This window comes from Manis pentadactyla, chromosome 15 (genome assembly GCF_030020395.1).
Source record: "Manis pentadactyla isolate mManPen7 chromosome 15, mManPen7.hap1, whole genome shotgun sequence".
Lineage (NCBI taxonomy): Eukaryota > Metazoa > Chordata > Mammalia > Pholidota > Manidae > Manis > Manis pentadactyla.
In genome coordinates, this window is record NC_080033.1 from 62152816 (window position 1) to 62729531 (window position 576716).

Consider the following 576716-nt stretch of genomic DNA (forward strand, 5'->3'; position numbering starts at 1 on the left):
AGATAAAATTTAAGCTTGAATATAGAAGAAAACATACACCACTTGTGAAGCTATTTAGAAAAGATAAAAGATAACAATAATCCCTGGGATTTCCTGAGCGCATACCATATGCCAGGTTTGGCTCAAGTGATCTACATTTATTATGGTATTTATTTCTCCCAGGAGCCATATAAGGTAGATACCCTCTTATTATCATGTTAGACACAGAGAGGTTAAGTAGTTTAAGTAAAGTCACACAGCTGGTGAAGATAGAGTCCAGAATCCATACTCATATCTGACTTCAGAGCTATAGATGATTCTCAAAACATCCTTTGAGTAACTCAACATTTCATTGCTCAACAATTGTTAGCAACCAGAACTGGCCTTTAAATGTGTAAATTTTGGAAATCAATGAAAATGGAGAAACAGCTGATTGCCTACTAGCTATATAATATTTTGCATAAACCTATCTAAAAAATTTTAGTAGATTGAGTTCATAACGTTGATGTTAAGATACTTTTTTCTTGTGTTTCCTTGAATACTGTTAAGTATTCTTTCTGTATCCTAATTCAAATCATCAATAAAAATGCTGAACAGGACAGCTCTGGCCAGAGTCCTCTGTCATAAAGTGTAAATGTCACTCAGGGTAGAAATGACCCAGCAACTTCCGCAAATGATAGATAAATTAAAATGCAAAGTCACTAAAGAGTATTGAGTTCATTTTTCACCATTTTGTCAGTTGAAGTGAAAAGTTTTTTCAAATGTCATGGTGAAATTCAAATATTCACACGTTTCAGGAGTGAACTTTTAAAATGGCCAAGGCAGTGCCTCTGCTGGGCTACTGTAATCCTGGATAACACACTTCAGCCATGAGAAGATGGTGTGGAAAGAGGAATGCGCCGTAGAAGCAAGGCCTTTTTCAGATTATTTTTTTTCCTTTGAGAGTCGAAGAGGAGGGATGACACACCTCCTGAATTTCTGCTTTAAAACATAAGATTGTGGAGGAAGTAGTCTCTTCTCTCCATGTAGAAAGGCTGTTCGTCAGGGACAAAGTGCAGAGGACTGGACTTTCAAAAAGTACATGGGGTTTAATTTGAATGCTATCGGGAAAAAATGGTGAATTCTGGGTTAGAGAAACCTCAGCAAGGAAAGCCAGTTGTACATGCAGTAGCCCTTTAAAAAATTATCCACAGTAGATTTCAGGAGCTGAGCAAAGAAGCACATAAGTCCAGAGGCAGGTTGCGGGGACGGTGCTGAGAAGGTAGGAAAGGTGGGATGCAGAAAAGAGTTTCAGATAAATGGAAGCTAAAGTACAGGAAGGAGCTCTTGTGTAAATGGCATATGGATTCAGCCCAGATGCCAGCAGAGTGTAAAAACGCTGATCCAGATAGCCTGAGTAAGGGATTTTTTCCAGCTCCTAAATGAAATTCCCATCAGCATCATATATCTGTGAACTGTTGTACTTTTCATTTAATTACTCAGCACATTTGTTTACAAATTTAACTAGAGGGTCATCAATTAATTCTTTAAAAATATGATCTCTGCTTGGAGTTCTGGATGAATTATTTGCTGGGTGCAAAAATACCTGCATGGTGGAAAACTCTATGTACCGTGTTTCTAGACCCTTAACTTATGTCCAACTCCAGATGATTGTCAGAACTGGATCTGTCCAGTTTAATACTTATGGTGGGATGAAATAACCACAGAGCATATAATCTGTGCTCAGAAAAGGAATCATTAGTGTGATATATGACATTATTTAAATTTAAATTAGAAAATATTCTTATACACGTATTTTTCCTATTCTTTAATTATCTTGGTATGCCAAGTTAAAAAGACCAGTAGTAACAAGATTTTCCACACACACACACACACACACACATTCAAGTTTATTTTTGGATTTTTAAAATTAATATAATTTAAAATACAATATTGAAAATATTTCACTTACTGCTGGAAAATGTTATTAATATTTTGAAAAAAATTTCCAAGTGCCATTTAAAATATTATTCCTCAAACGATATGCTCTATCTCCTTTCAGTATCAGTAGAAGGCTCTCACGTCCATTAGGGGGATGGCTGACAGTCATGGAGCTTAGTATTCTTTCATTACTTCAGAAGTAAGCATCCGAATTTGAGTTGTCCATTTGGAGCTATTTTATGAATACAAATTTCAAAACAGGTTGAAGTCTGATAAATCTCAAAATCTATCATGGCAATAATCATCATGCACTATCTACCAATCTTTTTTTAAAGAATAGTAATAATTGAATATGAAAACTCTATGCTGATACATTTCAGTAGCTAAGCCCCTGAATACTTAATGTGGACTCTCTGCATTTCTAATCCTGACTACAGCTGCATTTTGCCTCATTACTCTCTCTGTCGGTCTGATTTCTGTTTGAATCCTTCTGATCAGGTGGGTGGGTCAACAAAATGCTGTGAGTAAATCATGAGTAGATAGGTTTGTGGAATGATGTTGGGTTTTATCTTTGGGAAATTAAGATTCAAGACCATCTTGAAATTTATGGTTTAAATTCTTAGATTTATAAGTATGAAGAAAAAAATTGCCATTTACATTTTCCTTCCACAATTTTTGTATATTTTGTGAAAAGACTTAACTATTAGATCACATAAAGGATTACATTAATTTTATTCATTAATTAATATAGTACCTCCGTATTTTAACCTATTCTTATGGCATTCAGTATTAACTAGTGTATGGTTCTCACACCACACCTTTGGAGGAAGTGTTTGTATACTACTCTTCATATAGAAGATATGACTCTTCCCAGAAAGATGTTTTGCTGAAGAGAAGTGGGTCTCAACCAAGGCCATACAGTTCTATAGGTGATCAACTAAACTACTGGAGTGGCATGGCATGAAAGAATATCTAAGTTGAGAAATATGAACAGAGTAATATGAAATAAAGTCAATAAAATCAATCATGAAATCATAAAGCATATATTCTGAGTTTCTATGAAGCAGAACATTTTCCCTCAGTTGTAGAGAAATTGTCAGCAAATGGCCCTGATTAAGAATAAAGTGAGCAAGAGCCAGCAGTTCACACATATCTTGTAAAAGGATTCCTTCTCAGTGTTCAACCACTTTACAATGCATCCTAGAGATAAAATACTGAAGAAGGAGGAAGGAAAGGCACAATTTTTTGAGCACTTGTGAACAGTAAGTTTTGTGCAAGATACTTTCCATGATCCTCTGGCCACTCTTGGAGTTGTGATTACTCACATTTACAGTTAAAGTAAATGAGGCTCAGAGACTCGGAGTCGTTGTGACACATCAGAGTCAGAGACAGAATTCACAGCCAGGGCTCTTTAATTTACAGTCCTGTGCTCATCTCAAAACACCATATGATTTGTGAATCTAACTGCATTAGAATATGAAGATGCCCATCGGTTTAACAAGTAATTCCCTGTGGGTCTCCAGTATTTCGGACATTGTCTCCTTAGTCTGTTTTCTGAGCTCCTGCTCTTGACCCATGTCCTATGTTGGTATTCTTTGTGCTTCTTGTTCTAGATCCTTTTGATCATACCTTACACGCTCTTCCCTGCACTCTTTACCCTTTCCACAGATGCACTTACAGTGATTCTCTTAACCAGACTCTGCTCAGCCGATGCGCTGGCTTTGCTAATGCTCACCGTTCATCAGTGAAATATGAATATGTTCACCGATTCCCACAGGATGTCAAACCACTGTTGCTCGTAGATTGCGTTTGTTCCTTTTTTCCGCCGTGGAGTTGTATGCGTATACTGGTCAGTGGTTTTTGTTCATAAACATGTTTAGGCAAGTTGGACATGTTATTATTTTGTCTATTTATCTATAGATTGTGCCAATTGAAAATAGATTGCTTCTATAAAAATCACATTGATTGCATTGGAAGGACTTGACATAGGAAGTCATTTAAAATTTTTTCCCTTTGATTTAAAGATAGAAAAGAATAATAAAGACTAATAGAAATCCAGAATTCTGTATTCAGATATTTTTCACAAATGTTTTGATGTTCTAATTCCACTTTATTTATTTATTTTTACTGAGATACTATTTTTTTACTTTTTAAATTGAGGTGCATACAATAAAATGCACAAATCTTGGCATACAGTTTGATGAATTTTGACATGTATATACAGTCATGTAACCATCACCCAGATCAAGGTAACATTCTCACTTTTTTCCCTTCACCTATGGCAACCACCAGTCTGTTCTCTGTGTTTATGACTCTATTTCTGTTTCGTTTGTTCATTTGTTTGTTTGTTTTTTTAGATTTCACATATAAGTGAATTCATATGGTATTTGTCTTTGTCTTTCTGACTTATTTCACTTAGCATAGTACTCTCTAGGTCCATTCATGTCACAAATGGCAAGATTTCATTCTTTTTTCTTTTTTTACATCTCAGTAATACTCCATTTCATATATGTACCACATCTTATTTATCCATTTATTCATTTACAGATGTTTAGGTTGCTTCCATATTTTGGCTACTATAAATACTACTGTGATAAACATAGGAGTACATAAAGCTTTTTTCAAATTAGTGATTTTGTTTTCTTTGGGTAAATTCCCAAAAGTGGAATTGCTGGTCCTATGGTATTTCTGTTTTTAATTTTTGAGACACCTCCATGCTGCTTTCCATAGTGACTACACTGATTTGCAATCCCACCAGCAGTGTGGGAGGGTTCCCTTTTCTCCACATCCTCACCAGCACTTGTTATTTCTTGTCATGTTGTTATTAGTCATTCTGACTGATGTGAGGTGATATCCCGCTGTGGTTTTGATCTGCTTTTCCCTGGTGATTAGCGATGTTAAGCATCTTTTCATCTGTTGGCCATCTGTATATCATCTTTGGAAATATGTCTATTCAGTACGTCTGCCCATTTTTTAATTGGATTATTTGGTTTTTGGTGTTGAATTGTATGAGTTCTTTATATGGTTTGGATATTGGCCTCTTATCAGATATATCATTTGCAAATATATTCTCCTATATAGTAGGTTGTCTTTTCATTTTGTGGATGGTTTCCTTCGCTGTGTGAAATAAATCTAATGTTTTTAATAATACCAAAGAAGGTCCACTCCTATTTCGTAGGTGCCTTGTGAGTATCACAACCATCTGCATAAAGTTATATTTCTGCATAAAGTTTGCATAAAGTCTGCATAAAGTTACATTTCACATTCTTTCACTTGGCTTAGAAGATCTTCATGGCCTCCCCGTCCAGTGTCAGTCTGACCTCGCCCCTGGCATATTCCCCGTGACAGCTGTCATGGCCTTATTTCAGTTCCTTAAAATGCCTTGCTCTCTTTGGCTTCTGGTGTTCTCCCTTGCTCATCCCTCTGCCCTTCTTGATCTCCATTTCTGCCCCTGCATCGTCACCTTTCCACAGAACCAAGTTCAAATTATCTTTCAGGCACCAGCCTAAATGTCACCTTATTCATTTAATGATGCCCAACAAATATTTATTAAATTCATTATTTAGTCCACTTTACTACGTTAGGCGATCTTGCTACATGTTCTTGTGACCTTTTCATGTTCTATCACAGTACTTGTAACTACTACTGTGATTTCTTATTTAATGTACCTGTCCCCCTTGCAGGAAGCTTAGCTCAGAGAAGGCCCGGCAATGGCCATGTTGTTTCTCCTTTAAATTCTGCCACCTTTCACCAAGAAATCTCTGTAAGAGATGCTCTAAAACATTTGGGTAAATCAGTCATTGAACAGATCAGACTCATCACAGATCACAAAATACTTCAGCAGTAGAGGAGAAGCAAGGAATGCAAGTGGGACAGAGCCCTCATCTTGTTACAAGCAGTGAGGCATGTGCTGGCTTTAAACCTGGAGGGCTAGCACAGGCCAAAGGGACTATCGGTGCTTGTGAAGAAGCTGGGTCCTCATGTAATGTGAGCCTGGTGTGGCCACTGGACTCTTTGGAGGGAAAGGCCTTAGCGTTTCACTCTTCTAGATTGTGTATGTGTCACCTCACTTCAAAGCTGATGCATCAGATGGCTGTCATGTTGAACACACCCGAACAAAGCAGTAGCAGTCTGCACAGCTGGGGCAGAGCACAGCAGCTCAGAGGCTGCCACAGATACTCTGGTTGGTTCACGCAGTTGCTCTTCCTGCTAGGAGATCACTCCAGTCAGTTCTAAGGGGCATATTTCTTACACTAATGAAGTCAATAATTGTAAAGAGCTCTCAGGTCAGAAGTGACCCATGCAACGATGGAAATGTAGCAATGAAAGATACATGTGTGAAAGAAGGACTTGTCATTTGGTGATTATAATTACCCAGTTGGTTTCAGTGAGATTCTCCTTGTTCAGTCAATCAGCATGTGAACTGGTGCCCCTGCAGCGGGCACTGCCAGGCTGATCTGTGCTGTCTGAATGCACATGGTTCTCTGCATCCTTAAGCACTCTTTTTCATTTCTTCCTTCCTCCTACTCCTCATGCCAAACACTTTCATCTTCAAATCCAATTGTTTTTGCCTATATTATAAGAGTAACAAATCATATCCTGTAGATGGTCAATTTTATTTATTTACAACAGAGTGTGTACAAAGTCTCTGAAGTCTGGGGGTGAAGTAGGAGACTACAAATGACTTGTCAGAAGGGTAGTTAATAGAATGGACTCGAGTTTGGATAAGCTTGTGCAGGAGCCCCAACAAGTGATGCTGAGCAACAAGTGATCACTTCCCGGCAGAGGCGGTGGGCAGTGAGCACATCCTGACGTATCTACCTATGAGTTGCTCAGTCAGGGAACCCCACCTAACATTTTCATTTCCTTATGAAAATCAAGTATTGATGCTTTGAGGAACAGAATGCCAATTAGAACATTTGGGGCATGAAAGTAATTTAGTGGGTGAAGAAACAAAAATATGGTCATCAATTCTGTTGCTTACAGCAAATTAGCAGGTGGCCCAAAGAATGAGAGCTGATGAGCACTGTGCATTCATGAGCCCAGTTCCCCAAGGTGCAACAAGAAAACATGCTCATCATTGAAAGCAGGCATAGCTTCTGGACATTTTGGCACTTATTTTTAAAAGTATGGAAATAACTCTTGCCTTAATATGAATCAGAGCTGCAGATGGGTAATAATTTTCTTCCCTGATTTGGGTTGCCCTCCCCTCTCAATTCGAAACTGAATTACATTGACTAGAAACATAAAGAAATCAAACAATGATTTTCTACATGTATTATCTGACAGGTATAAAGCTACTTTATTCTTTACCTTTATCAATGGCAGTTCAAAGAGGTTTACAGGTGATTTGACCACCTTAGCCAACTTACATAAATGCAATATGAGGAGGGATTTATATTGCCAAGTTGGACAAGATACACTTTTCAGTTTGCGAAAAGTGCTCTGCAAATCGCTCTGTTTTCTTACTTTACACCCCCAGATTTCTCAACATAGGATCTCTCTTGGATTTACTTTCTCTGAGTGGGAAATGATTGATGGAACTGAATGAAGGTTTCAGTGTAAAAGATGAGCATCAGTCAGCAGAAACAGACTTCAAAGTGACTTGCTTTACCAGAAGCCAAAAATGATAAATCTATGATAATTAAAATGATGTGATGCTGGCATAAATGGATCAGTGAAGCAATTTACATAGTCCTTAAAGAGACTCTGATGTGATCCATATAATAAAATGAAAAGGAATACATTATTCAAAAAATCACTGGGATGATTAGCTACATAAACAAGCACACAGAAACACATATGCACACACAAAGCCTTTAGAATTTTTTAAATCAAACCTCACATAAGAAAATACTCTTGAGTTGCTTTAAAATCTATACTTAAACTTATACTTAAATCATAGATATCACAAAAAAGTCTACAAATATATTAAGCTAATAAAATAGATAAGATATTTCTAATTAACAAAAATCTCCAGAAGATACAATATAATAAGCCCAAGTATACTTAGCCCCACAAAATATATCTTCTGTACATCAAAGGTACTGTAAAATATTTAAGAGCAAAGGCCAACTAGGAAAAAATTGACATTTATGACAGAAAAATAGTTAATGGAGAGAGGTTTAAACTGTATACATGTCTTATAAATCTTAAGAAAACAGTAAAAAGAAAATAACGTAAGAAAATGACATAGATGGATATTTTAAGGGAAGAAGATACTTATCATTAGCAAGCTCTAGAAAAGATAAATTAACCAGTAAGAAAAAATTTATCAATTAAATACCACGCTATGATGAACACGCAGAATCTTTGTGCAGAATGAGTGCATCATGAGACAGAGGGGGAGGAGCATATTTGGTACCCTGGCCCCTCCCCTGCCGGCTCACCTGGTTTGATTGTGCCTTTCTATGGATGGTCACAGCTCCTGCTGAATGTCACTCTGTAAATAGCAATTTCCTCATACTGCAGGCAACTACTGGGCCTTTGCCCCTACAGGAAAGGTAAAAGAGCTTTGGTATGTGCCTAGCCTCAGAGTACTGTGCTCCATTGGTTATTCTTAACATTTTTCCACATCTTTGTGAAAAGTGTCTCAGTTATTCACTGAATTTGGCATCAGTCTCCTGGTAGCACATATCAGGCTAAATATGAATACCCCTTTTTCTTTGGTCACAGGATCTTGACATTATCCTGTAAAAATGGTATGTTAGCCCTTATTCCAATTTGAGTTCCTTCACAGGCTCTGTGCGCTTTTTTTTGTGTGTGGAGATATACTTTCTTTGCATTTAACTACTAAGTGAAGTTGACTTTTAGTCATTGAGCGTGAGGCACAGCACTTATCTATGAAATTTTAAATGAATATTAATTTAATCATTAAATGAACAAAGAGGTTTATTTTCCATTACATCAATTTCTTTTTCATACAAGTAATAGAAAAGGAGTTTTTACTATTCATTAGTTTGTATCAATTTACTTATTAAAATTTTAATGGCATTGCTAATTCAGAAAAAATATTTTTAGAGTAAACTGAAATGAAGTAAAACTAAGCATTATTAATAGGTATTTGGGAAATAAGCTTTTTTATATAAAATTGTTAATTTGTTTTCACTAACACCACTTAAAGATAAACATCCACTAAATAGCTGGATGCTACAACAATGACAGAGATGCCTACCATTAAACTAGGAATTTTGTAAAAGCCCTTCAATAAAGCAAAAATGAGGAAGAAAAATATGAAATCAACTGAAGGAAATTTCCTCTGAACAAGTAATCATAAACCAGAAGTACACTGTATAATAGCAGTTAAAATGGAATTAAATATACTCATAGGAGTATTTAACAATATGAAAACACACCTTGACTCATAAATTCAGAATAGAAATGAAGAACCACAAATAAAACCCAGGAAGAAAGACAGTTGGTTGAACAAAAGAAAGAAATGAAAGAAAAAGACAAATGGTGTCAGAAAAAGATAATAAATTACAAGATGTCCAGGGAAGAACCGACTGAAATTCAATTTTAATTATGGGCATTGCAGAAAGGCAGGACAGCAGCCAAAAGAATAAATTTGAGATTTCTCAAAAAGGAGTGTAAAACAGTAAAATGGGAAGTAGTGGAAATGGAAGATAGGAAAGAAGGAATAACATTCATTTTTATTCTTGAAGAATAAAACAAAACAATGGAACAAAGATAAGATTTAAAACTCTACGAAAACTTTCCACACTTTACCCACATACACACAGGCGTGCTGTTTTATATGTATGTTTATGCAATTAGGTGTTATACATACACACATATCTGTTATATGTGTGTGTGTATACACATACATAGGCACTGTGTGTATGTATACGCCTACATCCACATGCACATACAGACATATCTAATAAGGTGTGTATCAACTTATTTAATGAGAAACTAATGATATTTCCATTAAGAACTAATCAAGTATGCTCACTATCTCTGCTACTAAGCACCTTAATGCAAACATTAATCAATGTAATTGACCAAGAGAAATGACTTAGAGGCATAAGAATAAGTAAAATAGGTAAAGAAGTAAAACTATCTTTTATTTGCAGCTGACATGAATGTATAAGTAGAAAACTCTTAAGAATCTAAAGAATCAGTGATAAACCAGTTGAGGAAAAGTTTGAAATACTTAAGAAGGACACCAAAGTAGACTTGAATAAATGGAAAAATATCCCCTGTTCAGTGTTACAAAGATGTTAGTACTGTCCAAGGTATTTTCTGAGTTTTAACTTAGTACCTGCCAAAAAGAAAAATAACAGCAATAATTTTTCATGGAGTTAGACTAATTGGCACTAAACTTCATGTAGTAAAAAGAAACTGTAAGAACAGCAATGAAAATCTATGAGGGGGACAAGACTTACCAGATATTATTATACATTCGCTGTAACTCACAGAGTTTGGGACTGGTGCATGGACAGACAGATAGAACAGAAAGTCAAGAAATAGACGTAAATACATATGGAAATTTGATATATGATGAGAGTGACAGATGAACTTTATAGCAAACAGTCCTATAAAACTGAGGATATGAAATTAATTCCATAATAAAATGGAATGCATTATTCCCAAAAATTGCAAACCAAAATAGCATAAGGCATAAATATAAATGGAAATTTATATATCACATAAAATATAGAGGAAAATGTCACAAAGGAAGGAGAATGATGTTGCTTATTGATAAATGTTACAGGAGGTCAAGAAGTAAATGTTGGTGTATGACATTATAGACACTATATTATTGCATTGTAATATATGAACACAAATGCATTCATAAATTCAAGTATATATAAAGGAGAGAGGAGAAAAGATTCTTACTGTAGAATGCTATGTAACAAATGTAGAAGGAATAATGGTGTTGAAAACAATTACCAGGTTGCAACCATCACTACAAAAATTTATCCAGGCAATAGTGATCAACTGAGGCTAAAACTAGTGGGTGACAGATGAGAAATAAGAGTATTGCCATAGTTTTGAAATGTCTCTACAAAAAAGTGCTCATGGAATTACAAAGAGAAAAATGCTGACTTTGCAACAGGTGAGAAATCTGATAGACATCTCCCTGATTAAAAGAGGTCAAAGCATCACCAGTGTAGAGAAAAAACAACACCATTTGGTTCATGATATGTTGCCTTTAGTAGAGTAGCTTAATTTCTGTGGCATTCCTGTTACAAATGTATAACCTTAATCTAATCATAAGGAAACGTCAAACAAACCCACATTGAGGGGCATTATACAAAAAACTGGCCAAAATTCCTCCAAAAATCACAGCATCATGAAAGACAGGAAAAGGCTAAGGAATGTTTAAGGTTACAGGTGAATAAAGCATTAACACTAGTAAATGCAGTGTGTGACCCTGAATTGGATCCTGGACTGGAAAGAAATTATCTTAAGAGAGGTACTGTGACAAGCCGTGAAATCAGAACATGGGCTGCACACTAATCAATAGTATCTATTCAATGTTATTTTTTATAATTTTGTATGATTATGTTAAGAAAGCATCTCTGTTCTTAGAAAGTAAACATGGAAGTGTTCACCGATAAAGGAGCAGGATGTGTGCAAACTTTCAAATGGTTCAGAAAAAATGTGTGTGTGTGTTGTGCACATATGCACATATAATACAGACGGAGAGAATGATAAAGAAATGTGGCAAGTGTTACCAATCAGTGAATCTGTCTGAAGAGTATGTAGGGTGGCTAGATAAAACTCAGCACATCCAGTTAAATTGGAATTACAAATTAAAAAAAAATGTCTAGGATAAATATGTCCCCAATATTGCAGTGATATACTTACTCTAAATACTTTCTTGTTTATCTAAAATTCACATTTAATTGTGTGCCATAGAGACATATATTTTTAAAGCTTATTTTGACAGCTGTACCTACTACCACTAATTTGGAAGGTGGCTTTGCCTTTGTAAATATGAAATACCAGCTGATGTGATAAACAATCTGTGTAATGTCCTATAGATTCTCTGCTGTTTAAAATTATTTAAAAATGAAAAGTCATAATAATCTGCTTTCTTAAGTTTCTATCCTGTGAACTAATTTGTATGTTTTAGAGGTTGAGGGGTAGAAATGAAGTAGGCAAAGTTTTTGAGGCTTCCCAACAATAAAATAAATTTGCAGATTTCTTTGCAAACCAGATGATCATATTAGGTAATAATTACTATATCTATTATATTCAGGGCCATAGGAGGCTAATTAATTTCTCCAAGGTATTGCAATTTATCAAGATCCCTATAGTATATCACCATAGGCAATGTTATCAGTATAATAAATCAAATATCAAAGATATTTCCATGAGTTGGTTCTTTTTTACTTTTCCATCTGTCAATATAATCCACAGACAATTATTAAAATATTTTTGTATTAGGAACTGTGTCAATTAATAAATTATATATTAAAACTATTTTTCAGGTTAAACAAATTGAGTTTCTGAATCTGTAATCATAATAAGAAAGAGACCTTTCCACCTAAATTCATTGGAGTACTATTTATAAACTATCAACAGAAAAGGAATCAAGCAAAATAAAAACTTTTCAGAAGTTAATATTAAATAAACTTTTAATAAAACAGAATATGAAGAATTTATGGTATCTATATTTAAGTAGAAATTAATATGGATAGCTCATTCTTTATAAAATTATATTAAATAATCAGTTTGTTCTCAGAGAACTACCTACTGCTTCAACCCTTAAATACTCATTTGTAACTCTAAACGTCAGACATTTGCCTGTGGTGAGAGACCCAATCTGCTAATTACTACTATTAATTTGGATGGTGACTTTACCTTTGTAAATATGAAATAATAAACAAAGTTAATGCCATTTTGAATCTAAAGAAAAACCCCACATATATTCTTTTTACATTTTTATTTAAATATGCCTATATATCAAAATGCCTATTTATATAAATTTGTGAGCATGTAAAATTTCCTCAATTTCTCTTTTTTATAGATATTTATATATGCACCTTCTCTCTCCTACAGGGTAATGTAGTAACTTTCTTTCAAATATCTTCAAGCATTTAAAAAAATGGATATATTTAACTTCCCTTTAAAAATGTAGTCATACTTCAGTTTAAATTTAAGCATTAATTGACTCTTAGGAAAATCAGACTCCACTAAAAAGAACATGTTTTTGAGAGAGCGTGACAGACATCCTCTAGGGTGGCTCCTCATTATCCCCTCCGCCAAGGGTTCATGCCTTAGTGTGATCCCCTCCACCTGAGAGTAAGACCTGTGATTTGCTTCTAAGCAGTAGGATATGACAAAGGTGGTGGGTATGATGCCACAGATGGATTCCCCTCCTGGGATTACATGACATCCTAGTAGTCTTACAGCTATAACTTGTCTTGACAGCAAACTCACTCCAGAGACTCTTTGCTGGTTGATGAGGTAAGCCATGTGTTGATGCAGTCCACATGGCTAACAGCTGTGGACAGCCTCTCAGAACTGGGAGTGTCCTCCAGGAACTGTAGGCAGCTTCTAGGAGATGAGGTCAGCCTCCAGCTGGCCGCCAGGCAGAAATCCATGTGTTCTTTTGTACAGACACAAGGAAATTATTCTGCCTATAACCTGAGTGAGAATTAAGTAGATACTTCCCCACTCCAGCTTCCAGATGAGAATGTAGCCTGGGCTGTATCTTGCTTTCAGCCCTGGGAAACCCCCAGTGGCAGTGTACACAGGCTGACCCACTGAAACAGAAAATTAATGTGTGTGTGTGTATTTTACTACTAATTTTGTGGTAATTTGTTACCTAGCAATAAACAACTTATACAGATAACTTATTTTCATTTTTCTATAATGTTTCTCAAAACTTGGAATCAGAGAATGTCAGTATGGCTAAAAATGAAAATAAATCAGATTTTAACAGTAAACCATCAATCTGAACACTTCTTTAAAATTTTAAATACAAAAAAAGAGGTTTTTGTTAGTTTGATTTCTACTAAAAGATTAGGTAAAGCAAACTAAAAAGAGAAAGCTCACTCTAAAATAATTCCAAAGAAGGCTTAACCTCTTAATTATAATTCTGGGAAAATTGCTGTATTTATTTTCAAACAGTTAATACAGTACGAGACAATTTCTGATAGGACTTTATGCAGAAAGAACTCAGGTGAATAAAGTTTGGTATCCATGAACTGCAGATAGATAAGTTGATAGATATTATTAAAAATATAATGGTTATGTGTCAATAAGACATATATTTCTATCACACAATTTCCCATTAAAATAATGAAAAACTCCTCAGGACTATGACTTTACTGAAAAAATTTTGTTTTCAGCCTTATTCTATACAAAAATAAATAATAGTTTAATTAAACTATTCTTGACAAACTTAGGAAGGGAAAGAGAAGTTAAAATTTACAGAGGACTTGCTGGATACATTTGCAACGATGCCTCTGTACAAATAATCTCAAGTTCTACTTTGGAAAACAGTAATTTTAGCTGGGTCTGTTTATAAGAAGCAGGCTCACCTGAAACAGTAACTGTTCTTAAATATTCTCTCATACCGTCCCCATAAGACAGCAAATATTCTAAAAAAGTTCAAATTCATAGGAAAGTAGAAACTTACAAAGTAATGTCTGCAAGTATCATAATAAATTGTCCAGATGACTTGAAATGTAAATTGCATGTTCATTCATTCATCAATTCATTTGTTAAAAAACACACACACAAGTTCCTCTGTATACATCAATCTAATGCACAACATTTAGATGTACCGTACTTCCCTTATTCAGTTCTGAGGTTAGGCCACCAAAACTACCAATTTTACCACGTAAAACACCCTCCAGCTAGACCAATGAAAATCTGGTTTGCAAGTGAACTTCATTAGTGAGCCCACCTGCATGAGGTCCCTCTTACTAGGTTGCCTTCTCCTTCTTCCCACTAGATTCTTAACCAATTTCCTTCATTTCTCTTTTGCCCTCCCTGCTACTACTACACAATCTTCTAGAAATTTTCTAATTTCTAAAAATATTCTCTTTTAACTTTTAAAGATAAAATATATATTTGATATTTTTAAATGAATGATGTAATTAACAACAACGAAAAAACACATAGAAAGCAGATGCTTCCTGGCTGTGGCTGGTTCTATGAAACCATTTTATCAGTGGCCACTTAGCTCAGATCAACAGGCAATTTTCACGGCTCAGAATTTCCTTCTAGTTTTTCTCCCAGGCATTCTTTGTGTGTACAAAGCCCTTGAGTGCTGTCCATTACATTTACATCCCAAGGTAAATTGTGAACTTGTCAAACACAAAACTAATGCATCGTGCCCCTGTGCCCAGCAGGTGGGCTGAAAGGGGACCTTATTGTTTGTTCACACAGACACTGTGGTTGTTCTGCTGCTCAGCTCTGCAGGAGGGCCAAGGAGCCAGCCAGCCACCAACTTCCCAACATGTTTTATTTTTATAAAATCTTCGTTTTCTTTAGCCTTGAGGAAGTCAGATGCAGCACTTAACCCCATTTCTAGACATTAAGTGCCCAAGTGTGCATGTATATGCCCTCTCCCTGCTGAGTTAGGTAAGAAACAGCCATTTAAAAAATGCTCATTGCTCTTTATGTGACAAAATGCAGCACAGTGTCTGTGATGTTGGTGCTAAATCTGCTCCTGGTTCCTGCTGCTGGGTGGCTTATCCTTTCATTCCCAAGAATCAAATGTACTTTGGGTTTACCTTGCCAAAGTCAGTGAAGGGTGAGGAACCAATCGACATTATCATCATCATCATCATCCGTTCACTTCCAGTTTTGTATCTTGCATGATCTTAAAGATGCATTTGCTGTCAGATGGGTTTTCCATTTTCACTGCTTTGTAAACCAGACAAGGGTTCTCAGTTAGAACCAGGATGGTGGAGGTCACATTCTTCAGAGAAAAACATATGCATCCAATATTTCAGGAAACTATTCCTGGAATGAAGTTGGGTTTGAAGTCCCAAGAATCCTTATGTTTGGTCTATTTAGATAACCCACTAACATTTAGCCCTGTGCCCACCGACTTCCTGTGCACAGAAGAGCCATCGTAATGAGACGTCATAGATGTCGTGGAAGTCAGTTCAATGTACAGTCAAAGGTCAAAACTTCTGTCATCTAGAACAGTTTCTTCAAATCAATGGCTCTATTCTGTTCTCATCGTGTCCTAAATACACACGTTTATTAGTAATTTTGCTTCATGAGGCTTTTATGAAAACGTATTCATTGCCACAGGGAAAGCATTTTGAAACCAAAAACATTTTGAGAAACATAAGTTTCTCCTCCTGCCCTGTTTTGTAAAGACTTTTCCCCTGTTATGTTTTCCATTAATATTCTATATTATGTTACACAGACATTAGTCTGGATCAGAATTTCTAAGTTAACATACATTTTAAAGCCATTAGAAAAAGCACAGACTGTGGTTGCTCTTTTTATGAGAATGGAGATTGAAGGCAGCTGTTTTTGGAAGTCTAATGTACTTCAAACAATGATGTAATATCTAATGTACATAACCTTTTTAAGCCTTGTAATATAGGAAACAGCTAGATTTACTGTGGAAATAAGTCTGAATTTTATTTCCTGCAAAAAGAAAAAATACAGAGAGGCATGTGGAGTTTTGTTTTTCCATTTGGTATCTAAATGTCGTGGCCCATAAATAAACCTATATACCACCCAGAATTGGGATAAATTTGGTAATTATCATCTCAGTCTAACAAAAAGTATAAGAAACTATTCAGGATCATTTAAGATCATAAACAGTGTCCCTTCAGACTAACAATATCGAGGATAAATATCCTGCTTAAGTGGAGACTAATTAAATTGTTTGCTTTGCTCTCAAAGAGTCATCTCTTCTATAAATATTAATTGAGCATCTAATTTTTTCTAAAGATGTCTGTGAGAAACAAAGTAGACCAAGCTATATAGTCTGTCATCTTGGAGCTTCCCATATGGAGGGGAAGACTTCAATCATGTTTGTTGCAAGATCTATTCATTTCCTATTTCTGCTGTAACAAAATACCACAAACTTAGTGGTTTAAAGCAGCACAAATTGATTTTCTTAAAGTTCTGGTGTTCAGATGCATAAAGGGGGTTGGCAGGGCTGTGGTCCTCCCAGGAGAATCTGTTCCCTTGCCATTTCTAGCTTCTGGAGTTCTCCAGCATTCCCCGGCTCTTGGGCCCTTTCTCCGTCTTTAAAGTTGCAGCATCTTCAAACCTCTCTGTCTCTGCTTTTTGTCCTCAAAGCTCATTCTCCATTTCAGGCCTTCCAGCCTCCCCCTTGTAATGACCTTGTGTTAACTCTGGGCCAACCCAGATAACGTAGGACAATCTCAAGGTCCTTAATCACATCTGGAAAGTCCCTCTTGCCATGTAAGGTGATATATTCACAGTGGGTGTCTTTTTTTTTTTTTGGTGGTGGAACATATTCTGCCCAAGACACAAGGTAAGCTGTCTAAAGTGCTAGAGCACCTGATAGAAAAATGTTACAGAAATATCTAAAGGGGGTAGTTGGATTGGAATGGGATGAGAGAAGCTACTGCTGAAAGAGGTGATTCTCTGGACCATTTAGCGTTTCTTGAATGTTCAGGACTTGTTAGAGGCATGGGAGGAGAAGTGGATATACAGGAGACATTATGAACAGAATGAGCTATATCACCCAAAGCAAGCAGGCAGAAGATTCAGTTTATGTCTCTGACATGATGTGTTTGTGAAGAGGCTGAACAGGAGAGTGAGTCCGTCAGATCCGTCTTTGGGGAATATAATGTTGGCAGTAATGTAAAGTCATGAGATGTGTGCTCAGCGTGGTGGGATGTGATGGATGCCAGACAATCAAGTAGAGTGAAGAGAGGACATTTTTGAATATGTATTATTATTCATTGTTATATTCATTTTAATTTCAAATTATGTTTGATTTATAAAGTGCAAGAAGTTAATTAAGTATAGCAGCACATGAGTAACATAAATGTTTAATATACATACATTCACAGTGCATGTATTTTTAAAAAAATTTTTACTTCAACTTACTTCTAAATGGCTTAAATGCAACAATGATAATGATAGTGACACCCAGCCCTAATGAAGCTGGAGATGACTGGTTCAGGGTACCCCTGGGACTGGGGAGAAATGGGAGTCAGGTTCAGTTGGAAATGTCAAAGGCAGAAGAGTCAGCAGTTAGATATCCTATTATTTTATATATTCTACCACTTCAGAGAGTTAAAAATTATAGAATTTTGTGAATCATTGTATGTGTTTTTTTAAATTATAAATCTAGGGAATGTGGATCCTGCGACAGTTTCAAAGTCTTAGACCCAGTAACTGATGGTATAACCTGAATTAAGGCACAGGCTACAGAATAAAAAGAAATTAGAAGAGAAAATAATGGATCATAAAGTAAGGATCTCAGAGAATAAATGTGCTATACATATTGTTCTTAATCTGCTAACCCTGGAGTTGTGGTGAATAAAAGGGTAATTTAGCTCTGTGGTATTATGCCCTAGGTTCCTTTAATCAAGAGATTGAGGTAATTGAAAAGTGATAGTTCATAGGGCTAGACGTATTCATTGTTTTGACATTTACTTGATCAATGACTGGTGATCACAAAGCAGAGTTTCCTTATCTGTAAGATATGGATTATACTATTTCCCACCTCCTATTGTTGTTTTTATTTCTTATCTTTTTATTAAGGCATCATTGACATACAATCTTATGAAGGTTTCACATGAGCAACATTGTGGTTACTACTTTATTGTTGCTTTTAGATACCAATGAACTCATAATAGTATATAACATTTAATTAGTCCTCTAAAAATATTAGTCATTATTAAAAAGTACTCTCTAAAAATGTTTAAAAATAACTCTTGTACAAACATATGGTAAGCCCACATAAATGTTTGTGCCATTAATGAGGGAAAAAGCAAAATGCTAAAGTTGGTCAAAAATAATTCAACATATAGTGTATATATACACACAGAAACAATGTTGGCCTAAGATCATTAAATAAAAGTAGAAAATTGGTTAGTGTCCTACAAGGCAATAAACCTTAAGTTTTGGGCCTGTCTCTTCTGCTAGGCAGAAATCATTGGCAGCATTAATAGATCAAAATCTCCAAGTTAACATGAAACTTCCCAGTGACTGGGCTCTGATAAATAATAAATACAAAGTAAAGCAAAGACACATTCCTCTTTAGAATTAATAGTCATTGTTTTGTGGGGGACCCTTCAACAGTGCTCCATTATGACAACAAAATGACCAGAAGACATCCTTTTGCCTTATTTCCAAATTTTACATAATAATAATACTTTTGTGTGAATTATGCCATGAGAAAACTGAGTTTTAGAAAAGATGCAACTTATCCTAGGTGAAAAAATTTGTAAATGGTGAAACCAAGATTTCAAAATAGGGCTTGGACATAAATAATTGTTAATAACAGTTGCTGTCATATATTGAGTCTTAATGTACTGGGGACTCAACTGAATGTTTCATGTGTATTAACTCATTTAATTCTCAGAGTAAAGTTGAGGTAGATCTTCAACCCCATTTCCAAATAAAAAAACTCGGGCTTGCCGGCTATGTATGTTAATTGGAATGAGGAAGGGGTAAAGCCCTTAGGAGTACATATCGCTCTGAGAGTTATCAGTTTTCATCTAGTTGTTTTACTTGAGCCTTGGATGGAAACATGACACAGTTCACAGACCTAATTAAATTTGCTGTGTCCACAAATCACCATGATGCAGAGACTAAAGAGATATATGGATTATTTGTTTGCTGGTTCTTAATTTAGTGATTCCTATTTTCTCCCTTGAGTTCATTCCTTTTTTGAATTTTATTGATTCATAGCATATCAGTTTGATTCATGTCCAAGCCTTGAAATAATCTCAGGGTCTCCACATTCTCCAACTATTGAATTGTATATATTTATTGACCATTTCTTATAGTTCTAATTCTTCAAAGCAATAAAAACTTGAGATTAATACCATTTCTTTAACTAAGTCTGCTCCCATCTATATTTCTTTCTAATCCATATTCTACATCTGTTATCTTTAATCACAGCTAAGACAAAGATAGAGCTATTGTTGGTAATAGTAATGTTAATATTATTTTTAGTATCAGGTTTGAGGTATACAAACAAACTTACAATTTATGTACATGTTCTGTACTGAAATACTATGTACATTGTAAAATAAAACATTTGAAATGATAGATATGAAGTAAAAATAAATCAACTCCAGTTGATATTCTTTCTGGTATTTTTTTAAATTGAAGAATAATTGATGTACAATATTGTATTTGTTTCAGATATATAGAATAGTGATTCAATATTTATATACATTACTAAATGATCACTGCAATAGATCTAGTTACCACCTGTCACCACACAAAGTTGTTACAATATTATTGACTATATTCCCTACACTGTATATTAGGACACTGTGTCTTATTTACTTTACCATTGTAAGATTGTACCTCTTAATCTCCTTCAACTATTTTGTCCATCCTCCCACCTGCTTCCCCTCAGGCAACTATCAGTTTGTTCTGTGTATCTGTGAGTCTATTTCTGTTTTTGTCTGTTTGTTTTTTCTATTATACATATAAATCAAATCAATCTTTCTCTGTCTGACTTATTTCACTTAGCACAATATCCTCCAGGCCCATCTGTAGTGTCACAGATAAAGAGATCTCATTCTTTTTTACACCTGAATAGTATTGCATTGTGTATGTATACCACATCCTCTTTATTTATCTATTGATGAATATCTTTGCTATTGTAAATAATGCTGCAATGAGCGTAGGGGTGAATATGTCTTCTTGAATTAGTGTTTTTATTTTCTTCAGATAAATACCTAGAAGTGGAATTGCTGGGTTGTATGGTAGTTTTATTTTTAGTCCTTTGAGGACCCTCCATACTGCTTTGCACAGTGGCTGGACCAGTCTACACTGCCACCAACAGTGTAGGAGGGCTCCCTTTTCTCCACTTCCTTGTAAACACTTGTTATTTCTTGTCTTGTTGGTGTTAGCCATTCTGATGGATGTGAGGTGGTATATCATTGTAGTTCTGATTTTTATTTCCCTGGTGATTAGTGATGCTGAGCAGCTTTTCATGTGTCCATATGTCTTCTTTGGAAAATGTCCATTTAGGTCATCTGCGCATGTTTTTAGTTGGGTTGACTGTTTTTTTGACATTGAGTTGTATGAGTTCTTTATATATTTTGAATGTTAACCCGTTATTGGATTTAGCATTTGTGAGTTTATTCTCCCATTCAGTAGGCTGTCTTTTCATTTTTCAGACGGTTTCCTTCACTGTGCAAAAGCTCTTCACTTTGATGTCATCCCACTTAACAATTTTAGCTTTTGTTGTCCTTACCTGGGGAGACAGATCCAAAACAGTATCACTAAGGCCGATGTCACAGAGCTGCCTGACTTGTTTTCATCCATTGGTTTCATGGTTTCAGGTCTTAAGTTTAAGTGTTTAATCCATCTTGAGTTTATTTTTGTCTATGGTATAAGAAAGTGGTCCAGTTTCATTCTTTTGTATGTAGCTGTCCAGTTTCCCCACTTACTAAAGAGACTGTCTTTTCCCCATTGTATACTCTTGCTTCCTTTGCCATTTATTAACTGATCATATAAGCAATGGCTTATTTCTAGGCTCTCTATTCCATTCCATCGATCTGTGTATCTGTGTTTATGCTAGTACCAAATTGCTTTGATTCCTGTAGCTTTGTGTTATAGCTTGAAATCCGGGAGCTTGATACCGTCAGCTTTGTTCTTCTTTCTCAAGATTGCTTTGACTGTTCAGGGTCTTTTGTGGTTCCATGCAAATTTTAAGATTGTCTGTTGTTGTTCTGTGAAAAATTCCATTTATATTTTGATAGTGATTGCACTGAATGAGTAGATAGCTTTAGGTAGTATGGATATTTTAACAATATTAATTCTTCTGATCCAGGAGCAAAGTATATCTTTCTATTTATTTGTGTCCTCCTCAGTTTTCTTCATCAGTGTCTCACAGTTTTCAGGGTACAAGTCTTTCAGTTACGTGGTTAAATTTACTCCTAGGTATTTTATTCTTTTTGATGCAATTGCAGATGGAATTGTTTGCTTAATTTCTTTTTTTGCTAGTTTGTTCTTAATGTATACAAAGGCAACAGATTCCTGTATATTGATTTTGAATCCTCAACTCCACTGAATTCATTTATTAGTTCTAATAGTTTTGGGGTGGAGGCTTTAGGATTTTCTATGTATAGTGTCTTATCATCTGCCAAGAGTGACAGTTTTACTTCTTCGTTTCCCATTTGGATGACTTTTATTAATTTTTCTTGCCTAATTGCTCTGGGTAGGATGTCCCCCACTTGATTTTCTTGCGCCCTACCCTTCTCCATCTAGAGAGTGCACATTTCATTTAGGAGACCATAACTCTAAACTGCTGCCAACATTATCTTTTCAAATGTGTTATCTTATGGTTCTACTCTCCTGCTCTGTATCTTTAAACATATACCAAGAATCAAAGTGTCCTGCTTGTAATTCTGACTTGCTTTTTATAATATGGCCCTTTCTGTTTGGAAAAGGCTTTTGCTAGCCCATCTTTCTCCATGGGCATCTATCAGTTTTAATTATACACTCCTAAGGTAGCACATTGGTTTCTCCAAGAGAAACTCCAAAACACAGACTGTGGCTATCTTTGGTTTTTCAGTAGTGCTTTGCAAATAGTGGATGCTCAATAGTGGGTGTCAAAGAAATACCTTTTCTGAGACCAAAAGAGTTAGATTTGATTTAGTTCCCACTTGAATAAGTATTTTTACACTTATGATTAAATCCCAGAATTTACCTTTTATGTTTTTTCTGATGATTCTGATTGGTTTGTCATATTTTTGCTTAATTGAGATGGTGACTTGCAGAGAGATTCATACTATTGCTAGCAGGTGGGTTTCTATAAATGGGCCTAGATTTATTGAAGGAAAAGTTCTCACAACTCTCAATATTCTCTTCAGGACATAGAATTGAAATATGGCTTCATACTGAATCTAAACTCTCCCTCTCTATTGCTATATTTGAAAATATTGCTTGATGATGTTTAGTAATTTTTAAAGAGCTTTCTTCTATCTCCGCTTACATAAAAAGAGCAACCACAACCTTTTTTGCTTTTTCTAATGGTTCTAAAATTTAACTTAGACATTCTAATATACTGTCATGTTTTCATATCATGATAAATATTTAATGTTAATGGAAAAGAGGCATATATTTTAAACATAAATGTGGGAGGAATCTTTAAAAAATAGAGAAAGAAATTTGAGTTTCTAAAGGTATTTTATTTCTCAAAATGCTTTCCTATTGCCAATGAATTTGCTTTTAAAAACCTTTATGATACACAATTACTAATGAATGTTTAGCACAGGAAGAAAGAATAGCAAAAGCATGTGCTTTTGAGAAATACCTTTTCAGGTCTAGAGGAAGACAGTTTGAGTTCCATTTGTGTCTGGAGCTGATCTGGTACCTCAATGATTCACATGTGGGGATCACCTTGGTGTACATAAGGGTATTGGTGAGCATAGGTGACAGGGGCCATCCGTTAAAGGGTCACCTAAACATACTGAAATGTATGGACTTTTATGTTGTCAAGACAAACTTTCTCCTGTCATCAGTTTCACAAAAGAATGGGCACACATCTTTTCTTTGAAGAATATAATCCTGTGGTTCTTACGTAACTGAAAAATGATGAGGAAGCCCCGCCTTTACCTGGCTTCCACATCAGAGGGTGTCATTAGACATCACTCAAGATACAGGGGTTGAAGTAAACCGGAAAATTTCTTGTTTATGTTTATAACTTTATTCATTTGGGGAGAAAATACAAAAGAAATGTAGCCCACTTGAAATGAATGTTTGAACTGGCCAAGAGAAAGGCACGGTGTCGTAATCCAAGAGGAAATGAGCCCTTAAACCCTCCATTTTGTTTCACATTTGCCTGCATCAAAAAGGTAGTGAGCATCTTTTCAGTGCCAGTTGTCTTACGTAAATCACCAAGGGGAGCATATGTAGTGAATTTATGAACTCCGTGATAGAAATGGGGCCGCATGCTGCTTGTAGGTACTGATACTGAAATAAATTGGAGTAATTAAATGGCTGATACTAGGGAGTTCTGAGGGCCTGTCTCGACCCTTCATCCTCCGGCATACCTGAGCTTCATTACGGCAGTGTCACCATGAGCACCCGGACTGACCTGCCACCTCTTCTGTACCTTCTCCTCCCGGGTACCAGGAGCTGATTTCATGAACTTCACAGTGTACTCGTTTTGGTCCTGATAAATTTATAGTGTGCCTTGGGATATAAATTTAATTGACTATCATTTCAGGCTTTGTCATCAGAAAGGTCACTGGAGAAAAATACACAGGGAAATTCTGAAGCATGAAAATTGTCAGTTAATCTGAGCTTTTCATTTACCTGAAGTTTTATTTTTAGGTCCAGTTTCACTGAGCTATGCCAAAGGTCACTGTAAAACTTGATGCAGAAAAAATTTTCTCTTTAAAATGATATAGCATTGAATTGTAATTCTAATTATATTCAATTTAATGGTAATATTAAGGTATATTTTGTTTGGAGGATCAGAGTCCTTGGCAACAGTGGAATTGTGAAGCTACTGAAGCTGAATGGTGTTTGGAATTATATACTGACTGACACGACGCATTGGATGCTAAATTCACAGCCCTGGTTGGTGTGAAAAAAAAAAGTTTCAATATATGCACTTTAAAAATTACTTCATTTCAGATCATTGGAAAGACAGGTATAGTTGTGGTATTCTTGGACCCCTACTTATTTTTATTTACATATTAAGGTATTTCTGTTTAGTCTATGGATGGCATTTTTTCTTTCCTAATCATTTCCTATACCTTATTTAAAATTGTTGCCTATATTTAGTCTTCCTCTTTTCTGCTATAATTGCTTTACTTGTATACTTCAATAATTCTTCTTTTCATAGGGAACTAAATAGAAATAGAGATAAATATTAATTTGCTATCTCCAAAGAAAAGTCAGTGTATCAGCTTCAACTTACATCCCACCATTCACGTGTTCACTGTTATTATTTTCCACTAAACATTGAGTGCTTTCTTGTGTACCCATAATTTGCTGGGTACAAGGAAGAATTCAAATATGGTATATGGCACATAGACACATTTAAAGAATGCCTGCGGAATGTAGACACCTTAGGAACTGATGACACATCAAATAACAAGAACAGAAAATAAGAGGTAAATAGTGTTTTTTAAAAGGACAAGATAGACTATTGGAAAAAACTTTTCCAAAGACTAATAAAAAAGATTCATAAGAGACAAGAAACTGGTATAAGAGGTGAAGAATGAGGAGGATTTGGATGAGTCAAAAGCCAAGCGGAAGGGATTACAGGAAATGCTACCAGCAAGAGCCAAGGCGGAACTCAGAATGGAGAGGGCAGACAGGTGAGCAGGGGCAAGAAGACATTTGTGTGCAGAAAAGACGGCTCTTCAAATGTTAAGGAATGGTGGAGCTGCTTTCCAGTTCTTTCACTCCTATCGGAAAACAGCAGTCCTGAAGGATGGAGGTGCAAGACCCTTCAGTTTCCTATTGTAACAAAACCAACAAACCCTTGGTACTTTTATAGCAGATTAACCACCACTTGATAAATTTTGAGAAAGCACGTTATGTTTTCTTAAATAGATTGCTCAATACTGAAACTAAGGGGGACAGGAAGCCTAATATTATGCTCAGACATACTTTCCGATCAATGCTTTAATCATTTTTCAGAGACTCCTAATTGTTGCCTCAATCACATATTTGTTAATGTAGGAATGGGTTATGCTACACCTAATTGTTCTTCCTTTTCTTTTATATTCTCATTTTATAAAAATGATTTAAGAAACTTAATTTTTCATTGTAAAAATGAGTCCTTTTACATTTCTCATATTCAGAAATGAAACTCAAACATGTTATTCTAGCATACTCTCTTTTCCCTTTTCTTATCTTAAAAAAGTTAAATGTAATGCTTGCTTAAAAAATGCAGCAAAATTGGGAATGTAAAGTGGTGCAGCCATTGTGGAAAGCAGTGTGATGGTTCCTCAAAAACTAAAAATATAAATATCATATGACCTATTAATTCCACTTCTAAGAATTTACCTGATAAAAACAAAATCCAGAATTCAAAAAGATATATGCACCTCTATGTTTACTGCTGTATTATTTACAATAACCAAGATATGGAAGCAACCTAAGTGTCCATCAATAGACGAATGGAGAAAGAAGATGTGGTACATGTACATAATGGCATATTATTCAGCCATAAAAGAAATCCTGCATTTGCAACAACATGGATGGACCTAGAGGATATTATGCTCAGTGAAATAAGCCAGGTGGAGAAAGACAAATACCATATGATTTCACTTATTTGTGGAATATAAAAATAAAACAAAACATAACGAATGAAATAGCAGTGGACTCATAGACACTGAGAAGTGACTGGTGGTTCCCATGGGGGAGGGGGAAGATGGGTGGGTGGGGAGGGGGAGTGGAATAAAGGGGCACAAAAAAACTTAATCGTAATGTAAGTTGGTCACGGGGATGGTAGCACAGCCTGGAGAATATGGCCAATGATTCTGCAACATCTTCCTATGTTGACAGATAGTAACTGCACTAGTGGGGGTGAGGATTTAATAATATGGGTAACTGTTAAGTCACTGTATTATATACTTGAAACTAATACAAGATTGTATGACAACTATACTTCAATAAAAAAAAATGCAGCAAAGTTGATATTGATGGGCCCTGAATTTCTTCTGGCTTATTTTACCGCCTGCTGACTGTCCTAGGTGATTATATCATCAGGCAGATAAAATAAATATATAAACAGATGCATTTTGCTTACAGTCTTCCAAGTCAGATTTCATCTGCTAATGGGCAGCCCAATTCTCTGATGTATTTAAATCCATCTGGGGCTTTTCATGTCTCTCTGATACATTTACTCATTGCTATAATTTAGATGTCAGCAACAAGTTCTCTATCTTTAATTACTTTCTTTTGTCATCCAAATTATTAGTTTGTTCCTTAAAAGAGTTTTCATTTACATGCAACAGTGGTTTTGTTACTACTTTTAAATCCCATTGAGAATTTTGAGATATATTTCTAGAATCTAACTTCAGATTATGATACAAATTACTATTCATCTATTCCTACTAAGGAAGCATATTGTTTCACATTTCTGAGACCAAGTAGTTGCATATGAAGAAGATCATCTATAAATCAACCAGTAATAAATACAAACCAATGGTGAAAGATCAATTAAGATATTACTAATGCCCTTTAAGACAATAATTTATGTATAAATATAGAGATACAGACCAAAATTAGAGGGATTCAAGAAGAATCACATGTTAAGGGAGTGAAAATGACAAATGAAGTCCATCCATTCTTGATCGGCAGTTATTTAAAGCAAGAAGTAGGGGAGTAAATGGAATAAGAAGTAGGATCAAATGAATATGTAGTTGTCTTTTCAAGAAAGAGGGGCCTGTGTACCTATGAAGATGAGGGACAGGACCAATAAAGGGATCCGCCGAGCATGCAGGAAGAATGTCATAATCACAGGGAAAGTCCATGAAATGATGCAAGGTGTGATACAGGTCAACATGTAAATAGAAAGGAGTTAAAGGTCATGGAGGAGGTGGGACTTGATAGAGGGAGAGGTAAGATCATAACGTGTGGGTCTGCTTTTGAAAGTAAAAAATATGCAGCTCTCTTGCATTTTCATCTTGTGTGGCTGAGGCTCTGTACTCCCTGATTAGCAGCTCCCCTTTGTCCCTCTCTCCAGCCCTTGGCAGCCACCATCTTATTCTCTGTTTCTATGAGTTTGACTGGTTTAGCTATCTCATCTAAGTGGAATCATGAAGTATTTATCCTTCTATGACTGGCTTATTTCACTTAGGACAATGTCCTCTAGGTTCATCCATGTCTTAACAAATGGTAGGATTTCCTTCTTTTTATGGCTGGATAATATTCCATCGTATGTAGGTACCACATTTCCTTACTCATTCCTCTGTTGGCATGTAGGTAGTTTATGCCCTTGGGCTGTGGTGAGTAATGCTGTAATGGACATGGAGTGCAAACATTAGAGATCCTGATTTCCATTCTTTTAGGTAACACCAAGCGGCATCTGCTGCCTACTAGGAGTAGAAGCCTGAGCACTTCTGACCACTGCCTCTTGGCACTGGAGTTGCCAGCAAAGACACAGTGGCAGTCAAGACCTGGACAAAGTAACACTTTACTCATATAGGAAAAAAACGAAACAATATCCGCTTCACCGGTGGACCTCAGTCCTCAGGGGCCTGCAGGTCCCTCTTGGCGGCCGAAGCAGGTTAATCAGCCTGCGCTGCAGCCGGACCGTTTTCCTGTGACAGAGAACAGGCAGAGAACATAGGGCCGACCAGGCACCAGTTGATGTACAGGCTTAAACAGAACAAGGAGAGCACACTGAGTCCGTGACAGGGAAAGATTTCCCCACATGAGGTGACAAGTCCAGCAAAGGTTGTGAGGACTCTCTGTCTTGGTAAGAAAGTATTCCAGGAATCAACTCATTCTTTTTATTTATTTATCTGTCTATTTATGTATTTATCTATCTATCTATCTATCATCTTTTTATTTATTTATTTTTTACCATATCATTGATATACACTCTTATGAAGATTTCACAAGAAAAACAATGTGGTTACTACATTCACCCTTATTATCGAAACAAGTCCCCCACCCATACACCATGCAGTCACTGTTCATCAGTGTAGTAAGATGCCACAGAGTCCCTACTTGTCTTCTTTGTGCTACACTGTCTTCCCTGTGACCCATCACACACCATGTGCACTAATCACAGTACCCCTCAATTCCCTTCTCCCTCCCTCCCTCCCTGCCCTCCCTCACCCCTCCCCTTTGGTAACTGCTAGTCCCTTCTTGGGTTCTGTGAGTCTGCTGCTATTTTGTTCCTTCAGTTTTGCTTCGTTGTTTTACTCCACAAATGAGGGAAATCATTTGTTATTTGTCTTTCTCTGCCTGTCTTATTTCACTGAGCATAATACCCTCTAAATGCATCCGTGTTGTTGCAGATTCAGTCCATTTTTATGTGGCTAAGTGGGGGTCAAAAGACAACATGCATGAGACTGATTTTCCCAACAGATAGATACCCGTAATTGGGATTGTTGAATCATATGGTAGTTCTGTTCTTAATTGTTGAAGGAAGCTCTGTGCTCTTTTCCATAGTGGCCCACAAGTTTATATTCCCAGTAACAGAGCACAAGTGTTCCATTTTCTCCACATCCTCACCAACACTTGTTATTCCCTGTTTTTCTGGTAATGGTCATTCTAACAGGTGTGAGGTGATACCTAATTGTGGTTTTGATTTGCATTCTCCTCATGGTTAGTGATGTTAAGCATCTCTTTATATACCTGTTGGCCATTTGTAAATCTTCTTTGGAGAAATGTTTTCAAGCCCTTTGCTTCCTTTAAAATTGGGTTGTTTATTTGATTTTTGGTTTGTTTTGCTTTGCTTTTCACTATTGAATGGTAGGAATTCCTTATATATTTTGGAAATGAACCCTTGTCAGATATTTAGTTTTCAAATATTTTTTCCCATTCTGTAGGTTACCTTTTCACTCCATTGATTGTTTCCTTTGCTCTGAAGAAGCTTTTAGTTTGATGTAGTCTGGCTTATCTTAATTTTAGGTCTTAGGGTTAACTGTTTAATCTGTTTTGCATTGATTTTTGTGTATGGCATAATGTAAGGGTCCAATTTCATTCTTTTGCATATGAAGACCCAATTTTCCCTATATAATTGTTTGAAGAGACTATCCTACTCTCATTGTGTGTCACTGGCACACTTGTAAAAGATCAGTTGACTATATGTGTGTGGGTTTGTTCCTGGACTCTGTATTTTGTTCTATAGGTCTGTATGTCTGCCTTTGTACCCAGGACCAGTACCATACTATTTTGATTACTGTGCCTTTGTAATATGTTTCAAAATTTGGAAGTGTGAGGCCTTTAATTTTGTTCATTTTCCTCAAGACTTGGATACTTGAGGTCCTTTTGTGGGCCATAGGAAATTTAGGTTTGTTTTTTTCTATTTCTGTAAAAAATACCATTGGGATTTTAATAAGAGTTGCATTGAATCTGTAAATTGTGTTGGCAGTGTGGACATTTTAACAATATGATGTCTTTTAATCCATGAACACGGGATGTCTCTCCATTTATGTGAGTCTTCTCTAATTTCTTTCAGCAATGTTTTGTAGTTTTCAGTGCATAAGTCTTTCTCTTCTTTGGTTAATTTATTCCAAAGTATTTTATTATTTTTGAAGCTATTGTGAAATGGGATTATTTCCTTAACTTCTTTTTCAGATTAGTCATTATTAGTGTATAGAAAAACAATTGATTTTTGTATGTGTATATAATTTTTGACCTCAAAAATTTTTTGAGGCATAGAATCAAGAGAAGAAAATCAGAAAATTGCAAATACCAGGTAGGAGAGGGGGAGGGAAATGAGTTATGGCAGAAAATGAGTGGAGATATGGGAATTTAACAGGGTAATATAAGCTGCAGTATCATGGATAATCAGATTCAGGCCTTCAACAATGAGTTCATCCATCTTCCCTGGGTACCTGACATCTACTATGTGACAGGGACTGTGATGTGCATTGGAAACATAATGGTGAAAGTCCAAGGACAGGAGGTAAGACCGAGTATATGAGTCTTTCAGGGACTGGAGAGAATTTTAATACAGTTGAAATACAGAGTGTTAGGTCAAGACAGTAGATTTCAAGAAGAGAGGGGTCAGCACTGCCACACTCTGAAGAAACATCAGTTAAATAAGGGAGCACAGCCACTGTGTTAGTGGTAAGGGAGGCATCTATGATATTGAGGGAAGCTGTTTCAGTGGATTTATTTTGGGTCAGAAGCCCTAGTACAGGGATGTGGCAGGTAAATGAAAGGAGAGGAAATAAGTGATGAACTGAGCAGATTAAGACCTGTAATGCCTGTAAGCATAAAGACAACAGAGCCCACTGTCTTAAAGGTTATTCTCAATACAACTGCATTTTTCAAAATGACACAAAATCTGCATGAATGCTGGAGTTGGAACAGCTTTCTTGTACACGGTCTAGTTGCTCAGTTCTGCATGAATACAATACACTGCATGAACACACTCCTTGGTATTTTTGTGCCATTGCTTTGTTGATGCCCCTCTGCTTGCTGCTCAGCATGTGTGTGGTGGTCCAGTCCTGTTGGGGATTCATTTCAGGGAATTGGACTTTAAAGGAGAGGAATTAGATGGATTGAAAGTGAGTTGGGAAAACAGGACTGTGGGATTTGGGGAAAGCAGGATGTTATTTTGTTCTTCATCTGGGGAATGCTTAACAATATCTAAATGTTGAAGGAATGCAATCTTCAAATGAAAACATTTGGATATGCATAAGGGAAGGCATGATTAATTGAAACAAAGTTTGCTGAAAAGCTGGAAAGGATAAGATTGGGAGAAGAAATGAAAGGAAGCATCATCACCAAAACAACATATGGTCCATAGGAAGTACAGTGGGTGGGAACCCTGAGGTGTCCACCTAACGTATAGTGTGTTCAAGGTAAATCATTGTAATGCAACAATATAAGCTCCAGGGATTTAACACGTGTATGTTCCTACATAGTTTACATAGGTGTTGTTTGTGTCTGCTGTGAAACATATGCATATGTAATGATTTATTTTTAATGAAATGCATTGTTTTGAGCGATTTGATCAGAGATGTCAGTTGAAGTAGATTATGTAGTGTTAACTTAGAAAATGAAAATGATAGCAATTTTTTAATGATACCATGTGCAAAGCACTCTGCCAAGTACTTTGTAAGCATCATCTCAGTTAATTTTCATCACAAACCTATGGTTTTGCAACTATTAATATTGACAACAGTCATGTAGTCAGAATGTAAGCCAGGATTAGATTATAAAGACCCCTGCTTTTACCTGTAGTGACATAATGTTTTCAATCATTTACCATGTTTAAAGTAAGACTGAATATGCAAAAATAGTGCCTGTAACCAGTTCTGTCATCACTGGGTATCACAGACTGAAGTGCAGCTAGACTGGACTGCAAAGATAGAAGACCAGTTGGAATTCAAGAAAGGTTTAATCACACATTATCAAAATTAATTAATTAAGCTGCAGCATTAGTTGAAGGGATGCTTTATAGGAAAGTGACATAGACCAGTTTAAAAAGTGAATTTTTCATGCTAGGTGATACCTGCCACACAAAAATATCTATTGAATAGTAAGTAATACTAAATAGTAGGTAATATTTAAGTGATACCTGCCACGCAAAAATACCTACGGAAACCTGCGAAGAAGACTGTTTAAAATTAACGGGCTATGCAAAAACTCGTGATCATATAGACGGTGCCATGTACCCACAATCCTATGAGCCCTGAGGCTGTCTCCGCAGGAGCGGCTCTGTAGCCCTCCGCTTGCCTCCCCCTGGTCCGCCTCTCGGATGCTCCCTGCTGGCTTCTCTGTCCACTCAGAGCCTAGGTATGCTCGAGTTGCCTTCGGTGGACCCCTCCAGTCTGTCCACCACAGGCTCTGAAATCTGTACTCCCCTTGCAAGGACATGCCTGCATCTCAGGAGTGACTTCAGCTCGGCCTCCAGCAGGGAGGTCTACTACATACGATTTTAATTAGCCATGTAGTATTTCTGGGAAGGATGGCCTACTGTTTTCATTTTCACTTTCTCGTTGAGAAAACTGAACCCGGGAGTGATTTTTTTTTTTCAATGTCCAACCCAGAATAACCAGTGTTGATGGGGCTTAGGTTCTTGCATCTTAATGCCAAACATCATAGCCTTCTAAAGGAGAGTAATACCTGAATACAAAATTCGCCCAAGACAGTTTGGTAGCACAGTGTAAATTACTTTGTAAATCTCACTCATTCAGATCATAATTCTTGGGCTTGACAGGTAAAGATAGTGAACTGTGAAGAGTGATGGAAACAATGTGTGAGTTTTGGTAATGGTACAGATGGTTGCTAGAAATTATAAAATCAAGGTGCCGGGGGTTATAAAGAATCATATGCAGGGTGTACGTGTTCTGGCTGTTCTCAGAATGACAAAAATTTATGATAAATATATGAATGTGTGACATCCTTGATATTATTCTTTTTGCTGTCATATTATTGTCAAATGCTCTTAATGTCTGAGTTATCACCTTAAAACCTCAGTGGATTGCAGTGTTGTAGGATACTTACAGAAAAAGATTACAAATGCAAAATCACTATGACACACTGAAAAATCACTTATATAATAGCAAATTTCTTTAAGGATGCAAAGGAGCCCATTAGAAGCATTTGACTGTGCTTTTCTGTTGCTGTGTTTTCTATTTTTACTTAACTTTCTCTATAATTACAAAGAGAAGAAACTGCTATTACCACCTACTTCAGAGGCTAGAAAAGAAAATGAGTGACAGAGATTTCCTTTTTTTTCCATATGCAACAACCACTTTTATGTGACTTCTGTTGCTTATTTAATTGTTAAACGTTTTTCTAATGAAGTACTTCAAAATTATCACATAATGCAAAAAATGTTAATTCAAAAGAAACTAATGCACTAATACTATACAACCTATAAACTTCCTAGTTGACCTCCTATTTAAACAAAATTTTAAAGGTTTTCCTTTACTCTTAATTAGTCAGTCACATAGCTCTGCAAAGGTTCATAGAAAAATATCCCTTCCTCTTGAAGGTGATGCACTAATTATACGCACTACTTGCCTTCCATCTGACACTGCCATTTAGATAATAAGTTTAGATTCTAAGGCTTCATTTTAAATATTCAATAAGTATTTATTAAAGCAAATTTAAGTCAAGAGAGTCCCTATTAATACCTTTCTAGAAATGGAAGGGCAAAAATTACCAACTCAGTTAATTAATTTGTAAACCCTCAGGAAGTTAGTTAACTCTACGAGATTCAATTTCCTTCACAAGACTAGCATAACAGTTTGTTTCACAAGGCCAAGCATTTTAATAATCTTTGTGACCCTGTGTTAGGCAAACAGTTATCAAATATGATGCCAACAGCACAGTTGATAGAGGAATAAATGGCTAAATCTGATTTTAGAATTTAAAAAGTGTTGTGGTCCAAAAGACATTTTTAAGGAATAAAGACAAGCAACAGACTGAGACAAAATATTTGCAAATGATATGTCTGACAAATCATTTGAATCAAGAATGTCTAAAGAACTCTCACAACTCAACAAGCAAAAAACCAAATAGCCCAATTTAAAAATTGGGGGAGAAGGAGAATGGGGAGAGTTTATTAGTCAGTGTGTTTTCTTTTGGGGATGATGAAATGATCTGAAATTAGATTGCACTGATGTTGTACAACTCTAACATATTCAGAAAACCATTAAGTTGTGTACTTTTAATGGATGAACTATATCTTATGTAAATAACATTTCAATGAACTGTTAAAAATGGGAAAAGTATATGAATAGACATTTCATGAAAGAAGATATGTGAATGGCTAATGAACACAAGAAAAGATGTTCAACATCATCAGTCATTAGGAAATTACTAATTAAAACCACAATGGAACATCACTTCACACTCACTAGAAGGACTATAATAAAAAAAAGATATAAAAAGTGTTGGTAAGCATGTGGAGAAAATGGAACCTTCAAACATTACTGGTGGAAATGTAAAATGATACTTCGGTAAAAAGTATGGCAGTTTTTCTAAAAGTTACATATGAGCATATCATACAACCCAGCAATTCCATTCTAGGCATCTACCCAAGAGAAATGAAAACAGGTGTTCACTAAAAATTTATGTGTGAATTTTCATAGCAGCATTATTCATAATAGACAGAAAGTGGGAACACTCAAAATTTCCATGGACTGTTGAATACATAAGCAGAGTGTGGTATACTCATTGAATGGAATACTACTCAGTCATAAAAATGAACTAACCACTGATACATGCTAAAACCTTGAGTGAGCCTGAAAATGTTATGAGAACTGATTAAGAAAAATACCCAAAGGACTATTTGTTGTGTGATTCCATTTATAAGAAATGTCTAGAAAAGGCAAATCTATATAGACAGAAAGATTAGTGGCTGCCTGGGGCTAGGGTAGAAACAGGGATCGAATGCAAATGAACATGAGGAATCTTTTGGGGATGATAGAAATATTCTAAAACTGGATTTTGGTGATGGCTGCACAACCGTGTAAACTTAAAAAAATAATTGTACCCTTAAAATGGGTGACATTTAATGGCATGTAAATGATACACCAATAAAGATATTTTTGAAAACTACACAAAGTAAAAATAAACTGGAAAGGTTATTTAGAGCATTAAGAAGTACTAGGAAAATTATTGATTCTCTCTTTCTCTCCATATATCCACATCAGACTACTAATCATATGTGCGTGTGTGTATACAGATATATAATTGACTTTATATGTGATTAATAGTCTGATGTTAATATGCTGTTACTTTTATATTTCTAAGGAGTAATGCTGGTTAAATAATGGAAAATCTTCCTAAGAATAATTATAAACTAGAATAGTTTCTTTTTAAGGTATTGAAATTGGGAGATCTTGTAAATAGTATAGACCACATACCATCTTTGCCATATGACTTCGTGAAGGCTATGGCAATAATATGTAATATGTAATATGTAATATGGCCATATGACATTCTATTATTGATAGAATTATCAGTTAAACAACTTCCTGAGACTCCCTTCAGGGTTATGAGTTAAATAATTCCTATGATTAAGAAACTATGTCTGTTTACTAAAATGGTGAGGATTGATCATTTTAATTTTATTGTTCATTACTAAATGGTAACAGGGATAGAAAATCTGAAAGATACTACATTCAAAATGAATTCTTTTTCCTTGAAGTATGTTTTACTTATGGAGTTAATTCCTATGAGATGTTAAGAGTAATAGCTAAGAATTGAGCTATTTTAACAAAAAATATCATCTTTGTGATTTTCTGAGATCTAAGAGACAGTTGAAGCTGCTTGGCAAGCTTTAGAGGTTATTTACAAGGTGGGGGGGGGAAATCCGATGATGGGCAATCCCATCATGAGTCACTGGGAACATTCAGATGTACAGAGTGCGTACTTTGTGAGCTGGAAGACTGTGGAGGAGGCATATAGCTTAGCATGGCTCACAGACCATGTCTTCCCTTTGTAACCCTTCCTTTACCTCTACCTCCCTAGATTTCAAAAAGTGGAAATGATACATCCTAACAGGAACATCTCATTACTCCCCTTGGGAGAAGATTCCCATTGTGACAATCCGGGATAAACCCTTGGAATCCAGGGGCTATTGGCATGCTTCTGGGACGAGTATTCCAGTTGGTACAATCCATGCCTCTGCATATTCGTACTTGCCCTGGCATCACTTTCTTGGGCTGATAAACTGGCATATCAAGTGCATATGCATTGGTGACTTCCTAACATCAAAAATACATAAAAAATTTCCTAATATCAAAAAATTCCCCAGCCCCTCCCAAACGGATATATAATTGTGTCTTAACTCTATAGTGAAAAGGTTCTTTATTATAATGCGGTAGAATTTTATGATGTTTGCTAGAATTCTGTGAGAATAGAAGGATGTTTCCTGAGTGGAAGCTGTTTGATATGCAATTTTCTGGCAATGTATATTCATGCTGTATACTATGAGTAGGAATTACAGATCCAGCTAAATCGCTAGGATAACATAAAAGGGCCCATCAGTCACTATGCTTTAATCGCTGAAGGTAAGAGCCACCTAAGGCAGGAATAAATTATGCCCAATTGTTACGGACAATTATGTGCCTTATCAGCTGGTCAGCAACAAGTGACTGGGATATATGGACCATTAATCTGTATGTGAGCAGCTGTTCTAATGTCCCTTCCAGAGAGAAAGTGAGAGACCTCTCGGCCTCCCTTGTCAATCATCAGCAAATTAAAAACAATTTAACTGGCATCCTCTGTATCACAGGTCATTTTTTAAAGGGGAAGATTAGCCTAGATAATAGGTCTATATTACTTTTAAAACCAGTCAAGGTTTCATAGCCTTTCCCCCGATTCTTCCCCATATTCTATAACAAGCATTTCAGGGAGAAGGGGGCTCAAAACCAGGAAATCCTATAAAGTCATCGTGACCTCAATTAGTTTATTTTCCTATATTAGCTTGCTTATTTTTGTATCCTAACCTTGATCCCAAGAGGATAAGAAATTAATCAACTATATAACAAAACAAATACATATTTTAAAAACAAGGAACAATAGAAAAATATTGGTAGAAAAAAGGGATGAAACCAGAAGGTTAATTGCTAAATTCATTCTCTGAAGCTCTGTATATTTTCGAAGTCCAAGTTTTAAAATTACATTCTAGAAAGTTTACCACAAACTTACATGATTTTATAGTAGCAAAGGCAAGGAGAGAAATGACTCATACTGTCGTTAGGACAAAGCAACCAGATAATGAGAAAAACAGTTGTTAATCCCACCCCCGCGAAGGAATTCATCCTGGCGAGACCGCTGCGCTAGGCTGTGACTCATGCCATCGTCAGTGGCACCCTATCCACGAACAGGGAGAGCATCATGATTTTCTTTTCTTTTTATTTCTTTTAACATTACTCAGTCAGGCGTTGGCATAGTACCAGAAGGCTGTTAGGTAACATAATTGGTGCTGGGGAACACTTGGAAGGCAGACCATGTGTCTAATGAGCTCTAGGGAAGGGATTGGCTAAAAGAACCTGAGTAACACACGTTGGCGGAGTAGTATGAGGAAAATACGAGCTCAGGGAAGGACTGGCTGTTTAACAGGCAGGAAAAGACCATGCATTACTCGGATAGGGGCTGAATCCAGGGGTTGGATGGCCTTTATGTTGACCCCACTTGGAAAGAACGTGGGTGTTTTCAGTGTCTGTGAAGAGGTCAAGTGGGTATCTGGATATGATAAATGCATAATGTGGCAGAAGTTGGCAAGATATTCCCCAATTATATTGGAGTGTCTGCATGTGGGAAGCATAACATGTCTTAGTCTTCCTTGCAGGTAAACTGGGGCCATGGGTATAGTTCTGGACAGTGTAATGCAGCAGGGGATAATAGATGCTTTTCCTAGGTCTTGGCCCTGAGATAATTTGTATGATCCTATGCAAACTTGTGTGATCTCTTCCCTTCCTCTCTTTTGCCCATGTCGTTTAAGGTGGGCACAACATGAAAGAAGGCTGGATTTCTGAGAAACCATATGGGAAGGGAGGAGAGAGTCAGCCACTGCACATCAGAGTGTGATGTGAGCTACAGGGGGTACCCTGATAATCCAGTTAATGAAGAAATGGTTGTATTACTAATGAAGAAATAAGTGAGAGGCCGAATTTACCTATCATCTCTTATTTTTATTATCATTATTTACTCAAATATTGTTAAGCACATTTATTTAATTATAGTATAATTCCAGACTTATTTATAATTTTTCTTACTTCAATTATCATCAGACTTTGCTTTCAATAGTTGGAAGGTGTCGATATGTTAAGTGACCTATACAAGTCACAGAGTACATGAAATTATCTGATGTATTTTTGGCCTTTTAATTTATTAATTTATTATTATTATTTTCTTTTAGTAGGGAGTGATTTGGTAGCTTTTTCCACTTATTACCTGGTAATTTGTTTAGATTATGTTTTTGATGGGGCCAATTGTGGTTTTAATATGTTATTAAATATATATTTATAATTATATTTTCCTAGATAACCATCCATTTCACTAGAGTTTTCAAGTTTATTTGGGTAGAAGTTAAGCAAGGTATTGCCACATAGTATATGAATAAATACCTTGACTTGAATGGGCCTGTCTCCACCATTTAATATCTGTATGAAACTGACAGGCCACATGAAATGGTTGAAAAATATTCTGTTCTTCATTTCCTTTATTCCTTGCAAAAAAGGGTATTATTGGAACTTATATGTTTGTTATGAGAACTAAATGTATTTTTTAAGTCCTTAGAACTCAGTAGGAGGTAAATGTATATTAAGTAATATTACTATTCTTCTGTATTTCTAGTGGTTTCCTACTTACATGGTTACTCGTGTTCATTTGCTCTTTCTCCATTTAAAATTTTTAGTTAACTAATTAACTAAAATTGGAGTCATTTCCCTAGTTCCATATCTGCACATCAACTCTGTAGCCAGATGGGAAAGCACTTTTCTTTATATAAGTATAAATATATAAATAATATATATTTACTAGAGAATAATTCATATTTAATAATTTAATAAATAATTTATATTTAATAATATAATAAAACCACAGTTGGCCCCATCAAAAATTTATAATCTAAACAAATTAGCAGGTAATAAATGGGAAAAACTACCAAACTGTTTTAATGGGGAAAGGGCATTCATTTGGCACAGCAGACCAAAAAAGGAAATGGAAGATGCTGACAAAGGGAACTAAATATGAGTATTGGAATCTCAATAACATCAGTTCTTAAGGTACATTGTAGAGAATGGGCAATCAGAGGGAAGGGAGTATAAAGATTAAAGTCTACAACAAAGGGTTTGAATTATTTACATTTAAAAAATAACATATTTACTGCACCAACAGTCGTTGTAGGGCCTAACTATGTTTCAGTAAGTAAGGATACACAAAACAGAGAGAGCATTTAGGAGCTAGGGTTTTTATAAAGATTGGGAAAACCAACTCTCTGTATGGGTAAAATAGTATTAAGCATTGATCGAACATTTCCATCCCTGCCGTTTATTAAGCATATAACCTTAAGCAAGTCCTTTTATAATCGTGAGTCTTAGTTTGCCATTAGCAAAACAGTAAAAATAATAATTTTTAATGGGATTTTGAGTCACTATATAAAAAGGACTATATACAGCACCTGGAGGAGAATAGGAGCTTAATACCTGCCAGTACTCTTTCCCTTTCTTTATTATTCCTATATTTTATAGATAGATTCAAGGTGAGGGTAATGAAGAAAACTTATCTGTACTATATAGTGTAGCAGTGTGTAAGAGAATAATACAAATAGTAAGCTATTAATGGAATTTGGATTCCAACTGAAATAGAGGTCATAGTGTAAACACTGAAAGGGAAAAACTGAAAAACAATTACTATATAGTACAGGCAGGATTTTATTTTAAACTTTTCAGATTAAGAATGTATGATTATGGGTAAGACCATCATCAATGTCTGAAAGTAAACAAATCGAAAATATCAACTGAAGTATCTTTTTCCATAAAGAAAGCAATTGTACTAATAGAACATACAGAATCTTTCTTCAGGGAGATTGCTGAACAGAAAAAATTCTGTTATTTGGAAATATTGTATGTACATGGAATTTTCCAAAATGACAGCTCTTTTCTAAATTGAGGTATAATTGACATATAACATTATGTCAGTTTCAGGTGTATGATGTAATGACTTGATATTTGTGTACACTGAGAAATGATCTTTTTTTGTTATGAAAACTTTACTCTCTTGGTTACTTTCATATATGTGCTACAGTATTATTGACTGTAGTCATCATTTGTACATTACGTCCCCAATAAATGATTTATTTATTTTATAACTGGAGGTTTGTAGCTCTTGATCTGCTTCACTCATTTTGCCCACCCTGCCAATTCCCCTGCCCTTTGGCAACCACCACTCTGTTCTCTCCATCTGTGAGTTTTGTTTTGTTTTGTTTGTTTCATTTTTTAAATTCTACGTATAGGTGAAATCATATGGTGTATTTCTTTCTCTGTCAGACTTATTTCACTTAGCACAATACCCTCAAGGTCCATCCATGTTGTTGCAAATGGCAAGATTTCATTATTTTTTATGGCTGAATGGCATTTCATTGTGAATATATATACCACAATTTTATCCATTCATCTATCTGTAGGCATTTAGGTTGCTTGCATATCTTGGCTATTATAAATAATGCTTCAGTGAACATAGGCGTGCATACATCTTTTTGAATTAGTGTTTTGTTTCCTTTACATATATACCCAGAAGTGGAATTACTGGTAGTTCTTATGGTAGTTCTATTTTTATTTTTTTTCCCTTATATACCAAGTCTTTGAAATCTAACATGCATTTTATACTTGTAGTACATATTAATTTGAACTAGCCACATTTCAAGTCCTAGGTAGCCACCTATGATTATCATATTGGATGCACACACATATTTATAGCAATCTCAGTTAAACTTGTCACAACAACCAAGGATGAAATACATAGTTTTGCCAAAACTAAAGACCACGTGAAAGCAATTAACTTATGCTTTTGAACTGTTTATCTTGTACCTACCTCAAAGATCCATCAGATCTTGTAAACTGATGCTTTTGAAATGAGATTTGCAGATTAATTTGTCAAAAGAGGAAGAGAGATGATCTTGTAAGCTGGTGTTCCATCTGCATTGACCAGTAGGTAAAACAGTCAGCAACTGTTGGAAATTGACAAAGATAGTAAGATACTCACCCCAAGAACAAAACTGGAGGCAATTACTGCTGTAGACTGGAGCAATAACACTTCCAGGAGGAGATAAATATTAAACACAGAAGGAATTTAGCAAGTGAAACAGAAAAGAACCAGACCACCCACAATCTTGAAAATATTTCCTAGAATGATTGAGTATTGGTGAGCAAATAATACACGTCTTCCCTTTTCGCATCCCCAACTGACAAGTATTTGGCACTCTTTTCCTCACTTGCCGTTCTTGTTTGTTCATATTTGATTTCAAGGGAAAAAAGTAATTTTAATTGTAGTTAAATAGAAAACAGAATTAAGTAGAGTCTCTTTAAAAATCTTGATCACTTACACTGCCTATTGGGATTAGAATTTGAGTTTTATTCCTATAATTTTAATAAGTCTGTTTTCCTGTTTAGAATATTGTCTGTATTATCTCATTTGTCTCTTATTATTTGAAATCAGATCAATTTTTTTATTTGAAAATTTATTTTATTCAAAAAATTTATTTGAAATCACTATTTCAACAGTGAGTGCTGTTTGCCTGCATTAATCAAGGTACATAAATCATGATAGCTGTCCCAGGCTTAGTTCTGTTCCTTCTTCTAGTTAATTAGAGATATAGTCATTACAACTAGATAAATGAAATAGAAAGCACTAATTGAATGATTATTTTGAACATTAAAAGCTCAGCACATAATCATGACTTGGCTCTTAAGGATAAAACTCCTCTTACTTGAGTTTCAGGAACAGGATTTTGAACATTCAAAATTAGTATAAATTTCTTTAAACTCAACTCACATTCTTGTAATTAAATAACCTGGCTCACTAGTCTCACAATGTTCCAGGTAGATAGATACATGAGACATATTGCAGACTAAGAATCTGACTTATTTCTTCCATTTTAACATTTTCTGAAAATAGAAGTGTATGTTTTTAGGTATGTCATGAGGGAGTAGAGGTAATTCTGCCTTAAGAATTGGACTAAAGTTCAGTTTAACAGGGCAAAGAAAGAATGTCACCTTTCTATATACCACTATGATGTGACACAAGGACAACAGATGAAAATAAAAGCTATCATGACTCTCATGGTATAATCATGAAAAATGATTTTATTTAACCGATTTCAAATAAAAGAAAAACATAAAAGAAAGTTTGAAGATCTGAGTTATAAATTATTGCAGTGAAAGGTTTTTTAAAACGCTAAGCCATTCTCTCTTTGAAGATTCATGAACAAACATAGTTGTATCTATGTAAAATACAGTGTGCACCACAGAGCTTTACCTGCAGAGCTGGATGTATTCTTCTTTTCTTTACTTTTACAAATCTCTCTTTCTGCAGTTGTAAAATTGGTATCAAATCATGGTATGGATCAGACTGACGAGAAAATACATATTTAAAAAATTTTTTCCTCCTTTCAGATCAAGCTTTTTACTTTGAGGTAATTGTAGGTTCCCATGCAGTTGTAAAAGGTAACATAAAGTGATCCTCTGTACTCTTCCTTCAGTTTTGCCAATGGGGTTGTTACGGGATGAGTTTGCTCTCTGTGGTCCTTGTCCCGCCACAACAAAGAATTGAAAGGCAGAGGCACGTCAGTGAAGCAGAGGGAAAGTTTTATTTGAATGTACTCCAAGGGAGGAGCGGGCCAGAGTCAGGGGAGACAAAGGCCCGGATCCATTCCTTGGGAGGCCTGTATATTGCATTCTGGATAGAAGGTGCCCCTTTGACTGACAGAGTGACGTCATTTGATTTACAGTACCTCTGTACTGTCATCCTTTCAGTGCGCATGTCTTTACTCCATGCCGAGGTGTGACATGGGCAGTTCTTAGCTCTCTTTGTGCCCTCATTGGGGTCTGGTTGGGACGGAAGTTATCTGCCTACGCAGTCTTTGTTGTCTCCCCCTAGGACTCCCTTCCTGGGCAGAGTTTGGGCGGCTTTTCCTTTGAACCTTATCAGGGAGGCTTTCTTTTCCAACCTTATCTTCCTTTTTCCTGCTGCTCATGTCAATCCTTCTACTTAACATTCCTAATGGTATCACAACCAGGAAAATTACATTGATACAGTCCACTGATTAAATTTACATTTCCCCATTTTTACGTGTGTGTGTGTGGCATCATGCAGTTTTATCACCTGTGCGTTGGTGTACCTACCACTGCAGTCAAGGGATAGAGCAAGTCCATCACCTCAGGGATAACAACATCCACCTCCCTCCCCCACCCACTCCCATCACTCACCCCTGGAATCCCTAATCTCTTCTCCATCTCTACGATTTTGTTATTTCAAGAGGATTATGTAAGGGAAATCCTGCAATATGTAATCTCTGGGATTGGCTTTTTCCAGTCAGCACATTTCCTTTGGCATTCATCCATGCTGCTCTGTGTATCAGTAACTCATTTCTTTTTATTGCGGAGTAGCATTTCATGGTATTTAGTTACTTACTTATTTATCCATCAAAGAACACATGGTTTGTTTTCAGTCTTTGGTTATTACAAATAAAGCTGCTATGGACATTTGTCTGCAGGTTTTTGTATGTTCTTTCTCTTTTATCTTAGAAATACAAACGTAAATTCTATGGAATTTTGCAATGGGGACTTTAAATACTTTGTTTTCTTTACAGTTGCAAATTAAAAAGATAGGCAAACAATAACTTCTTTGAAGATGTTTAACAAAAGCATGTTTGGGAATCATCATTTAAAAGTGGTTTTTAGATTTGTCTATAAAATAAATTTGAGGATATTTGAGATCAAAATGTCTCACAAAAGGAGAGTTGATTCTAGGGAGAGCTCTCTGCAGATGAAGAAAATTAGAGAGGCTGTGGGGTTCTCCTTGAATCCTTGAAATGAAGTTCTGGTGAGCTCTCATAGAGCAGGACTGGCGTTCTTCCTGAGTGGTCTGCGCCCAGGAGGATGCGGGAAGCAAGGGTCCAGGCTCTGGCACCCCCGCTGAATTTAATGACTCCTTTTTCCTGGGGGAAAATAAATGAAGGGTTGGGATGGGGCTGAGTGTTAATCTTACAGATGACTCTACTTTCTGTGTGGAAGGAAACAGCTTGAGTTAGAAATGATGGTTCCTACTTCTCAGTGATCTCCTAAAACCAATTATAACGCAAAATGAAGGCCATTTTGGATTCTTTTAGAATTACTTAACAGCAGTTTTGAATACTAGAGATCTCATGAAAAGCATGTTTCTGTGTTCAGCTAAGGGTCAAAACCTTGCTGAGGCAAAAGCTTTAAGAGACTCACAGTAACAATGACATCTTCAGAACTTGGAGTAAAGAGTGATAGATGTTTTGCAGAGCTTTCTTTGTGTTGTTAATAAGGTAAGGGACTCTGTGAACTGCTTGACTAAGATAAAAGCATATTGCTTTCCTTAGAAAACATAACAAAACAAAACAAAATAGAGATGCGGCATATTTTAAAAAGAAAGCAAAGTTAAAAACCACAAATTCCATACAAACCCACTTGCTTTCTGATACAGCTCTGTTCCTACTGACAAGTCAAAGGTCTGAGTACTTGGCGGAACTATAAAGCTGACTTCCTGATGGTAAATCAGGTGGATGACAGTAAGATTACATGTCATCCTTTTCCTATTCAGTTTTGAAGAGGAAGCAATTCCTGGTCCCACGTCTGTCTGTGTGCTCAGGATAGAGGCTTTATGTTGCCCTTCAGAAGTGGGGACTGTTGTTTTTTTGTGTTAAGGTCATTTAAGTCACAAAAAAACAGCTATTTCTCTCATTGTGCAATTAAACACACTCCCTGTTGTGTTGTAATAGATTTCAGCCCTTTGTAATTAAAGATCCAACTGTTCACCTCCTGAAACCAAAGGCTTTTTACCACATTGTTGCTTCATTTATCTCTGGGGAAAGACACCGATCCACCCATTTGCCGTTGGAGTGACGCGGTGCTCTCAGTATTGCTGGCAGTAACACGGTAATAAAAGCGAACAGTGTACTTTCTGGAGGAGAGCCATTACCTCAACTCTCTAATGAGTTTTGTTTTTCGAGAGCTTTTCAGTAAAAAAGATTTATAACAGAGGAAACGTCAAAGTGAGATGACTGGCTCTTTCGAGTATTATCAGTGCTCAGAGTGATTAAAATATTTTCTCTCAAGTTCTTTAGCCGGACTTCTTTTTCTAGTATCTCCTTTAGTCTCCATAACAGAATTTCATTCCATGCCTATTTTCTTCTCTTTCCCTTCTTACTTACTCTGTGCTTCCAACATGAACCATAACAAATTCCTCTTTCACTGTGTCCTATTTTGGGTTCCCCAGAAAGCCCAGGCTGGGGCAGAGGGCATATTAGCTCTTACCAAAGGGAGTGTGAGTGATCAAGGAAGAAGGGAGGCTGTGTTCCCTGAGGAACTCCCTTCTGCTTCTCCAACAGGCTTCCAATGTACGTGGCGGGGGAGGGGAGCCTGCCCACAGACAACGCCAAGCAGTTCTTCAACACCAGCAGGGTGTCCTGTAGCTCAGTCCTGATGCCATCTGCCCGGAGACACACTAGGTTCCCCAGGCAAAGGACCCCATCCTGTAAGCCTGCCCTCCACCCACGACTCCACGTATGTTGCAAGCCCTGGGCTGTTCCCTGTGCTTCTGACCAACCAGCTACTGACTGAAGGTCCCAACAACTTCCCCTTAGGTTCAGTTAATTTGCTAGAGCAACTCACAGAACTCAGGAAAACACTCAAGTTTACCAGCTTAATAGAGGATACAAGTCAACAGCCAGGTGAAGAGATACACAGGGCAAGGTCCCAAATAAAGAACCTCTATCCTCGTGGAGCTTGGAGCCCGGCTTGGTGGCACATGGAAGAGCTCTGGTTCCTCAGGTGTGGAATTTCTCGCCAGCAAAGAACAGGGGGCAAACGGAGAGACAGGCTCTTTTCAAGGGTTTCTGTGAGGGCGTCACTGCAAAGTCACGATAGACTAAGTCATTGGCCATTGGCTGGTTCAACCTCCAGCCCCCACCTTTGGGTGGGGTGCAGACGTTCTCCATTAAACACCCTTTTCACTTTTATGGCTCTGAAGTGTTTTCCGGAAGCATGGAAGAAGACCAAACATACCTGGTCTTATATTATAACTCACTGTATCGTAGACACAAATAAGGGAGAAGCACTCACGGACCAGATCCCACCTCTGAAGACCCTTGCGTTGTTGGCGATGCACGTAGGGACTTGTGCATCCCACTGGTTCTCTTGGAGGAGTGAGCAAGGAAGACCCGTGTGGAAGTGCAGGTGCAGCCAGCGGGATGTCAGCAAGAAGGCAGCCAGAGCTCATGGTGCAGAGCTGGTTGTCACAGCAGGAGGTGGACCAGAAGGTAGTTGATGCCTAGAGCATCTGCAGTGTTGACTGTAGGTGTCCGTGGCTCACAGCAATAACGTCCTATGAACTGCTGGTTGTGCAGAAGCACGGGTGAAACTAGTCCCTCTATTTAAGGAGGTCTTAAAATAGTCTTGGACAAATGGTCTTGGAATTATGTTCTTAGGTTTCAGAAGATCATTCGTTCCGTCAAGCCTCTCTGGGCAACTAGAAAGCAGGGATGGTACCTGATTCACTCTGCCTGCTGAAAATAGAACACAGTTTGCCACAAAGCAGATGCTCATTACACTTTTTAGTAATAATGAGGATTTATGCTTAACTTGCATTTTAGGAATACTATGGTTTATGAATTTAGTCATTGATAGAATAATTTCAGTGTACTTTTATGGCTCTATTTGATATGACATGATCAATACAAATTGGAAGTTTGGTCTCTGACATGCTAGGATCATTTAAGAGGTCTGCTCTTCATAATCATTTCAAGTCAGGAATTTCCAGAGACCATAATGTGTCCATTTTCATTTGAATAGTCTGATCTGTTCTAGTCCTTAAGCCCTAGATATGGAGGGTGTCACCTAATATATGAGCTTGAAGGCATATCCAAAAACTCAGAATATAGCCACTCATGTTTATTTATATTGATGTTGCCATAGGAAATTTTACTAAAATTTTTCCCTAAGAATGGTAAGCTATTATAGGCAAACAGAGGTTACAAAATAATCAATGAAATGATATGTAATGTAAAGGCAGTATTATATTACATTGGGCCATGTTTATTTGGCTGTCTTTTATTTTGTTTTTTGCTGCTGAATGGTTTTGATTTTTTGAAGTATAATTGAATTATGGGTAGACTGACATATTTAGCTATTAGATTAAAAAAAAAAACCAAATATCTATTGCTATGGAAATATTAATTTAAATTTCTATAATTCTAGATTAAGGTACAACCAAATGACTTGCATCTCCCTCCAATAAAATTCAAACAACTGATTTTTTTTCAAATATAGTAATAATAGACTCTTCAGTTAGATCTGTAATTAGTTCTTTTAAAATTTTCTTTTGCAAAGTACATCTCACATTTATTTAAAGAGATAAAAGGATTTTGGAATTATATTCTCTGAATATTGTTTAAGATGGGTGGCTTTTTTATTTGGTCAGTAGCAGAAAAGAAACAAAGAAATGTGTACTCTCAAATCTTCATCTTCAAGACTTAATGTCCATAAAATCTGCTGAATCCACCTATCCAGTTGATAGGATTACTTTTGTTTTTTTGTTAATTTGCTGTTTTAGAAATAGAGTACTGGAAATGAGCATGCATTTTGATGGAGCATTAGTACCCAGAATGAGAAATGTAACTATTAAAGGGTCCACTTCACCACCCATCCCAGTTCCCACACATCCTTAGTTATGAGACTTCACAGTTCCTCCTGCATACTATATCTATCAATTGATGTCGGTACAGATATAGAAATAGATATATAGATATAATTTTTTCATTTTTTCACACTCCTTGGCTCAATGTTGCCATGAACCAAGAGCTGGATGTGACTGAACCTGGGGGGACACACATACAATAGCCCCTGAATATTTCTGTGTACTCTCTTGTACCTGTTTTCTTGGTACAATATTTCCTGTACCTCTGATACTGCCTTTAGAAGAATATGCCCAGGCTAAGCCACTGGGCCCAGGAAGAAGCTCAGAGACACAAAGAGCAGAGCTATCCAGACTTCATGGCGCATTCTTCCTTCTGCTCCACAAACACATGAGCAAGCCAGCCAAGATCCACAGGGCCCCCAGCCAAGGCCATGACCGCCAGGCAGCCCCACAGACATATGAACTATAATAGCAAATAGTTCTTATTTAAAATGACTTATGTTTTAGGATAAATAGATAAGGAACTAATACACTAAGTATGTGTCTGCTACCTATAGTCATCATGAATTACCTCTAAAACTAAAATATGAGTTATATCATTGTGTTGAATAGTGCAAAAAGTATAGCTAATGTTTTATCTGTAAGTATGACGTGACTAGAATTGAAGAAACACATGTCTCTTTCCTTTATTGGAGGAATCTCATATACACATATAGAAGAGAATCTTCAGTAGTACTAAAATAAATTTAATTCCATTTCATTCCATGGGGATTTGGAAGTGCTACCCTCCACAATAGCCTCTATAGCCTTAGCAGAATTTTGCGAGTTTATGTAGAGTGTTTGTGGTATTGCATCACTGACAGAGATTATTTCTGTTAATATAATGACTTATTAAACCTTTATTGAATCCCTGCTTTTTCTGGATCTAGAAATACAAATAGGAAGGGAACTGCCTTTAAGGAGAATATAATATCACTGGAGAGATCAAATGTAAATTAACATTTTTTTTGGTATCGAAAATATACAATTACACGAGCAACATTGTGGTTACTAGATTCCCCCCATTATCAAGTCCCCACCACATACCCTATTACAGTCACTGTCCATCAGCATAGTAAGATGCTATGATGCTATAGAGTCACTACTTGTGTTCTCTGTGCTATACTGCCTTCCCCATACCCCTCCTACATTATGTGTGCTAATCGTAATGCCCCTTATTCCCCTTCTCCATCCCTTCCTATACCCCACTCCCCCACCCCAGTCCCTTTCCCTTTGGCAACTGTTGGTCCATTCTTGGGTTCTATGAGTCTGCTGTTGTTTTGTTCCTTCAGTTTTTGCTTTGTTCTTAAGCTTCACAGATTAGTGAAATCATTTGGTACTTGCCTTTCTCCACTTGGCTTATTCACTGAGCATAATACCCTCTAGCTCCATCCATGTTGTTGCAAATGGTAGGATCTGTTTTCATCTTATGGCTGAATAAGATTCCATATATGTACCACATCTTCTGTATCCATTCCTCTACTGATGGACACTTAGGTTGCTTCCATATCTTGGCTATTATAAATAGTGCTGCGATAAACATAGGGCTGCATAAGTCTTTTTGAATCAGGGATCTTATTTTCTTTGGGAAATTCCTAGGAGTGGAATTCCTGGGTCAAATGGTATTTTCATTTTCAGTTTTTTGAGGAACCTCCATATTGCTTTCTACAATGGTTGAACTAATTTACATCCCCACCAGCAGTGTAGGAGGGTTTCCCTTTCTCTGCATCCTTGCCAGCATTTGTTGTTCTTAGTCTTTTCTATATTGGCCATCCTAACTGGTGTGAGGTGACATCTCATTGTGGTTTTAATTTGCATTTCACTGATAATTAGTGATGTGGAGCATCTTTTCATGTGCCTGTTGGCTATCTAAATTTCTTCTTTGGAGAAGTGTCTGTTCATATCCTCTGCCCATTTTTTAATAGGGTTATTTGCTTTTTGGGTGTTGAGGCATGTGAGTTCTTTATATATTTTGGATGTTTAACCCCTTGTAGGATAGGTCATTTACAAATATATTCTCCTATACTTTAGGATGCCTTTTTGTTCTGCATGATGGTGTCCTTTGCTGTACAGAAGCTTTTTAACATGGTGTAGTCCCATTTGTTCATTTTTTATTTTGTTTCCCTTGCCTGAGGAGATGCTTTCAGGAAAAAGTTGCTCATGTTTATATTCAAGAGATTTTTGCCTATGTTTTCTTCTAAGTGTTTTATGGTTTCATGACTCACATTCAGGTCTTGGATCCATTTTAAGTTTACTTTAGTGTATGGGGTTAGACAATAAACCAGTTTCATTCTTTTGCATGTAGCTGTCCAGTTTTGACAACACCAACTGTTGAAGAGGTTGTCATTTCCCCATTGTATGTTTGTATGTCCATGGCTCCTTTATTGTATATTAATTGACCATATATGCTTGGGTTTATATCTGGGCTCTCCAGTCTGTTCCATTAGTCTAGGGGTCTGTTCTTTTGCCAGTATCAAATTGTCTTGTTTACTGTGGCTTTGTAGTAGAGCTTGAAGTCAGGAAGTATAATCCCCCAGCTTTATTCTTCCTTCTCAGGATTGCTTTGGCTATTTGGGGTCTTTTGTGGTTCCATATGAATTTTAGAACTATTTGCTCTAGTTTGTTGAAGAATGCTGTTGGTATTTTGATAGGGATTGCATTGAATCTGTAGATTTCTTTAGGCAGATGACCATTTAGACAATATTAATTCTTCCTATTCATGAGCATGGTATGTATTTCCATTTGTTGGTGCCTTTTAAAATTTCTCTCATGACTGTCTTGTAGTTTTCAGAGTATAGGTCTTTCACCTCCTTGGTTAGGTTTATTCCTAGGTATTTTATTCTTTTTGATGGAATTGTGAATGGAATTGTTTTCCTGATTTCTCTTTCTGCTAGTTCATTGTTAGTGTATAGGAATGCAACAGATTTCTGTGTATTAATTTTGTATTCTGCAACTTTACTGAATTCAGATAATAGGTCTATTCATTTTGGAGTGGATTCTTTAGGGTTTTTTATGTACAATATCATGTCATCTGCAAACAGGGACAGTTTAACTTCTTCCTTTACCAATCTGGATGCCTTTTATTTCTTTGTGTTGTCTGATTGCCATGGCTAGGACCTCTAGAAATATATTGAATAAAAGTGGGGAGAGTGGGCATTCTTGTCTTATTCCCAATCTTAAAGGAAAAGCCTTCAGCTTCTCGCTGTTAAGTATAATGTTGGCTGTGGGTTTGTAGTATATGGCCTTTATTATGTTGAGGTGAATGTAAGTTAACTTTTATGAAAAATTTTGAGAAATGTGAAGATTAAATGTCATTTTGGAGTCTGCTTAAATAGAAATGTTTAGATTCTGGGAAGGGTGATATTTTCCAGAAGATATTTGAGATTGGTAAAAGTTTTATGTAGATTGAAATGATTTCCCTTTTTAAAAAATATAAGGGAAAATATATGTCCTAAATTTCAATTTTAGTACTCTTGGAAGTTTCTCAACAGGTATTTTTGAAGCCACTGTCCACAATGTTATAAATGAAAAAAATCAAAATAATTTGTCTTTTTATTACTTTTCATGTATTCACCCCATGAACATCTATCTTCCCTAGAAGTCAGCCTATTTCAATACCTAAACAAATGTCCTATTCATTGTAGAGTCTCAAAAATCATTTCCCAAATAAATAAATCATTCAATATCAGATTATTTATGGGATAGCTACATTTGATCATAGTGAAGTCAATGTTTTGAAGGAAATATTGGAGGCCTCCAAATGTGAAGAAGATATGCTACAGTAAATTGCTCCCAGGCCCCAGGAAGTGAAGTCACCACTCCCTATTAATATTTACCAGTTTTTCCTGCCAATCAGAAATGGCATCAAATGATTTCTCAAGGGTACTTCTGGTCCTTGTTTGATCTGCTGCTCAGTCAGAGCACATTTAACTGAGACATGGGTTTGGAAAACCATTCCTCCTACTCTCCACCTAAATTGTTTATGGATGTGAAAAGCTCCCTGTTTCCCAAGCCATGAGAGCAGAGCCTGATGCCATTTCTTGTATTGCAGAAGTAGAGAGAGGGAAGTGCAGAGGTTAAATTTGGGGCCCCAGGGAAGGGTTGCTTCCGGGCAAATCTAGCCTCCACATTCACTTGCTGTGTGACCTTAGGCAACTTACTTAACACTCTGTTCCTTGGTGATTAAAAAAAAATTCTAAACCCGTAGGCTGCAGCAAGGCCTGAATGATTTAACACATACATGGTGCTTAGGACAGTGTGGTGTATAGAGTTAATATTCCAGAAGGGTGAGCTGTGATTTTTCCCTCTTCTCTGCCCTGGTTGGGTCCCCCACTTCTATTTCCACTGTTGGATTTCATCTTTCATAACCATGTACTGCTTGGAAAGTCAGCCCTGTCTGCAGCTTTGGATGTGGGTTTTGTCTGTTTTTTTTTCTTTTGTCTGTCTCTATCAACTCTTTCTTTGATATGTTCACTGCACACACACAAAGCACATTTTCTTTTGTAATGAGAATGTAAGTAGTTTAGGTTTCTGAGTGGGGAAGGACGCCACATTTGGGAAGAGGAACTAGGCTGCCTTCTGTGCTCTTTCCTAGCAGATAAGCTCAGAGAGCTCAGTACGAGCCTGTGTGGCCTGGGGAAGTGGCCAGAGCATTTGTACTATAATTCAGTAGAAGAAGCTCAGAAATAATGCACTATTCCTAGTAAACGCTGCCTTCATTTGTAGGGGGCAGGCTCTGGAGACCTGTGAAAACAAAACATTATTTGCCTGAATTCAAAATGCTTCAGTCTGTTCTTTTCTCTAAACACATTGCATTTTCAATTTTCTTTCTGTTTTATTACATTAGGGAGGAACACTCAACTCTGTGCTGTTGTAACTCTTGGGATTGCAATCTCCTTTTGCTCTCTCCATTTCTGGGGTAGGGACATCTGTGTCACATGACGGAAACAGTGCAGACTCATGGGAGTCCTTCATGGGGCAAATGGTAAAATTCCCAAGGCCCAAATCCTAAAAACAAAGCCACGAGTGGGTTTTTAGAAGGTTTGTTATAGTAGGTAGACAGCCAGATATGAGCAGGCAAAGAGAAGGGGGACTTTGGCTGGTATTTACATTTGCCAAATGCTTGCTTATATTCTACAAATTTGTGTAAGCTATTCACACCAGTTGCGGAGTGAGACTATAGATAACAACCTGGCCAAAACTGGCTAGTTCTAACGAAGAGGAAATTGACCCAAACTTCACCCCCAAATCCGTTAACATAGTAAGAAACATGCCCCTTCTTCATTAACACAGTAAAAAATCACAGCCCCCCCAAACTGAGACAGTTCAGCTGGGGAGCAAATACACAGTCAAAAACCCCTCCTCCGAGGGTGGAGCAAGCCTCCGCTCCGGGAAGACGCCACCTGTTCCCTGTGAAACCTAATCTCACTTAGTGGATATTCATCTCCCTTCCGATAAAACAGGCTCCCTTTTGTTCCGGCGCCACCAGCTCTGGGTCTGCCAGCGCCCCAGCCCTCAGTCCTTACTCCTGTCTCTTTCTACCTTTATTCTCTAAATAAACTCTTAATGCTCAATGGCTTTTCTGTGTCCGTGAATTCTTTCCACAAGGAGGCCAAGGACCCGTGTCCAGTAATAGGTTGACACACATAATATATTCACAGCCAGATTTTGTTTTTTCTCATATAATGATAGTTTTGAACTGAGTAATCCACCTTCTCTGAATCATATGTCAATGATGGTGACAGGGCGAGGTCCTGAGGATGAGGGATGTATCCTCTAGTGTTGTCCCAGGCAGCTCTCTGGTCTAAAATACATTTTCTGGGTATGTGTTGAGGCCATGAAGGCCTCAGGAGCATCACAAATATCCCAAACAGTGTTGTTGCTTTTTTTAAACACAGGGCACATGAATCATATTTTCATGTTTCTGGGTTTAATGAAATTATATTAGCCCCCAAAATGAAGGACCAATTAATAGATTATTATCTTCGATTGGAAGTCAAATTATTAGCAGTTTGAAATTCAAAAATCTGTCCTTGCTGATGCTAGTTGGAAGCATTTTACCTGGTCGATGGTCAGAACTTCTATTACATTTTGTCACAGATCATAAAACAGGCCTGAGTGCCCTATATCCATAACATACAGTGGATGGAATGTATTGATGAAATAGAAATAGCATCTGACAGTTCCATACTTTGGTTATTCTTGTTGCAATATATATTCTGTTCTAAAATACTTTGGTCAAGTGTATGAGTAGTTAAAGAACATATGCACCTAAAAAAAAAAAGAACATATGCTGCAGACCTAAAATGTGCATTCTAAGTGTGCAGTGCATGTACACACATGTGTGCGAACACATGCATGCATGTATATGCCCACTCTCTAATTCTTTATCATTTTATTGCAGTTGCTTCTTTATTTTAATTCTACCACTTTTCATTCGACACTATGAAGAATAAATGTGTTCAGAGATTAAAGAAGCATTATGATAAATAAGAAAAGGAAGTGTTGATGTCGTTGGCACAGATTCTTAATGGCTGCAAAACAATATCATCTTTATTCCTTCAAAGGATCTGAAATTGGTCCTCATACACGATGCAAGACAAAGAGAGATGAAAACCTCAAATAGGATAACCAAATATGTGGTAACTCTGAGAAAACCCACCAATGTTAACCGTTTTGAGTTTATAAAAGTAAGACTAATATATTTGATATAAAAAGTATGTCTTTCTAATACTGAACAATTTGCCAGTCACCATAAAAATGTATCAGTCACTTGCAAATAATTTCAACATATATACAAACACACAAATTAAGACAGATATTGAACTATGTATGTTGACATGTGGAAGAACAATTCCAAAGTGTTTTAGGTATGTTATAGTTTTATCTTCTTATGAAATGGCTGGTGTTTGCCACAACATGTTTCTCATTATTTTTAAACATTTGTTAATGGGTTGGCTCACTAATATCACTTGAAAGAGCTAGAAGGCGCCCCCTACTTGAATTTAACCTAAATTTCCTTTAAATGAGTTTCCTTTTGTTATACTCTATTGTGTCATTCTTGCAAATTCACCTAACAGACTCATCTTTCAAGTCAGTTGCTAAAAACAGGCACAAGGCAGGTTGCTGTGATGTTGGCTGCTAAGGAGATGTTAGTGTATGTGGTTGTAAGCATGCCCATCCATCCTTAATGGCATTGCTTGATCACAAATCCAAGAAAGGAAAACACTATAATACAGCCTTGGAAATGGTTCAATCTTTAATTGAAAGAGCACTTTCAATTTTATTTTTCTTCAAGTTAAATGTTCATTAGAACAAAGTAAGGGAAGAGAAAGCTAAGCAAAGAAGTAAGATTATTTCTGAAACTCTGAAGGCAACTTTTTACCAAAGCCTGGTATCCTGGGCTCCTCTGACATACCCCCTGATGTGGACTTAAACTGTCTGACAACAATAGCAGTTCCCCATTTCACAAAGGCCAACCGCTTGGTGCAGCTTGGAGAGAAGAGCCGTGGTCATCCAATCAGCTCACTGTTCCGAGATACTAGGGAACAGCAGAGCTGAGAGAGAGAAAAATCTGGATCCAGATTCTAGGTTTTAGCATGTAGACCACAGATATGAAGCACTGAATATCTACTAATCCAAGTTTTATTGTCTGAAAAACCCATTTTAGAAAAATGGCAGTCTGGGATTAATCCCATCCTAATCCACTCCCCTGGCTATGGCGCCATTCTAACATGATGTAAAAGGCAAAAAATGATGCAATTTAGTTCCTTGCATGTGTGATTAGATAGAACAGGAGCCAAGAGCCATCGTCCCTGAAAGCAGGGCCAAAGTGGATTGACTCTTGTGTGTCCTCACTGTCCCCAGAAGGCATCATAAGCAATGAAATGGCTAGGACATTTGCACAGTCTTTCCCTTCTTTCTGTTATAAATGAGAGTATTCATTGTGGATACTACATAGTTGTCCCATCATAAGTATATATTAGATGTGTTGGGGGTCACTAAGATGATCATCTGCCTATATGTAACCCAACAAGGAGAAGCCAATTCTCGGTGTGATTGAAAGGAATGCACATCCCCCAAAGGTTCTGGACTGAGAGCTGGAGCAGGCGGTGGGCCAGACCCGGACGGGATTAGTGTGCTTTTATGCAGGTGGGAGAGTTGTGTAATTGTATCAGGGATTACTTTCTACATTATGTATAGGAGAGGGTATGTGTGTGGATGCTAAGGAGGCAAGGGATAAAGTGCAGTTACATTTTTTGTCTGCTGAACTCTTATTTTTTCCTTTTGCGAGCTCTTATGTGGGCTGTGTGGGGCTGGCCGTCAGTGGGACTGGCCCTATCTCAAGTGGACAAATCAAAGCATACCACCCTGGGCACATTGAACAATAGGTGGGTGGGTCAGTATGTGGGTGGACACAGGAGGAGTCATCAGCAGTCTTAAGGAGACCGACGTGGGACTATGGGCCCCCGACGGAGCAGGGGTGTCTCCCAGCTACATGGAGGTGGCCATCAGCGTGAAGCGAAACTGTGTCATGGGGATCCAAGAAATGCTGCCTGCTCCACGCCTTATCCGGGCCTTGGGCTTTATATGGGTGTGATGCCAGCAAATTAACTATGGTATTAGTTCCCTATTTCTGCTGTGGCAAGTTATAACAGATTTAGGGGCTTAAAACAACAAAAATGCACTCTTAACAGTTTTGGATGTTAAAAAGTCTGATATTGGTCTTCGTGGCTAAAACCAAGGGGTCAGCAGAGCTGCGTTCATCCTGGCGAGCCTAAGGGAGAAGCTGGTTCCTCACCCTCGCTGGCTTCCGGAGGCCGCCTGCATTCCCGCTCCTGGCCCCTACTTCCACGTTCAGAGTCAGCGTGTATGTCTATAGCATCTTCATTTCTTTCTCCCTGCTTCCAGTGTCACATCAGCTTCCCTGACTCTAACCTCCCTGCATCCTTCTTGCAAGACCCTTGTGATTTATCGGGCCCAGTCATTTCATCCAGGATAATTCCCCCATGTCAAAACCCATAACCTAACACACTCTCCAAGTTACTTTCACCGTGTAAGGTAACATTGACAGATTCTTTGGACGTGGACATCCTTGGGAAGGCATTATTTAGTCTACCACCTCTATTGTCAGCTGGTCTGAATTGGGATTTTGTCACTTTCATCCAGGAGAATGCTGATTAAGACACAATGCTCCTGCTTTTTTATTTCTCTTAGAAGTCAGCTGCCTACTTGTTAATAATATCCTCCTGCACTGAGTGTGTACTGTAAATTCTAAGAAACAGATATTTAGAAGGAATGATGCTAGAATGTGAATTATTAGTATTTTAATCCTCCCTAAAGCAAATTATGTATTTATTCATTTATACTATGGAGATAATAACTCCTGATTTGCTTGATTCACAAGGTTATCGTGAAAATAAAATGAGATTTAAAAACCTACTAAATTCATGCTGCATGTATATAGATGTTACTTTTGTTATTTTACCTCCTGTACATGTCAACTTTTAGAATAAGTCATTCACGCAACAATATTAACTGTCATTTTTGAACATGGATCTTGCTGTAATTGCTTTTATGTATTCTGCTGCCTGGTAAAAAGAAAGATTATGCAGGTGCCCTCTGGTTAAAGAAGGCAGAGAATAGGCAATTTCCTCCCTTCCCCTGCCTCAAAATCCACTGGGAAGAAAGAACAAAACAAGTAGAAAGGGAGAAAAAACCCAGCTTACATGGAAGCAAAACATAATGTGGCCACTTATGTAGCCACATCTCAACTTTATAAATTGGGAAGAAGATGGACTGAATATTGTGAAATATGGTTAGAGAGAGTGTAGGTAGGAGGACCCGAATATTCCTTTTCAGATATCAGGGAGGTTAAATATTTTCCTGATATCCTATGACTGAGTTCAGGAGAAATTTGCTTTGCTTAGTTCAGAGAGAGGGGACACAGGAATGTGAGCTGGCTGCCCCTCACAATGGCAGAGGAGATGCTGAGGGAAAATCTGCACCACAGCACGTTTTTATAACCTACAACTCAGCCTGCAAGATAAGGGGGATGCCTGACCTAAAGAAGGCAAGAAGGTAAATAACAGTCACCAGGTCAAATAGGGAAAAAAGAACATACACTATGAAGAAAAATTGCCCAGAGTAGGAGAGGTTGCCGAGATAATTTACATAATTAAAATCTCCCTAAATAAATTTCTTAGAGAGAAAAGAATTTAAAAATTATGTGACAAAAAAAGAAAATTAAATGTGGAAAAAAATTGATATTGTGGAGTTGAAATCCGTACACGTGTGCATGGGGCTGGGGAAATACTCCCGCCCCTCCATCCGCCCTCCCCCCCGAGTTACATTGAGTTACTGGAAATTGAGTTTGTTGGGGACTAGCAGAGGAATTACAGTCTGGGAAATGCAAATTGTTGCAAGCTACAGGAGAGTCCTTTGAGGGTTTGGGCCAGGCTGTACTTAGACGGCAGGAAGTGCAAAGATAGTGTGTCCAGCCAGAGTCCAGGCATTGAGTTTGGCGGCTCTAGGATGGGGAAAGACGATTGGTAGATGTTCATTGGTCGGGAGATAAAGTTCCAGTCTTCTGTAGAATCAGTCATTTACGGGGAATCAGTCTTTCAGTTCTTAAGTTTTGTTTTCCTAAGGATGCATGCATGAGATTTTTTATTAGAAATCTTTTCACAATAGTGTGTGTATTGCGCGCACATGCACACACACACACACACACACACACACACACACGTGCGTGCGCTATTTTCCCAATTCTCACATATAAACGTGAGCAACTTTTCCCCTTGAACTAAGAGCTTGAATTTGTCTTGTGAAAAGTCCTGTCTTGTCTTATCCCAAGAAAAAGCTAATGTCAAATTTAATTGTGACTTTTTAAAAATGTAAATCTATTATTGTTATGTGAGTGAGATGAAGCCAACAGATAGGAGACAAATGCCATTGAATAGGTAGGTTGTTACTCCCAGTTCCCAAGAGGAGGGACCACAGCGTGCCATGCAAGGCCACCCTGCAGAGCACCAGGGTCCATCAGGAGGCAGAGGGAGTCAAGAGACAGTGTGGGCAGGAGCCTTGCTGTGGGCTCCATGGGAAGGAAGGAGGAAGGCAGGGTAAGCAAGCTGAGGGTTGGTTCATTTGAATAATGTCAGCGTGCTCTGGGGTGTAAGGGCTGCATGGAGTTGTCTGTAAACTGCTTGTTGGGTCGTTAGGGCAGGTTACAGAATACTGGCCTGACTGAGGCACATTACGAAAGTGGCTGGGGCATTGGTTGATTTGCATATGAAAGGCATGTTTGGTGGAGCTGTTTGATGTCTCTAGAAATTAGTTAATCCTGGGAGGAATAGTGTCTACCAGTGTCAGCAAGGCCCCAGATGTCAAAGCATCAAGAAATACAGAAAATAAAAAACATGATTAATACAGTTTGTAGTAGGGTAGGGCTCTTAATAGGCAATGAATTGCAATCCAAAAGAGTGGTTCGCCTTGTTATGCCAAAATTGTCATTTATTGTTCATGGGATGTCATATTTATTTAAATTAAAACCTAATAAAGTTATGTTATATTTTAGATTGTTGAGTTATGAGGGAATATGCATTTGACAATTATATGTTGTAGTGTTCAAAATGTAGTTTGTTTTTCCTTAAAATTAGACATTCTATGAATGGTCTATGGAAAATGTTTCTATTTTCAAGGCAGAACACTGGTAATGTCCACTTTGAAAATTTGTATTTCATTCTATGTAAATTAACACCTGAACAAAGAAGGAAGACTAATAAATTTTAATAATAAAAAATGCTAAGAGAAATATGTAGGTAGATATATTTCATGCATATGCCCACAGAGACCCCAGGCTCATAAGAGTTTATATGTAATTGGAACCTGGGATGTGAGAAATTCTGACTCCCAGCCACAGGATAAAAAGGGATTTAAGATTCAAGGAAAAAAGGTAAAAGACAAAGAGAAGGAATATTTATTAAGTCAGTGGGAGAACTTTTCATCCAGACTCAGTAACATAAACAATTAAACTTACTCTGAAACACAGACTTTTTCCTTTGTTAAAATAAGTGCTTTTGGTATTGAGAACCTTGGAACTTATCAGATGCAGTGGTAGAGAAGGAATTTATTCTGCAGAAATGATTGGTCAGTTTATAGCACTAAGGCAACCATGTAAGTATGAGATGACTATTCAGTAACCTACCATTCAAATGCTTGTCAACAGAGTAAAAAAAAATTCCCTGGCGTTGTTCTGCAGGGGGCAAAAGTATTATTTAAAAATAGATATCAGTGACTTAAAGAAGGCATTAAGGATGTTTCTCACTAAAATCACAAATGGCACTCTGTTACATGTGAGGACATACAGTCTGTAATGTAGAAATAAGATTTTTAAATTTCCTTTATAAATTGGAGAGATGAAATGAACCATCAAAATAGAATGAAATTGAAGAGGGACCCCATTGGCTCATTGACCGTGCACTTCCATCATTAAAGTTTCTCATCTGAAAAGCAGACATAAAATCTGTAAACAGACAAAGGACAAAATCCCTGTTCATGTATAGTTACTAGTAGCATGAAAATTTTTAATATAAACTCTATATATGCTTGATTCACTTCTAAATGCCATGTATGCTGAATTTTTCTAAAACCCCATAGCGTAAATTTCAACTATTTAATTTTTGCTGAGGATAGAGATGTCTGTATTTCAATGATGCTACAAACCTGTAAAGATAATCAGCACTTCTTACTTTCAGATCTGTGCTTTTGTTTTGGAGAGGGAAAGAAAAAGGTAACTCAAATGTCTAAACATTTGATAGCCAACAATTCCTCTTTCACGTATTCAAGTGTACTCTGTCTCAATTCCATCTATTTACACTGAAACCCAATCAATAAACTAATTTATGCAGGAGCATTGGGAATGATCTTAAGGAATTGATAGGTTATAAAGATATGCTATGTTGGGGCAGAATATATACTTCCATGTACATTTTAAGCATGGATCTTAATGACCATTTATGTGGCTTAAGCCACTTGCAGAAGTTATCACACTTGTGCATTGTAGTCCTTAAGTAAAGAAGACAAGATAGGTATTGGTGTTCACTTAAAATTGAGGAATTTGGAGATAAACAGAGGGAAACTGTGGTACAGGAGAGGCAGGGTAGTATTAACAAGAGCCCTCAATACTAAACTGAGATCTCCTGTGAGTTTTGACACCAGCTGGATAGATGGAGATTACTTGGTCTGCGTTGGCCTTGGCATTTGCTAGTGTTGGTCTTACCTACTAATTATTTCTAAAATATGTAAAAATTCAATACATCTTAACCATTTCCTTACCTCCAGGATTCTTCCCATCACAGGTATGCTCCCCAGCTTTGTTATTCATGTAAACGTTTAGAGGCGTACTCCACACATAATGAGAACAGTAAATACCAGCACTCAGTGTTGTTATTGTTGGTATTACTCACTCAACCAATATTTGTTGAATATATATGAGTATTCTGCTGTGTGTCATATTTAAAAAGGGGGAAACATGTAACACACACACACACAGGCATGATTTCTGTCTTTGTAGATCTTATGCTCTAACAAAAGGCATCTTTTCAAAATCTAGTTCTCCCATCATGCTTCAAGAGCTACTCATTTTTTTGTAAGTCCATTGCTCTGACATGTCACTTAAGGTCTTCCATGACTTGACATTTCCCTACAACTTCAGCCTTGCTTATTGCCATTTGCTGTTTTTAAATTCTAGTTTTGAAAGCACCCATGTTTTGTACCTCCCTTGTCCTATTTGCACATTAATTATGCAGAATCTCACCTCTGTGCCTTTGTGTATGATATTTCCCTTATGTGGGATTTCTGGAAATAATATAAAGCTGGCCTACTGATGCACAGCCTTTAAGATTTGGCTCAAATTCTACCTTTTCTAAGGAGACTTCTCTGATCTTTTCTCATCCTTCCACCTTAGGCTCTGTGTTATTTCTGAGTCTGGCACATTGGTGTGGAACAGTAGTTCTCAGCCAGTGCCAGTCTTACCCCATAGGGGACATTTGTTCAAATCTAGAAACATTTTGCTTGTTACCATTGGAATCATGTTACTGGCATCTAGTGGGTGTAGGCTGGGGATACTGCCAAATGTCCTTCAATGCACAGGACAGTCTTCCACAGCAAAGAATTATCTGGTCCCACATACCAGTTTAAAGTTGGAAGACTTCATGTTGATGACTCAACCACTAGGTTATGAGCTTCCCATGACCAGTAGTTCTGTCTTATTTTTCTTTATGTCCTCAGCATCCAGGCCAAATCCTGCAACATATTTACTTGATATGTGCTGAATAAATGCAAAAAGGAAGAGGGTAAAGTATGCATGACTATAGGGGTAATTAGAAAGTGTTTGTTCAATAATAAAGACATTGACTATACTTAGACCAACAGCAGTGCTTCCAGACTTGGGAATAAAATTTTTGAATGGAGCAGGAAGGAGCTGGTGGAGTGAGTAGGGATAGGGGACAGAGAAATCACAGTACATAATTGAGGAAGGATTAAAGTTCTAATAATAGGAAGGAAAATTAAGAGAAAATATCAAAGACCTGTATGTATAGAGACACTTTGAACAGTTTAAACCCTTCCATATATGGATGAAGGTGTTTGAGTAATGTTTATTATTGCAGCCAATCAAGATTAATGATATGTGTAGCTCCAATAGACTAGGTTATTTATCCTTTTATTAAAATTAGAATTAATGTAATTTATCTAAATACTAAAACAGCATTGATTATTTAAGATTTGCTGCCTGCCTCAGTCTTTCTCTTTCTTTATTCCAGGTATGAAATTCTGTGTAAGCAAATCCTTCCTTTTTATGATATTAGTTGATGGTAGGTGAAAGAATTCGTATAAAATAAGAGTTACTTTAAACTGTCAAACTAAAATCAAATGGAAACAGTTTTAGAGATTAAAATAGTTCTTTAAATTTTCATGCTTTTCTGAAATGTGTTATTTCCAACAATATAAGCCAGGAAGGCATTGAATTACTACCAAAAGCAGTTCTTGAAATGCTTTCAGGTTTCGTAGGAACCCCTACCCCCAAACTGGAGATTTCATGGGAGACAGGTAGGAAGAGAGAGTTAGGAAGCCATCAGAACTCAGACAATCTGAAACCCTGAGCTTTCTTAAAAATCACTGCCACAACTTTAAATGATAACACACTGTTCAAAAAAGTTAACTGAAAATGTAATGAGAATTTCCCATTCCCTCTTATAGGTAATTAGGAAAGCTTGTTTATTAATAATATATCTCCGTGACACCCCATTCCAAAAGTGAAGTTTTTTTCCTCTCCCTGCTTTCAGGTTCTTAAGATGTACTTCTTTCTCCCACTTTCTTTTGTATCCTTTTTTTAACCTCAAAAAATAATTTGTGAAGTTCTTAACCTAAGAATGGACTCTGCATAGATCCACTTTTTATGTTCTCTCCTTTAAAAGGACTCTCAAGTTATTTTGTACCAAAGAAGAAGCATTTTAGAAAATATTTTGCTTATGAAACTTTAATGTTGATGAAAACGATTTCAAATATAATACAAAAGTTCTTAGGTAAAAAAGCTACAGGCATCCTCTGTGGATAACATTGCAATGATGGGTAGTTTTAGATAAAGTGCTTTTAGAGTCTGACTCTTAAAACCACCTATTGGTTATCACTTAATTGTAGTTACATAGAAATTTCAGAACTAAAATTTGTACATAGTTGGAGTACAAACAGTTAAGGCAGAATGGCTTACAATAATCTCCTATGTCCCTGTAAATGGTTGTATGGCCACCCACAGATACCAAGTTTTAATCCCAAGAACCTATAAATGTTACCTTACAGAAAAAAGGGTCTTTTCCAATGTGATTAAGGGAAGGGTCTTGAGGGGAGGAGATTGTTCTGTGTCAGTATGGGCCCTAAATGTAATCACAAGTATTCTTATAAGAGAGAGACGGAGGGAGATTGGATACAGATGGGAGAGGAGGAAGGCGTGTGCACAGAGGAGAAGGCGGTGTGCCCACAGAGGCAGAGACTGGAGTGATGTGGCTGCCAGCCATGGAGTGCTGGCTGTCACCAGAGGCTGGGGGAACGACTCTACCTGGAGCCTCTGAAGGGAATGTGGCGCTGCTGACAACTTAATTTTGATCCAGTGACACTGATTTCAGACTTCTGGCTTCCAGAACTGGGAGAGGGTAGATTTCTGTTGTTTTAAATCCCTAAATTGTGGCAATTGGTGACTGTAGCTTTAGGAAGTGAACACAGGACACATGGCATCAAAACGTGTCTTAAGAAATAGATTGAAAAAAAATGACTACTCCACTCATGGGTCCATGTATGAATGCAAAGGAGGCCAGTTCCCCCAGTACATAAAGAATTACAGAATCAGGGTTGGACGTGAGGTAAGAAATCATTTGGCTCATGCTGATTCTCAGTATAGGAGCTCTTTATGATAACCTCTCTTAGTTGATCTCAACCATCTATGTGAGTCCTTTTAGAGACGTCATATTTAAGGCAGTACATTCAGTGGTTGGCCTGCCATAATTCCTTGAAAAAATGCATACATCGTCATAAAAATGAAAACAAGATGAACTTTTTCATTTGGCAAATATTAATTGAGCATCTGCAGTGCATCAGGCAACCCTTGAAGGCACTGGGGTAGAGCAAAATAAAGAAGAAAAAGAGAAGATCATTTCATAAAAGCCACAGGAAACAAATACATGCTGGATGTGAATTAAGTGGAAATAAAGGAGCATATGGTGCCTGCAGTAAGAAATCAATGAGAATAAGGGAATACTAAACAAGACATGAGGTTGTTGATAAGAAAATGATGAACTCCATAATATATAACAAGATGTTGATAGAAGGTATGTTTTTAAAAAATGGAAAATCAGTCCTAATATTAAAGCAGTTGCTTTGTCATTCATATTAAAAAGTCCTTAATAACTACAGGACGATGGAAAGTAAGTGGTTTTTCACACAAGTATCATTGTTTTAAAAGAGGGAATGTAAATAACTTCTATTCGTTAGTGATATCACTTTGGTTCTTCTAAGAAAGGAAAAAAAATATTGAACACTATTTAACGAATGTTGATATAATTGACTCACCTGTTTAATGTTTGCATGCCTATTACCTTCTTAGTTCAGTATAGTGCTGAATAAAGTTGCATAGAATATCATGTCATGGCCTCTCTTAAAATAACAACAGTAGCATCATACCAAGGGAAAGAGTGTATAGGTTATTTGTGGGGAGAGGTCTGGCCAGCAGGGGTAGGAATTAGAATCCCGATACCTTCAAGGCTAGATGAGCCACAGGATACAGGGCCAGGTGAGGCTTTAATCACTGAGCAGCAGCAAGGAACTTACTTTAGAAGTTAAGTAGGCAGAAGAAGGGCACGGCAACAAGATCATTAATGGAAATAGCTTTAAGGCAAATGAGAACTAGGAGACTGGGAGATGGGAGGTGAATGAAGGGATTAGTGGGCACTCGGACTGTTTTGCCCAGTGAGAAACACAGGGAGAGAGAAGCGGGACAATTCAAAGGAAGAATCCACAGGATTTACTGACTTTTTGGATAAAGGAGAATGAAGAAAGATAAGTCAGACATTTCTCCAGGATTTTCATAGTAGATGATTAGGGAAAACATCAAAGAGGAAGGATAATTATGAAGGCAAGATGCAGTTGGACAAAAAAAATAATAAATGTGGACTTCCAAGTAGAAATATTCAGTGGGTAATTAGTCATGCAGAAACGGAATAAAATAAGTCAGAATTCAGATTTTCCCCATAGAAACACACTCAGAGGCATCCACCAATTTATATTCGGACTCATTTTAGCCAATGGGCTTAAATTCCTCCTTAGCACACTTTCTCTGATGCTAATAGTAAGAAAGACGGGTACACGAGATTGAGGACAAAAAAAGACGGTGTGTGGCTGTGGTGAACCGCTCAGTTGGCCTGTAGATGAGAAAAAATTCAGTCAGGCTGAACCTGAGAAACAAACAAAAAAAGTCTATGATCTGAAAAATAGGTTTGTAGTGGCAAAACTCATTAGCAGCGTCTTGGAAAAGGAGCTATTGGAATTGAACTACTGGATTAAGGGAACACAGTTTCAATGTGTGTGGGAGCATGGGATCGTAGAAAGACCACGGCGTCACTTTGGAATTGGAATTCCAGGGATATACTTAAGGTGTGGGTGCTGGGCAAGGTGCTCAACCTGTCTGTATCTGCTTCCCTATCTGTAAAAAGACATCTTTTCTTCCTGGGAAGGTTGTCAGGATACACCATCTGCATTGCGGAAAAACAATGTGACAATGTCGATATGCTTACAGAGTATATGTCTCTATAAGTGTTCAATAAAAGTTAATTCCATTCTTTATTAGTTCCATTCCTATTTACCTCTCATGAACACATAAGGAGAAATATTAAGGAAAATGATCGTATTTAAAGTGTTTTGTGAACAAGGGTTCAGTTCAGTATATGGGTAATAGAACTCTACCCTCAAGCTTACATTGTTGTACCTTTGAATCCTGTGGTATTGACTAAACATTTCTCAGGTTTTAGATTACATGGAGATTAAAAAGAATTAGGAAAAAATGTAATCTAAGACAGAAGACTTTTATTTAGAAATGGTGAGCTTGGGTGCTCAAGTTTCAGCTTTAAGAATTTATTGGACTGCAAATTTATTACATGAGCACTTTTCTGTATATATATAGTTCAAACAACAACTGAAAAATTTAAATTTTCTTAATTTAAAATTTAAGCAAAAGCAATAATAGCTGACATGAATTAAATGTTTCACACGTGTCAATGATTATGACTACATTATTGCATTTAATTCTGTGAAAATAAACATTTCACATTCTAGTTGAAATAATCTAGTGTTTAAGCCTGCAGGAGCAACTTCCGTATGTTTTAACATTTTAATAAAATAGTTGCACTGTGCCCACACTTCATCTAGTCTAGGAGGTGTACATGTATTTAAAATCGTGTTATGTAATAGACACTCAAGAGGGCAGGCATATTAGTCCATCGGAACCTGGACAAGAGGTGGGATGAATAAGAATTGCTTACACTTGACTTTGGCTAGTTGGGTTGGAACCAATCCAGTTTGTCATTATAATTTATTTAATCCAGAGTATTGTGCAGCATTTTATTCCAGGTAGAATTGTTAGGAGTTTAGCTTAAAAGGCACACTCCATTGGAAATCTTTAAAAAGGCACAGGCATGACTAATATTGAGTGATTAAAGTTTTTCGGAAGGAGTGCCGGATTTGGGGTCCAGTTAGAGTTTATCTCTGTGAGAAGTATTCTGATCACTGAGAGACTAAGGTGAAGTCTGAATCTCGAGTACAGCTATAACAAATGCAGCATGAGTCACATTTTAAATTCTTAGTTGAGAATGAAAAATGTCGCTGACATTTCTGTGAAACAAATTCTGTGATTGAGTTTGACCCGAGGATGAGTAAAGCACACCTCACCTTGCGTGGTCACCTCTATTTTGTTATGTAAACATTATAAAGTAAAAATGTTTTAGACCCAGCGGCAAGCAGGCCTTGGAACACAGCTCTAGGAGATGGCAATCAATAGGCATTCAAATTACTCTATGACTTAAGTGTTTGAAACATTTATAGGAGAAAACAGTGTGAAATTAGACAAACTAGCAACAATCTTAACAGAGAGTAGTTACACACAGTTCATTAAGACAGGCCATTAAGTCAATACTGCAATGGCTCAGAGCATTTGTTTGGGCCACTCTGTAGCTTTTCATTAGCTGATCTCTGCTTTGCAATAATTTAACCTTTTTTTTTTTCTACAAACCAATACAGTAAATCAGCAAATGTGCAGATAATGAAAAATCGATGCCCTTTGCCATATGCTCCCACCACTATTCAGATAAATCTCACTTTGGAAAGAAACTAAAGTACCAGGATATTAAATTTTGAAAGAAATAAAAGGACAAATCTAAGCAAAAAAATCACATAGGATTTGAGGTCAATTCAGAAAGTGTATTTGTCTCTGAGTACCAGTAATGTCTCCTCTCCTATGAAGTTATTTTTTTTTATCGTTCTGATTTGTATTTCTCTTCATAATTTTTTTTTCACACAGGATCATTCCCTATCTTTAAATGACATGATTTAAAACTAAAAAAAACCTTCATTAAATTATCTTCCAGTTGTAAATGTTGGGGAGTATTTGACTTTCTACCCATTCTTTTTATTAGTTTGCATGATATGATGCGTTAGAAATGATAAGTTAGTAAGAACATAACAGTTCACTTAGTGTATGTTCTTATCTGTGTTATAACTTTGCATTTATATCTGATAGTTTAACTGAAAAAGGACTTATTTGAAATAGGAAAAATACCACAAGCACATGGAAAATATTTCATTAGGAGTAAATATAGACATCCAATTTACTTCAGTAATATGTAGTGTCTATTTAAAATATATGTGCAACCTCAGAGTTGATATATACTAAAGGAAAAAAAACCCCATGTTCTCTTATCTGTTTCTTCTTTTCTAAACAAAAATCTAATGATAAGTTCCAGAGAAGAAGCCTTTGTTTTTCTCACAAAGCTAGAAAATGTATCTCTTCTTTCATAAAGTGCTAGACTGTGACCATTATACCCATGACTCACAGAATTCTAAGGTGAATTTGCCAAAACCAAAAAGTTCTGACCTACCTTGATGAAAGGTGCTTGAGAGCATTGTGAAAGGATTTTTAAAATTCCATCCCACCCATAATTCCTAGAATCCATTAACTACTGATATGGAGATTCCTGACTATACAAACTCTAATGTCTATTTTAACATTAGAGCTTATAAGAGGTATTAAGCCAACTTTTCAGGAAAGAAAACAGATAACCAATTACACAGCTTTCCTTAGATATGCTGATTTTTGAAATACACATCTTGTGATTGTTGGTTCATTTAAATAATCTTATGTTTTTTTGCTGGAGACTTGGAAAAGAAGATTAGTTTCTAATGATGTCGGTTTATACTGTAGCTAGTTCCAATGACTTTATTGTTTGATGAGGCTAAAGATCATAATTTACATATCTTATATTTCACCTAACAGTGTTTTAAGATCCGTTGTTATATAAAACTCTGCTTGCTTTGCTGAATTCATAACTGTGAGGAGCAACGTATTTATGATTAATGATGGAAAATGTGCTTCCAAGATGTTTTTATTTACATTTATAGATATAATTTGCTAAAGGATTTATGTGAGCACTACTCATAAATGTTCTGATCAGATGTTTGACTATAAAACATTTCTAAATGCCACACTCCACAGGCTAATGATCTATTCATCTGAGATAGTACTCTGAGTCCTCTCAGAATATCCTTGTATCTTCCTGTTATGGCACACACCTAGAACAGAGTCCCTGGACAGTTAGGGCGAATCAGAGGGTAAAGCCGATGATGGACCCTGACATATGAAGCAAGACCTAACGAGAGTTCCTGAGGTAACTAGAAGTTAACCTCCAAACTCCAGGTCAGGGTTCACACATAGCCAGAAAAGCCATGAGCACATTTGGAGTAATAAGGGACATAACAAGGAAGTCACTTCAAGATGACAGAGTACCATGTATGATTAAGAACATTCATGAGAAGTTGAAAGACATTCTGTCTAGACAGATAAAAATGAGTGGTATGTCTAGACCATCTCAATTTATAGATAGAGTTGTACACTTCAAGGGAATATTTGTAAATTCAGTTTTCTCCTCATAAATACTATTGCCCCAGCATAGCTTTAAAATCCTACCTTGTCTTTTCCCAGGGGATGTTTGGCTGGCTCCATTAAAAGTCCACATCTCTAGTTTTCTCTTTTCCTTTTTATCTTACATGTCATGTTTATTATTTAGCTCTAGGTTGTTTCCTGCCTTGTTTTTGGAACTAAGAAAACTATACATTAACAAATTGTGTCAAAATATTGCACCAATGTTAAACATGAAAGGGAGACTTATGCAGGTTATTGTAATAGGGGAGAGAGAGTGAACTCAACTTTCTTGAAACCAAAGGTGGGAGGGACTTAAATGCTGGGTGAACTGGTGGAAAAGCCCTGGAGGACACTGGAAGAGGTTGATCAGTGGGATTGATGAGCGCTCAAATTATTTCTGAGTTTACAATTTTCTTTTTCACTGTGGTTAGGCTATTGTGCTTGTTAATTTTTTCCCATCAAAATTAGACTCTTGCTCTCCCACAGAGACTGGGAGATAGGGGTGTATGATATCATGAGTTGTAAGAAATACGTATTTGATGATTCAGATGACCAAATACATATTTCCCAGGTATATTTGGCCTTCATCCACAGTTCCTGAAATCACCTAAGAGTCTTAAAGGTGAAATGGGCATGTTGATGAGAGACTTTTGACCCCCACCCAAGGGTGGGGCCTGGAGGTTGAATCAGCCAATGGCCTACGACTTGGTTGATCGTGACTTTGCAGTGACGCCCTCACAGAAACCCCTGAGAAGAGCCTGTCTCTCCGTTTGCCCCCTGTTCTCTGCTGGAGAGAAATTCCACACCTGAGGAACCAGAGCTCATCCACGTGCCACCAAGCCAGGCCCCAAGCCCCACGAGGATAGAAGCTCCTTTATTTGGGACCTTGTCCTGTGTATCTCTTCACCTGGCTGTTGACTTGTATCCTCTATTAAGCTGGTAAACGTTAAGTGTTTTCCTGAGTTCTGTAGGTGGCTCTAGCAAATTAACTGAACCTAAGGGGAGGTCGTTGGAACCTCCAATCAGTAGCTGGTTGGTCAGAAGCACAGGGAACAGCCCAGGGCTTGTGATGGCATTTAGAGTGAGGGGTGGAGGATAGTTTTATAGGACAGAGCCCTTAATGTGGGGAATCTGGTGCTGTTTGCAGGCAGATGGTGTCAGAATTGAGTTGAGGTCTCAGACACCCTGCTCGCCTGAAAATTGCTCAGTGTTGTACATGGGAAGACCCCTCTCACGCAAACACAAAGCATGAGAATTGGGTCTGGGAACCTGGAAGGAGTTGTGTTACTGCTTAGTATAATACTATTGAAGTGTGAGAAAAAAACACAGGGTGCTATCTCCTTAGATGTTTACTTTCAAAGATGTGGTTCCCAAGTCATTGAGAAAACATCTGGGTTGTAAAACCAAGAGGCTGGGGGAAGACTCACATACATTTCAGAGGAGCAGAGAAAGTCTTCATAATTGCGGGTGTCTGAGTAAACCCTCAAAGAATAAGGAAGTCAGGGCCTGTACTCAGGAAGAAACCTGTCTAAAGTTTAATGAAACTGGAGCGAAGGTTAAGGCTGTCTTTGTCAAATGTTTATTAATTTTCAAATATTAATGGGTATAACCAGAGGCTGTCTCGAGTGTTCATTAACTTTCAAAATTAACATCTATATCTGTAGTGTATCAGTTGCATATTTTGTATTAGAATATAAATTCTGTGACACACAAATGAGTAAGTGTAAATCATGCCAGTCTTCAGTCTTCTGTGTCCTTAATTCCATTTCTTACTTTTAGATTTCCTTCATCATTTATTGAGACAAAATTCCCTAGTATGCCCCTCATGCCACACACTGAAACAACTAAGACACAATCCTTCCCTCCCAGGGCCTCTCTCCACTGGCTACAAGAATGCTTAGGCTTTTAGCATTTAACAGTAACTCTAGTCACAGAAGAGGCAGGTGGTACAGCCCAGCAGTATCACTGCAAACTGAACCAGCATACGCATAGTCCAGATGAATATACAAAGCAGTCACGCATCTTTTTGTCCATTTTGTCCATTCCAGAGCAGAAAGTGTCTGCAGGGGAGAAATGCATGCTGTCCTGCTGCACTGTCCGGTGTGTTCCTGGCTCCCCGTAGGCTGGGCAATCTTCAGAACTCTCGTGCTGCCCTGTCTAGTGTGGCAGCCGCTAGACACATGTGACTAGCAAGCCCTTGAAAGTGTGACCAGTCCTAATTAAGAAGTGCTGTAATTGTGAAATATACCCTGAATTTCAGATACCATATAAAAATAATATATCTGATAATTTTTATATTTATTGCTTGTTAAAAGTGATGCTATTTTGAATCTACTAGGTTAACTATTAAAGTTATTTTACTTATTTTGTTTTTTATAATATGGCTACTAGGGAATTAAAAATTTCGTACATGGCATGTATTATATTTGTATTGGTCAGGGAGGCTCCAGAAAGTCAGACTTCGCCTCTTCCCAGTACCTGGGGATTTGGGAAATTGCTTAATACTAATTTAATCATTGATAATGGTTATATATGTATCATCTTATTCCTCACACTAAAACATGCTCCTATATGTAGCTCCCCCTATGGAGTTTATAATTAAACACATAGTAAACCTCAATGGGTATTGACTTAATGTCCTAAATCCTGATCAAACAGTTATCTGAAGACCCTCTACCTTCAATTTCTCATCACATTCCTATTATTTCACTTGGGGGAGGAGAAGGATGTAAATAAGACCTCCAAGTAAGCAGCTGCTCTGAGTTCAGACAGTTTGGAAAAACCCAGACTTCCCTGCCTCCCTGCGCCCAACCTTGTCATTAAGCCTCAGTCACGGGGCTGAAGCAAGTTACCAGATGGGGTCTGAATTCTTACTTCTCTAAAGGTGCATATGCTGAAGTCAAGGATAAGTTAGGTAGAAAATTTTCTATTGCATAAAAGCAAGGAAATGATAATGGGAAAAATATTTTTTATTGATGTGCAAGTTTTTTTTCTTCACAAAGAATCTTTCTCAATGTGGTGATTATTCCTATCTTGTAAAAATGATGTCCAAAGGCAGAATCCTACTGATGTAAACTGTCAATAAGCATCTTTGATAAATGATTGAAAGAAATCAGAGTATTCATTAGAAAGAATGTCAACCCATGCTGAGTTCAAGCAAGTACAATTTAATGGAAACATCAATGACGAAATACTTCCGTGGTCAGTGTGTTAGCCTATAAATTATTAAATTCCCCACAGCTGGGAAGGCATGGGAACACTCCGTTTTCAAAGTGTCTTAGGTAAATGCGTTTTCAAAGAGTTGCTCCTTGAGTCACACAGAACAGCTTACTTCGTTCCCCCGTAAGAGGCTAATCTGTAGCTCAAAGGATGAGCGCCCCCCACCCCAGAGAATGGAAAACACCACTTTATCTTTCATATTGTCCATTCTGGGGACGCAGAGGGATATAGTTGCTGCTAACACAGAAGATGAGTGAGCTCTTACGGAAACATGCTGAGAATGAGCATTTATTGAAGCAGATTTTACAGTGGACTTTAGATTAGGTAATAGCTCACATTCACTGTCTTCCAAGCTGCCCCTGCAGCCCTAGGCATGGCGCCCTCCACGTCCTGCGCTCCATGTAGACCCCCTCGGAGCTCAGCAAGATCCCAGTATGAGGAGACACGCTATAAATACAAACTCACTTCACTGTCCTGCAGTTGCAAGGATGACATTGAGACTGTATAGCTGGCAACAGCCTGATGAAGCTAAATATTTCAGTTCCAACAAAAGGAACCATACATTACTTGTTCTGAATAATGGCATATATCAAATATGTTAACTCAGAAAAAATGTATTTCACTTTTTCTGTACTTAAAAATTAAAGTTCATAGTTTAAGTTGTGATTTCTTAGTCTTGGTGCTATTAACATTTTGGGCTAAATAATTCTGTTTTTGAGATGTGCCGTCCTGTGCATTGTCAGATATTTACTAACATTCCTGGACTCTACCCACTGGAAGCCAGTGGCCTCCATTCCTGGGTCATGGCACCAAGAGTGTCTCCAGATATTGCCAAGCATCCTCTGGGGAGGAGGGCAGAACTGCCCCACGAGAACCACTTATTTAATATTTTACAAAGTTCACTTACATATGTGTATTGCGTGATGCACACTATACTGGAGCTTTATCAGGTATACAGGTGCATATGATCACATAAAAATCATAACATATTTAAATACTTTACAAGATACATGAAATAATACCTGAAGAAAACAAAATCCATGATTTGAAAAGATTTATGCACCCCTATGTTTACTGTTGCATTATTTACAGCAGCCAAGTTATGGAAGCAACCTAAGTGTCCATTCATACATGAATCGATAAAGAAGATGTGTTACATATACACAATGTAATATTATTCAGCCATAAAAAAAAAGAAATCCTGCCATTTGTAATAACATGGATGGACCTAGAGGGTATTATGCTCAGTGAAATAAGCCAAGTGGAGAAAGACATATGCCATATGATTTCACTTATTTGTGGAGCATAAAAACAAAACAAAACAAAATAGCAGACTCACAGACACTGAGAAGTGATTGGTGGTTGCCATGGGGGAGGAGTTGGGGTTGGTGAGTGGGAGGGTGAAGGGGATAAAAGGGCACAAAATTCTCAATCATAATAGAAGTTTATTACAAGGATGGAAGTGCAGCATGGAGAATATAACCAATGATTCTGTAACATCTTCCTGTGTTGACAGATAGTAACTGCCCTAGTTGGGGTGAGGATTTAATAATATGGGTAACTGTTGAACCACTGTGTTGTATACTTGAAATCAGTGTAAGATTATACATCAATGATAGCTGAATTTTTTAAAAAAGGGAAAAAAGGAGACCTTGTATCTTGTTGCATTAAGCCCAGATGTGATGTGACAGAAAGAAGTTTATTAAAAAATAAAAAGATACATGAAATAAAACTTTAGTGCAATCAGTATCAAGGAAAATCAAGAGGAACAATAATGATCTCAAATTATGCATTCATGTGCCAAGTTTTTGTTGAAAATTCGCTTCAAATATCATTATGTTGATTATAAAAGCACCCATCATTATAATTAAATAAAATACAATGTTCTAGAAATGTTTGTTAAGCAAATTGAATGAGCCAGAGGCTTTTCCAAGGGGTTGGACTGAGGTGGGGAAGTGAAGCAAATAGATCCCAGCCCTCCTGAAGCTTATAATCTAGGGGAGAGTCACGTGATAATCAAATTATCATGCAAGTAAATATGGAATGAACAACTGTGACATGAGCTCTGAAGACAAGGTCCATGGTAGGGACACTTCTCTAAGGAAGTGAACTATAATACATATGCTGTGCACAACCATACATTCATTCTGTGTCAACAATGGTCATATTATCAATTAAATCGATGGTGTTGCTCATGGAATTCCAACAGAGTTTTGGAATAGGTCATCGAAAGCAAGAGACAGATGATCTCAGATATCCAGGGAGGCAGATAATCTCTTGGCTTCAGGTAGGATGAAGAAAGACTGGGGTCAGGTTAAAATATCGATCCATAGGCTGGAAGAAAGATGGGAAACTGGAACAAGCAAGACAAACGATGCTATACAGCAAAATAGAAAAGAAAATGTAATGCATTTTAAAAACAACAGTTTAAATACACAAATATGTAATACATATGTATATATAATACGTATGTGTATACACATGCAAGATTTTTAAAATTAAGGTATCATTGATATACACACTTATGAAGGTTTCACATGAAAAACATTGTGGTTACTACATTCACCTACATTATCGAGTCCTCCCCCCATACCCCATTGCAGTCATTGTCCATCAGTGTAGTAAGATGCCACAGTCATTACTTGTCTTCTCTATGCTACACTGTCTTCCCCATGATCCCCCACACCATGTGTACTAATCATAATGCCCCTCAATCCCCTTCTCCCTCCCTCCACCCCCGCCCTCCCCCACTCCTCCCCTTTGGTAACTGCTAGTCCCTTCTTTGAGTCTGTGAGTCTGCTGCTGTTTTGTTCCTTCAGTTTTGCTTCGTTGTTATACTCCACAAATGAGGGAAATCATTTGGTACTTGTCTTTCTCCGCCTGGCTTATTTCACTGAGCGTAATACCCTCTAGCTCCATCCATGTTGTTGCAAATGGTAGGATTTGTTTTCTTCTTATGGCTGAATAATATTCCATTGTGTATATGTACCACCTCTTCTTTATCCATTCATCTACTGATGGACACTTAGGTTGCTTCCGTATCTTGGCTATTGTAAATAGTGCTGCAGTAAACATAAGGGTGCATATGTCTTCTTGAATCTGAGAACTTGTTTTCTTTGGGTAAATTCCTAGGAGTGGAATTCCAGGGTCAAATGGTATTTCTATTTTTAGTTTTCTTAGGAACCTCCATATTGCTTTCCACAATGGTTGAACTAACTTACATTCCCACCAGCAGTGTAGGAGGGTTCCCCTTTCTCCACAACCTCGCCAACATTTGTTGTTGTTGTTTGTCTTTTGGATGGTGGTGATCCTTACTGGTACACACACAAGATTTTAAATAGCAATTCTAGTTGGTAAAAATCTTATAAAGGAAAAGGCTTGGGAATTTAAAATTTCTGAACATAAATTTTCCTGGTTAGTTCGTTAGGGGGAAGATTATTCATATGGTGGCTCAAACACAAAGTATAGGGGTACAATCATATTTATTTACAGGCTGTTTACCAAGTGAGTCCTTAAACCCCAGGGAACAATTGTCATGACAAAGATGAAAACTCTTCTATGTTGATAGCTGGTGATCTGTCTCTCACTTCTGCTGGAAGTCCAGTGCAGATTAGGATTGGGTGGTGCAGGAAGAATCTGGGTCACGTAGCCAGTTAGACGCAAACTCCACTCTTAGAGCGGACATTCCTGGGGCACTCGGACTCCCGGTCATCACGGCGAGGCAGGGAAAACCAGGAGCGTCAGATTGCGGCCCTTCACTGGGTGCCGTAGCCACATGGGATGGCCGAACCACACAGGGGAGAACATTTAAATATTTGGAGAACATTAGTATGTCTCCAAGATACACGTTTACAGAAGTGTTTGTACGCTTTTCGACAGTGTTTGTATCTAATGCTATGGTGTCTGTGATGCAGACAAAAGAGAAGGAGCCGAATGATCATCAGTGTAAGCAAGTTGAGTGCATGGGGTGCCCTTAACCTGGTGCACAGTATATGGGAAGGAATACTATGGGAAGTCCTCCTGTGCTTATTTGGAAAGAGCTGCAAGATATGTTGTTAAGGACAAAAAAATAAAACAGGAAATTTTATAGTAAATCTCTACTGGGATGATTGGGTTTGGAAGTTAAAAGACTTTTTTTTAAAAACCTGATAGCCTTTTGTGCTATTTGGATTAATTACTTTTTGAATTTTTCATTTTTACATATGCATTTAATCAAGCATCACTGAATTAATAGGTTAACAAAATACAACTGTTGTATGTTGACTACTCAGAAGAGAGACATATTATGCATGTAACAATATCACTAGAGCCCATTCAGAAATCATAGTGCATAAAGGAAAGAATCTTTAGAAGCAATACAGGCTTAGAGCTACTTTAACTTCTCTTTCTTGAGCCTTAAATTGTTCAAAGAGCTCAAAACCCAACTGGCACTTTGGCCATCAATTATCACTGTATATTTATAGATATGCTCTTTCCCAGCAATTTCCGAGGGTTAAAGCAAATGTATATAATCAGTCTATTATTTGCCAGAAGATCAAGTGCCATGAGGCTTGTGTAATCAAAGGAAAATGGTTCGAAAGATAACTTTGGCATTAGCTGGTGTTAAAATGTTGAAAGGAAGAGCTTTTCAAATATAAGATAAATGTACATATTTACTTTCAAATCTAGTCATATTGGGACTTAAAGCAAGTACAGCCTTTCATGTATGAATATGATTTTATTGATGCACCATCACAGAAGCATATTATTGGAATTGTGTTTTGTAGAGCCAGTCTTATGTAGCCTGGTGCATTTCGGAGCATTTCTAAGCCTTAAACGATGCTTCCTGTGGTCACGAGGTTTCCTCTTTCACTCAGTCAATTACTTACGGTTCAGGTAGAAATTCAGAGCCATTTCCTCAGGTACACCTTTTCTGACCCTAAGGCTGGGTCAGGTCTCAAGAGTGGGCAATCTGAGTATGCTTTATAATTTTCCTTTGCTCTGCTTGTTACACCATCCAGTTAAAGATTTGTGTTTGACACAAATGACTTGTCATCCCCACATGACTGTAAGCTCCAAATTGGCTTTGCTCACCATTGTAAATACATCTCTGATTACAGTGGCTGCAACACAGGAAGTTTCAAAAGGTACCTATTGAATGAATGCAGGCAGAAGTACACATTCGTGCTCACATGCATGTGTGTGTGTCCTGTTCAGAGTGACCTACGAGAAGAGGCTGCAGAAAGAATAGAGTTGGGTCTTGCCCTCTCCTGTGAAAAGAACTCCAAGAGAATGATGTAGTGTGTTGGAGTCCCATCTGAACTACCCTGTAGGACATGGAGAGCCAAGACAAACCCTGCCCAAGTCCAGCTGTGGTGTGGGTTTTGAAATCATATCTCAGACTTTGGAAAACATGCTGCTGTTACTGGACTATTATGTTCACCAGGCTATTCTGGTTGGAAGTGGGGGTGGGGAAAGATAATGGGAATACATCAACCACCATCAGTAGCAGTTGGATTTTCCTAAAGAAGTATGAAGGTATATACAGATTGGGCACTTTGCAAATGTGGTTTTAGTCTAAAGGGTAGCAGGCCATTAAATTTTGGGGGGACACCATGAGAAGGGCTTGGTCTTTTTTCTTCCTCCTATAAAGAGTCACGTTTCGTTTGCTAATATTATAATATTATCATTTCTTTTAGAGTTCCCTAAACCATCAGTAAAGTGTGTTCCTCATACTCAGCCTTTGACCCAGTGGCTGATTGAGGAATTAAGACAAGGCTGTGAATGGTGGTGCCGTGCTCATCTAGAAAGGTCTCCGATCCAGAGCTCCAGGCTGGCATGTGTTAATGTCAGCAGAGAAGGAAGGCAGACTTGTGAACAGATGATCTCAGAGCTGCTGCTGATGGGCCTTGATCTTTGGGGAGGGCAGAGGAGATGCACGCCTTTGGATAGGTGGCCTTCCAGAGGTGAGGAAAGGCTATGTGGAATTCTATAGCAAGAGTAGAGGCTACGCTGACAAATGACACCAGGCTGTGCCCTTGGCGAGGAGTTCGAGTATCATTCTGCAACCAAAGGGGGATCATCTGTAGTTTCTGAGCTGCTGAAATTTCTCATCTGTCTAGGTTTCAGAAGGACAACTCAAGAGTCAGTGTTCAGGGAGGGCACTACCACTGATGATGTCATTAAAATGTCACAGCAAGAAAGATTGGTTTCTAAAAAAGGAAGATTCTGATTGCTTATATTTTATTTTTGTAATTATTAAGTTTGTTTATTTTTGCTATTGAAATAAAAAAAATATTTTTATTAAAATTATGGGAAAATTATCAACTTAGAAGACATACCAGGGTTGCAGAAGGGTATCTCACTGGTATCAAGATTTTACTAAAGGATACTTGCTCTGGGACTTTAGAGAACAGAAAAATACAAAAACAATCTGCAACATGCTTAAGACTCATGAAAGAGAATATCCGTGCATTTTATCTGTTGGTCAACACTGAACTGCATAGTTGAGTCAATGGAATCATGAAAAGAGATATATTTGTGTGGTTAAAGAATGAGGATTTCTTGTATCACTGGAGAATATACATGTGTGTGTGGTGTGTGTATGCCTGTGTCTGTGGTGCATGATTACACACTGCATACATAAACACACATTTCCTCTACCTCCCCCAAATCCTCCTTTTCACCAGAGATTTAAAAAATCTAAATACGATAGTAATGTTAACTTTAACTAACAGAACTTATTTTTCCAATAATTGTTCTGCAAGAATTAAGTGCTAAATCAGCAACCTTCTTGAGTATTCAGTCGATTTGCTATTATGCAAGATTATACAATTTCTGATAAATGGTTCCCAGAGGTTTATAAAACTTTGTCCTAAATGTAGATTAACTTCTTTACTATTTCCCAGCTGTGTTTAACCTTTTTAGCATGAGACATGATTAGTTCACCTAATATTTTTATTCCATTTAAATATCAAGAAAATTAACTCTCAGAAAATGTTAATTCCTTGGTATATTTTAGGAAGTATAGCAATGGAGGTTTTGATGTTGATTTTTGTTGTAGTGTTTTTTTTATATCTCTTACTTCCAAATATATTTTGGTATATATATATGCATATTTGTATAATCTCTGATGACATTTAGGAAAGATTATTTCATGTTGCTATAGAAGGGTTTCTTTTGGGAATAAAGGATATTTGTTCAAGGAAATAAGGGGAATGACTGGAAATCTGGCAGGGCCTTTTGTTCGGTGTGCCCTGTTAAGTAATATATGTATTTTATTTGGCCTGCCCTTCCTTGGTATATAACTCCTTAAAAATATGAGGAAACGCAGCGTCAGCGAGCCCAGAAGGAATGCTATTAACCTGTATGGTCAGGGCAGTTGGAGATGTGGGAGCCGTTAATCAGCTAATGGGTATTTCTTCAGGGAGAAGGTGTCTGGTGGTGACGTATGAGTCACGCAGCCCAAGCAGACAGCGTCATGATTCCTCGGCTCCAGAACTACATTCTCTTCCCCAGGGTTGTTTTGCTTCCTTTCTCTGTGGACCTTTCCCCCTCCTGTGTCACTTCGCCATTGTCCTCCTAATTTATTAAATATATTGTTTACAAAGTTACCAAATTTAACTGTAGGATAAAGGATGTTTTGGATTCACAAAAGGAGCAAGTTTAATTTTAAAGCTATGTTATTTTTGTTCGTACCTTGTACTGAGGTAAGACTAGTTTTTTAAACATTACATTGTATTTTTCACTACTTGTATAACATTTTATAGTTTAATTTTCATACGGGAAACTATAACAAACTGTAAATGATGGTTCCAAATCTTACCACCTAGGTCAACCCCAGAATCACCCTGTCTAGGTAGCCTTGCCTTCATCTTCCACCAACAGGGTGTAAGACGTTACAAAGCATTTTAGTTTTTGCCTTTCTGGAATGGGAAAAATGGTGTTTTATTGTTGTTTTAATTTGTATCAATATAAGTGATGTTCTTCTCGCTTTTTGGCCATGGCCAAAAATGCTTATTGCAGCTAATTTATGTTTAAATGTTTTAAGATATGTTTAAATAAACATTATATTACATAAATATGTACATATATTGCATAATATAAAAAAATATTAAATAAACATAAAAGTGGGGGAACTTGTTAAAGATGCAAAATCTGGGGCCCCAGGAAAACCTGCCAATCAGAATCTTAGGATGGGACCCTTGATCTGTGTTTTAACAAGTCCTCTAGGGGATTATAATGAACCACTTTGGATTTTGAGAAAAACTGGATTAGATCGACCACAAGGAAACTTAAATTACATTTTCTTACCCCCGGCAGCTTGACACTGTGCACGTTTTCTGGTAAGATCTCTCTCTCCCCTTCCCCCACCACACACAAACTTTCCATCTATTTGTGTCTTTACCCTTAAATCTTTCCCAGATAATAGCCTCACTAATGTATTGCTACATGCGGAGAATCTATTAACTTTTAAGATAAAAAGTTCATTTGCTAAAATTTCCCCATATGTTCAAACTCATAAAATGCCTGCTCTGATTGCTATGTATAAACAAGAAGCATATCAGTCAATTTGGCATAACTTTAAGAATACTTATGTGGTCTTGCATTAATACAGTTTTGAACATGCTCTATTAAAATCTAAAATCTTATATACCAGAGGTCATTAAAGAAGTCACAGTGTATGTCAAAACTTTTAGATTAAAAACCTCAAGGTAAATCATATTTGTTCCCAAAGGCAGTAAGTGGAATATACATATTATTATTACTACCACTAGTATTATCAAAACTGTGTATGTCAATATCTTCATGCAGTATTCCCTTTAAACCTTCTAATAACCCTGTTAGTCTCCTTTTATACATAAATCTGCAGAAATAAAGATTATAAAAAGAATTGGATAGACACTCAAATTTTAACATTGGTATGATTGAGATAGCAAATTAAATTCTACTCACCCCAGAAGAGATTCTAAATAGATTTTAGATTAATGTAAAAGTTTTTAGTGTAATAAAACCTCATTAAGCAATTTTCATCTTAAATATTTGTAAAATTCTCATATAAGCTAATACTTTACCATTTAAACTGAGGTTTCTTTAACAGGATTTTTAATTGTTAGAAAGTTTTAAAATCCTGATTTTTTTTTTTCTATTTAATTCTTTGGGAAGATTATCTATGTCCTAAGGAACTCTAAGTGTGCCGTTGTGAATTTGGGCATTTTCTGGGCTGAGGAGTTTCTGGGAAATTCATAAAAGTTCTCTATTTAATAATACATTCCAGTGCAGCTCATCATTTTCTCAATATTGAGTTCATGAGTCTATAAATCCATGGCTTCAAAGAATGGTACAGTATTGAAGGTGCAATAAAGAACAAGAAAATGGAGCCTATTTTTCCATAAATAAATTCACTCTGGTCCCATTAAGCCTAATCAGAATTTAAGAATAAAGCAAGAGCATAGTGCCCATTATATTAAGTGTTACTTTATGAGCTGCTCTTTGGGAACCACACTTACTTTTGGCTGTGGAGTCTGTTCAAAAGACAATGCGAAGAAAATGGGAAGCACTAATTTTTCTCATTTGCAAAAGAGTAACAAATGAGATTTTTACTAGAAGAGGTATTTAGCAAAAATCATAGAGGATGGTACTTCTTATTTCAAATACTAGAAGTTTTGGAATTAAAAATTGAGATATTTTAAACTAAGAAATCCAGGTTTCAATAAACAGTTATTAAACAGAGAAGAAACCTAAGATATATGAATCACCCTTTTTGGAAAGTTTAATCAACTGGTGCACTCAGATGGTAGAAAAATGGAGGTTGGCACAACGCTCTCACAGAAGGAATGGACACCATCCAGTGATCCGAGACTGAGGAGACCTTGCTTTCCTTGCAGGAAAGAAATGCACAACTTTGTTTGTAAAATATACATTCCACTACATTCAGAGGAACATTCTTGATTGGAAATGTGATGTGGGATAAGGTGTGTGTGAAGTTTGGGGCTGTCATATTTATAATTTTTTGCCTACTCAAAATTTACTCCCATCTTATTTTTGAGGATTCCCTGGTGGGTTGAGTGGTGAGAAGCAGAGGGCTTCCTGCCAATCCAGAAGCCGGAGGGGCCACACCTCTCTTTTTGACTCCCTGTCAACCAGAATGTGTGTGTGCATCTGAGATTTGGCTGGTAACTTGCTCCCCGTTGAGGCCAGGTGCTGGTGAGTCAAGGACAGGGGTACAGCTGGGTCCTGCTTCTGGGCTCTGCAGGGTAGCCTCGGTTTCTGTGCAATTTCTAACCCAAGTCTTCAAGAATCCCATGAATTAGTGTCAGCTTTCCACTATTTTTCCTTCTTGCTTATGGTGGCCACTGTCTGTTTGTTTTGCTTGCAACCAAGAACTCTTATTTTAAAAGATATTTTTGCATATATTTCTTAAGAGCTTACTTATAGTTTTAGTAATGTGCAGATGTTGCAGTTTTATTTACTAAGGAGATCATGGTTTATGCCTCCCAAGATTTACAACCTGAAGCAGGAGGTGAATCAGTATGGAAAGTGCTACAAACAGAGTAATAAAGTAATCAGAGTGTTAATATGCTTATTAAGAAACCAAAATGTTATACAGGATTTTGAGGCAACTCAGCAAAGTACCAAGGACTTTTTCACACATGACAGCCCACTTTCATTGGGGAAATTTGCAAAACAATTGTGTGTGTGTGAATATTTTGGGTTGTTTAAAAACCTATGCATGATTTTCTCAAAGCTATGCAATCCAAACTTTTTTAAAAAACATGAACTGCCTCTCCAGAGCAAATTTGGAAGAAGATTTAAGATTAAGATCCAATGACTGACTTATCCAATAAAAATAAAGTCCATTTTTTTTTCCTCTGCCTCCTCTTATCTGAAAACAACTTCTCATTTTAAATAATTCAATTTAATTGAATGAACAATTCAAGCCTTTTGAAGCTGCTAAAATACTGGAAAGTTTATTTTCCAAATATGCTGATGACCAAGTGCATAGATAAGTCTACATAACCTACTTGCTACCATGACCTATTAGTGGATATAAGAAAGGAGATATATGTAATGCATTTTCTTCCTTTTTAAACTCTGAACTTCACACAGGTCCTGTGTAAGGATAAAAGGGAAATAAGTTTGTTTCTGGACACTTTCATCTAAAATAGATGAAATCATAACTACCAACTTTGAATTTCCAGGCTCAACAGTGAGACCCAATTCATGTTTAGAAATGTGAAGATTCCTAACGTCGATACTTTCAAAGAAACAACTATTTCATAGTCTTTCAGGGATCTGAGTAGTGTGAATGAGGTAGGAATTTTTTAATCTAATAACATTCAGTCTATAACTAAATCTGGGCATATACCAACTTCTTCCCTAGCATAAAATATCGTTACTCCTTAGTAGGAATAAGAAAATATCTTTGTCTTCAAAAATGCTGTCTAGGAATAGGTAATAGAGAGGATACAAGAGTATAAAGGTATTTTTGAAGATTATTTTTCTTTTATTGAAGTATAGTTGATACACAATATTATATTGGTTTCAGGTATATAACAGTGATTCCACAGTTATCTACATTATTAAATGCTCACCCAATAAGTGTTGTTACTATCTGTCAACATACAATCATACTGTAATAATATTAACTGTACTACCTACGTTATACCTTCATCCCCATGGCTAATTTATACCATAATGGGGATTTTGTGCCTTTTCTCTTCTTCATCTCATTCACCTACAACCCCATCATCTTCCCTGGGGTAACTGCCAGTCTCTTCTCTGTGTCTATGAATCTTTTTCTGTTTTGTTTTGTTTCTTAAGATTCTACATGTAAGTGAAATTATGTGGTATTAGCCTTTCTCTCCCTGGCTTATTTTACTCAGCATAATACCGTCTAGGTCCATCCATGTTACAAATGGCAAGATTTCTTTCTTTTTTTATGGCTAAGTAATATTCCATTGTTTAGCCATTTCACATCTTTTTTATCCATTCACCTATTGATGGACACTTGGGTTGCTTCCATATCTTGGTTATTGTAGATAATGTGGCAATAAACATAGGGTGCATATACCTTTTTAAATCAGTGATTTTGTTTTCTTCAGGTAAACTCCCAGAAGTGGAATTACTGGGTCATATGGTATTTCTATTTTTAGTCCTTCAAGGACCCTCCATACTGTTTTCCACAGTGGCCGCACCAATCTACATCCCACCAACAGCTTAGGAGGATTCTCTTTTCTCCACATTCTGCCAGCACTTGTTATTTCTTATCTTTTGGATAGTGGCCATTCTTTCTGGTGTGTTGTGATACCTCCTTGTGGTTTTGATTTGCATTTCCCTGATGATTAGCAATGTGGAGCATCTTTTCACGTGCCTATTAGCCATCTGTATGTCTTCTTTGGAAAGTCTTCTCAGGTCCAATGCCCATTTTTTAATCAGACTATTTGTCATTTTTGATACTGAGTTGTATGAGTTCTTTATATATTTTTGATATTAGCCCCTTATCATATAAATCCTTTTCAAATACATTCTCCCATACAGTAGGTTGCCTTTTCATTTTATTGATGTTTCCTTTGCCATGCAGATGAAAGACTATTTTTAATAATTCAAAAACTTTGCTGAATTGGAGGTTGATAAAACTCAAATTCAAATTAATTGATTGCCACCAACTACCTGGAGTTAGTGCCTAGTTTAAAACACATGTTCATTCTAAGTTACTGTGAAAGAATGGATGGGTATCTGGAATAGGAGGTGGCTTGTTTTATACAATACTGGTGCATTGGTCAGAGTGGCACTGGCGTGGGGAGCGGAGGGCTCATCAACTGAACATCAGAACATCTTGAAATATTAGGTCCCTGGAAGCAAAGGGAGTTTTGTCATGTCCAAAATACACACTCTCTCACAGTCTTTGGTACAGATGACAGGTGACCATGTGTTATCTAATAATGGCACATCCTTCATATGGGGTAATACCTAGAGTTTGCTACTGTATCACCTATCTTGCCAGAGTTGAATTATTTTTGGAATCCACCCAGGACTTCTAGATGAAATGTTGCAATGACCACCCTGGTGTTTTTTTTACCTTTTTCAAACTCCTCTGCAATGTAGTAATGTAATTTTAAAAATAATCAACACATATGGAAAACAGAAAGTTCTGAGGGTCCACCATTTTCTTAAAGATATCAATAACTTTATTGTGTATCAGAAGGTGACTGAGAATGGTAACTAATTTAGAAAGCAGGGTAATTCTGAACCCAGAACCTTATGTGAATGAGCAATCAAACCATTAGCCCCAGAGGAATCCTGAGAAGCTCAATGCTCAGGATTTCTAGTACCTCTTGGTAGGAACCAAGCAATGTGCTAAAAAGAAAGAGCTGGCTGAAATTCTGTCGACAGTGCATTCGTACCAAAGGAAATCATCCTCCACCCTAAACAGGTGCTCACCTCTCTTCCAGGTGACAGGTTAGTTCTGTGAGCTAGTTCAAAGCAGTTCCTGATTTCACCCTTAGTTCTACCTTCTTTTCCAGGATGTCAGATTTTTGGGAAGCAGGCTTTTCAGTGATTTTTGTGATAAATAGTACTGAATGAAAATCATTGTGGAAGAAGACATGAGCCTGTTGTTATCTAATCTGATTTTAAAGTTTGAGAAGTTGTGTAGTGCCCAATAGGCACACACTTCCTTTTATTAAAAATAATTATTGTTATTTTACAATTGATGTATAGTATTTGCTCAAATGTCTACTAAGTTGTTAAGGATATAAATATTACACTGTTGGTCCCAACTTTAAAAATGGAGATTATTTGGTATTTCTTCTGCCTCGGGGCACTGTGTGAACATAATCACAGAACTACCAGTGGAGCTGTGAACTGAGAAATTTCCAGACCCTTTGATCTAAGCCTATTAAAACAATGCCATTCTTTTGTGTAAGATCCTCACTGCCCAGCCTGCCTTGGAGTTAGGAGCTGCCATGAGGTTCAGTGTTGGTCAATGAGATGTAGAAGAAATTATAGTAACTTCTTAGAGAGCTATTTCTCTTCCAAATAAGAGCAGTCCACAGGAGATGAAAGGACTTTGCTACCCAGGCCAACCCCTGCTTCCTGCTTCTGAAAGCCGTCCTGTTGCCTGGAGCTGTCATGCAATGTGATTTGAGGATTGTAAGAATACAAAGCAAAGTACTGACACAGCAGGGAAGAACAGCACCATCCAACTCCAGAATCCTTGTTAGATAGAAACAGGACCTCTGCTTGTTTAACTTGCTGGCATTGGCTTTATTATTACTTGTGTCTGAAATTCCTAACTCATGGCATGGAAATGTAAACAAGGGTGAGTCTTGAGTTAACGCAAACTGTGGGATAGCAACTTAAGTGGGTACTTTAAGAGGCTTTGGGGGATAGTGAGGGAGCACAAGGTTATCATCTACCTGAGTCAAATGCACATAAATCATGTACAAAGGTACATAAGTATTTAAAATATGGAGGTAAATACCAGGGTAAAGATGGAGGGTGGCTGCTGTGGGAATTAGGACCGGGAAGGTGGGGTAATACTAATAAGGATGAACATTTGTTTTGTGCGTGCAGTGCTCCAGGCATTGTGCACATTGCTTTATACATCTGTTCACAACAATTCTATGAGGTAGGGACTTTTTAGTATCTCCATTTATCAGGTAAGTAAGTGGAGCAGAAATATATCAAATGACTTGATCTAGGGCACACAGTTAGCAATAGAGGAGACGGGTGAAGTAGCAGACTGCTGCTGTTTACTGTAAACTTTTTAGTGAAATTTTCACTTTTTAAACTAAATCCCTTTATTAATGTAGTGAACGTAAAAGATCATTTAAAAGATTCCAACGACTAGAGATTTATTCACTTCTATTTTTTAAAGAAGTTATGTATCCCTGAATTAATATCACTGCATTGTTGTATTGTCATATTATGTTCTTGAAATTTAACAGTGAGAGTCTGAAGAGACTAAATAATGCTTTAAATCGATGATTATGATGTCAGGCAACATCGGAAGTGGGCTTTGTGTTGGCCAGAAATCCTCCTGATGAACACGATTCAGAAATGCCAGGCGTCTTGAAAGAAAACCATGCGTTGGGGGCTGGCAAATCTTGCATTTACATGTGACTTAGGTAATTGTTTCTGTTCCATTGAGCACCACCACATAGCCAAATAGATTGAATTAATTTTAAATTAAAGTAAGATCAGATAAAACTAGGAAGAATGTAAAATAAATTAACTTCATTTTAACTTTTACCTCAGAGAAACCAATGTCATTTCCTTTAAAGATAATTTCTCATGATTTTCTTCAGAATTGTTCAAGAACTTGTAAAGCTAAATTTTTGTTCCTATCATAAGAACCTAGAACCTTGGATCTGAATGAGGCTTTAAGGATTGTTTAGTCCAACTTCGATGAGGTCTCCAAACATCTCTACAAATGCCCAGAAAATGAATTACTAGTACCTGTTAAATGAATCCTATGAAAAGGAAATCGAACCATCATAGGCAAATCAATTGTGTGTTAGAGACTCTTGCTTATATTGGAATGCCTTTAGGAATTAATAATCTTGATTAATAAAGCTTGAAATACCACATATTGATTGAATTAATATATAAAGCTAACTATGTGATAGGCAATACCGACTTTTCTCAGGCTCTTTGCTTTCCCTTTAGAGTTCAGCTAAAGCAAAGTGGCTGCTAGGTACAGTTAGTCACAAAAAACTTCTCTTGAGATGGGAAAGGGGTGTCAAATGCTCTATTTTTGTGGTTGCTGTTCATGTAGGAAATACAGTAAGTAATTTAATTCTGCTTTTATAAGAATCTAAATCTTGATAATTTGATTTTCTATGGCAACGAACTTTGCTTACATCCATTTGAAAATTGTAATCATTAGACCATTGTCTGCGTCCAGCAGTATCCTGTCCATCAGCAATACTTCTTTTTAATTGAAGGAGAGTTGATAAACAATATTATCTTGGTTTCAAGTATACAACACAGCGGCCTAACAGTTAACCCATGTTATTAAACCCTCACCCCAACTAGGGCGGGTACTCTGCCAGCATAGGAAGGTGTTATGGAAGCGTTGGCTGTGTTCTCCATGCGGCGCTTCCATCCCTGAGATCAGCGATACTTTTTACTCATACTTCCTGTGTGGAATACTACATAATTTATGGCATTTAAAAAAATTATAAAGTATGTTTTAAAATGATGAAACCGTCATTTCATGATTTTCATTCTTGAATATGTTCTTTGATTTCACTATCTCCAATCTAATTATTTCCTTTACATTTTACTAATCCAAGAGAAGGCAAAGGAAGGGAGAAAAGATGAATCTTTAAAAGTTACATATAGTACAGAATCTACATATTAGATTTCTTAAAATAGATGTTTATACATAGGAAAGAGTTGTCCTTTATTGACTTTACATGCACGTGTACACGTAAAATCATTAACTCTGATGGTTGAATGAAAATTTAGGAGTGGAAGGACAGATAACACTTGGATATAAAGGTAGTTTCCTGTTTTCACACAGTAGAACTCTTATTAAAGGCAGTCTGGTGGCATTTCACCACTGTAAACAATATATTTTTTATTTTTTGTGTGGGGTTTTATTTACCAAGAATTATTATTTGCCTCCAAGCAATAGCTCTTATTTGAGGACAGGATTGAAAATGGATGGTGATGGAAAAGAGTCAATCTGTGAAAAATAAATTTAGTGAGTTGAATTTCTCACTGGTTCACCTTTAAGTTACCTCATGTGACTATTTATAACTCTATAAAAGATGAACTCTGCTTGTCTGATGGGAAAATTTGCCTTGTCTGCATATATATAGGAGCAATTCCAGATATAGGAGTCATTATAAGCCTATTGAGGCAAAACTAACCTAATGAGAGGTCATTTATGTACTTTACTGTATGTGTTCTTCTGCAGCTTAGAGAGTATTAAGCACAGTCTTCATGTGTATATGCTGAGAAAGCTTCCTAAATATGTAACTTACAAAAACAGTGAGTCATAAGCAGTATTTCAAGGCAGTGGATTTTAATAATATAATCAATAATTTGAAATCTCAGAGTATTTTAATATTTTTCTTTAATATTAGAATATGAAATAACTATCATAAACTAATATTAAAAATTGGAATATATACCATTTATACATTCAGTAATGAAAGGTGAACACATTTACCCAAGGTGACATCACCATAAATTGCTATTTTAACACGCAAAGTCAAGATGAATGACTAGTGTTCCAATCAGTGTCTAAGACCATGTATACATTATCTCTCAAGTCTTAAATTCATCATGGGTAAGAGAAGAGGAGGGGAAAGAGGGAGGGGAGGAAAGGAGGAGAAAATAAGAAAGGAAGGAAAAATAGAGGGAAGGGAGGAAGGATGGAAATCTTACAGGCTTAAGATATATCAAGAAATTACTTTCCATTATATATAATGTAGGTGTAGTCAAAAGTATAAAATAACACGTTTTTTTCCTGTAGTGTTATTATGTGCTATTTATATTTAACTCAATGTTAAATAATAACCCAATGTTATTACGTGCTATTTAAATATATAACATATTTAACAATGACAAAGTCATTATATTGTGACTGTAGTTCTTGAATATCTCCTTTGATTTCCTCAGCTTTAAAATAAATGTTATGTAATTATTTACTTTGTATATCACTAACCCAATAGAGCCTAATCATATGCAACTAAATATGCAAAAAACCTAAAAAATCAAAGCACTGGTAAACCAAAATAATAGAGCTCACTCCATGATCTTCTTGCTTTCTGTGTCCCTCTTCTATTTACTGTCTTCCTAACAAAGAGAGTGATGAGAAGCAATATTTAGATATACCTGTTAAAATGTTGTGTGTTTTTTTAGTAATTTCCCCTCATTTCACTCCCATAATAATAATAATGTGCAGTGGGTATTTTATAGATGGAGAAATAATGGTTCATACAAGGAGCTTAGCAATGAGGTTGGATAGAGGATGAATATACAAAAATGAAATAGTTTTTTAATACACCACCAGTAAACAATTAGGACACACACATATGTATATGAACCTAATTCACAGCTAAATTATAGTGGATTTAAAAATAAATCTAACAGAAGTTTTGCAAGCCCTGTGCATGGATGTTTTTAAGATGTTGTTGAAATACATTAAATGAAACATTAACTCAAGGATATGTATCCCATGTTCATGATGGAAACACCCTCTTAGGATGTGCATTTTCTCTAAATTGATTTATAGACTGGAGACTTTACCCATAAAAATTTACAAGTATCTGTCATGAAACTTGACAAGCTGATTCAAAGTTTATGTGGCATTTCAATGATCCTAAAAGATAAGAAATGTCTGAACAAGAAGATGGATAATGAAGGGAAACTTTTCCTATTTAGAGGTCAAGATTTTAAAAACCATGGTAATTAGCATAGTGTACCATTAGTGGAGGGGTGTATAAACTAACCAACATAATAACATAAAGTTCATAGATGGTGATAGCAAAATTATGGATAAAAGTAGGAACTTGAGTTTCCTCAAAAAGAAAGCCTGTATATTCAATAAGTAAATCTTATGGGCTTGCAAAGTTTAAATTCACTATAATTAGAAATATGCAGAATGACCTATGTTGTGCTCATTCAACTGGCAGAAAATAGGAAGAGGGAAAATGTTTGAGAGGATGTGGATCAATTAAATGTATTATTCATTACTGGTAGCAATTTAAATGGACACAACAGTGTTGAAAACTAGTTTTATATAGCGTATGAATTTGAACAATTACATACCCAAATATTCCATCCCTAGTTATAGACCTAATATAAATTTTTTACCTTGCATTGGAGGTAATTAGGAAACATAAAGAAGATAAGTCATAGCAACAGTGTTTGTAATTTTAAAAATCCAAAGATGACCTAATTAATTTTTAAGAAATTGCAGTATATTCACACAATAGATAGCAATGAAAATGAATGAACTACACTACCCAAGGACAAAAGGACAATGTAGATTATTGTTAATAACCTATTAATTGAAAAATAAAAAACCAGACAACATTGTAAGATAAATTCTAGCCAAAATAAACAGGCGACGAGAGGCAACAAAGGGCCAGGCAGTTTATTTGAGTGCAATTCCCGGGTGATGTTCCCTGGTTTGGGTATTACAGGCTGGGGAAGTCACACCTGGTCAGGGAGGTGGGGGCTTATAAGGGGTTAGCAGGGGGAGGAGTGGGCAAGCTATCCTAGGGGGCGTGGAGAGGCATGATTGGCTAAAGGTGACATAATAGACAACTAGAAACTTCTTTCCTTCCAAGAGGGAGGAGGCTGACATCCAGGTCTTAGTTGGCACATTGGAATGGAATTCAGGGAGAGCTGACCCCTTTCCATATACGGCACGGACCTTGGGGTCTGGTCTGTTCTCCCCCTATGGCGTCTCTCTGTTCTGTTTGCATGTCCTTGTTTTTCCTTCTTCCAGCCTAACAAACATGAGTATGACTCTTTTTATACCTTCAAAAAACAAGTAAAATTTGGTCTAGTTCATGTTATTCCTTATATCATATTCATTTTTTTTTTCAAAAGTTAAGAAATAGACTTAAAATAAAAATGAAATTAAAGAGAATCATGCATGAACTTGGGGTGATAGGGAATTGTGAACCAAAGATTATGATTAATCCCATTCCATGCAGCTAATAAAAAAGAAATTAGGGATCAGAGAAATTTATTTATGTAATGTCATGCAAATACAGTGGCACAAAGACTGAATTCAGTCAGTAGTACTTAAATCCAGTATCTTTCTACCATAACAACTTGTCACAAAGAATAGAGGAATGGAAGAGCAGTTCTTTAGGACAGCTTTGCACAAAAGTTTAAAAATTATAGAAGGTGTACATTTCTGGCAACTATTTAGCAATACAGTTCTCTAAGTTCCATAAGTCTAATTTATACAAAAATTGTCTCCCCTAATATTTTTCTAGGCTTATATGAAAATAACAAAATAAGAAAATAGATATACAAAAAAATGTAGAGAACAGTGCTGACATTTTAAATATTTACAGTAAACTGAAAGCAAATTTTGTAATGCATTTTCCTATGAACTTGGACGCAAGCATCTTTTAAAGCATTTTCATAACATTTTACCTTATCAGAGCTGAAAGGAGAGATAATCTATTCCGATTTTCTTATTCTATAGATAAAATTCCCAAGGTTACAGTGTTCAAAGCTGAGTCAGGACTCAAGGTCACTTCCGGTGTGTAAATCCCATGGCATTTTTTAGCCCTGATCCAGTGACCTGAGGGATTTCCTTCATTCTGGACAGAATAATGCTTTTAGATGCAATTTGAGAAAGAGAAAGTGAATGCCAAAAATTCTCGTGCATTCCTCACACGGGAGCTAGCTCTACCACAGATTTATTAGGCTCTACAAAGTACAATCTCGTTGGAATGCAGCAGCTGCTCCCCACTGAGCCAGTCCCTCTACTGCTTCAGGTAAGCTTTCTTAAAAGTTAGGACAGAGAAGTAAATCAGTGATCTCTTATTAGTGTATAAAGGAATAAAATTGGTGTTTCATTACGACATGGAAAATGTCCATAATTATTCTTAGAGACATTTAAAAATGCTTGACATATGTGAAAAGAGATGCCACTTTTGAGAAAACCCAAATTAAATCTAACACCAGTCTCTTGTCAAAATATTCTTATTCCTATTAATAAAAAGTAAGCACTTGGAATGCTCTCCAATCTAAGAGACAACTCTCTTCCCCATGTCTGTTTTAGGCTTACCTACAAACAAAAAAAATCCTCAACAGTGTCATTTCCTTTACCTGGGAAATCTGTTCTCCTGCCCAGATAGTGACTTTGATTCCTATCTGTCATTTAAATTCCAGTTTATATTTTACCTCTTTTGATGTCTCAATTTATTATCTTCATTCCTGGATTTAGTCTGGGTCCACCTCGCTTTTACCATATGATAGCATCATTACAACAGAACTTGCTTTTGGGTTACTTACGTGCATGCCCACCATTGCATTGGGATGCCCTGGAGTAGGTACTGTGTCTCACTTAACTGTGCTGATCACTTGCCATTTTTGTCTGAGCTTCATATTTGCACCTCCCTGTGCTGCCCTGTGGTGTGGGGTGCTGGGAAGCTGCAGGCTACATTTTCCAGACTCCTATCATTTCTACTTCCTGTTAGGTTCGTTAATGAGAGGCAGAAAGAGGGGGCAGCTACTCCTCTTGGACTTACTGTAAGAGCAGCAAGGGGGCACTGGTGGTGGTGGAGGCTGCAGCCACAGAAGAGGTTTCTGGGAGGCAGGCAGTGTTCTGGAATGTGCTCAGGCCGCTCAGCTCCATCTGTGGCTCCCAGGGACTCCGTGCTCTGGGCAGCATTACTGACTCCTGTGCTTCTCCATCTCAGGAGGGGTAGTGTAGTGATCCCTGTGGTCACTAATCTTGGGGTAACCTTTCCTTCTGTTCTCACAGCCCTCTCAACATCATGTAAGAAAATTCTGTATTCAACTCCCTGTGTTTGAAATTCATAGAATGGTGCTGTTTATTCATATTTGGAAACAGTACAATGTTCAATACAAAATAGGGAGTAAAAAAGGTCCTTTGGATGAGAGAGGGTCCTTACCAGCTAAATATGATTCCAGGCCTGCAACTACAAGACTTTGTAGGAACACAAAACTGTTAACAGCAAAACAGTCATTTAAAAAAAGGATTATTTGTAAAATCAGGCACCTCTCAATAATCAGGTATCAAACATTTTAACTAACATAGACCCCCGTCACGCACTGCCTTCGGTTAGTTTGTGGGTTAGTTCACTGTTGAGTATATAATGTCGTCAACATTATATATACCCAGCAAATTAAATGCAAATTTATTTCAAACTACAAAAGATAATAATTTGAATATGAAGAGATTAAGAAAGGCCCTTGGAAAAATTGATGAAGACCACAAATATTTTTGCTAAGTTTACCTCTCGTGTTTATGTTGCTAGTCAGACAGATGCAAATAATAGAGGAAGACTCAGAATGAGTCAGATTATTTAATGGCTGCAAATTCTTCCTCTCCCAGTTTGTACCTCTCTCTGCGGTGTGACATTGCCACTCCCTCCATTTCTGAAGTGGAATCTCTTTTTCTAGCCCCTTAAATCTGAGCTGGGCCTGGGCCTTGCTTTGAGAAATACAATGTGTTGGAAGTGACCTAGTGTGACCTCCAGAGATCAGGCTTTCAGAGACCTTGCAGTTTATATCCCCGTCCTCGATGATCACTGCCCCGGTAACATCCATGTAAGGAAGCCAGCTTAACCGTGTGCAGGAGAATTAAGACACCCTCTGCGGCACCCAGTCACCAAGTACGTGAAAGAAGCCAACTTGGGTTTTCTAGTCCAGCTAACCACCAGAAATACGAAAAATAATAAATCATCATTGGCTTCAGCCACTACGTTTTGGGGTGTTTAAATTTTACACAGCAAAGTTTGATGGAAACACGATACTTCTTCAGTTTTAGATTATTTTAGCAACTAGCAATGAGTTGCAATATTTTCATAATTGTCATCTTTTTAACAAAAGATAATGCCCTTTCCATATAAAACAACAATTTCACTGATATTTTTACCACTCCAAAATATTTTTATAGCCATTAAAATGTTTTCTTTGGACAATATTCCATGAGTGAATACATATTTATCATTTTCATAAACCTCAATTTCTGAAAGAAAGTGAATGGCCAAGAGAAATGTACAGGTTTTTATGAGCAATCAAAACATTCATCCTAATACAAGTTCATATCTTACAGGAAAAAATGACATTTAATAGGCAGGCTAATGATATTGACAATATGTGATGCAATGGGATATTTTCAATAGAATCCATGAGTTTTAAAAAATTTCATTTTATATGTTTGACAAAATTAGCAGGGTCATTGGTTAAAAGTATAGTTTATTCAAGAATGTGCAGTTTTATAACTTTTGTTATAAATCTCCTTCCTTTTGAGGGAGATCCTGTGACACTGAAATTTTCTTGAAAATCAATTAAGTGAAGAGACGGTAGTTATAAAACTACACACCCCCAACTGATGTCATTGAAATATTGTTAGATATGTAACTGCATATAACTGTACATATCTACATCTGTTCTATACATAGATATAAAAGGCATACATAACACATATGCTATATATAACATGCATCATTACACCGTGTTTTATGACTTATAAGAACCATGAAGTTAAGAAAAACCACAAACACTTAAAAAAATTAATAATCCTAACCCAAGAGTAGATTTGTATTCAATGGCATATAAATTGAAGGTTCTTCTGCAAGAAAAATTTGACTTTCTTAACTCAACCAAGGCAGTCAATGAAATGCAGATCTTCAATTTACTATGGGGTTACACCCCAGTAAACCCATTTTAAGTTGAAAGTATCTTTAAGTCGGAAGTGCATCGAATACACCTAAGCCACTGAACACCAGAGCTTACTTAGCCAAGCCTACCTCCAGCGCGCTCAGTACACCTGCATTCGCCTGCCTGTAAACAGTTGGGCACAGTCACCTGTCAACAAAGGCGATTTTATAATGAGCTGTCGACTACCTCATGAAGTTGATTGGAAACTCTACTGAAAGTGAAAAACAGAACGGCTGTCAGTGTAATGGTTGTTTACTCTCAGGATTGTGTGGCTGCCCCGGAACTGTGGCTCGCTGCCGCTGCCCAGCATCGCAAGAGAGGGTCAGACCACGTATCGCCCCCTAGCTCAGGAACAGATCCACACTGAAAAGCCGAGGTAGGGCTTCTGCTGCATATGCATCACCCTGCACTACCGTGAAGTCGTAAAGGCATTGAGTCAAAGCGTTGTTAAGTCAGGGACCATCTGTAAAAGAATTCCACAAGGACTTTGTAACTTAGGCTCACGTCATTTTGTGGATATTTTTTGCGGTAAAGAGGACATGAATATAATGGGTTTCAATAGTGTGATTGTTTTAGTGCAATAATGGATCTGGGCTAGCGTCTGAATATACAACAGATAATTACAGCAACGTACAGGGGTCAAAACTAGCATTCTGTCACTGTTCTCTGGGAAATATATCTGATATATGATTTAAAATTTAAGGGTGAGTTTATTAAACCTTTGGTTTGGGCTTAAACACTTCATGCCATCAAATACATTTATAATTGTTAGGTTTTTTTGGAAAAAATTTAAAAGCATTTCCTGGTTTTATTTTTTAAACCACTTTTTTGAGGTAACATTGATGGAAAGCTGTGTATATTTAATGTATACAAATTAATACGTTTTCTTGGATTTATTTTTGTATTGAAAATGGTGGGACCCATTTGTTAAACACTCATTGTGTTATAGAAACTAGAAACTTTGCATTAATTATTCTCATATACTATTCATAACACACCTGGGAGGCAGCGACAACTATTAAGGGTTAGAGAGATTTGGTGACTTGCTCAAGTAGGTGAAAAAAGTGGAAACTCAAAACTCTTGCCCTTGGTCCCCACTTCCCTTCACCATTTCATTGAACTGGGCCATCGCGCTCTCTAAATTTTAACTACAATAAATTTTACACTATTTTGAAGGTCTTGGGTTTGTTTGTTTTTTTTTTAGTGTTTTTTTTTCTTTTATTTCCTCACATCCAAGCTACTTTCTTTTAAAATGTGAACCAAAGTATGCACACTAATTTGTACTAGAGGACTATTTCCTGTGTACTTTAGTAACGCTACATGAAATCCTTCATTTTTATTTATTGCCTTAGTAGGAGTATTCAACATATACCATCTGAATATCACCTGTGAGCAGTCTAGTTGGTTGCTTCAGGCAGCTGAGTTCGCTTTTTACCCATAAAGAGCATAGCGATTTTTTCCCTCTTTTGAGATTTTACAATCTGAAATTGTAATGCACATAATTTCAGTAAGACTGGAAGGAAAAACTGTTTTTAAATACTTTAAATAGAGAAAACTAGGTACTAAAATATTGGATATTATAAAAACTTTCCCCAGCCTTTGCAAACATCTCGAGTAGCACTCTCCAGTATGTGCCACTTTCTGCTTTGACAGACTAGTTTTATACACTGAGCACTTAAAATGTGGCCAGTGAGACTGAGCAACTGGTTCCAGTGTTAATGTGGCTAGTGGCTACCATGTCGAACAGCATGTCAAAATGAAATGATTTCATGCATCCCTCCTCCTTCTATGGCTGACCTACTGTTCAGACAGCCCACAGAAAGTGGCCTCATCTCTTTAAGAAAGCAAGGCAACCCTGCCGTGGCACTGCCTTTTCCCTGCCACTGTAAAGGTGGCACCATTACCATGTTTGCAGAAGTAACAATCAGTTTTACTTGTAGGATTAACCCCAGCGATCCTCACTCTTCTGTCACAGTTTTCTACCTGAGACTCAGAGAATTGCTCCCTTAAGGCACTTTTAGGCTTATCAGCTGCCAGACGTGAAACTTGCCCTGTGCTGTGGATCTGAAGATCTAGGTAGTGGGTGGATTTGATTTTCCTGGACCTGCCTGAGGCCAGAATTGTTTCTGCTTCATTATTCTGAGAAATGGAATCCTTTCCATCAAGCAGTCTAGAGTTCTAAAACATAAATGCTGGTAGGTGTAAAACACTTTCAAAATCCTTATCTATAGAATTCTTTGTTTTCTACAGTGACTGTGTTCCCGTATGCTTAAATCAGTTCACTATAAAGATATCACAAATTGAAGCATGACATTTCCTAATGCTATGCATTCCTACTGGGATAAGCTTTTTCTATCAGAGAAGTAAAACTGATCGCTATAGTCACCAGGTTTCACTGAGACATAAGTGTACAAGAGGCAAATCCATCTTTGACACCTAATTATCTCATCTTCATCTTCCCCTTCTTCCACCACACTGTATGCTTTATTCTGTTTTGTTTTTCTTTATTTTTTTTCCTTTTCTATCCAACTCTCTGGAATCTGGTGATCTTTGCTTCCTCTTAAATCATGGTCGACTCTTAGGGAAAAGGGCTAAGATCAGACAGGGGTGATCAAAGACAAGCTCATCTTTTTAGTGTACTTGAATGGTAAGAAAAATGTTATATCTGTTTAAGAAATCGAGTGTTTTACCTTAGACTAAATATATTTGGAATAATTAGACGGGATCAAGGATTTGTTTTGTTAACAAATCTCTCTGTAAAACAGGAAATGGAATTAGGAGAACTTTAGTGCTAAAAAAAGTTTGTAAAGGGGAGGTATAGCCCTTGGCCCTGAACCAAAAGTAAGCTCACAGGAAACAAAAAGAGGGGTTTGTTTTTATAATAGAAGTTTCTGCCCCTGTTACCATACTTGTCCACTATGTAAGCGCAAACTTGTTAAGTCTCAAACGGTTGATACAAGTTGCAGCCGATTGGCTGACCTACCAGCCACTGCAGGTGTCAGCGGGAATGTATCAGGAACTGATTCTGTTTGGAGAATAGACTTCATTTTGTGTTCTTCCAGGGGCTCTTGTCAGTATATGGCTGTCTGACTCCATTTTGTTTTAAGCCTCATTTGTTTCCTGGCATCGCTGGATTTTGGGGGAGGCAGAACTCACTTGGTTTTATCTTATTTTTACAATATTCCAGCTCCTGAAGTTTCACCCTAATTTTGTACCTATTGTTCTTATGTGTAAAGTTAGCCCTAACTTAGGCCCAGCCTAATCTCCCTATTTCAAAGAAGACATCTAAATCAAGAATGATCATATAAGGAAACCTGTTTATATCAGTGAATACAGGGTCATGACACCTTATGATGTCATTAGACATGATTATCCACATAGTACTCATCTTAAAGAAACACTGAAGCAACTCTTAGAAAAGTTTTTTGTTTTTTTAAAGAAAACACTATTTTCTCCTCCTCTAACCTCTCAATTCCTCATGGATAGTTAGTTAACTGGCTTTTGGTCAGGGTCATAATTTAGAAAGAAGATTCCTTGTATAATCATATGTTTATTGTAGGTATAACACAAGTATGTAACACCATTTTTTATATTTCTACCCAATGTGGAGGAATAGGGATCAGATTTACCCTCTTAATTGAAACAACCCAAATAAAGAGACAAAATATATAAAATAATTGGTTTTAAGATAATAGATATCAGGTGACAAAAGACAATGATCTCTGAATGACGAGCTCTGTGATTGCCTCAGCTAACTGCCTATAGAACACTTCCAGGCCATGGTGCAAGTAGGAAAAAACCAGAGTCTGGTAGATTCCCTGAGTTGAGGAGATGGATCCGTGAGTTTGAAAAGACCAAAGCAGTTAGAATGCATAGGGGAGAGTATCACAAAGGGAAAAGTTGCACAGAGAAAGAGAGCCTCAGAAATCCTTAGAGTTCCCCTTGAGTATTTAACAGAATGATAATCAGCATGTGTGTGAAGATATTATTTGAGATTAGGAACAAACATCCAAGAACATTAGAGGGAAGAAGTTTGGGCACTTTTATAGGGCATGGAAAAAAAGGTCTATGCCTTCCAGCCAGACAGGGAAAACTCATAATTTGCAAGGCATTGGCTAGAATACTCAGGAAAATCTTGCCTCAATAGTGGGGAATAATTAGACTTAGCCTAAAGACTACTGCAGACCCACCTAACAATCATGAATATCAAGACATCACCGGATCAGATTCTTTCCTTTTTTTTCTTTTTTTTATTAAGACATCATTGATATATAATCTTAGGAAGGTTTTTACATCACCCATATTATCAAATTACCCTCCCTGCCACACACACACACCCCATTGCAGTCACTGTCCATCAGCAGAGTAAGATGTTATGGAGTCACTACTTGGATCTAATTATTTCTAAGTAAACCTTACTGCATTTCGGAATAAAGCTAAGAAGACTTACAGGCATACAAAATGACGCAATAACCAACAAGGTAAAATTCCCACAATGCCGAGCTCCAGTCAAAGATTACTAGGCATGCAAAGAATCAGGGAACATGCCTATAATGAGGAAAATAATCAATAATAATCTAATATCCCTATTGTAATCTAACAGGTGTTAGAAGATAAGGACATTAAAACACTTAATATAATTGTATTCCATATGCTCAAGAGGTTAAATGGTGTCATGGAAGAAACAGAGAGGTTGAAAATTGAAGTTCTGGAGGTGAAAGGTACAGTGCCTAACATGAAAAATACTCTACATGTAACAGCATATTAAATGTGGCAGAAAAAGAGCTTAATGAACTTGAAGACATAGATATGTTATTAAAAATGAAACACATACACACAAATTAAAAATGAAAAGAAAATCTGTGAGTTGCAGGGCAACTTATAGTGGCCTAATATACATTTAATTGGGGTGCCTGAAGAAAACTGGGTAAAAATTTTGAAGAAATAATGGCCAAAGTTGTCCAAACTTGATGAAAACCATAAAATGTAGATCTAAGGTGCTCATATTCATGAGTTGGAAAACTCAATATAGTTAAGATGTTCTGTCTTGATCTATAGATGGAATACAGTCCCAAATAAATTCCAGACAGGCTTTTTTTTTGCAGATATTGGCAAACTAATTCTAAAGTTTATACAGAAAGACAAAAGACATAAAAAGCCAACAAAATACTAAGAACAAAGTCAGAAACTGACATTATCTAGCTTCAATACTTGCTATAAAGCTGCACTAGTCAAGAAAGCATGCTCATGGGAGAAGAACAGGTACAAATTAATGGAACAGAAGAAAGAATCCAGATATAGACACACACACGTACAGTCAACTAATCTTTGAAAAGGAGCAAAGTCAATTCAGTGCGAAAAGGGTAGTCTTCAGACATTCCAACTTTCACAAAAATGGACTCAGTATGGATCATAAACCTATGTCAGAAGCAAAAACATAAAATTAGAAGAATATTTTGGAGAAAACCTAGAAGATCTTGAGTTTGGTGATGTTTACAGATACAACATCAAAGACAAGACCTATGAATGATAAAAGTGAAAACACATACTGCATTAAAAATTTTAAAAATCCAGTTTATGAAAGACACTGTTAAGTCAATGAGTAAGACAAGCTGCAGATGATGAAAGATATCTGTAAAACATATATCTGATTAATGAATTGCATCCAAAATATACAAAACCTTAAACTCAACCATAAGAAAAAAGAGGATTCAATTAGAAAATGGGCAAAAATTTGAAGACACTTCACCAAAGAAGATATACAAATGGCAAACAAGCATGTGAAAAATATTATATGAAAAAATACTCAAGATCATCTATCATTAGAGAACTGCAAATTAGGACAACAATGAAATACAGCTACACACTTAGAAGAATTGCTAAAATCCAGAAAACTGACAAGATTGCCGAGAAGGATGCAGAGCAGCAGGAACTCTCATTCATTGCTGGTGGGAATGCAAAACGGTATTGTCATTTGGAAAGACGGTGTGACAATTTCCTGCAAAGTTAAGCATAATTTCACCATGTGATCCAGCAAACACACTCCTAGGTATTTATCCAAATGAACTGAAAACTTGTGTCCACACAAAATACTGCATGTGAATATTTAGAGTAGCTTTATGAATAATTCCAAACTGGAAACAACCAAGAAGTCTTACAATAGTGAGTGGAGTATTACTGAGCTGAAAGGAGCTATTAAGAAAGGAGCTATTAAGCCACGAAAAGCCATGAAAATGAATCTTGAATGCATATTGTTAAGTGAAAGAAGACAGTGTAAAAGACCATAATGTATGATTCTAATTATATGACAGTCTTGAAAAGGAAAAACTGTAGGGATAGTAAAGAGATCGTTGGTTACCAAGGGCTTTGGGGGAGAGTAGGAGAGAAATAGATGAAACATAGGAAATTTTTTTAGGGCAAGAAACTATTTTATATTATAATTATGAATACATGAACCTACACATTTGTCAGAAACCATAGAATCCATAGAACCTTACAGCACAAAGAGTTAACCTAAATATATGCAAATTAAAAAAAATCATGTGGGAGGGTAGGATTACTTGGTTGGACTACAGAATGTGACAAAAGAATTACCTGTATTAGCAGTGTATGAAACAGCCTCATTTAAGGGGATGGATGAAAAATTCTGAATGAAGTAAATCTGGAAATGAGTGGAGTGTATAAGACAAAATGAACAGTACCTAAGTACTGTACTTCAGTTGGTAAAGGTGTTTCCCATGGAGTACAGGGTAAAAATTGTGATACTTTTTAAAGGCATATTGAACAATTAAGTAAATGATGGTGCATCATAGGAGTTAAATTTCTTACTGTTGCAATGGCAGTTCGCAGTTAGAGAAGGATGCTAGAATAATTCATGTGGTAATAGATTAGAGTTGGGTGTGTGCAAGGTTGCAAAACTCAGTATGTGTGTTATTGTCGAAGTCATCACTCTATTTGCAACATACTGATTAAGAGAGAAAACAAAACAGTACCACTTAGGGCAACATAGAAGTCACTAAATGAAAAGTTTATTTATGTTACAGAATGTGAAGTCCCTTAACTGAAAATGTGGTACAAAATAAAATAAAAGCCATTAATAAAATACTAACTTGATAAAGATTCAATCGCAACAATGACAATAATAAATATTTTATATATTTGATGGTTGTAACATGGAAAACATTGCTTCTATTCAATGTAAATATATTTGGGAAGGGACTTTTGGCCAAAATTTTATTGCCTCATAAATGGGTGTTCTGAGACCAATTTCAGTGTGTGTGTGGGGGGGTTCCCTGCACCAACAATCAATTCTTGGGCACCAGTAGGGTGTCTGAAAATTCAACTCAATTCTGACCCAGGCTATGAGGAGATAGCATCAGTTTCCAGAGGTTAAAGCCTCAGTCCTACAAGACTGCCCCTCCGTCACCAACTTCAGCCTCCGGTTTCAAGTCCTGGTTGTTGACTGTACTTCTGACCAACTGGTTATAAATCAGAGGTTCCCATAACTCCTTCCATGGGTTTGATTAATTTGCTAGAGTGGCTCACAGAACTCAAGAGAAACATTTTACTTACTAGATCACTGGTTTGTTGTAAAAGGAAATAACTCAGGAACAGCCAGATGAAAGAGGTTACGTAGAGCCAGGTAAGGGAAAAGGGCACAGAGCTTCCAGGCTCTCTCCAGGGGTGCCCCTCACTGAACTCCATATGTTCACCAACCTGGAAGCTTCCCAAACCTGTCCTTTGGGGTTTTTATGGAGGCTTCATTACATAGGCATGCAATTAAGGCATTGGCCGCTGGCTCTGGATTCAGCCTCTGGCCCCTCTACCCTCCCCAGAGGCTGTGGTGGGTCTCAGCCTCTAATCATGGAGTTGCTCAGATCATGTGGTGCAGCCGAGCAACTAGGCCCCCATCCTTAGGTTACATAAGGGTTTCCCCAAAGCCACCATTAACATAAGACGCATTTCCCGCCCCTCCCCCCATCCCTAACGCCTCCCACCCCATTATCACAGGAAATTTCAAGGGTTTAGTTGCTGTGAGCCAGGAAATGTGGAGGAAGACCAAATATACATGAGAAATACATTTTGCTCATCTGAATGACCAAATATGTATCTCTTATATATCACCTCAAATGTATTTTAGTTTTAAAAAGAATCAATTTTGAGTAGTGACAGCAGCAAAATTGCCGGGTAGGAAGCCTCCACCCTCCTTCCCCACGGGGGATATTGACTTAACAAAAATACGCAGATTGATTACTTTTGTGAGAAAGCCAGAAACCAGTTAAGAGGCTCAGGCACCTGATAAAACTTTTACATCTTAATCTCTTTTCAGTCTTTTGATGTGCCGATTCTATGGCCTGACGGTTCTTTTCCAATCTAAAGTCCGGGAACCTCCATGTATACGCTGTGGTGGGACATGTCATTCTCTGGCAAGTTGTACCAAGAGGAAATTAAAAGCCTTATTTTTCAAATTCTAACATTTTGGTTTGATTTATAATGCTTTCTCAGCCAGGGTCTGGTTCATAATATGCATGTGCAAAACCCTGACCTCCTTCAATTGTTTTTATCTTAATCGAAGAAAAATGTAACTTCTAATGCAAATACAAGGAGAAGTGATTCTTGGCATCTGAGTCAGCAGTACAGTAATGAGCTAAATGAAATCTATGCTTTCCTCGTTTTTCCCATTCAGACTCATTTATTCTGACAATAAGTTCCATTCTGGCAGGGAGAGAGAAAAGAAGCACAAGTCCCTAAGTCTTGGTGACCAACCCTTTTCTGCCACTAGCGTGTCCTGTCCTTATGGCAAGTCGAAATTCCTCTGCTCATCAGATATCTCATCTGGACAGCGAGCTGAAGTTATACAATGATTACAAAAACAACACTGATTGTGTAATTCCTAAGGGACTCTCACTCTATAGGCATTGTCTCAGCCAAGAGGTGCTTGTTTGACTTTTCCTTGGTGCCCAAATTAGGACCCTAAGAATCAGGGATGAGAAGCAGCTTGCCCACGGGTTTGCATCTGGTGGGCAGCGGAGCCAGTGCAGACGTTGAACCTGGGGTGCCAGACTCCATCACTGCCTGCCCACACCACTACCCTGTGTGTCAGAAAGGAGAGGTCTAAGGCCAGTAAGTCACAGAGGACCCACTAAATCCTGGGCACTCAGTAGGGGGCTGTCACACATTAAATCACAATGGCTCTTTAGTTATTATTATCTTTTTTTTTTAAAAGGAAATCAAAGACCAGAGTGATTGAGTCACTTTAGCAGAACCACAGCGGAAGCTGAATTCCTATCTAGGCTTGTCTGTGTGCAATGTCCAAGCTCTCTCCACTGCTTTATGCTGTTCTCTCCCCTCTGTGGCCATCAGACAAGGGACAGAAATTGCAGTGAATACAGGAAGATGCTTCTGTCATATTCCCCTTTATTTCATACATTTCATAAAGCTACTGCTGCTAAAGGCTTATGTTTCTTTTAATATGTAATCACCAAGAGGTGCTTGATTGCACTCCAGTATTCTTACACCATCTAGCACATCATCAGTTTAATATCTTGCTATTTATATTAAAAGAGATTACCCTCTATGACACCATGTGATACCCTTACCATTATGTGATATTAACTCCATTATGTAAATATTTTAATATTCCATTTATGAAATAGCAGTATCCATGAATCAGCCATGAGAAGAGTAATGTTTCTGTAGTTGGTTATTTGAATTCAACTTTACTGCTCTCCTTTAGACCATTTGGATTACATCTTTACGTTGTTCGGTTTTGGTGTATGTGCGTGTGTGTGAGTGTGAGTGTGTGTGTGTGTGTGTGTGTGTCGGCGGGAGGTTCCTGTTCTTCAGCATCCCACCATTTTTCATTTGGGGCCTTTTGGGAATTGTTATTAAAGAATTTGATTGTAGCATGCAACCACATCTTCACAGCGTGATGCATTCCTCCCAGTAAATCTCTCCAGAGCATTCAATTTGTGGATTTCTACTCCTGCTGCACTAAAATAAAAAATGTTAATTTCTCGTAGACTGTTACCAGATGATTTTAAATATCTTGCCAAACAGGAATGTCTGTTTCCATGTGAGGGATTTCCATAATAAAATCCTGGCACCATAGTTGCAGAGGATAGTTTTATGTAAACAAAGAAAAACAACAGCAAGTATTTTCCCGGAGGACAGTTTTAGCTACGATTTACCAGGGCTGGTTAGTTATTTCTGTCGTATTTTATGCTTTTGTTTTGAAACATAACGCAATTTTACCTGGATGCACTCCCGTGTATTCAAGAATTAGCTCAGTACGTTGACTGGCTCAGCGAAAGGCAAGACCTCCAGAAAGTCAGGAGGCTGCAGCGCCTGGCCCCTTCCCCCACGCACATCTCCGGAGGGGAGAGAAGGGTTAAGGAGTGTCGGAGAGGAGCGGAGAGGGGAGGGAGCCCCGAGGAGGCCCGGGAGCAGCGGGCGGCGCCACCAGGTCCTGCTTCCTGCAGCGGCCGGGCGCGCGGTGGAGCTGCGGGCGCGGCTGGGGATTCGGAGCGGGCTGCGGCGGCCGATTTCTGGCACCTCCGCTGCGAGGAGTGGGCGTGGCCTCGGCCGCGCGGATGCTCGATAGAGATGCTGGGGGCTTTCCCGTGAGGAGTCAGGGCTGTGTGGGGTGTGTGTGTAAAAGAGCAAGAGAGGCAGAGGAGGGCAGGAGAAAGGAGGGAGCGAGACTGAGAGACCCAGGGGTGCTCAAGACCCACGCTGAGGCGGGAGAGCGCCTGAGAAAGCACGACCGGACTGGAGCCCTCCGAGAGAGTCACCCAGAATCTTTTGGGGGAGCCCAGTGAACGTGGACATGGGGCCTGTCACCGGAGCTGTCCTCAAGATGCTACTCCTGTTATCCACTCAAAACTGGAACAGGGTCATAGCTGGGAATTCCTGTAAGTATACGGCAAAAGATAAAACTTGCGGGGGGGCTGGGGGAATCTCTGCAAAACTTTGCTTCTGTTGTTTTATGATTATTATTTGCAACCTGAATTCCTGCAATATTGCTGTCAATGAAGTAGCCCTTAAACAATCGTGCACGTATGGCTGGGTTTCCACATGTCTTTTCTCCTGGTCTGGTTAGGATATGCCAAGTGTCATTTCTCTTTTTGTCTACAAGGAGAATCTTATCCTCGTCTTTGAATATTCATTGAGAAAGCTCAAGTTCTAGTAAAACATTAAATTAGCATCTTAACAAGGGAGTAGCCTGTGAATGTCTTCATTTCTGCCTTTTTTAAGATTACTAAATGTTATTGGAATTACGTCTAACAGGAAAACAACTGGCAGACTTTACGTTGTGTTGCATCAGCTTAGATTTTGGAAGTTTGTAATTTGGCAGACTGATAGCTGGCTGTGTCTTCAAAATGTATTGCAGAATTCAGGGGCAAAATCGGTGGAAGTGAACCTCAATAGTGAGAATTGTGCCCTCGCTGCTCAAAGAATGAGCTTTGAGCACTTCTGAAAGAGGGAGCTTGGTTCCTACATTTTAAAGGAAAAACAGTCAGATGGTTTTTCAAATGTATTATTTTTCAGTGGTTGAATTTTCAACTTTATAATTTGTGATTGAATCTTCGAAGTTAACTGATTCAGGGAAGATTTTTTTAAGACCTTATTTCTAATTTTAAGTACCAACCAAAATAATTTGGCAGAACTCTCTTCATCCACTTTTTATTAGAGATAGAAAAAGTTTTAGCAGTTATATTTGCCTTAAAAATCACCAAATGGGAGAGTTTTCTTTTTGATGAATGATAAACAGGGTCTGCATATTCAACTCTTTATCTCTTTCTTGAATTTAAAAGGAAGAGCTCTCTCTCTGAGGCCTGTTGAGGAATTTATGTCACCACTGTGTTTACGAGGTTTGGTTTTGGAGGAACAAATAAGCCAGTAATCAAGCCTTTGCTGTGGCAGAACCCTTGAGGGCACTAAGGCGCTCTGACATGGGGAAAACATTATAAAACGACCTTACGACCACAAATCAAATGTCCATTGACACTGCATGGTTACTGTGATTTTGTGTTTCCAGGCAGTATTATCTCACGTAATGGCATGGTGTATCTGTCACTTGGAAAGAAGAGAACTTCACTTAGATGCTGCACTGCGTTTCAGATTCAGTTTTAATTTGGTTGTGTAAGAATTCCAAGAGACAGTAAAATTTGCATATTTTCACCTAGTCAGAATCTCAGGATGCTGTAATGGTAGCATTTGACAAGCATTGCAACAAACAATAGCAACACAGACCTTCCCCCCGCCCCGCCCCACACCCAACACGCATACACACAAAGTTTTGTAGAAAAGGCATCATTCATTGCCCAGCTCCTGAGGTTCAACAAAAAAAGAAGGCACTAGAGGTCACTCTTACAATGTGGAGCACATCACTTGAAGCATCCTTTAAGAAACGCAGAGCTTAAGTCTGGCCAAGGTGCATCCTGTCTTTCCTATACACCGCCTGTATTTGTGTATATAATATATTTAGATGATTAATTGGGTTACTAGTTGTTTATCTTTGTATTCTTGAAGTTCAACACTGCAGCTCAACATTCAATAGCTTTCTTTTGTAATATATCTTCTTAGTAAAGGAAAGATAAGCTGCTGAGAATGACTGAGGAGAGCAGAATATTCCTGGGTGCCTATCTTTGGCGGGCTTCTGGCTGACCCTTAGAATTTCCATCCTGGTTCTGTATTCTTTCAGTGGTTTGTTCAGAAAGTAGTTTAATGCCCTTCTAAACATTTGACAAACTTAAAGAACATATACAATTAAAATTATTAGGAACATTTAAATATTAGAGTAGGAGTTCTTGGTTACCATGTATGTTGAGTTGACAGTTCTTCAAGTGTCAAAATGCCATTAAATGACCGCATATAAAGTTGCATTTAGTAATTTCTTCTTAATATTACTTTGAAGGTGTGATTTACAGCTATATATACAAAGGAAAAAATTCACTTCCCAATTTTTATTTTATTCTTCAGTATGTAGTATTTTTTTTTTTTGGCAGGGGGAGGAAGCAAGACCGCCTTATTACCAAGGCACTTCATACATTTTATCCTATTTGAAGAACAAGTATGTATCTTCACTAGCAAGGTTGGAATTCAGTGTATGGGCATGTGACCATCAACCAGCATAAGCATTTTTAAAGTGTTACAATAACTCCAATAAATCTTCTGTAGAAGACTTTATACTAAAACATGAATGAATCTTGAACACCAATATTAAAATCAGGGACAGCTAAATAAAAAGAAAGAAAACTAAAGGTCAGTATGGGTGGGGACTTGATAATATGGGTGAATGTAGTAACCACATTGTTTTTTCATGTGAAACCTTCATAAGAGTGTATATCAATAATACCTTAATAAAAAATTAAAAAAAAAAAGAAAACTAAAGGTCATTCTCTCAGGTGAAGACCAGTACCTTTTCCCTGTATTTACAGTTGATTTGCAGGAGCAAATCTGTCACCCACTGAGACACCCCAAGGCTGCCAATGCCTCGTCTTCTTAGAACAGCATGCTGTGAACCAGGGACAGCTCAGGGATCTGTGCTTTGATTTAAATGTTAGTTGATCTAATTAATCAATAGGTAGCTTTATATTAGGATTCAGTGCAAACACATATACACTTACACACATACACACATTCATGTATATGTATATGTGTATGTGTGTATGTATACAAAGAAGCCGTCAGTTCACCCGTTTTTGATGGTTCTGCTTACTCCTCATCTAACCATATAATATGTTGGACAACCACATTCTTTGCCTACTAGCCTTCTATGTAGCATTTCAAAAGCAGTGAACTAGCCCCAGGCCTTTCCTCTCTGTTACAGTCATGATGAGTTTGTTTTTCTATGAGGCATCCCTTCCATGAAAGTTTAGAGCCATCTCCCCAGAGGGATTGCCCTTTGATGAAGCTGCACAGGATCCTTTGGTTTTCTTCACTTGCTGCTAAGAGACATGCACTGAGAAGGGGGATGTCTATTTTGTGATTGTTCTTATGAACCCACAGTGTCCTTCTGAACTTTAAGAGGTTATTGGGGAAGGAGTTGGCTCACCACAGAAAAGGAACAGGTGTAAGTAAGGCAAGAACGTGTTCTACTTTTATTTTTACTTGTGCAGATCATGTGATGGTGGCTTTCTGGCCTCAGGCATACTGAGCCTTACTCCGGGACTATTTAATGCTTACCAGGTAGTTTATGAGTGACCTAATTAGAAGTTAAGTTCTTTGTTTTCTCTAAATGAAATAAAAGCTATCCAATATCTACCCTGAATGAAGCACTAGAATAAGTTAAAATCAGCAGTAGATGAAGGTAATTGCTTAAGTAGATCACCCTTGTGGGCTCTGGATGCAACCTGAATGCAACTGGGCCCCTTGTAATTCTTTCTAGAAGCTTCCTTCTTTTCCTCACCCACCCCCAAATTCCTTTCCATAGCAAGAAATAACTAGGATGCAACAGTAAAGTACTGATAAAATACAACTACATGATGCAGTGCATAAAGATCTGGCCTTTGGACTTAATGGTGAGAATGTACTTTGATTCCCTTTCCAAAAGCAATACTGATTTGTGTCCATCAATTTAGTGTATTCTCTTCACTCCTGATTATATGCATCCCAAATAATTTCTGATAATGACAGCCTCCAGCTCTGGGGGTAACATGGCTCATAGCTGACATGAGGATCAAAAATATGACTTTCACATGATACCTAATGCTTATTCCTGTAATGAACATTTTTGTTATCTTCTAAAATTAATTTTGGATTTTGTATCATATATAAACAAGTCCTTTATGAGAGTCAATCTCTATATCAAGATTGAATTAATTTATCTCTTCAGTGAAAACAAATTAATAGAATTGCATAACATCAACTGTAAGCTAATGCAGTATTTAGCTCAGAGGTTGGCAAAATGTGGACCATGGGCCAAATCTGGCCCACTGCCTGTTTTGTACAGCCTGTGAGCTAAGAATAGTTTTTACATTTTTATATTTTGGAAAACAATTGAAAAATGAATTCTTTCTTGGCACAAAAGAATTACATGAAATTCAAATTTCAGTTATCCATTATTCTCATTAGTAGACCTGTATGGCAAAAATTCATACTCAGTTATTGTTATATTTTGAGTTTTATCAATAAAATTTCCTTAAAACTGATTTCCCTCTTGCGAATGTAAGGACCTATATAATATTATCTACTATCTGGGTCTGTATAGAAAAAGCTCCTTGACCCTTGATTTAAATAATATCTAAGGGTGGGACAAGGATGGTATATTACAAATTGTATTGCTGTGATAAAATTTAGTCTTAGTTATTTAGCACACAAATACATACTTGGAGAGTTGTGGTGTTGAAGATAATGGTACCATTGCCAAGAACTGTAACAGCAGATACGTTCACATTAATACCTTCTTGTATGTTTTGTCTTAAAGGCTTTCTTGTTCAGAAGTCTTGTTATTTCAGTGGATGTGAAATCTTTGTCATATTTGTAAAGTTTCAGGAGTTTTGGCTGCTAAACGGGCACTTTCAATTTCAAGTAATTCCATTAGTATAAAGGTCAGTAAAGTGTCTATGTGTAATTGCATTTTAGACATTTTGATTGAAAATTTTACTGTTATTTCATACTTTCATGAGTGCAAAATTGTCCCTACAAATCAGAAACTTGCATTTGGGGTCACTGATTGTATGAGGGAGATGATCTTGTCAGGAGAGTGTTCTTGTCCCTGGGACTTTTATAGTAACAGCTCCCTAAAATTCTGAAATTGGAAAACTTTCTAGAATGAATTGAAAAATAGATTTTCATTTAAGCACTGCACGCTGAGAATTCATAATAATTAAGCAGGTGCCTTTCACCTACTCATGCCAACATAATTAATTTTTATGTAAATGCCTTGTCCGTTTGGAATTGTATTTACTTTTCATTTCTAAGAAGAGATCATTGGTCTCATTTTATTTACATTATATTATGTTATTACACTGTTTAGGCACTTTCAAAAAAGTTTGAGTTAAAAATATGGTGGGGTATAGTATTTTAAAAATTATTTTCATTGAAATTCCATTTTAGCACTCTTTTTCCAAAACAAATGGCTATATGTTAAAATATTTTTCATAATACCGTTTTTAATGGTTTAGCTTTAATGAAGATTTCTGACTTATCAAAAGACCAATTTCCAAATCAAAGATGAACTAGGACCATCTCATAAAGCTTACTGAAATGTAACTAAATGTGGGTGTTGACAAGACTGATTGGGTTCAAGACAATCCACTGTGAATAGATGACAGGGGTAGTGACACTGGCATTACATGGCTCTGACTTTTTTTTTTTTTGTTGTTAATAGAAGATCAGTCTTGCTTTACAAATACCTGTTTTTCTCAATTTGATACTATATATAGAATTTGAATGTCTTTTACCTAAGATAAATCAATATTAGGGCCTTTCCTATGACCTTTAGGTTATCAGTTAGGTAAGTGATCCTTCACTACCCTTTAAAAAATCTTTTCCTTTCCTCTTTAGTGATTGAAAGTTCACATTCTGGCACAGCCCCTGAAAACATTGGAAAGAATAACAAAAATTTTCTGACATTGGTACCTAAATCCCAGATAAACCTATTCAGATCGGTAGATGAATGTATCTGGCAAAATATTAAATAATGCCAACTCTCTGATTTTTTCAGTGACTTGGTGTTTCAATTATTGCTTAGCTTAATTTTTGTTTTCACTTTTATTGATTCAGAAATTTGGGCCTCAGTAACTTGTTTAGTATTTATCTAGAATCATTGCTGTTTTTCTGGTTAACTAGTATGATAGGGAAGGCTGGACTAACCACAGAGTATGTACTTAAAATAGGAGATGTTTCACAAATCAATCACAGTAATGAGGTGAAATGGGCTGTACTGGTGGTGTGGTGGTGGGAGGGTGAATTCTTATGGAATATATGGATATTATCTTCATGCGTATTTCAGTTAGGAACTTGTACAAATACTCTTTAACAAACAGATCTTTAGAAACAGGTCTTGAATTGTAACATCAAATGCTAAGGTCAGTTTGATTTTGGTCACCTAAAAAAAGAAAAATCTCATAAAGAGAAATAAATGCCCAAACTAAATGCAGATAAAAATTATGGAGCTTTAGGAAGCCCTGTGATTATCACTCAGAGTCCTTCTTGAAGGAAGAATGAACTCATCAAGAAGCCTCAATAAACTGAATGTACTTAAATGAAGTAATTTACCCTGAAGATTAATATTGTAATTTAAAGGCTTTGAGGTTAAAAAAGAAAAGGTTTAAAATTTCTTGAGACATGATAGATACTTTACCTATAACTCTAAATTACACTAAATTGCATTTCTAAATGACAAAGATGTCATTGACCTTTGGATTATCTTCTTAACACTTTTGGGGGAAACTGATGTCTGAGGTTTCAACATGCAAATTTCTTCAATGAGGTCAAAGTCTGCCATTGTCTGGCTGTGTGCTTCAATTAGGTATGCATGTATGTATACATGTGTATGTATTTTTCATTTGACTTCTAGAACTAGGCTCCCTTGTGTTTAATCTGTGAATAGACCCTTCACAATGGTGATTGCACCAATGCTTGGGACTCTGTGTTGGTAGAGACCATATCTGAGGACATTTCTGTTTTCCAGTTGACTTTTGGAGGGTACAGCTTTTGTCAAAATGTCTTTTGCCAAGGTATTCACATCCATGGTACCTGGAATTATGTGGTGAATATTAAAGTTAGTACAGGCAAAATCCATTACAATTTACCATTATTGCTTCAGTTCTCTTGAGGAAAATTGGTATTTGAAAGAGAGAAAGTATGTACTTTTTCTCCCCCCCCATTGAATTTTCTTCATGGTTCATGGAAAAGTGGTACTCTGGTAATAAAGTAGGAGAAATAGCATAACAGGAGGTAAAAGTGAGCCTGTTTATGTTACAGTTAATGAGTCATTCCAATGTAATAATTGGAAAAGTGAGTGAAGCCTGAAAACATTTGACATTTTAAGTAGTTTAAAATTAGTAACTATAAAATTTCTTAATGTCGTAAGTATTTAATAGAGCAGTGATGAAATTTACCTCTAAGGTTTTTAAATCACAAAAGAAAAAAATGGTACGATATGTATCAGTTGGCCTATAGCTCTAATTACTTTTTTTATTAGGTACCTCTCATTACTTGGCAGTGCTGTAGAATAAGATATTATGTGCTTCTAAATCATAAAAGGCATATTTGTTTCTGTAACCATTTTTTTTCCACTGGCAATTATGGTACTTACAAGTGAGGTCATAGGTTGATATTAGTTTAGAAGCAACATTGTAGACATATAAATTCACCTAGCTTCCTAAATTACATTTATCGTATAACTTTCAGATGAACTATAAACTGTAATTTCATTACTTGACTTACTGTGCAGTTATACCCTATATAGAGAGATTTTTTCAAATGTTCTTTGAATGCAGGCACTGGTAAACTGTCCTAGGAATTCGTTCCAAGCCTTGGGGTTGGCAGATACCTGGATGAGGTTGAACAAACTTTGAACCCTGTGGCCCACAACTGAGAGCCCCACATTTTTCTGTTGATATAAACCAATTATCTTTGCTATATCAGACCCAAGAGTGAGATTTTTTGGAAAATTTTGAGGAAGTTAGATTTTTCTCTGGGCAAATAGCTTTGCTGTGAAAGATCGAATATATATATATTTAGATCTTCAAGACTCATCTTTAGTTTTCAAAAACATTGATATGTGTTTGTCTTTTAAAATATGTTGCTCAGCAGGTAACAGAAGGAAAGAAGTAAATTGAAAATGGTCTGTAAGGGAAATGAGCTGCTGAGACGAAACTGTCATTGTGTGTGCGTGTGTGTGCACATATGTCAGCGGATACTGGTGGGAATTGGGGAACTGCATGTTGGTAGAGAAATGGAAACATTGCCTCTAGGCGGCGCACTTTTGATTAAGTGGGGCAAATATAGAATAAGATTGTTTCTTACTTGCTACCATACCACAATAGTCTGCAGTATGGTTTTAAAACATTGTGTGGGACTAGAAATTAACTAGAGGACTTTTTGGATCCAGTTTAAACTCATCCCAAACATAGGAGCAGTCTTGCTCTTTTGCCATCTTAAAGTGCTTTATTTTCTAGGACAGGAGATGAAGACCTCAGGGTCCTCAACACTTATCCCAACTTCTACGAAGTCACAGGGTGCTAGTTTTTCTGAACATGGCAACGAAGGAAGAAAATTCCAGGAGAGATTTTGGCTTAAAAACCACTAGATGAATTGAAGCAGAATTCAACTCTCAGAAGCAATGCAGAGAAGTGATCCTGGTACCAAGAGAAGGGCATTATAAACAAAGTTTAACATTTTCCACATCATTCACTTTTATCTCAAGTTTTGGCTGATTTCAAACAAAAAAAATCCATTACCAAAGCAGAAAGCTGCATGAATGCTTAGTGATCTCATAACTAAGGATTTATAATATATGCTTACATTTGCCATATTTTAGATGTTTAGGACTTAATTAAAAGAACATTGCTAAAATAAAAGCAATTCTATCGAAAGTGGTGGTGAGGGAATTCTGTGCAAGGTTATAAAGCTGCTCAATCAGGCTCTCTTGTTCCATTGTGTCTATGATTTCTGTGCTTATTTGAACTGTACTTTAACATGGAGCCTGTATTATAATCCTGTCCAGAAATTGTCAGACGCCTGTAAAAGGTCACAACTCAACCTCCTAAGTATCAGAAGTGTGTAACGTTTCCTTAAACAAACAAGAGAGGATCATTTGAGAAAAGAAGGATACATTTAAGAAATCAAAGAGCAAACACCAAAGGGAACATTTGGTTTCTTAAACTCGTAGCATTCTCTAAGACGTGATCACAGAACAGAACATGATAAAATAAAATACTTTATAGTCAAACATCTATTACAGAAATGGAAAAAGTAGGTTAATAAAAATATGATGTAGAATTTTGGGTACTAAGAAGGAGATTATGATCACAATAATTTGCTACGCTTGACATATAAAACAGCCCTTTACTGGTGTGACCATGTAAATGCCCATATCTCAAAAGACTTGCTGTGTGCTTGCCTCTGGGATAGTTTCTCTCTCTCTCTCTCTCTCTCTCTCTCTCCATATGTGTATATGTGTAACTGCAACATGAAATAGATTAGCATGAGGAGAATGTATGTAGTATCATTAATCACTGAAACATTCTCTAGAGAAGATGCCAGCAGTTCTCCATTTTTCTCAGTGAGCAAAATTGAGTCTGCCGTGATCATTGTCCTGTTCCACTCTCCCGGATGTGAGGCTGATCTGGCTGTGGCATCTGCCCTCTCAGCGATCGCCAGGGTTGATTTGGCTCATACGGCTGCTGAGGCAGCTCTCCCCTACCTCCCTCACTACTTCTGAGACCTCCATTCTTCCCATCCTACTACATGTTCTGTATTTTTAGGCAAGTCTGCCATAAGACATTGATATATTTAATCCATTTATGGTTTTTGTCAGAAAAGAAAGCAAGTTTTGCCTTGTATCTATATTTCATTGTTAGCTGTGTTCAACATTAAGTTCAGACTCACTAGCACAGCAAACAAGTATCTTCCTCCTCTGTATTTGCTGAAATTTGTGTTTCTACTTCTGTCTGTCAGAACTTTGCACTTCTGCTTATCTTTGTCACAATTCTGCCCCTGACCCATGTCCTCTATCCTCTATCGCATTTGTGTTCCCTTTGCCTGGTGGCCTTCAATCTCTCCCCTCTAAATCCTCCTGGAAAACATCTCCTCAAAGCAAGCTTACCTCCTTCCTCTCTTGGGTATTACTTGATCAAATCACCTCAAATGTCACCATTCTCTTATGGAAAGTCCATAGCACCATGGGTGTTTGCTATTCCTACTCTCACTGTAGAATTTTTTAGAAAATATGCCTCCTCTACAAAACTGTGAAACTGTTGAAAGACAGAGGTATTATTTCAATCACTTCTGGGTCTGCAACACTGAGCACAGTGCCTGGAGTACATAGGATAGTCAGAAAATGTGGAAAGAATACACCAGAAGGTGGCTTACATATATTTTTGTCAGTTGAAACACCCAACAAAGAGATGAACAGAATCAGGCTAAATTGGAGCATTGTGTGTTATTTTAATGATAAAAACAATCATTTTTATTTTAGAGACAACATATTTTTGCTACTTAAAAAAAACTTGATTTGACTGTGTATTCATCTCTATTATATTTCATTTAGTTAGGTTGAGTACTTCCTTCCAATCATCATCCATTGGGATTCAGATTCTGGCCAACCTACTCTTACAGTTTTTTGTCCTCTCTCTCCCCACCCTTTTATTTTTCCTCAGAGCAAATGTCATTTAATAGGCCACTATATCAAATCAGTTTTGGATTGAGGACTCTCAACAGAGGCAAATCAAAAATACACCACGAGTATAAAGTTGCAGCAGCATTCTGCCCTGGCCAGGCCATCCAGTGTCTCCATCTCTGTAATGTCCCCCAGATCATCTCCAATTTGGAAGTTGGACTGCAAAGTTCTCTCCAGAGAAGGAAATTTTCTGGAAGGAAGTGTTCAACTCCTTCATCTATCTTGGACTACAATTCCTTTATGTTGGCTTTTATTTTATATTTGCCCATTTGAAGATTTTTTTCTCTTTATGGAGGATAGGAGAAAAATAAAGTTGGTTTTCTTTTTTCCCTTTCATTAACTTGAGACCATTTAGTTTTGCTACTTTTTAAAAAACTTTGACTTGTATTTATCTCTTGTTACTCACGTAGTGAGGTTGAGTACTTGTGTAGAGTGTACCCACAGCTTCCTTGCTCTTCTGCCTACAAACCTACCCAGAACTTTTTTCATTGCTTTTAGCAATTTTTACGGACATTAATGAGTTCTGAACTTTTATTTTCCTCTTTTAATTGCACATACTCTTTTTATCAATTTCCTGTAAATCTTCATCATTTTCCCAGATTCCTCTCATGTTCCTTGCTTCTCATCATATATATTTGTGATTTTTTATTGCCAGGATTTTATAGTTCATAGCTTTCCACATATGTTGACATATGTTATCATTAATATGGACAGATATTCCTTTTGTACTGGGTTCAGTGGCCTCTAAGGTGGTGAAGTATGCCTCGCAGACCTGTGAGGCAGATGCTATTGTCTCTGTTTTCACAAACTAGGAAACTGGAATTTAGGAGGTACTTTCAAAGCCACTGAGGAAGGAAGAGTAGAGTTGAGACTTGGATCCAACCAGTGGCACCGAATCCATCACTGTCTGAAATGGCGTACCCTCAACTTTTTCATAAGCCTTCACATCCCCTGAATATTAGAACCCTCACATGCCTATTCTCAGCGTTCCCTCTCCGGCATGAGAAATTATCAGGTCATTTTCTCACTTTTCTTCCAAGGATTCTGTCACTTGCGTTACCAGCAAGTCTTCCTTACTAGTCAGAGAGAAGTGTCAAGCATCACTCGGTGTATATAGCTGAGAAGTACTCTGCTCTGGGTGTACACTGACCCCCTTGCTCCTTGGTACCCAAAGACCTATCCACTGGTTTAATTCCTTCTTTGAGTCAACCTTTTCAAGAACCAGGGTTAGAAGAGGCTGAAATAGCTCAAACTACAAAGAAAAAACCGACTCCTTTCTGCAAGATTGCATCACTGCCTTACCAAGGCGCCCTGCCTGTCTTGTTTCTTTCTCCAGGAAACCTCCTTCCACGCGCTCAGGGATACATTCCTTTAGGGTGCTGTATTAGTCTGCTAGGGCTGCCATAACAACATACCACAGACTGGGTGGCTGAAACAGCAGAAGCTTATTTTCTCAGCATTCTGGAGGCTGGAAGTCCAAGATCAAGGTGCTGGGGGGTGCTGGTTTCGTGCTGTGGCCTCACGCGGCCTTTCCTCCGTGCAGATCAGCCAGAGAGAGCTCTCTGCGGCCCCTTCCTCTTCTCCTGAGGACATCAGTCCCCTCCCACCACGAAGGCCTGCCCCATGAGGGGCCCACCCCGATGACCTCATTGAACGTTAATTACCTCCTCAAAGGCCCATCTCCAAACACAGTCACATTGGGGGTTAAGGCTTCCGTGTGTGGATCTGGGGGAGGGGGCACAGTCCCTCCACCACGGCTGGCCTCCCTGTCCCAGCTGCCTGGATGAAGTGAGTCTTCTCTTGGTGTCTGAGAGAGATTTAGAGAGTTCAGCAGCAGATACATTACTTTCACTCACTGAAACTTACCAAGTGACTGAAGCTGTCTTCCAGGTGAATCCTTCTTGGAGGCGCTGGGGGATCCCACGAAGCATGCCCACCCCCAGCTCCTCACCTGGTTGCCGCAGGGCACCACCACCACTGCGTCTCCTCGGTTTCTTCCCTTTTAGCTACACCTGGTGCTCTCTCCCTGCCTCTGCTCTGGCATCTCTGATGTCCCCTAGAGGACTGCATCCTAATGGTGCCGAAAATGGGGCCTTCCCACCCTTTCACCACAGTTTTATGTCTTTGAAGCAAGTGATCTTCTTTGAGTGCATTATTCCATTCCAAATTCTGCTTCCAACAAGTCTTAGAGACATAGAGGATGGTAATTTACTGCCATTTATTAAGATCTCTTTATTTATCACCTACACTCCTGAAGCTGTTACCACAAATATTATTTTATCCCCTCCAAATTACTTCCTCCTCCACGTCGCCGAGCTCCTGTTGCCGTGGGATTTGCTCTGGGTGTTTCTCAGGTCCCCTTCCCGAGAGCTGACTTTGCAGCTTGTTTCCTCTGGCACTTTCCACTTCTAATCTGTGGATCTCAGAACACACAGGTTCTCGCTTTTCTTCCTGTGATACCTCCTCTCTCTAGCCACAAACAAAACACAGATAAAACAAACAAACAGCCATCATTCTAATACCTTCTTCAAGTTCAATTTAAAATGTGTCCACCTCTAAATTTGTAGAATGCCCTCTAGTATCAGGAATGGGAGCAGATGTTCACCATACATTATTTCCCTCAATCTTAACACAACATCTGTTCGCACCCAGTCTTCCCTCTGACGGGTGTGTCTCCGTCCTCTCTGGTGCATTTCTCTTGTGGCTGAGTGGATGCACTCTTCTTTCAACTGTCTTTTATTTTGAACCAATTGGTTTATCTTGAAATTCCCTTAGTCTTCCAGCCTCTTCTAGTAGTAGAGGTTATCTTAAGACTCTTACAGTTGTCGAAGATCACAGTACCGTAGGCCATTTACAGATGTCCATGTCAGGAAGTGTTCAATGTCTTTGTCCCATTTTATTGGGCAAAACTCTAAATTTCTTTTGGAAGGAGAGATTTAAGGCAATAGCTGTCTTACACCCTTCCCTTTCTCACTCAAGAATTTATAACACTTAAAGATGGTTCTGTGTCTCTTGTAACAGGATCATTTGTTCCAACATGGATCAGAGGAGGTGGGTAGAGATTGTTACATTTGACAGATCTTAGAGCACATCTGTCAGCCTGCAGGAATGCGTCTCTCTCATCAATCGGTCTTGTCAGTTATACACACAGCCCTCAGCAGTGTCACCGGTCATGCCTGCATGTGTCCCTCTCGGGAGCAGATGCAGGTTTTCAGTTATGACTGTGAGCCCAGTGTCTTCTCCAGGAGGCACACGTCCCTGTTTGTGGGAAGAACCTCTTAGCTGCCATATCACCCTTCCTTTGGTACTGATGTTCATATCCTTCTGGGGTCTTACAGTTTTGTCTTTCTTTTTTAAAAATTAAAATTTATTCTGTCTTTTTTGAGAAAAATTTCGGCATCTCAAGAAAACACCCCAGTATTCCTCAATACTTTTCTTCCCTTCAAAATCTGGGAAAGCTTCTCAAACTATTCAAATTCAGTTGGACAATATCCATCATATCATTGATAAGTTTTCACAAATGCCTAGGGTGCCTAACTGGTTTTCTTGGTTTCACTGGATATGGCTCGTAATTATAGGTATGCCTTGGTTATGTAGCTGTATTCCTATTATGTTAGTGTGTGTGTGCAATTTAATTAGTAGTTTAAAACCTATACATGCTGAAGTTACTCTACAAGAAGATATGTCAAAGAAATAACCAGTCTTCCCATGTTTTCTTCAGTGTGCTACTTCTATAGCTTTTCTTCTTCCTTCCTAATTATAACCCTTAAGTAGAATTCGTGCCTCATATCAAAATTACTGAGTATCATAATTCTTCCAAGTGGTAAAGATACCTCAAGACAAATGCTGGGTATAGAAGCCACAGGGCATAAATCTGCAAAGAAGGAAAAAGCTAACCTTTTCAAACAATATTGCTCCTCTCTCACTTACCAACTTCACATTTCCCTGTATGGCCCCAGAAGATGACTGGTTAGCCAGAGACGGGTAAGATTCCTCAAGGGAGGAACAACCTAAGACAGGCACAGTCGCAGGGGGGCCATCAGGTGAGAAATTGGGGATCAACAGAGGTGAGGCTTAGAACCTCACCCCCCTGTTCTGAGAGAAATCTTCTGCATCTGTGGATGTTTTATTGCCCTTGTCTAGCTTGGATTAATACGTAGTCTATAGGCACACACCTGATCATCTACATTTGCCCTCTTACAGCACTAAAGTATGTTTTCTACCTTTATCTTGCATCTACCTATCACTTCAGCATTTTATTAAATAATAATAATAATAATAATAATAAGGGAGAAATGTGGGATTCACATATAAATCAAGTATAAAAATCAAACGAATAATCATATTTGACCTGATTGTTTATAGTTCATGATGCATGATCAAAACCGAAAGTTTCTGTGATGACTGCCCTTGCACTGTTCACCATGTAAGAACTTATTCACTATGTAAGAACTTGTTCGTTATGCTTCAGAAGATTGGAGACTGTTGAGAGTTAGGCTTTGGGTTGATTAATGATTGTGCATTGAGTCCCCTATACAGAATTTTATTGTTGTTAACAACCATTTGATCAATAAATATGAGAGATGCCCTCTCAAAAAAAAAAAAAATCTAGGAAAGCAACGTGTATTCAATGGAGATCAAAATGAAAAAGAAAACACTTCAGATTTAAAATTTGGAATGACAACCTTGTTTCCCTTGCTAGATCAACACCAATACTACTTGAGCTGGCCCCCCAGAGAGTAGACATAATTCTGTGAAATATCTGATAAACGTTTGAATGGTGTTCCTCATTAATCCCAACCCATTTCTAAAAAAGAAAAACATCAGAGACATTCAGGGCACTTTATGCCTCACTCTTTCTTTGCCTGTTGACCCCTGTTCATCTAGCCCAGTTCTCTTTATAGTTACGCCTGAGGCTCTTAACATTTCCTTTTTTCTTCACACAAGCAATACACTACACCTTTAAATATTTGCTCTACTGAGCAAAGAAATGAGACTCCCATTTTAATAATATTTTCTTTGATGTAGCAATATTGTGAGATGCTTTCTAGCTCCCTTCCTATCTTTCTGATTATACAAGTAAAATGTATTAAGGGAAAATGACTTCATAGGGCATTAATTAATTGGTCTAAAATGAATTTCTTCTTAATCTGTATAATAAATTTTTGGTGGACTCCTGTGACTGCACTTAAGGCAATCTTTCACCAAGTGTACCTTCATCGCTTTATAGCTACCTACTTGGAACTAATTGGATATTGTTGAAAATAAATGTATTTAATCACACGTTTCATAGGCTAGTTGAAATACCAGGTGAAATACTACAAGCAAATGGCTAGTCCTGGAGTTGAAATTTATTGCATATTCTCGAGTGAACGCTTTTTTAATTAAAAGGTACAATTCATGTTCAGACCTGAATGTAGTATTTCTAGTGGGGTGGTTTGAGGGTTGTAATCAGTTTCGTACTTTGATGTTCAGAGACATTTCTTAGGCCACACATTATTCTATAAGCAAGAGATGCAAACAGAGTAAGTACCTGTCTATGAGTTGCAGTTTTGGGGGTACTTATTTTCTAAGTGAGTTTCCTATGTGATATACAGAAAAGCAAGTATCACAGTTACCCTAGAGTTTCCAGATTTCGGAGGTTGGGTGGGGTAGGTAAGGAAATTATCTATTCAACCTCTAAAAGAACTATGTTGAGCTTCTTGTTCTAGGCCTGGTGGTGTAAAATCATAAGTCCTTGCCATTCAGGAACCCAAAACCAAATGGGAAATTCAAAAAGACATGCCTTAGAGTAATTGTGATAAAAGGCAGACTAGGATACATACTCCACTTCAGTCTAGATTCCTGATATAATTTCTGATTTATTTGGTAACCCATGTGTTCTCATTTCCTTTAAAAATCAATAAATGACCAGTAATATCACTAGAGTTGATAGAAAATGAGTTTTTATATTTTTCACTGACTATAAGTTGATAGTGTGGAAATTTATCCCCACGAATTACATTGGGTGAATATGTTCCCTGTTAAATGAACCCTGTAATTGCATGCTTTGGGACTCTGGTTATTTTTCAGTTGACACTGATGATTCAGTGAATTATACTGAAGAAAGAAAGAGATACTTGCTAAGTATATTATAAGAATTCTTAGTGAAAAAATATTTACAATCCCTGGATGTATTTAGTTTCATATAAACAATTACTCTTCACTGGTTTGGGTGGTTATTTGTTCAGTCTATAAAGTGTTCTTTACCCTTGTAATTTCTGAGACATTTTGAGGTTTCACCTTACTTTGCTCATTTTATTCATTTAGTCACTCAACAAATATTTAGTAATCCTCTACAGCGTGCTTCCTGTCTTCACACATGTCTTCAGTACCAGTGGTTTTAAAATGGTATTAATGGTTAGAATCAGTAGCTTCTTGCTAACAATTGAGAAGGGACATTTGACTCTTCAATTCGTAATGCTCTTGAGATGGTGTTTTATGCCTGAGGTTTTACTTTCCGTTACAACAGAATGTACAGTATTGTTTAGGGTGATAACAACAGGATGGCCAAGGTTATTATAGGCAGTGTGTTTAGTTGCTCTTTTGTCTAACTCTTAACCAGCCCACCTGGGCTTGAAGCTCAGCTTTGCCACTTTCTGGTTCTGTAGAAAAGCACAGGATAATGTGATAAGCATGATAGGGATACAAGGCATTTGGGTGGTTGTAGGCAGAGCATCAGGGAAAGGTATTTCTTGAAGGGCGAATGGGAGAGCCAGGGGGTAAAGAAAGGAGAGGCACGCTGCAGTCAGCATGAGCCCCGCCAAAGCATGGAGCATCCGAGTGGGCCACAGGTACTCCGGGGGGACCGGCCAGGGTGAGGAGGGACAGCAGATAAAGCTAAAGAAATAGTCACAAAGCAACCAGGTGGTGGAGTCCTAAGTTTATTTTAGCCAGAATCTCTAAGGGGTCATCTTATTATTGTGTTATGTGCACACGTGTGTGACACTGATTAGGTTTGCATTTTGAAAGTTAAAACTTGACAATATGAAGGATGGGAATGACAAGGGAAAGGGCATGAAGTCTAAACTGGAAACACGGAGATCAGATATTTATCTGGTGCATTAATTCATCTCAGAAGCAATAAGAGCTACAGAATAACCCAGATAGTGACAATGGCGATAAAGAGCAGGCAAAAGACATGTTCCAGTAAGACTGACAGAATGTCATGACTGATTGAAACCAGAGATACATGGGACCAAGGAGAGGTCAGTTCCAGGCGGCAGTTTTACTTTTGCTCTTTTATGCATGTGCTTATTTAAAAAAGTGTACTAAGCTATTTGTATGTAGCTCTTTTCTTTCTGAATAAGGACGTTTAAGTGCATTCATATCGTTCTTTTTTTCATTCCCTTTTCCAACCTCTCTACAAAGGATCATATTTAAATTTTCTTGAGGCTGCCTATGATATGTATAGTGTGATATTTTACGAAGATTCATGCCATGGTGATAAATTGAGTAAAATCTTTCTGAGATAAGTTTCATACAAAATACTTTCTGGTGTCACATGTGGTTGCATTTTAATGAAGTCTTTTACTTTTGGCAGGAACAAGGACATAATCTGAATTGCAGGTTTCATGGTGTATTCTTCCCTATCTCTCATGACTGAGATGTTTTCCTTTTTCCCACTCATTTGGCTTAGATAGTAGAGACTGAAATACCTGCCTCATATGACAGAAGGATGAATTCCTATAGTTGGTTTTTTAAATGCTTTGGGACAAATACATTCTGGGTTGAAGTATCTATCACTTGATACATAAAAAGAGGACCTCGATAAAATGGAAAAGCAAAAGTTGATTACAATTTTACAATGCTCTCTTCAAGTTATGTTCAATGTAATTAAACAAACATTTGCCAAGTGCTTGCCCTGTGGAAGCAGGTGCTGGAAAACAGGCATATAAAGACGAATACAGATTCTGCTCCCAAAGGGGAAAAGAGGAGGGTAGAGAGAAGAGCAGAAAGAGAAATGGTGCAGTTTATTACGATGGTACTATTATTAGTTTTGGAAATGCCACACCATTTCGAATCCATTTCTTTCGCCATATCTGAGGATTCAGAAACCATGGTGAGAGCTCTTGAATTCTTGACCGGATTTGATATCCTAAGCATCGAGAAGAGCTGAGGTAATTGCCCCTCCAGAGAGCTTCATTTCTCTAGTGTGCAGGGTTATGCAATCTTGCCAGATTTAAAAATCTGCGACAGGATGCATTTGCGTCTCCAGTTGTTCTCCAGTGGCAACTGTTACATTTTTTAAATATGCCCCTGGACATATCCAGCTCTGAAGGAAAACCCAGAAGGTTTTTACTGAACCAAGTTCTGAAGAAATAGTCTTTACTAATGTATAAGTCAACTCAAGAGGATTTATGAAAAGTAAGAAGGAAACCTTTCTTTTAAGAAGTATCTTAGTATTTTGAACATCAGAACAGCAAGGACAACCAAATGAGCAACTGGTCTTTAGAAAGCTATTTTAATCGATGATACTATTTAGCTAACTCTTCTTGGCCATTTAGATTTTGGCATTTGTAATGCACTATTATTTAACTTAAATGTTGCTTAAAACCAAAACATATATTCAAAATGCTGTTAGGTAGGTATGTGCCCTACCAATATACATTCTCTATACTGCAAAGAACTTAAGGCATTGCGTGAACTATAATAAGAGATGATTATTTATCTTTATTTTTATTCAACCACGATAATATATTTAATTTATTATGTTGTAGCTCTAAAATGTAGAAGAGGAAAAGTTCTTCCAGATGTGTATATTATGAGTTGATTTACAATGGAAATTAAATCCTTAGTACTGAGAAATGAGATAGTCATTTTAAAAGAAGGCCTTGATTCCAATCTATCACTTAAACTTCCCTCAAGTCAATGGAGTAATTGGCTGTTACCACTTAAATTTGTCAACATTTACTAAATAGAAAGAAGCCCAGAAATTTATGATAGATAGATAGATAATCTTTCACTCTGCTAATGATCATATGTAGATCCTCTAGCATGCTGTTTGAGGTTGCTTTATTCAAGCACTCCAAGTATCTTGCCCTTTCTGATTTTGTTTGGCATTTTCAAGATATAAAAATTTCCATTTCAGATATTTCTTTAAAAAATATTACTCATACTGTAAGTCCTGCTTAAATCAGATACTAACCTAGAACCCCAAAATCATGTCTGCTTTTCTGTGTTCCTTCCTCTTCATACTAGATGTGTTATCTTTTTCTGATAGCCACAGTCAGAAACCCTAGGAGACCTTTTTCTCGGCTACCTTCATCCATCTTTTTGAATAGTCACAGATTACTGGCTCTTCCTCCATCAGTGTCTCTACATCCACACCTTTACTTTCATTTTACTGCCACAGCCAGAAGGGTGAGGCCTTCTCAACCATACTGTGGGGCTGAACATTTAGAGAGGGACAAGAAACATGTGAACACAGAATTTCAATGTATTATTTCAATTACTGTGCAAGAGGCTTACACAGGGTGCCCTGAGGATTAAGAGGACACTTGAGCCTCCGGTGGCTCCTGTGTGGAGGCCACTCCAAGCTGATGGTCTCAGCAGTGGTACAGAGCAGTGAACCCACATACAGCTGCAAGTTTTATTAAAATGCAATAATCAAGTGTAACCAAATGTAATAGTCCCAAAGTATACATAGAAGGTGGATGGGATTGGTAAGGGGAATAGAATTGAAGATGAGTGGAGAATGAATGCTCCAGATTTTATAGGTGGCTATTAGGTTATTTAGATTACCCCAGTCATATGTGTTGGGGTAGGGTTGGAGGGCAATACTGAGAAGCAGCCAGAACCTGTTCTGGCAAGAAATGCATTAGAATTTGAAATTAAGGCAAATAGTCAGTGAGTGGAGTGACCACATCCTGCAGAAAGTAATGGGGGCTGCAGCCACGTAAAGCGGCTTTGTTTTGTCTTTTACTATAAGAATGATCAGTTTTAAAGCATAGTAGTCTTGAAAAACAAAATGACATACTGTAATACCGTCAGCATATTCAAAGCTCCAAAGATTATTTTTAAGCTAATAATTTTAAGTTCTAAAGTCAAATGAAAAATATTCAAGGATTTTTTGAAAATTGTGTTTTGAGGCCAGTAGTCGATCAGGGTGGGGTATACAAAGGAACTGACACAGGTTTTCTATTTGTAAATAATTGATGATCTAATTCAAGGCATAGTGCATATCCATCTAACATAACATTAACAACTAGTAGAGTAGAATTTGCAAATAAATGTGAACTCATACACTGAAGGACCTGGAAGTAAATGAGTCAACAGTCTTTGGTTTCGTTACAAAGTTAGGAGGGTTACAATAGTTCTAGAAAGAGACGAAGGACCTAGAAACATTAAGGGCGCATCCTGCAGTGTCAGCTAATGCTTGGAGTCCTCTCCAAGCTCACATTTGTTAGCAAAGTTGAGCTCCTGGCAGCTGAGGCCATCGATTTCTTGCTTGCTGTCAGGCTGGGTCTGTTCTTAGCTCCTAGAGGCCACCCACCATTTCTTCCCATACAGCACTCTCCATAACATGGCAGTTTGCTCCTTCAAGGCTGATGGGAGCAATTTCATGCTTCATGTCTTTCCAACCTCTTTGTGTCTCTGCCCTTTAAGACTTTTTGAAGGGCTCCCCTGATGAGGTCATACCCACCCAAGATATTCTCCCTTTTGAGTAACTAAAAGCCAACTAAATTAGGGTCTTAATTAGTGATACCTGCAAAATCCCTTTTGCCATAAAATGTGACATGATCGCAGGAGTTATATTCCATCATATGCATAGGTTTTGCCTGCTTTCAAGGGGAGGTGGTTATACAGGTGTCTACAACAAAGGGCTGAAATCTTGGGACCATGTTATAATTCTGCCACCTGAGAGGCTCACACCCTTGGCTATTTTTCCAGGAGAGAGGGGCCTGTGCCAAGATGAGGAGATCAGGGGTTGGAAACATCCAGGGGTCCTTGTATCAGTAGTTCTCTGGCGGGGGTGTGGCCTTGTTGGAAACAAGAGATTCCAGACTCAGAACAGGTGTTGGTCTGTTCTCTCAAGCTAACTCACACCTGCTGAGCCTGGGTTTAACTCAGCTGCCAAAACCAGAGCAGAAATGAACCCAAGGCTCCCCGAGCTTGTCCTTTGCCAGATGATGAAATCAAACAATAATCTTAGCCGATGAAATGGAAATATCCTCCATCTAATTTCATGTTATTACTCAGAGAAGCTTATTTCTAGTTGGCTTGGTCCCACCCCCCTTTAGAAATAGCTGTTTATTAAAATAGCTTTGTGGACCCGCCTATTAAAATGCATTTATCTGTGGAAAAAATCTTTTATCACAATGGAGCCTTTCAGCCTTCATCCTCAAGTGTGATATTTTGAGATACAAATAACAACCCTCAAAATAATTTAGTAATAAAATGGAGCATTTGCTCAGAGATGTTGAAATATCATCTAATATGACTAGAATAGGAATTGAGTCGAGGCTTATTCAATTTTCCCTTCAGGAATCAAAGTCTAAAGCCTGGCAATTTCAGGTTGAAAATACTAGTTAATGGGAGTAGTACATACTTAGGAGGTCATTGTTGCTCTGACTTCATGCATGTGTGATTTAGCTGGGCACAGCATGAATGCTCTGAACCTTCTAACTGCATCTGCAAAGGTGTCCAAATGAAGAGATGCCTATTTCTCTGAATTCCTTTCTTCTGTCCCTGTGAATTTTGGCCACTTGATTTCTGCATCACAGGCAGTCTTAAATTCTGTTTTCCTGGAGTAAATGAAACAAATCTAGAGTCCAAGAGATAGAAAGAAAATATAGCCTTCTGGAAGATTAAAAATGGTTTCCTAGTACAATTTTACTTTCTTTTTAGGTTAATAATTTGGTGCCAAATATTTTAGGGGGAATGATAACAATGTGACTAGGCCTGGTAAACGCTGCCCCCTCTCTTTCTCCTTCTCAAGGGATAATTCTTATAATAAGATTTTGTAAGAGATATCCTTTCTCCTAAATTTTATTCAGTTCCAACTCTTGAGTTTTTTGAATTTATAATAATGAACACTTAAGGTAGCCATCACAAACACTTAGCTAGTGTTACGGTACACCAGATGCCAGTATTCTTTCCATGCTGACTCATTAAATTCTCAGAAAGCTGATTACCTTAGTATTATTATTATCCCCCTTTAGAGATGGGGGAGGGCAATTTAAATAAAGTGCCTAAGATCAGTTAGTAATTGACAGAGGCAGGGCTTGAGCCCAGGGAGGAGGGAGGGCTCTGAAGCTAGCTGGTTATCGCTTCTTACACAGCATTCCAGCTTCTGGGCAGGTGACCGGTAACACATGGTGCTAATTCTTTAATCCCAGCAAGTGGAGACCCAGCCCATCTGAAAGATGCCATCGCAGAGGCCTGTTCAGGTTAAGGAGGGACTTTGCAGAGGGTGGAGAGGAGGCAGTTCTCAGCGGGGGTGGTATCACAGAGAAGGGGAACTACTTCAGACCTGGAGAAACAGTGCTCAGAAAATGGAGGGAAGAACAGGTCTCAGCTCTGCATTGAGGGGAGAATTGGGATAGTCTTCGAGGTGACTTTGGGAATGATCCAATCTTGTCTATCTCAAATTATAATTATATACACATAGATTCCACTGCCAACTCTGATGGCTTTCCCAAAATAGGAGGCCTTGGCATTAATGCAGTACATGTGTGTCCCTACATCGGACTCAGAACTGCTTTTTAACAATTGGGGACAATATTTTGAGCCACAGAATCTGAAAAAATTTCCATTTCTTGTTTCTACCATTCTAGTTTGGTAACTGTGGTAAGGAGAATGGTGGCCTTCCAGGCATGTCCACATCCTAATTCCTGGAAACGCTGAGTGTGTTACTTTCTATGGCAAAAGGGACTGAGCAGGTGTGATTAGATTCGGGCTGTTGAGATGGAGAGAGGATCCTGGAGCATCCAGGTGGGCCGCGTGTACTGGCAAAGGGCCACTAAGTGAGAGCAGGTGGCAGTGGAGTCAGGGAAGGAGACGGGATAATGGCCGCAGAGATCAGAGGGCCGCGTGCAATGCAGGCACCTCAAGAAGCTGGAAAAGGGAAGCAAACGTTCTCCCTAGAGCCTCGAGAAGGGACGTCACCGTTCTGATACCTTGATTTTAGCTCCATGAAGCTAATTTTAGACTCTGACATCAAGAGCTTTAAGATAATGAATTCGTGTTGTTTGAAGACAGTAGTTTTGTGGTATTTAAAGCAGTAACAAATAGCAAACTAATATAGCAGCCATTTTTTTTCCTCTGCCTCTATTCCTGGGCTGTGAAAAAAACAAGCAATTGTCTATATTAATTCACTCAGGAGGTTTTACGTGAACCTATTAAAAAAGAAGAAAGAAGAGAAAAAATTCTTTATACTATACATTTAAACCTATTTTCTTTTGAAGACATGTCTTCATTACCCTTTGACGTTAGTTGTCCTATCATAGATTTAAAGTCAAGTTCATCTGAGTTCCCAATAAGTGGAGGAAGAATCACATAAACTGTGTATGAGCTCAAACCATAGACATTCCAGACTCAGCTTATGAGGAAATGCAGATGGAACCTCATTGGATTCATTTATACGTGGCATTTTCTCTGTCTTTCATCCTATTCTTTGCTCCCCTGTGCATTGTTGTAGATTGTCAACGGCAGAGACCCCGTGTTTCGTGAACATCATTTTTAGTTGCATTTATTATCATTTTTTGTAACTGTCAGTTTTTAGCCTCTCATGAGAGTTTTCTTTAGACCGGGCTCCATGTTTATTAATTGGAGGCATACTTTATCTTTCCCAGGTTACACACCCACCAATGTTGTAAGCCTCTCCTCACCCCCACTCCACAAAAATCCCAGTTTTGTGAGAGGACACTTGATATCACTATTTCCAACATATTACATTCTGCAAACTATTTGACTTATTTTTGGTTTTGCACTCGTTTAAAGTTTCTCTCCTTGAGTCATTTTTTAATCAATAGTTCTGAAATTTAGATTTGGTCATGAAAGGAACTGATTAGGATTTATATACAAATTATATTTACTCATGGTGTTCCATGTGGTCATTTCCTCTGTCAGCAAGTCTGTGATGTGTGCAGATTCCTAAAGCTTCGATACTCTTTGCTATTTAATTATTTCTTCTACCACTTCACCTTGGGTTGGTTTTGTTTGGTGGATTTATAGGTTTCCTTATCCTAATATCTGGACTTTAAATAGTCGCTATTAAGCCTCTAAAATCAACCAGCCTCTGGCTGCGCTATCATTAAAAGTTAACTGCCTTCCCATTAATCCATTAATTGTGAAGATTAATTGGGAAAGCTATTCAAACCAAGGCTGTAACTTGGGACATGCAAGCTAGTGTTTGCCTCCAAGTGAAAGCTCATCCTATTGACATCAGACTATTAACAATTACACATATATGTATAATCACCCATGGCTTATATAGGGGAAAATACATAGAAACTTACAGGCTGTTGCAAAAATGAATTCTTGACAACTTGGAAATCACCCTTGTGTTTGATTCACCTATAGAGAATAATACTGATAAATATTTAGTTTTAAATTGCAGCATTATGTTATTTTTCAGATTTAAGCCAGCGATTGACAAAGTTAGAAGCTCATGTTTATCTTATTTACTATCCCTAAAACTGGTATCCTTAAGTGAATGTTCATTTTCATATCAAAGTCATATTAGTACTCAAAGAATCTAAAGAATTTAGCAGTAGTCTATAGTTAGTGGTGTTTGATTTGAAATGTTATTTTAGGTAATAATGAGAGATAAAATCAGAATAGGCCCATATTTTGTCACCTGTTATTATGAAAAATAATATTTTATTCAAGTCCAGTTGTACCATTTTCTTTAAAACTTTCCCCCGTTTTTTCCCCACCAGAATGTCACTGTGCAGTCGTTTCCACACACTGTCAGTTGACACAGCTGCATAGGGGAAAAGGGGTAGGGTGCAATACCATCACCATTTTTCATTCTTTAAAGAGCCTCATGAAACAGTATGAAAAGCATAAAGATGTTTGTGAAAGGAGCAAAACTCTCCATTGGATAGAAATTAATTTGCAAGTATATTTTAGTGTTTTCTAAACTAGCATGATCCCAGCTAAACTACACCCCAGATGAAGAAAGTCAGAATGATCTGGAATAGGCACAGTCATGAGCAAGTTTTAAATCTCTCTCATATGATCCTACTGGGCAGCGAGAATGAATTACTGAAGGTGCATGTTCCACAGGAGATGACCTGGAGCTGATCCATATATTTTTTTATAGGGGGGTTGATGCTGCTTTTCAATCAGATCTGAGTCTACTCTAAGTTCTTAGGATGGACTCCTGTGGCTTTTCTTTGATTTGTGTTGAGTGCCTGGGATGGGTACAACTGGGAGGAGGAGCCTGCAGAGTTGGGAAGAGTTGTTAGCCTGGAAATCAGTGAAGACAGCCCAGATGAGGGCAAGCGGGGCTGTTGACTCAGTTCACTATAGCAAAGGAGTCCGCCAGCATCACTGGTGTTTGGCAGAGACTCAGGCAGGCAGCGGGGAGGGAAAGCTACAAAGTGGAAAAACAGGGAAGGCTTCAGGTGAGCCTTGACTGGGGGCTGTTGGCAGGGGAAGCTGTGAGTGGGCTAACAAGAAGCAGGCCATCTTATGTGATTGATTAGTTGTGTATATTTGGCTTCCTCTGTATTTAGTAGAGAATCAGAAATCTCTACTAAGTATATTTATCCTACCCTAAGTTGGAAGCAGGGGCAAAAATTAGGAAAGTTTTAAGTTATTAATCAAGTCCTGGAAGTTATTAATCAAGTCCTGACTGTTGGGCTTGTTGCTCTGGGAGTTTTGTTGGCTTCCTGGGCTTGTTGCTGTGGGATGGTTGCCATAGGTTATGGTGAGAGTTCTATTTTTGTATGTAGTCTGGCCATTGTCCCTTTGTATGCAGTCTATCACTGGGCAGGAGTCAGAGGCCATCAGAGACTCGATCCTGTGTCGTGCCAGGGCAGGGAAAGGGACTTCACTCCTGGAGCTCTGCAATTAGACCTGAATAATTTGTAGAACTAACCCAGACTCGGCTTATGGTTAGAGACCTATATCATATGACTTGAGATGGAGTCTTGCCTTATATACTATATTTTTGATAGATGTTAGCATAATTGCACACTTTCTTAAATCAATTGATGATTTCTAATCTTACCTGGATGACAATTTGAATAATACATATTGGAATAAAACATTTTATTTAAGGAAGTAGATTCTTAAAGGAAGGTCATTCCTTAATCCCGAATCTCTTGTGGAACATTTGGACGAGGTCTAAATAAACTGTTTTCTAAAAAGACTGAGATTCCAACATTTGCAAAGCTCCCTGTCAAAGGTCCCACCTCTGCCTCCAGTGTACTGGAATTGTGAAAGATTTTGAGGATAGTTGCTTTCTATTCTTATGCTGATTCTTATTCTTATTTTATTTCCTTCCATCCCATTCTATCCCATTCCATTCCATCCCATTCTTCTCCAATGAATGTTCCTGCGCGAAATTGATTCATTTGTAGGCATGCAACTGATTTATTTCCAAGTAAAAGAGAAGGTTGTTTTATTTAGTGACGACTAAGCTGAATGCTGCTGAAAATCAGTCTGATTTTTTGATCGAGTATTGTTTCAGCAATGTATTGGCCCAGAAAGGAGTTCTGTGTCCTTTGGTAAATTATTTAACCATTCAATTGTCCCATGGAGTTGTCCTGTGTAGTATATAGAGTATTTGTCAGTATCAAATGAGTTAATACATGAGAAGCACTGAGAACATAAGCAGCCAATAATAAACACCTATTATCTTAGTACAGGTAGTGCTACACAGAGATTAAGAAAATTGAATTACTTTTATTAAAAACTGAACAGCTTTTACTTATGAGAATTATGCATTAAAGCCGTTTGTAAAATAAAATTAAATTACTTTCGATTGAGGTATATTAAATACTTTCAATATAGCTTGGATCTTTGTTTGTAAGAAGCTATTGAGTTTTTTCATATACTCAGTTTGCCAGAGATCTAATTTATCATTGTCTTTTTAATGATCATAGTAAGTTTTCCTCTAATGTGCAGAGTAAATGGTGACTTTTTTGAGAAATTGACCTCTTCTGAGAAGTATAAAGCTGTATATTTGTGTGTCTTTGTGAGTGTGAGTGAAAATGTCTCAACCCAAAGTAGGTAAATACGGATATTCTAACAGCATTCATTAAAACTCTTCTGTATGTAATTAGTATATGGATTTTTTGTTAACAAAGGAAGACTAAAAACTATAGCTTCACATTTCCAACTGTCTATCAAGGTTAATATGGAAATTCTAATACGACTATAAAAAAAACTGCATAAAATAATATAATTTTGGAAAAGCACAGAGTAGTAAGAGAGATGTTAATTTGTTCCTTGACTAGAAACACCATCAACTAACCAAACATGCCCTACCATTTTGAACTGTACAAGCCCTCCCCCTTGATATACTCAAGCAGCTCACCTGCAGGGCCCCAGAGCCAGGTGGGGTGGGGGGAGGGGGGAGCTGATTCCCAGCATGCAACACGGCAGCCCTAAGCCCGGAGCGACGCTGCCCTGGTACCTCTCCCTGTCGGTCTCGGGGATAGCGGGATGCAAGCCGTAGCTCTTCTGCTGGAAGGTAGACAGCCCTGTCCATCCCGTGTGCAGGTGGTGGGGGTACCAAAAGCAGGCCTGGGGCCAGGAAGGCCTCAGCCTCCCAGGGCCCATCCTAAATGCTGGAGAGGGCCGCAAAAAATTTCCAGTCTGCTCCTGCAATTCAGAAACCTTCCTTCTTGGTGTCAAAAGAGAGCGTCAGGGGAGCTGGGAGCTGGGAGCTAGGGCCTCTCTGGCAACGCAAAGCGAAAGCCCATCAGAAAGGGAGCAAGCGGCACACACATGCCAGGGACGTGCAGGAAGCAGGAGAGAGGTGAGCAGGCGCCGCCCCGGGAGAGCCCTGGGGCTGAGGTAAGGGCTGCGGTCTGAGCCTCTCGCTTGTTCTGGGTGGAGGGACTGCAGAGGTGCAGGGTCCAGGCCCAACCGCTACACTCCAGTTAGCACAGGCTCCCAGCTTGGCAGCTTCCGCGGGGGGCCGTCATCTGCAGACTTGCAGGAGTGGCTGCAAAGGTGGCAGTAGTTGTGCACTATACGTTTGCGTGTGTAGATACGTAAATTACACATAGGTGATGTAATGTGCATATAATATGTAACCATAGTACCTGTAGTATACTGTATATGTTTATATTCTGTAATAGCATATATTTATACTATAATATTTATATTTTATGTAAATGATATAAGGTCATTGTATAGTATACACATAATATACAGTATATTTACACATGTAAATGCATGCGTGTTAATGTATATAAATGTAAACATGTACACATATGTATTATTAACATGTTTATATGTATATACTATGTATCCATATATAGATATGTACATACATATACCATACAATAAGTGTGTGCCCTCACACTTATGTTTTGATGGCCAACTTAGCATTTATACAGGGTCGGCTTATATATACATTATATATGTACATGTATTTATTATAATATATAATACATATGTATATTGTGACATATATTTGTATGTACACATATGTGTTATAATTACACATATTTATAATACATATATATTTCTAAGTATAGATATTGTACATCTAGAAATATAAAATGTGTATGATAGTGTATACTATTATATGTATAATAGTAATATATGTACATATATATGTTCCTGATTAAGGGACCAGGATGGTATAATGATCTGATACAGGACTTAATTAACAATATGATTATGTTTTGAACTGAAATAATACTGTTGTGTCAGATCGGAAAAGCTCCTTACTTAAATGCCTGTATATTTATGCCTCTGAAAGCTGTAAATGAGAGCTAATGCTGTGGAAATTGGGAAGGCAGCTGAGAGTTCTAGCTGCAGATGAGTCCAGGGGAAGACTAGTTCATTGCATTGCTTTGAGCAGAGTGTAGCATAGGGTTTCTCAACTGCTGCACTGTCAACATTGTGGACGAGATAATTCTTCGCTGTGGAGGGCTGCCCTGTGGATGTTTAGCAGCGTCTGTGGCCTCCACCCGCTAGATTCCAGCAGTTACCCCCAGGTTGTGAAGATCGAAGGGTTTCCAGATATTGATAAACCTCCTCTGTGGGCAAAATCACCCCTAGTTGTTCTCAGCTTTGCAAGACCAGAACTTGCATGTTACTGCATTTACTGGTGCCATCAGAGGAAACTGGAATTAAATTCACAGGAGACTGATACTTAATCCAGAATTCCATTTCATTAATGTCTAGAGGGGAGTACTCCTTTTACTCACCCCAGTCTCATTATTACTGTCTGAGACCTTCCTTCCCTGGTGTCAAGACTATTGAAGATCAAATTGGTAATAAACAAATAGCATGGCAAACCTGGAATTGGAGTATGCAACTTCTTGAGAGAGATTTTTTTCATGTCATTATTGTGTCTGGTGAAATTCCTAAACTACAAGCCTAAAGAAATAATAATTGTAGTCACAGTGTTCTTATGTACTGAATTTTAAACCCCAAATTACCTTTTAAATTTCATGTTTCCACCAAAACGAGAGGAGCAAATTAACCAAAATCGGTCCCAGTTACTTCATCTGTAAAATAACATTGATATTAGTACTTCAGAAGGGAGTGGTAAAAGACCCGTAACTAGGTGTGAAATGGTTGTAATTTCTTAGCACAGAACGCTCACTGAACATGTGCTGTTACTAGTTTTACATAAGAATAACTTTAGAATATCTCATTGCCAAATAAACATACAACAGATTGTAGGGAAATATATATGCTCTTGGTAAAATAAAGTAACACCATGTAAACACCACTCAAGTCAACAACTAGAACTTAAAACCCCAGAAGCCTCCCTGATCCATTTCCCATATCACACATGATTTTCCCCACAAATCGAATAAGCATTCTTCTCTTATTTTAATCCCATTCTTTTAAAACTAAAAATATAACAACATTGATTCTCAGTTTATAATGGCAAAAACAAATGAGCAATAAACATATACCCTTTAGAGCGATTTCACTAGAAAGGCATTTTACATCCAAAACATCGATTTGAATCTGCATAATTGATTGTGAATTGCAGTTAAACACCATTTTATTTTATTTTTATTTTATTTTTTATTGAAGGGTAGTTGACAACAGTATTGCATTACATTAGTTTCAGGTGTACAACACAGTGATTCAACATTTATATACATGATAATTCTAGGTACCAGGTATCACCATACCAAATTGTTACAATATTTTGACTATATTCCTTATGCTATACATTACATCCCGGTTACTTATTTATTTTACAATTGGAAGTGTGTTTTTATATATATATATATATTTTGTGAGGGCATCTCTCATATTTATTGATCAAATAGTTGTTAACCACAATAAATTTCTGTATAGGGGGGTCAATACTCAATGCACAATCATTAATCCACCCCAAGCCTAATTTTCGTCAGTCTCCAATCTTCTGATGCATAACGAACAAATTCTTACATGGAGTACAAATTCTTACATAGTGAATAAGTTACATGGTGAACAGTACAAGGGCAGTCATCACAGAAGCTTTCGGTTTTGTTCATGCATTATGAACTATACACAGTCAGTTCAAATATGAATATTCATTTGATTTTTAAACTTGATTTATATGTGGATACCACATTTCTCTATTATTATTATTTTTAATAAAATGCTGAAGTGGTAGGTAGATACGAGATAAAGGTAGAAAACAGAGTTTAGTGTTGTAAGAGAGCAAATGTAGATGATCAGGTGTGTGCCTGTAGACTATGTGTTAATCCGAGCTAGACGCGGGCAATAAACATCCATGTATGCAGAAGATTTCTCTCAGAACATGAGGGGGGAGGTTCTAAGCCTCACCTCTGCTGCTCCCCATTTTCTCACCAGATGGCCCCCTGCGACTGTGCCTGTCTTAGGTTGTTCCTCCCTTGAGGAATCTTACCCGTCTCTGGCTAACCAGTCATCTTCCGGGGCCATACAGGGAAATGTAAAGTTGGTAAGTGAGAGAGAAGCCTTATTGTTTGAAAAGGTTAGCTTTTTACTTCTTTGCATATTTATGCCCTGTGGCTTCTATGCCCAGCATTTGTCTTGAGGTATCTTTACCACTTGGAGGAATTATGATACTCGGTAAATTCGACATGTGGCATGAGTTCTGTTTAAAGGTTGTGATTAGGTAGGAAGAAGAAAAGCTATAGAAGTAGCAGGCAGAAGAAAACCTGGGAAGATTGATTATTTCTTTGACATATCTTCTTGTAGAGTAACTTCAGCATGGATAGGTTTTAAACTACTAATTAAATTGTGCACACACATTAACATAGTAGGAATATAGTTACCTAACCAAAGCATACCTGTAATTACCAGCCATCTCCAGTGAAACCAAGAAAACCAGTTAGGCACCTTAGGCATTTGTGAAAACTTATCTATGATATGTAAACACCATTTTTTATCACACTTAAACCTGAAAACTCATAATGATTCAAAACTGACTCTACTTATGGTAAGTACACACCCATACATGGACCCCCTACAGTGGATAACGTACTTATTTGTATGTGCAAACACACACATCATCATTTTTACAGTGTAACAAAGCATTTTGTTGGGAGCTGTGATTAGCATAATTAGAATTTCCCTCATCGCTTCCGGGATTGTATGTCTTTGTATGTCTACACTACCTACTACTTGAATCACAACTAGATTGACAGCGTTGGTATTTAAGCCAATCGGCAAACACGCAGGGACTGTCAGCCGGTTATCAGGTCTCTCCTAAGAGTTTGCTGAAGAATTTAAAGTGTGAAAGAAGAAAAAGTAGACTTTAAATGAAAATGAGACATTCTTAAAAATTAAAATGCTATCCTAGATTCTTGTGAAAGGCTTTGGTCAATTTTTACTTATCACTTCTGCTTTAGACGGCAGGACTTCAGAAAAATATTGTAGTTTGAATATTTAGTAAAACTTCTAGTGACTGTTTAAAAAATCTGTGTTCAGGCAGAATAAGCTTCATAAAAGTTTAGATGAATCTAGGTAATTCCTAGATTTATTTAATTGAAATTTAAATTGTTTATAGCTCATTTAAAAAATTGGAACAATTACCCTGCATGATTTACCAATATTATATCCAAAATATGAGAGAAATATGTTTCTGATAAGAGCAAAAATGGCAACAACTTAATAATTGTGTAAAATAAAAGACAAATACTTTAAAGACTGTATGGAATGAAGGATTAGCTGAAGAATTAGCATATGTGGATATCATGGTCAACATGAGACTATTTTTATACTTTCTCTTTGTGCCTGATTTTTTGTTTTATATGTGATACATGTAAAAGGATAGATGATAATCAGGTATATACTTTCATATCTACCTTTATGTACATACTGACATATAAATATATGTATGTATACACACACATACTTCTTTCCTCCAGAAGTAACCACTATCCTGAATATTATGTTTTCCATTTCTTTGTTTCTTTAATAATTAAAAAAAAAGTCACATATGTCCCTAAACACCATATTACTTAGCTTTGGTGTTTTCAAGATTCTCAAAACTATGGAATGTATATGGTCTTCTATAACTTGAGCTGCTTTCTCTAGAGTTTTTGTTTCCCAGAGCCAACCATTTTTTTGGTGTGTGTTGCTGTAGTTCCTTTTTACTGCTGTATGTTTTTCCTCTGTGGGAAGTATGACAATTTATGGATTGTTCTGTGGTCATTGGATGTTTGGGTTGTTAATGGTTTCTTGCTGTCATGCACAGTGTTGCTAGAAATGGCAAATGTCTGCTGGTGCACAAAAGCAGAAGTTTCTCTGGGTCAGTGCTTCCTGACTTTTTTCTAGTAATTTGAATGGCAAATATTTGCATCAAAAATACTAATATTTGTATCGTGTCCTTGGTTGGGTAAGAAGGCAAACTCCTTGAGACCAGTGGTTCATCATAGGGATGCTCCGTCCAGGGGGGTACACATATAAATGGAACTGGTGGAACGTGGGACATAGAAATTCAAATATACAGGCTAATGACAAATTGTTTTTTAATGTAGGTGTTCAGATTTACACTCCCTCTGTAGCATGTTGGAGCTTCTCTGAGCCCATGTTGTCTGGATGATCTGGTGCTGTCGGACTTCTGAAGCCTTGCTAATCTGTTGTTTGTAGAATCGTATCTAATTGTAGTTTTGGTTTATATCTCTTTTTACTGATAAGTTTGAGTGTTAACTTATGTAAAGTGTGTTTTGTGAACTCTCTGCTCTTCCCTTGTGCCATTTTTCCCAAGTGTGTTTTCTAATTGATTTAAAGGTAGTTTTGGTTTTCTTTATTGTATTTGGTTTTCCTGAATTTGGAATACTAATTGCATACTGTTTTGTAAGTACTTTCTACATGTTGTGATGTTTCTAAGTGTCTTTTGGTAACCTAAGATCTTAATTTTAATATAATTGAATTTATAAATCATTTCTTATATACATTCATTTCTATATTAGGTATACTGATTAGGTACTTTTGTTTCTTGCTTTGGTAAATCTTTTCTACCTCAAGCTATGATATTATTTTATAATTTCTATGAAATTTTCCTTTTCTCTTCTGTTTAAGGTCTTTTCTTTTCTCATTGAACTTATTAGATCCAGTAGAACATTGCATATAAGCATTGGGTGTATTATAAGAGATCCTAGTATTTTTTGTTTTGTTTTGTTTGGTCTATCTATTGAATCCCAGAAGGTGTCAGCCCTGTACTAACCTGAATGTGGGTTTTTTTCCTCTTGGCAGACGATTGTGGTGAACCTCTCGTGTCTTCCTTATCTCAGGCATCATTCAGCAGTTCATCTGAGCTTTCCAGCAGCCATGGTCCTGGATTTGCAAGGCTAAATCGAAGAGATGGTAAGTCTGTTTTCTGTCTTTGGATTGGTTCATGATGAATCTCAGTAATTTTCTATTCTTTTAGTAAAATAATTGTAAGAGCTGTATGGTAAAAGTAGATTTCTAAATAAGCAGATGGCAGAAACTCAAAGGCTACATATAACCTGTAGGACTTGTTCTGGAATGGCAAAGGGATGCATCTTATTTTAAAATCCTGTATCATAATTTCAGCAAAGAATTGAATTCTTTCAATTGGGTGAGCTTTCTGTATATCTTACACAGTAAACTTTTCTATAACAATATGCAATCATTATGTATACAGTAGCCATGAGAATTTAATTGGCCCTCTATTTCATGTTAAACAAGGAAGCTTGCAAGAAGTAATTTTAGAAGATGCTAATTATTTAAAAATAAAACCCCTCAGTTTGTTTAATTCTCAATGTGGATGATATGATTTTTTCTCTTGTTGGGGAATGGGCACTTAATAAGCTTTCATGCTCCTTTAGGAATACTCAGTTCATACTGTTGACTAGCTCTTAGGTAGGTTGTGTTTGATTGCTCGACTATGTTTAAAGGCAAGTGCAGGTAATTAAATGGCAACTTGCTGTACAATAAAGAATTTCAAGGCTTGTGCACTTAAAGACAGAACATTATTGTGGTCCCTTTTTATAACATGCTAAGGTAAAAACCATCTGCACATACATTCTATGGAAAGAGGCTTGGTAATAATAACATGGAAAACAACCATAAAATTTTTTTTTTAACAACCATAAAAAATAGGTACCAACATCATATATTATTAAAATGGCGATTCGCTCTTTTGTTATCCCCTTCTCGCATACCATATGTCAGCCACTTATAATTTTTCTCCTTGATGTTACCCACGGTGCTGTCATAATGTTAGAGCACACTGCACATCGGACATAACAAATAGATCATATGTGTCTGTGTGTCTGTGTTTTGCCATCTGGTATACATTATAAATATCCAGCACTTCAGCAGAATTTAAGATTTAAGTTTATTTAAAAAAATTCTCTCGTATTATTTGAGACAATCACTTATATGTGTTTTGAAAGGAAGGGCATCGATGGAGAGTAAGAACTGAGGTCTTTGTATCAGGTGGGGCATTTGGGTGGCCTTGAATATATTTGTATAGATTATGCTTGCCTGTTATTTTTATTGCCTCATAATGAGAATTATTGGCCACACCAGACTATCTCCCTATTTGCAGTTCTGAACCCCTTCCTGACCATAGGCAAGTGCGCTCTCCCGTCCTCTGAGGGCCAGTCTGATCCTGTACCCATGGCCCTCCCAGAAGGGACGTTGTCATCCCAACCCCGATCTCCCAGCGAGGTCTCCATCTCATATTCCTTTTTAAAATAAGTCAGAGTTTAACATTTACCACCACTCTATGTGAGTAATAAAAGCTTTTCATAGGATTTGGCCCATGGAAATAGATACAAAATTTAACTATTTATCCTAATTTCATTTGTTGAAGTTCAATACATCACACAAAATATATGTTATTAGTTGGACCAAATCATGGTTTTCATGAATATATAGACTCATCAGGAGTCTCCATCAGTGGGACTCATTTTCATTCTTAATTCATTTCTGTAGCTCTCGGTGAACCACAACATCAAACTTCATGAATTTCATTTGCATGTTAATGAAATGGAGAAACGAAACAGAGTCATTTTAATTGTCTTTTGCTGGTTGTCAGCCTACTTGATTACATTTTTTCTTTTTTCTTCAGTTTTTCTTTTTTTCCTTTCCTATTAATGACATGAAGTGTTCACAAAGGAATGTCAGCTTTTGAGTGGTTTATTGAAGGCTATATATTATTTCTAGTATTGCAATATTCCTTGTAGTAGCTAGATCAGGCTGTTGAGGGGTATTCAGCCAAGTCAGTTGAATACCCCTAAACTAAACCAGCAAATGAATGTCTCAGTAGCCTAGTGACCCAGAGTGACCTCTTTCCTGTGGAATCCGGAAAACTTAAGAGCCAAAGAGCAGACAAGCAAGACACGAGGAGTCAAGTTCAGCAGCCCACCGCTTTCCCTCTGTGCCATTCTACGGGGAATGAGTAACACTGAGAAGATGACTTGGCCGTGCAGTGGGGGACGGAGGCCAGGAAAACACTACTGTTAAACACAGTGATTCCATTCCTACCAGTGGGGAGGCAGGAAGAACATTGAACTTTTTTTGAGGTATATTAATTTAATTTTGCTGCTTGAGTGCCTTCTGAGTTGCCTTGTATCCTTCAAACTCTAACCCTGATACCTATGAATGTGACTTCACTGGGATATAGGGTCTTTGCATTTGTGATCAAGTTAAAATAAGGTCATTTTGGATTCAGGTGGGCTCCAAATGAGGCCCGATAAGGAGAATGAGATTTGGAGACACACAGACAGAAAAGACAGAGAGAAAGTCCCCTGGTAATGGAAGCAGAAATTGAACTGATGTAGCTGCATACCAAGAAATGTCAAATATTGCCAGCAACCGCTAGTAGCTGGGAAGAGGGAAGGAACCCATCTTCCCTAAAGCCTACAGACAGAGTGTGGACCTGCTGACACCTTGATTTTCCACTTCTAACCTCCAAAACTGTGAGAGAATCCATTTCTGTCCAGAGGCCCAGTTACTAAGACTTCGTTACAGCAGCCCTGGGAAACCAGCACAAATGCCAGCGAGTCAGTGACTTCTTTTTGTACTTCCTTTGCACTGGGAAGATGCATTTCCATTTGAACCTGAAGGATTTCATAGCTAGAGAAGTATAATCCAAACTTAACTGTAAACAACACAAATAAGAACCAGTTACTGCTAATAGTGGTTATATAATGGAATTACAGCTCTCTCTGCCTTTATATAACATCATATTGTTGCAGTTTGAGTATAGTTTGAATTATAGTGGGCAACTTCAATTTGTACTCTGTCAATGTAGAGTTTAAACAGGTTCTAGTGTACCGTTTGGTAGTCCAAGTGTGTTCTTAGGATAGAACACAAAGAAGCCATATATGCAGAACTGTTCCTGAGGCTACAGTATGATCCAAATAAAAGTTTCTATTTTCATGTAATTGGGAAACCTTGGAAATGGGTTATTGCAAGGTGATATACTTGTGTATACAGATAAAATAATAAGGCATTAAATTAAATTGCTGTACACAGCAAAAATAAAATATATGTAGGAGTGTAAACAATATTTATATATATGTACATTTTAAAAATTATATAGCAGATTGCTTCCATAACTGACAAATACCATGAGCTTTCTTTCAGATCGCAATATTTCCTATGTTGCTATAAAGTTGAATATTTGTATTTTCCCATTGTCTGTTCTATTTAACAACAGCTAAGCCCCTTCTGCTCTAGATGCTTGTAAAGCAGTGCTTTCCCTGTGCCTATGAGGTTTGCTGTTAAACATCAATCATCTATCTGTAGGGAAATTAGCATATTTCATTAATTGTTAGAAATAACTCCCATTCTTGCATGTACTTCTGATGAGAATAATTGTAACGTTCTATACAGAATTATTTGGCAGTTCTTACTGCCCTAAATCATTGTGTTTCTTCTCATACAACTGTTATGCCTAAATTAAAACCCAAAAGATAAATCCCCAAGATATGCATAGTGCATGTCAGTGCTTAAGAAGACAGATGAGGTGAATGTTTCCTGATGCTAAAGGAGTTGCCTTAAATTTTTATAATTATCACATTAAAAATGATAACATTAATATACTAAATAAGAGAGGAATTTTGTACTGAACTGAAAATGTTCAAGCCTAAGGAAAGGGAGGGGTCTTGATGGCACCGTGGGGGTGGGTCTCAAATGTGCCTGGGGGGTCCCCAGGACCAGGATGGGACGGCAGGCCTCGCTGACTGGAGTGTACAGAATCGCTGCCCTGGGATGCCTGTACTTGCAGAGTTTGTTAGAGAACAAAAGATGCGAGTGGTTCATTTGCTCATACCTCCCCTGCTTCCCCATCTCACCCAGGGTCAGATGTGCCTCAATAAGCCCTGGGCACCTGAAGAGTTACTTGAATTGCAAGGGTCCCACACCTCAGGCTGGTTCAGGCTGCATGACTTAACTAGCTCTGCCCGTTTTTTCTGTCTTGCACCCTGATTTATCTCTGGGGTCAGGAGATGTACAGTTTGTTTTAACATTGAGATGAGAGCATTTAAAACTGGCACAATCCCTGAATGGTCAGATTCCTGAGAGTCACCCCTACAGGGACAGAACAAGCTCCCCCAATACCCTTGCGCCTCAGCTGACCTCCTCTGCTTCGCTCTCTTAAACCGTCTCCAGTGGATCTTAAATTTTAGGTGTAGAGCAAACTCTTTGCTATTAGACAATCTCTGGGATTAAGTCACCATTCCTGAGTTTAAATCACTACTATCTCTTACTTATTTAAAGATGGGAAAAATATTTTACCTCTGTGCTTCAATTTCCTAATTTTCTGCTGGAAAAATAGGGATAATACTGAAGTGGTATTGACCTTTCAAATATGATCTTGATGCTGTGATGTGGCTAAGGATTACAAAAGCACAGTCCCAAGAAAATGTTATCCTTCCAGCTAACCATGTTATATATATATATATATATATATATATATGTTTATTTATATTAAGGTGTCACTGATATACACTCTTATGAAGGTTTCACATGAAAAACACTGTGGTTACTGCATTCACCCATATTATCAAGTCCCCCCCATACCCTGTTGAAGACATCAGTGTAGTAAGATGCTGCAGAGTCACTACTTGTCTTCTCTGTGCTACACTGTCTTCCCCGTGACCCCTCACACACCATATGTACTAATCATAATGCCCCTCAATCCCCTTCACGAGCCCTCCACAACTCCCTCCCCAACCCTTCCCCTTTAGTAACTACTACTCCTTTCTTGGAGTCTGTGACTCTGTTGCTGTTTTGTTCCTTCAGTTTTGCTTTGTTGTTATACTCCACAAACGAGGGAAATCATTTGGTAGTTGTCTTTCTCTGCCTGGCTTATTTCACTGAGCATAATACCCTCTGGCTCCATCCATGTTGTTGCAAATGGTAGGATTTGTTTTCTTCTTATGGTTAAATAGTATTCCATTGTGTGTACATACCACACCTTCTTCATCCATTCATCTACCGATGGACACTTAGGTTGCTTCCATATCTTGGCTATTGTAAATAGTGCTGCAATAAACATAGGGGTGCATATGTCTTTTTTAATCTGGGATCTTTTTTTTTTTTGGGTAAATTCCTAGGAGTGGAATTCCTGGGTCAAATGGTATTTCTATTTTTAGTTTTTTGAGGTACCTCCATATTGCTTTCCACAGTGGTTGAACTAATTTACTTTTCCACTAGCAGTGTAGGAGGGTTCCCCTTTCTCCACATTCTCACCAACATTTGTTGTTCTTAGTCTTTTGGATGTTGGCCATCCTAACTGGTGTGAGGTGATATCTCATTGTGTTTTTAATTTGCATTTCTCTGGCATGTGAGTTCTTTACATCTTTTGGATGTTAACCCCTTGTCGGATATGTCCTTTAAGAATATATTCACCCATACCGTAGGATGCCTTTTTGTTCTACTGATGGTGTCCTTTGCTGTACAGAAGCTTTTTAGTTTGATGTAGTCCCATTTGTTCATTTTTGCTTTTATTTCCCTAGCCCAAGCAGATATGTTCAGAAAAATGTTGCTCATGTTTATGTTCAAGAGATTTTTGCCTGTTTTCTTCTTAGAGTTTTATGGTTTCATGACTTACATTCAGGTCTTTGATCCATTTCAAGTTTACTTTTGTGTATGGAGTTAGACAATAATCCTCATTCTCTTACATGTAACTGTCCAGTTTTGCCAGCACCGGTTGTCATTTCCACATTGTATATCCATGGCTCCTTTATCCTGTATTAATTTACCATTTACCATATATGCTTAGGTTTATGTCTGGGCTCTCTAGTCTGTTCCATTGGTCTATGGGTCTGTTCTTGTGCCGGTACCAAATTGTCTTGATTACTGTGGCTTTGTAGTAGAGCTTGAAGTAAGGGAGCATAATCCCCCCAGCTTTATTCTTCCTTCTCAGACCTGAATGTAAGTCATGAAACCATAAAAGTGGCTTTGGCTATTTGGGGTCTTTTGTGGTTCCATATGTATTTAGAACTATTTGCTCTAGTTCGTTGAAGATTGCTGTTGGTATTTTGATAGGGACTGCATTGAATCTGTAGATTGCTTTAGGCAGGATGGCCATTTTGACAATATTAATTCTTCCTATTCATGAGCATGGGATGTATTTCTATTTGTTGGTGCCTTTTAAAATTTCTCTCATGAGTGTCTTGTAGCTTTCAGGGTAAAGGTCTTTCACCTCCTTGGTTAGGTTTATTCCTAACCAATTGTGAATGGAATTGTTTTCCTGATTTCTCTTTCTACTAGTTCATCATTAGTATGTAGGAATGCAACAGATTTCTGCATACTAATTTTGTATCCTGTAACTTTACTGAATTCAGCTATTAGTTCTAGTCATTTTGGGGTGGATTCTTTAGGGTTTTTTATGTACAATATCATGTCATCTGCAAACAGTGACAGTTTAACTTCTTTCTTACCAGTCTGGATGCCTTTTATTTCTTTGTGTTGTCTGACTGCTGTGGCTAGGACCTCCAGTACTATGCTGAATAAAAGTGGGGAGAGTGGGCATCCCTGTCTTATTTCCAGTCTTAAAGGAAAAACTTTCAGCTTCTCGCTGTGAAGTATTATGTTGGCTGTGGGTTTGTCATATATGGCCTTTATTATGTTGCTGTACTTGCCCTCTATACCCATTTTGTTGAGCATTTTTATCATGAGTGGGTGTTGAATTTTGTTGAATGCTTTTTCGGTATCTATGGAGATGGTCATGTGATTTTTGTTCTTCTTTTTGTTGATGTGGTGGATGATGTTGACTGACTTTCGAATATTGTACCATCCTTGCATCCCTGGAGTAAACCCTACTTGATCATGATGGTTGATCTTTTTGATGTATTTTTGAATTTGGTTTGCTAATATTTTGTTGAGTATTTTTGCATCTATGTTCATCAGGGATATTGGTCTGTAATTTTCTGCTTTTGTGGTGTCTGCCTGGTTTTGTTGTTAGAGTGATGCATGCCTCATATAATGAGTTTGGAAGTATTCCCTCCTCTTCTTCTTTTTGGAAACTTTAAGGAGGTTGGGTATTAGGTCTTCACTAAATGTTTGATAAAAATTTCAGTGGTGAAGCCATCTGGTCCGGCTTTTTGTTCTGAGGTAATTTTTTGATTGCCAATTCAATTTTGTTGCTGGTAATTGATCTTTTCAGATTTTCTGTTTCTTCCTGGGTGAGCCTTGGAAGGTTGTATTTTTCTAGAAAGTTGTCCATTTCTTCTAGGTTATCCAGTTTGTTACCATATAATTTTTCATAGTATTCTCTAATAATTCTTTGTATTTCTGTGGTGTCTGTAGTGATTTTTCCTTTCTCATTTCTGGTTCTATTTAAGTGTGTAGACTCTCTTTTTTTCTTGATACTCTGGCTAGGGGTTCATCTATTTTACTAATTTTCTTGAAGAACCAGCTGCCACTTTCATTGATTCTTTCTATTGGTTTATTCTTCTTCATTTTATTTATTTATGCTCCTCCTTCTACTCACTTTGGGCCTCATTTGTTCTTCTTTTTCTTGTTTCATTAATTGTGCATTTAGGCTATTCATATGGAATTGTTCTTCTTTCCTGAGGTAGGCCTGTATTGCAATATACTTCCCTCTTAGCATGGCCTTTGGATTTTGTGGTGTTGAGTTATTGTCATTTGTCTCCATATATTGCTTGATCCCTGTTTTTATTTGGTCATTGGTCCACTGATCATTTAGGACCATGTTGTTAAGCCTCCATGTGTTTGTGGGCTTTTTTGTTTTCTTTGCATAATTTATTTGTGTTTTCATACCTTTGAAGCTGATTGGTATAATTTCAATCCTTTGAATTTACTGAGGCTCTTTTTTTGGCCTAGTATATGATCTATTCTTGAAAATGTTCCATGTGCACTTGAGAAGAATGTGTATTCTGCTGCTTTTGGGTGGAGTGTTCTGTAGATGTTTGTTAGGTCCAACTGTTCTATTGTGTTGTTCAGAGCCTGTCTCCTTACTTATTTTCTTTCTGGTTGATCTGTCCTTTGGAGTGAGTGGTTGGTTGAAATCTCCTAAAATGAATGCATTGCATTCTATTTCCCCCTTTAATTCTGTTAGCATTTGTTGCACGTATTTGGGGGCTCCTATGTTGGGTGCATAGATATTTATAATGGTTATAACCTCCTGTTGGACTGACCCCTTTATTATTACATAATGTCCTTCTTTGTCTCTTGTTACTTTCTTTGTTTTGAAGTCTATTTTGTATGATACAAGTATTGTAATTCCTGCTTTTTTCTCTCTATTGTTTGCATGAAATATCTTTTTCTATCCCTTTACTTTTAGTCTGTGTATGTCTTTGGGTTTGACGTGAGTCTCTTGTAGGCAGCATATAGTCGGGTCTTGTTTTTTTATCCATTCAGTGACTCTACATCTTTTAATTGTTTCAGACCATTTACATTTAGGGTATTTAACAATGGATATGTACTTATTGCAATTGCAGGCTTTAGATTCATGGTTACCAAAGGTTCAAGGGTAACTTCTTCAGTATCTAACAGTGTAACTTAACTCACTTAGTATGCTATTACAAACACAATCTAAAGGTTGTTTTTTTGCCCTCCCTTTTCCTCCTTCTCCATTCTTTATATATTACGTATCATATTCTGTACTCTTTGTCTATCCCTTGACTGACTTTGGGGGTAGTTGATTTAATTTTGAATTTGCTTAGTAATTAATTGGTCTACTTTCTTTACTGTGGTTTATTTTCTCTGGTGACATCTATTTAGTCTTAGGAACACTTCCATCTATAGCAGTCCCTCCTAAATACATTGTAGAGATGGTTTGTGGGAGGTGAATTCTTTCAATTTTTGCTTTTCTGGAAATTGTTTAATCCCTGCTTCAAATTTAAATGATAATCCTTTCTGGGTAGAGTATTCTTGTTTCAAGGCCCTTCTGTTTCATTACATTGAATATGTGCCACTTCCTTCTGGCCTGTAAGGTTTCTGTTGAGAAGTCTGATGGTAGCCTGATGGGTTTTACTTTGTAAGTGATCTTTTTTCTCTCTGTGGCTGCTTTTAATAGTCTGTCCTTATCCTTGATCTTTGACATTTTTATTATTATATGTCTTGGTGTTGTCCTCCTTGGGTCCCTTGTGTTGGGAGATCTGTGCACCTCCATAGCCTGAGAAGCTATCTCTTTCCCCAGATTGGGGAAGTTTTCAGCAATTATCTCCTCCTCAAAGACCCTTTCTATTCCTTTTTCTCTTTCTTCTTCTTCTGGTACCCTTATAATGTGAATATCGTTCCATTTAGATTGGTCACACATTTCTCTCAATATTCTTTCATTCCTAGAGATCCTTTTTTCTCTCAGTGCCTCAGTTTCTTTGTATTTCTGTTCTCTAATTTATGTTTCATTTACTGTCTCCTCTACTTCATCTAACCCTGCTTTTAAATCCTTCCATTGTATGTTTCAATTCGGATACTGTATTTTTCAAAGTTTGTATCTCATTCTTGAATTCCTCCCTGAGGTCTTGAATATTTTTCTGTAGCTCCATGAGCATGTTTATGATTTTTATTTTGAAATGTCTTTCAGGAAGATTGGTGAGTTCAGTTTCACTTGGCCCTCTTTCTGGTGTTTGTGGGATTTTGGTTTGAATTAGGTTCCTTTGATATTTCACATTTGTAGATGGTATTCTCTAGGGCTGAGAAGCTCTACTTTCTGGAGCTGCTCATCCCCTGGAGTGAAGGCAGGGTTCACAGGCATGCAGTGCTCATACCTGCTGGGAGGAAAGAGCTCTTTTCTTCTTCCCAGCTGCAGTGCCTGCCTCCACTGCCAAGGCCCATGGGCTGAGCATGCAGGGAGGAGCTTCTATGGTATGCACTTGTTGGTGTTGTAGAAGGGGCTGGCCTGGTACTATGGCATGGGCAGCTAGTGTGAGCGCTGGTGCCAGCTGGGAGGAAGGAGCAGCAGGCTGTGTATTGCAGTGGGGGTCCTCATAGCTGCATTGCCAGTCAAGGGGATGGAGTGCCTGAAGCTCCTGAATGTTCCCAACCTGCTGGGCTGAGTGCACTGGGACAATTTTGTCCACCTGTCCTTTCTCATGAGCAGCAAGCTCTGTGCAATCCTTGTCCCTTTAGCAGCCCTCTCACTGTTAGGAAGCCTCTCAGAGTGCCCACCTTTCTTTTGTCCCAGAGCAGCTGGTTGTGAGTATCTGTTCTTCACAAATGGCTGGAATCTTAGTCTCTCCAAGTGTTCTGCCTGTCTTAACTTTCTAACCTCACTAATGTCCAGAGCACCATATAATGTAGGTTAATGCTCCCAGAGAAGATCCCCAGGGCTGGGTGTTTAGCAGTTCTAGGCCTCCAGCCCCTCCCTGCTCCATTTCTGTTCCTCCCACTGGTGAACTGGGATGGGGGAAGGGCTTGGGTCCTGTCATATTATGGTTTTGGTACTTTACCCTTTTCTGTGAGGTGTGCTCTGTTCCCCAGGTGTAGGCAGCTTGCCACAGCCTTCTTTTCTGTTGCTCCTTCAGGATTAATTGTATTTGCTATATTTTCATATTATATGTGGTTTTGGGAGGAGGTTTCTGTCTCACCTCTCACACCACTATCTTTAAGCCAATCCCACTTAACCATGTTTAGGAAACCTCATAGGACCAAATATATACATCAACTTATACAGAAGTAATTCCATGGAATTCAGGCTTCCTACAACTCTGGTAGAAATAGTTGATTTATTTCTTATTAATTATGACACAAAGCAGGGTCAAAGAATTATAGTTGTATGTTACATGTGCATTATTAGCTATTTGCTTGAAGTAAAGATAAAACATTCTCACATATACTTAGTCAGTGTCTGTGAAGTCGGGTGATCTGATGGTCTCATTTAAAATATTTTTACTTTTTTTAACATTTGGAAATTGGTTTGTAAATTTAAAAAAAAAATTGCCAAGAGATTAACATTTTTATAAAGGTTTGGAAAATGAAGTTCCAGATCAATTTTATGGTCAGTGGTGTGTCCGTGTGCTTATAGATTCTATTTTGTGGACTGGCCTTGAGAAGGTGAAATAAAAATGAATGAAGATTTAAATCTTATTTCTCAATATGCCTATATCCTCTCTTCATTAAAGCAAAGGAGAGTTTGCTGTCCTTTCTGGGATTAATATAGACCTCGCCTATTCTTCTATTGATTCATTTGATTTAATGCCCAAGGTGACCGCTCACCTGCCTGTCCGGTCCTCTCTTCACTTCGGACGCTGCCCTCCCTCCTGGGCCCTTGCCTAAGGAAACATTCCTCCTCCTTCTAATGCCTCTCGCCAGTGTCTTGGTACTCGCCCTATGCTGCCCTTGGCTGTCCTTGTCTGGCCCCAGCACACTCTCCTCAGCTGTAAATCAATCTGATAACGTGATCTGAGTGAATTTGCCCTGTGGCCGATCCCAAGCAATTTATAGTGATAAAAAATCCTATTTTGGAATCACAAAAAGTAGGTTATAATACCAAATTGTGGGTGGCATTGGGAAAATGCAATCTCCTCTCTTTTTTTCTCTTTCTTATAGAAGTAAAGGGATGAATTTGAGGATCTCCAAATTCTGTGACAGTGCACTCTATTTATTTGTATTACTCTATAGGCAATGTCTTTTCTTTCTAACTCACTCTAGTAATGGAACTTTTCAAAGCTTGTGAGTAAAATTGATGGCCTTCCATAAGAAGGTAAGTAGAGTACCTTAATGGAGATTGTCTTCTATGTCCCCTCAAACAAGAAGACACAGAATGCTCCTGGTTTAGGAAGTCTCTTCATCTGCTATAAAATCTAGGGATTCAAGTTATAAATATGATCCTAGAAGTTAATACAAGGGCTGAAATTTGGTCAGTTAAAATACACCCATAAACTTAAAAATTATGAATATGTAACTTCCATTTCTTTGTGTATGTCTGATAGTTTTCACAGCCCGAATGGGATTATTTCACAGGTAGGGATAGTGAGAACCAATGGTGACTTAGGTTGGATGCTGCCAGAAGCACACCTGGGCTGATGACTGAGGTGCCGGTGCTTCCTTAGGGGAGAGCTCCCTGGAGAAGAGTGAGGGGGTGGAGGGAGCAGGGTAAAGAAGGGGAAGAAACCAAACAGTTTCAGGTGAAGCCCCACACAGCTTGATCCCCCAGGACACTTTAGATGATGGAATTTTACCAAGATTTTATCCTACCTCGTGGTAGAGGAGCAGGGTCTAGCAAGGTGGCTGTTGCGTGATCTGTTTAGAAAAAGTGTCTTAGTCAGATTGGGCTGCTGTAACAAAACACCATAGACTGGATGGCCTTCTTAAACATTGGAATACAGTTGATGTACAATATTATATTGGTTTCAGCTATATAATATAGTGATTTGACAATGATATGCATTACTAATTGCTTACCATGGCAAGTGTAGTTACCCTCTGTCACTATATCAAGATATTACAATATTATTGGCTATATTCCCTGTGCTGTATACTTCCATTTCTGTGACTAATTTATTTTATAATTTGAAGTTTGTACCTCTTTATCCCCTTCATCTGTTTCACCCTAACCCCCCTCCTTCTCCCTAGATGGCTTAATCAGTAGGCATTTATTTCTTATAGTTTTGGACACTGGAATGTTGGCAGATACGGTTCCTGGTGAGAACCTGTCCCCACTGTAGACAGCCGCCATCTTGCTGAATGCCCGCATGGCCTTTGCTTGGTCCCTGTGAGTGGAAAGAGAGAGATCTTTCTGTTTTCTTCTTCTTTTAAGGGCACTGCTTCCATCAAGAGGCTCCCACTCACAAGACCTAATCTAAACCTTATTACCTCCAAACAGTACCAAATACCATAAATTGGGGGTTTGGGCATCAACATATGGATTTTGGGGAGACATATTCAGCCCATAACAGTTAGCTGCATTTCTGTATAGTAGTAGGCCAACTATAAAGTGTTAATTTGCTTGAAGATATCTGAGAGAAACTAAGACAGTCAGGCCTTCAGGGGCAAAGATCCTGGAGAGAAAGGAAATACCATATAGTGAGCCTGGAGTTTTCTATACCAATTAACAGCTTCAAAATATATACAGAAAAATGCATAGAAATAATAGGAGAAATAAACTCTACAAATCGAAACACAAAACTCTCTCTCTCTCTCTGTAGCTTATTGAAGAAATAGGCCAAAAACAAAAAGGATCCATGGAAATATAGATTTTAACTGCGAAGTTAACAAATTTGACAAAAATGTCAATATAGAATTTATATTTATATAAGGGGTAGCATATATAAAAATTGTGTCTCTCAATAACTGCAGAATACACATTCTTACTTAGTGTACCTAGAATATTTACTTAAATTTATCTTGGGCATAAAGATTGTGTCAATAAATCTCAAAGGATTTCAGTCATACAGAGTAAGTGCCCTGGGTACAGTTGAATTAAGCTAGAAATCAATAATTAAAAAATACTTAAAAACCCAGAAAGGTGTGGAATTTAATTAATACACTTCTCAAAAAGAAGTCTCAGTGGAAATTAGGGAACATTTTAACTCAGTGATAACAAAATACTACAGGTCAAAATTGTGAGTTGTGGCTTAGGCCGAACTGACAGCCTTTATTGCACATATACTGAAGAAGGAAGGTTAAATGTTAATGACCCATCCAGTGCCTACCTCCAGTTTCTCAATAAATTAGAAAAAGAACAACAAATTAACCCAAAAGTCAGGAAAAGGAAAGGAAAAGAAGAAAAGTTCTTTAATGAAATAGAGAACATGAAATATAATTAATAAGACAGAAGTATAATAAGAGGATATTTTAATAAACTTCCTATGAATAATTGTGAAAATTTAAATGAATTGAAAAAATATTTGAAAAACACAGCCTAAAAAATTGTACCTAAGAAATAAAACAGAAAGTTAATATATTCCTCTGTCTGTTAAAGATAATAAATCTGTAATTCACCCTCTTCAACAGAGAAAACTCCAGGCTAAAATGCCTTCATATGTGAATCTCACAAACACTTTTAGGGAAGATTCACAAATCTTACATATTCCCTTCCAGAGGTCAGAAAAAAAGAAAAAATACTCCCCAACTCATTCTGTGAGGCCAGCACAACCTTGATACCAAATCCTGTCAAGGACAAACAAGAAAGGAAAATTAAAAACCACTCTCTCTCATGAATATAAATGCAAAATACTCTAAACACAATATTAGCATACATGTGTGAAGAAGTCCAACCAGGCCTCAGAATGAAAATGTACCACCACCTCGACCAGAATGTAATGTGCTCTGAAAGCATGGTGGGTTGTATGACCAAAGAAACAGTGAAAGCAGGGGCCTAGAGCATTCTTGTCTGGTCCATGCTTAAGTATGCCGAGCATCCTCCCCAAGCGAGGACGGAGCAGGGCAGCGAGCAGCAGAAGCCATGTTTTCTGTTTTCCCTCCCATTAGAGACTATTGTACTTGACGATGTGCTCTTCTATGTTGGACACCTATTGGGTGACACCTACATCCTCTCAGGCCTGCTCTTCCTCCACCCACGGTTGTGAGGGTCAGGTCTGGCTTCCCACAGGTATAGCAGGGCCTCTTCTTGGACTGTACCTCTTACCCGTAGCTTCCTGCCCCTAGGCGCCCCAGATGCTGAGAGATGATCTGCCCCCAGGGAATCCAGTGGGCAGCATGAATTCTGATGGTGGGACATAGAGAGGATGGGCACTGATAAAAGATAAAAGCTTCCCCCTTTTGTCCTCAGGGTGGAAAGGTCTGAGATATCTTGTAAGGCTGCTCAGAAGTGTTAAACTTCTCATTTTATTGATACAGTTTTCCTGATCTTGCTTTGTTGTCTCTCTGTGCTCTCTTGTATCTCACCGAGTTCTATAAAATGATTATTTTGAATTCTTTGTTAGGCAGTTTATAGGTCTTCATTTCTCTGGGGTGGGTTCCTGGAAATTTATTAGTGCCTTTTGTTAGTGTTCATATTTGCCTGATTTTTCGTGATCTATGTAGCCTTGCATCGTCTGTGCATTTGAAGGAGCATCATGAGGCAGGACTGGCCCCAGAGCATGTCAGACAGTGCTGGAACCCACCCACAGGGCTACATGAGGGTCCGCAGGCAGGACTGGCCCCAGAGCGTGTCTGACAGTGGTGGAACCCACCCACAGGGCTGTGTGAGGGGCCACAGCTGGGGCCAAGGTCTGCAGGCCTGCTCGCACGGATGGGGAGCATGTCTCCTACCAGGTCCTGAGCAGGCAGGGCTGCTCCCGGCCTGTGGCTGGATCCCAAAGCTCCCACAGAGGCAGTTTTGTCCATGGATGGCTGTGAGACTATTGTTGCTGAGCTGGGAATGAGGGGAGACTTCCGATTCTGCCATCTTGCTGACATCACTTCATATATTCTATCTAACTGTCTATCTAATAGTTCTGTAGTTTAAAATCTGTTCCCATAAATTATCTCATTTGATTTTTAACTGTAATCCTTTTGAGGGCTGTCCTGCAGATGTAATTCCATGAAAAAAGATGTAGAAAAATTACACGATTTCTTACAAAGGACTACTCCATGTTTCTTCTCAAATTGGACTTTATATCAAAGATATTCTCCCTCTGTGGGAGTTTTCAGGTCCTTAAAGGTCTAATAATTTAAGTAGAAAGCCTCACATTTAAATGATTTGGGGATTGTTATTTTCTTTTTTGATCCCTTAAAAAAATTGACATATAACGAATGTTAACAATAGAAAATAAAAGGGGCACATATAAGATTGATTATATAATTGGCCATGTAAAATATAACTGACGTAATAGACCATATAAGAGTATAAGAGTATTTGACTATAAAAATGAAAAACAAGATTGGAGACTGTGCCAAAACAAAATGAGAGTGTTTAGGTGGGTTTTTCCAAAGCCTCATCCTTGACCTTGACATGTCCTCCCAGAACGAGCAGGTCCACTGCCAGGCCTTGGGAGATCTGTGCAGACACTGCCCACATTTGTGTTGGAGGCGAAGCATGTCTAACAGTCCCCTTTCTTGTATTTTCAACTGCCTGCTGGAATTTTCCAGCTGCCTGCTAGATGTCTTCAGAAAAAAGCTCAACATATCTTGTTAAATGTATCACCTCCAAACCAGCTTCTTCTTGTAATTATTTTTTCTTTTCTGGTTCCTGGTGGTTATTTGTATCACCATAGCTTAAATTTCTCAGAATCGCCTTTTATTTCTCCCTGATCACGCCTCCCAAAGGTGATAAATTCTCTGTATTCCTGGTTTGCAATCTCTGTCTCTCTTACACTCTTCATTTCAGTTTCCACTGCTACTATCCTAATGCAGTTTTCGGATTTCTCACCAAGGTTATTTTAATAGGCCCATAACTGGTCATGCAATTTTGAGGCTTTCCTCAGTAAAAATAAAGCACAGTCGTGACCTTGATTTTTGCATGCTTAAAGCTTTCAGCCCCACCACGATTGCAGGTGTGGGCTTTTCTGAATGTGCTTTCCAAAGTCCAGCTAATATTCTGCAGTGGTTGAGCAGATAATTTGGTAGTTTCAAGGAAAAAGGAATAAAAAATATTCATGAACTTTTCATAAGTTAAGCTGTAAGATAATTTATGAATTGTGTACCATTTGTTAACAGAGCACAATTTCTCTGAACTAATTTGTCTTTGCTTTATTTGTGTACCACTACCTATGTTTGTTCTACAAATCTAATAAATAAATCTAACTAATGCTATATGGCAATTCTGTGATTAGGACAAATACATAAAGAGCTCATTGATGCATAAAAGTATATATGAAATAAAGTGAGAAATAGAAATTCAAACAATGTCATATATAGAAAGAGTAACCTTCATTTTACTATAAAGAATAAACCATGCAAGCTGGATGTGTGACTATTTGAATGTGGTGATTTCATATGAGCATCTAATTAAGAAAAGCATTGGCTAGACAAAGCAAAGACATCGGGCCTCCCAGATGAAGACTTTACATCAACTCTCTTAAATCTGCTCAAAGAGCCAAAGGAAACCAGAGTGATGTCTCCAAAAATAATATCAATAAAGAGTTACAGATTATAAAAAGGGACTAAACTAGCGTTTTTAATGTGAATGTTAGGAATTTTTCTGTAACGGAAAAGAACACAACTACATATGCATCAGTGTTGTACTCCTAATGGCAAAAGCCCATCTCATTACTAATATTGTGGTTAGGGAGTAAAGTAGAACAAGCTGTGTGCAAAATTCCTCTATCAAAAGATCCTATCAAAGCCTGTGTTTTGTAGTGGCTCTGGATATGGAAGAGTAAATATTATGAAATAGTGCTGGTGGGCTCCTGCTTTCTTCAATATAAAAACTACTTTGATTTCTGAGTTTTAATCCAGTTTCTGCCTGTATAAGAGCCAAACACTCATCAATCTTTTAATCCGGTTAGCCTTGGTGACCTACGCTGTAGGAAAAGTCCCGTTTGCCTTGTGCTCTGGATCATTTGGTGTGCCACACGGAGCTGGACTGAGGCAGCATGGGTAGGCACGAGAAGCCTTATTCACAGAGTGTCAGCCGACAGCAGCAGGTCTTGGTGTTAGTCTTCCCAAACGCTGTGCGCTGGGAAGTGTGGGGTAGGGGGCCCTTCTCATTGTACTGTGCAAAGAAGTGCACAGTAGTTTCTGCTTTTCTGCGTTAAAGTGTGCTGGTTGACGTTGGGAAAGGTGAGCACATAAATTACTGTAATGAACGGTGAAATAAAAGCATTGCTAGTGATGTAGCAATTCCCTCAGAGGCAATTTCTATGTGTGGGATGATGTGGGGAATGGAAATGGACACGATCGCCCCACTGTCTCTCCCCTCCCATGTCAGATAGGCACCTGTTACATAACCCTTAAGGGAAGTGGGGGTCACTGCTTAACTTGGGAACAAGTTAAGTGGGTATGTTTTAGGTCTAAAATATAAACACTATGAAAGGGACAGTGACCAGCCTGAAGGAATTCCCTTTCCACATAGACCCTGAGGGGAAGAGAGAAGGAAGTTTGGCAAGAAGAGAGCAGATTAGACACGAGCAGGCAAGTATGAAGACGCATTTTTCCTGAAGTCCTCACTGACCTGCCACAGCTCGCCACAGAGCAGAGTGGTCGCTGCTCGGCTGCTGGGATCATTCCCTGCCTGTGTAAGGCCAGGAAGCAGTCCCCTCACTGCCCCTAGGGTCGGCAGGAAGGGACACACATCCCTGCGAGCGGTTTGAAGCTTAAGGTGACAGAAATATAAGCCCGAATTGACTGAGCAATCCATGAGCCCTACTGAATTCTTCTGAAATGATTAGATTGATTGTCTACATTAGAAGAGATGCTCAAGAGAGAAAATTAGATTGAACTAGGAAAAAAATGCACTTTTTCATAGCTGAGGCTGTAACTGAGGAATTCATAACTGCAAAAGGATTCCAACTACTTTGCTCAAGTAGCTTATCTGAGCTGTGGTCAGTAACATGCTGGCTTGTGAGAGGCCAGTGTAAGCAGCTCTTCCTGCCTCAGCATTACCAGATTGGGAGCTTGAAATCTGCTGTGGATGGGGCGTTTACACCACAGGAATTGACAGATGCTGTAGAGCAGGACTTTACCCCCAAAGAACAACTTACTGAACACTTACCAATATACCACTTAGGTGAACTTCTCTCTTGTGAACCAAAATATAATGATGGAGAAAAGATATTTGAATTTGTTTAAAAAAATTGGACTGTTGTTTAGAAGAACTGAACCAAAAGACTGCCACATTCCCAGTGCTTGATTATTTGTTGCTTAAAAAAAAATCTGAATTTTTTTGGTATATTCACAATGCACATCTAAGTTCTTCAGCATAGCTTTAAAAACTTGTTTCCAGAACCACACACAGCAAGTAAGTATATTAAGAATGTATGTCTCAAGTTGAAACCTTCAAACATCCAGCTTTTGAGTTGGCGTAATGTTTGATTTTATGCTAAAAGGAGGACATCTCTCTATTCAACGTCTATCTTTGATCAAAACATCTGAATAGCTCCAAAAGGGCCAAAAATCTTCTGCTTATTTTTTCAGTGACCTAAAAATGTGAGTTAAGGTTTTTTATTTAGTAAATGTCAAGAGTGAGAAGTTAAGCTGGTCGGCTCCAGAAACTGCCCATGCAGATCAAACTATCCATCACTGAGCTGTATAGCTTGGTAGAAGATTGCACATACTATCTTCTCGTAAAACAGTGTGAATAATCATGCATACTACCAGTGATCTTAAAATATTGTTTATTCTGTACATTTAAAATTGTCTTCTTAAAAAGTAAATTTATCTAATTAAATTAAAATTGGTGATGCACATGTGTGCCAAACACAAAACACACTACAAGAGGTCCTCAGATGGTGAAAATTTGACAGTTGTTTTTTTAGCTTTGACAGAAAGACTTCCTACAGTCTGGCTGCACTCTCCTTTCTTGCCTAATGACCACTGCCCTCTCCAAGCCCCATCACTCCCTTCAGTCCTGTTACTGCCAGTCTGAAAAATGTCCCTTGCATGTGTCTGTCCTCTTGTCAGTTCTCTGCTTGGAAGGCTCCAGCCCTTCGTTCTGACCTTTCAGAATCCTGCCACAGAACCTAAATGAAATGTGTCTGTTTCTCCGATTAGCGATCGCTCAGCCAGCAGTACTCTGCAGGTCCTAAACCTCTGCAGTGTCCGCCCTGGGTCAGCTCCCCAGGCAAGACGCAGCACCTGACGATGGGTCACCCAATTCTTCCATAAAGGACAGACTCCCCGAAGGCGGACGCCGTCTCTTCTGTGAGGAAGAACCTAGGCTCTGAGGTCAAACTGTGTTCAGGGTTTGGCCCCATTTTACTATATCTGTGTGACCTTTCTCAAGGGACTTCACAACCCTTTGCCTCAGTCTCTTCATGTCTAAATTAGGAAAAATAATTGTTTCCATCACGTTAACTTATCATGAGACTCAAATGAGTTTGGACAGTGAGGGGCTTAGTACCTTGTAGAACACATCAGCGATTTCTATTGCTAACTAGCAGATTCAGTGTTCCTAGCATTTCTTTTGATTGTGTAGGCTGATGGGTATATTGATTACATTTTGGTTCAGGTTCTTAGGATGCTAATATGAGTATTAGTGATGGTGATTAGAATGGTATTGATCATTCCTTGTATACAATAGGTTTTTCTGTTTGAAAAGTTTATGTGTGATCTAGTACTGAAAATCGTAACTAGTCTATGTGATTAGGGAGATCAATTCTGTATTCTTTGTTATGAGGGGTGACATTTGGGGATTTTTAAAGAAGGTAGTATTTCATAACCTTCTATTTTCTTGTGCTCCTATTATTTTTATGAAGAATTAAAAATGTCCTAACTTTCAGTAGCCCCTTCTTTTTTCAGTTTTTAATATCTAATTTCTGCCTTCTATCTATTGAAGAAGTCTGAGGAGAGTTTATTAATAGTGTTGAGATTGTTAAAAAACATAAGATCTAACTACTTTGTAATCTATATACAAGCCGTAACATTTTAAAATTTAAGATACTAAGATACTTTATTTAAATAAATATTCAATATATATTAATTAGAATTCAAGACACATTTCAGAGACTCCAAAAAAAAAAGATTGATGGGAATTAACTAAACCTATTTCTAATAAAAGAAATGGCAAAAAGAGAGTTTAAGATTTTTTTGAAAGGTCAATTTTGCTCATTAAAAGGTCTATCGTTTTGCTTCGTTACTAGAAAGCAAAACCCTTACAGCCCTTTGACCTTCTGAAGTCCTCTCAGAATCTAATTTATTTCTATTGCTCTGAGTTTAGTCATATTAGAACAGTAACAGTTCAGCTAGTGGCAAGCCTCGCTTGTAGTCTGGCCAGCTCACAAAAAAGTTCTATAAGGTTGGATGCAACTATGGCAGTGCATTCGAACATGGAATTTGATTCTTAGTTATTAATTTAACAAATGCAAATAAACTCTATTCTTTCATGTTACAAAGTTTTTATCTGTGGGAGCAGAGCTGCTGCTGGGAGGCGGAGGAAAGAAAGTCCTGGCTGAGTGAGAGCCACAGGAATACACATAATTCACACGAAGCCCGCAGACTAGAGTCTGAAACTAGACTTCATGGAAAAACACACTGTTTTCAGAGGCTCCAATGCCAGATTGAAGTTGCATTAAATGCCATGCCTATAAGGATGCCTTTTGTTGCTGGGAGAAAAAGTACTCAACTTGCTTTTACTAAAACAACTCCGAGTACAGTGGAAAAAAATAGGTTGGTTCCTTAAGAGGCACATATTGAAGATTTTTGGGAAGGGTAGGACATCAGGTAGGAACACAAGTTATCTTCCTCTCCAAAGCCTGTGAATGTGTCCACATGGCACCAGCCTCCTCCCGTCTCCTCACTCTGGAAGAGCTGTTCTAAAATGTTTTAAAGTGAATCATGCCAGTATTCTGAATCTTTTGTACTTCCTCAGCATTCCTATTCCTTCACATTTTACATCTTTCACATTTCCCTTCTCCTGTGACTCTACTCTCAGCACCACCATCCAGAAAGTTTTCCAAGGTGTCATCCTTGACTTTCCAAGCTTCTTGCCTCCCCTCCAACATCTCCTATCTGCTGGGAATCCAGAGGCCACCATGCCCTGCCACGTCCCCCTCACTGCCATCTCTCAGATGCTGTCATGTCTTTTCATTCTTTTATATACTCAGTGAAAAATCATACCCCCAGCTCCTAACAAATATATACAGACAGTAAGGTTTTAACTGAGAGGTTAAAATAAGGATTATGAAAAGGCCAAAGTTGTATGAAAATCACTTTGGAGGTAACACTGACCCAATTTGGCAATGTCTATACATATAGAAGTTTCCATTTCTATTATTGAAAGGGAATAATTGGAAATGATTTTGAGATTTCAGTCTGACCGACTTGAAGAGTGCAGTGATGTGGCCATCTGTTTCTGGCAGGAGGTAAGGCATCTGTTTTTAGAATGTTGACTTGAGATATCTATAGGATGTCCATGAATAGATATATAGGAAGTACTCAGGATTTGGGATACAGATTTCAAAGCAAAGTCAGAGTTAAAAATAAAAATTCAGGCTTCATGTTCTGAAAAAAAAAATTAATCATTGCAGTCATTGGCATGAGAAACAGTCCACCGAGAATGTAAAGTAGAAGAGTTGTGGTAGCTTTAAAAACAATATAGAAGAAGGTTGCTCTGTGAAGGATGCTGGAAAAGGCTGGCCAGAAAGGTTGAGAAAAACCCAGCAAGTTGCAGAGTTAAACAAACTAAAGAAGGAAGGGGCTTGCTGTCAGTGGCACAATTTTGGGCAGGACTTGTGATCTGGAAACATTTCCTGCTGGTTTTTCTCAGCTCACTGACTGACCTAGATGAATGTTCTATAGATACAGGGTGTCACATAGCAAAAGCAAGAAGCTGTTGTTCTTTTTTTTTTTTTTAAAACATCATCTCAGGAATCATGTAGATTGTGAATTCATTGTTAAAACTCTACGTGTAGATCATCAGGAGTTCCATATACTGTCCACACCGTCATTCTGTCCCTCCTTTTTTCACCATAAAAGAGCATAAGTTGCCGGGAAGTTTGCATTCAGGCTTCCACATAACTTTACAAAAATGATAGACTAAAAATTTTACAAAGGGTCCATAACACAATGCAATATTCTTCTAGTCAGTTCCGCATCTGTTGAAGGAAAAAGTCATGGCTTTATTTAAAAGTACAAAGTTCTTGACCTCATGTTTGACTGTTGAGCTTAGGTGACTCTGGAAATACTATGTTCATATTTCCAAAAATTACAAATCATTAAAATTTTAAAACCATTTAATTGAGGTATGGTTGGTACACAAAAACCCTGTACATATTTAATGTATACAGTTTAGAGATAAGTATACACTCATGAAATCACCATAATCAAGACCATAAACTTATTCATCTCCTGCAGAGTTTTTTTCTGCCCCTTCTATTAAAAATTTCAAAAAATGTTTTTTCTTTTGTGGTAGCTTTTTAGATTAAAATGTAAAACTCTGAACTCTGAAGATACATTCCAACCAGCAACAGAAAGTTAGCTTTTTTTTTTTCAGTAAAGAATATAATAAAAGCAATAACAATGGCAATGTAATAATCCATGCTTGTAATTGATTTTCCATTTTGTTTATCAAAAGCATTTGCTTTTTACAATTATTGTAGCTGTCATCATAAACATGCATTGAGCTGCTTCTGCTAGGACGCTGTTTTTCAGATCCTACATCCTCTATGTTAACAGAGTATGTGGGAAATTGCAGGAGTGTGGATGAGATTCACAGTATTGCCTGAAGCAACCTGAAATTGGCTAGGCAAAAGCATGACCTATTTTTTTCTTTCTTGTCCGTCTTTTCTGATCCAGAAAATGTTTGCATTAACTCTCATCCCCAGCTGGAAGCACCACTTTATTATGACTCAGTGGATCAATATACATTGGGAACCATGAACTATGATAGGTGGCCTGACAATTGTATGAACGACCTCATTGCTTTGAGTGGAAATGAGGTTGCTTTGTGAGACTTTCTTTTTATCAAAAAGGACAATTTAGAATTTTCCATTGTGCATTACAAATAGGAATAAGATGGAGATAACAGTAAAATGATGTTTTTTACTCTTCTGCCTGTACTTCTCAACCTTTCACATCCTAATCCACTCACTCACGCACCCTCAAAATAAGATGATTTTTATCTGGGTGAAGCCAGGGAAATACTTGCTTCCTCTTCCTAATACAGTATAATTGGCATATAATTTTAGAGGGTATTTATTTCTCACTTTTCAAGATAAAATGACAAAAATCTGAGTTTAGAACTGTAGGTTAAAATCAAATTAATAAATAAAGGAAAAGCACTTTATTGGAAAAATCACCCAGCAATGGCTTGTTACATCTGCATCTCTTTGTACCCTTCCCTATTTTAGCACAACACAATATCTCCAAATCAAATATGTTGAAACTTGATTTGTTTATATAATGAGGTAAATAAATCATTTCAAACACATGTAGTAATTGAGAATAATTCATAAAAGTCCAAATGTATGTAAATCACTGGTCAAATTAATGGTAATATGTCACAGTTTTGGCATAAGCCTCATAATAGCATTTTTTCTTTATATTTTTTTATAAGATCACAACCCTCGTGTGCTCTTCTGTTTGTACACAGGCCAGGAGGCAGATGGAGCTGGCTAGGGTGCTTGGATATGAGAGGAAGCAATTCATTTATGTATAGCAAAGGGGTCTGCAATCAAGAGCATTTCTAGAACTGAATGTGTGCACAGGGGAATATTGTACCTGTTGGCTTCAGACACTAAATTCTATTTGCATTCCTCTCTACCATACAATTGCAGAACATTATAGCTATTAAAGCTGGCATATTGTATATGTGTGCATGTGTATGTGTATGCTTGTGTGTGTATTTTTTTCTTTTTTTCTTATCGCTGTCTAGTTTGTATCAAGAATCATTGTGATGCCCACTAAATGGTGAGCGATTCTGCTCTTAGAGTGCGGATGTGACTGCTATACATATGGCAAAATATTTTTCAAATCAGTTGCATCAATTCTGGTTGACTATATGTATATGTGTGTGTGTGTGTACACACACACACACACACACACAAATAGTATTGTTCTTGACAATTCGTGTATAGGTTTGTAAGTCATAGTTTATATAAAATGCACAAGCAAGCAGCTTTTGGAATGTTAGGCATGCAAACAAAATGCTCATAATGATACTCTAGCACATTAATCATGCATATCTGAAATACTGGTTGATCTGATTTTCTCAGCTAGTTTCAAACCTCTGAGTCTGCAGGTTATGTTAGTAGTTGAGGAGTAACATGGAAACACCCCCTATTTTTCAGTATTGTCAAAGCTTTGGTAGTGAGTATTGTTGTGAAGTGGGGGAGATTCTATCTGCTATTCAGTCCAGAGGCTATTTTCTATATATGCCCACGTATCAGATCACCTCAAGCCCCCTGTCCATGCTGGGGAAGGCAGTCTCCTTTTTTTGTGCCAATCTCTTCCAGGTAAGTGCTCGGACTTTATGATTTCCTAACCTTTCCTGTCCTCTCTTTCAGAACGGCCATTGGCATATGAGAAACTCAGGTGACGCATGGCATGGTTGGGTGGGGGGCTCCCCTGGCACATGTTCCTTGCTGTGTTGGTGTCCACCACCAGATCATTGGTTGAATCCTTGTGTCCCAGGTCAGTGGTATCTGCTGAGTGTGGTTGGGCTGGTCCTACCCTGGATGTTTGTTGACATGCACTGCCAATTTTCATGGCCACTCTGTGCCTTTGTTCTCCGGGAAAAAGCTATCACCCTTTGCTGGCTGCTAGTTCTTATTGCTGTTCAGATTCCCTGTAGCTGGCTGTGACGTCCTTTTTGTTGGCAGATGGAGCAGATGCACAGTAGTCCTTGGGTACTCTCACTACCACGAGAATCTTTCTGGTTAGCTTCCTGTCAGACCGTCGTTCACTTCTAAGCACTGTTCTTTATCTTCACCTAGATACCATTGTGAAACGGTTTCTGGGGAATATGATTCATTAGGCAGAAAAATGAAGAACACATTGTTCTGATTAAAAAAATAATCTCCTGCCACAGAAAAATTGTACCAGATTGAGTTAGACAAGAAACACTTTATTCAGTACTCTAACAATGGGGATGAAGACTATTGCAGTAGGGGAGAGAGATTGGATTCAAACGCTCCTGAAACAAAGGTAGGAGAGTTTTTAAGCCCTGGGCTGAGCCAGTGGAAAAGTCTGGAGAACAGTAGGGGGAAAGTTGGCCAATGTGATTAGGCCATTTGTGTTTGCTAATTGGTGATCGTGCAAGTTAGGTTCCTGCCCCCCACAGAGATAGGGGCACTCACTGTCTTTCTTGATGATTACATTTCAAAGGGATGACTCAGGTCCTTGAGAAAGACATCTCAAGGGGCAGAGAAATAATCTACAGTTGCAAACTTCCGAAATTAAACACTCTGAGAAAAGGGAAGTCAGAGCCTATGTTTGGGCAGAAACCCATGTGAAAGTTTAGTCAAGATAAGGGGAATGCTAAGGCCATTTCCACTGCCACCATCGCTTATAATTTTTCCTATTGCCTGTGAAATAAAAGGTTCCCCAGTGAAATGATACTTAAAAAGGAATAAATCATTGGCATTAAAGTATGTGTATTCAAGACAGGATTCAACAAATACCTAAGCCTGAAGGTAAACATATCTCATTAATTGGGAACATGATGTTATATTAATATATTTTAACATTTTTTACTCACTGGGAAAATATTAAAAGATTTAATCAATTAAATGCTTGGGATTGGCGTTGCACTTTTTACCTTTTTGATATACTATGCTCTAGGAATACTGCCTTTCCCAATCATTATGTGGAAATAATGACTGTTGGATACAATAGAGGGACGTGAATCTGTTGACCCAGAAGGAGTGATGTTGGGACATTTGGCTCATGACAGCTTATCATCTCTGTCTGGCTGGGGAAGATAAAAAAACAAGAAGGAACAGAAGCAAAAAATGGTTTTTAAACCTCTGGTATATTGTCATTGTGCTGTCTCTGAGGCATGATGTCATTTTCTGCAATGACCTGCCTCACTGTAACAGATCTAAATCGGAACTTTCAGAAAACTATTCTAATGGGCTTAAAAAGCAAAACACAGGCAAGTCCTGATTATCATTTGAATTTCTAGACATCACGTCTAAAAGTCATTTCCCCAAAACCACTCAAGTGAATGACGTAAGACTTGCTGGCATGGAATTTGGTGTTTTCATAACTTTAGTCTAGCCTTCTAGAGGAAATTTGGCTGTCCCAAAATTTGTAAATCAAATATACAAATCAAAATGCCTGAACAGAGAAAGGGTGTAAATATTTACTTTTCAATCCACTGAATTATTTAAGATTTCAGAGATGTTCGATCTGGCAAAACAAGAAGGAGCCCTCTGTAGGTCAGCCTGCCAGTTTGCTGTGAGGGAAAACCGATCAACAGCAAAGAAGCTAAAACCTATGAGAATTGAGTGGAATATTATTAATTTAGAAACTTTCTGGGGAAATGAAGTAAAAAGCATCTCTTTTTTATTGTATCAAAAATCCAGAAACAAAGCAATAAATACATCTAGGAAATGTAGTTTATAAATGATTAAACTGTATAACTTTGAGGCATTTAGTAGTCTGTGTGTATGTGTGTGAATCAAGTGCTTAAGCTTTCTCTTTGAGAACCTCTTTGAAAATACCTTGCTGCAAAGAAAAGTATCTCATGCTTTTATTTATTTTGGCTCCAGTTCCATCTTTGCCACTAGTTTGGTCTATGAATTTACACAGTTATACCCATACGACTACAGATTTATTTTATTCCTTCATGCAGTACATATTTACTAAGCACTTACTATGTGTCAGGCTGTGTGCTAGACACTGAGGATCTATCAGTGAATAAAGCAGGCAAAGATGCTTGGCCTCACTGAGTTTATGTTCTAATAAGGCTAGGTAAAGGGCAAACAATAAATGTAATAAATAAGAAAGTCATATGCTGTGTATAAAGATGTCAATTTCTGTCAAGAAATGAAAAAAGTAGTTTAGAGCAAGATGAATGGGAGCAGGATTGCTGGCCGGAAGGAATTTTAATAGGGGAGGTCCGGAGATGCACGCCTGATGAGCGGGATCGGACTTGAGCAGACTTGAAGGTGGCAGGGACGTGACGGTGGCCAGTGTATTTTTTGAGAAAAGCTTTCCATGCAGAAAGGATCATTTAATAAAACATGCCATGGGAGGTGGGAAAGTGACTGGTGTATGCTTTAAGAGCCTCAAGGAGGTCATTGCTGATGTGGGGTGAGTGACGGCAAGTAAGCTGGGAAGAGGGCAGGCGGGAAGTGGGTGGCAGCGGTGTAAGGGGGCAGAGCACGTGGGACTCTGTGGGCCATGTGATACGGTGAAGGCTTGGCCTTTCACTGCATGTGAAATCGAGAGCTGTGGCAGTGTTCTGAGCACAGATAACATTTTACACCTGTCCTGTGGAGAACAGCGTCTCAGTGGGCGGTGATAGAAGCAGCGAGGCTTGTTGGGTGGCTACTGCAGGAATGCAGGCTAAACTAATGAGCTTGAACCAAAGGAGTCCCAGGGAAGATGGAGAAATCGTCTGATTCTGGAGAGGCCAGGAGTACCAACCGCATTTTCTGTTGGTTTGGAAGTATGGAGAGAGAAGAGAGGGGGCAAGCTTGCCTCCATTTTATTTTCCCCCAAGACACTTGGAAGGATGGTATTGTCGTGAACTGGATTGGGGAAGGGTGTGAACAGAGTAGGATTTGGGAGAAGAACAGGATTTTGGTTTGGGAAATGTTTCAGAAGTCAGGTAGGGAGTTAATATACAAGGTTGACGTTCAGGGAAGAGGTGTGGGGTGGAGATATAAATTGGGGAATTATTCGCACTTAGGTAATATTTAAAGTCTATGAGGCTGTCAGGTCATGACACAGGGGTGAATGTATGTGGCAAAGAACTGAGCCTTCAAGCACCTCAACCTTAAGAGATGATACGAGGTGAAGAGCAGCCGTGGGGACCGAGAAGAAGCTGCCCCACAAGGCAGGAAGAAAATGAAGAGAATGAGCTTCTGTGGAAGCCGAGTCAACAGCCTATACCCAGGTACTGGGAATCTCAGAAGACTCATGTGTCACCTATAAGCCAAGGGATCGGAAGACTGAAATCTGACCATTTTCTAACGTACATGGAGTTCTTTGGTGATTTTGACAAAGCAGTTTCCATGAGTGTTATGGAGACAAAGGCTGATCGGAGTTGGCCTCAAAGAGAATGAGATGCGGAAAATTGCGAAGACTGAGTAGGGACCTCGTCTTTGAAGTATGCTAACATAAAAAGCAGAAAAAAAGTGAATTCAAGAGAAGCTTTTTTTCTTTTAAAATGGGAAAAATAGCAGCATGCTTGCATGTTAATGGGAATGATCCACGAAAGAGGAAAAAAATAATGAGGCAGGAGAGTGAAGAGAATTGCTGACGCGGTGGCCTGAGCAGGTCCGCTGACCCCCCGCGGGCCTGGGACTGGGCAGCGCAGGTGCAGGGGGCGCGGCGTGCTGACCGCGCCGTCCGAGCCTGGCCCTGCCTCGCCTCGCCTTCGCTTCGCTCCGTGTTGGCTTCGCTTAGACAGGCTTTCTGCAAAGACCCCTCCCATGGCGTGACGCCTAAACCCCATCTTTCCAGCGCTCAGAGCGGAAAAGAGTGTCTCTTCTCTGAAAGTCCCAGCCCATTCCCAGAGCTGCGCCGCTGGCCTGGCCCAGGGGGTCTGCCCATCCCTGTACGGTCGCTGTGGCCAGAGGGGATGCCATGCCAGCATTCAGGAGGGTGCCTGAGAAGAGACAGCAATTCACACAGTTTCAGTCAAGTCATGTTTCTTTGTTTTTTGTTTTTCTGGCAAACAGAGCTAGCTACACTGGTAAAAATGCAGAGTTGTTAAGCGGTTCTCAGTAGTGGCCTCGGGACACCAAACCATTTAAGGGAGCCAAGCAAATCTTCGCACAATGTTCTTCCTGTTTCCCTGAAGTTATTGTAATTTAATGTCAAGATCAACATGATCTGGGCAAACGCAAACTCTTGGGGAAATCTGGATGAAATCACATGAGAAAAACACAGTAATTATCTTCGAGGAAAACTTTCGTATGACGATTTCAATTAAGCCGACAGTTTTCTAGAACAGTAGGTGCCCTGATGGTAGCCAGCACGGTCAGTCAACTAGGTTCACTGTGTTTTGTGTCCTTGACTCTGTGTCCTTCTACACTTTAATGTTGAAAAAGAAATGTGACTCCCCTTTTCTGCGCAGTTCCTTCCTTTACAAAGTTGACGGGCTTGATGACGCATTGCCTTCACTGACAACCCCCAGGAGTGGCAGTTATGCCATTCTTAATATTAATAGGGGATGGAAGTGATTCTTTTCTATATTGTAAGGCTTCAACCAAGAATGCTTTTCCTTCCATTTTTCTTTTCTGTTCCCTGAACTTGTAAGATGTACCTTCAAGGCCAGAGCTAAAAATTGTTGCTGTCTTTCAGACAGGATGTATCGGTCTTAAACATAATTCAACCAGCCAGTTATTTGTATTTAAATAACACTGAATGAATTATTAGGATATATTCTTGGGCTAAAATATACCACGATAGGCAGTAATAGTTGTATAATTACTTCAGGGGTAAAGAATTGAAAAGGAGGTGATTTTAAAAACGAGATCCTTACACAGAATTAAATTATTGTAAAGATAAGTAATTTCTCATCTACACTAAAATGATTTATATAATATTGGGAAAATGTGCATAGCCTCTATAAGTCTTCTTTAAAAAGTTTTATTTGAAAAGAAGAGATGTTAAAACATATTTCATCTCACTAGATAATTTTAATAATTAAGTTTAATATGGCACATAAAATTTTGAGTAGAGTATTTAGTATACAAAAGGCTATGGAGAATTTATAGTTTGCTTTTCTATCCTACAATTCACAGCAACATATAAACAAGCTTCTCAGGAATCTGATGTTTAAAAGTGATAGGCAACAGGTGGAAGAGATACTGTATTTCGTGGTCATTCAGTAACTAATTTACCAAAGCTCCACTTAGTCCTGTGATGACAACTGTTTGGAGTCAATAGTAATAATAATTGTTGTGCAATTCAAAGAGTAACAGTGACCATATACTCACATGCTTGCTTTGTGTGAGAGAAATCAATAGGCAGTTAATAAGCTGTTTAAATTTAATTCTCAGAGTAATACTACATTTAATTTAAAAGTCTCATCAATGGGGAGTGTTTTTATTTTAACTTTTAAAATCTATTTATTTATTCATTTTCTCAGCCAGTGATTCCTACTTTTCATAGGAAGTGACCATGTGGCAGTGCTTTTATCAGTAACAAAAGTAAAAAAATCACCCCCAAATTTAGTGGCTTCCAAAACTATAAACAGTTTGTAGAGTACAGTTCTGTGGCTCCTTAATTTAGGAGTGGCTTGGCTGGGTGGTGCTCGCTCAGAGTCTCGTGGTGGCAGTTGAGCTGGTCCCCTGACGGCTCGTCCAGGCACAGGGATCCACTTCTAACATGTCTGAGCCACAGAGCTGTTGGCATGAAGTCTCGGTTTCCTGTCACATGGAACCTCCTTAGGGCTGCTCTGGTATCCTAATGCTATGGCAACTAGTTCCCAGGATGAGCCATCTTAGAGACAGCAAGGTGGAAGCCGTGTTGCACCATGGCTCTGCCTCAGAGTCATGCCTCTAGTGGTCACGCAGGTCAGCCCTATTCAGTATGGGGGGACAGTCCATGAGGACTAGCTGTCATCTTGGGGCTGGCTGCCACAGTGGACCAGTAGGCATGGGAGAGAGCAATAAGGATGTGTCTACCAGGGTGGTCCTGGGGACTGTCAGGGCAGGAGTCTCCTTTGCTCTCATGCCTCCTCTGGAGGTCCCATCTATGCTCCTCAGTCCCCCCACCCTAGTACCTCTGTCCTGGTATCAGAGACATTCCACATGTCTTGACTTCAATTCAGAGACATGCTTGCTATGTTTATTCCCATTATGGTGGCCTCTGACCATGCAAGAGGATGCCCTGGGGGTTACAGTGCAAAAGCACAGCTTTGTAATTGGCTCACCCAGTCTCTGGATGAGGGGCCTGGCTTGAGTTGTGGACTACGGAGTTTACAGGATCTGCTGCCCAGGAGAGCCAACACACACTATTCTGATTCTGTAGCTTTATAGTGAGTCTTGAGGTCAGATAGTGTCAGTCCTTGACTTTGTTTTTCTTCAGTATAGTTTTGGCTATTCTGGATCTTTTGCCTCTGCATATAAACTTATTAGTTTATATCACTTAAGTGCTTAGTTTATATCACAATAAGTGCTAAATCACTTATTAGTTCCAGTTTGCAAACAAAGTTTAGTTTGGTTTGCAAAGAAAGACAGTTTTATTTCTCCCTTCCCAATCAGTATACCTTTTATTTCCTTTTCTTGCCTTATTGCATTAGCAAGGACTTCTAGTATGACATTGATAAGGAGTGGTAACAAGGAGTGGTACAAGGGAACTCTTCCCTTGTACTGATATTAGTTGGAAAGCTTCTAGTTTCTCTCCAGTAAGTATGATGTTAGCTGTAGGTTTTTTGTAGATAGTCTTTATCAGGTTGAGGAAGTCTCCCTTTATTCCTAGTGTACTAAGTTTTTATCATAAATGTGTATCAGATTTTGTCAGATGCTTTTTCTGCAAGGATTTTTACTTTTAAAAGTGAGTTTTTAGGCTGTGATATGGAGTCAAGAGACGTTTCTGTTTTATTAGATTTACAACCCTTTATTATACAAAGTCTCAGTAAGAAGGCCAAGGCAGGAAAAGAGGAGGATACAATAAGGAAAAGTAGATTTCTATAGAGGAAGAAAATGAGTTTGGAAGATGAGACTCCTGTTTTTGTTTTGTGGGTTAAGCGTCACTAACCAGGGCTTAGTCAGGGTTATGAAGAAGTGGTCTTCGGTCTATGCATATTGGTCCAATGTGATGATAAATATATGGGTGTAGTAAGGACATCATTAAAGGACAACTAATACTTGCCCAGCAGCTGAAAGGTTTAACTAATAAAGGAAATAAATAATTCTTATATTTTATAGTAATTCCAAGTTTACAATTTGCTGGAGATAGCTATCATTTTCTCCATTAAAATACTAATGACAGTAGTGTCTCCAGAACACTGAGTGGCTTGGTGGTGGCTGTACCACTGCAATTGCATTTTCATTTCATGTCACTTTGTCTGTACGTGTCTTCACAAGCTGGCACTACTGAAGTGGGGCAAGTTCTATATCTATCAGCTATATCTGTGTATATCATTTGCACTTTTCATATTACTATTTCAACATTTGCTTTAAAATTGGAGCAAGCATAACACTCCATCACACCTTCATACCATGTGCATCTGCAGAGCTGCACAGCTTTAAACCCAGTGGGGAATCTCTGGATCCCCTGTGGCCCACTTAACTTGGTAAAGCCTAGGAGCATCTGAATTTCCATTACTTTATTGGTGCACCTCTTTAATGATATGGCTTAATTTGCATATCAGTAGTGCCTTTTCACCACAGGTGAGGAATTGAGACGTTCAAGGTCAATTAACTGCAAATGTTCCAAGTAAGGTTAGTGCAGCCTTAACGGTGAGTGATGTGGGGCAGAGGGAGCGGGCAGCGAGAGGCTCCTTTGCTCCCCATGAGAATTGATGATCCAATTTCAGCCCACCGGAATCACGCTGATTCTTTTTTCCTCACTGTGCTTCTTTCTTGTGTTTTCTTTTTTAAGTACTGGTCTATAGAAGAGTGTCAGGATGTCAGATAATTATTATGAAGTTCTATATTAAAAAAATTATCCTCATTACTAACTTTAGACCATTAAAATTAACTAGAAAGGGCAAGAAGCAAAATAACCAACATTTTCTCAGAGCTATAAGCAGATACAGATAAAATTCCAAACGTTGAAATGTCAGGTTACGATGATGGCTGGCTGGAGTCACTTCATGCACTCTTCCAACTTTTGTATTAAAAAAAAAAGACAAAAATACAGAGAGATAAGCAGTTGTAGCAGTAAGAGGGCTGAGGATGCTTGGTTAGCATCAGACCCCAGAAGGCTTTCAACTTCTGAACTCTTGGTAGGCCCTGTGGCACAATCGTAATGTTAGATAAGACGGAACAGGGAAATAGTTGCCCATTCACCACTCCTACCAAGTGCCCATACTTCAAAGACATGATCTTTCATTAACTCAGGTGGGGGAAGTTGCCGTCCTGCCTGGTGGCTGAATCCCAAGGTTCTCCTACCCCTGTTAGCACCATCTTTTCCATATCCTTTGGAAACTATCAATTCCCTTTATGCATCTTAAAATATGGGAGGCACCGTTTTGTCCTAGTTAAGATGCTCTGCAGATGTGGGCAAGATGTGCAGATTCTCTGCATATGATTTATCGTCTACTCAATCGGTTGCTTTGAAAACTAAATGACACTGCCCTCACACAGTGTCTGATGTAAAATACTCACTTGCTCAATAAATATTAAGTAATACTAGAGTAAAATAAGCGGAAAAGGCAGGGTGGAATTTCATTACATCTTGAGAAATGAAAGATGGAAAAAGAATTAGCTAAGATTTAAAAATAATGCCGTGAGAATAGTTTCCATTGAGGGTTCAAGAATTCCCTGAGTTACTTGTGGCAGATCATTCGAGAACAAATTCATATAGAAAACAGGCTGCGAGAGTAGGAGGTGCCCCTTGTGGACCGCAGAGCCATGCTAGATCAGTGTCACCAGACACCCCAAATGCAGCCAAGGCCCATTGCTTAAAATATGAGAATATCCAACTCTAACCTAAACATGGGAGATGGTATTGGTGACCAACAGAACTCCACCTTTCCAAGTAATTGGCCAAAACCACAGGTTCTTCAAGGGCAAATACAGAGAAAATTGAAAGTAAAAACACACTGACAAAAATTGTAGTATGTATACATATTTTGGATCAGAAAAAGGAGAACATTGTACTTTTGATGTAGGGAGGGGAAGACACTTTTGAATGATGATTCACTCCAAGAAAGGAGGAAATTTGAAAAAAAGTATTCAATTCTGAAGACAATGTAGTAAGTAATCTTAGGAACCATCCCCTGATATAACCAGGAGTTCATGTTATACTGTGAAGAGAGGATATTGTTATAATATAACTCTTTTTAAAAATGCTATCTTGACTCAGTTTTGAGAAGCTGATTATATCTATAGTCCAAACTTTACTGGGCTTATACCCTCTACAGTCACTATATAGCAGCCCAATTGCCCTGGGGCCTGGTACCAGACTAGGGACAGCCTATGCCCTAGTGCCCCTTCAAATTAGCCAGAATGCAAGGAGCCCACAAAACCTAGCCAAACCCACCCCACTTGCCATCCATAAGCTGCCCCTACAGCTCCAGGCTGACACCTTTTCTGTGGGTCCATCTCCCTGTCTGGCCCTGTCTGGCAGTCTTTTCTTTGGAGCTGTAAAATAGTTCTTTTCATCTGTCAGAGTGTCATTGTGTTGTGTCTGCCATCAAAAGAGTTTTAAATCTTATAAAACAGTTGTTAACACAGATGTGTCCCTGTAGGTTTTACAATGATATGTGCTGTACCATAATAGCAACAATTTATTGGGTGTCTCTTTGCATGAAGCTTGTGCTCAAGGTTTTATGAAACAGGGCACAGATGTCAAGAATAGTGCTTGAATAAAAACTGTATATAAATTAATGATACTCTGTATCTAAAATGTCAGACCTTTTTATCAAAGCCTCAAGGTGGGTGGCAAAAGAATGGGGGAAGGAGATGTGCTAATATTCTTATTTGGGGTGTTATGTAATAGATGTTGCATTTTTGTATTTATTTATTTATTTATTTTTATTTTATTTTTTTTTATTATTATTATTTTTTAGATAATTATTTTTTATTGAAGGGTAGTTGACACACAGTATTACATTACATTAGTTTCAGGTGTACAACACAGTGATTCAACATTTATATACATGATAATTCTAAGTACCAGCTATCACCATACCAAGTTGTTACAATATTTTGACTATATTCCTTATGCTATACATTACATCCCGGTTGCTTATTTATTTCACAATTGGAAGTGTGTACTTTTTCTTGGTTGTTGTTGTTAGGGCATCTCTCATATTTATTGATCAAATGGTTGTTAACAACAATAAAATTCTGTATAGGGGAGTCAATGCTCAATGCACAATCATTAATCCACCCCAAGCCTAATTTTCGTCAGTCTCCAATCTTCTGAAGCATAACGAACAAGTTCTTACATGGAGAACAAATTCTTACATAGTGAATAAGTTACATGGTGAACAGTACAAGGGCAGTCATCACAGAAACTTTTGGTTTTGCTCATGCATTATGAACTATAAACAGTCAGTTCAAATATGAATACCCATTTGATTTTTATACTTGATTTATATGTGGATACCACATTTCTTTCTTTATTATTTTTAATAAGATGCTGAAGTGGTAGGTAGATACAACATAAAGGTAGAAAACATAGTTTAGTGTTGTAAGAGAGCAAATGTAGATGATCAGGTGTGTGCCTGTAGACTATGTGTTAATCCAAGCTAGACAAGGGCAATAAAACATCCACATATGCAGAAGATTTCTCTCAGAACAGGGGGGGTGAGGTTCTAAGCCTCACCTCTGTTGATCCCCAATTTCTCACCTGATGACCCCCCGCGACTGTGCCTGTCTTAGGTTGTTCCTCCCTTGAGGAATCTTACCCGTCTCTGGCTAACCAGTCATCTTCCAGGGCCATACAGGGAAATGTGAAGTTGGTAAGTGAGAGAGAAGCCTTATTGTTTGAAATGGTTAGCTTTTTATTTCTTTGCATATTTATGCCCTGTGGCTTCTATGCCCAGCATTTGTCTTGAGGTATCTTTACCACTTGGAGGAGTTATGATACTCGGTAAATTTGATATGAGGCACGAATTCTATTTAAGAATTCGTTGTAATTAGGAAGAAAGAAGAAAAGCTATAGAAGTAGCAGGCGGGAGAAAACATGGGAAGATTGATTATTTCTTTGACATATCTTCTTGTAGAGTAACTTCAGCATGTATAGATTTTAAGCTACTACTTAAATTGTGCACACACATTAACATAATAGGAGTACAGTTACATAACCAAAGCATACCTGTAATTACCAGCCATCTCCAGTGAAACCAAGAAAACCAGTTAGGCACCCTAGGCATTTGTGAAAACTTATCAATGATATGATGGTTATTATCTAACTGAATTTGAGTAGTTTGAGAAAAATCAGACAAATTAAAACAACCCATTCCTGGGCACTGTTCACATCCCATATGTTCTTTTAACAGTAAATAGTCTGTAGTTGTAAGATTTTGGAGCGCTACAATTTGCACTTCTCCTAATTCTTGGTTGAGTTCCAACAGTATAGATCCAGTCAAATTTGTTGTTTTACTGTATGCACAGGCCAGCTTAGATATCTCCTTCATTCCCATGGCAAGTCCAGGAGCTGGTGGGATGAGTGCATCTACAGCTGTAGCAGTGCGTGGATCTTTGTTGGGGTTTTTTGATGATCATCTTCTGGCATGAGTCTTCCCGAGAGTGCTGATGTTGGAAGTTCTCTTTCATATCGTTTCTTAGTTCATTTTCGGGGTAGCCAAATTAGGCTTTGATCCTCTGTATAAACACAAACAGACCCTTTGCCTACACTTTTATATGTCATTTATATCATTGTGTAGAACTCATTAGAGGTCACCACATAGGAACTGCATTTTTTTTTTTTAATCATTAATCTACACTTACATGACGAATACTTTGTTTACTAGGCTCTCCCCTATACCAGGTCCCCCCTATATACTCCTTTACAGTCACTGTCCATCAGCGTAGCAACCTGTTGTAGAGTCACTACTTGTCTTCTCTGTGTTGTACAGCCCTCCCCTTTCTCCCACCCCCCCATGCATGCTAATCTTAATACCCCCCTACTTCTCCCCCCCTTATCCCTCCCTACCCACCCATCCTCCCCAGTCCCTTTCCCTTTGGTACCTGTTAGTCCATTCTTGAGTTCTGTGATTCTGGTGCTGTTTTGTTCCTTCAGTTTTTCCTTTGTTCTTATATTCCACAGATGAGTGAAATCATTTGGTATTTCTCTTTCTCTGCTTGGCTTGTTTCACTGAGCAAAATACCCTCCAGCTCCATCCATGTTGCTGCAAATGGTTGGATTTGCCCTTTTCTTATGGCTGAGTAGTATTCCATTGTGTATATGTACCACATCTTCTTTATCCATTCATCTATCGATGGACATTTAGGTTGCTTCCAATTCTTGGCTATTGTAAATAGTGCTGCGATAAACATAGGGGTGCACTGATCTTTCTCATACTTGATTGCTGCATTCTTAGGGTAAATTCCTAGGAGTGCAATTCCTGGGTCAAATGGTAAGTCTGTTTTGAGCATTTTGATGTACCTCCATACTGCTTTCCACAATGGTTGAACAAGTTTACATTCCCACCAGCAGTGTAGGAGGGTTCCCCTTTCTCCACAGCCTCGCCAACATTTGTTGTTGTTTGTCTTTTGGATGGCAGCCATCCTTACTGGTGTGAGGTGATACCTCATTGTAGTTTTAATTTGCATTTCTCTGATAATTAGCGATGTGGAGCATCTTTTCATGTGTCTGTTGGCCATCTGTATTTCTTTTTTGGAGAACCGTCTGTTCAGTTCCTCTGCCCATTTTTTAATTGGGTTATTTGTTTTTTGTTTGTTGAGGCGTGTGAGCTCTTTATATATTCTGGACGTCAAGCCTTTATCGGATGTGTCATTTTCAAAGATATTCTCCCATACTGTAGGGTTTCTTTTTGTTCTATTGATGGTGTCTTTTGCTGTACAGAAGCTTTTCAGCTTAATATAGTCCCACTTGTTCATTTTTGCTGTTGTTTTCCTTGCCCGGGGAGATATGTTCAAGAAGAGGTCACTCATGTTTATGTCTAAGAGGTTTTTGCCTATGTTTTCTTCCAAGAGTTTAATGGTTTCATGACTTACATTCAGGTCTTTGATCCATTTTGAGTTTACTTTTGTATATGGGGTTAGACGATGGTCCAGTTTCATTCTCCTACATGTAGCTGTCCAGTTTTGCCAGCACCATCTGTTGAAGAGACTGTCATTTCGCCATTGTATGTCCATGGCTCCTTTATCAAATATTAATTGACCATATATGTCTGAGTTAATGTCTGGATTCTCTAGTCTGTTCCATTGGTCTGTGGCTCTGTTCTTGTGCCAGTACCAAATTGTCTTGATTACTATGGCTTTATAATAGAGCTTGAAGTTGGGGAGTGAGATCCCCCCTACTTTATTCTTCTTTCTCAGGATTGCTTTGGCTATTCGGGGTCTTTGGTGGTTCCATATGAATTTTTGAATTATTTGATCCAGTTCATTGAAGAATGTTGCTGGTAGTTTCATAGGGATTGCATCAAATCTGTATATTGCTTTGGGCAGGATGGCCATTTTGACGATATTAATTCTTCCTAGCCATGAGCATGGGATGCGTTTCCATCTGTTAGTGTCCCCTTTAATTTCTTTTAAGAGTGACTTGTAGTTTTCAGAATATAAGTCTTTCACTTCTTTGGTTAGGTTTATTCCTAGGTATTTTATTTTTTTTGATGCAATTGTGAATGGAGTTGTTTTCCTGATTTCTCTTTCTGTTGGTTCATTGTTGGTATATAGGAAAGCCACAGATTTCTGTGTGTTGATTTTGTATCCTGCAACTTTGCTGTATTCCGATATCAGTTCTAGTAGTTCTGGGGTGGAGTCTTTAGGGTTTTTTATGTACAGTATCATGTCATCTGCAAATAGTGACAGTTTGACTTCTTCTTTGCCAATCTGGATTCCTTGTATTTTTTTGTTTTGTCTGATTGCCATGGCTAGGACCTCTAGTACAATGTTAAATAACAGTGGGGAGAGTGGGCATCCCTGTCTAGTTCCCGATCTCAGCGGAAATGCTTTCAGCTTCTCGCTATTCAATATAATGTTGGCTGTGGGTTTTTCATAGATGGCCTTTATTATGTTGAGGTACTTGCCCTCTATTCCCATTTTGCTGAGAGTTTTTATCATGAATGGATGTTGAACTTTGTCAAATGCTTTTTCAGCATCTATGGAGATGATCATGTGGTTTTTGTCTTTCTTTTTGTTGATGTGGTGGATGATATTGATGGACTTTCGAATGTTGTGCCATCCTTGCATCCCTGGGATGAATCCCACTTGGTCATGGTGTACGATGGTTTTGATGTATTTTTGAATTCGGTTTGCTAAAATTTTGTTGAGTATTTTTGCGTCTACGTTCATCAGGGATATTGGTCTGTAGTTTTCTTTTTTGGTGGTGTCTTTGCCTGGTTTTGGTATTAGGGTGATGTTAGCTTCATAGAATGAGTTTGGGAGTATCCCCTCCTCTTCTATTTCTTGGAAAACTTTAAGGAGAATGGGTATTATGTCTTCCCTGTATGTCTGATAAAATTCCGAGGTAAATCCATCTGGCCCGGGGGTTTTGTTCTTTGGTAGTTTTTTGATTACCACTTCAATTTCGTTGCTGGTAATTGGTCTGTTTAGATTTTCTGTTTCTTTCTGGGTCAGTCTTGGAAGGTTGTATTTTTCTAGGAAGTTGTCCATTTCTCCTAGGTTTCCCAGCTTGTTAGCATATAGGTTTTCATAGTAGTCTCTAATAATTCTTTGTATTTCTGCGGGATCTGTTGTGATTTTTCCTTTCTCATTTCTGATACTGTTGATTTGTGTTGACTCTCTTTTCCTCTTAATAAGTCTGGCTAGAGGCTTATCTATTTTGTTTATTTTCTCGAAGAACCAGCTCTTGGTTTCATTGATTTTTGCTATTGTTTTATTCTTCTCAATTTTATTTATTTCTTCTCTGATCTTTATTATGTCCCTCCTTCTGCTGACCTTAGGCCTCATTTGTTCTTCTTTTTCCAATTTTGATAGTTGTGACATTAGACCGTTCATTTGGGATTGCTCTTCCTTTTTTAAATATGCTTGGAGTGCTATATACTTTCCTCTTAAGACTGCTTTTGCTGCGTCCCACAGAAGTTGGGGCTTAGTGTTGTTGTTGTCATTTGTTTCCATATATTGCTGGATCTCCATTTTGATTTGGTCATTGATCCATTGATTATTTAGGAGCGTGTTGTTTAGCCTCCATGTGTTTGTGAGCCTTTTTGCTTTCTTTGAACAGTTTATTTCTAGTTTAATGCCTTTGTGGTCTGAAAAGTTGGTTGGTAGGATTTCAATCTTTTGGAATTTACTGAGGCTCTTTTTGTGTCCTAGTATGTGGTCTATTCTGGAGAATGTTCCATGTGCACTTGAGAAGAACGTGTATCCTGTTGCTTTTGGATGTAGAGTTCTGTAGATGTCTATTAGGTCCATCTGTTCTAGTGTGTTGTTCAGTGCCTCTGTGTCCTTACTTATTTTCTGTCTGGTGGATCTGTCCTTTGGAGTGAGTGGTGTGTTGAAGTCTCCTAGAATGAATGCATTGCATTCTATTTCCTCCTTTAGTTCTGTTAATATTTGTTTCAGGTATGTTGGTGCTCCTGTATTGGGTGCATATATATTTATAATGGTTATATCCTCTTGATGGACTGAGCCCTTTATCATTATGTAATGTCCTTCTTTGTCTTTTGTTACTCTCTTTATTTTGAAGTCTGTTTTGTCTGATACCAGAATCGCAACACCTGCTTTCTTCTCTCTGTTGTTTGCTTGAAATATCTTTTTCCATCCCTTCACTTTAAGTCTGTGCACGTCTTTGGGTTTGAGGTGAGTCTCTTGTAAGCAGCATATGGATGGATCTTGCTTTTTTATCCATTCTATTACTCTGTGTCTTTTGATTGGTGCATTCAGTCCATTTACATTTAGGGTGATTATTGAAAGGTATGAATTTATTGCCATTGCAGGCTTTAAGTTTGTGGTTACCAAAGGTTTAGGGTTAGCTTCTTTACTGTCTTACTGTCTAACTTAACTCGCTTGTTGAGCTATTATAAACACAATCTGATGATTCTTTATTTCTCTCCCTTCTTATTCCTCCTCCTCCCTTCTTCATATGTTGGGTGTTTTGTTGTGTGCTCTTTTTAGGAGTGCTCCCATCTAGAGCAGTCCCTGTAGGATGCCCTGTAGAGGTGGTTTGTGGGAGGCAAATTCCCTCAACTTTTGCTTGTCTGGGAATTGTTTAATCCCTCCTTCATATTTAAATGATATTCGTGCTGGATACAGTAGTCTTGGTTCGAGGCCCTTCTGTTTCATTGCATTAAGTATATCATGCCATTCTCTTCTGGCCTGTAGGGTTTCTGTTGAGAAGTCTGATGATAGCCTGATGGGTTTTCCTTTGTAGGTAACCTTTTCTTTCTCTCTGGCTGCTTGTAATACTTTGTCCTTGTCTTTGATCTTTGCCATTTTAATTATTATGTGTCTTGGTGTTGCCCTCCTTGGATCCCTTGTCATGGGAGTTCTGTGTACCTCTGTGGTCTGAGAGGCCATTTCTTCCCCTAGTTTGGGGAAATTTTCAGCAATTATTTCTTCAAAGACATTTTCTATCCCCTTTTCTCTCTCTACTTCTTCTGGAATGCCTATGATTCTTATATTATTCCTGTTATATTGATCACTCAGCTCTCTTAAAATTCTTTCATTCCTGGAGATCCTTTTATCTGTCTCTGCATCAGCTTCTCTGCGTTCCTGTTCTCTGTTTTCTAGTCCATTAATGGTCTCTTGCATCTCGTCCATTCTGTTTTGAAGTCCTTCCAGAGCTTGTTTTATTTCTGAATTCTCCTTCCTTAGTTCTTGCATATTTCTCTGCAAGTCCATCAGCATGGTTATGACTTTTGTTTTGAATTCTTTTTCAGGTAGACTGGCTAAATCTATCTCCCCAGATTCCTTCTCAGGGGAAGATGTAGCAGATGCCGAAGCTGTCTGGGTTAGTCTTGTCTGGATCATATTTTTTAGCCTTTTCATGTTGACAGGTGCTATTGACTGTCAGCTGGAGGGCCAAAATTTTCACTTACTACTGGCCTTTCTTTACTGGGGCAACTGCGACCCCTAGTGGCTTGTGTTGGGTAATTGCGTGTAGAGTGGGTCTTTGTGTCTTGCCTGGCCGGGAGGGAGAAATTTCCCTTTCTGTGGGCGGAATTTGTCTCAGGCTGCTTCTCTGCTTTCGCAGCGCCCGGTGGGGTGATGGATGGGGGGGCTGCTTGACTGTTTGCCTCCGTGAGGGGTCTCAGAGCTGTTGCCCAGGGGGTTAGTGCACCCGGTTTTCCCTGTAATTTCCAGCTGCTGTACTGTGACCTGGGTTGTTTCCGTCAAGCTTTTAAGTCCCTGTCCCTTTAAGACTTTCAAAAAGCCCCCGCTTTTCTTTGTCACAGGGGCATCAGCTTCAGCACCCGCTCAGAGGTCTTACTCCCTGTTCTCCCAGTATCCAGGGCCCCCTGGGCATATACTGTGTCTGCGCTCTGGCCCGGATGGTTGGGGCTGCTTGTTCGGCAGTCCTGGGCTCCGTCTCCCTCCCGCTCTGCCTATTGTTCTCCCGCCGGGAGCTGGGGGGAGGGGCGCTCGGGTCCCGCAGGCCGGGGCTTGTATCTTACCCCTTTCACCAGTCGCTGGGTTCTCGCTGGTGTAGCTGCAGTCTGGCCACTGTCCTGCGTCTTCTGGTCTCTCTTTTAGGGCTAGTTGTGTTTGTTGTATTTTCAAAAGTATATATGTTTTTGGGAGGAGATTCCCACTGTCCTACTCACGCCGCCATGTTGGCTCCGCCTCTCTTGTATTTATTTTTTATTAAGGTACTATTGATATACACTCTTCTGAAGGTTTCACATGAAGAAGCAATGTGGTTACTACATTCACCCATATTATCAAGTCCCCCCCCCACACCCCAGTGCAGCCACTGTCCATCAGTGTAGTAAGATGCCACAGATTCACTATGTCCCTTCTCTGTGCTACACTGTTCTCCCCGTGATCCCCCACACCATGTGCACTAAACATAATACCCCTCAATCCCCTTCTCCCTCCCTAGATGTTGCATTTTAATAGATATTGAATATTAGATATTATGGATTCAAGAATTTGTTAAACCCTATTTCATGACTTTTATAATGTAAGATTATATATTATGCAATCAGCAAAGTCAGTATTAATTTAAGTAAATTCCCCAAATAAGGCATTATTATATTAAACTGAAAGAATGAAACATCTTTATAAGACACATAGTAGTCACATTTATAATATTCTGGTGTGCTTTGGATAAAGGAAAAAGTAAATTCTGCTGTGGCCATACTTCCTTGAGGGTACAACAGGCTCCTATTTTTCACTTCTGAGTGCTCAAGGGCAACTTACTCTGTGATCTTTTTCTGGACTCTCCCCTTCCCCATACACTTACCTGCCCTCCCCACCACCAGATCAGATAGAATCGCTGATGTGGGATTGGGTAGGGTGGGAGTGGGTGCTGATTTGTAGAGTTTGCCAATTTCCTTGATTTAAATACTCCTACTATAGCCAATTGCAAAGATGGCTGTATTTACCAATACATTTGTAAAATTCTTGAACATTTAATCATCTCTCACGCATGGTTGCAAGCCTGCTCCAACCTGCTGCTGGACAGAACTCTCGATCGTTTATTGTATTATCGTTCCCTGCATCTGCCTCTCCATTAACATTTTGTGTTTCAAACATGCTTTCAATGTCTATTCCTCCTGTAAGTCTGTAAACAGAATGAGAGGAGGGACTATTCCTTGACTGTCTTTGTACTCTCAGGTCTGATGCTGCACTTCCTCCTCTGAGGAGGCTAAACATGATTAGACATCAAAGGTGGTTATCTAGTCGGCCGAGCGTGAACAATGACGGAAGACCGAGTCATTGCCCGATCATGGGTGTGGGCCAGCAGCAGACTAGTTCCAAGTTGACATGAATGTTCCCTGTGTCGAATGAAGCACTTTAAACATTCAGCGAGACCCTTAGTTCTCACCAGTGTCAGGAAGTTGTAACACCTAGAAACGAATGTAATTAACAGAGGCGCCATCTATTTACACTGAATTCTTGTTTTTCTATATTTTTCTACAATTATGTGCTGTTTCATACTTCGGAAATTTGACTTTCTTAAGTACCAGAGAGGAATACAGTCTTATTGGCATTTCTAGTCTACTAACCGACTTTTTTTTTTTTTTACTAATTCTTTGCCAATTTTCTCCTGTTTTTATTTTCACAAAAGGAGCTGGTGGCTGGTCTCCACTTGTTTCGAACAAATACCAGTGGTTGCAGATAGACCTTGGGGAGAGAATGGAGGTCGCCGCTGTGGCCACCCAAGGCGGATATGGGAGTTCCGACTGGGTGACCAGCTACCTGCTGATGTTCAGTGACAGTGGCAGGAACTGGAAGCAATATCGACAAGAGGACAGCATCTGGGTATGTTTCTTAACAGAATAACACGTAGCCTCTCAGGGAAAGAAGTGCAGTCATCCTGCATGTTGTTCATGAACTTACTTAGCTTAAGAGTAAGCTAAACTGAGAAACAGAATCTTCAGTTACAAAACATTTTTCGAGAAAAAATGTTAATGTTCATTTTCTAATACAAATCATGGTATAATTTGTGAAAATGCTAAAGGTAAGTTTATTTTACAGAGTCCTCAGAAATTGAAAAAAATCTTAGTTCACTAAATAGTGGGGAAGTCCAAGAAATAAACAACACCTGTATGAAAGATTTTAAGTTTTGTTCAATAACAGAGGTTTTTTTGTGGTCTTTATTTAAGATGGGTCAAGATAATTTCTTCCTTTTATTTCTTCTGATGATTCTGAGACTTCTGATAGCTCCCTTTATAGTATATGGAGATTTTTATGTATAATACTTAGAGTATTTATATATAATATTTAGAGTATGTGTACATATACATAAATGTGATTTATGTATAAACCATTCTATAGTCTTTTAAAGTTTTTGTGTAAAATGCTGTGTTGTGGACAGGTGCACAATGAGAGACTGACGAGGAGGCAGTTTATAATTAAGTGGGTGGTATTTGTAGTTGACTGACTGTATATAAACACCTGTGGAGGAAGGACGCTAAGGGAAGTTTGCTTGATGGTGAGGAAATGACTGCTTTGTTAGCACAGAAAGTATTGGTTTGGATCTTATGTGGGCCAGGGACGACACACTGCAATCAAAGAAGTACTTTTTTTTTTTTTTTTTTTTAATTTTCCTCTGGCTGAGCTGCTGGAAACAGAGAAAATGAGTAACTTAATGAAGCATCATTCTTAGCACACAGATAATTTGGAGCCCTGTTTGGGCACATAATGATAATTTTCTTTGATCAGTCAATTGCCTCTCCTTTGAAACTTCTAAGAACTCCATTGTACATTATAAATTCATTGAAGAAATGGACTGTGATTTACTCACCTTTGTATCTCTAACCACTTAGTGGCCATTCAGTGCATGTTTATGATGTAAATTGAATTGAGAAGAAGATCTGCTTATTCTCTAGAGTGAACAACGGTTGGGCTAGAAGAAGTTGCCTATATGCACTTTTAAGAAAAGCTGCCTTAAAATCCAGAGCAAGTGGAAGTTGTGTGCAAGAGTGAGAAAAACTGGACATTATGGTTGAATTAAATCCATGAAAACCATTCAAACTAGGGATAATGTAAACAGTAATTATGAACCAATAACAATCGAAGCTTAATGAGGTATTATTTTAACTAGGTATTTAGATTATCTTTTACTTTTTTTCAAAAATAAGCATTAGATTTTAAACTAGGTCAAGTAGTGGCTAATTCACGCTAAAATTTAGCTGTGTTAAGTAAAATGTGTGTTTTTGACACTTTTAAAATGGTAGGTCAACTGTGAAAATGAATTGTGTGTCTGTTAATCAAACTTGGGGAAAGCCAGACCTAGATAGTGCCCTTTGCCTTTCTTGTTTACTCTTATAAAAAGTGAGATAGTTGGGGAAATAGTGGCATGAAAGATATTCTTAATTAATCCTAACAAATCAGTGTAAAGACAAATGGTGTCTGTTGTGATTTCCTAACAAGGTAATATTATTTTTTTGACTCTGCTGGAATTTGTTGGTTTATTCTCTGTCTTTTCTTCTTGAGTGTGAATACCTTCAAAATAGAGGCTGTACCTTACAACCTTTCATCTTAACATCCTCAGATTTTAACAGTACCTGACATGGTGCAGGCAAATACTAAATGTTTGTTGAATAAATGAAAGAGGGAATGAATGAATAACAGAAATGCACTTTCATGTAGGTTAGTTTTATGATTGCTTACAGTGATTCACTTCTTCCCCCATCAGCTCTGTCTTTTGGTGCATTTATGTTGTACCTGTTTAATATACTTAGAGTTAGAATGTTACCTTTCTCTCTCCCCTCTAAATCTAGAGCTTTTTTATGAAAAAGGTTTATGTTTTTCATGTTTGCATTTCCAGCATTGGGTAACACGCAATGTGGCACATGACACTGAGTGAATTAGTGAAAAAATTCAATGAATGAATGAATGAATGAATGGATTCGAATACATTAATCTCCTAATTTGTTCCTAACTTTGTACAAAATTCTGGGAGGTATTAAAAGAGTTCATGTTGATGTCATCAAAAAGATAAAGCACATTAGAAAAACCAGAGTGATTCAGAGGAGTGTGGAAATATGGGGTACAGACTACTAGAGATTTGGAAATTGACGGAATATGGATATCACTGTAGACTGAATTTGTCAAAAAAGTAAGGCTTATGTGGATACTGCAAAAAACATTATAACTTAGATATGTAAGAATTAAGAAGCTGTTCCATGAAGTTGGAGAAGTGTGAACAAAAGCATACATATTAAAGTTATCCAGAAATAGTTTTTTATGTAATAACAAGGGGACTTCTGATCAGAATAGACTGTCAAGTTCAGAACAGTCTAGACAATACTCTTCGATATGGTAAAGTGTAATTCCAGGGGGAAAATAAGTTCCCAGCCTGGGGCAAATTACCTTTGAAGCTGAAATCAGTCAAAGGGCGAAATCAAGTGGGAGAAACCCATTTGTTGCCAACAAGCAGTCATCCATTTCTGCTCTCCCATGTCTCTTGCAACCTGGCTGCAAAAGGGGGCCCCACCAAACCTCTCCAGTCCAGATACACCCTTGCTCCCTCCATCCTTGTAGTCACCTGTTGATATGGAGATGGACTACTTCTCTCCACCTCTTGGAAATGCCTATTGATACGGAGATGCACTAAGGCCAGGTGAGAGATTTTGGAAATATTGCAATTTTACCCACATAAAGTTGATGGATAACTTTAAATGTTAAGATCAACATTAAGACTTGGTGCCATGACCACATAAAATAGCTGATGTTATGGTGTATATCTAAGAGAACCCCAAAATCCAAACCTCCCTGCAGTCACTGGTACACATACACACACACACAGACCTACATACACACTCATGCTGCCTGTTCATCCCAGGTAGGCTGCGAAGTTCTCTTCTACTCCTTAGTTGCTCAGGTCCCGCTCTGAGAGATGTGCCCTTTCTGTGAATCTACAGTTGCCAAAGCAGGAACAATGAAACGTGGTGAACTTTACCCTGGTTTCTGACATTTTTACCTGGAAATAACACAGGTCTCTTCAATTTGATTTTTTCTAGCCAAAGAACAATTTTTAATTGATGTATGTAGTAAGGAATTTAAACCTCTGTCACATTTTACAAATATGTATTTCTTAACTTCTTCTTTTTTTGGTAGTTTTTTTTGCCTAGTTTTTCTTCATATTATGGGATGTATACAAATTATACAAAACATGCCAATTTACTTTAAGAGCTTCACATTCCATTCTAGACGATACAAATAAATCTATGAAAGAGAGTTAAGAAACATAACGCATTATGCAAGTGTGTGATGGAAAAAGGAAGAAAAGTCAATTGTTACAAGTTTAGAAACAAATAAAATGAAACCCATCAAAATGGATTGAAATACTGCCGTAAAGAATCTCATCCTCCCCTCATTTGATCCCCATTGTTCAAGCTCTGGAGAGAACAATGACTTCTATCTACCTGAAAGAATTAATAAAATGTCCTGCTGCTTCTTACAAATAATCTTGAGAAAGACTAAATGTTTTATTTATTATCTGAACAGGTCATGCATATATTTAATAGAACTGTAAACTTGACAGATAGATGATATTTTAAGAAATTACACATTAAAACATTTCTTTCAAATAAAATTTATAGTCCAGTACCCATAAATGTAATTTATACAAAGTACTGTACTAGAAGACATGTAAATATTTTACGAAAAAATTAGAAAACGTAAGCCACTAAAATTGTTCCTCTTGAATTGAAGATAAAAGCCCTCAACAACATCTACAATCAAAAGAGTTTTCAGCCAGTTTGTTGTAAGTGATTGAAAAAGTAAATGTAAGGTATAATTTTCACTCATTTAAGAACAATTGCTGAAACATCTTGAAACTAAAATGTTAGGAATTACTTTTAAGTAAATCATCCTGTGCAGGAACTTTACAGCTAAATTGTCTAACTTGTCTCTGATACATGCATCTGAATGCCCAACATTCTTTCATACCGCAGACTGTAAGGGCAAGGAGAGGTATGGTGCCCATGAAAGGATTATTTAAGTAAATATAATTGTTATATACAAGGATAGTTTATGTTTTTTTTTTATGAATTTCATTTGTCCTTGATTTTTCAAACAGGAAAAATCCTTTACCATGTTTCTAAAGTTAGTATAACTGCTTCTACTTTTTAATTAGATGTGTTTAATGTCACAGTTCTGGGTTTGGCTGGTGAGAAACCCAGCGCCCCTGTGGCATTATAGTCAATTAAGGGCTGTATCACCTGTCACAAGCCATTCATGTCATTTTTATCACTGTGAATGATTGAGTTGTCAATTCTCTAAGCCAGACAGGGCAGAAACACTACTTGCAAAGATTTTAACATGTATTGTTTCAAGTCAAATGAATAAGTGGCTGGGGAGTGTGAAAGAAAACCTGAGGCAGAAATCCGAGTGGGAGGTGTGCTGTAAGCTTGGTGGACTCCCCACCTCGCGAGGCTCGTCTTTCCTAGCCCGTCCCTTATGTTCAGTCCTTATCCCAGGGACCTAAGCCTGCAGAAATCATCTGTGGTGATAATAATGTACAGCAGTACCAATGTCATGTATGTCAACATGTCAAATTATTGAGCTTTAATGCATGGCAATACTTGCCTCAGTACTTGGGCAGAAATCTAGAGAATGCTTTTAGCTGCTTCTGTCTTTCAAGACTGCCTCTCCTTGAGAGCCAAAAAGACATTTTTAATGGAAGTCTACATTTTTAGTCTGTATCCTTGCGAAATCTCCTGTTTATATTTCTATTAACTGTGAGTTCTTCACTTTTGAAAATGATTAACCTAGCCGTGCATAGTTAAATGTGGCTGCATTTGGGTTTTTAATGTGCCATCGGTGATGAATCAGAACAGTTCCTTTGCTAAGCTCCTCCTCTATCAAGTAGTGTGGTTTCTTTGACCTCACTGCCTCTGTGCCCATTCTATAGCATGTTGTGTCTGTCCCTTCTCATGAATTCCTTTGGACACACATATATTGGAACTTTACATCAATATGTAATATACAAAAAATATGTACTCCTGTGAACTGTAGGTACATTTATACAGCGATATAAAATAAATGGTGATGTTGCTTCACATTCTTCAAATTGATGTTTCTAAGCAAGTAAAATAAAACTTATATGAAGAGTGATTCAAGTTAGCAGATTTGATTTGGTGCCCTCTGCACAGTGCTCACTCACATTCAAGATCATCCTCAACTCATGAACCAGAGAATAACAAGTTTTAAACCCACTTCCCAACTTGCATCTCGCATTCTGCCATGTAGCAGCAGTTCAGTGACAACATCAGCCCCTTTTCTCCATTCCCTCTCGTCACTGCTGTGATATGATGTCGTAAATGTCTACTGGCTTTTCTCATTCCCCAGCCCAGGAGGGTACATTTGGAGTTCTCTGGTGGAAGCAGTTCTGTCCTTTAAAAATGTTTCTTTTACTGTTCTGCAAGACCTAGGCAATTAGGTTTTCTAGAAGACTATTGCATTAAGCTTTCTTTCCTAATTCTACATTTTGTGATTTCCAAATTTCTCAAGCATGCATTAATCAGAGAAGAGGATAGGAAAATATATAAAGCTAGAAAGGAGGAGATAGGATTTAGCATTGATAGAGTATATTCTCTAAAAATCTAAGAAGTCATTTTACCATTTTTTAAAAAGATAATCCATTAATATTCCTAACAATAAAATTAATTTTTAACGTTAGTAATTTTTCTTCCTACATATAAATAACTAGATAGACAATATAAAAAGAAAATATACTCCATTTACAATAGAACCACAAATGAATAAATATCAAGGAAAAATCTTAACAGAAAATGTGCAAGATATCTGAAAATAAGATTTAGAATATTACTAAGAGACTTTAAGAAAGACTTGATTAAATGCAAGGACATATCTGTTTTGAAATAGAAAAAACTATAAAGCTACTCATTCTACCTAAAGTAACACATAAAAATGAACTAATTCTAAATTTCATATATAAAAAATGTATACGAGAAAATAGAAAATTAGTACAAGTAACAGTAGTAAGGAGAATCTGTATATTAGCAAGATTTTATATATCTGGGTTAATTAAAACATGATGATATTGGCACATTAAAACACAGTGGAATAATGAAATAGGACATCCATTAGTAAGTCCAGATACATTTAAGGATTTGCTTAAAATAGATGTAGCATTGAAAATATGTGAGGAAATCTAAAGTAGTCAGTATGGAACTTGGTAAACTATAGCTTATAGCAAAGTAAATAACACTTCTATATCAAAATAAATTCCAGGTGAATTGAATACTTAAAAACAATACAGACAGAAAAATGTATTAAAAGAAAACACTGGACAATAATTTTGGAAGGGCCATGTCTTTCTAAGCAAGAGCACCAAACCCAGATGCCATAGAGAAAAAGATGAAAAATTAGGTAACATTTAGAAAGTTGCATGAAAAAAAATAAATTGCATTAACAACATGAAAAGAAAGCATATACACTGGAAAATATTTTCAGCCTATATATTAGCAACATCCAGTATGATAGGCTCCTCCAGCAGCAGTGGGCCTGGTGAAGCTAATACTCAGACTGACTGTGATTGAATAGACTTCATTACCTGCACATTTACTTAGATTTAAAAAAGGATAGAAGACAGGAGCCCTGCAGGCAGAGCAATGATGTAATGGATGCTCAGGTATGCTGAACGCCTTCTAAATGCCCCAACAACACACTTTGGGGTAAACATGGTCACCATGGACAGGCTGAGTGGGTGCAATCACGATAGGTGGGGAAGGCACTGGCTCCAGGGACCTCCCGCTTCTGTACCTTGCTGATGTTCTGACTCCCTGGAGACACTTGGCACCCCTGTTCCCCAGTGTGCCTCTTGCTGTCAGTCCCAGGTGACTGAACATAGGCTCTGTCTCTGGTTCCCAAATTTTACTGTACATTCAAATTCTGATGCCCAAGCAGCATCCGTACCAATGAAATAATATTTGCGGGTGAGAACCCAGGTATTGGGATTTAAAAAACAGTACCAGGTGTTTCCAAGTTGCTGCAAGGTATGGGACCCATTGATATTTGACAATCAAATACAGATTCTTTGTTCAGTACGAGACATCAGCAGGATGTGCATCCGTCGTAGATCCAGTATCTCCTGTACGTTCCCTGGGTATACACCGCAGGAAGGATTTGGCTGAAGATCAAGCCTGCATAGAAAAAGTGATAAACCAGATGTTAACTTGTCCTTCCAATGAGAAAAACCCAATTTCCTTTATATTTAAAGCGATCCTGTTCCATAGTAGCCGTTAGCTAATGTAAGGCTATTTAAATTTGAAATTCAATTAAGATGAAAAACAAAGTTTCTCACTCATACCAGCCACATTTTTAAGTGCTCAGTAGCTATAGTAAGCCAGTGATTACTGTATGAGACAACGCAGTCACAAAACATATCATCATAGAAAATTCTATTTGCACAGGCACAAAACATTCTTTAAAATTAATTATAAAAAATAAAGTTTGATGTTCTTTTAAAAGGAGGCCATGTATAAACAGGTGGTTCCTAGGAAGGGAAATATTATATTTAAATATGTAAAAGTGTCTCAGTCAATATTGGAGAAATGCAAATTAAAAGAGGTGTCAGGTAACACTTCCCAAAAGATTGAAACAAATGAGAATATTGGAACTACAATATTATTTAGGACATAATTTTCCAAGTTGTTGTATATAACAAAATAATGTCATCTTTATCTTTAATAGTTGTGCATTTAATGTAATGACTTTCCTTTAAAATTTTTAACCACTGCATCAAAACTGTGCTATTATGGAAACTACTGTTTAACACAAGAAGAAACTAAAGATTAATTTTAAAGAAAAGCATTTAAAAAATAGGAAGAATGAGTGCTTATTAAATACTTAATGTAGGCCAGACACTATTCTACATGCATTATATGTACTTATTCAAATTATCTTCACAACTCAGGGAGTTAGGTGCTATGATAATGCCATTTGTATATAAGAAAACTGAGGGATGATGCTGTTTTCCCAAGGCCACACATCTAGATAGGGCAGGACTTTGATGCCCAGGAATCTGGCCCAAATACCTCCTGTGCTATATGTTTAAGTATCATGTGTATGAAATGAACATTTTGAAGAACTGAAATAAGACACAGAAAACATTGCCATGGGGAATGGGGAAAAAGGCACTCTCAAACTCCGTGGGTGGGAGAATAAAATAGGCACAGACTCTAGAAACTAGTGGATGCTTCTGGTGTATTGAAGGAAGGGAGTCCAAAACAATGCTGCTAATGCTTTAAATCCATCCAAATACAGAATCTACACCGAAAAGCATCTCACACTCTAGGGGTTCATTCTGTTGCACTGTGCAACAAACAAACAAACAAACAAGACAAGCAAACAAAACACTTATGCTAAGATATTCATTGCAATATTGTCTGTAATAGCAAAGGCAAAATATTGATCCAGGCCACCAGCCTTAGTCATTTGCTTAAGTAAATTATGCTGCCTCCACACAGTGGAGTAATTTATGGCCCTCAAAAACCTATCATGTAGAATGTATTGACCATTTCTGGAGTGAACTCCAAAACTGACGCAAAATTTTGAAGTGAAGTGTGTCATTTAATACTAATGAGTGAATCTTAAGGAGTGAGGAGGAAGTATGAGGGCAGTGGGTGGAATATATCTTTATTAAAAGCACAGGTAAAATTAGATCTATATGAGGTTTCAAATGGGATAAGGCAATCTGGAAGTGAAAGAAATGAAGGACAACAGATGAGAATGGATAGGAAGTAATCCAATTATCAAGTTTTTAAGAAAAATAGATTATGGATATTTCCTACTTGTTATATGACATTATCTTATAAGATTTGTTGATAGCATAAAGTCTATGGTATTTGCAATGTGCAGCATCATATATTATTTTTTAAAGTTATTTATATAAATATTTGTATTTATATAATAGTTGCATGGCACTTACATGTGCAGCATGTTATCTAATCTTTGATCATATTACGACAGAAGAGAAAAACACCTTGGCTCTGATGCTAAATTTATCTCTGAGTCCATGCCCAGTCAGAAAAACAGACATGATTCTGGACATCTGGATCTGTGAAGTCATCATAGGAGATTGGTTACGGGTGATGGAAAAGCTGACCAGCCGAATGTGAGTTAGTGAGGCCCCTCTGAACTTAGTAAGAGCAAGATACTCTAGCTCCGAGAGCTGGAGGATACTGTGCTTCCAGCACTTAGAGGCTGGCATTGGCCCGTTAGTGCTAGAACCACGGCAAGGGTGCCTAATAGAGGATTATGGAAGCAGGGGTGTCCACTGGGAGCGGGAGCCTTGCAAAAACCTCAGCTGATACTGAGAAGCTGGCTGAGGCAGAGCAGAGCCGGGAGACGTGTCCTGGCCCCTCCTTCACCTGCCAGTCTCTCTCTAGTGCCCAGCTGGAAGCTTGCTAACATTGAAGCCCAGAATTCTCGGTCCGCATCACTCAACCCTCCTGTGTCTCAGCAGGGCAGGGAAGTGGGGATACACGTTTCTAAGTGAAACAAGCAAATGAGCAGTACAGCCCCAAGAAGGTGATAAGTTACTAAGGGCAGCTCACTTCTGTGAGCCTCTTGTTCTTTATTTACACGATGAGGGTGCAGGTAAAATCCAGGTGCTTACCGAGGGAGCTCTCACTCCCTTTCAGTTGTAAAACTGCATGCTTCCCACATGAAGAAAGTAGATCCATAATACTTTGATCCTGAGGAAGTTGAGATTTAAGATAATAAGTTCCCACCGAAGTTCATGTTAACTAGTACCACATTTATGAAGTTTTACATTTAGCTGTCTTCCCTCCTGCTAATATTAAGTGTGCAAAGCTAGCAAAGAACAGTATTTTGGTCTACGGAAAGAAGGGAATCCATGATGAAGGTAAAATCATTGGTTTAGGATCATTTTTTACACATAAGCTAAGGTAGTAGAATGATGCTATCTTTAATAAGTTATGGATTCAAAATCTTTTGTTGTTAATCAAAATATATATTGTAGTTCAAAGTATAGGCTTGTTTTCTGTGTGGGAAAGATTAGTATTGCTCTTTTCCTCATCAAACATTTTGCAAGTAAGTGCCAAGGCGCATTGCACAAGGCCAGGTGGGAGCGTATGTATGTCAATCAATACACATTTGCTGTTTGCCCCTGGATGGGGCTATTACATGTATTCGGTGTGCAAAAACCAGCATGCTACCGGGTTTCACTGAAGTGTTTTATTTGACTGACAGACCAGACGGCCCCGTCCAACTCCAAACCTGGCCCTTGTCACCGACGGCTTCCTTGTGCACCCCAGCTCCAGTCTTGGAGGCTTAGTCTTTGCTCTTCAGGCGTTCACCAGGCTTCTTGTACTTCACCCTTCTCTTCTGAGGCAGGCTCTTCATTTATCTGCGGCCGGCTTGCCATGTGTGCTTCAACTCATCCGTTCCGACTCAGGGCCTTCCAGCCACTTATTTCCTAGTCCCCTGCTTTATCGCTTTCACTAAACTCATCTCCAGGGTCTTATTTCTAATGACATCTGCAAGAGTGTTATTTCCAAGGAGTCTTTCTGGATTACTTTGTGTGGTTTGTAAAGCCTTAATCGATCAGATTCCAAACTCATTCATGTATTTTTAATTCTCTTTCACTCTACTTGCATATTTTCCGTTATTCCAAGTTACACACTTGACATAAATAAATACCCAAATACTGCTGGCTAAAATGTGTACTATACTATATGCAATAAGCTGTGTATATGTTATTAAAAAGTATAACCATTTCTTAATTAAGGCTATGAGTTCCTAGGAGATAGGAGCACCATACTTTTTTGCTAATGTGGCTTATAATAGACCCTGTTCTTTTACTCAAACAGTAAAAGGAATCACTTTTGTGATGACTTACTTCAAACCCAAAATACAATAATCTGGTGATATGTCTGCTGGTTTACAATGCAGCGGTCTGTGTATGTATTGAGAAGAGGGCATCCACCTGATACTTATATAAATATGTAAAGGAAAAACTCTTAGTCATAAGAACCCGGACTAGAATCCATAAGGCTTTATCCAGTTGCCTTTAGGAGTTACACCTCTAAGTTGGTACTGTCTGAGATTTCCTTTTCATGTTTTTATCTGAATCTTACTCCTTTCAGGACAGTTCACAAAGAAAACCTTTGGTTGATTTAGAAGAGCCATGCTTTAGAAAAGTGTCAGGACGTTTGTGCAGAACAGCCATGCGTATGGAAAGACGAAACAGGCAGCAAAGAAACAGACTATATAGGAAGTATTCTGCAGGGCGGTGCCTGTAAATCAGAGAGATGCAGTTTCAAAGAAATCATATTTGATTTGTATTCTGCAAATGAAATTTTTATTTGGCTTTGAACTCCTATCTCCCATTCTGTATTTCTTATTGTTATTATTAATCTCTCACATTGAAAGGTTGTCTTCCTTTTGGAGCCTTGAACATTTTAAGTACTTAATAATAGGGTTCTTTTTCAATAAGAGAGAGAGAAAAGAAAAATTGCAAAGGAGCTCCTCAGGGAGCAATGGCTTTGTTACAATATGTCACAGTCATCATGAGCTGGGCGTGGGCTGGGGAATATCGGTTTCAGGAAAAAACTTGTATTTATTTCAGCAAGTTCGTGGGGAGTTGCAGACAATTTTCCCAAGAGCTACAAAGCTATTATGGTAGTAGTGGTTCCATCTCTACACTTTGAATTAAAAAAAGGTAAAGGAAGAATTCAATATGTCACTTTGGAAATAGAGTTACGATCCTTAAGCAGGAATAAATACATGAATTAATCAAGCTCATGTGCTATTTATGCTCTTTTTAAAAATCTGTATGTCCAAGATGACAGTAAATACTGAAACTTCTCAGAATTAGAAAGAAATTGGTCTGTCCAGTTTCCCTTTTCCCATAAAATCAAACTCTTAGGATACATTGCATACAAACATTGAATATTCATTTGGGCTAGCCTCAGTTTGTATTTTTAAATTCTTAGCCTTTGAGTATTTAGTTCATCTGAGCCTAATAACATAAACATTTGATTATAGCATAAATTTTTAAAAAGAAATTTTCATCAGTAAGGAACTATATTTTGCGTGATTAGAACAGGGATATAATCATGAAATATATTCCTTTGATCTCGTTCTACTTTGAACATTGCACAGGGCTTCTCAATGTAGCCTTTTGTCACCGGGGAAATCTGTACAACTTTTCACATTGAGCTGCACCATGAACCACGACTGTCTCTTGCTTCTTCTTTGGGGAAAGTTGCTGTGAATCATCCTCTGTTCTCTTCCATTGAAACTAACCATCCCCTGAATCCTGGGTTGGAAACAGAGTAAACATAACTTTATCTTATAATCTGGGGCAAGTGTAGCAAACACAATCAGCACCCTGTCTCAATTTCTATATGCATGCCTACGGTGGCTTTGTGAAAACAATCAGTGGCCCTATTTCTCTTGTCTGAGCCAGGAGTGACTTGAATAGTTGGGATGTCAAATCAAGTCCAGCTCAAAATATCAGAGCTTTAGTATGCAAAAGGGGGAAGAGACGGGAGGATGGCAGTTAAAGGTGTCATCTCCGTCTCAGATTGCATGCCTTCAGATGCAGACTCCATCTCTTACAAGCTGTGTGATCATGGGCAAATTGCTTCTATTTCCTTTGCAAAAAGGGGCATAGCAATAATCAATGCCTGAAGAATCTGTGTGGAAGTTAAATACAAAAGAAGGTGAGCAGGAGGAGGAGGAGGGAGAGAGAAGTGGAGGAAGGGAAGAAGGAAGGGAAGGAGAGAGGAAGGAATCTTTGTAGAATTAAACAACAAAACAAAACATAAAAGTCATGCAAAATTAATAATAGATCTGAGGTTATCAGTGGTTCAGCCAAAAGGTGAGAGTAAATCCTAACTGAATGCAGTAGTTTTTGAAGAGGAAACACGACAAGGAGGGGAGAGGAAGTGGCAACTACTATTCCCAGTAGTTTGGCTGTGGAGAGGAGGGGAATGGAATGATAGCAGAGATGCAGGATGAGTGATGCAGAGGCCAATAGAGGATTTACTGGTAGAGAGACTTGAGCTTAATCATAACTTAATGGTGAAGCCCATGAGGGTCCAGAGCTGAGAATGAAGCCATTGCAGAGGGTGGTCGATGGGGCAAGGGGATCCAGACCGCAGTTGGCTTTGAAGAGAGACATCTTATGAAAGAAGAAGAAAAAAAGTGAAGATGGGTTTGAATTTCAGGCTGTAGAGAGGGCCCTTGATGTGCAAAAAGGTCCTGTATTTACTGAGAACAAAGAGGGAGAGGTGAGAATGGTGCTGAGTGGGGACAGAATCTCCGTCTGGCACCGGGAGCCCAGCTCAGGCAGGAGACCACACTTGGAACACCGAAGTACACTGTTGCTTGGTTTTCTGCAGCCATGGCAGCTGCCCATGGACAGGGAAGAGGGTGTAAATTCTTATTTTGGAGTCTACAGGGTTAGTGCTGTGGGGCACTGGGACAAGGACGCATATGGCCTGGCAAGGGCATAGAGGAAGGAAAGCACCACAGAGCTGGCACCGTGAGGCGAATGAAGTTGGTGGGGGTTGGGGGCGAAGCTGATGGAATACCATGTCAGTCAGGCAAATGGGACCAACAGGACGTACGCAGGTTCACTTTAAGGGATTGGCTCATGTGATTGTGGAGGTTTGGCATGTCCAAAATCTGCAAGGTAGGCTGGCAGGCTGGAGACCCCCAGAAGACTTGTGGTTCAAGTCCAAACAGTCTGCTGGCAGGTTTCCCTCTTCTTCCAGGGATGTCAGTCATTTTTCAACTAAGGTCTTCACCCAAGTGGGTGAGGTCCACACGCATTATGGACAGTAAGTAATCTGCTTTATTCAAAAGTCTACTGATCTAAGTGTTGATCTCATTTTTTAAAAAAACCTTCACAGAACATCTAGAATAATGTTTGGTTAAATGGCTGGGTACCATGACCTCGCCAGCTTGGCATATAAATCACAATCCCAGAGATGGAAAGAATCAAAGGAACAGTCGAGTTACTGAGGCTGAAAAGCAAATAAGACTGGGAGGAGGGGATGGAGGGGTCTGGGAAGATCTAGTGGTCTAGGATCAAAGAGTAGAGTAAGCGTTTACAATGCCAAAGACGGTTCAATCATAGGAAATGATGAAGGACAAGGTGTGGGCAGGGACGTGTCAAGGAGGAGCACAGGAAGGCATCTACGTCCGGGACGCGTTATGGGTCATCCCAAGGTATTGAGGCCGAGTTGCTGAGAAGACTGCAGCGGATATGAGGGCATGACCTGTAGTTTGGGAGGGCACCCAAGCTGAGAGGGGGCAGAACAGTGACCATTTGACATTCAAAAAAAAGAAAAAATGTGTTACTCTCTCTTTTCTTTTGTTGGTTTGTTTTTATGAGGAAGAAAGAAACATTATGGAATTGACAGAAGACTTGTCAGTAAGTAAAAATACTTACTGCTCCATGGAAATACAGCATTTGAGAAAAGTGAGCAGACTTCACTTTAAGTCCTAGAGTACTGATTTGGATTTCATGGGACAGGCTAATCTCTTCTGGAATCACTCTCACTGACACACCCGGAAATAATGTTTTACCACCTCTCTGGTCATCCCTTAGCCCAATCAAGGCGACACCTGAAATTAACCATCATAGATGCCTTTCACGCCGCACTGTTCCTTAGCTATTGAGGATCTAATTAAATCTGAACCCTACTTTCCGGTCCTTAAGAAATCACTCCAGTTCACAGAAAGATGTGAGAAACAGGAGAAGAGGATGCAGGAGGATCGTGATTTTTGGAAGTGACTGGAAGGCATCCCAGGGAAGTTTGCGTATCCTGGAAAAGAGTGAAATGAACAGGGACTTTACACCTTATTTCATCCCACCACAGTCTAAAGGGTAGCTCGTTTTCCTCTGCTGGTTCTCATTCTGTTTATCCTTCTCATTAAAAACTTAAGTGGTAAAACTTATTTTATCATTTAAACTTTCTTTGGAGTTTGGAGTTGGCATTAGTTTTACTCTTTTTTCATTTCTGATTCTAGCTGACTCATTTCCAAAATAGGCCACTTTTCCTCTTACCAATTTTGTCTTATTATTACCATTCTACCTTGTACATTGCAGCCAGAGGTCACACCCTAATTACTCAGATGCTGTTTTATCATTCATGTGAGATGAATCTATTAATCATGCTTTTCCTCCCAGTGGAACTGAGAGATTAACCAAGCTGTGACATTACCTTTTGAGTGGCTAACGACATTCTGCTTCTGATTTAGTAGTTATGTGCACACACATCAGTTTCAATCACTACTGACCGATCTTAGCTGGTTCTGACCAGCACGATGGTCCTCATTTTCTCTAAATTGATTCATGGATGTGTAATATTCGACTTCCTGTACTGTGCTTGGGTTAATGATATGTGAAGGATTTCTCTATGCTTAAATTCAGATTTAAAAAGAAATGCTTAACATCTGTATAATAGTATACACCCTGATGACCTCGGGGTGTGGAGTCCTTGACTAGAGTATATTCATCTGTTTATCTAATGACATTCACTCAAATGCTTTCTATAGAAAGTCAGAATTATGTAGTGATTTTTTGATATTCTCTACAATATTTTCACGACTCTCAACTGAATATTGTTTTAGGTTGGTCATAGTTTCTTGGTAGAACTAGGAATAGTTCTATTGTCCTTCAGAGAAAATGTATCTGGAGTTCATACTAATATATGCAGTTTAAATTCAGTATTGCACAATATTAACCTCTTTAAATTTTAATGTGTTTCTCATTTCTCTTACACTGAAATTATGATCTCTAATGATATTAATACAGTCACTTAACTGTTTTATCAGAATAAGTTCTAGAGTCACAATATAATACTTTAAGTACATAGAATTAGTTTCATTAACAAAATGAAATTATTGAAAGTAGTGTAAGGTTATTTTTTGTTGATGGGCTCTAAAACAGTAAGGAAATACAAATTGCTGTGTTTTGAAGTCAGTTAAAATAATTCCTTTGAAGTCAGTTAAAATAAATCCACTCAAAAGGAATGTGTTTATGCCTAGTATGTTTATTTCATTTGTTTCATTTTACTTTTGATTTTGAGAAATAACTTTCTAAATTTTATTTGATTTTGCTATAGAGTTAGTTTATGGTACTTTATGGTCAAATCTAAAAAATGAGGTATACTCACAAAAGGCTGTCTTCTATCCCAATTTCATCACACCCCTTATAGATTATTATAGGTAACATTTAAAAACATTGTCTTATTTACCCTCCCATTTATTTAAAAAGTATAAGTGAACATATGTATGTATTTCCATTCCCTTTATTTAAGTAAATGGTAGTAGACCCTGTCCATTTTCTTTACCTTGTTTGGTCTAGTCAGATGTATGTAAGGGATAGAGGTAAATCATATGTTCATCTTTTTAACTGGTTTTCACCCAAGAAGGGTTATCCAGGTGAAAGTGCTGAGCCTATGAAGGAAGGGAAACAGGGTCCAGGACATCCCACAGTAAATTTTGGAGCACTTTCCAGCTTATTCCTCAGGTGTTACTGGTCACCTGCATTCTCCTCCCACCAGGATGATGTCAGAATTATTGTAACTTCTCATGGATAGAGCTGTACATCTCTCCGTCTCTTCTGGGGAGAGATTTGGTGTGTGTCTGGTGGAGGAGGACAGGGAGGCTCTTGACTCTAGGGGCCACTGTCAGCTTTGGGGAATCCCTCTGAAAGCATTTTGGTAGCCTCAATGTTAATGTCTCTGGGGGCTGCCTGCTTTTGGAGCATATCAAGTTATAAAAAAAAAGCTCCCTTCCCTTCATTAAAATTTTTAAATTTTAAAATTTGCCCATCCAATGAAATAGATTTTGGGGAAGATGGTATGAAAGTATTGATAACTTCCTGAGAGTTTTAGGAGAAAGAAATTGTAGGTAAATGACAACAGAGAACAGAGAAAAGAAGTGTAAGGTATGAAGAAAACCCTGAGAAAGTTGTAGAGTGCATTTACAGAGAGTATCAGAAGACAAGGTCCAGGGTGGTCAATAGCTAACAATAATACAAGAATAATAGTTATAGTAGCTGACATCCAACTTAGAAGAACGTAACTGAATTTTGATGGTTCACCGTTTTTTCTTGGCATTCTAAGATGCAGGCATGGATGCTTGCGGTGTGGAGGAAGCACCCTGTCTATGCGACTTCCTGAGCACACGCTGGCTCTGACCTTGGGAAGAGCTACATCTTCCGAATCTTTAAATATTTATGGATGGTTCAAGTTCATATTGTTATTTTCCAAGCATAGTCTACTGGTAAGAATACAACTTTTCAGCTTTACAAAATTGCTATCTCTTATTACAAATAAGCAATTGATGAATGTTTTCAAGAAAAAGAAATTCCCCCTAAGATCACATTCAATTTCAAAGTCATCTCTTACGTCATCTTATTGTTACACCTTGCCTGACTCTAATCAGCTGAGTTTAGAAGAGGAATATTATCTGAGATACACAGGTTATCCCAAGGCAATCACAAAAGGCCTTAAAAGTCAAAGAACAAGGCAAAATAGGACACTCAAAGGGAGATGTGGTCATGGGAGGAGGGCAGAGCTATGCGATGTGAACAGGAATCAGCGTGCTGTTGGTGGCTTTGAAGGAGGAGGAAGTGGGCACAGATCAGCGGATTTGGGCAGCCTCTAGAAGTGGGGACGGCAGAGAAACAGGTGATGTCCCCTAGAGCTTCTAAAAAGAAAAGCATCCCTGCTTATTACACCTTGACGTTAGCCCAGGAACGCCTGTGTCAGACTGCTGCCCCATGGAGGTGTTAGAGAATACATTTGTGTTGCTTTAAGCCACTACATTTTTGGCAATTGGGTAGACAGCTGTGCCACAGAAAAACTAATACACTCACCAAATGGTATTTATAGTCTAGTAAGTAACATCACAAATTTGAAAAGTCAGTAAGACGCACTTAGAAATGAATATTTAGGTATCAATGCCAAACATCATGGTGAAGACTGGCACTGGTATTTGGAGAGAAGCTCATTCCCAGTCTTTCAATCTCACCATATCATTTTATATTCATAAAATTGATTGATGTTGTAAATCCTTTGGAGCCAATAGCTTGTCTCACTTGAAGGCTTAAGTAATTGATTTCGTTATCTTGCTGTTTTGTCATTTCGAGGGTAAAATAAATTAATGTTTTATATATTTATAAATTATGTGCTAAGTAATACTTCTTTATTTCTAAAATTTTTATAATCAGGCTTTGGATAAAATATGGTAAGATCAATTTCACAGTATTCAAAAAAGAATTGCCCTCTGAAACTTGAGAAATTAATAAAATAATCTCGCAAAGAAGTAATGAAAATTAATGTTGTTTTACAAACCACTGAACATAGACAAAATGTTGATTGCATATGTCAGCCAACGTGATTTCAGGGAGGTTTAGGTAAGAATGATCATGTCATGAGAGTGAAACAGGACAGTGCTTATTTTGCACAGCCTACTGTATAGGCTATGCTATTATTGTTGAGGATTCCATTGTCATTGTTATGTAAACATGCTAGGGATATATCTTCCTCTTCCCTTGTTTTCTAGGCTAGTGAAAATGTTTCATTTAAAAAAACATTGATTTTTCTGAAGCCTAAAAGTGTGTAAATATTAGTTATTAAGATGTGCTTGCCAGTCTATTTTGCCCCAAAGTAAAAGGTATTTCACATTCTGCTATGAGTGAGTTGAAAGAATGCATTAAAATGTAGGTGGTTATTGTAGGTGGTTAGCAATTACTTTTCAAGTTCTCACCCTATGGGTTTGGCTCAGTCAGCATCTTGTGCTGTCAGGAACATTACGGACACGTCTACCCAGAGAGTTCATTACATCAGTGCTGTTTACCTCATCCGTCCTCAGAAAGGCAGCAGCATTGTGTACTGCCAGGAACTCACTCCCAGAAAGTCAGCATTTTTCAAGCATTGGTATAATAATTAAAACAGGAAAAAAATATTTTCCTCTACACAGCAAAACTCTGTTCTTTCTTATTTGGGGCAATGGTGAAGTGGTTCTGAAACATTTAGAAATGTACATTAGTGGACTATTAAATGGAATTGAAACAAATGGTGGAGATATATAGTCCTAGTGTTTTCATGTATATGATAGTCAATTCACACCAGGTAGAATAAACACAAAATTAAAAATTAAGATACTGTAAGTTATCTTATAGTATAATAAAATCTCCTCGGTAATATCACTTCCTGTGATATATATGCACTTTAATATATAAATGTAGCTATATATTTAAATATTTTTGTAGCTTATATTTATAAAATTATACTTACAAATAATTTTATAATTTATAGACACTAATTTTTATTTACATATATAAACATATTTATTTATATGTTGCATGTCTGTGCCAAGAAATGTTTCAGGTCTTACATATATCTATATATTTTTCATTTGAACCTATATTAAACAGAAATATTATTGACATTTTTACATACAAGGAAACTGAAATCAGAGAAATTAACTAATTGTTTACAAGTCATACAGTGTGGGTAGTTCCTGACGCCAAAGTACACATCTGATGAACATGCTCTGCTGCTAGCATAGAATCATTCATTTTGTGTTTCAAGTTATAATATTTTATAAGTACTTCTGTGTCCTTACAGCAGTTCTAGAAAGAAAAAGGAAAGTAATTCTAAACAAAAAGAAAAAATTTACGTATACCTAAGGCATATTATGTATGTGTATAAAAGCCAAAATATTATCTATTGATAGCATGTACAGAACACTATGTAACAGAATGTAAGTATGTACAAAAAAGAGGAAAATGGATATTGCTAGGTACAAGAGAAACACAAATGTTCGGGAGCTCATGAGTGGAGTAAAGCTTTCTGTGCCTGTGTGCTCAGGCAGTGCCCACGGCATCACGTAGGCACATGTGGTGAACACATTACACGTGTCAACTCAGGCAGCACAGTCTGTTTACGTTTGCCTTTACCTCCGAAACTAACCCCAGATCAGTTGCGCGGGAGCTCCCTGGGCAGCATGACTTGGAGCCCTCCTTCCCATCCAGGGCCCCAGCGGATTTATGGGCACCTCTTTACCTCAGAAGGGTGACCTGTACTGGGCGCAGGTATTTAAAATCTCCTTTCTAATATGCCTACCCAGACTAAGGTGTTTTAGTCTGGGTCCCTCCTGAAGCAGAGGCTGAGACAAGAATTTAACAAATGATTTAGGTGGAAGATGATCCCAAAGAAACAGCAGTGGGAAAGTGGGGAGATGAGACAGAGAAGGGAAAGCAGCTAATAAGAGTGTAATTTGGACAACTGCAGCTTAATCAGGGCAGGGAATTAATTCTAGGAGTCAGTGTGCTTCACACCTCAGTGGCATCCACCTCAGGGCCAAGTTATCCACTATTGCCACTGGTCATTCATTGAGGGTCTCTCCTTCCTTGCAGAGGCCCTTAGGTAAACTACCACAGTCTGCAAGCTGGGATTTAGTAAGACATTTCTAGAAATGGTAAGGCCTCCAGTGTACTGAGAGTTATTGACATTAGTTCTTTATCATCATTGCACCTGCTGGACCACACTCTGAAGACCAGGGTGTGGACTTTATGCCCTTATTAGGACTCTTGCCTCCTCTTAAAACCTCACTGTGTGATTACTTCCCAGGCCAGCGTTCCTTAGTTCATTAAGCCGTCACAGCAGGGGCTCTGTTCACAAACAGGGGCTCACCACTTGATCTTCTGGCCCATAAATAATAGGTACCAAAAAACTCTACTTGTTTTAAGCAGGTGTTGTTCCCTTTCATCACTGCAATACCAAGGCAGTCCAAATTGAAAGTCTAGGATATGGCCTGGGACTAAGATTGTCCCTGTAACCCCACTACTGGTACCCCAATCGGTATTAGGATTCTCCAGAAAAATAGATACCAATTTTATAGACACACATGTATAAAGAGATGTATTATAAGATATTGACTCGTGATTATGGAGGTCGAGAAGTCCCACAATCTGTTGTCTACAAGCTGGAGTGCCAGGAAGGCCAGTGGGAGGGCTGGAGGGGTGGACACTGGCCCAGGTTGGAGGGCCTGACAGCCGCGAGTACGGAGGCCTGAGGAGGCCGTGCCCCAGGTTGTCAGTCGGGCAGAGGGGGCATGAATCCAACCTTCCTCCATTTTTTCGCTCTGTTCAGGCTCTCAGTGAACTGGATCATGCTCACTGACATTGCATTTTATGTACCTTTTTGTTTTTGTAAGAAGGAAAAGCTCAGAAAGACCGAAAGAATACATTTTACATCTGGATTTTTACAAATAAAGATGGCTATCATATATTGGGGGAAAAAAATTGGGAAAGGCCATTTTTTTACTCATTCCGATTCAAATGCTAATTTCTTCCAGAAACACCCTCACAGACACATCTGGAGGCTCGGTCAAGTTGGCACATGTTAACCCTCACAAGTCTGCCCCTTATCAACTTTTGTTCTATCCATCCTTCTGTTGGCGAGAAATTCGGTTCGGAAACTCAGGGAAATATGGGTTAAGGGTAAGGAAGGAATTCGTTACAGTGAGAGTAGCAGGGAATGGCAGCTGCCTTGCAGGCAGCAGAGCGCAAGGAGGAACAGAGGCAGGAAAGGGAAGCTCACTCAACTCCTGCTTGGCGTTGGGCAAGTCCCTTACCAACTCCCATAGCCAGGGTCACCTGGCATCCAGTGTCTGCTTGAATCTGCCCGGCATGGGAACTAAGCCCCTACCACCCCCAGGATTTGGGGAGCCACAGAGCACTGGATGAAGTGAGATTATGTTCTGAGAACTTCCCAAAGGCAAAGAAAGGAGGTTTTCAGGCAGGCTGCCAAAGAGCACGATTGTACAGCCACAGTCCTGTCTGGGTCACCCAGGCGACAGGAACTTGCAAGCCCAGTCAGAGCTCTCTCAGTAGCCCTTCCCTACTTATCTGGAGTAGAATAGAGAGAGTGACACCCTTAGGAAAGGGGAGTGTGGGCACCCTCAGGGAGGAGGCGCACTTAAGGGTACAGGGTTTGGGGTCTTGTAGGGCCTTTTTCTCAGACTAAGCAGAGTTCTCAGTGGCATGACCCTTGTCCCATTTCCCTGCCCTACCTAGCGCAGAGAAGTCCCTGGAAATTATTTGTCATCTGAGGAATATCTGGACATTCCAAGTCACTTCTGGCCTTTGAAACTTCAACTAATTAACTCACTAGCTCTGTGAGTCCTTTCTGGCCCTCCGGTTCTATCTGGTTAACTCTTTGATTCCCTTTCAGTGGGCTTTACTGGCTTTATTCCATCTCCACCCAGCTCATGTCTGTCTTTCTGCCTCACGCTTCTTGGCTGTCTTAGCAGAATTGAATTCTTTTGTTCACTTCTGGGTTGAACCTTTGGAGTTTACCTTCCTGAAGTTTGGAAGGTATAGAGTCTGGATTTTCTTTTAGTTCCCACTGACTGATTTTGTCTATTGATGTGGACTGTTGAATTGCACTTACTTTTGGCCAAAACATAAAGAACACTACTGCCCTCCTTGCATGTGAGGAAAAATATAACGTAAATGACCTCAAATGTTACTTTATTTCACATCTCATATTATTTTTGGCCGAAAAAGTCAATGTACCCTCAATTTTTTTTGCCCATCATTGGCAGTCTTTCAATTTGTATTTGACTTGCAGAAAGTGCTTTATTATGAGGGAATGTTCTGAAGCATGCTCATGTGTATTTATCTGAAGTGTCCTCTTAGGCCAAAACTTTGTGCTTGGCCTAGTAAGGGTCAGGCTGGCATTCTGTGGTTCATCTAGATCACCTCATGTTACTCAAAGTCTGAGTTGCTGATTGGCAGTCTCAGGATCAAATGGGCGCTTGTTAGAAACACAGAATGTGAGACCCCGTCTCAGATTTACTCAATCAGAACCTCTGGGACTGTGGTCCCAGAATCTTGTTTTAGTAATCCCTCCATGTGATACTGTGCACACCGAGCCTGACTAGACAGCTCTACGGCTTTGCTACCACAGGTGTGTGGGACCAGCAGCTTCAGAAACATGGGAAAAGGGGGTTCATTTGAAATACAAATCTCAGGCACCCCTCCAGGCTTAGTGAGTGGTAGTCTGCATTTTATCCAGAGCTGCAAGCAATTCATGTGCATATTCAAGTTTAAATAGCACTGTTCCACAGGACTTAGCTGTTGTTTTCAATGTCAGTAAATAAGATGTGTCAAACTCTTCAATAAGATCACCGCTAGAAAAGGATCCCAATATATTTTAAATGGAGAGTTACGTTAAAGAAATCTTCCTAAACATAAATCACCCAAAAGGAGAACCTATGTTAACTCTGAAATCAAACTTCTTGTTGGAAAGCCTTGAACCAGGGTATTTGTCCATAACCTGAGTCCTACAGAAAGACAGCGGCTCGAGAAAGAAGGCTAGAGAAAGTCGCACTGCAGACCCACTCTCTCCTTCATTACTTTTTTTTTCAAATAAGACACTATGTAAGCCTACTCACAATGACTGGAACACATCCTTGAGGAAATGGGGAGAAAACACCGCTCAGTGCGTAGTGCAGAGATTTATTTTCTGGCACATATTGTCATTTGGGAAATGACAATTTTCCTCAGTCAAACACAAAGACAAAACGATTTTTTCTGAGTGTCGAGTCCTTCGGGAAGAACTCTTATTTGAAATAACAAATGGACATGGCATTAGAATTTTTAAGGCTTGCGTGTGTACACACGGATCCCTGGGCCCAGGGTCGTTCCTCCTGCCCGGTGTCCCCGAGTCTGCCTGCCTGGCGACGGTGCGGCAGGCAGGCGCAGGCGCAGAGCGCGGAGAAGACGCCGGAGCCCTTACACCAGCCGCTCCGCTTCATAGCTCGCCACGCCGGGAGCACTTCTGCTTTTGCTAAGCCTGAGAAATGGGGTCCTAGTAATATAATAGGCGTATCAGTTTTATCACAAAGACTTTAATCTTTATGGGCCTGTGAAATGGCTTTAACAACTGTGATTGCCTAAATCTTATTCCGGTATTGGGCTCTTCATTTTTTTTGTTCCCAACACATCACCCTCAGAGATTCTTGCCCGAATTCGCTCTTTTCACCAACTCCCTTATAACCTCTTTTCCATTAGGAAAAAAGAAAACCTATAAATTGATTCTTTTCTATTGCTATGGCCATTCTCAACAATTGAGAACAATTTTAATATCCATGGAGAAGTTCCAGAATATATCCTAGATAGGCTATATGATGAATGGACCAATAAAGATCAGAGGTAGTATTAATCATATTGTGACACGAAGGGGGCGTGTCCCCGGATCACCTCCCGTTTATGCTGTCTCCCTCCTTGCACACTGCCGTTTATCCCGGGGATGATGGGTGTGAGCCCCGTTGTGTAGGGCAATCACATACCCTTCCAGTCAGCGTGTACTAAGCCCTGGACATCTGTTGTGTGTTACTGGATGTGTAAAGATGAACAAGGCCCCAAAGGGACCACAGCGTGGTGGCGCTGGGAGGCCTGTCAGCAGCTGAGAGCGTGTCATTGCAGCACAGAGTGTCCTGTCTGTGGGGTCCTGCAGGCTTTAGTGAGGGTCTCATGGGGGTTGGGTGAGAGGAGAGAAAATGAGGACATTCAAGGTAGAGGAGAAGCATATGCAAAGGTTTGGTAGTGAGGGGGTGCACTCATGCAGTGAGGGGCTCCCCAGGGCAGTGGAGCGTGCACCCAAGGAGCCTTGAGGGGTGCTGCAAACAGGTTGCTTTCACATTGCACCGAGTCCCCAGCCAGCCTCCCTTGAAGGACGCCTCAGCCCTCTGTGCTGTGAGATCCACGTAAAATCTAGCAGTCTTTGATAACTCTTCAGAGAAGTGTTGGATTATAAAATAACCATTAGGGGCTTACATGAGGTCAGAGGAGAATACAGTAAGAACAAATGCCTTATATCATTTTTGCCTAGCAGAAACAAACTCCATTAGACGGTGAGCACTTTAGTGTGCCTAATATTTCTCTGGATTGTTTTTCCTCTGGATATACTCCTTCATGGGGATGAACAGGCATGCCAAGGAAAAAGCCGAATGGAGCAGGGAGAGAAGTTATGCCTATTTATCATGACAAGCTCGGGCTTCCAGAACATCTGAAAATTCATGAGAAAATACGTGCCTTTTAAAATTCATCTTACCATTTGAAATTCATCATGAGAAGCTCTGATCTTAGTCATAGGATAGAGTTGGCCAGGAATGCTTACTTGTTTTGCAAGATGACCTTGAGGAAGTTATTTATATAGTGTCTATTTAAATGGAGGTTATTCTGTAAATCACAGGTGTACATCCTTTACTGTCATCGAAAGTGGGAAGGTTGGATTTGCAAGTGCACACACATGTGTACACACTCCACAGCATTTAGAAAGTGTGGAAAGAACCATGTCTTCCAAATGCCAATTAACCATAATAAAAATGAAAAGTACTGTATTTATTGATGCTAAGATATGATTATAAAATAGGACTGTAACAAAACAAGCAGCAAGAGGAAATGACCTAATTTTCCACTAATTTTTAGAGTGATGAGATTGTGAGTAGGGTTTTTTCTTCCTTCTCTTTCCCCCCCAAATTCTGTAAGAATATATAATTTAATTTTATAAAAGAAGTTTTCACTATTTCAAGCATAAATTATACTCTGAAATAAAATAGTTTTGTTGAAATAAATTTAAGCATTCTTGGCATCTACTTAAATATTTATTTAGTTCAGTTAAAATGTTACCACTATCGAAGAAGCCCTAGGCAATGTTAATGAATGAATGTGTAAAAACCCAGGGGCTGCACACAGAGTCCATCGCCTGTGATGAGCAGCATACGTCATTCACACCTTCCTACCGCGGCAGCTGCCCAATGTTGAGATCACCCTTTCATGTCTTCTCCCCCAATCCCCTCTACAGATTGCAGGCCCTGTGTGCTTAGGGCCACAGTTACTCTCCTTTTCCCAAAGTGGTGGCTAGATAACATAATAAATACATTTCTGCTAATTAAGAATAGGCAAGTCAATGTGACCAAAACCCCCAAACATTCCTTTTTCTAAAAGGCGGTTAGTTGTGTGCATGAAATGGTTTACTTCTGAAAACACAACACATGATTCTCCCAGAGGAATGGCCATAAGGACAATAAACGGGAGCCGACCGGAGGCACCAAGACCTGGCTTAAGGGAGGTGATGACCTTTCGAAATTGCTCGGGTCAGATTCTTAGAGGGCATCAGGGGACTTGACATTATTAATACTTTTTTCACTTTCACTATTCCGTTTTTAGGCTAAAGATTATTAAGATAGAGTGTGATAAATTATTTCGCTTGAAGGGAAATTGCATTTTGAACATATCTTCAGTAAGAATAAATGTACAAGGAGAGCCCTTTGGCAGTTATAACTTGGTCACACACACTGGTAACAGGTAACAGCCACACTGTGGTTCCTGAAAAGATCTGGTTTTTTTTGTTAACCTAAACAATGGGTAAAATAAAAAAAAATTTGATCATAAATAAGGAAAGAGCTCAACATAAACTAAAAATAAGATATATTTATGAATGACTTTGTGATGTGGAATTCACTTAGTGAATTTTGCTACCTTAAACGTTGGTTACTAACTTCTTGGGTATTTACATATCTAAAAGAGCAAAAGGGATGATGTCACATCCCTTGAAACCCATGTGGTAGCTTGCAGTTAAATTGAAACAAATAATAGCAAACATACTATGAGTTCAATAATAGCTGCCAATGCCGCCCATCTGCCAGACATCACCAGAAACAAGGCCCATGGGCAAACAAAGTTGGGCTTACCCCCATTACAAGAAGAGAGAAGCACACCACATTTGAGTATCCTAATTTTTATCTAAAGGTGGAGGAATGAGATGGAGTGAAAGCGGTAATTGATGAAGAAGGAGCAATCACTCACTCCCGTTAGCCAAAGAGGCAGGCACGTGGCCCCTTTTGTTCCAGTTTGGTATGCATGCACACAGGATTACAGAGCGGCCTTACTCCTCCCTCCATCACAGTCGCAGAGCGGCCTCGTGTGAAGTTGGTGTCCCGTGAAGCTGTTTATGTTGAATAGGACAACAGCAGCCCGGCTGCTCCCGGCTGCTCCCGGCTGGCAGCAGTTAGGGCCGCTCTTGCCTCTCTCGCTGTTCTTCACGTCGTGCACACCATGTACCGGCAGCATTGTCTGACCTGCACACAGGCGTGTGCTCTCTGATACTACCCTGCCAGGATAGGAGGTATCGTTTTCCCCAGTTTACACAGAAAACAGCCTCATCTCTCAGAAGTCCAGTAGCTTGCCCATTTATGCACAGTGAAGAACTGAAGCTGTGGGTCCCTAAAACGTAATTAGGTCAATAAGTAAACACAGAAGTAACAGAAGTTTCAAAGGAAGCAGAGACCCAGGTGGTTTCAGGGGCATGTGGAAGTGGGGCATCTGGGATGTAGTGTACGTAGTGGTAGAACTTCAAAGAGTTTTCCTGGGTTGGTGTGTCTGAGAATTACTGCCTGTCTACTGTGAGTAAAGGTAGAGGGGAGAAAAAGCCAGCATAGGAAGAGCTGTAAGTGGTATGGCTGGAGTGACAGCACATGGGAAGGAGTTTGTAAGTCAGACTGGGGAGGCAAGACTGGTGTGGGGTGTGGACAGGAAGCTGAGAGGGTCATGCTTACTTCATCACTGAATGTTTTTGATTGGGACTGAAGATGATCCCAAGATGGGAGTGGTGTACATAATAAGAAAAACATTCACTGAGCCTTTGCATCAAATATTAATTCATTTATTCAGCAAATACTCATTGAGAGTTGTGGCTTAGACACAGGGGAATCAGCCAGGGGTAACACACTGCCTTTCCTAGAAGCTGTCACAATGGACATGCAAATAGGGCTTGATGATCCAGCTTCTGTTCTTGTAAATGTGAATGACGGACGCCCAAGGACCTGCAGGAGAAAGAACAACCCCTCAATGGGCGCAAGGAAAGGATTCATGCAATAGGGCATGTTTGGGTCAGGAGTCCCAAGTGGGGGGAGCAAGTAACTTTCCTAGAAGCTGTCACAACGGACATGCAAACAGGACTTGATGATCCAGCTTCTGTTCTCGTAAATGTGAATGACGGACGCCCAAGGACCTGCAGGAGAAAGAACAACCCCTCAATGGGCGCAAGGAAAGGATTCATGCAATAGGGCATGTTTGGGCCAGGAGTCCCAAGTGAGGGGAGCAAGTTCCAGGTAGAGAATCCATAGATGATGCTGCTGGCTGAGGGATGGTAGAAGATGAAGGACTTCTCAACCAGTGAGAGCTGAGAAAAGTTGTGAGATGTGATAGCCAGAAACGTGTTGGGCAAATTAATGCCAGGAGATTTGTGGGGAAGGAGGTGATTTCATAAGGTTAACTGTTAGTGGAAATGGAACAAGCAAATTCAGTGGCTCTTGGCCTCCTTTCCAAGGGGAGCAGGGCTGGGCACACGATAGGGGATGGAAGCTTTGGAAGGTGCACACAGCACACATCAGATATTGTTTCCATTATGCCTTTCCAGGAAGAGAATATGTAGAGACCGTTACATACTGAAGAGTAGCCATAAACAGCTGAAAACAACAAGGCCTGGTAAAATACAAGTGTTACAGTCAGTTGATAAATTCTGTCATTTCATGAATAAAATTTCATGATTGTAATCACAGCATTATAAATAAATAAATGAATAAATACAGGATATATACATATATATAGGGAGAGAGAGATTTTATGCCAGACGAAACCTTAGATTCGTTTGTAAAGAGGTTCTCAGACTTGTTCACTACACACCAGAATCATCCAGAGGGCTTGCTCACTGCCTCACAACTGCCGGCTGGACACTGACTGCCCAACCTCCCAGCCGTGGACACTCAGACTGTTTCCTGCTCTCAGTCACTGTGTTTTATAGCATCATGCACAGATTGCTTGCCCACCTATGTGACAATTACTTCTGGATGTGTAACTAGGAACAGAGGCACTGGTAATAGAGTATACGCATGTGAACGATCAGTCGGTGTCTGTGATGCGTAATGCAAGGTCCCCTCAAGAACAGTCACACCAGCCTGCATTCCCACCAGTGCGCGAGGGTGACTACAGCCCCACATTCCTGTTCACACATGGTACCATCCAGCTTTCTGACTTTTGTTAGCCTTTTAAGCAACAAGGCGGTATCTTTTTTTTCTTATTGCCTTTTAAGATAATAATATTGTGCATCTCCGCATATTTGTTTTTTAGTCTCGCCAACTGTGTGATCTCGGACGTGCCTTCACCTTCCTAAGTTAGGTTCTATCATCTCTAAAATGAGGAAAAAGTAAATCTCTCTCTCATAGGAAGGTCATGAGATGAGATCATGCATGGAAAGGGATTTGTGCTAGATCTGCAAAGTAGTAAGCTCTCCATAGGAGTTATTTGTATTTGCTTTGACTCTTGGATTTGATTAAAAAAATATGACTTAGCAGAAGGCAAATTTAGAAAATAGTAAGGGTTATAAGAGAATTGCCAATAATCAGAGTCCAATTAGGGGATATTTGCATGATGTCACTGGAACCCATGGTAAGAAGATTACAAGAGAAATTTTGCAGTTGACAATATCCAGGAAACTGGTAATGTCTAGGACAAAGAAATTTGGTAAAGGGATGAGACTAGCAGTAGATGAAAAAAGAGTAAGACAATTTGCTCATCCTTTTTTAGTCTACATTTCTATGTGTAGGTATTATAATCACATCACTAAACATGGCCAAATAGGAGAAATTATAAAAGAAATCCATAAGTTTATCACTTAACAAAAACCTCAGTTAAAACTTTGATGTATCATCTTTATTCTTTTCTATTATGCTTCACTTTAACTTATAAGTATGCTGATCACACAATAACATGTCATAGTTAAATAAGGAAGAGAGCATGCTAATTTTGCAGCAGTCTGCAAAAATCACCATTTTAATTGGTTCATAATATTCCATCAAGTGCATGTGCCAGGGTAATTATATTTTAGTGCTGTGGATCTGAAAGTAATTCAGTATCTTCAAAATGTGTGGCATAAATTACAGATTAATTTAATAAATGGACTCAGACACGCTAACGTATCTTCACATAAGCCAGTGTGCTTACCAATACATTGTATTTGCCTAGCGCCGTAAAGAGTGAGCATGTTTATTTAGCGACATTGTCTTCAAGCAGCGCTGTGATCCGGGAGGTCTGGGCATTAGTACCTGGTAAGAGGTGAAGGGACCGAGCAAGGCTGTGTGCTTAAGATTACGCCTTCAATCCGACCTTTGCAAGAGCCTGTACAGGTGTTCCATTTTCCAATTCCAATGGTGCTTAATACATCATCCCAATTCTTAGTGAAACAGCTCGGAGTAAGGTTAACTGAGGGGCTGCATGATAATCTCTCCCTACAGGTGGGTGTTTGGAAAGCTTGATTAATCATTCTTAAGTTACTTGATAATGTGTCTTTATATCAGACTGTCAGGATTTTTGTGAGCATTACAAGAATGTGCGAAATTGCTCAGCACGGTGAATACATTTAAGGCTTGGTACAAGAACTGCAGAGTACTTTACATAAACAGTCATTATGAGGAGTTTGGAACTTATGGCAATGACATTATAGTAAAGAACAGTTGTTCTTCCAGTGTCACTTAGCCCTCACTATCAAAGGTAACGTTAGGTTACATTATTCTAGACACTACCATAAAACCACGTGTTTTTTTCGCTCTTTCCCTGTGGTTTGTTTAGGTCTGACCAGTTTAATTGCTGAGCAAAATAAAATGGTGAACTGCAACTTTGAATATCAACTTCTAAATAAAGTATTTTGGAAACATAATGTATAGCATGTAAATGGCCCCCAGATTATACTTTTTGACATAGCTAAAGAATATCATATATGGAAACAAATATGTGTGGGATATAATTTTCCCAAACACAGTCAGTCTTGATTACTAAGTAGAACAGTTTTCTGTTGGTGCATTGAGAGTTTTGTAAGTTGACTAGGTATATTAAGATAAATGTTTCTTGCCTGTCAATAGGAAACTTTCAAAATATACCGATGATACGTAGAAGAGTGTTATAAAGGGAAACTATTAGCTTGTAAACATACTAGGCTTCTTATGTACACTAATTCATTTAATCTTCATAACAATCCCTGCCTGTACTTATTCCATACACACAAGAAAACAGAAAAGTAAAATAAACACTCTTGTACACATTCAGTGTCCATCAACTATGGCCAATCCTGTCCCAGCCATCTCCCCCCAGTATAGCCCCCACATTGCACTATTTTGAAACAAAACACAGAAGATTCCCAGCTTTTCATCCTGAACTATATCAGTGTGAATCTCTGAAAGGTAAAAGCCTTTCTCAAAACAGAACCTAAAAAAATTAACAATAATTCATTTATGTCATTGATGTAATTGGTTTTCGAATTTTTAACAAGTAACTGGAAACAGGCATTTTATTATTCCCAGTATACAAATAAAGTCTATAACTTTTCAAATACCTCAGTCTAATAAGAAATAAAGATTCATATCAAGGGCTGTTGATGCCAGAGCCTGTCCTTTGCACATGTACCTGTGCATGTGTTCTGTACAATATCACCTTATTCAGTAGTTGTTGTTCAGCCGAGGTTTGAATTCCTGAAGATTGCTGAAGGTGTATGTGTTCACAGCAGACACTTATTTTTACAGAGCCATGATTTTCATACCTGAGAGATCAAAGACTTGGTCACTGTGTCTGTCATTCCTTTGTTCATAATTGTTACTTTTGTGGCCATAGAATTTGCCACTGTTCTGGAAGAATTTAAAGGAAAATTTGAATGTATAGAACAATAGACCCTACACTATATATTACATTAAGATAAATGTATTTAGGTGTAAAATAATAAGTCCCAATACGGTGTCATTGGAATTCTAGTAGAGGTTGCTCTCAGAGTCGTTCATTTTAGTTTCTTTATGTTTTATTTGGTTCCTAAGGAAATATGGTTGTTCTGTATATTACAAATAATGTAGTTTCTTAAAATTCAATAAGCAGGATTTGAGTACTTATACAATAGTATTAAAACCACATACAATATATTTAAAAAACTGAATTCAAGGATGCCTGCAATATCTATAAAAGTTATCTATGTTGTAATTTATTACACACTTTTGAAATACTTTTCAAATGTTCATCAACTAATTTCATTTGCATTGAAATAGAAATGATATGGGCATTTAGGAACCTGTTATTGCTGCATGGTGCTATAATTACACTGACTGAATATAATTTCCAAAATTTATATTCAAATGCAAACTAGTTAAAAAAGAAATAAAACTATGTTAAAGAAATTATAGCTATTGTTGTTAGGTAACTTTCCTGGGAGGTAATTTCTTAATATCTTTGTTTGGAGGTTAAAATATTGTCAACTACATTCAAATAAGTATTTGGCTTTATTTCCTAAATAGGACTGCCACTTTGATCAAGTACATTGAGAGGAGTTGCTGTTTCTCTTTTGACTGTTTAGCTGGGAGACTCAGGTATTAAACCCACATAATGAGTCAGACTAAGAACTATCAGGAACAGGGTGCCATCTGTGAGGACTTGATCACTGCACTGCATAGCAACCACAGCTGCACTTTATTGAGGCACATTATTAGCCAGGCAGATATCAATCCATTTATTAATTCATACCCCAAACTTTGGAAGTAACTATGTCTATGCCCAATTTACAGATAAGGAAACTGAGGTTTAGAAATACATCGCATTCACGTTTCTTCAGCTAAGTGATAGATCCCCACTGTTAAGAGCCACTATTGTTTTTCCAGGACAAAGGTTTGGATGGGCATTCTTTCTCTTCATGGAGAGGGGAGGTTAAGGCATTATTAATGTTTCAGTTGTCAGAATAATGATTTGGGGGGTTGAAAAAAATTGTCTACAGAGACAAAAGAGATGCTTATTTGAACATGAAGTAAATGAGCTTGTGTTGTCTATGTTGAGTAGAGGAAATACTTTCCAAATCTCAGACATCCTAGCATTAAAAATGGAGGACGTGCATTCAGGCATTTGAGTTTTCTGTATTCCTTGTTCCATTTATCTATGTCAAGGTACCCATGGGCATGTCAGCCATTTGCTGGTTTGTGTTGCTGTTTTGTTACATCTGGCAGTGTTTCAAAAGGCAATGGAAGTCGGCAGGTGTTATTATTGATTGAAATAAAAACACTTTTGCACCAGTCTCTGTACCCCAGTGTCTGCTGTGTGCATTATTCATCCTTGGCTCCCAGGGGACAGAGGAGTTTGTCTCTTTGGTGAAGAATAGGTTAAGAAAATCTGTAATCTGTACATTTTTGTTCCCTGATTATGTTATTACTAAACATTCTTTTTTGACTTTCTTTGTAGTGAAACTTTAATTGTGTGACCAAATTATACAGAATCTGAAGGTCAGACAACCAAAAATAATACTGCATCATATTTTTGTCTATATGTTCTAAAAATACTTGGTAAAATTTAAAGTTGGCACCAACTTTAAAAAGAATACTTAAGAGGCCATTAATCTTTGTATCTGCTGAGACTCAATGTTACAATTAGGCATACCTCTGAGGTTGCATAGCTTCTCTGACAATCTTCTGTGAAAGTTTAGGTTATGATCTAAATGGAGATACAGTGTTCATCAGTTAAATTATATATATATATATAAAATATATATATAAATTATATATATTATATAGAATGTATATATAGTATTTAAGGTACATTACAGTGTATATTACAATATGCATTAATGTACATACTATAGTCATTAATAGTATCATGTATTTAGTGTATGTTAAGTAATGAATGGCTTCAGATGCTGAAATGAGAGCCACAGAGAACAACTATAAGGAACAGTAAGGGCTGATTGAACTCTGTCCAAGCTTTTTAAACACTTCAGTTTTTCAAATGAAGTATAATAACGTGAATATTTTACTTTATTTTGTTGGAAAGATTGGTTGACTTTTTAGTGTCTTTCTAAAATACATATTTAAGTTTCTCCTTGGGCAAACTATTAGCAATTCATTTAGTAAATGGCATTTGAAGCATTCTGAATAATCAATATATTAGAAAGACTGTATAAAGACATTAACAGAATATAGAGGTGAGGACTAATTTACTTTAAATTTTATAATATCTTTAATAGAGAATTCAGTAGTTTTCTTTCATCACTGAACAATAGTTATTTTAATGGTAATGGTCATAAGAATGCCATTATTCTTTGTAATATTAATGGTAAAAGGAAAGATGCTAATGGAGCTCTTTATGGTATAATGCATGATAAATTATATGATATCTAATCTGAAATTGAAAGGTACTGCTCATGGTGTTCTTAATGATCTATAGAAAAGCACAAAAGTAAAAAATACAATTTTAATGAGGTATTCTTCAAAAATCTTCTCTTTTAGCTTTTGGATAAATACATGCAAATTTCAATTTTGATTGTCCTCACTAAACTGTCTTTTTAAAGCATTAAAGACCTATTTCTTTTCCATAGTTAGCATTATTATTTTCATTTGACTTTTTACATTGAAGTACAGGACACATCCAGCAAAAGATGAAAGGCACATATGTATACAGCTCATTGAATTAACAAAAAGTGAACGCCTATGTAAGTATTACCTAGAATATTACAGTATCTGAGACGATCTTTTCATGCTTTTCCTGATCAATACTCCCTGCCTCTTCCCCCAAAGTAATCATTATCATTTACTGATATGTAATGCCTGTTTTGAATTATATACAAAAGGAATCGTGTACTTTTTTATACCTGGCTTCTTTGGTTAACATTATGTTTGTAAAACATCCACATTGTTGTCCATAGGTAGGATTGATTTATCTTCATTCTCTGCAACCTTTCATTATATGAATATATTTGAACTTGTTTATCCATGCTATGAATGGACATTGTGAGTTGTGTTTTGGGGCCATTGAAATAATACATCAAGAACATTGATGTGGAGGCTTTCTGGCACACAGTGCCTGCTTTTCTGTTGGGTACATTCTTTAGAGTGGAATTGCTAGCTCATCAAATGAAAATATGTTCAATTTTAGTAGAATATGTGAAATACTTCTTAGGGAGATTGTGCTAGTTTATACTCTTCACAACACTGTGTGAAAATTCCATTTCCTTCACATTCTTGAAAACATTTGGTATTGTCAGTTTTCTTTTAATTTTAGCTTTTTACTGTGTCTCTCAATTTTAGCCATTCTGGTTGGAATGCACAACTCTCACACTAGGTTTTAACTTGCAATGCCCTACGGCTAATGAGGTTGGACACATTTCATAGATTGGTTTGTCATTTAGATATTTCTTTGTCCCTCTTTTTCTTACCGTTTTGTAGTTCTCTATATAGTCTGGGTACTAATATTCTGAAAATAGGTTCTCTCATTCTGTGACTTTTCTCTTCACTATTTTTACAACATCTTTAAATGACCAGTAGTTCTTAAACTTTCTATGTTCTGATTTTCCTACTTTTCCTCTTATGGTTAGTGCCTTTGTGTCATATTTAAGAAGTCCTTGCACACTTCATACGTGAAGGTATTTGGCTGTGTTGTCTTCTGGTTGCTTCATTGTTATGCCTTCACATTTAGGTCTACAGTCTTACTGGAATTTATTTGTGCCTGTGATTTAAGGTAGTGATCAACCTTCCATTTTACATTTTTTTCTTTTTTCCACTCTAGATATTTGATGGACTCAGCACCATGCATTGAAAAGAGGTAGTTTTTATTGTTGCTGTTGTTTTTTGTTTTTTCACTGCTCTGCATTGCAATCATTGTCAAAAATCCACTCTTCATATATGTTGAGTCTGTTTCTTGATTCTCTATTCTGTTCCACAGGTCTGTTTGAGTAAACTTCTGCCAATATGACATTTTCTTATTTTTTTTTATCACATTGTAAGGCTTGATAGCCAGTAAAGAAAATCCTCCAAGTTCGTTTTTCTTCTTAAAGAGTATCTTGGTGATTCCTGTCCCTTTATATTTCCACTAACAACATCTGAGAGTTCTTGTTGCTCCCCATCTGCACCAGTGTTTGGTGTTAATGTTCTGGATTTTGGCCATTCAAACAGGTGGGTAAGTTCAGTTCATACTTATGTATAGACTTCCATCCAACAAACTTGCTCAACTCATTCTGTGGACTAAAAAAAAATTTCCTCTTACACAGTCATGCAAGCTATGAATAATAGTTTTATTTCTTACTTTCCAATCCTTACTACCTGCTAAAAATATTTACCTTACTTTATTGCAATAATTAGAGTACTCAGTACATGTTGAATGAAAGAGTCTTTAGAGGACTTTCTTCTGGTTCTCAGACTCAAAGCCGTGCTCAGGATTTCCACTTAAATGTGAGGCTTGCTGTAAGAATTTTTATCGTAGATCCCCTTGACAAAATTAGAAATTTCCTTCTTGGCTCAAAGTTTTCATCACATTTAGATGTTGAATTTAATCAAATGCTCTTTTTGTATTTGTTTAGAAGACCATATTTTCTTCATTTTAATTAATTGCATTGAAGGTTTTTAAATATCAAACAATCCTTATATTGTGGAAGAAACTTGATTGAATTATGATCTATTACACTTTTTCTTTATGTCTGCATTTCTAGAATAGTTCTGCAACTATTTTGAAAGGATTGTTGGATCTATGTTTGTAGATAAGATTGGCTTTTATTTTCCTTCTTGAAAGTTCCTTGTCAGATTTTATGCCAAGGTTATGCTGGCCACACAGAACAAGTTGGGAAGCATTCTGTTTCTCTACTTTTTGAAGGTGCTTGTATAAGATCGGTGTTATTTTGTTCTTAATGTTTAAAAGAATTCACAAGGGAAGATATCAGAGCCTGAAGTGTTCTCCATGGGAACATTTTAAAATTATGGATTTCATTTCACCAATAGATATAGGCAACTCAGATTTTCTAATTTCTCTTCTGTTTTGGGAATTTGTGGCTTGTTTGGAATTTTTCCACTTCATTTAATTTTCAAAACTGTTAAAAATAGCCACTTAATATTATTCTAATGAGTGTGGAATCATAGTAAGATGCCTTTTTGCATTCCTGATGTTGGAATTTGTGTCTCTTCTTTGTTCTTTTCTTTAGTGAGTAATAGAGGGTTTCATTAATTTCAACGTCCTTTCAAAGTCTTACTTTTATCCCTTACTTCCTGTTTCATTCTTGGTTTTAATTTACTGTGTTTTTTCCCTAATGTCTTATCATCCATCCTTAGCTCATCTGTCTTCTGCCTTTCTTCTCTTGATGTCCATGTGATGAGAAGCAATGACTTTTCTTCCACTTGGGATTTTGATAATTTGGGCCTTCTCTGTCTTATTTTTCCATGCACAGTTTGACTACAGATCTATCAATTTTAGCAAGCTTTTCAAAGAACCAGCTTTTAGTTTTGTTAATGTTCTCGAATGTTTTCCTGTTCTCAGTCTCACTAAGTTGTGTTCTAACTTTCAGCGTTTTTTGTTTGTTTTTCTACATTCTCTAGTTTCATAAGATGGAAATTTAGACTATTTATAGCTTTGTTTTTTTTCTAATATATGTACTTAGTGCTATAAATGTGAAATGCTGTATCCCATACATTTTGATAAATTGTGCTTTCATTTTCATTTAGATCAACTTTTAAAAATTCTGCTTGAGACTTACCCTTTAACTCTTGGTCTGTTTCCAAATATTTGGGACTTTCTAGATATCTTTTGTTACTGATTTCTAGTTTAATTCTATTGTGATTTGAGAGCATACCTTGTATGAATTGTATGCTTTTAAATTTGGAAGGGTGTATTTTAGGGCCCATAATGCAGTCTGTCTTGGCAAATGTTTCCTGTGAGCTCGAGAAGACTGTTTCTGCTGTTTTTGGAAGGAATATTTCAAAATGTCAACTAGATCCAGTTGATTAATAATGATACACAGGTCTTCTGTATTCTTACTGCTTTTCTGCCTCCTCAATCTATCAATTACTCCACTGTGATAATGGATTTGTCTGTTTCTCCTTGTGGTTGTATCCATATTTGCTACATGTTTTTGACTCTGTGGTGCATACACATAGTAGATTGTCATACCATCTTGGAAAATTGATTGCTTTGTTGTTATGCAATGTGCCTATTTATCTCTGGTAATCTACCTTGTTCTGCAGGCTGCTTCATCTGAAATTAATATAGCCACTCCAGCTTTCTTTAGATTAATGATCATATGAAAGTGAAATGCAAAATGAACACCAGACTTGAAAATTCCCTGAGCAGACAAAACCATTTAAGCCAGTAAGCTTCATTCTGTATTTTTCATTTTGTACAATTTTTCCAGCAGGAGGGGGGTTCAGAATGCCCTAGTCTACCATTACTATAATGGTAGTATTTTTTCATTCAAAGTTGTTTTCCATCTCAATAAAATTTTAGTCTTCCACAAAGCTGTACATATATTACCCTAATATAGATTTAGGCTTAATGACCTGTCCATGTATCTTCCATAAAACAATTTATTGCTGTGTTTTAACAGTAGTTACAGACTATAGTGAAGGTTGCAACTTTCACATGTCTTTTCTTTTTTGCCATTTGATCTTTGTGTCTGGAGAATTCAGACCCTTCCTTGGTAAATGGGCCTAAACAGTATACAACAGAAAATTCTACAACTTGGTGTGGAGACACAAAGATTCTAACATAATGGCTAGCACATGGAACCTCATTGAAATATTGTTAATAATTTGGTATCCCTTCCAATAAATATTTTAAAGATGCTGAATATTTTCAGAAGGGTGGTAGAAACTGATTTCATATTAATAAAATTATATTTAAAAATTCTGATTATTATGTACATAGGACAAAACTTCCTGATTTGATTTGCTGTTTCTATTGCTAATTGCTGTTCTCTGTATGATAAATGAATTACATTCACACTCAAGATGAAATCAACTTTTGGAGCTATAATGTCCTATTCAACATATGTTTAAAAGTTATTCGATTTCATGTTTATCTGAGTTTATGTTAATAAAATTTCCACTTTTTAGTAGTTCTTATTTTTCTTTTGCACTTCTTTAGACCAGACAATCTTTTGGGAAACACACTTGGTAAATATTTACAACTAACATCATAAAACAAAGAACTCATACCCATTAGACAGCATGTTTTTATGATATATTTAGTGTCTGCACGTCAACTGCCTGTGTCAAAATGAGTTGTATTTGGAAGCAGGTCATATGTAAGTCTCATGAATTTTCATAATAGGAGAGATCTGGAATTTTTCGTGTTTGCGTGTATGTTTCATTTCTACTAGTGTTGTCATTTATTTTGGTGGGAGCTGGACCAATTTATATGTAATTACAGAGTCTGCTATGTAACCGCGAATAACTGGTCCCACGTTCCTGATTTATTACAGCAGGGTTTTGGTTCTCCTCATGAACTGCCATACAGACATTTCCTTTTATGATCTTGGCTTTAGATGAGCTGTTCCATGAATACTTGAAAAAGAAATTAATGCTCTGACGCCTCTGCATAAACTTTAGAATAGTTGTGGAAATACTTGAAATCCTGCAAAAAACTTTAACTCATTAACACCATAAATTATCTTGGTTAGAATACATTTTAAACCATCTATGAACACCTCATTGAGTTTTAAAATCATCAAATCTCGGAGAAAATAAAAACAAAATTCATATTTTTTAATTTTTATCAGACCCATCACCTTAATTTTACTTATAGATATTTCATTTATTTGATGATACAGTGGCATATTCTTTTACATTCTGTGTCTATTAGGAGGTTATTGAATGCAAGAGTCCTATTGATTATTGAACATGTATCTTTTATTTTTATTCTACTCCAATAATTTTGAGAAATGTAAAGTTTAATAGAATAAGCCTTCTGTGTATAAAAGTCAACTGGTAGACCTGTGACCCAGTTGAGCAAAGTTAGAGCAATCTAAGTTACTCTCAAATGTGTCAGAGATTTTGAATATATATTATGAGAAAATAGGGAAATAAGCTCCAGATAAAATACCAAGTTTCCTCTAGGGCTAACTGTTTGCTTTCCTATTCTGCTAGAATGAGGTCTATTGATGGCTTGGCTTAAATTATGGGCTTTGGAGTCAGAAAATCCTGGAATTAAATCCTTTCCCTGCCATTTTCTAGCTGTGTGGCTTTAGGCACATAACCTTTATAATTTTCATTATCCTCAGTTTTAAAGTGAATACAAAATGACTACTTCACAGGGTTGATGCAAATATTAGAGCCACATGTAATGTATTTCTGCTGTACAGTCTGACTCAGAGACACAGACTTTCGTGTTGGAGACACGTAGGTTAATAACTGGAACACGCTTGCTCCTTATTTCTTTCTTTGGAAGTCGGCCATGTGAACTCTTCTCCTAAAATCTTTCCTGTCTCTGAAAAGTTTTGAGATAATGCAGGGAGGGAAAAAAGAGTGTGGTTAATCCACAAGCCAGAAGAATTTTCAAACAGTAAGCCAAAGACCAAAAGCACAAATTAGCTGGATGCACATTAGAACTTCAGATTCTAGGTACCCACCCACAGATTTAGTACATGAGGTACAGGATCTAGAAATCTGTGTTTCTCAGCAGCACCTCAAGTAATTCTGACCTACACTAACGTTCAGGATCTATAAAGGGAGGCATAAGCATTCAACTAACAGAATTATTTTTTTCAAAAGAGGTATTTCAATCCATGCATTCCTTTTTGAATTGTGATGGTATGAAGAAAATCTCCACAGCAAATTAAGGAATGGCTCCTAGGCAAAGAGAACACATTTGAAACGTGATAGTAAGCATAGGACTTTTCATTTATAAGCTAATATAACATCAATGCCATGCCTCATTCACAAACATTCTGAAAAAATTCCCATTAAATATTAATTTCCACAGCAGAATCTTTGTTATGTATTGCAAAAACTACAAATGGAGCAAAACAATACAAATATTATTGTTCAATGTAATATATTTAACTAATAGTAAAGGTACATATTTTCCCAATGACATTGATACTGAAGTTAGCTAAGGTGCCGGAGCCCTAGCACATGTTTCTGCCGGCTCTGTCTCTGTACATACTTTCTGTGTCTACAAACTGCTTTATTTACTGATCATAAAGTTAACTCATGCTCATTAAAAAACCCATGTATGACTGAAATGTGCTAAAAATCCCATATCCCCTGCTTCACAATTCCTCACTTTTTGTAAGAAAAAAACATATGCCAGGATATTTTTATTATGTATACAAACTAAAATCGTATTTCTTCTTTATGTTCTCAAAATTCAAATAACTCATAAATGGATCAGATTAAATGTGGAAGGTTGTTATTTGTAGACCTCCCCATTCCACTTAGCTGCCTGTTGCCACGATCACTATGCATCTTTTCTCCCAATCCCTGAAGATGCTGAGGTCGTTGCAGTGGTATCTATCTGAATCTATGAACTTCCATTAATTTTGAAAATATGTGAAATCTTCTGGAGGGTTATCTAATTCATCATCCAGCTGTTCACTGCAAGAAATCCTAATTAGGGGTTGTATTGGCCAGTAGCACCGAGGAAAACAGAACCATGAGAGGGTTTGATTAGGATTGAGTATCTATAGATCAGGTTCTCAACCGTGGATGCACATTACCCTGATTTGGAGAGTCTGTAAACACACACACACACACACACACACACACACACACACACACAAATGACCAGTGTATGAAATTTTGGCCAGTGAAATAGAATGGAACTTTCTGGAATGGTCTGGTTATGAGTCCAAATATCAGTATAAGTATGTGTCCACATGTTCTCCTATTTGTGTCCTGGGAACAATACCTAGGAATGTGGGCCTGATAGGTTGGACGCTAGATGGCTATCCTTGTCATGGGAGATTCAGTGCATACTTGCGCATTTGCATTTGACATGTTTTGAGAGGTCCTGCAATTGAGAAATGTGTTGAACTTTGCCATGTTTTATTTTTGAGTCCAGTCTTTCCCAAACATACACATCCTACAAACATTTTACTGAGAACCACTTTGAACCAAGCCACATTCTAGGTACTATGCATGGAGGCAGTAAAGGTCCTTGCTTTAATGGAGCTTGTCTTCTGGTAGGATAAAATACATGAACAAACAATAATCAAATAAAAGAAGACTCTTCAGTCATGAGGAGTGAAGAAAATAAAACAGGAAGGTAAGGTACGGGGGTGCCAGGAACACTACTACAGGAGCTGTGATCTGAAAGGGCCTGTGTTTGATGGTAATATTTTGACAAGAGGACAAGAAGAGTTGTTGTGTAAAGCTCCCAAGGAAAAAACTTTTGGAGTTGAATGGACATCTGGTGCAAAGGCCCTGAGTTCAGGGAGATCTGGTATGGTTACAGCATAATGGAGAATGTTGCCGAATACTGTGGAAGTTTGATAAAGAGTTTGGATTGGTTCTAAGTGGGAAAGGAAGCAGTGGGATGATGTGGTTTAATTTACCTTTAAAAATCTGCTTGCTCAGAGGGCTAGAGATTAGGGATGTGGATGGGGATGGTGACAGGGAATGGAAGAATAAAAAAGATGAGGAAGAGGCCTTTGAGATAGTTCTGGTGAGATAATGCTTCGTTGAACTGGGTGGTCATAGCTGAGATGAGGAGATGCCCTGATTCAGGGTCTAATTTGCAAGTGTCCCCACAGAACTGCCTGTGGTGTGTGAGCCTGGGAATTGGATGTATGGGGTGTTGATGGGGTGGCGGCAGGAGGTAGGGAATTGGCTGATGAGGAAAATTAAGTCAAATTAATTTGACTAATGAAACACCCAGCCCCTGCTTTCAAAAAATGTATTAAAAAATATTTTGGTAATTGCTGGTTAAAGGATATTTGTGAAGTAGAAATAAAAGTAGGCAAATGAGGAGATTCTCTGGGTATTTTATTCCTAATGCCTCTGCCTTTGTCTTATGTAATCTACATGAACTTGACCTTCTTTGTTGATCCAGTCATGGTTAACAGGGCCTCATAAGCCTGAATAGATAGTAGCAGTAGCCCTTATTTACTCCTACATATGCTGATTGTTACAGTTAAAAAGAAAGAAAGCAGGAGGTGGAGGAGCAAGGGGAGAAAGAGAAGAAGAAATAAAATTAAATATAAATTATTGAGAACAGCTTCTGTTTCACCCTAACCTTTCCATATATGAAGCCTTCCTGTATGTCATGTGGGAGGAAATAAAAGCTACTAGACGTCAGGCACTATAATATGTGGGTTTTGTAGGGGGGCTATGTGTTGGATGGATGCATCCTGACGTTGTGGAAAGAACATAGCTCCTGATCTTGCCAGACGATAGTTTTACAAACACCAGAGGGTCTTTTTTTTTTTTTTATCAACCTTCCTGACCTTAAATTTCCTCATCTGCAATTTGTGCCAGGTTAGCATCATTTCTGAGGTCTTTCTAGCTTTTAAATTCTAGAGTCTGTAAGTCTAATTATAGGTCCTTTCAAGTTGTTAGTGCTTCCAATTTCCCTTAACAACTTTTTTAATAACGGGTGCTTTTATTTTATTATTTTTTTATTGACTAAATCTGGTGTGTGACAGTGTTAATATGGGGATCTGGCTATGAGGTTTAACAGCCCTGTTACCAGAGTGTAGTTGTGACTTGAACATTTTGTTTGTATTAATGAGTAAGATGAGAAAGTGAAACAACAGGAACACGTCATAACTTCTTACTCATCAATGATGTGAGCAAATCCTTTGCTGAGTCAGATCCTGGTTTTGGAATACTGAAAGTTTGTCTCAATTTTTGGGGCTCATAATGTAAATAACTTTTGTTTAATTTGTACCTTATAGAAACAAACTTTATTGAGGGTATCATAGTGGAAAGCTGGCTTAATGCGGATGATGGGATTTAAACTACTCAACGTTAAGAAAAACTGAGGCAATAGTAACTTCTGTACATGTAAAGATATTACAGCATAAATGTTAATGTAACTTTCTTAAAGGGGGCCATTTTATAGTAAATAAGCTCATCAAACATTATTCATTGACATCATAGGTGACAAGATGACGCAGATATTCTCTAGATACACTGATTTCCTTCTTTCCCTTTTCTTGTAGGGTTTTCCAGGAAATGCAAATGCAGACAGTGTTGTGTACTACAGACTCCAGCCTTCTATCAAAGCCAGATTTCTGCGCTTCATCCCTTTAGAATGGAACCCTAAGGGCAGAATTGGAATGCGGATAGAGGTGTTCGGATGTGCATATAGTAAGTGTTTGTTTACCCAAAGCACTGAAACAAATAGAAATCAAAGGAGGTGTTTTAAAAGCCAACCTACACACTGAAATTGACTTTATAGTTAGAGAAAGAGATATAAAACAGGAATGATTTTTGCAGAAAGCTTTTTTTTTTGGTGCCCATACATGTCAATATTAACTTAGCATTTAGATTTTATATTTTAAGTCAGAAATGGAACATTTAATAGATAGATCCATATATAGATAGATACAGATGTGTGTATAGACATATGTGAGTCCATTTATCCAAACCCAATATTACTGACTAGACTCTAACTTTCAAATATTTGAACTTTCCCTCATGGACTATATTTGATGATGTTTCATTTAGGCACCCTGAATTTAATAAAAGAGACAGTGTTCCATTTAGTATAACCAATCACCTCTTAGAAAACCAAAGAATGTTCTAAAAATAATATTCTATGTATCTCACTTATAAACATGCTATGCCTTCGGCATAAATTCATAAAAAGGGTAAAGACCTCTGCCAAAATATAAAATGTGTTTGAAATACTGTCACATAAAGAAAGATAGAAACCACAGATTTCACTTAGTCTCCTTTTAATGAGGCATTTTATTATATCTTTTTGTGGGGCAGGGGCCCAGGAGTTATTGATAGCCCACCTCAAGCCACACCATCCTGCCTAGATGGTTCTTTTATTATAGAACGAGTTAGTTAACATGATCCACATTTGTCTGATGAGCAGCCTGAGGTTTAGAGAGATACAGTAATTTGCACAGCATCTCACAACTAGTACCTGGAAGATTCTGGAAAAGAACCCAGGAGTTTCATTTTCACTACAGCAGTATTCCTCTGGTAAACCTTCATTTTTTAGCCACTAAAGCTTTTTTCAGACATGCTTTACCGCTTTGTGATGTAAGTCAAGTTAGGTTCCAGTTTACTTACATGAAAGGAATGCATGCCTTACAGTGGGCGGGCAACCTGTTGAAGTTGTCGGAGAGACCACGGCACACAGATCGCACGGGTCTCCTGCGTACTTGGTGACATTCCTAACGTGCTGCTTTCCCGGTCAGATATAATGGGTGCACCTTCTGTTAGGGCCTACGGGATAGTAATAATAGTCTTAATATCAGTGGTAATAATAATTATATAATTTAATATAAAAATATGTTAAGTAATATAATCAGTAGTAATATATAATTACATATAATAATAAGAAATAATAGTATGAATTTTCATAATTTTCGGAATTTTTCTTGAGGGCTTAGTATATATCTGGCACTATATTACACAGCTAGTTTATAATTCCAAAAACAGCCCAGATAAATATTATTAGAGAATATTCCATTCTCCCGCTTTGCAAATGATGAAGCTGAGGCTTTAAGAGGGTGACTTGCTGCATCCCCACGGGGAGGAAGTGGCAGAGGTGGGTTTGCAGCCGCGTCTGCCAGGCCCCAGAGGCCAAGCTCACGCTCACACTCGCTCCAGCTGGTGAACCGCGGCCAAGAGCCACGGGCCCCTTACCTCTCACCATCTGCCCAACTTACTGCTGGCCCTCTTGGCTTCGACAACTCAGCTTAGCTGTTCCTGTTATGTGTTAGCTCCTCCCTCCCAAACTTATCACACTTAAGTAAAATCATCCTCGGAAAAAAAAAAATCCCACCCAAATTGCAGTTCCAGAACACAGAGTCCAGACAGTCATTCTTAACTCTAAGTCTTTGCATGGGAGAGTTTAGCAAAGTCCATGGCACATGATGGACAATCAGCAAGACAAACTTCAAAAATGCTTCATATTTGTAGTTACATTCTCTGCTTATTCAGAGCACCCACCTTGTAAAATATTTATTTATCACGGTATTAGACCAGCTAATAGCTAATGAGCACTTACTCTGTGTCAGACACGGTTTTTATAGACATTCTCATTTAAGCCTAAAAGTTACCCATCTAATAGAGTCTTAGAAATATTAAGTAATTTTCTCAGTAGTACACACTTAATACACATTCAACCTAGGATGTAAATTCAACATTAGTTTAATAAGACCATTTTTGCTATTTTTCTAAAACGAGAGCACCATGCATACTGTCCCCATGGGGCTGCCAAGGGACAGGCCCCTTTGAGTTCTCTGCTGCCATGTGCTTGATGGCAACTCGAGGCTCCTCCCACTGGCACTGGTCTGCAGTCCTGGGGAACGTTCTTTCTGTGTGACTTTCTGCTTCCTTGGAGGGAGCATATTGGCCATGTATTTAGTCAGTCTTTCCTCATTGACCCATGGTTGAATTAGCAGTACTAGAAATGCACATGATTTTAAACTCAAACATAAACACAAATGGTGAACTGATATGACAGGATTCAATGTAAAATGGCTATTGTATAATTTTGGATAAAAAAAGTAATAAACGTCATGGAAAAATACTCTCATCGATTACCTAAAATAACTTCAGAATCAGTTGAGTTTAAGTGCCTAGCAGGAATATACTTGACCAAATTGACTTTAATTCCTCAATTACACCCAAGTCACATTCATATTCTCTACCTGTTCATAGCGGCAGCCTTGCAGAATATTAATTTATGAAAGCATGATACTATATAGCCATCATTTATTGAATAGTAAATATGTGGCAGATACTATCCTTTCTAGGTATTTTCTGATTTAGTCCTAACAACACAGTGGAGTAGGTGCATGAATCTTCCCGTTGTAAGCAGGAGTAAGAGGGGACAAGCAGAACTTGTGCTGAATGAGCCCTATGGTTTGCTCTGGGTTGCCTGGTGCAGAAATAGCAGGGACCACCCACCGCCCCATCCTCAGAAGGAGGAGCTGCAGGCACCACTCTCAGCACAAGGACCCAGCTGCAAGATTTTGCCTGCAACTCCCCTGAGTAGCTCAGATCCATGATCAGACTGGATTTTCTCTAGACATACAAGGCCATTGTCCTACAACCCCTGTGAAGAGGAACAGTGGTTTGGGAGGCAGGGGGATGGCAGAGTCTCTCCCTGGAACACAGTCACGTGATGCCCATCCATTCTGGCAACTACGTGAGCTTCACGTGAGCTTGGAAGGTCCGGTGGGCTGTGTGCCACCTGCCAGCCTGTGTGTCCACACCACCTACACCACGTTACTAAGACGCTTGGGGGAGTTTGCCAGAGCTACTCTCTCAAGAGTGGTGTATATACCAAGGGGCTTCCAGTCTCCTGACCTGGGAGAAGGTGAACCTTAGAGAAATTAGGAACTTTGTCCAGGACTACACAACCTGGTAGATCAAGGATTGAAAATCAGATCTATTCCTTTCCAAAGTCTTGACAACTATATGAATCATATATACATTCACCATTTAAGTATTTACTGACACTTGCTGAAAGAGAACCCTACTAGGTATTGGGTGTAGGGAGAAACTCTAAAATAATATGTGTATATTTTTTATAAATATGGGGATTATCATATATACTTTTTTTTGGCATCCTAATCCTAGGTTCATTCAACACAATCCTTTCACTCTCTACAACAAAGCACAAACACATCATATAAAATGCTGCATAGTTACAAAACTGCGAGCAGAAAATTTATAGTACTGACTGTTCAAAAAAAGCCAAAAAGCAATATACGCATTGCCAAGGTAACCTGCAAGACCACCATAAATAAAAGCCACAGCAGGGGGGTGCCCTGATAGCCTTGCACAGCTGACTCTCAACTGGCTCAGCAATTTCAGAGAGAGAGAAAGGGAGATCGGGGTGTAGGAGCATGTACATGAATATGTGTAAAGACAGAACCATTTATGCCACTTGCGTGGGGTGTGGGCATTGGAGGTCACAAGAGGCAGTGTCATTAAAATTGTACAAACTCAATGCAAAATATTGTAGCGTGAGTGTAGGGTATGAGAATAAAGTGACCGATAAATTGAGATTCATGCATGAGTTTATAGCAATAGGTTCTGAAACTAAGATGGTATTTTCACATGGGAAGCTGGGAGGATAGTTCAAATAGGAGAAGAGGTAGACCGTAGTCATGCCCAGGGACAAGGATTGCTTGGAGGATTTGTTTGTTTCTGAGAATGGGCACTCAGACCGAAGTGAGGGGTTGCAGATTGGAAGGTTAAGTCTCGAAGCAGCAATTCAGTTAGGGCTCTTCTGAGCTAATTTGTGCAAGTGACTGTGGGGCCTCAAACCAGAGGACCAGCAGCAGGAGGGACGGATCTCCTGTCTTGAATCAGACTCCATGTATTGAGGATATTGAATCAGGAGAGCTTAGTGATTGTGTGCGAGGGACGCTGAGTCAATAGATTTGAACAACTGTCTGGAAGGTGGTGCTACTTACTGGGTGGTGGCGTTGAGGATAAGTGAGTTCTGAAAGAGTACAGGAGAGATAATCAACTCCATTGCTAACTCACAGAATTCACGTGTCTGTGAAATATGGAGGGTTGGGACTCTAAACTGTCTGGGTTGAAGATATATAATTGAAACCTATGCAAGTATTATTGTTATTAAATCATAACATTTCCACTTACTGCATTACTGTTAATAATAAAGTATAAAGTGCTATGTGTGGACAGTTACTTGTGTCTTTGAAAAGCAGAAACACATTTCTATCATAATTAAAGCAGGTCCTTTGTACTATTTCTCAGGTAAGGTGCATTTTTATGCCAGGCCCCCTTGTGCCTAATACATATGTTTGCTGAGGTTATAGATGCAAGCTGGTCCTGTGAATATGGCAGGACAAGTGGTTTTTTCAAGAACCACACATGCTTTTATTGCCTTCTATCCCAATGAGTTAGAGCAGTAATTTGTAATGAAGGAGCATCAACTGAATGGAGAATCCATATCAAAGAGCATGTTCTACTTTTATGTCAGTAAACTTGAAGTTCTTTCCTAAGGAATGAGAAGTAGAAGCTAAATTTTATGGGTTCAAAGGGAAAGTAGAAATTTCAGATGTCTTGGCCATAGCCTCTGTGAACATGTTTACAGAGCTAGACAGGAGATGTAGGTGAGGAAGTAACCTGTAGAAGAAAGAAAAAGAAAAGAACTTCTTTGATGGTACAGTAATGCTACTCTACTGAATGTGCCAAAGGAGGGTAAACAGCGGTAAACAAAGGCAGAGAATGGAAAATAACTGGGTGAAAGTGATTGTGTCTGAGATGTCCTCAGCAAGTGGCAATTAAGCCACAGAAGATAATGTTCTTTAATTGTGGATGAATTGCTGTGATAATTGCTCTCAGTATAAATACTAAGCTCCTTTTCTCTAGTTTTTGTGTAAAGATCCTCCTTCTCAACGGAGTGAGAGCACCCAACTGCCCAGCCGTCCTGAACTTTGACCTGCCATGACTTCATGGTTTTTCCAGACAGGATCTCTGCATGATATCTGGGGCAATTGCCAACACATCCAGCCTTCATTCCTCTACCTAGATAATGCTTTACTCATCACCTTTTCTCAGCATAGAAACCACTGCTTCTGACAAGTTCTCTGACACCCCACATTTAGGTCAGAGGGCATTTCCACCTGCTCCTGGAACAGCCGTTCTGCTTCTGATCCTATCACGCACACGTTGTACTATAGTGTTATGGGCTGGCCTTTTTCCTTCCTAGTCTTCTGGAGGGATGAATGAATGAATGGAGGCGGGTTGGTGCCTAGGAAGGCTTTTTTCATCATCTCAGGGTCATATTCAGCATGTGAAAGATCAGGTGTAAACTACGGGAGGATGAGTGAGAAGCTGGGAAGATAAGAAATAAATAGATGTGCTAAACTATAGGGTTTATTTGCTTAAATGCAGACTGTTTAAGAGAGAATTGTGGGTACTATTTAATAAATGGGAGTAAATCAATAATTGTAAAACATGTTAATGTTTAAAAATAGGAATTGCATTTTGTAATGTAAAACACTGAAAGTTAGAACTACTTAGATCAGTAGATTTCATTTTTACAAAATTGATAGGAAATTTAAGAAAATTGATAGGAAATTTAAGAAAATTGAGAAGTGCAAATATTCACCTGGATGGGAAAGAAAAAATGACAGAGGGCTAGACAATACTCTTCTGTCTCTTCAGCATGCTGATCTTCCCTAACACATGACTGGTTAGGGAAAAAAGTGAAAAGCAGAAAATTTGTTACTAGATTTACTATCAAGAATTGTCATAATTGAATTCAATACCTGTTTTTTAAGCAACTCCCACGTTAACTGCTAAAAAACTTGACCAAGTTGAATTAAATCCAGTCCCTGCTCTCAGGCTGTTTATCAACTAAATAGTGTAGCTGAGGAATCCTATTTTGTGTTGTTGGCCTAAGACCAAAGATGATAAATTCTAATTCTTTGCAAAGTGTATAGTCTTAAGATTTTAATGTGATGACAAGTGAAGTTATATGAAAATTAAGGTTAGCTATTATAATACCAGAAAATAAGGAAACTCTGAAAACCCTCCAGGATTGTGTTAAAAGAACTCAGAGCTAAAGCGGGGGCTTAGATTCTGGTGGAAACCGACCCAAAATGGAAATACTGTAGCATCAGTAGGATAGCAACTGCAGTGCTGAAACATATTGAAATGTTTAAGTGAAGGGCTCATGACAATACCAAAATCAAATCTGATTGGTTACCTATGAGAGATATTAAGAGACAAACTCATTATTTTGAGAACTAATAAATGAAGGAAAACACTGAGCATTTATCTTACTTTTCCTATGTAATCTGTACTTCAAGGTAACCAAATAGGAGATGAGAGGGAATTTCTCTTTAAAGATATATTCCAGGTAATACATAAAGAAGGAATAATAGAATTGGTATATACCCATTTTGAAATCCTAAATAATTTAAAGCAAATCAGTTGTTATAAACGTTCACAAATAGAGAGATGATTCATTTTTTGGTACTGGTTCTAGCAGAGTCACATTTATTGAACTATCTTATTGCCCATAGCAATTATAATTGCTGGATGAAATGATGAAATATAGCCATTAAAAAAATCTGCTTCAGGGCCCTGAAGTTCAACTCAAAACAGGCAGAACTTTGAGAAGATTTGATTCTTGAGAGAAGGAGAGCAAATCTGGGGAGATTCACATTTAACTGACTTTTTCCTGAAAACATATCCAAGTTTGCAGGGCATCATGCCCAAGCAGAAAGGAGTCAGATTTTCCAGGACTGGGGAGGCAGAGGTCAGAGTTCAGGGTTGCCAGAGAGGCTGGAAATTTAGGGTGGCATACTGAAAAGGAGGGATTTTGACAAGGAGAGCTGCAACCCCTGTATGAAAATTCCCTTTAAATCCTTGGCTGATTCAAGTTCTTAAGAATCCAGCGTCCGCCTCATGCTGGGAAGAACATCTTTGGAGGTCAAGTCCTGCCAGCTCAGAGGGGCTTGTTAAATACCTTGAGCTTCTAACTGAAAAGCCAGAAGGGCATTCATTGCCTTAGGAGTAGAGACCAGTCTCGGGTTCACTTGTATCCTAGCATGGAGGACAAAACGAAATGACCTGCTCCTCCGAAACCTGGAACGAAGCTTTCACGGGGTCAGGTGCTCTGCCGGCCCTGAACTCCCTGTGCACCGCCTCATCTACCTCCTGCCCGCGCCACCCATTCCTCCCCAGTCTCTCCCCACCTCCCAGCTCCCCTTTTCCGCCCCCCCTACTCATCCCCTTCTCTTCCCCATGTCCTCCTTCTTTCCTGACCCTAGATGCTTATATAGGTGGTCAGCCACTCAGTTTGAATAGCACTTCCTCAGAGATCTCATCCCTAATTGACAACCCAGTTTAGATCTGTCTGTTCAAAGCTCCATAAAACCCTGTCCTTCCCTCTCATATTCTCCTTATAATGTGTGGAATGTCTGCATGTGGGATGAGTTGCCTGATGTCTTCCTTTCCCTTCCGACTGGGGGATCCACGCGGACAGCATGTGTTCACGGTCGCAGCACCAGCTCCCACGGCAGGACTGGGCACAGTCAATGTTCAGTAACTAACTTTTTGTTAAATGGAATAATTAAGAAAAACATCTGATTAGCCACAATGTAAACCAAAAAATGAATAAATACGTAAAAATCACGAACTTATTATACTCATACAATAGCAGTTGATGAAAGGAGAAATATCTCTGAGACGGACATATAAGATTTCACATGTTTGTTATTATTAAAATGATAAAAAGAGCCTGAAATATTTCATAAATGCTGAGGCATTTCGAGACTTAATTTGATACCCACAGCTTCTTTTGTATAGTATGAGAGGTTGGAATTATTCTCCACATGTTCCAAATAAGGAAATTGAGAATCAACATTTTGGTGACTGCAGTGACATTACAAAAGTTATGAATAAATATTAGAAACAGAAATACAACTTACATTCCCTAATGACACACTCAAGTGTCCTCAATGTAGTAGATATTTACGAACTTAAAAATCTATTTAAAAGGTTAATTTCGATTGATATATAGCTGGCAGCGAGCATGTTTATTTCCATTATCTCCTGGAGTGTTGTCAGTGACCTTAACTCCGTCTATTTAAAGCCATGATAGTAAAGCCCCCTTTGCCCTGTGGTTGTAGGCAGCACTTGATCCTGTGCCTTCTTCCGTTTCACTGTATTAATTTTAGTTGTTTCAAACTTAAGAGTCCCTTAAATCATTGTTCTTTTATGCTACTATGCAAAAATAGTACAACCTATTTCCTGTTGATTTCTCGAATGCTTGGTTTCTCCTCTCCATCTCTTTAAAATCTACTTCAGTAATGCAGATCTCAAGTGCCTATCCATCATGCTATTGCTTTAATATTTCACTGTATAATAGTTTGATAATGACTCAGTCTGATTTATGTTTCTTAGAAGTCAGAATTGGGCTACTATTTCTTTAGAAATTCATAGGTGGTGGTTTTCAAATAAGTAAACAGTATGACCAGTGTTGAAGACTTGACTTCATTTCACTGGGAGGAGTTCGGTCCATTGCTTTTTCCCTAGCACTGTTTTTCTATTTATATTTTTGGGGTGATTGCCAAAGAATTAATAGGAGTAAATGCTCTTGTCTTTTTCAAGAACTCTTTCATGACCTTCAATAAAGTCCATTTCTATTATTCAAGTATTTGTTTTCCAGTTCACACACTTTCTATTCCAGTTTTTTAAAGTTTCTTTGTCAACTGACCTCATCAATAATGTGATGATTCATAATTTAACTCACAGAATCAACTTTTCCCCGAAACATCTTTCAGGGACAAGTTGTTACCACCTCCACAATTTTTCTGCAAATATCACCTGCAGTATAAATAAATAAAACATACTCATTTTCCATGGCACAATTCTTTATGCAAGGTTGTTCATTTTCAGAGAATAGGTTTCTGTAACTGTCTTGTTTTTCTGGTCAGACAACCCTCATGTTGTCATTGTCCTAGGTGTGGCTCTCAGAGATTCTAATTTGGTGGACAAAAAGCAGAGCCCAGGATATTTCTAGAGATCCCTCGTCATTTGATTCCACCATGGCAGGGCCATAGGGCTCAATTTAAGAAAGCATGTTTTTGGATATGTTTCTCTTAGTCATCCAATGTGGGGCAGGGGGGACATGGCTTTTTCAAATGGCAATCTCTCATATTTTGGGGAGCCTCAAACTTCTGGAGCAGGGATAGGATGCAGGGGTGAGGGAAGGATACCAGGTCAAGTAGAAGTTATTATATGGAGGCATGTGCTTGCTTGTGAATATGCAGAGGTGGAATAACACATCTGCTGCCCACAGAGGGAAAGCCCTTCTGCAGTTTAGTTGTAATCCTTTTCTGAGGCTGCGTGGATCAACTCCTCCTGCACATGTTAGAAATCATTTGGGACCCAGCCCCGATGCAGAAGCGAAGCTCTGAGAACTGGTGTGATTAATCTCATCTCAGGGGTGTGTGTCCTCCCATTAGAATGTAAGCTCCCTGAAAAAAAAAAAAAACATGCCTTGTTTTTATGCACTGCTGTATTTCCACTGTATTCACAGGGAGCTCTCCGTAAATACGTGCTGTAGGAAGGAGAGCGGAATGCACGTTTCAGCAAACCACTTCTGACACCATAGCCTGAAAAAAATTTGAATATTTTCTATCGGAAAAATCTTAATTTCAAGGGAGATTGTATTTCTGAATCATGCAGATACAGCAGACTGTACCTCTTTCCCGGGGTCACAGGGAGAATTGACATGGGCATCAGGCCCACAGTCTTTGTGAGTCTCTCCTTTCCTTGATTCCTGCTGTGAATGAGAAGATCTGGGAATGGACGTATTCACTGAGGTGGACTCAGGTCGCTGACAATTGCCGTGGCAATAACTGACAGAGAAGAAGCTATAGAACCCACAGATGGCTTAAAATCATGCCTGCTGCCTAACCTGGCATTCATACTGATAATTGAACATTTCTTGTGCACTTCAGAAATTCATTATTTTTTAAAGAGTCTATCTTTAAAAATAAATACACCAAATGTATTTATCAAACTATTTTTGCTCTACATCTTTCTCTGCCCAATATTCTAACAGTAAATAATAGCATGAGCGTTTGAAATAGTTGACATAATGTTTAACATGTGTTCTAATTATGTGCCAGTAACTCTTCCAAAAATTTTGCACACATATATTCATACAATTGTTCTATAAAGGATATACTATTATTATTTCCATGTTACAGATAAGGGAACATGTTACAGATAATGTAACAGCATGTTACATTTTGACTTACTATGTTAGAGAGAATAATGCCCTCTACCTGTATATATGTTACATTATGATATAAGCTTTGTACAGATGTGATTAAATTAAGGGTTGTGAGGTGGAGAGATTATCCTGGATTATCCAGTGGACCAGTGCAATCACAAGCATCCTTATAAGAGAGAGGTGGCAGGGTCACGTCAGAGGAGGAGATAGGACTATGAAAGCAGAAATGAGAGAGAGAGAGAGAGAAGGACGGGGGAAGAGAGGTTCAAAGATGCTGTGATGCTGGCCTGGGATGTGAAGGAAGGAGCCAGGAACCAAGGAATGCAGATGGTCCCTAGAAGCTGGACAGGAAGAGAAACGGATTATCTTCCAGAAACTTCAGAAGGAAGGCAGTGCTTGCCAACATCTTGATTTTAGGACTTCTGAATTCTAAGACTGTAAGATAATCAGTTGTGTTGTTTGCATGACCAAGTTGGGGGTCATTTGTTTCAGCAGTGATAGGAAACTCATGCACTTGGGGGAAGATTCAAGCCCACATGGACCAGCTGCCTTAACTACTCAGCTAAACCAGAATATACACTATTAAGAGTGGTGCAAAAGGGCAATAGACTAAGAGGAGATGAATGAGTCAGAACAATTTGCAACTTTTAACTAGAAAATTAGAGTTCATGCCCTCCCTGTGGTGAGCCAGGGTATGACAGGGCCTTGTTATTAATATCGATAATAATCCAATCATTAAAATATAACTTCAGTTAATAAGCATACTAATGAACACATTTAAAATTAGAAAAATAATTCTTCCTTTCAATCAAGTAATATGTCTCCTCCTAGACATCATTAGTCTATAGGTTCTTCAGTGCCATGAATTTGGTTAACTTCTGACTTTCAGTTTTTACTGTGGTGAATTTTCTAATACCTCTACTTTTCCCCTTTAACTGTGTACAAAAGATCCTTTTCCCTAAAATGTATGACAAAAGAGGAATAAATTGTGACATTGACTGTTAATATAAATATTAATGTTACTTTGGATGCTTAATTTAATGTTTCTAAAATTGGATTCATTTCATTCATGGTGCATGCTTACCTTAGCCCGTTTAAAGATTAGTTTCAGTATCAAGGAATATTGTTATGCATCATCTGAACTTTCTTTTGGGAGAATGTATTTGCATTGGCAGTGTTTTCTTAAGGGTTCAAAAATCTGAATGTCTTTGTGGAATAATGAAAATAAATTCATCCCGAACATTACTGGCAATGGCTAAGACTTGAAATGTTGCTTCCCCAATCAGTGATGTGAAGCCCGAGTGTACTTTTTAAGTTGGCAGTGTTGAAAGTAAAATTTCCAAAAACATAAAAACATGACCTTTATTCAAGTATAGAATTAACACATAGTAAAGATGTAATTGATTCATTGGAGAAGAAATCAGAAGGCTGATAAAGCTGGCTCAAAGAAAATTCAAGAGACTGAGTATCAGAATGCAAAGAGCATGTTGGATCACTGTTACTAGGCTAAGTACTCAAATAGTTATGTCCAATAGGGCAAAAAAGCCGTAACCTTTGGGGATGTATTTTCTACCTGAGAGAAATCATTTGCATCTCTACTGGGAAAAAAAATCTATAAATTGACTTGTAATTTCACAGTCTGATCCAAATGTGTAATAAATAGTAAATCTGACATTTATTAATTTATACAGAATTAAATAATCTTTAGATGGTCCTGTTAGAAAATGGTCCGGTATGACACTGAAAGGATATGAAGTTATTCCTTTGATTTATCTCCAGGTTCTGCAATTTTTAACAGTTGTAAGATCATTTCCAGGCGCGACCATATACCTCTGTCTCCCGCCGGTATCCTTGGAGAGCTAGATGCTTATATTGAATTCAAAACATCTTCCTCTCTCTTTCCATCCTCCCTCTCAAAAGATCAGTTTTTTTTAGGTAGTTCCAGGTGGTTATATGATAGCTATATGTGTCAGAACACAGTGTTTTGTAATTATTGTTTAAAATTATATGCTATTTTTTATATCAGATATGTTGTGTAAATAGCTTTTTTTAATAAGAGTGACTTAATTGAGAACAATTTTAAGTGAGTTTTCTATCTTAAGTGTTATGGTTAGGAGTAATCCTGAATTTTTTTCTTTTGTGAGAATCCTTGTGTATGTGTATTGTGCATATGTAACTTGAAGTTTTCCTGTACTGACCTTGTACTCACATTCTGAGTTACATACATACGTGTTTTTTCCCTGGAGGCCACGCACAGGAAATCGCTCACATACGCATGAAATCTGTGATATGGTTGTAGCGAGTTTGTTGATTCTTTGATTTACTCCTTTCTTGTTTTCGGGCCTGTTTTCAAGGCAACCCCACTGTCCCTGCCCCTTCCTTCCTCTGAGAGGCAGATTGCTGACTGTCACCATATATTTTCAGCAGTCCCTAGAGATTCCTGTCAGGACCGTGACTATGAAGGAGAGGACGTTCGGAGAATGTCTAGGCCTCCTGGAATTAGGGGTTCTAAGACTAGATAAATTCTAGTTTATGGGGACAGTATAGGATCTGCAAATGGTGGAGAATAGAAAGATAACCGATTACCATCTGCTTGGGCCTCAGGTTACTAGATCTGGAACTCTAGCTGCTTTAACTGAAGTTTTCTGGAATCTTGATCAGAATACCTGGTACAGTCTCTAATAGTTTTACGAAATTGTTTTTTCACTTGCTGATTATTGTCCATCTTCCTTGAATGTAAGCCCCATGAGGGCAGGGGCTGTGTTGATGCTACTCACTCGCTAACCTCAGCATCTGTCACACTGCCTCAGGTACAGTGGGCTAAGTAAATCTTTGTTGAATGGATGCATCAAATTACTTAGTGTTATACCCTTGAAGTAAGCAGACAAGCATAGGTAAGAGTGAAAGAAAATGGCAAGTGGCTTCAGTGTAAGAGATGCAGTGCTACACCATTGCTTTAGGCATCCATTGTCTGGTAAGTTAGTCACTACCCCATTTTGCTGATGTAAACAGTCCAGGCACAAAAGCTTTAGGTGCCATGAAAGGTTAATATGACCATAATAATGTCATAATAGCAATGGTGACGAAGAGAAGAAAAGAAACAGTAGGCTAAAGTAACAGGCCAACCCTTTACTGGAAAACATTCTCTTTGTAGTTAATTCCAAAAACAAACTTTATCTGAAATAAAGTCATTCTTATGATGGTTGCCTTTGAGCAATACATTAACTCAGAGATAACTGCATTGCTCCAAATGTGTCAGCATTTAAAGTCTGTCTTATTGGAATTTTTCTTAATTTATTGTAACCTAATAATCAGAGAACACATTATTTGTATTTGACGCAGAGTTATGTTTTTACCATGCACATTCATTCAGCTATATAACAAGGAGTAATTGTTCAGTTAGCATTATTCTTTCTACAGAATGCAATGTTTATTCATATGCACTTGGTGAATGAATTCTTTATAAGCACATTAACAAGATGTGGAAAAAGCAAACCTCGGAATTTTCAAAAGATAGTTGCATGACGTAGTTGAAAACATTTTCAGGGGGTGGTGAATATAAATGACTCACATCAAATACAGTGGCTAATCTGAGTGAAATGTATATTTGGGCGCCCAAGTAGCTGTAGTAGTTTCGTCAAATGAAACAGGATGAGTAAACTGTCGCCATCTCACTGACTGGGAAAAGTCAACTAACCAGTTGAAAAATGACTTCCTATTTTATTGGGTTTCTCTAACCTCTTCATTTATTGCATAAATGTGCTCTCAAGTGTGATTGCCTTTAAAAACATCCGTGATTTATGAAATTTACAAAACACTGCTAGACTCTCTGAGTATTATCAGGTTTTGTGTGTGTGTGTGTGTGTGTGTGTGTGTGTGTCTTGTTCAAGGGTGCAACTGATTTTGACAGATGTACTGTTACGTTACTGGTAGAACATGACATCTGTTTTCAAATGAACCGAATAAAAGTGATCTTGACCATGAGTAGATAAGACACTACCAGAAAGCTGAAAAAACATGTCAGTGTCACAGTTTTGACATGAATGTAACAAAGCAGCCCTTATAATATTAAATGGATGTCTTGCCAGCAGTGCCCTTGAGACAGAAAATAGTATTGCTCTTAAACACTATTACTTAGACACAAAAATAATAAACCAAAAAACCCGGCAAGGTCAGTTTAATGTTTTTACACAAAGGTGGTATTTGATGAGTTTGATATATGTGTGTGTATGTGTTTGTGGATTTCTTATGTATAACACGTATGAAAGAATTTTGAGATATCAAAACACTTTTTCAGGAGCTAAAAACTATTGAACATCAACACTTAAAGAACACCATTAAAAAATATTGATCATGATGTGTGATCAAAACCGAAAGTTTCTGTGATGACTGCCCTTGCACTGTTCACCATGTAAGAACTTATTCACTATGTAAGACCTTGTTCACCATGTAAGAACTTATTTATTATGCTTCAGAAGATTGGAGACTGTTGAGATATAGGCTTGGGGTTGATTAATGACTGTGCATTGAGTCCCCTATACAGAATTTTATTGTTGTTAACAACCATTTGATCAATAAATATGAGAGATGCCCTCTCAAAAAAAATTATATTGATCATGAAATATGCAGAGTGGTTTCTGGATATGGATTATGACCTTTTTCCTAATTTTATTCTCCTTTTTTATGGATTGAGAAGAAACAGCCTCCAGTAATATAAGAGAAAATTAAGAATACATTTTAAAATGTACTTCTAGATAATGAATTTATTTTTTTTTACTGAGGATGTAATGCATATTTTTAAAATTTATTTATTTTTAATTAAAATTTTTTTTTGTTTTGGTATCATTAATATACAGCTATATGAACAACACTGTCATTACTAGATTCCCTCCATTATCAAGTCCCACCACATACCCCATTACAGTTACTGCCCATCAGCGTTGTAAGATGCTATAGAATCACTACGTGTCTTCTCTGTGCTATACTGCCTTCCCTGTGCCCACCCCCCTACATTATGTCTGCTAATCATAATGCGCCTTAATTCCCTTATCCCTCCCTTCCCACGCATCCTCCCCAGTCCCTTTCCCTTTGGTAACTGTTAGTCCATTCTTGGGTTCTGTGAGTCTGCTGCTGTTTTGGTCCTTCAGTTTTTGCTTTGTTGTTATACTCCACAGATGAGTGAAATCATTTGGTACTTGTGTTTCTCTGCCTGGCTTATTTCACTGAGCATAATATCCTCTAGCTCCATCCATGTTGTTGCAAATGGTAGGATTTGTTTCTTATGGCTGAGTAATCTTCCATTGTGTATATGTACCACATCTTCTTTATCCATTCATCTACTGATGGACACTTAGGCTGCTTCCATTTCTTGGCTATTGTAAATAGTGCTGCAATAAACATAGGGGTGCATATGTCTTTTTCAAACTGGGTTTCTGCATTCTTAGTGTAAATTCCTAGGAGTAGAATTCCTGGGTTAAATAGTATTTCTATTTTTAGTTTTTTGAGGAACCTCCATACTGCTTTCCACAATGGTGGAACTAATTTATATTCCTACCAGCAGTGTAGGAGGGTTCCCCTTTCTCTACATCCTCACCAACATTTGTTGTTTGTCTTTTGGATGTTGGCCATTCTAACTGGTGTGAGGTAATATCTCACTGTGGTTTTAATTTGCATTTCTCTGTAGATCATGAATTTTTGTAAATAAGTTAGTAAAGACTAGAATGGAGTCAATCCCAGGTAATGGGAGGGTGTTAGATATTTGGTGGTTTTATTTTCCCTTATGACTGGCTTAGAGCTGAACTACTCATGTCTATGTGTATATATAATGCTATCTCTCTATATATATACTAAAATGCTCTAATGAAAAGCATATTCATCCTTAGAATGACTTTTAACATCTTTGTCTCTAGGATCAGAGGTGGTAGATTTTGATGGAAGAAGTTCCCTTCTCTACAGATTTGATAAAAAGTCCCTGAGCCCAATAAAAGATACTATTTCTTTGAAATTCAAAACTATGCAGAGTGATGGGATTATACTCCATGGGGAAGGGCAAAATGGAGATCACATTACACTGGAATTAAGAAGAGGAAAACTTTTTTTACTTATTAATTCAGGTAAACTAGCTGATGAAGTACTTGAAAACCTGATCATTTAGATATTACTTCAGTGACTGCATTCTTTTATAGCTTATCTTATAATAATTAAAGGGACTTATTTCCAGATTCAAGGGCTTATATGTATATACCAATATTGCACTTTTATGTAAAAATGGTTCCTATTTTGCAAATTGTACAGGACCCTCATTTGATGTGTTTTACACAGTGCCAATTGAACTACACTGCTATTTTCAAGCATTGTGAAGAAAGGGATAGGCCATTGAAAAATATTGAGGTCATAAAAACAATGAGGTTGTAGCAAAGATAAGATTTACATAAAAAATGAGTGTGTGGTAGGTACAACACAATTAACAGTGGAGAAACTGCAACAAGGATGAGAGAATATTATATTCAGACTTCAAGTAATTCCACACTATTGTTGTTTTGTTTTTGGTATTCTTTTATTGAAGTGTCATCGATATATATTACTGAATTGGTTTCACATATACAACATAGAGATTCAACAGTTATATCCACTGTTAATTCCTCACCCAGCTAGAGTAGTTGCTGTCTGTCAACACAGAAAGATGTTACAGAGCTATAGACTATATACTCTATGCTGCATTTTCATCCCTGTGATTAATTTATATGATGACTGAGATTTTGTGCCTCTTTATACCCTTCACCTGTTTTACTCCCACACTAGTGTTTGTATGGAATGCACAAAAAGAGATTGTGATTATTTTAAGAGTTGAGATGCTGGTCCACAAAAGGGAATTTTTAAAAATTTTTAACTGAGAGTAATGGTGGTGGTGTTTTGTTTTATTCTAAGGTGAAGCTAAACTGCCCTCTACTCACGCCCTGATCAATCTCACCCTGGGCAGCCTCCTGGACGATCAACACTGGCATTCCGTGCTCATCCAGCGCTTGGGCCGGCAGGTCAACTTCACGGTGGATGAGCATAGGCACCATTTCCACGCCCAGGGCGAGTTCCGTTACCTGGATCTTGACTATGAGGTGTGATGGTTACATTTCATTTAATACAGGCATATCGTGTTTTCTCATGCTTTGCTTTATTGTGCTTTGCAGATACTGGTTTATTTTTACAAATTGAAGGTTTGTGGCACCTCTGCATGCAACAGGTCTATTGCCTCAATTTTTTTCCTATAGCATTTGCTCACTTTGTATCTCCGTGTTACACTTTGGTAATTCTCACAGTATTTCAAGCTTTTTTATTGTTACCATGTCTGTTATGGTGATCTGTGATCAGTGATAACAATTAGCTGAAAGCTAGGGTGCTGGTTAGCATTTTTTATCAATGAAGTATTTTTTAATTAAGGTATGTACATAGTTGTTAAAGATATAATGCCATTGCACATTTAAAGGACTAGAGTATAGTATAAACATAACTTTTCAATACAGTGGAAGACCAAAAAATTCATCTGATTCACTTTATTGAGATACTCACTTTATTGCAGTGGTCTGGAACTGAGCCCACAATATCTCCCAGGTATGCTTGTACAGATTCTGTGATGTATATGTGGTGTAGCCATGCAAAAGAAAATATGCTGCAGAAAACCTACCCTGTGGTTCTAGAGTAAATCAAATTCCTGGTGAAGTGTTTCCCAAAGTGATCTTACAATACGCGATTTAGTCATATACTACTGAAGCTTCTTCGTTTTTTTGGCAATATTTTAATTTGTTATTATAGAGAGAGGTCATCTTTTTTTTTACCTGCAATGTGTAGTCATAGATCATCTCATGTAGGAAATCTCCAAGAAGAGGTCTCATTACCAGAAGTAAATATGGAATGTGTTGCATGGTTTTTCTGAGCCATGGGGTACCCTTGAACAGTGTAGATATATGGAGAGGATATAGGTATGAGTAGATTAATGAGTTCATTAGCAGTTGATTCAAATGTACAAATACAGTGTGTGCCAGAAATGTATATAATATAGAATGCTATTATAATTGGTTATATTATTAAACAGATTTACTATGGATATGAGGATGGATTTTTATTCATCAACCAATAAGTATCAAATCCAGGTGTGATTAAGAACTTGTAAGGATAAAGCTTTCGTGTAAATGAAAACTGAATGCATATAAATTTGTTTTAAAATCTGCATCTTAATTTTTTAAAAATTTCCATACAAAATTAATAATACAGCAGTGTGGGGTGATAAACAATCGATCTCTCTGTGATGATTACAGCTATACTTGCTATCATTTTAATGATTAGAAGTTACTTAAGCAGATTATCAGAAAATCACTAAACAATATTATTGATGCCATTTTTCTTTCTAAGATCAGCTTTGGAGGGATTCCAGCACATGGAAAACCAATGTCATTCCCCCATAAAAATTTTCATGGGTGTTTAGAAAATCTTTATTATAATGGAGTGGATATCATTGATTTGGCCAAGCAACAGAATCCACAGATCACTGCTATGGTAAGACAGACTTTATGTGAATGAATGAGTAAAGCTATGTGGCCTTCCACAGAACAAAGTTGCTCCATTTTAGAATCCCATATGCTAAGGTGTTCTAGAGATTACTCTTATTCTTTAAAAATTTTTCTCTGTTTGGCAATATACACATAAGGGATTAGTTCTATCTCAAGGAATTAAAAATCACAGGGCATGATTATTTTCATACAAAGTAAAGCAGTCTTTTTTTTTTATAGTTGATAATGTAATTTTGTTGTGATATTATTACTCCCAAGGGAATAATTTCTTTTGCTCTGTGATTTCCTTAATAAGCTATTCCCTAACAAACTCTCTAAATAAGCATACCGAGTTCCTGGAGTCAGATAACATTCATGTGTATTAGAGAGGCATTTGAAAAACTTGTGTTTTGCCATGGTCATTCATAACAAATAAAAGAAACTAATAGGCTGTCACAACAGTGCAGCTGCCAGTCTGTCCCAGTAAGCAGTGTTGGTCAGGCTGCATTCTAATCTAATTCTGTGAGAATGTGGCAGAATTTAAATGTAACTGTGTTGGTCAGGGATCAGTTGGGGAAGCAGCACCACTGGGAGTTTTGTGAACAAGGGATCTGTTTTAGGGCTTGGATCTTAACAACTGTCAGACTCCACTGGGAAGTGGAAGCCAGCTGGCAGGGAGAAGAGATGGAGCAGAGAGGAAAGGCAAGACAGGCTAGAACACACCAGCACCTTTCTGGTCCTCCTTCCCTGTGTTTTATCACTCACACACAAACCTTCGGAGGAACTGGCTGACATTTCACTTCTGACTCAGATATCACACAAGCTCTCTTTTTGGCTAGAATCAGACAAGAAAAGGGATTCTGGGAAACATGATTTCCAGCTTAATCAGCTTCTTGACAGAAAAGCAGACATATATATTCACTAGACAACAATTTTTAAATAGTTCAAAATTCAAAATATGTTCACTTAAGCTCATAGTGTGTCAGCAAATCCCAGATCAGATCACAAGACTATTTATTGTTTACAAAATACGTTATTCCTAATTCTCTGTGTGAACTTGTAGTACTTACAAGAGGAGACCATTCAGCAAGATTCTGAGTTCTTTTTAATAGAAAGAAAATTAAAATATTATAGTCAGATGTGTGTGTTTCACAGATGTGTGACTTTCCAGGAATTACTTGCACAGCTAACACGCACTTTTCATTGGCAAGAGGATTTGCTGCTTGCAGGGCGGCAGGCAGCTGTCCAAAGGCAGCCAAGCCCTGAACCGCAGCTGGTAAAATGTTTCCATTTTTACTAGGTTTGTTAGTCTTATAATTGCCTTTACATTATGGGTCAGTGTCGTTTACTCTTCAGCTTTTCTTGTTTCATTCATTGGAATAAGGTGTTTGTCCACAGATGAAAGCTAATTCACTTTGAGCAGAACTACAGTATAGCCAAATGTTTTTGCTTAACCAAAATCAAATGGTCTAATGCCAATGTGTATCCTTCTAAATAATGCTGATTTCATGGACTTATTAAATCCATTTTTGGAAAATTTGTTTAGAGGTTGTTTTCAGGAACAATGAGAACATCCATCTTCATTTCTGAAGTGTGTTAAGGAACATGCTTAATTATTTCTAAATAATTCAGACCTTAAAGATTTTAAAAATCTTTAACTATATATTTTACTCTAATAGCAAGGTAATTTTTCATGTACATTCTTTTGATGAAAATTTATGCAATTCTAAATTCTAATGTTTCTTGAAGATCTATTTTAAACAATTAGAAGGGATATAATACATGTAAATGTGATGGTGAAGGCAAAATGATAAGAAGACAAGATTTTTTTAAAAATGGAATGTAAGTGGTACATTGTACGTTGTAGTGTCCAGTGTAAAACCTAAAAAAAGAAAAAAAGGAAAAAAGGAAAAATGCACAGAAGATATGAACAGAACATTCAGGAATGCAAGTCCAAAAAAGCAACAAACTCAGGGAACAGGCTCAGTATCACCATAGGTAAATGCAAGATAAATAAGAATGATATGTCACTATGGTGATTTGTCATTGAACTTGTGTAAATTTAGGAGCTCTGCAATACTCTTGCTGAGGAGGTGGGATGAGAATATTCTTATATATTACTGGTGGAAATATGCAGTATTTTAACCTTTTCTTTTTGGAAAAGAAGCTAGGAATATTTATTTAAACATATAGGTACATACAGTTTTGTATTTAGAACCCTCTTCTGTGGAATTCAAAATACCAGTGCACATAGAAGGATGCAAAGTTACTTATCACAGCATTGCTGGGAGAGGCAATATCTGTAAATAAAATGAATGCACATTATCAAGAAAACAATCGAAAAAAAATTGGAACATTCATGTAATAGAATGTTATGCCATCAATAAAAAGAAGGAATTCGACTTACGCCAGATACCTCCAAAAGATCTCCATAAGGCATTTTTTAGTGATAAAATCATGATACAGTCAACAGCATAAAATATAACTCCCACTTTTGTAAAACAATGCCTAGTGTGTACATATATATATCCATAAACACTTAAGTATTGTGTGTATGTGCATGTAACTGAAACTGTATGTATATAATTCAGTGGGAACAGAAAAATATGAAAAAGTATGGAAGAAAAACAGTAGCTCATTAATTTTGGTTATGTTATGGGATGGATTTCCAACGATAGAAGAATGAAAAGGATTTCACTCTGAACTCAGGGAAAGATTTGCCTGACCGTAATATCACCAGATCTGAAGAACCATCCCGAGAGATGTCAAGGATTCCAATTTTCATGTTGATAGCAATTTGTCGTCATTGTTTTGACTGAGGATAATTTGAAATTGATCAAAAGCCTCTGTAAATATTTCACTTACTACTGCTAACGTGATGTGAGTCATTCTTAAAGATCTTTCTTTCACTTTACCCTCAGGGAAATGTGTCATTTTCCTGTTCACAGTCACAATCTGTGCCTGTGACTTTTCTCAGCCCCAGGAGTTACTTAGCGCTGCCAGCCTCTTCTGGCGAGGACGAGGTTTCTTCTACTTTTCAATTTCGAACCTGGAATAAGGCAGGCCTTCTGCTGTTCAGTGAACTTCAGCTGGCTTCGGGTCTCCTCCTCTTTCTTAAAGACGGAAAACTTAAGCTGACTCTCTACCAGCCGGGAAAGTTGCCCAGTGACATCACAGCAGGTAATACGTGTATTCCCACAGGCAAAGCTTGTGGATTCGAAAGATTTCATTATCTCTCTGTCCCTTCTCCATAAAATTTTATGCATAACCCCCAAATTAATATATGCTTAATAAATGAATATTTTAGTTAATAAGATTATCAGTACTCTTCCTTAGAGGAAGTTGATTCCAATTTCCTTTTAAATAGCGCTCCAACATTAGCAGTTCTTATTAACCAACATGATAGTTATAGGGGAATAGAAATTTCCTTCCATGTCTCTCTTGCTTACTCCAGATAAACGAACATACCCCAAGGAAATGTGTTTTTGGGAAAAATCTGAAAGACTTTTAAATGGGCCCAGAAGTTCACTGAGTGACTTCAGCAGAAAACTAGGCTTTAACACAGCTATTAGTCTTGTCTGGGGGGGAAGGGAGACATCTCTCTTGCACCTGTAGCTCTGTATTAGCGTGCACTTTCAAACCTGAATACTGAGTCAAAGTAACTTCACTGGCTGCGGTATTCTGCCCAGAGTCGGATATATTTGGGGATGATGCAAAGATACAAAGTTCCTCATTTGGGCACCAAATAGAATTTTCTCCACTTCTAGGCAACACAATATCATTTTAATGATTACAAGTAATATAATTAAGGAGACATACGTGAATGTCTGGAAAATTGGTGTCTAATTTAGGTCAGTGCTTTGGGTGACAGATATTTTTGTCTCTTCAGTAAAATTATATAGTCCTTGACAAGGAATCTCCATCACATTTTCATATATATGGAATAACACCCAAGCCAAGCAACTGGAGGTCACATTGGGGTAAATTGGTACATCAATTTAATAGATGATCTTTAAAAACAATTTAAAGATGCCATTGTACTACTCCTCTATATTAACTATGACCAAAATTAATGAAATTTGGGAGAGGTAATTCAGCAAAGTTCAATTGGAAACTAAATACAAGAAAAACAGGTATATAAATGGATACACAAATACCTAGTCTTTATATATATTTTTTGTTGTTCCTTTATCACTGCAGTTTAAATGAGGGAGCTGGTAATTCAATATTAATTATAATTTTTAAGAGGTTTTAGGCCGTGACATTTTAATGTAAGGCTCAAAATGTGGTAGATTTGGAGGCTTGACAAAAGGAAATAAATTAATCAGTGTCATATTAATAATTAATAGACTCCCTGAAATGAAGGCCTAAAAATGTAAGCTTGTCATTAATATGTAGTTTATTGTGATTTATTTGACATCCTCAGAAGTGGTTATATTCCTAGCCTAATTTTCAGCATAAAGAAACTGCTTCAATACAGTGTTACTGCAGTGAGCCCTATGAAGCTAGTTCATTTCTGAACACTTCCCAGGCACATATATTTAATAAATTACTAGGTGTACCTCTATATAGAATACCTTGAATGATTTCAAAATCTCTAAATTAATGTTTAAATCCATGTACAGTATAATCCATTATGATGTCATATGGTTTAGCATGACTTTCTTTAGTGAACAATGAGTCTAAGCTAAATATGAATATCAATATAGGAAAATTGTTATACTTCAGATAACACAAGTAGACCTTTACTTACCAACTCTCCCATCCCCATTTTTCCAGTTTCTTTAAAAGTATTAATTTTTGCTAGTTTCAGTGAAGTATGTGCATTTTTGCATTTGAAAACAAACTAAGTAGTAGTTGGATGGGTAGTCTGTTTATTCTGTCATGGGGATATGTTCATGTGTACAGTGCTTGATAATTACATCAGTTGTCAAGATGGATTTTAATGATTCTTTAAAGAGAATCAAGTACTTACGGATGGATTAGTACCAAATTAATGTTGAAGATTTCCATTTTATGAGGATGACTCAACTTTTATTAGCTCCTGCAAATATACATTACTAATCTTAACACCTTTTAAAAACACAAAGTTTTATATCTTTTGTGATGGAATAAAAACTAAATTGTGGTGAGAAAGAACTGAACTGTGAAAATGTTTGAATTATCAGGCTAAATTTTTAATATGATGGACAGTTTTTCAAATTGTCACTTGGAATTCTTTGAAAATATTATGTCTGCCTATGTCACTTTTGAAATATTAAAGATATTATTCTAAATCTTAAAAAATGTTAGCAGTACTACAAATCACTCATGACACAAGATATTTTCAGTCTTTGACACTTTTATAGACGTCAAAGTAAAAATCACTCAGATGGCATCAGGAACCCAACAAACAATAGTTATATTTTCCTATTGTCTTTATTGTCAAATTTAAGATTTCTACTCTGATTTTAGCATTTCTGCTGCTACTTTTGTTGAAAGGTGAAAATCAGGCCTGTACCTGAACTTCTTGCTCTCACAGGCAGGGTATGGCAGATGCAGGATTACAGAATATGAGATGTTCCTGCCTTTTTCATTCATTAGGCATGCATGATTCTGTGGCCCTGGCAATGGAGCAACCCTCTCGATCTGCCTCACCCAGGAGAAGCCTCTTTTTATTCCCCCTTCCTCCCTTCACTGTTGGAATTTTCCTAACGTTCAGGTTGTAAGCCTGTCTCTCCTTGAAACTCCCACTTTCCCCTAAAATGACTGACACCAGTGACCTCCATATATTCATCTTGGCAATAGCTATCCAGTGGCCTGGTTCTTTAATTCTGGTCCATGTATGTAGTTGACGGATATAGTAATTTATGGCATTCTTTCTGAGCATTGAAAAAATATCTGGAAACAAACACAGTCCTTCAGCTGCTCCTTGAGCAGTAGCCGATGTATAATTGCTTTCTCCGTCTTTGCAAAGAATCTTATTTTTTCTTTACGCATCTAACTCGTGGGTGCCTGCTATAGTCTTATGAGAGCGTGGTGGTAGCTAAGTTATCACAGTCTTTCTGTAGCAATTTAGGACTGGTACCAGAAGATTATATACAAGGTGGCAGAGAGAAACCGGGTACCTCCTTCGGTATTTTGTGTGTTTATGTGATTGGCCTGAGAGGGTGAGAAAAAGAGAGAGGGAGACAGAGACAGATTGAGTGGGAGGGAGAGAAATTAGAGGGAAGGGAAGAGAAGAGAAAAAGAGTGAGGGAGAGGGAGAGTCCTGATAAACAGTCCTATTCTGCTACCCGCACTTGCAAACACTTCCATTTATAATTCCTTCTGCCACGTGGAGTTGCCAGGGTTTCCACCCCAGGTCCATGGTGACGTGCCTGTAATCAAGAAGTTGGGTTTGGCGTGGCTTATTGCAACAGGAACACACACGCTGGGGAGCCACGGTGGGGTCTTAATACAAAGGTGTTAGGGATTACTTATTACAGGATTTGGGGCTGTGCTAGCTGATTTGGGAGGAGGTTTCAAGGAAGAGGAAAATTGCCCCTGGATTCAGTGCTGCTAGGAAGTGAGGGTAATTATGTGACTAGATATCTTTGTAAATCACATCTAGAAGGATAGAGCAATGAAATTAGGTTTAAGTTGTAATTGGCAAATGATTTTTAGAAAAACCAGGTGTGATTCATGTTCTCTCCAGAGAGGAAGTTTGGTGTTTTGTGACTTGCACAGTGGCCTTGCTTTTGTCTGTGCTCAGACAAGATGATGAAGCCGCCTTGATGCTGTTGATCCCGATTCCCTGTAGCCACAGGGTGACCTTGTCTGTTGCTGGTGTGCCGGGAGACTGTCTGTGGTCAGCAGGAGACCACCAGGGCCTGGCCTCGCGTGCCGACTTCTCACCCCACCCAGGCCTCATGGAGAGCACCCGGCCTCTTTCCAGCTCTTTCTCAAAATTAGTTTTAACATGGACAAAAATATAACAGGGACCACCTGATGCACAGACAGAGAAGCGTGTCGGTTTTAGAATCAGCTCCCCAGATGGATATGACCTTGGGTGATAGGATTGGCCTGCCTGAACCTCATTTTCTTTATATCTAAAATGAGAATAATAATAGCAGTGTGGGGGATTAAGTAACACCACTCATGTAACATACACAGGACCTGTTATAAATGATAGTTCAGTAAAACTGTCATCATTATTATGCCAACAATGTGCCTCTTCTTCCCCCCAGACTCAAAAGTTCTGAGTGGTGAGCAGTACACGAGAATTAGCAGTTAGCTACCTAATGTCACAAACACAAAAAAAATACAAATCTGTGGTTCCTCCTTCTCCCTCCCTTCTTTCACAGTGGTGTGACCTTTGAAAGGGGCTCACTTCTCATCAGACCTAAAAGTGGGGAGGAGTTGTATACTGCAAAAAAAAAGATCTGATTTAAAAATTCTCTTTTATGTTGTGTAGACTTAGGTGAAGTGAATTATGTGGGTCTTTCATTATTTGTGTAATGAATCCCATCGATGGGTCACAAGTCTCTCATCATTGGCAATCAGTGTCTAGCTAGTATAAGTGAGGCTCACAATACTTCCTGAAGGTTCCCCTGTAAATGCAGACAACTTCATAACCTTCTGGTTGCTGAAGTGAGTGCATTTCACTATGTCAAGTTACAGAGTGGGCTATCCAGGCAGACTTTCATGCTTAATCTAAATTGGCCTCTGTAGTGATGGAAGAAACTGCAGCAATAAGATCTTCCTGCAACATCTAAGGCCAGTGGGCTGTATGTTATATATCTTCTTCATGTAACTTTTTAGTAATTAATTTTTATTGGATTTTCTAGAAGCATCCGTCTGCAATAGATGGGACAAGAAAATGTCCGTCACCACAGTTAGTTTGAGAAGCTCTGTCCTTGACACTGGAAAGCCTAAAATAAAATAACACATGTAATGTTATGTTTATAGGCACATCCTGACTTTGAGGAAGTGTGGTTGGGGGAGAGTGGGAAGGGTCTGTGGGTGACTCAAAGCTCAGTACCAGGATTTTCACCCTAAATGTTTCACCTAAAACACTCTTAAAGGAAGCACTGGATGACAAATGTGGGACATTTGATTTATTTTAGTCCAATTTCATACCTACAGGGACTATGTAAGTCTATTCAGTTGTCTGTTTCAGAATTCACTCCTAGAAAATGTGTCTCAAGTATCTAACCTACAATTCTTCATTTTTCACTCTTCAGGCCTTTCTCATTCGCTTTCACAAACCAAACCAGGGTTGGGTCTTTGAAGATCTTTTCTGCTTCATGGATGTAGTGTAAAAATGAGCTTCGGTGTCCAGGATAGAATTCGTATTATACAAATAAGTCCAGGGCAGAAAGCTTAATCGCCTAAGGGAACTTCTACGCTTTTTCTGTCTGAAAGTTTATGGCCAACAATAGCTGGGTGAATAAAGGAATCATATATAATGTCAGGAAAAAGGCACATGACCTTTGGGTTTAATAGAGTACTTATATTTTTGTTTACTAATTTGGTCTACGAAGTCATACAGAGTTGAGTATTCAATGGACCTAAACCTTACTGGTGAGTCCACAATACTCACCAGTTATATATCTTCTTCATGTAACTTTTTAGTAATTAATTTTTATTGGATTTTCTAGAAGCATCCGTCTGCAATAGATGGGACAAGAAAATGTCCGTCACCACAGTTAGTTTGGTTGCTTTGGTTCCACTTGTCTGCTGAATATGCAGCCACAGAGCCCTTTAGACTTAATTCCCTTTAAAAAGGAAAGGCTATCATCTCACAGATTCATGATACCAGACTACCTTAGGAGGGACTAGAGGTTGTTTTTTAGAGGTGATAACAAAACTTTGATTTTTGATGATATATAAACTTGGAAAATACAAACATGAATAAAAAAACCCCACAAGTTTCCCATATGCGAAAAAGACGGTTTATATGTAGGGACATTTCCTGGCAGTTCTTTTGCACATTTATACAAAAATTAGGAACACAATTAGAATTATATATACTAGAATTGTTAGTATATATGGAACCAATTCCCATTATTCACAGTAGTTATGTTCTATAAAGTTACTGTGAACACTGAATTAGTAAATACTGAACCATTGCCCCTACGGGAAGCACCGGGTTAGGTTCCTGAGAACCTCTGGTCACAATATTTTTGTCCACTAATCAATACATAACTTTGTTTTATGTGTGATTCTGTTTAAAGACACCTTATTTAGTATTTACTGTTAACTGATTATCATTGAACGCTCTGCCAACAGTACTGTAACTCATGCCGAATGAAGCTTATCTATCACGTGTATTTTCTCCATGAGACACACGAAAACCTTCTTGCACTTCGGAACATGGGACAGTACTTCATCACTCTGCTTGCAGGCCTTTTCAGTGCCAAAATCACCAACAAAAAGCACAAAAATATGAAAAACACATTTACGTATGACAGCTGAAACAGGAAACATCTGCTTGTTTGACCTTAGCTGGAAACATGTGACTTGGTTAACTCAAATTTTTCTCCATGCATTTCAGTAAATTGCTTCAAAAGTGCCCTGAGTATTGATTTGGGGGTTACAAATAAATTATGGCCAATAGGTGAATTTGAAAATATGCAGTCTGCAAATTACAGAGATCAACTGTGTAAACGTGGTCTTACACACTGCTTTATTTTTTAACTTTGCATTATTTGGGTAAACTTTCAATATTCATTATTGATAGTTTTTTCAAATAGTTTTGTAATGATTGACTTGATATACTTTGCTAAATATTCTTCTTAATGGTATAAGAGATGACTACACAAAAATGTAAAAAAGCAGATAAATCAGAACATAGAACTTTGGTAAAACAAAGAATTTTGAAAACATCTGGGCTCCTCCTAAACCCCTCCCCATAAAAGGTAAATTATATCATGGACACAGGAAATTGGTCTGTGCCAAATAATTGAAAAACTTCAGCCATTAACATTGAAGTTGGGAATTTTGTTCTCTTTACTGAGTTCCTAAGGAAGGAAAATAATCACCGTTTCCCACTGGAGGGCACTGATTTCCCACTCGCCTCCCTTTCTTTGTTTCTTTTTGTTAATAGATGTGAGTGCTGTACTTATTTGGGTGATGTGTATATTGCTGTTTCTAACCAACTGCTTATCCTGTCCACTGTTGAGAAATATCTCTGTTAACTGATTTTATCTCCTCCAGGTGTTGGATTAAGTGACGGGCAGTGGCATTCGGTCTCCTTATCTGCCAAAAGGAATCACCTGAGCATCGTGGTGGACGGTCACATGGTCTCTGCCGCTCCTTCCCTGGGGCCTGAGCAGATTTTTTCAGGTGGCACCTATTATTTTGGAGGTAAGAGAAGAGGTCAGGCTGTATGACCAATTGGACCACATTTGCAGTTACTACCCGTGTGTCATGCGGCTGATGCCATCATGTTTTAACCAATCAATACTACGGAATAATTTCTCACTTTGGTTTGAACATGGAAATGTTGAGTGGATTGAGGTGACAAACTATGACCTCAAATGTGTTTCGTTGAGGTAGATTTACTTATGTTTACAATTTCCATAATGAGAACGATTCCATAGGCCGCCCTTTTCAGTTCTTACTTTCAAACTTTGTTGTATTTTCCTAGTGTTAAATGGCCCTTACATGTCTTTTTCTGATTTTATGAGCTGATTTTATGACAGTATTTTCCTGATTGTGCCTCTTAGCTCCTCTGGAGCATCCTTATTGCTTTCCTACTGCCCAGTATAGAAGGGCAAAATTATGCCAATGGGCAAATAATCTAACTTAATTAGCCATAGAAACCTCTTCTCATTGCTAAGTAGTAATGTTCTGATACATTTGATGAAATTAGGGCAGCTGCCTTCAACACCAGGCCATCTCTCTTAGAGAACAAAAACAAATGAAGCGTTTACCTGCCCAGTGGATGTTTGATCAGACTGAAAGCTTGGAAAAGGAGCTGTTGGAAGTGGAAATGAATCTTTAGCACTGGAAAAGTAAAATAAAATGGCATTTGCCATTACAAAGGCAACGTTGTAAAGCTCTTAATAGTACGATATTTCTAATGATGACTTCAGGTGTTTCTTACTGTTATTTTGAATTTTAATGCTTAACTTCTGTCTAGAAATGACTTTTGGATTTGGTGGAAATAGTCCAGTCTTTTATATTCATCCAAAAAGAACACAGGCCATTCATTGCTCACCCTTTTTAAGAACAAACAAAAGACCCCCTACATAATCTACTACTGTGAAAGGCAGCATGGTGCCAATAATCTTAAAAGATAAAATTACTTTTTTTTGTGAGATTTGTTCTTTTTTGAACCAAGTTGTTTATAAAACCTCACGGAATGTATGATTGATTTTATGGCAATCCATAGGAATATATTCCTTTAATACATGATACAGATATATAGAACAATTTAAACCAATAACCTTCACTTCAAAGGAAAAGATTTGGAAGCACTAAACGAAATAAGAAAAAAAAGGCATATTGTTAAATGTGAAAAAAAAGACTGGATAAAACTAATTGGACAAAAGTGTAAACTTTTCAAAAAGTTGCAAAGATATGCAGAGTTCCCATATACCCTCACTCGATTTCCTCTGCTGCTCACATCTTACATCATGTATGCATTTTAAAGAATAATCTTTTTTTTTTTTAAATACACATCTACACATGCATTTCCAAGCTTAGACAGACAGTCTTACTGATCCCCAGTTGTCCTCCCAGGATCACATCCCTTCATCTCCCTAGGTGAGCACTGTCTTGCATTTGGGGGTTATTCTTTCCCTCATGCTCTTAATAATTTGATGTCTATTGCTGTGGTCCTAAGTTCCTAAACAATATAATGTGGAAGCATCCATAATAAAATTCTGAGTTCAGGACTTAAAAAAAATAACCAATCTCAGGTTTATTTAGATATCTCTGTTTACTTAATCATCTTCTCAATTGGTGACTTTCAGAACCCAAATATGTTTGGCATGAGATTCTGTGATCAATAAATACATGCCCTGCAAACTTAGGGTGCCCTAACATTTCCCTGGTTGGGAGCAAGGGTCCAAAAGAAACCAGAAGGCCTTCTGCTCCCCCTTTCTTTCCTCTTCCTAGTCTTAGGCCTTCAGGGACTGGTGGGGTGGGGCATTCTCCTGGAAGCCCACATATGGCTTTTGGGCTGGGGATTCTGGATTCTGCAAGTGGACTGGAGGGGAGGGGCTTCCAAGTGGCACATCACTTCCCCCAGGAGGTGTCCTGGGGCTGCAGGCAAAAGCATGGCTGGAGGAGGCTAGAGTAGGGTCCCCCACCATGCAGCGTGGGCATGGCACCCTGATTGCCTGAGTGGTACTGACATTGGGGTGACCAACTCTTCCCAAGTTTAGCATGAGAAATCCTGAGTCCCAGGGCAAACTGTGACAGTCGGTCAACCTAGAAAACCTTCTGTTCTGTGTTGCTGAGGGTCTCCTGTATCAGTAGGATTCACTTTATCTAGGTGGAAGATTTTCTTTGGTATCTAATTCTTCAGCCAGTTTATCTTCAAGCAAATAAATACCCCAGGTTCTGAGATACTTCCCATCAATTCTCCTTTATTTCTCTCTAAATTCAGCTGCCGTTTCCAGTTATCTCATCAGCGTACTCAGTCTAATGTGGCTGCAGCCCCCTGCAAAGGAGCAGGCTATTCCAACAGCCTGGGCTATATCTCCTTCCCGGCCAGCCTAGAGCATGGCTGTCGTGCTGGGAGATCTGGCTGCTCGGGAACCACAGTATTCCCTGTACGCCACACCAAAACAAACTTCACTGTCCATCACTTTTCACTTTTTCACCCTGTCAAACGAGTGCTTTTCCAAAAGTCAGACTGCATAGTGGTGCATTGTGCTCAGCTTTTATCATTTATAAATTATAAATTTGCAATCTGGGTTCTTCAGGTTGAGGATGGATGCATGTCTAATTTCTATCTATTCCCGTATGCAATGTTCGTGCTATTGAACAGCGCGCTGTGCGGCTCAAGCTGGAGGTACCGAACTGTGTGCAGAATCCTCACACCCCTGCTTGTGTAAATCAAACCTTATGCATCCAGTGAACTGGCTATACCACTGTGAAGTCAAAGCCGACATCTCACTTCTGGTACAGTGACATAGAGTGATAATTTATCTGTCATCCTCAGAGGTTCTTAACATGCTGACTGCCTCTAGTAATGGATCCATCCATTAATTCAGCATTAAGTATTCCCCAGAAATCTTCTTATTTTAGAACTTTCATCTCAAACAGGTTCAGTGCCAAACTTCACTCTGCTATTGCATTATATTAACTTTTGGATGCCTGTTATCATAGACTAATGAGACTAACCTAGCTTGAACCTTCCTTTGTTCTTAGAATCTCTTGCTTATTAAACACTGTAGCTGGGAATATGAAGTGCCTCATGGTACAATGATGTGCTTTCATTAAAGTTCCATGACCTTTCCTTGTGGCTATGAGTTTGCTTAATTTTGTTCCCTACAGGCATATTGCACAATTTGTTTTATTCTGAAATAGTTTGAAATGTGACAGGAAACAACACCTGGAGAAAAGGAGATTAGCAGAGCTGTTTACGTTCCTGGCATATTGTAGTTGCCCCTTATTATTGAACTATTATCCTCTCAGTTTTTATTTTAACATTCTTAATTGGTTAAGAAGTCATCTAGAAAACATATTGAGATTATGGTAACCATATCTTACACCCAGAAGAATTTTAAGCACTGAAAGTGTATGTAGTACCATGTACAATAAATTGACACTCAAAAAGTTTTCATCACCTTTTCTTGATACATTAAATTTGAAACTGCAGAGTCTCTGTCAGCTGAAGGGTAATACTTTAGTGTGCCTGATAACAGTTTTAAACATGCATCCTGGCCTTTACTTGCCACGTAAATGTATTTTGTTAGAAAAACAAGCATTAAAGGGAAATTTCCTCAGTTAAAATATTAAATTATAATGGAAATTCCCAGGTAGAAAACTAGGATTGTACAGGAATTAGGAAGTTACTGAATCATTTCTTATTCTTTGAAATTGTAGTAGTGGTTGACAGCCATAATGATAAAGAAAGATTAATGAAAAATACATAAGCATAATATATGTGTTCCTTCTCCATAAAATTATTTATTTCACTTGTAAAAACACTTAGAACATAATTAAATTCCAGGCAATAAAAGTTAATGTTATAATTCTTTATTATTTAAATAATTAGAAATAGGTTTCAGATAAATGTTTAAAAAAATCAATATAAGCATTCTTTCATGAGACAAAAAATAAACAAAATCGAACAGTGAATCATTTTTGACATTAAGCCATTATGATTTACTAAAATGCATGTATACGTGGCTCTCATATGCATTTGGAAATAAAAGTATTTAATTAAATAAATAGTTGGTAATTCTATTCCACGTCAATATAACTCCTTTTCCAAACAGCTTTAAATGCAAAGGCATGTCATTAGTTATCTTTTCTTGTCTGCAGTGCACATTTTCACCCTTTATGCTCTTCTTTTGTGTTCCAAAAGACTATATTCCTGTGTTTAAGTTATATATAATTTCATACTGCTGGCTAATGTGTTTAGGGTTCTGGAGCTAATATGTATATTTTAAAAACTTGAATCAAGTTAGTATACTTGCACATAATTACTGTAACATTTGTAATCCCCTGTGAATCCTATGGTAATAAGGGTAAATACTTTGTATGAGTTGCAATTTGCAACTTAGATCAAACTAATTATAACTCCAATGGGCGTTTCCTCCCTTTTCTAATTTTAAGAAAATAATCAAATGTCTATTTCTTGTAATTTTTTAATGAGGTATTCTGTGACACTGAATCTTGATTATGCCATATCCTGATTTACTTTGTTTTGTTTTTATCAGGTTGTCCTGACAAGAATTTTGGATCTAAATGTAAAAACCCATTCGGTGGGTTTCAGGGATGTATGAGACTCATATCTACTAGTAACAAGGAGGTCGATCTGATTTCAGTTCAGCACGGGTCTGTTGGAAACTTCAGTGACCTTCAGATAGACTCATGTGGGATCACAGACAGGTAAGGGCAGTCTTACTTCTTTATCGTGACGTTTCCATTTCCAAACATTTGGCAGCAGACTAAAAAAAAAAATATATATATATATATATATAAAATGAACATTTTTCTGTCCTCTTTCCACCATCTTCTCTTCCATGGGAAGTGAATTATATTCACATTAAAAGTAAGAAAAATACACTTTTAGTTTTATACCTCCTATTTCCAGTGATATAATTTAGATAGAAGACATGTGGCCATGTTATTTATATTTACACATGCTGCCAAATCACAAAAGATAATGTTGATGCTGCTGTAAGTTTAGATGGGTATCAAACGTATTATCTATATATCATCAAACTCAACAGATTAGGACACTCCAACAATAATATTGGTCATCAGGTACCATAGATACTGTAGGTACCTGTGTTGTCAGTTATCCAACTGGCTTTTGCTTCCATGACAGCTGAGTCGTGTTTTCAGAGGCATAGGAATCGAACTGGTTACTGTGCACCTTCAACAAGCCAAGACTACCTTCTCTGCCAGGAAATGGAAAGGAACCTCCCTTCTGGAAAAGCTTGGTGCCATAGTGTTGGTCCAGGTATAAGGATGATCTGGTAGTTTCAATAGGAATGCAAGTACAAGACAGGATAGTGCAAGATTTAGGGCTTAATTGTAAAGGACAACTTTTGAAATAATAATTATAGTTACAAATTTAAAAGTATTTTTTGACATGGGCAGCTATAACCAAATACTATCTAGCCAGTCATGCTTTACTATCAAGGCTGTTACTTTTAATTACTGAGTTCAATGGAGTGTCATGGCCATTACAGATCAAGAAAAGAATTAATGTGACAAATTTGGCCCCTACCCTATAGTAGTGCTCAATATATATATTTTGAATAACAACATAAGTTCTGAGCTTTAAAAATAATTTTTTATTTGCATGAAACATTTTATCAACATAAACATACATCTATTATATCTGATTGACCTAATTTACTCTATCAATGTCTATTGATCCTATTTTGAACTCATGAATACTGTGATATGTGTAGAAAAAAATAATTATAATCTTATCTAGCAACAGATCAAAAGGACATCATTTCCTCTACAAATATATGTTTATTTATTTAACCCAATGTGTAGATAAAATAATTCTTCCTGTAATGAAAGATAATATGTAAAGGGAGAATTTAGACAATAAACCTCAATTGGCTTGATTTGGGGATTGAATGACAGTGAGCTTCTCCATAGTTCCAGCCATACCAGTTCTGGGAACTTAATTCCTGTTTGGGGAAAGGCATGTAGCAAGGTCCCCTGGGCCAGCACACTCACAGAGGCAGGGAGCCCTCACCCACAGTGGGTGGCGGCCCTCAGGCACCAGTGGGTCATCCGCACTGTGAATGGTACTCAGGTTGACTATCTCAGACTGCAGAACGCTTTGATACAAGAGGATCCATACTTCTCTAATGTGGGTCTCTCTGAAGCTGTCATTTTACACAAGGAATCCATGTTGCCTATTTTCTGGGGGCACACACTTGTAAAATAGGGTATGGTATGATACAGCATCACTGGAGAGTGTGTGGTTTCAGTACCATACCTTAGAACACTTATCAGAAATAACAAATTATGGATGGATCTAGACTGTATGTATTTGTTTTTGAAGAAAAGCCATAGGCTAATGGTAAACCTGGCCATCTTAATAGCAAAAATCAAAGTAACTTTATATTTGCATACCATTTAAATTACCAAAAGTAGCTCTAAGCTCATTCTCTTATATTCAAAAGGAAAGACATATCCATTTATTTTGGTGTTACATGCTATACCTATTAATATAGCTCTCAAAGCATTACTAAATAGAGCTTTTTTTTTTATCTGTTTACCAGGCTGTATTCTAAGCACTAAACATGAATTAATATTTAAGTTTCTGTGTGTGAGTAAGTGTGTGTGAGGATGGTGTGAGTTGTAAGGAGCCTGGCACTGAGTGTGCATGACCTTACAAGGGATGGTGTGGATATGTGTGTGTGTGTGTGCATGTGCATATGTGTGGTTAATGTGTGAGGACTTGTGTGATCATGTGTGTAAGGATTTGTGTGGATATATAAGGTGCTTTTAGATATGTGTGTGAATTTTTGAATGTGTATGTATGTGGGAGGCTGTGTAATGACTATGTTCTAAAATTAATTTTAAATTAATTAATTAGTATGTATTTAAATCGATCTTCACAAAGCCCCTAGAATCTGTTCTTGGTAGTATTTGTTTCTTCTAAATGTGGAAGCAGATGCACAGAGAGGTAGAGTAACTGGCTCGGATGGCCAAGATCTGATGTGGGGCCTGCATCGAATCTCGGCCCCGGCTCCAGGAGCGCCCCGCCGACACCCTACCTGCCATGCTGTGCAGCCTCCCTGGATGCGCATGAGCTTTTATTGTGGTTAATGTTCAATCTATGTATAATAAACACATAATTTAATGTTTAATAAATTGCAATTAAAAACAAACAGGAACATTAAAAACATATTAATCTGACAGGAACTTGAACAATGTAGATCTTTTTTTACTGAAAGTAACTTTAAGTTGGATCAAACCTAGTATAAAGGTGTACATACATTTGTACATGTGCTCACAGCTGCACAGCCATTCACACACACTCTTTATGCACATTAACACAGTCATCACACAGGCTGTCATGCACATCCACATGCTCGTGTGCTCACTGACATCAAAGTGCCTTAGTGCACAGTCAGCTCACACACGCTCCTTACACACACATTCACACACACCCTCACTCATCAATGCATACACATGCACCCACACCATCCTTACACACTCACACATAATCATGAATCATTTGCACACTCACATGTTATATGCACACAAACATGTACTCATCTAGAAACCCATCCCCTGTCCTCTGTGGACACTCAGGGGCAGTTGTTGTTAGTCAGGAAATCTGGGAGGGGATTACTCAGGGGTGAGGGCAGTCAGTCCCTTGAGGGGGTGAGGGCAAGCTGCAGAGGGAGCTGCCATCCATGTCCCTGTGTCTTGTGGCCAAAACCCAAGTGGGACAGGGCATGGGAGACAGTTATTAGGGCATAAATATTTAGTAAGTCACTTGAACTTAATTAGGTATTAAATAATAGTATCAGATATATCTTTTGATACCAACTTTTTAAGAATATCAACTGAGTGGGGTGGCCACCATCTCCCCTGATGTCACCTACTCTCTGGAGTGCAGTAAGGCAGAAGGCGTGGTGTGTCTGTGGTCTCAGATGATACAGAGGCCCCAGCCAGAACAAAGTGGCTGCTGGGTCACAGTGCTTCCCATGGCAGCCTGGCCAGGCCCAGCATGCCTCCTGGGCCCCCAGCCTGCAGCCTCTGGGCCTCCATCAAGCTGCTCTCCTGGCCTGCTCCCACCGCCTGCTCGTGGGGCCTGGGCGTCAGGTCCATGTTGCGCCACCTTCCCTCCTGCCCTTCTTCAAGCCCCCCACCTCCCTTTCCTCTCCTCCGAGGACCCCTTCCGCCTGCCCTTGTTGCTTCTCCCTTATGTCCACGTGTGGTGCTTATCCCCTGCTGACAGCAGATTTGAAGATTGTGGTGTTACTCTGTTCCCTGCAATATTGAAGACAATGCTCACTTATTTTTTGGGGGGGAACCAAGAGGGTAGGGTGGGAGGTGAGGGGCTGGTTTTTGGTGATTGCAGTTTTGAGGAAGTATGTGCTCTTTGAATGCAGGTGCTCACCATTATCCTAGGATCCATAAGTACTAATTGTTTAATTTTCCTAAATGTGATAATGTTATACAGATATTTAACTTCAACGTCATTAATTCCAGGCAAGTTCCACATTGTGTGAAAGTATTTTGAAATTTAAATTGGAATGGACAGGAAATCAGGATGAACCAAGATCGTACGTTTCACTTCTGGTTTGGGTGTGTTGGTGTAGGCAGTTGTTCAAGCTCACAAGCAATGGCAGTAATGATGGAAATGTCTAAGGGAAAGCTTTGGAAGCTAGAGAAAATGGGTTGATGGATTGTTTTACTTTGTACTGGAAGGACTAGTGAGGAGAAAAATATAAATAAATTGTTTAGAATATTTAAGAAGAATCAGTTCTTCACTGTACAATGCACTCTGTCACAGGTTACTCACCAGTAATCAAACAGAACTACTGTATAGTGAATTTAAAGAAAATCCATGACTGTCTCTCACACTGTAATTAAAAAATATGAAAAGTCTGTTCTAACAAGAATCAAGGAAAATGGGGTCAGTATTTTCAGCAGCAGATCAAATAGAAATAGCACATGAATCACATTAATGAAAGATTCACTCTTTAGAGTTTTAGATATAGCCACTTACATCTGCCCCCTTTTAAAACATCGTTTGTAGTCCATTAAAGAATAACCTGCTCTGCCCTTTTCTGATCAGCAACTAGGACTTTTATTGATAATTAACAAAGCATATATTGTATATAATTAATATATCAAAACTGTCATATTAATGCATAAATGTATTTAAAATATGTTAATGATATATCAATATATTAATAACATATATACAATTTTAAAAGTTTTTATTTACTACTACCTAGCTTCTCAAAGATAGGAGACATTATTAAAAGGAATGTGTCACAATCTAATGTTGCAACCGAATGGCCTCAAGCCAGTAACGGCAGTGTTTGACAGATGTTGAGTATGCCTGTATTTCTCTTGAAAATGTAAAATATCCTGTGAGTTTGGTCCAGCCCCCCGAGAGCCCCTGATGCTCTGTGTGGATTTGTGTGTCTGCGCAACACACTTTCAGCATTGCCGGATGTCTGCGCCTTCCCTCCCACTTTCTTCTTCCCTTCCCTCTTCTGTAATCCTTTTAAATACTCCGTGTAGTATATCAGTATGTAGTAAATCACTGTTGTTATTCTATGTGAGCACTGACATTTCTGGCAATATATGAATCAGTGTTACATCACTGACAGAAAAGAGAGGACACTGACGTAGTAGGACATGTTGAAAATTAAGCAGTCACGACTACCTGAGAATTGGCTGATACCTGGTGAATTTATTGATCTCATGTTTAGTTCTGTGATTACAGTACCTTAACGAAAGGCCACATGACCATTAGTCATGTTACACTTGCTCTTTCTGTTACTGTTGACATTGTTCTTTTGTTCTTTCACATGACCATGTGTAAATGATCAATATTTTATGATAACTCAAAATGAAAAATAAGGACCATGTCTGCGCCTTTTTTAAGGTGTTCGCCCAACTATTGTGAACACGGCGGGGGCTGCTCCCAGTCCTGGAACACCTTTCACTGCAATTGTGCCAACACTGGTTACAGGGGAGCGACTTGCCACAACTGTAAGCCAAACACATCTGCTTGTTCTTGCCTCTGTTCTGAGTTCCTTGTTCCATTTCCCTTTTCATTGTTGTGTGTGTGTATGTCCAGGTGTGTGCAACCATGTATTGGAATGTACAGCCCTGAATTTTAGCATCCAGTTGATTTCTGCTTTATTTTTAGTCCACACCTCTTTTCATAAAGTAGTCAAGGTAACTTAGAGAAATATGTGATGTGAAACAAGATAGGAAAGAGTAGGATAGCGGGCACAGGGACAATACAGATAGAAAACGGAAGTTAGCTAAGGGTAAGTGTGAAGTACAATGTAAGTCATCCTTAAGTTCTCTTGCAACTCCGTGAATGAGGATGAGGAAGATGAGGCTATTATGGTATTAATCGTAATCATTAATTTTATTGAGTGCTTTCTAAGTGCCAGGTAGTGAGCTAGTATTTTGTATTTCCCAATTCATTTAGTTCTGGTGACCACTTAGGAGGTGGATACTATCGTTACCCCTAGTTTTCTCATGAGGTAACAGAGAGAGATGAGCCACCCTGCCCGAGGCTCCGTAAGCTGCTGAGGCCCAGTGAGGATGTGAGCGCTTGCAGTTTATGCTCCCGAGCAACCAATGCTCTTCTCCTGTGTTACAAGCCACACGTTTGTTTCTGATGAAAGGTTTGCATGTGTTGTAAGACTCATGTCATCTTGTTGTCTACTTGTCCAGTCCAAGTAATGGGGAGACCCAATACCCTTTTATTTTCCTTCCCAATTTTTCATATGATTACTGACATGCTGAGCAACTCCTCGCACTATCTCCTATGCCCTTGACTTTGAGCAAGGGTGTTGGGTCCAGAGGCATCAGCCTCCCTACTCTCCATCCCTTCACTGCATGCTGCTTGGAGGTGAGATTGGGATCCTGGGCTCCCAACGCTGGAGGCACCACAAGGGACCCTCAGAAGTCCTGATTCACGCTGGAGAGGGCATGAGCAGGAGTTCCCAGCCCCACGCCTTAATGCCCCCAGCACTGTGGGCAGCCTCATCCCCGGGGCATCAGCTTACATACTGGGGGGCCTCGTGACATCATGAAGAATGCCTGCTGCTGCTAAAGCCACACCTTACTATAGCCAAAGGCCAGCTTACTTGGTGCAGGTCACCCAGTTGGCAGAGGGTATTTTAATTTGTCATACCCCCCATCTTCCCAATTGTAGTAACTAACTCAAAACAGAAAGCTAATTGAGTGCGTCTTAATTGACTATTCATTTTTGTTACCAATGACTGAATCAAAATATAAACACAAACACTTTAAAGAAAAAGTCAGGTAATAAATAATAAGATATTGTCATCTGTGGCCCACAGTTTGATCCCATTTTTGAGTTAATTTATTAGGTTCTTGAGCAGGTAGTCTAAATGGAGCTGAAGGTTTTTGTTTTTTTACCAATAACTCCTGAGAAATGGGGTTAGGATGCTAAGCCTGGTTACAGTGAAGTTGGTACTATCTTTAGCATGAGTACGGGGAGGGGGAGGGATGGGTCTTGAAAAAGGTTTTATTATAAAATGGTATGTTAAATAGTCATATAATAAAAAATCAAGCAATACAGATAGAGCAAAGGTACTCCAAATTACCCCCATGCATCATGTGCCTTTTCTAATACAGCCTCACCCTTGAGTTATGTGTATATCCTGCCAGCCTATTTCAAGGAATTTATGAACCTATGTATGTGCATGTGAAAATATATAAATTAACCATTTTTACATGCCCATTTCACTGCATAAAATACAAATGTGACTAGAAAACAATCCATGCTTATATTTCTGCCTATATAATATAAATAGGAGCAAAATAAAACCATTACATTGTGGAGAAGTGAATTTGTATGATTATCTGAAGTTTCCATAACACTGAACAAATCACATTGTTTCATACTGTCTAAAAACTAAGTAACATAATTTTCAAAAATTCAGAATAGATCAAGGGAAGGACATTCAAGGGATGTATTTTTTCATTTCACAAAATAAAAGTCTTGATGGAAATTATCAGTACATTGGGTTAAGTGTTCAGTGTGTGTGTGTGCATCATATACAGTTGTTAATATCAAACCTTGTACATGGCAAATACATAATCATATAATTAAAAACATTCAATTATGGATCAAAACACACTGAGACCATTTGAGGGCATATTTCATATAAATATTTCATCTGCTTTGCATTTTAATTATCTTAAATTCTCATTATAGAGCATTAGAAAAAAATACCTTTTGTAAATTACTTTTAAAATTACTGATAAGGAGCTTTGGAAATCATATTTGTTTTATGAAAAGAAGGATTTTACCTATAGATAATTTGATGTGAGAAAGGAGAATAGTTACAGCATTATTTGAAATGTTTCTATTGCATAATTTTTGGATAGCGGCAGATTATCTAAGGAGATTGCAGTAATGCTTCAGATATGAGGACTTCAGATACAAGTTCAGGTGATACTGGACATAGAAATTTCAAATTGAATTTTGAAGGCTTCATTTGGATGGATGTCCAAAGTGGATGTCACATTATACTTATAAGTGTCTTTACATTTAAAACACATCATTTTTGTTTTGTTGTTTCACCTAATGTAAAAACCAACTCAATTTTCATTTTTGACTAAGTAATCTCATATTACTTTAGTGATAAAAAAGAAATGCTACAAAATACAACCTCATTCTTCCTCTTTTTTCTGTCTACCTTTCATCCATATTAATTTAAAAAAAAGAATGAGTTTTTTGTTTTAAAGCATGTTTTACCTTTTCTCCCGGTTAGTAATGTACATATTAAATTTCAAGACTTGAAGTATTTTGTGTCCAAATTAAAATTTAAGAGATTCATTTTATACTATTCCATTTATGATGATCCATTTTTTTTTTTACAGCTATCTATGAGCAGTCCTGTGAAGCCTATAAGCATAGAGGAAATACTTCAGGGTTTTACTATATAGATTCAGATGGAAGTGGTCCCCTGGAACCATTTCTTCTTTATTGCAATATGACTGGTGAGTTAATCAACTTTCATTCAGTAGTTAAGTTTTTGCAAATGCTTTAAACATACAGAATTAATACAAAACAAGTAGAAAGTTGACCTAATTTGTAACTTGATTAAAATACATAGTTCAGGAGAAGAATCTAACATAAATCTTCAAAAAAGAGTTTAATGATAATGATTTAAAATATTGTCATTCTTTTCTATGCATGTGGTATCTGTGTAGAACATTTAATAGTAAATGCATCTTATTAAGTTCCAAAACAAAAGGGATAAACTTTTGTTTCTCTGAGAAGATTGATACGTGTGAAAGGTTTGAACAATATTTACTTTTGAATTGTAGGTAAACATGAATTTTATTCTTGAATTCTTTATTTACATAAATTTAAATAAGAATTAATAGTTAGGGCAAATGTTTGGTTAGATTCAACATCCATGCACAATTAAAGAGAAAATGAAAACTCAATAAATTACCAATAGAAGATAATTTCTTTACTTTCTTAAAGAGAACCAAAAAAAAAACCTACAGCACATATCACAGTTTATGGTGAAATAGTGAAAGCTTTACCCCTGTCACCAATATTAACACAAGGATGCCTGCTCCTCTCACTCTTCACCATTGTATTAGGGATCTTAGCCTGTGTAACAAAGCAAGAGAAAGAAATGAAAGATATAAGTGCTGGAAAGGTAGAACTAAGATTCTCATTATTTATAGATGAACAGGTGATATATTGAAAATATTCTCAATAATCTACAGATAAACTATTAAAATGTAGGATCATCACTGGATATGAAGTTATTATAAAAAATAACTTCATTTCTATATACCAGCAATAAGCAGTCAAAAAAGGAAATTTTAGAAGAATCTACTTTCAATAGCATCAAAAATGTGAATACATTGCAATAAGTCTAATGAAAGATGCTCAGAACTTCTACACAGATAAGTATAAAATGCTCTTGAGAGAAAATAAAATCATAAGTAAATGGAGAAATATGAAATTGTCATCAATGAGAAAACTCACTCTGGTATAAATGTCAATTCTTCCTAACAAGGTATTGATTCAGTGCAAGCTTTAATTAAAATTCCAGAAGAGTGTTTATTTTTTGGTTGGTATAATTGGTGAATATTGGCAAACAGGTCCTAAAATTTATCAGCAAATTTGAAGGAACAAGAAGATCCAAATTAGTCGTGAAAAATAAAGTTGAAGGACTCAACTCTACCAGATATAAAGATGTTATAGGCTCAGTAAACTGTGTGTCTGGCACAAGGATAACAAATAGACCAATGGAACAAAATAAGAGAATCTATAAACACACTCACTCATGTATGGATAGTTGATTTATTGCAAAGGTGGCACTGATGTATCGAAGGAAAGATTGTTTTCAACTGGCAGTGCCTGGGAAAAATTGTATATAAATTTTGTAAGACGAAATCTTGATTGCTTCATCATCAAACAAAGAAATGGACTCTAGGTAAACGGTGCTGTCCAATATAGTAGCCACCAGCAACAAATGCCCATTTAGATTCAAATTTAATTAAAATTAATGAATAAAACTTAATTAATTGAAATAAATTTTACAAATCTGAATTTAAACTAATTCATTAAAAGAAAATTAAATAAACTGCCAGTTCTTCATTCTCACTGGCCATGTTTTAACTGCAGAGTAGCCACCTATTATTCCATTATCGAAGAAAGTTTACAATGGACAGCACTGTGTTAAGAAGTCAAAGTTTTATGGAGCAAAATAAATGGAAAAAGGAAATATTAAGTTGCAGTGGGAGGTGTTGCAGGGGAAGGTTCACTATTTTTTATTTTTCCTATTTGTGTAGCTTGGGTCATGAGTGAGATTTAATAGTCTGTCACTGCATCTTGCATTGCCACAAATGCCATCGTGAACTAGTCACATGCACCTGCTTTATGAGGTTTTGATTCTGTAAATCAGATTCCTCTAAATTGATAAATCTTGCTAATATTTAAAGCTTGAAGAAACACATGACAGAGACACACATGTGCACACATACATGTATGATTTTCATCATCCATGGTAGCTATATTCTATAAAGTAATAGACTCTGAGTTAGCCAACACTGGACCATTGCTCCTGGAGGAAATGCAATAAGGTGAGGTTCCTTTGAGCCTCTGGTCACAACATTCTCATTAACCAATCAACACATAGCCTTGTTTTATGTGTACTTCAGGTTAAAGACACCTTACTTAATACATATTGTTGATTCATTAGTGTGAACTCACAGCTAGCAGCACTGTAACTCAGACCTGAATGGAGCTTATGTAACATGTCTTCTTGGCAGGCACATAACATAAAGACAGAAATGCAAACACATGGCACTAAATAGACCACAAATAGGATACTTGTACGAGTGCTGAAACAAGGAGACAACGTTCTCTTGTTTAACTTCAGTGGGATATATGTATGTTGGGCGATTCAGATTTTTTGCTGCTTCCTACCTGTCTGCAGATGTATGAGAGTGCACTGAGTATTGATTTTGGAGTTATAAATACATTTTAGTGAGCATCCAAATTCACAAATAGTGTAGATTGATTATATACACATACACATATATCATGTTTATGATGGGTAATAATTCAGTAGCTTATAGGCGATATGCATATTTCATTATTTAAATGATAATGATATCATCAGTTTCATTTTATTGAATGAATTATTTCTTTTCTATTAAATCCACATTTACTTCATCATATTACATTATTAATGTTCCTTATTTTAATCACCTAAACCACACACCAACTCTAGAAACTCTAAGAGACTTGAAGTAAATACATATATGTAAATACATAGACACACACAGAGGTTAAAGGTGCATTAGTAAATTATCAAAATGTATTGATGAAAAAGAAGACATCCACAAAATTTAAAACCATTTGAAAACCAAACTGTTGAGTGCAGAGACCCAGATAATCTAGTTAGGAGACAGCTAAGTGTCTTCAGAAGCTCTGGAATATTGAAATAATTCAAACAAAAGTGACACTCCCAGAATGTAACAACCCAGTGAGAAATACATGTTGCAGCTTGACACAGTTCCTTTTGATCTGGTTTTGCAAATGAGGAAACCAAGAACTCAGGGATGCTCAGTGAGGCAGGTGAAAGATCATTTGGGATGGATCAGGAACAAAAACCTTGGTCTCTTTCCTCCCAGCTGGAAAATTTTTCTACTAGAAAAAGTCACATTCTATCAATGTCTCATTGCTTGTAGCCAATAACATATCCTCTAGTTATACAACTCAGATGTAACAGTAATGAGCACAAGACAAAATGCGGAATCGGTAGCTTGCACATGTGTAACTTAAAAATCCAGTTATTAGTCTAGAATTCATGTCAAACCAATACCTTCAAGCATTGTAAGCTAAAAGACACAAAGAAAAAAAAAGATACAAAGAAAATCTCTTTTGAATGAATAATTTCCTAAACTATGTTAAAGACTGAAAATTCTTTCTAAACAGGGTATTCTAAATATAATTTTAAGATAATTAGGATAATATGAATCCCAGTGGCCATCCCTATTGAAATATACAGGTTTTTTTTTCTTCTACACTGAACAGATTGCTTTTTCTATAATGAAATAGTTTTATGTTCAAGAAGTTATCTCATTATCAGAGATTGCATTTTATGGATAAATGTTTCAGTGGGGAAAAATTGATGAGCACTAACGCAGTGGCTTTCACACTTCTGTGACAATGAACATTCTGCGGCTTAAGCTCACCTTCCCACTGCACCAGGACCAGGACCCCTGCATTTGGTTTCACTGACTCAGGGAGCTTAGAGACCAAGGCCTGGGTCTTTGCTCTGTTAGAAAGCTCCCCCCTGTGATTCTGAGATAAGGGCTCCTGAGATCATTCCATGAGAAGGCTGGAGTGTGTAAGACTTACCATAACAAAATTATTTTTACTTCAGGGATTTCAGTAATAAAGCCCTTCTTAATAGCTAAGAGAGTTATTAACCAGCTCTCATTATTCAAGTGCAACCTTGTCTGCATCAAGTCTTGCTCCGGAAGGCTGGCTGTTCTCTCCTTTCGTCTCCCTGGCTTCCCGTAACACAGCACCTTCTTACCTGCCTTTATAGTCTTTATTGCCTCCATCTCCCTCAGCTGCTAATCCTGAAGGAGCACAAGCCTGCAACTGTGTTGCTTACACAGCATGTCTTTTTCTTTACACTGGTAGCACACAAATAATAGCAGTCAGCCTAAGATAAATCAAGTTCTTAATTACTCAGTTGCTTTACGTACAATCTATATATTATAGATCTCTTCAGGGAGAGACACCCGAATAACCAAACTGCCTTTCAATTTTTTAGTGTGTTCATTAAGTTTCATAAATTTTTCTGCCTATTTCGGCCATCTCTTCTTACTCACTTCTCTGTGCCCCTCCTGGCCTTAACAACTCTCTCGGCATCTGGTAAAGAATAATTTTCAAGACAATCAAATCATGACTCTTACACAGATATAACAGTAAGAGCTAAAACACACGTTTTAAAGATTTTGTTCAACACATTATTGAATGAGGAAACTTGTAAGATGTTACAACCAGCTCCAAGGAGAATCCAAAGAACAGACATATCTGTGTTTCAGTAATGCTGAAATTAATGTGCAAATGGAAACAAAACTGGCTTTTTCCTTCCTGTAAGAGGAAAGTCAGTTGAACCTTCAGCAGGTGGAATTTGCTTGTCTATGGACAAGAAATACTGGTTGTGAGGCAACAATGCCTTGTTTGCAAAGAAAAAAAAAATCTGAAGCCTGTGTTAAAGGATAATTGAATGTAAATATGTCTCAGAAGTTAGAGACAGTAAATTTCTCTGGAGAGATTTAAAGGCTGATCTCCTCCAGATGCATTTGCTTACAGTTTAAGAGTGATAAAAACCGAAGGACTTGCCTCTCTTCTCCTCAGAGAAGATTTGTTGCATCCCAGAGCCAAAGTTCCTCTGTCGCTGTCTGGAGGGGACAAGCCAGGCCAGCCACCCACCATAAGCTCCGTCTCATGACTGGGTTCTCCTCGGGTGGTGCAGCCCCAGCACGTGCGGTGCATCTGGCACTCATCACTGTGTCAGCCCAAGGGACATGGGGGTGTGGACAGTGGATGCTGCTGGGATTCTCTGAGCAAATGGTCCAGAACTAGAGATACCCCATGTCTGTCTGTCAGTATATATTGATATCCATATCATCCATATATCTACATCTAGAGACTAATATAATTTATATATGAGACAAGATATATATATATAATTTATATATGAGGCAAGATAACCTGATAATGTGCAAGTAGGATAACATCCCACATTCTTCAGTTTTAGACAATAATGTTTTACAATTCTATCAGTTCTCCATAATTTACAGAGTTCTAAAAGGCAATGACAGTCTCTGAACTGCCATGAAGTTGGAATCAGATAACCTGAAAGGTTGTGCTGTAGTCTGAACAATGCATTGTTTTCATTCATTCATTCATTCCCTTCTTTCTCTAACAAATGTCTTCTGCTTGCTGTGCCAAGCCCCTCCGCGGTGTGCTGGAGATACTATGGTTAGCAAACTAGAAGCTTTCACTCTTCCCATAGAATTTACAGATTAGTGGAAAAGACCAATAGAATAAATCACAAAATATTCCATTACAAATTGTGATGGGTCTGTGACTTTTACAGTTGTAATTTCTAAATGGGTGTTTGTAGAAACATCAGATAATATAACCATATCTGAAGGAACAGTAAAGAGACTCTAAGTTAATAGGTTTTGAGAGATTCTCCCTGTTAGTAAAGTGCATGAGATTTGGAACATGACTGCTGGGCACTCCTTTCCGTTGCTCAGAATCTACTGTGATGATTTCATTGTCTCTGATTGATTTCATTGGACAATTTTGATTCCATTGACAATCTGCTAGATTGTCCTGGAAGTGTAGATTGTCTGATTAGCACAGGAACTGCTTAACATCATATTTTGTAGCACTTTTTATTAGAAAATAAAATCACTTGCAGAAACTATCATAATATTGAAATTTTAGTATTTCAAAAGGAAACATTTCTACAAGCTGCCCTTTAATGGTTGTCATGCACTTTGGCTTTGATTTCTAACAACACCTTAAAAGAACTTTAGAATCATGTTAATTGTGACCCAGTAGCTGCTAAATGATAGGAAGTCCCTCTTTGTGTGACCCAAAGGCAAAGAGACCAAGGCTTCAAGCAGGTTTATCATCCTGTTCTTTTCAGAGCTACTCAGCCAGATTTGAGTTTCCTCACGCAGGCCGTAATTTACCACCAGAAAAGATGAGTCATTTTGCTGAACAATAAAAGCAGAGTCCAACAGAGGCTAGGTGAACAGATTTGCCTGTTAATAATCTTAAACTTACTATAGCCAAGGTTGATTTGACTAAAACTATAGAATTTCAGACCTACTATATTGCCTCCTATATTCTGCCACTTTATTTTCCAAATTTGGAAATGAAGGCTCAGACTTTACCTGACTTTCTTAAGGGCACACATCCATGTGATCTGCAATTCACATCTCCTAACTGTCTACACTGCACTGCTATCTGGCCATCCATAGTTAATTTCACTAGCTTATATATCATGTCCTCCAAGGAAGCCAACTTACTGATAAAGCTTTATGGTGAGCTGAAATGCAAGGTGGAAATACATGTAACCACTGTTGTTTCAGAGAAAAATAATGGTCCACGCATCAGAGGCAATAAGGCTGTCAGATTTGCTTTCTGCCTCAGTTATTTAGCAGGCCTCTCTATTCAAAATTTTGGTGGCCAGGAGATGGGTGGGGATGAAATTTCTTACCTTGTTTTGATCACTCCATATGAATGTATTAGCTAAAAAGAGGTGGGGTGGAAATTCTATCCACTGTTTTTCTCCAACTTGGAATATTCCTCTGTCATACAGAAGACTTAATGTGATTTAACAGCACAAATATAGCAGAGTTTTGACAACTTCCAATCTGTTTCTTACCTATTAAATCAGAGGCCTTTTGATTAATCTGTTCCTGTCCCTGCATATATCACAGTAAATATAATATGAAGTCTATTGTTGGGAAAGTACAGTATGCCTATCTTCTACTGTAGACATTGTGGGATATTTATTTCATCTAAACAGTTTTGGGAATCAGTATGATGGAAATGTTCACATTCAGGTGGCAACAATGATAGCTGTACTGAAAACTCAAAAAGATATTTTTTGTGTTAGTTGAGTTGCTGATAATGTATCAGATATGTGTGGCTCAAGAGAGCCATTGAACAATGGTTCAACTTCTTATTGTTGTATAACTATTGCATTATTTAAGTGTCGTAGCAGAAAACCAAAATGAGTATTTCAAATTTGATTTGTAAAGAAATAGGTGTACACTCATAATTAAATGTTGTCTGAAGGGAGACAAATACAGTCCATAAAAATTTGATTTTATTATTGCTGGTAACGTGAATGATTTTTGAGAGTAAAAAAGTCATTGCTTACCTTATGTAATTTAACATATTTTACAAATTTGAAGATGAACTTTTTTTCACATTGCAACATCTCTAAATTCTGGGTGTGTCAACAATCAATGCTGTTTGGCAATTATAATAGGCAGCATTTTTTTTTCCTTCTTAAAGGAAAATAATGATTCATCTTTAAAAAGGAGAATATCAGGTTTGATGAAATGTACCACAAATTTTAATAATCAGATTTCTTAAATTTTCAACAAAAATATTTTCTGGCTAAGTTATAGTAAAATAAAGTCACTTGCAAATGTATGGCAATCATATAAATTACAGGGAGAAGAATCACTTTGCTGTAATTAAAAATTTTTAAGAATCCATTTGTGCTGATTCTGCCTCTCAGAGAGGTTTGATGAGTAGAAAAATTTGACTCAGATAAAAGGTGATTTTGATTTTCTTTATTTATTTTAACTTTTGCAGACTAGTGATGGTCTCCTCTCTTTCTTCCCCATTTCTGCCTACAAGAAACTGCGTGGACCATCATACAGCACAATGGTTCTGACTTAACAAGAGTCAGAAATACTCACCCAGAGAACCCATATGCTGGGGTTTTCAAGTATGTGGCCAGCATGGGGCAACTCCAGGCCACGATTAGCCGCGCGGAGCACTGCGCACAGGAGCTTACCTACTACTGCAAGAAGTCACGGCTTGTGGATAAGCAAGGTAAATAAACTGAGGCCTCTGCCCCGCTGCTCACACAGGGCGCTTTACTTAATCAGCTCCTGAGGATTTTAATTCTGCCAAGGTGGCGGGGGCATCTAGCATGCCCCTGCATACCCAGATGCATGTCTCTGTACTTAGCAAACATGTCGCAGTCTGGAAGTCACAGAGATGCTTTTGCCTGAAGAAAAGAACAAGGTCATTTCACACTGAACTTTGTTCAAAGCCCTGATCGCCTTGAGAGTCTCTCCCTGACCTCAATCAGGTAACTGTGCAGAATGAGGCTTCGTTCTGATACTCAATGAATGTACAGTGTTTATCCCTCATAAAGGGCAAGTGACACATATGGCTTGTTTTATCATGGACAAGAGCTAATAAAAATATGACTTGCTTTTCTGAAAGTGTGTGTGACTCTTTTCATGGATTGTTGACAGCCTCTGGGTGTAACTGAAAATTAGAACAGGCTGCTGGAAATAGCTCAGTAGCTCAAACAGGAATTGGAAAACCATCTTAACTCTTTCTTTTGTTCTACTTTTAATGAGCAGTCTACTTCTGAATTCTGTTTCTGGTTTTGTGTTTTCTCCCTTGAGACTGTCCCATTAGGCGAGGGTGTCTTAGGTCCCCCCAGTTCTGCCTTTGTGTGGCCTCAATGGCCTAATTCTTGAAGCTACTCTGAGAGCCTTCCAGCTGGCCTCCTAGCTCACATCTCTGCGTATCCTCTAACCACCCAACAGAGAGTCTGAAATACTGATCTTTCTGAAAAGAATTAACCTTTGAGAAACACTGCTTCCATCATGACCCTGTCCTGTGTAAGATGCTCCAGTGCCTCCTGGTTCCTGTCTGTCCAAAACAGACTTTTGTGTCTGGACACCAGAACTCAAACTATGGGTCCATTCTGTTTAGGCAACCTTCACGCCACCCTCAACAACCTGTTTTTTAGCAGCAATACTGAGGTATATATTTCTTCAGAAATTAAAGATTCTAAGACATCTGCACCATGAAGCCACTTTGTTCAAATGTTTACTCCGCTTGTTGTCTTAAAAGAGATGAGAGTTCCAGATAGAAGAATTTTAAATGAAATGCATTCCCTGTGTGATCATCACGTGTTGTGTGGATCATGCAGGAAGAGTTTGAGCTCTTGGTACGATGTTCGGACCTTTCATTTTCTTTTAAGCATCTCACATGTTTTCTTCCATCTACTTCATACAATTATTTTCTCCCCTGTGCCTGAGTTCCTCCCCTTCCTCCTTTTCATCATCATCTTCTTCTTTTCCAGAGTATCCTGACTTGGCCTTTGACCCCTCCAAATTCTTCCCATTTTCCTGGTCTCCCCTCTGATTTTGTCCCTCTGAAACCTCAGTTGCACCTGTGAATGGCCTTCGGATAATTGTAGCACAAACAGCATAAGATTTAAAGGTGGGGAGAGATGTGAGTTCAAGTCCCAGGTCTCTCCTGATTAGCTCTAGTGCAGAATCTTTCTCAGTCTGTTTTCTCTTCTCTGAAATGGGGCCAAGAATACCAACCTCACAGGGGTGTGGTGAAGAGTGGGTGACATGCCACATAAAGATGACAAAGAGGACTCCTCTCCTCCCAGCTCTGAAGTGCATCGTTGTTATAGTTAACATGCCAGTTTCATGTGCAACTGATTTTCATTGTTGCTAAATAGTGATCTTGGAATCCAACCAAAGAGATAAGCAAATATGGAAGTGCATTTTAAGAATGAGAACCTTAATTATATAGAAGGTAAAGTGAGTGTGATGAGATAAAAATGAACTGAGTCGCTCAGCTGGAATAAAAAAACAAAAAGGAAGACAATCCTCAGAGTCACCAGTGGGTCAGACATGGAAAGAACCAGAAAGAGAAACCCTCAAGGGGTCAGTGAGCAAGGGCCCTACAGAGTAAACGGGTCGGCATGGAGTAGGAAAGAGGTCCTGCCTTCACGGCCGGTGGTGCGGGGTGCCTTTGGTTAAGGCTGCCCAGGTGTTTCAGCCAGGCTTGAGAGCCACTAGTAAAGAAAGTAGTATGCTCTAGAAGCCTCTAGAATCAGGGATGGTGATAATTAATGAATATACAGATTTTCCTTGGGTCCATGACCCCTAGAATCCATGTAGAATGGATATGAGTTGGAAAATAGAACAATTTGGATTTTGAGTTCACAATAAGGAATATTTGGGGGAGAACAGTAATGGAAGGTGGTGTCAGGCAAGTAAAATGTACAGTTGTTTCAGATGTTGAACATACAGAAGTTTCGAGTAATAATGGCACCATAATTGTGGATGAATAAACTGGGATGTGTAGGAAATTTCGTTTTCAGCAAGCTGTGAGTCAGTACATTAGAAGGCTAATAAATGGGAATGCTCTAGTCATTGGGATTTTAACTATGGGGAGTGGGATGTTCTACCATGATCACTGATAATTTATAATTTTAATTTTGAACTTTGAAAAATTTCTCATGATTTTATTTTTTGGTATCATTAATATACATGAGCAACATCGTGGTTACTAGATTCCCCCCCATTTTCAAGTCCCCACCACATACCCTATTACAGTCACTGTCCATCAGCATAGTAAGATGCTACAGAATCACTACTTGTGTTCTCTGTGCTATACTGCCTTCCCCGTGACCCCCCATGTTATGTGTGCTAATCGTAATGCCCCTTATTCCCCTTATCCCTCCCTTCCCTCCCATCCTCCCCAGTCCCTTTCCCTTTGGTAACTGTTAGTGCATTCTTGGGTTCTGTGAGTCTGCTGCTGTTTTGTTCCTTCAGTTTTTCCTTTGTTCTTATACTCCACAGATGAGTGAAATCATTTGGTATTTGTCTTTCTCCGCCTGGCTTATTTCACTGAGCATAACACCCTCTAGCTCCATCCATGTTGTTGCAAATGGTAGGATTTGTTTTTTTCTTATGGCTGAATAATATTCCATTGTGTATATGCACCACATCTTCTTTATCCATTCATCTACTGATGGACACTTAGGTTGCTTCCATTTCTTGGCTATTGTAGTGCTGCGATATACGTAGGGGTGCATATATCTTTTTGAAACTGGGATCCTGCATTCTTATGGTAAATTCCTAGGAGTGGAATTCCTGGGTCAAATGATATTTCTATTTTAGTTTTTTGAGGAACCTCCATACTGCTTTCCACAATAGTTGAACTAGCTTACATTCCCACCAGCAGTGTAGGAGGGTTCCCCTTTCTCCACATCCTTGCCAACATTTGTTGTTGTTTGTCTTTTGAATGGTGGCCATCCTAACTGGTGTGAGGTGGTATCTCATTGTGGTTTTAATTTGCATTCCTTTGATGATTAGTGATGTGGGGCATCTTTTCATGTGCCTGTTGGCCATGTGAATTTCTTCTTTGGAGAAGTGTCTGTTCAGTACCCTGCCCATTTTTTAATTGGATTATTTGCTTTTTGTTTGTTGAGGTGTGTAAACTCTTTGTATATTTTGGATGTCAACCCCTTATCAGATATATCATTTATGAATATATTCTCCTATACTGTAGGATGCCTTTTTGTTCTACTGATGGTGTCCTTTGCTATACAGAAGATTTTCAGTTTGATATAGTCCCAGTTGTTCATTTTTGCTTTTGTTTCCCTTGCCAGTGGAGATATGTTCATGAAGAAGTTGTTCATGTTTATATTCAAGAGAGTTCTGCCTATGTTTTCTTCTAAGAGTTTTATGGTTTCATGACTTATATTCAGGGTCTTTGATCCATTTTGAGTTTACTTTTGTGTATGAGGTTAAACGATAATCCAGTTTCATTCTCTTGCATGTAGCTGTCCAGTGTTGCCAACACCAGCTGTTGAAGAGGCTGTCATTTGCCTATTGTATGCCTGTGGCTCCTTTATCATATATTAATTGACCATCTATGCTTGGTTAATATCTGGACTCTCTATTCTGTTTCACTGGTCTATGGGTCTGTTCTTGTGCCAGTACCACATTGTCTTGATTACTGTGGCTTTGTAGTAGAGCTTGAAGTTGGGAAGTGAAATCCCCCCTGCTTTATGCTTCCTTCTCAGGATTGCTTTGGCTATTTGGGGTCTTTTGTGGTTCCATATGAAGTTTAGAACTATTTGTTCCAGTTTGTTGAAGAATGCTATTGGCATTTTGATAGGTATTGCATTGAATCTGTAGATTGCTTTAGGCAGGATGGCCATTTTGACAATATTAATTCTTCCTAGCCAAGAGCATGGGATGAATTTCCATTTATTAGTGTCCTCTTTAACTTCTCTTAAGAGTATCTTATAGTTTTTAGCATATAGGTCTTTCACTTCCTTGGTTAGGTTTATTCCTAGATATTTTATTCTTTTTGATGCAATTGTGAATGGAATTGTTTTCCTGATTTTTCTTTCTGCTAGTTCATTGTTAGTAAATACGAATGCAACAGATTTTTGTGTATTAATTTTGTATCCTGCAACTTTGCTGAATTCAATATTAGTTCTAGTAGTTTTGGAGTGGATTTTTTAGGGTTTTTTATGTACAATATCATGTCATCTGCAAACAGTGACAGCTTGACTTCTTCCTTACCAATCTGGATGCCTTTTGTTTCTTTGTGTTGTCTGATTGCTGTGGCGAGGACCTCCAGTACTATGCTGAATAAAAGCGGGGAATGTGGACATCTTTGTCTTTTTCCTGATCTTAGAGGAAAAGCTTTCAGCGTCTCGCTGTTATGTATAATGTTAACTGTGGGTTTGTCATATATGGACTTTATTATGTTGAGGTACTTGCCCTCTATACCCATTTTGTTGAGAGTTTTTATCATGAGTGAATGTTGAATTTTGTCAAATGCTTTTTCAGCGTCTATGGAGATGATCATGTGGTTTTTGTCCTTCTTTTGTTGATGTGGTAGATGATGTTGATGGATTTTGGAATGTTCTACCATCCTTGCATCCCTGGGATGAATCCCACTTGATCATGATGTATGAGCCTCTTTTGAATTCAGTTTGCTAATATTCTGTTGAGTATTTTTGCACCTATGTTTATCAGGGATATTGGTCTCTAGTTTTCTTTTTTTGTGGGGTCTTTGCCTGGTTTTGGTATTAGAGTGATGTTGGCTTCATGGAATGTGTTTGGAAGTATTCCCTCTTCTTCTGTTTTTTGGAAAACTTTAAGGAGAGTGGGTATTATGTCTTTTCTACATGTCTGATAAAATTTCATGATTTTCCTACTTACATCTCATACTTAAATTCTTTAGGACACTTCAAAAAGTCTTGAGAGGAAATGAAGGTATTTGGTATCTTGAAAACATTATGTGGTTTTCATTTTATAGGGAAGATAGGAAATTTAGATGTGAAAATATTATTCAGTATTTAGGAGTAGTGATTTATTTTCTTTTTGATCTACGAACACAATGTTTTAAGGTATATGGTGAAATATATCTGTTAAATATATTTTAAGGTGATGTTACATTTGGTTGATACTTAATCATGAATTTTAAAAAATGAAGATTCTTGATATTAATGTCTTCATGCATAACATAAGCTTCTGATTATGTTACCTCTTGTTTTTTGGCGTGGCACGGACCGGTATGCATGGTGACACTGGGAGAGAGGTTGTCACATTAGTAGAGGTCCCATCTAATGGCAAATTATTATGCACATTGGCATTTCTAAGGGAGAAATTATGTCCCAGAGTTTCAGTAGGGCCGTTGGCAACAATTTAAAGGTTTGAAAGTCAACAGAATAATGATCAGGCACCTTTGAGGAGCTGTGTTGTTGTCACATTCTTTTCATGCCTGATTCTCAAATGACTATGATTTTTCCTCTCTACCTGTTTTTTTTCTGAGGCAGATTGCCTGCATGCCTCACCTAAATGTTCCGTCTTCCCTTTGCTCCAGTTCCTTGGCTTCATGTTTGGTCTTAACTCTGAAAAGAGCTGGTAGCTGATCATTCATTATACAAAGAAGTACATTTGGCAAGAGAAACTTTGTTTTTTAAATGTAATATTTGCTTCAGGCTTAAAGATCTTCCAGTGTTACTTTATAGTCTCCACATAAATAGCCAAACCATTAAATGGAAGAAAAAAATACATTCAAATAGGTCTTAAATCATGACAGGGGAGTGCCTTACTATGCTTAATATTTAATAAACAACTCATATTTATTTAGCCAATAAGCACATTGAGAAAAATCACTGACTTTATATAACATTCCATGATGTTTTAATGGGCATTTTATGATATCAAGTCAGTGTTGTTTCTGATATGTTAATTACTGTGTTTTTATATTTTGTTAACTTGTTATTTCAGAAATTATTGTTAAATAAATTATATATGTGAACTGCTCTCGATACATTTTTAGCATTGTGCCCAAATTAAATAGGAACTGCAGTTTCTTTTCTACTCAAAGAAAAATATGTCAATCATTTATTTTAAGTAATAAAGTATTTTTTAAAAAAGCTTTCTTAAGGAAATGCCATCATTAAAAGTGTTTGGCATATCACTGCATGAAATCCATCTTTCTCTTTTTCCTTTGACCCTTTTGAATGATTTGGGAAGAAAGGGAAGTAGGAAATTACAAGGGTATGGAAGGCAGTGGGGTGAGAGTCAGGTGTCACGTTTCTTACATTTGTCTTTCAGATGGAACCCCTCTGAGCTGGTGGGTTGGAGGAACCAATGAAACACAGACGTATTGGGGAGGTTCTTTGCCTGATCCCCAAAAATGTACTTGTGGATTAGAGGGGAACTGCATTGATTCTCAGTATCACTGCAACTGTGACGCCGACCGGAATGAATGGTGATTTTCCTATGCTTTCCCTACGTAAAACGAAGTTTATTTTTCGAAATGGTTCACTCAAAATATGTAATACTGAACAAGTTAGTACAGTGATGAAATTAGATAAAGGGATGTTTTGTTGATCATGAATTGTGTACATTTTATTTTTGTAATAACGATAGAAAGGGGCTTCTGTTTCGTGTTGCCTCTTCACTGTAAACCAGTTATCATTCTCTTTAAAATCAGGTGTTATTAAAAATTCCATTATTCTCAAAAGATACTTACAACCATTCATTATTAAAGCACATTTCAATAATCTGCCTATAAAACCTTTAAACAAGTAAACTTAGAACATCCCACAATTATTGGGGAAGGTGTAGCTCTTTTATTTTTGCAAAGGACAAACCATGCCACAAAGATGAAGTTCTGTTTATTGCATTTTGAACCTAAAACATTTACGGATATGAAAGTCAAGCTCGAAGTATTATTCTAAGTAGAAGAGAAGTCTTGTGCATATGTTCTCCTTTGGAAGGTTTAACACAATTATTATGTTATATTTGAGATCAGAGGTGGAATGTAGATTGACTTTATTTATCTGTGAAGTGAAATTTTAAATTCTCATATTCATGTTTCAAAAATGTATATCTTACATTGCTGAGCAACTGAATTTACACACAAGAATTTTTTTTAAATATTAACAGTCAATTTGGCTGTAAGTGTGATTGATTTGGTTGCAGAATAAACATTAATTCCAGAAATCAGTTAGCTGTTAATTGAGCTCATATTTTGAATTGCCTGATATTTCATTTATTTATTTGGCAAACATCAAGATTATATTATATCAGAAGACAGATTCTTTTAGAATATCCTAGAAGGAGGCATCCGTATGGCATCATGACTATTTTCAGTATTACACATTTGATAAGAATAGTCTCTCTTACTCAAACTACAATTTTTCAAAATTCTTCCTGCCTTTGGAAAGCACTCTTTCTCACTGTCTTCTCAAAAAAATGCCTACACAGTAATATTTATATTTTAAAATGGGAATAAAAGGCTAAGAGCAGTGTTTACAGAAAGAAAACAGCCTAACCTAATCACCAGCAACTCCCTAGTGCCTCCGTAACATTATTCATCAACACTAATTTCTAAAAATAACATTTGAAACTTCTCATATTAAGTTCTGTTTATGGTAAAGTAGCTTGCATGGAACTAACCTCCCTCAGATAGCATCTATAATCCCAGGAAATAGATTTATAAAAACACCCACTTGATGTTAATTGGAGAACAACCAAATGTAGACAGAAACTATGGTGTTAGTTGGGGGCCTTTAACCTGTGAAAGAAGGGAACCCAAGTGGGTGAGATGCATGTTTTCATGTCTTTTCCCTTGAGGACACTCCCCAGACCACAAACCATGGGGTGATTAGAACATTTCTAGGTGTTTTTTGGCTTGAAGTATCAGAGGATAGAGTTTGGGGCTTCCAGAATGATTAGAAATTGAGGGAGTGGAAATCCCAGAATGGAAGACCTTGCAGGAAGTCTACTTAATCAGCTCTGCCCAGATCCTCATGTGACCCTTGAACTGCACGCACAGAGGGGAGGTTTCTAGGAACCAAGCAGAGAGCTACAGCTGGAAAACTGTAGAGAAAACAAACTATCGAGACATTTCAGTGGCTACTACCAGCGGAGAGACAGAATTTGGAGTTTAAGGCTTATTAATTGTAATGGGTTTTGTAAAGCCCTCAGCTTTCCATTGAAATGACAGAAGGTCCATGTTTTTACAGCAAGGACTATGTCCCAGAACTGAGTATGATTGAAAATGAAAAGCAAAATGGACACAGCTCACCCTACAGACATATAAAACCAACCTCCACAATTTATTGTGATAAGGCTCTGATTGCACTGCCTGCAAAAACAAAACAGTCTTCAGAGAATGATAACAAGAGTCCAAACAAAACAGTCTTCAGAGAATGATAACAAGAGTCCAGAGTCTTTATGGTGTATCACCCCAATATTCAGTGCATTCTTATCGATTATTGCATATCCCACAAAAGGGTGAACTCCAATCCAAAGTCAAGAAAATAAAAGAAGTTATTAGAACTTGACCCTGGGACACTGATGTTTGATTAGTAGGCAGAAACTTTAAAGCAACAATTATAAACATGACCAAAGATGTGAAGGCAAAAATAATCACAAGAGAGTATTTGAAGCAGACAAATGAGAATTCTGTTAAAGAGGCAAAGGTAAAGTTTAGAATAGGAAAGTACAACATCTGTAATGGAAAATGCACTGGATGGACTTGAACTCATATAGAGACAGCAGAAGAAATCTTCAATGAACCTGAAGACAGCTTAATAGAAATTACTCAATCTGAAGAACACAGGGGAAAAAATATTGGAGGAAAAATGAACAGAACCTTTGTGGCTTGTGGGAAAACAGCAGACTTAACAGGCAAGAAATTGGAGTCTCTGGAGGATAGGAAATAAAATGAGGTGGAAAAGAATTTGATGAAATAATGGCTGAAAATTTCTCAAATTTGTTTAAAGTACAACACCCATGGTAGCAAGTCTCCATGATGGCGCCTGATGGTCCGTGCTCCCTGTTATTCACACCAGTGTGTAATTTCCTCCCCTGCAGCGTTGCCTGGACCTTGTGACTTGCTTCTAATACATAGAATATGGTGAAGGTGATGCGATGGCTCTTCTGAGGTTAGGTTACAAAAAACTGTGACTTCTGATTTGCTTGCAGCTCTCTCTCTGACGTGTCTAGCTTTCTTGTTTTGATGAAAAAAGTTACCATGTGGTGAGCTGCCCACATGGCAAGGAGTTGAGGGTGACCATCAACCCCACAGCCAGTGAATAATGGAGGCACTCAGGCCAACAAGCAGCGAGGAACAGAAGCAGCCCACAGCCGCAGGAGTACGCCTGGAAGCAGATCCTTCCCTATCAATCCTAGGATGACTACCATCCTTGCCAGAGCTTTGATTGCAGCCTTGGGACAGACCCTGTGCCAGAGGATCCTGACACACAGAAACTGTACATCATTAATGTTATTGTTTTAAGTCTGTAAATTTGGGGATAATTTGTGAAGCCATAGTAGATAATTAATACAACATTAATGTACAGATTTCAGAAGCTCAGAGGAACGCAAGCAGAATAAAAACACAGAAAAGCATGTTGGCTTGTTGTTCAAATTGCAAAAAACCATTGGTGAAGATAAATATTTTGAAAGCAGCCAGGGTGGGTGTATCTGGTAGAACACAGTCCATACAGGGCAACAATGATACAAACGAAGACTGACTTCTCATCAGGAGCGCAGGTCAGAAGACAATGGAATGATATCTTTAATGTGCTGTAATGAGAAAGCGATGCCAACCTAGGATTCTATACTGAACAAATGTATATTTCAATGAAGGTGAAATAAAGTCCTTTACAGATTAAACAGATACTGAGGGAATTTTTTGCCAGTAGAACTACACCATAAACTAACAAATTCTTCAGGCTAAAGAAAAATAACACTGGATGAAAAATTAGACCTCAGGAAGGAAAGAAGAGGACTGGAAATCTTGACTATGTCAGTAAATAGAATAGCCAGTGTTTAAATTCTTCTCTTAATTAAAAAAATTAAAATTCACTGTTTGATTATATTATAATGTTTATAACATAAGAATTTAAAATACATTGCAACAACAGCACAAAGAACAGGTGTGTGTGTGGAGGGGGTGATAAAGAAGTTATCCCAGTAAGCTTCTGACATTTTATATTAAGTAATAAAATATATAAGCATAAAATCCAAGTAGACTATGATGAATTAAGGATGCATTAGTAAGGATCCATAAAGCAAACATTAAAATACAATAAACAGACAGAGAGCTAAAAAGTGCATAAACAATAAAATCGAATACAAAAAATATGGAGGAAACCAAGTTGAGGTAGGAAAGGGGAGGAGAAATACAAGAAATCCTAGGGGAAAAAGTTAACAAATACCAAAATGATAGGTCCACAAAGTATCAGTCATTACACTAATTACACAATAGAAAAGCCATTCCATTTATCATTCATTTATTTTCTGTTTTTAAAAAATTGAATTATAATTGACATACAGAATTATTAGTTTCAGGTGCACAATGGGGTAATTTGATATTTTTAACCATTAGAAAATGATCACCTTGATATAAGCATTCCATCTAAAAGATAGAAAATGGCCAACTGAATTTAAAAATCACCAACTTTATTCTGTCTGCAAGGGACATTAAAATGCGGTATTTTTATATACTCAGATGAGCGGTTTGATCCTTACTTTTCTGTATGTGCAAATTTAGCTCAGAACGTCTTGGCTTTGAGAGGCAGTAAGGACTGTTATTTATTTTATAGTTATGTTAATCAGAGTAATTTTAAGAATTTTGTTGTTGATGCTCTTTTTTTAGGACCAATGACACCGGATTCCTTTCTTACAAAGAACATCTGCCAGTGACTAAGATAGTGATTACAGACACAGGCCGACCGCACTCAGAAGCAGCTTATAAACTGGGGCCTCTGCTCTGCCGGGGAGACAGTAAGTGGTGGCCGTGTGTTGCAAACACATCTGAGGAAAGTGATGTCACTTAAGATTCATGTTTCTATCATATAATAACTAATCAGCTTTCTATTATGAAAACTCATAAGCAATGTCTGAAATAATTATTCTAGTCAGCCAATGAATAAAGTACCCCTATTAAATAAATGTAATAAATGCTGTCATGGCAAACCTTGTTAAGATTCCAAGAAAAAGGAACCACTAAGCATCCCAATGTCATTGGTTCGTAAATACATTCCCGTATTCATCCATAGCATTATCCATATAGGAAAACCTCAGTGTGCTACATACAGTTGTTCAGAAACAAATGTTTGTGAGTTTCCTACTTTGGGGCCTGGGCTGAAAGTACATCATCAGTAGAATCAAATGTCAGTTTAATCAGACATGTTTCAACTTTTAATCTCATTCTTTTTCAGTTTGTGTGTGTGTGTGTGTTTACTGTAAATCAATGAGGCATGCTGTTTTGTATATCCAATGTATTAACGCTCTAAACAAGAATTTTAAATTTCAAATATGGTTTCACAGAAAATACGTATTTTCAGCAGGGAATGAAATGAGCATATGTGCCCATTCATAATCTGTCTGAAACCTGTTAGGCTAGAGGCTGATACATTAATTATTTATGCGTTTAGTTATTTCCAGAACTTAAAATGGAAATGGAAGAAACATTTATTTATATTAAAAGGGTGCCCCAAAATGAAAATTTTACCTCAGTGGCTCAACAGAGGAAGAGACGATCTAACAATGCTGTGGATTTACAGAGATATGTAGCAGAAGTTGCTTCGTTAAAAAGCAAAGATGACCGGCCTATAAAAATTTATATGTACTTGTAAAAAACTGTCAGCCATTATACCTACTGTCCCTAATCTTTATCATCTCTGCTTCCTGTTCTCATGGTAGGCCTTACACAAGCACATGAAGATGACATTAAGATATTTCATGGAGAGAAAAATTATGTGCAAAGAGATGAGGCTGTAAACTCAGGATGCATCCAGGATTGTGCAGTGAGTCTGTGTGAGCAGAGAAATTGTTCTGTACATCACATGCCCATTTCTCTGCCAGCTCTGATCTTACTCCTTCAGGGGCCCAGGCTGGCTTCCGCCATCCCCCTTATTCCGGCTGCCACAATCCCCGGAAACCTGGTGTGCTTTGACTGACTCTCTCAAACTCTATCCCTCAGAGCTTCTTTCTTGCAGACGTCCTGCCGTGATCTTAAACACATAGAACCTCTTTGCTTAGAGCAGTGATTTTCTCTCTGAGCCTATTTTGCCCCCTCAGGGAACATTTGGCAATAACTAGACACATTTTTGACTGTCACAGGTGTCGCAGGTTGAATGCCACTGGCATCTAGAGGGAGAAGCCAGCCAGGGTGCTAAATATCCTGCAGCTCGGGAGGCGGGTCTCCACAGAGAAATATCTGGCCCAGGACATCAGGAGTGCAGAGTTGAGAAACTATGGCCTTAAACTTTTGTGACCTTGGGTTGCAGAGGGAGGATAACAATGTTGGGAATAAGAATTCACAAAGTGTGAAGTATTAGGAGACCTGCTCATTAATTTGACTTATTAATGAAACTGTGGAGCGAGCTTTCCTTGGCCTTCTTGTCTCCGACATCTGGGTCAGGGTTGAGGCTCATCCTCACATGTGGTCGCAGGACTGTTTTCTGCATGAAGGGCCCTTTTTTGTTTTCTCAGTCAGCAGAGCAATGGCCGCACACAGTGATGGCCCCCTTTTCTCTTGGAGAAATCTGCAGCCCTGAAGCAATGCCCTAGGCAGTTTTTTTCTTCCCAGGTGAGCTAAATTGGGGTAGATAGGGGCATCCAGACAGGGGGTCCTGCACTGTGGGCCTTATGAACAGGAGAAAGATATGCAGGCACTATCCTGAAGGCATTGGGCCTGGAACATTGAATAATTTAAGGCTGAGAAATCACTTCATCCTTATGATCCCAGTGAAGCATGAGAACCAGTTATAAACCTAAAGACCAGCAAAGTGACTTTTGATGTGAGACAAGGGAAAATGATGTAGATGGAACCAAGCAATGACTGGCATGGAGCTTAAAGAAGAGACTCGGCTAGAGAGGAGTTAAGGTTGAAAGAATGTGAGGGTGCTCCCCAGCTTTCTGGTTTGAGTAAAGCTGCTAGTCCAGGATGCTGGTACCCACCGCTGTGATAACAGGATGCTGGTAGGATGCTAGTTCACTTCATTGAGACAAGGAATTTTTAGGTTTTCTTTAAAAATGGAAAGATGAAAAAAAAAAAAACATTTTAGTTTTGTCACACAAACTGGAGATGTTGAAAATTTTATATCTAGCCATTTTTCTAGGAAAGAGACAGAAGCCTTGAGAAAGTAGGATAAATAAACAAAAATTACTCTGAGACCTATTGGTCCCAGATATGAGCTTACCCCTAATTAACTGATGTTGTCTTTTTCTAAGCTTCTTTTAATTTTTTTTAAATGTAGGTGGTTCTGAAATTCCATGTTACTGCTGCTATTACTGTTTGATGCCAGAAGTCACAGATAACATCGTTATGCATTTTGCCCAAAAGTAGGTCAGATATGGATGATAAAGCTGCCTTTAAAGGTGTGCTGTAGACATGAAACTTAGTAAATATTGTTGTTCTTAATGAACTTATCTCTTTATGAATATGGAAATAAATTTTTGAAAATATATGTGAAAAGTAAATGGCAGACTTTGATATCCTATTTATGATAAAAATGAAGAAAATTAGGAACTGAAGGGAATTTCCCTGATGTTTTAAAGGCATCTGTGAAAATCTGATAGCTAATATACTGAATAGTCGAAGACTTCAATGCTTCCCCTCTAAGAATATGATCAAGGCAAGGATGTCTGCTCTCGCCTCTCCTATTCAATATCATACTGGTGGTCCTAGCACATGTAATAAATCAAGAAAAGGAATGCAAGACATATAGATCAGAAATGAAGAAATAAAAATGTGTCTGTTTACAAATGACATGGATTTTTGGATAGAATATCTGTAAGATGTTATTAAAAAATGAGTTTAGTAAGGTCACAAGATACAAAGTTAGATAAAAATAAATTATATTCCTATATGCTAATAATGAAATACTATAAATTGAATTTATTTAAAAAGTTTCTTTTACAGTAGCACCAAAAGTATGAAATACTTTGATATACATATAACAAAATTATATAACATTGATGAGAACTAATTAAATAACTAAATAAAAATACAATACTCATGGGTTGAAAGATTTCATATTGTTAAGATGTCAATTTTCCCCAAAAGGATATACAGATTTAATACAATCCCAATCAAAATCCAGCAGGTATTTTTCTTTTTCTTTTTTGTAGAATTTGGCAAGCTTATTCTAAAATTTGTATGGAAAAGTGAAGAAACCAGCATAGCTAAGCATTTTGAAAAATAAAATAAGGTTGGAGATTTATATTACTCAATTTTAAGACATATTACAAAACTACAGAATTCAAGACAGCGTAGTATTGACATCAAGGTAGACAAATAGATTGATGGAAGAGAGTAGAGAGCCCGGGGGGGAAAATATATACATATATATGAGTTATATATATATATATATACACACACTCATATATATAACACAATATATATATATAACTCAATGGAGAAAGAATAGTCCTTTTCAAGAGATAGTGCTGGAGCAATTAGAATCCATTTACAAAAACAAAAAAGACTCTAAACCCATACTTTAAACTGCATACAAAAAATAGCTCAAAGCTGTAAATATGTCTCAGAAAATATAGGAGAAAAATCTTAGTGACCTTGGGTTAGACCTTGATTTCTTAGGAACAACACCAAGAGCACGATTCATGAAATTAAAAAAATAATAGTAAGTTGGGTTTCACCCAAATAAAAAACTGCTTTTCAAATAACATTATTAAGAAAATGAAAATCCACACATGGAGGAAATACTTGCAAAATACGTATCTTAACATGATAAAGGCTAGTATCCAGGATATATAAAGAACTCTCTCACAGGTCAATAATAATAATAAAAAATCAAACTAATAAATGGACAAAAGATTTGCACTTCATCAGAGAAAATATACAGATTTCAAATGAGCATATAAAAAGATTCTCAATCTCACCAATCACTACGAAAATGTAAATTAATACCACAATGAGATGCCAACATACAACTCTTAAAATGGCTAAAATTAAAAAAGAAAAATAACTGGTAATAACAAATGGTGAGGTTGCAGGGCTGCTGGACCCCTCATACCACTTTAGAAAAAAGTTTGGCAATTTAAAAAAGTTAAACACACATTCACCATTTAACCCAGCAGTTGCACTCCTAGATACACAGAGGAATGAAAAAACCTGTATGTAGGTAAGGTTTATATTGGCTCTGTTCACGATTCATGATCTCCCCAAACCAGAAACCACCCAGCTATCCATCAGCTAGCGAATGGGTAAACTTCCGTGTTCCGGTGGTGTGTCCACAGTGTACCATGGAATGCTACTGAACAGAAAAAAGAAATGGCTACTGGCAGATACTCGCCCAACAGGAGTGAATCTCAGATGCACTATGCCAAGTGAAAGAAGCCTGACTCAAAAGACTACCTACTGGATGATTCTATTTCTAAGATACTCTGGAAAAGGCAAAACTGTAGAAACAGAAAAAGGATCTCTGTTGCCAACAGATTGAAAGTGAGGGAAATTTTGCAAAGGGGAACAAGTGTAGGAAATGTTCTGTATCTTGAGTGTGGTGGTGGCTTTTGGCTTTCTGTGTTTGTCAGAATTCCTAGAGCTATCCACAAAAGCTCAGTTTTATTTCATGGAAATTATCCTTCAATACATCTGACTCAAAAAACAAAAACGAAAACAAAATCTAAGTCATATTATGACTAGTTATAGTTGCTTAATTTTTTTAAGAATATTTTTTGAGTTTAGGTTTACAACGAAATTGAGAGGAAACTATAGAGATTTCTCATTTATCTCCTGCTCACACGCATGTGTAACCTCCCCCATTGCCATTACTCACAAGAATGGTACATTTCATACCAAGGATGATAGCTGCTTCTTTTAAATCTAGGTCGTTAAGAAATACCAGAAGAAAACTCATAAAGCAGTAAAGGTTTTAGGAACATGGGTATTCTCCAGGACAGTCTTGGAATCCGGCTGACTGATTGAGTTATATTAACTTTAGAAGCAAAAGAGTCAAAAGAAAGAATCATAGGAAGACATCTGGGCTTGCCAGTTGGCCGAGGAGTTGTGACTAGGAGGCTCACTCCTGTACTTTCTAGTCACTCTCCCAGGAGCAGTGGGATCGTCTTCATGTTTGAGATGCCATCAAAAGTCTTCCAGTAATTCCTCCACTGTTCAGCACACCTAAAAATAACCCAGCAAGCATGCTGTCTGTGGTTGCAGAATCTTCAGAACTCTCCCCAGATGCTAAGGAGAGAGTAGAAGTCCAGCATTGACACATAGGGTTAGATGCTTAACATCTACCAGGAAGACAAGTACAGGGACCTTTCCCCACCACTGCAGGTCCTGCATCATGAAAGAAATTTGTGGACCACTGATGGCATCTGGCTCCCGTGTCTCTCCACTTGCCTTCCTTCACCTGCAAAATCTCCCAATCCTTTCGCTGAAATCTTTCACATCCAGGTTCAAACCCTTCCTCCCCGAAGCCTTCCACAGGTTCCTTGCCCTTTCAAAGAACTTTGAATGTATTACAAGGGTGTATTTCTTATACTGTTTTTTAATTATTTTTGAGTCTCTCAAGAGCAGGTCCATTGCTCATTTATTATTGTGTTCCTGGCATGCAGTACATTACCTGTTACATGAAAGATAATCAATAAATAGCATTTTATAACAGAATGAGAATGATCCATCATAGACAGTCCAGGAAACCAGTAGCTTGTGAATTATTCGTCAGAGACAGAAATTAATTTTTGATCATGTAAGCAATCGAATGATATGCAAATATATACTTTAAATGAAAGGAGTTTAGATTATATTGTAAAGGGTTACTCTGATTAAAAAAATTATGTAGTATAAAGAGCAGCTAGTTCCATCCAAGCCGTGTCTCATCAATACACTTGGGTTTGTGGCAGGAAAAGTATTTTCAAATACACACACTATTTTACTTAATATTTTGATTTTCACTCTTTTAATGAGAGTGCCTTTGTAAAACTGAAATACTTTCTCCTTCTCGAAGAAAAAAAAATTTTGTGGCCTACTTTGCTTTGTTTTCTATTTTTTTTTAAAGGCCTCCCATTACTATCAAGAAAACTTGACAAATGTGAGGGAAGAAATGTTCTTTGTGACACTTCCAAAAGATTTCCATTTTCTTGAGACTGGGAATCCTAATGATACTCAAGATTCATTGTTTTAAAATTAAATATGAATGGCTTAATTGATAGAGTCATAAAATTTTAAGATACCCACACAAATGTCAGAGAAAATAATGTAATAATCACTAAGAGTTACATAACTCCAAGATAATGCTTAATACCATTACTCATAAAAGCATTACTGCAGACATTGCTAAATATTTCTAGTGCAGGGCTTCCCAACCTGGACACTCTTCACTTTGGGCTGGGTAATTGCCCCTGTTATGGGTGGGGCCTCCTGTGCATTGTGGGGCGTTGGGCAGTATCCCTGGTCTCTACCCACTAGATGCCAGTAATACCTTTTGCCCCATGTGACAACCAAGTGTGTCTCCAGAAATTGCAAGTGCCCCCTGGGGTGCAGAATTCCCCCTGGTTGAGAAGCACTGAATTGGACAGAGGAGTAGAAAAAGAGAATAAGAAATACATTGGCAAAACTTTATTAACTGAAATTGACAGAGAAAGAAGAAACCCAATTGAAAGGAATTGCTTTATATTGACTGTATCTCAAATACATATTCAACTTGAATGATCCTGCTAAACCTTAGAAAAAGATTGTGTAATTTTAAAAGGTTATAGCATCGCAAAGGTTTTGTATTAAACTCATTTAAAAATTTTGGACAGTCTCGATCTATTTTGAAAAATGAGAAAATTAGCTTTCATTCTCTTCTCTCCTTTTCCTCCCCCACCACCCACTTTTCACTAGTTTTGCTGTTATTTATCTAGTTGTTCATTTCTTAATGCTAAGCTCCCTGTTTCTTGAATGATTTTTATTTTTATTTGTTTCTTCTTGGGTCTCATTGTCAGGTAGTTGATGTTTTCCATTTTTTTCTCCCCAGAAAGACTCATGAGTGCTGCATATCCTGAGTTTGCACGTGCTTGAGAGTATTTGTTGTGTCAGAACTCTAAAATAATCTTGGCTGGCTTAACTTTATAGTATTTTTTGGTAGCAGCTTTATTGAGATATAATTCACATGCCCTACAATTCACCTGTTCAAACTGTACCATCTAACCTTCTTTTATTTTATTTTATTTTTATTTTGGTATCATTAATCTACAATTACATGAAGAACATTATGTTTACTAGGCTCCCCCCTTCACCAAGTCCCCCCCACATACCCCTTCACAGTCACTGTCCATCTGTGTAGTAAGATGCTGTAAAATCACTACTTGTCTTCTCTGTGTTGCACAGCCCTCCCCGTGCCCCCCATGCACTATACATGCTAATCGTAATGCCCCCTTTCTTTTTCCCCACCCTTATTCCTCCCTTCCCACCCATCCTCCCCAGTCCCTTTCCCTTTGGTAATTGTTAGTCCATTCTTGGGTTCTATGATTCTTCTGCTGTTTTGTTCCTTCAGTTTTCCTTTGTTCTTATACTCCACATATGAGTGAAATAATTTCATCTAATCTTCTTTTAGCATGTTTAATATCTTTAGTACGTTACAGAGTTGTGCAACCATCCCCACAGTCAATTTTAGAACATTTTCATTGCCCCAAAAAGAAACGCATTTACCAGACACTTCCATTTCCCTCGGTCCCCCATTCCAAGTTGTGGACAACGCTTCTTTATCTCCTGGTCCTGAATATTGCTATGGAGAATTCTAAGGCCATGTTGACTTTCCCCCTTGTAGGTGATTAGCTTTTTCAGACTGATACTTAAAGGAATAATTATCCTTAAAGGTCAGTAAGTTAACAAGGATGTACCTCAGTGTTGTGCATTGGTATTAATTTTTCCTGAAATCAGATGTGATATGGTAAAATGTACATACATTTTGTAAGGTGTTAAAATTGTTGCAAACATGATCTAAATTTCTTTTCCCGGTTCATTAATCTGAACAAGGTAGTACTTTTAACTCTCTGTCATTTGAATTTTTCAACCTATTTTATTAAATGCATTTCTTCTCAGTTAATTCATTCCATACAATTTTTTTGCCTAATCAAGTAACTCTGAAAACTTGCATAGTCAGAAAGGATTGTTCTAAGTTTCTTGTTATAAGAAATTCTTGTCATTGAAATTAGTTTCTTTATTTCTTCTGCATTGACTCATTCACCTGTCTGAGAAATCACAGCTGCCCGGAATGCATTAAATAACCAAAGGTGCATGTACGCAATAAATAACTTTGCAGAAGTTGCATTCTTAGACTGGAAAAAGATATCGACTGGTGATTTGGTTAATTTCTCTTCTGTTGGACAAAATTTTGTTCCATTTGGCAGAGTATGTATAAACCATTAAAAATAGTAAGGATCAATTCCATTTTAACAGATAATCATATAATTTTGCAAGCTCCACTATGTCTGATGGTCCTCCATCATCAGGAAATTCTTTTTAATTTCTATATTTTAGTTTCTTTCCTTGGGTTTCCCTTATTTAGTTTTCCTAATGTTTCTCCACTTTTTTACCCTCTCTTCCTCTCCTCATTTTCCACTTCTTCCTTCCTCTCTTCTTTGTCTCCACTCTTTCCGTTCCTCTTTCTCCTTGTTTACCAAAGAAACTGAGTTTATTTATTGAGATACATGTAATGCAAACTACCTGGGAGTAATTCAGCTTTCTGATTGCTACTCTGACAGAGAAAATCTTACATAATTTCATTCACTGATATTTTTTGAGCCAATACATTGTCCTTGGAGCTTGAGTTTTCTTGGGAGGAGATAGACAGTAAACAAGTAAGTAAAATATGTGGTATGATAGATGCTAGTAAGTGATGTGAAGACAATGTAATTGAGGCAGGAGGGGCCGGAGCTGGAAATTTTAAGTAGGATTTTCATTAAATGCTTGTTATGAAGGTGGCATTTGAATAAAATTCAAAGGAAATAAGAGAGAATGCCTTTGTATATCTGTGAGTGTACTCTGTCTAGACAGAGGAAAAAATTGGAGTAACATGCAGACATGGGAACGTAGCTGGCTGCTCACAGAATAGGACAATGGTCAGTGTGTTTGGAGCAGGTGAGCAAAGAGGAGAAAAGCAAAAGAAGTCAGGGAGGGAGCTAGTGGTCAGATCATGGAGATTTTCAAAGGTCTTTATTTTTCCAACTTGAGTGAGGTAAGGAAACAGAGAGTGGAGGAATGGTGTGATCTTCATTGTAATGAGATTGAATAGGTTACAACTGAAATAAGGAGAACAATTATGAGACCTTTATGCCAGCCCAGCTGAGAGATTGTGGTGGCTTGGGCCATGGGCCAGTGATGATATTTATATATGGGTATAGTTCAGAAGGAGAAGCAATAGAATTTGCTGCTGGATTGATGTAGGTTGCAAAAGAAAAAGTCGAGAATGACACCAAGGTGTTAGATCTAGCAGTTGATTAGAGGCGTAGAATTGGCACTAAAGGAGATGGAGAAGATTGCTGCTGGGGTAAAGGAGTCCCAGAGGAATTTAAGCTGAGGTGCCACTGGATATTCAGATAGAAATGGTAGGGTCATTTGTTTTAGAGTTCCAGGCTTCAGATATATATTTATGAGTCATCAGCATATTGAAAGCCACAAGGTGGACCAGCAGGAGTTACTGTGGATGGAGAAGTGTAATGACAGGGCCTTGGAACATTCCAACAGTGATAGGTTGGAGGTAAGGAGGAAGAAAGAAAGAAAACTAAAAATGTACCGCTAATGACAAAGGCAAAAGATGCTAGTATTCTGGACTCCAAGTAAAGACAATGTTTCACAGAGAAGAGAACAATTAATTATGTTACTTGATAGGTTAAGTAAGATGAGAGTTAAGAACTGACAAAGGACTAGCATCTAGAATACATAAAGAACCCTCAAAAGTTAACAGCAGAGAAAAGGGAAACAATCAATTATTATATGGATGTTATGGACCGAAGTATTTCCCCACCTCCAAAATTCATGTCAAAGTCCTAACCTCTGATGTGACTGTATTAAACAGTAGGGTCTTCAAGGAGGGAAGCTAAGTTAAATGAGGTCATAAGTGTGGGGCTCTAATTTGCTTGCACTGGTGTCCTTATAAGAAGAGGAAGAGACTCCAGAGAGTTCTCGCTCTCCAACCGAACACAGAGGAAAGGCCGTGTGAGGACATAGTGAGAAGGTAGCCATCTGCAAGCTGGGGATACGATGGGTAGAAGGCATGAAGAGACCCTTCACAGAAGAAGGAATAAAGATGGCAGATAAGCACATGGAAAGGTACTCAAAATCATTAACCACTGGGCAAATGTATATTAAAAACACAATGACATGTCACTACACAACATCCAAAATGGCTTAAAAAAACAGTGGCAACACAAAATTCTGGCCAGGATGTGGAGAAACTGGATCACTCATACATTGCAGTGGGAATGTAAATGATGAAGCCACCCTGGAAGGAGTTTGACAGTTTTTTTTAAAAAGAAAGCCCACAGCCCTGATACAATCCAGTGATTGTACTCATTGGCATTTATCCCAGAGAACTGGGAATTTGTGTTCATACAAAAATCTGTGCATGGATGTTTGAAGCAGCTTTACTGGTAATAGCTGAAAACTGGAAATGACCCAGATGTCTTTCAACAAGAGAATGGCTGAAATAATTCTGGTACATCCATACCATAGAATACTACTCAGCAACGAAAAAGCATGAATTATTGATACACACATCAACCTGGGTGAATTTTCAGAGAGTAATTCTGAGTGAAAAGCATGTCAGTCTCAAAGAGCTACATGCCATATGCCTTTATTGTAGAACAGTCTTCAAATCATTAGTGGTTGCTATGAGGTTATAGAGGGCAGGGAGGGCAGGAGGAAAGAGGGTGTGGCCGTAAAGGGAAGCCTGAGGAATACTTGGGGTCATCCAAATGTTCTGCATCTTGACTGTATTTCGTGTCAAATCCTGGTTTTGATGTTGTACTATGGTTTCGCAAGATGTTACCATTGGGGAAAACTAGTAAAGGGTACATAGAATCTATTATTACTTACAACTGTATGAAAATCTACAATGATCTCAAAATAAAAATTCTAGTTAAATAAATCCGTATTTTCAGCTTTTTAAAATGATTGTTTTGCATTCAGAAAGATTCATTTGGCTAGAAAATGACCCCTTAGCTTTGGCATTTCTATATTTCATTTTACTTTAATTACTTTCAAGAAAGGTAGTGTTATGAAATTCACCAAATTTTATACATTAAATACATCAGTTTTTTACAAGTCAATCATACCTCGATAAAGTGGTATAAAAAAGAAAGGTAGTGTTGGCACATCATATGCCTTTTGATTTTAAGTGTAGGACATACTGTCTTAAAAAGTAATATATTTTTTATATAGTGTACTTTTTAAGAACAGCTTTATAGAGAGATAATTCACAGCCCATACAGTTCACCCACATCAAGTGACCCATATAAAGTCAATGACTTTTAGTATATTCATGGCATTGTATAACCATTACAATCAATTTTAGAACATTTTCATTAACCCCTGAAGAACTCTGCACCCCGTTCCCCTACGTATCACCCTTCAATTCCTCCACTCCCCAGCCCTAGGAAACCCCTAATCTACTTTTAGTCTCCATAAGTCTGTTATTTTTTAAAGGATAATTTTTTTTTTGCCAGTTCCAATTAATTTAATTTATAGAGATTTACATAATCTACCACACAAAATTCATTTGCTTTGCATTAATAGGAATCATTTATATAGCTATGAACAGGAAACATTTGCCTTGCTATCAGTTTTCTTTTTTTTTTTTTTTTTTTCCTGTGAGGGCATCTCTCATATTTATTGATCAAATGGTTGTTAACAACAATAAAATTCTGTATAGGGGAGTCAATGCTCAATGCACAATCATTAATCCACCCCAAGCCTAATTTTCGTCAGTCTCCAATCTTCTGAGGCATAACAAACAAGTTCTTACATGGAGAACAAATTCTTACATAGTGAATAAGTTACATAGTGAACATTACAAGGGCAGTCATCACAGAAACTTTCGGTTTTACTCATGCATTATGAACTATAAAGAGTTCAAATATGAATACTCATTTGATCTTTATACTTGATTTATATGTGGATACCACATTTCTCTCTTTATTATTATTATTTTTAATAAAATGCTGAAGTGGTAGGTAGATACAAGACAAAGGTAGAAAACATAGTTTAGTGTTGTAAGAGAGCCAATGTAGATGATCAGGTGTGTGCCTGTAGACTATGTGTTAATCCAAGCTACACAAGGGCAATAAAACATCCACGTATGCAGAAGATTTCTCTCAGAACAGGGGGGGTGAGGTTCTAAGCCTCACCTCTGTTGATCCCCAATTTCTCACCTGATGACCCCCCTGCGACTGTGCCTGTCTTAGGTTGTTCCTCCCTTGAGGAATCTTACCCGTCTCTGGCTAACCAGTCATCTTCCGGGGCCATACAGGGAAATGTAAAGTTGGTAAGTGAGAGAGAAGCCTTATTGTTTGAAATGGTTAGCTTTTTATTTCTTTGCATATTTATGCCCTGTAGCTTCTATGCCCAGCATTTGTCTTGAGGTATCTTTACCACTTGGAAGAATTATGATACTCGGTAAATTTGATATGAGGCACGAATTCTATTTAAGGGTTGTAATTAGGAAGGAAGAAGAAAAGCTATAGAAGTAGCAGGCGGAAGAAAACATGGGAAGATTGATTATTTCTTTGGCATATCTTCTTGTAGAGTAACTTCAGCATGTATAGGTTTTAAGCTACTACTTAAATTGCACACACACATTAACATAATAGGAGTATAGTTACATAACCAAAGCATATCTGTAATTACCAGCCATCTCCAGTGAAACCAAGAAAACCAGTTAGGCACCTTAGGCATTTGTGAAAACTTATCTATGATATGGTGGATATTGTCCAACTGAACTTGAACAGTCTGAGAGAAATCAGACAAAACAACCCATTCCTGGGGAATGTTCACATTCCTTATGTTCTTTTAACAGTAAATAGTCTGTAGTTGTAAGATTTTGGAGTGCTACAATTTGCACTCCTCCTAATTCTTGATTGAGTTCCAACAGTATAGATCCAGTCAAATTTGTTGTTTTACTGTATGCACAGGCCAGCTTAGATATCTCCTTCTTCATTCCCATGGCAAGTCCAGGAACTGGTGGGATGAGTGCATCTACAGCTGTAGCAGTGCATGGATCTTTGTTGGGGTTTTTTCATGATCATCTTCTGGCATGAGTCTTCCAGAGAGTGCTGATGTTGGAAGTTCTTTTTCATATCGTATCTTAGTTCATTTTCGGGGTAACCCAATTAGGCTTTGATCCTCTGTATAAACACAAACAGGCCCTTTGTCTACACTTTAATATGCCCTTTATACCCTTGTGTAGAACTCATTGGAGGTTACCACACAGGGACTGCCTTTTTTGTTGTTGTTGTTATCACTAATCTACACTTACATGACGAATATTATGTTTACTAGGCTCTCCCCTATACCAGGTCCCTGCTATAAACCCCTTTACAGTCACTGTCCATCAGCATAGCAAAATGTTGTAGAATCACTACTTGCCTTCTCTGTGTTGTACAGCCCTCCCCTTTCTCCCACCCCCCCTTGTATGCTAATCTTAATACCCCTGTCTTCTTCCCCCCACCCTTATCCCTCCCTACCCACCCATCCTCCCCAGTCCCTTTCCCTTTGGTACCTGTTAGTCCATTCTTGAGTTCTGTGGTTCTGCTGCTGTTTTGTTCCTTCAGTTTTTCCTTTGTACTTATATTCCACAGATGAGTGAAATCATTTGGTATTTCTCTTTCTCCGCTTGGCTTGTTTCACTGAGCATAATACCCTTCAGCTCCATCCATGTTGCTGCAAATGGTAGGATTTGCCCTTTTCTTATGGCTGAGTAGTATTCCATTGTGTATATGTACCACATCTTCTTTATCCATTCATCTATCGATGGACATTTAGGTTGCTTCCAATTCTTGGCTATTGTAAATAGTGCTGCGATAAACATAGGGGTGCACTGATCTTTCTCATACTTGATTGCTGCATTCTTAGGGTAAATTCCTAGGAGTGCAATTCCTGGGTCAAATGGTAAGTCTGTTTTGAGCATTTTGATGTACCTCCATACTGCTTTTCACAATGGTTGAACTAATTTACATTCCCACTAGCAGTGTAGGAGGGTTCCCCTTTCTCCACAGCCTCGCCAATATTTGTTGCTGTTTGTCTTTTGGATGGCAGCCATCCTTACTGGTGTGAGGTGATACCTCATTGTAGTTTTAATTTGCATTTCTCTGATATTTAGCGATGTGGAGCATCTTTTCATGTGTCTGTTGGCCATCTGTATTTCTTTTTTGGAGAACTGTTCAGTTCCTCTGCCCATTTTTTTATTGGGTTATTTGTTTTTTGTTTGTTGATACGTGTGAGCTCTTTATATATTCTGGACGTCAAGACTTTATTGGATGTGTCATTTTCAAATATATTCTCCCATACTGTAGGGTTCCTTTTTTTTCTATTGATGGTGTCTTTTGCTGTACAGAAGCTTTTCAGCTTAATATAGTATCACTTATTCATTTTTGCTGTTGTTTTCCTTGCCTGGGGAGATATGTTCAAGAAGAGGTCACTCATGTTTATGTCTAAGAGGTTTTTGCCTATGTTTTCTTCCAAGAGTTTAATGGTTTCATGACTTACATTCAGGTCTTTGATCCATTTTGAGTTTACTTTTGTATATGGGGTTAGACGATGGTCCAGTTTCATTCTCCTACATGTAGCTGTCCAGTTTTGCCAGCACCACCTGTTGAAGAGACTGTCATTTCGCCATTGTATGTCCGTGGCTCCTTTATCAAATATTAATTGACCATATATGTCTGGGTTAATGTCTGGATTCTCTAGTCTGTTCCATTGGTCTGTGGCTCTGCTCTTGTGCCAGTACCAAATTGTCTTGATTACTATGGCTTTATAGTAGAGCTTGAAGTTGGGGAGTGAGATCCCCCCTACTTTATTCTTCTTTCTCAGGATTGCTTTGGCTATTCGGGGTCTTTGGTGTTTCCATATGAATTTTTGAATTATTTGTTCCAGTTCATTGAAGAATGTTGCTGGTAGTTTCATAGGGATTGCATCAAATCTGTATATTGCTTTGAGCAGGATGGCCATTTTGACGATATTAATTCTTCCTAGCCATGAGCATGGGATGAGTTTCCATCTGTTAGTGTCCCCTTTAATTTCTTTTAAGAGTTACTTGTAGTTTTCAGAATACAAGTCTTTCACTTCTTTGGTTAGGTTTATTCCTAGGTATTTTATTTTTTTTGATGCAATTGTGAATGGAGTTGTTTTCCTGATTTCTCTTTCTGTTGGTTCATTGTTGGTATATAGGAAAGCCACAGATTTCTGTGTGTTGATTTTGTATCCTGCAACTTTGCTGTATTCCGATATCAGTTCTAGTAGTTCTGGGGTGGAGTCTTTAGGGTTTTTTATGTACAGTATCATGTCATCTGCAAATAGTGACAGTTTAACTTCTTCTTTACCAATCTGGATTCCTTGTATTTCTTTGTTTTGTCTGATTGCCGTGGCTAGGACCTCCAGTACTATGTTAAATAACAGTGGAGAGAGTGGGCATCCCTGTCTAGTTCCCGATCTCAGAGGAAATGCTTTCAGCTTCTCGCTGTTCAATATAATGTTGGCTGTGGGTTTATCATAGATGGCCTTTATTATGTTGAGGTACTTGCCCTCTATTCCCATTTTGCTGAGAGTTTTTATCATGAATGGATGTTGAACTTTGTCAAATGCTTTTTCAGCATCTGTGGAGATGATCATGTGGTTTTTGTCTTTCTTTTTGTTGATGTGGTGGATGATGTTGATGGACTTTCGAATGTTGTACCATCCTTGCATCGCTGGGATGAATCCCACTTGGTCATGGTGTACGACCCTTTTGATGTATTTTTGAATTCGGTTTGCTAATATTTTGTTGAGTATTTTTGCATCTACGTTCATCAGGGATATTTGTCTGTAGTTTTCTTTTTTTGGTGGGGTCTTTGCCTGGTTTTGGTATTAGGGTGATGTTAGCTTCATAGAATGAGTTTGGGAGTATCCCCTCCTCCTCTATTTTTTGGAAAACTTTAAGGAGAATGGGTATTATGTCTTCCCTGTATGTCTGATAAAATTCTGAGGTAAATCCATCTGGCCCGGGACTTTTGTTCTTTGGTAGTTTTTTGATTACCGCTTCAATTTCGTTGCTGGTAATTCGTCTGTTAAGATTTTCTGTTTCTTCCTGGGTCAATCTTGGAAGGTTGTATTTTTCTAGGAAGTTGTCCATTTCTCCTAAGTTTCCCAGCTTGTTAGCATATAGGTTTTCATAGTATTCTCCAATAATTCTTTGCATTTCCGTGGGGTCCGTTGTGATTTTTCCTTTCTCGTTTCTGATACTGTTGATTTGTGTTGACTCTCTTTTCTTCTTAATAAGTCTGGCTAGAGGCTTATCTATTTTGTTTATTTTCTCGAAGAACCAGCTCTTGGTTTCATTGATTTTTGCTATTGTTTTATTCTTCTCAGTTTTATTTATTTCTTCTCTGATCTTTGTTATGTCCCTCCTTCTGCTGACCTTAGGCCTCATCTGTTCTTCTTTTTCCAATTTCGATAATTGTGACAGTAGACCATTCATTTGGGATTGCTCTTCCTTTTTTAAATATGCTTGGATTGCTATATACTTTCCTCTTAAGACTGCTTTTGCTGTGTCCCACAGAAGTTGGGGCTTAGTGTTGTTGTTGTCATTTGTTTCCATATATTGCTGGATCTCCATTTTGATTTGGTCATTGATCCATTGATTATTTAGGAGCATGTTGTTCAGCCTCCATGTGTTTGTGAGCCTCTTTGCTTTCTTTGTACAGTTTATTTCTAGTTTTATGCCTTTGTGGTCTGAAAAGTTGGTTGATAGGATTTCAATCTTTTGGAATTTTCTGAGGCTCTTTTTGTGGCGTAGTATGTGGTCTATTCTGGAGAATGTCCCATGTGCACTTGAGAAGAATGTATATCCTGTTGCTTTTGGATGTAGAGTTCTATAGATGTCTATTAGTTCCATCTGCTCTACTGTGTTGTTCAGTGCTTCCGTGTCCTTACTTATTTTTTGCCCGGTGGATCTATTCTTTGGGGTGAGTGTTGTGTTGAAGTCTCCTAGAATGAATGCATTGCAGTCTATTTCCCCCTGTAGTTCTGTTGGTATTTGTTTCACATATGCTGGTGCTCCTGTGTTGGGTACATATATATTTAGAATGGTTATATCCTCTTGTTGGACTGAGCCCTTTATCATTATGTAGTGTCCTACTTTATCTCTTGTTACTTTTTTGTTTTGAAGTCTATTTTATCTGATATTAGTACTGCAACCCCTGCTTTCTTCTCACTGTTGTTTGCTTGAAATATGTTTTTCCATCCCTTGACTTTCAGTCTGTACATGTCTTTGGTTTTGAGGTGAGTTTCTTGTAAGCAGCATATAGATGGGTCTTGCTTTTTTGTCCATTCTATTACTCTGTGTCTTTTGATTGGTGCATTTAGTCCATTAACATTTAGGGTGACTATTGAAAGATATGTACTTAATGCCATTGCACGCTTTAAATTTGTGGTTACCAAAGGTTCAAGGTTAGCCTCTTTAGTATCTTATTGCCTAACTTAGCTCACTTATTGAGCTCTTATATACACTGTCTGGAGATTCTTTTCTTCTCTCCCTTCTCATTCCTCCTCCTCGATTCTTCATATGTTGGGTGTTTTGTGCTGTGCTCTTTCTAGGAGTGCTCCCATCTAGAGCAGTCCCTGTAAGATGTCCTGGAGAGGTGTTTTGTGGAAAGCAAATTCCCTCAGCTTTTGTTTGTCTGGGAATTGTTTAATCCCACCATCATATTTGAATGATAGTCGTGCTGGATACAGTATCCTTGGTTCAAGGCCCTTCTGTTTCATTGTATTAAATATATCATGCCATTCTCTTCTGGCCTGTAGGGTTTCTGTCGAGAAGTCTGATGTTAGCCTGATGGATTTTCCTTTATAGGTGACCTTTTTCTCTCTAGCTGCCTTTAAAATTCTTTCCTTGTTCTTGATCTTTGTCATTTTAATTATTGTGTGTCTTGGTGTTGTCCTCCTTGGATCCTTTCTGTTGGGGGTTCTGTGTATTTCCGTGGTCTGTTCGATTTTTTCCTCCCCCAGTTTGGGGAAGTTTTCAGCAATTATTTCTTCTAAGATACTTTCCATCTCTTTTCCTCTCTCTTCTTCTTCAGGGACCCCTATAATACGGATATTGTTCCTTTTGGATTGGTCACACAGTTCTCTTAACATTGTTTCATTCCTGGAGATCCTTTTGTCTCTCTCTATGTCAGCTTCTATGCGTTCCTGTTCTCTGGTTTCAATTCCATCAATGGCCTCTTGCATCTTATCCATTCTGCTTATAAACCCTTCCAGAGTTTGTTTCATTTCTGCGATCTCCTTTCTGGCATCTGTGATCTCCCTCCGGACTTCATCCCATTTCTCTTTCTTATTTCTCTGCATCTCTGTCAGCATGTTTATGATTCTTATTTTGAATTCTTTGTCAGGAAGACTGGTTAGGTCTGTCTCCTTCTCTGGTGTTGTCTCTGTGATCTTTGTCTGCCTGTAGCTTTGCCTTTTCATGGTGATAGGAATAGTCTGCAGAGCTGGGAGGAGTGACGGCTGGAAGGACTTCCTTTCTTGTTGGTTTGTGGCCCTCCTCTCCTGGGAGAACAGCGGCCTCTAGTGGCTTGTGCTGCGCAGCTGCGCGCAGACAGGGTTTCTGCTTCCTGCCTGGCTGCTATGGAGTTAATCTCCGCTGTTGCTGTGGGCGTGGCCTGGCTCTGGCAGCTACTCCAAAATGGTGGAGTCGCGTTGGAGCAGGAGCTGCTGGGAGGCTATTTATCTCCGTAAGGGGCCTCCCTGCTCCCTGCAGCCCAGGGGTTAGGGTGCCCAGAGATCCCCGGATTCCCTACCTCTGGATTAAGTGTCCCGCCCTGCCCCTTTAAGACTTCCAATATGCACCCGCCAAAACAATACAATGACCACACACACACAAAAATTTTTTTTAATTAAAAAAAAAAAAAAAAGAAAAAAAGAAAAGGTGACCGCTCGTTTTTATTTATTCTCCGGTGCCAGCCTCAGGCATCTGCTCACCGGTCTTGCTGCCCTGTTTCCCTAGTATTGGGGTCCCTATCCCTTTAAGACTTCCACAAGGCGCTTGCCAAAACAAAACAGCAAAAAAAAAAAGAAAATGATCCCTCGCTTTTCTGGTGTCCTCCAGTGCCAGGTCACCGGTGCCCGCCCACTGTTCTTGCTGCCCTGTTTCCGTAGCATCCAGGGCCCCCTGGGCACGTACTGTGTCTGCGCTCTGGCCCGGATGCCAGGGGCTGGGTGGTCTGTAGTCCTGGGCTCCGTCTCCCTCCCGCTCTGCCTGCTCTTCTCCCGCCGGGAGCTGGGGGGAGGGGCGCTCGGCTCCCGCGGGGCCGGGGCTTGTATCTCACCCCCTTCGCGAGGCGCTGGGTTCTCTCAGGTGCGGATGTGGTCTGGATATTGTCCTGTGTCCTCTGGTCTTTATTCTAGGAAGGGTTGTCTTTGTTATATTTTCATAGATACATGTGGTTTTGGGAGGAGATTTCCGCTGCTCTACTCACGCTGCCATCTTCCGCCCATCCTTAAAGGATGATTTATTAATAGTATAAATTAAAGTTTAGCAAAATAAATAAGTAAGTAAGTAAGTAAATAAATAAATAAAGTGACTCTTGCAGGCAACATAGAGATAGATTTTGTGGGATTTTTAGAAATCCAATCTGCCAATCTATCTTTTAATAGGAAAGTTTAACCCATTTATATTGGATGTGATCACTGATAAAGAAGGGTTTACTAGTGAAAAAAAAAAAAGAAATATTTGAAAAATCACTTGTAATCTTAATATTCCACTAATTTTACTTTCCCGAACAAGCTCTTTTTACTTTATATATGGCTTTAAATACTTAGTACATCTTCCTCTTCTATGTAAATAACTGTATGGATCCTATCACCCATGACAGTGTTTTTTTTTTAATTCTGGGAAGACAAAAGGTGGCATTCCTGAAGGAATCTTTCCAAATTTCTAGGATCCTATATCCTATTGGAAATATATTATTAGTTACTTTAAAAAACGATTGGAAATATATTATTAGTTACTTTAAAAAATGATCTAGTAATCATTAATTACAAAGAATAATACATCATGATTTGTTTTTGTTGGGCTAATAAATGGGGTCTTACCCTTCTAACTTGAATTCATACAGCAGGTGATTGCATCCAGGTCTGTGACTGGAGCTTTCTAGGGGTTTTTAAACCACCCTAGCCACGCACTCCTCTCTTCAGAAAGCCTGTTGCTCCCTGCTGGGCTCTGCTGTCTCCTCCTCCTGGCCCCTCCTTTCTCTGACGCAGCTCAGTCTCTTTGGCTCTTAGCACCGTCTGTAAAGAGCTGAAATCTCGTATACCATTAACAGTACTTGATCATGAAAATATTGGCCTTTGCTTTCTTTATAACTGTTTTGAATTAGCAGCAATTTCTTGATCCAATAAAAATGTTCTTCATTTTTTACCTACTGTGAATCTGTACAATAAGCTTTGCTAACTAGACAAAATAGGTTCTATTATGTGTCTGAGAGTGCTTCAGCTTCCTAAGGTAATAAAATTGTGTTTACTCTGTTAAAAGGGTTCATTGTAAAGACAGCAATTCAAAGAATTATTCCTCTCCTTTGGCTAGTTCCCCAAAACCTTCTGGATGATATTTATTGGGTAGGTTGTGATATAAAATGAAACAAGAGAAATATTATGTCTTACAATAATATTATCTAATTTAGTCCTTTAATTCTGAATAAGCTGACGAAATAAGTAAGATTTAATATTATCCCATAATTGAATGTTATAGCTTTATTTTAATTTTCATATATATAACATTTCAACAGAAAGACATTTATTCAATTCCTTCCAAAAATAGGTCAGGTAAGAATTTTCAAGAGAACAAATGTATTGTAATCCCTGATTTGATATTTTGCATTTGCTTGCATTCTTTCCTAGAGATCAAAATGTCTATGCGTAGAAATAACTGTGAAATGGAAACAAGGACCAGGCTTGACATACTCAGATAATATCCAATTTCTTGGCTGTAGGAAAAAACCAAGCCCTCAAAGAATATTCTCAGCTGAATAATTTCAGCTCTAAAATTGTCCACAGATGAGCTGAGAATTGACTTTTGAGTCAGGTCCATAAGAAAAACAGAAAAAATAAGACAGATATAAGCACTGTGTGTTTGGTTCTGAATTTATATTAAAACCTAAGGAACAAACAGAAGCTGAGTCAAGTGGGTGATTTTTAACTCCAGCTAGGTATCCATTCTCTGCTAACATAATGAACCATTGTTTTGAAATTACTGTTTTCTAACTTTAGAGGATCAATACATCTTTCTCCCAGGAAGGTGATTTAGATAGGAGAATTTTATCCAGTGTTATGAGTGTGGTGGGTTAAAACTCACGATGTGTATTATAATTGGTGTGTCAGGAACTTGCTGGTGACAGCAGCGATGCATATACTTCATTTCTCTGATAATCATTCTCATCAACCACACCTGAGCCGTTGGATTTCACTCCTGTCACTTCATGCTGCTGCATTTATATTTACTTCCCATACTTTCTGCTATATTAAGACTCACAATATTGTTTTCAAAAGGAAAGTTGTAGAGACAACAAAAAGAATGGGAGAGTGAAGACAAGAAGTTATATTTGGACAGAAATTATTATTAAATTTATAGTGCATGTAATTTTTTTACGTATCTTAGTTTATACCCCAGCCTTTTACACATTTTCTCCCTATTTAGAACATTTTAAAACTTTTTGAGAGCCTTTTTTCCTACTCTTGATCTACTTCACTATTATAAACAAAGTAAAATAACTGAATGACAAATGCATTTTCCTAAGAATATCAGCATAGTACAGAGTAAGGAGTGTCTTGTCTTTAATTAGTTGAGAATATTTTGAATACCAATCTCGGTTTAGCAAATCACAAGGCCTATTAATGAAAACAGTTAATTGAGGGTGTAAGTCTGTGAAGTGTGTATGTTAGAACTGTTAGAACAAAAAAACACCAAGCGCTTCCTAAGAGTTTTTGTTATTCAAAGTAAAGTGGGTGTTTAAAATTTCAAGCTGTAAAGAAATTGAGTCTATTAATGTTTGGCAGGTCCTTATATCACTTCAGCAGGTGATGGTATTTAGGGTGAGGCTGTTTTTCTTACATAAAATACAACATTCAGACCATTTCTGCAGCCATCATTCCTCTCCTGTTTTGGAAGGAATCCAGGATTGCAGTCCTCGTAGTATCTCCAATTGTATGCTCATGTCTTGTATAGTATATAGTTAATAAAAAAAAGAAAAGCGAGTTTGTATAGATTAGCAATATTTTAAATAAATATGCTAAAAATAGAAAATGTAATTATGTCAGTTTATTTCATGAATTTTTCTTTCTTTTTAAATATTTTCCCTTTTCAAAACACAGGGTCATTTTGGAATTCCGCTTCCTTCAACACTGAGGCTTCATACCTTCATTTTCCTACTTTCCACGGAGAGCTTAGTGCAGATGTGTCTTTCTTTTTTAAGACAACAGCTTCTTCTGGGGTGTTTTTAGAGAACCTGGGGATTACTGATTTTATACGGATAGAGCTACGCTGTAAGTTTCCTTTTTCTTAGTAGTCTGTGGGATTCTATTTAGTAGAAAATCCTTGAACTAATTTTTAGAGTACTCTGTTTTTTACCTTATCAGCTGAGTCATTTGATTGTGTCCCTTTGGAAAAAATTCTACTAAAGTTAGCCTTTTTTGCAAGAAGGTAATTTAATGCTTTACATGTGATAATTAGGGAAAATTATTGGTATCTTCTAGAACCAATTTAAGAGGGGTTTTAAATTCAAATAATTGAAACATTTTTTAAATTAAATTCTCAGTTAATTGCAAAAGTCAATCAACTAGCCGTGATTTTGACATCGTCTTAGACTATTAGTATCTTCATAGCAAATATGTATTGCATGCTTTTAAAATTATGTAAATTTTTATAAAATTAAATAATAAAATATTTTAAATGATTTTTTTTACATAAAATGCCAGAGGCTGTTTAGTTTTGTGGCCCTGCCTAAATAGCTTTGCTCTTTATCAATATGAAAAATTAACTCAGAGGGCGAATTTCTTGAAATCTGTTATTTTCCAAATAAATTGTGCTGTCTCCTTCCGTGTCTGTCCTTTATCAATGTCTTCGTTTCCTTGTGTAGGATTCAAACCGTTATCTTTATAGTTAGTGATTGCTCTCCTGTGGGGCTCTTCCTAAGGATATTGAAGCCTCAGCACCCCACCACAGGCACTAACCTGATACAAGCTTCTTTGTATTTATGATTTGCAGCTCCAGCAGTGGTGACCTTTTCATTTGACGTGGGGAACGGGCCTTTTGAAATCTCAGTGCAGTCACCTGCTCACTTCAACGACAATCAGTGGCACCATGTTCGAGTCGAAAGGAACATGAAAGAGGCATCAGTCCAAGTGGACCAGCTCCCACCAAAGATACAACCCGCTCCAGCTGACGGGCATGTCCTTTTACAGCTGAACAGTCAGCTCTTTGTGGGTAAGCTCTGTTTGTCAGCAGTTTGTTATTTAATTGTGTCATGTAAGTGCAGAGATGGGCCAAATAAAATGACACCAACTGAAAATAATGATAATAACAATCACAAGCCCCTGTTCATTGAGAACCTATGTTCCAGGCTGTGCCGGGGCTTTTTATTTCTTCCTCAGACCCAAACTGGGAAATGCGTGTTATTATCCCTGTTGTATTAATGAGGTGAAGGTTAAAAGGACTGAAGTGATTTGCCTCCAGAAATCCACCAACCAAGTGAGATTCAGATTTATGTTTGTCTAATTCCTAAATCTGTGTTTTTAATATTACAGATTATGTGTTCTGTTCTAAGTTTGTTTCTGTTCTTTTTTTTTTTTTTACATTAGTGCTTTTCAAGTTATATTGGAGGTGTTTATCTCTGTTCCCAGGGGAGTCCAGGAACCCTCCTGGTAATTCCAGCTAATGCCAACCAGTGACCCCCATAAAAACAGGCCAAGAGCAGAAAAAAGAAAAGCAGAAGCAAAGGGTGTAAAACCCATAGCTTGGCCTGTCTCGCCAGTGTCCTGCTGTTGTCATTCATTTTGCCCATATTTTGGAGAACTTCTGATCGCCTACCTTGTATTTATATCTAAGCCTTGTTCCTTTTATTTTCTAAACACATTCACTTGGTATTTATGCATTTGATAGTGGAATCCTTCTGATGTGTTTGTTTTCTTTTGCATCTTTGCTAATTACTTCACAGAGCTTACAGACTGTAAAGTTCAAGGAATTATCTCTTACTTGATCACTTTTCATATATTTTAATGTAAATGCACAACAACACTATAAAGCAGGATAAATAATAAATGATCGGAAATTATATTTCAAGCATTTCTAAGAGTGATGTTCTAGAACAAAATTAATCAGATCCCCATTACATCTTTTATTGCTTAATAACTTGTTTTGTTAACACTTTCTCACTGCAAAAGATGAAGCTTATTTGTGATATAGTGGGATTTCTAATGAGCTTATGGACTCATTTTTTTCTATCATTTATTCTTTCTGTCACTCAATAAATATTTAATGAACAGCTTCTATGAGTAAGGCTCTGAAATAGACAATCTAATCATGATCTTATGGCCACTTGACTGACTTATTTAAGGGTATGGAAATAATAAAGGATACATGAGAAGAAATACATGTTAGAAGAAAAACACGTTAGAGGCTCAGTCAGGCAATTGGTATAGATATTTCTTGAATTACAAAAAAATGTGACATGGCCTCAACAAAAGGTATGGCAATTTAAAATCTTTCAGTATCTTGGAAATAGCCTTACTGTTCTTGGACATTGAGAAGGCTGGAACAGTCCTAGGATTTTTCAGTGAAATCTGCTACATTTGCCTGCACAGGACCTTTCATCTTTGGTGTGAGTTTTAACCTTATAGAAATGGAGTCTATGTCTATATTGTGTTGGATAAGAAGCCTGACCTTAACTTAATTTCGGGGAGTGGTAAGGGAGAGCAGTATTGTCATGATATCAGAATGCTGCCTCAGGACCGACTTGAGTCTGCTGCCATCAATCACAGGTCACAATTTTGATAACAATCTGAGAGATTTCATCTTTATGGAGGCCATTGGTTAGGTTTTTGACATTCTCATATGTGTTCAAATTAAAGGATGACTGTGTTATGTGAAAGTTTTAAAAACTGAAATCTTTATTATGCATAAGTCGCTGAAATTTGTTTTAAAAAGGCAGAAGAAAAATCCCTGAAAAACGTTACATCTGCTATTAATGAAAATCTGTTTCTGCAGTTCCCCCCTTCCTACTCACAGGTAACTGAGTAAATTGACATGGTTAATGTGATGGTATTAAAAAGGACTTATGTTTAAAAAAGGGCTGGCAGCCTTAGGTAGAGGCTGATCATCTGCCGTGAAGAGGCCACACAGGGCTCTTGTTTTTATCTCTACCTCTCTACCACAAGAGTAGACCATTCTCTTAGGAAAGGGCCCTAACCAAGTTAATAAAATAATATGTATAAGATGAAGTATTAATTTATCAATTTACAACATTATTACCAAACAAATCAGAATAGTTTTTTTTTTTAACTTCTAAATGAAATACTTCTTCCCAGTAGGAAGGTTCAATGGAAGTTAAATGATAATTTAAAAGGTTATACTGAATTAGTGCAAAGTGGGTGAAAATCAGTAAAAAATCGGTAACAATGAGAGCTAATTTAACATAGCGCTTACTAAGACCAAAAAGTCGTTCTCTGCCTTCCTGAGAGGAGTATATTTCAGTGGAAGAGACAAGAGGCAGCCAATAAGAGTTCGAATAAAAAAAAGTAAAACAAAAATCTATACATAATATAGATTTATATATCTAGATCATATATACACATGCATACATATGTGTTTACAATATATATATACACACACATATGTACATATATATAATTTCAGATAATGATAAATACTATTTTAAAAGTAGGGTAAAGAGTCAGACACTGACTGGGGCTTCTGTTTCCAGTGGGCTTCCAGAGCAGTGCTCTCTGGGATCTTGCAGTTGAATGGAGGCCCGATGAAACAAGACAGGGAACCCTGTGAACATCTCAAGGCAGAGAATCCCAGGCAGATGAACATGCTCAGTGCGGTGGGCATGAGCCCTCGCTAGTCAGGGAGCACGGAGCAGGTCATCGCGGCTGGAGGAGAGAACCAGTGTGAGGGGTGGCGTGGTGTGAAATGCTGCCAAGTTGCATACTGGCCTTGTAAGTCCTTGGTGAGGGACTGGATTTTTAGGGATCAGAGGAATAGCATATCAAATGTACCCTGTCCATGTTTCCTCTTGCTGCCGTGAGGAATGGATGGAGGACAGAGGTTGAAGCAGGCTCTGGCAGTGGTCCCTGTGGGAAAGAGGGGTGGCAGGGCTGAAGTGGAGAATAAGGCAGTTTGAGGCATACTGCAAACGTGGAGGTGCACAAGTTGCGACGGACTGCTTAGTGTGTTACTACACGGCCCGGTCACGTCCTCATGGGCAAGGCAGTTCTCTGTAGATCTCTGGGATCCTCACATCATTTTTCAGTTTTTAATTTCAACTGAAGTTAGTTTTTCTTGTTTTCTTCCTTTATTCTGACCTGTAACATCATGCAGGCTGTTGTTTCCTGACACCAGCAAGCTAGATTATGTACGACAAAACATACCCTTGCCAGGCTGCAAAAGATCCCTGGTCTTTCTTATAGCCCATATTAAATATCTCACCTTCTTCCCCTCTGTCAGTGAGTCCCACCCACCCGTCATCACACCCACCTCGTCACACTTCCTTGTTCATGTGTTTTGTGCCAGCACTGTTTCCCCACCTAATAATACCTTCAACTATGTTTGAGTTATGTCTGCACCTGGAGCTGATGACTCCTTGGGTGCCTGGGAGTCTCTGCTTTAATCCGGTATAATTTATTTTCTGGTTCAAATTTTAAAGGGTAAATTAATTCCCCTAACTTAGAAGTTCAAGAGTGTAATTTGTAGTTCACCTGTCCATCTTTAAACTAATTATGGTTAATCAGTATTTCCAAGTGTGCATAATGACTACCATTTGTATTTGTGTTTCAGGACAAATGAATGAGATAAACGTAATTGCAAAGAGTAGGTCTATAGTTTTCAGCATAACTTTTTTCTCCCAGTAAAAATGTTTAAATCCAGACCCTAATGGTGATGATAAGCTTTTAAGCCACATGGAAAATACTCTTTTTAACACAGGACAAAACTGAAAGATCAGGTTAGTGTTAATCAGTCTAAGATAGATCATGTTATTATTCCAGCATTTAGTACGTTTACCAAAAATGTACCTTCTTGTTTGTACACAAATTTAGCAGAAAACCCTAACACTATGGTGGAATAATTCAAATACCAAATAAAGTTATGTTCTAATCCCTATGCTGTGAAACATTAGAAATTTGAGATTATGTCAATTATTAGAAATTTGAGAAATTTGGAGGTGGAAATATGTTTCTATCTTCATAAAGATATGATACTATCATTAATGCTTTTACCTACAAGTAAAACATTGTGGATATTTTAATATATGTTAACTTTATATTCTCCACCTCATAGCCAGGCCTATGTTGATAATATTTATTGACATTACTCTTTTTTTTTTTTTGAGATAGAAGTTTTTGGCAGTCTCTGAAAAGAGTCCACTGTAATAGGATACCATGAAAGATTCTGATATATTTTCTCCATTGCTTGCTTACCTCTGTCTTCCAAACCAGTGTTCACATTTCAGAGTGAAACTGTGAGGCAAAACTAAAGTTTTTACTTCTGAGCAGTCAGTACAAATAAGTAGAAAGCATGACTGAAAACGTGATTCCACTGGGCAATAATTATTTATGGCAATTGAAATAGGAATAAGAAGATGATAGTTTCAGAGATTCAGCTAGTGTTAGCCTACTCACAAAGAATTATAGAACAGGGATTTTTAGCAGTCCCTGTAGTTTCAGATATTAGAACAATTATCTCAACTAATCTAAACTGTAGGATGCCACACAGAGTGGAGTAATAAAATAATGAACAAAAACATATGAAAAAGTGAAAAAAGTTAACATTAATGTGATAGTCGGATTAGAAACAGCAAACCCCAATGCAATGGACATCTCCCATCTTTCCCCAAATAATCTCAGCCATTATGTTACTTTCATAATACAAATGATGACTCACATGCTAGTCGCAGCCCATCTTTCCCCATTCTTGTTCTTAATTATGGCACTGGGTCTTTGTCTACCTTTTCCCATTCTTTCACTTTGTCCTCTCTTGTCTGCATGTGATTTATGGCATATCCTCTGATTCATGACATGTCTGGTTCAGAGGTGCTAAGCATTACCTTCAAAATAAGTTTAGAGACGTGATGCTAATTGATATATTAAACATATGCACTTGACCTAGTTAATACTGAGGACTCAATATCAAGAGTCGCTGCTGCTATCATATGCTCACAAACATTCTCCAGGCACGGAAGTGTTGGAGAGAACAGAATCAATCATTTTTAAAACTGAAATGTGACAGTGGTCATTTTCTATTTTGGTTTGTAAACTCAGCATTTTTTTTTTAGAAGCTTCTTGAATTAGCCTTGAATTGATTTTCATTCCACCAACTCTGCAATTTTTGTTTGCAGTGCAAATTCTTTCACTGACAGGTTTTTACACGGGGCAAACTCCATTTCAATACTCCGTGACTGGGACTGGAAGGAGAAGTAAGAACTGACATAGACTCAGAAGACATGTCATTGCATTTGAATTGCATCAAATCTACAAATATTTATTGAGTATCTAGAGCAAATAATCTCTAAGTGCCATACACACAGGTTAATGTGTAACTGTAAGCATGAGGGAGCTCTGAAGGTTGGTTCTTAACTTTATTCTCACATCAGTATCACCTGGGGATCTCTTGATGACATTGGCAGTACCAGTACAAAGATATATTTATTTACTGTGGATGGGCATTTGGGTAGGTTGTATATGACAAATATATCCTTGTACTGGCCTTGTGGTGAACAAATTGCTGTATTTCTGTTGGGTGTATACCTAGCAGTGGAATTACTGGGTCACAGGGTATGCATATGGTGAGCATTAGGAGGCCCAGCCAGATCTCCGTGGACCATTGGGGATCCTCTCTGGTGATGGAGCTGTTCAAATCTGCTGTCCATTTTCTACAGGGGTGTCTTTCTTGAAAAATAAATTTGTGGAAATTCTTTGTGTATTTTGGATCAGTTTTTTTCAGGGAAATCTATTACAAATATCTTCTTTCTGTGGATTGTATTTTCATATCGTTAATTGTGCCTATTGGTGAACAGAAGTTCTTAATTATAATATATTCTAGTGTTTTTCTTTGCTTTCAGTTTACATTTGATAGGCCAAATTACAGGAATGGAAAGTGAAGATCAAACAGCTTTATGTTTGAATATTTTTTGTTTCAATCCAATATTCTTTTGTAGTAAGAATGTTCCCCCATTACCGAAGTGCAGGGCAGTAAAAGCCAGTTTCTCTTTAATGGAATCACATCATTTATTATGTTCTTCTCCCCTCCGTGAGATGTCTTTTTCATGATTAGCCTAAGAAGCTCCCAGTGTCCTTTTCCAGGTCCAGTGAACAAATCTTAGTGATTGTTGGCTGAAATCAGAATTTGAATGGGATTTCTTGAGACAAGACTATGACCAATACCACCAACCGTTCATTTCTTTAAAATAGGCCTTTGTAGGGTCACACCAGAGGCCTTGACATGAGAGAAGTCTGAATAGACCCACTTTTCCCTGCCGCTCCTAGCACTGGGCATGTTCTCACACTGACTCTGGTTCAGGGAAAAGTGATGGAGAGTCTGCCTGTGACCCTGTTGCTTACACCAGCCGCCTCCTTCAACCATAGCAGTTCTTTGACCTTAGGGAGAACACAGTCTCCTTCCTCCTAGCTTTGCTCAGTGAAGGACGTTCCATGGCAAAACCATAGCGAGGCTTCCATTTCCGTAGCTCACTCCACTAACTCATGCTGCCATTCCTGCAAGGCTAAGTCTTCCCCCAGGATGGCTGGGTGGGGGCAGGATCGATGCATGATTCAGTCCCCTGGCTGACGGGGCCCAGCCTGTGTGCCCCAGTGCTTTCCTGCCCCAACTGCTGAAACCAGGGCCTTACCTGCCTTCCTCAGCCACAGAGCCTATAATACTTGCCAGACAAATTTCTATTTAAAATTTTAAAGAGAACTGTGGGCTTCTTGATTTCTTTCTTTCTCCAAGGCCCTTGGGCAAATGCATAGTTGTTTCCAATTAATCCTCAATAATATTCAAGCACAGCACATAAATAATTTGCCATTAAGAAATTAAAGGTCTTCCTGCTACAAAAAAAATTGGCATAGGAAAGAGCCAACTTGAATCCTGTGACCATGGCATCTGTCACAGACCCACTTCCTGAGAGTAATGAGCACAATAAAAGGATTGGACTCAGTCTTTACTCAGCACCAAACACACCCATTAGGGGCAACACCCCAATGCTGTCATGTGTGTGAACAGATTCAGTTTTATTCATTCACAGAGAAAGGTTAGGCATTCGTTTTGCAAGATACCCAGTGTTTTTGAAGTTCCAGAATTCATTATATCTGATATAGCATGGCAGGTAAATTGATAGGAAATTAATTGGAAGACAGTTCCAAACATAATAGCTCAGTGGAAACGTCCAGAATCAATTAATCAAACTGCAGCTCATTTTAATTGGACATACTCTAACCCCGGAAAGTCCCTAGAATCTTTAATTAAGCTTTTAAACCCAATCCTATTTACATTAGCTATGTTTTCCAGAATAAGTTACATCTTAAAAGGTTATTAGCTTGAAACCTAATGGTAAAGTAGAAATGCTCAATATGTGTATGAAACAAATGTTTATGCTTAATTAGACACTGTTTCTTTGATAATTTAAAGATAATCAAACTAGTTAGATAGACATTAGCTCTTTACAAGTGCAGAATTAAGAAGTCCTGTTTACAAAGCTATGTGTTGGTTTTCTTCCCCTCTATTACAAATACATGTATTTCACACATGTGTATATTTTTCCTGTTAATATACTCTTCTCTGGCATTCTCTACCTGGTATCTATTTCTACCATTAATATCATGTGGTAAATATGTATTTCCCTGTCTGTACCTATTACTAGACTCTGAACTCTTTGAGTACAAGATCAATTGCATATATTTCTCTACCTACAGAGTCAGACACCAGGCCCAGCAAAGAGCTACTAAAGAAAGCTGGCAGAACTGAAATATCATTCAAACCAAAAATGATCTGAGAAGTAGAAGAAATTGGATATTTTCTTTTTTGACCATATTTTGATGTGGAGAGGGAAGGGACGTCCTTGGAATAAAAGGCCAGCTGTAGGTTCTTACCCTCTTTTACCTCAACTCAATGTGTTTATTCTAGTATTTCTTCAACTGTGCTCATAATCTAGTCTCTGGACTTTTCTATGCCACTAGTTCCTCATCATCTAAAACAAAACAAAAGAAAACAAACACTAATAAAGAGGTTGGGACTGATGAAAATGGATGGTATTCAGTTATTGGACTCCAAGTTACTTGGTTATTATTATTGTCACTGGCAGACTGAGATCAACCCCTAAATCAGAGAGACTGTATGTTTCTGGGTGACAAGTGCCTAACAGACTATGATTTAGTGTTATTGTGTAGTATAGACTATATACCATGATTTAAAGTACTGTGACATGGAGTAAATGAAACGCACCAGGAATACACCTCTAATTCAGACTTCAAAGCATCTGGTCCTCCTCCAGAGAGTTCCTGGGACAAAGCCAAAACCAGACAAGGTTTCAGGATCCCTTACCCAGGAAATAAAACTCCAGCAAGAGGACTGAAAGAATCTTGGTCAAAGACTTAACTCTGAGCCCTAGACATTCTCGTTGAGATGCGTTAGCAGAGAGACAGAATAGGTATGAAGGTAAGGAGACTAGCAGCTTTGATGTGGCAGGAAGAAGAGTCCCAAGGGTAAGGGGAGAAGAGAGACCTCAAGAATGGAAGGAAACTGAGTAAACCTGGGAGGAACAAAGCAAGAAGCTTGTCAGCAATTCTGAGACTCTGTGATGAAATCAACTCCTTCCCTGCGATGCCCACATCACCTGGAACTGGAACGTGTCTGGCTCCATACTGTATTGCATCTGGATTCGTAAATAGAAACTGTGACCCACATCTCTAAGACTTTCATAGTCTTCATCAAAGACGTGCAAATTATATCAACTGAGTCAATCTGAATACAGAAGTTTAAATACAGTTGTTTGAATAGAAACCACTATGTCTATGAGTCTGAATTCTAAGTAGTGTTAGTTCCCTGAGTCCAATATTGCCAGGAATTTGTTGACAGATAGTAATTACACTAGGTGGGGTGAACATTGCATAATGTAGATAACTGTGAAATCAATATGTTGTTTACTTGAAACCAAGTTTATAAAATGTGATCCAGTGATCGCCTGTGAGGCTTGTTGACCATTTAGATTCACAGCCCGATTTCTGGCCCACAGAATCAGTGTTTCTTGGAGTGATGCCCTGAGTCTGTTTTTTTTTTTTTTTTTTTTTTTTTTAGATAATTATTTTTTATTAAAGGGTAGTTGATGCACAGTATTACATTACATTAGTTTCAAGTGTACAACACAGAGATAAAACATTTATACACATAATTCTAGGTTCCAGTTATCACCCTACCAAGCTGTTACAATATCTTGACTATATTCCTTATGCTATACATTACATCATTACATCCCGGTTACTTATTTATTTTACCATTGGAAGTCTGTCCTTTTTTTTTTTTTTTTTTGTGAGGGCATCTCTCATATTTATTGATCAAATGGTTGTTAACGACAATAAAATTCTGTATAGGGGAGTCAATGCTCAATGCACAATCATTAATCCACCCCAAGACTAATTTTCGTCAGTCTCCAATCTTCTGAGGCATAACAAACAAGTTCTTACATGTAGAACAAATTCTTACATAATGAATAAGTTACATGGTGAACAGTACAAGGGCAGTCATCACAGAAACTTTTGGTTTTGCTCATGCATTATGAACTCTAAACAGTCAGCTCAAATATGAATACTCATTTGGTTTTTATACTTGATTTATATGTGGATACCACATTTCTCTCTTTATTATTATTTTTAATAAAATGCTGAAGTGGTAGGTAGATACAAGATAAAGGTAGAAAACATAGTTTAGTGTTGTAAGAGAGCAAATGTAGATGATCAGGTGTGTGCCTGTAGACTATGTGTTAATCCAAGCTAGACAAGGGCAATAAAACGTCCACGTGTGCAGAAGATTTCTCTCAGAACGGGGGGGTGAGGTTCTAAGCCTCACCTCTGTGATCCCCAATTTCTCACGTGATGACCCCCCTGCGACTGTGCCTGTCTTAGGTTGTTCCTCCCTTGAGGAATCTTACCCGTCTCTGGCTAACCAGTCATCTTCCGGGGCCATACAGGGAAATGTTAAGTTGGTAAGTGAGAGAGAAGCCTTATTGTTTGAAATGGTTAGCTTTTTACTTCTTTGCATATTTATGCCCTGTGGCTTCTATGCCCAGCATTTGTCTTGAGGTATCTTTACCACTTGGAAGAATTATGATACTCAGTAAATTTGATATGAGGCACGAATTCTATTTAAGGGTTGTAATTAGGAAGGAAGTAGAAAAGCTATAGAAGTAGCAGGCGGAAGAAAACATGAGAAGATTGATGATTTCTTTGACATATCTTCTTGTAGAGTAACTTCAGCATGTATAGGTTTTAAGCTACTACTTAAATTGTGCACACACATTAACATAATAGGAGTATAGTTACATAACCAAAGCATATCTGTAATTACCAGCCATCTCCAGTGAAACCAAGAAAACCAGTTAGGCACCTTAGGCATTTGTGAAAACTTATCTATGATATGGTGGATATTGTCCAACTGAACTTGAACAGTCTGAGAGAAATCAGACAAATTAAAACAACCCATTCCTGGGGAATGTTCACATCCCTTATGTTCTTTTAACAGTAAATAGTCTGTAGTTGTAAGATTTTGGAGCGCTACAATTTGCACTTCTCCTAATTCTTGGTTGAGTTCCAACAGTATAGATCCAGTCAAATTTGTTGTTTTACTGTATGCACAGGCCAGCTTAGATATCTCCTTCATTCCCATGGCAAGTCCAGGAGCTGGTGGGATGAGTGCATCTACAGCTGTAGCAGTGCGTGGATCTTTGTTGGGGTTTTTTGATGATCATCTTCTGGCATGAGTCTTCCAGAGAGTGCTGATGTTGGAAGTTCTCTTTCATATTGTATCTTAGTTCATTTTCGGGGTAGCCCAATTAGGCTTTGATCTTCTGTATAAACGCAAACACACCCTTTGCCTACACTTTTATATGCCCTTTATACCCTTGTGTAGAACTCATTGGAGGTTACCACAACGGAACTGCCCTTTTTTTTGTTTGTTTTGTTTGTTTTGTTTTTGGTATCACTAATATACACTTACATGACGAATATTATGTTTACTAGGCTCTCCCCTATACCAGGTCTCCTATATAAACCCCTTTACAGTCACTGTCCATCAGCATAGCAAAATGTTGTAGAATCACTACTTGCCTTCTCTGTGTTGTACAGCCCTCCCTTTTCTCCTACCCCCCCAGGCATGTTAATCTTAATACCCTCCTAATTCTCCCCCCCACTTATCCCTCCCTACCCACCCATCCTCCCCAGTCCCTTTCCCTTTGGTACCTATTAGTCCATTCTTGAGTTCTGTGATTCTGGTGCTGTTTTGTTCCTTCAGTTTTTCCTTTGTTCTTATATTCCACAGATAAGTGAAATCATTTGGTATTTCTCTTTCTCCGCTTGGCTTGTTTCACTGAGCATAATACCCTCCAGCTCCATCCATGTTGCTGCAAATGATTGGATTTGCCCTTTTCTTATGGCTGAGTAGTATTCCATTGTGTATATGTACCACTTCTTCTTTATCCATTCATCTGTCGATGGACATTTAGGTTGCTTCCAATTCTTGGCTATTGTAAATAGTGCTGCGATAAACATAGGGGTGCATTGGTCTTTCTCATACTTGATTGCTGCATTCTTAGGGTAAATTCCTAGGAGTGCAATTCCTGGGTCAAATGGTAAGTGTGTTTTGAGCATTTTGATGTACCTCCATACTGCTTTCCACAATGGTTGAACTAACTTACATTCCCACCAGCAGTGTAGGAGGGTTCCCCTTTCTCCACAGCCTCGCCAACATTTGTTGTTGTTTGTCTTTTGGATGGCAGCCATCCTTACTGGTGTGAGGTGATACCTCATTGTAGTTTTAATTTGCATTTCTCTGATAATTAGCAATGTGGAGCATCTTTTCATGTGTCTGTTGGCCATCTGTATTTCTTTTTTGGAGAACTGTCCAGTTCCTCTGCCCATTTTTTAATTGGGTTATTTGTTTTTTGTTTGTTGAGGCGTGTGAGCTCTTTATATATTCTGGACGTCAAGCCTTTATCAGATGTGTCATTTTCAAATATATTCTCCCATACTGTAGGGATCTTTTTGTTCTATTGATGGTGTCTTTTGCTCTACAGAAGCTTTTCAGCTTAATATAGTCCCACTTACTCATTTTTGCTTTTCCTTGCCCGGGGAGATATGTTCAAGAAGAGGTCACTCATGTTTATGTCTAAGAGGTTTTTGCCTATGTTTTCTTCCAAGACTTTAATGGTTTCATGGCTTACATTCAGGTCTTTGATCCATTTTGAGTTTACTTTTGCATATGGGGTTAGACAATGGTCCAGTTTCATTCCCCTACATGTAGCTGTCCAGTTTTGCCAGCACCACCTGTTGAAGAGACTGTCATTTCGCCATTGTATGTCCATGGCTCCTTTATCAAATATTAATTGACCATATATGTCTGGGTTAATGTCTGGATTCTCTAGTCTGTTCCATTGGTCTGTGGCTCTGCTCTTGTGCCAGTACCAAATTGTCTTGATTACTATGGCTTTATAGTAGAGCTTGAAGTTGGGGAGTGAGATCCCCCCTACTTTATTCTTCTTTCTCAGGATTGCTTTGGCTATTCGGGGTCTTTGGTGTTTCCATATGAATTTTTGAATTATTTGTTCCAGTTCATTGAAGAATGTTGCTGGTAGTTTCATAGGGATTGCATCAAATCTGTATATTGCTTTGAGCAGGATGGCCATTTTGACGATATTAATTCTTCCTAGCCATGAGCATGGGATGAGTTTCCATCTGTTAGTGTCCCCTTTAATTTCTCTTAAGAGTGACTTGTAGTTTTCAGAGTATAAGTCTTTCACTTCTTTAGTTAGGTTTATTCTTAGGTATTTTATTTTTTTTGATGCAATTGTGAATGGAGTTGTTTTCCTGATTTCTCTTTCTGTTGGTTCATTGTTAGTATATAGGAAAGCCACAGATTTCTGTGTGTTGATTTTGTATCCTGCAACTTTGCTGTATTCCGATATCAGTTCTAGTAGTTTTGGGGTGGAGTCTTTAGGGTTTTTTATGTACAGTATCATGTCATCTGCAAATAGTGACAGTTTAACTTCTTCTTTACCAATCTGGATTCCTTGTATTTCTTTGTTTTGTCTGATTGCCGTGGCTAGGACCTCCAGTACTATGTTAAATAACAGTGGAGAGAGTGGGCATCCCTGTCTAGTTCCCGATCTCAGAGGAAATGCTTTCAGCTTCTCGCTGTTCAATATAATGTTGGCTGTGGGTTTATCATAGATGGCCTTTATTATGTTGAGGTACTTGCCCTCTATTCCCATTTTGCTGAGAGTTTTTAACATGAATGGATGTTGAACTTTGTCAAATGCTTTTTCAGCATCTATGGAGATGATCATGTGGTTTTTGTCTTTCTTTTTGTTGATGTGGTGGATGATGTTGATGGACTTTCGAATGTTGTACCATCCTTGCATCGCTGGGATGAATCCCACTTGGTCATGGTGTATGATCCTTTTGATGTATTTTTCAATTCGGTTTGCTAATATTTTGTTGAGTATTTTTGCATCTACGTTCATCAGGGATATTTGTCTGTAGTTTTCTTTTTTGGTGGGGTCTTTGCCTGATTTTGGTATTAGGGTGATGTTAGCTTCATAGAATGAGTTTGGGAGTATCCCCTCCTCCTCTATTTTTTGGAAAACTCTAAGGAGAATGGGTATTATGTCTTCCCTGTATGTCTGATAAAATTCCGAGGTAAATCCATCTGGCCCAGGGCTTTTGTTCTTTGGTAGTTTTTTGATTACCGCTTCAATTTCGTTGCTGGTAATTGGTCTGTTAAGATTTTCTGTTTCTTCCTGGGTCAATCTTGGAAGGTTGTATTTTTCTAGGAAGTTGTCCATTTCTCCTAGGTTTCCCAGCTTGTTAGCATATAGGTTTTCATAGTATTCTCTAATAAGCCTTTGTATTTCTGTGGGGTCCGTCGTGATTTTTCCTTTCTCATTTCTGATACTGTTGATTTGTGTTGACTCTCTTTTCTTCTTAATAAGTCTGGCTAGAGGCTTATCTATTTTGTTTATTTTCTCGAATAACCAGCTCTTGGTTTCATTGATTTTTGCTATTGTTTTATTCTTCTCAATTTTATTTATTTCTTCTCTGATCTTTATTATGTCCCTCCTTCTGCTGACCTTAGGCCTCATCTGTTCTTCTTTTTCCAATTTCGATAATTGTGACAGTAGACCATTCACTTGGGATTGCTCTTCCTTTTTTAAATATGCTTGGATTGCTATATACTTTCCTCTTAAGACTGCTTTTGCTGTGTCCCACAGAAGTTGGGGCTTAGTGTTGTTGTTGTCATTTGTTTCCATATATTGCTGGATCTCCATTTTGATTTGGTCATTGATCCATTGATTATTTAGGAGCGTGTTGTTAAGCCTCCATGTGTTTGTGAGCCTCTTTGCTTTCTTTGTACAGTTTATTTCTAGTTTTATGCCTTTGTGGTCTGAAAAGTTGGTTGGTAGGATTTCAATCTTTTGGAATTTTCTGAGGCTCTTTTTGTGGCGTAGTATGTGGTCTATTCTGGAGAATGTCCCATGTGCACTTGAGAAGAATGTATATCCTGTTGCTTTTGGATGTAGAGTTCTATAGATGTCTATTAGGTCCATCTGCTCTACTGTGTTGTTCAGTGCTTCCGTGTCCTTACTTATTTTCTGCCCAGTGGATCTATCCTTTGGGGTGAGTGGTGTGTTGAAGTCTCCTAGAATGTATGCATTGCAGTCTACATCCCCCTTTAGTTCTGTTAGTATTTGTTTCACATATGCTGGTGCTCCTGTGTTGGGTGCATATATATTTAGAATGGTTATATCCTCTTGTTTGACTGAGCCCTTTATCATTATGTAGTGTCCTTCTTTATCTCTTGTTACTTTTTTTGTTTTCATGTCTATTTTGTCTGATATTAGTACTGCAACCCCTGCTTTCTTCTCACTGTTGTTTGCTTGAAATATGTTTTTCCATCCCTTGACTTTCAGTCTGTACATGTCTTTGGGTTTGAGGTGAGTTTCTTGTAAGCAGCATATAGATGGGTCTTGCTTTTTTGTCCATTCTATTACTCTGTGTCTTTTGATTGGTGCATTTAGTCCATTAACATTTAGGGTGACTATTGAAAGATATGTACTTAATGCCATTGCAAGCTTTAAATTTGTGGTTACCAAAGGTTCAAGGTTAGCCTCTTTAGTATCTTATTGCCTAACTTAGCTCACTTATTGAGCTCTTATATACACTGTCTGGAGATTCTTTTCTTCTCTCCCTTCTCATTCCTCCTCCTCGATTCTTCATATGTTGGGTGTTTTGTGCTGTGCTCTTTCTAGGAGTGCTCCCATCTAGAGCAGTCCCTGTAAGATGTCCTGGGGAGGTGGTTTGTGGGAAGCAAATTCCCTCAGCTTTTGTTTGTCTGGGAATTGTTTAATCCCACCGTCATATTTGAATGATAGTCGTGCTGGATACAGTATCCTTGGTTCAAGGCCCTTCTGTTTCATTGTATTAAATATATCATGCCATTCTCTTCTGGCCTGTAGGGTTTCTGTCGAGAAGTCTGATGTTAGCCTGATGGATTTTCCTTTATAGGTGACCTTTTTCTCTCTAGCTGCCTTTAAAATTCTTTCCTTGTCCTTGATCTTTGCCATTTTAATTATTATGTGTCTTGGTGTTGTCCTTCTTGGATCCTTTCTGTTGGGGGTTCTGTGTATTTCCTTGGTCTGTTCGATTATTTCCTCTCCCAGTTTGGGGAAGTTTTCAGCAATTATTTCTTCTAAGATACTTTCCATCTCTTTGCCTCTCTCTTCTTCTTCTGGGACCCCTATAATACAGATATTTTTCCTTTTGGATTGATCACACAGTTCTCTTAATATTGTTTCATTCCTGGAGATCCTTTTATCTCTCTCTATGTCAGCTTCTGTGCGTTCCTGTTCTCTGATTTCAATTCCATCAATGGCCTCTTGCATTCTATCCATTCTGCTTATAAACCCTTCCAGAGTTTGTTTCATTTCTGTGATCTCCTTTCTGGCATCTGTGATCTCCCTCCGGACTTCATCCCATTTCTCTTGCGTATTTCTCTGCATCTCTGTCAGCATGTTTATGATTCTTATTTTGAATTCTTTTTCAGGAAGACTGGTTAGGTCTGTCTCCTTCTCTGGTGTTGTCTCTGTGATCTTTGTCTGCCTGTAGCTTTGCCTTTTCATGGTGATAGGAATAGTCTGCAGAGCTGGGAGGAGTGACGGCTGGAAGGACTTCCTTTCTTGTTGGTTTGTGGCCCTCCTGTCCTGGGAGAACAGCGGCCTCTAGTGGCTTGTGCTGCGCAGCTGCGCGCAGACAGGGTTTCTGCTTCCTGCCCGGCTGCTATGGAGTTAATCTCCGCTGTTGCTGTGGGCGTGGCCTGGCTCGGGCAGCTGCTCCAAAATGGTGGAGTCGCGTTGGAGCAGGAGCTGCTGGGAGGCTATTTATCTCCGTAAGGGGCCTCCCTGCTCCCTGCAGCCCAGTGGTTAGGGTGCCCAGAGATCCCCAGATTCCCTACCTCTGGATTAAGTGTCCCGCCCTGCCCCTTTAAGACTTCCAAAAAGCACCCGCCAAAACAAAACAGTGACCACCAAAAAAAAAAAAGAAAAAAAATTTTAAATTAAAAAAAAAAATTTTTTTTAATTAAAAAAAAAAGGTGGTCACTGGTTTTTCTTTATTCTCCGTTGCCAGCCTCAGGCCTCTGCTCACCGGTCTTGATGCCCTGTTTCCCTAGTATTGGGGTCCCTGTCCCTTTAAGACTTCCAAAAAGCGCTCGCCAAAACAAAGCAGCAAAAAAGCAAAAAAAAAAAAAAAAAAATGGTCGCGCGCTTTTCTTATGTCCTCCGACACCCGGCCTCCAGTGCCTGCTCACTGTTCTTGCTGCCCTGTTTTCCCAGTATCGAGCGCCCTGCACTCTGGCCCGGATGGCTGGGGCTGGGTGTTCGGCAGCCCTGGGCTCCGTCTCCCTCCCGCTCTGCCTGCTCTTCTCCCGCCGGGAGCTGGGGGGAGGGGCGCTCGGCTCCCGCGGGGCCGGGGCTTGTATCTTACCCCCTTCGCGAGGCGCTGGGTTCTCTCAGGTGCGGATGTGGTCTGGATATTGTCCTGTGTCCTCTGGTCTTTATTCTAGGAAGGGTTGTCTTTGTTATATTTTCATAGATATATGTGGTTTGGGGAGGAGATTTCCGCTGCTCTACTCACGCCGCCATCTTCCGCCCCTCCCCCTGAGTCTGTTTTTAAGAAGGTTCCCATATGATACTCATATTCCTTAGAGTTTGAGAACCTCTGCTGTAAGATACTGGAGTCTGATTCTACCCAAACATTGTCAGCCTCTTCAAGGGTGACTTGATAAATACATATTGTCAAATATAATTCAGTAAATGTTACACCACTGTTTCTTCATCAGTTCCTTTCCCAGTTTTATTGAGGATCTTTCCAAATTTAAAACAGTGAACACTGGACCAATATTTAGAAAAAATCCACTGGGAAATATGCCAGAGAAAAGCAAATAATCTGATGCTCAATTACCAAGTCCAAGTGTTTGATGAAAAAGTAACAACAGAAACGCTACATCATAGCACAGTCAAGACAGAAGACTCAAGGATTCCTTCACTGTTGTCACTAGGTAAAAATGGTACCCACATCATGACCTGATTTCCATATGAAGGACAAACCATAGTACCCACAAACATATGCTTATTTAAAATTACAAAAAAAAAAGTTTTCTACATAAGAATATAAATATCTCACTGTTAGTTTGAATGAAAAAATATAGCCTTTATTTTGTTCTTTGAAATGAAGAGACTAATAATAATAATAATAATAAAAACCTCTCCAATTTAATGTTTCCTAAATTTTTTTTTAGAAAACAAATATGTAACAAACTCAACTTTTGGGAAAAACTGAACTCCTGTTTTATCTTTTTTGAATTATTTTGCTACTTTGTCACAAACTGTGCTTCCAAAATTATATTGGCTCATCAGATTTTTGCCCTTCCCTCTGAGGTCTCAGTTTTGCTTGGTCTTTAAATCCTGAATCAAACACCTAGGAACGTGTCTCCACGTGCAGTGTTTCCCTTTTAGGTGGGACGGCCACCAGACAGAGGGGCTTCCTGGGATGCATCCGGTCTCTGCAGCTGAATGGACTGGCCCTGGACCTGGAAGAGAGAGCCACGGTGACTCCTGGTGTGGAGCCGGGCTGTCGGGGGCATTGCAGCAGCTATGGGGGTTTGTGTCGTAATGGAGGGAAGTGCAGAGAAAGGCCCGCTGGGTTCTCTTGTGACTGCACCTTCTCCGCATATACAGGGCCGTTCTGCTCCAATGGTAAGTATGCCCACGGTGTCTCAGCAGGAAAACGTATCCAATAGGAATAAGACATCTCCCAGTTCTTTTCTGTGTAGGTGCTGGAAACAAAAATATTTCCATTTCTGATTTTTTTTGGCAAATTACCTATTTTATGCCAATCATATTTCATTACTCAGATACTTAACTCAGTTCTTAAAAACTAGCATCCTGTGATGATAAGTCCTCTAAAGTTGCCTCCAGATGTCTTAAAGGGTTAGCTGTTCAATCAGCTATTTTCTCTCTAATGTTGATTTTCTCAAATGCTATGACTGTCAGAATTCTGCCCCATGGGGCACTTCTCTATTTTAACATCTTTTAAGGCATTACTGTTATTTCTGATGATGATAGTCAACAGTGCAGGAAAATGTAGGAAGCATTATTCTTTGTTTGCTAAACAAATATTTTTTCCAGGAATGAGAATAACTTTCCCATTAAAAACTGATGTGGAACAAAATGGAGATACTCAGGCATTTTTCTGTGTGATATGTTGACTATCTGTTGGTGAAATAAGACAGTGGACTATTTTTCAGTCTTGTTCATGATCTAGGTCATGGAAGAAGAAAAGAGCCGAGTGTAGTAGTCAGTGTTCTGGGCAGACTTCTCTGAATACGTAAACATTGGTTATGCTTTCATAGTTCCTCATAGAAAACTGTCATTCAATTTAATTTAGTTGCCTTATTTATGTTTCTGGGCTACTGAACCTTTTCATAAAGAAGGCTAACAAAAATTGGCTCCAAATCAAAGCAACCCCTGCTTGTGCAAAGAAAGCATTTGAGATTATTTAATGAAAAGTTGGCAAAAACACACTCTTCAAATTGTCTACTTTTTATAGGAATAAGTTATAATTTAAAATTAACCAGTGATAATAACTCACACTCTGCTGCTGTCATTCTAGGAAACTTTTCATGTTTTAAATTAGAATTAACACCATTTCTTTAGGAGAACATGTTTTCATTTTCTGAATCTAAATGATTTCCAGTTCATCTTGCTAGGTGCAATTAGGAATGTTAATCTGCACCCACATGTTATATTAAATATAGAAAGTACTTGATAGATAATAATAAAACAAACAAGAGACTCCTAAAGTGGAGCTGTTGCTCTAGAACCCTGTGAGCATCATCTACAATTTATATTCCACAACTGGCCCTTTATAGTCATAGAGAGAAGCAAGATTCAAGGAGTTGAAAGTAATTATTCCTCCCACTATCCTCTTCACTTTACACATATATATTTGGTATGTGTGAATTTGGCATATAAAAATAAAGTACTACTCCTACCATCAATAAAGCACTACACTTTTGTAAAGTGATTTTAAAGAGACTGGTTAGTTCCTTATGTTGATCACTGCCACACAAATGCCTGTTACTCTCTTATGTTAACGCTAGACTTAGCTTTCTTTTTGTAGTGCCCAATAAATATGAGTGTTCAGGCATAAAGGGAAGTTTCTGCCTATTGATCTTGGAAGTAAGAGGATCCCTCAAACTTCCTTCCTTCCTATTACAGGAATACTCGTGTATTCCAGCTACAAAATAATAGTTGGGACTTAAAATTTAAATAAGAAAATGAATGGTGAGGGAAATGAAAGTCAGGAAGCCTGGTTTATGTCTGGATTCAGATAAGAAAGCGTTAGCTTTCAATTATAGGCTAACTAGTGAGTTAATTACATGTAATTGTGACATAAAGCCATTTTAAGGACTGTCGTGAACACAGAATTAATTTGCTGTGTTATTTAATTCTGGTTTGGGGCTATTTGTTATATCTATACAACTCATTATTTTTAATTAAAAAAATAATGGAAACAAGCTCCTCATACTTGATTTTTTAAAACATAAAATGTGTCTATCATTTCAGAGATTTCTGCTTATTTTGGATCTGGCTCATCTGTGGTTTACAATTTTCAAGAAAATTATTCGTTAAGTAAAAATTCCAGCTCCCGTGCTGCTTCATTTCATGGGGACATGAAGCTGAGCAGAGAGATGGTCACATTCAGCTTCCGGACCACCCGGACACCAAGCTTACTGCTGTATGTGAGCTCCTTTTATAAAGAGTACCTTTCAGTTATCATTGCCAAAAATGGTGAGTTCTTTTTCAATGAGAGAGAGAAAACTGAATTAGAACATTAGATCAGTAATAATATGGATCATTCTCATGTTCTTGCCTCTCAAACTGCAAACGGGGAACAAGTGGGCCTGTTTTGTGTTTTCAGTTCTGTTTTTGTAGTACTATCCTGTAAATTCAATCGAAAAGGATTATTTAAAATAATAAACATGCCTTTGTTTCTCTATGATTTTGATAAATTTATATATTCAGTATGAAGTTTATATGAAATATTTCTTATATTTTATTATTGCCAGTTCTTTACTGTGCCATGTGAATATCGGTATCAGTTTGAAATAAGCTATCTATTTGTACATAGCAAATATTTCCTTTAATGAAAGGTAGAGAAATCCTGAGGAAATCTTAACAAACTAGAATTATGTATAAGAAAATGTCCACAAAATAATCTGTCACTTCTAATACAGGCAATATAAGAGTCATGTGAAATGCTGATACGCAATGCAGGGAAATGGGATGTGAATTTGGGCATCTGTATACCACAAAAACTTACCACAGAAAACCACTTACTGACATTTTTTTCTCTTCCCTATATCCAGAGTAAAGATAAAAATAGTTTAAATGAATTCACTAGGTAAGGAAAATAAATTTATGAACATGAATTATTTCAACTAAAATAAATATGGCCCAAGAGCACTGAAAACTAAAATAAAAATAATAGTGTGCAATAAATATGTTTATCCTCACTGTATACATTTTGAGCCTGAAACTTATCTATTCATTAGAATATTTATTAAAATGGAAACTATCCTGTAAAGTAAATTAATTGACCTCTTTGTAGGCAATTAAGTGAGTAGTATTAAATCTCATTCTAGGTTTGACTAAAGCCATCCATTTCATCCTAACTTCATCCCACAGTCTATGACCATGTCCATTTGAAAATATTTCTCATCTTTAGCAAAATTACATTTTCTTATAAAAATTCTATTAAACAGTTGTATTTTAGGAGTGGTAGGTATATATTTGAATAGATGAGATGATAGAAACAGAATTTTATTGCAATATTCCACAATAGTTAGGCATTTTGTAATATAAGACTAAGACTTACTATTTTTTTCAACTTAGAGACTAAAACAGAGATTTGCATATGTTTAAATGCATATTTGACTTCTAGGGAAAAAATTAAAGATTTACAAAAAAAGCTACTGCTTGTTAGCAATATGGTTGGTCTTGATATTGAAATAGCACAATTTCACATGTCAATTGACTTCTAGAAATTGTGATGAAAGGCTACATCCAAATAAATGATTGTGAAGTCCTCCCTAGAAATTAATAAATAACAAAAAAAGTACTTCACTCATCTGTGGAGTATAAGAACAAAGAAAAAACTGAAGGAACAAAACAGCAGCAGAATCACAGAACCCAAGAATGGACTAACAGTTACCAAAGGGAAAGGGACTGGGGAGGATGGGTGGGAAGGGAGGGATAAGGGGAAAAAAAAGGGCATTATTATTAGCAGACATAATGTGTGTGGGAGCACGGCGAGGGCTGTGCAACATGGAGAAGACAAGTAGTGATTCTGCAGCATCTTACTACGCTGATGGACAGAGACTGTAATGGGGTATGTGGTGGGGGCTTGATAATGGGGGGAGTCTAGTAACCATAATGTTGCTCATGTAATTGTACATTAATGATACCAAAAAAAAAAGTACTCTGACTTTTTATAAGTAGTTCTTAAAAATACAATTTTAACTAAAAATATAACTTTCTCCCCCTACTTTAGGAAGTTTGCAGATTAGGTACAAGCTAAATAGATATCAAGAACCTGATGTTGTTAACTTTGATTTCAAAAACATGGCTGATGGGCACCTTCACCACGTAAAGATTAACAGAGAAGAAGGAGTGGTCTTTGTAGAGGTAATATAGCAAATTGAACAGAAGCAATGGTTGTAATTATGACTCCCCAGCATGAGGACCCTCAACAGAAGTGTGCTAATAATGAACAGACTAAACAAAGACATTCTCTCTGTGCTATTTATCAAATGTGGTCGGAGATTTTAAGGGATAAGATTCTGGCTAAGATATTATCCATATTTGATACTTAAAAATGCCACTACCCTCATTTGTTTTACTTTGCTCAGGAGGGAATTGTGGTCTAGTCTTTCATAGTGTACTGCTGTTAAGACTGCACAGAAATTAATTATTGCAATATCAGATTATATTTAAAAGGTGTGAGTCACAGCAGAGAAAGTGGAATTATTCACTCTACTAGCTTTTGAAGAAGAGCACTAATGTTTCCTCTATGTACAGGAAAATTTCTTAGCTGAATTACTCAAGTAAAAATGCCAAGCTAAGTAAAAGTATCAAGGTGAAAATAACTCATATTTTTATTCATTTGACCAATTCTGTATTTCTTAAACCATGGAGAAAAATAAAGTGATATAAACGAGTAGAAGGTAGAGAGCACCGGTATCTGAGGGTAGTATAGAAATAATTTAGAAAATAATATTCAACTTTATACATATCTAACTCTTTAAATTTTATTTTTCTAGATATTTGTAGCCATACAGATAATTGCCTATTTTATCATTTTTCTTTTGTTTTCCTTTGCTTCCTGTCTTCTTCTCAACCAAATGGCATCCACTTGGCTGTTTGCATCTCATGTAACAATTGTACAGGTTGACGAGAATGCAGAGAGTCAAGTCCGTCTGTCATCGGGTACGGAATTCAGTGCAATCAAATCTCTGGTGCTGGGCAGGATTTTAGGTAAGCAAAGGAACAGCTGTCCCATACTCATGATGTATAACGTGGGTCAGAAGAGTCATACTGTAAACACACACACACACACACACATTTTAAAACAAAGTGAAGGGGATGATCAAGCCAGAAGCTGGACTTCCTCAGAGGTGCAGGTAAGTGTCAGAGGGACTTCCTGCTGAGCAAGCATTCTCCTTTGGTAATAAAGACACTCTGCCGTGCGTCAGTCCAGTGTAATGAAACATGATATTGTTCTCACACTTCGAAAATGTCAAATAAAGGGAGAAATGACAGACTATGTGTAAATCAACTGCCAAATATACAAACCATCATCTAGTGTTAGGATTAGGTCTAAAAGAAAATGGAGGAGAAAGCAATTCTTTCCTTCTAGTTAGTGAATATGCTTCTGGTTATGGCTTGGATCCTGTTTGCTTTGTTGAGATGTTTATAGGATGTTATCTTATAACCCATGTCTATCAAAGCATCTTGAAATTCTTACTTATATCCACCAATTACTTCGGATAATAGCATTGAAGTAGAAACATACCATTGTCTTTTAACATCAAAATATGTATACTTTTTTTATACTTGCTAACAAAGACCAAATGGAAAGAGAAGCAGGAAATTTTAAAAGAGATTTTCTTTTAGAAGTGAAACTACAAAGAGTATTGATATTTCACATTATTTGGTGGGGGTAAGGGACTTCTTATAGTCTGGTTTTCATCCCTAGTTTGACATTTGACACTAACCTGGAATATTTTGTTCAAGATAGTAAATGGAATCTTATTTTTTTTGACCTTTTTCAGTTATTTGTACCATGATTAATCATTCCTTACATTTCTTGTACATAATCTCAGAATCTTGAGAATGTTTGATTAAACCCACAAGTGTGTGATCAAAATATTGGCCCTTGAGAAGATTAATAGTTAAGTTTATAAATATTTATAGACTTTCTAGTACTGTGTTAAGCACCAAAATTGTATGCTCTTATTCTCCAAACAAATGGGAAATATTATGAATTGCAATGTTCTTCCAGTATGCTCTTGTGAACATAAAAATATGTGCAAAGTACAACTTAAATATTTGGAAGCTTAACTGAAAAATTTCAAGTGAGTTTCATAATATAAACTATATAAATTCAATGATAGTGATAAAAAAGTCAACTAGATGTAACAAATCCTGATCTCAAGAGTTCCTCTAACAGGGCCTGAGATGAGATATTACATAAAAAGGTAAAAAATTCTGACACTTATGTAGAATGTTGATAAAAATCATATTTTTGAAGAAATAACATTTAAATTTAATGCCAGAGTTACTGATGGAAATGTTTTTTGTGGGTAGAAATATGTTAAATATATTAAAAAACAATGGGGAAACTGATCTGCATTCTGTGAGGAGGAGTGTATCAGTCAAACAGGAGAATAATAACATTCATTATATAATTATTTGTTTCCCTTTTTGTAAATGAATAGGGGAGATTAGTAAGGATTTAAAGATGTTAATGTTTTTATTCAAAAATAGCATATTATTAAAATGCATATCACTCAAGCTGAAAAATGGGATTAAAGACCAAATTCAGTAGTGAGCTTTATAGTCTGAATGGACTCATTTTCCCAAAATTGTAAGTAAGAATTTATTTGGCATGTGCCTAAGGTGAGGGTTTTGACCAGAGACCTAATGTTACATTCAAATCATTTGTAGTTCAAAGGAGACTAATAATCTGTGGTCAAATTTGGTTTGGTGTATGAATTTACAATAAAATGTTATGTAGTGTATTATTATATTTTAATATGGTATATTAATTCATAGTAAAATGGATGCTAAAACGGAGCTGTTAATTTTCCAGAGAGTTGCTCAGTCTTGAAGTTTCTTATTATGTTAGTCCAGGTCTTCCAAGAAGCAATTGCCAAGGCAAAATAAATCGTGTGAGGATTTTATCAAGGGAGCATTTGTGAAAGAGAAAGTGAGGAGGCTGCTGGCCAAGACTGGCAGAGCCTCAGATGGCCGTGCAGCTGTGCCGCCAAATGAAGGATGGAGGGAGGGAAAGCGAGAAGCATCCTGCAGTTCTGTGCAGTCTAAGTCGAGCAGTCTTTGGGGAACCCTCAAGTCATTCAGCTATCAGAGGAGCCCCATGTCCCCCAGGAATGGGCCTGCCTTCGAATCCCTGCTGTGATCAGCCATGGGCTGGGAGTAGCCCACTGGAAGCAAGGCTGTGGCCCAAGTCTGAAAATCAGTTTCAGAGCCCAGCAGCTGCGGCCCTTGGTCAGTTAACTTCCCTCTAGTTGGAAGTCTGCAAAGCGCCCTCTTATAGCCCCACACTTATCAAATGTTTTCATTTTTGTAAGTGCATTTGGTTTGCTGATTCAGGTGGCACATGCTCTGCTTGCCTGTTGTGTACACAGAGAATGCCACCAAGCAACGTGGACATTACATCACAGAGCTTATGGTCAGTGGGCATGCAGGTAATCATTCTACAGCACGTTCCCATGCAGCTAATGGAGCAGCATGTACCCTATGTTGCTTTAGATAAAATAGTTCCAAATTACTCTCCAAATTAAAATAAAATACTGTATTTGTATCATTTTATAACTTCTGGATATTTCTTTTAAGGGAGCAGGATATAAACATCGACTAGTTATATTTTGGAGTTGCAGTTTACCTACATTTTCAACCAAAGATGTGGTTGTCACCATCCATTGCCATTTTAGATGATAACTCAGAAATAAAGGGAATTTGTCCCATCTTTCAACTTTCTCTGGTACTCATTTCTTAAATTTAGGAAGAACTATGGGGATAATTTTGGATTACCATCACTTTTAACAAACATTACTAGTAGATACTGAAAACGAGGGTAAATTTTAGAGACAATATCAAACTGTACTCTGATGGCATGGAAACCATCTCTACTTCCCTGTTACACATAGAATATTTAAGGACTCAATAAGCCCAGCAACAGTGATCATTAGTAGTTGAGAGCTGTGATGAGAAGGTCAAGGTTTTAGCCAAGCTGTTCAGCTCAGATCCTCCTATAATCAACAGAGTACATTAAACTTGCTTTTCATGTTCATAATTCACTGTAAAATTCAGCTCTAAATTCTGTGTCTGGATATTTTCATATGGCAGAATAGTTTTATGATTTATTTAAGAAAGAGCTGGCTGATTATTTTCACTCCTTCTGAATAGTAGCTTTTGTATATTAATATTGATGATCAATAGTGATCATTTCTCTCTTCTGAGACCACAGAGCTAGGAAGTATATTCAGGTTACTGCGGTGGGGGTTGAGGCCAGATGTAAACATAAAGTCTGTAGTCAGCAAGAAAAGGGCATCTACTCAGTCTCTGTTTTAAGAACGATCTCCAGCACGTCAGGAAGTGGAGGTGAGGGAAGAGGTGACACAGACCGTCTAAGGATACACTGATTTTGAAAATATCTTGTGAAATGACACTTAAGGTAGTGGACTGGTAATTTTTAAAGCATGTTTTAAAAGAGAAGTATAATTTAAAGCAAGAATAATAAGAAATCTACTTAATTTTTTTTTGTTAGGTTGATTTTGGAATATTTTAACAACAAAAATGTTATAAACTGTCTCCTGTGTATAGTATGACTTCATCCTTGTGGAGGCTTAGGTGGTTTCCAGAGAGTTAGCTCTTGTCTTTTTGAACTGGCCATACCCTGAAACTTAAAAACCTTTCTCCTCATCGTGATACAGGAGCATAGATCAGAAGTGTCCGGTGCCAAACCAAACGAATGCTCATGATTCTGAAGCGTATCATCTGATTTTAACTATAGAGTAAATGATAAGGAAGACATAGGGATTCTGTGGGTGGCACACTTCCTCATGAGTATATGCTTGAGGGGGGATGGGCAGGTGTGCTCCCTTCACAGTGTCGTCACCTGCATTTCATCTGGCATCAGGCATAATAAGACACAGAGGGAGGGGCGGAAGATGGCGGCGTGAGTAGAGCAGCGGAAATCTCCTCCCAAAACAACATATATCTATGAAAATATAACAAAGACAACCCTTCCTAGAATAAAGACCAGAGGACACAGGACAATATCCAGACCACATCCGCACCTGAGAGAACCCAGCGCCTCGCGAAGGGGGTAAGATACAAGCCCCGGCCCCGCGGGAGCCGAGCGCCCCTCCCCCCAGCTCCCGGCGGGAGAAGAGCAGGCAGAGCGGGAGGGAGACGGAGCCCAGGGCTGCCGAACACCCAGCCCCAGCCATCCGGGCCAGAGTGCAGGGTCCTCGATACTGGGAAAACAGGGCAGCAAGAACAGTGAGCAGGCACTGGAGGCTGGGCGACAGAGGACATAAGAAAAGCGCGCGACCATTTTTTTTTTTGCTTTTTTGCTGCTTTGTTTTGGCGAGCGCTTTTTGGAACTCTTAAAGGGACAGGGACCCCAATACTAGGGAAACAGGGCAGAAAGACCGGTGAGCAGAGGCCTGAGGCTGGCACCAGAGAATAAAGAAAAACGAACGACCACCTTTTTTTTTTTAATTAAAAATTTTTTTTTTTTTTTAATTAAAAAAATTTTTTTTCTTGTTTTTTTTTGTGGTCGTTGTTTTGTTTTGGCGGGTGCTTTTTGGAAGTCTTAAAGGGGCAGGGCGGGTCACTTAATCCAGAGGTAGGGAATCCGGGATCTCTGGGCACCCTAACCCCTGGGCTGCAGGGAGCAGGGAGGCCCCTTACGGAGATAAATAGCCTCCCAGCAGCTCCTGCTCCAACGCGACTCCACCATTTTGGAGCAGCTGCCCGAGCCAGGCCACGCCCACAGCAACAGCGGAGATTAACTCCATAGCAGCCGGGCAGGAAGCAGAAACCCTGTCTGCGCGCAGCTGCGCAGCACAAGCCACTAGAGGCCGCTGTTCTCCCAGGAGAGGAGGGCCACAAACCAACAAGAAGGAAAGTTCTTCCAGCCGTCACTCGTCCCAGCTCTGCAGACTATTCCTATCACCATGAAAAGGCAAAGCTACAGGCAGACAAAGATCACAGAGACAACACCAGAGAAGGAGACAGACCTAACCAGTCTTCCTGACAAAGAATTCAAAATAAGAATCATAAACATGCTGACAGAGATGCAGAGAAATACGCAAGAAAAATGGGATGAAGTCCGGAAAGAGATCACAGATGCCAGAAAGGAGATCGCAGAAATGAAACAAACTCTGGAAGGGTTTATAAGCAGAATGGATAGAATGCAAGAGGCCATTGATGGAATTGAAATCAGAGAACAGGAACGCATAGAAGCTGACATAGAGAGAGATAAAAGGATCTCCAGGAATGAAACAATATTAAGAGAACAGTGTGACCAATCTAAAAGGAACAATATCCGTATTATAGGGGTCCCAGAAGAAGAAGAGAGAGGCAAAGAGATGGAAAGTATCTTAGAAGAAATAATTGCTGAAAACTTCCCCACACTGGGGGAGGAAGTAATCAAACAGACCACAGAAATACACAGAACCCCCAACAGAAAGGATCCAAGAAGGGCAACACCAAGACACATAATAATTAAAATGGCAAAGATCAAGGACAAGGAAACAGTGTTAAAGGCAGCTAGAGAGAAAAAGGTCACCTATAAAGGGAAACCCATCAGGCTAACATCAGATTTCTCAACAGAAACCCTACAGGCCAGAAGAGAATGGCATGATATATTTAATACAATGAAAGAGAAGGGCCTTGAACCAAGGATACTGTATCCAGCACGACTATCATTCAAATATGACAGTGGGATTAAACATTCCCAGACAATCAAAAGCTGAGGGAATTTGCTTTCCACAAACCACCTCTACAGAACATCTTACAGGGACTGCTCTAGATGGGAGCACTCCTAGAAGGAGCACAGCACAAAACACCCAACATATGAAGAATCGAGGAGGAGGAACAAGAAGGGAGAGAAGAAAAGAATCTCCAGACAGTGTATATAACAGCTCAATAAGCGAGCTAAGTTAGGCAGTAAGATACTAAAGAGGCTAACCTTGAACCTTTGGTAACCACGAATTTAAAGCCTGCAATGGCAATAAGTACATATCTTTCAATAGTCACCCTAAATGTTAATGGGTTGAATGCACCAATCAAAAGACACAGAGTAACAGAATGGATAAAAAAGCAAGACCCATCTATATGCTGCTTACAAGAAACTCACCTCAAACCCAAAGACATGTACAGACTAAAAGTCAAGGGATGGAAAAACATATTTCAAGCAAACAACAGTGAGAAGAAAGCAGGGGTTGCAGTACTAATATCAGACAAAATAGACTTCAAAACAAAGAAAGTAACAAGAGATAAAGAAGGACACTACATAATGATAAAGGGCTCAGTCAAACAAGAGGATATAACCATTCTAAATATATATGCACCCAACACAGGAGGACCAGCATATGTGAAACAAATACTAACAGAACTAAAGGGGGATATAGACTGCAATGCATTCATTCTAGGAGACCTCAACACACCACTCACCCCAAAGGATAGATCCACTGGGCAGAAAATAAGTAAGGACACGGAAGCACTGAACAACACAGTAGAGCAGATGGACCTAATAGACATCTATAGAACTCTACATCCAAAAGCAGCGGGATATACATTCTTCTCAAGTGCACATGGGACATTCTCCAGAATAGACCACATACTAGGCCACAAAAAGAGCCTCAGAAAATTCCAAAAGATTGAAATCCTACCAACCAACTTTTCAGACCACAAAGGCATAAAACTAGAAATAAACTGTACAAAGAAAGCAAAGAGGCTCACAAACACATGGAGGCTTAACAACACGCTCCTAAATAATCAATGGATCAATGACCAAATCAAAATGGAGATCCAGCAATATATGGAAACAAATGACAACAACAACACTAAGCCCCAACTTCTGTGGGACACAGCAAAAGCAGTCTTAAGAGGAAAGTATATAGCAATCCAAGCATATTTAAAAAAGGAAGAACAATCCCAAATGAATGGTCTAATGTCACAATTATCGAAATTAGAAAAAGAAGAACAAATGAGGCCTAAGGTCAGCAGAAGGAGGGACATAATAAAGATCAGAGAAGAAATAAATAAAATTGAGAAGAATAAAACAATAGCAAAAATCAATGAAACCAAGAGCTGGTTCTTCGAGAAAATAAACAAAATAGATAAGCCTCTAGCCAGACTTATTAAGAAGAAAAGAGAGTCAACACAAATCAACAGTATCAGAAACGAGAAAGGAAAAATCACGACGGACCCCACGGAAATGCAAAGAATTATTGGAGAATACTATGAAAACCTATATGCTAACAAGCTGGGAAACCTAGGAGAAATGGACAACTTCCTAGAAAAATATAACCTTCCAAGATTGACCCAGGAAGAAACAGAAAATCTAAACAGACCAATTATCAGCAACGAAATTGAAGCGGTAATCAAAAAACTACCAAAGAACAAAACCCCCAGGCCAGATGGATTTACCTCGGAATTTTATCAGACATACAGGGAAGACATAATACCCATTCTCTTTAAAGTTTTCCAAAAAATAGAGGAGGAGGGGATACTCCCAAACTCATTCTATGAAGCTAACATCACCCTAATACCAAAACCAGGCAAAGACCCCACCAAAAAAAGAAAACTACAGACCAATATCCCTGAAGAACATAGATGCAAAAATACTCAACAAAATATTAGCAAACCGAATTCAAAAATACATCAAAAGGATCATACACCATGACCAAGTGGGATTCATCCCAGGGATGCAAGGATGGTACAACATTCGAATGTCCATCAACATCATCCACCACATCAACAAAAAGAAAGACAAAAACCACATGATCATCTCCATAGATGCTGAAAAAGCATTTGACAAAGTTCAACAGCCATTCATGATAAAAACTCTCAGCAAAATGGGAATAGAGGGCAAGTACCTCAACATAATAAAGGCCATCTATGATAAACCCACAGCCAACATTATATTGAACAGCGAGAAGCTGAAAGCATTTCCGCTGAGATCGGGAACTAGACAGGGATGCCCACTCTCTCCACTGTTATTTAACATAGTACTGGAGGTCCTAGCCACGGCAATCAGTCAAAATAAAGAAATACAAGGAATCCAGATTGGTAAAGAAGAAGTTAAACTGTCACTATTTGCAGATGACATGATACTGTACATAAAAAACCCTAAAGACTCCACCCCAAAACTACTAGAACTGATATCGGAATACAGCAAAGTTGCAGGATACAAAATCAACACACAGAAATCTGTGGCTTTCCTATATACTAACAATGAACCAACAGAAAGAGAAATCAGGAAAACAACTCCATTCACAATTGCATCAAAAAAAATAAAATACCTAGGAATAAACCTAACCAAAGAAGTGAAAGACTTATACTCTGAAAACTACAAGTCACTCTTAAGAGAAATTAAAGGGGACACTAACAGATGGAAACTCATCCCATGCTCGTGGCTAGGAAGAATTAATATCGTCAAAATGGCCATCCTGCCCAAAGCAATATACAGATTTGATGCAATCCCTATGAAACTACCAGCAACATTCTTCAATGAACTGGAACAAATAATTCAAAAATTCATATGGAAACACCAAAGACCCCAAATAGCCAAAGCAATCCTGAGAAAGAAGAATAAAGTAGGGGGGATCTCACTCCCCAACTTCAAGCTCTACTCTAAAGCCATAGTAATCAAGACAATTTGGTACTGGCACAAGAGCAGAGCCACAGACCAATGGAACAGACTAGAGAATCCAGACATTAACCCAGACATATATGGTCAATTAATATTTGATAAAGGAGCCATGGACATACAATGGCGAAATGACAGTCTCTTCAACAGGTGGTGCTGGCAAAACTGGACAGCTACATGTAGGAGAATGAAACTGGACCATTGTCTAACCCCATATACAAAAGTAAACTCAAAATGGATCAAAGACCTGAATGTAAGCCATGAAACCATTAAACTCTTGGAAGAAAACATAGGCACAAACCTCTTAGACATAAACATGAGTGACCTCTTCTTGAACATATCTCCCCGGGCAAGGAAAACAACAGCAAAAATGAGTAAGTGGGACTATATTAAGCTGAAAAGCTTCTGTACAGCAAAAGACACCATCAATAGAACAAGAAGGATCCCTACAGTATGGGAGAATATATTTGAAAATGACACATCCGATAAAGGCTTGACGTCCAGAATATATAAGGAGCTCTCACGCCTCAACAAACAAAAAACAAATAACCCAATTAAAAAATGGGCAGAGGAACTGAACAGACAGTTCTCCAAAAAAGAAATACAGATGGCCAACAGACACATGAAAAGATGCTCCACATCGCTAATTATCAGAGAAATACAAATTAAAACTACAATGAGGTATCACCTCACACCAGTAAGGATGGCTGCCATCCAAAAGACAAACAACAACAAATGTTGGCGAGGCTGTGGAGAAAGGGGAACCCTCCTACACTGCTGGTGGGAATGTAAGTTAGTTCAACCATTGTGGAAAGCAGTATGGAGGTTCATCAAAATGCTCAAAACAGACTTACCATTTGACCCAGGAATTCCACTCCTAGGAATTTACCCTAAGAACGCAGCAATCAAGTTTGAGAAAGACAGATGCACCCCTATGTTTATTGCAGCACTATTTACAATAGCCAAGAATTGGAAGCAACCTAAATGTCCATCAATAGATGAATGGATAACGAAGATGTGGTACATATACACAATGGAATACTGCTCAGTCATAAGAAAAGGGCAAATCCAATCATTTGCAGCAACATGGATGGAGCTGAAGGGTATTATGCTCAGTGAAACAAGCCAAGCGGAGAAAGAGAAATACCAAATGATTTCACTTATCTGTGGAATATAAGAACAAAGGAAAAACTGAAAGAACAAAACAGCAGCAGAATCACAGAACTCAAGAATGGACTAACAGGTACCAAAGGGAAAGGGACTGGGGAGGATGGGTGGGTAGGGATGGATAAGGGGGGGAGAAGTAGGGGGGTATTAAGATTAACATGCATGGGGGGGTAGGAGAAAAGGGAGGGCTGTACAACACAGAGAAGGCAAGTAGTGATTCTACAACATTTTGCTATGCTGATGGACAGTGACTGTAAAGGGGTTTATAGGGGAGACCTGGTATAGGGGAGAGCCTAGTAAACATAATATTCGTCATGTAAGTGTAGATTAGTGATAGCAAAAAAAAAAAAAAAAAAAAAAGGGCAGTTCCTGTGTGGTAACCTCCAACGAGTTCTACACAAGGGTATAAAGGGCATATAAAAGTGTAGGCAAAGGGTCTGTTTGTGTTTATACAGAGGATCAAAGCCTAATTGGGCTACCCCGAAAATGAACTAAGATACGATATGAAAAAGAACTTCCAACATCTGCACTCTCTGGAAGACTCATGCCAGAAGATGATCATCAAAAACCCCAACAAAGATCCACGCACTGCTACAGCTGTAGATGCACTCATCCCACCAGTTCCTGGACTTGCCATGGGAATGAGGAAGGAGATATCTAAGCTGACCTGTGCATACAGTAAAACAACAAATTTGACTGGATCTATACTGTTGGAACTCAACCAAGAATTTGGAGAAGTGCAAATTGTAGCGCTCCAAAGTCTTACAACTACAAACTATTTACTGTTAAAAGAACATATGGCATGTGAACAGTCCCCAGGAATGGGTTGTTTTAATTTGTCTGATTTCTCTCAGACTGTTCAAGTTCAGTTGGACAATATCCACCATATCATAGATAAGTTTTCACAAATGCCTAAGGTGCCTAACTGGTTTTCTTGGTTTCACTGCAGATGGCTGGTAATTACAGATATGCTTTGGTTATGTAACTATACTCCTATTATGTTAATGTGTGTGTGCAATTTAAGTAGTAGCTTAAAACCTATACATGCTGAAGTTACTCTACAAGAAGATATATCAAAGAAATAATCTTCCCTTGTTTTCTTCCGCCTGCTACTTCTATAGCTTTTCTTCTTCCTTCCTAATTACAACCCTTAAATAGAATTCGTGCCTCATATCAAATTTACCGAGTATCATAATTCTTCCAAGTGGTAAAGATACCTCAAGACAAATGCTGGGCATAGAAGCCACAGGGCATAAATATGCAAAGAAGTAAAAAGCTAACTTTTTCAAACAATAAGGCTTCTCTCTCACTTACCAACTTCACATTTCCCTGTATGGCCCCGGAAGATGACTGGTTAGCCAGAGACGGGTAAGATTCCTCAAGGGAGGAACAACCTAAGACAGGCACAGTCGCAGGGGGGCCATCAGGTGAGAAATTGGGGATCAACAGAGGTGAGGCTTAGAACCTCACCCCCCGTTCTGAGAGAAATCTTCTGCATACGTGGATGTTTTATTGCCCTTGTCTAGCTTGGATTAACACATAGTCTACAGGCACACACCTGATCATCTACATTTGCTCTCTTACAACACTAAACTATGTTTTCTACCTTTATCTTGTATCTACCTACCACTTCAGCATTTTATTAAAAATAATAATAATAAAGAGAGAAATGTGGTATCCACATATAAATCAAGTATAAAAACCAAATGAGTATTCATATTTGAACTGACTGTTTAGAGTTCATAATGCATGAGCAAAACCGAAAGTTTCTGTGATGACTGCCCTTGTACTGTTCACTATGTAACTTATTCATTATGTAAGAATTTGTTCTACATGTAAAAACTTGTTTTTTATGCCTCAGAAGATTGGAGACTGACAAAAATTAGGCTTGGGGTGGATTAATGATTGTGCATTGAGCATTGACTCCCCTATACAGAATTTTATTGTCGTTAACAACCATTTGATCCATAAATATGAGAGATGCCCTCACAAAAAAAAAAAAAAAAAAAAAAGGACAGACTTCCAATGGTAAAATAAATTAGTAACCGGGATGTAATGTATAGCATAAGGAATATAGTCAAGATATTGTAACAGCCTGGTAGGGTGATAGCTGGAACCTAGAATTATGTATATAAATGTTCTACCACTGTGTTGTACACTTGAAACTCATGTAATGTAATACTGTGTGTCAACTACCCTTCAATAAAAAATAATTATTTAAAAAAAAAAAATAATAAGACACAGAGCACTCCTGACACTGCAAAGAACACCAGAAGCAAAAGCCACACATCCCTAATTATATGCTTATCAGCTACCAAATCTAGAAAGCTTTACACAATGATCAACTAGAATGATGTCTAAAAGAAAAGAGAAAGCAATTGCTTATTGATTTAATTACTAACATGCTTTAACATGTACTTGCACCAGGTACAAGTAAAAAATAAAGGCATGGTCAGGGGCTTACACAGTTGTGTGAGTGAATTCATTAAAGAACAGGAATTGCTGGAAGAGAAAGAGAGAGGAAGAGATTAGCAGGAGTGTGGAGACACATCTTTGGGATGGAGAGAGGGCAGAGCCACAGAAAAGAGATGCTGGACAGGCCAGCTTGATGGCAGGAGTGACATTTCAATTCTGCTAGTGTTGTCTGTTAAGTGTAATAGAGGGTGAGAGACGGCTGCCACATCATCACAGTGCAGTTGAATGTTGCTAACCTGTAAATTACCTTCCTTGCTTGATATCTGCTCACAGTGCTTGTTAATGATGATTGGAATTTAGAAACCGTCCCTACAGCCCATCCTCAGTTGTAGAAATGAGCAGGGGAGAACAGAGAGAAAGCAATTCGCCTCTTTGCAGTGTTCTTCTGAAAAGTAGACTGACATAATTTCTTTGTTAAGTGTGTTGTTCACAACATATTAAATACTGATGCTAAAGTGAACGGTCCCTCCATCAGCTCCTTTAGAAGAACCGTATACTCTAAAATTATATAAAAAGGGATCTCTCTAAGATTAAATGAATCAAAGGAAATATGCAGGTATGAAGTTGTTTTGCTAATTCATTAAGCTTCTATTGGGCCACAATTCTACCACATGAAAAAAAAGTCTCAACTAAGAGTGTTACCTAATCTTGAAGTTGCACGAAGCCTCTCATGAAAAAATATGCCACATCTTGAATAATGATAAAATTTAACCTATTGCAGAATGACTGAAAAATCACTCTTCAAAAGTTGAGTGAAGTTCACAATTACTACTGTTACTTTCTCATGGCAGATATGTAAGGGCACAAGAGTGCTGACCTCAGAAACATATCATACGTCATGGTGGTTGCGGGAAGAACTGGTGACATTAAGTAAATTTGGTTCCTAGTCCTCTGGGATGATTAGACTGCATTATGTGTTTTCTCAATACCCAAAACTCGTTGTAAAATTAAATTCTGAGCTCTGGCTCTGGATTGCTTTTTATGTTAGAAGAGTTTTGTAAAAACCTAAAGATGCTTTTCACTCATCCTGAGCCGTCACTTTGGTATATTTAGAGGCAATGACCCATGGGGATCATTTATCTCCTCTGAGGCCGCAGAGCCAGGAAGTGATAGAGATTTCTGCAGTGGAGATTTCGGCCAGATGTAAATAAAGTGTGTGGTCGGAGGGAAGAGGATGTCTACTCTGCCTCTTCACAAGAGCTTCAGGAACAAACTTCAATCTCAGGGGTATTTTACGTAAAACCTGCTTCAAAGCCAAGGGGGTACAGAAGAAAGTTTAATTAGATTACTTAAGGACATGGTGATTTTGTAAATGTCACATTGTGTGACACTGGGGATGAGACAGGTTATGCTGAAAGCAAAAGAGAAGTACAGGTCACCCCGAGATATCTAACTATAAATAGCTTTTGTGTTAATTAGGTTTTTAAGGGTATATCTCAGAGCAGTAGGCTTGGTCAGCAGATAAATGCCTTTTATGAAAAACTGGTACTTCATCCACGCAGGAGTTGTCTGCTTTGCCGTTTTACTGTCCCGCTAACTCTCGTTGTTGAGTCCCTGCTGTAATCGAATGTCGTGGTAAAAGGCTCGGTTGGGTTCTAGCCCTGCTCCTGCCCTGACTCACTGCACCATTTTCTGGCCAGCCTTCTTTTTCTTTATCTTTGTGGATTAAAGATGTTGGGATCCTTTTTAAAGACAGCCCCTTGTTCATGTTGTGGCCAGACTACCTGGCTTTGTTTCCTGCGTCCTCTGCTTTGTGTTTTTGCTTTGTGGGGAGTGTTCCGTTCTGGTTTTGGTCATGAGCGCCGCGAGACATTTCACGGAGCACTCTTGGTTATCGCTCTTCCATTTACCTCGTGCCCTTCCCAGAAACAGTCCTCTCTCTGGAGAAGAAAAAGGCTCTTCATACAAATTGTAAGTCCTTAGTACTCTATTTTTCTTGTAGGCCTTTTGTTAAAAAGGTTTCTTTTTTAGCAAAGCAGGAGGCATTCCCTTTGGTGAAAAATATCATTGAGGTTGATTTTTGAATAGGCAAGATTACCCACAAATCTGAGCCAGTTAAGGATTTTTATAACCGGAAATACTCAAAACATGATTGTCTCATCAGGATTTGGTGTAAAGTAGGAGGCATTTGTCTTCAACTCCTCTACCTTTTCTGGTCTAATCCTCACATGCTGTTGGCATTTCGGTAGGCAGATAGTAGGGAAGGGTGTTAATTTGCCCAGTGGCTTTGTAAGCACAGTCGTCAGTTCAGGGATCTGGTGCTGTGCATTTCTAAGGCCAGCTTTGCCGAAGAGCAGCTGAACAAAGTCGTTAGTTTTGTCTGGACTCGATCCTGGGGAGATCCGCCAAGTCCCTGTCCTGGCCCTTTACTCATTCCAGTTCCAGCCCACTGACCTCCTGCAGCGAGGAGCTGCTGGCCGGGCCCAGGAGGCGGAGGGGGGCTGGAGGCCGCCAAGAGAAAGTGTCGCGGACTCCCTGCCTCCGGTGGGAAGACCCTCTGGGCCCGGCCTAGAAAGCCTCAGGGGGAGACCCTGAATTGTATGAATCCCCCCGCCACTTGGAAATGTTTGGCCTGCAGACGTCCTCGGGCCCCTGGGGAGAGCAGCACCGAGAACATCCGTGTGCCCATCCGTGTGCCCATCCATGTGCCCATTTTCCCGCTTTCACAAAGAGCGAATGACCTGAAGTTTGAGGCTCTCCTGAGGCCCGCTGAGGGTGACCTGACGCCGCAGCCAAGCTCTCTGGCCCCAAGTCAGGGGGACGCACCGGCCGCAGTTGCCCCGCGGTGATGGCCACCTTTCTGTGCCGCCTGCCCTGCGCTGCCGGCGACCGAGACTCAGCCGGCAGGCGAGAGAGGCTGACCCGCTGCAGGAGGTTCAACAGCGATAAAAAGGGAGAAAAACCAAAGCAATCGGAATCATTTCCGGCGAAAATAAAGCTCTTCAGAGACACAGGACACCATCCAGGGTGAAGCTTAGTTGAGAGCACTTAAAGGGAATTCTGGGAAACTCTAGTACAGCAATAAAAAGACCTTGAGGAACTAAAATACTTGATTTTCCAGACAAAAAAATTCAGCAGGAGAGAACGACCTTTGTTGGTACTTGAATTCATTACCTGGAACATCAAGTGAATGAAGCACACGGCTCACACAAAGATAAGTCTTAAAAGGTAGAAATCAGGAGGGAAACTAAAAATGGTTAGAGAGTTTGCACCGGAGACCTCGTGTATTTGGCCGTCCAGAGGATGGAAAAAACAAAGGGAAGCAGTATTTGCCCCCCGACTAAGTAAGATATTTTAAAGGCTAACAAAAAATCCTGTGTCTCTAGACTAAAAGGGTTCACCATGTTCTGTGCCAAATTCCTAAATCACAGGGAATCTTCTGAATTTTGAGAAAGAAGTAACAGATCCAGAAGATGCTGAAATAATATCCATGAGCTACTAAGAGAATAGGACTGTGGCAGAGTCCTCCTTTAAATAGGCCCCCCGAATCTCTAATGCATCAAGGTGAATCTCTGTTCCAGATACATTCTGTCACATTTTGTAATTTATTTCTTCCTAACACTGTCAATCTTCAAAATTTCCATCAGTCCCTGTTTCGATGTTTATTTTCTGTCTCCCCTACCAGAATGTAAGATGCCTGGTATGCAGGGGCTTCCTTCCTGTATCTTTAGCTCTTACATGTTAAGAGACTAACTGCCTATTTTAAGTTTGAGCTAAAAAATTTTCATATAATAATTTATAATAGGTAGAATGTTTCTAATTCGAAAGTACAGTTTTCAAAATTTATCTCATATCAGACTTCTACGAGAGAAGTGAATCTTATCTATTTACTTCTTTTTTTTTTGGTTCCAAAGGTAAGACTTTTTTTTAAAAATGTCTTTAGGAATTTTATTCAAGATTTTAACCTTGCGGAAGAAATGGGAAAGCACTTGTTTCAATTATGTTGCTATTGAGTTAAATTTCCTTTTCATATGAAAGCATCCAAAGCAAGCAAGGATCCTGTCTTTCTAAAAATATGTATGTTTGCACGTTATATCCATTTAAATGCGGAACTGCTCTGGGGTGGCACCAGGTTTGTTCTTTGGTTTATACGCGGTGATGAAATGCCTCTTAGGGAGCAGCGCAGTGCTGGGAGTCGAGGGTCCCCTCTCCGTTCAGGGGGCTGACAGTCTAGCACGTGAGCAGCAGTGGCGTTCTCTCAGTGCTGTCTCTGTGCAAGGAGGCGGTAAGGACGTGGCCTCCGCAGCTAGAAGGCCTGGGCCTGAACATGTATCCCCACATAGGGGGGAAGGGTCGTGCGATTTTGTGGTCCTGTTGCGTGGATGGCTGCGCTGGAGTCTGATGACATTAGAACTTTAAAACTCTGTAATTCCCCTTGTTTAGATTTCATGGTCACCAAACATGAAATATAAGTATATTCTTCCCTGTAAAATTATAAATTAATATCCTGGCATTCAAGAAGTCACTCTGTTCCACAACAGGCCCATTATTAACCCAACTGTCATTTATATGGGAGAGGCGTTTTCCCTCTATAGGGGATACACATGTTTCTGTCTGAGTGATAAACGGACAAGGCAACAGAGAGAAGGGGCGGGGCGGGGTGGTGAGCGGTCTCACTCTGGGCGGGAGTAATCAGGGAGAGGTTCTAAGCGCTTGGGGGCGTAAGGGAACTCCAGAAGCTCACTTTTCTCTCTAACTTCCTTTATTTTCATGACTTAGATCTCCAAAGTGGAGCTGAATTCATTTCCAAATCAGGAAGCATTTTAATCTCTTGAATATTGACTACAAACCCTATCAAAAATACATTTTAACTATGTATTTTCAAGTTTAAAATCTCATGAACCCTCATGAGTTCATAATCTGGTCCTTTCTTTTGGAGGCTTTAATCATTTCCAGAGAGTTCACCGTATCATATTTAATTAGCCATACTTAAAAACGTGCCTTCGTTAACCTGGGAAGACTCACCAGTAGTCGTGGAAAGACTTAACGGTTCTGATTCTTTTAAAAGACCAAAAAAAGGAACTTAGTCACTGTAATTGTGTATGTACAATATGTATACATACTGCTTTTACGTCATCAGACCCAGAAAATTCCATTTGTGGCATTGCCCATTTGCACTTGGGCTGTTATTAATATTCCGATGTTTCTTTGGATTCGCAGAACCCAGTGATGTAGACCCGGAAACAGCGCTGGCCGGTGCTCAGGGCTTCCTGGGTTGTCTGTCTGCTGTGCAGCTCAGCCACGTGGCCCCCCTCAAGGCTGCTCTGCACCCCAGCCACCCAGCCCCCGTCACTATCTCTGGACATGTGACAGAGTCCAGCTGCATAGCCCAGGCTGGCACTGACGCCACATCGAGGGAAAGGACACACTCATTTGCAGGTGGTGTATGGCTCTGCGTTCACGCTGTCACACACACTTGTCCACTGGGTATTGAAATCTGATGTTGCTATTAAGCTACATTCTTAAGACAGCCTCTTAAAATGGTCTTTTCTGTTTAACTTTCCCATTTCAGTTTCTAGATTCTCAGTTGGCTTTCCCATTTTTTCCCTATATTCTCAGTTCCTTATTCATGTGGGCCATCACGGTTGACATTGCTTAAGTTTTAAAATCCCTACACTGACCTCCATAATCCTGTTCTGGTTTAAAATATGTATGAACTTCTAAAAATTTCTTCTTTTTACTTGCCTGTATTACCCCCCACCTTTTGTGTCCTTTAACTGCAGATCATTCTGGAACAAGAGATGACAGAGAACCCCTAGCTAACGCAATCAAAAATGACTCTGCAGTAATTGGAGGTAACAGAAAGCAGGAATGGGCTCTTCTCTGGTGCTTATCATTACTAATGACGGTGATAGTTAGCATTGTAGAAACTACCTATGAAGCATCTGTATATATCCCCAGTGTTAGGCACTGAATCCTGAGTGGTGGGGATGGCTTATTGTTTGTACTGGATTTTCTTTTTCTAGAGTTTTCCCGCATTCCCAGTTTCCTTGGAGATTTTCATTATAAATAATTGATAATTTCACTGAACACCACACTCAAAGTAACAGTTGCTAAACTGTGTAACAGTGAATGTCATTTAGTTTGGAAATGGCCATGAATCATTAGAGAATTCTGAATATATCTGAGGAAGAAGGATATTTGTTAGCATCTCCAACATATCACTGCTTCTGCAGGGGGTTGTGTAAAAAGTAGGAAAAACTTGAGATTCACGCTAGAAGCATATATATTATGTTGCCTTAATGCTCAGTAAAGTGGGCATTTCTGTCTATGGGTTAGATGTTCCTATCAATGACTATTACATTTTTAGTTGCATTTTTGTCAAATAGTGGGCTAATGGAATAAAAGTAATTCCTAGGTATTTTAAATTGCAGAATTAATGCAAAAAAATTTAAGTATATCTTCTTGGCAGTGAAACAGCTGTTCTCTGAGACATAATTTATTCAAAACCAGTCCTCCAAATATAACTTTTCCTTCCTGATTAATGCGCTTAAGAATTAAAAATCAGATGATTGAAATTTTAGGTGGCTCACCTTTTCTCCACACTGCATACAATATGGACATAAAAAGTAAACAATTACTTTATTACATTGGCAGATAATTACTCTTACGCTTGTGGGCTTTATGCCTGACCCACTTGGTTCTGTTTTTACATCCTTAGTCATCTGGACAACAACTTCCTTTAAGTAGTAGGATTTTATTTATATAGAGAGTAGTACTGGTCAACACTGTGTGAGATACTAACGTTTCCATTGCAATTTTTGTTGCTTTTCTTCTTATTAAATCAGTGGTATATAAATTAAAGATGCATAAGATGGGATCTCCACTTAGTCATATAACAAGCAAAAAACAAAAATGAAAATGCTGCTAGAATAGCAGTTCATAACTGGGTGTATAAAAGAAATACATTAATGTCACTAACACATTATATGGTAAAAATTCACTTAAAGCTATAGCATTTAAAATGTGCTCAACCTTTTAAACTAAATTCCTAGTCAAATAAATTGTCTCAGTCTCATAATGGTGGTCTTTAACTAGTATAAATACAGGGAGACATAGATACAGGAGTAGATATGAATACAAAGTATATAGTTAAGCTAATGTTAGAACAAAATATTTAATCTTTAGAATATTGCAGCTTTAGGCAATAATCACTGGCAAGATTTACAGAGCAAAGGAGGGGTGTGTTGATGAGTCATTCTGTGTAATTCTAGAATGGAAGCGAGTTATAGGTCACCTGTGAAATTCTCCCTTGGCTCAAATGCATAGAGCAGAGCAAGACAATATGGAAGTTTTGCCATTCAGGGTCTTGCCAGGGACTATGAATCCAGTGGTGTCTGTGTTTGATTGTTGCAGGGACTGAGCTTCAGAAGCAGAGCAGCTGGTCATGGGCATCTAAACTCAGAGGGCCTTGTCTGGGACCACATGCAATTTATCTGCTAAATCACAGAATATCATTCTCTAGTGCGTTTCTCCATCTGGTAGCATCGTGGTAGAATTCTCTGCCTGTTGTCTAGTTACTCATAAATTGCACCCACTGTGTAACAATAATTAATCTACTTAAAGGATTTTCCAAATTGGCTAATCCCTCTGTGTTCTATATTTTAGATGATCTTTCTCTTCACTTATAAACATTGAATAATGTAAGATGGGAAAATTGTTTTAATAAGACATTTGAAACTGGTCAGCCAGTTACTGTAGAGGGTTTTTGGCCAGGCTACACAAATATGTTTGGTCAGATCTAAACAGAGAGAAAGCTACAAAGTTTCCTCATAAAAACACATTCACAAGAGTTGCAGATGGTATAGAGTTCAGTAGTAGGACATATTTTATATAGAATGTCTTTTGTATTTGTGTGTAGAGCAGGTTAGTTTTCTTGGATGTGAAAAATCCTTATTTGATCAATACTTTTCCCAAATTAAAGGAGGAACATGGCATCTGTGGAGCAGTAGTTCAGAGTCCATACATGATTTTGACCGTCTGGGCCAATGTGACATTGACATTTATTTTGTAATTGCAGTAGCCTGCTCTCTATGATAAACTTCATCAGTTGTTCACATTGAAATTGTTCAGAATCTCTCTCTTTAAACAAGAGGCCACTAACCAGACAATCTAAGTCTTTATAGTAACTCAATTGATTACTTTTATAGGATGAGAGGCCAAGATTATAACAAATGGATGTTCTGATTAAAGTTATCATTTATTAATATGACTAATAATAACAAAAAATAGCCATGTCCATTAGTAAATTCTTCAGATTTCAAGTGCAGAATTGGTTGCCACATTCATCTTAGATTTATCAGCAGGGAATTACTATCCTCAGATAAGACTGACCTAGCCAAAAATCGGCTTTGCCATTGGCAGTGTTATAATTTGCTATGGTGAACATGCCTATGAAATCATGTGCTCAGGAATCCATCGTGAATGACAGAAACCTTCAAAGTTTTGACTTGGCTGGACTCCATTTACACACCTAATTTAATCTAGAATGAAGAGTCCCAGTTTAACAATACGGGAGTTGATCCACATTGCTGCCGTCATTGTACCTATTTTTATCTAAAAACAACTACACCAGTTAGCACTTCAACTAATTTCATCAGAAGGCTTACTTCATTCATTTTAGAGAAAATATCTGCCAAATATCCAAGTCAAAACAACCATAGTTTGGTCCTTCTCTCAAATAAAAATGGTATTCCACGTGCAAGAAGCATAGTTCAGCTCAGAATCAAGTGATCACACAAGTGCCTTTCCAGGACACAACCACTGTACTTCAGAATGCGCCAAAAATACCTGGTGTATACTTTCCATTTCATCACCCAAAACATTAAAAAGACTTAGAGCCGAAGGTCGAGATTTAATAACATGATTAATTTTTAGTGCGTCATCAAAGACACTCTGTTCTTTTTATTGAAGTATCATTGATAAACAATCTTATATTGTTTTCAAGTATACAACACAGCGGTTTAACAGTTACCCTTATTATTAAATCTTCTCCCCCACTGGTGTGGTTCCTGTCTGTCAACATAGAAAGATAAATGAATCTGGCTTTTTTGCTTCTCCTCCAATTATGTGATAGTGCAGTGCCTTCCACTTTATAGATTCAATGACCACTATTACAGTTGGTGGCCATGCCTTAATTTGTGATAAAGTACCAGGAATTTTATCATGTTTTGCACTATCAGTGGCTATATAAACACAATGAAAAAAGGCATCTTTGAATTATTGTGAAAATGGTTTGACCCTGTGGACCTTCTCAAAGTGTCCCGGGGACCACAAGGACTCACAGGTCACACTTTGAAGACTACTTACCCAGCGTCATGCCAGGGTTGATGAACATTGGCCTGGCTACCAATTGTGTGTTTAATTATTTTATTGACAATCAGATGTTTCAAAAAATTGGGAAAAAAGTTAGCAAGAAAGTTTGATATCTCATTCTAGGTGATGGTTACATGAGTGTATACACATGTCAAAATGTATTGAGCTGTACACTAAGATTTGTGCACTTTATTATATGTACCTCAATAAAAAATTTTTTTTAATAATAATCTCATTAGAAAAAAAAGAAACCTTCTCCTTGCCAGGAGCCTGTGTGAGCCAGCACTTGCCAACCTCATCAGCCTCCTTCTATACCACAAATTCACTTGCTGACTGTGTTGTAGAAATTATAACACAATAATTACTTTAAAAAAATCAATATTCCTCATATAGAAATAATCTAAATATATCTATATATCTGTATCGATATGTTTTATTAGGATTATTCATGTACATAACCTGTTCCTGCTATTCAGTAGTATGAAAAATTATGGAAAATCAAATTCATTAAAATGTTTACATAATTAAGTATAAAACTCCTTAATTATTTTATGATATTCTACTCTGTAATTTCAAAATAATTAAAATTTGTGTATTAATATGAAGAGACCACATGGTCTTAGAAATATGTAGGTAATGTCTTGTGTTAAATATAAATGCACTAAATAATCCAATATAGTGTGCATTCACAATAAATGGAGGTGAATCCACAAGGCTGATAGAACTCAGAAGTAAACTCAAACTATTATGATATCACTCTATCCAGAAATACCCAAGGTGCTGATATTTCCAATTTGTATATACTAGATGCTCAAGTAGAAAATAATTTTATTATGGTTTATTAAGAAAGGAAGGCCACACTGTTTCTATTTGGACAAAAATTCTGATTTTGTATTTTTTTTTCTTCTCTCACTAGGTTTGATAGCTGTTGTGATCTTTATCTTGCTGTGCATCACTGCCATAGCTGTTCGCATTTATCAGCAGAAAAGGTTATACAAAAGAAATGAAGCAAAAAGGTCAGAGAATGTAGACAGTGCTGAGGCTGTGTTGAAAAGCGAGCTTAATACACAAAATGCTGTCAATGAAAATCAGAAAGAGTACTTCTTCTGATTGGTGGCTGTGATTTAATTTACAATTCTAACAGTCTGTTTTAAAAGCCAGGGGCTCTCACCGGACACAAAAATGTTCTCACACTGAATGTACAGGCAATGGATTTGCAGCACTGCCATCTTGCCATATCCAGACTTGAGGTGGCTCCAGGAGGCCTCATCCAGTGACGTATTTCCCATAGAAGTCATCCTATATAACGAGGAATTAGAATTGCTGTTAATTTCCTACTGTTCTGATATGATTGAAAATGGAAGTTTAACTGACTTGATGACTGCAGTTTTTAAACGTGAAAACTGTAACCCTGGTCTCTCAACCGTGTGATACCTAAGTTTTGTTGGAGGTCAACATCAAAATCGGACTATAATGACCTTGCTTTATTTGAGAACATTTGCTGTGTTTGCTTTAGTGTCCCCGTGGTGTTACGCACAGACCTGGCGATGCTTCTGCGATCCTGTTTGGCTGGTGTTTGCATCTTCAGTGGCCAAAAGCATACAAACCCCTTTGCCTTTCTCCGTATTACACTCGATATGGTTTATCAGTAGTCTTGAAACATGTTTTGTTGTCATTGTTTTGTTTGTATTGCTCTTTTTCTAGTTGGCTTTTCTCAATGGTTTTGAATCTGTTGGGTTTTGAGTGTCAGACTTCATAAAAATTCATGTGTAATGAGACTCAGAAAGTGCATTGGTTGTCAGCGTGTGAAGTCTTGCCTTTTAAGAATTTTCTATTTAATTTGCTATCATTGTTTGGTAGTGGCAACAGTTAAGATCCTGGGGAAGGCCAATTTCTCAAAGAATGGGAGAGGTTTGCACCTAAACTTGTGGATACAAAAAAACCACAATTCTCAACACTGCAAGAAAATTTTATTTACAACTCTAATATCTCGACTGAAATATGCTTCCGAGATTATTTTCCCCAAAACTTATGTCAGTTTTCTTTATAGGTTTATAGTTCTGTTTTTCCAAAGTTTATCACCAACTTTTCTTTGATCTCCCTTGACTATATTCTGTGGAACATGTTCTTTATGTATTAGAAAAAGGGACAGTTTGAAGTGTAGAGCTCCATTCCCCATCCTAAATTATATACCCTTTTAGGCACACATTCTGCAGTGCACTGATGTCTAGGACATACTTTTTGAAATATAAGCTGCAACCATGCCCCCTTTCTACAAACCAGTGGAGTGACTAAAGGTGATCTCTCTAAGGGGTGATGGCATATTACATGATCTTTATTAAGTCTGCCATTCTAGTCACTTCTCATTTACAATGATGGGGTAAATTTTTCAAAAAGTACCAAAAATCAATATAACCTATAAACTAGCACATTCTAGTCAGTGTGTGTCTGTATATACATATATATATATATATACACCAGGAGATCAAAGAATTATCAATAACGTTATGAAACTATTGCCATAATTAATTCTGAGGCAAGGTTATCAAGATACTTGCATGTAGTTATCTATAAATTCCATAAGCCAATTATATAATAAATGCACTTTTGTCATTTCTACTCACACTGTCCAGGTACCTGCCAAGGAAAAATTGGATTCCTTAGTTTGCCCACATCAGAACTATTTGGAAATATGTAAATTAAGCATCTTATTTGCTGTCTTTTTGTTCTTAGCTCTCCTTACAGAAGCTGCCTGTCTTTTCTTATAGCACTGGATCCATTTTTATATTTCTGTAAATGCCTGATTAAATCTTAAGGACGTGAACTAACACAGTAGCTTATGAAGGGACCTATGTTGATAAATGGCATTTTTTTTTAAACTGAAAGACTTGTAGTGGCTAGCAAAGGATGTAACACAGAAATGGTAGTTTTTATTTGATGCCAAGCTGAACACAAACATCATAACAGCCCTGAATCTTTTACAAGTGCTCATGTTATTTAGGAGCAGCGTTAAGCTGGGTGGGAAGGTGGACAGGTTATAGACGGTGAAGCCTCACTGTACACTATGGTCTGCTCTGCTAGAAATTTCATTATGGCCTCAAAATGCATTGATACATCATACGCCATGATTTTCATTTTCTGATTTGTAATCTGTTCTTTCTTTTTTCTTAATAAAATGCATTTTTGAAGTAAAATGCAGAATATATTTTAAGAGACTTGTATAAAAGTTTAAAATGAGGAAATTATACTGAATTTTCATTTTCTTAAAACAGTAAAAGGATGTGTAGATGTTCACCTTTTTTACTGGTGTGTGTGTTTTTTTTAAACCTTTTGGTACATGCCATGATTATTATGAGTGATTAACAAAAACTGCATTTATCGTGTATTTTTCCTTTTAAATGCATACAAAAGTGAAAGAAAAAAAATAGAAAAATATTTAATGGTTGTAACAAGCAAAGGAGGTTAAACTAGATTTAAAGTTTTGGCAGAGGCAATGATTTGACTCTCAGCAATTGCTTGTTGAAAGGTTTTATATATTTAAATTTGGTGATGTCCTTTTAATTCTGCAGGGAGCTTAATCAGTGAGCCCCATATAAATGCATAGGATTTTATGGGAGAATTACATGGAAGTCCTCTTTGAGAGGACTAACTTTCCCAATCTCATTCAAATCAAATGTGCAGTGTGCAAATAGAGCAGAGCTACTGGCATGGAAGACTTGCCTCTATGAAGTGGGGCTCATCTGTGGGAAACGACACCTGAATTTTGTAGAAGCCTGGCCCTAGAATGGCCCTTGTCCAGTCTACGAAATGGCTGCATTTTCTTTAAGCCTTTCCCAAGTGTTGCTCTTTAGAACACATTTAATCAATTCTATTGACGGCAAGTTCAACAATAAGAACCAACAAAAGGGCCAGTCAAAAAGAAGGAAATCGTTCAAAATCATTTCGCTGGAATTGTCCATCATATATAACAGAATCCTGGACCTGGACCATCATGCAACTGGAGAGCCCTGATGTGTTTTTATGTAATGATATATATTAATGCGAACAGCTCAGCTTTACAGGGGAAATGTCCGAGACACAGATACATGAGGTGATGTCCCCAGAGCAACATGGCGCAGTGTGTAAATAATGAAGCTGTGACCTGCATTTCCTTTTTAACTCCACATGTTGCTGATCTTAGACCTGGAGTTCTGACAGTTATTTAGTGGTATAGAAACTTTGAAGGGTCTCAGTATCTCCTTCGTTCAGAGTAACCTGCAGTTTTAGATCTCTTCCAAAGCCTTTAAAAATGAACATAAATCTTTATTTGATAGGTCACTACCATTGATGGATTTGGTTTTCTTTAAAAATATTTATTAAGGTTGTGGTCCTGGACTCCAGGAGAGACAATTACACTCTTATGTGGTCTATGTGAAATACACAGTGTGAGTTAGATGGGACTGATTAAGTCATCAAGTAGTCCCCTTATGGTTGAAGAAAGATGAATAGACATTTTCATCAAGGTGCATTCAGGTGGTTGTCTGGCTTCTCAAGCCATGAGAGACCCTCAGTATGTCCTGGTGGTCTGCCTCTCTAAAGTTCGGGTGATGGGGTGGTGACAGAGAAGAGAATGTTCCAATGCTGACGGTCTGGGTGCTGGGAATGTGTGTGAATGCGCACATGGCACATGGAAGTGTACGAGAAAGAATGTGAAATGAGGAGAAGGGGAATATGGAACAATTTGCATATAATATAGTAAGAGGGTTGGGCTTTGGGTAAATCAATAGCTTTCCTGGAGCCTGGTTTTGAAGATTTGCAAATGGAAACAAAATGCAATGGAAAACAGTCTGACCCGCAAGTATAATGGCTCCTCCAGTACGATCTTTTTTTAAAAAATCCTTTTCCCTACTTACAGCTTTATATTTACATTTTTGTTAAAAATATGTGAATGCATTTTAAAATCAAATAATATAAGAACTCTTACAAGGAAAAATAAGTTCTCCTTTGCCATATCCCTTCCCTCCCACTTTCAACTCCTTGATGGTCTCTTTTTAGCTACCTCTGTGTTTCTTACTTACATGCTGTAACAGGCTGGGTTCCCTGGGAAGCAAACTCTGAGACAGACATTGTCATGAAGGAAATGTGCTGGGGAGTTCTGCTGAGATCCACATGCATGGGCCGTGGGGTAGTTGCCACGAGGGTCCTGAGTCGGGGTGAGGGGGCTGGGCTTTATTCTCTTGTCTCAGCCAGGCTTGGTTGCTGACTGTCTGGGAAGTGGGCATGAACTCCATGAATGGTAGTTCAGCCTCGGGGGAAAATCAACTGCTCAGTCTTGAAACAGGGATCTGGGGGGCACAGTCCAGCATCCCCCAGGGCCCACCCCTGTGCTGCTCAGATGACCGTCTCAGGCTGTAGCTGCCGGAGTTTTGCATTTACCATGAAAATTGGTCAAAGGAGCATCTACATATTCCTCCCTGTCCCCATGGTGTAATAGCGGCTCTGTTTCTTATCTGATCTGGGACAATTCCCCCGACGTAGCCTCCCACAGAACATTGCATCAGCCGAGGGTCCACACCACAGCCAAGGGTGTGTGGGGCGGGCACGCTGGCCCTTCGCTACCACACCATCAGAGGTGGTGTCGCTGATGCCTTGCAGGCAGTGAAGCCAACCCATGCCTGAAATAAGTGATGATTCTAATCAGAAGTAATCTTTGATCCTCTCAGGGTGGAGAAGAACTAGTGTAGTCATCTTCCTGCAAAACCGGTGTCCTTGTAGAGAGAACCATTGTGGGGACCCAACACTGGTCTCTGTTGCTGACATTCGAACACTCAGGAGGGGCAGTGGCCACGTCAGTCCTGATGACAGGAGCTCATGCTGTGTGACGAGCCACAGCTTCCCTCCCTGCCTCCACGGCTACCCTGCTCATGACCCATGGTCCTGGCACTTCAGCGGCCAGTGGCTGAGGCTGGTTGACCGCAGTTGGCTGCGTCGTTCATCTGCCTGGCTGTTTAGCACTTCGCCTACAGCAGCATACTCTTTCTGGTGGCCGGAGAGCTTTCCTCTCCACGCCCACTCCCACAGATCCGTCCATTTGCTTCCATTTCAGACCTTTCATCTCCAAGCTTCCAAATCTCCTTCTAGGTCTCTGACAAACCGTCCAAATTCCTGCTCGTAAGTCCCTCTGGGTAATAACCTTGGGTGACTCCCTTCACACACAGTGAATGACTGTGGCACCCTCCAAGGGCCCTGCTCATAAGGAGGGTTTCCTCCTCACCACTGCCCGGGCCACCCAGATGGGGATGGCAGTGGTGCTACCTTCCATTTTCAGCCTGTACCGCATTCTAAGTCAGCCCTTCTGTGCACCAAGCACATACCTTGCCCTTCTCCAAGCAGGTGATAATAAGGGACCATTTATGCAACTTGAAACGTGAGCTGAGGGAAGTGCCCTGGGGGAGGTGCAGTAGGTGACACTGGGGTTTGGGCCAGTGACTTGTGCAGCTTGTTTGTGCTCCTCATGTTTAACCCAGATGCACCATTTCCAGTTTATGGTGGCTCCGTGACTTGGTGAGTCTGACAGAATGCAGCTAGTTATGGGCAGGTCTGCTCATACTTCGTGTCCCGTGGTGAGGCACTTAATGTCTACGGGGCTCAGCAGTGTGCTAGGCGATGTTTAGAGAGTCGTGTATTTCTCTGCTGCAGATGGCATGGCTTTACTCCCAAGCCTTGAATTTCTGCAATGTCATGTTTCCAGTGGTGACTGCCAATGAAGTCTGCATTGCATGTTCCCCACCAATGATACCACTATGAGCAGAGAGTCTGAAGGGCTGTATAGTCCAAGGGGAAGGACCACTCATCTGCTGTCCAGACCCCCCAGAGAGCCCTCGTTTGCTCTGGGCCCTGTGCAAAGCTGGATGAAGCCTTACATGTTACCCAATATCCAGTCACAGCTCTATTCCTAAGTGTGGAAAAGGCTGCCTCCAGAACCTGCAGAAGCTTACCTGGCACTGTGTATTTGGAGAGAGATCCCAGCATGCCTGAGATGGGGGTGGGGGTTCAGCAAACTGTTTCTGTAAAAGCCAGATGGTAAATATTTTAGGCTGTGGTCATGCAGTCTCAGCCACAACTACTCAGTTCTGTCATTGTCATGTGAGAGTGTCCATAGACATTTAAAAAAATGAGTGTAGCTGCCTGCAGTCCAACTAAACTATGCACGAAACATAGTGGTAGGCTGGATTTGATGCACAAGCTGTAGTTTTCTGACCTCTGCCCCCAAACACTAGATCCTTAATAACATAGTAGACTGGTGTGGTGTTCCGCAGGGTCTTTTGATGCACGTCTCTCCAAACTATACCATGACAGATGGAAGGACGGTTGACCTAGCCTCGGTCGGTGTCCAGTCCAGGTAATTACAAACTTTATAAACATCCTCTCTGCTAGCTTTGGGAAAGGATGCAGCTTTCAGATCGGCATCCACACACTGTAGCCCCGAGACCAGGTTCCTCTGCTCTGGCAGACGTGCCAGCAGCTGGCATAGTGGTTGCACTGGCGCTTCTCAACCGAATTCCTCTTTGCCATGTAAGGCGACATATTCCCAGGGTGCGGGGACTCGGATGTGGACAGGTTTGAGGGGACATTAGTTTGCCTACCACACCCCCTGTTTACTACAATTTTCTTCATTCAACTGGCCTGATAGCCTTCACTCCAGATCTGTTTTGTTTGAGCTTTTCTACAGAGAAACCTGTATTCAGGTGTCACTATGCTTCTATATATAAAATGCCTCTGAAGTAACTACCTGTCCGCCTATTTCTTGAGGGAGATACACAATGTCTGGTCCATTTCTTTATGTAAATTTGTCTCCTTTTTCTTATCAGGAGGGAATAGAAATAGTCAGTGAGTCTAGCCAGAGTGGAGCACAGGTTCCTCCCGTGGCTCTAGCTTTCTGTTGACCTTTCCCTCCTGAGAAAGGACTGGAAATGCATGTAACTTGACTCATGCAGTACCTTATATTGCCTGTCTGACAACTAGGAGCTCTAACCATTATTTTTTGAGAATTCCTTAAATGATTACTATCTATCATATCAGGCCATTAAGTAGCAAAACCAGTTCTTACTATAATTCTTTGTGTCATGCCAGACTAATTTGTGTTTGCTCTTAATAAAATAATTTCCTTATGCCATGTGTGATGAGACATGACTTTATGCCCATTGAACTAACATATCTGCTTCCAAGCTGTTCATGTGAGAAACTTTCTGATAAATTATGTCTCTGTGAATGAATTCATATTTTCATTGAAAATAAGCAGATATAAATGGTTCACATTTCTCTATATTTTCAACAGGAACAAATTAATTTTTAATTGAGTGTTAAATGACTTGCTCTTACAGTGCATGTTAAAAGAAGATGGTCACAAATGACTATGATGATTAAGACCCACAATAGTTCTGTTCATTTCTTTAAGAGGTTTGACAAACTTTGCTTTGTAGTTATCTATGGCACCTGGTAAATTACTGTAGAATGGCATCTTCTGGAATAGGATTATAGTGACAGGCAAGAAAATAAGCCACATATAACAAAAGCACCACCTCGTCTCATACCAGAAAAAAATCAGAAATGAAAATACTGACCAAACTAATTTCACACTCAGAATCTTTGTAAGTTAGGAACTATTGTGATAATGCTGGTGATAGTTTCTGAGTAGTGTCAATTTTCTGTCCACACATCCTTTTTCTACCTGTAATTTGCATAAGAAAGGAAATCTCTCATCTTCCCTGATGACTTTCTTAGTCAAAATTTAGTACACTTAGGCTTTATCATAGTTGAAACTTCCTGATGTTTGAAATGGATATGGTGCTAAAATGCCTCTAAAAACTTTTTTGAGCAATTTCTACCTTTGTGTTGGCCTCTATCATGAAATTGAAGCTCAGCTATGGAATTTAAGCTACAAAACATAATATAAATGAACAGGCAGTGTTATCTTTGAAATCTTTCATTCGAAGGGAACTATTTTCTGAAATAATAATATTGTACAAACAAGATTGCTGCTAACTTGCCCACAGAAACCATAGTTACACACATGCACCATTTTTTGCCATGTGACTGCTTTTCCCCTGAAGGAGTCGGTTATGGGAACAGGCAGAGAATCTCCCGGGTGCTTCTCGGCAGCTCTGGGAAACCAAGGCACACCTCAGCCTCATTCCTTCAGCCTTCAGATACCATCCTTTCTTGTAATATTGAAGTAAAAATAGTTCGAGCTCCTATCTTGGGACTGTAGGAAGTTGGATCCTTTAAGTGGATGCCTCCTCCCCACCACTCCAAGATCTTCAGGAGGCCCTGGATGAATGGTGTCATATTCTACAAACCCAGCTTGGTCGTTATAAGTTACTGCAGCCAGCGGCCCCTCTTAGACCATTACTGTACTGACCGGAACAGGTTTATGTTAGGTAGGTTGTCTATCTCTGTTTTCCATGACCAGCTTCCTCTAGCTGCAGCTCAGGTCTCTCCCTTCATTCACCAAATACAGGGAAGACCAGAGTATAGCAGGCAAGAAAAAAGATTGGACACCCTGGAAATAATACAAAACAATTACAAAGCAGAACAACCAAATCCAGCTGGTTAGCAATTACCACAGTCCTTGAGTCCACAAATCATGCATTTCCCGTGAGTCATCCTACTTAGCTTCTGTCTTACTGTCCCTCTCACATGAGATGGTACGGTTACCTTCCCACCGCCCTACATGAAGCACATAGCCAAGGGAAAGGGCAGCTCCTTGCCAGCACCTGCTGGGTTTCTGCCCCAGGGTGAATGGCATTCCTATTATTTAGTAGAAACCTTTACCCAGTGCAGGATAGGGTTCTAGCTCCCAAATCAAGGCCAGGACAGTTCAAAGGCTTGATAGAGAATTTCCTGAAGTCTAGAGCCTCTGTGTGGAGCGCTCCGTGGAGGATTTCGGCCTACTCTCTCTGGAACACTCTGTGGACCCGTCCCTGGGTTCACATGAGGGTTATCCTCATCTTCCATGTTCTAAGCCTCGTCCCAACAGTGCGTCTGTCTGCAGCAACTGGTGCTGACCTCCTGCAATGGTTCCTGTTTTGTGAAAGAGCTTTATCATCCACTTAGTTGTCAGAAGTGGACATTAAGCCAGGAGGCCCCTTTCATCACACTCCTTATCTGATTGGTCACCAAAATATGTCTGTTCATCTCTTAAATATATCATAAATCTATCCTCTTCTCCCTCTTTCCAAGACCCTCATTTAGCTATTGTCATCCCTTGCAAACTAAGAGGGCTGGCTTCCTCTTAGCCTCTCACCCCCCAACCTCCTGGCAATCCTCTTTTCTGCAAATCTGTTTGTCAACTCACTTTCACTCTAGAAACTTCTCCTTGCTCTTTCAGATGAAGATCATGGTGAGCATATATGTGTTCCATATGGGCTATCCTTATTGTCCCAGATTGAAAATAAATGTATCATATTTCACCATCAAGAACATTCTATTTTAGATGATAGATTATTTGGTTCACCTAAACATAATTATGACCTGGTCCCAGTCTCATATCAAAGATACCTGTATGTTTTTCCACCCTACCATTCTTTTAGTCCAGGTGCATTTATTTTCTGTTTATTCCCTGCCCCTATCACATAGATTTTGAGTTTGCTGTTCCCTTGTAGTACAATTCTTTTCCCTTCAAATTAATTACTTAACTCATTACCATCATTTGGAGCAACCCTTTCTCAGCAAAGCCTTCCCTGGTCCCCTTTGCCAGGTCAAGTTCTCCTACTGCAAGCACTGGTTCACAGCCCTCAAGTGCCTCCGCCCAGGGACAGAGCCCCATGAGATCCAGAGCTGTCTGTGTTTCACATCCAGCTTCACATCCAGCACAGGATCCAGTGCTTCACAGCCACCCAATAGAGTGAAATGAATAAATAATGACTACAAACTAGTTATTTTCGGTATACATATAATCAAAGGGTCACTTTCCAGTGATCCACCCACTAAGGTTGACTGCTACAAAGTGGAATAATTTATCTCCAGTTCTTGAAGACCACTAGAAATGTTTAAGTGCAACTTCTGCTATTACAAAACAGATTTACCCATTCCCAGGCCACTGGACTTACCAGTCAAGCTTCTTTAATCAGGGGCTTGTGTAATGTTACACAGTTACTAACTAGTCCTCTTTTACTATCTTACAAGCAAACCAAAAACAAAAGGCAAATGCCTGCACTGAAAACTTTGTTCTCTAGTTACACGCCTTATATTGTATAAAGGACAATATAAATAAAACACATTAACCTCCATTCCACTTTTCCACATTTTATAAACAATGCTGCCACAAGCAGTCATTTACTTCTGTTTAGGATTATTCCTGCCACTATGTAGAACTGAAAGCCAGTTACTCAAGAGCTGATGTAACACTTTCTTGCATTGAATTTATACAAGAGGTATACGATATGTGGTCACAATTACAAACGCTGTTATGAGCATTTGAATTAACTTAAAAGAAAAAGGGTACAGTTTGAGCAAAATAGATTAGACACTAGTGTTTGCATTAGTGGGGGAGATGCGGATTCTCAGTAGTGCAATGGCCTTGCATAATTTGTCGGGTGGATTACATTTTGTAATATGGTTCTGTGTGGTTTGAGAATTGCTTCGCCTGAGATCTCTGTGACTTGGTAGGGGGCGGGGAGGGGGAATGTGCTCTTACCGGACTGGCTGCTCCCACTTGCTCCAGCGGTTGGCTGTGAGGAGCTGGGCTGCGGCAGCCCGCCTGTGGCTTTCGCAGCGTCAGCGTGGCTCCGAGTGAGAGTGGCTTCCGCATGCAGGATGACGGAGGGTGATTGCTTTCACTTACTTGATTAAAATCGGTAGACACATAGGCAGTCCTCTATAGTTATTTTTTATGCAGCCTGCTGACTATTGTTTTTCTTTTTAAATGGACATTTACTACCTATTTAGAACAATAAAATACCTCAAAGCAAACATTAAGTAAAATGTAGCTTTTCTATCACATGCCCAACTCCTCTTGAGAGTAATAACCATGAATACAGTGTCCATTACATGGTAAATTTTACATTTTTTACAAGTTGCTTTATAGATTCATTTTGTGATCACTAATCAACCTATTTAGAAAGTATCTAATTAAGAAAATCTTAATGAAAGCCAATTACTCAAATGCCCTAAATTTGCTAAATTTTATTTTTGAGGTACTGAAATGTGTTTTAAATGAGTCATATCATATACATTAGTGCTAAAAATGTCGCCCTAGTTCAATACCAATTTACCCACAATAACACTTACGGGCAATTAACATTTCCTTTGGCATGCTATATTCATCAGTAATTTTCTTTTACTTATTGTAATGTTTAAAGAGCGTAACCACATTTATAGTAAACGCTTTTTGTTAGTAAGCAGGCTGGACTTCCGCTTATCGCAGACCTCTGGCACCTTACAGGAGAAGAGGTGTCCGGTACTAGGAGTGACTTTCAGGAGAATAAACTCACGTGTTCCAGGAAGGAAATTAAATGTCTCAGTAGTGTTTTCGGTTTAATTTGAAAAGAGCACAAGATAAAGGATGGGTAGAAAAAACTATGTCTCTACCTTTTTAAAAACTCTTACTTGAGGTAATTTTAGACTTACAGAACAGAGAATCACATTTACTCAGCGTCCCTCCAACTTTACTTGTGAAACTCAGAAAATTTACGTTGAACACTAACCTATAGATCTTACACAGATTCCTCCAGTTTTCCCCCTTATGTCCTGTGTTTGTTTCAGGACTCAGCCCCGCATCCCTGCTTACGTTTAGTTCCTGTGTCTCTCTAATGTCCTTCCTTCTGTGACAGGCCCTTAGTCTATCTTTGTATTTCATGACCTTGACACATCTGAATGTTTAAAGTAACAGATCATTTTGTAGAATGTCACTCAGTTCCCATCTGCCTTATGCGTTCTCATGATTAAATTGAGCTTATGCATTTTTTTGGCAAGAATACCACAGAAATGATGTCTCCTTATATCCCCGGTGATACCAATATGTCCTATTACTTGTGATTTGGGCCTTGGATTCTTGGTTCATGGGGCATCAATTGGGTTGCTCCTTTGTAAAATTACTTTAAGCCTAGTCTGATAGCCTATTTCTCCTTAAATTTTCACTGACTGATGTCAGCATCCATTAGTGGATCTTGCCTATGATGATTTTTACTGCAGCATATGCCTAATGAGGCATTTTTATTTCCCTCATACCTTCCACATTTATCAATTTGGATTTTTCTATAAGGAAGCACTGCCTTTCTCCACCATTTAATTACATACTCAGTTATTTATTGATGTCAATATGGATGCATGCATATTTATTTTGTTTGTTGAGTTGTGGTCCCGTACTATGACTGTTCACTTTGCTGCTCAGATTGTTTCATATCTTGACCCTGTGGTGCTGGCCACCCGGAGAGGCATCAGCTGGGTTTTTGTAAGTTATTGATACTGATATTGATCTAATCACAAATACTTAACCTGTATATATTTCTAGCAGAAAAATACCTAATGGTACAGGAGAAAACAACCGTATTTTCCCATGTGAGACACCTTTCTTTCTACACTGCAACAATATTAAGCAGAGCTCAGATCAGTTTAAGTCTGATTTGCCTTCCCTTCTCTATTTAAAGAAGAAACCTGTGACTTCTCCTTTGACTTGGCTGTTTTGAGCAGTCCATACTGCTGTTGTGAAAGATTAAGTCAGACACTAATTAAAGTGGTATGGACAGATTTTAATTAGTAATAATTATTGCAGCAAGAAAGGATCCAGTGTGAACTGAATTGGGCTTGGATTGCCCAGAGATGACTGGGCATTTGAAAGGGGGAATGAGGGAGTATGGGGTGGGGTGGGCTCGAGGAGTGAAAAATCGGGACGGGTTAGTCAGCGTAAGTGCTGCGTAGACCCGCTGTGTCTGCTTGCTGCCGATGACCAGAGCTAGGATTCTGCCCTCAGTGCTGGCTCGAACAAACAGTAATTTATTTGGGCAACTTGGAGTTGCTTCAGGGAGGCTAGGACCATCTTAGGCATGTTAGAAACTGTGCTAGTGCTGGTTCAACTCTGTAGGACAAGTTCGGAGAAGAGGCTCGCAGGCGCCTGGCTGGGATGTGGTCAAGGGGAGAGTCTGTCATGATAGCCTCCAACTCTTGGTCCTGTTGTTGGTTGCTAATGGGTTTGCTCTGACCCAAAAATATAGTTATGATTTTATTCTGCAGACACTAGCGCTCTGAAGTTTTGGAATCGGTTTTGAGAGTATCTTTTTCGACACAAAGCTTTTCACCTCATCCCCTTGCAGTCTGGCTCTTACCTGTGAGCATGTGTCCACCACAAAGAGACGCCGCCGGTCATGCCTCGGGTCTGTCTTCCCAGCTGCAGCTGCTGTGTCTCACACCTGGTGCTTATTTTAAAGTGTTTCAGCGGGTCAGTGTATTTTGTGAACCTGGATTTTTTTTATGGGACCAAATGTTTTCCTCTAGATGTTTTAAAACACATTTATGTAAATACATATGTATGTGCACATATATATGTATATATGTATTTGTATACATATATATATATACATATGTAGTCTATGTACTATGTATGCTTGTATGTGTTTTATGTACTCTGTGTGTATGTTTTCTTTTACAGTCACTTACCTGAATTAGAAAAGGCATTCTAAAATCTGTTTTGCTGGGAATGCATAAAGGTTGTTAGATTATTTTCCAAGTGAGATGGTTAAAGGGTACACTATAAAAACTTTGTACATTCATTTGGCCTGCTATGTTTTCAAGGCACCTCTGTCTTCCAAATTCACTTCATCTATTTAACAACACATATTCCAAAGCCTTCCCATCACAGCTTCCTGGAAGATACATCTTAGAAATCCTAACACTGCAAGTAACTTTCCATGGTATCTGTATAAATTCACCCAGGATATGTAAGCCTGGCATATACTAGATGCTATGGAAGTATTAGTATCTATTATTATGTATTTCACCTCAGTCAGTTGACTCGTCAGTGAAATATCGGTAGTAGTTTCCATGCAATATTAATGTACATAGGAAAATATTAGTTGTCTTATGACAATCAAAGCATAAATTCCAAAAATCTTTTCCAAAGCAGGTTCCAAATCACTTGGCAAGATAGGATAGGACACAGGCCAATGCAAGGGGCATATGTGACTTGGATCAACATTCTCTATATATTAGATGCAGTAGTTCTCAAAATTTGCTGAAATCAGTCATTTCAGCTGTGTACACCCAAATCCCAAGTCAAGTGAGTCCAAGTGTGAGCACCAGGACTTTCCATTTCCAATCAACATCTCCGTGCTCGTGGAAGACAGAGTAGAGTTGGGGGCTTCAGAGCTGCTCTTGGGATTTGCCGGCTCTTCTGGAGGAGGCCAGGGGGATGGAGGGGGCGGCTGCAGGAGACCAGACTGGGCGAACTTGTAAGAGCAGCAGCCTGTGGAGGGAGCAGGTACGCGTGAGCTGGGGCTTCCCGGCGGCAGCGAAGCTCAGTTGCAGTGGGAAGCTTGGTGAGTGTCTGAGTTCTCATTCTCAGTAAGCCAGAAACCACCCAACCTTTGCATTTGACCTCATCTGATTCAAAGTTGCATTTATTGACAAGTCAGTCATCTCAGTATTGATTTCAGGAAAAGGCATAAACTTTAAATATGTGTTTTCAGAATGAGTACCCACCCTGCAACAGCATATCACCTAAGAAAGAGCTAAAATGAGTGTGTGCTATTTAGAATCAATGGCAATTTTCACCTTAATTGTTATAAATAGAACTGACTGGATTTATTCATTCCTGGCTTGTGATATGGACGGAAACCATGGGTTCATATAATGTAAATTACTTTTTGGCACACCATTTTTTTTTCTCTGCTCTCCTGTTTCTATTTATTTTCAAACTTGAAGAGAGGATGTAACATCCAACTTTCACTCAAGGCATAATATAGCTCCTTTGAGGTTGATATTCAGTCCAGTTGAGGATCTTCTGAGCTGTAGAATATATCGAGATTCCCTAGTCTCTGGGAATTAAATACAAGTAGAAATGTTGATGTAAGCCAAAAATTTTTCACCTGGGGGTATGAACAAGATCTCAAAGTGGTGTAATAGCAAAATATTTGCTGTTGTTGTAATTAAGAGGCTAAAGTTCAATTTCCAATTATGTTTTCCAAAGTAATTTGGAAAATTGGAATTCCCAGAAATATAAATTCGAATTTACAGGGCTTCTGACTTAATTCAGTGGTAGATCTATATACTGTTAGGCTGCCAGTACAAGGCACCCTCCAACCCCCAACATACACACACACGATTAATTATCTTAAAAGCCATTGCAAAGATATATGTTGAGATGTAATATAAATACACGTTGAAGCTAATGACTTATTTCAGAAGTTGGCTGCCTCTTTCAAAAGGTGGGAAGAACTACTGAATCTACTTAGAATTTATCCAACAGGCCTGATCATTAGAATCCCATGGGAATCTCTTGTTATTATTTTTATCACTCGTAATGCTAAAAACAAAGCATCTTTAAAGCAGAAGATAATTTTAGGCCATTTTGTTTTTAGTTGTTACAGGCCTGTAATGATGGATTCTGTCCAGTAAGCATGTTTTAAGTGTGAACCTGAATATTGAGGGAGGTGAGTGGAGATGTACTAAGGGAGATGGTTTGCATGAGTGTTCACGGTTGAAGTTGTAGGAGAGCATGAGAGGATAGAACCTTGGAAATCATTTAGTCAACTGTTTGCTCCATCTTTTGTGAACTTTTTTCCTGAAATCAGTGGGAAGTTAAGATTTAAAAAAAATGAACACAAAAACTTTAAACATGTGAAATGCAAACCCTAAAAATCCAGAGGAATCTGAAGGGCAAGTTATCTAGAGCCGGGATTGTCAATTTTAACCTACACACAAGTCCCCAGGGATCTTGTTAAAGCCGTGTCTGATTCACACGGTCTGGGGTTTACCCCGAAAGCACATTGTTAACAAGCTTCCAGGGTAGCTGGTGTTGCTGGTCCACAGACCACACTCTGACTAGTGAGGTTTTAAACTGAGTGTGTACATGCCCAGGAGTGGCTGGAGTTTAAACATTCAGCTGGGGAGGAAACACAAAGAAATATCAGAGATTTGTTAACTCCCATCTGATACAGAGGGAGTTTTACTGAAACAAGGCCTTTGTGAGACTCCACATCCTTTCTCTGGTGAGGAGGAGCAGAGTGTGGATTAAAATCCACCTCTTGCAATCACGCAGTCCTGAAGTCCTGCTGGCGCTGCTCGGTGGTGAAGCAAATGTGTGGAAGTAGAGCTAATCAGGAGGAATCTGGGGGAAATACTGACATTCGTGGTAGGTCATATATGGGTATGTTTGCTGATTAACCTGTGCAATGCATTTATTCCCGTAAAATCTGGTAGAGACCTCGTGTCACAACCACCGAGGAATGGGTAATATTCCTCCCAGGGCCCTTCACAGCTGTCCCTTCTCGTATCTTTGCACATTTCTGGGGAAGCCCCATTTTGGTCCTTAACTGCTGGCCGCAGGGTCTTGGACACCGGTATTGACCATCACTCTGTATGGTATTTTACCCCCTTTAAGAGTCCTCTGTGACTTTCTAGGGATGCCTCATTGCCAACTGTATAATCTCATGCCTCGATTTTCCACACAAATTTGATACCTGGGGTGACCGGTTTGGGCATCTGTTTTCAGGACCTTTTTGGCCAACTGTCCATAATACTGTATCTTGAGTCCTTTTATCTTCTGTGGCAGATTTCTCAAACTTTAGGGGATGTCTAAAAAATTCCAAAGCTTAGGCTGTACGCTAGACCAGTCAAATGAGAATCCCTGGGGTAGGACCCAAGCATGTTTTTTTTTTTTTTAACTCCCTGGGAGATTCCAGCATACAGCCAAGTAAGAGAACCCAGGCTCTAAGGGACACTTCCCCATCACATGCACATGGCATCAGTGTTCTCATTAATCACATTCACTGTCCTCTGTGGAAGCCTTTGGACTTACAGGCCAGGCTGACAACACAGGCCTGGTTGCATGGCAGCCACTCTGAGCTCCCAGCCGGCAAGCCAGTTTGACCCTACAAGTGGCCAGTGTCAATTTCTGACAACCCCGGACCTCTACTCATTGATCTGCGTGCTCTCATATTCTTCAAAATCATTCACCTCACCCCAAAGAGAAGCTCCAAGCTTCCAGTTGAGATAATTACACTTAAGGGACGTTCCGAAAGCTATTCTCGTGAGATGATAAACCTGATTTTCCTGGTTTCCTGTTTTCCTTCAAAACTCTTTCCTTTTGCCAAAAACAATCTGCCGAACTTACAGGCATATTTTACAACCAAAGGTAGGACAGGTGTCCCAGAGAAAAGCAAAAACTGTTTAACTCATTCTCTGCCCACAAGTAAATTAACGTAGGACTATTATTGTGTGAGGCCTTTTCTTAAATGTCCTTTTTCTTTTCTATATGTGTTTATAAGAGAAAGAAAACAGGCAATCAGTTATTACATATATATGCACCATAACTCCAATCATTTCTCTGGAAGTTTTGCCCCCGCTCCCCTGAAGCTCGTTGGGAATCCATGTCCTGAATTGGATGGGCATTGTCTCACCTCAGTGCTGGGCTTCATCTCCCGTGTCTGACTTGTCTTTGTATCACCAATGTTTGGTCCCATAGGAAAATTTCAATAAATGATTCTCACAAGTATCTGCTAACTCTAAATTTGTTTAGAGATTTGCCTCTTCATTCCATTTATAGTAATAATTACTCCGTGGGTATCATGCGCTAGACACTGTGAGAAGGTGAGCGAGTTAGAGACTTTTGCATTCCTGGCTAGGTTGCTGTACAATCTATTTTAGGTGTCTGGCAGTAACGCAACATGTGATAGATGCTTAATAAATGTGCTGGGCCAAAGGCCAGTAAGAACACAAAAGGTAGGCATGCTGTTGTGGTCCCACCTGTGGCTATGGTTTGGGCCAGACCCTGAAGGATGGATGGGACTCTGACAGGTAGAGACAGATGGGAAGGGAGAGAGAATTCCGGGCAAGCATGGGGGTGCCAGGGTGCAGGTGTTGAGTCAGTTCCCCTTTCATTTTGTGCAGATGCAGAGAAATTGGATGAATGAAAAGGGACATTAAAATTGTACCATTTCCGTCTTTTCCTCAGCAGTCATCTCTCTGAAGGTTGGTTCTGTAGCTGTTGGCAGGTGGCCACCTTGCTAAGTCCTCTTAAATTGACAGAAAAGCCAGATAAATATCCACTCTTGGCAGCACTTTCCTGACAGATGGTCTAGCATCCATGGTGTAATCCAAGACAACAATGGTAGAGCTAAAAGCTGCAGCCCAGCACTTCCTAGTTACAGCATGCAGTATACGACTAGCATGTCCGTGTGCTAGCGGTCACTGTGTGAAACAGGGGAGGTGGCACCGCATACAAGAACCAAGAAATTGCATCCATGATTAAGAGGGTGAATGTTCCTGATGGGGTGGGGTATCAAAACTGCCTCTTGGGCTTAAAGTGCAAAAATATAAGAAAGTAAGCGTCATTACTGTCACTGCCATTTTTTTCCTGAAAACTAAAGCCAGCAATACACTATGACCCCAAAAAAAGGGAAAGCAAATGAGCTTCTAAGAAATTTCAGTAGCTTTTCAAGTGTTTTGGTCAGTAAGTTGGGCTTTAATGCCAAGAAAAAAATTCAGACAACTCGTAAATATCCTTGCTGCTACAGTTATTTGTGCCTCTGTTTTCTGACACTTGCCGTGCCATGGACGAGAGCGATGTGGTGCAGTAATGGCGGTGTGATCCAGAGGAAGGAGAAAGTGGCAGAAGATAGAGCATCTCTCCACTGTCCCTACGCTGGGTCCCGGGCACATCACTACCTCTCAGTTCTAGATGCCATTTCTCAATGAAATTTCCCCTTGGCTGACCTAACTTTCATTTTGGAGCATCTACTGTGATGTACCAGGAGCTAGTTAGTTCCTTTTCCTATAAAAGGACTTAGCAACTTAACAAAACAGATAGTCTTAAGAGAATATCAGCTAGAAATATGTAAATAAGTGTCTTGTAATAGTGAACATATTCAGGAAGGTCTCTGAAGATAGGGTTGATGCATAAATTAAGATCTGGAGGAGGAATGTATGGACTTCATCAGAAATAGAGTAGACTAAGGAAAAAGAATTATGCTTCCAAGCCCTCTAGAATCATGAAGCCATCTATTACCAGAGAAGCCAGTACTGGCAGTGGAAACTGTGTGAAACTTGTAGCCCTGGAATAATTACAACCCTGTAGTTCTTATTTGAAAGGAGGCCATGATCAATGATGGAATCCCATAACTTTATTTCAGCTTTAGTGGGGAAGTTAATTGTCTCTGTTTTGCACATAGGTCTAATTGTTTCTTTAAAATGTTCTTTTAAGTTGATACTCTTGTTTCTTATATCTACTGATGAGACTTTAAGGAAGAGAAAAAATTTCTGTGTGTCCCTACAATAGTGTATATCTAAGAAGAAAATCCATCCCAGGCTTTCAAGTTCTGAATTAAATAACATGAAGTCACTGGGAAGGGGATCTTATCCAAAAGAGATAAGGGGGTCCTTCAGGGATGACCTCCAAACTCTGTTCGAATTATTGCCCAATTATTAGGAAAGGAGAGAGAGCTCTGTTGGGGGAGGGGCACCTCTCTCAGTGACTAAATAAAAGGTTACTGAGCACTGGACCTATGCTAGGCTCTGTTTTAGGTAACAGAGATATGGTAGTGAACATGTACAGCCAAACTTCCCTGCTATCTCAGATTCTCCTCTTCAGGGTCTCCACAAGCCAGCAGTCAGGAAGCCAACCAGAAGTGGGGTCTCAGCTGAGGGCTCAGCTGGGGAAGGATCTGCTTCCAAGCTCATGTGCACACTGTCAGGTTGGCTGCTGGCTGCCCCCTGCCCTCAGTTCCTTTGCCATATGGCTTCACTTCTCTTAACTCTTCATCAAAGCCAGCGAGAGGGAGAGTTGGCTAGCAAAATCCAAGATATAATCTTTTATAACTGAATCACAGAAGTGGCATTTTCTCAAAGCTGAGGTATTCTATTTGTTAGAAGCAAGAGAGTCAAGTGGTGGGATTACAGAAGGCTTCTAACACCAGAAGATGGGCACATTTGGGACCATCTTCTCAGCTGCCCCCGACAAGCTCCATGTGTGTGTGTGTCCTGATGCATGCATATAATATTACCGGGATTAAAAAACAGTTACTTGAGTGACAATAGAAATGTGAGAGGCAGATAACTGTTGACTTGTGTTTTCTTTTGTTCTCCTTGGACATGTAAAGCCTGATTTTGAGATGCCAGCTGGGCCTTCATTTGGAGATATCAGAGAGTAAGTTTAAGGATATGTGAACCTAGAGTTCAGGGAGGGTCTGAAACTGGACATAATATCTGGAGTCATGAATCAGATGATATATTTGAAGCCACAGTCCTGGAGAAGATCACCCAGGATGGAGGGTCGATAGGAAAGAGGTCTGAGGTTTGAGTCTGGGGGTTTGTTTTGTTCCTTCTCAGTATATGTGTTGCCAATCCACACAACTGCCTATTAAAAATGAGCTTCTTGTAAATAAAAATGTTTAAAAGCATCAAATGCTCAAAAGATGGAAAAATGGTTTGAGATTATTCTAAAAGTACATTTAAGGCAATTATATGATGCGTAATTGAGGTTTGGTTTACCACCTGGGGTCCACAGGTCCAAATGCCATCCAGATGGACCATTTAGGGTGGAAGTATTACAGGAATTGAAAAAATAGGGAAGTCAGTGGAGAAGAGCAAGGAATTAAAGTGGAGAGAGCTGATATGCTTGATTTCATTCTCTGCCTTGAAAAACCCACAGAGCCCTATTGATCTACAGCCCATGGCTATGCTTCTGTCCAGTGTGACCCTCCGAGATCTGAAGTTTATTCAGCTCCTGGTTCTTCTATTGGCCCCTGTGGCAGGTTATTTTCTAGATGTTTCTTTTTGTCTGGGATGAAGTTCGTTTTATTCCCACAAATGCACAGTGGTACCTGACTGAGACCACATAGTTAGAATGCAAGTACCAACTGTGTCTGAAGGAAAAAGAAAATTTGAGTAATAAACTACAACTTCCCTGGACTTCATCTATGCCAGTGCCAATCTGAGGGTTGGAAGTAAGTTACCTTAAGAATTGCCTGAACCTTGAAGATTCCGTGATTTTAAACAGAGGAAAGTGCTGGTGTTAAAGATGATGAGCATGTGTGCCCCACCCTCACCCATACACTCACTGATAGACACACTCATCCACACTCACACTCCCAACACACATGTCTAGACTCAGTGTGGACACACACACACACACGTATGCACACACGTTTGCTTTAAGATTTAATACACTGCTGGTAAAAGTTCGCTTAATCCAAAACTATGTATTTCATGAAATCAAAAGAATTAGAAGTAATGTGGCTTATGCAACAGCTAGAGTTTTTGTTTTGCCTTGACTCAATTTGGATGTTAGGCTAAGGCAGTATGTCCTATAGGCCCACATAGTTAATAAAAACTAAGCTTCTCCAGTAGGCATTCAAATCAGTTTTTCAGTTTCACATAAAAATAAGGGCCATGAAACTACTTTGTCAGTGATGGTTTTATAGAATCCTTTGTCCGTCAGAAAGTTAATGCTCCTTGAGTTGACATACAGAGCTAATTTGATGGATGGATGTTCAAATGAAATATGTCTCAATGATTCAGAGGCTGGGCAACACTGATATACTCGAAGATTGGTAATCTTTTTTATATAAATTAAATTATTTTTATGATGTAAGTACTTAGGAAGCAGCACTGGGAAAACTAGGAAATAGAGATTGTAAAGATAAATGTTTATTTTAAAAGCCAAATAGCACTGTCAGTTTGTCTTGCGTTTGCTAAAATGTACCCAACAATATTAGATGCACCTGTAATTTTGTGGTTACGTCTATGCTAATATGGAAATACATATTCATTTGGGGGCCAAAGCGTGTATTTACATGTTTCACGAGCAATGTTTATCCAATTCCCTCAGTACCATGTTTATTCCAATTTGCATAAAGCAGAAGTTATTTTATCACACATTTTTCCTAAAGACTTTACCACTTGAAAATTGGAGGTTTTTTTGAAAGGCAGCATCTCCACCTCAGAAGACAGGCACATGAAAATAGACGAAATTGAAGGTTATTCTTTAGAAATAAAATCTGTACTGAAAAGTGCTTCATTTCAGGAGACATTTTACTAAATGCTCACCATTTATCTATGGATTGGATGAAGATAGTTAAACTGGCTGATAGCTGAGCTCATTGAAATCACATGGCCTTTCCTTTAGTTTGATTCTCAGCAGCTATCCAGAGTGGTATTAATAGAACTTGTGATTTGCTTTGATAGAAATCCGATGTTTTTATGTCACATTATGTTTGTTACAGATAATCTCAAAATAAGGTTTACATTCATGCCTAGAAATTACACTGGTTAGTAGCCTGCCATGAAAGATATAATGTAATAAACATACATATTTATATAATATTTTGATATCCGTGTATCAATATTATTCTGAGATGGAGTCCACAAACTTCACTGAACAGCCAAAGGGGTCAGTTGACCCAGTATGGTCAAAAGCCACACGCTAGATGAATTTGCTGGAAGGCTCTGTCATTGATTCAGTTGTTTAAACAACAAAAAAGCGTGATTAAAATGTGGAAATTTGATTTATCAAAACAACATGGAAGGGTTCCTTACCAAGATTGAAAAGTTGCAGTGCAGAGAACAGAAAATGGGAGGTGGAAACAAATATCTTGCACATATAAACCACTAATAAAGATTTATACTAACTAAGTGTAAGTAAGGCTTAAAGGCATCCATCTCAGAGAAGACCTAGGTATTTCCATGAACTAAATTGCCCAAGTTAGTCTTTAAATCATTATTGCGCAGGGTGACAAAAATCAAGCCAATAACTGTTGGAAAATCAGGTGGGAGAAAAAGCTTAAATGTCAGAGTGCAGTGGTCCACAATACCATTTATCATGTATATCACCTGTTTCAGCCTAATTGTAGTCACTATGTAGATAACACAAATGTAATTTTGGGGGACTATTATTTAACTCACATAGTATAAAACTGATACATTATTTTTTTCTCTTGCTATTAATTGGCTTTACAAAAAGGAATTAACTCACCCTGAAAACATATCCCGAGGTCAGGTTATCACCATTAAGGCCAGCCAAGATTCCTGATTTATTACATACTTAACAGGAAGGTGATGTGTGTGTGTGTATAGAGTCATCATATAAAACTGAAGCACACAATATTTGTTCTTTAAAATGGTCTTAAATAGTCCTACTTGTATTCATGATAAATATCTTCCATCACTATTTGATCCTCATCTGGGTGTGGCTTGTCTTAGGATTCAATAGTGACATTCAAAACAAGCCCGTTTTACTGAGAGAATTTTAAAGAAACAATGTAATAAAGAATCTCTGCAGCATCTGTTATGCATCTGCTTTGGGAAAGTAATCATCCTTATGCACTTAATGCATTTGGGTAGCAATTTGTCTATTAATTGGGTTTATATTAAAATATGCTACTTATATAAAATGTGCTCAGTTTTAATTGCTACTGGATTAAAAGTGTGATTTGAAAGAAAAATTAAATATTTCAGTTATATAATTTGTGAAGATAATGATTTCCCTGGCATTATCATTTCTGCCCATTCCCTATCTTTTTTTTTCAAGTTTTTATTCTTATTAAAAAATTCTCTATAAAAAACTCTCATTCATCTCTTTAATTATCCTTATGACTGTTAGAATAGTTAGTGATAGCCGTGTTATCTAGATTGTCAAGAAAATGAGTTAGATTTGTCCCTCTATGTCAACCCTCAACGTGATGTGTAATCATGTTGTGTCATCGGGACTCCATTGAATTAACCCCTTGGGTTGTTCCTGGTCATGTTAATGCAGTACAAGAGGAACTGGGCCATATACACAGTGCGATGGGAAGGGGTCAAGACGTATTAGAGGCAGAAGCTACCTAAGTTTTGCTTTAAAAAAAAAATGGGACCGAAAGACATCCAACTTCCAGAAAGTTTTAACTCCTCACTTCTCTCTTCCACTTTACTCCATATCCACACCTAACTGCGGGCCTTAATTCTTTGATTCCTTTATGCTTTCTCATCAACCAGATTCTAAGGTCCCATGGGCATGCCTTGCGTCGCTGTAATGCATTTATTTCTCTCATGGACAAAGTGGAGGCCCCACATGGCTTGGAGAGCTCTGTTAATGAGTGGAAACTGGACTGGTTGGGGATAAAACTGTCATCTCCCCTCTCAGATTCCCAGATGCCTTTTTTCTCTTTCTTGGTTGTCACCTCACCTATGCTAGACTTGTGAAGTAGGATCCATCCTCACACTTCAGGGTATGAGATTTGGATTCCTGCATGGCTGTCCAGGGGTCTGAAGGGCACTAGCACTCCAAAAGGGAAAACTGAACAGGAGAAAGGAAACATGGAGGAGCCAAGTAGATAAGCTCCCCCACTCTTCTCTTCCCTAAGGTGAGATTCCTCTTTGCAACACTTCCAGAGAATTTCCAAGAGCTGAATGAATGCTCCTGTGATCTGCCAGTCCAGTGGTCAGCGTGGATGAGGAGCCATCTCATTGCAGAGCCAGCCTCCTTTGCCTTGTGTTATTTTCCTCTCCTTTCCTTTTCTGTGGGCTTGTACCACCCAAGTAATGTTTTAGCACCAGAATCCTTTCCTCAGGCTCTGCTTTCTAAAGTTCCTAGAGTAAGACAGTTTGTACCAAAAGTATTTTTAAAATACAGATCCTCAAGATGGGTTTTGGGATTTGAATTGCTCGCCTAATTGCTCACCTGAATGAAAGTAATAGTAACCATATTGGTAGCCATGAAAGAAGGTGGTAGTAATCCTTAGCACGAAGTGGCTGGATTTACTAGCTCCTGGCACTACCCTGGAAGACCAAGGAAATCTTGCTATACATCAGGATAATGGAGTAGAATGGCTTCTGGCAGAAATGACAGATGTGACCATCTCAGGGCAGCCAACTGCCAATGTAAGATGTTCTGGAAGCCAGATGGCCTCCAGTGCAGCTCCGGGTGTGCCCTCCTGCAGCCTCAGAGAACAACATGCTAAAGATAAGGCTTGGGCTCTTCTTATAAGATAGCAAAGCTACAAACAAAACTAAATGTACAACCCTGGTAAATTTCCAATGTCAAAATCAGGGCACTGATGGAAAAACATTAGGTCCCTGAGACTTACCTGGGCATATATGGGTAGATAAACACAAGGCCTTTGGTCTTCAAAGTTCCTTGCCAAAGGAGATCAATTTTCCCTTGCCTGGAGACCAAGTGGAGGCCCTACCAAAAGCAGGTGCCTTGCAGGATACAACTTTCTCCACCCCACTGCCCCTCACTGCCTCCTACTCAATAACCAGGCTTAGTTCTCAATATGTCCTGAATGATGAAGTATAGGCCATGCTCCTGGGGGAGAAAAAGGCCAGCATGGTGAAGTGGACTCAGGACATTGCTAATATACATCAATCAGAACCAGGCATGCATGGATAGGAGTAAATTTTTAAGGGTCTTAGACTGTATGCATGCATGCAATATAAAACTGAATACGACACTTCATTGACATGAACACACTGCCATAATTCAAGAGTTAACACTTAAATGAAAACAGTGGGAGCCCATCCTAACAGTTTTCTTTGATGGCACCATGAAGTCTAGATCAAATAATAGTCTACCATATAAGTGAGGTAAAAATGCCTTTATATGCTGAAGAAGAAACTGGGGTGGGTGTGTTAAAATGATTTGTGATGTACAGTCTGAGTCTGCCGAGTCTGATGTCTTGACCTGCTTACTCTGAGAAGTTATCTTTCTTTAAAGGATTTGAGAAGAGGAAACAAGAAAAAGGAACCCAACCAATTTCTTCAAAAACTCAAATAGTAATAGTGGAATAGATACTTAAATACTCTCCATGATTTCTCCTGCACATGCAAGGTTGATACTCAGATCTATAGTGACATCATCTGGAGGTGGGCTATGAAAGAAGATTGAGATTACCAAGATTGATTTATAAATACATTAGGTTATTGGCAAATGTATTTTGAAAATCGAAAAACACATTATGATTTGGAATACGTAATTAGTTTTCTAGAAGTGAGCTCATGATTAAGAGTCATTATATCTAATTCCAGTATTGGTTCTGTCATTAAAAATCAGGTGATTTGAGGCAAATTGATTCATCTAAGTCATTTGTAAAGTGAGATAAACTATTTCAAAACTTTTTGGTAGATGTTACATAACATTACATTTTTGAACTGATTCATGTTGAAGTTATTTGTGTGGGTTGAAATGTTATTGGCAGTCACCAGTAAATCACGTTTTAAGGAGCATGTTGCAGAGCCAATTGGCTTCTCAGATCCCAGAGGAAAGCTGAGATCATGTGGTTCTCTAAGTAAATTTATAAAACCAACTTTTAAAATGTGTTTTGAAATATTAGGTCTGTGGATTAAGTCACTGAACGCTTTTATCAACCAATCTGAGTTATTCAAAGATATCTTGTTACCTTTTATGCTATTATTAATCTAAAGATAGATGCTATCAAAATCTCCCACTGACGTGGAAAAGACCACATGTGTTATTTAAACAGTAATCTTTCAATAAAATAATTGGCATTGGATTTAAACAAATGTCACATAAATTATGGAATACACTGGATACCAGTATTCTCGAATAGTTTTAGATAGCCCAGTACATAGAGGCCAAGTATATATGCCTACTTTACACAGCCACAGATCAGAATAGTCAAGAATATTGATGTTATTGGCTAAAATGAAAAATGTTTATGTTGTTCCTAAGAATAGAAATCAAGTTATTTTGCATCTCTGCATGAACAAATCACTTCGTTCCTGAATCTTGCATCTACATTTATAAATACTATCATAGTAATTATACAGCATTGACAGAATGTATCAAGAAAAATATTTCTAGAGCTACTTTTATTAATGTAACTTATTTCATTGACTGATATTCCATAGCATGATGTAAAGCTATTTCATTTTTTTTATTTTTAATTATATCTTATTGAAAATATTTTCATGAAGACCTCTTCTGTATTGTTTTACAACAAATTTGTTTCATAATGGAGAGTTTTTATTCTATCAACTTTACTGATTGCTATTACTGACCTTGTGAGTTTCTTTATGGTAGCTATGTAATCCAACTCAAATTAGCCAGGGCCAAATTTTGTAGTTATATCATTTTTCCCAACTTTTGACTTTGTGTGGGCCACTATCCTCTTTATCTCCATGTACCATCCAGCCAACTATCCATTCTTCTACCTTTTTTTTGTTTGAGCCTACTGATTGAAGACAGATACAAGTTTGCAGTGAGGCCTTATTACATTAGGAGGATTTTAAAAGTAAACATTTTAACCAGTGATTACTTTTTTTCTTGATCTGCATAATCAAACTGAGATCAATACCAGTGATCACTTTTATACCCAAATAAGTGTGCTTTCTTCCTCTGAAAGTAATAGAGCAGCATTTATGTGAGCCGACAGTGCTCCCTGAAGTGTCTTGTCGGAGGCCAGACAGCTATGATGAGGTTAAATTTGGGAGTCAGGAAGAATAGAATGGAATTAGGGAAAATTCTAAAATTGTTAAAATTCTAAAAGTCTAAAATCTAGTCTGTGTTTAATGTGGCTGAAATTGTCCTGAGGTTCTATCAGCAGTTTATGCCATTACTTCTTGAAAAATGTGTTATGGTTATAAATGGATAAAATTAACTTATTTTTGAAATGTTTGATTTATTATTTAAACTTTCCTCTAACAAAATGCTATTAGTAGATGAGATTAATAGGTGGTGCTGAAATGAGAAATATAAAGAGGTCTAGGTGACTAACGAAACTGGGTTTTGCCACAGAATGAAAGGCAGTACCTTTGTAGCCACCAAGGTCCTCATACAGTCATTCACCCATCCATTTATTCAAAATGAGTTCATTGAGATACTACTAGGTACCATGGATAGAGTAATCTGCAAGACAGAAATCTCTCTTGCCTTCATGCATCTTGCAATTAAAGGGAGACGAGCAATTGTGTGATAAGTACTAGGACTCAGGAAGCCCAGACATCTTGGAGTATTTAACGCAGGCTTGGAGAGTTGCCCCATGGAAGATGTGATCCCAATTTGAGACAGAAAGTGAATGTAGACTGGCCTACACCCTGGCTTAGAGCCTTCTCATTCCAGACAATTCTAACAGAGCTCTGCTTATCATTCTCTTGGGCATCACCAATCATCAGTGAACCTCAGACACCTGATATGTGACATAAAATTCCAAACAAATGGTTTTTTCATGGAGATCCAAATTTTAATAAGCAGAGTACTGGCTGTTCATTCCCAGGGGTATCTTTTTCCTGCCACTGAGCTCAATGTTAAACCCAATTTTTAATTAGACCGGCAATCGAATCATCTTTGTTGGGAAGTGTGACAAAGTCGTGATGAACTTGTAGATATCATCCAGGACTCAGATTAGAAAGGGCTGCTTTTTATATAAATGCCTCCTCCTCTTTAATTTTTCTCCTCTCCTCTGCTTAGTTCAGAATATATTTTGTTATACTTTAAAAGCAGTCTACCATCCTTCCTCTGTTTACATGTCCTTCCTTCTTACATGTTGACATGTCCAAGATGCCCTTCGACCACCCAAAACAGCATCAACACATCTCAGTCCTGTCAGTAGAGATCATCAGCACTGGAGGAAGCATAAATAAAAACTGGGTTCAAATCTTTATTCTGCCGCACATTCACAGGGTGACATCATCAAAAGTTATAACCCCATTTAAGTAGGTTATAATTACAACCGTACCAGGTACTTAACAGGGTTGATTTTAAAAATTAAATGAAAAATTTTAGGATCAATGTCCAGCATATGGTAGATAACACAGCATATGGTACCTGTGATTACCCAGCCCTCCCCTACACTTACTTCTACCAGCACTACTAAATTTCTCATTCACAATATGCTGAATTTTTACACATTAGGTTTTAATGGTTCCCAACTTCCTATGTATGTATTGATTATGGGTGGTTATTAATAGAAGCAAGAAGTAAATAAATATCAATAAATATAAATGGAAGATTTTGGAAAAGAATGATAAAAGCATAAAATAGAGTAGACAACAGGAAATTCTAAATGTGGGATTGAAAGAAAATATAATTGTCAGAAAGCATAGATTGTAGGTGCTAAGTAGATAACATAAGAATGAAATGAAGGAATGAGAAGCAGTGTTTTCAGGTAATTGTTGCATTTATTGAGTCAATTTTTTATCCCAAAGTATCTTTCTGAAAGTAACTCTGCTTTAAGTACACTTCAAATTTGCTCTTTGGACTAGGGGTGTCTTGGTCAGATTCTCAAAAAGAGAGAGATTGAGGGAGAAACAAGAAAAGAATGGAAAATGGAAAAACCCAATCCTAATTTGTAGCTTTTGCCAATTTCCATGGTGTAAATATTCCCTGATCCATTTCAAGCCATTGGTGTCACTTAATTAAGAGCTGAAAAGAAATTCACAGAATTGGCTTTCCTGTGAGCTGGTCCGAGATGGCTCCAGCCCACCTCTGCTGTTAAACCTTGTTTAAAAGTGAGTGCCTGTTGCATTGTATTTTTAATGGTGACCACAAAACGAGTCTTAATCCACATTCTAGGAGTCTTCAGTGGACTCAATACATATTGTGTTACTGTCTCTTTATGGGCTTTAAGGCTGCCTTTTAGAGATTTCACGTTTCCTCCTGAGTCCCATGGATTCAATTACAGTTAATTGTGACCATAAAGACTATTAATCATTTGGCAAAGGCTACTTCTGCGTGTGGGGAAATCAAGAGAATAGATTAACACATTAAGCAGGTAATAATGGCTTTTCCATTATAAAATTTTTATTAGAAATAGCAAAACAACATATAACTATCAACTCATTATTTATATTAACATTAAGCAAATTTTAAAAGAATGTGAGTGTAGGGGTCCAATTAAGCTCCTACTAAGCATCCCTCTGATTAACCTATAAATGTTACTGTTATTTCTCCCAAACATAGTATTTTTTCCCCTTTATCTCTTTTAGAGATTTCTTTTCCTTCTTTGGGGCTTGAGTTTCAGAAAGCCAAGGTCTTGACATTTATGTGTATTTTCCCTGATTACCCTCTTACAAGTCTCTTTTTCACTGTGGCAAATTTTTCTCACTGTATTGGAAAAGAATGAACATGTCTTTAGGAGGACCTCAGCACTTGTGGGAAAGTGGGAGCCTGCTGAAGGCAAGCGAGGTGGCCCTGCAGGCAGATGCTGAAACGTCTATGCACTCAGCTCTGGTCAGGCAAATAAGAATCTCCCCTTGCATCTGTCAGCAGGCAGTGGTGCCAGGGATGGGCGTGCCATAAGGCGCAGAGTAACTGGACCAGGGCCCACTCGTGTTTCACTCCGCCGGTGCATCACCCTGGCTCCCTAAAGGGGCTCCAGGGAGTATCGACTTAGGTTCCCTAAGAAGTATTGTTTGAAGAAATGTTGTAGCATAAAAGTGTGGCTCCCCTCATGGAGATACTCATCAACTGCCCTCAGGAGGTGGTATTGACAAGCCAACAGAGAGTTATCAATTCTCCTAAAAACCAAACACTTTTTGGGTAAACATGGGACACTGGGTGGCCCAGAGAATTTGTGCCATTAGAGGCACCAGGGGACGCCGCACCAGGGCCAGCTTGAAGTCATTGCCTAAATGCGCAGGTGCCGCGGGCGGGCGTGGACCGTCCCTGGGAGGGGGCTCATTGCCCAGGTTCCGGGGCGCAGCCTGAGCTTTCCTGTCCTCCTTGTGAAGGGCACCAGCTCTCACTGATCTTGAACATCCAAAGGGAACATGGGAAATACTTACTTTTCTTCTTTCATCTTGCTCTTTCCTAAGCTTAGACCACAGTTTAAACTTAGTAATCCTGGGAATTCTGTTGCCTAAAAACTTAGGAAGGCAACTCAGGTCCATCAGTCAGTGGGGGTTGTGGGGGAGGTTCTTGGGTCTCAATTGTAGGAATTAGTTGTGCTTAAATATGCTAACAAGCTTTCAGCCTGCTCTGGCGGTCCGGTTTAGGCATAAAAGAGCCCTTTTAAAAAAAAGGATGCTTATGTATAACATATTTGGAAAGAAGAATCATCACTTAGTTTATTTCCAGATCGACATGCATTATCCTGTTCGAACCTCAAGTCACCATAAGGCTGATACCTTATTATTTACTGTAATCACTTACTTTTGATATGTCCAAATTGAAGTGAGAAAATTCCCTTTCAGAGAGAATCTGTAATGCGCCCAAGGATTTAGTCAGGATGTGACTTGAACGCATTTGTTTCAATATCTCTGGTACCAAATTCGTGCATATGTATTAGACATTTAGGGAAACTACCAAGTGGATTACTTAAAGCATTTAAAATGTATCAGGGTTCTCTGTTTTACTTTTGTTTCCATCTATCAACTGTGGCAATCAGACAATTCTGGATTAGGGTTTATGCCTTTATGATAAAATAGAAAAAGGAAAGCATTATTATGTGGGGTAAATCAGACCCACGGTACAGTTTTTTTATAGAGTGGGATATTTGAAACTAGGTTTTTATACATGTTTATTGTTTATTTTCAGCTTTGTTATGTCTTCTCATTGGTCGATTATTTACTGAATGAGAAGGAGGAGCCCCGTGTTTTGGATTCTGTGGTGTTTGAGGTGAGCAGATGCTGAAGGCTGCTAGTCCTCGAGGAAAGACAGAGAACCGCTAGGGAAGTGGCTTAAAATGGTAGCCCCTCTGCAAGCGAGTGAATATTTACAGTTAGTATCTCGGCGAACTAGTTTGGAGGAGCTGATATCATCCCACAATAGAATGGATTCCCTTGTCCTTGACCGCAGTCAGAGGTAGTTAGACAGGATGAAGCTGATCGTTTTTTCTCTGCAAACTCACACGAGCCAAATGTTAGCCAGCTTATTAAACACTGATGTTATCTCTTCCCTGTTTTTGAGATGACAGCGGGAGCAGAGCCACTCAGCATCCTCTGCTTCTGGAGTATTTAGCTAATTTACTTTATTCTTTAAAATGTGTTTTCTACCATAAGCACCTATAAAAAGGATTACCATAATTGTTTGAGCCTATGGCAAAGCATGAAGAATGCCCAAGCTTATGGGGTCTGGTAATATTTTAGCTGTGCATACACAGCGGTTCTTTCACATATGACTACCCAGCAATTTCCAGAATATCTTCCCAATTATATATTACATAAGTGCTTCCACTACATAATGAATATTTTTATTTCTTGATTCAATTTTGTGGCAGGGAGACCATAATGGCATTAAAAATGTGGCAAGTTTCTCTTCCTTTTAATGCCATCTGGATTTTTATAATATATGCCAAATGGATACATGAATTCTAAAAATTATATAAAGTTGCTTACTCAACTTCAATCTTATGCTCTTTTGAAGGATTTGATGTGCAATTAGTAGATTCTTGTTGGTTTTCAGATACCTTCTTTTCCATTGTGCAAAAACCTAAACAATTTAAAATTTTCCATTCAGAGGATATTGTCTGTCATTATTTTTAATGGTAAATGCATACAATTCAAGCAACAAAAAGCACAAATAAGGCATTTCTCTAAATCCCACAGTCTAAAAATAGCCATTGTTTACAAATGTTAACAGAATATGTTCACTTTTAAAAGCACATACACAAAAAGAAGAGTAGATAGATGACAGGTTTATAGAAGTAAGTACATTTAAAAATAAATTACATTCTCTATTTTGAAATGAAATTTTTTTTATTGAAAACTAATATATACTTGTGATAGAAAAGGTAAACTGCACAAATTGGTCTATTACCATATAACCAAAAAAGTTTTTCTCCCAATGCAGAAATTCATTCTCATGCCCCAGGAATAAGGAAGCAAATAATGTTACTGATGTTCAGTGAATTTTTAAAAGTTAATATGTACAATATGTTTAATAGAAAGCTTTACATGTACTTGAAGTGAAAAATAAGCAGGGGAAACTAAGGAAACTTCAAAGTTAAGCACAAATGTTTAAAAACAAAAGTATTGCTTTGACAACATCTGAAGTTAAAAAGTAATGTCATTCAGTCCTTTAAAAACCACACATTATAACTAAAGGACTAAATGTAAAGAACTCAGAGAGTTATGATAAAAAGAACAAAATTCAGGCATTATAACTTGTATGCGTGTTGCTTTTTCTCTCTGGAAATTGATTTTTTCATTCTTGAATATTAAGAACATTATCATTTTTATATATAAATGGTTACTCCATTATTTAGGAATGCTTGGTGATTATTACGAATTGCTTACTATATGTTAAATATTATTCACACAATAAACAATTTATCATTGAGCTTTATATCATTGAAAATGAGAATGACATTGAAATAAATGACTCCCCCCCTCTTTTTTTGACATAAAAACTTAAATGCGTGGGAACTTAACTGGTTTAATTTTTAATTTTAATTTTAGTTTATATCCTCGCCTATGTGTACTACCCCATAACTTAAAAATACTTAATAACTGGCACTAGTTGAATATTTACTAAATGCCAAATACTATTTAAGCATTTTAATTTATTCCTCAGCACAGTTTTTCTGAGCTGGATACTGATGAACTAGATTTAGAAACGTGTTCCAAATTAATTACACTGCAGGGGAAATGGTTTGTAATTCACACAGTCTGACTGCTGATCCCCCATGCTGAAGTGCTGTGGTATGCTTGCTCCGATTTGGTCTATCTGAGACCAGAGATGCAAAAGCAACTGATAGACCCTGCAGTTAAATCTCAGAGAGGAGACGTGGAGGTAAACCAGACAATCCTATCCAGTGCGGCGCACACCAGGTGCAGTGCAGGAGCGGTGAGAAGGCAAACCAGAAAACTTCAGAGAGGAGATAGATCTTGGTTTCTGGGAATCAAAGAACAAGGAAGAATTTTCAAGATAAGCAACGGTGTGTGCATGCATGTGCATGCGTGGGTAAGTGGAGGTGTGTGTGTGTGTAGAGGTAGGTAGGTGTGCAGGTGATTGCATTTCCATGTAGCCAGAACGTCAAGCGTGATATGAGGGAGTTACTGAGCAGCATGAAATAACTGGGTAAGTCCCAGGTAGTTGTACAGATGATGTATAAGATGCAAATAGTTTTAACAAAAAGAAATTTGGGGAGAAAATAAATGCTAAGATAAGACAGGGCTGTAGAGGCCTTGAAAAGTTCTGGATGTGATTGTTGTGCAACAGAAGATTTAATCAATGAAGGAAACATGTATGTTGTAGAAAGACGACTGACTGTTGTTTTCCAGTAATAAGATGAATGGTGGAGGCGCAATGTACTTGTAAGCTATCATAATTCTCTTAGAGGTAACGTGATGCTTTGTTTTATCAACATCCTTAGTATTGCTTAGAAAACACACAGTATAAACAAGTCAGGGAGAAATTGTTAACTGTAACATAAGAAACAAATGCTGCCTGAAATAGAAATGTGGTTCTATTGGAGAAAGCTGGTACAGAAAGGATGTTTTTTCTTTCAATATGAAAAGTAAATAAAACAGGAATAGAACATGAGAGCTAATGAGCAATCGTAAATAAAGAAAATAAAGGTCTCTGCTCAGAATTTGTGGATAATTGGCTATAGTGTTTTTGTACCAGGGCAAATTTCACATCTTAACAATAGGTGCAATATCTCAAAGATATTTTGTTTTTCCTATGAAATAGGTGAAACGATTACCAAGATCATTCCATTGGTAAAACTACAGAAACAGAATTTACCCACAACAGAAATCAGTGGAGGACTATAGGCATGAGGGTTTGCTTTGCAATTGTCTAAAGACTATGGCATTCAGTGATATACAGAGAAGCTCCTGTTTGTCCAGTATATAACCTAGTATTTTAACCTTATATGAGAATCAGGGTCTTCACCATCATCACTACTCATTCAATTCTAAGCACTTATATTGATTTGATCCTAAAACACATTTAAGAATCTGGCACTATTATAGTCTCTCTCTTGCTCTTTTAAGCCATAAGAAAACATGGTGTTAGAGGATTCAGGTTGCTAGCCCCCCACTAAATTCCCAAGTCCCCATCCACTCTCTCTGAATTTGGAGCCTGTGCTGAATTTGAATATTTGAAGATAATTCAAGAGAAGTTGGGATTAAGGCTTTTGCTGCATGATCCCAAGGGATGGGGTTAGGACAATAAGAAACTCCATGGAGATGCCTTTGGGCTCAGTAGAAGAAAGATTTCATCAGCAGCTAAGCTGGTCCGAAATAATAGGCTTGTCTGAAGTTACCCAGCAAAGACTAGATACTCACTGTGGGAAATGAGGAAGGGCGGGTGGGTATCAGATGCAATTCCAAATGTTTTATATGTAACAACCACCTGGTCCTCATGCTGATGCTGTGGAGAGGTTCCATTAATACCATTCCTTTTCCATACATAAGGAAAACGGGCACTAACAGGTTAAGTACATGGCCTCATATCAAAAGCTAGGAAAGGGAGAAGCTGGGATCAAACCCCGTGCAGCCAAGGCCCGTCAGCCTCCCTCTGGAGAGGCTTCAAGGATCAGACCATATGGTTGAACCAAGTGAGCTTTACCTTCCCTTCTAACCTTGAAACTTGATGACCACGTGTACTCAGCTGACTGACACATTCCTACAGAGATGCACAGCAACTCCTTGGTGTTACGCTGCCTGTCACATTTGGAAATTCTTAAAAAAAACACACACAAAAAAACCCCACCCTAACCCTCTGAAGGTCATGCATGGGCAAGTGCTGTAATGTGAAAGGAATCGAAATCCTCATTTGAAGAAATGCTCCATTTGCATCTACATGCAGCTGTGTGATTGATTTATGATGGGAGCCTTTTTCACTAAGATAGAAAGCTGTACAGTGCAAGTGATTTTTCATTTTCCAATCTCTGTAGGAGCTTAGAAATCAAAATAAAAAATTAAAACTTATTCTGATTTATATTAATTTAAGACATTGGGTCCAAAGTTTTCTTACCTGACACACTACCGACTTTTCACTGTAACCACATTAGAACAGGTAAATGAAGGCTCTAAAAATGACAATGCAGAAAAAAGTGAAACCTACAACATTCAGGGGAAGGAGTTTGCTGCTGCGAGAACAGCCTTATGTATTTAGTAACTTAGGGGATCCCATCAATAGGGAAGGTGGGCACTGTGAAATTTCATAAGCTTCCATGGCATTTGAGCATTATTACAGAACTTTCAAAATCTTCCTTTTCTTTCTTTTTCCTCCATTACTGTGTATGGAAATACCGCTAATAAAAAGGACATAGTTAATAAAATGTTGAGTTACTCTCATCTTTATATGCCGCAACAAAATACAAAATAATTCAGGGATAGAATCATTATATATAGTTTTAAATTACTCTTCTTAGCAGGCTTTTTTATTTGAATATAATAAATATGAGAGATTTTTCCCATTCTCATGGAATAACATGTTCTTTATCTCCTCCTCCACAGCAGGGAGAGACTGGCAGCAGCAGCTATTGAAATGAAGGCAGTGAGATAATGTGCAACCTGGTTCATCTAAATAGGAGATTTTCTTCCCACTGTATTACAACTCCTAGAGTCAACTTCCTTTTTTGATGAAACCTCTCTCTGTCATCAATCATAAAGCTGCATGTAGATGCAGATGGAGCATTTCTTCAAATGAGGATTCCAGTTCCTTTCATAAGAAGTGGAAGTTTTATGATTTTATTTCCATAGGTCAGCATCACTTGTCAGACTTAGTTATAATCAGTGTTCATAATAAATGTCCACTCACATTATGTTCTTCCAAACTACGCAGTTATCATGCAATGGAATTTGGGCACCTGGATGTGTCTACAGCTCAAGTAGTTACTTACGAGTTAAGTGGACATTGTAAACCAGTCAGTCCAGCATGTTAAGATGCATGTTTCCACGTGAGGGATGTTGCTATGCCACATGCCAATATAGCTTCTAGTGTGTTTTAAAATGACTGAATCGTTCCCACAAGATTTCACCCATCTTAAAATATCAGCTGGTGTGGAATTTGATGATTGTGCTCTTTTCCAAACTTCCAGTTAAATGACGTGGAGAATAAGAAGGGGCAAGAAATTCCAAATTACTACATCTTCCTGAGAAAAATCCATGTGAAATACTTATGTGATAATTCGGTAGCTAGTGGTACCTAGAAGACTGCCCTATAGTTTATAATTTTTGGCATGTGGGTATGACTACTATTTGGTGTTTCACCCGTGTCAGTCCAATCTCAAATCTCACTTTCAAAAGCAAGTCTCAAGGGTTTCTAAATATCTTTGACACTAATAAATAATAAAAATGACCAGGAATTATTTGTTATACTTGCATAAAGGAGACTATTCACTGTGGGTCTTCAAGTTATTTTACAATACGTATTTTAGATGCCTAGAGCATTCCACACACATGCACATATGTATACATGTGTATGTATGTTACATGCATGTATATATCACAACTATATAAAGAACATTTTCCCATTTAAAGAATAGTGTTAGCAAATAAAACCATGTTATCTACACAGAGAATTGTATACTAACTCTACCGAAACAATTCCAACAAGAAAAAAATGATGAATGGCCGTGTATCAATCAATAGGCCTATTAATCCCAAATCCCTTATATTTGTCTATCAGAATTTCCAGATGGATACTGGGTCGGGGAAGATGGTGTTGTATTGTGGTAACTTGTATTTTCTTAGGATGATTTTTCAACAGTCAGAAGTACGCGTGCTCAGCAGGAAATTCACTTTACTCGCCTGATGGGGAGATGGCGGTTCCTTGGTGGTTTGCCATTTAGTTCAAGGCACCAGCTGGCAAACAAATCAAGATCATTTTTGTTTCTTTTCTTGGCATGTTGCCTGCATGCTGAATGCAAAAGGGTTGCTTTTTAAATTATATTGCCAAACAGAAATCTTGGGTCCTAGCCTAGAAGTTGATTAATGGTTATAGAGAGATGAGATCGCAACATGGTGTGTGGTTAAAGTTCCAATGAGCAGGTACCCATCTTCTCTTTCTTGTGGGGGTTGATCATTGTTCTTCCATCTGTCTATAGGTTATGTCCAGATCAGGGAAAAGCGACTTGAAGGGAAGAGTTTTGTATGATTTCATGATGATACTAGATAGATTTGGGCAAAAAGTGTCAGAATAGAAATTTTAACACCTCTTTTACGATGTCTTCTAATACTTCAGGAACATGGAAACTGTAAGAATGAAGTTGATTTTAGAGACTGGGCTGTTGAAACAAACACTTGGATTCATTGAATTGGAACTCTTTGTGTGGCTTAAGTTGAAATTACCTCTCTGTATGCATGGTGGTGGTGTAGCTAAGAGCTATACCAGTCACCGTCAATAGATGGTAAGCAGGCCATTTTACTCCTCCGAGGGCTGTGCCCTCACCTATAACCAGGTGTCGGTTGTACCATCCTTCCATGGTAAATGTAAGAGCTTGATGCTTCTGCATGAGAAGCAGTTGGCCCATTTTCTGGCACACGAAGGTGATACTCTTCACTTCCATGCATGCATAGAATATTACTTTGAAACTTGTGAAACATCTGAACTGACATGCATCTTGTACCGAGGTAAGCATTTATAAAATCATTTATTTAATTCACACAACAATCCCATATATGTGTACATATATTTTTAAAGTCTACAAACTGTTCAATAACCTGACCAAGGACATGTAGTATTAAGCAGCAGATCTGGGATTCAAGTGTTCCTTGGTCTCCAAACTCCATGCTCTCGACCAGTGTGTCCTTACAGGTAATTGCTGTTAACGTCATCTATAAGGGCATATGTAAATATATATATATATAAATTACAGCAATTGCATATATATGTAAATTGATTAATTTTCATCTATAATTCTCATATATAGATATAAATACAGATATCCTATATAAAGGCATAATACAACAATCGCATGTACATATATCTGTCTGTATCTATGTTGTCTTATATTCCCATGGTCATTTCTATAGCAGAGTTTGCAATTCCAGTGCCTCTAATTCTTTGGCACTCACTTTTTGGAAGATCCTACTAGTATATTGGAAAGGTCACTGGGCTGGCAGTTAAAGGACAGAAGTTTGTTTCAGATTATAGCTCTACTTCCCTCGTATACGAAATGAGGGGCGGAGGTCCAAGACCATGCAGGTTCTGAGAAGGCCCCATCCTGGGAAGGTACTGAAGACGTTCTAGTCCTGTACTCTGCCGGGAGACAGAAGGAACCTGCATATACAGCCCTTTCAAGAAACATTACCATCTGCCGTGACTTTTACAACAATTCAAAAAGAACAATAACAAGCACAAATTCCTGATCAAAGCCGCGGCTGAATTTATGAATTTGATTTTCATGCAAATTCAGCTGTGAGCATGAAGTGAGTCGTGAAATGGAATTTGAAGGGGTCATGCTCTGTGCTCATGACTGACTGCAAAATCCATCTGCCCAGCTCCCTACCCAGCGCCCCCTTCCCCGCACAAAAGATATCATTCAGGCTGATGTTGATCAGAGGCTGTAAAATGGAGTTAATCATTTGAGAATAGAAAAATGAAGTTGTTTTTAAAATGGCAATGAAACTCCTATTTGTTTTAGAGACTTTCTTCCCTCACCGGGAACATTAAAACGTCACAAAAGCTTACCTATTAAAGACGTTGTGTAAATATATCTTAGGAATATGTTTGCATAGCTGTTGATAAGTCTGTAGAGAAAATCAGTAAAAATTTCAATTTTCTGCTAGAAAAGTTTATGAAAAATAAGAAAAAAGGGACAAGGGGGAAGCTACATTAATACAGAAATGCAACGTCTTTCATTCTAATAATGAAGAGAATAAAACAGAAATGTAACATCTTTCATTCTAATATTGAAGAGAATAAAACAGAAAACATCTGTAGTATATATAGTGGTAATATCCCTAGCTGTAATATATGTAACTTTTGATAATTTAAGAAAACTGAGTTTTCAAGGGTAGTGAATGATTTATACATTTTGAATCAACTGCTTAATCATATTAGGAATTTTCACGTCATATCTCCAAATGATTAGTCTTCAGTGTTTTATTCATGCCTAGGTAAACATAACTGTCAAATTGAAAGAACATAATTAATACTATAATTTATATTACTTATTAAATTGTTATTTCTATTTTGTATTACACCTTGTATTTTGTGAATGAGGTGTTTCAAGCGGTAATATTTGTCCTGCAAGCTGATATCACCATTTTGTCCTATGAATTCAAAATCAGTTTTTTATTGTTTGTTGTTAAAAACAGACTATGTCCTATTTACTGGCTTTGATAGCTTTCACCCATGAATGAATGTCATTGAATTTCTCAGGAAAAAAAAAAAACCTAAGAAAAGAAATATCCATATAAGTAACTCAAAAGTTCTAGAACTGAAATCGGTATTAAAGCTCTTTCCTACCTAGATAACATACATAAAAATACCAACCCTGACAACTTGCAAAATAATCTCAGTTACAAGAGGAGAATTCACATTGTAAGTGTAGTTTGTAGAGCATGGCTTCTTATAGCTCCTCTGTGTTACTTTTTCTATTCAAACAGAATAGTGATTCTGTTAACTGAACAACCAGAACAGAACTTGTAATGTTGTATTTCAATACTTTTGTTTATGTTTTTTAATTTCTTTACTGTAGTTGTATTAACATTATTTAATCATAGGCCTGGATATTTACTTTTCTAACAATAGGATATTATTTATTCAGAACACATACTTTTCTATTAGCCTAGGCTTTCTGAAATCATTCTGGTGTGTCAGTTGAATGTATAATTAGGCATTTTTCTAAATACACAATAATTACCCAGCAGAAGATCCTACCATTTCTATTTATTAGTTTTAACATACCCAAAGTGGTTTGTAGCTCAAAAAAAAAAAAGACAGCTCTTTATTTGGTTTTTAAAGTAAGCTTTATATTGAAGCATAATGTACATAAAGAAAAATGCACATATAACTACACAGTTCAGTGAATTTTCTCACTGGAAGCAGGCAGGTGGCTGCTATAGAACATTACTAGTCTAATTCCTTATGGTGACTGTGCACCCACATGGAACCTCTATTCTGACTTCTACCATTGATCAGTTTCACTCCTTTTATTATTCAAGTTACATGAAATAATAAAGTAAGGACTCTTGTTTTTGTCTTGCTTCACCCAGCAGAATGATTCTGAGATAGAACTGTGTCTTTACCTATGACTGTGAACTGATTTTCTCTCACTGCATCTTGTGAATATATATGAAAGAGCCATTCTATCACTGATGGAATAGGATGTTCATAATGGGGTGTAAGCCACTGAAAGATACGCCTGATTCACATATCAAATTTGGATCCATGTGATGTGTCCAAATGGGCTGAGGCCAGAGCAAATGTAAGAGATGACCACAGCTTAGATTTAGAATGTGGGTAAGGGAGAATCGCATGATTGAAAAGAACTTTTATGTCAATTACCAGGTTTTTCTGATTAGCTGGGTGTGGGAGTTGAAGGTAAAGAAACTGTGAAGACTGACTGACTGTTTTTTGTTTGTTTCTTTGGTTTTTAATCAATTTTGAGGCATGGCTGACATACAAAAAGCTGTACATAGTTCATATGTACGACTTGATGAGTTTGGGGATAGTGATATATTTGATAAAGCATCATCACATTATCATCTTCCCAAAAAAAGGCAACCCAAACTTGTTTGTTTTTTCATTTGAATGGACAGGTGGATGGAAATTCTCTTTATTGACATCAGTAGACAATCAAGAATATCAAGGTGTCGTTCCTGGACACGTAGTATCTGAGCTGTGCGTGAGATGTCCATGTCTGATTGTTGAACAGGCATTTGGCTCAGTAAGCTTGGAGCCCATCAGGGCTGGAAATGTAAATCGGGAACTACTGATATAGGGGATGCAGTATTTAAAACCATGGGAGTGGTCCAATCATCGAGGAATGTAATAGAATGGAAAGAGAAGATTTGAGGCTGAGTGTCAGAAGAAATTTGATATTTAAGTGGTCGTAAGAAAAGGGAAACTTGAAAGGGAGACAGGGAAGGACTGTAGAGTTAGGGGAGGAATGGTGGGTAGGGTGGTGACATAAATCACCAGCAGAGAGAGGCAGAGGATGGAGGTTAACTGGTGGGCCACGGGTAAAGGGATTTCTCTAAGCTGGAAATGATCTAGTGTGTTGGAGAGCCCATGGTAGGAATGCTGAAGGTTGAAAGAGATACAAGATAGTGAACAGACAGACAAGTGGCCTGAAGTCTGAGAGAACGTACCCTCTGCCCCTGTCATCTGGGGGAGCTCCAGAACCAGCCTGCAGGAGGCTGGGTAGAACGAGGAGGTTAAATTTTCCCCAGGTGAGGCTTGAAACTCCCTGAGTAACCTGCTAATCACCCATCCGCTCCAAGGCCACCTGCGCTAGCAGATGACGCAGAGGCTAGTCAACCTACAAGCAACGCATTTACAGTCACGGCACTAGGAGAGAAATTCACGAGCCCCATTGTCTGCCCTTTGGCTCCACATCCCCCATTACCGTGACCCCTCAGTGCTGTATATGTAAAAACACTGGTTCTTATCTGTGTTCTCTTCTGGACTGGAGGAGCCCAGAGACGAACTACTGTGCTTTGTTTTCCATTTGCCCAATATTGATTCAACAAATATTTATTAAACATATCTTTAAGTTCTTAGGGCACTTTGCAATGGCTGATCCACACAGGGTGCTACAAGGAAATTGGTTGAATGAATGAATGGATGCATGAGTGTATGAATGAAGTCTCATAGAAGGGGTAACCTGAGTGGTGTTTGGTGGTAACTGTATGTCTAGAACACATTCTTTATTACCTTGCACTTTGCTATTGATGTGCTGTGAGCAATGTTGTATCATAGATTCACTTAAAAAATTATACCCTTCATAAAAATTTGAATCTATAATGGAATATATGAATATTTAAGTGCCATCTTATTAAGAAAGCTTGCCAACATTTATTGCCAACATAAATGCACTGTTTTATGCAAAAAGGTAGTTTTCCCCAAGCCTACATGATATGCCTGCAGGAGCATAAGCATAATTCCAAGCAATTTTTAGTTTTGTAATATTCATTGAAAAAGAAAAATTCACTGACCGACTAGGGCTTCCATTAGATAGGTACTAGAAAGGCAGAAACTCTGTCTTACGGCCTTAACCAAAAATACAACTAGAACTGTTCAAGAAATGTTATGTATAGAGATACTACCATTCAAGACAGTCTTGATCCAATTAAGCACTTAGAAAGGATTTTCTGTTCTCTGCATTAGAGCATAATGTATGAGAAAAACTCTAAAAGTAGATGTCTGGAGTCTTACATTGCTTTATAAACAATAAATACAAGTATTTTGGAGCTGCCCTGTATTCACCAGTATCATCTTCTTTCCTTGTTAAGTGAAACTACCACACAAGTCTCCCTCCTCACCGCCCTGTCTCAGAAGAGGCAACAAGCAGTTATCAATGCTGGTTCTGTCGTAAAACATTTTCCCTGACCTTTCCCCTGAATTGTGTGTGGTTTAAAAGCAGAAACCATGTTGAACTCAGGTTTTCTACCCAGAATTTGGAGTGGCATCTAGCCCTTAGGGAAAGCACAATATCTTTATTGAATGAATGAATTAATAAAGAAATACATGGAGTTCCTTCAGACTCAATACAGGAGCAGTAGCTCCAGTGGTGAGGTGATGACTCAGGGCCTAGCACTATAGCCAAGACCCTGCACCACCTGGGCCTCAGGACGTGAGTTCCGCCGAAAGAGGTATGATGTTGAAACCTATTTCCCTGGCCAAAGGGACTTCTGGTTTCCAGTTCCGCACGGAAGGAGCTTGGTAGTTGCCCCTCCATCCTAACAGGCAGTAAAGAGCTGAGCAGCCTGCAAATCAGCAGCTCCTCGTGGATTCCTGGGAGAAGGGCGGTGCAGGGCCAAAGGCTGCCCCAAGGCTGGGAGACCTGCGGGCACCCCTAGGGGGGCCCGGCGACCCTGAGCAGAGGCTCAGGAGGTGACATCCCGGGGGCACCGGCGATGGGGTGGGAAACCTGAGCTGTGACTGGCTGCCCGAGGCTCACAGGTGGACAAGTCTGAGGGTCAGAAATGTCCGGGAGCCCCATCATAGGGCCACCCCCACAGTGCTGACAGATGTACCTCCAGGAGCTCAACCGGATCCCACAGTAAATATCAGAAAAATATCCTCTCCTGCCTCGGCCGTGGGAGGGGGAAGGAGCCCAAGTGAGGAGGAGAAATCCGAGGAACGTTTGTGAAATTCCCAGCCCTGAGGCCCAGGCTCCCTGGAAGACTGAGACCTGCCCCGGGCTGTAGACCGCTGTCCGCCCCCCCCCCCCCCACCACTCCTTGCTGCACAGCTCGCCGCCACGTCCCCGAAGGCTGGCGCACCGCAGACTCTTATCCTACCCATCATGTCCATTGCCAAAAATATATATAAGGCCTATCAAAGGGCAAAAATCACAATTTGAAGAGATAAAGCCAAGTACCAGGGTGGACACGGCAGAGATGCTAGAGGGACCAGATGGGGGTTAAAGCGACTGTGAGTGGCAGGAGGGTGACTAGTTGGTAGATAACTGAAAACCTGATCGCAGGCCAGGCTGGACCAAGAAGGGAACCGTGGAGGTGCTGGGGAGTGGCTGGATTCTGGAACATGCTTTGAGTGGACAGCTGAGCAGTTTCATTTGTGGGTTGGTTGTGCCTTGTGACGAAATACACAAAAAATAACTAAGATAATTCCACATTTTTGACCGAAGGAACAAAAAAGGAAGGCATTTTCTTTTATTAAGATGAGAAATACTGCAAGAAATCAGGTTTTGTGTTGGAGGGCAGAATTTTTATCATTTCCTGAGCTTTATCCCCGGATAATGAAGTACAAAGTGAAAAATATGGACATCATATTTGTCTTTTTCAAAATAGTATTACAAAACCTATCTAATTACAAAACCTATCTAAATGGAAGATAATAATTATTATCTCTGTCAATAATGAGTGTGCGTGTGCCAATGAAACACACATGCATGCACACAATGGTAAAAAGCAGTTAGAATTAGGGAGGTTCTCATTTTCACTTCGAATAATAGATCACTACTCCCTTGATCTGATTTTTGACACCCACACCACGGTGCCAGCTTTGTGTCGTTGCTCAGATTTTTCTAACTTCTGACATTAAAGCTTCAATAGATGAGCAAGTGCCCAGAATAAATATTCTGCCTCCTTAGCATTTTTCTCTCAGCTTGAGTTTTCTAAGGGAAAAAAACCAAGCTGCAAATAGCAGCTGCATCCTGGCTGCTGAGCTGTCAACAGACCAACACACGCGAGAGCGAGTGTGAGGAGAGAGTGGGTGGTGCTCAGCGACCGCATGCGGGTCCCGTGACACCCAGCAGCCCAGCTCCCACCCCGAACCTCTCTCCCTTCTCATTTGCGGCCCCAAATAATAAATACCCGGGCATCTTGACAATTTACCCAATTTCCTCCCTGGCACTAAGAAACAGAATAAGGCCAAATCGGACTAGAAAATGGTCACTGGAAAACCTCTGATTCAGTCCATTTTCCTCTTCCGTTGTGACTCATGTAATTACTTCTACTTTGTCTCCACCAATTATAGTTGTTTGTGATGATATGTTATCAATAGATAGTGACATATGAAGTGGGAATGTTGTCATTTAGTGCCTTGGGTCTACATAATAGATTTTTTAAAATTGCAGTATGAATACTTTATTTAAAGTTGTGTGTATAACCTCCAGAACAATTGGAACCAAGAAAAAAAAAAGGTTAAAATACGTGAGGGCAAGAAATAAGTGGTTAGAAGAATTTTGCTTTTCCTGGTAAGCCCTTCGGCACTATTCATTTTGAGGATGTGCCTGGATTGTTTTGATGGGTATATATTTTTAAGTAAAAGAAAAAAAGGAGTTTTTTAATTTGGTAATTTCAGTTAAATGAGTACCCTAAGCTACAAATAGCTAATTATATGCAGAGCTCTATATAAAGTCAGGAATATAATGAGTTACTCTCACTGTGAGTGTCAACAGACCATTAACAACTGCAAAAAGACCTACGTGATCTCCTTTAATGGAAATGTCTATACGCAATTATTTGCTGTTCCTTGATCTTTCATTCTTAGAGGCTGAACTAAGACTAATCGGTCAATAAATGTCTGTACATTGAAAAAATCGAAAGGTTCTGAAACTTAGATTCAGTCCTCATTAGGAACACATGGAGAGGGCCAGTGTAATTTTGGAAAAAACAGGAAATTTTTGTTAAATTTAAATCATAGAGTTTATTTTCATAAGCGGATGCATTTAAAGCCATGCTGTGTTTAATATAACTGGTATCTTTTTCACCAAAAATAGAAATTTCAGATTTCTGTGTCAACCCAACGGCCAAACTATTATATACACAGATGTGATATTTCTGGATGGGTTTGTAGGGATATTTGTTATTAAAAAATATTATGCAGAATCTGAATACCTTTCTCAAATTTGTGACAGGTCCCAGCATGCAAATCCTGGTGGTGGGCAGGGGCCTTCTTCCCAATGTGTAATGGGTCACTGCAAGCCTTTCGTGGTATGCAGGGCTTGGGCACAGATTGCTGGGCTCCACCAATCAAATGCTCCCACAGAGAATCTGAGGGAGCCACGTAACTGTAGGGACACTGGAAGCATCACCATGCTTGACCATTCAGTGGAGAGGGTGTCAGAATCCAAGGAGGGGCCTTTGCTCAACTCCCCCTAGCCTGTCCCCTCTCTGTTCCCACCAGTTTACTAAGCCGCCTTCTCCAAACTTGGATGTCCTTCCAATGTTCTCTTTTTCTACTTAGGTTATCCAGAGCTGTTTTCTGTTGTATGCAACCAAGATGCCTGTATGATAAAAAATGTAATGATGGGATACTATAGTGAAATGGACTTAGGTGCTCACAAGCTAATTACCAGGAAATGGACCTTAACAATTACTACCACAGCTTGCAGAATAAGTAATAAAATAAGTAATAGAAGTGTTAGACCAAAAAGAAGAGTTAAAAATTGTATTTAAAGGGGCACAACTAGGTCTTTTTTTTGAGAGGACATCTCTCATATTTATTGATCAAATGGTTGTTAACAACAATAAAATTCTGTATAGGGGACTCAATGCACAATCATTAATCAACCCCAAGCCTAGTTCTCAACAGTCTCCAATCTTCTGAAGCATAACGAACAAGTTCTTACATGGTGAACAAATTCTTACATACTGAATAAGTTCTTACATGGTGAACAGTGCAAGGGCAGTCATCACAGAAACTTTCGGTTTTGATCACGCATTATGAACTATAAACAATCAGGTCAAATATGAATATTCGTTTGATTTTTATACTTGATTTATATGTGAATCCCACATTTCTCCCTTATTATTATTGTTATTATTATTATTATTTTTAATAAAATGCTGAAGTGGTAGGTAGATGCAAGATAAAGGTAGAAGAGAGGCGGAGTCAACATGGCGGCGTGAGTAGGACAGTGGGAATCTCCTCCCAAAAACATATATATTTTTGAAAATACAACAAATACAACTAATCCTAAAAGAGAGACCAGAAGACACAGGACAAAAGCCAGACTACAACTACACCAGCGAGAACCCAGCGCCTGGTGAAAGGGGTAAGAAACAAGCCCCGGCCCGGCGGGACCCAAGCGCCCCTCCCCCCAGCTCCTGGCGGGAGAAGAGTAGGCAGAGCGGGAGGGAGACGAAGCCCAGGACTGCCGAACACCCAGCCCCAGCCACCCGCACCAGAGCGCAGACACAGTGCATGCGTGGAGGGCTGGAAACTAGGGAAATAGGGCAGCAAGACCTATGAGCGGGTGCCGAAGCTGATGCCCCTGTGACAAAGAAAAGCGGGGGCTTTTTGAAAGTCTTAAAGGGACAGGGATTTAACAGCTGGACGGAAACAGCATAGGTCACAGCCCAGTGGCTGGAAATTACAGGGAAAACCGGCCACACTAACCCCCTGGGCAACAGCTCTGAGAACACTCACGGAGGTAAACAGCCAAACAGCTCCCCCCCAACCCCCCCCCTGTCCATTACCCCTCTGGGCGCTGCGAAAGCAGAGAAACAGCTTAAGGCAAAACAAGCCCACAGAAAGGCAGAAAGGAAAATTCCTACACTTTAGCCGGGAAAGACACAAAGACCCAGCCTACATGCAATTACACAACACCAGCCACTAGGGGTCGCAGTTGTCCCAGTAAAGAAAGGCCAGTAGCAAGTGAAAAAGTTTGGCCCTCCCAGCTGACAGTCAATAGCACCTGTCAACATGAAAAGGCAAAAAAATATGATCCAGACAAGACTAACCCAGACAGCTTTGGCATCTGCTACATCTTCCCCTGAGAAGGAACCTGGGGAGATAGATTTAGCCAGTCTCCCTGAAAAAGAATTCAAAACAAAAGTCATAACCATGCTGATGGACTTGCAGAGAAATATGCAAGAACTAAGGAGGGAGAATACAGAAATAAAACAAGCTCTGGAAGGACTTCAAAACAGAATGGACGAGATGCAAGAGACCATTAATGGACTAGAAAACAGAGAACAGGAACACAGACAAGCTGATGCAGAGAGAGATAAAAGGATCTCCAGGAATGAAAGAATTTTAAGAGAGCTGAGTGACCAATCAAAAATGAATAATATATGCATTATAGGGATACCAGAAGGAGAAGAGACAGAAAAAGGGATAGAAAGTGTCTTTGAAGAAATAATTGCTGAAAACTTCCCCAAACTAGGGGAAGAAATGGCCTCTCAGACCACAGAGGTACACAGAACTCCCATGACAAGGGATCCAAGGAGGGCATCACCAAGACACATAATAATTAAAATGGCAAAGATCAAAGACAAGGCCAAAGTATTAAAGGCAGCCAGAGAGAAAAAAAAGGTTACTTACAAAGGAAAACCCATCAGGCTATCATCAGACTTCTCAACAGAAACCCTACAGGCCAGAAGAGAATGGCATGATATACTTAATGCAATGAAACAGAAGGGTCTTGAACCAAGACTACTGTATCCAGCACGAATATCATTTAAATATGAAGGAGGGATTAAACAATTCCCAGACAAGCAAAAGTTGAGGGAATTTGCCTCCCACAAACCACCTCTACAGGGCATCCTACAGGGACTGCTCTAGATGGGAGCACTCCTAAAAAGAGCACAGAACAAAACACCCAACATGAAGAAGGGAGGAGGAGGAATAAGAAGGGAGAGAAATAAAGAATCATCAGACCGTGTTTATAATAGCTCAACAAGTGAGTTAAGTTAGACAGTAAGACAGTAAAGAAGCTAACCCTAAACCTTTGGTAACCACAAACTTAAAGCCTGCAATGGCAATAAATTCATACCTTTCAATAATCACCCTAAATGTAAATGGACTGAATGCACCAATCAAAAGACACAGAGTAATAGAATGGATAAAAAAGCAAGATCCATCCATATGCTGCTTACAAGAGACTCACCTCAAACCCAAAGACATGCACACACTTAAAGTCAAGGGATGGAAAAAGATATTTCATGCAAACAACAGAGAGAAGAAAGCAGGTGTTGCAATTCTGGTATCAGACAAAACACACTTCAAAATAAAGAAAGTAACAAAAGACAAAGAAGGACATTACATAATGATAAAGGGCTCAGTCCATCAAGAGGATATAACCATTATAAACATATATGCACCCAATACAGGAGCACCAACATATGTGAAACAAATATTAACAGAACTAAAGGAGGAAATAGAATGCAATGCATTCATTCTAGGAGACTTCAACACACCACTCACTCCAAAGGACAGATCCACCAGACAGAAAATAAGTAAGGACACAGAGGCACTGAACAACACACTAGAACAGATGGACCTAAAAGACATCTACAGAACTCTACATCCAAAAGCAACAGGATACACATTCTTCTCAAATGCACATGGAACATTCTCCAGAATAGACCACATACTAAGCCACAAAAAGAGCCTCAGAAAATTCCAAAAGATTGAAATCCTACCAACCAACTTTTCAGACCACAAAGGCATAAAACTAGAAATAAACTGTACAAAGAAAGCAAAAAGGCTCACAAACACATGGAGGCTAAACAACACGCTCCTAAATAATCAATGGATCAAGGACCAAATCAAAATGGAGATCCAGCAATATATGGAAACAAATGACAACAACAACACTAAGCCCCAACTTCTGTGGGACACGGCAAAAGCAGTCTTAAGAGGAAAGTATACAGCAATCCAAGCATATTTTAAAAAGGAAGAACAAGCCCAAATGAATGGTCTAATGTCACAATTATCGAAATTGGAAAAAGAAGAACAAATGAAGCCTAAGGTCAGCAGAAGGAGGGACATAATAAAGATCAGAGAAGAAATAAATAAAATTGAGAAGAATAAAACAATAGCAAAAATCAATGAAACCAAGAGCTGGTTCTTCGAGAAAATAAACAAAATAGATAAGCCTCTAGCCAGACTTATTAAGAAGAAAAGAGAGTCAACACAAATCAACAGTATCAGAAACGAGAAAGGAAAAATCACGATGGACCCCACAGAAATACAAAGAATTATTAGAGAATACTATGAAAACCTATATGCTAACAAGCTGGGAATCCTAGGAGAAATGGACAACTTTCTAGAAAAATACAACCTTCCAAGACTGACCCAGAAAGACACAGAAAATCTAAACAGACCAATTACCAGCAATGAAATTGAAGCGGTAATCAAAAAACTACCCAAGAACAAAACCCCCGGGCCAGATGGATTTACCTCGGAATTTTATCAGACATACAGGGAAGACATAATACCCATTCTCCTTAAAGTTTTCCAAAAAATAGAAGAGGAGGGGATATTCCCAAACTCATTGTATGAAGCTAACATCACCCTAATATCAAAACCAGGCAAAGACCCCACCAAAAAGAAAACTACAGACCAATATCCCTGATGAACGTAGATGCAAAAATACTCAACAAAATATTAGCAAACCAAATTCAAAAATACATCAAAAAGATCGTACACCATGACCAAGTGGGATTCATCCCAGGGATGCAAGGATGGTACAACATCCGAAAGTCCATCAACATCATCCACCACATCAACAAAAAGAAAGACAATAACCACATGATCATCTCCATAGATGCTGAAAAAGCATTTGACAAAGTTCAACATCCATTCATGATAAAAACTCTCAGCAAAATGGGAATAGAGGGCAAGTACCTCAACATAGTAAAGGCCATCTATGAAAAACCCACAGCCAACATTATACTGAACAGCGAGAAGCTGAAAGCTTTCCCTCTGAGATCAGGAACTAGATAGGGATGCCCACTCTCTCCACTGTTATTTAACATAGTACTGGAGGTCCTAGCCACAGCAATCAGACAAAACAAAAAAATACAAGGAATCCAGATTGGTAAAGAAGAAGTCAAACTGTCACTATTTGCAGATGACATGATACTGTACATAAAAAACCCTAAAGACTCCACCCCAAAACTACTAGAACTGATATCAGAATACAGCAAAGTTGCAGGATACAAAATCAACACACAGAAATCTGTGGCTTTCCTATACACTAACAATGAACCAACAGAAAGAGAAATCAGGAAAGCAACTCCATTCACAATTGCATCAAAAAAAATAAAATACCTAGGAATAAACCTAACCAAAGAAGTGAAAGACTTATACTCTGAAAACTACAAGTCACTCTTAAGAGAAATTAAAGGGGACACTAACAGATGGAAACGCATCCCATGCTCGTGGCTAGGAAGAGTTAATATCGTCAAAATGGCCATCCTGCCCAAAGCAATATACAGATTTGATGCAATCCCTATGAAACTACCAGCAACATTCTTCAATGAACTGGAACAAATAATTCAAAAATTCATATGGAAACACCAAAGACCCCGAATAGCCAAAGCAATCCTGAGAAAGAAGAATAAAGTAGGGGGGATCTCACTCCCCAACTTCAAGCTCTATTATAAAGCCATAATAATCAAGACAATTTGGTACTGGCACAAGAACAGAGCCACAGACCAATGGAACAGACTAGACAATCCAGGCAGTAACCCAGACATATATGGTCAATTAATATTTGATAAAGGAGCCATGGACATACAATGGCGAAATGACAGTCTCTTCAACAGGTGGTGCTGGCAAAACTGGACAGCTACATGTAGGAGAATGAAACTGGACCATTGTCTAACCCCATATACAAAAGTAAACTCAAAATGGATCAAAGACCTGAATGTAAGTCACGAAACCATTAAACTCTTGGAAAAAAACATAGGCAATAACCTCTTAGACATAAACATGAGTGACCTCTTCCTGAACATATCTCCCCGGGCAAGGAAAACAACAGCAAAAATGAACAAGTGGGACTGTATTAAGCTGAAAAGCTTCTGTACAGCAAAAGACACCATCAATAGAACAAAAAGGAACCCTACAGTATGGGAGAATATATTTGTAAATGATAGATCCGATAAAGGCTTGATGTCCAAAATACATAAAGAGCTGACACGCCTCAACAAACAAAAATCAAATAATCCAATTAAAAAATGGGCAGAGGAACTGAACAGACAGTTCTCCAAAAAAGAAATACAGATGGCCAACAGACACATGAAAAGATGCTCCACATTGCTAATTATCAGAGAAATGCAAATTAAAACTACAATGAGGTATCACCTCACACCAGTAAGGATGTGCCATCCAAAAGACAAACAACAACAAATGTTGGCGAGGCTGTGGAGAAAGGGGAACCCTCCTACACTGCTGGTGGGAATGTAAGTTAGTTCAACCATTATGGAAAGCAGTATGGAGGTTCATCAAAATGCTCAAAACAGACTTACCATTTGATCCAGGAATTCCACTCCTAGGAATTTACCCTAAGAATGCAGCAATCAAGTTTGAGAAAGACAGATGCACCCCTATGTTTATCGCAGCACTATTTACAATAGCCAAGAATTGGAAGCAACCTAAATGTCCGTCGGTAGATGAATGGATAAAGAAGAAGTGGTACATATACACAATGGAATACTACTCAGCCATAAGAAGAGGGCAAATCCTACCATTTGCAGCAACATGGATGGAGCTGGAGGGTATTATGCTCAGTGAAACAAGCCAAGTGGAGAAAGAGAAATACCAAATGATCTCACTCATCTGTGGAATATAAGAACAAAGGAAAAACTGAAGGAACAAAACAGCAGCAGAATCACAGAACTCAAGAATGGACTAACAGGTACCAAAGGGAAAGGGACTGGGGAGGATGGGTGGGTAGGGAGGGATAAGGGGGGGAGAAGTAGGAGGGTATTAAGATTAGCATCCATAGCGGGGTGGGAGAAAGGGGAGGGCTGTACAACACAGAGAAGACAAGTAGTGATTCTACAACATTTTGCTACGCTGATGGACAGTGACTGTAAAGGGGTATATAGGGGGGACCTGGTATCGGGGTGAGCCTAGTAAACAAAGTATTCGTCATGTAAGTGTAGATTAATGATAAAAAAAAAAAGCAGTTCCTGTGTGGTGACCTCCAATGAGTTCTACACAATGATAGAAAGGGCATATAAAAGTGTAGGCAAAGGGTCTGTTTGTGTTTATACAGAGGATCAAAGCCTAATTGGGCTACCCCGAAAATGAACTAAGATACGATATGAAAAAGAACTTCCAACATCAGCACTCTCTGTAAGACTCATGCCAGAAGATGATCATCAAAATAACCCCAGCAAAGATCCACCCACTGCTACAGCTGTAGATGCACTCATCCCACCAATTCCTGGACTTGCCATGGGAATGAAGAAGGAGATATCTAAGCTGGCCTGTGCATACAGTAAAACAACAAATTTGACTGGATCTATACTGTTGGAACTCAACCAAGAATTAGGAGAAGTGCAAATTGTAGTGCTCCTAAATCTTACAACTACAGACTATTTACTGTTAAAAGAACATATGGGATGTGAACAGTCCCCAGGAATGGTTTGTTTTAATTTATCTGAATTCTCTCAGACTGTTCAAGTTCAGTTGGACAATATCCACCATATCATAGATAAGTTTTCACAAATGCCTAAGGTGCCTAACTGGTTTTCTTGGTTTCACTGGAGATGGCTGGTAATTACAGGTATGCTTTGGTTACGTAACTGTACTCCTATTATGTTAATGTGTGTGTGCAATTTAAGTAGTAGCTTAAAACCTATACATGCTGAAGTTACTCTGCAAGAAGATATGTCAAAGAAATAATCAATCTTCCCAGGTTTTCTTCCGCCTGCTACTTCTATAGCTTTTCTTCTTCCGTCCTAATTACAACCCTTAAATAGAATTCGTGCCTCATATCAAATTTACCGAGTATCATAATTCTTCCAAGTGGTAAAGATACCTCAAGACAAATGCTGGGCATAGAAGCCACAGGGCATAAATATGCAAAGAAGTAAAAAGCTAACCTTTTCAAACAATAAGGCTTCTCTCTCACTTACCAACTTAACATTTCCCTGTATGGCCCCGGAAGATGACTGGTTAGCCAGAGACGGGTAAGATTCCTCAAGGGAGGAACAACCTAAGACAGGCACAGTCGCAGGGGGGCCATCAGGTGAGAAATTGGGGATCAACAGAGGTGAGGCTTAGAACCTCACCCCCCCTGTTCTGAGAGAAATCTTCTGCATACGTGGATGTTTTATTGCCCTTGTCTAGCTTGGATTAACACACAGTCTACAGGCACACACCTGATCATCTACATTTGCTCTCTTACAACACTAAACTATGTTTTCTACCTTTATCTTGTATCTACCTACCACTTCATCATTTTATTAAAAATAATAATAATAAAGAGAGAAATGTGGTATCCACATATAAATCAAGTATAAAAATCAAATGAATATTCATATTTGAATTGACTGTTTATAGTTCATAATGCATGAGCAAAACCAAAAGCTTCTGTGATGACTGCCCTTGTACTGTTCACCATGTAAGAACTTATTCACTATGTAAGAATTTGTTCTCCATGTAAGAACTTGTTCGTTATGCTTCAGAAGATTGGAGACTGATGAAAATTAGGCTTGGGGTGGATTATTAAATTGTGCATTGAGCATTGACCCACCCATATACAGAATTTTATTGTTGTTAACAACCATTTGATCAATAAATATGAGAGATGCCCTCACAAAAAACAACAAAAATATATATATATATATATACACACTTCCAATTGTAAAATAAATAAGTAACTGGGATGTAATGTATAGCATAAGGAATATAGTCAAAATATTGTAACAACTTGGTATGGTGATAGCTGGTACCTAGAATTATCATGTATATAAATGTTGAATCACTGTGTTGTACACCTGAAACTAATGTAATACTGTGTGTCAACTACCCTTCAATAAAAAATAATTATCCAAGAAAAAAAAAAAGATAAAGGTAGAAAACATAGTTTACTACAACTAGGTCTTTTTAGAGGAACTAGGAAATACTTAAAGGATTACCATCCATTCCATAGCCTTGGGTGTGGTGTATGAGAGTTTGAAAAGCGCAGAGAGATGGCTTCTCTGCCCATGAGAAACCTAAGAAAGAGCTGAGGTAGATCCCTTTACTATCTGTGCACTTTTCCTTTCTAGCACATCTGAATTTGAATTAGCCGCATTTTAAATCTTCAACGGCCACCCACAGCTAGAGGCTACCATGGGACCGGATAGCAGGCGTGGAGCCACCAAGGGGAATAACAACCCTACTTTCCTTTAGATACTCTTAATTTTCACGCTTTAGGAGGCTGGTATTTGGTTACAGGGGAGACTGACTCAACAGCTTTTCAAGGCTCCTTAAACCAGCAGTGCAGAAAATGTTGTGTAGAGCATGTTACTTTAAATGAACACCCACCTCTCTGAGCAGTGTGGATTCGCCACTCTGCCAGCATTCTCTCTGCCTCAGTTCCAGCCACAGCCTGCTGAAGAGCCCCATTATTACATTTCTCGGAAATCCTCATGTGAACCGGTGACTTTTGTTCATTTATTGGTGTATCATTCAGAGGGAGGGAAAAGTCTGAACAAAAATGGGTAAAGTTCTATGTCAAAATTTATTATGCACTATATGGAAATGTCCAAGGAGACGTGTGTGTCCTGGTCTACATACGGTGCCTATAAATGTATTACCCATGGCCCAAGCTCCAAGACAGGGCAGACCAAGGGGGGTGGTGCAGATCGAGGGGGAGGGCAGACCAAGGGGGAGAGCAAATTCCTGCTCGGGGAGAAAACCAACAGCAGGGCAGTAACCAATCTGATTCTGCTGCATTGGCAGGAGGCTTTCTGTTAAACAACAGCTGTGGAGCTAACTCTTGGTTACCTGTGTAAAGCATGTCCTTTTTGACTCGTCTGTGACCACTGGGGACTAAATCGTAGTCCAAACTATACAGTACAGAGTTCTGCAAAGTGCATCGTCACCTCACTGTATGGCTGTTACTACCTGGCTCTGTCTCTACTCTGCTTCCTCTCACCTCTTCTCCTTCCCATTGGTGCATGGTGCATGCCTATAAGGATAGGTAAGTGCATACATGCCAGTGCACAAGTATGAACATGTGTAAACACAGGTGCCTTGTAGATGTTGCAAAAAGGGTTTCATAATGAGTAGATATCATTATGTGAAATAAATGCACAAAATGCATATGAGATACATTTCTTAGAGTAGCACCTTTTAATTTTTAATTTTTTTGATCCTTCACATTTTTTTTCAGTTTATCAAGCTATATTTAATATTTAAAAAGTTGCACATATTTAATGTATACATTTTGACAAGTTTGGATATATGTGTGCACCCACATATGTGTGCATCACTATGATCAAGGTGGTGGACATATCCATAACCTCCAGAAGATTTCTTGGGGTGCTCTGCTTTGTGAGTGTGTGTGTGCATGGTAAGAACACTTACCGTGAGATCTAACCTCTTGCAAATATATTATTAATTTCATGTATTCCTTCAACAAATATTAACTGCCAAATGCAATTCAGGCTTGAATCAAACATGCAGGATGCTGAGAATGAAACAGTAAGACACACACAGTCCTAGCAAAGCAAAATGTGCTTTATAAGCTAGCTAGGCATGTGGGGTAAATAAAATCTGGGGCATAATATGGGTTATTTGAAGGGCTTAGCCTCTGTTCGAGGCTTTGGAGAAGGTTTGAAGAATCTAGTTGAGTGGAAGGAAGTTGATACATTCAAATGGTGAGGGATATTGGTGCCTGAATCAGGGCCTGGGAATAGTAATGAAAAAGAATCAGAAGGGTTCTAGAAATATTTGGATAGGAACTGGACTGACTTGGTCATTAGATACAGCTGAGATAAGAAAGAGAGAAATCTTTATAGCAAATTGAGTAACATGGGTCCTTAAGTTGAATACCTGAGTAACTTTTCAAGTGTAGACTTGAAACCTTGGAGAGCGGCAAGCTTCCACTTGTAAGCCAGGATTTCATGAATGTAGTATCGTCATGAGTCAACAGATGTCATTGTGTTATGATTTAGTATTTAATGATGAAATAGGAGACAACAGACTATAGTAGGAAACATTTGTCAGCCTTCACAAGTAAAAGGTTTGTTTTGAAACCTAGTATGTTATGCAGTAGCTATTGCTTAAAACAACATATATTTATTATGTCACAGCTTAGCTGGGTCCTCCATTGGAGTGGCTAACAAAGTTGCAATCAGTCTGTCAGCCAGTGTATCGGTCTCATCTGAGGCTCAATTGGGGAAGGATCCCATTTCAGGGTCTTGTGATTGTTGGCAGATTTCGGTCCCTTTGCAAGCCGTAGGACTGAGGGTTGCAATTTTTTGCTGGCTGGGCAGCAGGGGCTGCGGGCAGGTGCTTGTCACGTGGTCATCCCCCCGGGCCGGCTCACAGCCTGGCAGCTGGTTTCTTCAAAGGCAGCAGAGGAGAACATGTCTCCTAGCGAGTCAGCTGTTACAACCTTACATAATGTAACCACATACAGCCGTCAATCTTGCTGTAATCTACCAGTAGAGGAATTCGTAAATCTGGCCCACACTCAAAGGGAAGAGGTTATGCATGAGTCCGAGGAGGTGGGACTCATGGGGTCACACAGAGATGAATGCAATTCCTGAGAACCCCCAGATTACATTTTTCCTATTTGCTCTCAAGCATTTAGGGATAAAGTGATACCTAAAGTTAAATAGTGGTGTCTCATAAACATATCTTTCTTGTCTTTGCCTGCCTTGTGTGTTGCTTTTCAACATAACGGAAGTTTTGTTTGTAAACTTCAGGTAGGTAATTATCCAAAATGAGGTGACTCATAGGATATGTGACACCATTTTCCAAAGCAGTGAAAATTATGCCACTGAAGCTCGGGGGATGTCATCAGGATCAAAGAAAAGAGAAGCTTAGGGAAAAAAATAAGTCTTAGTAACAGGGTTTCTGGTAATTCAGTTCAGTTTCTCGAAGCCTCTTTCTATTCTAATATCCTTTGGTGTAATCCCTGATGAGTATTCTGTGTATGCAGTGATACAGGCAGGCATCAATTTGGAACAATTTGAATACTGACTGGCAAGAAATTTCTAGAGGAGATCACAGAGTTCTTACTGCTGGTTGTTCATCTTTTCTACTAAGCCTATTGAACAGAATGCGAGGGAAATAGGAACTCCTAAAATTTCTAATAGCACAATCGCATCAGCAGCGAAGGTAGACATGTGATTTGGTGCCACACGTTTTGTCATTCATAAAATTCACCCCTAACCACCACCAGTAGCAAATGTGAAGCACAGTTAGTCTTGTGTACGTTTTCCATTCCTCCAGCGTTATTGGCCAGGTGCTTGCTGTCTAAGACTCGTTACAACAGGTAAGTTTACCCCCTTTTACATTCCTTCTGTCTCCTCAGTTTTCCTTTAGTGCGGTGGAAGTAGGTATTGTCAAGTGTCCTGATAATTATTTAGCTCAGAATCCAAAGAGTTTGAAAAAGTCTTATACTTACACTCTTTGAAAAAAAAAAAAAGTTAATCACACACACGTTAAAGAATTTTGCACCTACTAATAATGTGGCATTTTGCTAACATTGGGTATTACAAGATAAATCAGAATGACTATTGCCACCAAAGGACATGCATTCTGTTTTTAAAAATATATCTGTAAAAAATTTCAAGTGTGGTCAGTGCTGTGATGATAAAGATACCAAAAGATGGTAAACTATTAACGCCTCAGTGACTGGCTGTATATACATGCTTGTTGTTGATAGGGGTCATCTAATTTTAAATTGATCACAATTCTATGAGGAGTCCATTGTATTAGTTTTCTGTCGCTGCCATGAGCTAACACAAACGTAGCAGCTTGAAACAAGACAGATCTGTGGTTTTACAGGCATATAGGTCAGAGGTCTGGTGTGGGTTTCAGTGGGCTGATATCAGTGTTTAACAGGCCTCTGTTCTCTGGAGATTCTGGGAGAATCTGTTTCTTTGTACATTCAGATTGTTGGCAAGAGTCAATCATACGTGGCTGTGGGGCTGAGGTCTCAGTTTTCCTGCCCTCATTCTTTGTCTTATGAACTCCTTCTTCATCTTTAAAGCCAGCTAGAGTCGATTAAGTCCCTATACTGTGTCTTTTGGCAACTTAACCTGCTTGTTCTCCTCCTTTTAGGAACCCGTGTGAATAGGATGGGCCCATTTTAATAATCCAGGATAACCTTCCCATCTCAGAGTTCCTAACCTTCTAATCTTATCTGCAAAGTCCTGTTTGCAAGGTAAGGCAGTATACACACAGGAGACGAGGGTGTGGATGTCTTTGGTGGCCGCTGCTCTACCTAACACATCAAGCTGGTATGGCCGTTTTACAGAGAAGGAAAGCCATTTCCCAGGCTGGAAAGTGAGGCAGGCTGTGTAACCTGGTCCAGATCTGTAATTAGAAATCCATACTGAGTAAAGACACAGACATAGAACTCTAATGGAAGGGGATGCTATATTCATCAAATTTTAGTGATCGCCATCTCTTTGCAGTAAATGCGCTAGGAACTGGACTGAAGAATACCTTCAACTAAGGGCATGAACTCATGCATGGGTGTTCACACATCCCCACCTATGTTTCCCCACATCTGTTCTCCTGTCCTTGCTATTCTGTGTGTGTGCAATGACAGCCCCGTGTATCTGGGAATGGCAGGTGTAAGTATAGTAGAGACGCTTTTAGCTAATGCTCGCTACCCATGTCTCAGAAGGAGCTGGATTCTCCACTCGCGCTGCCTATCGACCTGCGCCCTTCTCCTCGCCTGCCCTCACCTTTCCATTTACACCAGCTGCACTACATGCCTGTCAAGAATCAGTTATGTTCCTTGCAGAATTGCTTTCGCCCCTTTAGTTGTTACTCTCATTACATATTTTAATTAAATGCCAAAAAACCTGCTAAAATATAAGTTGAAAGAAGAGAAAGTTAATGGATCAATTTAAACTAAATTAAAGGCTTTAGAAGGACTCAATAAAGAAGAGTGGCTTTAAAATTGCTGTCAAATTAGGTGTTGATAAGGTAACTGTAAAAGACTGGGAAAACATTTAGACAGATTCTGCCCTCAGAGTGATCAAAAAATGTCTTTAATTTTTCACTCAGCTTGAAATAACCTAAAACTAGGGTTCTACAAAGATAGGTTTTGGGTGTGGATAGTGAGAAAAATCACACAGAAGGCCAACCCTTGTAAAGAAAGAATTCATTTCTTTTTCCAAACATTAGGAGTAAATTCATATTTATTTACAAGTTTTAAGTTAAAAACATTAAGCGATTGTTAAGATTCTGTTTTTAGTTACCTTTATTTTTTATGGACATAGAATTCACACACCATAAAACCCACCCTTTGAAATATCCAATTCAGTGGTTTTAAGTATATTTATAAATCAGTCAACCATCACTACTAATTCTAGAACATTTGATCCCCCCCCACCAAGAAACCCCATACCTATTAGCAGTCACTCCTTATTTCCCTTCCCCCGAAAATGGCAACCCATTAATCTCCTTTCTGTCTCAATGGATTTATATATTCTGGGCATTTCATATAAATGGAATCTTACAATATGTGGCCTCTTGTGGCTGGCTGGTTTCTTTCACTTGGCATGATCTTTTCAAGGGTCATCTATGTTGTCATATGAATCAATACCTTATTCTTTTGTATGGGTAATATTTCATTCTATGCCTGTAACAAATTTTGTTTATTCAGTTATCGGTAAACAGACATTTGAGATTTTCCACTATTTTGGCTGTTATAAACAATGCTGCTGTGAACATTTATGTATAAATTTTTGTGTAGACATATAATATCAATTCTGTTGGGAATATACCTAGAAATAGAATTGCTGAGTCAGATTGCAACTCCGTTTAGCTCTCTAAGGAAATACCAAACTATTTTCCAAAGCAGAAATGCACTATCTTATATTCTCACCAGCAATGTATCATAATTCTAATTCTTCCACATTCTTGCCAACATGTGTTACTTTCTTTCCTTATCTATTTTTTATCATAGCCATCTTAAAGTGTTATGTTATTGTGGCTGTAATTTTGCATTTCACTAGTGATATTGAGGCTCTTTCCACATGTTTATTGGCTTGTGCATGTGGTCTTTGGAGAAATTTCCATTGAAATCTTTTGCCTATCTTTTATTGTTATCCCATTTTTGTGCATTATCTTCACTTTCTTGAGAATGTCTTTTAAAACATGAATTTGTTTAATGTTGACAATATCCAATTTGTTTCTTTTTTCTTTGGTTGCTTGTGTTTTTGTTAAGATAGCTGAGGAAATCATTGCCTAATCCAATGTTACCAATATTTACATCTATGTTTTTCTTCTAAGAGTTTTACTTATACTTAATTTTTGTCATTTTCAGTTAATGTTTTTATATATTATGAGGTAGAGACCAAAAATCATTTTTTTGTATGTGATGTCCCAGTACTATTTGCTGAAAAGATTATTCTTTCCCAGTCAAAGATTCTTGACATCCTTTTTGAAAACCAATTACCATACTGTAAGAGTTTATTCCAGGACTCTTATTTCATTGATTGATATATCTATCCTTATGCTTGTTTACTGTAGCTTGGTAGTAAGTTTTGAAATTGGGAAGTAGGAGTTCTTCAACTTTGTTTTTCATTTTCAAGATAATTTCGGTGATTCTGCATCCCTTGTATTTCCATTTAAATTTTAGGATTAACTTATTTTGCCAAAAAGCAACTGAAGTTTTGATAGTGATTGGATTGAGTATGAAGGTTATTTGGGAGAATATTGCCATTGTAACAACAGTCGGTCTTCCAATCCATAAACATGGGTTGTCTTCACATTTTTTTACATTTTCTTTAATTTTTTCAAGAATGTTTTGTAGTTTTCAGTGTACACACCTGGTACTTTTTGGTTAAATGTATTTGTAAGTATGTTATTCTTTTTGTGCTATCGAAAATGGAATTGATTTCTTAAATTCATGTTCAGATTGTTTATTGTCAGTCTATAAAAATACAACTGATTTTTATATATTGATATTGTATCCTTCAAACATACTGAACTCATTTCTTAGCTCTACTGTTTTTTAATGGGTTTCTTAGGAATTTGTATTCACAGGATCATGTTATCTGCAAATAGAGATAGTTTCATTCTTCCTTTCCAATCCGATTGCTTTTTGCTTCTTGTCTAATCATCACTGACTAATCCTGTAGTGTAAGGTTGAACAAAAATAGTTAGAGCAGACATTCTTCTCTTGTTTCTTATCTTAGGGGAAAAGCTTCCAGCATTCATTATGAAGAATGGTTTTTAGCTTTGAGCTTTTCATAGATGCCTTTTATCAGTTTCCTTTCTATTGCAAGTTTGCTGATAGTTTTTTTTTTTTCTTAAGTATAAAAAGGTTTGGGCTTTGCACATTAAGAAACCATTTCCTAGGCTCTTTGTTTCTTCATCTGGATTCAGATTACTCTCTAGCCACCTTACATTTTAGCTTGAAAGGCTCTCTTTAGTATTTCTGTAGAGAAAATCTGCTCATGACTTTTATAGTTCTTTTCCTGCGCATTTAAAATCATCTATTGAAGAATCTAGAACATCTGTTCTGTAAGATTTTCCACAGAATGGACTTTATTTCCCACAGAATGGGCCTTACTCATGCTCCTCTATCCTCTTATTTTGGCGTTTGGTTATTTCACCCTTGGTTATGTTAGCAGTTGCTGATGCTCAATGATTAGATTCATTAATTAATTTAACAATTTTTTCAAAACGGTGGGATTTTAATTCTGTCAGCTCTTTTTATTTAATTTGCTGGGTTATTTTCATAAAGAGACACTTTCCATGATGTATACTCTTTGATTCCTACAGTAAGGCAGTACAAATGTTTGATTCTTTCCCTTCACCATTTTTCAAGACAATGATGTATTTTCTTATCCTCCAAAGAGGACCAATTCATTTTTGTTGTTTTGTTTTATTTTTATTTGTTCGATGGTTTGTTACTAGGGTTTTTTTTCCAGCAATCTTTTAAAAACCAGAAATGTAAAGTTGAACAAAGTTAGAATATCAACTTTCAAAATTGTCCCAGTTTATTTCCAGATTAAGCCACATTTAAAAAGCCGCTCAGATAAAGCAAATATACAAATAAGATATTTTCTTTGTGGGAGCGCTTTGTCTCTTTGGGATCCAAAATCATGCTGTGCACAATTCCAACAATCAGCATTCCTGTGTTTTAGAAAGGAATGGGGTCATGGAACTGTTCAAGAACAGATAGTAAGCAACACATCTTATTTATAAATTGCATAAGATCCAGATGTTTTGAAGGAATAGAATGTAGTGCAAAGAACAAGTTTAATAAAGAACCCCTCATTGAAACAGGATGGCGATTCTAAAGATGCAATTTTTAGAAATTGGGCCTGGAAGAATGAGTAGGAACCAGCTGAGCAGAGATGAGGGAACAAAATTTCAGGCCTGGGAAGCAACATGAGTGGGAAGAACTGAAGCGTGAAATAACTTGGCATAATTGGGGACAGGACAGGAGGCTTCCCCTCAGAATGCCAATTAACCTGACCTGGAAAACACCAGATACCACTTGAAATACAACAATACCACTATTTCTTCCCAGTTTACAAAGCATATTTTTCTGTGTACAAACGTACTATTAATAAATGAGAGGAAAAGAAGTCTGTGGCATTAACAAATTCTTAATAAGTTTTGGTAAACCTCCATATGATACTAGTTTTACAGCAAGTTTTTAAATCTCTAAGCACAAAGATACACTTGCCTGGCTGCCAGAAAGTCAAAGCTCCTCCTCAGATTCTTCTTTTCAAATAATACTGGTACCTGATGGTTATGACCTAGTTTATGCACTAAAGGTGGGGTCTCTTTCCCTCTTGGTGTTCCCAGGATGAATAAGGAGTTGTTTTCTCTCTTTAATCCCTCTGATACACTGTCTACTACTCATTCAATCTATAAGACTAAGTTGATTGATACATAATTTACATAAAATGAAATGCACCAATTTTAAATATATAGTTAGATGACTTTTAACAAAATATATACACCCATATTTTCATCATACAGTCAAAATAGAGAACATTTCTATCTTTTTATGCCCTTTAAAAGTCATCCCCTGAATGCCTGGCCCCAAACACTGATCTTGTTATTACTATACATTATTTATTATACTCAGCATTTTTATACAAATAGAGTTATAAAATATGGACTTTTTGTGTGTACCTTTTTTCCAGCATAATGCTTCTGAGACTGATGAATGTTACTGTGTATTAGTAGTCACCTCCTTTTTATTGCTAAGTAGTATTCTGGTGCATGGATACACCATAAATTGTTTATCCATTTACCAATTGAAGGACATCTGGAGTGTTTCTAGTTTTACTCTATTGTGAATAAAGCTGCCATAAACAGTTACGTAGAAATTTTTTGTGTGGATGTCAGTCTTCCTTTTTATTTGGTGAATTCCTAGAGGTAAAACTGCTGAGACATATAGCAAATATACGTACAGGAACTGCCAAACTGTTTTCCACAGTAGTTATCCAATTTTATATCCCCAGAGGAAACATACGAGATCTCCAATTGTTCCGCTTGCTTGCAAACACTTACTACTACTAGCCTTCTAAAATGTCAGCTATCCTAGAGAGATTTTATTGGATTAATATGCATTTTCTTGACAACTAATGATACAGATAATTTTTCATGTGGTTATTAACCATGTGAGTCTTTTGTGAATGATTTCTTCAAATATTTTGAACATTTTAAAGTTAGATTGTTTGCCTTGTTTTTGAGTTGTTAGGATTATTTATTCTTGATAAAAATTATATAATTTTTTATTGTCATACTGAAGACTTAAAATCTTGATGAAATCAACTCTTATTTTATAATTCATTTGCTTACTCATGTCTTTCAAGTATAATTTTTAATGATGTGTACTTGTTCTACATAAGCATTATTTGTGTTGATGAATATCATGAAGATATTCTAGATTTTCTTCCAGAAGTTTTATAATTTTACTTTGTAAGTATAGAACTATATCCACTATAACTTATATTTTTGTGAGTATCAAGTAAGGGACAAAGTTCTTTTTTAAAAAAATATGAATTTCTAGTTATTCTGATGCTGTTTGTTAAAAGAAAATAATTTTCCTGTTGACTTTTCTTGGCAACTTTGTGAAAAATCAGTCTTTGTTATACATGAATCTATTTCTAGACACTGTTTTCTTCCATTGATCTACTTTTGTAGATGCAATACCTTACCACCTTAATTACTGTAATTTATAGTGAGTGTTGAAATTAGGTAGTGTGAGTCCTTCCACTTTGTTCTTATTTTTCAAAATGTTCTCAGCTTTCAAGATATTTGAGTCCCCATATACATTTTAGAATTTGCTCATCAACTTCTTTCAAAATCCTGTTGGGGTCCTTGCAGAAGATTGTATTGAATGTAAAGACCAGTTTACAGAGGACTGAGGTCTTAAGAATACAGAAACTGAGGTCTTAACAGTTCAAAAGACACTATATCCTCCATTTATTTTCATCTTATTTAATTCTCTATGCAGTATTATTTTTCTAGTTTTCAAAGTACAGATCTTTTACCAATTTTAAGTCAATTCCTAATTATTTTGTGTTTTTGGATGCTATAATAAACTGAATTATTCTTCTAATTTCATTTACTAATTTTTGGTTGCTTATATTTAGAAATCTATTTACCTTGCATTATGTTATCTCATTAACTTCACATATTCTAACAGATTTTTAAATGGCCTCCTTAGGTTTTCTCTACACACAAGCATGTCTTTACTTCTGTTTTACTTTCTAATGATAAAAACAATACCCTCTTTTGCCATAAAATTTTTATTAGAAATTAAAAGTCTCTTAGAAGAAGCAATCTGAATATAGCAAGAATCTAAGAGTTTCTTCTTTTGTTTTCATTTCTACATTCTGTTCTTTTTCTTACCTTATTGCATTAACTAAGACCTCCTGTAGAATGTTGAATAGCAGTTGTGAAAGAGAAATTCTTGCCTTTTTACTGATCTTGAGGAAAATTCATTTAGTCTTTCACTGCTAGGTACGATGTTATCTATAGATTTTTGTAGATGCACTTTAGCAGTTTAAGGAAATTCTTGTATTCCTAGTTGGCTGAGATTTTTATCATGAGTATTAACAGTTCACAGTCAGGAGATAAAACTCTGTTGTCATGATGGATTATAATTTTATATATTTCTAGGTTTTCTTTCCTAAAATTCTGTTAAGGAATTTCATTTCTATGTGCATGAGAAATATAGATCTGTAGTCTGTTAGTGTTGTAATTTTTTGACTGTTTTGGTATGATACTAGCATCATATGGTGTATTTATAAGTTGAAGAGAGAAATACACAACAAAAACTCTTAAATAATTTCCCATTTCCTTCTGTGGATCTGTGCATGTACGTGTGTGTGTATCAGACAAGAAATCTGGTTTTAATCTGTAGAGACTGACCTAATGACATTTTAAAAATTGATGGTATTTGACAAAATTTTCCTTAAAATACCATCTCACTTGATAACACTGTATCTCAGGTTTTTCTCTTTTTATTTTACTGAATTTCTTTCTGTTGACTAGGAAACTTTATTTTCTCACTATAAATGGATTCATTGATTTGGCTCAGAAGCTCGAAATTCCACTGTGTGTATAACTGCAATGGATGCCAGTTTAAGATAAATGGATGTGTATTTTTCTGGTTCTTGGAGTCTCTTAAAATAACTTTATTACATTATTACATAACATGATCATTGTTAGAAAAAAAAAAAGGGCCAACTGTAAACACTGAAAGTTTTCTTTTAATTCTCCCTAATTACACTGGTCAGAGGCAACGGTATAGGCGAGTTGAAATCAGTCAGACATCAATTATTTATTTTAGCTCTCTATTATGCTTTGACATTGAAATGATATCCATTTGTAACTTTGTCACATCTGCCCCTGAGATGTTTCTGTCAAAATTATTCCATATTCTTCTGTGTGAGTGAAGAAAATGAAGCTATTCTGATTTGCATTCAATGAACTAACCTGGTTTTCATGATGGACACTTATGAAATGTCGTTTTGTTTTTTTTTCCCCTTGTAGCTTAAATGTTTTCCAAATCTTGATGTTTCATCTCCTTATTTTTTTAAACTAGTTTTGCAAACTTTCCTAATGATCAGTCTCAGTGTAGCTGTGTCTGTGTACGTTAATATGAAAAGATAAGATTCGTTTATTCTAACCTCCATTGTGTCTATTTTCAACCTTAGCAAATGCCTATACTCAGCTGATTGCACGGGCACAGGCTTAATTGTTCCAGTTAAGATGTGTGGCCTCTTTCAGTCAGTGCTGACCCTTGATGTGAAATCAAAATTGATCTCTTTCTAACTGGTTTCTAAATAGTTTGACTATCACTCTGGGTGAATTGTTCTCTCTCCTTCTTTCTCTCTTTCCTTCTTTCCTTCCTTCTTTCTCCCCTTCAAGAATATTTTCTCCTCTTTCAAGAATGCTTAGCTGTAGACTAATAATTCAACCTGTGGCCCAGTTTTGCTGTGTGTAGGAAATACTGCATGAAGGGGTACTAATGTCTGCTGGAACTGAGTCCCTTTTTTCCCCCTTTGTTTTCTTTGCTTTCTGGACCAGAGTTTTCCCTGACAGTTTCCTTTTGGTTTAGTCTTGATAGAGGTCTGAAATCAAGAAATTCCAGTATTATAAAAACCTTTTTTATAAGTCCCATAAAGTCCCATAAATCTTGACTACGTGTATCCTACTGATATAAATAATCCCAACCAGGAAGTGTCCCACCTCAACACAAATCCTGACTGGGTCTGTTAGTGCCCTGGCTGACACATTTTAAATGTCTTGTTTTTCCTGTGTTTTCTGTTAAAATCCTGATTTTCAAATTCTTGAGTGCACTGAAGAAAAAGTGATACGTAAATCTCCAATTACAAGTAATACATTGCTCTGTAGGTTCCTAATAATATTTGAGTATGGGTTTTCTCTCTCACATCTGCATAAAGTTTCCGTAAACACTTGTTAAAGGTTCCTACTATTTTGAGCTTCTCTCTTTATAGAAGTAAGAAACCTCCTTTCAGTGGCTTCTTGAGTTCTGGCCCCTTAATGGAGGAGGCATTGAGCCTACTCTGATATTTGAGACAGACTTTGTTGAGATTTCAGTTGTGTCCATGTGAATTGTTTTGGTTTAGAAACTATGGGCTATTCCTAACTTTTTTGATATATTTTTATGAGTATGTGGACCCAATTGTATCTTTTTTCCCCTTTTCTATCTGTCTGTCTTGGTTTTTAAAATCAAAAGTTTCTCCTAAGATGTATCACTTTTCATCCAGTTTGTTCTGCCTGGCTTCTTAAAAATATGTGTTTTTTGTAATTTATTTCATTTCTAATGTCTGATTTTCTATTCTGACAGTGAGATGAAAGCCTGTGTTTTTCTAAGCAGGTCAGGTCCTTCCCTCCTTGCCTTGCTGAAGGAACCTATCTAAAAATCCTTTATTTTTGTAATAATTTAATTGGCTTTCTGTTCTATGTAAAATGTCCTATTATTTTAATAAATTTTAACAAGTGATCTTAGTGTTTGCTTAATAAAAAATTGTCCTCTTTTTATATGGGCAACAGTTTTCCTTATGTGGAGAATCCGGTTTCTAAATCCAAGAGGCTATGATCAGTGGTCGTATAAACAATTTTAGGTTGTCGTGTCCTGGGAGGTGACTGCAGACATACCACATGAATTCAAGGCTGGTCTTTTCTCATTTCATGGTTCTGTAGGCAGTTCAAATACTGCAGAAGAGGAACGTATTTGAGATGGCCTAATAATGCTGTCTTCTAAAACCTAGCATTTGCAGTGTTTTGCTGAAAAAGCATGGTAAAAACAACAAATCTTGTTTCGACCTTTGTGCAAACACAAAGCTCAGACTGTCAATTGGATTCACTGGAAACATGCCCTACCTAGTGTAAAGATAATTACACATTAGTAACAAGGGACACAAGACAGGCATGATGCACACTCCAGGTCCCTGTGTTGCGCTGACCTGACAGATAAACCCTCCAGGTCCCCTTTTCCAAAGTAGAAAGTTTTTTTTTAATAGTGATAGGAGCTGGGCACGTGTGTGAAACAAGTTAGCCAAGGGAAGGAGCCAGGTCTGGGGGTCTGTCCATATGTACATCTTGATCTTGTAGCCTTTCTCTAGCTACCTGCGTGCTTCTATTATTCAACCCAGCTGAGGTCCATAGATTACAAAGTTGTTTACGATAAGCAATCTAGAAGAGTACTGTCCAGGAGAAGTACAATGTGAACCATGTATATAATTTTAAATTTTCTTGAGGCACACTGAAGAAAGTAAAATGAACAGGTGAAATTAATTTAATAATATATTTATGTACCCAAATGTATGCAACATAATATTGATTCAGGACATTATCGAAATGAAATCGAGTATTGTACATACTTTGTGCCATCTTTGAAATCCCATATGTATTTTGCATGTATGACACGTCTTCTTTGGACTAGCCACATCTCAAGTGCTCCGCAACCAAACGGAGCTTGCATTCTACCTTATTGGACTGCACTGTCTTAGTGATATTTTCCCAGTAGCACCGCTCTCTCTTAAATACATTTGATTTCATTATTATTAAAATGTCCCCTGAGGAAGGGCAGATGCGCTTTCCCAGCATTGCTGGCAAGACTGATGTTTGATGAGTGTAGTAATGCGGGCTGTCTGTTCTCGGATCGCTTTACCAAATCCCTGAATTGATTGCCCGCCCTGTCCAGTCTCCTGAAGGATGGCTCCCTCTGGTGTCTCTACTTGGGGTAGCAAATCTTTTTCAGCATAATGTAAAGCTTCTCAAAATGCCATTCGGCATGTTGCCTTCTCCCACCAAGGATTTACCATTGGTAGAACACGTAAGAATTGATTTCCAAACGGCCACATGACTTTCTGTTTAGGAAATCCGGTCAGTAAACTTAGCAGCCATTTCGTATAACTAGGAGAGAATTTTTAGGATTCAGACGATCCAGCGGTCCTGGCAGGAAGGACCTGGGGCAGGGTTGGGGGGAAGGATGCCTACCACTGGCGTCAGATGAGTGAAGACATCTGCGCATAAACGCAGGGAGCGTCTTTTGCCCACCCCAGGTAAAGCATACTGTAGAGTAGACCATTTTCATTGATCGTGAGCACCACTGAGATGCTCCCTCAATTTGAATGTTCCCGGACATGAGTCATCCAAGGCCTGATGGGTGTGTCTGGTTGCAGGACCGTCTGACTTTTTTTTCCTATGGTGGAGCAATTTCCTCCAGTGCCCAACAACAAGCTGGCAATTCCATTTCCAGAGGACTGTGTTGAGCAGTGGCATGGGACCACCGTCAAGCCCAAAATCCCTGCCTTCCCACTGAGTAGCTATATTGATTTCTGCCAAAGGATCTGGTCTGTGTGTGTTCCAGTTGCTGACACTTCTACAGTCCTTTGTGCACCGGGGTCATAAGGCTCAAGAGGCAATGTGTGATTGACAGCCTTTTATAAATCTTTTATTTGCTTGTTTCTGTCAGAGCACAATTCAGTATCAGATTTCTTTCTGGTGACTTGGTGAAAAAGGCTAACAATATCCCCCGCTGGGAGGTGTGATTCGCCATAACTCAAAGAGCTCCTCCTGTCTCTGGGCTGTTTAGTGGCAGATCATAAATTATTTCTCACACTAGGAGGAGAGCCCCTTGTGGTTCTAGCTCATGTTATTTCCCAAATTTTCAGAGACTGGGGTGAGTCTTGAATTTTAATGGGGTTTATCTGCCATGCTGTATTGGCAAATGGATGATTGGCACAGTCTCTAAGTGTCCCCATGCTTCTTCTGCTGAGGAGGCAATTATGTATCACTGATGTCACCGACTTACCCTTAATGGTTATTAAGGCCAAGCGCAGTCACACTAGATTGCAACAGAAAGTACGCCGGAACCGGTGACTTTGCATGTCCTGGTGTAAGCACTGTTAATATAATCTGGAGGTAGTTTCACTGTTCTTGACTGGTTCTGAAATAGAAATACAAGAGAAAGCATGAGCTAAATCCAGACTGCCTCCTGGTCTCCTTTGGCCCATTGCCTTTTGGGGCAGGTTTAAAAAAAATCACATCTCCAGTGCATCTGAGGCTGTTGGTAGACCTACCTAGATGAATTCCCAATAGTCCACTACCACTATCTGTAAATCTTCTGCTTTGCCTTTGGCTTGAAAAGGCTGTTAAAAAGAGGATTAATGGAGATCAATATCCCTACTTCAACCATTAATGCTAACTAAAGCATTAATCTCTTGCACTCCTGGCATTCTGTGTTGTTTAACATTTTCTACAGAGGAGGCCTTGGGAATTGCAAAGATTCTCATTTAGCATTTTAGCTGAAGCCAGGTGGAGGGTGGACAGAGGGGTGGACAGGGGGCATGTACAGTTTAAGAATGCAGAGGTATCATCCTCCATCCACACATGGCATCCATCCCAATTATGCATTTTAGCAAAGGCGGGGCAACTAGAGAACATTTTCTCTCGCCAAGTTCTCCAAATTGGAATCTAACCTTTGCACTGGTATTACCGGTCCCAGCATCTCGATATCCTCTGAATGTCACCTTTAAGCCCTTTCAGGTACCCCGTCTTCCCCCCACTGGGAATTGTGGTACCCTGGATTCCAGAAGCAGTCATGCCAAATATTTTAGTTATTGCCCACAGGCCTCTCCACCCGTACCATTTCTAGTTCCTTGGATTCCCCCTCTAAGAGTTGAGTGCACGGATCCTAAATTCTCAGTTAATTTATTTAAAAAATATTATGGTTTTCACCGAGGGAATGAATTCAGCCCCTCTTTAAGTCCTTTCCATTCCAAACCATGATCTTTCTCATTGGATTTGTGCTCATCCCTGTTAGGTGCTAGGCAGTGAATTTGAGGGCAGAGGTGGGGTTGGTCTTCCACCTCTCAAACCAGAAGATCCCCCGCCCACACCCTACTAATGATCCTATCCATTTCCTCCTTTTCGTCCTGCCTTTTCAATAGCAATGAAATAATTCTAGCAAAGTCAACGATTGCCTCTTTCCTCCCTATTACTGTTTTCCCCCTTAGTCTCACCTTAATTTTGGGTAACGAGCATTTTTGCCATCATCGGATCACCTGCTCAATAACTGTGTTTACTGTCTCTCGAGTGTTTTCTTGGCCCCTGGACAACAGCAATACAACATGAGGAACTCAAATTTGAGGAGCACCCGAAACCATCACATCTATCAAGGGTCTGGTCATAGTATGAAATTAGATGTGTCCATTATCTTGATTGTGGAAATGGTTTCTGGAGTGTATCCCATCTGCCAGACTTTAAATACGGGCAGGTTGTTTTATGCCAATCACATCTCCATAAGGCTGTGAAGTAGACACCTTGTCCCAGTGGTCATTTAATCTAAAGTTGCCTTTATCCATATCACTCCTACTGCTTCAGAAAGATGGTTCCAACCTACCCAGCGCCAGGCTTGTGCGTAATCATCAGTGGGCGGGAGACGGGATCGACAGCACACACACATGTGGGAGGCTCCAGCCCTGTAGATGCGGCTTCCGGAGTGTCCCTTCTCGCACCAGGACGTGTTCCGGCTTTGCAGTTAGTCAGGAGTCGGCCACGCATACGACACACTAGCCAGGGAAGCTGCCGACTCCCGGAGTCTCACTAGACTCGTGGCCCCTTTTGGCTCTGCGCGTGACCTCCACGCTTCAGCCCAGCTTCAGCCCATGATGTGCAGGATGATTTAATATAAACAATGTGGATGGACCGGGATAGAATGGTAAAATCATTTCTAAATTAGTAATCAGTACACAGCAAACCCTTTCAGGACCCTCATTTATCTTGGAGCTAGTATATTCGATCAGTCAATATTTGCAAAGAATTCTGGTCAGGGTCAAACTTCTTCAGGGACCCCTCAGGAGGGAGGAATAAATGACAGGCCCATGGTTACTCTTTCACATAATAGCGAAAAGGCCATTATGTGGAAAGAGTCTCCCCGAAATCTAATTCTTGCCTCAGCCAGGTCAATTTAGGAAGACTGGACTGCCAGCGGCCAGCTCTCTAATGCCGTCCAAAAAGATAAAGGCTTGTAGTTTTGAGTAAGGTCCAGACTGCGCTCGCTGCCTCCATAGAAACAGATGTTATTTTGTGGGAAAATAGCCATTTGCTCGCTCGTAGGCAGTATCCATAAGCGGCTGGTGAACATGGAAACCTTTAATTTTTTTTTGCCCTATGTTGATGCTGAGATAGGTAGATTCTAAAGTGACCCCCAATGGCCCCTGCTGTCGGGTACGAGGTATAGTCCCAGCTCAGTGAGTGTGGCCAAGAGACTATAGCAAAGGTGTGATGGGTTCCCACCTCCGTGATTAGGTTACACAGTAATGTAGCTTCCAGCTTATTTGCAGACACTTTCTCTTCTGGCTGTGAGGAAGCAGACTGCCACGCTGGGGAGGCCCACAGCCTTTCGCTAGCAGCCAGCCTTCAACCCCACAGCCCAAAGGGAATCAACCCTGCCAGCGGTCGCCTAAGTTGAGCTTAAAAGCTGATTGTTGCCCAGTTAAGACTTTGGGTCAGACCACTACCCTGGCCGGCAACTTGGATGCCGGGTTTGTGGGAAAACCTAAAACAGAGGATGCGGTGGGGCTCTGCCTGGATTTCTGAACCACACAAACTGTAAGATAAGAAATGCATGTTACCTACTAAATTTGTGGCCGGTTGCTATGCAGCAATAATGACTACAGACACGGTCTATATAAGGCAAAGTATATGCACTCTTTGGCTTTTCCCATCTGCTCATTTTAGGGTCGTTTTCAATTCAGCTTTGAAGATGAACTCATTCACTGAGCAGATCGTGATAGGAGGTGAATAGTATGAAAAATGAAACTACTTCCTAGGTCACGAAGGACTTAGTCCAAAGGAGAAAGGAGGTCGTACAAGACACACAGAATCATGATTATTGCTGAAAGGTTGACCCCAAATCACTAGGCCATCGACTGTGGCCTGCATGTGCCATTAGATTAAAGCTTCCAGATCTGGAGTGACCAAAGCACACAGCAAGCTCTTCCCGGGGATGGCTTTAGGCTGAGGGCCTGTGGAGGAAGGACACGCTGTGACACAAATGGGGAAGGACACTTCACAGCGGCACAAGGTTATGTGGAAAAATTGGAGGGAAGGAGTAGCCTTGGGTATAAGCTGAATCCGAATGGGAACTTCTCACTGAAAAGACTTGAAATTTGTAATTAAAAGCATAGATTCCACGGGTTTGACAACTGAAGAATACCCGATGCTGCATTACGAGAAGGAGGTGATCAATTTAGGTCCCCAAAATGTCCATTTGTTCTAGGAAGTGAGTAAAGAAACAGCCCTAAAGTGAATTAAAAAAAATGCTAAGATACATATCAAGAGACAAAGACAGGGAAAAGCATAACTGTATTTTGGCCTACTGGATAATTCTACATTTTTTCTTTTATCAGTTCTATAAGGAATAACACAAGGATGGCAATCTCCTAGAAAATGAACAAACACATCTCTCAAGAACAAAAATATCCATTTTTCAATCTGCTATCATTAAGTATATAGATAGAGAAACAGACCATTTAATTTACTTCCCCACACTAGATTATGTCTATATCTCAACTTTCATGAAGCTTCCTGAGCTTTTAGATTGTGAAGATGTTAAAATGTGGCATTAATGATAATTTTAAATATGAATATTTTTATATTCTTTTGCAGAATTTTTTTGTAGACTATCAAGTTAGCATGGGAGTCTAACCTCCCCTCTTTTTACAGCTGCTCGTGTCTGGTGGATGTCACCAGAATAAGTTCAGAATACAGTAAGAATATAGGTAAACTTACATCAAGACTAATAGGAAGTGAAATAACAATTTTGAGGCTTCTCTGCTAGATATAATAGAGACAGGATCTTTCTGAACTGAGAATCTAAGGGTAACCTAGCAACACTCTCTCTTTTGATGAAGCCATGTCATAACATTTCTGTCAGATAGAACTGGAGAATTGTTCTCTAAGACATTTAATGAGGGGGGGAAAAAAAGATACTTATAGCCTGGAAGTTAGGGAAGACTGAGCCAAATCATAAATATGCCATTTGCTAATCTGTTTGTCACTGAACATAAAAATCATGTGATACACCTAGCAGAATCCCAGGAAATAGTAGGTCCTCATGAAATATGTGGAATCATACACTCATACCTGATCAGGATCAAATGGCTATGGCAGAAACAGAGGAGAGCTTCTTTCTGCCACTGGGCTGGTAATTCATGAGGCTACAGAGGGTGGCCAAGTAGATGAGAAGTTCCTGTTATGAATTTTCATTACACCTGGAGCTCTTTATTCATAAACCTAATCACAGTGAAGTTTCAGTGTCATCTGTGCGATTATCCATTTAATGTCTACCCCTCTCAATAGAAATAAGGCTTACTTGTTGTTTATCGGACCATTCTTTTTGTCTAACATGGGATCTGTTTCCTGGCTACACCCTGAAAATGACTAATTGAACCCCATCCAGCAAATTCACACCATTCAGTTACCTAAGACAGTGTTCTTGGTGTGGGTCCAAACACTTGTGTTAGTTGGACAATCAGAGGAAAAGGAAAATTTCACAAAGCAGATTTCTTTCTTGAGATTGACATATCCTCTGGGAGTGCATTAATTTGGCTTTTTACATTCATTAAAATAAGCTTCATATTTTTCAGTGATATTGAGAACCAGTGTAAGATGTATGTGTACATGTATGTTTGCATGTTTAACCACCTTCTCTGGCTTTAATTTTGTACAAAAAGTAGTGGATTTGTGGCTATCATGTTTATATACATGCAAGTGTGTGCATGAGAATGTGTACTTTTTAATGACTTCTGAAATCTGAGAGTCCAAGAGCTATAGGCCTAGGATATATTTTCCATAGTTAACCTTCGATATACTTTGTTATTGTTTGAGTCCTTATTCAGAGAGTCATGGCCTATGTGTGTCTGTTTTAAACATTTCCAAGGCTCTGCTTTATAACATAGGGTTCTGAGGCTTCAATCTTCTGAGTGTGTGTGTGTGTGTGTGTGTTCTCATGGACAGGTAGTGGTAGAAGGCTATTACACATAGCCTGTGGCTTTGTTAATATCTTGTTCTGACAAAGAATGAAATTGTGGCTGGCTGGTAGAATGTACTTGTGAAGAGTAAAACAGAAAATTGCATTCCACTAATTATCAGTGAATAGCACTTGGTTTATTGAAACTTACCAAAGATTATAACTGGATGAAATGATACATTTAGACCTGAGGTGCTTGAATCGGTCCATCTCCCTGGGTGCTACAAATTCTGTCCTTATATTGATGCAGAGGAGGACTGGACCAAGAACCCAGCCCTCTCACGGCACCATGGGACACTTCCTAAAATGCAGTTTTCCATCACTGTCATTGTGATTTTGAGGGATGTTTTCACTTCACATACCAGATAAAACCTATGTGATTCAGTATAAAATGTTGAGAAAGCTCAGTGCTTTTACACTGGGTCTTTGTGATGCTCTGTGGATTACTCTGCCTCCTCTGAGCAGTGACTTGGGGGCATCTTTAGGACATGGCCGGGCAGGAGGGTGAATATGCTCCCTCACGGCACTGATGGATGGAGAAAATGAAGTCAGCTTACTTGCCCCTTCCAGCAACTTTACGTCATTTATCAGATTTCATCTTGTATTCTGCTTATTTGTTTAAGCTTTAACTGATTTTCTCCACTTTTTCAAAATTTTAATTACATTATAGGCTCTATATTTTGAAACTTGCCATAAATCCATTTTTGGAAGAAACTAGGAAAAATGATTAGCTTTTAAGTAATCAGAAAAAAATAGGTATATATACATTATATCCAATGCTTTAAAAATATGTACATTTAAGGTATAAATTTTAGATTTATTTTTATAAATAATATATAAATATAAATAAGTATAAACATTTAAAATAACATATATACATATATTTAAGGTATGTATTTATGAACATTGGACACAACTGTCAAGATTTTTATGAAATGGTCATGAAGACAGATATAAAGAGTTAGGAATATAAAGAGGTTGATATTTTAAATAAAAAGCACCATTTCATTAGGAGAATAACAGGTAAAATTCCAGACGGAGGAAAATAAATGAAGTATTTACACACGTCTCTCTGCTTCTACTCTGGTGCTTTCCTGTTAACTCTGAATACACCAAGGATAAATATTACTGAAGATAATTACTTGCCTTGGGAAATATCATGGGTGGTTTTTTCCCTCTCAAACACAAACAATAACCTGTTCTATTCCATCACAAAATTTCTAAAATCAATCTTGAGAAAACATATGGTGTTCAGCAACATTTAGGATGCAGGACACTAACTTAAATTAAGTCTCAGGATGCCTGAAAGAAATGACTCCTGGGTGGAAAAACTAGAAGGTCAATAATCTTCTATATACTCATGAAACAGAACATATGCTCAGAAATATGACTTTCCTCAACAACAAGAAAAAAGTGGATCAGATTTCAGGATACACATTTTCCTTCCTGGTAAGTGTATCTCATATAATTACGATTGTTTCTATGACAACTTCCATTATTACCCTTCAGAAGAAGATACTCAGTAAAAGCACAGCTTTTTTCTCCTCTGTCTTTTTAAAATTAATATAACATCATATGAAGGTTTCACATGAGCAACATCGTGGTTACTACCTTCACCCATGTTATCAAGTCCTCCTCACACCCATTGCTATCAAGTCCTCCTCACACCCCATTGCAATCACTGTCCATCAGTGTAGTAAGATGTTCTAGAGTCACTACTTGTCTTCTCCATGCTATAACACCTTCCCCATGAGCCCCCTACATTATGTGTGCTAATCATAATGCCCCTTAATACCCCTCTCCGTCCCTCCCCAACCACCTTCCCACCTGCTTCCCTTTGGTAACTGCTAGTCCCTTCTTGGAGTCTGTGAGTCTGTTGCTATTTGTTCCTTCAGTTTTGCTTAATTGTTATACTCCACAAATGAGTGAAATCATTTGATACCTGTCTTTCTCCACCTGGCTTATTTCACTGAGCATAATACCCTCTAGCTCCATCCCTGTTGTTGCAAATGGTAGGATTTGTTTTCTTCTTATGGCTGAATAATGTTCCATTGTGTATATGCACCACCTCTTCTTTATCCAAAGCCTGAGCAACAAAATCAAAAACAGACAGGTGGGACCACATCACACTTAAAAGCTTCTGCACAGCAAAGGAAACCATCTACCATGAAAAAAGTAACCTATGGAACAGGAGAAAATCTTGCAGGCCATATATCTGATAAGGGATGAATCTCCAAAACAGATAAGGAACTCCTATAACTCAATAGCAAAATTAATTTTAAAAAAAGAATCCTAAATAACCAGATTAACAAATGAACAGAGGACTTGAATAGACATCACTCCAAAGCAGACATTCAAATGGCCAACAGGAGTATGAAAAGATGCTCACCAGCAGTAACCAGGAAAATGCAAATCAAAACTACAGCATAAGTCCTGTTAGGATGGCTGCTATAAAAACAAATAAATGTTAGTGAGAATGTGGAGAAAATATGAAATTGTGCAGCCGCTGAGGACCAGCATGGCAGGTCCTCAAAAAAATTAAACACAGAACCACCATAGAATCCAGCAGTCCTACTTCTCTGGATATATACCCTAAATAGTTAAAATTAGGATCTTGAAGGAATAGATACCTGCCTCCCCTGTTAACTGTAACATTATCCACAATAGCCAAGATATGGAGACAACCTAAATGTCCATCAACAGATGAATGGATACAGATGTGGTATATGCAATCAATGGAATAATATTCAGCCCTAAGAAAAGGGAATCCTGCCATAGGGGAAAACATGGATGAACCCAGACAACATTATGCTTAGGGAAATAAGCCAGGCACAGGAGGACAAGAGCCGCATAATTCCACTTAAACGAGGACTCTAAAATAGTCAGGCTCACAGAAGCAGAGAGTAGAATGGTGGTTACCACGGCCGTGGGGGTGGGAGAAATGAGGAGCTGCTGTTCTGTAGGATATAACGTTTCCTTCGCACAAGACAAATGAGCTGCAGGGATGTGCTGTGCAATGCTATGCCTATAGTTAACAATACTGCATTGTGCATGGAAACAACTGTGTTAATAGAGGGGATCTTATATTAGGTATTTCCTGTATTTCCTCAGCAAAAAAAAAAACCAAGAAACCAAAAATATCTAGTGACTGGCAAATTATAAAATAGCTTTTATTCAAGCGAAGATTCTAAAATAGATTTTGATAATTTGTTCTTTGAATTTAAGTGAGAAATTACATAATACAATGACTGTGAAAGTAAGTTAAAAATTAATTATTGATAATGAAAGCTAACATCGCATACTATTAGCTGAACACAATAGCTGTTCACTTGGAAACCAACGTGTAAGAGAAAAAAAAATTCTTACAGATCAGAAGGAAACCTTACAGACTCTGACCTAGTAATTGCTGGAAATAAACCAATATGTCATCTGACTTTATGGAAAGCAAAGGCTAGTTGACTGGAATGAAACTTCTTCAGACATGCACTATTTTTAGAAAAGCATTTAATTTGACTCCTGGGACTTAATTTGATTCAAGCAATCTCCTGAAAAATCCAGGTGACTAGATTTGCCATAGAGGGAGTTATTTTAGGAACACAGAGATGGCATAACCCCTTCTCCATGGCAGGCTCACTCTCCTGCTGGCACTGGCCTGTGCCCGGGTATGCCCTGGGAGAAAAGCTCCAAGAACTGGTCCAGTTGCATACGGTATTACCGCATGAAGAGGCTTACCCTTCAGAATCATCTTAATGATACACTCTGGGGAGCGTAGCATTGAAGTTACCTCGTGGGGGACAGTCTCCAAAGGTAGCAGTGTGCCATTTCCTCCCTCCCTGTGCCCACCTGCTGCTCCTCACATCGGGAGATGGTGTCCAGCCCAGCCCAGCCCCAGCCCTCTTGAATTTGGACTGTCCTTAGTGCTTGACTGGCAGAATGCAATTGAATGGATGTTCCAGGATTTTGGAAGCTGGCCCCTATCCATCTCGTCTTGTTCTGGGGAAAAACCAGGCCATGTCAGGAGTCCTGGCTCTCCCTAGAATGTTCTAGTCATCCTCCCTTAGATGGTTGACATGTGAGTCTCAGTCCCAGCCACCACCTGACGGCAACTGTATGTGAGACTCCCAAGTGTGAACCGTCTAGCTGAGCCCAGTCAACCCGCATAGCTATGGCAAATAATAATTATTGTGTTAAGTCTCTACGTTGGGGGGTGGTAGGTTATGCAGCAATATATAACCAAACATCTTGACTTCAAATGAGAATATTTAGCGTTTTGTCCTACCCATTCAGCATTTTACAAGTCTCTGAAAGTATCTTCTTGGCACGTTTCTTGTTGTAGTTCATCTAATTAGCACCCTGTTAAATTATATGCCATGAGTGTCTTTACTTCAGGCTACATTTCTGGTGTAGGTGTGTGTTTTCTGCAGTGCTGTCAGCTCAGTGGTGCTACCAGCCTCTAAATTCCTTTAAGACTGCTGCACACATTATTTTCTGGCATGCTTTGATTATATCGTCTTTGCTGTCTGTCCCTGAAACTATTTATAGTAAAAATTGATGTAGTGGAGGAAGCCAAAAAAAGAGCCTACAAATAATACTGAAGCAAAATATAAATTTATCTCTCTCCTTGCCATATTAGCCATTAATAACACAATCTGTTGATTCTCTCCTAAGATCAATTTCCCCAAAATATACTACAGTTTCTCCTCTGTAAGACTGAAATATTGCCTTCAATTTGCATTTTTCCTGATTACCAATGAGGTGTTGAACATTTTCTTTCCACGTTTATTGCTTTTCAGGTGAATTGCTCATACATATTTTGTGCATTACTGATTTTTAGGATTTTTTTTATACTGGCTGCTTGAATAAGCTATAAAGACATTCCTTGTCTGTGTCTTGTGTTTTGAATCTGCTTATGATTTATTTTATTGCACAGATGTAGTAGGATTTCCTTTATGATCGTGTTTTAAGAAAATCTTTATTATCTTAAGGAAAATAATCTATATATTTTCTAGACATCTTCGATTAGCTTTCCTCATTGAGGTGTTTAGAGTCTTTGGGTTTGACTTGGGTATGTAATATGAGTAAGGAATATATAATTTTTTCCTATGTATGTTCAGTTTTTCCATTAGCATTTACTAAAAAGCCACAGTTTCCCAGTAATTCGTATTACCACCTCTTTCAGAAACTAGGGCCCCATACACACCTGAGTGTGGCTCTGAGCTCAGCATTCTCTTGTTTGTCTGTCTCTGTGAATACCATACTTCTTAAGAGGTAATTTTAATTTTGTTTCTAGTTACCACACAGGGTGCTTTCTTTTGCTATCATAAATGGAAATCTTTGTTTTTTTAAATTACATTTTCATTTTGGTTAATGAACAATTAATCATTGCTTTTGACTGTAGTGAGTCAAAGGAAACAGCATATCTAACCCAAAACAGCCATGCTGAGAAAAGGCTGCCTGGCTCTTAACCCAGCACTACCACTTGGTAGTTGAGTGACTTATAATTCTGCTAATTTTTGCCTTCTGCAATTCTGGGGCTATGTTAATAAAAGCAATAATATTTAGGGTTATATGGCTAACTGGATTTAAAATTCCTTTGAACTGTATTCTTTGCTAATTCTCTGTATGGTAGATATTGCACACTTGAGATAGTAAGTATTCCAGTCAAGTGAAAGGAAAATGTTATGATTAATCTTGATAGGTGAAAGGGAGTTTTGCTAAATGACACAAGGTATTATTATGACTGCTCTAGCAGAGGGACTAGGAAAAGGAGTATATTTAAATTAAAATGGAAATATCTTTTTTCCACTGTATTGTGTTGCCTCACGCCAGTTACAGCACATTTAGTATAACGCTGTCTTCATGCTGGGTACATCTGCACATATTTGCCTGATATTCTTTGCTCTAGTACAAAAAAAAATGGTTTTCCAATCTAACGATTATTGGTGGAGTCCTGATGATTTTTATGGGGATAAATAAATGCCCCATAAACTAAATTCCCCATTGATACTGGCTCTTTGCCTTTAGAGCACATGTGAGGATTGCATTTCCTAAAACCCTTGTGGTTGATGAAGGCATGTGACTTGAGATGACCTAGAAGCAGCAGTAGACACAGGTCACTATCTCTGTGTCTTTGGGTCAGAGAATTTAATTGTTGGTTTGAGACCATCCAGAGGTTTTTTTCCCTTTGGTAATAAATATTTGAAAAGATGACTGCTCCATCCGCCTGTATGCCTGAGTGACTGAGATGTACACAGCCACCTGCTGCCTAGGGTGGGGGAACGTAAAACTAAACCACTGAGGTTTGGGGTTATTTATTACCACACCTGGCCCATTCTGCTATAAATAATATCTAGAAGAAGGGGCTGCCTTAATGAAAATGAATATATTTGACGTTAGCATAATAATTAATAGGCAGACTGGAAGTCAACTGATGTTGAAAGCTCTAATAATGACTATTCATCTTACTCTATGATGAAAATTTTGGTAAAACTGCAGTCTAAAATAATTTATGAAGCAAAAGAGCATAGAGACCATTCAGGACATAGAGTTGGAAGAGATAGCTGCTTTATATCATCAAGTGGTGAAAGATAAAAATTCAGAAGGTCTTTGTTCAGTAAAGGACAATTGAGATCATGTAGCAAGGATCAAATCAAGGGAATGGCTTTTGCCCATTGTTAAAACTTCTAAATGGATCAGAAATACGCCTTGTGAATTTTTTATGGTGTACGTGTATATATTAGCACAATTAAATGTATCTTTTGACAGTTTTTTTTGATAAGGTCATGCTTTTTAGATGAGCTATTTCTTGTGTATCTCTAACTAATTGGGCTATATTTACATGTTCCTTTAACAAAATTTTTGATTAAATGGATTCTAAAGAAACCTCAAACTATTTTTTATATGCTCAATTTATTGAGTTTTCTTACTCCTAAGCAAGTTGTCTGTCTTTGTTGTTGTAAATATTTGTTAATTTTCCTTCCAAACTTATGTGATTCCTTCCGGCAACAAATTGATTTCATTCAGTGGTTACCCAGAATTTCTCACAGGGGAACACTGATCTTCAGAGACATTAGCATCATCTGAATAGCAAAATCCATATTTAAACAAGTACGTTGCTACGTCCTAAGCTTGGGGCTACTCATATTGAGTATTGCAATTTCCTGTAGTGCTATGGGTGAATATATTTTTTTTGTTTTTAACAGTTTCATTTGGGGGATTGTTCATTGCTTGTGTACAGAAATACAACCAATCTCTAAAATATGCTCATATCCTACGTTTTAGTTATTCCTTAGAATTTTATATATAAATGACATCATGCCATCTTTGAATAGAGGTATCTTTTTTTATTTCAATTTGTATGTATTTCATTTCTTTTTCTTGCTTAGGTATCCTGACTAAACCCTCTAGTGCAGTGTTAGATGTCTTTTAGACATCTATCAATGTTAGAGCAGTTTTAGTTTCACAGCAAAACTGAGAGGAAGGTACAGAGATTTCCTTATACTCCAGGGCCTATATGTGCACAGCTCCGCCATCATTCAGCATCCCCCAACAGGGTGGTGTATTTGTTACAGCTGATGGACCTGTGAGGACACATCGTAATCGCCCAAAGCCCACAATTTACATTAGGATTCACTCTTGGTATACAGTCTATGGATCTGGACACACATGTAATGACTTGTATCTCATAATGTCACACAGAGTGTTTTCCCCAGCCTAAAAATCCTCTGTATTCTGCCCATTCATCCTTCCGTCTCCCATACCTTGGAAACCACTGTTTTTTTTTACTGTCTCCATAGTTTTGCCTTTTCTAGAATGTCATATAGTTGGAATCATCCACTATGTAGTGTTTTTAGATTGGCTTCATTTAATAAGATGCATTTAAGTTTCTTCTATGTCTTTTCACAGCTTGATAGCTCATTTCTTTTTAGCACTGAATAATATTCCATGGTCTGGATGTACAGTTTAGCCATTACCTACTGAAAGACATCTTGGTTTGCTTCTGAGTTTTGGCAATTATGAGTAAAGATGCTATAAACACCTATGTGCAAGTTTCTGTGTGGAGATAGTTTTTCAACCCCTTCGGCGAAATACCAAGGAGTGTGCTTGCTGGGTCACACTGTACAAATTGGTTAATTTTGTAAGAAGCTGCCAAACTGACTCCCAAATTGGCTATGCCATTTGCATCCTCACCAGCAATGAATGAGGGTTCCTGTTGCTCTACATCCTCACCAGATTTAGGTATTGTCAGCGGTCTGCATCTGGGGCATTCTAATAGGTTTGTTTGCATTGTCTTGATGACAGATGATGTGGAACATGTTTTCACATGTTTATTGGCCATCTATATATCTTTGGTGAGATGCCTATTAATGTCTTTGGCCTATTCTTTAGTCAGGTTGTTTTCTTATTGAGTTTTAAGAATTCTCTGTATATTTTAGATAACAGTTTTTCAGATGCATTTTTTACAAATATTTTCTCCCTGTATGGGGCTTGTCCCTCATTCTCCTGATGTGTCTTTCTTCTGGTGAGTTTTTCAGTTGTTATACTTTTCAACTCCAGAGTTCCCATTTGTTTCTTTTTAATAAGTTCTATTTGATGAGAGGTCGTCATCCTATTTTCCTTTAATTCTTACGCATGATGTTTTTTGTTCTTTTAACATATTTATAAGGTCTTATGTCCTATCGCTTAATAGCTGTATTCAGAAGTTTTAAAAAATGTGATGTTTTAGTCTGAAAGGTGTTGGATTTTGTCAAATAGTGTAGGCATTACCCTGGGGTCAGTATAAGCCACAGTCTGCTGAAAGGTTTTGCTAAAGCTAGATTTCAGCCTTTGCCATTTTATGTGCATGTAGCTTTGAGGCTGCTTACAATGGTTCAGGTTTAGATTTTTGCCCCACGTTCCATCAGGGATTATAGCTTTGGAAATCCCTCTCTAGCTGCTCCTGGAAGGACACAGTGTTGGCATGCATGCAGTATCCTGGACTGCCAGGAAGTGGTTGTGATTTTATTTTTAAGCCCAGCTTCCTACAAGTTGCCCCTGGGTCAGAGTTGCTAACTGTTCAGCCAGTGTTTGGGCTTAACCCCCTAGTGACAGTGAAGCTTCTGTCCTTTGTCGATGGCTCTGTGTGTGACGTGGGGACTGCCTTAACATCTGTGTCACCTTGTGTTCTGAGTGGGTGCAGCCTAGCACGTGTGCACAGTCTTTTCAGCCCCTGAGTTGACTGTCCATCTGGATGGCAATTACTGGCTGTGTTTCCTTTGGTTGTCTGTTAAAACTCCCAAGTGCGCAGCCATGTTGCTTTTCACCACTGTTGAGGAGCTACGTGCTCCCTCTGAAACACTCCACCAAGGTCTCAGCTATTTGCCAGTCTCTCTGAGGGTGGACCTCTCCACGTTCTTTTCCAAATTACGTCAGTCCCCTCTGGCAGAACAGCAGAACACTTCTTCTGCAGAGCCTGGTTTTCTCCTCCGGCACAACTTCTGTGGCCCTGTACAGGAGCTGAGGGGTAATGACAGTGGCCCTCTTCTCCTGTGTGACACTTTATTCTAAAGTAGGTGCTTGGTGCTTAGTATAAGCTAGGTGATGGGACTCCTCCGTCCAGCAGGAGGCCAGGGCAGCTAGAGCCAAGCATTCCTGGCCTGCTGCTGTGCTTTGAGCAGAGCCCCTGCCCTACACGGGAGAAGGGAGCCTATTCCTCTCAGCCATGCCTCCCTGCAAAGTGCCTCTGCTCTTAGGAGCTAATGGAAATCAGAAATGCTGACCAACCCATTGTTCAACACACCTGTGAGCTGGGGGGAAAGGGGACCCTGTATTTTCAGCTGCTCACACACAATAGTGGTTCTGTCACACTGTCTGTGGGGACATGGGAGGGAGTGGGTTGTTGGTCAAAAGCCACCGATTTTCACTATTCTTTCCAAGCAGCCAGACCTTAGTTTCTGTGCACCAATTCCCACTAAAGGAAGTGAGAGTCTTGGAGACCTGGCTGATTTCAAGGTTGGGGCAGGGCAAGTTCAGGATAAGCCTGGAACATCTTGTCGTGCCCAAAAAATCAGTGCTTAAAACATTATGGGTACATGTCAGGATCCATTTTGAAGGGGCTCACTGCAGCAAAATCTGGAACAATCTGAACATCGAAATGATGACAGTAACAGAACAGTTACAGAATTAAATAAGCGAAAAGAATCCATAGTGATATAAATAAATGAATGGGGGGAAGAGAAGCTCTCATGCACAGGAGAAAACTAATAAATATCTAAATAATGGTGAATCATAAAACCACTTTTCTGCAGCCATCATGATAATGATTGACTCAGGCAGGGGTCATTAATAGGTGCTAATACAGCGGAGACAATTTTAATGAACAGACTATTTACATAAGCCCTCTCAAATAACTTATTAATTACGAACAAAAAACTAGTAATTTTATAGGGAAGAGATGGGGTAGACACCACTTAATGAAGTGATTAACTTTATCACCACAATGGACAAGTTGGCATCTGTGCCTTCTAAAATAATGCTATAGGGAAAACACAGCATCAGCCCTGTGGTGCTTCTGCTGGGAAGTATAACCTGGACCTAGTCATGAGGACATTTTAGGTGGATATAAGTTCAAGGACATACCATAAAGTAAATGGCCTGTGTTCAAGAATCTTCAGGTCATGAAAGACAAAAGAAAGGCTGAAAACTGCTTCATATTAAAGGAGAATAAAGGTAAATCACAATTAAATATGATTCTGGATTGGACTCAGACCAAGAAAAAAATTAGTACGAAGGACACTATTAGGACAGTTGGTAAAATTGGAATATGAACTGTGGAATGCATAATAGTATCAGTATTATTTTAATCAGTATGATTTTAATAAATATACTATGAGTGCGTAAGAGAAAATCCATGTCTTAGGAAATAGTCACTGAATTTATAGAAAAAGAGAAGATGTAATGTTTAAAATTATACTCATTCAGAAATATGTATATATTTGAAAATTCATTAGTAATTAGAGAAGTATAGCATTTGACCACCATATGAAGTTTATTTATTCTAGAGTAAATGGCAATGGAGAAAGATCAGTTTGTATCACTATTAAACAACAGGTTAATTTTAATCATGTTTTCAGTAGAAATAGCTTTGATTTGCACTACCCAGAATGAAAGAATGGTTAAAGAAATTCTGCTTGATCGACTTGATGTAATATTATGTACCCACTAAGTATCATTACAAACTATATGGTAATGGCAAAAATGATTATGTTAACATGACCATATAAAAGCATGGATGATAGCGGTATAAAATTAGTATGTGAGCTGGAAGAGGAAAGAAATTTGAAAATAATTTGTGATGGAATTCTGAGCATCTTTCTCTTCCTTTATTCCTGTGTTAATGTTCTTTAACAGAATGTGAATTTAAAAAAGTGAAGAGATTGGTCTTACAGTCCAGCATAAATGCACTGCAAATGTTCTGAGCCTACAGCCATTGAATTCAAGTGAATTCATACTCACGGGTATTAAATGAAACGGAAACAATGATGGTTGTAGTGTTCAACCAATTCATATTGAGGACGGATTACCAGATTATGAAAATATAACTTAAATCCTTGCCTTACCACATTCTCCCACAGTACCCATCTACCAGAGCTCACAGAGGGGAGTCCATGAGAAGACTACTCCAATCTATGTCCTTTCCTGGGGAGGCAGGTGGATAGGAAAGCACGTCTCAAGTTTGATTTGCTTTGTTTGACATAACTGAGCTCAGCTGGATACATTCATGATATGTACTCTCTGCAGCAGAGGATGGAACAAAGCTTTTGGCAAGGATTTTTAAAAATTGAAGTATAGTTGATAAACAATTTTATATTTGTTTCAAGTATACAGCACAGTGGTTCAACAGTTACCCACACTATTAAGTCCTCACCTCCACTAGTGCAGTTACTGTCTGTCAGCATAGGAAGATGTTACAGAATCATTGGCTATATCCCCTTGCTGTTCTACCATCCCCATGACCAACTTATATTATGATTGAGAATTTTTGTGCCCCTTAGTCTCCTTTGCCTCCCCACCCACCTACTCCAACTCTTCCCCCATGGTACCACCAGTCACTTCTCAGTGTCTAAGAGTCTACTGCTATTTTGTTCATTTTATTTTCTTTTGTTTTTAGATTCCACAAGTAAGTGAAATCATGTGGTTATTTGTCTTTCTCCACCTGGCTTATTTCATTGAGCATTATACCCTCTAGATCCATCCATGTTGTTGCAATGGCAGGATTTCTTTTCTTTTCATGGCTGAATAATATTCCATTTTGTATATGTACCACATCTTCTTTATCCATTCATCTATTGATGGACACTTAGGTTGCTTCCATATCTTGGCTATTGTAAATAATGTCGCAGTAAACATAGGGGTGCATATCTCTTTTTGAATCAGGAATTTCGTTTTCTTTGGTTAAATTCCTAGAAGTGGAATTACTGGATCGAATGGTATTTCTATCTTTAGCTTTTTGAGGAATCTCCATATTGCTTTCCACAGTGGCTGCACCAACTTACATTCCCACCAGCAGTGAAGGAGGGTTCCCTTTTCTCCACATCCTCACCAACATTTGTTATTTCTTGTCTTTTGGATAGTGGCCATTCTAACTGGTGTGATGTGATATTCCATTGTGGTTTTGGTTTGCACTTCCCTGGTGACTAGTGATGTGGAGCATCTTTTCATATGCCTCTTGGCTGTATTTAGAAAAATGTCTGTTCAGGTCCTCTGCCCATGTTTTAAACAGTTATTTGCTTTTTTGATGTTGAGTCATATGAGTTCTTTATATATTTTGGATGTTAACCACTTATCAGATAAATCATTTATGAATATATTCTCCCATATGGGTGTTGCCTTTTTGTTCTGCTGATGGTGTCCTTTGCTGTACAGAAGCTGTTCAGTTTGATTTAGTCCCATTTATTCATTTTTTATTTTGTTTTCCTTACCCAAAAAGATGTGTCTAGGAAAAAATTACTCATATTTGTGTTCAAAGGATTGTTGCCTATGCTTTCATCTAAGAGTTCTATGGTTCATGTCTTAAACTCAGTCGATCCATTTCAAGTTTACTTTTGTCTGTGGAGTTAGAGAGTAATCCAGTTTCATTCTCTTGAATATAGCTGTCCAGTTTTCCCAACACCAGTTATGTGAAGAGGCTGTCTTTTCCCCACTGTATATTCATGGCTCCTTTATTGCATATTAAATGACCATATATGTGTGGGTTTATGTTTGGGCTATTCTGTTCCATTGATCTATGGGTCTGTTCATGTGCCAGTACCATACTGCTTTGATTACTATAGCTTTGTAGTATAGCCTGAAGTCAGGGAGCATAATCCCCCCAGCTCTTTTGTTCTTTCTCAAGATTGCTTTGGCTATTTGGAGACTTTTGTGGTTCCATATGAATTTTAGAATGATTTGTTCCAGTTCATTAAAAAATGATGTTGGTGTTTTGGTAGGGATTGCATCAAATCTGTAAATTGCTTTGGGCAGAATGGTCATTTTGACAATATTAATTATTCCTATCTATGAGCATGGGATAGATTTCCATTTATTTGTGTTTTCTTACTCTCATGAGTGTCTTAGAATTTTCAGGTCTTTCACCTCCTTGGTTAAGCCTATTCCTAGGTGTTTTATTCTTTTCGATGCAATTGTAAATGAAGTTGTTTTCCTGTTTTCTCTTTCTGCTAGTTCACTGTTAGTATATAGGAATGCAACAAATTTCTGTGTATTAATTTTTTATACTGCAACCTTGCCAAATTCAGTTATTCTAGTTGTTTTTTGGTGGATTCTTTAGGGTTTTCTATGTGTAATATCATATCATCTGCAAATAGTGACAGTTTAACTTCTTTCTTACCAATCTGGATGCCTTTTATTTCTTTGGGCTGACTGCTGTGGATAGGACCTACAGTATTATGTTGAAAAAAATTGGTGGGACCGTACATCCTCATCTTGTTCCTGATCTTAGAGGAAAAGCTTTCAGCTTTTCACCATTAAGTATGATGTTGGCCTTAGGTTTGTCATATATGGCCTTTATCCTGCTGAGGTACATACCCTCTGTACCCATTTTGTTGTTTTTACCATGAATGGATGTTGACTTTTGTCAAACGTTTTTTTAGCATCTATTGAGATGATCCTTTTTTTCTGTTAACCTGTTATCCTTTTTATAGTTTCTAATATCACATTGATTGGTTTATGAATATTGTACCATCCTTGCATCCACAGAATAAATCCCACTTGGTTGTGATGGATGATCCTTTTGATGTATTTTTGAATTTGGTTGTTAATATTTTGTTGAGGATTTTTGCATCTTTGTTCATCATGGATATTGGTCTATAATTTGGTTTTGGTAGTATCTTTGCCTTGTTTTGGTATTAGAATTAGAGTGATGCTGGCCTCATAGGATGAGTTTGGATGTATTCCCTCCTCTTCTACTTTTTGGAATACTTTAAGAAGGCTGTATATCAGCTCTTCTTTAAATGTTTGGTAGAATTCAGGTGTGAAGCCAACTGGTCCTGGAATTTTGTTTGTTGGGAGTGTTTTGATTACCAGTTGAATTTCATTGATGGTAATTGGTCTGTTCAGACTGTTTCTTCCTGGGTCAATCTTGGAAGGTTCCATTTTTCTAGGAATTTTTCTGTTTCCTGTAGTTTGTCCAATTTATTGTCATATAATTTTTTCATAGTATTCTATTAATAATTCTTTGCATTTCTTTTGTATCTATTGTGACTATTCCTTCTTCATTTCTGATTTTTACTTGTGTACACTCTCTTTTTTTCTTGATAAGTCTGGCCAGGGATTTATCTATTTTGTTTATTTTCTCAAAGAATAAGCTCTTGGTTTGATTTTTTTTCTTTTCTTTTATTCTCTATTTTATTCCTGCTCTGATCTTTATTTTGTCCCTTCTACTAACTTTGAGTTTCATTTGTTCTTATTTTTCTAGTTTCTTTAATTGTGAGTTTAGACTGTTTATTTGGGGTTGTTTTTGTTTCTTGAGGTAGGCCTGTGTTGCTAAGTACTTTCCTCTTAGAATTGCTTTTGTGGCATCCCGCAAACTTTGAATTGTTATATTTTTGTTTTCATTTGTCTCCATGTATTGCTTGATTTGTTTTGATTTATTCATTGACCCATTGATTATTTAGAAGCATGTTGTTTAACATCCACGTTTGTGGACTTTTTTTCTTCTTTGTGTAATTTGCTTCTAGTTTCTTACCATTATGATCTGAGAAGCTGCTTGATACAATTTCAGTTTTTTTGAATTTATTGAGGCTGTCTTTGTAGCCTAGTATGTGACCTATTATGGAGAATGTTTCATGCATACACTTGAGAAAAATGTGTATCCTACTGCTTTTGGATGGAATGTTCTGTAGCTGTCTGTTAAGTCCATTTGATCTAATGTATTGTTCAGTGCCTTTGTTTCCTCATTTATTTTGTCTGATTGATCTGTTGATGTAAGTGGTGTTCTAGTCTCCTAAAATGAAGGTTTTGTAGTCTATTTCCCCCTTTAATTTTGTTAGCATTTTTTCACATATTCAGGTGCTCCTATGTTGGTGTGTAGATATTTACAATGGTTACATCCTTTGGTTGGACTGACCCCCTTTGTCTCTTGTTACTTCCCTTGTTTTGAAATCTATTTTGTTTGTATAAGTACTGCCACTCCTTATTTTCTCTCCATATTATTTGCATGAAATATCATTTTCCATCCTTTAACTTTCAGTCTGTATATGTCTTTGGGTCTGAAATGAGTCTCTTGTAGGCAGCATATAGATGGGTGTTATCTCTTTATCAATTCTGCTACTCTGTCTTTTGATTGGTGCATTCAGTCCATTTACATTTCAGGTAATTATTGATACATATGTACTTATTGTCATTTTATTAATTTTTTCTGGCTTTTATAGCTCCTCTTTATTGCTTCTTCCTCTCTTATACTCCTGTTATTTGATGGTTTTCTTTAGTGTTGTGACTGAATTCCTTTTTTAAAAAATTTTACCTATTATAGGCTTTAGGTTTGTGGTTACCATAAGGATCAAGGATAGCTTCGTGTCTATATAAAAGACACGTGTCTATATAAAAGTCTATATTCAGTTGATGATTGCTGTATTTCAAACAAATATAAAAGTTATTTTTTCTTTTTCTTCCTCCTCCATACTTTATGTATTAGATATCATAGTCTGCACTTTTTGGGTATCCATTGACTGATTTGTGTATAGTTAGTTTTACTACTTTTGTTTTGTTTTAATTTCATACTTGCTTGGTAAGTAATTGGTTACTACCTTACTTGGGTTTATTTTCACTGGTGACAACTATTTAGGCTTAGGAACATTTCCATCTACAAAAGTCCCTATAATATATTCTGTAATGCTGGTTTAGTGGTTATCAATTCAGCCTTCAGTTTATCTGGGAAATGTTTAATCTCTTCTTCAAATTTGAATGAGAATCTTACTGGTAGAGGATTCTTGGTTGACTGTCTTTCTGTTCCAATATATTAAATATGCCACTCCCTTCCGACATGTAATATTTCTGCTGAGGAATCTGCTGATAGCCTGATGGGGTTTCCCTTATAAGTAATCTTTTTCTCTCTTTCTGGCTGCTTTCAGTAGTCTCTCCTTATCCGTAATCTTTGTCATTTAAATTATTATATGTCTTGGTGTTGTCTTCCTGGGGTTCCTTTTGTTAGGGACTTTCTGTGCTTGCATGCCCTATTTCCTTCTGCACATTAGGGACGTTTTCAACAGTTATTTCCTCAAAGAAACTTGCTATCCCTTTGTCTCTCTCTTCTTTCTGGTATCCCTATTATGAGAATATTGTTGTTTGGAGTTGTCACACATATCTCTTAGCATTCTTTCATTTTTAGAGATTATTGTTCTCTCTGTTCCTCAGCTGCATTGTTTTCCTGTTCTCTAATTTCCATCTCATTGATTGTTTCCTCTACTTGCTGCAATCTGTTATTCATTCGCTCCATTGTAGATTTCATTTCAGTTACTATATTCTTCAGCCCTGAGAGGCTCTTTTTCAGCTCTTCTATTCCTTTGCTGAAGTCCTCCCTGAGATCTTCAGCACTTCCCCACAGATCAGTGAGCATATTTATGAGTGTTACTTTGAAACATTTATCAAGAAGATTGGCAACATCTGTTTCATTTAGCCCTCTCCCTGGTGTCTTATCCTGCAGTTTTATTTGGAAGATATTTCTCTGCCTCATTTTGTCAGGATTTCTGTGTTTCTTCCTTTGTATTAGATGGGTCTGCTATGCTTCCTGGTCTAGAGAGTAATGGCTTTATGAAGAAGGCATCCTGTGGTGCCCAGAAGCTCAAGACTCTTTACTCTCCAGTGCCCGGTTCTCCTTTGCTGGGGAGCCCCAGTTGCTGTGGGTGGGCAACAGGTGGGGCTGCATTTCTGTCTGCTGGCAGTGGTCTATCTCAGTCTGCCACAGAAGGAAGTTTGCCTCAGCTTGCCCTTTGTGGCTTCTGCTGGGAATGTTGTGTGTGTGTGGGGAGCTGCCCTCTGCCTGCCCTGCAACAATGGCAGGGCTGCTGGGTTAATGGGATGGGTGGGCAGGTGTGTGGCACCAGGCTGGGTTGCCCAAGGAAGAAGCACTCAGAGCTGGACCCTAGAGACACTTCCTCTGTTGACCTGAGGAGGGCTGAAAGAACTGGGAAAGCCTCCCTCTGCCTGCCAGGCAGCAAAGTCTGGTCAAGTGGGCAGGTGCACTGTTCGTAGTGCACAGGGAAGTACCTTGAGGCTGAGCCATCTGTGAGGGGATGGAGCATTTTGGACTCCTGAGAGTGCCCGACCTGTTGGGCTGAGGGAAGACTGGGAGGTTTGCCACCTGCCATTTCTCCTGGGGAGAGAGCTTTGTCCAACCATCATCCCTCTGGCAACCCACCTGCTGCTGGCAAACCTTTCAATCTGCTGCCTCTCTTTCAATCAGCAGGACTGGCTGCGTGTACTGACCCTGTACAAGCTGCTGGAGTCTCAGCCTCCCAGGAGTGCTCCAAACCTTCTTGGTGTCCAGCCCCATTAATCACCATAATCCAATTCAATGTGGACTCTTGTTCCCATTGCAGATTTCCAGGGCCAGGTGTGCAGAGTTCCTGAGCACCTCTCCCCTCGTTGCTCCATTCCTTTTCCTGCCACCTGTGGGCTGGGATGGGGGAAGGCCTTGGGTCCCGCTTGATCTCGGCTCTGCCACTTGAACCTTCTCTGTGTGGTCTTCTCTTCTTCACCAGGTGTAGGAGTTCTGACCTGCAGTCTTAAGGTCATTTTCAGGGTTAGTTGTATTTGGTGTAGTTACTTCCTTCGGTGTGTGCGGGAGGAGGGTTCTGTATCGCCTTCCTACTCTGCTATCTTTTCTCCTACCTCCAGCAAGGAATTTTTTAAAAGGCCCAAATTACAACTACCACCAAACCAAAAAAAAATCTCTGCAAACCACTGGTGCTATGGTCATGATCACAAAAATGGAGGAAAGGAAAAAATTCAGTTTATGAATTTATATTGACTTAAAAAGATCAAAACAATTGTTCTAAGGAATTAGGAAAAAGACATAACCTGGCAATCAGAAGAGTTAATGTAGGATAGCACATTGACTAAACATAACTTCAGCTTCATTCTTGTAAGTTTATTTTCAGATCTAGATAAACTATACATTAAACCAACATCCCAAACCTAGGTTTCAAAAGTACTGCAAAATCAACTGGAGCCAGTTTAAACAAGACAGTTTTTAGAGCTGGTTTGATTTATTTGCTGGCTTCAAGAACATACCAGGGAAGAATTTCATAGAGTACTCAGATGAGGAGAAAGTCATGGGTTTCAAAGGTCAGGAAGGGGATTTCACGGCGGGCACTACAATTAAGGATTGAAAGCTATCCCTCTGGACAGGTCGGAAGCATCCGCAGTCTATTCACGATGTGTTAAAAGAAATCATATTGCTCCTGGGTCAGGAGAGAGTCTTCAGTCAGGTCCACCCCCAGTCTAGCATGTGTGGCATCAAAATTTAACAATTCTCTCATAATACTCTGTTGGTTAGGATGATTCTAGTGAAAGAGTTTTCATTTTGATATATTGCCTAGTCAAGTACTGCTGTAAGGGAACATTTTCCATTTTACACAATTATAGTCTTCAAAGGTTTCTAGTAGATTGATCTTAGAGAAGTCGTATTATGTAATATTGTCAAAAGTGTTTATTTCCAACTAAATTAAGTTGGATGAAAGTCTATCGCAAAAACAATTCAATCCACGAGTTACATAAAGAATGACTAAAAATGGCTCTAGAAAGGAATCTGAGAGAATAGCCTGCGCTCGAATCTTAACCAGAAGTCAGCCATCACAGATGGATGTCTTCACAAATTTACATGTATAAATTTACAAGATATGTACATAGAGTTAACAAATTTATCAAGTATAAGAGCAATAATAAAATAAATACCTCAGCATCTCCTACTCAGTTCATGATATCACATGGGTAACCCTTGAAGTCCACTTTTGCCATTGACTCCTTTCTTGATCATTAACTTGCTTTACTTCATAGTTTTATCATATATACATACGTGTATACATTTATATTAGTCTTCTCTTTAAGACCCTGAAATCAGGGTTGATCCTACAACCTAGTTGTTTTTTTTTTCTGAAATGCTATGAAATTCATGAAGTACCATATCATTTTAGAATGTAGGAAATGGCAAACTAGGCATTTTATGAACTCAGGGAACTAAATATTTAGCATCCTAAGTGGTTGGGGGTGGGAAGACTGTAATATTTATAAAAGCAACCTTTAGTACGATAGGGGAGGAGAAAACATTTTTTCTTCTACCTTCCCAGGCTCTCTGGCTGGGGAACTGCAAAAGGCAGATCAATGAGAGAAAAACAAGTTTATTAGATTAAATATATTTAATAATTTAATAAATTACTAAATTAAATATGTATATTATATTTAAAACAGAATAATTATATATAAAATATAAATTGTGATTAATATAACCATTTAAAAATGATTAAATATAATACTAAGTTTATTAATATTAATACTCAGTGATAAGGAACTCAAAGGGGTGGTTAAAACTTGGGCTTATATATAACATCGTAACAAAAGGGCAATACATTTTTAGAGAAGTGACAAGACAAAGGAAAAGGAGTTTGAGATTTTAGGGCAGCAAATTGTGGGAGGGTAAGTACAGGGGGTACTAATGGAAGATAAGGGCTAGTTAGTAACCTTTATTACATACATTCTTCTGGTGTTGCCTCTCAGCTTATTAGGATCTAGAGTTGTCTACAGTAATTAACTTCTGTCATTCCTGGTACGGAAGGGAAACGGGATACCTTTGCACATTTATGTCTGGCTTTTAGGGCAAATGGGGGGAGGGCAGAGAGCTTTTCTTATATCTGCCTCTTCTCACTTGCTTTCACTCAGAATAATCCTGATGTCCCAGTGGTGCATATACAACTGGCATATGCTGCTACTCCTCAATATATTAAATAATAGAAAATAGGAAGAAAGTGGACTAGGGAAAATGAACTGAGGGTGTGGGCTTTGAAAACTAGAGTAATCCAATAAGTCACTGTTACACTGCAGATTGTTAATCTCTGAGAAGTGATTAAATAGTTGGCAAATATGTTTCCGTAGATCTGTGTCTTAAATTGGTTTAATTTCATTAGAGTTAGAAGTTGCTGTTCATTAGTAGACTCTTGAGAGCTGAACAGTAAAGGATAATAAAGACAAACAGATTACCTTTATACAGGACTTTGGAAGTTGAAAAATAAGGCCCTGGGTGGAAAGCCAGAAGTATCTTCAGTGCTGTGAATGGAGAAAAATTGCTAATATCTAGAAAGGAGCAATTTTCATTTTAAGGTCTATCCAATGATCTGAGAGATGGCAACACCATGTGAATAGTAACTTCATGTGCTGCAAGCTTTTCTTAACATCTCTAGTGCTTGACTGCATCCTTCTATTTTATTCCTACCTCCTACCTTCCCAAAATACTGAGCACTATGCAATACCTAAAGCTATCATTTCCAAGGCTAACTACATTTAATTCTTATCATAGGTTGTATGTACGTAGACTAACTCTAAGAAAAGCTATATTTGCACATCTCATTTTTTGCCATGTTACTGTGAAAATGTAAATTGCAAATCTCTTTATGTCTCAGGTTGTGTGTGGTGGGTCCCCCGCAGGTACAGAAATAATTCACTCTTATCATCAGAAGGTGAGTCTTACCTATATGGCCACGGAAAGCATAGTTCCTGCTTACCAAATTGGATCTTTTTCTTAAAAAGCTGTATCTGCTTTGCCTCAGGGCACTCTTCTGATATTCATATATTTCAAAGCAAGCATCATTATCCAGAAAAGAAAAATTATGATTGTTTCTGCTTCTCTGAAACTATAAAAATTCACAAGAACCTAGTCTATGTCAAGTTATCTGCATTTTCTATTAGGGAACTGTTTTATTCAATAGAAGTGGCATAGGCCTATTTATTTCTCAGAGACACTTACTCTTCAGAAAGCCATTATCAGAATTCCATATAGCCCTTTAGAGGGTTTTTCCATGTGCCAGGATTACTTCCTATCAGGATTCTCTCATGTGTCAACTTGGCTGGGTCGGGGTACCCAGATAACTGGTTAAACACCAGTCTAGATGAAGGTATTTTTTAGACGAGATTAACATTTACATCAATAGAATTTGAGTAGAGCAGATTATCCTCCATAGTGTGGATGGGTCCCATCCAGTCACTGGAAGGCCTTCAGAGCCAAGGACTGAGGTCTCCTGGGGAGGAGGGCCTTTAGACTCAGGCTGCAGTATCACCACCTCCCTGGATCTCCAGCCTCCCTGCCCCACAATCGCACGAGCCACTTCCTTTCAATGTCTATTTTATATGTGTAATAACACATATATAATTTATATATACAAAATGCAGCATAGATTCTATTGGTTCTATTCTTCTGTGCAATTACTGCCTCTCCAGATATTGTGTAGTTCTCAGTATTTGGGAGAGACAATAAAAATCTGTACAATATACTGCCCTTCTGTGTGATTGCATCAGTCCTTTTTAAGAAACTTGATATACTGATATATTAATACATTGACCAAGATGGCCTTAGCATTACCTTCAGCTTTACTAAACTTTACACAGGATTCTTCTTGACTTTAAGCAACTGACCTCCTTCTTCCAGAACATTTTTGTTAGAAAACTTGTGATTGTGATTTTTTTCTCTTCCCCTTTAAGACATAAATAATTTAAAAGGCCTCTCGGCAGTTTTTACACCCAATCTTTTTGAATGCAAACCTTAGTCTTTCTTGCCCGTTCAGCTTTGGTGTGATTATTTGCTTCGGCAATGTGAAGAGGTTCTTCTTTCCTAAATTCGGTATTGAAGTTGCTAATAATTGACCAACATTTTCAAACAACGAGGTTTCCATGATATATATATTCAGATCTCTTTAGCCATTCAGAGTGTCTGCCTGAAAATGAACCTTAAGTTTCTTATTCAAGAAACTTAAAAGCACACTCTGCATAGGAGAAATATATAGTATATATAATCCTACGAGTTAAAAAACAAAGTGTTCAGTAACATGGTGAACCTAGAGAGAGTCTGGGAGCCATGTAGAGTGAATGTCAGTGGTCACTCTTTGCTCTACCTTCCTCGAGTCACCTGCTGCTGTTAGATCCGCTTCCCTGTGGCACCACTTTCTTCTCCTCACTCCCTTGATCAAAACCAAAAGGTTATAGCCCAAGTCCAATATAATCTTAACTCATCCCCCGCCGTCCAAATTATATAATTCCAAGAAATGAAGGCTAAAGTATTATTCTGATATGGTAAGACACTGTTGCCTATGAATGTTTATTGGTGAATGCTTAATATCCGTTTTTTTTAATTTTTCTTTCCTCTTGGGCTAATTAATTCCTTAGAGATGAATATTTATATATTTTCTTTGTTGGTATGAAGCCTCACAAATTAAGCATTTATGAATTACAGACTAGAACCCTCCTCATACGGTGAGATAATGAAACAACAAATCACCGTTCAGGTTGCGGCTCCACTTACTGTCTGCTTAAATCCTTGTAGAGAGGCCAGTGCTTGCTGTCTGAACCCCAAGTTGGTCAGTCTGTCTTGACTTGCTTTGGACTGAAAATTAATGTGCTACAGAATGTCATTTCCTATGACGATATATAGTCTTCCTACACACAACAATGCTCCCACTGGTTTGTCCTAACTTTCTAGAATCTGTCTACGTGGGCAGAAACCCCATCAAGCCCAATCATGACTGGCCATGCTTATAGAATTTATACTCCCAGAATGATTTACTCGAGAGCTAGATGTAAGACTCAGGTTAGATTCATTTCACTTGTTCAACAAAGGAGTTACGCATACTTAGTACGAGCCAGCTTCAAACACCAGCCACGGGTGGGGCCAATGCATTCACACACCAGAAAGCGTCACTGAGTTCAATGTCCAGGGCATTTACTGGGGCCTCATGATGTAGGCATCATTTATTAAATCACTGGATATGAGACTGAACTCAATTCCAGGCCCCCTCCTCTTCCCAGAGGTCAGGCTGGCCTAAAGTTTCAATCCTCTAATCACATGGGTTGTTTTTCTGGTGACAAGCACCCCCACTCCATCTTAAAGCTAACTAGGGGTCTACTATGAGTAACCTCAATAGCATAATAAAGATATTCCTGTCATTCAAGATATTCCCGGGGTTTTGAAGTTCTGTACCTGGAATCAACAGGTGAAGAACAGATATATTTTTTTACTAAACTATGGGTTATAGGACACCTGAGATTTACAAATGAAACTGTTTAAAGGTTTATGCTCTGTAGAGCTGATTTGCAGTTTAGAACTTCCTAATTTTTCAGAGCATATAATGAATTCTACATGGCTGATGAGTGTGTAAATTGGCACAATCACTTGAGGAACAAGTCTCTGTCAATATCTACTGAACCTCAACATATGAATATCTCTGACCTAGCAATTCTACTTCTAGCTAAATACCTGATAAAAGTGTCCAGGAAAGTGTTAGGAAAAATAATGAAACATTTTGAAGCATGCACAAATACACTAACAATTACTATGTTTTTGTGTAGCTCACCCTGTTTCTAATTTTGTTTTTGAGCTATTTTATAATTCTGCAGGTGGTAGGAAACTTACAGTACAGTAAATGATTATTTTTTCCACAGAAATGCTAATGAATTTAATCTTGTGGAATGCAACTAATTGTTATTCAGTAAATGTTGACCAGTTTAATATTAACTTGTAAATTCATTTTGGCGTTCTTGGTTACATATATGGGTATATTTGAATTCTCCTTTGAAGCCATGGAGCATTTTGTTGGCTTGCTAATTGAGTTACATAAAATCTAAGGCATGAGTTCTTCCTGTATTTGTAGAAGAGTTATGATTTTGCCCTAAAAAAAAAGTATCATGTACCACCATCAAAAACAAATGCAAGACAATTCATGCAAGCATTATTTGTGGTACACATGGGTAAGAAAGTGTTAACAGCGGGTCTGCAATTCTGTTACATTCTCCTTGGGGACAACTCAGGCAGTTTTGTCCTCCTTTAAACATACTGATGGAATTTACTAGCTGGAAGATAAATGAGGGTCTTCTGGGTCTGCTGTGTACTGATTTCTTACCTAAGAAATCCTTTTTGTATGCTCTACCTGGTCTGTCTGGGTCGTATGTTGTAAATAAACCTCCCAAGAGAATGTGCAATGGGTGGGAGTTATCACTTCATCCTTCTGAACCACAGGCATTTTGGCGTAGCAAACAAGTTGCCCTATGGAACTGCATCTAGAAAGAGACAAAGTAGGGACTGCTTTTGATGTGATGTTAGAGCATTTTGTCAAAGTTCTGCTGGACTCTCATATGCTTAGAAGTGTAACTCTGTGGTCACAGTATATATATGACTAATAATCCACAACTTATAAATGTGCAAGGCGTTTAGAGCTCAATAAAATTAGAGGTTAACCAGAAAATATTGACAATATAATTTACTGGGCTTTAGACAGCCAGTCTTATACATAATTTAGCAATCTTATTTAGACATATTTAAACATTTCTTGACAAAGCAGTCTCCTTGTATCCCAGCTGATCTTTACATAAGCTCTCTTGTATTCTTGATGGTTTACTCATTGATGAGTTTAATAAAACTTTGAGAATTGTGCTTTATAACTGTTATCAAGGGCTAAGAAAAAAAAGGCAATCCAATATATACATTCATGGAAATGGCAGCCATACATTTCATTGCATACCCTTAAATATCTTAAGCACTAGTTATAATAGCTCAGTTGAAAAGTTTAACAAGTCAAGAAATATTCTTGTAAAAAAATAAGTTCAATATTTATCCCAACAAGTCAGATTCAATATTTATGTTTTTACGATATTTATGGTTACGGTCTGTCTCACCCTCTGGTCAACTTCACCCTGGATTCGGTGAAACCAAATAACAACAGAATGTATGGGGGTAAAAGGGTTTATACCAAGCTTTATTTTCGTGGATTGCAGGTCAAATGCTGGAATTATGTCTGCCTTTGGCAAGTCCATAATCCATCTCTTTCTCTGCCTCTAGACAGAGCACTGGGCAGATCTCCTTATATAGTAACACTGATGATAATGGCTCATTGCCAACAGGTGTGTAAGCATGTGCCTACACAGTAGGCCAATTACATCCTCAAGTAGATTAGGGTCAGGTGAGGATCCTGGCTATCAGAATTTCCATTTTCCCTACAGGGCCACTGTGGACTTTCTGTCCTCCTTATTTAGGGTCCTAGTGGAAAGGAACATTTGCTTTTCAGACTACCTATATCCTTAATTCTCTTATATCAACAGCAGTGGTCACATTAACAGAACTCTATGCCTTTGCAGGGGGAGGGGAGGTCAACACTTTAATGGACCTTTCATTTAATTTTGTCTTGGGTGGGAAAGCTGAAGAAAATGTAAAACTAAAATGCTTTCCAAAGTTTATATTAACTTGTATTTTGTAGGCAAAAGTTTAGTTGGTTTTCCTTTTTAATCTCATAGTTAAAAAAAACATGTCCCTGTTTGTAACAGTGTGGGCTCTGTACTTTTGTACTGTATTTATGGGCTCTCAATTATTTTTTAATGCCTTGTAATAGAGAGTTCTAATTTTTAGTCCTACATATAGGGAGCTTAAAAGTTGTTACTCTATCCTAAGTAAAAAAAAAAAATGGACAAACCAAAAAAATCAACAACTCACCTTAGATCTGTCAGAGATGTGAGGTCACAGGGCAAACTGCTGTACCAAAATTGGAGACATAGACAAATGAATACAGAGAAGCACAACTTACTAGAGCAGAAACCATGCTGGGACCAGTATTTAGTTCCTTTTATCCAGTATATCACATCCAGATATCAAGAAACAACTTCAGAGAAAACATCAGAACCAGATCCAGCTATGTCAGCGACGTTGGAATGATCAGACCAGAAATTCAAAATAGCTATGATTAATATGCTGAGGATGTGAATAGGTAAAGAACATGCAAGAACAGATGGATGATATAAACAGAGATGGGAATACTAAGAATCAAAAAGATATAACACTGTAAGAGAAATGAATGTTTTTGACCAGCTCATTAGCAGACTGGACACAACGAGGAAAAAGACTCAACAAAGAGAACGGCATATACAAAAACTGTGGGATTGCAAAAGGTGCAACACCCATGAATGGGGATAACACAAGGAGAAGAAAGGGAGCAAGGAACAGAAGAAATATTCAAACCAATAATGCCTGAGAATTTCCACAAACTGATGTCAGACACCAAACTGCAAATCCAGGAAGCTCCAGAAACCCCAAGAAGGATAAAGGTGAAAAACAACAAAAGAACAACAAAATGAAACCAAAGCATATCATATACAAACTTCAAAATATTAAAGATAAAAGGCCAGAAGATGAAAACAACTTATCTAGAGGACCAAAGATAAGAATTATATCTGACTTCTCAGAAACCAGGAAAATGAGAGGAGTCAGGTGTGGAGTATTTAAAGTCTTAAGAGAAAAATAATATCACTAACCTAGAAATTTGTATCCTCTGAAATTATCCTTTAGAAGTGAAGGAGAACAGACAGAAAAAGACAAGTGTCAAATGATTTCACTCATCTGTGGAGTATAAGAACAAAGAAAAAAACTAAAGGAACAAAACAGCAGCAGCATCACAGAACCCAAGAATGGACTAACAGTTACCAAAGGGAAAGGGACTGGGGAGGGTGGGTGGGTAGGGAGGGATAAGGGGAATAAGGGGCATTATGATTAGCAGACATAATGTGTGTGGGGGATCCTGAGGAGGGTTGTACAACACAGAGAATACAAGTAGTGACTCTATAGCATCTTACTATGTTGATGGACAGTGACTGTAATGGGGTATGTGAGGGGGACTTGATGATGGGGGGAGTCTAGCAACCATAATGTTGTTCATGTAATTGTAGATTAATGATACCAAAATTAAAAAAAAAATTTTTTTAAGTGAAAGAGAAATATTTTCCCAGATAAGCAAAATTTGAGTAAATTTGTTGCCAGTTGACCTACTTTGCAAGAAATGTTAAGTTCTTCAGCGAGAAGTAAAATGATATAGGTCAGGAATTCAGACCTACATCAAGGAAGAGCAATGTAATAGAAGTAAACAAAAGCAAAATAAAAATGTTCAGCAATGCCACTATTCAATGATGTGTGCTTACCTATATGCGCATGTTACTTATGAATAGCGGCAATAATACAAGGAACAAGGAGAAAGAAGATTATTTTATTTTGTCATTATAAGGTATTCACACTACTTGTGAAGTGGTGTAGTGTTGTTAGAAAGTGGAACTGGATTTTTGTAAATGTATAATTGGAAACTCTAGGCCCACCTCTAAAAAGGTAAAAAGGAAGTGTACCTGAGAAAATGGAATCATGGAAGTCAAAGAAGGACAGAACAACAAAGAAAACAGTAACAAATAGGGTAGATGTTATACAACTTATCAATAATCCCTTTAAATGTCAATGGTCTAAATACATCAATTTACTATGAGACTGTCCAGTGGATCAAAAAATAAGACCCACATATATGTTGTCTATATGAAACCCAGTTTAAATATAGATTACATATAAATTAAAAGTAAATGGAGGAAGATAATACTAACACTAATCAAAAGAATGCAGCAGTAGCTATATTAATTTCAGACAGAGCAGACTTCAGAGTAAGAAAAGTTATCAGGGAAGAGTGGAATTCCATGACAAATGGGGTCAGCTCTCCAAGAGGACATAACAATCCTTAATGTGTACGTGCCTGCGACACAGTGCCAAACTACATGTGGCGAAAACTGGTAGAACCACGAGCAGAACACGGACAAATCCATTGTTAGAGATGGAGACTTTGACACCCCTCCATCAGACATAGGCAGATGCAGCAGGTAGAATTGGTAAAGACATTGAACTCAACACACCATCAACCCAGTGAATAGAATGTAGTCTATACACTGCTTCATCCAAGTACAGCAAATTACGCATTCTTCTTGGGCTCACAGGAAACACTCACCAAAATAGACCACGTCCAGGGCCATTAACAAACCGTAAGAGATTTGAAAGAGTAGAAATCACACAATTCTGCTCTCTGAGCATGACAGAATTAAACTAGAAATCAGTAACAGAAAGATAGCTGAAAAGTCCCTAAATACTTGGAATTACAAAAAGATACTTGTCAATAACATGTGAGTCAAAGAAGAGACCACAAGAGAAATTTTAAAAATATTTGGGCATAAATGGTAACACTTAATCAAACTTATCAAAACGTGCAGGATGGTGTACAAGCAGTGCCTGGAGGGAACTGGAATCTTTCTATTCAGGGGCCAGACCTGCAGTTGCTCCTCCTCCTTATGGACCTTCTTCCAGTTTCTTTGGCTTCTGCACCAGATGCCTGGTTAGCTCTGTAGCAAAGGGCACCAGCTTCTCCTGCAAGAGAACCTCATGGAAGGGGGAGGACAATGCAAACTTACACAGGTTCCAGTCCGTCTGCATAGGTTCCAGCTTGTGTTTGTGAGTCCCACTTTGTCCATGATCACCTCATTTCACATTTATCTTCCTTCTTCTAACTGCCTGTCTTGTTGACTTCAAGCTCCAGCATCTGATACAAAGACAACAGTTTTAAAGACACTGCTTAACCAGGTCCCACAATTGCATAAGACCAGATCTGTATGATTTATCAATAGACAACCTAAGATAACTTCCTGTTGAACCATGAATGCTTCCCTCTAATTTAAAGGACAGTACAAGATGTTCACTCTTACAATGTCTATTCAGTGTTGTCCTGGAGCTTCTAGCCAAAGAAATAAGGCTGGATAAAGAAAGAAAAAGCATGCTGTTGTAAATGAAGGTATAAAACTGTCTTTAGAAATGGCATGATTGTTTATGTAGAAATTCCTGAACGATCTCCATAAAAAGCTACTAAAAGAGTGAGTTTAGCAAGCGTAAAGGATGTAAACCAAACAGGACAGCATACACTACATCAACATGACCCTTCCGATCTCTAGAAAGCGGAATCTAATCTGACACTGAGGTTAGTATTTGTCTGAGGCTGCACCTTGGTGGGGTTTGCTTGGGAAGGGTCACAAGGGCCCATCTTGAGGTGCTGAAGTGTTCTGTATCTTAAGATGTTGGTAACTTGTATCAGTGTGTTTTTTTTCTACAATTCATGGAAATCTACACAAAATGGATGTATTTACTTATGAAATTGTATCTCAATGCATTTCAGAAAATTTTTAAAATCACCAACACGTATCTAAGTCCAATTTTAAGACTGCTAAAAATCCTCAACCTTTTGCAACCACATTCAAGAACACATATACATTCACGTAGTTACACACAGCTGGATTCCTTTTAGATTTAGTAATGTAAGTGATAAGAACTTCAGTAAGTCATTTAATGCCTTTGGACAAAGAAATACATCTGAAAAAGGATACTTTTTGCTATTTGATCTCCATATACCTTGGGATCTCATCTAGGCACCACAGGATCTATAGGGCTGTTGAATAGAACTTGTGATGCCTTAAATATTGCCTGTCTACCTTGTTCAATATAATACTCACCAGCTTGTAAAGGTGGCTACTGGACTGAGAAACTGAGTACTCAGCATTATTAATTTTCATTAGCAGCCTAAAATAGTCTTTTTCACCTGAATCTACTATTTCAGGAGTCTGTAGCTTCCCAGTAATAAAAAAAGGGATATAATATGAATTACCAAAGATACAGTACAACTGCAGAGAGAGACTTCAAACATGTTTACTATAGATGAGCCGTTTAACTGGTATATATTCGGTTTCTGACCCTCGGCTGTGTCATCATAGCACTACATGCTGTTCGGATGCATTTCACCAAGTATAGCCTATAAGGGAAGAAAAACTACTTGGATACATTTTAAATGGTGATCACTGCAGGTAAACAAGAAAGATGGTATTAAATTGCTTCCAGAGAAACAAAGTATCAAATGACTTGCATTTGGGAGACCACCACCCATTGAGCGTATTAGTGACAGGTTTTTGACAGTTCTCCCAAATTTGCTCATTCCTAGAAGTGGCTCATTAAAGTATTTTCCCCACAGATTTGCTTCTTTCCTGCAGTGTTTTAAGATGTACACAGTGTTCTTGATTGCTAACTTTCAAACTGATGAGAAGCAATATTGGAAAATAATGCTCTGCTTTTTCTTGATGTGTGACCTCAAGGTATTTAAATTGACTACCTTTAATCTATAAATCTTCACCTTGTAGAGAAAACAATGATTAAAACAATGTTTTACTATCATTTATGATCTGATTCATTCTTAGGAAATGTCTCTCATATACACAGGGCAAGCTGAAATAAAAGTTTTATCATTAAGGTAAGTCTGGAGTCAATGGATGTTACTATGGAGGAGAATAAAGGTTCTGTCTGGAAATTGTACTTAACTATATATACATATATATTCAATTATATGTATATTTATATAGCATATTTATACCTAAATACAGATGTATAGAAAACACGTCCACTAAAATCTTACAGAATTAAATGCACACATCATACATAATATGTAATAAGTGATAGGTGTGGACATTTTAATGTCAAACAGCATTTTGAACAGATCTTCCGAGGAACAGAACTCTTGTGAGATCCTCTGTTACAGAGCAGTCCTGGGGCCAAATGGAGTGGGGAATGCTGTGTACCTTCCCTCTAAGAGATACACTGAGCGTGTCCACGTGCCAAGCACCTGAGCTCCTATGTAGCAGTGGAAGCTGGATAACATCTAACTAAACCATTTACAAATGCATTTGACCAAAGCACCATTTTCCACTGAAACACTTACTAACTTACTCCAAAACTAATGATCCAAGGAACACAGTTTGGAGAAAGTCATCACAGAAAAGCACCATCCATATTTTTCCAATGTGGATTATAATATTCATCTTAGTACTCATTCAAATGTAATCACCATAACTTAGGGTGCTTACCTTGAGTTTGCAGTAGGCCAATGTAAGATGTTTCTTCATATTCAGTCAAAAGGGTCTCCGAAATATAATCTTGTAATTTTTCATTGCAAATTGCGTCTTTGTATGCACATGGCTTTATGTGCATAGAATGCATCCTGTAAAAAACATAACATGTTGTATTATTTGTGATTTTATCTTACAGATGTGAAGATTCAATGTATGGTTAATTGGCTGAAGTTTCCTATTGACTGAAATGTACAAACAGGAAACTGTAAAAACATCCCCAGGCCTTTGGGGCTTCTCCTAATTTCTGATTATCTGACTCTGACTGTGCTTGTGAGTTAGCTGATCTAATTTTTATATAAAAAAGAGGGAAAGAAGAGACTAAATTTATATACTGTTTTAAAATGAATCTCAGGTGACTTCTAGAAGTGCATATTATATGTAAGAATTCTTAATTACATATAAGAATATGCATCTTTTTACATATAAGATTAAAATTGAAATGGTTAAAGGGAAAATATTAGTACAAAGATAAAAAGTAAATAAAGGTAAAGCTGAAGAAGATTAGATCAATTAATCCTTAAAAATGTTTTTAGTTCCAGTATTCTGGGATTCTATATTTGAAAATGAGTATATAATTTATTTTGAGTTTTACTGTCTTTCTTTTTCCATGCTTTTCTAGTAGTGTCTAGTGACTAGATAAATGTACTGTAAAAATGCATCTTGAAAGGAAACTATATAGTGAATTCATTTAAATCAGAATATATTTTAAAACAATTTTTTCAAGACTTGAGGAAAATTAAATAAAAGGGCAATATTTAGGAATTTACTTTGTATTTTTGAATATTATTCCACACTGGTTATAAATTTATATGCACATTCAAATTCTGTATTTGATTAATATGTATTTTCCTGAGTCTTCATTGCTTCATAATTATGCTGTTGTGGCAAAAAATATTTTTAAATCACAGATTTAAAAACAGAAGTTCATATCTCATTTACAGTTTTCTTCCTTCACTATGTTGACTATTCATTTTAGGAATATTTTCCTAAAGAGGTTTTGGTTGAATGGACACTTTTTAGTTTACTAGTTATTGTTTTTATGCTTTATTGTTTTTCTTTGGAGGATATACATTGACATTCTTTATGTATTTTGAGTCCCTCTTCATAACATAACATTTTGAATGGGGTGATAAAGAGGATTCGTCCCCTTTGCATTTCTGGTTGATATGACGGTGGTTTCCTAGAGTGTGCTGAGAATAAGAAGATAATTGCATATCTAAAAAGAGGGATATCATCAATTTAGTGAAGTCTGCTCTGGGTGCTGGACACTAATATTCCTTTGTATTTGTTCTCTCTCCTTTGCTGCTCCTAAAATACTGTATTCCCTGCTCCATGGTGTTGTCTGTAGTGATACTGTTTGGATTATATATTTCACGATTAAACAAAGTGAAAAATAGTGTCCCTCCATACACTTAAAATAATATTAAAAAAATATAGGAAGTAGCAATACTTATAAAGAACTGCAAGTTATCCTCTCTCAGTAATGATGGTGTAATAAAATTTACTAATATATATCTCAATTTGGCACTTTCTTAGGCTGACACAGAGGAAGCATATAATTCAATGTTATGAGTCAACTGCAGTTTACTATGTTCTAGGCACGGTGACGAGTGATTAATATATAAACGGTAACATTTAACTCTCAAAAGAATTTTGGCGATTCTGAAAAAAGAGATACATGGGGATTAATTAGCTTATCCCAAACCATGGAGGTGAGGCAGCAACTCACACACATGTGCAAAGGCACAGCCAGAAGATACAGCCACTTGTAACTCTCAGTAATTTTCCTGTGATTGTCCCCTACTGTCTCTAGTCCAGCACAACTAAAAGTAATCATAAAATAAATATAAATATAGAAATTTAGCCATGGGAGCTTTGAGCCAGCAGACTTCCAAGACTGGGAGAAATGAATCTTGTTTGGGAAAGTAGAGTGGGTTGGAAAATAGTTGATAGAAAAAGGAACAGTTTCCAAAAGAGATTTAAAAAATTTTTATAGTGATGAAAATGTGTTCCAGTTATAAAATGTTTTCAAATATATTTGCTTTCTGATAAGACAAATAGCAGATTAGAAGCAGCTGAGTTTGCTGAAATGCAGAGAATCATATAGGTTTTTCAAGTTTTTATAATGATAGTGAACAGCAAATTAGGGCTTGGCTTAATTTCTGTCCACAGATATTTTATGGCTAGTCCACAAGACAGGAGATTCTATAGTATCAGAGATGTTGATGTAGAGATTATGCAGTCTAGTCCCTTTTAGTACTCTAAGGATAAGTTCCTCTATTATACAAAAGATAAAACATTGCTTTCTTCTGTAAAATATGAACAAACTAAAGTAGGCCAATTTCCTTTTCTCTCTTTCCCCACTGCGACCTCCTTTTCAGGGAGGGTCTTATAAGACCCTCAGTCTTATAAGGCAGTTTGAAAACCACCAACCCCCCTCTACTGGTTTCTTTATTGATAAGAAAATAGTGGCCCCCAAAGGTTAATGATTTATCAGAGGCTGTAAAACTAGGCTGTGGTTGCTGTGTCTGGACTTGAATTCATGCAGCGACCCTGCTGGCTGCCCTGTGGTGGTACAGGGTGGAAATGTAGCAATGGCGCTTCCTGAACACCTGTTCTGTCTCAGGAGCACCACAGACAAGAGCTTTAGTCGATGCTGGTAAGACGATGGAGAAGCTGATGGATTAGGAAGCCAGAAGCCGTCGACTGCTACCCCTGACACAGGGATCAAGGGGATGGTGTATTCAAGAATGGTACAGAAGAGCATGTCCAGAAGGAAGAATTATTGTAGGGAGATGGCTGTAAGTTTATGATTCACTTTCTTTGAGAAGAGACCATTAACTCAATCAAAAAGAGGAAGAAGAAAAATACCAGACACTAAGAGTAAGTCTCAAAAAGGGCTGTTTCTTGTATAGAAAGCTTTAAAATTCTACTAAGCTAAGGTACATAAGAGAGATTCTGAAATGGAGGGATGGCTCTTCTTCCTGGAGAGGAACATTAAAGACTGTAAAGATGTAAATGTTTCCTAGTGAAACCAGCGATAGGGTGTGTACCTGCACCATGCTGCAAAATAATGTGTATTTTCATCCTGATCGTTTAATGTGTACACATGCATGTATAGAAAATATCAGGAAAGATGCATACCAAATAGTGGCAGTTATATTAAGACTTTGGGATTGGGAATTGTGGATGATTTGTGAACTATTATTTAACTCCTGTTGGATATGGATACTCCATGTCCTCCCTGATTTGAAAACTATAGGTATATACTGTTTTTCCATTACAATTTTATATTAAAACAAAACCAGAAGTAGGGTAAGCTCAATATGTCCACTACTACCTCTTTTGTTTTTCCTTTTTAGATTGACTTTATTAATGACCTGGAAGCTACATTTCTTTCTGCTGATAAAGGACACAAGCCTTACAGATGACTGCTAATAGAATGTGAACAAAATCTATGCAGGGAAAAGATGAAATTATTCCTCAATTTCCCCCACTCATTTTGCAAAGAATCCAATGATCGGATGCCTTCATTACACCTTCTGTGGTTTTCTCACAAAAAGAAACGAGAAGGCATTTTGGTATCAGGGAAATGCAAATGAAGACCACAATGAGGTATAGACCACATTGGATAGAATGGCCACTATCCAAAAGAGAAGAAACAACAAATGCTGGAGGGGATATGAAGAAAGAGGAATGAATCCTCCTGTATTGTTGGTGGGAATGTAAATTGGTGCAGCGGCTCTGGAAAGCAGTATGGAGGTGCCTCAAAAAGCTAAAAATAGAAATACCATTTGACTCAGTAATTCCACTCCTAGGAATTTACCCAAAGAAAACAAAATCCCTGATTCAAAAAGATACATGCACCCCTATGTTTATTGCCACACTATTTGCAATAGCCAAGATATGGAAGCAACCTAAGTGTCCCTCAGTAGATGAAAGCATAAAGAAGAAATGGTAAATATACACAATGGAATATTATTCAGCCATAAGAAAAAAAACAAATCCTACCATTTCCAACAACATGGATGGAGCTAGAGGGTATTATGCTCAGTGAACTAAGCCAGGTGGAGAAAGTCAAATACCCAGTGATTTCACTCACTTGTGGAATATAAAAACAAACCCAAACAGAAGGAACAAAACAGTAAACTCATAGACACTGAGAAGTGACTAGTGGTTACCAGGGGGGAGGGGATAATGGGACACAATAACTCACAGTAACAATTTTAGTTGATCATGGGGACTGTTGAAGTACTGTGATGTACATTTGAAACCAACATAAGATTGTATATTAATGACACTTTAATAAAAAAAAAAGAAGGCATTTTGTTAATACTTGAGAAAATTTAAGCACCTGATCTTAGAAGGCCTTGCTATGTAGAATTTCCTGTGTGTGTGTGTGTGTGTGTGTGTGTGTGTGTGTGTGTGTGTGTGTGTGTGTGTGTACGGGGCAGGGGGGTCTTTTCCTTTCAAATCACTGTACATTAACATTTTCAATCCTCAGTGTTACATTTCTTTCTTCTTCCCCCATTTTGTCCTTTAGGTTAATAGTTGGCCTCAGCGGTAAGTGCACAAAGACCTCCCAAAGATGGCACTGTCCTGAGTCTCAGATCCTGTGAATAGGATGTCAAATGGGAATTCAAGTTTCAGATGGTGTTAAGGTTACTAACCAGTTGACCCTGTAACATGAAGATTATTCTGGATTATTCAGGAGGGCGTGACATAATAACAAGGGCCTTTACCTGGGAATGGAGGCTGACAGTGGGCAGAGTAGTGTGGTGAGATGTGAGGACTCTGTGTACAGCTGCGGGCTTTTAAGATGAAGGATGGGGCCGTGAGCTAAGGAGCATGAGTGATTCTAACCTGTAAAAGGCAAGGCTCTAGGTTCTTCCCTAGAGTCTCCAGAAGGAACGCAATTCTGCCAGCAAGGTGTTTGTCCACTGAGATGCATTTCAGACTTCTGACCGCCACAAATCTAGGACACTATGTGTATGTCGTTTTGGGCCACTGAGTCTGTGGTAATTTGTTATGACGGTGATAGGAAATGAATACACCAACCTAGAAAACAACCTACCAGTTGCCTCCTCACTTGTTCTTCCCCTGAACCTCCCAGCCCACCGGGCTGGCATGGCCGCCTCCTTTGAGCTCTCAGACCCTCCTTTCCCCCTGTGTTGATTTCTCTTCCTTAGTGTAGTGGTTAGAGAGGAGTTTGAGGATAAATCCTCACCTGTCTGAGGCTCCCTCCTTGAATTCCTCACGATTGCACCTCTAGTTCAGCAGTGCTTTAAAAATATTTTTAGACCACAATTTTACTATTAGAGTGTTCTAGCAGCTAATGTTGGGTGTTTACTGTGTTCCCCACTTTGGTATGTGCCTTATGTAGATTAACTTCATATAATATTTGAAACAACCCACTAAGGTGGGTACAGTCATCATTACTATCATCATCATCGCTCCTGATTTATTTGTTAGGAGACTAAACCAAAGCAGCACAGAGAGGTTGCTGGTACATGCCAAGGCAGCGTGCTCCACTATCTTGTGTTTAACCTTGGTGGTCTATCTCTTAAACCTGAGTACTTAACGCAATCTGACAGCTTTTTGATATGTCTGTAGAAAATATTCTATCCCCATAAATCACCTAGAATGCGGAAAGAGGCGGCTGTGGCTAAGAATGTTAAGGTTCTCATACCCAGAGTGATGGGTCCAGCCAGGGGAGTAGATGCGAGCCGAAATCACAGCGCAGCAGGGTGGACCTGCTGCAGGATGGCCTCCAGCCCAGGAGTTTATGGGAGAATTTCCTCCTGTAAGAGACGTACAGGACTGAAGACAACTAATCCTACCAAATGGACTCCTTTGTTGTTCGGCAGGAATCTGAAGTTCACGGGGTATGGCCTGAGAGGGGGGTCAGCGCCTCTGGGGACTCTTGCTTGTTCTCGGTTATACTGGGTCCAGAGTGACAGAATTGGGTGGGGAACACCCTCTCCCCCAGGCTCTGGAGATGACACAGCGCCCCACCTGCCCCACGGCTGTGTGGGGAGGGCATACTGGCTGCCCGCAGCTCACGATGCGGCCCTCCACGGAGCCGGGCTCCCCCGGCGTCTGCCCAGATCCCATTTTACCTTTGTTTTTCGGAACTAGAAATATTTTGCCCCAGAAAAAGCTTGTAATTCAGCTATCAGCTCCCTTTTTTGCTGACTTCACACTCAGCAGTTACATACATTAGTATCAAGCGACGAGAAAGAGATAGGAAAAGAGTTCTCTAAGCATAATGAAAGTTCTTAATTATCCTGACCCTGGACTTAAAAACACTTCCTACCTTTTGAGTAGTCTGAATTACAATTTCTGCATTCAGATGTTTAGTTTAACAAAACAACATTATCTACTCAGCGATTTGAAAGAGAACCTTCTAATACTTTCTAGATAAGAAATTTGAATCATTCAGAAGGCAAATGGTTACATAACCTCAGTGACAATGATAATCCGAATGGGTCGTTTATTGAGGAAGATTTATTTTGTGTGTCCTATGCCAAATTAAATTTTTCTGGTGAGAAAAAGAGCACTATCTACTCTGACTGTTGACATCAATTTAACCTTTCTTTAAAAAGTAAACATGAAATTTTTGCCTGATACACTGAAAAATAAACACAAAACCCAGAATACCCATAAAGGTTATGAGCTTTCCATATTGCTTTTTCTTCAGAGATACTCAACCATTGAATATGCATCCTAGGAAGACAAATTCATGAAGGGGACCCCAAATTTAAGAGTGAAGGTGGTCTCGGTTCATTGAATGTGAACAGAAAAGAACTGTTATCATATTCATAAGTCATAGTTACACTGAGGAGTTTTTTCTCCCCAAAACAGCAGAGCACAGCACTTTGCAAGGCGTCACGCTGTAGAAGGTATTCACATTCAATAAGCCTAGTTGTGTTTTATGATTAAAGATAATATAAGGCTTTGTATGAATGACAGTCTTGGTGTGTTTGATGAAAATAAATGTTTAATGCCATGAAAGCATACCATTTAAGGACTTTTCTTTAAAAAGTGGCTTTTTCTTAGAGAACCCAGATTTAATGTTATAAAAAAACACAATTATGCAAGTAAGAAGTTCCAAATTTTACCTGTACTTTGGCAGTTTAATGTTCGTTGTCTGGTTGCTTTCATCTGCCCACTTCTTTCAAGAGGGAGAAAAAGACAGTATAGCATCTGTAGTCTTACTGTAACCGTTAAAACATCCTAGAGGGAATTGAAGAGCATGTTCTGAGCCCTTCTAGAGTCTTGATGTTTTCATCCCCTCCAAGAGAGGAATTAAAGGAACAACTCTCACAAAGTAGGTAGCTTTCAAAGTTTACCTAACAGCTATAGAAACCCAAACAGCTTTGGCTAAAAAAAAACACTTCACTGAACTATGTCTACTGTTCAGAAGGTGCACGTGACTGCCTAGCCATGTCCCGAGCTATGGCCATGTCTGTATCTATTGAAGAGGGTATTTTTTGCCATATAAAACAAAAGTAGTTCCTGCATTATTTTCCATATTTGATTCGAAATTTGAGCCTCTTAATGGAAATGTTTTTACCCTCTTAGTGAATTCTTTCAGAGACATAGAAAACTCCTTTATTTACATTGATATTGTCTCTGAACATGTGGACCTTGTTAATAATTTATATAAAAAGAAAACACTGGAAAGTCTCAAGGGACCTGCATAAATATATGTAGGATGTAACTCGGATTTAAAGGGTTTTCTGCTATTTCAGAGTATTAAAAAATAAAGTTTCTTACAACCCATGGTAATTGAAAACAGATGTGGGCTAATGGACAAATAATTCCTGAAGCTCACAGAGCCAGTGGCTTACCTACCGCCTCACAGACTTTCACTTTCACAAGTGATTTACTTAATATTGTATAATTAGCCGGAGAGTTTCTGAGGTCCAGCACCACAAGCCTTCTGCTCTGCCACTAAAGAAAACACATTTTCACATGCCGCCAAGGGACCAGTGGTCCCAGGTGACTTGGGTCCTCCTTTCTCTTCATCATGCTTTCATTTGAAGACCAAAGTTCAGTGTGATGGTTTATAGGAAAAATGTGGATAAGCAAACATCCTGCATAATAACAATTCAGAAACTCAGTCTCGGAATAACTAGAAGCCAGCTTGATATTTTTCACAGTTTTTGTAGGAAGAGCCCACCGACTGAAAGCTTTTCTTCATTACAAGTTGATTAATAACATTTAGAATTTAAAGCAGCCTGTAAATAGCGATTTGGAACCTGCCACCCATGGATGGCGACATTGTAACTCACTGCTTAGGATGCTGTTCACGTGATCTGTGCGGCTGTCCTGGAGAAACGTCACGAGACCAGCACATTCCCTTCCGTCCAGTGGTGACACTGGGTCCTGAGTGTACAACGCAGTTTCTACCATCTTGGGGTCTCAAGAAAGGTACTCGCAGGCCGCTCAATTTCCCAGAGCAAATGTTTACACATCCTCATCTGTGTCTTAAGTGCAAGAGCTTATACAAGGCACATAATGTGTGTTGGAGCACAGTGGTATTTATGCAATATTTCTGAGGCACGTAATGGATCTCAGTCAGTAATGAATACAAAGGTAACTATGTTCAAAGAAGTTTACAAATAATTCCTCTCAGAGATGGTACAATTTGGCGCTTGTCAAATGGAAAGCAATAATACTGATTCAATTCCTCTTGCTTGTTGTGCAACACTAGCTAGCAAAGGTTTATTATTATTTCCTTGGGTGATATTTCTAGATGAAGTGAAGTGCCTGATAATTTCTTTTAACATATTTGCAAAGCTGAATTCAGCCCCTTGATTCATTGTAACTGCTTCAGAACACCATGTGAGAATAAAAAGATGAATAAAAACGCAGTAGAAAGGAAAATTCAAAGCATGCCATTTGTTAGAATCAATTTTTTTTTTTTTTGCAAGCACAGCACTTCAATCTCGGTGGTGTTCCAAAGCCTCGAAAGCTTATAATGGTGGTGATACACATATTTTTCTCTCTGAAAACAGGCCAAGAGATAATGAGACCATGATTTCAAAATACTGCAACCAAGGTAAAATAGCCACATTGTGGTTCTGAAACACTCTATATGAGGACTTGCTGTAAGCTAATCCTATATCAAACTCATGGAGCAAGGAAAAAGAATTTTAAAAAAGGAAAAGCAAAGAAATACTAAATATTGTGGGATAATAATCTATGCACATCAGCACTTCATTAGTCCAACTTGAATAAACTTAATTCCCTCCAACATCTGAATCAAGACAGCCTTGAAGTCATAGAAACTTGGAGACGGAGTTTAGAAGTCAGTGAATTCAGCAAAGCCAATCTGTTTCTTTATATAAATAATTACATCAGTATCAAAGGCCTTTCCCGGCTACCACACAGGTGTGCGATTTAAAACATTTTTAATATAGTCATTAGATGTTTATGGATGAACTATGAGTTTACACATGCACCCACACGGGCACATTTCACACTGTATTTACTGGTAGTTGGCTTATACTGGCCAGAAAGAGGAGATGAAATACTTAACTCTGAAGTTTGCTTTTACTTTTCAGTGGTCAAAGAGTCCATCTGAGGTTCTAGGGATAGATGTGGTTCAATATGAAGTTTATTTTTTGCTCCACAGACCCTTTCAAGGGTTTTTCTGAGCTCTACAGAGTCTCTCAAACATCCTTTGGAAACCAGAAACATAGTCCTACTCTCTTGTTTTATTAGGGGCAAAACTAAGGGCCAGCAAGTTCAAGTGATTTACCTAATATTGTATAATTAGCAGAAGAGTTTCTGAGGTCCAGCACCACAAGCCTTCTGCTTTGCCACTAAATAAAACACATTTTGATCTTCATTCTTGTAGCATTTTGCTTTTTATTTTAAAGATATTTATCTACATTTTTGGGATTTGGACTTAATTCTTTATGCAGTAGATTTTGTGATGTAAAACAGAAAAGCATTTGTAATTTAAAAAATTACTATCTTTGTGTGTCATTTCCTCTTCAGTATGTATCTAGAATCATTTCAGATGGAACACTTCAAACTGGAAAAAAAAACAATCTTTACTGTTACATAATTAGTTTACAAATTTAGACTTCTTCAAAATTCTAAAATCTTGGAGTTTTATAGATTTAAATTTCAAATATTTATATAAAATCTTTGGGAATTATAAAAGCCACATGCAGAAGAAATTCAATAAACTTACATAAACTGAAAAAAAATTCCAAATCCATGGGTACTTTTTGTTTTCTATTCACATGTACACTAAATAGCAAATGATAAACTAGAAAAATTTAAGTGATAAACTAGGAAAAATCTGCAACATATATGACAAAAGATTTATTTCCTTGATTTGTAAGGAGCTTAAAGCAATAAGAAAAATATAAAATATATGTATGTATTATGCACAGGAAAATACATGCTAATGGCAATACTGTAGTGAAAAGATGTGGTAACATCGAATCTCTAATTTGAGTGAGTTTACATTACAAATGAAACAATTTGATACCACTTGATATCAAAGTATAAGAATGTAAAAATATACATCAACTGGTTAGTAAATCAGGGTGGGGAATGATCCAGTAGATTATGAGACAACCACTAGTAGGTTTGGAAATACCGGATTGATGATATACAAAGACTTAACATAGACATGGTTTTACATAGAAGTGTAAAAGATATGCAATGGCTTTTCCTGGAAACTGCTCTAAAAGGTTTAAGGTACTTAGAAAGAAAAATTGGAATTGCGATGTCTAAAGATCACATGTATTTAGAGAAATAATTTTAATGATTCTAAAAGTAAAGTGATTTTACCAGCTAGCATGTGGAAGATTCTGTCCCAGAAAGTATCACCTTTGGAGTAAGTCTTACTATGTCCAAAATTTTAGGTAAATAACAATTTCCATGTCTCCTGCCCCATATTCCTTAAACACCCAACTCTGATTTACTGTTCTCATTCACACATTACTCATCAATGTCTAATATCTTATATATTTATTTATTATTAAATATTTATATTTACTCAGCAGTGTCTAATATCTTACATATTTATTTACTGTTATTTTATCATCTGTCTTGCTCTTTAATAATATATGCTATCATGATGTAAGGAGTCACCGATATATCCTAAGCACTTAAACAGTGACAGGCACATGGTATATGTCCAATGGATACTTGAAGAAATGAATTTAAATGACTCTACCTTATTTAATATTTATTGGAAATTCTATTAGTAACAACATATTGGATTTCATTATTCTAAGACTCAGGAAAGCCAAATGACTGAATATTAAACAGAGAAATCTTATTCTCTCAGTTGAACTTTGATAGAGTAATTATTGAATAACAACTATAATCTGAAGGAAGGGCAGTTTAAGCTTAAGGTCACTTACACAGTGATCAGCCCTTTTTATAACTTCAGGGACTTCTATGCCAACAGAGGAGATGGGAAGACTCACCCAATGAAATATGAAGGGTATTCCTAGGTTCTCACAAAGACACGATTATGGCCACTGGGGAATTCTTATAGCTTTGGATCAACCTTCAAGTTAATTGTGTTTATTTCACATTTTCAGAATGGACGTGATTTATATAGCATCAATTATGATTCTTTCCGGCAAGGGTTAGAAGTGATGGAAAGATGCCAAATGGAAAAGTCTAGACATCTTCAGATATTGGTGAGGAATGAAAAGTGAGTATGCTTAGAGAAGAAAGGGTGCATTTGTGATATACTTTTTCAGCTTTGACCAGATTGCCTCTGATGTGTTCAAAGACGATGAACACTGGAATGTTAAGACATATTACTAAGTGAGGTAACAGAGAAAAATACTAATTATTAGGTATAATTAGAATTTTCTTGGCAAGTGTTTCTGAACCAAACTGATATTAATGGAGTTAAAATGCCATAATTGCAGGAGTAATTCCTTTGGTTGAATATTTTGATATACCTGAGTTAAAATACTTTCAGAATGAAAGTTCCATTTGCCTAATATTTATTATTGCAGTAAAGTAAACATAATGAACATAGATGTATAAACAAGTGTTTGTGTATAAGATTATTTAAATCTGTTATATGTCATTTTATATTAGAGATAAATCTCATCCCTAGATAGTTTTAGATGAAAGTGAAATCATTGCCATTCTAAATTTTAGTTATACTTAGAGGAAACACAGATGTCATTTTAGGTAAATACATGGGCATTTATCCTGGGTAGATGGAAACATCTAGGGACAGGACACTGAATGTGGATGAGAGAAAAGTGACTCAGCATATTTACTATTCAGATAGCAGGAAAATAGCTTTTGTGAAAAATATTTTTCTTGATAATATTAGAAAAGTGAAGCACTATATCTCTTTCTGGACATAAAGTAGGAATAGTTCCATTCAGTGGAAGTCATCAGTCCTACTGAGAACAAAATTCCCAAAGATAAAATTAACACTTTCAACATTAAAAACGGACCTATTTCTAAGAGGTTATCAAATACTGACACGGTGTGGCACAATGCAGACAAACTTCCTGTGGGGTCAGGAGTGCAGTCCTTGGAGTTACCCCTATATTGTGGTTCATTCTGGCTAGTTTTCTCTTTTGCTTTTGAGGGAATTTAAAAGGCATTTAAAATGAGCCCAGAATAGAAATCACAAGGACCTCTAAAACTTTGAGAAGTGTGAAGGCAAATGTTTAACCACTGGCCCAGGTGGCAGGGAAAGGGCCTTGGACTTCACATCATTTGCCAGTTTCCAAGGGGTAAATATTCCCACTATGGCCATTTTAAAACTGGGTTTAACAGCCATCTGAGAAAATTCCTCACAAATGAACTCTTGCAAACCACAGGGCGCCATCTCCAGCACACCACTGACCAGCAGGAGCCAAGGGAGGGGGCCCTTCGAGTGGCTGATGACACATTACAGTGTAAGAGGAGTTTCCCATCTGGGTTTTGTTACTCATTTGCCTCACAGTTTGGGACACGTTATTTAAATTCACGGAGCTTCAGTTTTGTCATCTGTAAAACGGTGTGAATGACATTACTAACATCATAAAGTTGGTGCAATGATTAAATAAAGTGATACATGCAAACATTTAGAAGAATGTTTGCAGAGAGTAATTTCTTAACAAGTAGTGTTTCTTGCCCCATATATGTAAGGCTCCACTTATTACCATGAGTGTTTTTGGTATTGCATTTTAAATGTTTTTTTCTTGAAGTGTGTCTATAATTTTGTTTCTATTAACATAGACTGCTCTTAAAAATAAATTCTCACTGACTTGAAGATGAACTGCTTATCAATTCTAGTTTGCCAAAGCTTATACAGCATAATGTCCTGATTCTAACTGTCATCCTGCAAATGGAACTATAACACCATTTAAAAAAATATGATGATTTAGATCCCTGATTTGAAAAGACACATGCACCCCTATGTTTATCACAGCACTATTTACAATAGCCAAGATATGGAAGCAACCTAAGTGTCCATCAGTAGATGAATGGATAAAGAAGATGTGGTACATACACACAATGGAATATTATTCAGCCATTAAAAGAAAACAAATCCTATCATTTGCAACAACATGGATGGAGCTAGAAGGTATTATGCTCAGTGAGATAAGCCAGGTGGAGAAAGACAAGTACCAGATGACTTCCCTCATTTGTGGAGTATAACAACAAAGCAAAACTGAAGGAACAAAACAGTAGCAGAATCACAGACTCCAAGAAGGGACCAACAGTTACCAAAGGGGAGGGGTGAGAGAGGGTGGGTGGGAAGGGAGGGAGAAGGGGATTAAGGGGCACTATAATTAGCAACTACAATATAGGCAGGTCACAGGGAAGGCAGTATGGCATGGAGAAGACAAATAAGGACTCTTAAGCATCTCACTACGCTGACAGACAGTGACTGCAATGGTGAGGGCGAGGACTTGATAATATGTGTGAATGTTGAAACCACAATGTTGTTCATGTGACACCTTCATAAGATTGTACGTCAATGATACTTTAATTAAAAAAAAGCTACTTGAAACCCCCCCAAAATGATGATTTGTGATAGCCCTCATTGTTTTTCACTTTCATCCTGATTTTCTAAAAATTTCAATGTAGTATTTCTCCTACAAACTCTGTATCTCTGTCATTTTCAGTTTGGATTTACTTTATAGCCCCTTTAATTATATGTAATTAAAATATAATGGGTCAACAAAGATCCTTCACTCATAATATCTGTTTTAATCCTCATAATCACCTTTCTTAACCACTATATTTCGATAGGAATATTGAAGTTCACAGAAGTTAAGTAATTTGATTTCCCAAATCCTACAAGTGAAAGTGACAGATACAGAGTCTAAACTCAAGTCAACATTCTAAGTCAGGTATATAGTCAGGAGGAAGAAATGACAGAGAGGGCTGAGGGGCACTTGGGGAGGGTTCCTAGGAAACCATCAGCTCAAGAAGCAGGGGTTGGGACAGAAGAGATGTTGACACTACAGTGAAGCATTAGGTGAACTTGCTGGTACCTAGGAGGACTTACAACTCTAAGAAGCCGTCCATGGATCGGTGAGCATGAGTGGTCACGGGGAACTGAGGGATGACCTTGGGTCTTGTCAAGGGGAACTTCCAGAGCAGACAAGAACATATAAGACAGCAATGGTGCTATTGAAATGGTCTCTGGAGAAAAGTATCCTTTTAAAACATTTCCTTCCCTCTTGGAATAAATGCAGACACCAGTTGTATTGGGGAATCCTGCTAAGAGTCTTTGGTGGGGACCTGCTATAGGGAAGTCATGCTGGGCTGGGTCAGGAAAGGGCACAGGTTGGATTCATAAACTTTGGCAGAAAAATCATTCAATGTTTCCCAATAACGGGCCAGTTCTAATGTTCAATAGCCGGTAAGTTATTGTTTTCCGGTTAAGATAAACTTTACTGCTGCCTGCCACTGAAGAATGTTGGTAAAAACTATTAGCCTCTGTGAGATTATATTTAATTTGTGCTTAACAAAACTTCCTTAAGACCTAAATTGTCAATTCATCATGTCCTTCTCAGGAGAGTAATTTAGGTATGCATGCAGAGTTTTAGTAATAAACTAAAACACATACTTTAAGTTTATCTTTACAAATGCATTTTTAGAAAATCTAACTGCTAGATTTGATGGTGCTTAGAAAGTGATGTGTACATCTCATTATATTGATGTAACTTAAAATTCAATGAGACTTCAAAGGTAGGATGGATTGATAAAATAAGATGGATCCAAATAGGAAAAATCAGACCCAAACTAATACCATAGCATTTTATGGTCAATGTTGCAATGTATTTATGGTCATATTGTTAGTATTTAGCATTAACAAGTTTTGGTAAAGATCCTTTTCTGTATTAAGAGAATACATTTTAATTATTTCATAATAATCATTTCAACATTAATTGAATGCCATTCGTATTGAATACGATTCAATTAATTACATTGACACATTGTCATTCGGTTTTACTTCTGGTATCAATTCAGATTTTGAAATAGTATGCCTCCAGATTTCAGCTCTGTGTACTAGCACTATGTAGGAAAGTAAAAATAATGAACCTCACTAGATAAATGGATTATAAAAAGTCTGATAATTCTTGGAAACCATGAAATTTAACTTTTCCTTATTGTAAGTGTAACAAATAATGACATACAAAATTGTCCATTGGATGGTGGTGTTTAGGTAGTGGCAGGTGTATCATCTCTAGCAAGAGAGTTTACCTCTCTTTATTTTATTTTCCTTTAAAATAGTGACAGTGATGCTAACCTGCTAGAATTAAAGAAAATACTAAGTGAGATAATACCTACAAAGCACATGTAACAGTGCCAGGTGCAAAGTGCTCAATAAATACCATCATCGTTATTAAATTCTCTTAATAAGTACTTGCTTTTAGGGGTATTATTCAAGAGTCATCCTAGCTATTTGTGGAAACTTAGCAAAATATTGATTTGAATATGTTTAAGTGTACATAGTATTTCCCTTTTCTCCCCACTTGCTTATGAAGCATTTATTAATTTTATTCATCAGATGACATGGCTAATGTTTAAGACCCACAGGGTCTATTATTAGTTATAGCACTCAACAGGTGCTGAAGAGCTCATAAGTAGATGGGCAAGAATAAATCTATAATATTAAAGATTATATATACTATAGTAATTCCTCCCATACTTTGAGGCCATAATCTATCCCATTATTGGACATTGATTGATAGCTATAGACCTTCCATCTCATCATAACCTACATAACTTATGATGAACCTACCACACCCCTTTTACTATATCATTAGAAAGAACCAGACAGCCTCAGACGTGCTGTGGCAGCAATGATTAAAAATAAAAAAAATCATGTCTGCTTTCTAACTTAAATGGAATGTATTAGATGACAATTTATGTGAGTTATTGTACCATACTAATTAGAAAACATATGTTTACTTTTTCTTTTTTTAAAAAGACGACACTATCCTTCTACCTTATTTCTTCTGATCAGAGAGAGAATACCAACTTTCAGTCTTCACATACAGTTTCGCTCATGGTTGACACAAAATATGATAATCACAATCATGGTCCATTAGAAGAAGTTTAGCTCTCTGGGGTTTAGCAAGATGCAGAGCCTTGGGGGTCTTCTCTCTTTCTGCAAGCCCCCTTTACCTGTCTGGACCACAGGGCAAACCCACCAGATACATCTGAGCAACTTTACTCAGTAGTCAATGACTGCTCCTTTTTCTGTGTGTGGTTCTATATGCCCTTGCTTCTCTGTCTATTTAAAAAAACTCTATGAAAGTGAAGTAAATACAAGAACGTGATCCTGGAAAATATTTGCTGGTTAGATCATGTCTATAATCAAACCCTGCCAATTAAGCTATGATGATGAACTAGACCATTAGTAATTAAGAGATTCAAGATGTCCAATGACCTGGGTCCATCAGACCACTCTGAGGACACTGAGTTATCTGATCTGGTTGCTGCAGCTCCTTTATAAAGTTATAATTCCCACCCTCCCTTGGCTCCCATATCACTGAAGTTGCCTATAAGCTGTAACTTTTGTGCTATTTCCTACTATTTCTAGTCTCTCAGCTGAATCAGTGCAGCTCTCCACTTTTTCCACTCCATCCCTGGCCCCTGCAGACTGTAGATTAAATCGTCCATCTGAGCAAATTGGTGTCATCACACTTTCTAGGGACCCTGTGGCAGCTGGTCTCCAATACTGCTCAGCAAAATTGCTAAACCCATTGGTCAACTACTTGTGCCATTCATCACAGCAATGATTTTAATTCCTCATTATCCCCCTCACAAAACCTGCCATGAGCCACTTTGCTGATAATCTCCCTCTTTCTCAGAGAAAATTGAAGCTTTTAACCTATATTTAAAATGTTTGCTTTTCTACTGACTCCCACACAACCCCTAAGTATCCTCTAGAATTTCCTATTAAATATGTAGATATAGTCCTTTTCTAATCTAATGTCTCTCTTCAGCTACTGCTTTATCTTCCTCCATTCTTTCAGAGCCAAGCTGTTTGAAAATAGGGTTTAAATTCACTAACACATTTGGCTTCCCATTTTAAATTTTAATCTACAGCAAACTGACTTTCACCTCCATCAATTTCATTGAAAATGTTCTGGCTAAGTTCTTTGATTACTTTCGAAATGTCAAAGCCAAGGAAATCTCCCCAATCTTCATTTTACTTGAAGTCTCTACAGCTTTTGTATTTATTCTTAGAAATGTAAATTATAAGTGTATTTCTACTATAAAGATTATAGTTTTCCATTGTGGAAACTTTCAACTATATAAAAAGAAGGTGAAAAAAGAAAAAAGAAAAATATATGCATATCCTCACCACTCATGTTAAAGCAGTGTTTGACATTCTCATAGATTTCTTTCCGAGATTTGTTCTATGCATATATAGACATTTTGTACAAGTGAATGTTATGGCTCTTGTTTAACATAATATCATAAACATTTCCCCATGTTATTAAGTAATCTACAGAAACAAGATTTTAAGGCTGTGTAACTTTCTGTGATATGGAAAAACCTAGTTTACTTCTTTCACAGCATATAAAGAATGAGATACATTCCTATATTATTAAGTATCCTTGTAAAACTTGAATGGTAGCAGAGGATTTTATACTATGGTTGCATAATAATTTAGCTAATTAATCTCCTTCTGCTAGACCTTTAGGTTGCTATCAAATTTTTGCTCTTCTAAATAGTGCTACAGTGAATACCACAGTACCCAAGATCATCTTGAATCTTACATATTAGGTATTTGCTACATTTTTCCAAATTAGAATATATAAGCTTTCCCATTAAATTTTTTAAAAATTACATCTTATGTCTCAAAAAGAACATATCACTGGAGCTTGTACTTAGTTGTCAAGAAGGCAGGGAAAATCAGTAGAGGCAAGAGAAACAACTAAATGCTGGGTTCTTTCATTAAGGAATAAGAAGACTCATGTTGAGAGGAAGTCTTCAGTTTACATGCAACTCACATAAATTATACAATGTAGTTTACTCCAAAAAATGATTTCCTTAAAAAGGAAAAACTAGTAAGGAAGCTTGTTCAGGAATGAGAAGAGTTCAAGGGATAGAAAATGAGAGATTGCTCGGAGAGTCTTATCTAGGAGATCTCTTTTTATTTGTCTAAAGTTTGGGGGTTACAGAGATATTTTATTATGTCAAACAGAGCTTATTGCTTTGAATTATTGTATTTAACTTATGCATAAGTGAGGACCATTGGTGATAGTACTTCAAATTAGCCTAGGTTAAGGAGGAAATATGAAAATTATAAATAAATAATAGTGTTTTCTGTCCTAAGATATTGCTGACCAAACTGGTTCTTTAACTTAATCTTTCAAAGATTCACAAAAGGCTGGAAATGACTATTTTGTTCAGTGTTATTCGTGACTTGTACTAATTAAGTGTGCCTTTTCTACTAAACTTGAAGGTGCTTGGAGAAAGCTGATTATCAAGGGTAAACAGAGATTGCAGATCATTTAGTTTCAGTCTTGCTCTGAATCTTACCCAAATAATCAGCAATCTCCACAGTTGGAACAGAGCACAGGAAGAAAAAAGAGTCTCTGTAGGCATGTGTAGAAAAGTAAGATTGGCTTGAGAAAGAGGGCAAGAAGAAAATCCTATTTTAACATAAGTAAAAATGTATACCTGATTTAGCTCCTGAAGTTAATTCTGATTTAAACTGTGAAAAAAGTATGGGAAAGCACAAGTTTAAATTTTCTACTTGTGTTTATAAGGACCTAGTCTAGGAAGAGTCTTGGATTTACAAATTGATTGATTAATGACCTCAACATCATAACTGTATTTTCAAATTCAATAACTGAGGCAAGCCCGGTTTTGATCTGCCAGGGTCTAAATTTTTGAAATTTTTTCAGACCCAAATAAAAATAAAAGTAGTTTTTCTGATTTTAAGGTCCCATAAAAATAAATGGTGTTATATTAAAAGTTTTGGCTGAGACACCCAGATAAAAAAAATATTGCATAGGAGGGAGAAAAAAAGTGGCAGCATGAGAAATGAACCAGAAACCTCCTCCCAAAGTCACATAAAAAAGGAAAACACAGCAAATACAGCTAACCCTGAAAAAGCAACTTGAAGAATTCATAACAGGATGCCTACATCTGAGGAAAAAGAGACCTCACAGAAAAGGGTAAAGTAGTAAAGCCACAATCTGGAGGGACCCAGGCCCTCCCCCTGCCCCGGCCAGGAGGAAGAGAAATGGAGCAGGGAGGGAGTAGAAGCCCAGGACTGCAAAACATCCAGCCCTGGAGGTCTGCTCCGGGAGTATGAACCCACATTATATGGTGCTCTCAAGATTAGTGGGGTTGGAAAGCAAAGACAGGCAGAATACTCCCAGAGACTGAGATTGCAGCTACCTGCAGAGAAAAGGACCACACAACCAGCCCCTCTGGGACAAAAAAAGGCAGGCACTTTGAAAAAGACTCCAACATCAAGAATGGTGCTAAAGGGGCAAAGATTATACAGAGCTTGCTGCTCAGGAGAAAGGGCAGGTGGATAAACAGCAAGTTGGGAACTCTCAGGCCAGCAAGTTGGGAACTCTCAGGAGCTTCAGATGCCACATCCATGTGGCTGGGAATGCAGCCCTGAGGCCCCCACTGTGGTATGCATCCTGCCATACCTTTCTCCTGCAAATGCCAGTCCTGCTCACCTGCCGCCCCAGCCATTGCACCAGGCCTGCTGGAGAGTGGCCCCACCAATGGCAGCTACAGAGGCGTGGCACAGAGGCTCCTCCCTGCACACATGGCCCACTGGACTTGGCAGTGAAGGCACATGTTCCAGCAGGAAGGCAGGAAACCCTCTCAGCTGAGCTCTTTCCTCATGGCAGGGCCAGTTCCACTTGCCTGTGAATCCTGCCATTGCTGCAGGTGCACAGCAGCTCCAGAGAGTAGAGATTCTGGGCACTAGAGGGTACTGCCTACTCAAAGTTGTTATTCCAGGGCGGAGCCAAGATGGCGGCATGAGTAGAGCAGTGGAAATCTCCTCCTAAAACCACATATATCTATGAAAATATAACAAAGACAACTATTCCTAGAATAAAGACCAGAGGAAACAGGACAACATCCAGACCACATCCACACCTGCGAGAACCCAGTGCCTCACAAAGGGGATAAGATAGAAGCCCCTGCCCGGCAGCATCTGAGCGCCCCTCCCCCCAACTCCCGGCGGGAGGAGAGGAGTTGGAGCCGGAGAGAGAGGGAGCCCAGGACTGCTGAACACCCAGCCCCAGCCATCCGCACCAGAGCGCAGACACAGTGCATGCGCGGGGCCCTGGATACTAGAGAAACAGGGCAGCAAGAATGGTAATCGGGTACCAGAGGTCGGCGCCAGAGGACAAAAGAAAAGCGAGCGGATATATTTTGTTGTTGTTGTTGTTGTTTTGTTGTGATGAGTGCTTTTTGGAAGTCTTAAAGGGACAGAGACCCCAATACTAGGGAAACAGGGCAGCAAGACCAGCGAGCGGGTATCGGAGGCCGGCGCCGGAGAACAAAACAAAGGCGAGCGGTCATTTTTTTGTTTTGTTTTTTGTTTTTTTTGTTGTTCTTTTCTTTTGGCGAGTGCTTTTTGGAAGTATTAAAGGGACAGGGACCCCAATACTACGGAAACAGGGCAGAAAGACCGGTGAGCGGGTGCCTGAGGCTGGCGCCGGAGAATAAAGAAAAACGAGTAGCCATTTTTTTTTTTTTTGTGGTTGCTGTTTTGTTTTGGCGGGTGCTTTTTGGAAGTCTTAAAGGGGCAGGGCGGGACACTTAGTCCAGAGGTAGGGAATCCGGGGATCTCTGCCACACTAACCCCTGGGCTGCAGGGAGCAGGGAGGCCCCTTACTGAGATAAATAGCCTCTCCGCTGCTCCCCCTGCAACGCGACTCCACCACTTTGGAGTAGCTGCCCGAGCCAGGCCACACCCACAGCAACAGCGGAGATAAACTCCATAGCAGCCGGGCAGGAAGCAGAAGGCCTGTCTGCATGCAGCTACCCAGCACTAGCCACTAGAGGTCGCTGTTCTCCCAGGAGAGGAGGGCCACAAACCAACAAGAAAGGAAGTCCTTCCAGCCGTCACTCGTCCCAGCTCTGCAAACTATTCCTATCACCATGAAAAGGCAAAGCTACAGGCAGACAAAGATCACAGAGACAACACCAGAGAAGGAGACAGACCTAACCAGTCTCCCTGAAAAAGAATTCAAAATAAGAATCATAAACATGCTGACAGAGATGCAGAGAAATACGCAAGAGAAATGGGATGAAGTCCGGAAAGAGATCACAGATGCCAGAAAGGAGATTATAGAAATGAAACAAACTCTGGAAGGATTTATAAGCAGAATGGATAGGATGCAAGAGGCCACTGATGGAATTGAAACCAGAGAACAGGAACGCATAGAAGCTGACAGAGAGAGAGATAAAAGGATCTCCAGGAATGAAACAATATTAAGAGAACTGTGTGACCAATCCAAAAGGAACAATATCCATATTATAGGGGTACCAGAAGAAGAACAGAGAGGAAAAGGGATGGAAAGTATCTTGGAAGAAATAATTGCTGAAAAATTCCCCAAACTGGGGGAGGAAATAATCGAACAGACCACGGAAATACACAGAATCCCCAACAGAAAGGATCCAAGGAGGACAACACCAAGACACATAACAATTGAAATGGCAAAGATCAAGGACAAGGAAAGAGTTTTAAAGGCAGCTAGAGAGAAAAAGGTCACCTATAAAGGAAAACCCATCAGGCTAACATGAGACTCCTCAACAGAAACCCTACAGGACAGAAGAGAATGGCATGATATATTTAATGCAATAAAACAGAAGGGCCTTGAACCAAGGATACTGTATCCAGCACGACTATCATTTAAATATGATGGAGGAATTAAACAATTCCCAGACAAACAAAAGCTGAGGGAATTTGCATCCCACAAACCACCTCTACAGGGCATCTTACAGGGACTGCTCTAGATGGGAGCACTCCTAGAAAGGGCACAGAACAAAACACCCAACATATGAAGAATGGCGGAGGAGGAATAAGAAGGGAGAGAAGAAAAGAATCTCCAGACAGTGTATATAACAGCTCAATAAGCGAGCTAAGTTAGGCAGTAAGATACTAAAGAGGCTAACCTTGAACATTTGGTAACCAAGAATTTAAAGCATGCAATGGCAATAAGTACATATCTTTCAATAGTCACCCTAAATGTAAATGGACTGAATGCACCAATCAAAAGACACAGAGTAATAGAATGGATAAAAAAGCAAGACCCATCTATATGCTGCTTAGAAGAAACTCACCTCAAACCCAAAGACATGTACAGACTAAAAGTCAAGGGATGGAAAAACATATTTCAGGCAAACAACAGCGAGAAGAAAGCAGGGGTTGCAGTACTAATATCAGACAAAATAGACTTCAAAACAAAGAAAGTAACAAGAGATAAAGAAGGACACTACATAATGATAAAGGGCTCAGTCCAACAAGAGGATATAACCATTCTAAATATATATACACCCAACACAGGAGCACCAGCATATGTGAAACAAATACTAACAGAACTAAAGGGGGAAATAGACTGCAATGCATACATTCTAGGAGACTTCAACACACCACTCACCCCAAAGGATAGATCCACCGGGCAGAAAATAAGTAAGGACACGGAAGCACTGAACAACACAGTAGAGCAGATGGACCTAATAGACATCTATAGAACTCTACATCCAAAAGCAGCAGGATACACATTCTTCTCAAGTGCACATGGAACATTCTCCAGAATAGACCACATACTAGGCCACAAAAAGAGCCTCAGCAAAATCCAAAATATTGAAATTCTACCAACCAATTTTTCAGACCACAAAGGTATAAAACTAGAAATAAATTCTACAAATAAAACAAAAAGTCTCACAAACACATGGAGGCTTAACAACATGCTCCTAAATAATCAATGGCTCAACAAACAAATTAAAATAGAGATCAAGGAATATATAGAAACAAATGAAAACAATAACACAAAGCCCCAACTTCTGTGGGACGCAGCAAAAGCAGTCTTAAGAGGAAAGTATATAGCGATCCAGGCACACTTGAAGAAGGAAGAACAATCCCAAATGAATAGTCTAACATCACAATTATCAGACTGGAAAAGGAAGAACAAATGAGGCCTAAGGTCAGCAGAAGGAAGGACATAATAAAGATCAGAGAAGAAATAAACAAAATTGAGAAGAATAAAACAATAGCAAAAATCAATGAAACCAAGAGCTGGTTCTTTGAGAAAACAAACAAAATAGATAAGCCTCTAGCCAAACTTATTAAGAAAAAAAGAGAATCAATACAAATCAACAGAATCAGAAATGAGAACAGAAAAATCATGACAGAGTCCACAGAAATACAAAGAATTATTAAAGACTACTATGAAAACATATGTGCCAACAAGCTGGAAAACCTAGAAGAAATGGACAACTTCCTAGAAAAATACAACCTTCCAAGATTGACCAAGGAAGAAACACAAAAGTTAAACAAACCAATTACGAGCAAAGAAACTGAAACAGTAATCAAAAAACTACCCAAGAACAAAACACCCTGGCTGGATGGATATACCTCGGAATTTTATCAGACATACAGGGAAGACATAGTACCCATTCTCCTTAAAGTTTTCCAAAAAATAGAGGAGGAGGGGATACTCCCAAACTCATTCTATGAAGCTAACATCACCCTAATACCAAAACCAGGCAAAGACCCCACCAAAAAAGAAAACTACAGACCAATATCCCTGATGAACGTAGATGCAAAAATACTCAACAAAATATTAGCAAACCAAATTCAAAAATACATCAAAAGGATCATACACCATGACCAAGTGGGATTCATCCCAGGGATGCAAGGATGGTACAACATTCGAAAGTCCATCAACATCATCCACCACATCAACAAAAAGAAAGACAATAACCACATGATCATCTCCATAGATGCTGAAAAAGCATTTGACAAAATTCAACAACCATTCATGATAAAAACTCTCAGCAAAAAAAAAAAAAAAAAAAAAACTCTCAGCAAAATGGGTATAGAGGGCAAGTACCTCAACATAATAAAGACCATATATCATAAACCCACAGCCAACATTATACTGAACAGCGAGAAGCTGAAAGCTTTTCCTCTGAGATCGGGAACTAGACAGGGATGCCCACTCTCCCCACTGCTATTTAACATAGTACTAGAGGTCCTAGCCACAGCAATCACACAAAAAAAAGAAATACAAGGAATCCAGATTGGTAAAGAAGAAGTTAAACTGTCACTATTTGCAGAAGACATGATATTGTACATAAAAAAACCCCTAAAGACTCCATCCCAAAACTACTAGAACTGATATCGGAATGCAGCAAAGTTGCAGGATACAAAATTAACACACAGAAATCTGTAGCTTTCCTATACACTAACAATGAACCAATAGAAAGAGAAATCAGGAAAACAATTCCATTCACAATTGCATCAAAAAGAATAAAATACCTAGGAATAAATCTACCAAAGAAGTGAATGACCTATACTCTGAAAACTACAAGTCACTCTTAAGAGAAATTAAAGGGGACACTAACAAATGGAAACTCATCCCATGCTCATGGCTAGGAAGAACTAATATCCTCAAAATGTCCATCCAGCCCAAAGCAATATACAGATTTGATGCAATCCCTATCAAATTACCAGCAACATTCTTCAACGAACTGGAACAAATAATTCAAAAATTCATATGGAAACACCAAAGACCTCATATAGCCAAAGCAATCCTGAGAAAGAAGAATAAAGTAGGGGGGATCTCACTCCCCAACTTCAAGCTCTACTATAAAGCAATAGTAATCAAGACAATTTGGTACTGGCACAAGAACGGAGCCACAGACCAGTGGAACAGACTAGAGACTCCAGACATTAACCCAAACATATATGGTCAATTAATATTTGATAAAGGAGCCATGGACATACAATGGCGAAATGACAGTCTCTTCAACATGGTGGTGCTGGCAAAACTGGACAGCTACATGTAGGAGAATGAAACTGGACCATTGTCTAACCCCATATACAAAAGTAAATTCAAAATAGATCAAAGTCCTGAATGTAAGTCATGAAACCATTAAACTCGTGGAATAAACATGAGTGACCTCTTCTTGAACATATCTCCACGGGCAAGGAAAACAACAGCAAAAATGAACAAGTGGGACTATATTAAGATGAAAAGCTTCTGTACAGCAAAAGACACCATCAATAGAACAAAAAGGATCCCTACAGTATGGGAGAATTTATTTGTAAATGACAGATCCGATAAAGGCTTGATGTCCAAAATACATAAAGAGCTGACACGCCTCAACAAACAAAAATCAAATAATCCAATTAAAAAATGGGCAGAGGAACTGAACAGTTCTCCAAAAAAGAAATACAGATGGCCAACAGACACATGAAAAGATGCTCCACATTGCTAATTATCAGAGAAATGCAAATTAAAACTACAATGAGGTATCACCTCACACCAGTAAGGATGGCTGCCATCCAAAGACAAACAACAACAAATGTTGGCGAGGCTGTGGAGAAAGGGGAACCCTCCTACACTGCTGGTGGGAATGTAAATTAGTTCAACCATTATGGAAAGCAGTATGGAGGTTCATCAAAATGCTCAAAACAGACTTACCATTTGACCCAGGAATTGCACTCCTAGGAATTTACCCTAAGAATGCAGCAATCAAGTTTGAGAAAGACAGATGCACCCCTATGTTTATCACAGCACTATTTACAATAGCCAAGAATTGGAACCAACCTAAATGTCCATCGGTAGATGAATGGATAAAGAAGAAGTGGTACATATACACAATGGAATACTACTCAGCCATAAGAAGAGGGCAAATCCTACCATTTGCAGCAACATGGATGGAGCTGGAGGGTATTATGCTCAGTGAAACAAGCCAAGTAGAGAAAGAGAAATACCAAATGATTTTACTCATCTCTGGAGTATAAGAACAAAGGAAAAACTGAAGGAACAAAATAGCAGCGGAATCCCAGAACCCAAGAATAGACTAACAGGTACCAAAGGGAAAGGGACTGGGGAGGATGGGTGGGTAGGGAGGGATAAGGGGGGGGAAGAAGAAGGGGCTATTAAGATTAGCATGCATGGGGGGGTGGGAGAAAGGGGAGGGATGTACAACACAGAGAAGGCAAGTAGCGATTCTACAACATTTTGCTATGCTGATGGACAGTGACTGTAAAGGGGTTTATGGGGGGACCTGGTATAGGGGAGAGCCTAGTAAACATAATATTCTTCATGTAAGTGTAGATTAAAGATAACAAAGAAAAAGGAAAGAAAGAAAGAGAAGGGGGATTACTCCCTGATAGGATAAAACTAACTGTAAATCAACGATTAATGCATGCTTTAAGTATCCTTAATTTTGATCACTTAAAGGGTGTCAGATGATCGTCTATGGAGGTAGACTTTTGTGATAATATTCCTTTCTCTTAAAAAAAAAAAGCAGTCCCTGTGTGCTGACCTCCAATGAGTTCTACACAATGGTATAAAGGGCAGATCAAAGTGTGGGCAAAGGGTCTGTTTGTGTTTATACAGAGGATCAAAGCCTAATTTGGCCACCCAGAAAATGAACTAAGATACGATATGAAGAAGAACTTCCAACATCAGCACTCTCTGGAAGAGTCATACCAGAAGATGATCATCAAAAAACCTCAACAAAGATCCAGGCAATGCTGCAGTTGTAGCTGCATTCATCCCACCGGTTCCTGGACTTGCCATTGGAATGAAGAAGGAGATATCTAAGCTGGCCTGTGCATACAGTAAAACAACAAATTTGACTGGAGCTATACTGTTGGAACTCAACCAAGAATTAGGAGAAGTGCAAGTTGTAGCGCTCCAAAATCTTACAACTACAGATTGTCTACTGTTAAAAGAACATATGGGATGTGAACAGTTCCCAGGAATGGGTTGTTTTAATTTGTCTGATTTCTCTCAAACTGTTCAAGTACAGTTGGACAATATCCATTATATCATAGACAAATTTTCAGAAATGCCTAAGGTGCCTAACTGGTTTTCTTAGCTTCACTGGAGATGGCTGGTAATTATAGATCCGCTTTGGTTATGTAATTGTACTTCTATTATGTTAATGTGTGTGCGCAATTTAATTAGTAGTTTAAAACCTATACATGCTTAAGTTACTCTACAAGAAGATATGTCAAAGAAATAATCAATCTTTCCATGTTTTCTTCCGTCTGCTACCTCTATAGCTTTTCTCTTCCTTCCTAATTATAACCCTTAAATAGAATTCGTGCCTCATATCGAATTCACCGAGTATCATAATTCCTCCAAGTGGTAAAGATACCTCAAGACAAATGTTGGGCATAAAACCCATAGGGCATAAATCTGCAAAGAAGTAAAAAGCCAACCTTTTCAAACAATATTGCCTCTCTCTCACTTACCAACTTCACATTTCCCTGTATGGCCCCGGAAGATGACTGGTTAGCCAGAGACAGGTAAGATTCCTCAAGGGAGGAACAACCTAAGACAGGCACAGTCGCAGGGGGGCCATCAGGTGAGAAATTGGGGATCAACAGAGGTGAGGCTTAGACCCTCACCCCCCTCTGTTTTGAGAGAATTCTTCTGCATCCGTGGATGTTTTATTGCCCTTGTCTAGCTTGGATTAACACATAGTCTACAGGCACACACCTGATCATCTAAATTTGCTCCCTTACAACACTAAAGTATGTTTTCTACCTTTATCTTGCATCTACCTACCACTTAGCATTTTATTAAAAATAATAATAATAATAAAGGGAGAAATGTGGGATCCACATATAAATCAAGTATAAAAATCAAACGAACATTCATATTTGACCTGATTGTTTATAGTTCATAATGCGTGATCAAAACCGAAGGTTTCTGTGATGGCTGCCCTTGCACTGTTCACCATGTAAGAACTTATTCTTTATACTTCAGAAGATTGGAGACTGACGAGAATTAGGCTGGGGGTGGATTAATGATTGTGCATTGAGTCCCCTATACAGAATTTTATTGTTGTTAACAACCATTTGATCAATAAATATGAGAGATGCCCTCTCAAAAAAAAATAGATAAAAATAAAAAAATCTTCCAGGTCTAGAGAGGATGAAGCCAATTTCCAACAGGGTCAGGTAAATAGGAACTTTGCTACCCCCCATGTCTCTCCTACGGCCCTTTCATCAGGAGTGGCAGCGTCAGAAGCTGCAGCCGGTGTGTGCCTGTGTGAGAGTCCCTGTGTGTGGTGGGGGCAGGCGGCCGACAGAGGGGCGCTGCTGCTCCCCCTTCCCCGTGACCGATTCCCATTTCCGTCAGCCCATCTAGAGGAAGGAGCCAGTAACAGTGGAAGTGTTGCTTAGTATTTTTTGACTAGACATTCAGTTACTAAATGCAAACCATTCTTCGTACCTTAAGGAAGCAAGAAGGCAAGAATGGGGTCAAGATTCAAGTCTCCCTGAGCTTCTGGATGCCACAGCCATACAGGCAGCTTTTAAAGTCCTGGAAATAATCGGAGATAATCACGTGTTTGCAAAATTCATAAAAAGTAAGGCATTTTAATCCCAATTACTTAAGACTGGTTTTTCTCTCCAATTCAGTTTCTCCTCCTACTCTATCCTTTTATCAGGGGGCTTTGAAGAGGCTGTTGGCATTGTGAGGTATCTTCACTTTCAGGTGAACAGTGACATTTTTTCACCATTATTAATCATGCCAAATTCAAAATGGGTAAACAAACCATAGAGAAAGATAAGATTGACTCAATACTATTACATGAGAGCAGTTTTTTAAAAATCATGTTCCCAGTAATATTTATGCACTATCAAAGAGAGTATACAATGAGAATAGAGATATATCTCAAATGTTTTGTGAAAAATCATTCTGAGAAGCCACACCGTTATGAGATTTTGAATAGCCTATTTCATGACTAACACTTTCAACTAATATTTTGTTTATAAACTGTTTTCAAAAAGACAAAATCATTTGCATCAGTTGGGTGCTAAGACTGGATGTTTATGGTGAGAATGCTCTAAAGACACGAAGATTCCACAGACTGAAAAAAGGCAAGGTTTACTTGGCCTGCACATAAACAAACAAACATGCATAGACTGGACCAATGTTTGAACTAAAGATGAGAGGAACATTCAGCATTATTTTGAGATGCTGAAAGATTAATTTCAATCATTCAATTCTCAGAGAAAAAGATCTCCCCTGCAGAGTTCATGGTGACAAGAGACATTCTTGAAATAATAGGAATGTCATGAGAATCATGGGCCTCACTGCAGAATTTGATTCATTTTTGCATGAGTCCTTGAGGAAGTAATTAAAGTGAGAAAAGATTTAATTAGAATTATTTACCAAAAGCATTCTACAAATACTTATTACAAAAAAGAGAAAACCTGTATGACTTGAGATATATCCACTTAAAAAATACAGAACATAAATCCTAATCCATCATTACAGATTCTTTCTGAAATGTGACAAATAATGAACAGCTGGGGATTATTGTATGCTACTGTTAAGAGGGAAGCACTATGAATATTTTTTTTAGTTTTCTCATGAACAAAAACATCTGTTACTTTTTTCAACAAAGGGGAATAGTATGGACCATTGTAACCTTGGGTTGAACAACAAAAAAAGTGAAGGAAAAAAGATGCAATCATGCGTTTAACAGCATGACTAATATGACTGCAGCTCTGGGAGGAGGGGTTCCTTGCCCAGGGCAAGTACTCTGAATTCTCACAGACCAAATTAAGGCAAGGGCAAGAAGTTGGGAATTCAATGATTTATTCTCAGTGCTCAGTCTCTCCTCGCACGGGTCAGGACCCTCTCTTGCACAGCTCCCAAGCTCTCCCTCTCTGGCTGCACTACTCCGCTCCCCTCCCACCCCAGGAGGGACTCTGTGGGCAGGTCCCTGGTGACTGGTGGGCACTTGACCAATTATGCATAAGGAATGGAGGGGAGGAGAGAATGGTGTTTCCTCTCCACCCCTACCCTGGACCAGCAATCCTGCGACTGACCAGCCACTCTGGCCCTGGTCAAATATCCCATAGATGTGCAAATAGTATACCTATTAAGGCCAGGCAGGACTCCCGGTCAGAAAATTCCATTTTCCCCACAGTGACACTAGGTGACATCAGCAGGAAATAGCAGTGTAAGTACATTAAAAAAAATCTTCTCCATGAAAGAATGAAAACACTGGCAGTAACTGGCAAAATCGAGTTTTTCAAAACTCTGGAAATTAAGGAAAGAGGTTGAAACAGGGAACATTTGTTCAAGGAAGGTAGCTGCCCTGCAGTAAGAAGGCCCAGCTTTGCCCCCTGTATCCCTCCCCATTCCCATCCCTCAGATAGAGGAGGAAAGGCAGGTATCCATAGAAGACTCATTAGAATTTAGTCTCAATGTCGCCAGCTTCACCAGGATCTTCCTACATGTCCCCATCCCAACTTGGAGGGTCTCTTTCTTAGTCGATGTCCTCACTGTAACAGCAGACACCTCGCAAGGCTGGGAGTTCACCTTGCATTGTGACTCCGTCAAGTGCAGGATGGGACTGTGTTTGGTTTTCAGCAGTTTAAGCTCTGGGTGTATAGGGTCTCCTTCAGGACACACAGAAGGTCATTTTTGTGGTGTTTAAGCTGGGAATTTGAATCTCTGAGCTCATCATCCTTTCACCACTTTGTCCAGTGACATCAGGAGCAACCACACAATGTCATTATATTCCACACAGAACCCCTCCTCAAAGCATAGGGCACAGCCCATAAGCCAGATGCAGTCTCCACGCACATAGCATCTGGGCTTCCCTTAACATGACTGGGATAGGATACAGAGCACACGGAGCAGTAAAGCTCCACAACCAGGAGAGCAGTCATATTTTAAGGGCAGCTAGAGCAATTTGCAAAAGGTGTGCTTCTAGACTGCATACATATCTATCATATTTATTTTTCCATTTATTCATTTGTGTATAACACAAACATGAGTATATACTCGCTTAGAAATAAAAAGTAAGTCTCCTGCAGAAGCCTCCTCCTGCTGCTGCTCGTTCTCCTATTGAAAACACGAGCTCTGTGTGCAAGAGAATAATCATTTTCATAGCAACAAATGTTGGAAATATTTTGCCCTCCCACAAATGAACACATAAAGGATAATAATAGAATACAGTGGTGGTGGCATCCCGGATCAGGCTCAAAGCATTGCTATTTGGGTTCATAGGAGAGCTGTCATTCCTCACACTACTTTTAGCACCTTTAGATTTGCAAGGGCACTGTCATCACTTGACTTCCCGTATCTCTTCTGTAAGCCTTTTCTGGGTTTACAAAGTAATAGTGCATTATCACCCACGTCCAATGACGTGCAAAGGCTGGCTTAGTGTAATCTGCTCAAGGTTACACAACATATAAGTAGCATGTCTGGGGATAAAACACCCCTGTCTCATTCTTCCAGGGGCTGTAGGTACAGATCAAAACTAACAGCAGAAAGTGAGTGAGGAAAATGGCATTAGTACTCAGCAGCATGAAGAACGGGGCCACCGGTGAGCATCACAATACAGATGATTCCCAAAGCATCTGCGGAGCAAAAGAATGTGGACGCACATGGAGTATAATTCCATTTCTTTGATATTCTAGGAAAGACAAAACTAACCTATGGGGACAGGAAGCATGTCAGGTGTTGCCTACTCCTGGGGGCGGGGGCAACTGACAGCAAATGGGCTGAGGGAACTCTGGGGATGATAAAAGTATCCTATGTCTCAGAAGTCGTGATAGGCAGGTGGGTGTATGCATTTTTCAGAACTCATTGAACGGTATGCCTAAAAAGGAGTACATTTTATTGGTATGTAAATATACCTCGATAAAACTGATTTAAAAAATCACGTCTTGAGGCAGGCTCACAGCATAGCATTGCTGTATCATCCATATAATTTAATTGTATGTGAATAGTAAAATCTTGAAAAAAATTTTTTAGTAAAGACACTTGCATGGGTGCCTCATCTACATTCTAACAGAAAACTAATTAAATTGTAATTTATATTACAATTTATATTACAATTTAACTTGTAATATAAATGCCACATATATCATCTAAGTGCAAACAGAAAACTGTAGTACTGAGTGATATCACATTTGGGGGATCTTCATCATTTGCCAAATGAAAGGAAAACTGAAATGATCTTGTTAAAAATCTTGCTCCAACTTTGTAATGTTTTATCATTCCAGAAGTTTCAACTTGATAGTGATATTCAAAATTATGTTTATTTTTTTTTAAGGTATGAGTCAATTCTTTCTCTGATAGTCTGCATATGTGCCTAAGCACCATCAGGACCAAACATTAGAAGAAAAGAAATGTACTTATCTGAAGAATTGTTACTCTACAGACCACCTGAAATATTTGAAAATGTGTTTCAAGAAGCAAATTAAGAGCAAAGCCACCCACGAGCTGTCATCGTTAATCCATTTCCTACAAGGAAAACATTATTGACCTAGCTTTTAAAAGTCCAGTTAGTGAAGATTTGGTCAAACTCCTTTTCAATCCCCTCTGTGGTCTTAACTCCCCCTTTGCACTATGTGAACAGTCAAGTAGGTCTCTTTTTTTCCAGTCACTCTTAGATAACAAAAAAAGTCCTTCTTAAGTTTAATTATAATGTCTAATTTTAGTAATTAAAAGTTCTAGTCCTGCAGAGTAAACCTTGCAACTTATTCAAGGTTGCAGCCCCTTCCTCCACGCAGTCCCCGCCTGCTGTGGGGCTGCGCACTGGTGATGGGAAGTGGAGCGCCGTGGCGAGACCCTTGTTTATTTCCCCACCGCATGCCTGACCTCTCCTCACTGGTACCTCATTAGGCTGCCAATGGCTCTTCTGGTTTTGGAGTAGAAGAGGGAGCTGAATACAGGGACACAGACGTCTCAGTAGACTTGACAGCGTCAAAAGATTTCATCAAGGGCTGATCGGTTTGGCTCTCTGCTGGACAGAGGATTTCTCTGATGGGGTCCTTTAATAAGAACACTTCCTTCCCAACTGCCAATATAAAAGATGTCTCTTAGCTTCTGTCTCCTGTGGCACCCTAGGAGAATGAGTCAGTCCTAGATAAGAGATTTTTGAATATTTTTCTGGAAAATTAAAAGCAGATAGAACATTTTGGTGGAAGAAACAGAATTGAAGATGTCACAACTATGGGGGGACTAGAGGATCGACCTGCCTGCCGGGTAGAGTCCTAGAAATATCCAGAAGTGGAGCTCACAAGAATGGCAGAGGCCAGAAACAAGAGGGGGAGCTTAAAAGGCAGAGAATAATCGAAGGATTATTAAAAATGTAATTGTTCAATTCCCACCATTGCTTCTCCAACCTCATGCACTGAAAAGTGGGATGATCAGGCCAACTTTCCGCTACAGAAACTTTCAAGTGCTAAAATACACGATCCGAAGAGAGCCAGGGTGCAGGTGGGGACACCCTCCAGAGTAAGTCTGCCCACTCTAGCAGTGGGGTGCTGGCTTTGCACCAGTTCAGCCTACAAGGAAGCTCTAGAAAACAGATGCACAAAGAGCTTTCCATTAGATTTTCTACATCATTAAACACAGAAGACCAACAAGGGATCTCCAAACTTTTGAAGAAAACCCAACTGGGCAAGTAAATGAGGAGGGATGAAATAAAAATGCTAATACTATAGCACTGAGTTATAAGTGATGAAAAACAATCACAAATTGGCTTGTTCGACAAATAAATTAACAAGCATGCACACACATATCTGTATTGGCCGGCTCTGGTTGCCGTAACAAAATCCCACAGGCTGGAAGGCTTAACTAAGAGACATTTATTTTCTCAAGGATCTAGAGGCTAAGAAATCTAAAGCCTAGGGGTCAGCAGAGTTGGTTTCTTCTGAGGCCTCTCTCCTTGGCTTGAAGATGGCTAGACGGCAGTCTTCTCCCTGGGTCTTCCCTTGGTCTTCTCTGTTTGTGCCTGTGTCATCTCATCTCATAGGGACACCAGTCGTACTGGGTGGATTAGGGCCCATCCCAACAATTTCATTTTAATTTAATTCCTTTTTAAAGGCCCTATCTCCAAATACAGGCATATTCTGAAATGCTGGGGGTTAGGACCTCAACATATAAATTTTGCAGAGGGACAATGCAGCCCGTAACATCCATTTGCTCAAACGCTCAACGCTCAAACTACAAACGCTAGGTCAGCCTCAGCATTAGGCAGAGGCTCATGATTCCAGTGACGGCCCCAGGAGCAGTTTCTCTCACCTTCTGTTGAGCGTATCATATCCTAAATTTAGGATAGGTATACAGCTTATTTTAAAAGCAATCCATCTTTTTAAAAAAGTCCAACTGATACGTCCAGCAAACAATCTATTCCAATATTAAATTTCTATTTTTAAAAATCCATCTCATTCGGCCATCCCTTCTTGCTGTGTGGCTTCCCCAGTGATTTTATCATTCTTTTCATCTGCATTCACTCTCCCTGTATAATGAGATAATGGATAAAGGTATAATGGTTCTCCTTCATAAATCTGGCTGCCATTACTGTAGGGCAGAGACAGTCATGATCCTATAATGACCCTGAGGAGCATGGCACGTTTCTGCCGCCATGAGGGTGTGTGGCAGGAAGGACAAAGATGACAGTGCCTTTCTGAATCCTCCTGAGTCCTGTCTTGGCAGCAGAAACAAAGTAAAGCAAAAGCATCAGACTTTCTCAGAGCTCCTAACCTCAGGAACTGCCTGTAGTTTGCATATTGCCTTTGGCTGGGAATCACATCTGGTTTTCTTCATTTGTTTCAAACCACCCCATAAAAGAAACCCTTGCTTGCAAATGGAGAGGATTATATTTTTAAGCCAAACCAAAAAATGTATATATCAATTATAAGGACTGGTACTGACCCAGGAGATGGATAGGCTTAAGAAATCATGGTATCCCTTATGAGCAGCAACTGCAGACACATTTTAATATGTTTCTACAGTATCTTGCCGTCTGAATTTGCTGTCTCTCTTTAATGGCTTTCATAATGACTGGCTTAGGCCATCTATACACAAGTGAATCCCAAAGTGTTCTGGGGAACGAGGCAATCAAAATTGACCAATTTGAAAGATGTGAAGGGGCACTATTGATTTTTTTAAATGCTATTTTCAAGGGTTTTCTGACAGTTTTAGTGGTTGGAAGAATGTCAAGTTTACCCTTTAGTAAAAGAATTGATTATATGCAAGAGGGCAGAGTAATGCTGTTTTCTTAATTCTCAAACTCACTCTGAACGGTGTTTCCTTCCCCATTCATCTTTTAACTGAAAGGAGTTTATTTAAGAAAGCAAACATGAATTTGAATCAGCACATTTTTCTCTCTATCTTCCTTACTTTAACTGGCATACAAGATAAAATATAATTCATACTGTTCAAAATCAAAAAGTTCCTGTAATAATTAGTAGACTATGTTATATAATGAAGTACAAGGTTTTGATTTTTGTTCTTGAAGTTACTTGATTCAACACTGTTCTACTTCCAAATTCAGGCATCTATTAATAAGAGGAAATATATGCCAAATACTAGAATACTGATATAAGATGGAAAAAATAAAAATATAAATTCTATTTTCTAAATAGATCATAATTATTTTTATAAAATTTAAGAAATTCATGTGCTCATCTAATTTCACCACAAATTCTACTAAATAGGATTGGTAAGGCCAAAATTTCATATTCTGTCATCTATTTGTCAGAGCAATGTATTACTTACTAGATACTAAAAATACCAAGAAATTGCTGTTTTTCTTATAATACAAATCAGATTTTTATATATTTGAGTAGACTGTCTTGTGGTTTCTATGCATGTACATTGATATAATACATACTTCTAAATACTATTTAATTGGTATTAATATGTGACATTATGTCTCTCAAGCAGGGGATTGGATGTTATGTGACTCTTACACTCCTGTTTCCTCCTTATGAGTGATTCTAAAATGGCAACAGATACTGTAGCTTTCTTGGACTGTATTTATTTCCAGTTGTAATGTCTTCCGAGTGAGCTTCCTACCACGGTAAAAATGTCTCTCTTCCTCGTCCATGCTGTGGGGGAACCACCGTTTAATGGGCCTGGTATATTTTAAGCCTCTTTCCCTCCAAATTAAATTCAAGAACAGCCTTGCTGGCAAAATTAAGAATTTCAGGGAAGAAATATGGAATCCCATCTGTTCTAAATAAAAGAAATTCTGCTTGATAACCTGCTTCATGTAAAGATAATAGAAACTTGAATATTTTTATGGTTTCCTTAGGATTGAAGGTCAGAAATATTTCTGCTGTGACTTACGATGGTCATTAATAGAAATAGAAGGAGTCATTCCAGTTAGTCCGTATTTGTTTGATCACCTTATGATGAATATATATCCTCCTTAAGAGATGGTGTATGGTATTCTGAATTTAGAAATGCTAATACCTTTTTAAAAAAATAAGCTTATGTTGGGATACTTGAGATTCTATCAGACGTACAGAAAAGTTGCAAAGATAATGCACACAGTTCTTGTATAGCACACAGCTTCTCCTCTACTATTAACATCTTATGTAACCATAGTATGTTTGTCAAAATGAAGAAACTAATGTTGGAACCTTACTATTAAGAAGTTCTGACTTGGTTTAGATGCCACCCGTTTTTATATTAATGCCCATTTTCTCTTCCATGATTCAATCCAGGATGCCACATGAGATTTGGCTGTCACCTTCCCAGTGTCCTCTGATCTGTGGCAGTTTCTCCATCTTTCTCTGTCTTATAGGATCTTCCTGTTCTTGAGGAGTACTTCCAGGCATCCTGTAGAATGCACCCTACTTGGGGGTAGTCTGGTGTTTTCTCAGGGTGAGACCGGGCTCTTGGGCTTTGGGGAAGACCCCCACAGAGGTGAGGTGCCCCTCTTGTCACCTCATATCGGAGGGGGGCAGTCGATGTGACATCCTTAATGATGTTGGCCTTCATTACTTGGTGAAGGTATTATTTGCAGGTTTCTCCATTCTGAAGTGATTGTTTCTACATTTCCTTGCTCTGTTTTTTGGAAGCCAGTCACGAAGTCCCACCCACATTCAGCGGACATGGAAGTGAGGGGACAAGTACCACCTCCTGGAAAGGGGATTACCTATATACATTATTTATGTGTTTCAGTAAGGAGCCTTCTTCTTGCCCATTTATTCAGTTATTTATGTGTACTAGTATGACACGTACATATTTATTTTATACTTTGGGTTATAATCCAATACAGTATTATTTATTTTGTTGCTGAAATTATTTCAGTTCTGGCCATTGGGAAATCTTTCAGGTTGACTCCGATATGCCCTCTTGACAGAAGTCCATCTTTTTGTTCTTTGAGCACGTACTTAGCTTCGAGTACTACAAGGACTTCCAGTCTCATCTTGGATTTGCTTTGCCCCATCACTAGAATCAGTTATTTCTCCAAGGAACCCTGTCTCCTTGTAATAGAAGTGGTTTGTGCATAGCAGTTTCTTCCCAAAGAGTATGGTATGGAAAGAGATTTGGGGGAAGAGTAACTTTAATTGATGAAATCCGTCAAACACTTTCTTAGCCAGGGCATCAATATCAACAGTAAGTCATACTGATAGGATGTGATGAAAATGGGGTCTTACCCCTGTGGTCTTCCTCCTGGTACACAGAACCCTTGTCTACTCATAAGAAAAATATCAGATAAATCCCAGTTGAGGGACATTCCACAAAATACTTGACCAATATCCCTAAAAACTGTCAATGCCACCAAAAACAAGGAAAGTCTGAGAAACTTGCCACAGCCAAGAGTAGCCTAAGAAGACATGACTCCTGAAGTGCAACATGGTGTCTTGGATGGAATTTTGGAACAGAAAAAGTACAGTAAGTAAAAGTTATGGGAACCTGAATGAAATATAGACTTAAGTTAATAAAAATGTATCAGTATTGGTTCATTAATTTAACAAACGTACCATACTAACATAAGACATTAATAACAGAGGAAACTGAGTGTGAACTATTTGGAGACTCTTTGTACTATCTTCACAATTTTTTCGTAGATCTAAAATCGTTCTAAAAATTAATTGTACTAAAAAGATAGGTATGCAAAGAATACGACTGACCTGAGAGAAAAACTGAAGAACTCTGACATTTTATCCTTCGAACTGATCAACTCTGTATTATAAATCAGAAGATAAATGAATCTGTCACAGGATAGCTCACACATGAATACACGACTGAAGGTTTCTCTCCAAGTTTAAATTTATCTACGTGTTTATCCAAATGACATTTGCAATTCTCTTATTAAGAGTAGAATCAATTCCACTCATTTATTTATTTTTCACATTTTAGGAAGAGTGATATTCAAGTACATGATCCAGGCACAGGCGCCGCTGGGTGAGAGTGAAATGCAGCCGTGTTGGCCACCTCACCCCTGAGAGCGGCTTCATGAAGAGGAGGGGACAAAAGTCCCAAAGAGTCAGGTAAGTAGCAGACACAAGAGAATGTCCCATAGCCCAAGGGTGCCTAAGAGCAGAAATGAGTTCCTGCAATTAAGAAAATGCTGCAAAGCAAAATTCTATTTCTAAGTTGAGACAACTATTCCCAGCAGGAATAATTATAATTCCATTCCTCTTATTAAATGTTTTGATTAACTGTGGCTAGGAACTTTATGCTGGACATTAAATAGGAACAGGATGACCATTTCCATGAAGCCAGGTTGGCTAAAGCACAGCCATTTTGAAGAGGCAGGATTACATTTATGTCAATATGCTTAAGTACTCTGAAAATGGCAAGAAACATAGTGTCCTTCAAAGTGCCCCGTATTTTAACTCTCCACAGATTTGGAAAGGGTCTGACTGCCATTTTGTCACTGCAATCTGGAACTGAGACACCAGGCCCACTGCCCAGGATGGAGACGGAGGTGGAGAAGGGGATGGAGCGGCCCACGTACTCACCTTTCCCAGCCAGCTCCTTTTGCACATGCTCTATTCATGCTCCCCAGGGTGTCAAGAACCTCCGAGACATGCTCCAAAGCAGTGAGGACCCTAATTCCTCAGGTCAGGTGACAGGTGATGGACCAGACTTTCAATGCCTGGAGCAGAGGAGAAAATTCTGGAACTGGCACACCTTAGTGTGAGTAGGTCCAACGGTCAGAGTGCAGTCCTCAGAGGAGGCTGGCAGGACCACACGCTTCATCAGTTCTCGGGTCTAGGAGTCACTTAGAATGTTCTCTCACTCCTACCTACCAGACACCTCTACGGGAAGGAGCAGAGCAGCAGCCCCTAGGCCCCCAGGAGAGAGCGCTGGCTGCCCTGATGCAAAGGAAGGGGCTCTGGCGGCCCCATGCCAAGAGGGCCATCCCATTGCTCAAAGCATAGTCCTGCTTTCCTTCAAGGGTGTGGGAGGCAGGGCTGGGAAGGCTGCTGGAAGGGACTTAGGGGAGAATGAGGACAGGTGTGGGCAGGCGAGTGGGGTGACTTGCAAAGCACTATGAATGGCAGGAGACTGTGTTGGGAATGGCGACCACACAGCACATGGAGCAGCCCTCCCCTCCCCATGCCTGTCCTCTCCCTGACCCCCAGGGGGTGCCTGCCTCCCCTCCACAGTATCAGCTGACTTAGCATCTTCACCAGATGACAGGGTTAGTCACTGCCTCTTGCCTTCCAGTCCCCTAGAACAGGCTTCTTTTCAACTCCCTTCTGTGCTACAATTTGGGCTGCCAGTAACCAGAGACTCTCATCTCTATTCTGATGGCCCTGTTTTGTCATGTAAACCACTCTTTTGTTAACTATTTCCTCTGTAACTTAAATGCCAGCTGTTGCATTCCTGCCAGAAGAACTGGCTTAAAACCTAAAGCCCGATCTTTGTATCTATCCAAAATGCTTCCCCAAACGCGCACTACTTCTTAAGTGGCAATGACTATCTTATCACCTCTGCTCACCAATCATGCTTTATGTGTTTTGCTCATCTCACTGTCCTGAGTAAACTAGTTTCCATTTCACATAACATCAGCTCAGAAAAATGTCTCTGTTTTAACACAGTCACCAAAAGCAGAACAAAACCCCACTGTAGAGAAAACGGAAATTATGGCCAGGATCCTTGCATTGCCTGATCCTAATATCACCCATTGTAGGCCTGAAAGAGCCTGTTTGCAGATCTATGACAGTGGCAGGATGTTTATGAGACAGAGCTGCTAGTCAGGCACAGGAGTACCAGCCCCAGGGAGGGCTGGAGGGGAAACACCCCTTCTCTCCTCTCCTCAGTTCCTGGCACCTAATTGGTCAGCAGCGGCTGGTCACCACAGAGACTTGGCCACAGGGTTCCTCCCCATGCTAAGAGTGTGGAAGGTGGGAGAACGGGAGAGAATGGGGGGGGGCGGGGGGGGGCCAGGGAGAGGAAGCAGCAGGAGGGAAGCTGTGGGGCCCCAGTGCTGCTGAGCAGAGGCAGCAGGGAGACTAAGCCACCAGCGGGAGGCAGCATCTGGGGAGTGCAGCGCCCTCCAGTGTGAGTAGGGAGAGCTTAGGGGGTGGAGAGAGAGAACCAGGCAAGACCGAGACCTACTGCTGTGAGAATAAATGTGGTACGAACCCCTTTTAACCCTCCCCCACCCCCAAGTTTGCTCTCATCTTTATTTGGTCTCATCGGATTCATAGTGAACTTGCCCGGAGCGAGGAGCCCCCTCCTCCCTGAGCAACACCCACATACAGCGATTGGGTATTTAGTAGTCTTGCTTAAGGAATTAGGAATTTGGGGGAAACAGAATGGGGAACATAAGGAACAAACACAACTTAAAATTGAGCACCAGGCACCCACATTCTTAAAATAATCTTCAGTGGCCATCACTCAGACCCTTCCCGGACTGTGTCACCCCCGTTCAGTTCCTCAGACCTCAGCCATCTATGTGGCTTCTCTCTACTTCTCACCATTGTTGGGGCCAAGAGCAGGCAGCCCTAAAGTGTGACACTGTGATATGCAGATTATTTCAGATTTGAGAACAATCAAGGCCCAAAGGCTCAGGAAGAAACCTTGACTTCCTACCCCCAACTGCACAAAAATAATTATAAAGAGCACCTGCTCCAGGAAGAGAGCTATTACCATAGATAACTTATAATGCAAACTAGGCATGGTAGACAGGGGGGGATGTGGCTGAGTCTGTTAAAATTCCTCTCTGTGCCCCATTTTTTTCTGTTTGGCCCATCAAACTTTACCAGACATTTACTCTTTTCATATTCCTGTAAATTACTTCCCTTTTCCTTTGACGTCTCAGACCCCCTACCCACTTCTCCTTGGTTCAGGATGACATATATACCTCATTCTTCCTGACTGTCTTTGGGACCCATTTCTATGGCTTCCCTGTATGTACATAATTAAATTTGTTTTTTCGTTCCTGTTAACCTGTCTCATGTCAATTTGATTTTGAGACCAAGTAGAACCTTGAGGGGGAGAGGAAATTTCTTCCTCCCCAACACCATCTAATTGCCCCTAATAACATTACATTATTCGTAGTAGCTTAAGGGCTGCCACATTATGTTCCCCAAACACTTTTGTTCAGCCAAACTGCTGCAAACCGGTAGAGACATACCAGAAGTGCTCTGTGAAGGAAAACAGGGCCCTTTGTCTTTAAAAAGAAGTCAATGGAAAACAGACACTCTCTCCATCCTTTACACTCCCACTTCTGCATATAGGAGATATAACTCTTAGGGACTAAGATACAAAGAAACATTGGAAAGGTTTGGCAGCAATAACTGTCTTCTCCAGTTGTCCAGGGAAAGGTTATTTCACTTCCTTCCTTTCCTGGAGAATTCTTTCCTTTTAGCCTTAGCACCCACTCGCCTGTGCCTTTGAATAAGTGATACAAAGAGAACATCAAGATGCGCCAAACACCCTCCATCTTTCTAAATAGTAATTGGGATAGTGGAATATAATGATGAGAATTGGCTAACACTACAGAAAGATAAAAAGGAGCCGCATTCTGCATTACATGATATTTTAAAATAACATTTTTTAAAAGTTCAAAAATGGCTAAAATTACTGTGCTATATAGTTAACTCATAATATTTGTCACTCTTATTTAAGAGGAATTAGGACAAATAAAAGAATACACACATAGATAAATTCATTCATAATTCATTGTTAGAAAAAAATCAGATGAACAATTACTGCAGTTAAAATGTTGAGATATAAAATTGCCTATTCTCTCTGAAAATTATTTTATTTGTGGTTATTTTGTGATTTTCTGTATATTAATAAATTAACTATGCACAAATGTTAGAAAATATTTCAACAAGGTATACAAATTCAGTGGAAAAATCACCATTTCATCTCTTTTAATACATATCTTGGCATATTTTTCTAATGCAAAGAAATAGATGTCTGCTAAAAATATCGATTTGAGATACAGCAGGGAAATGGGACAAGGGTCATGCTACTGTAAAATCTACTTAGCTTGAGAAAAGGCCCAGTTTATTCTTTAACTTAATCTATATGTTGTTCTTCCTCTTCTTCCAGCTCCTTAATCAATTAAGTAATTTTATAACCAGGATGAAAGACACATCTCCAGAGTGAATTGAACCTACATGGGCAAAGAAGGCTGAGATGCAGATCAACAAAGTCCCCTAAATAACCCTATTCTTAAGACAAACTTCAAAGGAATTATTAATCACCTGTATACATCATGCCTTATGCAGGCTGCTACCCAAGAAGGTCCTATAAAACCCCAAGCCCTAAATGTTTAAGTGTGCCCCCCGTCTTAGTGTGTACTGTCTTAGCAAATAAACTTTCTTGTTTCACAAGCCTATTGCACTTTGTCTCTGAACCCTTTTTCATGATAAAGACAAGAACTTGCTGACCTCCGTTTCTGGGAGTGTGTCTTTGTCACTTCGCTATTTCATTCAGCTTTCTAGTCTTAACACAATCCTTTCCTCTCTTCCAGTTTTATTTCAGACCAATGGGGGGTGGAAGTTCTCAGAACTCACTCCATCCAGTGCTCCTCAGCTCCCACAAATCCTGGGGTGGAAGGGGCTTAATTCCCATGCCAAGTAGATCAAGCAGACACTGGATGCCATGTGACCCTGGCTTTACAAGTTGGCGAGGGATCTGCTCTGTGCTGGGCTGGAGTTCCATGAATGTTCCTTTCCTCCCTCTGTTCTTCCTTGCTCTCTGCTGCCTGCAGGGCAGCTGGCATTCGCTTCAAGAGCAGAAGCTCTTGAATTCTTTCCTGATCAGAGTCAAAAGTCCTTCCCCTTCCGGGTTGAGGTTTTGCCTAGTGTGTAGGGAGAGCCCTCCTCAGAGATGGCTGCTCTGCAACATCTTTTGGATGATTGCTTTCACCTAATATTGGCATTATGTGAAAAGGATTTTAGAACACATTTTTCATCTTCAGAAAACCAAAGAGCAGGCTCCTGATTTTTTCTTACTTCTTGTCAGAAGCACCTAGAATTGTAACATCAGTTGATGGTTTTTGTCCCAAATTCACTGAATGACTCAAATTTGAAACTAAATGATTTTTTTTAAGAGAAGATTGTTGACTTCCACTTTGTTGATTCTAGTTCAATGCTCATATTCTACATAACAGACCTACCATTTATTATGGAAGAAGCTCAGTCAGAACAATCTCTGATGAAAGTGTTTACCACGTCATTGTCGGGCACAGGCAGCTGAATTGTAAGGGACAGTAGCATGTTGGGAAGACACTTGCCAATTTTTTTTTTTTTTGAGAGGGCATCTCTCATATTTATCGATCAAATGGTTGTTAACAACAATAAAATTCTGTATAGGGGAGTCAATGCTCAATGCACAATCATTAATCCACCCCAAGCCTAATTCTCGTCAGTCTCCAATCTTCTGAAGCATAACGAACAAGTTCTTACATGGAGAACAAATTCTTACATAGTGAATAAGTTCTTACATGGTGAACAGTACAAGGGCAGTCATCACAGAAGCTTTCAGTTTTGATCACGTATTATGAAATATAAACAATCAGGTCAAATATGAATATTCGTTTGATTTTTATACTTGATTTATATCCCTTTAAAAAGTGGATCCCACATTTCTCCCTTTATTATTATTATTATTTTTAATAAAATGCTGAAGTGGTAGGTAGATGCAAGATAAAGGTAGAAAACATACTTTAGTGTTGTAAGAGAGCAAATGTAGATGATCAGGTGTGTGCCTGTAGACTATGTGTTAATCCAAGCTAGACAAGGGCAATAAAACATCCACAGATGCAGAAGATTTCTCTCAAAACATGGGGGTGAGGTTCTAAGACTCACCTCTGTTGATCCCCAATTTCTCACCTGATGGCCCCCCTGCGACTGTGCCTGTCTTAGGTTGTTCCTCCCTTGAGGAATCTTACCCGTCTCTGGCTAACCAGGCATCTTCTGGGGCCAAACAGGGAAATGTAAAGTTGGTAAGTGAGAGAGAAGCCATATTGTTTGAAAAGGTTAGCTTTTTACTTCTTTGCAGATTTATGCCCTGTGGCTTCTATGCCCAACATTTGTCTTGAGGTATCTTTACCACTTGGAAGAATTATGATACTCAGTAAGTTCGATATGAGGCACGAATTCTATTTAAGGGTTGTAATTAGGAAGGAAGAAGAAAAGCTATAGGAATAGCAGATGGAAGAAAACATGGGAAGATTGATTATTTCTTTGACATATCTTCTTGTAGAGTAACTTAAGCATGTATAGGTTTTAAACTACTAATTAAATTGCACACACACATTAACATAATAGGAATACAGTTACATAACCAAAGCGGATCTATAATTACCAGCCATCTCCAGTGAAACCAAGAAAACCAGTTTGTCACCCTAGGCATTTGTGAAAATTTGTCTATGATATGATGGATATTGTCCAACTGTACTTGAACAGTGTGAGAGAAATCAGACAAATTAAAACAACCCATTCCTGGGAACTGTTCACATCCCATATGTTCTTTTAACAGTAGATAGCCTGTAGTTGTAAGATTTTGGAGCACTACAACTTGCACTTCTCCTAATTCTTGGTTGAGTTCCAACAGTATAGATCCAGTCAAATTTGTTGTTTTACTGTATTCACAGGAAAGCTTAGATATCTCCTTCCTCATTCCAATGGCAAGTCCAGGAACCGGTGGGATGAATGCAGCTACAACTGCAGCATCACCTGGATCTTTGTTGAGGTTTTTTGATGATCATCTTCTGGTATGACTCTTCCAGAGAGTGCTGATGTTGGAAGTTCTTCTTCATAATGTATCTTAGTTCGTTTTCTGGGTGGCCAAATTAGGCTTTGATCCTCTGTATAAACACAAACAGACCCTTTGCCCACACTTTGATATGCCCTTTATACCATTGTGTAAAACTCATTGGAGGTCACCACACAGGAACTGCTTTTTTCTTTTAGGAGAAAGGAATATTATCAGAAAAGTGTACCTCCATAGCCGATCATCTGACACCCTTTAAGTGATCAAAATTAAGGATATTTAAAGCATGCATTAATCGTTGATTTACAGTTAGTTTTATCCTATCAGGGAGTAATCCCCCTTCTCTTTCTTTCTTTCTTTTTTTTTTTTGTTATCTTTAATCTACACTTACATGAAGAATATTATGTTTACTAGGCTCTCCCCTATACCAGGTCCCCACTATAAACCCCTTTACAGTCACTGTCCATCAGCATAGCAAAATGTTGTAGAATCACTACTTGTCTTCTCTGTGTTGTATACACCTCCCCTTTCCCCTGTGCCTCCACGCATGCTAATCTTAATAGCCCCTTCTTCTTCCCCCCCACTTATCCCTCCCTACCCACTCATCCTCCCCAGTCCCTTTCCCTTTGGTACGTATTAGTCCATTCTTGAGTTCTGTGATGCCACTGCTGTTTTGTTCCTTCAGTTTTTCCTTTGTTCTTATACTCCACAGATGAGTGAAATCATTTGGTATTTCTCTTTCTCCGCTTGGCTTGTTTCACTGAGCATAATACCCTCTAGCTCCATCCATGTTGCTGCAAATGGTAGGATTTACCCTCTTCTTATGGCTGAGTAGTATTCCATTGTGTATATGTACCACATCTTCTTTATCCATTCATTCACTGATGGACATTTAGGTTGGTTCCAATTCTTGGCTATTGTAAATAGTGCTGCAATAAACATAGGGGTGCATCTGTCTTTCTCAAACTTGATTGCTGCGTTCTTAGGGTAAATTCCTAGGAGTGGAATTCCTGGGTCAAATGGTAAGTCTGTTTTGAGCATTTTGATGTACCTGCATACTGCTTTCCACAATGGTTGAACTAATTTACATTCCCACCAGCAGTGTAGGAGGGTTCCCCTTTCTCCACAGCCTCGCCAACATTTGTTGTTGTTTGTCTTTTGGATGGCAGCCATCCTTACTGGTGTGAGGTGATACCTCATTGTAGTTTTAATTTGCATTTCTCTGATAATTAGCGATGTGGAGCATCTTTTCATGTGTCTGTTGACCAACTGTATTTCTTTTTTGGAGAACTGTCTGTTGAGTTCCTCTGCCCATTTTTTAATTGGGTTATTTGATTTTTGTTTGTTGAGGCATGTCAGCTCTTTATATATTTTGGACATCAAGCCTTTATCGGATCTGTCATTTACAAATATATTCTCCCATACTGTAGGGTTCCTTTTTGTTCTATTGATGGTGTCTTTTGCTGTACAGAAGCTTTTCAGCTTAATATAGTCCCACTTGTTCATTTTTGCTGTTGTTTTCCTTGCCTGAGGAGATATGTTCAAGAAGAGGTCACTCACGTTTATGTCTAAGAGGTTTTTGCCTATGTTTTTTTCCAAGAGTTTAATGGTTTCATGACTTACATTCAGGTCTTTGATCCATTTTGAATTTACTTTTGTATATGGGGTTAGACAATGGTCCAGTTTCATTCTCCTACATGTAGCTGTCCAGTTTTGCCAGCACCATCTGTTGAAGAGACTGTCATTTCGACATTGTATGTCCATGGCTCCTTTATCAAATATTAATTGACCATATATGTTTGGGTTAATGTCTGGAGTCTCTAGTCTGTTCCATTGGTCTGTGGCTCTGTTCTTGTGCCAGTACCAAATTATCTTGATTACTATGGCTTTATAGTAGAGCTTGAAGTTGGGGAGTGAGATCCCCCCTACTTTATTCTTCTTTCTCAGGATTGCTTTGGCTATTCGGTGTCTTTGGTGTTTCCATATGAATTTTTGAATTATTTGTTCCAGTTCATTGAAGAATGCTGCTAGTAATTTGATAGGGATTGCATGAAATCTGTATATTGCTTTGGGCAGGATGGCCATTTAGACAATATTAATTCTTCCTAGCCATGAGCATGGGATGAGTTTCCATTTGTTAGTGTTCCCTTTAATTTCTCTTAAGAGTGACTTGTAATTTTCAGAGTACAGGTCATTCACTTCTTTGGTTAGATTTATTCCTAGGTATTTTATTCTTTTTGATGCAATTGTGAATGAAATTGTTTTCATGATTTCTATTTCTATTGGTTCATTGTTAGTTTATAGGAAAGCTACAGATTTCTGTGTGTTGATTTTGTATCCTGCAACTTTGCTGTATTCCGATATCAGTTCTAGTAGTTTTTGGGTGGAGTCTTTAGGGTTTTTTATGTACAATATCATGTCATCTGCAAATAGTAATAGTTTAACTTCTTCTTTACCAATCTAGATTCCTTGTATTTCTTTGTTTTGTCTGATTGCTGTAGCTAGGACCTCCAGTACTATGTTAAGTAGCAGTGGGGAGAGTGGGCATCCCTGTCTAGTTCCCGATCTCAGAGGAAAAGCTTTCAGCTTCTCGCTGTTCAGTATAATGTTCGCTGTGGGTTTATCATATATGGCCTTTATTATGTTGAGGTACTTGCCCTCTATTCCCATTTTGCTGAGAGTTTTTATCATGAATGGATGTTGAACTTTGTCAAATGCTTTTTCAGCATCTATGGAGATGATCATGTGGTTTTTGTGTTTCTTTTTGTTGGTGTGGTGGATGATGTTGATGGATTTTCGAATGTTGTACCATCCTTGCATCCCTGGGATGAATCCCACTTGGTCATGGTGTATGATCCTTTTGATGTATTTTTGAATTCGGTTTGCTAATATTTTGTTGAGTATTTTTGCATCTACATTCATCAGGGATATTGGTCTGTAATTTTCTTTTTTGGTGGGGTCTTCGCCAGGTTTTGGTATTAGGGTGATGTTGGCTTCATAGAATGAGTTTGGGAGTATTCCCTCCTCTTCTATTTTTTCGAAGACTTTAAGGAGAATGGGTATTATGTCTTCTCTGTGTGTCTGATAACATTCTGAGGTAAATCCGTCTGGCCCAGGTGTTTAGTTCTTGGGTAGTTTTTTGATTACCGTTTCAGTTTCTTTGCTCATAATTGGTTTGTTTAACTTTTGTGTTTCTTCCTTGGTCAGTCTTGGAAGGTTGTATTTTTCTAGGAAGTTGTCCATTTCTTCTAGGTTTTCCAGCTTGTTGGCAAATAGGTTTTCATAGTAGTCTTTAATAATTCTTTGTATTTCTGTGGAGTCTGTCGTGATTTTTCCGTTCTCATTTCTGATTCTGTTGATTTGTGTTGATTCTCTTTTTCTCTTAATAAGTTTGGCTTGAGGCTTATCTATTTTGTTTATTTTCTCAAAGAACCAGCTCTTGGTTTCATTGATTTTTGCTATTGTTTTATTCTTCTCAATTTTGTTTATTTCTTCTCTGATCTTTATTATGTCCCTCCTTCTGCTGACTTTAGGCCTCATTTGTTCTTCCTTTTCCAATTTCCATAATTGTGCAGTTAGACTATTCATTTGGAATTGTTCTTCCTTCTTCAAGTGTGCCTGGATCGCTATATACTTTCCTCTTAAGACTGCTTTCACTGCGTCCCACAGAACTTGGTGCTTTGTGTTGCTGTTGTCATTTGTTTCTATATATTCCTTGATCTCTATTCTAATTTGTTCATTGATCCATTGATTATTTAGGAGCATGTTGTTAAGCCTCCATGTGTTTGTGAGCTTTTTTGTTTCCTTTGTAGAATTTATTTCTAGTTTTATACCTTTGTGGTCTGAAAAGTTGGTTGGTAGAATTTCAATATTTTGGAACTTACTGAGGCTCTTTTTGTGGCCTAGTATGTGGTCTATTCTGGAGAATGTTCCATGTGCACTTGAGAAGAATGTATATCCTGTTGATTTTGGATGTAGAGTTCTATAGATGTCTATTAGGTCCATCTGCTCTACTGTGTTGTTCAGTGCCTCTGTGTCCTTACTTATTTTCTGCCCGGTGGATCTATCCTTTGGGGTGAGTGGTGTGTTGAAGTCTCCTAGAATGAATGCATTGCAGTTGGTTTGTGGCCCTCCTCTCCTGGGAGAACAGCGACCTCTAGTCGCTTGTGCTGGGGAGTTGCGTGCAGACAGGGCTTCTGCTTCCTTCCCGGCTGCTATGGAGTTTATCTCCGCTGTTGCTGTGGGCGTGGCCTGGCTCGGGCAGCTGCTCCAAAGTGGTGGAGTCGCGTTGGAGCAGGAGCGGCTGGGAGGCTATTTATCTCTGTAAGGGGCCTCCGTGCTCCCTGCAGCCCAGAGGATTAGGGTGCCCAGAGATCCCCAGATTCCCTACCTCTGGACTAAGTGTCTCGCCCTGCCCCTTTAAGACTTCCAAAACGCACCCGTCAAAACAAAACAACGACCACAAAAAAAAAAAAAAAAAAAAAGGCCGCTTATTTTTCTTTATTCACTGGCGCCAGCCTCAGGCACCTGCTCACTGGTCTTGCTGCCCTGTTTCCCTAATATTGGGGTCCCTATCCCTTTAAGACTTCCAAAAAGCGCTCGCCAAAACAAACCAACAACAACAACAGAAAATGTCCGCTAGCTTTTCTTATGTCCTATGGCACCAGGCCTCTGATACCCACTCACCGGTCTTGCTGCCCTGTTTCCCTAGTATTGGGGTCCCTGTCCCTTTAAGACTTCCAAAAAGCACTTGCCACAACAAAACAGCAACAACAAAAAAAAATTAAAAAAAAGGATGGCCGCTCACTTTTCTTTTGTCCTCCGCTGCTGGTCTCCGGTACCGGCTCACCGTTCTTGCTGCCCTGTTTCCCTAGTATCCAGGGTCCCCCATGCATGCACTGTGTCTGCGCTCTGGTCTGGATGGCTGGGGCTGGGTGTTCGGCAGTCCTGGGCTCCGTCTCCCTCCCGCTCTGCCTGCTCTCCTCCCGCCGTGAGCTGGGGGGGAGGGGCGCTCAGGTCCCGCGGGGCCGGGGCTTGTATCTTACCCCCTTCGCGAGGCGCTGGGTTCTCTCAGGTGCGGATGTGGTCTGGATATTGTCCTGTGTCCTCTGGTCTTTATTCTAGGAAGGGTTGTCTTTGTTATATTTTCATAGATATATGTGGTTTTGGGAGGAGATTTCCACTGCTCTACTCATGCCGCCATCTTGGCTCCGCCCTCCACTTGCCTTTTTTAATACTATAAATTTGGCATTCTTTAAAAATGCCATTTGTATTACTGTGACTAAGACTTTCAGGTACTCATTCATGCAATTTTAAGGACTGTTTTGAATGGATTTCAAGCTATGTATTTTTTTCATTTTAATATTTCTATACTTCTGTTTTTCACTAATGCCTATATATAATTTCTATATTTTTACTCATACCCTATGGGTCAAAAGTACTTTTATGAATACCTATTTAGAATCAAGTTTAAAATGAAGCTTAAGAGGAGAAGGACCTCTTTTTGAATATATTCATAAAAATGGCAAGGTCAGTGGTCAAATGTTATTTAAAAATATGTAATGCACAGTGCTACTCCTTTTTATCTTTATATCTAAAAATATATGATCCATGTAGTCACTCCTGATTGAGAGTTTTGAAAAATAGGTGGAGAGGCCAAGAGGTGGGACTAGCTAATAAATCACCTGATCTATCAACAGACTAGAGTTCTCTACCAAAGGAGAGCAAAGCTGAATATTCATACTTGCAGCTAAAATTTCCTAGCACGGTTCCTGGCATATCTTCAACAGTGACAGCAGTAATAAGAGTCTGGTGAATGAATAGCATAATTCGTTCACACCGATAATTTATTTTTATATCTTTAGCAAAATCTTAACATTTTCCCTCTCTTACACCCGCCTTTCCAACTTGTGGCTTTATATGTATGAAAGTAGTGCAATTAAATGGAGTCTTATGAGAAAAGGGAAATAGAGAGGGGGAGGTGGTTACCACTAGAGGCATAGGGTAAATAAAATATCCATTATAACTTGCAATACACTCCACCATAAACTAGAGTGTGAAAGGGGTAACATATGAAAACAATAGTGAAGGGCATCAAATTTTAACCCAACAGATTACACAAATAATGATTTTGATGTGACCACCCAAATACCACAGCTGTTAGCCCTCTGCTGCTGGTCATTTCCCCAGTCTGAGCCCTACACCTATGTTTGCAAAACCATGAAGGAGCACATAACTGCTTGGCAAAATTTACCTTCACCATGACCCATGTCTCTGGGATGACTCTAAGCAACTATTCGATTGTAGCAGTGATATGCACAGGATATTCATTGGGTGTGAGTTGCATACGCAGACTTGTAATATTTCAGATAGACTTTCCTTCCAGTGGGAAAATCCTTATTGACTCTCATAGAACTTCCCTATGGAGGGTCAGTGTTACTGGAGTATCTTAGATGTTCCAGTGTTATTTGAAGTGACATTTAAATGATGAGTGAATAGATGATTTTTAAAAAGCAGTACTGTACAGATTAGAAGGAAATGCATTCAAGGAGGAGGAACCTGTGATGAAGCCCTGAGGTATGGAAGAACTCGCTGTGTTCAAAGAACTGAAAGGTGTGGGTACAGACTGGGGAGTATTGAGGGCTAAGGCAAGCAAAGCAATCCATGTCAGACATGTCAGAATGCTTCTAGTCATGCAGACCTTGACATTCATGATTTATAACCAAGATAAAAATAAATATTTCATCCGTGGCTTTTTAAGATGAGTGTTTTTAAATTAAAAAAAATTTTTTAAGGTGATTTAGAGAACGCCAGTAACAATAGTAAAACCTTGGCGTCATTAGAGTTTCTAATTCCTAGTTTTTAAATGACCATTCCAGACTATGTGCGATACACATTTCTAATTTGGGTGCTGCTGCTAGACTTCATTAGGAAGCTTGCTTTGATACCCAGCATGTGTTCTGTGGAACACTGATTTTAAGTTGTTATTTGCAATTCTGGGGAAAGAGTTCCAAGGCCAAATTTTGCTCAGCATATGCTGAGTGTAAACACACACACACAAAAACCCCTCAGTCTTTAAACATGAAATATATATTATATATGAATAATTGTACAATATGTGTGGCCACTGCCCTCTTTTTTTCCTGAGCTATCTTGGCCTGTAGTGCCTCAGAGGATAAAATCTGGTTATTGCTACTACTGGAGACTCTAACCTACAACAGTAAATCTCCCTTGGTTCTTGTTAGCCTATTAAGAAATAGTTTCTCTTTATGTATTTTCCATTAAAATAATTATGAGAGCCTTAATCTTAAAAAACATAAAATGGGCTATTTATTCCCCTAGGCAAAGGTGATTAATTTGATGACTTTATTTTGGATTTTATTTCCAGCTAAGGTTTTTATACCTGGATGATGGAAACATATCATCTGGCCAAAAGCAAATTAGGAATATAAACAGGAAAATCTCTCCAACTTTTAGAAGTGCCATTGTGATCTAAGGTCTTCTTAATTAATTTAGGATCAACCAAACTGGTATTTATTTGAACTATATCAAATGCCATATTAATTCAGCCTTATTTCATGGAACCAGTTATTGTCTAAAGCAATCACTGGAACCTAAGAGAAAGCAGACAATTCAAACATTCTTGTATTTCCAAAAGATATGGATGCATTTTAAATAATTTTTATCTTGGAATTGTGTAACAAAGTAATTACAGAGAGATCCTGAATACCCTTCACCCAGCCTGCCCCAATGTGTATATAAAATATAAATGTAATATATTGTCAAAACCGGGAATCTGATGGTGCTACAATACTATTTACTCAGGGACAGACCTTCTTTGGATTTCAGTAGCTTTTACATGCATTCTGTGTTTGTATGTGTTGTGTGTGTCTTTTAAGGAAAGATTTTAACTAGGCAGTTTTCAAAAAGATTGCTGCTATAGGCAAGCTAATTAGACATCCACTGCTAACAGTCTTGACCTCAATTAGGTGAAGATTCCTAATTAAATCGTTACAGGCTTTTGTGTTAAATGGTAATTGAATGCCTAAAAGTTCTTCACAATTATATGATATTAACAAGAATTATTTGCATCTTTAATGCTTTATTGATTACCAATTCATGACAGGACTGTTGGTTTTACCTGACCATGCAGTTGAACGCCTTACAAATGGTTCTGTGGGGTTGACAAGCCTTGGAAACAGGTCAAAAAACAAGTTGGTGACGCACTCAGTGTTGTGCAAGACCTGCACTTTAGCTCCACTTCCCACAATTACCACCATACATTCAAATACAAGTCTGTGAGTAGGAAGATGAGAGGACTTAATGAAACTGGAGAGAGGAGACCTGGGCCACTCCCTTTTTCTTAAAAGTTTTGTGCCATAGAGCATGGTTTCTTTTGATTCAGGCCTATTTTTCAGGGGCCTCTGTTAGTTTGACCAATTTAGTTGCACATTGTGGGAAAAATGGAGATTCCTGACTGTGATTCCCACCTTCCCTTCACAGTACCCATCTATGGGATGTTTACTGCGGATAGAGTGGCTGGCCAGCCATGGGAGTATCAGCCTCAGGGAGGGGTGGAGAGGAAATACCCATTCTCTCCTCTCCCTGTGTTCCTGGTATGTAATTGGTCGGATGTCCGCCAGTCACTAGAGATCTGCCCACAGAGTTCCTCCTGGTGCTGGGGCAGGGAGCAGGGCACTGCCGGGGCAGCGGGGAGAGCGCCGGGAGAGACGTGGAGCCCTGGTGCGCCTGGAGAATTAGACTCAAGCATGGGAGCAGAGAGCTTGGAAAGCAGAGGAGGGAAGCCAGGTGGGAGGGAACTAGGAGAGAATGGATGCTTTAGAGGGAAACTGGGGTGGCCAGGGAGTGCGGGGGCAAGGAGAAACGGGGACCTACTGTCCTGAGAATAAGCCCCCTTTAAGCCCCAACTTCTTGCCCTTGCTTTTATTTGGTCTCATCGGATTCATTGGGAACTTGCTCCAGGCAGGCAACCCCCTCCTCCTGGAGCAACACACATCCAAAACCTTAAGGTTTCAAAACGTTTCATATTTATTTATTTAATATGAATTTATGGTCAATAATGATTATGTGTGTTCATAGGGACACACAGCATGCGGCCCTTAATATTGTCTTATCCATTAATGTTTCTAAAACATCTAACCAGACCTATTTACAGTACTTATTTTCATTTATGGATTCTTCTCTTGTACTGGCATTTCCTAACCCATCGAAAAAACATGTAAAACCTTGATTAAAAAAAAATTAATGTCTATTTACTTTACATTCAACCATGATGGAATTAATTTTAGAAGGCCTACATGGATTTAAATAAATTGGAAAGAACACATGAGTCTCTGTCTCAAATTCAGATGACTATTCCTAGCAGTAATTAGCAGTATATTTTCTTTTCCTTTTAATGTCAAAAGCAATTTCAGGGGAAAAAATGGCCAAAATGTATTTATTCCCCAAAATAGTGCACCATGCTCCACTTTTTACTATCTTCCTCCATGCCATGTTACATGCTACCTCCAGATTCAGGGTCTTTCCAACTTGATTTTAGGGAGGGTATTTTCATAGGTTATGCATACCAGAGGTGTCTTGTGTATTACTTAAGGTACATTACTCATTCATATATTATACTCATTATACATTATAAGCCCTTAAAGAACAGTAGTAGAAATCAGATGCCTACAGATTAGAATACAGTAACAAATATGAAACAAAACATTTTTCTTCACCTTTTCCATTACTGTCTCCTAGCAGTTTGTTAGATGGTGAAGGCTACACTAAAATAATTAGAGATCTTTAAAAGGAATATCTTTGCAAATGTGTCATGGAGAAAATATTTGTTTGAAATCAGCAATCAGTCCTACCTAATATTTCATTTAGTTGAACATACACATTAATAATCGGGCACAAAGGTAGTATTAACTTTTCTGCTGTCAGTCATGTAATAATAAAGATACAAATGATGTTATAGCTAAATTAAAAGTTTGCCCAAGGTTATGTATTACAACTTCGTGGTATTATTTAGGGGAATATGATAATTTTTTCAAGGTATTCAGATATGATTAGAAGTGAACAATTATTCAGCTATAATTGGAAGTGAAGAATAATAACACAAACCAGCAAAGATTATTTCTCCCGAAGAAAATCATGGCAAAAGGCTCCAGAGAAATCAGCTAATGTACAGGTTGACTTTTACCTCTTTTCTCCCACAGAAGAACAGAACAGACTGACTAAAAAAAATTTAAATTTTCACATAGTTCATTTCTCTTTCATAGTATGAAATACACTAATACTCCTGTACAAATGTAAGCCCTGAAAAGTACTTTAAACTATTTCATCTTGGTAGTAAAGTATTATTTACTTTGGTAGTAAAGTATTATCTACAACAAAGTCAGCATTCCTGTTGATATGTTCATATCCCTCTGGTCTGCTCTTTGTGATCACTTGTATAGTAACATTCCCTCATCAAATCTTTACTTCATCTATACTAGGAAAAGTTCATTTCAATAACCTTATGTTCCTGGTCATTGAATGGGAGGATGAAAATAGTTCTGACATAAGACAGCTGAGCCAGTAATGGAACCATAATGCGGATGTTAATTATTTCCCTAGTTTTACCATAACAAGGCTTATATATATTTTCCAAATACTTTGCATTTCACCATGTTTATCAAATATGTGATAGAACAGTTCTGACTAGAAGTTTCACATCATAATTTTCAATTGAGCGATTTTATCCTAGGTCTTTTCAAATAAGGGCCTCATTAAACTGTGCCAGGCTTTTCTTGTGAGCCTCTTCAGATCTTCTCAACTCACCCAGCCTTGTCTTTTTTCCTTGTTTTGCAGCCAGAAGGGCCTCAGGAACTACTTGCACCATTCTTGTGGACTTAAATATCATCACAACCTAAATTACAGGTCGTGTGGTGGTCCACAGAGGTAAGGCCTGGACTCTGCCACCATCCAAATCCTGCGTGACGTCTTTGTCATGTTCAATCCTCTAAATCTCTATACACCACCCACCCCTACATAATTTCTTCAAATTCTTAATTCCAAACAGTACTTCTTTGTTCATCTGTGTAATCTTTTTCTTCCACTCGTCCATTTAGTTTTTAACTGCAGTGATGTATTTCTTCAAACTATTTTTTAAATTTCTACCAAGTTCATTTTCTCCAATGTGCTTTATTTATATTTCAAAATATTAGTGGTTGCTCTAGAGTTTGTAACATATATTCACAACTAATTTAAGTACACTTTCAAATAATACTATACTGTGTCATGGGTAGTGCAGATACCTTATAAAATATTATTCCCTATTCCTTCCTTCCATCCCCTGTATCATTGCTGTCATTTCACTTATCCATATTGACTAATTAGCTCAATGAAGAATATGTCAACATTTTATTTTACTTCCTTCTTTGCCTAATGCTTTTCCTTTTTTTAATGTAGGTCTACTTTCTTCCCTGAAAAATTCTTTTAAAATTTCTTGCAGGGTGGGTTTGCTGGCAATGCCTTCTCTGTTTTAGTTGGTTTGAGAAAGTCTTTATTTCTCTGTTACTCTTGAGGGATAAGCTTACTGGATGTACAATTATAGGTTGGTATGTTTTGTTATTTTCTTTCAACACTTAAATTATTTTATTCTACTCTCTTCTTTCTTGCATGATTTCTGACAAAAGTCTGTAATTCTAATCCTTGTTCCTCTAGAGGGAAGGTAATATCTTTCTGCCCCTAGACTCTTTTAAGATTGTATCTTTATCTTAGGTTTTCTGCAGTTTGAATGTCCTATACCTAGGTGTAGATTTTAGTATTCTCTGACCTTCCTGGAACTGTAGTTTAGTTGTCTATTTAATTTTGGAAATGTCTTGGCTATTATTACTTTGAACATTTCTGTTTCATTCCTTTTCCTCTTTCTGGTATTTCAATTAATAATATATTACCCTTTTAAAATTTGTCTCACAGTTCCTTGATATCCTGTTTTGATTTTTTCACCCTTTGGTTTTCCTTTTGTTTTTCAGTTTAGGAAGTTTCTATTGACATATCATCAGCTAATTGATTCTTTCCTTGGCTATATCTAGTCAACTGTGAGCCATCCAAGATATTCATTTCTCTTACACTTTCATTTTCTAGCATTTCTCTTTGTTTTTTTCTTAGCATTTCCATCTCCCTGTTTCCACTACTCATCTGGTTCTTGCAAGTTGCTTCTTTTTTTTCCTTTAGAGCTTAGTTTATAGTCCCAGGGGATTCTGCTCCAGAAAACCTGATCTCACTGTGATTCTCTATACTTATCTGTTCCTCAAGACTGTGGGTTGGCTGATAACCCTGACATCTCAATTCTCTCATGCATGCAAGTCAATTTTTTTTTGTTCTTTTTTTTCTTGTTATAAGGACAGAATGTGACAAATTCCTTATATCTTCGAGAATATGATATCCACATATACTCTGCTTTATCTTTTTGACAATATTTTGTTCCTTTCTCATGTTTTTATCCATTCCTCTTTAAACATTTATAAATATTGTTTCCAATTATTCATTAATCTCAGGTGCATGAGTTCTAATTTTTTTTCCTGACAACACTTAACAATATGACTTTTCCTTTGTATGTCTTATAATTCTGAATTATTAGTTCATCCTTGGTGTATCTATCTGGGAAAATCAACCTCTTGGGTTGATGGAGGGTCCCTTCTTTTGTAAATATGTTACTAATTTCTGCAAGGTAGCAGGTACAGTACCAACTGTGGATAGGTAACTTTAAATTTATTTCTCAGCCGGTGTTTTTCCCAATTACAACAGCATTGTGAATCCAAACCCAAAGACATAGGAGGGTACGCCTATGCTTATTAATATCTACATGAAGTTTTAACAATTTATGGCCTAGGCTGAAATGGGCAAAATCCCTTGGTTGTTCCTATATTAAGAGTGTAATATACAGTAACATCTGTTCAGATGTCTTCAAGCATTTCAAATCCAAACTAAGTGAACTCTTTCTTTTCCCTCATCTATTATCATTGCTACAATGAAATTATTATAATAATTTAGTACGGTATAGTGTGGCAATGACTTCAAAAAATACCATCTAGTTACAATAAATCAAAAAGTCAAGAATTAGTGAATTAGGACTGTGTTTGCTATGATACAGATGCCTAAAAGCATGGGTTTGAAACCATTTAAAGGAACTCTTACCAGGCCCTTTATTAGCCTTATAAGCCAACTTTAAAATAAACTTAAAAATTAATTATCACTATATAAACATTTTATAATTTCTTCACAGCACAATGTCAGTATTTCAATGTAGAATCCCCTGAGCATGATTTGCGGTTCACGAGTTTCTAATGCTGCAAGTTATTTGCTATATTGAGATACTTTCATCAGTGAAGAAAACTGGGTTCTCTTAAAGTAATTACTAATTCTTGATTCTCTCTCTCAACCAACCCCAAGCCTCCACCCTGTTCAGCTCTCCTAGACCTTCTCAGACCACAATCTTGGGGTTTTCTTGATGACCCTCTTTTCCCAACCCCATCTACTCCTCCATCAAATCCTGAAAACTCTACCTTCAGAACACACCCAAACACCTCTTTCCTGCACATTTGTAGCAACCTGGCAACTAATCTTTGTGCTTCTACCTTTTCCAAAATAAAGCTTGTACTCCACGAAGCCACCAGAGTGAGCCTTTATTACTTATTCAGGACACATCACTTTATCTACTGCATCAGACAATATCAAAGCCTGCTCATAATTCCCCAATGAGTTCTCATCAGACTCAGAATAAAATTCAAAGACCTAAAGCAAGATGCCTGGCAAGACCCTACGTGGTGTAGCCGGAAGAAGAATGTCTTGGATCTCAGGTTATTTAGCTTCCTTCTCCAAATTCAGTCCCTGAGAGGGACTGTCTATTCGGGAGACATAAAATTATACCATATCCCCTGTCACTCTATCCCCTACTATGTTTAATATGCTTTATTCTTATCCATAGAATCCCCGCCATAGTATTTCGGCACACTTCTTGTCATTGTTTATTATCTATTAACAAACTGTCCCTGAGGAGCTTGCTGTTATTTCCACAGGAGCCAGATCACTGCCAGGAATGAAGTACGTGCCTTATCAATATTTGTTCATTCATCAAAAAACATTTGCTTCACTACATTTAGTGTTCAGAATAAAATGTTGAGCCAAATGTCCATGTGTTTGATATATTATTAAACATACAGCAATAAAAAATGAAAATGTACATTTGTATTATAAAGAAAGGGTGTGTGAACAGGACCTCTGTCTAACCTAGGGAACCGTGTGTCATTCTCTGAAGAACTGACATCTGTACAGATGTGGGTGTGTGAAAGGTGTTTTGAGTGACAAAGGCATTTAAGGCCGAGGATCAGCTTGTGCAAAGGCCCTGGGGTATAGGAGAGAGCAAGGCCTAGGCATGTAACCAAGAGAAATCTAATGTGCCTGTTGAACACAGCAAACTTGGAAACTGAGAGTATGGACAATGTGCAAAAGTCTGTACAGACCTTGATAAAGTGTTTTTTATCCCTGGGCAGCTGAGCAGTTAGTGCAGTTTTAAGCAGGTGGATCAGGTATCAGGTTTCCATTATAAGAAGACAATTATATCTCCAGTGCTGGAAATTCAGAGACTTTTTAGGAGTAATCTGGGGGCAAGAAGGTGACAATATGAACCAGGAGATTGATTACAGTCTAACAATCTGTGGACAGTTTCCTAGAGATATTTGGAGGTTAAAACTGCCAAGGCTTGGTGACAAATAAGACTTGGAGAAAATATGGAGGTATCAAAATTACCTCCTGAATTAATGGCTTGCTCAAAGGTAAGGAAAGTGATATTATTCCCTGACCTGGGAAAGGAAGGTGCATATTAATGAATCTGGACTCACACATTTTTCTCTTGCTTTGGCACTGATATTTAGACTGTTTTATTGTTTCTGAGAAAACTCTGCCCTCCAAATTATGCAAACTGCATTGGTAAGAAAGTTGCTCATTTTAAGACTATCCTCATATGTGTGAATGCATCTTAACTGTGGCACAGTCCAGAGGTGTCCTAGCAAGTAACTTTAATATGTCCCTTATGACCTTAATTTTCTCTTTGCCGGGCTGCTGAGGAGTGATTTACTCATTCTTGTTGGCAGGACAAGGTGGGAGAATTTGAACCCAAAGAATATGTTTAAAAGTTATTCTTGCCTCCAAACAATTTAAAGTTTAAAATATGCAATAAATAATATCTAAATAATAAAGTAATATATCTTCTGGGAACAGTTCTTTATAAGAAGCAGGCCTCATGGATTATCTTCATTGCCAATAACCAGAATCTTAAATCACAGGCAAAATATTAGCCATTGAAATATGTGTTAGTAGAAAAATATTGAGATGCCTCATTATTTAATTTCAGTATGGGTTACCTGAGTGTTTTCAAATAGATGAGGGACAAATTCAACAGAACATTTTATTAAATTAAAAACTGGTAGCATTTGAAATAATAACTCTATTTTACTTAAATATGAAATATGTATCTTTAAGGCAACAATTTGGGTTTGAATTGTGAAATACTTAATCATTACTTAAATTTTTGATTTGATAAAATAAAATACCTGAATAAATTATATATATATATATATTTCACTTTTCCTATAAATGGCAGCTACTATATAAAAACAACCACAGTGCAAATATTAGATCACTTATATTAAAAACTAAATACAGTACATCCGTTTTACATTTTGGTTTAAAGTATGAAATTGAAAGAAACAAAAAACATTTCTAATTCAGGAGAGGATAAATAAAAATAATACACAACCATGCACTAGCCATTTTCAGTGAGTGCAAAGTATCTTCTGACTTAGGAAGTCAGCCAAATATCTCACAGAAGAGAAATATCACAAGCACCTTCCTTTGAAGTAGATCTCACTTGAACTACCCAGAGCCGAAAAGCACACAACACAGAGAAGGAATCTCACTCTATTTGGAGGAAGTATCTCACTGTTACTGAGCATGACTTGGTAATTTAGAATTGGAGTGGAAATCTTTCAGGGGAATTCTTTTAAAACAGATTGGTTATCCTTGAGCAGACACGAATAAATGATAATCAGCCTGCAAAATATATGGGATTATCATCTTTGGGTTTCTATAACATTTATCTTGATATTCTGGACACAGTACATTTGGCAAAATTACTAGAGAAATATGTAATAATCATTTCGTTATTGAACACAGTTTGTTTTTAAGAAACTTCTTACTAAAGTACAGGGTTGGGCTCTTATGAATAAACTTCCTGTGAACACTTGTGTGCATGTCTTCGTGTGGGCATATGTTTTCATTTCCCTTACGTAAATATTTAGGAGTTGAATTGTTGGGCCATAGGGAAGGTATATGTTTGACTTTTTAGTTGAACTGTTTGCCTAAGTGGATTTAAAATTTTACATCCTATCTAGCAACATAGGGGTGTTCCAGTAGCAACAAATACTCACCATCCCTTGGTATTATCATTGCAAAGGTATTTCATTGTGGTATTAATTTGCATATCCCTGATGACTAATGAGGTGGAGCATCTTTTCATGTGCTTAATAGCAAATTGCATATTTTATTTTGTAACTTGTATGTGTCCTAAAATTTTGCCAATTTGTTAATTTTAAACCAACTTTGTATTTTTGTAAAAGGCTTAGATTTACAGAAAAAATTGTGAACACACAAGCCTTGCACCCACCTGTTAGGAACATTTTACATTAGCATGGGGCATTTGTTCATTGAACTGATATTGATACATGACTATTAACTAAAGTGTACACTTCATTTAGATTTTCTTAACCTTTTCCCATAGATGCTTTTTCTGTTCCTGGATCCCATTCACGAGAACACATTATATCTAGTAGTCATGTCTCCTTAGGTTTCTCTTACCTGACACAGTTTCTCAGTCTCTCCTTGTTTTTGATGACCTTTGATGGCAATGTTGAGTAGTGGTTGGGGATCTTGAAAAATATTCCTCCTCTACTGGCATTTTTCTGATATGTTTCTTATGATTAGTCTAGGGTTATGGGTTTTTGGGAGGAAGAACACAGGGATAAAGTGTCACTTCTATCACATCATATAAAGGATGCTTAAATCAATGTGATTTACTATCACTACTGATGTTAACCCCGCTCACTAGGCTGATATAGTGTTCGTTAGGTTCTCCACCATAAAGTTACTTTGTGTTTTTCCCCTTCCAAGCTATGATCTTTGGAAGGAAGTCACTAAGTGCAGCCCACACTTAAGGAGAAGGATTTATGCTTCACTTCCTTGGTAGCAGAGTATCCACATAAAACATTGGGAATTCTTCTGCGCATTAGATTTGTCTCTTCTCCTCCATTTATTTATGATTCACTTATCAATACCAGTATCAACTTGTGGATATTTTTATTTTGTGTTATAACCCAATACTACATTATTTATTTTATTGCTCAAATCATCCCATGTTCAGCCATTGGAAACTCTTTTAGTTGGATTTTGTGTCCCTCTGACGTATCCTGTCAATGTGGGTTTATATTTTTTCTTGGTGCTTCCTTACTTTTTGGTGCTACAAGATAACACCAGGCTCACTTTGTATATTTTCTGCACCAGCCCTATAATTAGCATTTCTCCAAAGATCCCTGAATCCTTTGACTGGAAATATGGCTGCCTAGGGGAAATAATTTTCTTTATAAGGTTTTAAGTGAGCAGAGAAAAGGTTACTCAAGATAATTTGGTCAAGCAAGATAATATGAATAATCTTTCTTTATAAAACTGCTACTTTTTATTTGAATGTAGATTTTGGAATCTAAGTAATGACTCATATTAAACCTTACAAAAACAATCACACTTTCTAGATGTTTTAAATATTTAAAAAAAAAACCTGTCTGTCACAATGGGACTTTATGGCAAGTATAAAATTTACCCAAGTGGCCTTTCCTGCTATTGTTCCCAACTCTAACATACATTAGGGGATAAGAGAATCACACTAAAGAACTTACTATGCATCTGTTTTACATGCAGATTTCTTCCCATGTTATCATACATAGGACCTTACATACAGGGACCTTACAATCTGACTGGGGAGACAAGAGTACTTTATTTTGAAGATGGAATTTATGAGTCTGTTTCTGTTTTTTGTTTCTTCTTTTGTTTTATTTTCTAGATTCCACATGTACGTGAAATCAAATATGTGAAATATATTTGACTGAAATTTTATTCTCAAATGTGAACTACGATATTTGTCTTTCACTGTCTGATTTATTTCATTTAACATAATACACTCTAGGTCCATCCATGTTGTTGCAAATGGCAAGATTCCATTATTTTTATGGCTGAGTAATATTCCACTACATATACATAGCACATCTTCTTTAGCCATTCATCTATGGATGGACACTTTGGTTGCTTCCATATCTTCACTTTTGTAAATAATGCTACAATAAACATAGGGATGAATATATCTTTCAAATTAGTGTTTTTATGTTCCTTGGTAAATACTCAAAAGTGAAATTGCTAGCTCATATGATATTTCTATTCTTAATTTTTTTTTAGGAACCTACATACTCTTTTCCATAGAGGCTGCACCATTTTTACATCCCCACCGACAGACAGCACACAAGGGTTCTCTTTTCTCCACATCTTTGCCTGCGCTGTTATTTCTTGTCTTTTTGATATGAGCCATTCTGACTGTTCTGAGGTGATATCTCACCATGGTTTTTATTTGCATCTCCCTGATGATTAGTGATGCTGAGCATCTTTTCATTTGCCTTTTGAAATGTCTTCATTTTCTTTGGAAAAATTAGTGTTTTAGTTCCTCTGTCCAATTTTTCATCAGACTGTTTTTTGGTGTTGAGTTGGTGTTATATATTTTGTATACTAACCCCTTATTGCACATATCATTTGCAAATGTATTCTCTCATTCAGAAGGTTATCTTAACAAACATACAAAAAACCCCGCCAGAAACAGACTCATAAATACAGAGTACAAACTGGTGGTTACCAGAGGGAAGAGTGGTGGTAGGATGAGCAAAATAGGTGAAGGGGATTAAGAGATACAAAGTTCAAGGTATAAATAAGTTCACAGGGATGTAAAGCATAGCATAGGGAATATAGTCCATAATGTAATAATGTATGGCAACAGACGGTAACCACACTTACTGGGGTGAGCATTTCATGATGCATGTATGTATTGAACCACTATGTTGTACACCTTTAACTCATATAATTTGCCAATTACGTTTCAATAAAAACATTTAAAAAACAAAAACAAAAACAACAAAAGAAAGACGGCAGATTCCTGGATTAGACATCAATAAATTTAGAGTCTAGTTTCAATCCTGCTCTACCTTAGGTACATAATACAGGTATCATAAAAATCACTTACGATTTCTGGTTCACTGTTAGATAAGGATGCTAGATGACAAAATTAGCAAGATTCTTTCAGGTGCTAACAATCAGTTCTGTAAAGGCAATGCAGCTGATTATTAAGGGCTAAAGGACTGAGTGTAATTACTACAGGAGTTCAGAGAACAGAAAGAATGATGTTAGCTGAAACAATGGGGGTAGAAATGATAAAAGATGTGACAGAAGAAGGATTTCAGGTGACTGCAAAATATTGTTTGAATTTATAACCAAAGGCAAACATTTATGACCTGGTACTCATCCGTATGTTTTATTTCACATGACACGAGAGTTCTAATCTGAGCCACTTACAAACTGATCAGTTGTTTTATTAAATATCATACTGATTACTATTGGGCAGAGGTTTAATAGAAATGTAGGACATGTGTTTAAGAATAAAACAGGTTATTTTGAGCCTAACTTTCATTTGAGAGTAAAATTTTTAATATTTTAGTTGTTCCTTACTAATGAACCATTCCTAGTCTTGACACTATCACTGTTAACTGGAAAATAAGATGATTTTTTAAATGCTTCCCAGATGCTGAAGAGTTCTGGTTAGGTATTCTATTTGAGTTATTATTTCTGGCCTCCAAAACTGTGTGAATCCCCACCTGCAATCAGAGAGCTGCATACAGAGGGATCTACCGAGTGTGTCAAATAATGGTTGCTACCAACTGCTGCTCATCATTTTCTTTGACAGATTCAGCTCACGATTAGAGACTATAGTAGCATCCCCCATGGTGTTGAGATGTGAATTCATGAAAATAGCTGCCATTGGTAAACACTTCAAGTGTTGTAACAGCCATCTCCTTCCAGTCCCAGGGAAAAATACACAAAGTGTAATGAAATCAACAAAAGAATAGATGCGTTTCCTGGATTTAGGTCCTGTATTACTATAGCACAGAGAGAGACATGTGGTTAGAGGAAGAAGACAAGAGAAATTTTTGTTTTGTCTGATTCCTTACAAGTAAAATGTCCCAAACTAAAGATTTAGGAAAATGTTTTGGCTATGTTAAGAACATTTCAAAATCACTTGCATGGTAAAGTTCCTATGCTATACACTTTGTATCAGTGAGAAAATGAAAATCTGGTCTTGGTGATTACTGCATTACTTTTTAAAAACAAACTTCACCAATTATAGCCTTATTACAGCCCTCACATGTGGTTTCCACTCTTGCTAGTAGGTTAGTAATTACTCACTGAAAGGTACTATATGTTAAACCCAAGCATATATGGTCAATTACTATATGATAAAGGAGCCATGAACATACAATGGGGAAATGACAGCCTCTTCAATAACTGATGTTGGGAAAACTGGACAGCTACATGCAAGAGAAGGAAACTGGAATACTGTCCAACTCCATAAACAAGTAAACTCAAAATGGATGAAAGACCTAAATGTAAGACATGAAACCATAAAACTCTTGGAAGGAAACATAGGCAAAAAATCTTATACATAAGCATGAGCAATTTTTTTCTGGATGCATCTTGGGCTAGGGAAACAAAATAAAAATGAACAAGTGGGACTACATCAAACTAAAAAGCTCTGTACAGCAAAGGACACCATCAGAAGAACAAAAAGGCAACTTACAGTATGGGAGAATATATTCATAAATGATTTATCTGATAAGTGGTTAACATTCAAAACTCATATGACTCAACAGCAAAAAAACAAATAATCTGGTCAAAAAAAATGGGCAGAGGACCCGAACAGACATTTTTCCAAAGAAGAAATACAGATGGCCAACAGGCACATGAAAAGATGCTTACATCGCTAATCACAGGGGAAATGCAATTCAAAACCACAATGAGATAACAAGTGCTGGCAAGGATGTGGAGAAAAGGGAACACTTGTACACTGCTGGTGGGGATGTCAATTGGTGTAGCCACTGTGGAAAGCAAGATGGAGCTTCCTCAAAAAACTGAAAATAGAAATACCCTACAACCCAGTAACTCCACTTCTAGGAATTTTCCCAAAGAAAACAAAATCTCTGACTTGAAAAGATATATGCACCCCTATGTTCATTGCCACATTATTTGCAATAGCCAGGTTATGGAAGCAACCTAAGTGTCCATCAGTAGATGAATGGATAAAGAAGATGCAGTACATGTACACCATGGAATATTATTCAGCCATAAAGAAATACTGCCATTTGCAACAACATGGATGGACCTAAACGGCATTATGCTAAGTGAAATGAACCCAGTGGAGAAAAGACAGATACCTTAGGACTTCACTTATATGTGGAATCTGAAAACAAAATACAACCAAATGAACAAAAGAGCAGTAGCCGCGTAGACACTGAGAAGTGACTGGTGGTTGCCATGGGAGAGGGGCTGGGGTGTTGGATGAAACTGGTAAAGGGCATGAAGAGGCACAATTCTGTCATGAATAGACATGGGGATGCAAGTACAGCATAGACAATAGAGTCAATAATTCTGTAACATCCTTCTATGTTGACAGATAGTAAGTATATGAGTTGGGATGAGCATGTAATGTAGATAACTGTAAAAAAATAAAAACAGAAAATAAATAAAAGCAGAGTAAGAAATCTAGCTTGTCTTCAGCCATGTGGGTCCCAGTGGCTTCCCACAATAGACGTATGGTCTCTGTGACATAATTTTCATACCTACCTCTGCCGATTCCTCCTTTAAGTTTTCATCCTCTGTTCTACTGAACTGAAATCACACCAGTGCTGGCTGTGATTTTTCCTTCTTTTTCATAATAACAAGGGAGGATTTTCCATGAAGCATCCTATTTTCAGGTGATTATGAGCGAGAGGTATGTTGTATTTTAAGTGTGTACAAATGTGTGATGTTTATTAGCCTTTGTGTTGAAAACTATTGAGAATTAAAGATGTAAAGGATGATCAGAGATATGTTCTACTTACACTCTATTCTCTTCAGGAGCTTTCAGAGTTCATTTCTTTCAATAGCTGACAAAAGTTTTTAAAACCACAGTTGACTCCTCCTACTTGAACCGATTAGACAGACCATCTTGCCAGTAAACAAAGGTCTATTCCCTCAGATATTCTGATTTGATGGGTACAACCCAAGAGCATCATTGTGTTTTAAAATGATCCCTGGGTGACTCTACTGTTCAGCCCAACTCAAGAACTATTTACTAGCCACTCGATAAATAGTGCTTTAAGTTGTATTGAATTTTTTTAAAAAACATTAATTTGGTTCCTGAATTTACTGACATGTTTTGAAGCATTTCATTCATTGTTCTCATGTGTGCACAGGTCATCTTTCCTGATAATAGGTTATTTTTAGGTTATATGAGCAACCCACATGACAAAGAAATGAAGGCATTGTATGACAGGATACCCTTTGCATACAAATTACTTCAACTGTTCATATTTTGAGAACATAATTAGCAGCCTGGGGAAAAATAAACAAAGATAACTATAGGTTCTAATGCGGAGTCTTCAGGGCTTAATCTCTCTGATATGGGAAATCTAAATAAATGTATGCTCCTTTGGGATTCACCAAATCGGATAGTGGCATATATTATCATTCAGCCCTTTGATGAGTTACAATATTAATTAAATGTTACAACTAAAGGACATTCTATGCAAATGAGGATAGCTGTTATAATTTGATTTTTAATCTGACCATTTAGATTATAATCATAGAGTGACTTTTGCTCGTTTCCATACAGGTCAATAAAATTACATTTTTCCAAAAAGTGGAACATGTATGCACATATCACTGAAACATGTATGTATACCAATGACAGTTAATTCAACAACCTTATATTGAGTGCCTACACTGATTGGCACCGTAGGCGCATACACTGTGTGTACTGGAAAGGTCTTACCAGTCTGGTTTCTCCAATCTATGATGGCATTGATTACAAGGTGAAGCTTTGTAGGGGCCACCAAGAGAAAAAGTTGCTGATTAACACACAGTTGCCATTGCTAAAAAGTGTCTTAGATTTAGTAAACAACAGTAAAATTTACTAAGCAAGACTTACTATGTCCCAGGCATTGTGCCAAACCCTAAATATCACGACAGCCAGAAGAGGTATCACTATAATCCCTAACCTGCGGATGGGGAGATTAGGTTGAGAGAAGTTAAATCACTTCCTCAAAGTAACGTAGTAAGTCACTAAGATTTGGGGTCCCATCTTTTAACAACATAGCACTCTATTTATAGTACTTAGCGTGCATTAGAGAAAGAACAAACATTTTCAAAATAATACAAAGTACAGTTTTGCATAGGATGTCATGGTAACTCCAAAGAAGGATATTTAGGTCAACCTCTGAGTTGTCTGAAAGCACCGTGGAGCAGACAGATCTGATTTTTTTAAACTATCTTAAACGAAAGTGTTGCATGAACACAGTGCTAAACATGTAAAGACAGTGCCAATCGGAATGGGTAAATGAATTCTACAAAGAATCGGAGAATGTTAGAGGGAGAGGAATATCATAAATCATTTAGCCTAGCTTTTAGGATGAGGAATTTAGAATCCAGGGAGGTCAATGCATTTGCCGAAGGTCAGAGTAGCGATACATGGCAGAGACAGTACAATGGAAATATCTCAGGTCCTGCTTTCAACAATACCATTATTTACAGTGCAAATTATAAATTCTGTAGACATGGTAACCCAGAAAAAAGTAGTAGAGGTAGTCACAGTAGAGGCACAATTGAAATTTTATTCTAGACTGATTTTATTTTTGGCAATGTGACAGATTTTGGGCAGAGGAAGACAAGTATCGAGTTGTTGCATAAGTCTATTATTTCTCCAAGGAGCAATTTTGATACCTAAACCCACATTTGGCAACATCTAGAGACATTTTTGACCCATCGGGACTGGGGAGAGGTGCCACTGGTGTGCATCTACTAGACAGGAGCCAGGAATGCTGCTAAATATCTCATAATAAATGAACAGCCCTCCACCCCCTAAACACACACACACACACACACACACACACACACACACACACACACTAATTATCTAGCTTGAATGTCAGCGATGCTAAAGTTGGGACATCCTTCAACAGTCGGACCAACATCATTAAGCTCTGAATGAGGGCAGTGGTGGCGGAATTAGGTTAAAGTTTCATTCATTCATTAAATATTCATCGTGCATCTACTCTGCCAGTGACTAGGCTGTACTCCAGGCAAACAAATGAGGCTCATAGCAGAGTGGGCAATATCGACCAGTACTGAGCTAGTAGAGTATTAGGAGGATGGTGGTGTTAGAAATGCAGGCAGAGATGGCAGCACATGGGCAGTTACATTATATGTCAGTGGAGGAAGACTTGAAGCTTTTCACAACTTAATTATAATTGGCCTGTGTGCAATGCAAGAGGTTGTGCCTACCACATACACGGTGCTACACGAGTAATGGGGCTCCACATAACTGCTTGGTTTATGTAACACCCCATGGAGGAAGTAACAATTAAGACAAAGAGGAGGAGGAGGAGAATCCTTCAAGCTGACGGGACACCATGTGCAAAAATACGGAGTCAGAAGCAGGAGCAAAGGAAACGGTGGTGACCAGACCACAGGAAAAGTTCTGGGTGGGAAAGAGGAGGCCGGTGAGGGTCGCAGGGGCAGGACCACGCAGGCCAATCATTGTTTTCAACCCAGCAGTGGAAATAAATTGCCTTGAAGTGCCGATCTCTAACAGAACAATCTCCACGGATCCTAGGGGAGACCCTTGATGTGGCAAAAATGGAAACAGCCACACTGAAGGCAGCCATGCTTTCTGGACAGCATAGGGGGACGATTAGAGTTTTGGTTTCATTTACCTCCTGTTGGGTTCTTGGGAAGGTCATTATTTAGAATGGTCTTGTGAACTTCTGAACGTGAGCTTAGTACACCCCCCAACACACACACACACTCAGACACAATAAAGTCTCAATACATTTTTAGAGAAACAAGCACAGCGGTTATTAATTTACTTATTGAAAGCTATCAGAAAGAGAGAAATAAAGCATCTCTGGATATGGCATTTCAGTGAATTGTGGCCTCTTCTCCAGATATTTTAAATTACACACAAAGCTTTGTAGCTTTCTTTGTTTTAAGAGATTACACCTGAAAGCGGGAGAGTGTTTTGCGGGGTTGGTGGGGGTGTCAGTCTTCTATTTTCTTCTTACTGGAAATTGTTTTTGGAGGAAAATGGCATCCCTCTGTTTTCATGGTAATTTATATGAAAGAGTGTGCCTGTCCCAGGGGTAGTAATTAAATAACTGAAAAAAAAATTAAGATGATGGGGAATTAGTTGTGCACACAAAATATAGCTATTTACTTTCTTCTGTTAAAACACATTTGTGAGGCTTACCTATGTGGTAAAATGGGGATCTGTGTAGTGTTTAAAATATTTAATGCACAATTTACCTATGCCATGATTAAACAGTGAATTGACAATTTGTATATTGATGAAAAACAGCGAAGAGGAACAAGCACCAATTAGCATCTAACTGACCTGGTTCTGAATCTTGGCTCTGACCCCTCACTGGCCGGGTGGTTTTGGGGATAGCTGGATTTAATCGTTGTAGTGTCAAATACCTGATTGTTACTCACAAAAGCTGAACATTGTTGGAAAATGAAATGCAAAAAATAGAAAGTCAGGCACTAGATGCTAACTGCATCAAATTGATACCACCATCAGTGTTTTTTCTTAGAATGATGTTCCCATTTTGGGTAACTCTGATTACGCAAATTAATAGTAAGGTCCCGATGGCTCACCTATTTTAATAAATTTATTTTTCCCTGAGAATATTCGTCCAAATCCAAGTGAAAAGGCAGACTTGTAGAGTTCGATATAGAAATACTGGACATAATTTCACAATGATAAATTATTTCTTGCCTTTAACATTTTGATAATTTGACGTCATTTGGACAATGAGTTCACATATGAAGGGGTTCCAAACAAGTCTCCCTAATATGTGCCACTTTGGCATGTGGACTATTTTGAGTGGAAGGCAATCAAGACCTGGGACACTCAAGGAAAACTTTTACCTTTCCCTTACACTATCTCAAAGAATGTAGACAGACAGCCGACCCAGAAAGAGAGCTATTACCAAGAGGTAACTTTTTTTATCTGATTGACCTACCTATGTGGTAGGACAAACAGCTGGTCACTAAACATCTGCTCTTCTTACTGTCATGTGGATCAACCTCCTCTCCTTTGAAGCCGCAGGTCCCTATTTTACTCCTTGGGTTACGGGAGCATACAGGCCTCAACTGCCTAACTTGTGGGTCTCAAATTCTTATGGGTCCCCCATATTACAGCATTAAATATTTTTCTCCTATTAATCTGCCCTAAATTTGATTAGTAAATCAGTCAAAGAACCAAGAAGGGTAGAGGAAAAATATTTCCTCCCTAACACATACACATTAATTAAAATAGATTGTGCAGTTAACAGCACACACACACACTTCCTTCTTTTTTAGAAATGGCATTCTCAAACTCCTATCGTTGATGATAACTAGGCATGATAAAAATAATGAAATACTTGCATTTTTAGTTTTAGGAGAGCTTTACTTTGTAATATGAGTTTAATTAATATTTCCAAATTTCTCAAAGGGCCTAAAAAGCTTATTATAAATATTACTTGCAATTATAATGATAGAAAAACAATAACAGATGATGGCTTTGTTTCCAGGGAATTATACTGAAATGTGGAAAATAAATATGGAAAACTAGAATATTTTCTAAGTTACAAATTTGTCTCATACTTGTTTGTGTACTTGAGATACAACATTTGATAAATTTATCCACCCAATTATGGTTCCTTGTTTACAGGGAAGGTGAGTTGACCTGTTATTTAAAATGTAAAATGGAACATCAAAGCTGCCAAATGCATCTTTAACAGACTGGACAAGGAAGAGAGTAACTGAAATTCAGAGCAAGCAATTAATTCCATGGTTCATCAAATCACTGTATCTCCCTACTATTTTTTTTTTTTAGATTTTAAAGCAAAACCCATGATAATAAAAAAACTTCCTTCTTACAAATTATGCATGTAAAACCACATCTGCTTCTTCAGGATAATTAATGCATTGACATTTAAATCAATTAATAAGAGCACAAGCCAGTGCCATTAGTCAATAAATAATTTAAGAAAACACGCGTTGAGTGCTTACTACATCCCAAGCAGTGCACCGAGTGCCGGTACCTATTAGTGAACAAGATATAGTCAATGGTCTGACAGTGTATATGTACTGACACCCCTGGTCCTGATTGCAGGCTTATCAGGAAGCATCTGCGGGTCAAGGCTGAACACAGAAAAGCTGTAACGCCCATCAGTTCAGATAGGTGAGTGAAGGCGGGGAGGGAGGGTGCAGGCGGCCGTGAACAGCAGCGCACACTAACACAGCACAATGACCAAGCGCGACATGCCCTGGGGACGACGTCCGTGTGAGCACGAGCTTCTCCTCGATCCCCTCTGATTTGGAGGCAGCACTGGGGGGGCCTCTGAAAGTGGGCAAAAGTGGAACATCAGGTGGCATGAGATCACAGCCCACTGGTCAGGTGTCTACCTCTAGGCCACCATCAAGTCATAAACTAAACTGGATGGTCTGTGGTCTGGTCCAGCCCTGGCAATCTGATTTTGACTTACGCTTTAGGAGGCATTTTTGGTAGTGAGAAGTCTAGTGAAGGGAGAGGGGCTTCCAACAAGTCTGAGAAGACACGGGGTTCAGCAGTGCTGCCTTGGAGGAGGTAAACTGGACTGGCCAGACCACAGACACCCCGTCCCTCTCCCCACCTTAACCTGAGCAGCTCCACTTTTCACTTAGTATCTAAGATAGTAATGGAAGTGGATTTTCTATTTTAAAAATATGAGAACAAATGGAGAATAATTAAGTATTAAATCCTTTAGTATTTAGTCAATTTTATATATATAATAGGAAATAAATATATAAGTAGGGAATACATAAATAATGAGTAATTCTATAAAACAATGTATAGATACAATCTATCTATATATATTAAAAATGAAGTCAATTTAGTTCTTGGATGGTTCTCTCCCAAGGTACCAGCTCTACTTACTAGCTGCGAGCTGTTGGCCAAGGTACCTAATTCATTTAAGCCTCAGTTTCCTCTCCTCAAGGGGGTGATGATGGCACCTGTTTCCTGGTATGGGTAACAGAATGAACTGAGTCAATACATAAAGTGCTTAGAACACAGCCCAGCACAGAATCAGCTCCCAATCTGTGTCCTATATTTTCCTGTTGCACCTGTTGCAACAAGAGTGGGAATGTCAAAAGATGGAGACAGAAACCAGCCTCACTCTTCTGCTTTTGAATTTTAAGATTTTTGAGTCCATAGTGATGTAATAGCTTTTGACAGATGGAGTGGCTTTGTTTGTAAGAAAAGGGTGTACTGATCAATCTTTTCTTCTGCACCAGAAAAACTAAGTCAGGATGACTCAGGGTATGGAGTTGCACCGAGTAGTGAAGGAGGGTGGCATTTCCAGGGGCACAGGGCTGCATGGGCAGTCTCTACCATCAGGAAGAGAGAGCAGAGGGGCTCCTGGTAAAGAAGACAGAGTGAGGGAGCAGCGGTGCCTTCAGGTACAGTGTCCTGACCTGAAGAGGGGACCAACATATTGCATGCCCCTGGAACTTGGTCAAAGTAGGATGAGTGATAGAAACCATCCCGGAACCCTCTGATGAGGACACCACCTCCATGTCATCCTTCAGATGGCACGGGGGCTCTACAAACTACAGAGTAGAAAGCAGTCCCTGGGCACAAGTCTTGAAATAGTGCCGCGACTCTGAGCCCTAACAGATGGTGCTGCCAAGCACAACCCCCCAGGATTCCCGTGTGCTTAGATCAGGAGAACACCAAGGGCACACTCAGCTGGTGATGTATGGAGGTCTTGGAGGGGGACAAGGAGACAAGAGAGCGGGGACCTTTTAACTGCAGGCAAAAGGCTAGAAACAGCAGTGGGTACCAGATGTTATCGATAGCCCTGCAGAGAACGGGCGGGGGAACATAAGCCACTCCAGGCAGATCTTATAGCAGGGCACCCGCCAGCTTCACCAGACCATTCACTTAGAGGGGAGGGGAACAGAGAATGACTTCATACACATCATCACCCACACATAAATCTCCTTCTCCTTCAGCAGCACCCCTGCACAGGATAAGGAGGAAAAGAGGAAACCTAGGTTATGGAGAAACAGCCATGAAAAGGGCTTCAAACTTTGCTGGAACTTTCTCCTAATGAACCAGAATTAAACAGAAAAGGGTCATTTTGAACTGGAAGAAACTTTGCCTTGAATGTGGTTGTTTTTCATCATTTTGTGGGTTTCCCCTCTCCCTGCCATGGATCACTACATTTGGGAGTTGAGCTCTATCAGCACATTACAGAACCATTAAAAAAGAACTACTTTTGCTGAACATTTCCATTTGAACAGGACAAAAATCTGACCCCTCTACAGAACATAAATGATCCTCAGGTTTTGCATTATTTAGTCTTTTACTAATAGAGCCACCACTGCCCCCCTTTCCCAGAAGGGCCCTGCCAGTTTTGTGAAGCCCTAGTGTGCACAGGGCTCAGAGTAGTCACCTCAGTGCGAGGCTTCTAAAGACGGTTTTGTATGTGTAGGCCCCACACCAAGGTCCTCCTCCAAGCCAAACCATCCTTTAACGGGGCTCAGAGCTCTGTGTTTGTGGTTCCTCTGGTGGCAACTACATAAGGAAAGCTGACCACAAATCAGGAACCATTTCTTTTTCCTCTTCAAACTCATTAGTCATTTATTATGAACAACCAGTTTGTTTTTCATAACTTCTGTTTGGATGGGTTGTGGGAGTGTATCACGGAACCTTTAGAATCAGAAGGAACCCTAGAGAGAATCTAGTCTAATTTTATATATAAATTGAGGTCCAGGTGAGCAAGGTGATTTGAGGGATGTCACATAAGAAGTGGCACATCGATGCTTCCAAACAAGTCCTCCTGACTCCAGCCTAGAGCCCTAAGACACACACTTTGGGGCACATTGTCAGAGGTGGCCTAAATACGCACTAGAGCAAGCTTCAGATCCACTAACGGGGTCCACCATCCCACTCACAGACATGCATTATACAGTAAGTTTCTGAAAATATGGAATACATGCTGTTAGCTCCTGCACAAAAGTTCTTGCGACCAGGGTCAGCCACATGTTCTGAGTGCGTGATTCCTACTAGTTACTGAGAACGGTATCAATTGTTTACCCTTTTGGGGGCCTGATGAAAATGAGGGAAAAAGAATCTGATTAAGGTTTTGTTCAGAAGAGGGAAAGGGATTTGATTTATGGGTTCACAAAAAGCAAACTTTACAGCAGAAGGAGAGTGCCTCCAGTTGAGAATTCCTAGGTTTTATTGGAGTTCGGTAAAAGTAGAAGCTATTGATGTAGGAGGTTAATGTCTGTCACAGTCTGGGAATTCTGCAATGACTTCCTTCACAGCGTGTTCATTTTAACAATAAAGAGGTCTTTACGGTTAGTGGAAGTTTAATGAGGATTACAATGGCCCCCTCTCCAGATGCTTGCAATCCATTTAAATAACCCGTAACCTCTATGTTTATCATGAGAAGGAACATGCCAATTTAAGGTATTACAAACATTATTCTGAAAACCTTTACACGTTCCACAACACTGTCAATAATTTTCTTTTAGTTGCTGCAATTTATAAATTGCAGGATATACGTTACTACGGAAACGACCTCTGGTCTATCTGTTACTGAAATATGTGAAAGATAAGCCTTGGGAATATGCCTCATCAGCAAATAACTTTCTGTACTGCTTATTCCTAAATATTTCCTTCTTCTGTTATACATTTTACCTATGAGCCTTAGAGTAGGTATTGTAAAGAAGGCAAATTATGGAATTAAATCAAGGCACAAATGGTTTTTGGAAAATGAATCAAGAGAGCCTAAAGAAATAGAATAGAAAGATAAATGACATCACGGCAGCTAATGTTTAACTACTACAATAGTTTCCTCCTGTAAAATTCAAACTTCACCTTGCACACACATCAGAATCACCCAGGGGGCTTGTTCAAACACACTGTGGGGCTCTATCCTAAAGTCTATGATATCGAGGATATGGGGTGGGGCCTGAGAATTTGCCTTCCAGCAAGTCCCCCATCATGCTGACACCACTGGTCCAGACAACATAACATATTGAGAACCACTTCTCTAAACATTATTCAAAGCATATTATACTTACACTGTTGTGGAAGGATCAGCGTCATCCACCTTCCCAAATGCCATCATCTTCTAAAAATTAAACTGCACCCACTAATCATTAACCCCCCACTCCTTCCTCTCTCAGGCCTTGGCAACCACCATTCTACTCTCTGTCTATGAATTTGACTCTTCTACTACCTCATAAAATGAAACCATGCAATATCTGTCCTTTTGTGACTAGCTTATTTCCCTTATTATAATGTGCTCAAGGTTTTCCATGTTGTAGCATGTAGCAGAATTTCCTTCCTTTTTAAGGCTGAGTAATATTCCATTGTAAAGATATACCACATTTGTTTATCTATTCATCTGTCAATGGACATTGGGTTATTCTCACCTTTTGGTGATTATGAATAATGCTGCTATACACATGGGTGGACAAATATCTGTTCAAATACCTGTTTTCAATTCTTTTAGGTTCATTCCCAGAAGTGGAATCGCTTATTCAAAGCATTTTACATACATAATCATATGTCAACTTTAGAAAAAGATATGTTGGTATCCCCATTTTACAGATGATGAAACTGAGACCCCCTGAGTTACCTGATTTTCCTGAGGTACACAGCTGATAAGCAGAACCTGGTTTCTAGCACAGGGAGGCTGGCTCAAGAACTTAATTACCCAGGACAGGTACCTGTCTTCTCTACCTGAAGAAAGCATTAAATTTTTCAGGGAAAACTCCCCTCATTGATACAGACATTAACTTTCTACAATAAAGGTGGCAGTAATTACCTTTCAAAAATAATGGCCAGCATGGGATCAAATAATCACTTGTATGTAAAAATTTTATTAGATGATAAGAGCAAATTATTCTTTCTAGTTTGTTAATGTATGCATTTTCTCCTTTAAATTACTTCTGGAACAAGGCAGGCTAAACTATTTTTAAAATCTGCCATTTAGGGGTCAAAACTATTTTCAATTGCCCAATTAGTTCAACTCTGAGCAGTAAAAATGAGTCTGAAAGTGGCTGGAACTGTTCTTTGAATGATCAGCAGAATTGGCCCATAGTTGCATTTTCAGTTCTCTGGACAATTAAACAAAACCATCCACTGAGAAATCTCTGCAGTGGACTTCACATGCAGTTAAATTACATTAACATGCTGCATGAGTTAGAAGCTATGATCTATTATAGGGAAAATCCAGCTCAGTATACATGACACAGAATAATAGAACAATGTGGCTAAGAAAATCACAGGGGGCCCAGATCACAACACCAAGTTCTGTATATTTCTGGAATTTACCTTTCTCCTTACATGGACTGCCTACTTCCATGTCTAAGACTTAGAAGGGTTAGCACCTGACAGTGCATGTCAAGTATGGGGGATGATGAAGACAGTGGGTTAAAATGGCCCAAAAAGGTTAGGGAATCATTAATTAGGAATATTTTACACATATTTTAAGGGTGAACATTTATTCTCCTGAATTTGCAATCACGATGTGGTGGTGGTAAGGCTATGTGTAGGCAAACAAGCATTTCCATTCTTCAAGCATTGTCTCGGATCACACATGACCCTTCTTCTCCTTGCCAACATCAATGCTCTAAGAATACTGAAAGATCTCCAGAGCACTGGTTGCCTCTGTAATTAAAAGCCAATCTTTACGTAAAAGGGACATAAGAGAGGATGAAAGTATATGAGCGAGGCACTTCCCCACTCTTTGCTTTGGTTCCTCAGGTAGTAAGATACCATAATTTTCCTACAAATCTAGGAAAGAGAAGGATTTCTGTCACATGAACAATTAGAATACAGGCATCTTGGCCTGCACATGACAACATGACAATCTTGCAAATATTACCGCATCTCTGGTCTTCTCTGCTGTAACCTAAATGTTGACAGCTCTTCCGGCCACTCCATAAATGACATAATTTTCCATCATGTTTATGGAACTCTAAATGAACTGTCATTTGTGGGAGATCCTACCTAGCACCTGTCTTCTAGAAAATAGTCTTTCCCCCTGAATTGCCATAAACATGGCTGTACTAGTTCTTTAGTATAACCCCTAGGATTGCTATTTAATGAATTTGGAAATATCGATTTTCATTATTTAACAAGGTGTTCTTACCTTTTAACAAGGTTGTCCCCTAAGCTTCTACTTTCACTTAAATGTATTTCTCTTTCCATTTCAAAGGTCAGTGATAATGCAAAAGGAGAAGAGCAAAATAAAGATAGGTACTTTCATGCATTCTCTATCTTTTTTGAACCTATTACCCCCACCCCAAGTCAAATTTGTATTTTTCATGTTGATTTTCTTGGAAAAAGGACTTTTAAAATACTTTTCTTGTATTTAGGTATGACATTTAAGTCTGTATATTCTGGATGGGAGTCTCTTTGACACTTTCTATAGCTTCAGACACCTTCCTTATATCAACATTTGACTATAGCTTCCTTTTCGTATCTAGAAAATTCTTTTAGTATCTGAATTCTCTTTGAGGCTCTGTTGAGAAACATTGGTTTCACTGGATAACTCTTTCTTCAGTTCTCAAAGTACTTAGGATTCTCCAGATGTTTAATGTGAGATCCAAATAGCACTTATAAAGCTTATTCTGTTGTAATGTCTCTGCTGGGGAATCTTAATTATTTCTTAGTGATATTCCTTTAAATATTTGATTCTCTGAAGTCAAGATGATGCCTGAATATTCATAATGTTCTCTTTCCCATCAATCAGGATTCTTAGTTGCATATAAAAGATACACACCCTGGATCATTTATGCAAAATAGAGCTTTACTGAAAGAAATCTGAGTAGCTCACAGGCTCCCTAGCTACGATCTGAAGAAAGAGACTTGGGGGTTCTTCAGGAATAACCCCAAAAATTACAGCAGAGCCTCTTGTATGCTTGTTCAAATCTGATTGGCCCTACTTCCTTCTCCACCAATGCTTCAGGAGTCAGGGCCGTGAAGGCCTACGCGGGCCTTCTGCAGGTGATGGCACATGGTGCCTTCCTTTGAGCCTGCTCATTCCGTTACTGTTTACTGCCTGAGAAGGAACTTCCCTAAGCTGCAGGTTGAGACACCCTCAAGAATCCAAGGGAGCTAATGCCTGTGGGGCCACCTTTAAGCAATGGGGGTAGAGGATAGATTGACAGTGGTCCCTTTCATCCCCCAGGGCACAGTTGGGACTTTTATTTCATTAAGACTCCGGGGAAGAGGCAGCCTTGTAGCTCATCACGGCAGCTAAGTGAGCAACACCTGTCAATAATCATTCTTTCCTTCCCTGTTTCCTACTCCCTGGGATCACATTCACCAAAACACTACGGCTCATGAATCTTTTCCTTCAGGCTTTTCTTTTTGGAAAATCAATGATCAAATAGCATGATTTACTATTAATCTTATTATTCTGTTTATCTTTTTAATCACTTGTAAATTACTATATTCTTTTCTTATTTTTTAGAAGTTTCTTCAGAGCTTGCAAAATGTGTTCTTGATTAATTAAAGTCTCATTTAAATTAGTACTTTTGCCACATCCTGATCAATGCGTGGATCCCAGAGAACTTTTCCCTTTCTCTGACTCATGGACTGTTGGTGTTTAGTATTTTATGTGAATTTCAAAGTCCACAAGACATCATGATGTAGTGTTGCATACAATCAATAATGAATTTTTTTAGAGAAAGAACTTTATTAAGAAGGGGAAGAATTGCTATAAAAATTGCACTGCATTCAGAGCCCAGCTGATGTCCCTCATGTGTTAAAACAATACAGAACACAAGCTAGCAAACCATGAGTTCAGTGAACTCATCATTGATGCACTCTTAGCCAGAAATACTCAATTTTCTAAGTTGCTGGTAGGTGCTGAATATTTGTTATGTTATTCCTTATATCCTTGTGTGTGTGTGTCTATCACTTTCAATTTTTTAATTGTGAGGAAATATACATAACATAAAACCTACCATATTAACCATTTTTGGGTGTATAGTTCAGTGGTATTAAATACATTCATCATGTTCTGCCACCATCACTATATTCCATCTTTGTAACTCTTTACAGCTTATAAAACTGAAACTGTTTACCCAGTTGTGATTTACTTTTACTCATTCATTTATATGAGAAATTTTAATATGATATCATTTTCTTTTTCATCAGAAGCATGTCAGTATTACTTTTAGTGAAGGTCTGTGGTGACTGATGCTCTCAAATTTTGTTTAAAAATGTTCTGCCTCCATTTCCTGAACGATCTTTTTGTTGGGTATAGAATTTTATATTGACTGTTATTTTCCTTTTACACTTTTTAGAAATAATGAAAAAGAACTGTATTTTGGCTTTTATTGTTTCATGTTGACAAGCCAGCTCTCATTCTAATTGTTCCTGCTATGGAGGTAATACTTTAAAAACAAGAAAAAAAGATTTTCTGCTGTCTTTGGTTTTTAGCAGTGTCTAGGTGAGGTTTTCTAGCAATTACTCTGCTTGAGGTTTGTAACACTTTTTAAGTTTACAGCTTAATGTCTTTCATTAGTTTTGGAAAATCATCTGCCATTATGTTTCCAAATATTGCTTTTGCTTTATTATCTCTCCTCTTTTCTGGGATTACTATTACACATATGCCAGAATTTTATCCATGTATAGTATCTCTTTTAAATTCTTTTTGGTATTTGTCATAATTTTTAGACTCTGTTTCATTCTTGTTTGATTCCCACCTATCCACCTAAACTATCTCTCAAGGTATGTCTAAACTATCCTTATATTTATCCACTCAGCCAATGCTTCCGTTTTGTATGGTTTTATTTCTAGACCTTTCATTTTCACTTCATTACAGTTTCTAGTTCTCTGCCAATTCTATCACATCTTTCAATATTTTGAACATTTTAATTATCATTTCAAGGTACATATAGAATATTTTCATTGTTTTCCTTTGCATCTGTATTTATTCCATGGTTTTTCTTGCTTTTCAGTCAAGTCTTTTCCTTTTTAATGCCAAACTGTGTTTTATTGAATCCTATGTATTTACATAAAAATACAGAATAAGGATTGACTTCTCTTCAGGCAGACAGCTGAATTGGAGAACATCAGCTTAACCTAATTAAGAATTGAGTAGACTTTCAGTGAGATGTTTCAGTATTAATAAGTGCTAGTTTCTGGTTCCGCTATAACCTTGTGTGTAGATTTCAGAGAACCGACGGAAGCTCTTACTGGTTTACAAGGGCCCCTCCTCCTGGGCGAATAGAAACTCCACTTCTGCTTCCTTCTCCCAGTCCCATGGGGCCGTAGAAATCTTTACTTTTCTCAGTCTCTTAGAAACTTTTAGAATTGTCATTGCCTTGAGTGGAGAATGGAGCAAATGCAAGACTCACATTGCTTGACTTTTTCTTTTCCTGAGATCTTAGTCCCCAAAATACCTGCTGCCTTAAAGGTAGTTCTCTGATGTCTTCAGTTTTCTTTGCTTGTTTTTGTCCAGTTTCTTCTGGGAGTTCTCAGGCAAAAGTTAGTCTGTCACAAACGAGGTTGCTCTTATCATAAGCTGAACTCTCTGCCTCAGATTATAAAAGCTGAAAGAGGTTGGACAGAGTGTTCAGACACACACTGATTCATTAAGGGACAAGTGCACTGGCAGGCCTTGCCAGTTTCCCTAAATCTCCTTCCTTTTCCCCAGACAGAACACTAGCCTGCAGAGTTAATGTGATCTCAGTATTCTGGCTAAAATGCCCCCTGGATATTGAATCACAGAGCAACGAGGTGAAAATAGCTTCCATTTTCACACGTATTGTTTGCTGACAATTAAAGTATTATTTGTTTCAAATAAAATAATTTTTCTTCCAAATGATAGAGGAAAGGTGGATAGTGATGATAATAAAAATTTATAGTAAGAATCAGTAAAGCTGCAAAAAGAGAAGAAAAAGCATTATGAGATTATTGGAAGATCCAAAAAAAATGAGCAAATACAATCATATTTTCATAGAGTATATGAACTTCTCTTTGGGTAGAAAAAGTGTTATCACACAGAACCAAGGGCAAGCTAACCCTAACAAATAAACAGATAAATAAAAGAGCAAAGTAAAGCCAAAGCTAATGCTAAACCACAGTGGTGCAATTCAACGTTAAGTTCTGGTTTGGCTTGATTTTGCTGATAAATGGTGGTGAATCTTGGATTTTTTAAAGAGTAATAATTGAAATTTAGGAAATTAATATATTGTTAAAATTGTACTTATGGGGAGGTTATGGTTTCCTTGGATTCACGCAATCCTCTATTTAGACATATGTCTTCCAGACTTTTGCAGGCAGGGGAACAGCGTGGAGGAAAACATTAGAGTAGGGTGGCGTAATTCAAGCAATCAGAAGAATAATGGCATAATCAATCTTATATTACATCCAGAAGCCCAAGTCAAGCACTAATTCTTCCATATAATAATAAAAAAGATGATCCTAATACATGTGAAATGGTGAAATAGCAACATCCAATGTCCTCTGTTCAGAAAGTTAAGATTCTAAGTAGTCTTCACTTTGGAGAAACTGAGAAAGTGGTAATTCCTGGATAGAAAGAAGGCAAATGCCATTTATATGTGAAGACAAGCTACAAAAGCTTGTGGTTGAGTCTGATGATAAATTGATAATAACTCTATTAAGGAAAGTTTGAGGGATTCTCAAGGACTGAGTTCACTTTGTTGGATATTAAGAAAATATATTTATCATAAGGGGATAAGCTGATATATTTAAAATGAATATACTCATGTGCCTATTATCTTTGTTAAGAAATAGATCATTACTGGTACTGCAGAAACCCATGCTTAGCCACTCTTGGCCACAACCTCCAGCCAAAAATGACCGCTAACTAGACTTCTAATCCCTCTTATTAGTTTGACTGTTTATGACATGAATGCACTAATACAGTATATTTGCATTTGTGTCTAACTTCTGTTGCTTAACATTATGTTTGTGAGATTAGTTCATGGTTGTTCCTTGGAGCATAAGTTATATTTTTCTATTGTTATATATTATTCCACTGTACAGATATACCATACATTATTTATCCATTGTACAATCAGTGAATATTTAGGTTTGGTTATTGGAAATAATGTTGCCATGAACTTGATCGGACATCATTAATGTACATATTCTATGCACTTCTGTTGATTCAACCTGGTGGCTGAATTGCTGAGTCAAGGAATACTGCACATTCCCATTTAGTATCCAGGACCAAAGAATAATCCAAAGTGCTACTAACCATGTTCCCTTCTACCAGCTGAATATGAGTTATGTTCTTCCACATCTTCTCCAACATATCACCATCCTTTCAATTTTATCCATTCCAGTAGTCATGTAATTTGCATTTTTTGATGACTGACAATGTAGAGGATCTTCTTATATACTAATTGACTTATTGGTTGTTTTCATTGGTGAAGTGTGATTTTTTAAAGTTGTTGATATATTCTGTATATAAATCCTTTGTTATATATTGCAAATAATTCTCTGGCTTGCCTTTCTAATCTCTTCTTATTGTCTTTTAATGACCAGAAGTTCATAATGCTCACAAAATTCTACTTACCAAAACTTTCCTATATGATTACTGCCTTTATTCTCAAAATGGGAGATTTTTTAACTGTACATATTTAAGGTGTATAACATGATGCACTGATACACATATAAACAGCAAAATGATTACTACTTTCCATCTATTTAACACATTGTCTCCTACATAGTGATACCCTTTTTTATGATGGGAGCACTTGAAATCTGTTCTTTCAGAAAATTTCCAGTGTTCAATACAGTATTATCAACTATAGTCATCATGCTGTACATCAGTTCTCTGTACTTACTCATCTACGTAATGGTAGCTTTGCACCCTCTGACCCACATCTCCCCCCACCATCCCCATGTTTCCCACTTCCACCTCCTCTCCCCTGTAACTATCACCTACTGTCTCCTCCCATGCTTGACAGTCACAATAGCCAGGATATGGAAACAATGTTAACTGTTTATCAACAGATGCATGGATAAATAAATTGTGATACACACACACACATACACACACACAAATATTATTCAACCTTAAAAAAGGAGATCCTGCCATTTGCAACACCATGGATGAACCTAGAAGACATTATGATTATTGCTGCTTGCGCCTAGTTTAAGAAAATTCTGTTTACTCCAAAATTATGAAGGAATATTTTTATTGATTCCAGTTGTGTGTGGAAATCCTGTAACTTATCCTTGATATTAATCACAGTTTTGAACTTTTCTGCTTTCTTCAAAATATGGATGATCAGTGGCTCTGTTTCTAATGTTCCTATTTCCTTGGACCTATTTCTTTGCTCACTTACTAATTCTTTAAAATTAAATGATGTCCATTTGACATGAAACATTGTATAGGCTCTAGATGATGGCTAGGGAACTAGGTTTTAAATTCATGTAGTAAATTTGGCATCACCCTATGCAAACAGAACGTGCACAGATTCAAGAGTGGGTGTAGGTTTTTGTAAGACCTGGTCTATTTTCTGGTTATACTTCTTACAGGCTGTTTATCAGGATCCCTTCCTTCTCAGGGGAATTAGATTCCAGTTTTTCACTTTCCTGTATGTTGATTCTGTAAAAATCTCTGAGTATCTTCTTAGACATTTAGGAGCCCATCTCAGCTTAGCCTTTGGCCCCATCGCCCCTTGTCACTGACAAACAGGTTTGAGATGAAAGCTGGAGAAGAGTTAGATTCCATTTGCTTCTCTTCCCTTCACTTCAGGATTTGGCTCCTCAAGTCCTGGCTGCTTTAAAAGACCTGATTCCCAGTCTTCAGCTCTCTCACCTGTGTGATTGTCAGAAACACCGCTTAGCTGTTACTTTCTGCTCAGCGTTCTTAGGTCCTGCCCCATGCTGTTTAACAATCTGCAAATGCCTTGACTGAAAACGTGTAGAATGTTAGGCTTTTACCTCCAGTGTTTTCTCTCTCTCCAGGTTCTCGGCTCCCCAAGTTCTACCTACCTGGATAGCTCTCTGGTAGCTTCAAAAATGTGTCTTTATTGCATTTACCTTTTCCAGCGTTCTTCGCACTCACTTTGGTCAGCTGCAAAGACTAAATCTATTATTGCCAGAAGCACAAATCTTCAATTGCCACATCCTGGAGTCCAAAAATAAAGCCCTAAAAGTGAAAGAAAATGATTGACAGAACAAAATTACCACCCATCTAAAATATTTTAGTAAATGTATGACCGTATTTCAAATGGGATTATTTGCAGATTTGATCATTCAAATGACTCATAGGCATCACATGCACTTGGCCCCCTCAAGATACCAACATGAAAGAAGTTATTTGGAAAATATTACTACTTATTTAATCCAACCAAATGTATACTTACTTCACTTAAAATCTAAGAAAGAGCATATTCCTGCCACAAAAAGCACTTTCATGATCGGCTCTTGCAGTTGCTGATATTTATTGTACATAAGCACTTTAATCCACATTTTCATTAAATACACAAAAGGATTACTGCTATTTATAGTTCTGAAGTGAGGAAACAGAGCAGGAACTTGTTCAAAACCAAACTGTAGTCGTCGGAGAAACCCAAATTCCAACTCAGGTGTATTTGATTCCAAAGCCCAAATACATATCCATCTTATACACTGTTTAGTAAGTTTAGCCTCAGTTACATTTGGAGAGCAACACATTGAGTATGAATATAAATATAAATAGGGAATGCTCATACGAAGCCACCCGCTAAAGGAAATGCTAGCATTCCTCATGTTGTATGTCCCAACGAAAAGGACAAACGAAGCAAATGTTTTTACCTCTTCTCATCAAATTTACCTCATCTGTTACAATCCTTTAATAGCTTGAGGTCCCCACTGGGAAGAATGGCTCTGTTTACATAAGCTTCACCAGGAACCACAGCTGTCCTTGTATCTGGGCTTGTGAGGTCAATAGTGTGGAAGTGAATATGAAGGCTGCAGGGGCCGCTGTGATGATGATATTGTTGGACTTCAGGGTGTTATTAACAATTTGCAGTACAAATGACTTGTCTGCAGGAGGGGAAATCACACTGATCATACCTAATCAATGTAAGAATTAAAAACAGGCTAACATGTGGGGAGACACAGATGTGGATATTAAGAGTTAAGCTTTGGCCTGCCATTAGCCTGCCAATCACTGGATTCAAGGTCAGAGTGGATGTGCTCAGATTGTTTTATTATTCTTTTCCATCCCTTTTACTTAATGGGGACAAAGAAAACTTTCCTGCATGAATGTAGAGAAGAGAGTCCTCTTTGCTTCCATGCTAAACAGAGATGCATGGGGCTGCTCCCTGGAGTGCACTGAACAGAGATAAAATAAAATCAACACTCACATCGTGCGTTAATGACCAAAAAACATTTTGGGGGTATCGTCATAATATTGCAATCTGTTTAATCCCTTCACTTGAGCTCTTTCAATGTGTTAAGTCTCTAAGTATTTAATGTACCTGTCCTGCCCCCATCCCAATGTCTAGCAGCCAATAGAAATTCTATATAAAACAGAGTTAAGCACTTACAAACAGACAGGAAGACTGGGGGGATATAAGGACTTAAAAATATGTAAAATTCAATCTCCAGAAAATATAGTCTTGTGATGTAAAATGAATGCTGCATTTAATTGAATTTATCATTTTGCCTCCAAGTGAGAGTTTATTTCATTGTTCCAGTGAAATATTTTGGATGAGTCTTAAAATTCTATTTTCACTTCACTTCATATATGTATTAAGGTTTTTCTTTATTTGAGCAACAAAGTTGAAAGGTGACTGAGAAATGATTCACCGAGAGTAATTACAAATAATCTGTAAGAATAACCTGACAGGCCTACAGGCTAGCTGCGCTGTAGTCTATCCTTTCGAGTTTAACCAAATCTATCCTCATGTTTCAATTTAAATGTATTTTTTGGCAGGCTACTGCATCCATGATATGCTTTCCTTCTTAGTGGATCATGTCAAGAGGCATTTGCCCTCATTTCATCCTTTTAATGGTAACGGAACTTAGATCACTTGTCTACCATGGTGGCCATCAGCTTTGTCTGCTGGAAAGGATTTATTCCATTTGCTATTAATAAGTGGTGTATGATGAGAAGTTCTGAAACTGCATAAACGTCCCATTGAAACTTTCACCTAATGGTTTCAACAACCACTGATATATCAGTTAGTTCTAAGCTAGCTTCAAAATGATGGATTTTCTGTAGTTCTACATCTATAGGATTGTCATTCCACTGAAAGAAAGCTTTCCCTCTCCTCACCTTTGCCTCTTGGTGGATGTGGTTTAATACATGAAAGAACTATTTTGTAGACAAGGGATAATAACATTATTCAGACAGATTTTTAAAACATGAGCTGCAAACACCTATCAACTAGATTTGATGACAGTTCTTTGGGGGAATTTGGTACAAGAATCTGTGCCAAGCACAGAGTACTTGAATGTTATTGGAACAAAATCCATTTCTTGGGACACACATTTGGTTGGCACATGGAAGAAGTTTTCAGTGAGTGCCAGCTCTTGAAACATGCCAGGAATATAGAGAGGTAGAGGATTCCTTGTCTGAAGCCCCACATTCAGAATTATGCTTGTCTGGGGCTCTATGTGGCTCCTGATAAGAGGAAGTTGCTTTTCTCAGCCAGTGAACTGTGAGAAACACACTCACTGGTCCAAACTCAGTAAGTGGACACAGAGACAAAGAGAACAGCGGAGAGAGGCTTTAATGACGGTCTTGCAAGATGGGGTGTCTGATGGGCAGGCACACCTGGGGAGATTGGTGCCAGTAATTTATCTCCTAGCGGGTGAGTCCCTCCCCTGGTTCCTCATTGGCTGAGTACTACAGGGATCACGTTGTGTCCCGGATGTCGCCTAAGCCAGTTACATCTTTCCCTTACATTTGTCTTGATTTTATTGGTAGGTTTAAAAACCTCAAATTGAACAGGTAGAGCCAGACCCTTACCAGTTCCCTGCCCCCCACCCACACTCAGCCTGAGCAGCTTCCTGGCGTATTTTCCACCATGTGGTCCTTTGTTAATACCTTACTGTTAAAACGTTTAAACCTCCTGGTGGTAATAAATCACATTTAGGTTTTATGCTTTTTCTAACAAAACCACATGTCTCTTTCTAGTTTGACCATTTGCTTCCTTTTTAAATATGCATTTGAAAATACAAATATATATGTTAATTAAGCCTATTTAAAAGCCCTTTATGTTTTTTAGATGCCTTGACTTAGTGCTTCACAAAACATTCTAGCTTTACAAAACTTTATTTATTGTGACTACTAAATTATTATGCAAGAGGTAATAGCTTATCCATTAGATATTTTATATGAGTTTAGTTGCCTTCAAATCCTATAAGTATCTAGAGTTATTGGCATCAAATTTCAACTTACTGAATGATTGTTCAATTTTGCTTATAGGAAATATGTTTTGTACATTGTGAAAGTAGGATGAGTATAGGGAATAGTGCATGTTGCCAGAAAGTTAACCTAACCTACAAACACAAGAGTTTATTTTTTGTATTTTGTTAATAAACACATCCAAACTGAATTCTGTGTGGTTTTGCCCTCAAAGGTAGATGAGACATTTTCTGAAATCAGCAGGGAAGATTTTTAGATGGTTATTTGGTTTGCTTTGGGTTTTTACGGGATTTTTTTCCCCCTAGAGATGATAGCTCTGTGGTCTACAAGTATGCCACATGAGTGTAATCCTTATTCAGCCCTGAAACGTCAACAGAGACATATTATATATAACTGAATGGAAGAGCAGGAAATGAACCAAATCCAGTTTAGAGAGAACAACGTTGTTGATGACTTGTGTTATGAATACAGACCCCCCACCAGCCCTTGCTTGGCCACTCTATTGTTGGATAATGATCCACTTCAAACCATTTCATCAAGTCAAAGATGGCCATGAGGAAATCAAAAGGAAGAACGAGATTATATAGCAACTTGTTTTGACCATATTTTTCTTTTCAATGTATTACATTCCTTACAGAATATAGGACGATGCAAAGGAGAAGAAAAGGTCAAATGTTAGAGGTGTGCAATCAGTGTGTTTTGTTATAATGGGAATGAAATGAAATATGATTATCCAGCACAGTTAAATTTCTTAAGTGATGTGAACTACCATTTCATCAAGGCAAGTTCATTACAGCAATGACTCAAAAAGTGGACAGATGATTTTCCACAATTACATTAGTCACTGTGCAGAAACTCACCCATATATTTTATTGTGTGTAAATGCAGTCCTGGTCAAGGTGTATGTGTTCATCATTCACTGGCAGGGACATCCTCTATGTAATCTCAAGATAGAGACTAATTTGTCATTTAAAACTGCTCATTGCCAAATGAAAATCAAGCAAATTAGCTTTGTGAGTTTTCTAGATACAAGTCTTCCAAAACACTGGTGGCTAGAGAACGCTTGATTCCATGGCCATATCTTGATGCTGTAGAATTACAGAAATGACAACAGCAAATATTACTGACCATTTTATTATCTACCAGGGTCTGTGCTACAGTTTCTTAAGACAGAAATTTGTGAATTTCCCCCAATAACTCTTTGAGTTAGGATCTATTTTGCAAGTGAGAACAGCCTACGTAATGTATCCAACATCATTCAGGAAAACTAAGTTTTCATATATGTCAGCTCTGAGGTAACTGATAAAATGTGTTAAATTAATAAGCATTTGTTTCTTAATTTCTCTTAAAAATTAACCTACGGGTTTAAGATGTCAACATGTACTTTTTAGTGACTAGAGTCTGCAGAATAAAAACAAATGTTTGTTTACAACTTCAGAGTTCAGTAATATATGACAGTGGACAAATACATCACTGCTGTTGGCAAAGAAGCATCCTAGTATTTGTATAAAGATCTATCAAATTCTAACGAGCTGTGGGGCTCACTTTTGGCTTCCGTGATTTTTCAACAAATCGTGCTCCAGATTACTCTGGCATTCACTTCAAAAGTTTTTTGTCTTTTTTTTTTTTTTTTTAGTACATTATTCTTTAAAGTTGATTTGTGTTAAGAACTATGTAGTGCACCTTATTTTAGTAGCTTTCCATTCATTTTTTAAAAGGGTCCCCGGTGACTTTGCTAAGTATATAGAAGTAAATATAAGGAAAAAAAAAGAAATAAGTAGAGCTTAGGAAGATAGTGGGGTAGAAGGATGCTGAGTTCATGTTCACTTCCTCCCACAAGCACATCAAGGCTACAACTAAATACAGTGCTGTTCACTCTGAAAATAACCTTAAGACTGGCAGAACAGCTCTTCTACAGCTAAAGATAGTTCTAAAAAGCCACATTAAGATGGATCGTAGGGCAAAGAAATTGTAAATATCTTTGCACCCAACAGACAAGCATCTAAATATACAAAGCAAATATTAATAGACATAAAGGGAGAAATGAACAGTAAGGCAATAATAGTAGAGGACTTTCACACTCCACTTACATCAATGGCGACATTAAACTGCAAAGCTTTTGCACAGAGAGGGAGACCAACAAAAGGGAGACTTACTGAATGGGAGAAGATAGTTGCAAATGATATCTAAAAGAGGTTAATAATACAAATTACATAAAGAACTCGTATACCATAACATCAAAGCACAATCCTGATTAAAAAATGGGCTGAGGAACTGAATAGACATTTTTCCAAATAAGACATACAAATGGCCAACAGACACACGAAAAGACCGTCGACATCACTAATCACTGGGGAAATGCAAATCAAAACCACAGTGAGATATCACCTCACACTAGTCAGAGTGGCTAGGATCAAAAAGACAGGGAATAACAAGTGGGGTGAGGATGTAGAAAAAAAGGAACCCTCATACATTAGTGGTGCGAATGTAAGTAGGTGCAGCCACTATGGAATACGGTACGGAGTTTCTCCAAAAATTAAAAATAGAACTATTATGCAATCCAGTAATTCCACTTCTAGGTATTTACCTGAAGAAAATGAAAACACTGATTTCAAAAGATATATGTGTGCCTATGTTTACTGCAGTGTCATTTAGACAGCCAAGATATGGAGGCAACCTGAGTATCCATCAATAGATGAAAGGATAAATATGTGGTATATAAATACAATTAGCCAGCCATAAAAAAATAAAACCTTGCCATTTGCAACAACATGAATGGACCTAGAGTGTATTATGCTGAGTGAAATAAGTCTGCCACAGAGAGACATACTCCATTATGATATCACTTGTAAGTAGAATCTAAACATCGTAACAAATGAACAAACACACACAAATCCAGAAACAGACTCATAAATACAGAGAAGCAGCTGGTGGTTGCCAGAAGGGAGGGAAGGAGGGAGATGGGCGAAATAAGTGATGGTGATTAAGAGGTGCAAACTTCCAGTTACAAAATAAATAAGTTGTGGGGAAGAGAAGTACAGCATAGGAATATAGTCAAAGATGTTTCAAGAATTTTGAATGGTGACAGGTGGCAACTACATTTATTGTGGTGAGCATTTTGTAATGTATAAAAATGTATAATGTTATGTTGTACACCTGAACTCATACAACTCATAGAATATGAAACTAATAGAATATTGCATGTCACTTATAATTCAATTAAAAAATAATGAAGAAAGTAGCTGAGCCACTTGAATTACAAGGGTAAGTAACTGACTTCATCGGGGAAAGAGCAGCAACCTGTGACCTCAAGTCTCCTCAGGTAACAGAAACTGCATATAATTTACTATTTAGGTTAGGAAGCAGTTTGGTATTATATTGCTTGGTCCCCACAACAATCCTAGCAGGCAAAACTGAAGCTTTAAATGTTTTTATTTTTCAATGTGGAAAGAAAAATGTTTGAGGTAGTAAGCACATAGGCATTATATTTTTTTGTTTATTGTGGCATCTAGTGTATTACACAGAACAAAATTCATGTGTTTTATATATACAGTTCTATGAATTTTGACAAATTCATGTAGTCACGTGACACCAAAACAATCAGAAAATGTATTTGAACAGCCCAAAACAATATAAACATTCAATGTAATCCCCATTAAAATATCAATGGCATTTTTTACTGAACTAGAGCAAGTAATTCTAAAATTTGTATGAAGGAAGCCACAGACAACCCTGAACAGCCCAAGTACTCTTCAGATAGAACAAAGCTGAAGGTATCATTCTCTCTGATTTCAAACTATACTACAAAGCTTCAGTAATCAAAATGGTCTGGTACTGGCATAAGAACAGATACACAGACTAATGGAAAAGAGCACAGAACCCAGAAATAAACACCTGATTATATGGTTAATTAATAGACGACAAAGAAGCAAAAATATACAGTGGGGAAAAGACACTCTCTTCAATAAGTGGTGTTGGGAAAACTGGACAACTACGTGTAAGAGAATGAAACTGGATCACTGTCTAGCATCACATACAAAAATAAACTAAAAAATGGATTAAAGGTCCAAATAAGAGCCAAAACTGTAACTCCTAGAAGGAACATTAGCATTAGGCACTTTTTTCTGGGTATGTCTTCCCAGGCAAGGGAAACAAAAGCAAAAATAAACAAATGGGACTACATTAAACTAAACAGCTTTTGCATAGCAAATGGAAGCCACCAACAACATCAAAAGACAACCTACTGAATAGAAGATCTTTTTGAATGATATATCTGTTAAGGGATTAGTATACAAAATATTAGAAACTCATGGAACACCAAAAAGCAAAAAAAATTCCAATTAAAAAATGGGCAGAGGATCTAAAGAGACATTTTTTCCAAAGAAGACATACAGGGAGCCAACAGACACATGAGAAGATGCTCAACATCGCTAATTATCAGGGAAATGCAATTCAAAACCACAATGAGATATCACATCCCACCAGCCAGAGTGGCTAGTATTAACAAGTGTTGGTGAGGATGTGGAGAAAAGGGAACCCTTGTACACTGCTGGTGGGGATGTCAATTGGGTCAGCCACTATAGAAAGCAAATATGGAGGTTCCTCAAAGAACTAAAATTAGAAAGAAATATCATATGACCCACTAATGCTACTTCTGGGACTTTACCCAAAGAAAACACAAGTATTAATCCAAAAAGAAACATGCACTCTTAGGTTGACTGTATCATTATTTACAATAGTCAAAATATAGAAATAACCTAAATGTCCACTGATAGATGAATAGATAAAAAAGATGTGAAACGTAGGTACAGTGGATATTAGTCATAAAAAAGAATGAAATCTTGTCAGTTACAACAATGTGGGCAGACCTAGAGGTTATGATGCTATGTCAAATAAATCAGACACAGAAAGACAAATACCATACGATTTCATTTATATGTGGAATCAAAAAATCAAAGCAAATGAACAAAACTGAAATAGACTCATGAACACAGAGAACAGACTGGTGCTTGCCCTAGGGAGGGAGACTGGGGAATGGGTGACATAGGTGAAGGGGAAAAACTTAGTGAGAATGTGTGGTGTCTTGATTAAGGCTATAGTTACCTGAGAGTATACACATGTCAAAATCCGTCAAGTTGTACACTAAGATTTGTGCATTTTATTGTTTGTATCTCAATTTGAGAAAAGGTATTTGAGATGTCATCCTTAAAGGTTTATGCACAATCTCATCTCCCCAGTCCTCAGTCCCAGGCTGACACCAATCTTATTTTCATCCCTGCAACTTTCCCTTTTCCAGAATGTCATAGAAATGGGAACACACATATACAGCCTGTCAAATATGGTTCCTTTCGTTTAGCATCATGGCTTTGAGAGTCAGCTAAGGCAGTTATTGTGCATACTAAGAGTTCATTCTGTATATTGCTGAGTAGTATTCTACTCGTATATGTAGATGTGTACTATGTACACTATAGTGTAGATGTATACTATAATTTTTCCATTCATCCACTGAACAACTTTTGCATCATTTCCAGCTTTTTGACAGTTATAAATAAAACTGCAATACACATTCATGTAAGGTTTTTGTGTGGACATATGTCTTCTTTTTCTCTTGGGTAAATATCTCCCTAAGTATGGCATTTCTGGGTCTTATACCAAACTTTTTTACAAAGGAGCCATATTACTTTGCTTCTAACCAACAATATATGAGAGTTTCAGTTGTTCAATATTTTTGCCGGTATTTGGCATTGTCAGTTTTTTAAGTGGATTTTTACAAACATAGCTGATAAAAAGGAAAACTTGAATTCAAATATGTCTTTTGATTCTGAATGGAATGAGTGAGTGAAATAAATTTGAAAGTGGTTCTATATTTATATAATTATATAAAGGTTTTTGCATATAGTGTTTATTTCCTATATGGGACCCTGTGGTAATGGGGTCATAGGTTATTACCTAATCATTAAAATACAGAAAATACAGATTGGAAAAGTCACCATATAGATTGCTTGTCATGATTTCATTAATTTTTTTGACTCAATGGCAGAACACAACTTGTGTTTAATTAGTGTCAGTACCAGAGTAACTTGGTAAACTGAGGTTTTAAGAATTCGGAAATTAGAAATTTTACTTTGGGCATAATTTACCTATACTGTCCTTCAAATAAGAAATGAGTATGAAGCTTGATGGAGATTCTTCACACTTTATTTGGTCTCAGGAGATTCATGTTATTAAGCTTTTTTTCTTTTTCCTCCAGATTTTTCTTATTCCCTTTAAGTGGTATCCTAGTCTATCTCAGTGAGAATAGAGTATAACCATTTCCTCAAACATGCTTGTGTTTCATATGAGAAAATTATTTCAACTAATTATCTATTATCTGTGAGATGCAATTCAATCCGGAAAGACGTTTTCATTTGTTTCAAATACTTTTCATTCAAAATGCATCAAACTTGATTTGGTTTTTTAAAAATCTTGCCCCACATTAACTTCAGATTATATATAGGTGTTTTATGGCATTGAGGGAACAGCTGTTTATATAAGCTATGTACTTATGAGGAAATTCAATACCTTCTCAGCTTTCGACTTCACCAGTAAACATAACACTCTTTTAAAAAAGCAATTGTGCACATGGTAGATTTTATTGAGTCTATGTCATGTACGCAAGAGACAAAAACAGTCAATTTTATAGCCATTAATTTCTATCCCACTCTCACACTTTAATCCATCCAACAATCAGGTGTTTTCTTACTGACTTTTCATCTGACTCAGGCCTTCAATATCTCTCCCTGTACAGATTCCATTTCCATTGCTATCCCCACCACCTTTTTCTTTCCTTATTTATATATATATATATATTTTTTTTTGCAGAAAATCCCCATCAGAAAGGAAAAACTCAAAGAGTAGTTATTAACATAACAGCCTGTGAAATTGACAACGCCTGGTTCTCATTCCTAATCCTATCACTTCCAGCTGTGTGTGACTGGGGAACTTATTTAACCTCTCTGTGGCTACTTTTCCAGTTTGGAAAACTTTTCCAGGCTGTCACAGTTTGGAAAAGTGGGTTGTAACAGTACACTGAACGCACAGGGTGTCTGAGGATTAGCCGAGTTCTTCTGTAAAGTTCACCGTTGTCCTGGCACACGGTCGGTGCCATGCCAGTGTCAGCCACCATGTCACATGTTTCCAGAGTAATGCAGCCCTTCCTCTTTGTGCTTCGAGAGCCGTTGACATCCAGGTCCCCCCAGCCCAGTTCTCTTCTGTCCCAGAGGGCAAGTTAAATATTTTATGAACAACGAACAGTTCCTTCCAAAGACAAATTCTGATGGTAGGTCATCAGAGAATGCACTTACCACACTGTGAAGGATCTATGTCTTCCGTGGTGTCAGTCAAATAAATGGCTTGGGAATACCATTTCTTTCTCATATTTTGTTCTCATTTTCATCATCACTCTGTGTGACAACAGTGAAGAGAGCTAACCCGTAATGGTAGTTAACAATTGGGAAAAAAGTATTGGGATAAATTATTCACATGTATTATTTTAAAGACAGAAGAGAGAGTAATATTTCTGGCTCTGTCTCATCTTGTTATGAGACTTATGTAAGTCAATGTATCATAGATTTCAGTACATTCGAATCATTATGACATCACTGTAGAGTTAGACAGACCGAAGTAGTGGAGAAAGAATGGGCTTCAGTACCCGACAGTCTTCAGTATGCAGTTCAGTCTCCCAGTTCCCAGAAGGGTGACCTTTAGCAAGTAACCTCAACTCTGAGTTTGGAATGTCTTCTGAGAATGGCATGTGAACATTTATTATAAGGATTAAATGAAATTCTGGTCCTTAGAACCCACAGGAAAATGTCCTACACATGTGCTGTAGGTACTCACTAAATGTTACCCACTTCCCAGTCCCCACACACATCACGAGCAGGAAAACTGATCTCTAGAATCATATTAATTAATCAGTTCAATTCCTCACTCTGTGATGGGCTCCTGCGGAAGCAATATACACATACTTTATACCCAATTCAGGCCCAAGACTTCTGCAGTCAGGAAGGATGGTGGAGATCCTGTGACAGCTAACCACTATACAAACTGTCTTTAGCCCTAAAATCACTCAGTATCCAAATTCTCATTATATGGCTGAGATTCGCACATCTGAGGTGTCACTTTATTATTTCATTCTCTTCCATGCTTAGAATGTCCAGAGACCTGAGCCTTTCTGCTCCATTATGTGGATGTTGGTGATTCCTCCAGGGAGGGACTTATTGAACTACTTCATAACTATGTAAGTCATAAAGACAATTCTCTTAAAGTTTCACTGGATAAAAACTTAAAGGAGGTTTTTGATCTGGGTATCAGCCATTTTAAAATGTGGCTTGACAATATGAGTTTATTTTTGCAGAAGGATTTTAAAAACATAAAATGTTTTCTGTCAGAAAACTATTTTTAAAGCTTTAAATTATATTCTGCCTCTGATTTTTCATTCCAGTTACTGGCTTTAAAATGATGTCATATGCAATCCACTTTCTGCAAGTGTAAATATAAATGAAGCCTCATGAAATTTAGCATGGCTCATTGAACCACAAATAAATGGCTGCTCTCTTTTTGATATTATAACAAATTAACCGTCAGTCATTTGCCTAAAAGAGTTTCCCTATTTTAAGTCATGGGTGATTTCTTTTTCTTGTTTTCTTTTCTTTCAGCTTCTTTTTGTTCATGGAATTCGTGACAAGTATAATTGGTGTCCTTCCAGGTTCCCAGTGTATTCATCCCTCAACCCCTCATGCCTCTTGTATTCCACACTGTCTCCAGAAATTGCCATTAGGTTGGGGTAGCTGCTTCTCCGAGTCAATTCTCCTGCTCTTCTTCACAATACAGTCTTAAGGTGTCTTCCACGGCATCACTTTGGTCCATTATACTTATGACATCATATTAATCTGCTGAGCAAAAAGGAGCAAATACTCTAGATGCCCTGATAGTGGAAGAGAAACTCTACAAAGATCCAGGAGATCGCCAGCACATCCCTCCAAAATAAAGGGAAATTATAGCCCGTTGCATCTTTTACAAAGGATCATAGATGATAGACTTCTTCAGGTTTTGCCTACTCCTCACTTGAAGATAACACTCTGGTGCATTTACTGGGTTATGTGGAAGACTTCCAGTTGTGAACGTGGTCCTGAGAAAAAACAGTTTGCTGCAACGGATCCAGATGGAGGCACACATAGCCTCCCTTTTCAGCCATACGATTCAACAGACCTCATGGTACCTGAAGTGTATGTAGTAAAAAGACATGTATAGTATATAAAAAAAAGAGAAGATTTGCTCTACTTCCAGAGGTAATTGGCCCTAATTATTGGGAGACACTGCTAACATCAACATGACTTTTCAATGACGATGTGAATCTTCACCAATCCCAGGTTTATTCATTGTAAAGTTTCCATTTTCCCCTTTCCATGTTTTATTCTTTGGAAGTGAGTGATTAAACCCAGCTCACATTCAGCAGGAAGGATGTTGTTATATCACCTGGAGGGGATGTATCTTCTGTGGGAGGAGAATTATTTGGAATTCCTCTCTAAGGAAGGGTTATCCCTTCTCCCACATTTATTTATATCAACAGTGACTCAGATATGTGTTTTATTATTTGAGTTATGATCAAATACCATCATAATTTAGTTTGTTACTCATAATTTCCCAGCTTTGGCCATTGGGAGCTATTTTGGGTTGATTCCTATGTCCTTTTTGCATGCCACCATTTTTTTTTTTTCTTTAGCAACTCCTTACTTTCTGGCACTACTGGATTGTTCAGGCTCATCTTGTATTTCCGACCCCACAGACCACGAATCAGACATTTGTCCAAGGAGTCATAAGGCCAGTTTTAAATGTGATCTAGAAAATGGGATATGCCAAACAAGAATTCATATTTCATAGAATAAGTTTATTGTGGAGTGTGTTTCTGAGAAAATACTTATGATACAGGAAAAATCACATTCTGGCATAGAACTTGCTTTGTCTGGTGTCTTGTTTCTCGCTATTTTAGGTGGTGACTACTTTTTGACTCTTCAACACATAGATTATCATAAGCACTCACATCGCTCAATGACAACCTAGAGCAAACAAGCAGAGTTTCTAGATTTGTGTCATAATTAATCTTGCTTAATCATAGTAAGTTGGTGGTTATTCTGTGTAATTTTGAAATACTAGAAGTTCAGATGTTTAAAATTGGGAAGAATTACATCTTCATAATGTAATATCTTCATTCATTCAATGGGAAATCGAATGACTAGCTCTTGAAGCACTGAATATAGGGGTAAGGGATGGGAAAAACAGCAGGCAGCTTGGTCCATGGCGGTCCGTGGTGCTTGGTCCATGGTGATTTTTACTTGATTCTGCGGATGCTTGAGAAACATAGATGCCCAGGTACTCCATGCCTGACACAGAAAACAAGGACTGGAACAAAGACCACACCTTTTCCTTCTGAGTATATTTGCTTACTGGCTTTTTGGCCCATAGCAACAGTTTTATTACCTGTTTAGACAGGAACTAATTGAAAACTCATGGATTGAAAAGATAAAATTTCCAGTTGTTTTCATTTTTAGACCAAGTTTCATATAAAAAACTCAAGTTAATGAACATTCAAACTGAAATTTGTTTCAGTAAAGATGCCACATCCGTTTATAATGCTCACCTGTTCTTTGTCCTCTCTATAGGAATTGCTTCATTGTCAGACTTAACGCATTTTCTTGAATATATTATGTAAATAAGGGAACTGTTAATTTGTTGAAAAGCTTCAAGCTGGTGAGAATTTTTGAAATAGCCACTTGGAATTTTCAAATACTTGCAACAATAATTGTTGACTATGATAATTTATTCCTAAAATAGGGTTTTTTTTAAAATCTGAAAATGGACTTATCACCAGCATGCTTCACTAATTAATTTCCTGAAGATGAAACTTTATAGCATCATCATTATGGATGCAGAGAAAACGCTTCTGTTAAATTAAAAGAAGTCAAAATGTTAAGCTTAATTAGGAGAATATATTTACCAGCAAGAAATAATTAAATATACATTAATCAATTAAAATAAATGTAGTGGTATTAAGCTCTTTTTATAGTTATGTTCATTCTGCTCTATTCCATTTAAATGCCTTCTCTTTGCTTTATTCGCCATATGCTCCTGGTTTGGCCTCACTATCCACTCCTTCTTGTTCTCATCTGTGCTTCTTCTCATGACCTCTACAACCCAGAACCTTTTCCTAAGGTTCTGGGTTCAGCTTTCCTTTCCACCTATACACTCGCTGTTAAGAATTAATCAAGTCATAGTTTCAAATATCATCTACATATTTCCAGCTCTGACCAATTCTCAAAGCTTGAGCGTTACATCCAACTGCATATGTGACTGCTCACCTGGATCTCTGCATCTCAAACTTCTGGCCCCGGGGTGTACATCTACACCCCCACCACTCACAGCCTTCTTGTAATTAAATGGGCTCTACCTTTTTCCTTTGGCCAAATTTTCCAACTTATCTATGATCTTCACTTTCCAATATCCCCTACATCCAATCTATTGGTCTAGCTCCAAAATACTTCTGGAAATATCCACTTATCTAATATGTGGTCTTTTGCCTCTGATTCCTTTAACTTTGCATGTTTTTGAGGTTCATTTATATTGTAGCATGTATCAGTAATTCATCCTTTTTAGTATATAAATATACCACATTTATTGAGTCATTCAGTTGATGGACATTTAGACTATTTCCACTTTTTGACTATTAAGAATAATCGTGCTACAAACATTTGCAGAACAATCTTTGTGTGGAAACACTTTTTTTAATTTACTTGGGTAGATTCCTAGAAGTAGAATTCCTGAGTTGTACAGTAGGTATATGTTTAACTCTCTAAAAAACTAGCAAACTGTTCTGCAAAGTGGCTGTATTGTTTTCCATCCCCACTGGCAACATATGAGGTTTCCCATTTTCTTAAATCATTGTCAACCCTTGTCATTTTTTTCTGATCCCAAACATTATTGCTTTCTAGTCAGTGGATCCTAATGGGAATCATTAATTCACATACCAAGTAAACGTGAAACCGTGTGATACTACTTTTCTATTGAGTTAAAAAAAAATAACTGATAGATAAAAGGAAATTATGAATAGTTGGGCTATAAGGAAGGACAACCACTTCCTAGTATGGCAGACCAACTAAACCTTCCTGATTCAGAGAGGTTTGTTCATCAAATAAAATTAAAATTTGAAACTGCTTCCCTAAGGCAACCCCACAGACAGCTAGGTTCTCCTGTATTAAAATACTCCTTCAATGTGTATATATAATGGGTAGGGGTAAGATTAATCTTTACAGAAAAGTATAAAATTAAATACAAGAAGCCAGTAATACAACTAATACTAAAAATGAACACCAGTGGCCATATAAAAAATAAATGCAATCATAAAGAGTTTTCATTTGCCCCGGGAAGTTGAATACTTTGCTTCGCTAAAAATATATATATATATTGGAATGAAATGATTATCCAATAAATCATTAATTGTAATTCAAGATAAGGGTTCAAAATTGATGGACGTTGTATTTTAAGGGAATTATTGGCTTGACTTTGAATTGAGGTCAGTTTATATCCTGTAAAATTATTAGGGTTCTAATTAATTTCTCCTATGATATTTGAATAAAAAATACCTAGAGTCCCAAATAAGGTGTAAGTAAACTCACTGGCGCTACCCTCTGCTAGGAGATTTTGGAGTCATCCTTTTCTTAGAACCACAATGAAAAACAAGGATATCTTTCAGGATCTTCCAATAGCCATAGTAAGCACAAACTTTAGGTGAACAGAAACATTAAGTTTCCCCATTGCAGGCAAACAGTGTAAGAGAAGTTCAAAGGCTTTTACTTTATATTCTGGAATATTCTATTTACACAAAGTTTAGGAGTATGATATGTGAATACAAGGTAGTAAATAATTTTTGGCATTTGGTAATTAAAAAAGATTAATAATATCCCCTTTCACCTTGATATTGAAAACAAAATGAGCTCCACATCTTCATATCATATTTATGTATTTCTCTCTCCATCACACTTAGCACTCTTCTCATATACAATAAATATATATTGCAGGATATAAATGCAATGCTTTTTTTTTCAGGATTACCGTAGTCTAAGAAGCAAATATTTACACTGATGACATGCTTAGAGGCTTTTAAAATCAAAATAAATTGACTATACTCATTTATCATAAGTCTCTAAAGCCCTACAGAAATTACTATAATCAAAATTATTCAACAATGTGTTAACAATATACAGATATTTCTTAATACAACTAAATATCAATGTGACATTTCCAGCAGCCCAAATGATCTCTTAAATATCTGTGCTAATTCTCTTTGATGAGCACCTACTATGTTCCCGGGCATCATCCTGAATGCTTTACATGCCTGATTGAATCCTTCCTACTCTTCTATGGATAAACACATCTACTCACTTTTTGCAGATACGACAACAAAGACTTAAGAGGTACAACTATTTGCCTGAGATCACTTGGCTTCAAAGTGCTGGATCTCAGATTTGAATCTTGGCGTGTCTATTATTTAGTTCAGTGCCATAGAGCTGCATTGCTCAGCAAGTACTGTGCTTGTCTATCTTTTTCCTAACTCACTGTTCAAAGAGACTGCACGTATAGACACTGGAGGCACAGTATTCTGCGTCCCCAGGCAAGCCAAGGTCACATGGAGCTGTGCTCCTCTGAGAACCCAACGCTGGGGTCCATTCTTGGGAGAGCACCCAGGGGTCCAAGGGGCATGAGCCGAGGTAGAAAAGAGAAGAGAGATTGGGGACACAGTTACACATCAAGTAGCATGATTGGAGACTTGGACAGTATGTGCTCTGAAAAGTATTTGCATCTTTTGGTGTCTTTCTGGATAAGTTTCCTACCTCTTGGTTATCTAGGCATCCCCGTGAATATCAAGGGGGCAACTAAGAGCTACTGCCATGCTACCACTCAAATTCAAATCTTGCCAGTCCCAGATTCTACTAATCTTCTTGAATTTCTACCAGAAAAACAAAACAAAACAGGTGCTTTGAAATAAGAAAAATGAAAAATGACTAAACTACCATTGTGAGCTCCAAGGAATTTATACCTAGAGATAAATAAGGAATTCATCCACTTCAAACCCCTGATTGAACCTACAATATTTGCAGGACTAGAATTCATATGTAAACATTTCAGCCAACATTTTATATATAAATGTTTCATCTTCAGAAAGCACACACCTTGTCTGAGAGAGTCATGCATGAACACTGAATATTCTTCAACACATGTATGATACAAAATGAGCACAAGGACGGTTGATAAGCACATCAGAGATGAGCCAGTTCCCCAAATAATTTCCAGAAGTAAGACAACAGATGAACAGCCAAAGTCATTCTAGGTGTGTGAATTGATGATGGCTGTTCTAACCTTCACCCATGGAAACACGTTTAATGTGTAAAAGAAGGGGGTGCATGTATACATTCACCTCTCCATGCATCTCTCCAATTCACCAGCATCTTTCTGAGGGTTATCATTAACACCCACAGTGATGGTAAAACCAGATTCTGTGAATACTGTGTATTCTTAATTTAAAAATATGGGTTAGGAATGGATTAACTACAGTAAAGCTGTATGGCATTTCCACATAGGGCTAATTTGCTTGGTTTTCTGGGGTTTCTACGGTAAGTGGAAATGCCAGACTGAGACTGACAGCAGCCTCAATTCTTTGACACAAAAGTCAATAGTGTTACAGTAACAACCATTAAGTAAAAACAGGCCCATCACATATTCTCTCTCAGGAAAGTCCCCAGAAAATCTGTAAGGCCCTGGTGTGAGAGACAGAACCTCAAATATGTCTGAAATTTTGTTTCTAGAATACCCTTCACATAGGACCACAGACGTAGTTTTAAAATGATAAGGGAAATATTACATCATTTCCTCCAGAGTATTGTGGAACAAATACCTACCTGTAAATTATCTTGGAAAAACTTTTCTATTAAAGACAATTTGTTAAGTGCCAGGAAAAACATTAAAACATGTAGCTTTCAAAGAAAAGCAATGAAACTCAGCAACGGAAACAGTTATTCAAAGTTATTTAGTTATTGCTCTGCTATTGTATGCATAAAATCAGTTGGGCCAAAAAATATTTAAGCTGTTTACAGAGCATGACACAATTAAAGTCTCTAATTTGCATTTGAGTATTATTCACAGAACTCTAATATGTCTTTCAGAAAAGTATTCACTGAAGGGAGGATGGATAGAGAGAGAAAGAGAGAGGGAGGCATATTGGTACGTAGTTACATAAGTATATAAATATAATTCCCATCAGTTGTAAAATACAATGAAAAATGGAAGTCAGAATTCTCTCATTTTATGTTCAATATGCAACAGGAGGAGGGGTTCATTGTACGATGTATATTTTATTTTAAATAAACTCTTTACAGAGTGATACCAATAGATACAAATGCTTCCATGTGGCCGCCTTAGGTTTGTACAGTTGAAAGACAATGGTTAAAGGGCAGCTTTTGAACCTTAGTTTTATTGGCAGACACTTTAAATGGTCCCACTGTGTGATGGGTAAGATTCCTTTTTTTGGTCTATAATTTCCCCATTCAAATGGAACTATAGCCCTCTTATGCATAAAACTGAGCAGGTAGCAACTTAAGTGATAATATTAAGGGTATGTTCTCACCTGTGTGAAAAGAAATGTGAGTTTCAAGAATGCTTAGGTTCCCTCCTAGGAAATGCCCCTATTTCTTTACACCTCTGTGCATTTATTTGGCCTTCAGGCACCAGGAGTATTACTTCCTCCTAGAGAAAAAGTGCTCCCTTACCTATGCAGGTATATGTATACACATACAACCACATCTTTATTTAACAATCAAATGTAAAAAGAGGGAGAAGGAGGGATGCTTGCCAAGAATTCACATACTATTTAAACTCAGTAAGACCAGCAGAGATACTTGGCCGGATATTTGTCAGATACAAGTCTGTCAGGAAGTTCAAGTCTAAAAAGAAGGTTTGCTTTCTCCAATGTTTATCAATGTTCTGGATATTGTTTTAGGTCAAATGGGCCATTGAAGTTGGGGGCCAGAGTAACTCATGAGAATGTCAGGGAAAGGTTACATGAGAAAGGGGATACCGGATCTTGCCCTTGACTTACTTCCTAGAAAACTATGTCCTATTAAAATGTAAATCCCCTTTCCTAACCTTTTTTCCATTATACAACTTCAAGAAAATTTTTTATCTAAGAGTCCAAGCCTCACCCTGCTCCAAATCCTATGTCTTATGTAAATTAAGTCTTTGGGGTTTTTGTATGAAAAC

The 576716-nt window shown here is 38.2% G+C and overlaps 1 protein-coding gene across 3 annotated transcripts; it reads left to right on the plus strand.

The window, feature by feature from the left end:
* Positions 1–106948: 106948 nt before the first annotated feature.
* CNTNAP4 (contactin associated protein family member 4) lies at positions 106949–365002 on the plus strand. 3 transcript variants are annotated; one of them, XM_036909317.2, is made up of 24 exons: positions 106949–107343; positions 141654–141764; positions 186567–186760; positions 230974–231121; positions 247643–247846; positions 248661–248845; positions 250137–250280; positions 253195–253453; positions 260453–260602; positions 265138–265309; positions 270531–270637; positions 273518–273637; positions 281586–281783; positions 288362–288518; positions 292923–293050; positions 315843–316013; positions 316735–316953; positions 335018–335257; positions 337130–337354; positions 339117–339250; positions 340012–340099; positions 357555–357773; positions 358118–358189; positions 362626–365002. In XM_036909317.2, the coding sequence occupies exons 1-24, from the start codon at positions 107259–107261 to the stop codon at positions 362817–362819; spliced, it is 3924 nt and encodes a 1307-aa protein (XP_036765212.2). In that variant the 5' UTR covers positions 106949–107258; the 3' UTR covers positions 362820–365002. The 3 variants fall into 3 exon arrangements, with proteins under 3 accessions (XP_036765212.2, XP_057348915.1, XP_036765213.2); XM_057492932.1 differs by having other exon boundaries at positions 107209–107343; positions 141692–141764; XM_036909318.2 differs by lacking the exons at positions 106949–107343; positions 141654–141764; positions 186567–186760; positions 230974–231121 and having other exon boundaries at positions 247713–247846; positions 250142–250280.
* The last annotated feature ends 211714 nt before the right edge of the window (positions 365003–576716 follow it).

Excerpts from the sequence above, each read along its gene's own strand:
- CNTNAP4 (XM_036909317.2), top strand. The coding sequence starts at position 107,259 with ATGGGGCCTGTCACCGGAGCTGTCCTCAAGATGCTACTCCTGTTATCC. Across the intron at positions 186,761-230,973 it reads GACAAGAGGACAGCATCTGG|GGTTTTCCAGGAAATGCAAA; the intron begins GTATGTTTCTTA and ends CTTTTCTTGTAG. Across the intron at positions 293,051-315,842 it reads TCTGCTCTGCCGGGGAGACA|GGTCATTTTGGAATTCCGCT; the intron begins GTAAGTGGTGGC and ends TTCAAAACACAG.